The sequence below is a fragment of the Podarcis pityusensis genome (genome assembly GCF_964106645.2).
Source record: "Podarcis pityusensis genome assembly, chromosome: 2".
NCBI lineage: Eukaryota > Metazoa > Chordata > Lepidosauria > Squamata > Lacertidae > Podarcis > Podarcis pityusensis.
Window position 1 is genome coordinate 22,423,954 of NC_138029.1, and position 515,642 is coordinate 22,939,595.

A 515,642-nucleotide genomic window follows, 5' to 3' on the forward strand; every position below is an offset into this window, starting at 1 on the left:
AGAAGTCAGCTGGTTCTTTGACAAGGTTGTAGTGGGCCTGCCCAGGATCTAGTGGCATATCAAGGGTGAGAGGGTAGCCTTGAATGCAACACAGGGCTGGAATCCAGTGACTCTAACCTGATTTAGATTGTTGCTGACAACCTCAAGTCTAGTCAGCAAGCTTGCAGCAACGCAAAAGCCTCAACTTGAGCAGTGCTGAGCTAAACATAAAATCGGATGGAACATAACGCTACTGAATAAAGTTTCCTAGTGGGCTCTTGCAAGGGGAGCTGGGTAAGTGTTGAAGTAGATGATGAGGCGATTGCTTCTGCTCAGAACATTTCCCACCCCCCATAAGGACAAATTTTGCAGGTTTGTGCCTATGGATTAATTATAATGAAAATAATAATGATTGCCTAAGTAAATGAGGGGTGGTATGCCACAATTTGAGGACAATGGTGATTTTGTTCCCTGACCAGCATTATTAGATGGTGTTTGATGTGCATCTTGCATCCAGATCAAAGAGATTCTCGGAGCCAAAGGTAATTTGGTTCATGTCAGCACGGATTCTCTGTCCTATTTACATGTGGGATAAAGGGCTTTAATTAGCTAATTCGTCAGCTGCAAGCTCAAAAGAGGACCACATTAGCACACGCAGGGTGAAAACAACCAAATTTAATGTGTTCCTCAGACAATGCTGCCAGCTTCAAAGAGAATTTTAAATTAAAATCAACTGGACGGGAAATGACAATTTGAAAACTATTATCAGCCTTAGGATGAAGAAGTGCTTCATCCTCCCCCCCCCAAAAAAACCCCCATGAAGCAGTTCCATCCTGTGCGTTACATATAGGGGAACCCACAGTCCCTGTGGCAGCAGGAGGAATTATAGGTCTCTTGCAAGCTAGCTATAACCAGTAATTTGTGCTGGAAGCTAGAGCCACAGGAAACCCTATGCCTCTTCATCAGCATCACCATTAATAATAATAAATAACTGCTGGTTACTTAAGCCGTTGTGCCTTTGTGTGTTTGTTTGGGGGGGTCTGTTCTTAGACTGTGTCAAAATGTAAAACGGAAATAACGGGACACGCGAAGATGCTGGAGACCTACAGTTCATCTAAGCAACCACCTCCCTTGGCAAGTGTAAGGAAGGACTAGGCTAGGTCCTGCCTAATTTATCCCCACTGGTTTGCTCCAGTACTTTATTTTGTTACTAAGGGTATATATAATCCTATGCCTGCTTGCTGGGCGGTTCCAAATAAATCCCACTGAAACTTCCCAGGCTTTGGGTCGTTAAGGGTGAAGCTGCAAGCGTACTTACGTCTGAGCGAAAACTGGTAGGATAGAGAGAGAGAGAGAGAGTACGTAATAAAGGCAGACCGTTTATTCGTTACACTAAAAAGAAATATTATGAAAGAAAATCGGCAAGGACGTTCCCACGCGCGTCGGAAACAAATCGGTCGTCCCTGCTGGTTGTGAAACACGCAAACACACACGCATGCAACATATCAGTTCCTTCGGCACCTCTAGAACCATTATCGCGATTTGCAATGACTGGAATTGGGGAAACGGCAGGACCCGCCTCGAACTGTCACGTTGCATTAATCGCTGGCTGGCGACCGGGGGGCAGATGCAAGGCTAATAATTGCTGTTAATTTAAGATGCAAGGCTAATTGCTGTTAATTTAAGATTGGGGAGCAACTTGAGGGGGTCCCCCGATCGGCGAATATTCGGACTCCCAGACAGACACGCCCCGACACCCCCCCCCCCCCAGTATCTCCCCTTCGCCAGCGCTCTGAGCCGATGTTCTCGGCGTTCAGCTTGTGCCCCCTGCTCCCTCTCCTCCTGAGACCGCCATCGATACGCCCGGCGTTCGGATCGTCCCTACTTCTATCCAGGCGTCTCCGTGCTCGGCCTGCTTCCCTCCTCGCCGCCGCCTCCCCCAGCGACGACCCTTCCCCCCCCATCAGTTCCCGTATCGACACGCTCGGCTCTCTACCCACTCCCCCTTGCCTAGCCTCTAAAGCCTTCGCTCGATGCGCTCGACGCGCTCCCTCTCCCACCACCCCCTGACGGAATGATGATGCCCTGGGCGCTTTCTTTGACCACCACTCGAGCCTCTCGACGCTCATCTCCCCGCGCCTGTCGCCTAGCAGAGGGACCGGAAGTGGCTCGGGGAGGGGAGGGGGGCTCGGTCCCTCCTCAGGTGAAGGCGCTGTGGATGGAGCCGCCGTCGCGGAGCCATTGAGCCCCCCTCCAGCGCCCCCCACCCCCCTCCCAGCGGCTGGGCCGGGGGGGCCCTCCCCACGGCGAGGCGGCTGGGTCTGGAGCCCCCCCGAGTCAGGTGAGGAAAGAGAGGGGCGGGCGGGCGGACGGGGGCCGGGAGGGAACAACGAGCAAAGCGGGGCTGAGGCGGGAGGTGTCTCTGGAAGTGGGGAGTCGGATAGCGGAGGGTGAGGCAAGGCGAGGGGGAAGGAGTTGGGGTGAAGGCGCCGAGGGCTCCGAGGGGAGCGAGGAGATTCCTCTGTGGGCAGAGGGGGAAAGTGTGCGGCGCTCTGTCAGGAGCAGCTCTGTGCGAGAAGAGGTGGTAACTAAGGAACAGCTGGCTGCAGGGAGAGAGGCGCAAACTTGGGCTGCGCCTTTGCAGGAGCTAATAATAGAGGCTTTTCAAGAAGGGCCCGGCGAGGAAGTCGAGCCCCTGGGCTAGGAGCACTTAGAAGTTCAGCTGCGTCCTGAGTGGCGGGGACTGACTGGAGGCGGTTGTTTCGGGATGGTGTCTGCCATACGGGTTGGAGAAGAAGTGGGACGCAAGGAAGGAGAGGTACCTGTCACTTCAGGGCAGTGTTACTCTGAACATGCTGGAAACAGCAACGAAATGCAGGCTCTTGTCTTGTGCCAGGCTATGGATTTGAATCCCATCATTCAGGTTTTGAATAGGTTTGGCTCCGCATTGCGCGTGCATCTGTTTTTTATCCACGCACATGGTCCTGGCCACACACACACACACACACACACACAGGTTGTGAGTGTTGTATTCTGATGGGCTGCCATGAAGTCTTTAGCAAAAGGTACTTTTCTCCCTGGGAGAAAAGTACAGCGTTGTACAGCGTTGAGTGTAGTTGCCTCCTCTAATGCATCCCTTATTATGCATCAGTAATCGAAGGTGAAGGAGGAATTGATAGATTTGGGAGCATGCTTGTTTACTGTACTCTTCTGACTGCATACTTCTTGCAGAGAAGAATCTGAATGAAGACTTAGAAGCCTGGTTATCTGTGGTTACCTCTGAAAGGAAACAAACCTTCTCTTGATGATAAGCTTTGCTAGTAGCCTGGTTAGTCTAAATTCCAATCACTTCCCATTTCCAGCTCTTGCTAAATTAAACTTTTAATATTTCCCTTGTGCAATGAGACTAGTATATTTTTTCCTGGGTGGTTGTATGTGTGAGAGAGCAAGAGAAAAGTAACAGGAATGTGAGTATCTCCCCTAAAAATGCAGTCTAAAACTGAAACAAAAAACACTCCTTTGCTTGGGGAAATGTGGAAACTTTTAGGCTTATAGTATGAAAAGATCATTTTCACTGTTTTGCTTTAGTTGAGTTTCTTCTACACTAATATATCAGGATTTACATTTTTGGAGTACTGTTTTCTTTATTCAAACCACCATAGTATCATGCTAAGAGAAATACTGGTAAGCTGTAATGGGCATCATGTTCTGGAAATGAAGGACTGAATTCCAGCTTGCCTAGCTCCCAAATTTGGCTGCTTTTGCATCTGCAATGAATAGAGGAGGTGTGGAGTTTGAGAAGGTGGAACTATACTTAAGACAGCTGGGTGTGCTAGAGTAGGACAATTTGTTCCACATGCTCTCTTCTCTGTGTGTATGAGGTTCCTTAAAAATATAGTTGGAGTTTTATTAAGTATGACACAGTTGTGCAAGAGTTTCTGACATTTTCAGTGTGATATTAACAAGGTTATGTTGGAAAGGTGTCTGCCATGCTTTTCCTGGCATGCATTTGGATTATCAGCCTTAATTTTCTATTGCTTCTTTATATTTATGAAGTGGCAAATTCTCTAAATAGCCAGTGTTTGTTGGGAGATGTGTAATGTTGAGTTATTGGATCCCACCTAGCAGAGTCTCAGAACCAAGCTGACTCTCATTGTCATGAATGCAACAATATACACCTGAAAGCGTTATTCATGGGGCAAAATGTTCTTTCCAAGTCAGTTGAGGCTCATCAGATAAAGGCAGGACTTCATTCATTCTCTAGCATATGTTTAATGCTGCTAGACATGTATCAGGCCAGTGAATCTTAAGAAGGTTTCAAGTTTCTTAGTTTGGTGCATTTAAGTCACATGAGCTGGCACCGGCTTTGTGGATAGGCTTTTTATCCCCAAACTGGTTGTTAGGTTTCAAGACGAACTTCTCTGCTGACTTATTCAAATGGTGTAAAGTGCAGGGGTAGCCCAGGCGAACTGTGCATTAGAAACCATGCCACTTTCTAAGCCATGGTAGTTCCTTTGTCTAAAAGGAACAATGTTCTTGTTGCCCACTTCAAGATGCTAGTGTTTCATATTTGTTCTTAACTATCACAGTGTATTGTGTAAACTCATCTCACTGAGTTTCTTTGACAATCAAATGTGGACATTACTTGTTACTGCAAGACTTTATGATAAGCTTTGGGATTCTCTCTGTCAGGTCTATTCTTCCGGTCTTATATGTGGCTAATTCTTAGTAAATCCCACTGTTTTTAAATGACTCACTTCCAAGGTTAGAGCTTGCAGTCATGCATACAAAGAACTATGATGCTTAGCATTTATATAATGAGATTGTTCTAAATCATTCACATACGTTAACTTGTTATCCGTACAACAACCATGTAGGGTAGGGACAGTGTGATTATTGTATTAGCAATTGTAAGGCTGAGAGAAAATAGCTTGCCTCAGGCAACCTATTTAGTTCATGGCAAAGGAGGGATTTGAACCAGACACATCCTGATTCCTAGTTCATTCTCCAAGCTGCTATGCTACACCGGTTCTCCATGGACTACTTCGTTGCTAACAACCATGTGAAACCATAACACTTCCTCTGCTATTGTATTCTAGGCTTATCTAAGGTGAAAGCTTTGTTTCTTATGAATAGTACTGATTATGCTTTGACAAGTTAAAAATCTGTAATCACGATAAATGGATGGTGTGGCCTTTGCCACCACACCTTGAAGGCAGGCTGTTGAGCAGCAGAAGAAAGTGGCCTTTTCTCTTGTATTTCAGCTTCCTGTTTTAAAATGGTTTGGACTGTATGTGCTTCAACAACCACTTCCAACCTTGTTTCCTTTTTGTGGTCTCAAGATCACCCCAGGACGTTTTGTCAGAACCTCCCTCAGACTGAATAGCCTACCAGTATGGCAAAAAATCATAGAGAACTATTCCTGGTACCTGCTCTTTAATGGTAAGAGTTGTTTAGATCTGCCTCAGCCATTAACATTATGTAGCAAACTTCTTATTTAGTCTTTTGGTGGCCTGGACTAAGGCTACATAGGGCAGACTTGACCATGAAGGTGAGTCTTTCAGTTGCCTCTTATTCTTTTCACACTATTTAGCAATGTTGTTGTATTACTCTAGTTCATAGGAGAAGGTAAGCTTAAAAAGTGGAACAGGGAACTGTCATAGATCCAAGCAAAAGCTCAGCAAGACTTTTGACTCAAGTTAGTTGTAGCCTCCTGACGTTTTTCTTTTACTGAGAAGATCAGCCAAATGATTAATTTTCCTGTTTGGATCAGACTCCTTGACTGAAATCCCTTGTCCCAGAAGTTATTCCTGTTAGTTTATCTGGATGCATATACAGCTCACCTTGGAGACTCAGAGTGGGTTGTGTCTCAAAATATCAAAAAATAAAATAGTGCAGAATCTTAAAATATCTAAAGCTTCTCATGTTTCCTATGCACAACCATGTTGACATGTATTCTTGCTATGACCCTGGCAAGCATTTACTTCAGGGAAGAGAAGTCTCAGGACTTGGGGCCTCCCTACCTGGTCTTGAGGGCTCCCCTCAGACTGTACCCGTCACTAGCACTGCTTCAAGCCCATCTCAGGTGTGTCCTTTAGTTGTTATAGTGGCTCTTGCTTGCTTAGATATGTAGAACCCTTTTTTTTTGCGTGGCTGGAGTGTAGCTTATTGTATACAAATAAGTCACATTTGTTGCTCCCCCAGTTTTGGGTCTGGCCATACTACTTTTGCTTCTAGACATGCCTATCACTGGTACATAGTCCTGGAGACAGAAATATGGTTCTCCACCCCTGCTTTACTAGAAGGGCTTTCCATAATGTGAGCACCATTCTTTCTATGCCCTTAGATCAAGTCTTTTTAAAGTCTCTTTTAAAGGTTAACTCAGCATACCTCTCTCATTTCTTGGGGTGACAAGACAGTACATATTGAACTAATTTGCATGTAATGTTAAACCATGGTTTATAAAACAAACCATGGTTTAATTTACACCAGCACTTTGCTCCTCCCCATTGCTGACTTTGCTCCATATGGGAGGAAACAAACTAGAGTCTGGCTTCTCACGACGTGAGAACCCAGCTACTGCAACCTTCTTTCATTCCAAAGAAGGACCAACTTTGGCTTCCACTTGCAGGGCTTTTGGAGTGGAATAAGCCTCTAGGAGTCTGGATTTACGCTTCACAAGCTAGACTCGTTTGTTGCATGCGAACTAGGCTATTGTATTGTACAGGAAACATTTTTCATCTTTCCAAAGCACTCTATAAGTATATGGCAGTTGCCAGCCTGACACCCTAGTGATCTGTGGGAGATAGCAAATGTTATATTTGGTGGTGGACTTTGCTCTGTGACTGTTGTTGGTTAGATCTCTATGACTCCACTTGTGGAATGAAAGTGGTTCACCACAGCTCTCTATATGTGTCGCCATTTATAGCTGATGGTAATAGTGCCTAGCAGTTAACCCTTTTCCCCAAGAGGGATACAAATTTCTTTTTGAAATTGATTTAGCCAGGGGAAGCCTGTACGTAATAGAATTATAGGGTCACAAGTATTTGGCCTTCCACCCTGCGAGATGGAGGTTATCTGAGTTCAGTTGCCGGGAGAGAGGCGTAAAGTGTCAGGGTGAGCTCTGTGGCAGGCAAGAGAGAGAAGCTGAGTTACTGTGGACCTTTTCAATCTGGAACGACTGTGTGCCTTTCATGAGCAACATTAGTTGGATTTCATTAGTACTTGTAAAAATATCAGTGTTCAGAAGTGGTATACACCTTTACTTTTAATGGTAAGCGCTACTCTGTCTTGGGTTGGTGGGCAAATGTTGGACTAACTTTTGTGACTCACTCCAGACATGTGCTGAAGAAGTAACTGTGTGGGGCTTTTTTGGTGTGTTCTTTTTAAAAAACTTGTGTCTTTGTAATACTGTATTGATGAGCACTCAAATAATTGCCCATATGATAATTAGTTTGTGATCGTAAATTGCACTGCACAGTTTCACAACGTTTTGTCTGCTGGAGGATTATTCCTATGTGATTACCATACAAATTTGATGAGCAAATTGTACTAACAGGAGAATTGTTTGCCCACATTCCTGGGGATGAAAATTCTCTTGAGCTGAAGTTTCTTTCCCCGAATTGCTGACATGGAATTCCCCTGTCCATCACCACTAGAGATTTGCCTGGGAATCCTCACAGGAACAATCCACTAGCTAATAAAATGTGGTACAGTGTTAGACCTTTCGATTCCAATGTCTGAAAAAGTTCATTGACTTCTGATTTATTATATACACTAGGGCGGAAAACAATCACCATTTCTTTTATGGCTACCTGCTACTCTCTCTTGGTCCCTTGTAAATCTACTCCTCATAATGTCTCTTCCCTATTTCTGTGGCAGAAGTTTTGGCTCCTAGGGGAGGTGAGGGTAGCATGGGAAATAGGGAAGGTCAGAAATTTTTCTGCCTCTTTCTGTTGCAATCTTTCTGAGAATTGTTCTGCAAAATCAAGTTGACAGGGAGCATGAATCTTCCTACATGAAGTAATACTGGTGTTTGGATCTTGGCGATGGTCCACAAGTCAATTATTATTGGCGGCATCTTCATCGCAAGTCTTTAACTTCCTTCAGAAGGACCGAAACATGTTGTCATATGCGCTTAGTTGTTTGAAAAAAGCAGCTCCCTGGTGGAAGCTGTTTGAGGGAATTTGTATGTAAATTTCTTCTACAGAACAAAATTAAAGTGCATTAGCCTGCAAAGATAGGCCTAAGGGAGATATCAAGAGTTCTGTTGGAATGAGCATGTAGGAAATGCTAAATTGAAATGTTAAATACTTTTAATATTAAAGTGTGGGAGTGTAGAAGATGCATAACCGTAAAACAAGCTGGTGGTGTGCTGATGGAGGAGCAGATACCCAGTGTGTGCTGCATCAGAAACATATTGTGAACCAGGGGGCCACTGCTCATACGCATTTCAAGTTTACAGTAATTAACACGGGAAAGATAAGCACGCAATTAGTAATGCTTAACTTTGCTTAGAATGCCTGCATCATTTTGCATTCCTACGGCTATGACCAGATCCCGTATAGCATAGATAAGTCTTGACTTCCGTCCAGCCAAACGGGTAACTAAAATGTTCAAAACTGATCCAGTTCTTTGAAATCATGAAACGGGCAGGGCTTTGGGAAGGTTTTCTTAATAATAATAATAATAATAATAATAAAATTATTTATACCCTGCCCTCCCCAAGCCAAGACCAGGCTCAAGGCAGCGAACAACCAATAATAAAAACAAGTTGTTTAAATACAATTTTAAAAACAAGATTAAAATATAACATTAAAACATTAGGATACAGGCTCTTCACAGGAGGAGAAAGGAAAAAGAAAGAGGGGGAGGGAATCAAACTGATTCTAAGCCAAAGGCCAGGTGGAACTACTCTGTCTTACAGGCCCTGCAGAAAGAAATCAGATCCTGCAGGGCCCTGGTCTCATGAGAAAGAGCGTTCCATCAGGCTGGAGCCAGTGTTGAGAAGGCCCTGGCTCTGGTTGAGGCTAATCTAACTTCCTTAGGGCCTGGGACCTCTAGGGTGTTGCTATTTATGGACCTTAAGGTCCTCCGTGGGGCATACCAGAAGAGGCGGACCCGTAGGTACGAGGGTCCTAGGCTGCGAAGGGCTTTGAAGGTCAAAACCAGCACCTTAAATCTGACCCTGTACTCCACCGGGAGCCAGTGCAGCTGGAAAAGCGCTGGGTGAATATGCTCCCATGGCAGAGACCCTGTGAGGAGCCTCGCTGCAGCATTCTGCACCCGCTGGAGTTACTGGGACAGCTTCAAGGGCAGCCCCGCATAGAGCAAATTACAGTAGTCAAGCCTGGAGGTGACCGTCGCATGGATCACTGTGGCCAGGTCTTAGCCCCTGTGTATTCATGCATGAGGCCTGCAAATATGTTTTAATGAAAGTTTGAGATTCTCAGCCTTCTGACTATTGCTCGTGGCTTGAGGCAGGTGGGAGACAGTAATAGTTTAGCATCTGATGCCTACTCCTGTACTAATGTGATCCTCCTCTGCAACTTCTGGGGAGCCTAAACATTAACTGTTGACCCACATAAACTTGAAATGCCCCCCCCGTGGTATGTGTGTTAATCAAAGATCTCCACGAAACCATTGACTCCCTCCCATCTTGTTTGCAAATGTGCTCCAAAACATTTGCAACCCAGCAGCCGCGAGAAAGATATGATGCTGTATAGGTTTTCCTTTTCTGATTGCTGTGTCTCCGTCTTGCCCCTTTGCACAGGCTTCCCCAGTTTTTCATGGAGTTTTCTCTGTGCCACCGCCAGAAGCCATTTAGTGTCAGCACACACACTGATCGCCAGGAAAACATTTTCTTTGGTGTTTAATGCGCTGCCAGTTTGATAGCTACATTAGCTTTTTGTTGTTTGTTTAAAAATACAAATGGGTTTCTTCCAGGCTGGCTTTTCAAATGTTTCAAACAATCCAGCCTCTTTCTCTTCCACCCCCCCTCCCTTCTTCCCCTTTGCTTCAAATGGTTGGTTCATCTGACTAACTTCTATTTGCAGCAAGAGTGGAAAACAAGTCTTTACAGAGGAAAATAAACGGCTGCTCATGGAAACAATGGGTTGGGGGAAAACAGTAAAGCCTTTATGGATCTTACTAAATCTTCCCTTAACTCTGTAAGCCTTATGGAGCTAATTGCTGGCTACTAGCAAATTTCGGGTGCTAGTCTTGCCAAATGTCCATCCATCCCCACCCCTTCTGTGAGATCCCTGGTTGGAGACTTATGATTGTCCAGTGTCTCTTAATGAGAATTGGGCACTTAAATGTTGCCTTCTTTTTTTTTTTTTTTTTTTTTTGCCTTGTTTGCTAATTACCTTGTCTTTCCATCACACTGGCTGGCAGCATACGATAGAGGTTGGGAAAGGGTTTCTTGCCCTTTCCCTGCCTTTTGGTTTTTAAAAAATACCCTCAATCTGTTTTGAGACCTGCATTATATGTTATATTCCAGGGCTAACCTACTAAAATAATTGCTCATTCCTGGACAGTTTCAGCATCTGAATCCAGCTGTGGAGTGCATTTTGCTCGCAGTGGAACATTTATTATCATTATGATTGAACTTTAGGGTGTGTGTATACACAAATATATGCTGGTTTAATAAATGGCAGGTGGCTATATGCAGCGCAAGAAGTGGGGCAAGATTGGATTGACAGACTTCCTTTGCGTTTGTTATATTTTCTTTATGTCTGTAACATGTGTTGTGGCTCCAAGTTCACCTTGTGGGTGAAGAACCCACTGTGACCTGCCTGAGAATGTCAGGTCTGTCTTCTCTTTAAGGCAGAACTAAACAAACAAAAAAGACTTGGTAAGAGTAAGCTGTTTTGAAGAAATGTCATGCGTAGAATTTTGTCTGTCATACTTACCCTGAAAACTGCAATTGCTGCATATCCATTATGTGCTACTGATACATTTTCTGATTTTTATTTTAGGGTTTTTTTTGGTGTTTGTATAATTTTTGTTACTCATGAGACCTGATAACATTGGATTTGTTGTAACAAAAAGAAACCCCTTGATGACCTATTCCAGGGGGTCAGCAAACTTTTTCACCAGGGGGGCGGTCCACTGTCCCTCAGACCTTGTCAGGGGCCGGACTATATTTTGAAGAAAAAAATGAACAAATTCCTATGCCCCACATGTAACCAAGTGATGCATTTTAAATAAAAGGACACATTCTACTCATGTAAAAACATGCTGATTCCCGGACCGTCTGCAGGCCGGAATTTGAAGGCGATTGGGCCGGATCCGGCCCCCAGGCCTTAGTTTGCCTACCCATGACTTATTCGCTTGAGCCCACAGTATGGGCTGGTTTCGTAACTCTGGTTGTTATTTGGAACAGCACAATATAAGGAAAGAGCCAACGTTGGAAAACTATAATAAAAGCATTGATTTTAAAGCAGGGTTAGAAACACAGATATATAAGCTAGGCGCCAAATGGCTTCTTAAACCAAGGTTACAGTCATCAAAACAGAATGTCTAGTTGCCATTTTTGGGCAATATGGCTCTAAACCCTTATTTTTCAAATGACGGACTGACTGTGACATCTGGCTAGTTCAGATGACCATCTTGAGCTAGGTTAAGAACTTTGAGAACTTAAAGAAGAAAAGTCACTGGATCCAGGGACAGTCTGCATACACACCCACACACCCACACTTATTTCTACCTGTTTTTCTTAATGGTGACATGGGCCATTCATAACGTAGGGATATTCGTCACAACTGTGAGCAGGACAGTGGGGTGAGTTAAGTGAAGACAAGCTACAACAATTAACTATAACGTTGTTCACAGCTCCTGCTCAGACTGCACAAAAAAGCTTTTTGGTTCCTGAAATTCATTCCAATTGTGCAGAAAAAATATAACTGATAGATCTCTACAGGATGGGGTATTAGTGTGTGAAAACAGTCAAGATCCAGTGATTCCCAGGCATGCATCTCCAGATGGTGGAGATGTCAAGCACCATCCTGATGCCCAGGCATCTTCACTTGGTCACAAGTGGAGAGGCTTGCTTGGTATTCTTATGGTTTTTTTGTTTGGTTTTTTTTTGTCATCGAAGACCTTTTTACTTGCCCAGGATTTTTAAATAGATTTACAGTGGTACCTCGGGTTAAGTACTTAATTCGTTCCGGAGGTCCGTTCTTAACCTTAAACTGTTCTTAACCTGAAGCACCACTTTAGCTAATGGGGCCTCCTGCTGCTGTCGCGCCGCCAGAGCATGATTTCTGTTCTCATCCTGAAGCAAAATTCTTAACCCGAGGTACTATTTCTGGGTTAGCGGAGTCTGTAACCTCAAGCGTCTGTAACCTCAAGCGTATGTAACCCGAGGTACCACTGTACTGATGGGCTGTAGTTGTAACATCCACATAGACTGTTTCTCTGTATGAATGTTCCTTTTGTCTTTTTTTTAAGAAATGTTTGTTTACTGAGGCTTTCAATTAAGTGTTGACAAAACAGATCATGTAAGAAAATGATAACATAAATATGCACATAAACTGAAACATAAATTAACCCCCAGATTCTTGTGATTTGATTGTTTTTAAATATGTTGATGGTTGCAGATTTTTATTTGAACTTCAGCTGAAACCTACAATCCTGCCTCACTGTTAAAAAAAAATCCTTATATAATGATTTTTATTCAGTTCTGCTCTGTAAGAATTTGTACATTACAGATTAATAGGACATTTTTGGTTAACACAGTGTTTCACATCAAATATATTACTTGAATATCTGGATTCAAATTAATATTGTTTGGTGAAATTCAGTCTCTTCTCTCCCCCACATCCCCCCAAATTCAGTCCGCGATGGCACTGCTGTTAACATCAGAGACCTCAGCAAAAATATATAGTAAACTGTCAGGTGCTAACCTTAAAGATCATTGTGCCTTTTTAGATAAAACAAGTTTGACAACTTGGGCAGCAAATCTTAATATTCCATGAGTACCTGACATTTCCCATCATCCTTGTGAAGACAATTAAACAAAGCCATTCATTGTTCAGAAATGATTCTTGGTCAAGTGTTGGATTAGGAAAAAATGAGAAAAGGGTTCCCAAAGGCACTTGAAGGCTTAGGTGATGTGCCTTGTTATACGACATCCAACATAACCATCATGATAGTGTCATACTATACATGTCTACTTAGAAGGAAGTCCCACTGAATACAGTGAGGCTAATTCTCAGACTAGTGGGTATAGGATTTTACCCACAAAGGCCTTGAGCCTGTGCCCACTTGTGAGTATGTTAGTTAGTTAGTTTCTAAAAAAACCAACAACACTTACATGCATAGAATCAAATGCAGGATTGAGGGTTTCTGATGACCTTTCAGGGCTTGTCCATATATGAACATTATTAAGCTACGTTTCCACAATTCCCCTGTTCGAATTAGACCAGAGTAGCCAGACGCGGCTTAGTTATGCTGGCCACATGACCCGGAAAAACTGTCCGCGGACAAACGTCGGCTCCCTCGACCAGTAAAGCAAGATGAGTGCCACAACCCCAGAGTCATTCACAACTGGACTTAACTGTCAGGGGTCCTTTACCTTTTTTAGCCCAGTATTTGAATTTGTGTATAAGGAGTAGGAAATTTGGGGCTTTCCCATACATACCAGTAGACATTCCCTTTTCCGTTTGTCCCTGCCTTCAGATTTGTTGATCCTATAATGACAAAAGGGGAAATAGCTGTGTATGCACCTTGTGGTTTTTTTTAAGTTTCCCCACCCAAGAAGTGTGCAAGAGATACTTGTACATTTGCTTGTGCCGTTCTCCAGTTTTGTTCAAATCTGAGACTCCTGGTGGGACCTTACCAACATGCTGGAAAAGAAACTTGTGCTGACCTAGGAAATCCTAGTACTGACCTAGGAACTTACAAGTAGATGTCTCAGCCTATTCACATGTAACAGAGTGCAGTTGGTTAGTTGCAAGGTTTCCTGATAGATGAGGATAAAGGATGGAACGGACCCTTTATCCTTTCAGACAGGGACGAAAGCTGCAAAGCTCAGCTCACTTTTAGGGACTCTTCCAGGTTGGTTTGAGTAGCACCTGCTCCTTTTGACAATGTTCATATTCAGCAGGTAAAGGGGATTGACACCTTTTGGAGGCAAGAGGGGATACAAGGCACCCCCTGGGTAGACATAAATATATATCACTGGGATTTTCCAAATTTCCTGCCAGACAGCACATTTCCTGAGGTTTGTGTTTTCAGGAGCTGTTTGCATACATGCTATCCTTCACTTGCAGAAAATGGAGGGGCACGGGAGCAGGCTTTTTCTGTCACAGTGTGAACTATGCAGATGAAACGGGAACACACAAATAATCACTCATTTTAGTTTTTAAAAGCATAGTGGGTTTTAGCGGCAGATAGATGCCGTCTAGATAAATCTTGTCAAAATGGCACAAATCTTTAAGGGATGGTAATTTACTGCCCAAACAGCCTACCTGAAGTTATTCTGGAATTGCTTTACTGAAGACATATGATATAGATTGAGCAGAAACATCCAGGCTGAAAAAGTATTACCTATTTTCTAAGATTATTATGACCTGTTCCAGTCTAATCCAATGGTCAGGGCTCATTGAGTTCATCTTTGGTTCTTGAATTTCTGCAAAGCAATTTCCTTGTAGCAGTCTGGGAAGTGTCTACTGCAACTTGCCATATGTTAAGATTGTTTATTATTTATTTAAAATATTTGCGTGGTGCCTTTCCTTATAAAAATTCAAGGTGGATCACAAAGAAGAAGAAGAAGAAAAAATATATATAAATGAAATTAAAAATTACAGCTTTGCTTTGTCCGGTAATCACAGTGATGCCATTAACACTTTAAAGAATGTTTAACTTTTGCAGTCGCTTAGGGACCTCATTGTAATCGCTGATGAAGAAGAATGGGTCTAGTTTATTTGATCACAAACATCAAAGCACAAATGAAAAAATATGTTAATCCAGAGGACAGAGGATACGAAATATCTGAAGGCAATCCACATCATCTTATATTACAGTTTTTGTTAGGAAAGTAAACCTACAACTTAGTAGGTGACAGACATAATGTTCGAAGTCTTAGTCCTGACCTATTGGAGAGTCGGGCAGGGGTGTGTCACGCAGCTTCTGGCATTCTCAGCATTCCCAAATCTAATTGACAAAGAGATGTTTATAGGGCATTCCTCCTATCCACCGCAATGCAGATCAATCAATGGAGGCAGCCAAGGCACCATCTGGATTATTCTGTTGAATGACTCAGTTATACAAGTTGGCCAACTTCAGCCAACCACCTGTTTGCTTTATTCTTGTCTGTCTCAGCTTATTAAATATAGTAGAAGGGGGGTGTCCAGTTATGTCCATTGAGAGACATGGTGGCCCATGTGGGCTTTAAGGAGGCTGTGGTATGACCACATCTGTAGAAACCTGTATTGGACCTTGAAGGTTTGAAAAAGCTACTGGCTGGTGTTTAACATTCCCTTCCTGGGCAAGGTGCTCAAGCAGTTAGTTCTTGGTCAGCGCCAGGCATTCTTAGATAAGACTCATACTTCTAAATAATTTCAGGCTTAGTTTTGACGCAGAACATGGTATAGTTACCTGTGGGAGGACCATTGCTGGGAAAGAAATGCTGTGTGTGTCCTATTTCTCCTGGATGTCTCAGCAGATATCGATACCGTCAACCATGGTATGCTTCTAGGTAGGTTGCCTAAGTTACAGAATTCCTATGCAGACGAGCTATTTTAGAATGTAGTGCTGGAGTAATAACTACTTGAGTCCTCAAGGCTGCACCTTGATCCTTTTTTTCCATTGGAAAGCTCAGGTTCCTTATTTGGCTTGGTTTTGCCAAGGTAGGCTTGTGTATCAACTATGACTCTACGGAGACAGGGTTAGCTTGGCTTCAGTTATCAAAGCTCCTGTTTGGTCTACTGTAACACATTTTGTGTGGAGGAGCCTTTGAGTATAGTCCAGGAAGTTCATAGAGTTGTGTACATGATTGCTGGAACTGGGTAGTATGAGAATATCACACTGGTAATTTCCCATGCGCTTCTCAGTTTGTTTCCAGGCCAAATTCAATCTGCCGATTTAGACCTTTGTGGCTTGGGACCAGTGTACCAGAAGAATCCCTGGTCTCCATATGCACATACCCTAACTTTAAAATCTTCAACAAAAGCCCTTCTCTGGGGGGTCTTAGTGGGCTGACTACTAGATAAAGGGCCTTTTGGTTGGTGGCACCCTGGCTGCGGAAAGCCTTGTCCAAAGAGGCTTGCCTAGTAGTTACCTTGCTAGGCAAACACATTTTATTTCCCCAGGCCTTTTCATAGATTGTGGCTTTAATGTAGTTCTGTCTGAGATGTGGTGTTTATGCTGATCGTAAGCATTAAAAATAAAATAAAATTCAATGTACCTTTTAAGTTGTTTCAATATTTGTAGTAAACTGCCAACCTAAGAGCATGGTTATAGCATAGCATAAATTATTTTAAATAAATGTGACCTATAATTTGGTGTTAACATTTTCATCATGCAGACTCACGGGCCCAACCACTCCCACAAGCACTGTATCAGAAGCAGTGTGTCCCCACACTGCCCAACAACAGTTGCTCCCCAACAGATTCATTGGAGGTTAATAACGTGCATTGCTTTGCTGTCCTATCTGTCTTCCAGGTAATGCTGAGTAATTTGTTTGGAATGTTAGGTCGCTGTGTGCTTCAGTGATGATAATATCGGGAAACCTGAAAATGTTTCCCTTCTGACCTTGTTTTTTTTTTTAGATGCAGAGCAGCATCTTAAAAGGTTGATCAGACTTGCTGAATTCCATCTCCTTATATGATTGATGTTCGCCTCTGTTGTTTGACACTCGCAAGAGCTGCTGCTGTGTCAACACTTGCTCCAGTGCATGGTAGTCAGTATCCCTGTTCCTGCTTGGTATCCTGAGGTGCATGTGAGAGCTTCAGAACGCATGCAATTTTTCAGTTAAATGCTGTGGGGTTTTTTTTTGTCATATTGCCGTGCCAGTGCAAGAAGATCCTGGACTTTGTTGATGTATAAGACTGTCTGTATTGTTGCCATGCAACCCCTCTGCCCACATAGCATGTCTACTTCTATTGTGTGTGTGTGTGTATTCGCATCACATTTTAAAAAATACAGTTCAGGGTTACCCTGAGCTGTTGCACTGGTACAATAGCCTGGGTCAGTGGTTTTCAACCAGTGTGCCGTGACACCCTGGCGTGCCTTGAATGATGGTCAGGGGTGCTGCAGGCCACACTGACCTCTGCCCCCCTTTCCTTCCTTTCTTCCCTCCTCTGATGCCCTCTCACATTTCTGCCTCCCCAAGGCTTGCATAGCTGTTTGTTGTAGCAGCCCTGGCTGCAAGCTTCTGGTGCCTCTGGGGCTGGCCAGGGAGTGCTGATTGCCAGGAGCTGACGCAGCCCTGGAGTAAGCAAGTAAGTGGGCAAGGGAGCCCAGGCAGCCAGTCCACCAGTACTTGCTGTTGGGCACAGACGGACAAGTGGGAGGCCGGGTGGGCAGGCGCTGCACTGGCCTTTCTTGTGCTTGCTGTGTGCAAGGCCTGCTGAAGGGGAGCCTTTCCGCCATGCAGGCCTAACAGCGCCCGCTGCTGCCCCTGCTGCCTCCCAAGGTAAGGTGTTGGCCTCATGTTCACCTTTGACCAGTCTCTGTTAGGCCACTAAGGCTGGGGGCATCCTCTTCCCAGGCCCTTGGGGGGCAGTGTGAGGAGGCACCTCTCTTTGGGGCAGAGTGGGGGAAGCTCAGAGACCAGGGGCGGTGGCGGCGGCTGCCCAGAGGACTCCCAAGGAGAGGGGAGAGGAGAGGAGGCTGAGGGAACACTCCACAGGGGGTGAGGGGCTGCTGGCTCTGCAGGCAAGGGGTGACATAACTGGGCTCCTGAGCCCCACAGAAGTGCTGCAGAAAGAATGTGGTTGGTCAAGGGAGCTGTGGACTCAAAGGTTGAAAACTTCTGGCCTGGGTGATTTGTAGCCCTGGGGCAATACCTTGCATTGTGTTCACTTCTTTCTCAGCAAGAAAGAGTTAAAACTGTAAGCGGAAGGTAGGATCTACTGTCAGATCTCTGGTAGCTTATAAGTGCTTCTCTCTTGTACCTGGCTCCAGTTGGTGAACCTGGGGGGTTCTAGCAGAAAACACAACAGATCCTGCAAGACTGAAATTTGCCCGGTGCGGCTGATATTTCCCAGTTGGAAGTATCTTGTAGGGAGCAACAGTAACTCTAAGGAAAAGGTCTGCATTAACCTGATAAGACTTTCTCATTTCCGAGATGTGGACACAGTCTGGAGCAAAAAGGAGATATGCAAAGGTCCAGCTGGGTTTCTTTTCACTGAAGCTTTTCAGTTATTGCTTTCCTTAAAAAAAAAAAAAAATGCTGATCTGTCTTAACTATTGCAAAAGGATGCATGTAAACATCATCATGCAGAGGTTGGGAGGCGATGCATGTTTAAAATAATTGGACTACTTCTGAAGGTTTTATTCCCTAAGTTTTGTCACTTGGGGGGGGAAAGCCCTTATTTCAAAAGTGAATGGAACTTCAAGGGCTTCTGAAGCCACTGTGTTCTACTTTTAATGTGCTAATGTTCTTAATTCTTTGAGCCTAGAGGGGATTCTGCACACTGGCCCTGTTTCTCTCTTGCTGTACCTGAAATCTGGAAACTTCACCGTATATCTGGGCTTGAATTCCAAAACAGTGAGAATTTCTCACTCCCAGGAAGCTATAATATTGCCATAATGTGTTATACGATGGAGTTCTAGTACAAAAGCATGTGAACAGACACAGACCTCAAAAAAGAGTCGAATGTTTGATTTCCACCAAAAGCTGTTCCCCAGTTCCATGTAACACATGGCTGGCAAACGCTCACAGGGTATAGATAAAAAAAAATAAGAGTTGATTTGATCTGCCTCCCGATTCATGTTCCCTGTGGATGCTTATGATCGCCTCCTCACTTCTTAAAGTAGCATAACACTACCTATATTGACGTAGGAGGTCGGCTGCCTTAGGGAAGTCCAGGCAATAAGGTTGATTCCCCCAAATGTGCCACTCCACAATAAACTTCCTTACTTGCCTTTCTACTAAAAGGCAGTAGCTTTCTAGGCTTGAAGAGGGATCTGTGATAGTGTAAGGATATTGCAGACTTTTTCTGCAACATGACTCGCAGATTGTGGGAGCTGTTACAGGTAGGGGCATTGCTCCAGCAGGGGATGTCACTCCAGCTAGAACCCTTAACCTGTTTTTTAGGTTATGGGTTATGTTTGATGCAGTGAACAGTGATGAAGCAGAAATTAGAAGTACTAGGCAGCGCTTCTGAGATCAGACAAGGGTTGCCATATTTCAAGAGGTAAAAACCCAGACAAAAAGTGATAGCCCTGAACCCATGCCAGAGCCACCCGTTCACAATTTTATTTTATTTTTTTAAAACCAGGACATTTGCTTTAAAATTTAAAATCCCCCCCGGATGGGCATGTAGGACCCCCAAAAGAGGACATACCTAGGAATTCCCGGACGTATAGCAACCCTATATGTGGTCATGACCATAGGCAGAGCTCTGTAGCTCTGTTGCAGCAGCTATCTTCTGAACTCATTCCTGAGAAAACACCAAGCAGAGCTGAATCGTCCGTTCTGTTTAGACGGCCCCGATGGCTAAACTGTGGAAGCCAGCTGGTCTCCTTGAGCAGCTTTCAACTGAGGATGAATTCTCTTCAGTGAATGGTGGCTTTTCCCTCTCAAGGCTTCCATCTGCTCTGGAATGTTTGCATGACACGTTTACTTCTGCAGTTGCATAACTCCAAGGAGGCAGGGTAAAGATGTAAATGTTACACTGGGGTAACTGCTTTCCTTGGAAGGTGAGTGTAGTTCAGGTTTGCCACGAGGGAGCCTTCTGAAGTAAGCACATAATGCATAATAAAGCCAAGGAATCCATTGTTACAAAACGCTATGGATGCCCATTAGCCAAAATTGGCCTTTTAAAATAGCACTGCATTGACTTTCATTTAGAAAATAGTTGTGTATGTAACTTTAGAAGATGCCTCGGCCTCTCTACTTGGTTGCCTGAAAGTGTAGTTATAATGGTGGAGTTTCTATAGTCACACACTAAGCATTGTATGTATTGCTTCTCACCTTAGATGCGCATAAAAGAGTTCATTGCCATACTATCCCATTGCAGAAAAGTTCCATTTCACTGTGGTTTCTATTTAAGGACTGGTTTGTCCTGTCAATGATAGCCTCCTGTTGTGGTGCTACAGTCATTGGAGTTTTGTCCTAAGTGCTTAGAATTCCCTCTGCATGTAGGGGACTCAAAATGTAACTGCTAGAGGCGTTATTTGCAGGGTATGGTCTGAAGACATATGATGCTGTTTGCTGAAGTTAAGTGGGTCTGGTCAGTGCCTAGATAGGAAACTACATGGGAAATACTTCTACAGTGGTACCTCGCAAGACGAATGCCTCGCAAGACGAAAAACGCGCAAGACGAAAGAGTTTTTCGTTTTTTGAGTTGCTTCGCAAGACGAATTTCCCTATGGGCTTGCTTCGCAAGATGAAAACGTCTTGCGAGTTTGTTTCCTTTTTCTTAAAAATGTTAATACCCAGGGTAACCATGCTTCGCAAGACGAAAAATTTGCAAGACGAAAAAACTCGCAGAACGAATTAATTTCGTCTTGCGAGGCACCACTGTACATCACAAGTTCCATCATGGAAGAAAGGCAGAATAGGAATAAGTAAGAGTTTTGTAAATTTATAAATTCCTGGGGGCGGTGGTTTGTTTTTTGTTTTTTTTTTGCTTTTATGTCACAGATATACAGATGGCTGGCAGCTGTGTGCAGAGAGATGCACTAAAATAAAGTTTGTGGGCAGGTAATCTTTGTGGGTGTGCACTAGTCCTGTTTTCACAGAGGATCCTTGTCCAGTTCCTTGGATTAAGAGGGAATGAACATCACAGAGAACAGAGCTTTGGGCAGATCCTTGTTGTAACTCAGCATGGCAGTTCATAAGTTTTCCAATAAAGAAAGAGGATGTGTTGCCAGTGTTCAGTTAGTACTTGCGTGCCCTTTAGACATAGCTCTAGCTGAGTGTGAGCTACTTTTCCGTTAGAAGATTCCACATGGCTCAGGACTGTGCCTGAGTGACACATGCAGTCCACCCTGCCCAAATGCTTCCATTATTCCAACACAGAACCCAGTTCCCTGGGACCTTTTCCCACTGGGGTTTTGTCTAGAAGATATGTGAGTAACTAGCTCAAGGGAATCAATGTGGCTCCTGTGTCCTTTTCATGCCAAAATTAAACAAGAAGTTTGTTTCTAGGATTCAGATACCAATAGCTGAATCATTAGGTGAACGTAATTTCTTAGATGTCTATAATGGGAATGATCAGAACAGCACAAACGTCCATTATAGAGCCATAAAGTCCTGGGACTAGACTATTGAATGAAGAGAGGAATGGCTCAAACTGCTTCGTAACTAGCTAGAATTGCCAGTTTCTATTCACCCTATTTTTACGGAGCATCTAGTTGACAGTGTTGTCAAATTATTGCAGCCTGGTGAGGGGTTTTTTGTCCATAACCTATTTGTGGAGGCAGCTTTGTTTCTTGTTTGTGATAAAACAAAATTGCAGCACCAGCTTGTAATAGCACCAGCTTGTCCAGTGTTGCACAGCATGTGGAGAGGCATACAACTACATACATTTCATTAATTGATGGAAGATTGAAGGTTGACTTCCACATTTATTTATTTATAATATATTAAAGGTAAAGGGACCCCTGACCACTAGGTCCAGTCGTGACCGACGCTGGGGTTGCGGTGCTCATCTCGCTTTATTGGCCGAGGGATCCGGCGTACAGCTTCCGGGTCATGTGGCCAGCATGACTAAGCCGCTTCTGGCGAACCAGAGCAGCACATGGAAACGCCATTTACCTTCCCGCCGGAGCGGTACCTATTTATCTACTTGCACTTTGATGTGCTTTCTAGCTGCTAGGTTGGCAGGAGCAGGGACTGAGCAACGGGAGCTCACCCCGTCACAGGGATTCGAACCATTGACCTTCTGATCAGCAAGCCCTAGGCTCTGTGGTTTAACCCACAGCGCCACCTGCATCCCTTATAATATATTGCTTCCCATTAAAAAAAAAGAAAAAGAAAATACAAGGCGGTTAAAAAAACTACTACAAGAAATTAAAATTACAGTAGAAAATAGTGCAACAGCTTTAATAAAACCAACCCAAGGTCACAACAAATATTGAAGGCAAGCGGAGGACTTACTTCCCCATATAAGATTCAGATAAGCACTGATTTGGGTATGGTAGAGAATCTCATACCATAATCCACTAAATCTGAATGGCACGTAGTTGGGGCAGGGTGAACATGAGGTTAGGTCTATGTGGCTGCACCAGTGGAAGCAATCTGGCACGCTTACAAGGGCAGCTGTACAGGTTTGACCCCACTGCTGCCCAATCCCTGCCTCTACGTTGTCAAGGTAAGTGCCATTGACCCAGTTGTCAGGAGGATGAGTCTATGGCACTACCCCACCACGCTGGCTGTTCTCGTATTTCCCCTCTGCTTTGCTCTTCTTGCGGAGAAAAGAGCTGCAATTGCACACTTCTCATAGCATCAAAGCCCTCATTTTCCTCCCTGCTGCTCCCTGCCGAACAGCTGATGGGCAGGACGAGACCCAGAGGCTCAAATGGCTGTAGGCAGTATCAAGGTTGCAGGAAGGGGTTCCCCAACCTGCTATATAGAAGGTAAAGGGAAGGGAAGTGGGCTGAGCCTTTGGTCGGATGCAGCCGAGCTCTTATCGTACGTTTGGGTTGATATGTTTGGCTTAACACCCTGGTTGTGGACTCTCATTCGTGATGGGGAGTTTTTCAAGCATTCACCATGTCGTAAGCAGTGGCTTGATTCTGTCCTTAAAAAAGTAAAGGTACCCCTGCCCGTACGGGCCAGTCTTGACAGAGTCTAGGGTTGTGCGCTCATCTCACTCTATAGGCCGGGAGCCAGCGCTGTCCGCAGACACTTCCGGGTCACGTAGCCAGCATGACAAGCTGCATCTGGCGAGCCAGCGCAGCACATGGAACGCCGTTTACCTTCCCGCTGGTAAGCGGTCCCTATTTATCTACTTGCACCCGGGGGTGCTTTCGAACTGCTAGGTTGGCAGGCGCTGGGACCGAACGACGGGAGTGCACCCCGCCACGGGGATTCGAACCGCCGACCATACGATCGGCAAGTCCTAGGCGCTGAGGTTTCACCCACAACACCACCCGCGTCCCTTGATTCTGTCCTTAGTCTGTACATTAATGGAGGTAGAGATTGACTGTGTGTCCTTACGCTTTCTAATAACGTTGGAGCTTTTTGCTTTCAAGCGTGCTTCCCTTAATAACTTTACAGTATGCTGTTAATCCATTTGGTCCTGCACTTTTCACGCTTGCTTTTTTTTTAAAAAATATGCCTCTTCCCAGACCTGAGACCTTGGGTTACCATAAACACCTCCTTCCCCCCCCCCCCCCCGGTTATCGGTTTGAAAGGCTTGCTTTGAAAAAGTCAAAGAACCATTGGTCTAAACCATTTGCTACTGATGGGGTGGGTGAGTTAAAAACTCCCCATGGTAAGCGATATACTTTTTATACTTGGGAATTTACTTCCTGATATTAACCTAAACCTAGCTGCAGTTGAGTATCGTTCTCCTTTGCCTTTGTCTTCCGTATTTGGAAGCTATCCTAGGATCCATCAACGTCCTCACTTTGCATTCAGATGTAAGTACATCACTTGACTTTTCCCCAGAGAACTTGCATTCTTCCTTCCTCTTTATACTAATTCTTTGTTTCCCCTGTGTTCTGCGAACTGCACCTAAATTAGATCCTTAAGCCAAAATATATCTCGGGAAATTGTTGCTCTTAATTGTTTTTTCCCAGTGAGTTCTCATTTATGAGCTTACTGGTAGTCAATTACAGTGTGAATTCAAAGTGGTAAAACTTGTGGTTGTTTGCACTTATTTTTATTTTTTTAAAAAAAACATTAAGTGTAGTGGGGGGAAGGCATTTGAATGTATAAAATGTTCATAATATGTTCATTATCTCCGTGGGGTGCTAAGTACCAAGATATATACTGTTATTCCAGCCTGAGCTTTGAAAATGCCTGTTTCTTGACTGCTCAGTGATGCGATGTGTCGGTTTTCAGTCTCATTTTCCAAAGAACGATTGCTTTTCATTGATAAAAGCTGCACTTCTCGATTTGGGGCTCAGAATTACCTGTGTGCTGTACCTTCTACACACCAGCATCAATTTTAGTTCAGACTGAACCCAGAAGAGCGGATGACAGCAGAGAGTCTGTTTTATTGAAAATGAATTGCATTGGACAGTTGTTACTGTACCTTGCCACTGAAGGATTCAAATTTAGCAGTGGCCTGTGGCCACTTGTGTTCTAGACCAATGAAGTTTGAATCTGGTCTTGCCTCATCAGATGTAAGACTGACAGCTGCTCCTTCCTTGCAACCTTTTGAAGCAGTGTTTAGCTTCTGTTTCGTGAACTAACACCGTTTGACAGCCTCCTCCTTTAAAGGGCAGCTGAATACAGACACAATGACAGAAAACCCTACCGAAATTAACTGCATGGGCCCCACTTTATGAGAGTTATTTGCTGGTGTGTGTGTATGTATATATATACATATACATATATATATATATGCCCTGCCTTTTATTTCCGGTGCGTATGTGTCAAAAGTAGCTTTTCTCTTTCTTTGTTGCCAAGCCACAAATTGGAAGACTTGCACTCCCAGGTTATCATCTGATATCGTATTGGTTATATATATAATATTGATAAAGATATAGGCTGGATTAAAAAAAAAATTGGTAAAATGTTAGGAGACAAATTGGATTTTTTAAACACTCATTAAAATACTTCCATGGCAATGATCCACGATTATATTGGTATAGGAAACTGCCTTACTCTGAGTCAGACCATTGATCAATCTAACTCAGTATTGACTAGCACTGATTGGCAGCTGCTTTCCAGGGCTTCAGAGAGGAGATTTCCCAGCCCTTCCTGAGAAGGCTGAAGATTTAACCTGGGATCTTTTGCATACATTTCAAATGTTCTGCCAGTGAATTTTGCCTTTGCCATTGTGGCCTCAGTCCTGAAAAGTAGTTTAGTTAAATTTTGTATTTTAGGATGTGCAACCAGGGGGTGGGTTGGGATCTCACCAAAAGGTTCCTGCTTTGGTTTATAGCTGCTGTTCTGATAGACCTTTGTCTCTTTTTCTTTAGAAGAGTGTTGTAAAGATGGATATAGAGGACTGCAATGGACGCTCTTACATATCCGGTATGTTCTCATTTTGCTTTTCACAGATCTCGATTTGTTTATTTTTGTTTTTAGATGCCGTTTTGTCTTTAATACATAGTGCAAAAGACAGGATAGGATTTCTGCATTTTGGTCACAATAAACTTTTGGTTCGTCACTGGAATATTCAGCATGCCTCAGGTTTTGAGGAGCAACATGGTTCCCCCCCCCCCCAGCTTCCTGACATGACCTGCCTTCTTAGATAGATGCACCCTTGGGCAGCTACTTCCAGCATTTTCGTCTTGCTTCAAGATCTCAGGGGTGGACACGGGAGAATAGCCTCCTCCCCACCTTTCAGTCTCTTACCAGTGATAGTTGCTCCATGGACTTGACTGGTGATGGAGTCATCACCTAAGGGAGTGTAACAGCCAGCCTCTGTTCTGATCAGCTGAACAGTGACCTGGCGATTCATGGCCTCTGCCCTCCTTACCCATATTCAGCTCAGAGCAGTGCTCCAAAGTGCAACTTGAGACAAGAAGCCATGCCCCGCCAGGTCACTGCACATTGATCTTGTGGCATGCAATCTTCTCCCTGGCTACAGTTGGCCTGGAGCAACCCTCCAAATTCAGCTCAACCTCAAATGGATGGCCATGTCTTACTAAGTTACAGTTCGGTGCCCTCGAAAAATGCTAGAGCTCTGTATTTGCCCACCTGCCAAATTCGGCAGGTGTTTTAGCTGTTAAATATACCTGAGACTTGCAACATAGTTAAGACTCACACGCACAGCAATTAAATCAGTTTGAGGATATTTGATTCATCAAAAATTTAGAGCAAATCCTTACGTATCATACTGAAGGAAAAGCGAACTTTTGGCATCCCTTTAAATTCCATCTGTTTCTGCTTGTTTCAGTTAGCTTGACCATAGGCAGTATTTTTGTGTGATGACTGTTTCATTAAATATGAGTACAGAAAGAGTTTGGCGATTGATAGTAAAATTGTTTCACTTAATATGGTGGTTACCTTACAGCTGGGAAAGATAATTGGAAAAGTTTCTTCCAATTAATCCTTAAGCATAGTTGGGTGTTTCTACCTTATTTAAAATATACCTTATTTAAAATATCTTGTCCCCGATCACATTCTCTTTCAGAAGATAAGTAGGGCTAAGTTATAGTCCCACTCCATTCTGCCTTGGTCATACAACACCTGGAGTACTGTGTACAGTTCTGGGCACCACAATTTAAGAAGGATATTGACAAGCTGGAACATGTGCAGAGGAGGGCGACCAAGATGATCAAGGGTCTGGAAACCAAACCTTATGGGGAACGGTTGAGGGAATAGGTATGTGTAGCCTGATAAAGAGGAGACTGAGAGGAGATGTGATAAGCATCTTCAAATATCTGAAGGGCTGTCACACGAAGAATGGAGCAAGCTTTTTTCCCGTATGCTCCAGAGGCTAGGACTTGATGGTTTTTGAGCAGAGGTTGGATGGCCAACTGTCACGTATGATCTAGTTGAGATTACTGCTTTAGAGGGGGCTGGACTAGATGACTCTTGGGATCCCTTCTGACTCTACAGTTCTATGATTCTTTAAAGCTATAAAGGCAGTTGCTACTCAGGAGTGCCATATCTGAAGTGCATTAACTAGAGTGTTCAAATTCTTATTAGCAATACTAAGTGCAAACTGTAGTAACTTAAATACATTTTTCAGAAAAGGGGAATTGTAGAATGACCAGGTTAGAACACTTGCCTAACAGCCTGATCTAGTGATGTTTCTTTTGATGGAAATCAAATTTCCAGTAAGTATGCATAGGATAGGGACGCGGGTGGCGCTGTGGGTTAAACCACAGAGCCTAGGACTTGCTGATCAGAAGGTCGGTGGTTCAAATCCCCGTGACGGGGTGAGCTCCCGTTGCTCGGTCCCTGCTCCTGCCAACCTAGCAGTTTGAAAGCACGTCAAAGTGCAAGTAGATAAATAGGTACAGCTCCGGCGGGAAGGTAAACGGCGTTTCCGTGCGCTGCTCTGGTTTGCCAGAAGCGGTTTAGTCATGCTGGCCACATGACCCGGAAGCTGTACGCCGGCTCCCTCAGCCAATAAAGCGAGATGAGCGCCACAACCCCAGAGTCGGCCACGACTGGACCTAATGGTCAGGGGTCCCTTTACCTTTACCTTTATGCATAGGATAGGACAGCCTAATAGAGGAAGGTAGGGAAGGTAGAAAATATATTAGTTGGTTCTGTTTGTATAACACTCCTATAGGATTTAAATAATTTACTCAAGCATTTTTTAAAAACCTCTGAGGGATTGTTTGTGGTAGACACTAAAATAAAACCAGATACTGGTTTTGAAGAAAAAGAAGTCAAAAGTGCATGATCTTATTTTGTTGGCTGTTTCTCTTTGGAAGAACAGAGCATAGAGTCCTCATTAAACAGGAAAAAACAGAGCCGTGAAGTAATTATGAATGAGGGAAAGATCATCAAAGCTACTTGCATACAAATACATTGGTGTAAATAAACATATTGACTGACTACAGTTCAGAGTGGGCCACTGGAATAATGAGTTGACTTCTTTGTATTGAAAGCCCCACTAAATTGAAGTGAAGGAGTATGTTTGCTGGGGATGTATACCCACCCAATAAATGTCATCCTCTAGCTCATAGCCAGGTACACCAGCTCATATTTTGTCCTGGACAAAGGTTGTTGGTGAAGCTGTAAGTAGCTCAACAGTTATCAGAGTTACAAGGAGCAGACTGATCTGGTCGTAGCCAGAATTGTGAAATGATGGCTAGAATATGCAACATGCAAAGGAACAAGACAATCTCATTAAGTAACTACAGGAGTTTGGCTCCCGAAACGGTTTGAAAACCAAGGTGCAGCTTCTAATTGGTTGCAGGAGCTTCCTGCACTCAATCGAAAGCTGTGTCGAATGTTCGGCTTCCGAAAAACGTTCGCAAACCAGAACACTCACTTCTGGGTTTGCGGCGTTCAGGAGCCAAGCCATTCGGTTACATACACTTCAGGTTACATACACTTCAGGTTACACACTCTGCTAACCCAGAAATAGTGCTTCAGGTTAAGAACTTTGCTTCAGGATAAGAACAGAAATCGGGCTCTGGTGGTGCGGCGGCAGCAGGAGGCCCCATTAGCTAAAGTGGTGCTTCAGGTTAAGAACAGTTTCAGGTTAAGAACAGACCTCCAGAACGAATTAAGTACTTAACCCGAGGTACCACTGTACTTGTAACAGACACTGTTTGGATTTAACAGTCTTCAGGATATATATGCAGTAGTGCCTTGAAGCTTAAAGATTGTATATTTCTTACATATCTTTTTAAAAAACAAAAAACCAGTCACTATCAGGTGACCTGCATGTTATGAGGCTAAGGATGAAATAAGAACCTTTGTTCAACTATAAAAGTGTTGAGAGTGAGGGAAATCAGTGACCTATATGCCACCAATCGCAGTAATCAGTAGGCTGTGTCTAACTGTGCAGAATCAAATGCATATTTTGTGTGGCTGGTTTGCAAAATGCTGCTTTGCCTTTCATTCTTTAATGCTGGTAAATCATCCAGACCAGTGAAGGCCAAATTTATAATACACCCCAGGAGGATAGAGTTTGTTAAAAGAGACCTAGTGGGGATCTGATTATGGGAACAGGATGCAAAGTACTAATTGTTTTGGAGAAATCCACATTTAGTCATCGTTTTTTAAAAAAACAACAACCCTAGAGGGCTGTGAGAACATCCTATGATAATAAAACTGAGAAATAAAGGTAACTCCATGGGCTTACGTGTGGTAGGTGTTTTCTTGCTGTGTATGAATTCATAAAGAGATATCGTATATGCAATATTAGATCCTAAGGATTGTCATTCAAGCCATGGCTGATATCCTCTGCAGCCACAGATGCTGACACAGGGTCAGCAAAGGATTATTACCAGTCTGGTTCCTTTCTTTGAAAGCCTTTTCCCCTACAATGTACAGTCCAGGAGCTACATAATCTGAAACATTTTCAGTCTTATCTGTTTTTCCCTTTTCTGCTGAGCTCTCGGTTATGCTTATGACATTAGTGTGACATGCAGATTGGGAACAGGCTTCTGACAAGGTGAGCAGAGCTAATCAAGGAAGCCGGTAGAGATGTTGATCAGTTTGCCTGTTGATGGGGAAATATTCAAGAGATATTCAATATTCAAGTGGTCATTCCTCTTCAGATGCTTAACTGCCTCTTGTTGTGAGTATGGTCCTAACCTTTATGGTGTGAGGACAGTTATATTTAGGGATTTTACGTAACAACAACCTTTCAGACTGATGCTGTAGAACATGGAAAAGACTTTTCACCATTAGTAGGTCCACAAGTATGCTTTCCAGCTTTCCAGTGGCAGGAGTAATCTTTTAATCTGGCAAGAGGTCTAGACTAGAGGCACTCTGAAAGGAGGAAGAGGTCTCACTGCTTTCAGAACGTTTATAAAGCTCAGCATGAATAAGGAAGGAGGCTCTGCCCCCCAATGGGGTGAGCAGTAGCAAGGGTCGACAGCACCCACAAATTGTGGCTGACCAAGGCCAGCTGAAAGTTATGGGCTCCTGTTTTCAGTTCATTTAAAGCCAAGAATATTCTCAGGTTTCTTCAGATAATGGGGAATGCTCTGCATAAAGCCATTGCCATCCATAAGTAAGCCCATGAGTCTACTCTGAGAATGACTTGCATTAACTCAGGGAATCTGCTCATCACCTTCTTAGACTTGTCGTCTCATCCTGTTTTCGAATGTTGTTGGCTTTTTCTAGGATAACAAAGCTAGTTACGTTTCCTAGTTTGTTACCCTTTTCCCCAGCTCTCCCCCCCCTTACTTGAGCTAGAATTGTACAGTTGTGTACTCCTCCTGTTCTTGTATATTCTCATCATGGAAAATATTATTGTACGTGTGTTCCAAATGAGGAAAAGAGATGGAACTTTAGGTTAGGAATTGCAATTGTGGGTGCTCTCTTTTTTATTTGAAAAACTGTCAGAGATCTAGACCGTGGGGAGCTCCGAAAAATTAATAATTATAATTTGGACTATAATTTAGTCTTTTTAATTTTAGTTTTTTATTTTAATTGGAGTATATTAATTGGATGTTTTTTATTGGAAAATCAATAAAAATGATTTATTTATTTTTAAAAAGAAAAACTGTCAGAATGCCCACGATTGCAGCTGAGCATTGGCAGTTGCTCCTTCTCAACTAGTAGAAAGTGGACAATAGCCTTGATGTTTGGTTCACAGGATTTCCATTAAAGCACACTTCTGCAACAGGACGGAGAGATGGAAGCACAGCAGTCCGTCCTCATTGGCCTGGGATAAAATATGGCAACCGTTATTGTTGGTGTAATCATATCAGGCAGAAGCAGGGAGGATGTATGTTGCAGTGTATACCTAGCAGGTGAGAAACACATTGGACCGTGAAACCAGCACTGATGTGCGGTAAATACATAGTGTAGACAAGGCTAGAAAAATCCCAGAGTCTGACCACTGAAAAATTCAAAGCTGGAATTCAGTTTTTATTTTTTCGCTCTCTACAGTGCTGACTTGAAAACTTAGGTCCTGGTTCCAATGAATTTGTTTGTAGTACTGAGCTCAGGATTTCCCTTTCTCAAGAAAAGGCCTGTGCTTGGTCTGAAATGGTTAAATACGCAACTTTAAGTTGATTGATCAGTTAAATTGACTTTAACTATTTAAAAAGTGCCTCTGACTAATTGAGCAGCAGATCTTTAGCATTATTCTTGATTAAAAGCCATGGGTGGTAGGCGCCTTCTTGAAGGCATTTGCTTTTTCTCTCACTTGCGTGCAGGAGGCGATGAATGCCTGCTAGGACACATATGCATAATTTAAAATTTAGACATTTGCTTTTTTCCCCCCTTTAGAACTATTATTTTTATTATGGAAATTAACTCTGCAGAAGTCGGCTAAAGCTCCTGTAACATGCACTTCTTTCTCCTGATTTTTTTAAGTAGGCGTGATAGAAATACAACAGCTAAGTGCATAATTTTAATCAGAAGATAGCAGTAGCTTGCATTTATACTCCTAATCAAAAACAAAAAAACATGTTTCCATGAAGTGATTAAACTCTTAGCGGAAAAGACGGAATGGGAAAAAACTATGGGGTAGGGATTTAAAAAAGAATAATGAACTAGATTTGTGATGAGCCCAGTAACAACGGGAAAGCTTCCCTCAAGATTTTACTTTATCTCCTCAAGGTATTCGAAAGAGCAGGGAAACATTTTCTTTATTCCCCACTCCACACATTCAGTAGATTTTTTCTCTCTCTCCTTTGGCTCTTCAATTTACCCAAGTAACGTTTAAATGAAGTATGCTGTTTGCGCTGATCCCGTACCTAATGGTTTTGATCTAGCTATTTGGCCAAGAGAAAACTGGTTAGCCAAAGAAACATGGCTACTTTACTGTGAAGGAATGAGTCAATTGTGTACAATGTGCAGCACACCTTAATAGAAATATATATATATTCTGTTGAATGCAGTGGAGTGTTTCATTGTACTTATACAGTTTCTCCTGCCACTTTCTGGAGTGTTAAAGGCTCTTTCGGTGGCAGCTCTTATCTTTCCAGAGCAACTGTGAAGCATTCATTCTGTTGCCAAAGTGATGGGGGTTAGGCAACAACTGCGATGTTTTTTCCACGGACTTCCTTGCTTCCCAGGCAATGTGGGGTTGTTGTTTTTTAAAAACCCCATCACTAAAGGGATGTCCCCTTGTAAGCTGATGGGTCTGTTTTCAGAGGCAAGGCATATAAAGCGTTCAGAGGAGCAAGCCAGAATCTCAGCAAAAGGGGACACTGCAGCCGTATGGATTCCTGCTCTAACTGTGCTGCTTGACTGTAAAATGACGGCCGTTTCTCTCACTTCCAGGAATCTCTTCTTCCTGGAAGGTGAGTGGCTGAGTTCACCCTACTGCCGAGATGCAGCCACACACACACACAGTCTCTATTCCAGTGCTGTTTCCAAGGAGTTGGCTGTGATAACACTCCAGGGTATCTTCAGCAAGCTAGAATAATGTAAGTTAAATGGGGAGCGGGGTGGCCGTGTGAAATAACTCCATGCTCTTTTCTGTTTTCATTTACACTTGGCGCCATTTGGGGTGTGTCTGATGCCATGCAGAACAGTGCAGGAAGTGGCTGACTTTCGATGCAAGTAAATTGATCTCAAGAATTCCTTCATCGTCTGTGTCAGGGGGTGGGGTGGGGGATAGAGTCTGTTCGAAATCAGAAATGCAACTGCAGGCGATCGGTTAGGGATGAGCAACCAAAGGGGAAAGATAAATGTAGTATGTGTTATAAAAGCAGCGGACAAGGCTGTTAAAGACACCCCCCTTTTTTCTTCCTCCACCCTCTGCTATTTAGTAAAAGCCTAGGGAAGGGGTCAGGGCCATAATTCTCTGTGTGTTCTGGCAAGGAGCAGAAGAAATCCTTGGTTCGAGTAATTGCTGCTTAAATGTGCTCCGCTGCGAACTGTTTGCTGCTGGTGCCTATTTTGCTTAGCTGTATCATGGCTAACTCCTAATTAAACGATTAATATCCATATTGAGGGGTGTGTGGCTGCTTCTAGGCACTTGCAGAGATAGGCTTACTATGATGTAGACTCTCCTGTTTACCCACCTGAGGAATGACAGCCTTAAGGGAAAGGGTGAAATTCCTTTTTTCAGGACCCAGAAAGTCTTGGCCTTGGGGCCCACCTGGGAGAAGAAAGCAACAACTTTTCCTTAAAGATAAAATGATCACAAGGCACCAGCCTTGCATGCTGTGCCTGTGTTAAATTTGACTTCACCTGGTCGGAACAGTTTGTTTCCTTTATCTCGGCAGATCCTGGAATGTGCTAAGCTATGTGGGCATGAGAACAGCAGCTAGCATTCAAACTCTGAAGAAAATCACCTATCTCTGTACTAAAGCCTCTCTGATGAGAATGTCTCCAGACTTGCTTCCTGTCTTTTAGAACTTGCTTTTTTCCTAAGTAGATAAGAGTGCTTCCAAACAACAGGGGCACTAGACAGGAATTGGGGTGAGGGGACAGTGCCTTGCAGAAAAGACGTTCAGGGGGCTGGCATTGCTACAGTATTTTCATTGCAGTCATTATGCTGCCTGTACCATAGCTGTCAAGCGTCCCTTATTTGGCGGGACAGTCCCTTATCCCAGCACCATGTCCCGCTGCTGTCCCTTATTGATGATGTCCCTTAAATAAGCTACTGAAGGTAATGGGGTCCTTTCTATGTCCAGCTGTCCTTTGTCAACAACAAATTGTTGCTGTTTTTTGTGTTGAATATATGCTATATGGTAATTTATGGACCTAATAGGTCCATGCAACAAAATATGTTGCATACAACAAAATATGTATTTTATCAAAGTAATTGTTGATCCCTCATTTTGGCTGCTGATCCCTTATTTTCGAGGCTGTTGGTCCCTTATTTTCAAATCTGTAAGTTGACAGCTATGGCCTGTACTGATCCTGCTTCTCTAAATGCAGTGCCAATGAACAACAGGGAAGTTGTTCTTATTTTCATCTGAATAAATAGAAAAGCAAAAGTACTCATGTTGACCCGTAAGAAAAAAAGCCAACATTAGGAGACAATACCTTTGTACTGAGCAAACTTTCAGGTTCCACAGAACCCTTCACCAGGCTAGAGGGAAGAGCTTGGCTGATGTTTAAGTAATGGCTTGAGTCTGTATTTTAAGTCAAAGGGTTGTATCCAGAGCTGTTAGTCCGCTCGTGCAAGTTTCCTTGTGAAAGCAGAGGTCTGTTTTCCAGTGTTGCATTTGTTGTTGTTGTTTAGTCGTGTCCGACTCTTCGTGACCCCATGGACCAGAGCACGCCAGGCACTCCTGTCTTCCACTGCCTCCCGCAGTTTGGTCAAACTCATGCTGGTAGCTTCAAGAACACTGTCCAACCATCTCGTTCTCTGTCGTCCCCTTCTCCTTGTGCCCTCCATCTTTCCCAACATCAGGGTCTTTTCCAGGGAGTCTTCTCTTCTCATGAGGTGGCCAAAGTATTGGAGCCTCAGCTTCAGGATCTGCCCTTCCAGTGAGCACTCAGGGCTGATTTCCTTAAGAATGGAGAGGTTTGATTTGCTTGCAGTCCATGGGACTCTCAAGAGTCTCCTCCAGCACCATAATTCAAAAGCATCAATTCTTTGGCGACCAGCCTTCTTTATGGTCCAGCTCTCACTTCCATATATCACTACTGGGAGAACCATAGCTTTTACTATACGGACCTTTGTTGGCAAGGTGATGTCTCTGCTTTTTAAGATGCTGTCTAGGTTTGTGTTGCATATTAGGGGTAAACCCACGTAGCAGGTCCGCCGATGTAACGATTGCGCAAGAGCTTGCATTAGCACAGGTGTACAAATTGCACTTAAAAATACAAGCTGTTCGTTTTTTGGAACCTCTTGCGCAAGATAACTCACTAATGGAACAGGTTCATTGCTAAGTTTCTTTAACTTCACGCTACATTGGATACAACTCACAGTCTTAAGTTGCAGCGTGGAAGGGAGATAGCAGACATTCAATGGCCATCATTGCTACACAAGGCCCCAGTGGCATCAAGTGGCAAGGAGTGCCAATTTCCAGCTTTGCCTGGTTTGTCAGCTGCTGCTGTTCAGCCTGGCTACACTTCTGCGTACTCTAGTAACCTCCTGTCTTGACAGCTGTAACGCTTCTTTCTCGTGCGCAGGGATTTTCTCGTATGGAGGAGCGTGGACTCCTGTGAGCCCCCACCTGCATTCTGAAATAGTAGAACTGAGACAGATTTTGTCACATCGGTGAGATTTAAGCCCAAGACATTCCTTCCAGTCTCTTCAAAAACCTTCAGCGAGAAACAGTGATAAATGCAGTTTACCAAGCTACCGTCAATTAGCATTCCATGGTTTCTGCTCTGCTTCCCTGCAGCTTTCTACAATGGACTGGTTAAGTTGTAATTATCCTGGATTGCTAAACTGCAGTTTAGCACAGGGGTGGGGAACTGAACGTGGCTGGCAAGCTAAATCCTTCCCGCATACACACCTGTGGGCCAACTTTGACAGGTGGGCAGCTCTGCCTACCTGTCAACCTCCTGGCATCATTATGACCTCCTGGGACAGCTTCAAAAGGGCTTGCTTTAATTAGCTGCTAATTAGCTACAAATAGACAATATGGGACTCCACCAGATCAGCAAGCCCTGCTTGGAAAAGAACAGTCCAGAGTTCCCTTGAAGCCCCCAGTGGTTTCGAGATTATTCCTTTGGAACCATTCCCTTCTCTCCCCCACATAAGTTATCAAGTATGGAGGAAGGTTGATTTGGTTTGGAGAAAATGGCTTTGTGGGCTAAATTGGGACCTACACTGGGCCTAATGACACACCGACAGGCTGGAGATTCCTTAGCAAGTCAGCGACAAACATTGGGTCTCCCATTTTATGTTAGCTTTGGCGTAGTTAGTTATCCTGGTTTATTTAGTTTAAATGAACAAAGTTTATTTAAGAGGGTCCCCCCCAATGCATGCAAAAGGAGGTAGGCTGCAATCCTATAGCAAGCCAGGAATGTTGTATCCAAAAGGAGCAACATCGTCCCTTGCCTTCATTTGGCTTCGTTATAAAACATAAAGATGATCATGCCCCATCTTAAACTGAGTCTTTAGATTAAGCACACTTAACTCCTTTAAATTGGTGGAGCTGCAGGCAGATACACCAGTGCAAATATTTAATATGGGTGTGTAAAGTGCACTGATGTATCTTGTTGAGTGATTCTGTCCCTCCATAGTCATGTTAAGTCACTAAACAAGTAGTTTTTTTTATCGATAGGTTGTGTTTTCAGTATACAGTGTACAATGATTTTTTTAAAAAAATGGGATAATGTGTGGAATATAACATGGCACTAAGGAGATTGTTGTGTCAGTTCAAGCAATTGACCCACTGAAATTAATAAACATGACTAAGTTAAGCCCATTAATTGCAGTGGGTCTACTCTGAGTAAAACTTAGTTGAATTCCTCTCTTAAGTAAGATTGGGTTGAATCCAATGAAGTTCTTCTCAGAGAAGACTTGTTGAAATGAATATACCAAACTTAGCCATGTCCATAAATTCCATTGGTCCTACTTAGAGCATGACTGTTGCTGAATACAACCCACACCCTTTCCAAAACAATAAATGAGGTGGGCTTAGGGAGGATGGGTTCTTATTAATGGAAGAAATGGAAACTGCACACTAAAAAACAAGAGTACACATTTGGATAATTTAGTTGGGCTAGCTTCTCTGTTGTTAGCCGCCCTGAGCCCGGCTTCGGCTGGGGAGGGCGGGATATAAATAAAATTTATTATTATTATTATTATTCTCTAAAAGGGCAAGCTGTCAGACTCTAAAAAAAAGTAAAATGCAAGATTCTGCGAACTCCCTAGTGTTGCATGACTTCCATGTACACTGTAGCTAATAAACCGTTAATAAGATCTTTATATGCAACTGATTCATGTTCTTCCCCATAAATAGATAAAGAGAACGAACTAAGCAAGTGCTTTTGGTGCATGCTTTCTTCCTCTTGGAGGCAACAGCAAACAACACAGGAATCCATACATGAAGAATGTATTTGAAATCAGTTCACTGTAGTATTGTTATCTTGAGCCTGAATTCCGCAATCATTCATATATATATATCAGCTATTCCATGAGACTTCATGTTGAAACTCTTCGGTATGACACATTTCTGTATTCATACTGCGTATTATTTGCACAACAACAAAGCTACGTATATCCTGGCTTTTATTTAAGGTGATTCAAATTTTAAATGGGGATCCCTTTATCCTGTAATTGCCATGTAATGAGATATTTGCACTTCTTTGATGATTCCCAAGTGCTGCTGCATATATTGGTTACAAGCATTCGGGTAGCTTAGAGGCTGCAGGCTTATTTTGACAATGCATGTTATACATGTTAAACCAGTATCATCATTCTGAAAACATTTATGAATTCAGTCTTATAAATACAAGAAGGCTGCTTTATGTATGTAATAGAACTGGTTCTATCAGTATCTGACATCTCTCTTCTGAAATGCTGGTCGGATGTTCACTGTATCTGGGTCTACACTGATAATCATCTGATCATCATAAACTATACGGTGCAAGAACAGGGCACTTACTATATACATGGTTGGGATTTGTTGGGATTCCTCCTGCTAGGTTTTCATTCAGTCAGAGCACCAATGGAATTTTTATCATTCAGATTTTGTAGGCTGCAAAATCTAGACTTTACTCAAACTCATCAGGAGAGTTTCCTTTCCTCTGTGCCCATCTTCAGTCCTAAGCACAGGAAAAATATTTCTTGATTTCTTGAAACGAGGCTTACCTGTGCTCTCTGCTTCTTTTTGTTCCCCAAAGGTAGTGGAGATTCGTCTTTGGAAAAGGAGTTCACCTCCACGATTGTGGGCCCTACTGTGAGCACACCAAACAGCCAACATTCCTCCCCAAGCCGCTCCCTTAGTGGTAAGTATGTCATTTTCTGATTCCTGTAGTTTATGTCCAAAAGGTGTTGGGCCCAAGCTGTGATCAAGGCAGAGACCACCTTTGAAATCCTCCAAAAAGGTCTGCACAAAGATAATCACATCAGCGAAGAATTTACCTTTTGGATGAGGCCCTGGAAAAGAGGCAGCTTTTATACAGCAGCCTTGGATTATCTGAACTTTCTGCCTAGTATTCTCTCCTGCTCAGATTTTTAGTTTGAGAGATTTGAAAGTCACTGTTTGGTTCCTGACACATTTATCGACAAAGAAGGCATTTCCTCTCATAGTGAGTGAATGACTGGAAATTGTGGTTGCTGGGAAAGCACCAGTGGTGCTAGATCATGTGAGCAAAGAGTTGGAGATGCGGGAGAGGACTCTATATTCAGATGGTGTTGGAAAAAGATTTGTTTGCATTGATGCATTCTAATTTGCCATATTCTGCAACCACCAGCATTTCCTGCTGAAATTATCAACTGGGCTTTCCTTTTTTCCTTTTTTGAGAATTTTGCTGAAAAGTATGACCACCATGTTGCAGAGTTAATGTATGGGAAAGATTAGCGTTCTCAAACTTGACTTCTGACTATTGTCTCTCATCTGATAATACTGCTTTGTGTTAAACAGCTATAAAAGGTAAAGGGACGCCTGACCATTAGGTCCAGTCGTGACCGACTCTGGGGTTGCGCGCTCATCTCGCTTTATTGGCCAAGGACTTCCGGGTCATGTGGCCAGCATGACTAAGCCGCTTCTGGCGAACCAGAGCAGCGCACAGAAATGCCGTTTACCTTCCCACCGGAGCGGTACCTATTTATCTACTTGCACTTTGACGTTCTTTCAAACTGCTAAGTTGGCAGGAGCAGGGACCAAGCAATGGGAGCTCACCCCGTCGCGGGGATTCAGACCGCTGACCTTCTGATCAGCAAGTCCTAGGCTCTGTGGTTTAGACCACAGCGCCACCCGCGTCCCGTTAGATAGCTATAACATCCTCTTAATTCTTCATCTGAAATCACGGGAGGTTTATATTACACTCCAGTTGGTTTATAAAACCGATTACAGTTGGCTTATAAAAACCAACAATTAAATCCAGTTTTAGTCATTTAGAAAGGAACGTTCAAATGTCCATGTTAACACATCCGCTGCGTTAAAATTTAGTTGATCCCCTGGAAAAGCATGATCACACTTGTTCAGTGTAACAGGAGGAGAACCCAGCGTATGGTTTGAACAAATAGGAAATGAGTATCTTCTCCTTTAAAAGGGAGACGCTGCCTGATACCGTTGCTTCTGATCAGTCTTGATTTCACAGCTGGTTCAGCCAGCAAGCTCATGCCCCAGTGGAGCAGAAATATTACATAACCTGTTTTGCCAACCCAACCAGACTCTGCCTTCCTTCTGTAAGGAAAGTTGCAGAACAAAAGCCAGCCCTCCGTTTGCTGTGGGGGAGAGAGAAAAAGAAACACTCATCCCCAGGGGAGTGAAAAAACATCAAAGTTCAACCAGCATCAATATACCCAAGTAGCTCCTGCCACAGTGAGCAGGTTTTCACTTCATATTTGCGCACAGAGGTGTCGGCTTGCAGCTGGATCTCCAAGACGTATAAACAGGAGTGTATGCCTAACCTAAGCAGCCTGGCTTCTATTAATGTAATTAATGCCGAGATATTCTAGGAGCACAGGTAAATTCTCTGCACTAGCCTCCTGCCATGGCTGCCAGCCGTAGCTGTGTGTGCAAGGCCTTCAAGTTGCTACCTTCAGTTTGTATAGCATGAATAGGTGGCAACTAGATAAGAGAGGAAAAAGCAGAGATGCGGGCAATGACCTACATTCTTAACTATTCCAATCTCTGTGGAATGCCACAAATCAAACACTCTTTAAGAATGAACATGGTAACTGCCGCCTTAATTCTAGGTGCCATTTCTTTTCTTTTTTAACATTTTTTTATTAGTTTTCCAATATACAGTCATACCTCGGGTTGAATGTGCTTCAGGCTGAGCGCTTTCGGGTTGCGCTCTGCGGCAACTCAGAAGTAACGGAGCATGTTACTTCCGGGTTTCGCCGCATGCGCAGACACTCGAAATGACATCAGGCACATGCGCGGAAGCAGCAAAATGTGGCCCGCGCATGTGCAGACGCGTCTTACGTTCTATTCAGGATGCAAACGGGGTTCCGGAACGGATCCTGTTTGCATCCCGAGGTACCACTGTACTTCCAGTAATAGCCACATTATAACAATAACAATTAATTCCCAAGTTATTCAATTCTCTTTTTTTTTTTTAATAATTTTTATTAAAATTTCAATAAAAATTAAACAAAAAAACATAAAAGTAGAAATACAAAAACACACAGTACATAATCCAAAAAGAAAAAGAAAACACAGAAAACAGAATACAAAACAAGAACTAAAAAGAAACAGAACAATTAAAAACAATATCACTTTTCCATTTCCGTTTTTAAATTTACTTATTTTCTGGACTTCCTCATACCTCCCTCTTTTGTATTCCAGTCCAAATTGTTTGTCCAGCAATTTCTTTTCCACTTTTTTAATCCCAATCTTTAAACTTAATATAATATATAACTCTTAAACTTCTTTAATCCTAATCTTTAATCTTAGTGTAATATAACATTAAATTTTTACCTCTTAAGTACCAAATTTCCATTTCCTTAAGCATCTTTAATCCTAATCTTAAATCTTAGTCTGTCAATAACTTTAACCTGTACAGCTGGAAGCCACTTATTTTCAATCCAACATCATTCTAGCATTCTTTAATTTTGCAATGTTTCTGAAGATAATCTTTGAATTTCTTCCAATCTTCCTCCACCGACTCTTCTCCCTGGTCACGGATTCTACCAGTCATTTCCGCCAGTTCCATATAGTCCATCAGTTTCATCTGCCATTCCTCCAGTGTGGGAAGTTCTTGTGTCTTCCAATACTTTGCGATGAGTATTCTTGCTGCTGTTGTTGCATACATAAAGAAAGTTCTATCCTTTTTTAACACCATTTGGCCGACTATGCCCAAGAGAAAGGCCTCTGGTTTCTTCCAAGTTATTCAATTCTCAAAGTGCCAGTCAACTTCCAATTAATACATTTTCGTTAAAATCGGCTCCCCGCATGATGGTTTGGGTGCATTTCCGATCTTACATCACTGTGTTCCATAATCGTAATTAATGTCAGTTATAATAATAATTCCTTAGTCAACAGCTGTATAATTAACGATTTCCATTCGTGATGTTACAATATATATACACTTATAAAGCTTCAAGTGAGGAAACTCAAACTATTATCTTTATTCTGCCCTGCGTGTGAAAAAAATCTAGGTGACATTTCGTGGAGAGTCTGAAGGGATTATATCAGCCGTCTAGCCTTCCCCAACGTGGCGCCCTCCGTATGTTTTGGACTTCAACTTCCATCATGCTGTGGGGATATGCCAATTAGGATTGATGCGGGTTGGAGTCCAAAACATCTGAAGGGCACCAGGTTGGGGAAGGCTGGTTCATATTGTTTCCTTATCCCAAAACACATGAGCATAGCTAAAAGTGCCATCCTTTGCGGGGGGGGGGGGAACCAAATATGATTGGAGCACCTTTGTTCACGTGCCTGATGTGTTTATATACGAAGCAGGTGGTGCTGGGCTTTTTAATTTTAAGAAAAGAAGGATACACAGGTGAGAGAACTGAACCTTCTCCCTCCCTTTATCTGCCTATGTTTTGCTGTTATGGGCATTTTGCTCCCAGCCTATTCCCAAGCTGGACTGGGAGAAAATTACCTGAAGCCAAAAGAGAACAAGGGAGAGGTAAGGGTTCAGCTTCCCTTTTCATTTTGAGGCTCTCCACCTTCCACTGTATTAATAGGTGGTCCTGATGCATGTGCAGCAAGCGTGTGCAAGTTATGGTGGACAATACTGAGCTACATGGACCAATGGACTGAGCTGGTATAAGGCAGCTTCCTCCTGTTTTCCCATTGCAGCGGAATGCTGCTTGGAAGAGAACGCAGTGGGACTTAGGAATTGGGAGGAGATTCACATATGAGAGTCCTTCTTTTCAGTACACTCCTTGGAATGATGTAACCTGGCCATGGACCAAAGGTTCAGGAGTGTTTATTCAGCAAGGCCTTGCAAACAGCATTCCTTCTGCGGCGGAGGCTGCTCCATGTGTCCGTCGGTCGAAGCAGGAAGTCCTCGTTTTTCAAGCTTTACATTCCATTAGCTGCTTCAGGGGGGAGCCCTGCGCTAGATGCTCCCTGCTTTCCAAGTTGCGAGCTTCCCCCGTCTCTGGCTTGGGAAGGGCTAGATTTTAAATATTTTATTGCCCATTTTTTGCACCTTGAAATGGGACGAGCGTCCGTTGTTACACCAACTGATGTGGTTGGATTTACAGGCCGGCTGTGTGTTCCCCTAGCAAAGAGCTCTTCTTGCTAATGTCATAGCATCCCGGTTTCTTGCGCATTCTTAACTGAACGTTTTAGAAACCAGACCCTGGGTTTAGGACTCTTGACCTTCTGTCTATAGAAAAGATGCCACAACATTCTTGCAGGGTGCTGGCAGAAAAATGCCTTAGAAGGCTGCTCTTCAGACCGTTTTCCTGCCTGTATTGTCAGAGTGAAACGTCCTTTCTACCTGGCCGGGGATCTAGTGGAGGAGAGGCCTGCTCCCCGCCCCCCATGTGCTGAGCCCTACATTATTTGGAGCACTGGGGACTGTATTTGATTTTTACACCTTTTGATACTCTAGAACAGGCATCCCCAAAGTCAGCCCTCTGGATGTTTTGGGACTACAACTCCCATCATCCCTAGCTAACAGGACCAGTGGTCAGGGATGATGGGAATTGTAGTCCCAAAACATCTGGAGCGCTGAGTCTGGGGATGCCTGCTCTAGAACATAAGAAGAACCCTACTGTTGCCCCACACCAACTGGCAGTTTAAAAAGTAATCATAGTAGTTCACTTAGCTGATGTGATTAATGCTCATTTATAGCCCCAGCCTCCATGAATTTATCTAATCCCTTTTTAAAGTTCCTTCTAAACTAATGGCTTATTTATATTATTTATTACGTTTACGTCACATTTCTCTTCCAAGAAGCTCAGGGTGGTGCACATGGTTCTCCTCTTCCCCATTTCATCCTGACAACAACTCTGTGAGGTGAATTAGGGTAAGAGATAGTGACTGGTCCAAGGTCACCCAGTGAGCTTCGTGGCCGAGCGGGAATTCGAACCCTGCTCTCCCAGGTCCTAGTTCCACACTCTAACCGTTACACCACACTGGCTCTCTTGTAACACTGAATCCCATAAGTTGATGATGCACTTTCTGAATAAATACTCCATTGGTTTGTGCTGAATTTGCTCCCGATCAGTGTCAAGGGGTGATCTAAAATAGTGGGAAAGAAGGATAAATCTCCCCCCCACACACACATCATACATAATTTTAGAAATTTCTATCATGCTCCCCAAGCACCTGGCCTTAGATGCTAGTAGGATCTATTAATAATTATTGATGGTTACTTTTTAGAAGTCTCTTTTCACTCTCCTGGACCATAACAACTTTTTTTTAAAAAAAGTTAACTGTTTACAAATACTTGTCACAAACCTGTACGTGCTTTGTTGTTTTTTTTGTTTTTACATCTTTTCCCTCCATAGCAAATTCTATCAAGGTGGAAATGTACAGTGATGAAGAATCAAGCCGGCTGCTGTCGCATGACGACCGGCTCATTGAAAAAGAGGACAGCGTGATTGTGGAGGATTCTCTCTCTGAGCCACTCGGCTACTGTGACGGGACAGGGCAGGAGCCACATTCCCCTGGCGGCATCCGACTACCCAACGGCAAGCTGAAATGTGATATCTGTGGGATGGTGTGCATTGGCCCGAACGTACTGATGGTGCACAAGCGCAGCCACACCGGTGAGCAGGCATGGCTGCTGGTAACCGTAAGGGCTGATGCATGAGCTTTGCACTTGTATAGTGCTTTAAGTCTCAATGGTCTAAAAGTTCTATGTGTCACACTCAGGCTCTTTAGCCTAATAAGGCTCTGAACCGCTTTATAGCTCTTTCCTTACAAGACTGGGTGTTAGATCAATCCAGGTGCATTCAGAGTACTTCACACATCCACATGTCATGCTAAACCATGGTTTTCTGCAAGATGCATGAGCGGGAAGCACTCATGCTTGCTCCTGAACAGCTCCATGGAGGACTTAGGGGGACAGTGTTAAATGAAATAATTGTGCTAGCACAAGGATTGGCACTAGCAGAATGGGACTTCCTCCCTCTCCTCTTCCAGAGAGTTGGAGGATTCCCCAGAATGGATTTAGGAAGTGGGGGGGGAGCAGAGGGGGAGATAGTTCTGCTGCACAATGAGAAATCCTTGCCCCAATGGAACTGTCCACTTAGGTTAAAAAAAAGTAAAGGACCCCTCGACAGTTAAGCCCAGTCAAAAGATGAATATGGGGTTGTGGTGCTCATCTCACTTTCAGGCCGAGGGAGCCAGCGTTTGCCTACAGACAGCTTTCCGGGTCATGTGGCCAGCATGACTAAACCACTTCTGGCGCAACGGGACACTGTGATGGAAACCAGAGCGCATAGAAATGCTGTTTACCTTCCTGCCACAGTGGTACCTATTTCTCTACTTGCACTGGTGTGCTTTTGAACTGCTAGGTTGGCAGGAGCTGGGACCGAGCAACGGGAGCTCACCCCATCACGGGGATTTGAACCGCCAACCTTCTGATCGGCAAGCCCAAGAGGCTCCATGGTTTAGGCCACATCGCCACCTGCACCATTTAACACTACACTGAATACAACCCCGAGTCTGTTTGCTCCCTTTAAACTCAGTTTATCAGCATGTTTGAACTGGGGGTCATGGTTCATCAGTGAAAGCAAGGATCGAGGCTAACTTTTCTGGATACTCATCCCAATGCGCTCTTCTTCTTCTTCCTAGGTGAGAGGCCGTTCCATTGCAATCAGTGCGGTGCCTCCTTCACCCAAAAGGGCAACCTCCTGCGCCACATCAAACTGCACTCGGGCGAGAAGCCCTTCAAATGTCCCTTCTGTAACTATGCCTGTCGGAGGAGAGACGCACTCACGGGGCACCTCCGAACACACTCAGGTGGGTCACGAGGCACTTCTGCTCTAGTTCAGTTTTATGGGTATTTTCTTTTCTTTATTGTCCCATTGTTTTATGTACAGTGTTTAGAAATGTATATAATTAAGCAGCACCATATTTTTCACTCCATAAGACGCACCTGACCATAAGACGCACCTAGTTTTTGGAGGGGGAATGCAAGAAAAAAAAGATTCTTTAAAGGGAGCGCTGCTCAGCGCTCCCTTTCACGAGCCATGTGGAGCGTGTGTGCGGCGCTTGCAGGCTTTTCCCCAAGGAGGGAGAAGCTCCCAAGAGCCGCACACACGCTCCGTGCGGTTCTTTAAAGGGAGCACGGCTATCCCTGGCTTTTGCGGGAGGTGGGGGAAGGGACAGAGCGTGCGGCATGCTCTCTCCCTTCCCCCAGCTCCCGCAAAAGCCAGGGATAGTTGCGCGAAGCCTCCGCAGGGCAGGGGGATGAAGGCTCCCCGTGCCCTGTGGAGGTTTTGCGCGGCTAAGCCAGAAGCTAGAACAGCAAGAGGGAGCGTGGCACAGCGCTCCCTCTCACTGTTCTGGCTTCTGGGATTGCCGTGCAGCCTGCATTGGCTCCATAAGACGCACACACATTTACCCTTACTTTTTAGGAGGGGAAAAGTGCGTCTTATAGAGCGAAAAATACGGTATATAAATTTCTTAGACAAAAAATAAATAGTTATAGCAAGGTAGGCCTTGGTGGGTTGGTAAGAACTATCTCTTGCTCTTTGCCCTCGGCCCAAACATCTGCTTGTTGGAGTCACCTCTTCTTAAAGGGAGGTAGACCACAGTGACCACCCATGTCAAGCTTCAGGGAAGCCCTCCCCCGGTGGCAGCCAAGAAGCAGATAAAAAGGAATAGTTCTTACCAAGTAATTTATTCAGTATTCACAGAGAGAGACGAAGGAATGCAGTCTCTATTAAATAATGGCATTGCTCCGAGTAAATTCCAACCCCTTCCATCTCTCCTATTCTACATCATCCCTGCGCCGGCTAATTTGAGTTTTCTGCCTGTGAGCTTTCTGTTCTACTACTCTGAATACCATCCTAGTCCTGGGAGAGGGGGGCTTAGGAACGCTTTCCAAAGACACTGAGTCTGTCAGCTGTCGTGCCCCCGGTGCTGCTTCTTCCTGCTGTTCCTCTCCCAACATTTCCCAGCTTTTCCACTCTGCAGCCTCTGAACTATGTCCTCAAACCACTGTTCTAAATCTACCGTATTTTTCACCCCATAGGACGCACCTAGATTTTTGGGGGGGAAATAAAGGAAAAAAAATTATTTCCCTCCCCAGGCGCGGGGCTGGGGCGGGGGAAGCCCAAGCTTCCCCAGCCCCCAGAACGGGACCCAGAGCGATGCCGAAGCTGCGTGCAGCTTTGGCATCGCTCTGGGAGCTTGCGGGGCTGGAGGAGGGGGAAGCCCTCTGCCAGCCTTCTAACCAAGTCGGGGGGCAGCTGCGCCTCTCCCGCTGTCCCCCGAGTTTGCGGGGCTGGCAATGGGGAGGAGCAGGCTTCCCCCCCCGCCAGCCTTCTAACCAAGTCGGGGGACAGCGGGAAAGGCGCGCTGCGCCTCCCCGCTGTCCTCCGAGTTTGCGGGGCTGGCGATGGGGAGGAGCAGGCTTCCCCCCCCCGCCAGCCTTCTAACCAAGTCGGGGGACAGCGGGAAAGGCGCGCTGCGCCTCCCCGCTGTCCCCCGAGTTTGCGGGGCTGGCGATGGGGAGGAGCAGGCTTCCCCCCCCCCGCCAGCCTTCTAACCAAGTCGGGGGACAGCGGGAAAGGCGCGCTGCGCCTCCCCGCTGTCCCCCGAGTTTGCGGGGCTGGCGATGGGGAGGAGCAGGCTTCCCCCCCCCGCCAGCCTTCTAACCAAGTCGGGGGACAGCGGGAAAGGCGCGCTGCGCCTCCCCGCTGTCCCCCAAGCTTGTGGGGCTGGCGGTGGGGCTCTCCTGAAGCCTGGAGAGCGAGAGGGGTCGGTGTGCACCGACCCCTCTCTCTCTCCAGGCTTCAGCGAAAGCCTGCATTCGCCCCATAGGATGCCAACACATTTCCCCTTCATTTTTGGAGGGGAAAAAGTGCGTCCTATAGGGCGAAAAATACGGTATACTGTCCTCCTGTTCTCGGGAAGGTTCAGGAGAAGGTGGGGACAGCCCCCACCATTCCACCTCAGTCCAGCCCCTGGCAACCCACAGCCATCCAACCATTCCGTTCCATCACCTCCAGTGCCTGCCTTCTAATCTGGATCCACCCATTCATGATTTCTTTCTCTCTAACAGATGTTATTTACTTGTTACATCTGTATCCCACCCTTCCTTCAACTCTGAAGGGGGAACTGTCTTCACACCATTCTCTGGTTTTTAGGAACATTCCCGTCATTCAGGTTCTTCTCTAACTGACCCTGGAAATCTTCGTATTGTTGACTCCGCATTATCTTAATGGCAGTTTTATCAAGCTTTACCTGTTGGTCCTAGTAATCTCTTAGATTGAGCCTACTCTGTCCTTAATCCTATGGATTAACATGACCTCATGTTGCACCTGAATAAAACCTCAATTGCAGCAATTAAAGTTCAGCTGAAGATCTGTATAAGTTCTCAAAGTTGTGACTTATATAAAAGGCGGCGGGGAATGAATATCTAAACAAAATTCTTAAACTTAGAATCTACTTCAGTAGGAAAGGAATTACATTGAAAATAAAACTTAGCGTATTTTGTCATAGCATATTTATGCAAATCTATGGTTCAGCCACACCTGGAATGCTGGGCATGTAATTCTGGACACCACTCCTCAAAAGGGATATTTTTAAAAATGAGAAATTAAATTTAAAAGGAACCAAAATGATCAAGGCACTGGAGCAACTCCTTTATAAGAAAAAGGTTACACTGTTTGGGACTTTCTAGCTTAGAAAAAAGACATGGGGTAGGGAAGCAAATGAGGAGATTGCTCAGTTGGTGGCGTATGAGATCTCAAGGTCGTGGGTTTGAGCCCCACACTGGGCAAAAAGTTTCCTTCATTGCAGGGGGTTGGACTAGATGACCCTCACGGTCCCTTCCAACTCTACAATTCTATGAAAGTAGTGATAGCTGCCAGCTTGGATGGATTTAAAAGGAGAATAAGACTATCAGTGGCTACTAGTCATGACAGGGGTTATATTTCCTTCCGTATCAGTGTAGTATTCCTCTGTTACTACAATTTAGTCCTGCTTGCAATTTTTTTCCATAGGCATCTGGTTGGCCATTATGGGAAAGAGATTGCTGGATCATTTAGACCAGGGGTCAGCAAACTTTTTCAGCAGGGGGCCAGTCCACTGTCCCTCAGACCTTGTGAGGGGCTGGACTATATTTTGGGGGGGGAAATATGAACGAATTCCTATGCCCCACAAATAACCCAGAGATGCGTTTTAAATAAAAGGACACATTCTACTCATGTAAAAACACGTCTGCAGGCTGGATTGAGAAGATGGTTAGGCCGCATCCGGCCCCCGGGCCTTAGTTTGCCTACCCATCATTTAGACCTTTGGGCTGCTTTTATTCTCTTATCTTGCACTGCTGGATCCAACTCCTTGCTGGCTTTCTGTGGGTTACTGGTTTGTCAATAGGGTGCCTTATTTGTGTAGAGATGTGTAGGATTTGTGTGGACGGTTGGCATGAAGATGGACTGGTGACTTTGTCATCAGCCTCTTAACCCACGATACTTGTGATGTGGCTCTTTAAATTTAGTCTAAGGTTTTTTACTGTAGCAGTTGGCGTGCCGTGAGCGGGGGGTGGGGGCAGAGGGGGCAGGAAAGAGAGAGGGAAATCTGCCCACCTGCTGAGCATATATTATTTTCTCTTAGCTTCTATTTCTGCAGTGCTTTGGGGCTTTTTAACACAAACAAAATTCTTCTCTCACACGCTGAACTTCCCTTCCCGGAAAAAAAGTTTCTTTTTGCATTATTTAGGAAGCCCTAGTTAGCTATTTTGTGAGCAAAGGAGATCAGCATGTTGTTGTCATCCTCCCCCCCCCCCCCCGCAAGCTTGCATGGAAGTTGAGGGATGCCGTGGAATCACGACAGCTCTCTTCACAGATCACTGTGCATTGCTGGGATGCTGCTGCTCTGTGCCCCGAGGCCTCTGGCCTTCCTGAAGAGTCCTTCAGTCTGGAGCAATCAAAATCAGTTGTCACTTCCCGCAACCAGTTTCCGCTTGGGTGGTTCCTGGCGACAGTTTGCAGTGGCGACAGCTCCTCTGATTCCGACCCTTCGGGGGGGGGGTGCCAGTAGGTCTCCATGGTGCTTAGTACGGGCTCAGAACTATTTTGCACGTATCGTTTTTTGAGACCGAGAGAGAACTTGCAGTTTGGGGGATTCGCTCAGTCGCAAAACAAAAGGTGTTGGCATTTGCCACCGAGTGAGACGCTGCCTCTGCAAAGAGCACTTTCGGGGTCATCGTATGCCGGAGCATCAGAAAATACCCTGAAGGGCCAGCCAGATGGATTGTGGGAGCTGACATGAAACGTCAGCTAAGTCAAGGTCCTGCCTTCAGAGGAAGACTGCCTCACCTGATAAAGAAGCAGGCTGTAATCTTTAGCCGCCACAACCCTGCTGAAAAGTTTGTTAACGCAGAAGCGTTTTGTCGTCTGAGGTTCCAGATAGGTTTGGGGAAATATCTCTGTTCAGCCCCAGTAGACCAGATGCTCAGGAATTTTCTTAGAACAACCTTCTTAAATACAGACAATGGGCCATCATGGAAGTGCTAAGCCTTAGCAGCTAAGGTGGTATCCCATCCTACCTATCTGCTTCCATTTCTCTCTTTTCCTCAATCCTAATTAGGTGGCAAACCTGTGTCTGGCCTGTACCACTTGTGACTGCTGGTGGGGGCTCATGTGACTGCTCCTCAGTGCCAAACGCTAGACTTGTCCCTGACATGCATGTTTTCTGTGTGCAGGGAATGTCTTTGTACTGAGGTATCTCAAGGAGCCCTAAGCCAACCTGAAGTATACTTATTAGGGGATGCTACAACTGCTTGCTAATTTCCTGTACCCAATTGTACCATTTTTTCAGACACTGAAATGAAATATCCCAGAGTGCAGAAGTAGGTAGGATTGTCATTTGACTTCCTTTTTTATCCTTTTGTACATGTCTCTTTCCCACTCCCCATATATTTAAAACTGTGCTTGTCCCAAAAGGCTCAGGGTGGAAAACTGTATCTGAGGCCTAACAAGACAAGTGTACCCTTGTTCCCAAGGCTTATAGTATAAAACTGTGTTTCACTGAGATTCCCTGCTAGTCAAAGGGCAAACCTAAGCCCAGAAGAAGGCTAAACACCAGCAGCTGGTTAGCTGAACTGCTACAATTGCTGTTATTCAGTATATAGTTAAAAAGGTAAAAGACCCCTGGACGGTTATGTCCAGTTAAAGGCAACTATGGGGTGCGACGCTCATCTCACTTCAGGCTGAGGGAGCCGGCGTTTGTCCACAGACAGCTTTCCGGGTCATTTGGCCACCATGACTAAATCACTTCTGATGCAACGGAACACCGTGACAAGTGCCGGAGCACACAGAAACACTGTTTACCTTCCCACTGCAGCAGTACCTAGTTAACTTGCTTTGGAACTGGGACCAGGGACACGGGTGGCTCTGTGGTCTAAACCATTGAGCCTCTTGGGCTTGCTGAGCAGAAGGACGGCGTTGGAATCTACGCGATGGGGTGATCTCCCATGGCTCTGTCCCAGCTTCTGCCAACCTAGCAGTTCGCAAGTATATGAACATGAGTAGATAAATAGGTATTGCTGCGACGGGAAGGTAAATGGCATTTCAGTGCACTCTGGCACTCGTGCACCAGTAGCGATTTCATCATGACCCGGAAAGCTGTCTGTGGACAAATGCCTGTTCCCTCGGCCTGAAAAGCAAAATGAGCACCGCAACCCCATAGTCACCTAACCATCCAGGGGTCCTTTACCTTTTTTATTCAGTATATACATGACAGTTAGCTATTATGGCTGTTCTCTAAGGGTCCCTAGGGATTTTAGTGCCATGGCTAGAGATCAGAGAGAAAGAACTACGGGCACCTCCCCATACACACATGTGCACACAAAAGTACAATTCTTAATTCCACCACAATTTTGATGGAAGCATTTTTCTTTTTGGGAAATGCTTTAAGCAAATTTAGAATGTGAGTCAGTAGCAGACACGGGGGTGGGGTGGGGGTGGGGCAAAGCCTGCTGGATCAGACCAATGACCCATCTAGACTAGCATCCTGGTGGCCAGTGGGTGCCTCCAGGAAGCACTCAAGCAAGGCCTGAGCACAACAGCACCCTGCTCAACTGCAATTGGTTGACTAGCAACTGGTACTCAGAGACATTCAGCAACAGTGAAGGTGGAACACAGCCATCATGACTAGTAACCATTGATCACTTTATCCTCCATGAATTCGTCTAATTCTCTTTTAAATCCCCACCATACCGTGTGCTGCTGATGTGTAGTGTGCAATATATCTGCCAACTTTGCAGTGTTCTGTGCATGTGGCAGCCCCAGAACATAGCTTAAATTATGGCCTCCTTATGCCATTTAGAGGGACGTGGGTGGCGCTGTGGGTTAAACCACAGAGCCTAGGACTTGCCGATCAGAAGGTCGGCGGTTCGAATCCCCGCGACGGGGTGAGCTTCCGTTGCTTGGTCCCTGCTCCTGCCAACCTGGCAGTTCGAAAGCACGTCAAAGTGCAAGTAGATAAATAGGTACCGCTCCGGAGGGAAGGTAAATGGCGTTTCCGTGCGCTGCTCTGGTTTGCCAGAAGCGGCTTAGTCATGCTGGCCACATGACCCGGAAGCTGTACGCCGGCTCCCTCGGCCAATAAAGCGAGATGAGCGCCGCAACCCCAGAGTCGGCCACGACTGGACCTAATGGTCAGGGGTCCCTTTACCTTTACCTTTTATGCCATTTAATCATGTACTAATTGAGTTGGATAACCCATGCATTCTTTCATCAAACCACTTGAAATTAACGTTTACATTGCCATAGGCTGTTTGTGTAACGGAACCCTATCCTGAACCTTCTTAGCTTTTCAGAGAAGTTGTTTCTAGCTTACCTACCCTTTTGATTATTGCAGAGTCTGGAAAGCGTATTGCTATCTCCGGTGTACCTTGATGTTCTTGTTAACCTTATCGCTGGTTCATCCCTTCAATTCCTGCTAAGATGTTGATATCCCCAGGCAGGGAAATCTGCAGGAGAACAGTTTTGCATTATGTAACAAAGAGGAATAGATACATGTACAGATGCCAGTATATGTTGGCTTGAATTTCTAGTCCCCCCCTGACAGTTTTGGGCAGTGTATTATAACTAAAAACTCAAATTCAAAATGGCAAATCAAAAGACAAGGCATAGCTGTTAAATCCTGCCCTTCCAACTTAGGGGTTCCCACTGAAAGCCTGCTCAGATTAGAAAGCGTTACTGTAGGGCTTTTGAAAGACCTATGAAAGTCCACAGTGGGAGTATTCTAGATCAAGGGAATGTAAGAGAGTAAAGGGAAGAGTAGGTCTCTTTGGTAAGCTGGGCTGAAGCCATTAAGCCTCCAGAGGCAACAGCTTCGTAATTACTTGCACAGCTTTTGTCCTGAGAGCTAGAGAGAGGAGTCTATAGCCTGGGCTTCTATAATCTGCACCCCAGAAATCCAGAGCCTGTGCCGAAAACAATTTAAATTCTGTGCTTTGCACGATTTATGCAAAATCATGTTGTATAGTCATGCCTAGGGTTGAAGTAGTTTCAGGTTAAGCATTTTCGGGTTGTGCTCCGTGGTGACACGGAAGTAACGGAGCGCGTTACTTCCGGGTTTCGCTGCATGCACAGATGCTCAAAATGACGTCGTGCGCATGCACGGAAGCGGCAAATCGCGACACGCACAGACACGGGTTGCGTTCACTTCAGGATGCGAATGGGGCTCCGGAATGGATCCCGTTCGCATCCATAGGTACCACTGTTCAATATATTCACGCCGTGAGGGCAAAGACTGAAGTGAGACTACATCTGAGGTCTAAAGGATTCAAGTGGGCACAGTATATACTAATGCACACATGCCTCCCCAGCCCCCGGAAAGCCTGGCCCAGAAATTTCATGTAGGCATCTGAGATGCTGCTTACATGTTTCTAGGTTTGCTTAAGCAAAAAGAAAAGGCAGGTTCAGACTCCAGTGCAGACTGCCATCTTTATGTCTGCTCTGTCTTTAGCGACATTGTAGTTTTGGAGATCTTTACTTAATCTGTGCACGCGTAGAACTTGAATCCCTGCTTTGGTCCTTTTGGTTTGTTGCCTACCTGACTCTGAAAATAAGCTTGAGTGTGTGTGGATAGGCGATGCCTGGTGAAATAGGGAGAAGAGAAGAAGGTATCTCAGTGGTCTGGAGGTGAGGGTTCACTGGCATGTATAAAGTTCCATGTAGCAGAACAGAGTGTGTAAAATAAGCAGATCTATGCAAAAGTGATTAATTTGCATGCTTCGTGCAGGGCACAGAATTGCGCTTTCTTGACTCAGCATTTTATTTACCTTAGCACAGAATATTCTCTCAAGTGCATGGAGCATGCATAGCCTTGGGCATGGCTCAAACCCCCGTGCTCTCAACCAGCATGAGTTGATGCTGTGCATATAAACCAGCTCAGCTGACAGCATGTGCAGCTATCAAGCAGCTTAAAAAGGTATATGAGCCAGTATGCGAGGCACAGCTGATACCATTCTTTACTTTCTGCAGTGTCACCCTTGTTCCTAGAGTTATGTCGGAGTCAGATATGTTTGGTCTTAACACTGTGTTTTGGTTGCTTAAGCTCCCTTCCCCTGAAAATTGATCTTAAAATCAAACTAATTCCCCCCCCCCTTTTACTTACAGTGGTACCTCGGGTTACATACGCTTCAGGTTACAGACTCCGCTAACCCAGAAATAGTGCTTCAGGTTAAGAACTTTGATTCAGGATGAGAACAGAAATCGTGCTCCGGCGACGCAGCGGCAGCAGCAGGAGGCCCCATTAGCTAAAGTGGTGCTTCAGGTTAAGAACAGACCTCCAGAACGAATTAAATTCTTAACCCGAAGTACCACTGTACTAAGAAACCTCTCTTTTAAAGCAATGGATATGTTCCTACCATTTAAAAAAACCACTTTTCTGCTTGAATATCTCTGTGTGTGCGTATTTATCATTGGTATATTCCAAGTCCTCCAACAGAAAACAGAACTGAAGACTGAAAATTTCAGAACATAGCTGAAGACAGGGTGGAGAAGATACAGTGGACCTTTGGGTTGCGAACGTGATCCGTGCGGGAGGCACGTTCGCAACCCGCAGCACCGCGTCTGCGCACACGTGGGTCGTGATTCGGTGCTTCTGCGCATGTGCAAAGCACAATTTAGTGCTTCTGCGAGTGCCAAAACCCGGAAGTAACCCATTCTGGTGCTTCCAGGTTTGACGCGGTGCGCAACCTGAAGCATCTGTAACCCGAGGTATGACTGTACTGAATTCTCAGGACCTTGCAGGCTACACTCCTGAGTTTGATCCGTGCTCCGGAAGGACCGTGTGCCTCTACAACTCGCTGGTCTCCAAAGCCTGGCTAGTAACCTCAGCCCTGATAGAAATGCTCTAATGGAGGCCCCTCTAGCGCTGTTGTTATGTGGTGAGATAGGGACGGTTATGTGTCTTACACCACATCAGGATATTGGCACATCTTGTTCTCTACTGGCTGGCGATAACTTCCCACAGTTTCAGAAGGGTATCCTTCTCAGGCCTGCCCTGTTGAACCTGGCATCTTCTGCATGCAGATCGTATGCTCTGCCACTGAGCCATCAACAGCCCTTCCCTAAATCTGTGTGCACGTTGGCACCTCTGCCCAAGATCCTGATATTGGCTAGAGAATACTGAGGAAAGTTAAGGCAGTATGGTCTGCTCTAAGAGGAGAAAAATGCTTAAGAGTGTGATAAATATTGACAGAAACTCGCCTGCAGTTCCCTGCACAAATGGTCAGTTTAGAAGGACCCTCAAGACTTCGACCTAGTTGTCTCCAGAAGCATGCTTTTTCCAAGGCCTTCTGTTTCATTAGTGTAATTTCTGCGCCATCAGCCCTCCGTATATCACGGCAGAGAATGATGATAAGCAGCTGTTGACGGATAAAATGTGCCAAATCCTAACATTTGTTTGTAATATCGAAGAAAATTAAGGCTGTCCAGAATGGCAGATTGTTAATACGAGGCCGAGAGGGTATATGAGTGAAATGACAGTGTCCTCATCAGCGTTTGGATTTTACGGCTGTAAAAATAGCCTGTCCCACCTGGGGAAGGGGGAGCAAGGAATATCTTTCTTCTCCCCACCCCTTAACCTGACATGTGTGTTTCATGCTGTTCCCCTGGGTGAGGCAGTTGCTTTCATCTTTGAAGATCTGCCTCCAAAAAAGTGAGGATTTATAAACCAGATCAAACGCATCACATCAGTTAGAAATAGATCAGAAGCTGCATCTACACGTGGGATCACTAGGATGACTCTTCTCCCATAGGGCTACCTCTCTTCGGTACACAACTCTCCTTTCTTTCTTTCTTTCTTTCTTTCTTTCTTTCTTTCTTTCTTTCTCTCTCTCTCTCTCTCTCTCTCTCTCTCTCTCTCTCTCTCTCCCCAACCCAGTAAACAAATGCATTTGGAATTTGCATTCAGCAGACCCAATTCTACAGAATTTTCTCACCTCCCCTCCTCCCCAGGATATTTGGAGAGCAGACTGTCAGAATTTAGTTCCCTGTTTTTATATATGCAATTTAAAGATTGAAAGGGTCTTCTTGCCCATAGAGGAAATGCGGTTTTAAGTGAAGCACAACTTAACAGCACAGCTTAAATGAGAAAGTACTCTTTTGATTAGGTATGACAACGGGCTTCCTTTAAAACAAACAGTACCAGGCGTTGCGTGTGTAGCTCAGAAATAGATGCACGGCTGGCCAGGATTGTGTTACAGAGTCAGTGGCTCTTGCAAATAGGGACCCACCTAGACCTTCTTTGCTGGGCTCTTAAAAACTCCCTGTCAGTAGGGAACAGAGTCCTAGTTGTGGGGTAACTCATATGCTGTACGTCAGGTGTGGGGAGTGCCAGTTTCTCCCCTGAGGGCCACTTTCCCTATGAAGTAATTTGTTGGGGGCCGAATGTCATGGGTAGTTGGGGTTGGAACTAAAATTTTGCAGGGCCACCTGCCCCATTGCTCCACATGCCTGAACACTCAGTGGTATTACCATTGTACGGTTGACTTGTGGCAGAAGCCCAGAACCCCACTTTGCAGAATGAACAGGAGGGCTCCCAAACTCTGCAGAGCTGGCTTATCACACTTGGACCCTGTTAAGTCCAGATACAATAATTACCTAATTGCACCACTGCATCCATTAATTTTCTTACACACACACACACACCTTCCTTCTTTAAGTGGGATTATTCATGGAATTGTACTGTGCTTCCCATGTGCTCTGTGTGTCTCAGAAGCACAGAATGAGAATAAGGTTATATATCCAGGAAGGCTGCACCTCGTTCTGCTTAAGAGAAGACAGTGGAACACTTGCCATTGTGAGTATGGCAAATTGGATTGAAGACCCCTGATCGTGATTCCTCAGTTTGGAATTAGAAAGGCACTAAGCCATTCCAGAAATTACTTTTTCAGTAGCACACAATTCAGTTCAGTTTCTGACAGACACCAGCTGGCTTAAGAATTTCACTTAGAAGGCTTGTTGAAAGAGGGATGTCAAAAGGGCAATAGAGAAGGTCCCTTGCGTTATATAAAATGGCAGGGAGTTCCAAAAGGCCATCTCCATTCCTAAAAACTTTCCTAGTTCTGTTTCTCTGTTTGTCTCGGTTGAGTCAAGAGGCAGAAAGTTAACCACCCCTCCCCTTTCATTCTCAGTGCATTGTGTAGGGCTATTGATCTTCACAATTGTATTTGACATTGCACAGGCTCTGTGAGACGTCTTCCACCCTCCCCCCGCCAGCCTCATTTTTTCCTCTTTTTGGTGAATTTTTGCTTTTCTAGCTTCTTCCCAGAAGTGTTTTTTTGTTTTTTATCAGGCTGCTAGTTTTCATGGTCCTGGTCTTCTCTTTCTCTTTCCTTCCCCCCTCCCTCCCTTCCTCACTCCCGATCCATGATCGTCTTGCCCCCGGGGCTGGGCTGGAGGACTGCGATATCAGACAGTATGTTGTAAAAACCATGAGCTGTTTTATTTCACCACCACCACCATTTACTATGAAGAGCCTAAGGATGTGCTGTACAGTGGTACCTTGGGTTACATACGCTTCAGGTTACAGACTCCGCTAACCCAGAAATAGTACCTCGGGTTAAGAACTTTGCTTCAGGATGAGAACAGAAATCGTGCTCCGGCAACGCGGCAGCAGCAGGAGGCCCCATTAGCTAAAGTGGTTCTTCAGGTTAAGAACAGTTTCAGGTTAAGAACGGACCTCCGGAACGAATTAAGTACTTAACCCGAGGTACCACTGTATTAGTTTTGAGATCTGTCACTTCATAGATAATTGGGAACTAGGTAAAGGTAAAGGGACCCCTGACCATTAGGTCCAGTTGTGACCACTCTGGGGTTGCGGCGCTCATCTCGCTTCACTGGCCGAGGGAGCCGGCGTACAGCTTCCGGGTCATGTGGCCAGCATGACTAAGCCGCTTCTGGCGAACCAGAGCAGCACACGGAAACGCCGTTTACCTTCCCGCTGGAGCGGTACCTATTTATCTACTTGCACTTTGATGTGCTTTTGAACTGCTAGGTTGGCAGGAGCAGGGACCGAGCAACGGGAGCTCACCCCGTTGCGGGGATTCGAACCGCCAACCTTCTGATTGGCAAGTCCTAGGCTCTGTGGTTTAACCCACAGCTAGGCCAGAAGTCAAACTCATCAGCTGAGACTCCACTGTCTCCACTTGCTAGTAGTGGCTCTCCAGGACTTCAGGGAGTGGGGACATTCCCAGCCCTTACCTGGAGAAGCTAGAAACTTCTGCATTTAAAACAGATGCCCTACCATTGCGCTTCAGCCTTTCCCAAATATGTTGCGTGGACAAGGAACTTTAAAGAGTTCTGAATTCTGCCTCTTTCGTGCCATTTCTTCACCTTGATGATTCTGTTTCTCTGTGTGTAAATCCTGGTCCATGCTGGTCTCTCACAAAGTGTTGGTGCTGACCTTTAAAGGCCTAAATGGCTGCGGCCCAGTATACCTGAAGGAGTGTCTCCACCCCCATTGTTCAGCCCGGACACTGAGGTCCAGCTCCAAGGGCCTTCTGGTGGTTTCCTCACTGCGAGAAGTGAGGTTACAGGGAACCAGGCAGAGGGCCTTCTCGGTAGTGGCACCCGCCCTGTGGAACGCCCTCCCATCAGGAAATAAACAACTATCTGACTTTTAGAAGACATATGAAGGCAGCCCTGTTTAGGGAAGTTTTTAACGTTTGATGTCTTATTGTGTTTTTAATATTCTGTTGGGAGCCGCCAGAGTGGCTGGGGAAACCCTCCCAGATGGGTGGGGTATACATGATAAGTTGTTGTTGTTGTTGTTGTTTGTTTATTACTGTATAACATGCCAGCCTTCCAAAAAGTTTTATCGCTTATGTGCAGGGGTTCAATGTGAAGAATTTCCAGCAAGTAGGTACTGCCTGTTGCCCAGACTTTTCTTATTGGGGAAACTTGCCAAAGGCTGAAACATTGCTCCATTTCACCAAATCAGGTTTTTTTTTCAATTGCACAAAATGTTGCCCGCTAGTGGCTTCATGTGCCAGAGCTGTTGCGCCTGTGTTGCATGGGCGCTGTGAATGGTATCTGGTGGCTGCTACAATTGCACAAATTGTCGTTTGGCTGGAGTGGGGAGTCCATGAAAAGATAAACAGCATTGCAAAGAGAAAACTAAAAGCATGGCCCATAGGAAGAAAATCCAAAATTCATATCAGGGCAAAACCTTTATTAAACCAACAAGAGCAATAGAATCAAAAACTTGCACGCTGTTTTGTGGCATTTTGAGTAGCCTAATAAAGGTATTGTAGCTAGTATAGATTTTGACATTATTGCAAATGTGTGTCTGTCAATTGGCAAAGAAGGCTCACGCACCAGGAGAACGTTAAGCAAAATAACTGCTTTGGCAATGTCTTATAGAAAGGCAGTGCATAAATTAAATAAATTTGCTAGCTTGCTCCAAGCCTAAAATAAACATGCAAGTCTGTCTTGTTAAAGCATTCATGAAGATTTAGCTCTGCAACATGGTTTTCAGAGTACACCATGTGAAGAAGAAAAATAGCTAGCTTGAGTATATTCAGTGATACGTTGTTATAAATTCAGGTAGGTAGCCGTGTTAGTCTGACGCAGTAGAAATATATTTTAAAAAATTAAAAAATTGTCCAGTAGCACCTTAGAGACCAACTAAGTTTGTTCTTGGTATGAGCTTTCGTGTGCATGCAAAGCTCATACCAAGAACAAACTTGGTCTCTAAAATTAAAAAAAAAAATTTAAAAAATTAATATAGATTTCTGTTGTTATAAATGTCTTTATTTTCCCTTCACCATTGAGTACTACAATCACCAAGATTAGAGGTGGTTTCCAGGTGTTTTCTTGTTAATATATTTATTGATACTTACTCAAAGATATACAAAAATTCATACCTGTTATAAAATAGATATAAACATATATAAAAGATATATAAAAGTTCATATGTTTTTATAATACATTGAAATCAAACAGATACTTAATCTAAAAAACAACAGAGGCAGGAAAAAAGAAAAGAAAAATGAAGAGAAAGCAAAAGAGAAAAGGATAAGGAAAGATAAAAAGACTTCCAATTCTCTGTCCTGCAGCTAAATATAGTATTCACTCATTAACATCCAGCCATTCTACGGATGAATATTTTTTTCAATCTTCAAATCCAAATATTACATGTTCACTTTCTCTTTCATGCAAAAAGCCCATAGGAAGTTTCCAATCCTTAATAAATTTCAGTAATGATTTTTCTCTAATTAAACGCATTAACTTTGCCATCTTAGCCAAGTCCAATAGTTTTATCAGCCATTCCTCTATAGTGGGTCGGGTTGTATCTTTCCATCTCTGTGCATATAACAATCTCGCCATTAGCTTATTTCATTATAGAAATCAGGCACTGGTCTGGCTTCTAATTCAGACTCTGACAATCACTTCCTCTTTGCTTTTTTTTCTGGTGGGGGGGTAACACTTCTTTTAGCAATGATTTCCAATTGATCCATCAGTGAGGACTCCTGATGCTCTGCTAAAGCCCCCTTTCTCCCTAAATAGTAACATTCAGATATGTAAAGGGGGAAGAACAGAATGAGGGCAGTTATATCAGTCGTCCTTGAATTACTGTCGTAAAGCTCCCATTTTGGAGTGCCTTCAGTGACTAGGGCCTAATGAGGATGTTCAGATCTGATCTGAGTCCCTTACCAGAAAACTGGGGGGGGGGGGGGGAACCCACATATATTTGATCTTGGCAGCGATGATCATAGAAATGGCGATTGGAGAGAGGAGGCCTTCTTTCAGCAGGAAATCATCTGAAAGATGCCCCTTTTCCTTTAGCGTCTCAAGGCAGGCACAGTTGCAGAGACATACAACTGAACCGTTTGCAAAGTTGGTGGTTGGTTTTTTTTTGTTTGTGCCTGTCTCCTTTCATTCCTACAGCTGCAGGCAGGCTGTCAGCGCTTGCTGGTTCTTGCTGACCCAAAGGTTGCTGTGGTGGTTCGAGAAAGATATGAGTTTTATTACTGGACCCTTTTACGTTTCCCTTTCCATTTCAGTCTCCTCCCCCACCGTCGGAAAGCCCTACAAATGTAATTATTGCGGCCGCAGCTACAAGCAGCAAAGCACGTTGGAAGAGCACAAGGAACGCTGCCACAACTACCTGCAGAGTCTTAACACTGAACCACAGTCGCTGGCTGGCCAGCAAGGTAAGTCTGGACCTGCCAGGCTGGGACAGGCGAGCTTGAGGGGCAGTGTTGTCGGTCACTTAGGATGGCTTTACGCACAGCAATTTCTGCAAGTATCCAAACCGGCTAGCAGGGTCTGTGTGGGTGGAACAGTCCAAATCGTCTTCAATGCAAAATGCCTTCCCTAGCTGGTACTTCCTCTTAGAGGTGGTTCCCCTCCACTGCATGGAATTTCCATCTAAAGGCAGATTTAGTTACTGTTGCCATCATCATTATTATTTGCTTCATTTATGAATCACTTAGCACAAGGCATCCTGCCATCTGTTTCAGCAGCAGGCACTAGTTAGGTAATGAGGACTAGAATCCCATATCTAGTCCAGGTGAAAATTTGGGTTTAGTGTCTAGAACATGTAAGGCCTGGTAGTCAGAGAAACTGTGGCCTTGAAGGACAGAGTCTAAATGGGTTCAGTGATCAGTCTGGTCACTGAGATCCAGCTCCGAGGACCTTCTGGCGGTTCCCTCATTGCGAGAAGTGAAGGTACAGGGAATTAGGCAGGGGAACTTTTCGGTAGTAGCAGCCTCTGTGGAACGCCCTCCCATCAGATGTCAAGGAGATGAGAAACTATATAACCTTTAGAAGACATCTGAAGGCAGCCCTGTATAGGGGAGTTTTTTAACGTGTAATGTTTTATTATGTTTTTATATATGTTGGAAGCCGCCCAGAGTGGCTGGGGCAGCCTAGTCAGATAGGTGGGGTACAAATAATAAAGTTGTTGTTGTAATAGTAGTTGGGCTACAAATAATAAAGTTGTTGTTATCATGGATCTGGGGAACAGGATCTAAATTGGATGGACTAAATTTAGCATTGGGAGTCTGTTCCATCCTTGCCGATTTTGCTGTGTGACTTTTCCTCCCTCGGCAAATCCCTGAACCGTCAGCATCTACTGTTTTCACAATACAGGCCTTCCAAAGGTTGAGGCAGAAACGCTCTAGGGAGCCAAACGTCACACCTGCTTTTGTTTCCTTGCCAGGTGACGAGATGCGAGACTTGGAGATGGTGCCGGACTCCATGCTTCACTCCTCAGCCGACCGGCCAACCTTCATTGACCGACTGGCAAACAGCATCACCAAACGAAAACGCTCCACACCTCAGAAATTTGTGGGTAAGGAGCTTCCCCTGGATTCCTGGAAGTGGACTAAAGGTAGTGGCAGGACAACGGAGCTGTTGACCACCGACAGTTGTGTTATTTATTGTCTTGGGTGTTTCCCTGTGGGCCATCAGATCTTGCATTTGCAGCCCCACCAGCTTTTATCATCCCTCTCCATGTTGCATTGCAAAAACAAAAAAGTGGTTAGGCAGTGCATCTCTCAGCAAGCAGCAAGATGGCAGCTACCACTAGACTGGGACTTGACAGCCATTTATGCTCTCTGGAATAGCTGCCGTTAGTGGGATTTGGCTTCAAGTGTGGTCTAAAGTGTGGCTTCAAGTCTGAACCAAACTACAAGGTGGTAGACACACTAGATTAATTTGGCTGTTGTGGGAGTTGTTTTCTTCTGTTTTCATGGTATAATTTAATTGTATTCATGTTATTGAATGTGTTGTAAGTTAGAGACCTTCAGGTAACACGTGACTGACAAGTCTAATAGTTGTAGTAGTAGTAATAAACAACTAATAGGTGCAAAATGGAGTCACAAATTCAAGAAGCAAGTTCAAATTGAGCCTTCCCCCTGCTTCTTACATAAAGTATTTATTGCCTCCAGTCAAGTGCAGACTCAGAGCTATGTGCTGCGGAGAAGAGGAAAGCCTCATGCACCCACTTCCTTGCCCAGCTGTTGCACAACAGCCCTGCAGTGCTGCCAGCTGAGTCTTTTAATCTGGTAGTTGCTTCCAGGACCCTCTTGCAGACCAGATGGGAGGGAAACAGGAAAGCACCAAAGCCCATTCCTTTTTAAACAGGCTCTGAGCCAGCGCATCCTACACTCTTCCATTCAGCCAGCACACAACTTGCTGAGGAAAGCAAGCCTTGCTTTCGGCTGCTCTATCCAACCTTGGAGATCAAAGAAAGGTTGTTCATTTCCCTGGCAGACCCCCCTCAACTTCCTTATGACCGGGAACCCTGAGACCAACACACCTTGTATTTTCCAGACCACTCCCTTGTAACTTACATAGAACGTAAAGGCAGCCCACGTTGCCTGAGTCTCTCCCAGAGCTCGGAGGGACATGCTAGTCTCTTACAACTCTGACCCTAAACTTCCGGCAATGTAAATTCCAGTTGTCTAGACACGTGGGAGTTCTAGAATCCTGTGGTTGGCAATTGCACACACGGTTAAATTGTGAAACCTTATTAGAAAGAAAAGGTAGGGAAATTGACAGAAGGTAAGATCAGAATACAAAATAAGCCAGAGAGCACTGTGGGCCTGAAACTGGACTAATCCCAGCCCCAGCCCCTACGATATAATATTTCTAGTCTGTTTATGAGTAGACAGCAAGGATGGTTAGCTTTCTGGTGGTATAGAAGACCCAGTCTGGACCCCCCCTCCCAACTGCAGGAGCTGCTCAGCTTTTTAAAGGTTCTCTCCCCTCTGGTTCTTTTGAAGGAGGGATCTCTGGCTCTTTCTGACCAATGAGAGCCAGTTGCTCAGGTTGGTCATGTCTCTCAGGTTCTCCTTTTGCATTTGAAAGGGACAAGAGGGGGCTACGTACAAGAATTGGCAGGGGTAAGCGATTAACGCCCTGCATGTGCGGCAATAGCTGCATCCAGAGATTTCTTTGCAAGGTTTTTTGTCCATGTGCTGTGCTCTTATTTGACTTCCATCCCTAACAGGCTCGTCGTATTGACTGTAGAGGGAACTTGTCTTTTGATACCTCTCATCCTTTGCCTTAGGAGAGAAGCAGATGCGGTTTGGCCTCTCCGACATGGCATTTGACGTCAGCTCTGGCTTCGAGAAGGACGTGGAGATGGTGGCAGCCCACCATCCCATGGACACGAGCTTTGGTGGATCCCTGTCCTTCATGGGAGCAGAACACTTGCGCCCTCTCAGAATCCCGCCGACCAACTGCATCTCCGAGATCACCCCCGTCATCAGTTCCGTCTACACGCAGATTCAGCCCCTCCCGGGCAGGCTGGAAATAGCAGGAAGCCGGGAAGCTGCGGAAGGCCACGAGGACCTTCCCGACGGGACGCAGATTGTGTACCGGGCATCTCGGGAGCCCAGCATGGTGTCACCTAGCAACGGCTGCCAGGATTCCACAGACACTGAGAGCATCCACGAGGAGAGGGGCTCACAGCAGCCGCTGCTGTCCGTCATTGGGAACTGCACCAGCAGCCGGCAGAGTCCGGCCTACGCCAAAGAGGACCCGAAAGTACAAGAGGGCATCATTCCCACCACCACTCGGTCAACTCCCAGCTCAGCCAAAGAAGCCCTGCGTGTGGTGAATGATGAAGGGGAACAGATAAAAGCCTTCAAATGCGAGCACTGCCGAATCTTGTTCCTGGACCACGTCATGTTCACTATCCACATGGGCTGCCACGGCTTCAGAGACCCTTTCGAATGCAACATCTGCGGCTATCACAGCCAAGACCGGTACGAGTTCTCCTCCCACATAGTGAGAGGGGAGCATAAAGTCGGCTAGTCCTAAACTCTCTCCCCACCTTCCCAAATCTCCCTCCCCATCTCTCGTGCCCCATCCTCGTCGGGTATGGAGCCGTTCATTTCTTTTGTACTCCGTTGCACTGACTTTGGCTAAAAAAGAGAAATGTTCTAAAAAAATAAAATAAAAACCCTAACTTAAAAAAAAAAAATCCAACAAACTTGAGATGGGGAGGAGTTCATAACATTTGCCTTTTCTACGCTGTGTTATTTAAATACTGTTTATTGATTTTAAAGTTCTCTTGTGCTTTTGATTCTCTTCCACTCATAGTTATTTATTAATTTCATTTCGCTATTTTGTTGTCATGTAAGCCTTTTCTTTATGCCATTTTGCCAGGGGCTTCCTCCATTTTGAGGGACACGACACACACCTCTGGTACACATCAGCAAGATATTAGTGTCTTTCATGTCTGTCCCTCCTTCCTCCTCCATTCAAAGTTTCTTTGGGCTTCTTTTGGTGAATTTCAGTTCAGGTATCTCTTGTCAAGCCACCATGTTAGACATTAAGAACCTCAGATCAGGTGCTAATATACTCTTGTAGAACTTCGCCCTTTCAAAGGGACTAGGAAAGCCACGATTTGAGTTACACTTAGATGGTGATGTCAGGAAGAACCGCGTGTTCCCTCTTTTTTGGGTGTCTGTGAAACACAGCATAGAAAGGTATCCGACTAGGAAACTCTGTGGTCCCGTGAACTCTATACCTCTATGCTTTTGCTTTATGACAGCTTTGTGTTGAAACGTGCTGTCTCTTCTTTTGGGGCACAGAAAAGGAGGCGAATTCTGCATCTGGTGAAAATGAAGGAGCTGCGGCACCAACTAGTCTGAAGGAAGGTGGCAAGCGTTTGTGTACAAAGTTTGCCAGGGTGCTGCTTTTGCAAGCTCAATTGAAGATCAGCATTAGGAAAGCAAATCCTTTTTTTCCCCCGGGATGCAAGGAAGGAACCTTAGCATTGCCTGGTTAAAGGGCATGTTCTGCATCCCAGCTGTTAGGAATCTGGGATGCCCTCCTTCAAAAGGATTTGCTTGATGTCCGTGTTGTTCAGCGTGACCTTCTCTCCAGGAGGGTTGCTTGAGCTAACGTCCTCTGAGCTTCCTTCGGTTCTTAAAGAGTCAATTTTTTTTAGTGGAAGTTTTAGAAGGTGTGAGCCTCAACCCTTAGGTGAGTGTATGTCACCAACTTCTCTCTCCAAAAGCATGCAACTTCCGTAGGGTGAATAAATAAACATGACCCTGTTGGATGTGATTCCTAGGAGACGTAATCAAGGGACTTTCAGTGGAAGGCAGGAAACAAGATAGCAAAAGCCTCTGTGGCTTTTAGTAACCTCCCTTGCAACTACTAGAGTCGGGTGCTGAAGCCTTGTCACTTCTTGCTGTTGTTCTGGTGCCTGACTTCTGTCTCTCTCCAGTCAGTTGCCCAGGAATTAGTTATCACAAAGTAGCTTGGGGCTTGACTCCTTTCCCAGCAGGAAGGGCAGCCTTGTTTTTGCACAGATCAGTCAAAAACCTTAGTGATCCGTGTTTGGAAAGCATATGGGGTTTTTTTGGACTCTATTAGCAAACTCTTGACAGCAGCAGCCGTGAAGGTGGAATTTCCTTGTCTTGTACAGCTATGTAAAAGCATACAGTGGCATGGACAAAATTGTGTCGAGTAACTTCTGGTAACCTGTCTGCCCAATATCTACACAGTAGCCAGAGTCTCCCATTTTCTCACAGGTACGTGATCAGTGGTGCCAAAGAGGGCCATTGGTGTTCTGCAACGCAGATCCCGCCAAAAAAACCTTGCTTTGTGTACTTTAGTGTCTTAAAGCCTTGATCACCACGAAGGGCTGAAACCTCTATTCTGTAGTTTGGTTGAAGATGCGTTTCTGTTAGTGGACTGTAGGCAGGATTTGTTACTCAGAGTCAGGCTTATGCAGTCATTCCTACCAGCCCAAGCAGAAATTCTGTTTATCCTTGCTTTTAAGAGTGTAATCGCCAAATGTAAAGGCTTGGGCGTTGAGGCAGCATAACTGGGGAAGTTTGCCTTTCTGCAAGGTGTTGTACTTCGTCTCAGCACCTTGACCTGCTAGAAGCACCTTGCCTGAGAGAAAGAGATGGGAGGTAAGGGTAAAATTGTATCTCTAGTCTTAGGACACAGCAAGGGGAGAAGGCTTGTGGTTTTAGATAAATGCCCATGATGCATAAAAAATAACTTGCTCAACAGCAGCTCAGCAAACTGCTTCCTTGTGGGATAAACCAAAGGCTGTTCTTTTTCTACTTATAGAAACACCTCAAGTTGCAACGTTTTGTTCGGTTTTGCCCTTTTGTTATTAGACTTCTTTTTTGAGATGTGAAATGCTAAATTTTCCGAGCTGTCGCCACCCCTTGCAAGGCCGGACAGATTTGCTTAACTGGAAAGGCCTTGACAAATGAGATATTCCGGGGGATTCCTCTAGAAGATGGGAAGGTGAGAACCTTCCTTCAAATAGTTGCACTCCACTGTTCTGCCACACTTTCTAAAGCTCTTAACTTTTCTGGTACAAAGTCACTTTCCCCTTCTGCCTTGTCACTTGGGTTCAGCATACGAATTGTATCTTACAGGTTCAGAAGGCATTTTGAGCTGGTTCCGGCAGATGTGTATTTTGTGGCTTCAAGCAGAGGGAATAGAATATTAAAATTCTTGTCATTAAGATTACTATTGTGCAATACGAATGGAACCTGCTGGGAGACTTTGCCAAATTGCTAAAGGGACTTGAGAGTCCACTTCCTGTCTTTTCAATGAGGATTGTACTTTCCCCTCCCTCCCTGTTATTCCTTAGGCCCCTTGGATAAAGGATTTTGATTTTTTTAAAGCACTCATATCTCCTATTGGTGTACAGTATTCAGCACTTTTTGTGATTGTTAAACCGAAGAATCAGTTCAGAAGGCATAGTTCCCCCCTCAATAATTCCCAAGACTTGGATGCTCATTAAATTATATTATTTGAATGAAACTGCCCAGTGGTGATTCTGGGGATGACACTTCTGTACTGGGAATTGTTACGGGGTTTCTCATGTGACTGGAAGACATCTTATGATCCAGCCATTATACATTGTATTTTTGAATGTTTTGACTTCATACTGCTTTAAAAGTTAGGATTTGTCCACTACAAATCTTGCAAACATGAAGGTTTGAGTCAGATTAACACAAGCAGTTTGATAAGATAATTGTGTTGAATGAATGAACTCAAGGTGTTCCATTTGTGCCCCTGGAAATCTGTGAGAGCATATCTTAAAGCTGCTTCTTAGCTATTTTTTAAAACACACATTTGGGTTCTCAGGAAAGGCTTATCTAAAGACTTGTGAAAGCAGGATGTTGGAAATCTAATGCACATTTATTACATTTAATAAAAAACCTCAAAGCTGATTTCCAACTTTTAAAGACATTTACCTGTCATTGAATGACTGTTTTGGCCCTTTATGTGTATATGAGCAAGTAAAAAAAAAGCTTCTTCCAGAATGCGTTTTCAACATTTTTTCCCATGAACCGCCTAACACGCCAGTATTTTAGATGATTCTTGCATCTTGCTTATAGGATTCATCCTGTGAAAGCTAACTAGCTTTTCACATAAATGCGTTCAGAGAAAGATCTAAAACATTTGTCGCGTGAACCACAAATGTTATAGAATTAAATCTCTGAGTTGAGATGTTTGCACATCTTCTGATCCAGGCAGACCTGTGTGTATAGCAGTAATGAGAGAAGCAAACTCCTAAACTCAATGTGTGCATGTTTTTGTTCCTCCCTCTCCACCCCAGTATGAATCTAGGCCTAGAATGGTGTTTGCAGGAATCATTTCCATTTATAGGAAGATTCTCTCTTGTAGGATCTGACAAAGAGCACTTTCCTCTAGGTACATGAGGCTGTCTGGACCTCTGGTTGTGGCACAGAGGTGTGTTTTGCAACACTATATTTAATTGGCAAGCACTATTTGGTCCATCGATCGAGGTGAAACAAAAGTTGGTATTTACGAAGTCCTCCAACTATTGAAAGAGATCACTTATTCCCCAGACATAGGCAAAATCTTAAGCGTGGTGTTTGTTTGTTTGATTATGTGACCAGTCTTTTAAGCAGAAGTGGAAATAAAGCAGAGAGCAAAATTTGTATCTGCTTTTCCCCCACTTAGTAGATCAGCTGCATAGTTCATGCTAGGCACTTAAATAAATCTCAATCTGTAAAATAGAGCTTGGGGGAGACACACCCCAAAGCAGCTGTTACACAACTGGGGGCCTTTCCACATGTTTTTGGGGGCTACAACTCCCCATCAGCCACAGCCATCTTGGTTTGGGCTGAAGGCGAGTTACAGTACAAAGCATCTGAAACACCACCTTAGGGAAAGTTGCTAAGAATATGGAGTTTGTTTCCCTAAAATAATCTATTCTTCCAGTTCTAGAAGTGATCCTCAATGCTCTCATCTTTTCCATGTGAGATTAGAGTTCTTTCCAGCTCCCCTAGACCAAATTCTGGGAAGATGCATCTTTCTTTTTTTTCCAATGCAGAGACTAATATTGCTGTGAAAACTGTAAAACATAATCCGACTAGCTATGCTTGTCATCTTGATACATTTGTCAAGAAGTGGGGGCATGTATTGACTTCTTGACGTATAACATTGGGAAGGAAATACGTTAGTGCAGTCTTTCTCGTTACATATTTTTACAGGTTGTTGTTTTTTCCAGATACAAGTGTGATTCTTTGACAAGAACAACAACAAAAAATTAATAGGAAAATCGGCTTTCATAGTTGGGTACCGACTTCTTGAAAGCCAAAGATGGCCCTTGGGTGCTTGGCATCAATTAATGCCACACTGGTAAATTGAAGCACCTAAAGGGTCATTTGTTACTGTTGATTTCTATTTGTAAAAAGTAAAGATATCCCTTTGTGCCTCCATACAAAGCCCACGTTCAGACTTTTTCTTCCTGTTTTTAGTGGGAATAGAACCGCTCTCTGCAGGAACTCTTTGGTTTTCTTTTGGTTGTTTTTTTTAAAAAAATCAGAAATATTGGGTAGTTCTTGAGCTAAATGAAGACCTCCAGCTCATCACTGTTGAACTATATTTACTGCACTGTGGAATGGTACGAATCTCTCTTAAACCTGCTTCTGTGATGAATCAGGGAGCAAGAATCCTGTTTCAGACTTCACAACTTACCTCCTGCTTCTCCCCTTTTGTGAAAATGGAAACAGGTTTTGTTTTTAGAGAAACAAAGCTCTAAAATTTCTAAGAAAACCAGTGTTCTGTTTTATTTTTGCTTTCACCTGTATGAAGAGCCTAAAAAACAAATCTTGGAAATTTTGTAAAACTCCAGGTCTCTAACTTGTGTAAATATTATATATTTTTTAACCAGATGTATGAAGAACAAAAAGATGTGCAATATCCCCAACCCGCTACAATATTCTTCTCTTCTTTCTAACAAGCTTTCATTTGTATATTGTTATTGGATTTGCTGGTGTCGCACTCTTTTCCCCCTTTTTTTTTTTTTGGTGGGGTTAAACTCACTTTTAAATAAAAGAAAAACCTCTTACTGCAAAAGCTTTTTTGTATCTGTAATATATTGTAAGTACATATTTGTGTAATGGAGATTATACTACTGTTAAGTTTTGTACTGTACTGGCTGAAGGTCTGTTATAAATAAACATGAGTAATTTAACAGCCTGGTCTCTCGTTTTCCTAACTGGATTATTGCCAGTTTTGTGCTGGTTCCCCATTCTTAGATCAGCACCCTGTTACAAAGCCATGCTGATTGATTCATTCACACATGCACACCCCCCCCCTTCATGTCATCAGAAACGAGCGGATGTGCTCATGAAGATACATGTATGCATTTCTGCTACCTGCAAAGACGGCCTAGGACCCTCGTACCTACGGGATCGCCTCTCCCGGTATGCCCCACGGAGGACCTTAAGGTCCATAAATAGCAACACCCTAGAGGTCCTGGGCCCTAAGGAAGTTAGATTATCCTCAACCAGAGCCAGGGCCTTCTCAACACTGGCTCCGGCCTGGTGGAACGCTCTGCCTCATGAGACCAGGGCCCTGCAGGATCTGATTTCTTTCCGCAGGGCCTGTAAGACAGAGTTGTTCCACCTGGCCTTTGGCTTGGGAGTCAATTTGATCCCCTCTTTCTTTTTTCCTTTCTCCTCCTGTGATGAGGCTGCGTTTTAATGTTGTATTTTAATCTTGTTTTTAAGTTGTATTCATTCAACTTGTTTTTATTATTGGTTCTTAGCCGCCCTGAGCCCGGCCTTGGCTGGGGAGGGCGGGGTATAAATAAAATTTATTATTATTATTATTATTATTATTATTATTATTAGCACTGTAGTTTCCTTTATGGAGGAACTCTGCTTCAAAGAGAGACATTTTCATAAGTTTTAGGACAGGGGTTGGCAAGGTTTACCTCGCCTGGGCCAGTTCACTCCAGTGGAGATCCCTCCGTGGGCTGGATCGCACGCATGCCCGTGATTTTCAGTGTCTGCGCAGACACCATTTCCAGCACCACAGAAGCAAGTCCCCACACCACGCTGCATGGGGACTCGCCGAGCGGGCGGCTTGGTTTGGGGGCGGCTCATGGGCCTGTTAAACAACCCCCGTTGGCCACTTGTGGCCCATGGGCCTTAGGTTGCCAACCCCTGTTTTAGGACCTAAAGCATATATGCCGGTCCAAGTTGCCAGTCTATGGTTGGACAGAAACAAGGATAGTGAATACCTATATTTATAGGCTCTTCCATAGGATCCTTCTGCTTGTCCCATTACATAGAGCGAGAGCCAGCACTGAAAACTGAGCTGCTAATCTTCATGTTTGTTAACTTTTTTTATGCTGTCGCTGTTATTATATCTGTCACCTGATTTCAGAAAGGTGAATTCAAAGTGACCTTGAGATGCAATGTCATGCTCTCCGCAAACACGACTGTGGCTGCATCTACACAGCTATAAATACAAATTCTCGGGGGAGGGGGGGACGTTTTAAAGCTCACGATGGTAAATTTCATAGAGTTCCAATTTCAGCTCTACAGCGTCAACTTGTATTATAATGCATTTATAATTCGTTTTTACTAATGTAGCTGAGTCCTGTAAGTATTTGCACAGGACTGAGTACAGAAATATTATTATTATTAAATTTTATTTATACCCCACCCATCTGGCTGGGTTTCCAACTCAGGTGTCTGATACAGTAGCAGTTCAGGCAGCGGCTGAAAACCCAAGTGCTGGGTGTGACTGACAGCCAAACTGGTACTACTCTAACCGTGGTCAGAAAAATGCATGAGGCATTAAGGGTCACAGGGGTGTGGGATACTGAAATAGAGCCCATCTTAGAATTCACACATCTTAGACCACTTCAAAGGAAGTAGGGTGCAAGTCCATTTCTACCCCCAACTTAGGAGTCTTGACAGAGGGAGCCTTCTTCCCAACTCCCTATGGTAGTTGTATATTGTAGCTTCCCAATGACTTTCTAGCCTAGGTGGCATTTTCCTTAAGTGAAGAAAGAAAAGCTGTGTTGCTGTTTTTCTGGAAGGGAAAACAGACTTGAAAAAGAACTAATGCTCAAAACATCCAAATACCCTCCAACGGAGAAGTTATGTGCAATTCGGAGCTTATCCTAATATACCAAATTCTTTAAATTAAGTATCCTTTTAAAATTGGGCAAAAAGCCTTTCAAGCTATCCTTTCTGTGAATCCTCCATCCTATAGTTGGGGGACGCTTCCATGGCTGCCCACCCTCTTGTGAGCCTGTTTTTGAACGCCCAAGACAAGGCAAACAATCAAGTTCTCAGAATTAAGCAAACTTACGTTTTAATAGATGCGGCAAAAGAAGAATCTCTCTCTCTCTCTGCTTCCCACCTTTTATATTTTATTCCTTCTCCCCATTCACGTTCAATTAGGTCAAGGCCACAGGTTCCCTATGTGATGCACTAGTGTTGAGGAAGAAAATCTCTGGAAGTAATCAATTACATCCCTAACACTGACTATGAAGAGCGCTACTACCTAATTAACGAAGAAAGAAGCTGTAAAAACATACTTGGCTGGAGTGGTGTTTTTTGTTTTTTTTAAAAATCCAAACACTTCAAACTACCGTATTTATATGTCGCTGCCTTGAAACCACATCAGCAAGATAATCTGTTTCTTTACCTCAGGACACTGAAAAAGGAACAGAGGTTCCCAAGATGCCTAATATGAGTGAGACACACGGTTTACAACTGCCACGCGTGAGTACAAACTCAAATGTTTCAAAAATGGGTCAGAGTAATTTTTAGGATTCTATTTATTAAAATCATCCGCATTTGAAAGTATTTCTATATATCAGAAGTTCCATAAAAGTAGGGCTGTGGGAACTGTACTGGGGAAACCCAAGTCCCATGCCAAGAAAACATACTCTGTGGTGTCTATAAATCGGCATACATTTTCACCATTCTGCTTGTTCAACCATGGGGAGAGTAGGTTTCAATCCTAAACCCACTTACCTAGGAGTAAGTCCAATTGAATTCAGTAGGATTTATTCCTGAGTAGACACGGTTCGGATTGTTCTCTTAAGGCACCAGTTATTTGTCTCCTGGTGACTACGCATTTGGCTCAGAGCTCTCCCTCCTATCTGCATAATTTTCAAGCTTATTTTCTCAGCTATGAAAGTCAAAAACCTTTCAGATTAAAAGGTGAGGTCCACCACATGTTTATTCCCAAACCTCTGCAGAATCATAAAGTACACACAGTCCCTGTCTAAAGTTCTTTTAACATACGTATTTTTGCCGGTTCTTTTCCGAGGTTTTGGGTGAATTCATTCTAAAAATACCTTGCAGCTTTGGAACAACAAACAGTTACTCTAACCTAATCTCTAGCCTGCTGTCAGGAGAAACCCAAATAGTTCCATTCAAATGGTGATGCTAACAAGAATAGTTTTAAGAGGCCAACCACTTGAATATAGCAGGTTGCTAACTTTTTCTCTTGGCAGGGCTCTGAGGCCTTCAACAGAGGCAATTTCTCAGGACACACTTTTCCCATCACTGAATCTCCCTATTTAAAGTCTCAGGATGAATGAACAGAAGCCAAGCAAATCCTATTGCTGTTTGCTCCAGGATCTCAGTGTTCACAAGCCAAGTTTAGTTACTGCAGGCCCTGCCCCTCTCCTCCAGTGTACAGCCCCATGCATTCCTTCTCCTTCTATAACACTGAGATGGGGAGGTATATATTAATCTGTTGTCTACTTCAGATTTGCAGATCTGCTAATGAGCTGGGTAGCAGAGGGCAATGAGTATATTTTATTTGTATTTATTTAGAGCATTGTGCACCGCTCTTCAGCCACAGAGGCTCCCAAAGTGGCTTACATTAAAACGAGAGATTTTGGCAATTGATCTGGGACTGCCTGCTTGCCGCAGGGCATTAAAAAAAAAAAAGGTCTAATCTGTAGCCAACAGAGCTCAGAGCCCATAAATCGGTGGCAGAGCCCATGACTTGCGTGGAATAAAGTCCTGGGTTCAATCCCTACCACCTGCGATTTCAGGTAGCAAGCTTGAGAATGACTCCTGTCTGAGAGCTTGAGGAGCTGCAGCCAGCCAGATTGGGCATTACCAATGTCCAGAGTTGGGGTTTTTTAAGCCACTTCTTATATCATTAACTGAGCAGGACCAGCTCATATTGTCTGGGTGTGATCAGGGGGAGGGGTGTGTGGCAAGAGCAGGAATGAAAAGCAGGTTACTGTCAGCAGTCCTGTCTTGTTTGACAGCCCGCTGGGTTTTGCACAAATGCCTAGGGATGTGGAGAAGATGGAGCCACCATTGCTCCAATTCAAGGAAGCTTACCTGCCCGTGCCATTATTATTGCTGCGCACCTCACACATACAATTCCCACCCCCCACAACCATTGGTCTTGTGGTGTCCTGACCATAGCTGTCAACGTTTCCCATTTTTTAAGGGAAATTCCCTTATTTCGAATAGGATTCCTTGCAAGAAAAGGGAAAAGTTGACAGCTATGGTCCTGACTCCTTTCCCCAGCCCCTGGCTTCATTTTTTCCCCTGGCAGCTGCATTCACTTCCAGCCCAGCCCAGCAACAATGTGTGGCGTTGAAGATGCCATTGTCCCTTTGGAGACGTACAAAGTAGACCACTGCATCCAGCTTCTCCCTCAAGGTAGCAGAGAGGAAATCCTATTTCCCTGTCGTCCCTTTCGCATCTAGCTAAAACACAGACAGGCCAGCTGCTATAGAGAGGTGTATTTGACTGCTGTACACAGAGCGTTCCACCTCGCCTCCGCTTCTTCCAAAGGTCACCGTGACAGCAGGCCAGTCAGCCATGTGAAGCGTCGGAATACATGTATTCCTTGCGTCCTTTCTCCCCATCCACAAAATGCACACACTCCACCTTGGTTCCCAACATCTGTTCACAGGCCAAGCGGCAGATGGCAATGGATAGCTGCTCTTGGAGCCGGTTTTAGCCAGCACCAAAAGAAGGGGAACTATTTAACTTAAAAAAAGAAAAGAAAAGAAATAAAAGCACAGTGAAAACCCTTCTGGGTAGCCTACGAGATCGTTCCTCCCTCTGGTGCAGCGGCGTAAGAGAGTGATGGTGAGCATCAGGAGCTGGGAGAGGGAATCAAACTGGATTCTGCCAGGCTCTCCAGTTCTTCTCTCTCTTGCTTGATCTCGCAGAGTTTGAACTCGCCGCCGGGCTGAGACTCCACCGACTCGCCTCCTCTCGGGTTCTCTTTCGAATGGCACTTCTGGTGTTTCACCAGCACCCCCCTCTGCCTGAACCTCCGCCCGCACTCCATGCAGCGGTAGGGCTTCTCCCCCGTGTGGATCCTCTGGTGCGTGATCAGGTCCGAGAGCCTGGTGAAGCGCCTCTCGCACTCGTCGCACGGGTAGGGCTTCTCTCCCGTGTGGATCTTTTGGTGCCTGGTGAGGTCGGAAGGGTAGGCGAACCTCCGGCCGCACACTTTGCAGGAGAAGGGCTTCTCCCCCGAGTGCGTCCGCTGGTGGGAGACGAGGTTTGAGTGCTGGATGAACCTCTTCCCGCACACGCTGCAGGCGTGGGGCTTCTCCCCCGTGTGGATCCTCCGGTGGGTGGTGAGGGAGGAAGAGGAGACGAAGCGTTTCCCGCAGTCGGCGCAGGCGTAGGGCTTCTGCCCCATGTGGTTCCGCTCGTGGATCTTCAGAGCCGACTGGTGGCTGAAGCATTTCTGGCAGTAGGAGCAGCGGTAGGGCTGCTCTCCCGAATGGCTTCTCTGGTGACTGACAAGGTACGCTCGCTGGCTGAAGGTGTCCCCGCACTCGGAGCAGATGTGGGGCTTCTCTCCCGAGTGGATTTTCTGGTGTCTCGTAAGGTGTGAGAGCTGGCTGAAGCTCTTCCCGCACTCGACGCACAGGTAGGGCTTTTCTCCTGTGTGGACGTTCAGGTGCTTGGCCAGGTCCGAGGGGCGGGTGAAGCTCTTGCCACATTCGATGCAGAGGTGGGATTTCTCTTTCCTTTGGGCTCCCTCTGGGGCTGCGGGCGCTGCCGCCTCTTCCTCTACGTCTTCCCTCCTCGATCCCTGGTGTTCAAATTGCTCCTCGGTTCTGCTGGCTGTGTTAGTGGTGCCTGGAGGGTGAGGAGGCAAATGACAATGTTGGGCCGTGGGCCATTGCAAAGGTGGGAGGAAGATGGGGCCAAAAAAAAACTAGGGCTGGATCTACACCGACCTTTTCAACGTTATTAGAACGATATTAGATGCAGTGGTGCCTCGGGTTAAGAACTTAATTTGTCCTGGAGGTCTGTTCTTAACCTGAAACTGTTCTTAACCTGAGGTACCACTTTAGCTAATGGGGCCTCCCGCTGCTGCCATGCAATTTCAGTTCTCATCCTGAAGCAAAGTTCTTAACCCGAGGTACTATTTCTGGGTTAGTGGAGTCTGTAACCTGAAGCATCTGTAACATGAAGTGTCTGAAACCCGAGGTACCACTGTATAGGGCTAGCCCAATGATTAGGGAAGGAGAAGTAGCAGCCTCTGAGGTATCTGTAACCTGAAGCATCTGTAACCTGAGGTACCACTGTATATCGTTCTAAAACGTCACAGGGCATACTTGTAAATTAAAAACATTCCTTTCCTTGTTTTCTCTGTAAAAATGCTGCTTCCCTACTGCTGGTTCCTGGTTGCTCTTCAGCACCCATTTTAATAGCACATTATGAATGTTAAAAGTAGAATGTAATGTGTCCTTCTAAGTTATGAAAACCATTCCTTAACTCTTCCGCCGAGACCACATAACACCGGTCCTGAAAGACCTACATTGGATCCCAATACATTTCCAAGCACAATTCGAAGTGTTGGTGCTGACCTTTAAAGCCCTAAATGGCCTCGGTCCTGTATACCTGAAGGAGTGTCTCCACCCCCATCGTTCTGCCCGGACACTGAAGTCCAGCGCCGAGGGCCTTCTGACGGTTCCCTCCCTGCGAGAAGTGAGGTTATAGGGAACCAGGCAGAGGGCCTTCTCGGTAGTGGCGCCCGCCCTCTGGAACGCCCTCCCACCAGATGTCAAAGAAAAAAACAACTACCAAACTACCAGACTTTTAGAAGACATCTGAAGGCAGCCCTGTTTAGGGAAGTTTTTAATATTTGATGAATTATTGTATTTTAATACAGTGGTACCTCGGGTTAAGAACTTAATTCATACTTGAGGTCTATTCTTAACCTGAAACTGTTCTTAACCTGAAGCACCACTTTAGCTAATGGGGCCTCCTGCTGCCGCTGCGGCGCCGCTGTGCGGTTTCTGTTCTTATCCTGAAGCAAAGTTCTTAACCCGAGGTAATATTTCTGGGTTAGCGGAGTCTGTAACCTGAAGATTATGTAACCTGAGGCGTATGTAACCCAAGGTACCAATGTATTTTGCTGGAAGCCATCCAGAGTGGCTGGGGAAACCCATCCAGATGGGTAGGGTATAAATAATAAATAATTATTATTATTATTATTATTATTATTATTATTATTATTATTCCTTAACATTAAAAACCATGAGTGAAGATCCACCCTAGGAGTGGGATACATTTAACCAGCCCCACTTGCCCCTGTGCCATGGTGTCAACTAATCTCCTTCTCCCATGCACCCCCTCTTCAAATTGGCTTAGGGAGGGTCCAGAGAATCTGCAGAACAGCATATTGAGGGAGGGAGGAAAGGGGGCATCGTTCCGTCTGGAGAGCTGAAATGATTGTGCAGACAGAACAAGTGGAAGAGAGGAAAATGGAATTCCACTCTAGGCGAAGAAGCACATTTTCAGTGGGCACCAAGAGCATGTAAGACTCAACACCAATTGTAACAGAGGGAGTCTTACCCACGAGGCAGGTGCCGCCGTTATCTTGCTTCCTGACCTCCCTGCCAAGCTGCCTCTGCCTGGCATCCAGCGGAGCTCTCTGCGCTTCAGAAAAATCCACAGCCACCTCTCGGAACGGCTCATGCCCCTGAAACAGCATTGAAAGTCCTGCTCACAAAGAGGCTGGCAGCCCAGCAGTAGAAGGTGTTCTTTGCATATATGAAAACCTCGATTCCTAGCATACCCATTCAATGGACCTGGGACGGCAGAGTTAAAAACAACCTGTGTGTGAGATCATGAAAAACGGGGTAGGAAACTTCCTGCCAGTCCAGATGGACAGGACTGGGTTAAATGCAGTAGGGCATCATGACAGCAGCCACAACCCCAGCCACATGACACCCCAGCAGTGGCATTTGGTTTCATGCAGAAAGAGAAAAAGAGAGAGGGGGAGACAGAGAAAGAAACAGTGGTTCTCAAAGGGTGTGGCAAGAGAGGCTGGCAAGTGTGGTGGAAAGATTCAAGGACAATCTAAGAAACATTTACACATTTCAGTGTAGTAAATAGTATAGTATCAAAATATTTTTTATGCCGAATATGCACAGATATCTTTTCAAAAGCACCTAGCGATACTGCAAGCTCACACCTCTCGTTGAGTTTGTTTACCTACTTAAGGTACATATGTAACATGGTAATTTATAATTATATTTTGGGAATGATCCACGTTCTTACATGGCTGCATTGTTTTATACTTCCTGGATGTCCCATGATCATCTTACAAAGATCATCATCTTCGTGTGCCTCCTCCTCGAGAGGTCCAGAGGGTGGCAACACGAGAACGGGCCTTCTCTGCAGTGGCCCCCCGTCTGTGGAACGCTCTCCCCAGAGAAGTTCGCCTGGCTCCTTCATTATACAGTGGTACCTCAGGTTAAGTACTTAATTCATTCCGGAGGTCTGTTCTTAACCTGAAGCACCACTTTAGCTAATGGGGCCTCCTGCTGCTGTTGCGCCGCCGCTGCACAATTTCTGTTTTCATACTGAAGCAAAGTTCTTAACCTGAAGCACTATTTCTGGGTTAGTGGAGTCTGTAACCTGAAGCGTATGTAACCTGAAGCGTATGTAACCTGAGGTACCACTGTATACCTTTAGGCGCCAGGCAAAAACATTCCTTTTTAACCAGGCCTTTGGTTGATCTGATTGACATCCTATACCCTTTTCAAATGTTATTGGGGGGGGGAGCTATTGAGTTGTTGTTTTTATATACAGTGGTACCTCGGGTTAAGAACTTAATTCGTTCTGTAGGTCTGTTCTTAACCTGAAACTGTTCTTAACCTGAAGCACCACTTTAGCTAATGGGGCCTCCCGCTGCTGCTGCCGCCGCTGTACTGCCGGAGCACAATTTCTGTTCTCATCTTGAAGCAAAGTTCTTAACCCAAGGTAATATTTCTGGGTTAGCGGAATCTGTAATCTGAAGCATCTGTAACCTGAAGTGTCTGTAACCCGAGGTACCACTGTATGTATTCTGTGATTTTATATCTTGATTTTATTCTGTGAACCGCCCCAAGACCCCCAGGTATAGGGTGGTATATAAATTCAATAAATAATAATAGTTGTGTTCTATGTTATATATTGACATAGAACACAACTATTATTATTTATTGAATAGTTGTGTTCTATGTTATATATTGGGACGCGGGTGGCACTGTGGGTTAAACCACAGAGCCTAGGGCTTGCCAATCAGAAGGTCAGCGGTTCGAATCCCTGCAACGGGGTGAGCTCCCATTGGTCAGTCCCTGCTCCTGCCAACCTAACAGTTCGAAAGCACATCAAAGTGCAAGTAGATAAATAGGTACCGCTCCAGCAGGAAGGTAAAGGGCATTTCCGTGCGCTGCTCTGGTTCGCCAGAAGCGGCTTAGTCATGCTGGCCACATGACCCGGAAGCTGTACGCCGGCTCCCTCGGTCAATAAAGCAAGATGAACGCCGCAACCCCAGAGTCGGCCACGACTGGACCTAATGGTCAGGGGTCCCTTTACCTTCACCTTTATGTTATATATTGAGCGCTGCTAGGAGATCCTGTTTTCCAATCTGTAAAAAATCTGGTGGTGGCACGAGCAAGTTTTTATTCTAAAAGTGTGGCCAGAGAAAAAAGTTTGAGAACCACTGGCCTGCACTTTTTACCCTGTTTTTGCCTTTGCTGCTTCCCTCACCTGTTCTTCCTGCTGCTCGCCTTCCTGCTGCCTCAGAATGAAGCCTTCCGCCAGGGCCACTGCTTGGGCGCAGGTCTCTGGGCTCCGATCCCGGACCTGACTTTGGATTTCCTGAGGCAGGATGGTCAGGAACTGCTCCAGGATCAGCAGCTCCACAATCTGCTCCTTCGTACGGCTCTCAGGCTCCAGCCAGCAGTGGCAGAGCTCCCTCAGCCGGCCGCAAACCTCCCGAGGCCCCTCAGCCTCCTGGTAGCAGAACTGCCGGAAGCGCTGGCGATGGATTTCCGTGCCGGTGGAGTTCCCTTGCAGGAAGGCGGCCTTCACCTTCCCGTAGTCCATCTTGTCTCTGGAGGCCAGGCTGCTCAGCGCCTGGTGGGCTTCCGCGCTGAAGGCCGGCATCAGCCGGGTCAGAGCATCTCCCCTGGGCCACTGGCAGGCGCCAAAGACCCTCTCGAAAGCAACCAGGTCGTCCCAGGAGGTCAGCTCTGGCAATGGCGGGTTCCCCCATCTTGCGTGAGGGGACTGCATGGTCTTCAGGAAATCCTGCCACTGGGTGTGCAAGTGCTGAGGTATGCCGCCCTCCTGGCGTGGCACTGCCCAGCAAGGTAGCTCCCGGATGGCTCCCGGACGGATGGCAAAGCTCTCTCTTCCTGCTCTGTCCAAGCTCTCTGCTGGCCTTGGGCCTGCCGGGTCCTGTTTCTCCATTTTCCCTACTGGCCTCGTCGTCTTGTCAAACCTTTCCTGAACCCGGAGACCCACAGCTGCCGCATCCCGCGACTATTCAGCCATTTTACCTTTCTGGAGACGGATTTATCCCCACCCTCTCAGCTGCCCGCCCCTTCAACTACTCTCACAATTGGAATCCTCTCCTACTCTTATTTATTTTTTCCTGTTTTCTGCACCATATACCCTTGTGAAGGTATAGGATACCCTCCTGACAGTGCTTGTGGGTTTGAACAGCAGGGTCGCGGACAAGGCCCGAGTTCTTGTTCAGATACTTGGAGCTTGTTCCTGAGAAAGAAAGAAAGAGAAAAATAATAATTAAAATTAATCTGGGGGTTCCCTCATTGCGAGAAGTGAGGTTGCAGAGAACCAGGCAGAGGGCCCTTTAAGATAGTGGAATGCCCTCCCAGCAGATGTCAAACAGATAAATAGCTATGTGGTTTTTAAAAAGACGTCGGAAGGCAGCCCTGTTCAGGAAAGGGTTTTTTGTGTGATGTTGTATTGTGTTTTTACTGTTTTTTTGTTGGGAGCTGCCCAGAATGGCTGGAGCAACCCAGTTAACGGGTGGCTGCTTCTTCTTCTTCTTCTTCTTCTTCTTCTTCTTCTTCTTCTTCTTATTGACAATTGTGGCTCACATATGTCCTCCAGGTTGCTTAGGACAGTGTACCTAGGGCTGTTTGTTTCTGTCCCTGCCCTAAAAGAATCCTGCAATATGAAGTTAGCCTGAGAAATAACAACCAGTGGTTTCTCTTGACAGACTGGCTGGCAGAAGGGGAGGATATTTTGAGCATAGCACAATCAAGGGCCTAAATCAGGCGCCGTCTAGGTGTTGTTGGACTGCAACTTCCATCATCCCTCGCCATGCCTAAAAGCCCTACTCTGTCGCAGCTCAGTGACACAGAGCATTTTGCTTGCAGAAGACCCCCAGATTCATTCGCCAGATAAAAGGATGATGGAGCAAGACCATGAGAACGACTTCCTTCTGCCTGAGGCCCTGGAGAGCTGCTGCCAGTCAGAGCAAGCAATACTGGGTTAGATGGACAAATAGGCAGCTTCCTGCATTCCCACAGGTATTATTTAATAATTCTTTCACAGGTTAAGCAGATTTCTGGCACTTAAAACACATTTCATAGCTGAAGTTGTGGTGTGTTCCAGGTTCATATGAGGCCTAGCTTGGGCGTGATGCTTCATACACAACCTACGTTTAAAGCATTCCCCCTCCTCAGAAAAGGACCCTGGGAACTGTAGTTTGTAGACCCTCCAAGTGTCCCCATTTTTCAGGGACCGTCCCGGATTTACAGAAGCCGTCCCAGTTTCTGATTTGATCCTGGAATGTCCTACTTTTCCTTAGGACGTTCCTATTTTCATTGGAAAAAATGTTGGAAGGTATGGTAGGACATCCTTATTTTCATCAGAGAAATGTTGGAGGGTACGAGCTTTACCCCTCACAGAGCGACAATTCCAGCATCCTTCAGTACCCAGGGTTTGGGGTGTTGTTGCTAATGTGCTTTAAATGGATGGTGTGTCTGCAGTCTGAGTCTCTGAAGGGGAAACTTGGGTAAAAAATTATATATAGTGGTACCTCAGGTTAAGTACAGTGGTACCTCGGGTTACATACGCTTCAGGTTACAGACTCCACTAACCCAGAAATATTACCTCAGGTTAAGAACTTTGCTTCAGGATGAGAACAGAACTCGTGCTCTGGCGGCGCGGCAGCAGGCCCCATTAGCTAAAGTGGTGCTTCAGGTTAAGAACAGTTTCAGGTTAAGAACGGACCTCCGGAACGAATTAAATACTTAACCCGGGTTAGCGGAGTCTGTAACCTGAAGCGTATGTAACCCGAGGTACCACTGTAGTAGCAGAAATCCTTTGATAAGACTTATGAGGGCAGGAGCAGTCCAACTCCTGAAGCCTCCCCCCCATTTTTTTATTTCTTTCAGAAGTTGGTTCATTGATGTTGGAAAATCAATTCTTAAGAGGCTTGATTGTGCTAACTAATTGTTATGAGGCAATCTGTTGGATTTATTTTTATATACAAAAAATACATGTTATTCTCTGGGAGCAACACATGGCATCAAGTGTCTGCCAAATTCATGCGCAGATGGACATCTTTGCTACCCAGTTTATTACAACTGCACACATGTGGTGAAATCATTCTTAATGTTTTCACTCAGCCTCCGAGTGTCACATTAGATATACCCAATTCCCTGGATGGTTGTGCTGGGACACAGTTTATCCCTCTCCCATCCATGGATCAAGGGGTGCTGCCTGAATTATTTCTGTCGCAGGGCGGCTGTTTTTAGTTCTTATGAGAGGCAGAGTAGCCCAGAGAGTAGGAATGGAGCAGAAGGGGGGGGGGAACAGAGGTGTTATTGTCTCAGGGAGCAAAAGCAGGCTCAGCATGCAGATTCCTTAATCGGCTCAGGAGTTAAATACGTTTCTGCAGAGCTCGCCCTCCCCACCACCATCAGGCAGCGGTGTCCACTGGGGCTCCCCCTCCCCAATTAAAAACAAAACCCACTCTCCACCTCAAGTCCTGCAAGCAGCTTGCCCTACAAGCGCGTGAGAATGGGGTGTGCACGGATCCTATTGCCCCTTCCTGGCCCACCCCAATGAAACTAGCAAAAGTCTGCTGGGACTCTCTTCCTTCAGTGAGTGGCTGGAAATGGGGAGTCCTAAAGAAAGGGGTGTTTCGTAAGCAAAGCGCGCGGGGGGGGGGGGGTCGGATCTGGTGTAAGAAACCCCATTTTGGGGGAATCCTGCCTTTCCCGTTGGAGGGAGTTTCCCCTGAATGCAACCATTCAGCAGAAAGAAGGTTCCTTCCGTTCCCTCCCACTCGGCGAACAAGCGAGCAAAACACACAACTCCGGATTGTCTCCTTCTGTGTCTCTCTCTCTCTCTTTTTTTAACGGAATTAAGTTAACCCCACCATGGCTCCCCTCCCCCCACACCCCTCCCGCCCCGCCTCCCCTCCCCACTTTTTTATTATTAGTAGTAGCAGCAGCAACAGCATTGCATTTAAGGCATGGCATCCATGAAGCCTGGCTGCTTGGGACTCGGCGCAGCCGGTTGGGGGCGGACGCCTCGACCCTGGACAAAGGGAGAGAGAGAGAGCGAGAAGCAGCTCCATGGAGCAGGCCCCACAGAAGCGCCCCCCCCCCCCCCAGTGCTTGCACAGACCACGACCGTCGTTTCCCAACTCCACAAAGAAGAGGCGAGACGAGTGTGTGTGCGTGCGCCCCCCCCCCCGCTCCTGCAAAGCTTTCCACGCAGATCTGCAGAGATCCGTGGAAAGGAATCAGCCCCCCTCCGGCTGCCTCCTTTGCCAGCCTTCCCCTCTCCCCCCCCCCACCCGGATTTTGCTCTTCGGCTCCGCCTGATTCACCCCCCCCCCCATTTTCTCCCTCCCTTGCAGCCGCATCGGCTCTTCTCCCTTTGCCCAGATGCCCCTGAAACTCACCGCTCCCCACAGCTCTTTTCCTCCGCGCGGATCCCTGAGGATCTCGAGCCCTGCAGACACAATCCCACCCCCCCCCCTTGCACACCCCTTAATAAAATTCAAATCCCGAGGTTTTTTAATCCAGGGCGGAGCAGGATGGCGCCTGGGCTATTGCATCTCCCCCCCCCCCCGCCGCCTCTCGGCTTCCTGGGCCTCTGCAGGGCTTAGCTCTCACTCAATAGGACTAAGCCGGCTTAAATCCAAGGGCTCCTGTTTAACTGGTTTGAGGATCGGGCTGCCAGTCAATTTAACTCTTGACGCGTCTCGGCCTTAGAGGGGTGTTTGCGTTATGAGGTGTTTGGATCAGTTGAGTTTTGACTTTTCTCTCTTGGCAAAGGCGAAGTTCCCTGGCACTGCAGAAAGCGAGATCCTGGGGCTTGCAAGGTTTAAAGTCGTTTGGTTCCAGTTGCGCCCTCCCAAAAAACAACAACACCCCCCCAATGGTCTCTTTTCTGGCGCTACCTTAACGGAAAGAGGCGCCGTGTTCCCTTCCTGCACTGCACAGCGTTTCAACAATAAATCACGCACCGCGCCGTGCCTGTTTCCACAACCATTCCAAAAGTAACAGAATCAGTTGAGATGACCAGTTGCTCTTCCGAGGTTGTTGAGCAACGGATTTTCAACGCAGTCGCATCCTCTGACATCTGTGGCCGAGCGTGCTGCTCTCGAGACCTGCTTTAAATTTCTCCACGTGGAAATGGGGATACAGTAGCTGGAATCGAGTGTGTTTTCAGCCTCCCCAGGACATTCTGTAAGTGGTCCGAAAGTGGCCACCAAGGGAGGCTTGCAATCTTAAAAGGGGTTTCAGTACTGTCACTTGTTTGTTGACTCAAAACCATAAATTTTAATCACACTGTAAGTCCTAACTAGCTTACCGACAGGCTGTGATGCTGCTCTGGAAATAATGTTTTAGGGAGTGATCAGACTTTATAGAGAGGACAAGGATGGCAAAGTAATCTTTGGTGTGTAGAGGATGGAAATCACACATTTTAGGGAAACATCAGCAGTGGCTTTCTGTTACTTTAAGAGGGGAATTCAGGGTCTGAATTTTGACCTGAAAACGTTCAAAGCTGCTTGGAATCCCCCCCCCCCTTGTATACCTTAGCTAATCTCTCTTCTTTTCTTATAATGCTACCCCTCAAGCTAGGATCAACTGAAAATGCCATCTTAATAATTCTGTGTTGATTTGCAAAATTATTATCACAGGAACAGTAAGCTGTTCCCACCTCCTCTGCTTGGCTGCTCCACAACTGTAGGATTTCCTTTCCTGAGAGATTCACCAAAGTTTGAACCAGTATATTTTAAGGACGAATTGTAAGACCTTAACTGGATTATCTTAAATATGGAGCACTAAAAACCAGGGATATAGTTTATTAAATGTGTAATTTTACTTTTGCTGGCCTTGTTCTATCGATATTCTAGAACTAGGTCTCAAACACATGCAGATGGTTTCATTTATCATCAGTGACAATGTAATCTTAAACATGTCTGCTTAGAAGTATGTGAGACTGATTCCAAGTGTTGCATTTTTACACACACATAACAAACACGTACCTGGGAGTTGGTCCCATTGAACTCAATGGTGCTTGATTATGAGTGGTCACGCATATAGGACTGAGTTGTTAACATTTTGATAATTTATGACTTGGAGCCAAACAAAGACATGAAATGAATCTATTGAAACTGTTGAAAGAGGTGATGTGAGGCGATGTAACAGTTCTGTTTATGGTGTTGGGTCTGTGAGGGTTTCGTTCATTCAGGTTATCAAGCGATGGATATACATTAGTCAACTAGCCCTTACTTGAGTTGCTCACCTGAAACCAAGATGGAACAGGTCAGAAACATAAATCATTACACATGAAACTAAATAACTAGCCATCACCAAGTATGCCCATGTTCTAAGTAATGCATCCTTGCCCTATCAAACAAATATAAAATCATACCCTTTCATGCATAAAGCTACCACCTAAAAACTCAAGTTTATAGGCCATATCCTCAAATGCCTGTTGTTTTACTATAGGTACAGATTGATGGTGTATACGGAATTTGTCCCTGATACTGAACTGGTTCTTCATGTTTTACACCGTGTCATCTTTGGGACCAGCCACCTCTGATTCTAACTTTCCTTGCATATTCTGTTTATGACATTCTGTAAATGTTGACATTTTGGGGTCAATATATTTTGCAAAATAAAAACAAGTAGATGTGGTAGTTACATGTGAAAACAAAACAAAAATTGTATGTGATATGTGTGCATATTTTATGGGGCAAAAGGAAATATTTTTGAAGCTAATTTCAGAAATGATTTGAGACATGCCACTGAGCCACAAATAAATTTTATTTAAAATTATTTTATTTATTCTATTTGTAGGGAATGGTTCAGTTATTGCGATAACTCTGAACCCTTCTGATGATCTTCTTGTGCATGTGACACAGAGCCAGTGTAACTATTCTCGTCTGCTAAATGATTATAACTGTGTCTGACACATTTGCAGTGTCATCTAAAGTCAGGAAGACTCATCCCAAGATGTTGTCTATGTTAAATCTTATTGTGGTAACTTACAATCATATATAAAGCAACATAGGTTGTTCTAGTGCCATTAAATCTCTGAGTCGTCATGTCTGCATTCACTCTCAGCAACCACATAATGTTGGAGCTATATTTGTCAGAGATAAGATTTTGCCACTGCAATACCATTTACATATACTGTTGTTACCAGTAGCCAACATGTGGTGTAGCCAACAAGACTATCCTGCATGCTTGTAAACTCATGTCACCACTGCAGTTTGTACACCTAGATCCTATGCACTGATTTCCTGAAGTCTAGTAAGTTTTTGAACAGTTTTCCTAGGAGCATGGGAAGACAGCTTCCCATCTTGTTCTGAAAGACAGCCTGTCTGCAAGAGCCTTGTGTTCAAGCCCTGGACTGCCAACCATTAACCTGGGGTGGTTAAATTTGGGGGGGGGGGGCAAGGGTTGCACTGACACATGAATCATGATCAACCCTCCAGGGGCTGCATATCAAAGTGGGCATGGCCAAAGTGTAAAAATGGGTGCAGCAATAACAGCAGTTCTCAAGGCTGCCTTTCAGAGGACTTTCTGGTCAGTTGTTCCACGCTATTTTCAATCATTTAAATTTTGAAAAGGTTTTGTTGTTGCTGTTAAAGGACAAATTTCCAGGGGGTCTTGCAGGCACAGAAATATTTTTGGCACTACAGTCATACCTCTTGTTAGATTAGGTTCAGGTTACGTTCTTTCAGGATATGTACTGCGGCGACCTGGAAGTAACGAAACGAGTTACTTTTAGGTTTTGCCGCTTGTGCATACGCAGACGCGCAACATGACATCACGCGCATGTGCAGAAGTGGCGAATCGCGACCCGCGCATGCACAGACGCGGGTTGCGCTCTGCTCAGGTTGCGAATGGGGCTCCGGAATGGATCCCGTTCGCAACCAGAGGTACCACTGTACAGTGGAGTGCCTGTAGGAGTAGTCAGCAATCCCCCACCCCCAGCAATGATCAAGGATGATGGAAGCTGTAATGCAACATCTGGAGGGCATCACGTTGGCTATCCTTGTTTTAGACATACACCCAACAGGTCTAGCCTAGCAATCTATGCCCATGGCCAGATTTTGGTTTTTCAAATTTCAGCAGTGCCGTGAAACCAAAATTCTGCTCCCCCTGCCTCTCACCTTTTCTGCATGTGCACGTCATAGTTTCAATGTCCTGCGGTGCCCCTCTTGACTCGGTGCCCAGCGTGGGGGAAAACAGTCATGCTGCCCTAAATCTGTCTCCGCCATGGCACATGCCTTAGAACTGTCTCAAATACATATTGTGAGTGAACCATTTTCCTCAGCATAATTCTGGAGGATTGCAGTCAGCCTGGAAGCACAGCCTGAGTGCTTGGCTAACAGGTAGCACCTTTGATTACACAAATTAGATGGCTTCAGTCATGGGTGTAGCCAGGATTTATGTTTGGGGTGGGGGCAGAACCGAGCTATCTGTGATGTGATTGGTCGGTGAAGTATTTGTTGTAAACAAAAACTGATCCCTTTCCCTTATGGAGTACACAAGAGCCCTTATAGAGTCCTTTATAGGTACTCCATCGGAAGGAGAAAATAGCAGAATATTGAGAAGCAAAGCAGCAAGTAAGCCTGATCTTTATTAAAACTGTTGCAACAGGGTGCTCCCCCACACACCCGGGGGGGGGCAGGACGGGACCCAGGACAAAGGTGTGCAAGCCCTTATATAGACTTTTGAACTGCCCACCCTGTAGCTCAAGACCACCCCTCCATACATCATATATACATCACAGAAGTGGTCATATGTCATAGGTCATATGTACATCAGAGAAGGGGCAGACCATAACAGAAATCAGTGAGTTGTTTATATCCTGTCTGCCAGGTTACTTGGTTGGATCACCTAGGCATCCTGGCCACTCTCTTGTTATGAATCCAGGTCACAGGCTCACCCTATTGATATCTTAACTGTGCCCTTGAGACAGGCTTTGTGAGCAAAGAGACAATGGGGAGTTTCCCCATTTCCTTCAACCTTGCAGAGAAGTATTTGAGGTCATTTTGGGATCTCTCCCAAAATGGTTTCAGGACTTTTCTGTGGGTTTCAGACATGTGGTTTACATATTTGTATGTGATTACTTGGTACATTTATGAGCATCTATTTTATATAATTTATAAAGACCTTAAAATTCTTATAACATATTTTTATTTATTTACTTGATTTAGGGAAGGCAGCTGCGTGCTACGCCCATGGTTTCAGAAAAAAAGAATAATATTGTTGCTACAAGTCTTCAGTGCAATAAAGCCAAAGTTTTATAAAAATTAATGAAATCACTAAAGTAGTTCAAATATAAGCAGAATACAAAACAAAAAAACTGGCTAGGCCAGTTTTTCTCATGACGACATCATGACCATGCGCTTCGCGGAAGAGAGAAGACTGCTGCGTCTTCCTGCATGCGCTACCTCGCAAGACGAGAAAGGGGAAAGAACTACAACTCCCGGCATGCATCTTTGCAGCTGAAACAAGAACGTTCGCCCTTACACCTCTTCCGATGCATCCTGGGAAACATCCGGGCTTTTAACAAACCACTTCTTCCTTTTTTGAAAAATCATTCCGCAGACGAGGGAAAGGGAATATAATCCCATTTTTAAAAAAGGCTCAGAGTCGGGACTGAGCGAGGGAAAGCCCAACATCATTGCTTTCTCTGTCCCTAGGACGAAACACACTGGTGGGTTACCTCCCCCCGCCCCCTTAACCCGTTCTTTGAAAACCTCTTTTTTCACCGTGGGCGGAAATGAGGTGAAGCGTTTCCGCCTCGCGGAGGGATAGCTATATAAGGATCGCAGGGCGGCCGCCGGATCCTCTTTCGCCTCTTCTTGAGCGCCGAAATGGTGGGTAGAGTTGCGCGTGTAGCTCCGCGGGGCCGGAGAAAGGGGAATGGAGGCCAAAGCCCTGAGTTTGAGAGGGCGGGAGCGGGAAGAGCGAAATAGCTAGGAATTTGAATGGGTTTGGTGGTGGAGCTGCGATCCTGTTCCCCTTGAACGGCTTGGAGTTAACGGCTCCGGGTCACCGTCTCGGCCCTCAAAACACCCCCCACCTCAACATTCCTCACATATCCCCCCCTTTCGGGCTCCAGTTGGTACAGCCCGTCTCCCCTCTTTTTCCTGCTCTCTTGGCGCGGGCTTCCCTCTCATGACCCCTTTGGGCCTCGTGACGGGCCCGTCCTCCGTGCGCATGACTGCCTGCAGGGCAGCCCGCCTCATCTAGCTTGCTGGGGGTGAGTAGCTTGAATAAAAGACAGTGGTACCTCTGGTTACGTACTTAATTCGTTCCGGAGGTCCGTTCTTAACCTGAAACTGTTCTTAACCTGAAGCACCACTTTAGCTAATGGGGCCTCCTGCTGCCGCCGCGCCGCCGAAGCACGATTTCTGTTCTCACCCTGAAGCAAAGTTCTTAACCCGAGATACTATTTCTGGGTTAGCGGAGTCTGTAACCTGAAGTATATGTAACCCGAGGTACCACTGTATTGGGTGGGGTGGGGGGCAGGTAAGCCCCGCCCCAAATAATCGATCACATTGACGCAATGCATGCACACCTTTTGAATGGCAATGGCCATCAACTTGGGGGGGGGGCTCGGACCCCTCAAATATTTTATTGGGGGAGCCGAAAAGCCCCCCAGGAGTTGGCTCCTGTGCTCGCTAGGGAGTTTCTGGGTTTATCGTGTTTTTAATATTCTGTTGGGAGCCACCCAGAGTGGCTGGGGAAACCCAGCTAGATGGGCAGGGTATAAATAATAGATGATGATGATGATGATTATGAACATTCTCCCGGGAACATGAGGATTCCCCTCCTTTCCATGAAGAGCGAGAGACAGGATTGGTGCTTGAAAACATTCACATTCTGCCCTGGCTGCCTCTTGTTCAGATCTCTCAGACTTGGGCTTGCAAACTGAAAGATTTAATACTGAACTGAAAAGGCGTGATTTAAAGAATGTAAAAGGGGGCAGGAGATATCACTGGCGCCTGGGAGAGCTCAAAAGATGCACTTGAAGACACCTTGCAGACACTAAGCAGGCCCCTGGGTCTGGTCTGCACTTAAATGGGATATTGCCAGGGAATTGCTCCTATGCTTCCTGGAGTCCCATGATGAAAGGCAGGGTGTAGATATACATAAATAACTAGAACTCGCAAAAAAATGCGTTGGTGTGGCTCTAGGAGGTGAGTGGCAGTGGGCATAGTGCACACACATTTTGCAGGTGAAAATAGTGTTATGACGCCTCTGGTTCTTTGAACACCTCAGCCTCTACCATTATACTGAAGGTTCAAGTCACCCTGCTGCATGTGAATAGGCAGTGGTAGTGTGGAAAGGGGGGGAGGAAGGAATTGCTAACCTTCTATGATGCACCTGCTCAGCCATAACTAGGAAGCTGGGAGGAGGCTGCAAACACTGGCCAGATTTGAGAATGGAATTACCATTAAACCCACCTTTTAACATGGGAACTGCTTTATTTGTTAGCACGTTACTTACTTATCTTTCTGTCACCTAGTTTTGGGGGGGGGTATCAAACATTTTAAAAAATGTGTCACTGGAATCACTTTAAATCCCAGCCTGTAACAAGAAACCCATTTTATTTTTTAGTTACTTAGTTTCTTTTTCACAAACCAAACAAACACTTAAAGAAGCAGAAATACTGCAGAGTGCCATTTGATCTCACTTAGAATGGAGTGTGTACTGTTTGGGATCCTAACTCATTCCCCCCAATTTGGCCATCTGCAAGTTTTTTGGGCTACAACTCCTCTAAAAGTGGTCAGGGATAGCGAAAGTTGCACTCCAAAACACCTGGAGGACAAAAGGTTGTGAAAAGTTGACTTCCAGTGATGGGTCATGGCCTGATCCAGGGTGGGTCACAACAGGAACATGACCACTATGCAGATATATGGAAAAGGTTCAGAAATAGGTCTCCAAATTCATGTTTGGGCCAGCTGCATCAGTCCTACAGCTGTCCACTGTAGCCCATTCTGTATCCAGAAGTGGTTGGGCAGATACTTCTGGAAAGCTTGTGAATGGGACACAAAAGCAACGGTGCTTTCTTACTATCAGTGCCTGATGTCCATGGGTAAAATCTATAATAACATGGAAATCCTATTTAACTGCCATGAATGTCGCAACTCTTTCTTTTCAAAATCATTTAAGCCATGGGTGTTTCCAAGATTTATGTTAAGGGGGGGCAGGATGAGCTACCTGCGACACAATGGGTCACTTAACAGAAGCCACACCTATCACGAAGCTGGGTTGCCAATTGCATTGCTAGAACATGCCACAACATCCCAAGTGATCTCAGAGAGCATTTCAATTTCAAATATTCTGATTATTTCTGCTTTTAGTTAAGCCATTTTTATTTTTTTTTATTGGGGAGGTTAGCTGCTCCACTCCTGGCTATGCCCATGATTTAAGCTAGTAGCTGTCACCATATATCGTAATGAACCAGAAGCCAGTGCTGTTGAAGCTCACAGGTGAGGACATTATGGTACTTAAATCCATTAGCTTCGTTTGACCCCTTCAACAGCTTATCAGAGGTATACTGAACGTTCAGACTTATTCGTTAGTTACGGTGTGAATTTGGGTGATTTTAGGGATCTCTGCTTTTATTTCAGGCATAGGCAAACTGCCCTCCAGATGCTTTGGGACTACAACTCCCATCATCCCTAGCTAACAGGACCAGTGGTCAGGGGTGATGGGGATTGTAGTCCCAAAACATCTGGAGGGCCAAGTTTGCCTATGCCTGTTTTATTTGCTGCAAAGTTTCCTTGTCTATCTCTGGAGCTGATGCTTACCAGAGATGCCCATGTGAGAGGTATTTCGAATATACTGCTTGGTATTGAGCAGTGCTTTTCCTGTGTTCTGTAGTGCTATGTTGGTTCTCCAATACCTTAATATTTATAAATTTCTGTCTCTTTAAACAGACCAAGAAGAGAAGGAATAACGGCCGAGCCAAGAAGGGCCGGGGACATGTCCAGCCTATTCGCTGTACCAACTGTGCCCGCTGCGTCCCGAAGGACAAGGCCATTAAGAAGTTTGTCATCCGAAACATAGTAGAAGCAGCCGCAGTCCGAGATATCTCGGAAGCAAGTGTGTTTGACTGTAAGTATCTTATGTCTCCATACACTACTTCTGATTTAACAGTATTCATAAAGTTTGAGAAGGGTGGAATGAAGATGGATTTCTTTGTGTAAAAACAGAAATCAAATCCCATGATGACTCTTAATTGAAGTGTGTTGTATGCTTAGTCTGCTTTGTTCTGTCAGAATAAACATGAGGCATACTTCCCTTTAAAGTTTTAAGCTCCTGAATATTTTTCTTTTAAAATACTATTTTATATGCTGGTTTTCCTTTGGAAAATTCAGAGCCCATTAATGAGCTTAACCGGCAGTACTCCATCCATTGGAAGACTTCGGAAGCTTTTCATGGGTGCTATATAAGAACTGGATTTTGCCTTTCTGTGATGCAAACGTTGCATGCCTGTGTACTTAGCTCTGTTGCTTCTTCCTTTCTCTCCAGCATATGTGCTGCCCAAACTCTATGTGAAGCTTCACTATTGTGTTAGCTGTGCCATCCACAGCAAGGTGGTGAGGAACCGTTCCCGTGAGGCCCGGAAGGACCGTACCCCTCCACCCCGGTTCAGGCCTGCTGTAAGTGTATTGTCTTAAAGCTGTTCTTAAAGTTATGCACTTCAAAACCTCCTAGCTGGTGAGGCACCATCAGCATTGAAATGCCCCTTTGCACTAAGATATTGCATTATTATGTAACAAAATGTCCCGAGCATAAAAATTGAGCACTTTCCTTCCTGTGATCCCCTGTTTTAAAAAAACATGGGGTTTTTGTGTGTCTGCTTTTTCTGAGGTTCTTGATCTATGCCCTTTTATACCAGCTGACATCCTTTCCCAGTTTTTTTGTAGGAAGCCTTGTGTGTGGCTTACAGTAGAGATTTGCAGTTTGTATTGAGTGCCAATGAAAAGTTACATGGGGAAGAGTTTGGAAATAACACGGAATACAGGCACCAGAATGTTGCAGGAATAATTGCATCTCCGGGTTCTTACTGAACCTTATAGTGGTTCTCAACCTGTGGGTCCCCAGATGTTGTTGGACTACAACTCCCATCATCCCTGAGCTCTGCCCTTCTTAGGGGTGATGGGAGTTGTAGTTCAACAACATCTGGAGACCCACAGGTTGAGAAAGGCTGTTATAGAGCCACAGTCTGCCCCAGGAGGCAGCTGCACTGCAGCTCCTACTGTGCCACCTGTGTACATGGTGATGTATAGTGACATAAGCCAGGATTCATTAAAATGCCTAATCTCAAAGTTGAAGATGATGCCAAAAGGGCAAGGCCAGCTCCCCAGACTGCTTCCCTTGCATTGTTCATTTGTTGCAACTCACCTGTATCAAATTGGTCTTGTGATGGCAATTGAGTATTGTCTTGATTTAAATAACTGTGTCATAATTAAATGACTGTCCCCTAACACAACCTTTCTTTTTTTCCCCCAGGGTGCTGCACCAAGACCACCCCCTAAGCCTATGTAAAGAGATGGTTTGAATGATGCCAGTTTCTACTATTGACACAATAAATTTACAGCTGGTCTTTATGCGTTATTGGTTTAGAGTGTTGTTTTTAAAGGGCTGGACTTTAAGGGGTGGATGTCTTGTTGTTAGCCGTTATTTAGGCATACTGACTGTGGAACTTGGAAATATATATGTTTAGATGTAGAGTGCCATTTCTATTGGTAGTCCTCACGTTTGTGGGCAGGACTGAAGTAATGGGAAATGTGTTCAATGTTTAGAAGCCAAGAATGCCATGTGACGTGTTTTCACTGGTGAGAACATTCCTTGATCCCCCTCCTCCCCATCATTTGTGGGTGACCTCCTTGGGGAGTTTCCAGGAAGATTCCCTCCCTGCAAATTAGGGTTCAGAAAAAGATAAAACACATTTTTTCAAGCTAATTGCTGGTGGGTGGAAAGAGACTGGCTGCATGGCAGTGGGGCGGGGTGTACTTGCCTCTGTGATAGAGAGAGAGAGAGAGAGTGTGTGTGTGTGTGTGTAGCTCAGAACAGTTTCTTGTGTTTCCAAATTTGCCACAACGACAAAATGGTTAACAAGAGCTGAACAAACTGAATAGGTTTGGTGGAGGGCAACAAAGATGTGGTCAGCTGTATTGGAAAAAGGTTGTATGAGGTAAGGAACTGGGTGGGTGTGGGTGTAAGCAAATAATCAGGCACTTTAAGGACTGCCATAGAAGCTAGCAGAGACTTGTTACTTTGTGCTCCAGAGAGCTAGGCTAAATGTAGTGGTGTATCTTCAAGCAGAGGCTGGCCACGTGCGTATTGTGGATGCTTTAGTTTCAGGTTTCATAGATCAAGCGGTGGATTGGATCAATTGATGCACAAAGCACCTCCAACTTTGTTTCTACTCAGTTTGCACTTGTGTGGGCCTGCACACTGGAAATGAACTCTTGATGTGTCCTCACACTGACCAGTAACTACTTCTGGAAGTAGCTAGGGCCTGGGAGAAGCATGTACATTGTGTTCCTTTTTTATGCTTCTCAGATATAGCTGTATTATAACAGCTTTTGGAGGATTCAAACTTGCCCACCTCTAATACAAAAAGTTTACTTGATCACATTCATACTTGGGCTGAGTGGAATTCCACTCATGTAACGCTCCACTGGAGTTAAGCAGGGTTTTTCCTTCTTTTGACAGTTCCTTAAAAGGCTGCTCTGGCTCTGGGGGGGTTGAGGGATCCTTCGGAAGAGCATCTGAGGTGATCCTGAAGGCTATAGAGGAAAGAGGAATACAGCAAAAACAACAACTCTACTGCTTCGTCTAGCAGAAGTCTCCCCTTGATCAAAGCTATTTCAGCAAATAGAAGGAGCCCTTTTTAGCAGAAGGAAGAGTAAATCCAACCCAGTATAAAGAAAAGAACATTTAGGCCGCAAACTTAAACCTGCTTACCTGGGAGTAAGCTTCATTGAACTTGAAGGCTTTCCTAAATATGAATTATTTTGCTAGTTTTTGATGTGCTTTACAAAGTCACCATAGTCCTTAAGTGGAAGAGGAAGTACTACTTCTAATTGGATGTTTGTCAAACTAATGCCCGGTGCAAATGTACTGTAGGTGAATCATGCCTGCCCATGGCGGTCTGGAGCAAGGCCTCTTACCTTGCATTTCAGCATCGCTTGTTTACATCATGAATCTAATTGAAGGTTTCTCTTGGAAGACCAATTAGCCTTGCAAAAATAGGGGTGGACATGGTCTGGGTTGCATTCTTAGTTTATGATGTTGCTTGTATATATACATGACAACATGATGATCCAATCTGGGTCATAATTCTTGTGTTTGGCCTTAACCCCCCTCTGCATTCACTGAGCATAGCAGAACCTTGGTTTAATCCACAACCACCAGAATGTGGATCTCTAGGTAAGAACTCGCACTATGACTGGTGAAAGTACTGCAAGGTAGTACTGTGTTTAAGATGGTTTGGAAACCATTCTCCAAGCCACACAGATGTACTTCCTGGTTTTTGATAACTCGTTCAAAAGATGTGACTCCCACCCCCTGGCACTGATGGGGAAGGGGAAGGGGCTGGAGGAGACAGAAGAGGAAGAGGAAGATCTGTTGCATGCATACAAGTTTGACGTGCCAGTGGAGCTTTGTTGGATGCAGCCCAAGAGAAAATGCCCCTATACAAAAGTAAGTAACCCCCATACACCACAGGCCCCATACACTTTGGTGAACTCTGGGGAGACAATTCCACAGGTAGAGCCCCCAGTGGCACAATGAGTTGGTGTGTCTTGCTGTTAACCAGAAGGTTGGTGGTTCGAGCACACTCGGGGATCGCTGTGTTCCGGGTACTGGGGTCCTTGGCTGTTTTGCAACTTTATAGGTTAAAATGAGCCCACTGAATGGGGCCCTGGGATGCATAGGCAGGCAAGGCAAAAGAGCAATGACCAACGTACTACATTTGAAATGCCTGGTCCCTTTTAGCAACCCCCTACATCGTTCTACATCTACTGTTGGATGGCGCGTTGTACACTTGACTTCTGGCAACTCCTGCAGCCAAGCTGGTGCCAAACGTATTACTCTGCCTTCCTTTGGACCATAACAACGCAAAGAAGTTGTTTGACCCACTTAAAATTATGGCAGCCACATTCTGGACCAATTGTAATATCCTCTCAATAGCAGCCATTCTAGAGTCTGTTGCAGTCATCAAATCTGAATATGAAGAGGATGCAAATTTCCTGGTTTGGGTGATTTATTTCTCCTCGTGTAGTTACTGCTAGTAGGCACAGGGTGGCAGCAGAGGGCAGCTCTAGGTACTTACCTCCCCTATTACCGTGCATCCTTCCAAATCCATAACAATATGAAATGGTGATGATGATTTTTATTAAACAGAGAATGTATCTCTGGCTTTCTAACTGCTTTGTATCAGAACACATGGAGGAAGATTGAAGAAATAATGGGGGGTATTAGAAAAAGATTGCAAACAGTTTAGGGAGGACAGGAGTAAATTAGAGGTCCCCTGAAGCCTATGAGATCAAGGCCCTGCAGAGATTGGAAATAACCAGGTAACAATTAGATGTTCTGATGTCAAATTAGTCAAGGTATATTTAATTGAACTGTTTTTATTATGTTTACGTGTTTCTCACTTTGGGATTGTGTGAACAATGAAGAGTTTATAATCAAACTCTTAACGTATTACAGGCCAAGAAACGACCTGAGGCCATAATTAGATCAACAGTAACTTTTCCCCTCCTCTTTGGTGTCACCTATTTCCTGTCTTATTCACCCTCTGAGTTGGGTGGAGGGAAATTTGTGGCTAAAGCCCAGCAATTCCTAAAGGCAGGCTGAGTAGCCGCCATGTTGAGTTTCTCACCTGTGGCTCATCTGGGCAGGACTTTGAGCTGACTTGGATAGGAGCTCTGCTGCGCTTGAGAGATGTTCCAATCTTGGGGTAGGATTTGGGCATTTAAGAACTCAAGTTTTAAGCAGGTTGAAAGTCACTTGCGTGGTTCCTGTATATTTCCTCAACAACTCTGTTGGGGCACTTTGGACCAGAGCTAGAGTAGAGGAGTGGGATGTTTTAACTAGTGATGATAAACCTTCCAGTTGTTTCTGGATTCCCAACTCTTGCCAGGAGATCACACGTCACAGCTATAGGTCCTGGTCCAAATTGGGTAGTAGAGCACTTAAAGGTCAAATCTGATTGGATCCCGTGGTGATTTATATCCTTGCTTAAAATGAAAGAGTTACGGTCTCTAAAAACTGCTATATTTGATATATTCAGTAACGTTGCAAACAGTCATTATGACTTCTTTGTCCCAACAACCTCAGCGGACCACACATTCACACCCAGACAAGAGACTAACCCAGTTACCTCATCCTAACACCTTGTATACTCATTTCAAGACTTGCAAGTTGCAGACTTTTGGCTCCAGCATCATGCTTCCTCTTCAATGCACATGTGCACAGCTTGCTCCCTTTTTTGTGATGCTCTAGTGAAGTTGCCACACTGGCACCTATGACTCTGAACACCAAAGGGGTTTTGTTGATTACAGAATACTGTGCTTCAGAAGGGTAATAATGTTTTGCCATTTTTTAAAAATTAACTTTGAAGATCACATGAAGCATAATGGGAATTCAATCAGGAAAAGGGCTGCACGGGGGTACTGCTGCTTTCTTGGTGCCCCTTCCGTGCCTCATCCTTGGCCTATGGCCTATCCTTCCATAGGGCCTGCTTGGCCCAGAAACTGCCAGTAGACAGATCCTGCCCCAGGACTGCTGCCTTCAGCACATCAGCCCCCATCAGTTGTTTTTTAACTGAGGCTGGAAGGCCCTGTTTGCAGTGAGTGCCCATGAATTCTGCTTTCTTCTGACACTTATCTCTGATCTCATTTCCTCCCACTCCTCTCCTGACTGCAACCATTGTTCTCAGCGCCCACTCCTGAATCTCTGCCATCCTCTGCCTCCCTCCATGCCATGCGCTGTGACAGGGTGACCTTGCTGGTGGCTGTGGAGCTGCTCCTGCCATCCTTTGCCACCAAAGGCCCAGGCAGGGAATGAGGATGATGCCACAACAGTAATAGCCCATAACTTCCTTCCTTCCTTCCTTCCTTCCTTCCTTCCTTCCTTCCTTCCTTCCTCTCTCTGCCAGGCTCTCTCTCTCTCCACTTGGAATGGCAGCCATCTGAACGGATGGATAGATAACAGAGGTCGCTTTTGTGTCTCATAGGCTCTTTCTATAATTAATTAATTTTGCAACAGAGACAGCAGTGGGACTCAAAAGTTATTGCAAAAGGGCGACCGACGAGGACGCTGTGGCAGAATGCAAAAGAGAAACAGATGCTCTCATGCTCAGCAGACTCTTTTGCTGGCTTGTCCTGAATCAAGTATTCCCCTTTATGTGGATCCAGTCTTAATTTTCTACATGCTTGGAGGGGAGAGAGAAGCACTGTGTGGCATTAAGGTGTTGGTGGTCCTGCATCCTACAGATCATCCTAAATGGGAAATGTCTACTGTAATAAAAAATTTAAGGTTACACACACACACATATATATATATATATATATGGACGCGGGTGGCGCTGTGGGTTAAACCACAGAGCCTAGGACTTGCCAATCAGAAGATCAGTGGTTCGAATCCCCGCGACGGGGTGAGCTCCCGTTGCTCGGTCCCTGCTCCTGCCAACCTAGCAGTTTGAAAGCACGTCAAAGTGCAAGTAGATAAATAGGCAGGATGGTAAACGGCATTTGCGTGCGCTGCTCTGGTTTGCCAGAAGCGGCTTAGTCATGCTTGCCACGTGACCCGGAAGCTGTACGCCAGCTCCCTCAGCCAATAAAGTGAGATGAGCGCTGCAACCCCAGAGTCGGCCACAATTGGACCTAATGGTTAGGAGTCCCTTTACCTTTACCTATATATAATAAATGTTCATAAATGTACCAACCAAGCACAAACATAGATATGTGGACCACATGTCTGGAGTAGCACAGGAAGCCCGCCCTGAAACCATTTTGACTCCCAAAACTCACCAAATGTTTTCTCTGCAAGGAGGGAGGGGGTGAGGGAACCTTCCCATTGTCTCAGGAACTGGGTAATCACCATCTCAAAGGAATGGGCTGACTACCAGGAAAAGCAATCAGATAAGGCATTATCAGATAACCTGACAGACAGGAAAAACAACATTCAAATTTCTGTTGTAGACCACCTTTTCTGTGATGTAGGTATGATGTTTGTGGGGGGTGGTCTTGGGTTACACCCCTCCTGTGATGTATGTATGATGTATGCAGGGGTGGTCTTGAGCTCCAGGGCAGGGAATTAAAAATGTCTATATAAGGGCAGGCACACCTTTGTTCGGATTCCTCCTCTGTCCTCCTGCGTGTGAGGGAAGCACCCTGTTGCAACAGTTTTAATAAAGATCAGGCTTACTAGCTGCTTTGCTTCTCAATATTCTCTGGTTGGCCTCTGTTATTTTCTCCTACCAATAGGGAACCCACTTAAGGACTCTATATGGGCCCTTTGGATACCCCATAAGGCAAGAAGGGCAGATTTTGTTTACAACAATACAGAGGGTGAGCCTGGGGAAAGGCTTTGGGCCTAAAAGTCCAAATGAGCCTCCCAGGCCTCTCTCAGCGCTCTTCCCTGATCCAAAACCCTGTTTTGTACTCTGCTCGGGTGTTTTTACCTGTTTGGAACAGTTACTTAAAATTCTGCTCGTGCTTCTTGCACGCCTGGAAAGAGAGGAACGTGTGAGGGTGTTTAAGCTAGCCTAGTGTACAAAGGTAACACACCCATTTGTTGCAAGGCCCACTTTGCCCTCTAGCCTCACCCAGTACTGGCATCTGGCCTCTCGAACGAAAAAAGTGGCCTTCAGGCTCAGTTTAAGGTTCCCCACCCCTTGTTATTTTATTTGAGAGCCTGCCGAGGTCTCTCAGAAAGACACCTCTCTGTGGTAGTTGACAGGACTCCATTTACCAAGCAGCACTAAGCCTTGGGCCTATACCAGGGATGGAGAAAGCCCCATTGTAATAACTCTCCTTATCAGAATATCTGCCAGTCTCAGCCCCCCCCCCACTTGATAATATGATAATCGTGACGACACAGGATAGTTGTAACAGACCCTCCAAATGTCCCTATTTTCCAGGGACAGTCCCAGGTTTACAGAAGCCATTCCAGTTTCTTATTTCATCCCAGAATGTTCCACTTTTCCATAGGACATCCCCGGTGCTTCCCCCCCAAAAAACAATGTTTAGGGGTACTCTCATTTTGACTCAAGAAAATCGCCATTTTATAGTTCAAATCGGGGGAAATAAATACAGTAAATGGACAAAAGTACAAAGATTCACAAAATGTTTAGAGGTATGCGTACCCTCAGGAAAAAAGCACTGGACATCCCTATTTTCATCAGAGAAATGTTGGAGGGTATGGAGTTTTGTGACCCCTGAGCCAAGGAGATAAGCAACTATACAACCTTTAGAAGGCATCTGAAGGCAGCCCTGTATAGGGAAGTTTTTAAATGTTTAATGTTTTATTATGTTTTTATATATGTTGGAAGCTACCCAGAGTGGCTTGAGCAATCCATTCAGATGGGTGGGGCATAAACAAAATTATTATTATTATTATTATTATTATTTAGATAGGGCGTTCCTATTTTAACTGGAGAAAAGTGGAGGATATGCTGTAAACTCCTGCCCCCAACATCATGTATGGAGACAATAACACAGGTGTCAATTGCAGGGCTGTTATAATCTGCACTTCCTCTCTGTTTCCAACCTGCAGTATTGAAATGATGATGATGGATTATGTTTATTGCAATTGCAGTGTTGGGGCTTTTAAAAAATAATAATGATGAAGCTGGCCATCTCCACTGCAATGTGAGCATCAGGATATACACTTCTGTGACCAGAAGGGAAGTTCACGGTCATAAAACATTAAAAGCAGCACTGCTGATATAGCGCCTACTGAACAAAGGTAAGAATCACATGCATCTGTTTCTCTGTCCATTTTCCCTCTGCCTCTGCCCACCGTTGGCATATGGTGCCCCCAAACAGGAATTGAGTTGAAAAGGTTCCCTTGGCATATCAGCATTATTGAGCTTGGTGGACCAATGGTTTCAGTGCCAACTCGAATAAAATATTGGGGGGAGCGGGTAAGCCCTGCCTTACATAATTACATGGTGCGGTGTATGCACACCATTTGAATGGCAATACCTATTAACTTGGGGCAACTCCCTCAAATATTTTACTGGGGGGCCTGAAGGGACCTTGGCCCCTAGGAGTTGGCTCCTATGGGTCTGACTCGCTTCCTATGTTCTCATGTTTACTAAACATTCAGAAACCAAAAAAGGCCACATCATGGCGGTTTCCTTACTCAGAAATATCAGATCTGTTTCTTAGCCCCAGCTAAAAATCCTTGTTCAGAAACCCAAATGTTGCTAGTAGGAAGTATTATACAATTACAGAATTTGAGCTGTGATTGCAGAATGCAGAATGACTCGTGAGACTTAACTTTCTTGAATTGAGATGCTATGCTGTTCTCAGTTTTGCATGCTTGTGGATGTACATTGATACTGACTCAAGTTGACCTTCCAGAAGTTAACTGGCACCAGGGAGGAGCATGAGCATATCCTGTTCCACTTTCTGATGCTAACAAGCCCTTGATATAAAGAAAAACCAGTTCTGTTAATCTTTTAAGCAATTTTCAATGTACTGGAACACTGGCCATAGTCCCTAAGTGGAAGAGCAAGTACTACTTCTAATTGGATGTTTGTCAAACTAATGCCTGGTGCAAATGTACTGTAGGTGAGTCATACCTGCCCATGGCCGTCTGGAGCGAGGCCTCTTACCTTGCACTTCAGCATCACTTGTTTACATCATGAATCTAATTGAAGATTTCCCTTGGAAGACCAATTTGCCTTGCAAAAATAGGGGTGGACATGGTATTGGTTGCATTATTTGCTTATGATGTGGCTTGTAGAAACATGACAACTTGACATGTTGATCAAGTCTGGGTCATCATTCCTGTCCCTAGTTCTTACATAAACTGCTGCAACTGGGCCCTCTGTAAATTCAGCAACTAGATGAACATCTGCTGTATTATTTGATCCCAGCAGAACATTGGGTTTTATATGTGATGACCAGCTGCAGAATATGGATGTCTGGACAAGAATTACCACTGGCAATATTTACTGTGTAATATTTCAGTTTTCAAAAGGGTTAACAATTCAGTTTCCTTCGGGCCAAAGTGAGGGGATTATGGTCTCCTTTTTCAGAAAACATCCCTAATGGGATGTTGACTGTTTTTAGCCACAGAATCAGGTTGGGTCTATCTTCTTCCTTATAGCTATGTTTTCACAGTGGAATAAAGAAGCATCCTTGCTGTCATGTTGTACATGTATTAATTTAATACGTTCTTATTTTATATTCTGAGCTGATAGATCTGAAGGGCAACTAATAAAAACCTGCAGTTAAAAACTACATAACATCCAAAAATGAAACTGCATAAATAATAAAACAGGTTGTGCAGCAAGGAAAATCAGGAGAGAAAAGAATGTCAAGTTGAATCAGATAAAAGTGATCAATAAGCCCCAAAACCCTTCTGTGGAGAAAAAAGACTCATTCTTATCAGTTCCCTAACAGACAGAAGAGTGGAAGCATGGTCAATGACCCTACAAAGAGAATGCCAATGTCTCAGTGCCCTGTTTGGCTAACCACCCACCCACCAAAGGCTTATAGTTAGGTTTCTCAGGAAGTTTTTATTAATGAATAGGTACAGTATGTTTTATGAGGGACGTGGGTGGCGCTGTGGGTTAAACCACAGAGCCTAGGACTTGCCGATCAGAAGTCGGTGGTTTGAATCCCTGCGATGGGGTGATCTTCCGTTGCCCGGTCCCTGCTCCTGCCAACCTAGCAGTTCGAAAGCACGTCAAAGTGCAAGTAGATAAATAGGTACCTCTCTGGCAGGAAGGTAAAGGGCGTTTCCGTGCGCTGCTCTGGTTTGCCAGAAGCGGCTTAGTCATGCTGGCCACATGACCCGGAAGCTGTACGCCGGCTCCCTCGGCCAATAAAGCGAGATGAGCACCGCAACCCCAGAGTCGGTTATGACTGGACCTAATGGTCAGGCGTCCCTTTACCTTTACCTAGGTATGTTTTAAAAGGGAGAAGTTGGTTCTTGAGCTATCCTAGCTGTACACAATTAAACACCACAGAGGTTAAACATGTCCCTTTGAACTGGGCCTGGAAACCAACTGGGATCCAGTGAAGTTGTCTTAGAATCAACACTGTATGTTCCACTCTTGCCATCCCCAGTTAACATTCTGGAATGACCTTCTGGATCAGCATAAGTGCCAACTCCCTGGGGTCCTGGGTGCCCAAGTACCCATAAAATTCCCCATGAAGGGGCTGGGCACCCACAAATTTCAATGCCAAGGCCATGCACACTGCATGGCACCTACTGCCCCGGGCACCCATGGTCACGGGGCTAAGTTGGCATTCCTGTGGATCAGAGATAGTTATTGAGAACCTTTCAAAAGCTGCCAGCGTGGAGTATGTTACAGTAATCCAGTGGTTTTCAGCTAGTGTGCCGTTGCACCCTGGGGTGCCTTGAATGATGGTCAGGGGTGCCGCAGGCCTCTGTCCCTCTTTCCTTCCCTCCCTCCTCTGATGCCCTCTCCTTTCTCTGTCTCCCAAAGGCTTGCACAGCTGTTTATTGCAGCAGCCCTGGCTATAAACTAGAGTGGTACCTCGGGATGCGAAAGGGATCCATTCCAGAGCCCCGTTCACATCCTGAATAGAATGTAAGACGCGATGGCGCATCTGCGAATTGCGTTTTGCTGCTTCCGTGCATTTGCATGACGTCATTTTGAGCGTCTGCGCATGCGTGAGCGGTGAAACCCGGAAGTAATGCGCTCCGTTACTTCTGGGTTGCCGCAGAGCGCAACCTGAAAACGCTCAACCTGAAGCACATTCAACCCAAGGTATGACTGTATAAGCTTTGCAGGCGAATTGTGCCTCTGGGAGGCACCCCTCTTTGGGGCAGGGGGTGAAGCTCAGAGACCTGGGGCAGTGGCTGCTCAGAGGACTCCCAAGGAGAGGGGAGAGGAGAGGAGGCTGAGGTAATACTCCACAGGGGAGGGTGTTCAAAAAAGGGAGAAAGGCTGCCAGCTCTGTAGGCAAGGGGTGACATAACTGGGCTCCTGAGCCCCACAGGGGTGGCACAGAAAGAATATACAGTGGTACCTCAGGTTACATACGCTTCAGGTTACAAGACTACGCTAATCCAGAAATATTACCTCGGGTTAAGAACTTTGCTTCAGGTTGAGAACAGAAATCGTGCTCTGGCGGCGCGGCGGCAGCAGGAGGCCCCATTAGCTAAAGTGGTGCTTCAGGTTAAGAACAGTTTCAGGTTAAGAACGGACCTTCGGAACGAATTAAGTACTTAACCCAAGGTACCACTGTAGTTGGTTAAGGGAGCTGTGGACTCAAAAAGTTTGAAAGCCTCTGCAGTAATCTGTTCACACTTATGCGTGTGGTTTCCCCCATGCACATCCAGCTAGGAACCACAGCATGGCGCCAGAGGGCAGCAGCAGGTGCTTATCCCTGCTTTTGTACGTCATCTACATTCCAAGGCTGATTTGGGGAAAAAACACCCAAAAAACAAAGAATGTCCCCTTTGTTTTCTGATTGCTCAGAACAAAAGGAAGTAAGAATGAAGAGAAAGGGGGGAGGAATAGTGAGACAAACTGCAAACTGTTTCTGGAGGACAGCATCAAAGTAGAGGTGCCCTGAAGCACGTGAGATCAGTCACTACAGAAATGGGGGGAAACGAAGGAACAATTAGATGTTCTCCTTCTCTCTTATGGCAAGGTTTCAAGTTGAAACCTTGTCTCCATGTAATCTGCTCTGAGGTTTGCAGAAGGCTAGTCTTGCATTCCAGGCCTGAGGTCCTATTTATGTCAGAAATCATCTTTTCCTCTTTGGTGTCACCTGTTTTCTGTGTGACTCATCCTCTGAGCTGGGCGGAGGGAAATTTGGGGCTAAAGCTCAGCAATGCCTCAAGGACAGGCTGAGCAGCTACAGTGCTGAATGTCTCATCTGTGGCTCATCTGGACAGGATTTTGAGCTGACCTGGATTAGAACTCAGCTCCACCCGAGAGCTGCTTTAATCGAGGAGTAGGATCTGGGCATTTAAAGTCACTGGTATGGTGCCTGTATATTCCCGCCCCTCCATGAATAATAAAAAATTGGTTGGGGCTCTTTGGACCACAGCTGTGACTTAGAGGGGCATTAGACCAGGGATGATAATATAACACCGGTCCTGAAAGACCTACATTGGCTCCCAGTACGTTTCCGGGCACAATTCAAAGTGTTGGTGTTGACCTTTAAAGCCCTAAACGGCCTCGGCCCAGTATACCTGAAGGAGCGTCTCCACCCCCATTGTTCTGCCCAGACACTGAGGTCCAGCACCGAGAGCCTTCTGACGGTTCCCTCACTGCAAGAAGCTAAGCTACAGGGAACCAGGCATAGGGCCTTTTTGGTAGTGGCTCCTGCCCTGTGGAACGCCCTCCCATCAGATGTTAAAGAGATAAACAACTACCTGACATTTAGTAGACATCTTAAGGCAGCCCTGTTCCGGGAAGTTTTTAATGTGTGATATTTTAATGTATTTTTAATCTTTGTTGGAAGCCGCCCAGAGTGGCTGGGGAAGCCCAGCCAGATGGGTGGGGTACAAATAATAAATAATAATAATAATAATAATTATTATTATTAGGCTCCAACTCCTGCCAGCTTCAGTTAGTGTGGTCAACAATCAGGGATTATGAGAGATGAGTACCATCTGGAGAGTCATAGGATCCCCACTCCTGGGTTTGATGTTACAGCGAGTATGATTTTTATGTTGCTGTAAACTGCTGTGATATATGTTTATGATACAGCAGTATGTAAATATTTTTTATAAATAGATAAATAAAAGAACTAATATATAAAAAAGTTGGGAGATCCAGTTACAGATTTCTTGCACTTTATCCTTAGACACTCTGCCGCCTGGTAGGTGCAACTTCCATGCTTTGCATGCTTGGCCTGTGGTTCATCCTTCCAGAGGGGTCTGTTTGGCCCAGAAGCTGCCAACAGATAAATCGATCCCCAGGGCTGCTTCCTTCAACACCTTATCAGGTGAATCCTGCTACTTTCTGCAGAGGGTGGGAGGCCCCATCTCCAGTGCCCATGAACTTTGCTTTCTTCTGACGTTATCTCTGATCTCATTTCCTCCCACTCCTCTCCTGACTGCGGCCATTGTTCTGAGCACCCACTCCTGAATCTCTGCCATCCTCTCCCTCCCTCCACGCCATGCGCTGTGACAGGTTGACCTTGCTGGTGGTGTGCCGCTCCTCATGTTGCTCTCTCCCGCCAAAGGCCCGGGCAGAGAATAAGGATGATGACACAACAGTAACAGTCCATCCATCTCTCTCTCCTCTCTGCCAGGCTGTCTTCACTCTGAATGGCCAAAGAGAGCCACTGATATGGATGGATAGATATAGAGGCTGCTTTTGTTTCCCATTGGCTCTTCCCAGAAGATTGTGGCAGACACAGCAGCAGAACTCAAAAGGTATTAGAAAGGAGGAATAGATGGGGAGGAAAGGGGAAATTATAAGCAGAATACAAGAGAGAAAGGAGGTTCTTATCAGTGCCAGATTTAAGGCAGTGTGGGCATGCAGTGCTGAGAGAGCGCAAAATATTATAACAACAACCACCACCACCTATAATTATATGTGTGCCTACTGAGAAGATCCATAAAAAGTGACTGTACTGAAAGGAATTATAGTGCAAATAAGAAATATTTGGAGAGGGTTACAACTTTTGCCCTCGCTCAGGGTACTGCATTACCCAGTTCCGCAGCTGTTCTCATGTTCAGTAAACTCTCTTGCTGTCTTGAAACAATTTTTCTCTTTCCTGTTCTGTGACCCAGTCTAACTTTATGCACAACAGAAGAGAAACACAGCGTTGCATTAAGGTGCTGGTTCCTGGATCCTACTGATGGTATTGAGAGGGAACTGTGATCTAGCGCTGTAGAACAAGGCTCTCGAGTCCAAAGGTGGCTAGAATCCACACGTCTTTGCCCTTTAATAATTTCATCCAAACCCTAGAGGTGTTAGGTTGTTCTTAGACTTTACATATGCTCAAGGAGGTACTAGCTCCATGTGCAAGGCTATGGTTCCAGGATATGGTCTGAAGGCACTTTGCCAAAGCCAAGGAGGTTCGGACAGTGCCTGGATAGGAGACTGCAGATCCACACATATATTTAAAGCACATCTAGCACATATTTAAATCATATGACCTTCCCCCAGAGAATCCTGGGAATGACTATTCCTCACTCACAGAGCTACCGTTCCAGGCAGCCTTAACAAACAAAGTTCCCAGGGTTCTTTGGCGGAAGGTCATGTGCCTTAAATGTGTGTTGGATGTGCTTTAAATGTGGACTTCTCTAAGACTGACATGTATGCTAACTTGGGTTACATGATGGAAGGAAGGAGGAGGGTATAAATGTAAGGAAATACAATAAAAGAGGGTTGAACCCTGGCACAGGAAACATGTCAGGAGGCTTCTGAAATCAGGACCTGAGATTGAGCTGTTTTGATAGATTTCTAAATACACGTAAACAAGGCTGGTGTGATGGAAGTATCCACCCAAATGTCCTTCCTTGGTTGAATCATTATATTTGTTCTTAGGTTGTTAAGTCCTCCCATGTTACCTGGTAGCAGCCTTAAGGAAACATCCTCAAATTGTCTCTTCTTCAATCCAAATATTCCTATTACCTTTCTAGAAGTCTTTTCAATGCTATGCAGGTTGTATTTCATGTCTCCTTCCCAAGACGGGGCCAAACATTTTTGCTGCCTGAGGTTATGAACAAGATTCTCTCACTACCACCACTTCATTCAACATATAGAAGCCACATACAAAAGCCACATACAGAGAGGCAGTGTGGTGTAGTGGTTAGATTATTGGACTAGATCCTAGGAGACCAGGGTTCAAATCCCCACTCAGCCATGAAGCTCACTGGGTGACCTTGGGATAGCCACTACTCTCAGTCTAACCTACCCCACAGGGTTGTTGTGAGGATTAAATGAGGAGGGAGAAAACCATACCTGCTGCATTTAACTCCTTGGAGAAAAAAAGTGAGATATAAATGCAACAGAATAAAACTGGCAGGTGAATTTTTCTTCAGCAGTTGGGTCCTCCACCAGCTGGCTAACTTAGGGAGTCCAGGGGGCAGACATCATGGCACTGTACAGTTCTGGCATCTTCTGCCAATCAGCATTGGCCATCTCAGACAGCCGCCTCCCTCTGCCCAACAGTAGGGCTGGCTCTTCCTCCTAGTAGCATTGTGAGGTGGGCTGAATTAGGCTAAGATAAGGAACTGCAAACTACTTAGTGAGCCCCATGGCTAATCTGAGATTTGGACTCAGTTCTCCCAAAGCCATATGTAGTTCTTTAGCCTCTACAGCTAGCTGATTTAAGAAAAGGGAAACCTTACTGAAGATTAGGTTTAGGAATTGTGACAGTATTAGAGGAAATCTGTCCTACTTCCCAACCTGTGAAAAACCACATTTGTCTGTGCAGTGGCATGACATGTTTCCGTTCTACACAGTGAAGATTAAAATCTTACATTAAGTGTTGTTTGTTTTTAAAGCATGTTCTGGACAGATGTGGCAAGAAGCTCCTTGGGGCACCTGACAGTGTATATATACTTGGAAGTAAGTCCCATTGAATGCAGGTAAGCATGTATAGAATTACAACCTGAAAGTGAGCGGAATACAGCCTTTCTTCCCTGACACAGACCTTACATTAACCACATTTAAAACACTGTTATAATGCCCAAAGTTTCCAATACACCACATTGGCCGCACTGGAAGAGAGAGAATCCGCCACCCCACCCCACAATGCTGTTCAGTCCTGATATATTAAAGGTAAAGGTAAAGGACCCCAACAATTAAGTCCTGTCGCAGACGACTCTGGGGTTGCGGCACTCATCTCGCTTTACAGGCCGAGGGAGCCAGCGTTTGTCCGCAGACAGTTTTTCTGGGTCATGTGGCCAGTATGACTAAGCTGCTTCTGGTGCAACGGAACACCGAAACCAGAGGAGTGCATGGAAACACTGTTTACCTTTCCACCGGAGTGGTACCTCTTTATCTACTTGTACTTTTTGGCGTGCTTTCAAACTGCTAGGTTGGCAGGAGCTTGTACCGAGCAATGAGAGCTGATATTTTAGCTCCTCCCAAATATGCATGCAATCACATGATAGGTAGGTAGGTAGGTTGATTTGTAGATTCTAGCAACTGCAAAATGCACACACATTACCCCAAGGCAGGCTTGTTTTATATGTTGTCAGTGCTTCATCTCAGGCAAATAAATAAATCCACCTATTCAGACACATTACACAGAATTAACATTACACAAGGGGAGAAAGTGGTGGGCATCTCAACTTTTTCAATATCAGTTAAATCACAGCTAATTAAAAAAAAACCTCAGCCCAGCTGCCCTTCTTCATATAGCAGGATAGTCCTAAGGAACCAGGGTGTGCTTAATGGGAGAGAGAACCTTTTTTTAGGATTTCTTAATTACTAAACCTGGAGGTGAAGGGGAAGTCTGGTCCAGCCTGTATAGACAAAGGAGTCAGATTGTAACGGGAAAAATGGCTCATCTACTTTTGATACAATCAGGGAAGTGGATTAAATCTGCGGAGCGTGGCTCGGTGGGATTTTTACTAACCAAAGTTGTTTGCACGTCCCTGCTACTAGCAGTATTTATTTAATATAATTTACACATTGCTTGATGGAGTGGGGGGAATCCCCACCCTCAAAGCAAAATGATCATTAACAAAAAATTATCCACAATATACTGTAGTCAGAGAATGGATTTTGTTGATATGGCCCGGTTTCTCAAGTTCGTAGTTTCGTTGCTAGTTTGATCCAATGACTACAGCGGTGCGCGCGTTATTATGAACTCTCTTTCGCGAGAGTTTGCAAAACAACAACAACAACAACAACGTGGAACACCCTTGCCTAGAACTAGATAAGGCTTTCTACCTCCACCCCTTTTTAAAAAAAAAGTAATAATACAGTAATACAAATCTCCGCTTTTCACTCCTCTGCATGGGAGCTTAGACTGTTGTCCTCTGATTGGCCAGGCTAGGGCGCAGTCTCAACCAATGAGGAGCGACTTAAGCTTCCCCTTGAATGAAGTGTGTGTAATTTGCGAGTTGTTGTGTGTAAGTGAAACTGATCAAAGGCGCCACGGCTGCTGTTCTTGGCTCTAGAGGAGAACTTGCCGCGTCGAGAGGCGGCGGGGACGGAGGCGATCGGCTCCATACACCCCCGCTGAGCCAGAGAACCGGAGAGCTTGGTGGGCATTTCCCTTGGGGATCAGGTGGCTCATCCTGCCGCCCTCTTCCTCATCCCCAATGCAGAATGCCATAGCCTGAAAAACGCGCCGCCGCATGCCAGGAGCAAGTGGTGGTGGGAGGAAGGCAGAGAAAGGAAGGGAAAAGCCCAAGCAAAATACAAAAGCAACTCAAGATCTTCCAGCGATGAAGAGCAACTTGGTCAGAAGCTTCGTGCCTTGGCTGGTCCTTCTCCTGTGGAGCCTGCGGTCTGCAGCTTCTCAAGCAGGTATGTGACCCCGAACAGTCTAAAAATGTGTGTTATCTGTCGTCTTCTTTCCTTTTTGGCTGCCTTGAGCGGAATCGCGAGGAGAAAACTGCCCTTTGCAATAACACAATCGAGTGTCTGTTTAGCCCTAAACAGGACCTTACACGGCGGCTGTGTTTATATCCCGCATGATAGTGGTGTGTAACCCCCCCCCACTTCCCCCCCTGAAATCGGATCCGAGGCGTTTGATTATCTTTCTCTCGTTTTGTCAGCCGTAGGGAGGGGAACTGTGTACTAGTTTCACACCACCGAGCAACGCCTTTGAACCGGTGCCGCCGAGCTGTGGCAAAACCTATTTTAGTGCCTCGTACTCCCCAGCCTCTCAGCTCTTCCTCTCTCTAAAGGGAGAGGGACACCCCCCCCCCAAACAAACCTCAACGATCTTTTATTTTCGCGATTGGTACGGGTCTGAGGAGCGCGATCCTGGCTCGCTGATTGCGGGGTTTGGAGGAGAGGGAGGGCAGAAACTTCAAGGCAAACTTTATGGAATCTGTAAAATGTTGTTTCGCTTGTTTGAAGGGTTGGGTTTTGGAATCAACTGTGGGGAAGACTTTGTGTGTGTGTGTGTGTAGGGGGGGTGCTTTAGGCTGAAATTACAGAACCAGGACTTGATTTTCAGCCTTCCCAGCCTTTGAAATTGATTCCCTAGGTCTTGTTTAAACATCAAAACCCTGGCGCACCTGAAGTAATGATAATAAACAAGTGACTGTGAGCATGTGCAAAGCGCGTTTCCCTCTTCACTGAGTTTCCATAGCCCCTCCCCACTTACATACCTGGGATTTGGGGCTTACAGGATATATAGGTTAGAGAAGGTGTGGTTTTCAGGTAGGATTCGACTCTTTGTTTTTCCCCCTTGAAGTTAAGTGCCATCTTGGAGGGAAAAATTATTATTGTATTAGTCATTAGTGATGTATGAGACAAGTGGCTACTTCACACAACTCTTCCACAAAATTTTATTCAGTGCCATGTTCTCCTCCCTGAGGAGTCCCTCCACTCATGATGTTCTTAAGGAGAACTTAATTCTTTCATTCTTTATTTGGTTGGGGGGGGGATTCTTGGGTCAGAGTAACTTCCTCTTCATAGTTCCTTATCCAGGGCACATAAAATAACAAACCCTAACCCTCCTTACCTGGGAGTAAGCTCAGTTGAATACAGTATGTCTAACTTCTGTGTAAACATGGTTGGGACCTGCGGTTCATATTGATCAATTGCCCTCTAATAACCCTGCCTGTTGGTAGATTGAAATATGGCAAAGGAGTGGATTCATCCTGCCCTTTCAAAACAGGTTTATGGGGTTAAGTAGGGAACTCGGATCCACTGTAGTTATTGAGGCTGCGTGAGGGAGTGGCAGCTACTCCAGACTAATTAGTGGAGTTTGGGGGCGTGAGCCTGTGTATCTGACATTCCAGTCACCAATATAGATTAGAATCCTGACTCCACCTATATTGAAAGAACATGCAAGGGGGGAGAGTTGGAAACAAGCTTGTCAACACTTTTAACTAATGGTGATCTTGAGTAGAAAAATCCAATGAGGTAACACACGCTCTTTCAACTCTTCTCCAGTGTGCTGTGCTTACACAAATTCTGAACCAACCATAATATTTCCAACTGCCAACTATTGGGAAAAGCTTGCCTTGCCCCAGTTATCCTGGGGGTGCAATGTAGGTGTTGTGATGTAGAGAATTCTGTGGGTTCTTGTTGCCCGCTACCCAAAAAGAAGGGGGGGGGGGGCATTACATTAGTATTGATGCATGACTTTCTCCTGCTCTCATATAATATTAGAACTCAGGATCATTCAATGAGGCTGAATATTGGGGAGATTCAGGGCAGAGAAAATCAAGTACTTCTTTGCACGGCACATAACGACAGCTCCCACAAGAGGCAGGGATGACCACCTACTTGGATGGCTTTAAAAGGAGATTAGACAAGTTCGAGGAGGCTACAAAGAGGGAAATGCACTCTGCACATGCAGTAAGCCCCTGAATATTAGTTGCTGGGGAATACAAATACACTGCAGTCTTGTCCCTAGTTGACCAGTGTAGCTAACAGGATGTTGGACAAGTTTTGGGCTTGATCTTCTGCTCTGATTATGGAGAGGATACTTCCACTATGTATTTAAATTCTACTTAAGGAATGTCTGTGTGTGTCTCTGTGTGGGACTTGCCATAGTCATTCTTGCCTTTTCATCTCCCATTGCTGAACTGTGTCATTGGGGGAGAAAGGGGAGAGGCCCTGTTGCCTTGCAGGTGGCATTCTTTCATTCCCGTCAGACTCAATCCATACCTTGGGCAGGCAGGTTCCAAGTGCGAAGATTAAACACCGCAAAGGGAGAAAAAGTTTTGATTTGAAAAGGGCCAAGTCCACTGCCCTATCTTGTTTTGTGGTTTCTTAAGCCAACAGACTGGGGGAAATAAAAGGAGTCCCTTAAATCGATGCTGTTTGAAAGGTTAACCTCTCCAACTAGGCACTGTGGTATGGAGGAATTTTACTGCACAGTGTTTCCTTGGCTATCTGTTGTTAAAAATAAAAATCTTTGGGGAGGGGGTTGTGTGTGTGAAAGAACTATGGATGTCCTCCTCTCTTAGACTCTGGACACAGAGTCAAAACAAGTTAAGCATTCGTTCCGTTTTTCTGCCCGTAAATATGTTTGCAAATATTTTTGAGAACAAAGTCCTTTGGAATGCTTAACTTCCTCAGCAGGTTCCCTTTGCACCAGTGGGTTGGGGAACCATCCGCAACCTTTCAGATATTGTTGAGCTCCATTTCCTATCAGACCCCCCCCCCCACCGGCATGGCCAGTGGTTGAGGCTGATGGAGAGGGCCACAGGTTCCCCATCCTTGCTTTATTATGTCCATGTTATCTGGAATGCAGTTTTCTTTGTGTATTCTAGGGAATGTTTAGGGGCTGCAAGGTGGTGGATAAAGGAGAAAGCTAGAGAGATGGGAGTAACCTTTTAGCAAGGCTTTGTTGTCATAAGAACATAAGAAGATCCCATGCTGCTGGATTGGGCAAAAGTCCTTCCCGTCCAGGATCCTGATAGCAGCCAGCCAGGTGCCTCTGGGAAGCCAACAAGCAATGCTAAGAGGCAATAGTTCTCTCTTGCTCTTGAACCCTGCAACTGGCACTTGGAGGCTTCATCATGACTGTTGTTCATTGATAGGCTTTTTTTTTCATATGGGTGTTTAATTCTGCTTTAAAGTCATTTAACCCAGAGGTCATTTCAATACTACTACTACTACTACTACTACTAATAATAATAATTTATTTATACCCCGCCCATCTGGCTGGGCTTCCCCAGCCACTCTGGGTGGCTTCCAACAGAACACTAAAATACAATAACCGATTAAACATTAAAAGCTTCCCTAAACAGGGCTGCCTTCAGATGTCTTCTAAAAGTTTGGTAGTTATTTTTCTCTTTGACATCTGGTGGGAGGGTGTTCCACAGGGCGGGTGCCACTACCGAGAAGGCCCTCCACAAATAATTTATGCTGAAAATCAATAAATTGTGCTTGAACTGCTAAGATCGGTTGTTGTCGTTTTAAAAACGATAGTAGCGTGGAGGGTCTCCAAAAGCACAGGGCCCTCTGCAAAAAAAAGTTGAATGAGTGGCCAAGCAGTGGCCCTCCAGATGCTGTTGGACTTGCAAAATCTAAAGTGCTGCAGGACTAATCTGATGGGCAATCACCAACATTAGTAATTTCAGCAGACCTGTTTAAATGAATTGACCTAAACTCATTGACTTCAATATGCCTGCTCTGATTATTACTAAATGTTGGGTCAACCCCTTAAATATTGCACTAGAAGCTGCTTAAAAGAGCAGTAATGTCAGTTCATGCCAATTAACATGGGAACAATGCGCTTTGTTTTTGTAAGACCTTATTTAACTGAAAAGCGACTAATCAGTATATTCAATTATAACGAACAGATACCGGTCTTCGTCTGCAAAGATGTTTATGTGAGGTGCCTGCAGCGATGTGTGGCCTTGGGTAGGGTTATGTATTTGCAGGGAAGTGTGGCCTTGGACCGGGTCTCTTGGCACACCTCCAGCCCGGTGACCCTAACCAGAACAACCCCTTCCTGTCTTTCCTAACTCTTGAGGCTGGTATATTTGCACTGGCACAGATAATGTATCTTTTCGTTTTATGTTGCGTTTCTGCTGACATGTATTCTGCCTTTTGTACTTTACACAGTGTGTTTCAAGGCACTTGGACTCTGCAGCTGTTCGCTAATGAACAACTATGCTGTGGGGAGCCACCTCGTAGGTGAAATCACCCTCTGTGAAGTCAGATAGGTCATTGTCCTCTATGTTGTTGTTAGGTCTCTACAGAGAGATCACATCTCACAACCTTTTCTGCTGCCAGCACCAAGGCAGCGCTGGCATTCTGAGGGTTTCTAACCCTCGGAACTGCTACCTTATTGGAAGGTAGTGATCAGGCCAAATAGACACAATGAAACTGAGAAGGAAGGGAGACCTCCGTAAGGAACCTTTGCTGGTTCCCCTACAGAAGCATTTCTGCGATTCCTTCCATAGCTCAGTGGTATAGCATCGGTTTTGCATGTGGAAGATCCCAGATTCAACCTTTTGCCTCTCCAGGTAGTGTTTGCAGAGGCCCCTGCCCTGGGACCCTGGCAAGCTTCTGCCAGTCAGTGCATACAGAAATGAGCTAGATGGGCAGTGGCCTGACATGGTATAAAGCAGCTTCCTCTGTTCTCAGCTGTCTTAATTTCCTCTGCCAAGAGGAAACAACCTTTATTTTTCTCCCTAAGTTGATGTGTTGGTACACAGCTGCTGGACAACTGAGTGCTGGGAACCTTGTTTACGTTTTTTCCTACTTAATGAGCACTTGCTAATGAGCCCTCTCTTGCTCTCCTCCCTCGGTTAATAGAGACCAGGTTTCCCCAGTTGCCCGAAACCAGTTTTGTGTCAACATTCTTGACCTCTGCTAATTGCTTTCCCCATGTATGCTGTAGCTTTTGTCAGTGGGAAGAAAATCAAACAGTGTCGGTCAGATAAACTAGAGGGAAAACCTCCCTTCTCTAACCAGATCCCCAGTTCAAGACACACCTGCCTAAGCAATGCTGAGATTGGGAGGAAATCGTCTACTTCTTAAGAATCCATGGGTCAGAGGCCCCCCCCACCTTCCTACACATCTGGCCTAAAACCAAGTCCTGATGGGGGGGTGGGAATCAACTTTTTTTTGGTTGCATTTTTCTTCCATGTGAACAGTATGTATGTATGTACCTGCACAGATTTGTCCTGGCCCTTTCCAAGTGTGAAAAGACATGGGAAAGGACCCCTAGTAACTTCTAAATCAGGGGTCGGCAAACTTTTTCAGCAGGGGGCTGGTCCACTGTCCCTCAGTCCTTGTGAGCCGTACTATGTTTTGAAAAAAGAAAAGAAAAAAGAACAAATTCCTATGCCTCACAAATAACCCAGATGCATTTTAAATAAAAGGGCACATTCTACTCATGTAAAACATGCTGATTTTCGGACCGTCCACGGACTGGATTTAGAAGGTGGTTGAGCCGGATCCGGCCCCCGGGCCTTAGTTTGCCTGCCCATGTCCTAAATGGACCATATCTGTCAGATGAGGTCTATTATAATTCTAATGACAATGTTACATCTGTAGAATCCTGATGTTACACAGAACTAGACTTGGCTTGAAAAAATGAGGTGGTAACATTTTGAGCACGTATGGCAGGCCTCTTCCCCTTCCCCAAATTACCACAAGCGTGCTACATGCATCTGGGAATGTGGGGAAGGTACCCTAGACAGGCATGAGTTCCGTTCTCTCTCACTTTTAGGCATTAAACACCAAGGGGAAGTTTGGCCTTACAGTCGTACCTCAGAAGTCGAACAGAATCTGTTCCAGAAGTCCGTTTGACTTCCGAAATGTTTGACTTCCAAAGTGTGGCTTCCGATTGGCTGCAGAAAGCTCCTGCAGCCAGTCGGAAGCTGCAGAAGCCCTGTCAGACGTTCAGCTTCCAAAATAACATTTGAAAACCAGAACAGTCACTTCCAGTTTTCGATCGGGAGCCAGAACATTCGACTCCCAAGGCGCTCGGGAGCTTAGGTACGACTGTACATTGGACATATTGCTTAAGTGTATTGATTAGGTAGCCAACATAGTGCCTTCCAGATGTTTTGGACTACAACTCCCATCATCCCTGGCTGCTGAGCATGCTCACTGGGGCTGCTGGGAGTTGTAACCCACAACAACTGGAGGGGTAGCACATTGGCTATACCTGGAATAGGGGAATTAATGCAATCGCCTGGTCTAGCCTTGATTCAGGAATTCCCTTTGGTGATGAGCCCATTGTTATATTAGGTTTCAAGTGTAGCTTTTACAAGATCTGAAGGCAATGAGTTGATAAGAGGAAATCCATCTTGCTTACCCTAAGCACTGCCATGGTATCATCTCTCCAACACCCCAGTCCTCACAGTTCTGCTCTCGTGTCAACAACACTGCAACACAGCCACTTCTAATTGCCACAAATACTCTCCACACCTTCTCCAGGCATGCTCCCTTCCAGAAAGGGTCATTCAATTAATATGTACAAGAAATCTTCTAAAGGTTAAGAAGGCTTTGTCGACTTTCCAGTTTCTGGCCAATTCTCTGCTCTGTTGATAGATTTAAAACTACTACTACTACTACTACTACTACTACTACTACTTCTCTCTCTCTCTCTCTCTCTCTCTCTCTGTGTGTGTGTGTGTGTGTGTGTGTGTTTTCTAGGCTGCAGAGAAAATAATTGTATCTTATGGTTGGGAGGGACTGGGACATCATCAGTCCAGGTCCACCCTGCCTGCATGTGGCATTAGCCACAAATTGGCCTCCCTGCAGATTAAGCTGGAATGAAAGTCAGACAGTAGGATGCCACAAAAAGGGTGCCAGAGCAAAAGAGGTGCCTTGTGCCAAAGTGCCTGCAGAGCACCCAGCTCCTCCAGCAGACTGGATGAGTTGAGAGGGAACGTGTCATAAAGGAAGGGAGGGCAAAACTCTTAGAAGCCGGGCGCCAGGCGCATTTTGTGTCTAAAGGTTCTCCATTTGCGAGCATCTCAAAAAGTCGGGTTGCCATTTTTTGTGCCTGGCTGACACTCAAGGATTACTGAAATGTATGTGCTTTGAAAAGTATATGTTAAGGATAGACTATATGTTAAGGAGTTTAACAGTAAAGAGTGTTTTGAAAACCTGATGTATGGTACCAATATTTTTATTGTAAACACAAAATTAAGCATGCATTAAATGTGATATGCAATTCACATAAGTAACACATTGTTAATATTAATTCATGCTTATCAAAATAATAAATAAATAGTGTTGCCGACCCCCTTCCCCGCCCCGTGGCGACTAGACATTCTGTTTTGGCGCCTACAACCCAGGTCCCAGAAGCCATTTGGCTCCTAGCTGTTCTACCCCAGTTTCTAACACTGAGCCACACCAAGACCATTATTTGTCACATTTATCCACGATTGTAGGGTGGCTTACACTGAGCTATTTAATTTAACCTTTTCAACAGCCCTGTGAGGTAGGTTATGGCTAAGAGGCAGTGATGTCAGCAGCGAACTTCCTAGCTAAGCAGGGATTTGAGTCTTGGATTCTTGCATCTACACTCGACACTCTACTCACGTAGACTGTGATTGCTTTTATTGTCTACACCAGGGATTGGGAAACCCCCGACTCTCCAGTTGTTGAAGGTCTCCAACTCCCATCAGTCATAACCAGCATGGCAAATAGGTCAGGGATGATGGGAATTGCAGTTTAGCATAATCTGGAGGGCTACAGGTTGCCCATCACTGACTGTACCTCCGATTGCATTTGCTTCACAAAAATCTGGGAGTTTGTGAAAGAGACACTAGTGTGTGAGTGTATTGTAACTTTAGGGTTTCATGCATGTTATTTGTGTGTGTGCCTGTGGATGGAAGAAGGACAGCCTGTATTGTCAGGGGGATAAACATCTGTGGGGCTGAGATACAAATGATAACGGGGCAGGGACCAAACAATGGAGCCTATTTCTCTGATACATTTATTTCTGATTGGAATCTGTCCAGCCCTTGGTTCAGTCCCTGCCTCCCGCTCTTGAGATAAAAGAACTCTTTGTTGCTGGACCTTCGCTTCTGGTTTGACCAAACCCCTTAAGTCTCTTGCTCAATGATTATTAATTTGGAAACTGCGAAGTGCTAGGAAAATAGAGGGGATTCAGGAATCATGGCATTTCAGTGGGAACATGACTATGTAGGGAATCCATAGTAGATTAACTGTAATATAAGGTTTTGCCCCAGAACCAAGTTTTAGTGCCAAATTGGTTGTGGTTACTCCATGGAGAGGGGAAGGTACTTTGTGCATGATCAGAGACACTGAGTATCATGGCCGCGTCCATCTTGCAAATGTGTACGAAAATGGTCCCTGCTGACTGAAGCATGCTGTAGAATGAAGGTGGACAGAACATAGATTGTGGTCTGCAAGCTAATTCTGTTGGAGCACTGAGTGTTTTGCTGCTCGCTGGGGTTCTTGCGAAGAATGCTGGGCTTTTTCCAACAAGGCACTTCTTGTGCATACTCAGGGTCAGTCAACACAGGGTACTTATGTGCTCTTCAAAAGTCCCATGAGCTCTTGCTGGATGACCACAGAGTTTCTAGTTGTGAAAAAGGAGTCTGATCAGCACAAATCTAGAAGACTCTGGTTGCTGGCTTCATATGGAGCTCCTTGGGGGGGGGGGAATGTGAAGGATCATTGTTTTAAAAAAGGGTACCCAACAGATTCAGAAAATGACTTATAGATGCTCCAGCTGGCTCAGGCGTTTGGGCCAAGCCACCTGATGCAGGGAAATGCAAATAAATCCTGCAGGGTCCGTAGCCAATTTAACCTGGTAGAAAAATCATCACTATATTTAAGCAAGTGGTCCAAAATTGATGGGGGAGATTGTTCCACTTTAGCTAGAGATGCTCACAAAAAGGCACAGATGTTCTTATGGGATGTTGAGGCTCACCTGGCACTGAAAATGTCATTCTGGATCTCCTCCTTGGAGGAGCTCTCCTTTTCACGCTCTCCTGTTTCCTAATGCAGGCAGCCATTTCCCTGTGGTGCAACTTTTGGGTCCAAGGGGCTGTGCCCTAATCTCTTCCATCTATGCACAGCTTATGTTGTCAGAGATTTGCATGGCCAGGGCTGGGCAGGATTGTCCCTCCCATCTGAATCACTCCAAAGGAGGGGGGGTGGAGGGAGGACCTTTCGTAATAGGTAGTGCTTGCTGAGTAAATAGCTGCAAGCGAAAAACCAGGTGTGCAGGGGAAGATCGGAAGGGTGGATGCCCAGCCATGAAGCAACTCTGAGCGGCAGCAAAGCAAGAGGGATGATGTATTGGAGGGGTGATCTACTTGAGGGATCATATCCAAACAAGGGGTGTTGAAAAGCATCGTGGCCACAGCCTCCGCCCACACCTGGCGTGTGTCCTCTCCTGCCAGATAGGCACAGGGTGTCTTCACAAACAGAGCACTGAGTCAACTGAGAGAGAGAAAAACAATGTTGCTCATCCCCCGCAGTTTGAATGGGTGTTGGGGACAGACACCAGGATAGCTCTTGGAATTGCCACTTAAGCAATCCTACGGCAGATGTTGGTTTTAGGACAGGGAGCTTATCCACAGAAGTGGTTGTTGTTGTTGTTTTTGAATTGAGGGAAGGATACCTGAAGGAGCGTCTCCATCCCCATCGTTCTGCCCGGATGCTGAGGTCCAGCACCGAGGGCCTTCTGGTGGTTCCCACATTGCAAGAAGCAAAGCTACAGGGAACCAGGCAGAGGGCCTTCTCGGTAGTGGCACCCGCCCTGTGGAACGCCCTCCCATCAGATGTCAAAGAGATAAACAACTACCTGACATTCAGAAGACATCTCAAGGCAGCCCTGTTCAGGGAAGTTTTTAATGTGTGACATCTTAGTGTATTTTTGGTCTTTGTGGAAGCCGCCAGAGTGGCTGGGGAAACCCAGCCAGATGGGCGGGGTACAAATAAATTATTATTATTATTATTATTATTATTATTATTATTATACAGCTCCGTATTATTATACATTTATGCTGGGAACTGTAGTTCACCCCTCACCATGGGTGGAGCCAGGATTTATTTTATGGGGTAGGGGGACTGGACACCCACTACCATCCTCCTCTGACTGGTTCTGTCTAGCAGATTCGGAACGAAATATCTCAGCAGTTGTTTTAAATTACTTTCTTTTGGCCCCAAGTGCTCAGAAAAAAATCTGTCAAAATCTTTCTACTTTTAGTTAAGTATTTTAATCAACTGAAATGAAGAAGGCTCCTGATGATAGGGACACCCTGGAGGGACAGAATGATTGTTGCTCTTCTCTTTCTTTCTTACCAAGAGCAGAGAGGAGGGAGGAGGAAGTGGGCAGAGAGGGAAAGCCACACAGAAGCACCTGTGGCTTCCAGTGCAGCTGCCTGCACTAATTTTAGGCTTTTCAACTTTGACATTGCCCCTTGTAAAAAAAAAAAAAAAAAGGCTTTTCAGAGCCGGCCTACTTCTACATCCCTACGCCTCCTCCTGACAGAGGATACACTTTTGGAACAGTGGCTGTAGCAGCAGAGGCACAAATAAAGCTCTGCTAGAGGCAGCTTCACAGCATGCATATTCCCTTGGAATCAGTCCAGTTCAGAAGGGCAGGGTCACTTCAAGCCAAGCCCCCTTCTAAGATTATGCAAGATTATACAGTCGTGTTATAATTGTCGTTGCCGGCATCCGTCTGTCTCGAGAGACAATGGAGCACGCCTCCGGGGGTGAAGTCAAACCGCTGTATTAGCAGCACCAAAAGTGACCTCTGTGGGGCGCAAGCCTGGGCAGTGTTGAATGGAGGTTTTGGGGATGCCCAGATAACGAGACCTCGCTGGTGTGGTCCAAAGGGAAGCAGAGCAATACGTTTGGCGCTCGCTTGGCTGCTGGAGTTGCTGGAGGGAGGCGTGCAAGGCGCCATCCGGCTGTCTTAGGGATTTGTGTAGAGTTTGCTCCTTAGCCTTTTCTTCTCTCAAATATAATTTGATGATGATGATGATAATGATGTATGCATTGCAATGCTCAATGCAGATCTCTCTGTGCTGCCTTTCAGCTAGGACTGCATGTTCGTGGGCAAATGTTTTGGAATGCTCCAATAGCTTTTTTCTGAGCGACTTAAGTTGTGTTTACCTTGTTATGCAACAGAACATGCACACCATTCTCTTGAAACTGAAACGCCTTCAGTTTTCATTCTTCCTAAATGCTTAGCTATGGAGCATACAGAACAACTCCGTTCCCATGCTACGTGCCTCCTTCAGAATGACCCTAAGAGCCAATCTTTACCCGACTCACCTTCTTTCACTCTGCTTGACTCCAATAAGCACAAAGGGTGCCAAGACTACTTCTTAGTTGCTAAACAGCTTCCTTTTCATGCTGATTGGGTGGCTCTGGGATGCTGGATGTAGGGACCCTGCTAGGACTCTAGTAATGGGTCTTTGACCCCCTGCAACCTTGGACCACTGCACCTCTACTTGGAATATGGTGGAAGTTCAGGAATGGCTTAGGACAAGACAGATTCCATCAGTCCACCGTCAGGACTATTATAGCTGCATCCTGCAGTTTTTCTGAGGAACAGGGTGACATAAGCCTCTTTTTAAAAAAAAAACAAAAAACAAACAACCCCTCACAACAACCCTGTGAGGTATAAATAGATCATGGGAGTGTGGCTGACCCAAGGTCATCTAGTAAGTTTTGTGGCTGAATTTGACCTCTGCTCTCCTGTCAATCACTGTGGCACACTCTCTTCGAAGACAGTTTAGGGGGACGTTTGTTTCGGGTGCTAACAAGTCTATTCCAAAATAGTCTCATCAAAGCCCAACTCACAACGTTATGTGATTATAACCTTCCTCGCTCCAACCGGTGGAGGGAAAAGTGTTGTGTACAGGAAACAGGTGGATGAAAGGCACTTGCTGCCTCATCTCCCAGCTGAGTGGCCCGCTGAAAGGTACAGGAGGAAATACTGAGTTACCACCCAGCCACTCCTTGCTTTGTATTTTCTGTATGGGGAAAACCATAGAGCAGGAAGTGAGAGTCCACATCATAGAATCATGGAATTGTAGAGTTGAAAGGGCCCATCTAGTCCAACCCCCTGATGTTGGACTACAGCTTCTATCAGTCCTAACCAATAAGGCCAATGGCCAGGGATGATGGGTTTTGTAGTCAAACAGCATCTGGAGGACCCCAGATGTTGGCCTTTCGCGTAAACTGCAGCGACCCTAAAATGGAACCTCCCCATGGTTGTGCCAGGGGAAGAGAGGAAGATAGGAGCATATGAGAGGGAGGTTCACTGTGCTTGTTCTCATAAAGCTAAACTGTGGCTTAGTATTGCAGTACACCTGAATGCAGCCACTGTGAACTTTGAATTCTGTGTGGCGGGCAACCGTGTGCCAGGGCTGGTATCATCATTTTCATTTTTTAATTTGTATACCATCTTTCTATCTTACAATACTCAAGGCGGTTTACAAGCTGAAGAAACAAAAAAATGTACATCTTATAACAATCTAATGCAATACAAAAATGTGATAATAAAACTTTAAAACAGGCAACCTATATCAAAACAGTAACCTTCAACAATCATTAGAATAGTATTAAATAATAATAACATATAAAAGTTAGATAGTATTACTGCTACTGTTTATGCAGCTCTTTTGAGTGTTCCTGATGCACATTATCCCGGTCATCTGTATAACAGCCCTGTAATGTAGCTCAGACGGATTATCCCTAAACTGCATGTAGAGGAGCGGTTATGGGAGCAAGATCTGAACTGTGAATTTCCAAGGTGCTGCATCTGAAACCCGGATCAGCCTCTTCTCCAGGTATTTTTAAAGACTTCAATTCTTATCAGCCCAAGCCAGCACAGCCAGTGGTTAGGGAGGATGGTAGTCTAAAACATTTGGAGAGGACTAGGTTGGTGAAGGTTGAATGAATGGATCTATGAAACCCTGTTGAATGCATGTATGGCTCCCTCCACCACCATGATTTCTCCATACACAGGACCAGTAGCATGCATCCCAGTGGCCTAGCGTGGGGGGTGCAGGGGGGGCCGGCCGCACCGGGCGCAACATCTGGGGGTTAGGGGGCGCAAATCCACGGGTTAGGGGGCGCAAATTACTTGCCTTGCCCCGGGTGCTGACAACCCACGCTACGCCACTGATGCATCCTATCCGCACAGATAAGTGTGGCGATTGTCCTCCTTTCCCCTGATGTCATGATGGGCAAGGGCTCCAGTTGGCACCAGGAAGCAAAAGGGTGAATGGGGCCGACAACGTTCCCTGGCAGTTGGAAATGGCCGAGGGCCAGGTATGAGAACACAATTGGCAGCCGATGATTTATAGAAACCTGAGCTCCAGCTTTTTAAGATGGGAAGTAGCTGGGCTTTAGTAAAAACCGGGGGCTCTGTTCTCTCCTCTTCCTATAGAAGCCAACTTCCTCCTGGTTTTAATACACTCCCGATTGTTTTCGAGCTGTGAACTCAGCCTACACAAACCACAATCATGCAGTGTGTAAGGAGGAGAATGGGTCATTTATGATTGTGAATAATAATCTGTATAAAAGTACCTAAAATGAGGCAATCCCTGCACCCACAATCTAATAGGCACGGCACAAGAGGAAAAAAGGGGTGGGGAGGGAAGAGGAACACCCATAGATGGTTGCGTGCTGAATGGTGAGCTTAAGGCGGCTAGGTTTTATTTTGTTTTCTGCCTGTCTTTCTAGGCTGGAAATGTGGAACTCAGGTTTATACTTGTTTAGGGCTCTGTGCTGTCGTTCCAGAAGGGCAGCAGTGAGAAGTATTTATAAACAGAAGAATGCAGAGAAGGATCAGAGGTCGGCCCCCTTTGTGGAGATGTGTTACTCTGCATGCTATCCTTCTCCCACGGCTGGCTGCTGCTTCCAACTGCCACAGAGCTGTCAACCCTTCCTCTCTTTCCACCCATCCCTTTTGAAGGCATGTGATTCCTTTGAGCACTGCATCCGTACATTTCTTTCCACTCTGTCATAGTCACCCAAGTTCTGCCTATAGGAGAATAGTACACTCCTAAGCAGTGGTTGAAACTCCCATTGTTCTAGGCACATTTTGCCTAGGACATGGGTGGCGCTGTGGGTTAAACCACAAAGCCTAGGACCTGCTGATCAGAAGGTTGGCAGTTCGAATCCCCACAATGGGATGAGCTCCTGTTGCTCGGTCCCTGCTCCTGCCGATGTAGCAGTTCGAAAGCACACAAGTGCAGTAGATAAATAGGTACCACTCCAGCGGGAAGGTAAACGGTATTTCCGTGTGCTGCTCTGGTTCACCAGAAGTGGCTTAGTCGTGACCAGGAAGCTGTACGCCGGCTCCCTTGGCCAATAAAGCAAGATGAGTGCTGCAACCCCAGAGTCGTCCGCGACTGGACCTAATGGCCAGGGGTCCCTTTACCTTTACCTTTAAGCAGTGGTCGAAACTCCCATTGTTCTACGCACATTTTGCGATCGGGAATTTCAGTAGCGCGAACAGTTTCTGAGCACTGGGCGCAGTACTGCACCTAAGATTTCTGATTAAAACTGCAGAGTGGAAGGAAAGGAGGACTTTTTTATGCCTCCCCACTTCCAGCTCTGAAGACTGGAGAAGATACCCTCTTAAGAATATTAGGGGGGTGGCCAGGGGAAGGACTAGACCACCTGAAAAATGAACATAAGATTTTAGCTGAAGTTCGTTCATTTTCAGCTTCGTATTCTTATTATTAAAAAAAGTGCACCTAGACATTCCGTTGTTGTGCCCACAACCTAGGTTTAAGGTGCCATTTAGCTCGTTTCTAACACTTTTCCTAAGAGTCCGCAGTGCAGAGTTTTGGACTCTGAACTTCATGGGTTGTAAAGCTGCAGAGAACATTCTGTCAAGGCAAGCAAGCCTCCTTGCTCAATAGTACATTCTCCCCCTCTTTTCTTCCCGTACACCCCCTAAATCTGGTCTCGGTTTACCCCCACTGCTCCAGAGCAGATTTAGGTGTGGTATGGGGTGTGTGTGTGGGATAGGCCCATTGCCCCAGCGCTAACATACCCTCCAACATTTCTCCCATGAAAATAGGGGTGTGAATTCCCATACCCTCCAATATTTCTCCTATGAATATAGGTATGTCCTACCATACCCTCAAACGCCTCTCTGATGAAAATAGGGATGTCCTAAGGAAAGGTGGGACATGCCGGGATCAAATCAGAATCTGGGACGGCTTCTCTAAATCAAGGACTGTCCCTGGAAAATAGGGACACTTGGAGGGTCTGTGCTCATCCCTGTGCTGGCATAAATATTTAGTTGAATAGCACCCAATGGCCTTGTGGGAGCGCACACACCCTGGTGTTTAGATGGCAACATGTATTAATTAATTTAGTTTAAAATGCAGTACGCCACCCCTGCTGTGTTTGCCTCTCCCCATTCCCTAGATATGACTTTGGACCTCTGTCCCAAACTCCTGCCCTGATGGAAGCAGTGGTGAAAGAGTTTGAATGGACTGGTTTGGTGGTGCTCTGCTGAGGACAGCAACATTTTTCGACGAATTTTACAGAGCTGAACCTGAGCACCCCTTCATTGTTACGTAGCTGTTCGCACCCATGCCATGCTTTTAAAAACACATGGAATTCCCCAGAGAATCCTGGGAACTGAAACTGCAGTTCCTGCCACCCTTAACAAACTACAGTTCCCAGGATTCTTTGGGAGGGAATCCACATGCTTTTAAATGTGAGTGAATCCTTTATCAGTTTCTAGTGCTGGTTGTGGGCAGGAACGCCATTTCAGGCTTCAGTAGCAGGGTTGGCAAGTGGGGTTTGTTGGGTGGGAGAACAAATGTAAGTGAGGGTGCATCGAGATTCATATAGCAAGGTTCAAAGGCCTTCTTTTAGGTATAAAAGGTAAAGGGACCCCTGACCATTAGGTCCAGTTGTGGATGACTCTGGGGTTGCGGCGCTCATCTCGCTTTACTGGCCGAGGGAGTCAGCGTACAGCTTCCGGGTCATGTGGCCAGCATGACTAAGCTGCTTCTGGCGAACCAGAGCAGTGCACGGAAACGCCGTTTACCTTCCTGCTGGAGCGGTATATTCAAGCTCAGTTTGGAAGAAAAGAAAGCGATGCATTTAAGAGCATTGGTTACAGTTTTATACATGTTAATATTTTTTTTTCTGAGGGCTAATTGTTAGAGCTTTGAAACAAGGTGGGGAGAGTTGTTCGCCCCTCCACTGTAGTGGCACCCCTGAGGATTTTTTTGGGGGGGGTTCTACACCTTCATGGTTGAAGAAATCATTTTGCTAAGAAGCTCTTTGCAGTAGGGAGAAAGAAAACCCTACACACATCCCTGTTAATTTGAATGAATTCAACTTCTTTCTTTCTTTCTTTCTTTCTTTCTTTCTTTCTCTCTCTCTCTCTCTCTCTCTCTCTCTCTCTCTCTCTCTCTCTCTGTCTCTTTCTCTCCTTCTTTCTTTCTCTTTCTTTCTTTCTTTCTTTCTTCTGCCCGCTTTTTTTCAAGACATGGCTTAGCCAAGCTTGACAGCTCATTTTGCTATCTCTGAGTCATGTTCTGTCTCACCTTTTTAGTTTTACAATAAGGTGGCCATGGTGGTGGTCTGGGATGGGGGGGTGGGGAGGGCTGAGGGACAAAGGCAAGGACATTTCCCAGAAGGAGAGAGATAAAAGGCTGGACAGCAAACCCCAAAATGGAAACAAGCCCGAGCAGCCGCCTGCAGCCAGCGGCAAGCATTGTGTATGCATGTTGTTGGGCGTGTAGGAATGTTGATGGTGGAGTGCTTGGTTTCACGGGGCAGATACCAGCTCTGCAAAGGAATGCATATATATATATAGCTTCTCATGGGGGACTTAGAAAAAGGGGGGGAAGTTCATCCAGAAACTGCTAAGAGCAATTGGAATGTAGGAAATGTTTAACAGAGTTGCAGGTGTAGTTTGGAAAACATTACCAATACAAATATTTTTAAATGCGAAGAGGTTTCCAGTTTTTATATGCCGTACAAATACATATCGATGCTCTCTACTGATGTTATCAGCTCAGAGTGTGCACTCTGGGCCACGTTTACTCAAGTTCTGGGCCATGACCTCTACTGCCTTTATAGATTACTGTACACCGGCATATATTCGCATATTTTACTCTACAAAATGTACTGTTTGCTTCTGCTAATCACGGGGAGAGGCGAGAGCTATGCAAAGGTCCCCTCTCCTGCTGTCTTCTGAGATTTAGCCAGGAGTTACGTATTCATTCCGAAGTCTGCCTTTACAGCCTTCAGAGATTCAAATCTTGTATTTGGCTATGTATTTATCGTGAGCTGCTTTACAGAGCATCTTTTCAAAAAATGGGAAGATAAATCCTTTGTAAGAAATAAGTAACAAGTGGAAGGGGGAATATAGAGGCCTGTTTCGGTGCTGGCATCTGAATGAGTTTTCTTATGTGTGGACCTCCAGGCGACAATTCACCTGGAAGATCTGCTGGTGTCCTCTGCCTCCCACTGGCTGCCTTCTCTGCAGATTCTCAATCATAGGAGGGCTAAAAGTAGCGGGGAGGCTGCCTTCCCTGCTGAGAACATGGATTTCTTTCTCTCTCTCCTCCAGCCCCCTCTACTTTTTTAAATCTTGGGGCATGGTGCTTTCTGTCTCTGTAGCTCTTTTGTTTCAAGCTAGTCGCTGCTCTGACAAGCAAGCATTATAGTAAGGCCCCTAATGGGCTGCAGCCAAGGAATGAAAGCCAGCCCAACGCCTTTTCCATGCAAGGGCATAAAGGCTCCCCATTGTGTAGCCATGACAGCCATTTAATTGGAGGGGGCTCTGGGTCGGGACCCTGGGGCAGCCTGTGACTCAAAAGCTCCTGCCCCCTTTGCTATGCAGCCGCCAGCAGCCTTCTCTAGCAGCGCAGGGGAAGTCTGTGGGAATGGGAGGCAGATCGCTTGAACACCTACCCACGGCGATGAGAGAAGTTGGATGCACCTCCTTTCTGTGGGAGGGAAGGCGGGGGTGTCCAGAAAAGATCAGAGGAAGGAGGGTTTTGTTCTGTGTCTGCCCGTCATGGGGAGAAGCAAAGACCCAGGAATGTTTTGCCCCTTATGCAACCTGGTTTTACGCCCTTTTTCATCTTCCAAGTCTCAGAATCGTACAATTTTACTTTCCGTTCATCTTATTTATTGCATTAAACGTACAGTGGTACCTCGGGTTACATACGCTTCAGGTTACAGACGCTTCAGGTTACAGACTCCGCTAACCCAGAAATATTACCTTGGGTTAGGAACTTTGCTTCAGGATGAGAATAGAAATCGTGCGGCGGCAGCGGGAGGCCCCATTAGCTAAAGTGGTGCTTCAGGTTAAGAACAGTTTCAGGTTAAGAATGGACCTCCGGAACGAATTAAGTACTTAACCCGAGGTACCACTGTATATCCTGTCTTGCTTCTGGGAAAGTTCCCCTCCCCGCATTTCATCCTCACAAACAACCACCCTGTGAGGTAGGTCAGGGGCGTAGGAAGGGGGGGCTGTCTGCCCCTGGTGTCATCTCTGGGGGGGGTGACAAAATCTCCCCGGGCGGGGATCGCCGCGGATCGCCCCCCGGGCAGGGATCATCGCTGATCGCCCCCCGTGGGTGGGGATTGCCGTGCCAATCACCCCCGTGGACAGCCCGCCCCACCCCCGGGTGCACGGCATGTGCCCTGCTCTGGGTGCCCCAGCGGCTAGCTACGCCACTGAGGTTACAGCATCCAGATGAGCGAAATGATCTCTGGTGAGCATGCAGATATCTCCTTGTGGCTCAAGCAAGGAAGGCAAGTTGCACATGCTGAGTGTTGCCAGCCAAGGGGCTGACCAGTCAAATTATAATTTTGTCCGGTCGCCCATATTTGGGTGCGAAAGGCTTTGAATGCATTGTTTTTTGGGTCGCGCCTGGCTCTGGCCTCAACTTGTTAAATCCTTCTGAGCTCTGCCGGCTCTCTGCCTTGAGTCCTCTAGGGTCCACTGGGTGGATGTCTTTTTCACAAATCAAAAACTGGCAATCTCAGGAAGAAACTGCTTATTGCCACCAGCTGCCATATATAGCCCAGCTTGCAGTCACCAGCAAATCTGATCTGGGTGTGCAAGAGAGGGCCAAACAAGGCAGTCAGTTGAGAAGAGACCCTGAGCATCAGCGAAACCCCATGCAGCAAGGTTTCCCAGAGGAAAAATGTGTGGGGTTGTCGTTGGAGGGGAGAGTGTGCAATTCCATCCCACTGATCTAATTGGAATTACAGCTGAAACGTTTGAATCGCAGACGTCTTGTAATGTTTCCTGTTGGTTTTTCTGCCCTTCCCTCCCCCAAGACATGTGCCCTTGTCCACCTTTCAGAAAGGACACAAGCCTTCCTAGCCAGCTGCAATTCCCGCCCCCCCCCGCCCTGTTCTTCCTTGGTGAAATAAATTCTCCTCCTACCCCCGCCCAAGCAGGGCCTATCCGTGCGACATGCCTCAGATATCAGCTGTATTCCATACATGCCTTTGCTACCCTGTAGCAGAAGGATCCAATAGCTTCCATCTGATAATATATGACAGCTTGAGCTACTGTTCCATCATTTGACACCAGGGGCTTTCAGCGAACTTAGCCGACCACTGGGAAATAAAAACAGCTATAGACAGCTAATGCGGAGCAGCAATATGGCAGAGTGCTGTTGGTTCAGAACACCTGGCTGTTAACCAGAAGGTTGGTGGTTCGAGGCCACCCAGTGATGGCTGTGAGGAGGATTCCTGCATTTCAGAGGGTTGGACTAGATGACCCTTGGGGTCTCTCCAAATCTTACAATTCTATCATTCTCTGAAACGTGGCACCATGTACTCACGGAAGAACAAGCTACTCACAGCCCAACCTGATCAGGAACTGAACTGTTCCAAGGCTGGTTTGTGCCTGTATTCCTATTCTTCTCTAGTTTTGTCTTGGTTGTTTATTCATGAGAACTCAGACAACTTTTATTCCTAACCATGACTTTATTACGGTATATTCTCACTGTTCTGCTTTTTAAAACATTGAATGAATATTTTACTTTTTGGAAAAGAACTTCTCCCATTGCAGCTCATCCTTCCCCAACTATGAGCAAACTATAGCACTACAGTGGTACCTCTGGTTACGTACTTAATTCGTTCTGGAGGTCCATTCTTAACCTGAAACTGTTCTTAACCTGAAGCACCACTTTAGCTAATGGGGCCTTCTGCTGCTGCCGCGTCGCCGGAGCACGATTTCTGTTCTCATCCTGAAGCAAAGTTCTTAACCCGAGGTACTATTTCTGGGTTAGCAGAGTCTGTAACCTGAAGCATATATAACCTGAAGCGTATGTAACCCGAGGTACCACTGTACTGACAGTCTCACCTGGTGCAGAGCTGTGGTTTTTGAAGTGATTAGTGATGGTGCGTAAACCTGCCTTTCTGCTTTACTTACAGTGCTATATTTCATTCCTGTCAATCTTATTCTAACCTGCTTTGCATTCTTCTAACTTTTCACTTCCTTATCAGTTTCTGGGTGATGGCCCCTTTGAACAGAACAACACACACAGACACAAAGCAACAGTGTTGGCTCCAAAGGAGATCTTTCAAAAAAAGTTAAAATCACACTCATGTTATAAGCTACTCAGCAACAAAGGGGAGGAAGATTGAATCTAGCTCCAATTACTGTTTCCAAAAAGCAGCTGATCAGTTATTCCCCCACCCCTTTGAAAATGTTCCAGTTCCTTAGCTGCTAAGTATAGGTGGAGCAGAGAAAATAGGAGTTGTGCGTGAGAAAATTTGTGTGTGTGGTGTACTCTTGAAATGTGAACAGAGGGACTTTAATTGGGAAAGGTGCAATTAAACCCAGACAGTGCTTAGTTAACCTCCCTCTTCCTTCTCTTGCTATTGTCAGTACTGCCACCTAACTGACATCTAGTTCGTGGGTCATGTCCAATGTCAATATTTTATCAAGTGGGTTAAGTAACTTGACCAACAGAGTCAACAGATAAGTTATAGAGCAGGCCAAGTTCTTGATCAGGCAACTATGTGCTGTGAAGGACTCTTATTGAAACAAGTGTGGCAAGTTCCCATCATGATGACATTATATCATGCCCGAAGTTTAGAAAGATTGGCCCTGAAAGCTGGACATAATTTCCTGGGCATTCTTTCCAGAGGTGGTCACTGTATTAATTTGCAGGGAGCGGGTGGCGCTGTGGTCTAAACCACTCAGCCTCTTGGACTTGCTGATTGGAAGGTCGGCGGTTTGAATCTGTGCGACGGGGTGTGTTGCTCTGTCCCAGCTTCTGCCAACCTAGCAGTTCAAAAGCACGCCAGTGCAAATAGGTACTGCAGCGGCGGGAAGGTAAACGGCATTTCCATGCACTCTGGCACTCATCACCGTCCTCCGTGTGCCAGAAGCGGTTTAGTCATGCTGGCCACATGACCTGGAAAGCTATCTCTGGATAAACGCCAGCTCCCTTGGTCTGAAAAGCGAGCTGAGCGCCGCACCCCATAGTTGCCTTTGGCTGGACTTAACCGTCCAGGTGTCCTTTACCTTTTTTAAAAAAAATTAGTTTGAAGCAGCAAAGACAACAACAAAGAGACAGGTGGTGCCTTAGGAAGTAACAGATTATTGCAGCATGATTTTTTAAAAAAAACTAAAAAAATTAATGAATATTTTTGTATGTTTACTTTATAACAGTTGTCGTTCATCTTGATGGCACAGCTGGAAACTTATTTATATAGGCAGGGACTATATACATGCTACTTTAGACATGTTTCTCTAAAGGTCCAGAATTAATGCAGATTAGTTACCCCATAATACATCTTAACCACCACATTAAATTCAGGTAGGATTCCTAAAGTGTCACCGTAGGGTGGGTTTATCTCATATTCTTTAAGACCCCCTTTCATTTTAGGTGCCCAGACAGAGGAAGCTGTCTGTACTGAGTCAAAGCATTGGCTCATCCATCTCAGTATTGTCTTCACTGACTGGCAGCAGCAGCTCTGGACGGTTAACCCTCGAGTGTACAGGGGTGTATCCAAGATATACCTGTAGCTGCTGAGCTACAGCCAGCCGTTTTATATACTGACCCCTGGAGGTGATTTTGGCTTAATTACAGGGATCCCATGCAGAAGTGGTGGCATCTCTTATAGGTTTTGCCACTGTGTAACATAGATGTGTTGGTGCTTGCTGCTGGGCCTCTTCCTATTTCCATATTAATAGAAGCCTTTAAAGAGGAAGAAAACAGCTGCATTCACAACCATCTGCCTCTGTGGACTGTTAAGAGCAAATGGTTGAGTCATTTAGATGTTGATTGCCATAGACTTTTTACAATGCTGATGACTTAATCTTGGGGACTTTTCAGTCCTTGATTGGATATCTTCTTTCCTGTGGGAAACTGCCTCTGAATACTTAGTCCAAATGACTTCTTCACACCTTTTGAAATGTTCAAAAGGAAGCTGATGAGGTCCACTGAATGTGAGGAAAGCAGTTATCCCCCCAGGGCCACATGGAGGTGTCCACAAAAGGTTGAAGTGGTGGTGGAAATTGACCTTGAACATTTGGAGCCTAACATTCAAACTGAAAGGATTGACTTCCTTTCCTAAACTTAGGAAAACAATAGGAAAATCAAAGCTTTACTTGGTGGGGCAAAGCATAAAATTGTAGACTGTGCAACTTACATCTTCCAATATTTTCGCAAGCTTGACGATTGTACAACCCATACGTACTGATATGTTGTAATTCCCTCCAGGTGCTTCTGATATGATCAAATCTTTCATGAGTCACCTGCTGTGTGTCTGAATTTCATGTGCAATACGGCTGAGGTTCCAGACCTCATGGGGCCCAGGAGCCTCTTTGTAGTGAAATATGTGACACTCTGCTGGAATCTAGTCAAATGATGAATCCATGTCTGCCAAATAGGTGGCAAAAACAATTTCCTCCAACCTTCTGTTTCAATCTTTTGAACCAAAACAACAACAACAAAGCAACAACCTACCCAATCAGTTCCTTCAGGCCAGTGTGCTTTGCCGATCTTCTGTTCTCCCAAGGTAACACAAACATTTGGAAATAACGAACTGGCCTTCAGGCCATGGATCATAACATTTATTGACTTCTTCCTATTTGCCTTTTAATTTTTAAACCTCAATGAATAGTCTCTTTTCCCAAGCTCTTCTTGTAATTCTGGTATAAGGTTTTTCCTCCCTACATTAATATTCCTGGAGGTGGGCAACATTTGACTGGCTAGTCTGCAGAGTCCATCTGTGTACGGAAGACCCAGAAACCAGAGATAGGAATGCCTGTGGCCCTCTGGTTGTTGTTAGACTCCAGCTCCCACCAGCCTCAGCCAATATGACCAGTACTCCAGGATGATGGGATCAGTAGTCCAACAATGCAGGTTCCCCATCCTTACCATAACCTTTTCTTTCCATAACCTCTTAGACTAGTGATAAGGCACCTGCCCCAGGTGTATTGGATGATGACCCACGATTCCTGACCATTGGCCATTTTTGCTGGGACTGATATGAGCAGAAGTCCAAAGCATCGGGAAGGCCACAGCTCTCCCACTCAGTCTTCGAGTCATACCATGCTGTAGCTGAGTTCAAGGCTGCACGGATTATACATGGGAATAAATCCCACACTTGTTTCTAAGCAGACATGAACTAGGCCTGTGATGTTAGCACATGTAACTGAAATAAATGCATATTTGTCCCCTGTTGTGTCTCCTGTATAGAATGTAAACTCCTTGGGGCAAGGAGCTATCCCCTTAGACTTTTTAAGTCCTATTATGTGGGACGCAAGTGGCGCTGTGGGTTAAACCACAGAGCCAGGACTTGCCGATCAGAAGGTCGGCGGTTTGAATCCCCATGACGGGGTGAGCTCCCATTGCTCGGTCCCTGCTCCTGCCAACCTAGCAGTTCAAAAGCATGTCAAAGTGCAAGTAGATAAATAGGTACCACTCCAGTGGGAAGGTAAACAGTGTTTCTGTGCGCTGCTCTGGTTCGGCAGAAGCGGCTTAGTCATGCTGGCCACATGACCCGGAAGCTGTACGCCGGCTCCCTCGGCCAATAAAGCGAGATGAGCGCCGCAACCCTAAAGTCGGCCACAACTGGACCTAATGGTCAGGGGTCCCTTTACCCTTTACCTTTATTATATTATGTGCAATGCACATTGGTGGTGCTTTGTCCACAATAAGTACCTAGATTCCTCTTGCATGTTCCTGTTTCCTGTGAACATTGGGAGGAATTAACAGTGCACTGTTCTGATCATTTCACCAGTGCAAGCAAGCACTGCTGCTTTCAAAATGGAACAATCCCTGCTTCCACACACACACACACACACACACACACACACACACCACTGTTCTGGGTTTTTCATGAGCCTCTAGAGCAGGGGCAGTCAACCTTTTTAAACCTACCGCCCACTAATGCATCTTTCTTGTTGGTAAAATTTCCTTACCTCCCACCAGTGCTCGATGGAAGGAGGATTCAGCTTGTGCTGTAGAACCCCCTGCCGCCCACCTAGAATCCTGAAACGCCCATTAGTGGGCAGTAGGGACCAGGTTGACAACCCCTGATCTAGAGCATCTTGAGGGGAACACAGGGGTTAGGCGAGGAGCACAGTTGCACTAACAGGAGCCTTGTGGGCTTGGTTCTGCTAGTGTGCCAGAACAGTTGAATCCAGGCTACGGATTTGAATCCCAGCATTTCTGCATATATTCTCCCATCTAAATTTGCATTAAAATCAGCCCTCCAAAACTGTGGAAGCCAGGCATTAAGGTCACTTAAGGATGGAATACCAAACACATCTAACCAGAGAGCAAGCCCCACTGAACAAGATGGATCTTACTTTTGAGTAAATGTTCATAGGAACGCATTACAAAACAATGAGATGCTGTGCTCTGCGATATGCCAGTCACCAGTATTAAGTCTTGAACTACAGGATGGCATCTTTTTTGGCCTCCAGAGTGGAACAGGTTTAAACGCAGTTTGACCCTTCCAAGACTGCTGGGATTGTAAATAGGAAAATTGATTTCACAGTGCAGAATGGACCATGAAAGTGACATGCAGCTCCGTGGGTTTTACAACAAGCCCTTTTGTGGAATGACAGGTCCTTGAAGTCTTGGCACATTCCCCAGAAGTTTCCTAGTTTGGCTTTGATGAGCTTGCTGAAAACCTCCTTCCAGTTTCCATTGGATTGGTCAGAAACAGAAGCTGCAATTCAAGTTTTGTAAAAAATGTTACAGTGGCAGGTTAAAAATAACATTTGGGTCCTCCCTTATGTTTCAGGGAAGCCTTAAGGTGATCAAAATGGAAAGGAGTCAAATACTGGGTTTATTCCTTATCTTTGTTTTGCTCCCAGTTTGACCTTTTTCTTTAAAAAAATCTCTTGCAAGCTAAGGCTTGTGTAAAGAGTTTGCAGTTTTTATTCTCTGTATGAGACTGCCGTGTTTCGGCAGTGTTCAGAGCTAAAAGATGCATGGCATAGATTTTTGGATTATAATGCCTAATAAAGGTTTGACGACTAAAGAGATTTTTGGAATTTATTATTGTGAAGTCGGATTTGGAATTTGTTTTCTGCTTTGCAAATTTCGCAAACACTTCACAAGGAGACTGCCAGAGTTTCATAGAAGATATTATTTAAGTATTTGTTTACTTGATAGGGTTGAAACTTGTGTGTGTGTGTGTGTGTGTGTGTGTGTGTGTGTGTTTTCAAAAGACCACATTATAGGATATATTTTAAGTGAGGGTTGCTTAATTTGTTCCAGCAGAGCTCCAAGAGTTTAAAGTTTGTCCATCATCATTTTCTTTATGAAAGTTTCTATAACTGATAACAGCTACAAATCTTGGACTAAAAATTCTCTGAATGAATTCCTTCAGTTTTCTGTCCGGACAAATGAAGGACAGGCTCCTAACCAAATCGGTGCATGTGCTTGGGGCTATAATGTCTATTGCAGTTTCCTGATTTGGGTCTACTCCAAGACGGCTCAAAATGAGCAGAATAGATGCACAACATTAACGGAATGATTCAAAGAAACGTCACACAGTTAACATGGGGCAGATGAGGCTTGATGTGCACAAAGGAAACCTTGTTTTTCAGATTTCCATCTACAGATTACAGAGTCCAGACTTTTCCATATGCTGTATATAACAATTTTACTCATTTAGCCTGCTTTGAGATGCAGCAATGATCTATTAAGTTATTAATAACATTTCTGTTGCACGAATTTACCAAGCCCGTTCTCAGCCCATCACAGATCCATGCAAGTATCAACCTCAGCCTGTAGTCAGAACAAAGGTTGAAGAAGTGTATTTGTGTGCGGGGACATCAATACTTGGGGACATCAGTCTTCAGTTTTGCCCCTGATAGCCACCTGTCAAGGGACCTAGGTACATGACCATGCCATATGCAAAGACTCTGGATATGTGAGCTGTACAGTGGTACCTCGGGTTAAGAACTTAATTTGTTCTGGAGGTCTGTTCTTAACCTGAAACTGTTCTTAACCTGAAGCACCACTTTAGCTAATGGGGCCTCCTACCGCCGCCGTGCGATTTCTGTTCTCATCCTGAGGTAAAGTTATTAACCTGAGGTACTATTTCTGGGTTAGCAGAGTCTGTAACCTGAAGCGTCTGTAACCTGAAACGTCTGTAACCCGAGGTATCACTGTATAGGGCTAGCCCCATGATTAGGGAAGGAGAAATAGCAGCCTCAGGCAGCAGATGATGGGCAGGGGATGTGGACAGCATGCCTAGTGATCTTTCTGTGGAAAAACATAGGGCACAGAATGAACATTTGGGACTTAACTATGTTTCACTTCATTTCATTTCACTTTTAAATTGTGCGCTGCCTTTCCATATTGCTGTACGCAAGGCGGTTTACAAACTGATGAAGCAACAAAATTTAACAGCAGAGATCACACATCTTCCAACAGTGTTGCACAATAGGGCTTGCGTTGTGGAGTTGGGTCCTTCAAAGATGGGAAAACATATGCTGGGTGTTGTTGTTGTTATTTTGGGGGGGGGATTCCAACAAGTGCAATCCTTTTTTAAAAACCATTTTTATTAGTTTTTACAAATATAAAATTGTAACAATCCAAATACATATTTATATACTGAGTCTGAATCTCGCGACTTCCCCCCCCCAACCCCTCCATGGGGTCCTAGTCTCAACATTAAAACTGCATATTATTCCATACTCTAAATTTTATATCAATCCATATTATCCATGGTATTTGTTATATTACAAGTGAAATTAAAATGCTGCTAATGTTTCCATCTGCTTAATAATAATAATAATAATAATAATAATAATAAATTTTATTTATATCCCGCCCTCCCCAGCCAAAGCCGGGCTCAGGGCGGCTAACAACAATAAAACAGTATTTCTTTTTTATTTGTCCTCTTGGTTCCTGAGTTTTTCAGTCAGCTTTGACATTTCAGCATAGTCCATCAGCTTAATTTGCCATTCCTCTCTGGTAGGGACTTTGTCTTCTTTCCATCTCTGGGCTAGTAACACCCGAGCGGCTTTTGTCCCATACATAAAAAGTCTTTCCTGCTCCTTTGGGATGGTGGTACCTGTAATTCCTTTTTTAAAAAAATCATTCCAACAATTGCAATCCTGATGCACTTGCAACTATACAAGCTACTAACAATGAATATCTACAAGAGACTTATGTTTGTTCTTCTGTTGTCGGAAATTAGGAAGGTTGGCTTTTGCTGCCCAACTCCCTAAGGGACTCTGAGTTCCCCTGAGTCCAATGTAGGGCAGTGTGCCTGCGTGATGACTGGGTGGAATTCAACATCCCTCTAGGACCAGGGCCAGGGCCAGGGCCTTCTCAGTGATGGCTCCAACCTGGTGGAATGCTCTGTCCCATGAGACCAGGGCCTTGCAGGATTTAACCTGCTTTCGCAGGGCCTGTAAGACAGAGCTATTCCACCTGGCTTTCAATTTGAATTTAGCCTGATCTTTTATTCCCCTTCCTTCCCTCCCCCTCCCCTTTTTATGAAGATTACCCACTCTGGGATCCCACAGCTACTAATTCTCCCCTGGTCTCCTCGCTGGCCCAAATAGGACTAATTTAGACAGCTAGCCCTGGTGATCATCTAATGTTTATTGGATGGATTTCCCCCTAAATTGATTTTAGAACTTTGAATTTATTGTTATACACGCTTTTATACTGTATTTTATGCTGTTTTTTGTTGTATCACAATTAAGTGTTTTAAATTTGTTGTTAGCTGCCCTGAGCCCGGTTTTCTGAACTGAGAAGGGTGGGGTATAAATAAATTATTATTATTATTATTATTATTATTAGGATGAATGTCCCATCTGCACAAGTATTTCAGCTTGCCAGGTGGAATGACACCCCCCCATGTGCTCTTCTGGGGGGGGTGTTCTCCTATTTTGGGGGCGATGGGTGGGAGGAGAGAGGCGAAAGCCCCATTGTGCACATGGAAGTTCGAATGCAGGGCTTTGACTGACGGAGCTGGTTAGGTGAATCCCGCCTCCTGTTTTTAAGGGGAAACAGCACAATTCAGAATGTTTTCAAATGAACGTGCAGCAAGATCCATAGCTCTAAAAGGATCTTGAACTTGTGGATCTCAAAAGAGCAGCTTCCCCACGACACACGTGACAAGCAGCTTTTGACTGGAGAATTTCAAATGCAGCTTGTGATACGGCGGGGCTGAGGAGCCGGGCAGTCTGCTGTTAAAAGCCTATTTTGTTTTAAGAGTCAAAAAAATCTCACTGAGCCTGCCCCCAGTCTTGGGCGTGCCTAAAGTACTTTATTTGGATCCCAGCCTCTGTTTAGTAGTGATTTGATAAACTAAGCATATATGACACTCCTAAACACAGAGAAGCAGAAGATGAAAAAGACATGCAGGGCAATTTTCATGTCACAGATGAATTTATTTGAATTTCCAACAAAATAATATTCATAGGCAAGAGTATGTCTGCACACCATGGCTACAGTGCTTAATATTTACAGGCACAAATTAACACCACTGTAAATCTCAGGGTTATCAAATTACGTTTTCTGAGACAGCAATATATATTTCAAATTACAGATGGGCAGCAACTGTCTCAAGTCCTACAGCTGCAAGAAACCTAGTACTTACTGCGCAACGTATTGTTGTACGCCTCCCCAATCTCTGAGCGGTGCAAGATTCGAGGGTTCGGTTTCCTTTGGAATGAGGGACAGCAGAGACTGGTATCTATGATATATGGCTTATTTGCACATATATACAACATCCCATGCTGGGACGTGGGTGGCGCTGTGGGTTAAACCACAGAGCCTAGGACTTGCTGATCAGAAGGTCAGTGGTTTGAATCCCCGCGACGGGGTGAGCTCCCATTGCTCGGTCCCTGCTCCTGCCCACCTAGCAGTTCAAAGTGCAAGTAGATAAATAGGTACCGCTCCGGCGGGAAGGTAAATGGCGTTTCCGTGCGCTGCTCTGGTTCGCCAGAAGCGGCTTAGTCATGCTGGCCACATTACCCGGAAGCTGAATGCCGGCTCCCTCAGCCAATAAAGCAAGATGAGCGCCACAATCCCAGAGTCGGTCACGACTGGACCTAATGGTCAGGGGTCCCTTTACCTTTACCTTTACCAACATCGCAAGTGGGTCTTGCTTTGCCCATAAGCCACAGCCATGGATTCCAACAGAAATCAGACATGGCTCTGTCTCTCTGGCTTCCCAGCCTGTTTCCAGCTTTCATCTTTAAGCTCACATAACTCAACTCTTAACTCTGGCCTTTGTCTTTCTAATTACCAGCGAGTTGAGGGAGAAGGGCCCACCTGTTTGTTTTCTGGCACAGAGCCACTTCCTTTGTTACCTTAATGCCCATACTTAGAAGGCCTCACCAGGAAGCTGGCCTGGCTGTCCCAGGAATTGAATCCATGCTGAATTCAGGAATTAGAAGGAGGGGTGGAGTCGGGCATGCAGCCTACCTCCCTCTCAAACTCATAATAGTATCTTTGGGAAAGGCAGTTGTGGTAATGGTTAATACTACATAGTATTTTATTCATAATCAATTAAGAGGGCTTCTTCACATCCTTCCAATAATCTGCCTAGCGCTTCTGCAAATATTATTATCCTCTTATATCTCACAGGGAAAGGGCTGGATGAGGAGGCTGAAGCTGGATGAGGAGGCTGAAGAACAAAATGACTAGCCCAATGCCACCTTAGATTATTTTTTAGTTTATTTAGCTGTAGACTTCCTGGCTCGTGAGTCTTGCTCTTAGCAACTACACTACGCTGGTCAATAACAGGCATTTGAAGGGTTAGCTGGGACTTGAAACAAAAACAGTGCTGGGACAACAAGTTATTAGTTGGAATGATGGACAAATTATGGGGCTGTGTAAATATCAGCTCTGTTTCAGGTCAGCTAGAACCAGGCCCATGTCTACTTATGTGTTAATCTGTAAAGGAATGTAGTAGGTGGGTACTTATTTACTCTGCAGCACCCGTATCCAAGGCTACCACTACTCCCAAACATTCACGTAGCAAAAGCTGCTTTGAAAGTTCTGAGTGAAGAACTTAGGAAGACCTGGGCCCTAGTATTTTCTGCTAAAAAGCAATTTAGCCCCATTAGTTCCCACCCAAATCTAGGGTTAGGCAGCAGTCCTTGCTTTTAGGTCTTCTCTCCCCCTGCCCCCAGCTCTCTAATGGTCATGGTTAGCATGTCTGGAGATGTTTGGGTTCAACTCCCTGCTCAACTACAACAGACACTCCAAGTGTCCCTATTTTCCAGGGACAGTCGCAAATTTACAGAAGCCGTCCTGGTTTCTGATTTGATCCTAGCTTTTTCTTAGGATGTCCCCATTTTCATCAGGGAAATGTTGGAGGGTATGGAGTTGTGTGACCCCTTAGCCAAGGAGATAGGTAACTATATAACCTGTAGAAGACATCTGGGCAGCCCTGTCTAGGGAAGTTCTTAAACGTTAAATGTTTTGTTATGTTTTTATATACAGTGGTACCTCGGGTTACGTTACCTTCGGGTAACGTAACTTTTGGGTTGCGAGCATGGCAAACCCAGAAGTGTATGCTTCTGGTTTTTGCCGTGCACGCATGTGCAGAAGCTCTCTATCGTGTCGTGCGTGTGCGCAGAAGCGGTGCCTCTTGTTGCGGACTTTTCAGGTTGTGCATGGACCCCCAGAACGAATTAAGTATTGGAATTGGAAGCCGATCAGAGTGGCTGGGGCAGCCCAGTTAGATGGACAAGGTATAAATAAAATGATTATGATGATGGAATAGGATGTCCCTATTTTGACTAGAAAAATGTTGGAGGGTATGCTAGAATGCTAGCCTTGAGAAGCTGCATATCTCAGGTTGAATAGATGTGAGAATTCAATAGGACAACTCCCAAATAAATTGTCTTGATCATCTGAGAGGAACCTTGGGATGCAAATAAAATAGCCATGCACTAAAACAGGGGTCAGCAAACTTTTTCATCAGGGGGCCGGTCCACTGTCCCTAAGACCTTGTGGGGGGCCGGACTATATTTTGAAAAAAAATAATGAACGAATTCCTATGCTCCACAAATAACCCAGAGATGCATTTTAATTAAAAGGACACATTCTACTCATGTAAAAACACGCTGATTCCTGGACCGTCCACGGGCCAGATTTAGAAGGCGATTGGGCTGGATCCAGCCCCCAGGCTTTAGTTTGCCTACCCATGCACTAAAACTCTATTGTCTCCATTAGTTTAGAGGAGAACCCAAGAGGTTCTCTGCTGCTTTTCAGTTGTTGATGTCTATATGCATTGAATGACTGCAGTCCTCCTCTCTTCTGTCCCCATTCTATTTCTGTGACTAATGGCAGCTCTTCTTAAAATTATTTTTATTTTCGGTACCTCTAGCAGAGCCTCCAGACCTCTCTATTCACTGTCAGTGATTCAGTGTCTGTGTGCCACTGCTATGAACAGGGAGCGGGCAGTTGGCCACACAATGAATTGTGTGTCTACGCATATATGCGGTGTCTAAACTAAAACACATAACCTTTCAGCAACTGAAGATCTGGTGTGATGGAGTAAATTTGAATAACACAGGGCTGCAAGTCAGGGTTGGGTGGCATTTTATAGTCTGCTAGAGCGGGTGGCACTGTGGTCTAAACCACAGAGCCTAGGGCTTGCTGATCAGAAGGTTGGCAGTTCAAATCCCCGCAACGGGGTGAGCTCCCATTGTTCGGTCCCAGCTCCTGCCCACCTAGCAGTTCGAAAGCATGTCAAAGTGCAAGTAGATAAATAGGTACCGCTCCTGCGGGAAGGTAAATGGTGTTTCCGTGCACTGCTCTGGTTTCGCCAGAAGCGGCTTAGTCATGCTGGCCACATGACCCAAAAGCTGTCTGCAGACAAACGCCAGCTCCCTTGGCCTATAGAGCGAGATGAGCACGCAACTCCAGAGTCGTCCGCGACTGGACCTAATGGTCAGGGGTACCTTTACCTTTAGAGCCCTGTTTGCCAACGCCATGCCCTTCAGATGTTTTGGGCTACAACTTTCATGAGCCCTAGCCGACCTTGGAGGGCACCAACTTAGTGAAAGCTTATTCTTTTGACTTATTTTTGGTAAGGAAGGAGGGTTCATTTAGAACCTTTAAAAGTGAAATAGAAAATTGTTGAGGATGATCAGCAGTGCTGTGAAGCAGGACTTCAGGACGGATGTCTAGGACTCCACTCAGTGGAATGAACAGAAGGGCCCCAAACTCAGCAATTTTGACTCATTTCATTTTGAATCAAAGAAGCACACGTTACCATTTGAGCAGGGGGCCCTATAATTGCAAACTGCTACCCAACCACACCATTGAGACTAAGGGATGCTAGATTTGACTTCTATTAGTTCCAGCCAGATGGTGTTTCCGTTTCCCATTTGTTAATGTTAAGAAATCATCTGCGGACCACCGAAGCGCTCTCTCTCGCTCTCTCCATCAGTGAGATTTTGAGGTGTCTGTCCCCATATTACCCAATAATCTGTTTGCTGAACTGGGTTGGTTGGATGTTTGCTTGCTAAGTTGAGGTTTCTTCTGCAGGCTTGTTGTGTTTTCTCCATTAAAGGTTTCTTTATCTCAAGTGACAGCTCTAATGTGATTTCATCCAGACTGGGACAAGACTGACATCAGAATAAGTCTGCTTCCCCCTCCTCACCTTGGATGGCACCTTTCGGCCTACTCTTGTTCCCAGGAAATGCAGAGAGACCTCAGATCCAAAGAAATGGTTCAAGGAACAGCCACGTGCATTCTTTAGGAGCCAATAGATGACAAGCATCCTCCTTTCCATGCCCGGCCCAACCATGAGGTGGGGTGAAGCAGCTGCCTCGGGTGTTGGGAGCCCCCAGGCCGACAACCCTTCAGGGGCCCCGCCCACCCTGCCACCACCGCCAGATTTCCAGTGAGATCTCGCAAGATTTTGGTGAGATCTTCCTGGAAATTGGTGTTGATTCTGTGGAGGTGGCCAGTACTTCCTGTTTCACCTCAAGTTGCAAAACAAGATGAGCTGCCCTTGCTCCATTTCCTTTGTTTTTGTTTGTTTATTATGGATTCCTATGTAAGTTCTGATTTCGGGTAGTATTCCCATTTGGGGTTGGATTTCCTTCATCACTTATGTGACAGCCCTTGGAAGATGGTGATTGATTCTACTGCTGCTTACGGGTAATTGTCTTCTCCAGGCTTGACATCCCCATCTCCATAAACTTTTCCTCATAGGGCTTGATCTCCTCGCCTCTGACCATCTTCATCACCATCCTCTGGGTCAGCTCCAGGCCAAGGAGCTACTTTCTCACTTCAGCAGATCAAGGGGCTCCTGTCTTGAGCCCCCTACTGGGGTGTAGGCCCTTGGCAGATGCCTGACCAGGCCAAACTTTGACGCCTATCTGGAGTGTCTGTGGTTGCTCAGCAACCATAGGGCACACCTACTGTGCTTCTGGTCCTACCCTATGGAGGCAAAGCGAAAGTAGGTAAGAGATGCCCTATATCTCAGCCCGTAGGCCAGTTCGCAGTAAAAGCCAGAACCTGTTGGAGGGCAGTGTGAATCCTTCTCACCTTTCTTGGATCACCTACATATTTATGCAGTGAAGGTCTGGGACATAGGGTTCTAATGACAGACTGTCAGGTGTCCTTGCATATGTCAGCTGCTCACCTTTGTAATGCAGGGGGTTGGACTCGAAGACTCTTGGGATCCCTTCCAACTCTACAGTTCTATGATTCAGCCATCCAAGGACTCAGCTAGAAAGTGTTTTACATGCATCGTATATGCGATATAACACTGTGACACCAGATGGCGCTGTGGAGTCCCGCCTTTCCCTACTGGATTTCCCTGTATGAGTTTACAATGCATTTAGCTGAATTGCTTCTTTGACGTGTCTAGATCCAGCGCCCAAGAGAAGTGGCCACAGCTGGGAAGGACTTTTTGCATTGTATATACCATGAGGCCAATAACTTTACATATAACGAATGAACCTCCGGTGTCCTAATCTAGGTGGACGGGTGAAGAGATTGTGGTTACGGCGGTGGGGAGTGGGTGGCATTGATTTTACCTCAGCCTAGCGAGAGGCAAAACTGCTCTCCCCTCTCCTCACACCCAGCTGCTCAGCTCTGAGTCACGTCTGGCTCTTGAATAGCAACCCGGCAAAGAACATGTCACTCGAAAAATGGGACAAAACCCAGTGGTCCTGGCTCCTAGCCCCTTCCTGCTTGCTACCCCTTCCCGTTTGCCCCCTGCCAACCCACAACCCAAGTTTATCCCTCACCACATTCTAATCATTATTAATACTCATTAATCCCTTATAGCTGGCAGTAGAACCCAGGAGTCCTGGGCTCCTAGCTTCTCGGGCCTGACGGAAACTGAGAGGGGCACTTGTGTGTGGCGCACGTGTGTGTGTACACACACACACACACACACACACACTGACAAGGGAAATGATTGAGAGGAGTTAAACACTTCCACCCCCTCCAACCCTTTCATGTTCCCCCCTCCAGTTATCGCTTCAGGAAAGGACTTGATATGTCTGGCTGTTGCTTGCCTCCCAGGCTGGAGCCACTGTCTGGACTGGGGAGAAGAGGGTGGGTAGCTGTTCATGCCAATTTTCCCTCTGCCTTTTTTGCCCATTGAGGAAAGAGGCTGCCAGGCCAGAGGCGGCAGAAGGATGGAGTATAGATTGCCTGGAAAGGAAGCATTGTTTATGTCTGGTGGCAATAAATAGCTATGGACTTTCAAAGGCAGCCCTTGCTACCATCACTCCTGTTTTTCAGCCCTTTGGTGACTTAAACCCACAGTACAATTACGCATAGAAAGAGTGCAAATGTAAGGATAGAGAAGTGTCTCGTTGTCTGATCAGGGAACGTGGCTGCAATTTTTGCGATTCTTATCCCAGCTTAGAGCAGGGAAGGTTATAGCACAGCAATGGGGAATCCTTGAGGAACCCACGCAGAAATGATTTACCAGAACATCTAAAAACAATTCCAGTACAGATGAAGACTGGGAAAGATTTCTACTTTTAAAAAAAGATTTCTACTTAAAAGGCAGGTTGGAAGAGGAAGGTCTTCGGTCAGTGCCGAAAACAACAACAGAGATGGTGTTTGCCTAACATTTAACAGGAGGGAAGCTATGTTGCTTTAATCAATGAATCTGGATTAGGACCACACTGTAGAGGACTCTGTGACTTCTACGAATTAAGAGAGGTGGGATAGATTTGTGCGGATTTATTTTTTTTAACATGTTAATAAGTAAGAGATGGGGTTCACTGACATAGCAGTAAGGAGGGAATATTCCAGAGGTAAGGAAGGGGAGAGGGAGGATGAGCTCAGAAAGATCAGGGCTGGATCCACCACATCTTTGGGTGAAGTGGGGGGCTGATGGACATATCTGTTCCCTTCCCTTCAAGCATTCTTGCGGCAGGGTCCTTTAATGTCTCCACCCCTCCCCACGGATAATCACCCCATTGTTGTCCAGCCAGGACATGGCTTGGGGCTGTCCCTTCACAGAGTGGCCTGGGGAGCAAAGCAGTTCCATCTGGGGACAATGAAGGCCCTGTGTCCAGGCTCTCCTCCCCTTCTGGAGCTGGCAGGGGTTTCCGTTCCTGCACCCAGAAGGTCTACTTCTTCCGTGGCTACTGGGACATTTGGAATGACTGGTGGAGTTTTTTTTTTTACAGGGTCTGCCAGGGGAATTTATCTCTGTCCTCATCCCACTGGAAACACATAGCAGAAACCACAAATAACTTTTGCGTTCGGGGAATCCTGTGTCCAGATTTCCAGCCCAGTTGGCCCAAAATGCATCTTTTCGCCCCTGTTCTCTTCTCCTACCTCGGGAACATAAACTGGAGGTGTGGCTTTTGGCATTGTGTATGTGTTTGGATTGCCGAAGTCCTGTTGTGTTCCAGGTACGACACGAACCTGCTGTGCGTCAATCACTTCGGGCTGTTGATTGGCTCAAACTGTTGGTCGATCAGGTTGTTTGTTTGTGTCATACTTGGCGAGAGAAGTCGCCCAGCCAGTTTGGTGTGTGCGTGTCAGTTTTTGAGGCAACTGCAGAAGATTTATGGGCTCGTGCTTAACCCTCATGAACTTTACAGATATGAAGCAAATGTACACACCCAAACTGTAGGAAATAGCAGCAGTTAAAGAGCTTGAAAGTAAATGGCTTCTTCTCTGTACCTCACCAGATTTCACATCATAATGTGGTCTTGTCCATAGGTCATGGATAAGTGCAGCATTTTTTTTTTTTTTTAATGTAAAGTAAAATGTCCAGAACTCATGCCTACATGGAAACCATGCTAGAGAGAGCTTGGGAGGTCTAGTGGCAGACAGCAGTGGGTTTATTCTGGGATGGGGAAGGGAGCTCAGATTTCAGGAGTAGGCAACCTAAGGCCCATGGGCCACAAGTGGCCCACAGGGGTTGTTTAACTGGCCCCCGAGCCGCCCCTGAACTGAGCCACCTGCTCAGCGAGTCCCCGCGCTCTGCGCTAAACCGGCGCAGCACAGCGTAGCGTGGGGCTCACTTCTGTGGTGCCAGAAATTGCAACTGTGCAGATGCCGGAAATCACGAGCGTGCGCGGTCCAGCCTACGAAGGGATCTCCGCTGGAGTGAACCAGCCCAGGCGAGGTAAACCTTGCCGACCCCTGGCTAAGAAGCTCAGTTGGTGCCCAAGGACAAATCACTTTCTTTTAGCCGCGACTGCCTCAAAAGGTTGTTGTGAGGACAAAAGAAACTGGTATACCTAACGTATTCCACCCTCAGTTTCTTGGGTGAATTAAAAGAAACCCAAGGTATGAATTAAAAAAAAGCTTTCTGACATTTTCTCTAGATTTTGAAGAACATGACTGTGATTATTGATTGGCATAGGATATGCTCAAAGGAACTCCGTTTCTCTAGAATTTCCCCCCTCCACCTGCAATCTATGTACTTATTTACTTACTGCTTCCGGGGTGTAGCAATCTCCTTCCTGCTGCCCTAAGTCAGCTGCGATGCTTCTGTAGGGGAGTATTCCTCCCTCACCTGTCTGTAGCAGCCAGCACTTTCCCCCCATCAGTTCCAACACTTTTTTTTTTAATGATATTTATTAAAGTTTCACAAAGAAAGAATCACATCAACAAAAAAGAAAAATTCAAGAATAAAAAGAAAAATACACAATGCAAAATACAAAAAGAAAAAAGAAAAAACAGTTAAAAACAATTCCCTCTTTTCATCACTACTTTTACATTTACTTGTTTCCTGGACCTCCTCATACCTCCCTCTTTTGTATTCCAATTCAGTTTGTTAGTCCAGCAATTCCTTTCCCTCCTTTTTAATCCCAATCCTTAATCTTAATATAATATAACATTAAATTTTTACCTATTAAAAACCAATTTTTCCATTCTTTTAACCTTTTTAATCCTAATCCTTAATCTTGATATATTTATAACTTTAAAGCCTGTACAGCTAGAAGCCACTTAATTTCAATCCAACATCACTCTAACATTCATTAATTTTGCAATATTTCTGTAAATAATCTTTGAATTTCTTCCAATCTTCTTCCACCGACTCTTCTCCCTGGTCACGGATTCTGCCAGTCATTTCCGCCAATTCCATGTAGTCCATCATTTTATTCTGCCATTCCTCCAGTGTGGGTAGCTCTTGTGTCTTCCAATACTTTGTGATGAGTATTCTTGCTGCTGTTGTAGCATACATGAAGAAAGTTCTATCCTTTTTTAACACCGGTTGGCCGACTATGCCCAGGAGAAAGGCCTCTGGTTTCTTCAAGAAGGTATATTTAAATACCTTTTTTAATTCATTATATATCATCTCCCAGAAAGCCTTAATCCTTGGGCACGTCCACCAAAGGTGAAAAAATGTACCTTCAGTTTCTTTACATTTCCAACATTTATTATCAGGCAAATGGTAGATTTTTGCAAGCTTAACTGGGGTTCAGTTCCAACACTTTTATAACCATGGGACAAGCTGTGCAGTGCAGAGCTTAGTGATGGCGTAAAGGTAAAGGTAAAGGGACCCCTGACCATTAGGTCCAGTCGTGGCCGACTCTGGGGTTGCAGCGCTCATCTTGCTTTATTGGCCAAGGGAACTGGCATACAGCTTCCGGGTCATGTGGCCAGCACGACTAAGCCGCTTCTGGAGAACCAGAGCAGTGCACAGAAACGCCGTTTACCTTCCTGCCGGAGCGGTACCTACTTGCACTTTGACGTGCTTTCGAACTGCTAGAGTTGGAAGGGATCCCAAGGGTCTTTGAGTCCAAACCCTGCATTACAAAGGCGAGCAGCTGACATATGGAAGGACACCTGACAGTCTACTTATCTATTTATCTACTTGCAGTCTATTTATCTACTTGCACTTTTGACGTGCTAGGTTGGCAGGAGCAGGGACCGAGCAACGGGAGCTCACCCCGTCGCAGGGATTCGAACCGCCGACCTTCTGATCGGCAAGTCCTAGGCTCTGTGGTTTAACCCACAGCGCCACCCGCGTCCCTCAGTGATGGCATACCTAGCCTGAAATCAGCAAAGAATGATGGCAATTATCTTTGCTCCTTTAGGCTTTCAATGTAGGTGTTTATACCAAATCCAAGCCATGTCAACCTAGGCCAGCAGGACTTTCACCAAGGTGACTGCGCTGCCAGAAGAGGAAAGGCAAAACTTGTTCCTGTGTGCTCTTCACGAAAGAAACAGAAGTGGCAGGGAAGTGCCCATTCTTAAGTGGGAATTTTTTTTTGCTAGCCTGCTTTTTGTTCATAAGAGGGGCTGGCAGAGAAGCAACAGGGGGCTCTGTCTGGCCTTCTGCCTGTTTTAAAAGGTAAAGGACCCCTGACAGTTAAGTCCAGTCACGAACGACTCTGGGGTTGCGGCGCTCATCTTGCTCTATAGGCCGAGGGAGCCGACATTTGTCTGCAGACAGTTTTTCCGGGTCATGTGGCCAGCATGACTAAACCGCTTCTGGCAAAACCAGAGCAGCACACGGAAATGCCGTTTACCTTCCTGCCGGAGCGGTACCTATTTATCTACTTGCACTTTGACGTGCTTTTGAACTGCTAGGTTGGCAGGAGCAGGAATTGAGCAACGGGAGCTCACCCCATCACGGGGATTCGAACCGCTGACCTTCTGATCAGCAAGCCCTAGGCTCAGTGGTTTAGACCACAGCGCTACCTGCGTCCCTCTGCCTGTTTTAGAACATACCAAATAAAGTAGGCTAGTTCTTTTTGGGGATCAGTTTACAGAGCAGTAATTTTGTTGTTGATGTTTTCCTTTAGCAGTAGTACAATGGGCACAAATTCGTCAGATGCAGCTTTTCCTGGACTCTTCCCTGCCCATTGGTGTGGGGAAGATGTACCTCTCTCCGTCATGCACAGAAACAAAGCTTCTTTTGTGGGGTGGGATGAGGGCAGCAATAGGAGGAGGACAGAGTAAAGGTAGGGCAATTCCCTTGCTTAGCAGGAAATGCATCTAAGACATATCCTTTATAACCCTGCACACTGGATATGGATTCTGGGGCTGAATTAATTCAGATCATCTACAGTGCCTGGTTTGTTTACTATTCTCTTTGCTTACCGTACATTGTTTGAAGTTCTTATCGTAATAGCTGTTAAATCCACACCCCGAGGAAGAAAAATGTTCTTGTGTGGTGCTTAGTCAACATTACTGCACCACAGTCTTGCTGTTCTAAAAGCGCTAAGCCTGGGTATTGGGGTTGCTGTTCGAACCCTTTAAGGGTGGAAGTCACTGGCAGATGCCCAGGATGAGTTAAAAACAGACAAAAGAAGTGCTTCTTTTGGCCCCATCTGCATCATACATTTAAAGCACTGTGATACCGCTTTAAACAGTCGTGGCTTCCCCAGAGAATCCTGGGAGACTCCTATCAGAGGCAGATTTCGGGCAGTGTGACCTGTATTCAATGCTAGTCCTATTCAGAGTAAATCCATTGAAGTTAATGGGCACGACTCACTTAGGTCTACCAAACGCAACCCTATGTTCATTGCAACTGGACTAAAGAAGGTGGACTTCCCCTGTTCTTGAACTGCATGTTTTATGTATATCTTCTGCTTTTAGTACAAATGAGTGGTTTTGAATAAGGAACATGGGGGTGGGGGTTGAGTGAGAGTTTGTTTTGGATGATTTAATCCAAAATGAAAACCGAGCAGGGTAGTCTTGTTTATTCAGTGTTCGCTCTGTTACCTATTAACAACAAGTGTTTATGCGTTCATGGATGATGGGGCACAGTGTGCCTAACCTGTGATTTAGCAACAAAAGTGTACCTGCAAACACCAGATACTGGAGAGCACACCTGTCTCCACGGCTAATTGATCCAGAATAACCACTACTGCCTGCTCTGCACACACAACTGATAATTTAGGTAACATCCTCGCTTTACCTATAAACATGAAAGAAGAAAAACCACCCTTTTGAAACTCGTAATTCACTTGATTACATGATAAGGAGAAGGGTAAAGTCAGTGGTAACTAACTAATCTATATTTCTTTTTTGTGAATGTGCCTGTTCTGTGGAACTCCCTGCTCTTGTAAAGAACCCAACAGGTTGGCTGTCGTGAGCTTTCAGTACCTGCTTAAGCCCTACCTGTTTGCCCAGGTCTTTGTTTGGTTCCTAATTTCCAGCTTTGAATAATATATAGTGTTGGCGACAGGGAGTGGAATTCTACAGTTGTTTTCAATGTTTTAATACTTTTTTTTTTTTTTATGAACCATTTAAGTATCACTAAGAGAGGGAGCAGTGCAGAAATATTTTAAAAAGAACAAATGAATATTAAAAATGTGGTTCTGGCGCGTTCGCCCAAAGAGAAGAGAAAATAGTGAGCATCGACAAGCCTTGAAATGAAAAGAGAACTAGAAGCCAGGTGTTTTCTGCATCCTCACACCCCAAGCTTCCTTTCAAAGCTGCTGGGAGAAGTCTGCGTGATAATAGAGGAGTGCTGAAAGCTGTAACTAGCGCTTGGTCTGTTTCACACACCCCATCCCACACCTGCTCTGTAGGGTTGCAATGAAGAGGGTGGTGCTTGCCTGGAAAGCAGGCCTGTGCAGGGGAGGGTGGGCAGCCGGGTACGGGTGCCAGGGGCCTGCTGGCCCTACGCTGCCATGCCAAGAACAAGACTCTCAGACCATATCTGCAGGAGCCTGCTGGAGAATTAGGGTATGGATCTTGATGGAGTCAGGGCATTGTGTAGTGGTGCTTTGCAAGGGGCAAAGATGGCACCCAGTGGGTCAGTGGTGTGTTGAGGACGCAGCTTGATGCGTGTGTTGCATGCCAAAAAAAACACAAGTGTAAATGCACCCACACCAGAATGTACTCCTTGTCAAGGGGAATAGAAAACAAAAGAACCATTCTGGGGCAGATCCAGATCTCAACAAAGCTCTCTGAGGCCTATCAAGTCAAGGAACCTGCTTCTCTGTGGTTTCTGCCCTATTGCACACTTCTTCTTGTTACCTGCCACTTCAGCTGTGGGGGAGAAGCTGATTGCTTATTTACCTTCCAAGGGGTGGAGCTGGAATTGCCGGTGCTCATGGTTGCCAATCATTTCCCTGGCAAATTGCCTTCAGGGCCTGGGTGAGATTAGCCAATGGCAAGCTGCCAGGAAGTGGGCACCATGGTGACTGGTATTTTTTTTTGGTATTGACTTCCTCTGTTCCAAAAGAAGTAAAACTGGTCAATAGTGCCCACTTGTTTTCCAAGTGGTGTGATATATCCGTACCCACACACACATATATACAGAACTTGACTTTTTGAAACTTTACTGTCTGGTTTTAAGGAAATTCAGAATTTGAAATTCTGAACTCTTGACATAAAACTGGAATGTCATCTTGTATTCAACAACCACTGCTAAAAGCAGGTTCTCCTTTCTTATACAGTGGTACCTCAGGTTAAGTACTTAATTCATTCCGGAGGTCCATTCTTAACCTGTAGCTGTTCTTAACCTGAAGCACTACTTTAGCTAATGGGGCCTCCTGCTGCTGCCGCGCCGCCGGAGCACGATTTCTGTTCTCATCCTGAAGCAAAGTTCTTAATCTGAGGTACTATTTCTGGGTTAGCGGAGTCTGTAACCTGAAGCGTATGTAACCTGAAGCATATGTAACCCGAGGTACCACTGTATTTGGCTGTGTTTCATATAGAACTTCCTGCCAACCTAGCAGTTTGAAAGCACATCAAAGTGCAAGTAAATAAATAGGTACCGCTCCGGCGGGAAGGTAAACAGCGTTTCCGTGCGCTGCTCTGGTTCACCAGAAGCAGCTTAGTCATGCTGTCCACATGACCTGGAAGCTGTATGCCGGCTCCCTCGGCCAATAAAGCGAGATGAGCGCCGCAACCCCAGAGTCAGTCACGACTGGACCTAATGGTCAGGGGTCCCTTTACCCTTTACCTTTTACATATAGAACTATGTAATAAGTTCTGTGTGCCCAATACACTTTGGGCTTCAATCTCTGGACCAGAAGCTCCCCATTCTTCATGGCAAACCCCTTTTGAAACTGGGAATAGTGAGTGCAAAAAACAGTTTGTAATGTGTCATTGGGGTCAGGTGTTCTGAGGAAAACAAGCAACAAGCCTACTAGGCATGTCCAAGCCCTTGAGCACACCTGAAGTTGGATGCTGGCCATCATTATCACCCTTCTGAGGAACTATAAGCTATTTTACAGGTGGCTGCTTCTCCCTGGTGATGTTTGTGCTAGCCTGCAAGTCGAAGGATAGTTTTGAAAGTTATGGCATATAACATAGTTGTTTGGCATTACCCTAACTGGTATCAACCATAGTTGCTTTACCACATCATCTGATCCTACTAAATATATATGTAGGAGTTTTTGTTTTGTTTTGTTACGTATTTTATGCTCTCATTTTGTATTTTAATATTGTGAACCACCCTGAAATCTTTGGATGAAGGGCAGTGTACAGATTTAATAAATAATCCCATATGGATTGCAGATGTCAGTCACATTTGTTACTCACAAGAGTGCCTTGAGCAGGGTTTCCCAAACTTGGGTGTCCAGCTGTTTTGGGGCTACAATTCCCATCATCCCTGCTAGCTAGGGATGATGGGAGTTGTAGTTCGAAAACAGCTGGACACCCAAGTTTGGGAAAGCCTTCTCTAGAGACATCCTAAGTGAGCCCATAGAGTAAGGGTGGTTAACCTGTGTTCTTTCAGATGTTTTTGGACTCAAACTTCCATCAGCCCCAGCCACCATGGGGAATGGTCAGTGATGATGGGAGCTGTAGTTCAACAACAATTGGAGGGATCACAGGTTCTCTCTCTCTCCCATTGAGAAGATCTATGCATACCCAAACTGCGGGAGGCAGTGGAAGACAGAAGTGCCTGGCGTGCTCTAGTCCACGGGGTCACGAAGAGTCGGACACGACTAAACAACAACAACAAATCCATACCCAAATTCATAGCAGTTCCCTGTCCCAAAGAAAACCTGAGGACTGTAATTCTGTGAGAAGGGGACTGGGGATTCTTAGTTCCTTCAGCAAACTATGGTTACTACCAGGATTTGGGGGGAAGGAAATCATGATAGTTAAACTGGTATAAAAGTTTTGTAAGTTCATGGTGTGGATATATCCTTCGTGTCAGGGGGCTTGAGTGAAGTGCCTTGAGAGATGTGTTCCAGAGGAAGGTTATTGTGACCCTGGACAGCTAACTTGGTTCACACCTAATCTTTACCTGCGGCATGCTCTGGCCAGGATCGTGGATCAATCTGTGAAGCGCTGATGTGTGGGCAGCCCTGCTTATGACAGGGAGGGGGTGTTTGACCTTGATCTTTCTTGTCGCCCGTTGGCTGCCAAGTTTCAGCTACTGTGCTTTGCTCCTGACTTATGCATCTCTTCTCCTTCTTTTGTTGCAGTCTGTGCAGGCACCCTGAATGGTCTCAGCGTCACGGGAGATTCCCACCAGACATACCAGACGCTACAGAAAATGTACAACAACTGTGAGATCGTCATGGGCAACCTTGAGATTGTGCTCATTGAAAGAAATTCGGACCTCTCATTCTTGCAGGTAACGAGGGGATGGAAAGGAGATTACTTGCTGAGTGTGTGTGTTGGCATCAGCCCTGTGAAGTACACAAGGGCCAGTAAGGATCTAGGAGGAGGAGCGTGCTTCGAAACAAAGAAGGCAGGAAGAGATGTTGACACCCCATAGCTCCCATGCCCATAGGGGCCGAAGGGTCTTCACTTGCCCAATAAATATTTGAGGGGGCTGCCACCCCCCCAGTTGATGGGAGCTTCCATTCAAATGGTGTGCGTACATCGCATCATGTGCTCGATTATGTGGGGCTTACCTGGCCTCCCCAATATTTTGTTCAAGTTGGCACCTCAGCAAACCTTTTCAGCAGGAAGCCGGTCCACTGGGGGGGGGGGGGGAATTTAACACATTCCTATGCCCCACAAATAACCCAGAGATGTATTTTAAATAAAAGCACACATTCTACTCATGTAAAAACACCAAGCAGGCCCCACAAATAACCCAGAGATGCATTTTAAATAAAAGGACACATTCTACTCATGTAAAAACACGCTGATTTCCGGGCCATCTGCGGGCTGGATTTAGAAGGCGATTGGGCCGGATCCGACCTCCGGGCCTTAGTCTGCCTACCCATGCCCTACTATAACAGCCTGTCATGAAGCCTAAGCATGTGTACAATCTCCTGGGGCTTCCCTTCCCTTCCTTTTTAAAATAACACAATCTAAAATAATTTTAGATTATACTGTAAGCTCTTTGGGGCAGGGGTTTGCCATTTTATACTCTTTAAAGCACCATGCACACTGCTGGCCCTATAGGAGTACAGGTATTGCTGGTGCAGATAAAATAATAGATCCCATGCACACTTTTTTTGCAGACTAGGAGCCAACCTTGTGCATGTATATTCCTTTCTCTCCCACTTCCCTGGTTTGCAGCTATTTCCTGCCCTACTCTTCCCTTTCCACAGATAAACATGATGTTGTGTGAATATTTTCATTGATATAAGTCATGGTTTCCTCACAACCGCTGATTTCAAGTTGATTTGCAAAACCATGGTTAGAAAAGAATGTAATTTGCCGTTAACATCTATTGAGCTAACATACACATAAAATGAAAACATGGTTACTGTCAGGAAGGGAGGGGGAGAAAGCATGCTGGAGTGGGGAAGGGGGATAGTTCAATCCTGAATCTGAATCCCAACTGCAAACCATGATTTGCAAAAAGCCCGTGTTACGAGTGCACCAGGCCTAAGTTTATTCCTGTTGTCAGCAGATTTGTGAAGCTAGCACGGAATCTTCTACAAGGCACCCTGGGAATATTGACTGTCAGCAGTTTAAGCAATACCCTTGTTGCCGTCTTAGGTGCTCCGACACTTAGGATTTAAATTAACCTCTCTGTCTTTCCTCCTTGGTCCTTACCCCATCTCACTAGTGTGGAGAACTGTCTTGTTAGCTCTCCCCCTCTTCCTGCTCTCACTTGCTCCCAGATTTCCTGCCAGACAGGGCCGTGCCCTGACTTGCCTTCTATGGGCACCAGACAGGTAGACAGCACTTATGGCACCTAGACTCTGCCTTGATAAAGAGCCAAGGTTGTGGGGTTTTTGCTGTGTTGGGTTCCTGCATCTTAAAGTGGGGAGTCATAGGTTACTGCCAAAACAGAGGAGGGATTGAACGATGCTGCTCGTCATATGTTGGCGTCAGTGAGGTTTGCACTTTGAGGGTGAGTAGAAGCCTGGGCATCCCTGCTTCTGATCTATGCTGCAACTGGCTAAAGATTTCAATACTGGGGTAATTTCCTTCAGCTCACAGTTGAGGCCATAGCTGTCAACCTTCCCTTTTTTTGCGGGAAATTCCCTTATTCCAGCGCCGCTTCCCGCTGCTATCCCGGATTGTTAGATATCCCGTAGACTGTCCCCGGGACAGGTGAGGCTGCTGATCCCTTATTTTCAGGGCTAAAGGTAAAGGTAAAGGGACCCCTAACCATTAGGTCTAATCGTGACCAACTCTGGGGTTGCGGCGCTCATCTCGCTTTATTGGCCGAGGGAGCCAGCGTACATCTTCCGGGTCATGTGGCCAGCATGACTAAGCTGCTTCTGGCGAACCAGAGCAGCACACGGAAACGCCGTTTACCTTCCTGCCGGAGCGGTACCTATTTATCTACTTGCACTTTGACTTGCTTTCGAACTGCTAGGTTGGCAGGAGCTGGGACTGAGCAACAGGAGCTCATCCCGTCGCGGGGATTCAAACCGCCGACCTTCTGATCAGCAAGTCCTAGGCTCTGTGGTTTAACCCACAGCGCCACCCGCACCCCTATTTTCGGGGCTGCTGATCCCTTATTTTCAAATCTGAAAGTTGACAGCTATGGTTGAGGCAGTAGAGTTTCGGATTGTCCACCTTCCCAGAGTAGCTGGGAGGCCAAGATCTGAACAGTGTTCAATCTGAACAGCCGTATACTATGTTAATCTAGATTGAGCCGGCCTGTGGTATGTGGGAACCACAGCATGGTGAGTGGGAAAGACTCTTCATAATGTGCTTGTACAAATGGGGCCAACTCATCATTGCAGGAATTAACTTTCCTGCTTCCAGTGGCAGGGTGAGCTGTTGACAACAACTGGCCTATTGAGTGTTGTCTGAAGTCACAGTGGTCCTTTCCCTGACTAATGCACTCTCCCACAGGGAAAGAGCCTTTCCCCACCCTCCATTTAATTTGAGAGAGGATGAAACGTACCTTATGTGGGTGGCCACCAAAGGCAGTCACTAACACAAGACAACAGTTCCCCCGCAAAGATGATGATATCATAGTCTCGGGGGATTTCACAAGCTCTAATGCTTTGTGATCCCTATAGAAAAACTAAGAACATCTTGCCTAAAAAGATTGTAGGGTAACCAGCAGGCCTCTGCCTTGAACTTTCTAATGCAAAGTAGCCGTAATCTGGCTTGCTGCAGAATCACTTACATCCTTGGGGATGTAAAATCCTTCGGGGAAATGGACATCATTATAGTTGGGCATCTTGGTAAGTCTAGATGATATAACTTTCCCCCCTCAGCTCAGAGGGGAGAAAATATTATCTTGTGACATGCACAGAGAGAGGCTAAAACTCAAGAGAAATTATTTCTAGTGTCTGAAACATGGAGATGAGGAAGGTGTCTCGTTGCAAGTATGAGCCAACAAAAGAGAAAGGGAAAATGAAACATGGCGACGGTTGCAGCTGCAAACTTGATAAGTAATTCAAACAAGAGTTTGGGGTGTGCAATAAAGGAATTCTGTTTGAACTCTGCAACTCCTGAATTCACAGGTCTGTTGCCAGACCATTTAGTTTCACTCTTGAAACAATATCAAACGGCTCCTCTGCTCTAGCTTTCTGATCCTCGGATTACTGCAAAATTGCACCGCTCTTACAACCACTTTTGGAAAACTTTGGGGGCGGCAGATTTACACAGCCCCCTTCACATGTTGATATAACATCTGGAAGGGAACCATTGATGTAGCTTTGCCCCACCACAGTTGCATGGGCTAGCCCCGTCCACTGCCACTGCGAAAGGTAGCCACATCCACTTCTGCCACCCTGCTCCTGTGACATCCAACACAGTGGATATTGGAAAGCAATTGGGGTCCCTCTCACTTGGAGAAGCTCTACCCGTGCATATCTGTATTGGACATAGACTTGTTTCCAAGGCCGGATTTAGGTTTGATGAGGCCCTAAGCTACTGAAGGTAATGGGGCCCTTTATATGTTTAGCTGTCCTTTGTCAACAACAAATTGTCACTGTTTTTTGTGTTGAATATATGCTATATGGTAATTTATGGACCTAATAGGTATCTAAAGCCATTTGCACATGCAGAATGTAGGCGCCCTATATATAAAAATGAGCAAACCAGTGATATTTTAGGGAGCTGGCTGCCAGACAGGACCCATTACTTACATCATAGGAGCCTACACAACACAAAACACTGTTGCTATATGTAGGTTTTATTTTACAGTCATACCTCTCGTTACGTTCGGTTCAGGTTACGTCTTTTCAGGTTGCATCCCACAGCGACCCAGAAGTACCAGAAAGGGTTACTTCCGGGTCTCGTCGCTCGAGCATGCGCAGAAGCGGCGAATCGCGACCTGTGCATGCACACATGGGTTGCGTTCTGCTCATGTTGCGAATGGGCCTCCAGAACAGATCCCATTTGCAACCAGAGGTACCACTGTATTTGTTTTTTACCTTATATTTTGGAAATGTACATCCAAATGGTACATTGGCAATGGGCGAGGCTTGGCCACGAGGTCATGTGACACTCGCCCACCCCATACATTCTGGCAATGCATGGACGGGTTTATGTGAATCTCCCCTTTGGTTCCTCCTTTTCAATCACTGCCATTACAAATGGTATTAAACGAAGAAGAGACTGGGGCAGACCAATGACAGGGAAGGAGCAGAGGTCACTGTCTCCCATCATGCTCTGCTGTCCCAATACATAGCCTGTTTTGAGTGGTGGCGCGATCTGTTAGCAAAATTGCTAGCTGTGTGATTCGATGACGAATGGGTGGGTGTTATGGTGCCCTTCAAATTTCCCTCTGACTTTCCCCAGGCTATCCGAGAGGTGACTGGCTACGTTCTGATTGCCATGAACATCTTCACCTATCTGCCGCTGCAGAACCTGCGCATAATACGAGGGATGCAGCACTATGACGACTCTGGTGACAAGTACGCCCTCTACATCCTCCTCAACTATGGAAAAAATGCCACACATGGCCTACAGCAGTTGGGCTTCAATCAGCTCACAGGTGAGCCTTGAGGCTTGCGCTACGCAGCCAGGGATTCTGGGCTGCTACTTACTGACTCCTTTTCTGTCTTTGTGGAGGTTAAGTGAGCAGATTGTAGCATCCCATGGCCCTGATGAAAACAGTCCCTGGACCGGAAAGGACCAATATAATTTGAATGTGCTTTGCTCTCCTCTGCCAGGGCATGTTTTAAGCCAGGGGCGATGGAACCCACACCCCCTCCCAAGGTTCCTAGACTCCCAAATCCAACTGGCACCGGCCGGAATGACAAATGCTCATGAATGGTGATAGGAGTTGTAGTCTAGCAGCATGCGGAAGGCCACCAGTTCCCCTTCTTAAACACTTGAGCATCTGAGTGTACTTTTCCATCCCTGCCCCCTGCCCAAGACTAGCTGTGCCACAGCTTTTCTCCACTTCTTCCTGCCACCAGAGGTGTAGCGTGGGGGGGGGGGTAGGGGGCCATTGCCTGAGAACATGGGGCACCCCTGTGAACCACCAGAGAGGTGTAGCGTGGGGGGGCATTGCCCAGGTGCACATTTTTGAGGGAGTGCAATCAGGTGCCCCCATGACAGGCATGGAGCCCTGGCAGCTGAGGTGCGATGGCAGGTGGGTTGGTCTGGTGGGCAGGCAGATTGAGGCAGCAGGAGAGGAGCCTATTGGAGCTGGGCTTCATTCACACACACAAACACACACACACACACCCCGCACACAGGCTCCACGTGAGCCCCCACCCCAGCTGCCCAGTCTGCCGGGGGGGCGCAACACTTGCCCCACGCCGGGCACTGGCAAACCATGCTACGCCACTGCATGCCACACTTCTCTCTCCCCAGTAGTGCATTCAAAGATGTATTGCTCAGTGCCAGGGTTTGGTCTTGAGTATATGCAGTAATAGCAAAGATGCCTTTCAGCATGTGCAGGGTGCTTAAGTTCAGCAGTGAATAACTACAACTACTGCAACCGGGATCTGAAGAGAAGGATGATCAGATAGGAGAGTATTACTTTTAGGTAGGTAGCGTGTGTGTGTGTGTGTGTGTGTGTTGTGGTACACTTGCTGGGAGGCATCAATTGATTTGAGATTTGGCACAGTTTCTATGTGCCTTGAAGAATCCACATCTGGGCATCTAAGCTCCGGTTATTTCCCTCAACCACTTGAAGCAATCCTGAAAGCAGTGCTTTTTTATAATGTGGAAAGTGCCCTTTCCCTCCCTGCTTAGTAGCCACTATCTGGCTCTTTCTACTGGGGATTAGGGTCATGGACACCCCGGTTTAAGTAGCCTTTTCCAGACTGCCAATCACACTTAGCACTGCTAAAGCTGAGAGTGGATGGATAGGAGGAAATGGAATGCTTGGTTTCCTTTGCAATTATAAGCTGCTTCAGGCACCCAGTGAAAAAGTATATGGGGCAGACATTGCATATCTATCCCCACGGTTGCTCCCTGCAGGCAAGGCTAGGGCGTATGTGGGGCACTGGGTGGAGCATGATTGCTCAGTGGATAAATGATTTCAGCATCTCTCACCTTTTACCTTCCCCACTGAGGAGGAGGAAAGTACATTCCACAGCTCAAGATCTTACACCATTGGCTCAGGCAATCGCACGCTATGCCTGGACTCTGTCCTTGTGCAGAACACAATCTCAGTCTAAACGTTTGTTTCAAGAAAAATACATGGGCACCTACCCATCCAGTAGCTGGTTTTGAAATGTTAGCTAATGTCCCTTTAAAGTACTCTTTCCAATAGGCATGAGATACCTGGAGACTGTAGTTTGTTACGGGAATTGTAGGTCTGCAGAGTCATAACCCGTAGCAAACTACAGTCTCCAGGTTTCTTTGAGGGAAGCCATGGTTGTTAAAAGTGGTATAAAGGTAAAGGGACCCCTGACCATTAGGTCCAATCGCGGACCACTCTGGGGTTGCAGCGCTCATCTTGCTTTATTGGCCGAGGGAGCTGGCGTACAGCTTTTGGGTCATGTGGCCAGCATGACTAAGCCGCTTCTGGTGAACCGGAGCAGCGCACGGAAACGCCGTTTACCTTCCCGCCGGAGTGGTACCTATTTATCTACTTGCACTTTGTGCTTTTGAACTGCTAGGTTGGCAGGAGCAGGGACCGAGCAACGGGAGCTCACCCCGTCGTGGGGATTCGAACCGCCAACCTTCTGATCAGCAAGCCCTAGGCTCTGTGGTTTAACCCACAGCACCACCCGCATCCTATGGTTGTTAAAAGTGGTATAAGAGTGCTTTAAATGTATGGTGTCAGCAGTCATCCTGGTATGTTTGCACAAAGTTTGTGAGGAGGCTGGCTTGACAGTGTTTTGTCAAGCCATGGTTATCCCACTCTTTCCGTCACATTTCCCCTTCATTTTGCTTATCACGGGTTTTCTGCGCAAGAGCACTGATCGACTTAATTGCACAACTTGCATTTGCCAGCGTGTGATTGAATCCCACCCGAAACTGGCAACCGTGCTCGTGGTTTTGTAATGAGAGTATGACTCTCCCTCAGAGAACATGTAGCACTTTCACCTACAGTTCATAGAATTAGCTGAACTTGTTTGTAGAGTAATCAATTACAAAAGATTAATTTGCAGAGCAGACATGCCCTTACTTGTGACTTTTGGGTACTTTTCTTGGCATCTGTTGCTAGCCCTCACTGTATGTCGTGTGGTGTTGGGAAGGGGAACTGAAGACAGAAAGAAACTGTAATTCGACCCATAAGGCTTGCATCAGTAGTGTGATAGGTAGTGTTTGGGGTTAAATCAACGTACTAGTAAACGTACTAGTAAGCTCTTTTGAGCGACACTGAAAGAGTCTAGGAGTTTAAAATCATGTGCACAGAATCCCATTCTTGATCTAGGGGTTGTTACCTTTCCTTTCAACAGCAAAATTCAGCCACTGGTTGAAACCAGATATTGAATGGTTCTATATTGAGCAACAGCAAGATCTTTTAGGAGCTTCCAAACAGGATTATTATTATTTATTGAAATTATATACTCTACCGCTATATACCTGGAGGTCTCAGGGCGGTTCACAGAAAAGATGGCGATATATAACAGGCATAGGCAAACTCGGCCCTCCAGATGTTTTGGGACTACAAGTCCCATCATCCCTAGCTAACAGGACCAGTGGTCAGGGGTAATGGGAGTTGTAGTCCCAAAACATCTGGAGGGCCGAGTTTGCCTATGCCCGATATATAAAATCAAAATAAAACAACCACCCAATAACACACACCCAAAAAAGATCCACATTTTAAAAGGGTAGAGGATGTCAATCAGGTCAACCAAAGGCCTGGCACCTAAAGGTGTAAAATGCCCTGGCGAGCTTCCCTGGGGAGAGCATTCCACAGACGGGGAGCCACTGCAAAGAAGGCCCGTTTTGGTGTTGCCACCCTCCGGACCTCTTGAGGAGGAGTCACATGAAAGAGGGCCCCAGAAGATGATCTCAGGGTCTGGGTAGGTTCATATGGAAAGAGGCGGTCCTTGAGGTATTGCGGTCCTGAGCCGTTTAAGGCTTTGTCTTAAAACTATTTGGACAAAGCATCTAGGAGTCTGATGTATTGTGTCATCCTGGAAGTTACTTCTAACATAAAATCCAGTTGTTCTAAAGCACTTCTTTTTTTTAGAAAAAAAATGTTAATCTAGTTTTTCAAGGTAGTCTACAAAAGAGAACCATAAAACAAATATAAAACAAATCAGAAACAAAAGCAATTACTGTAGCAACAGTAAAAATGCAAAAAGCAGTAGATATAAAATCACTTTAAAATACTGGGAAATCTTTTTTTATAAAATGTGGCTCTCCGGGCAACCCAGTCAGGTGGTGGCATATAAATAATAGTAATTATTACTAAGAAAGCATACAGAGTAGCAGGGATATTTAGAGAAGGACCTTTGGTGCCAGAAAAACCTATACGCAGCCAGCACAATCCACAGCATCTCAGAAGTTGGTGAGGCCAGTCTGTGATGGAGGCTCTAATGAAAGGATGGCTTCAGGATGAGGGTAGAAAACATGTTTATCTCGCAGGAGTCATTAGCTATGGATCCTAAACGTCAATCTGCGGCTCTGCCCCTCCCGTTGCTTAACTCTCTGAACTTCTGATTGTATCTGAGAGAACATCTTTACAATCTGAGCTGGAGATAAGCAGGTGAAAGTCCAATCTACAAGAACGAATTTATGGGTCCACTTAGCCACTTAGCTCGCAGGATTTGACTAGCTGCCAAAGAAGCAGGTTTGTAGGCCACCCTTAGCACACTGCCCCTTTAATTGGCCAGACCTGGTGTTGTACAACAAAGAAAAGCCTTGTAAACAACCTGGGGTTGAGTCCCAATTCAAGGTCAACTCCAGCTACAGTAGAGATAATGGAATTAGTTGAGGAAGGGGGTGGGGTGGGGGACTATGGAAACAGAACTTTGAGGGAAACTAAATCAATTGTGAGAGACAACGCCACTGCTTGTCCTCCTTCTCACCCAGAAACTTTATAAAGAATTTGCATTACGAAAGTCCCCTGGGGTTATCCTGCATGAGAAGGAATGTCAACTGTTTTGCAGCCTGGGCAGGTGACACCTGGCTAAGCAGAGTCTAGATTCCTAAACGGACCCCATTCACACTGTTTCGTCTACGGATGTGAACTTTTCCTTCATTCCTGGGCAGGATTGCTATTATATAGTCCTTGTGTCACACCCAAGAAGCAGCTGCATTTGGGGAGAAGGAGGGCAGAAAGGAAAGTACAGTTAGCAACTGGTAAATGTGGGTTTGTCTCATTGCTCTTTTTCCTTGATTGGGGTTTGGAAGAGCAGCTCTGAGTGCTGTAATGTTGCTTCGCTATGATTTGCAAGCCAGCCCTCTTAGTTAGGGCTGCCATACAACCTGAATTTCCCAGAAATAGCACCAGAAAGAGCGTCCGGGTGGAATTCAGCCAAAATGAGCATATGGCAACAACTTAGCCCCACCCCACCCCAAAAAAAGCTCAACAACGTTTGTGTCCGGATTTTCACTTTTTGAAATATGGCAATCCTATCTTAGTGTCTGGCCAAGGGCAGGCCTGCACAGCAGTTGCCTCCCGGTTTTGTTTAGCTCTAGTGCACAATCGGAATGCCATGGATTGTTCCTGGAAAAGGCATGCAAGGAGCTTTACACCCAGGATGCCTCAACAATGGCATTGAGAACCCAGCTGTGCCGCATCTGATACAGCCCTTGCTGTTCCATCCGTTCTGTAGACAATCGCATAGGAGACCAGTGAAGGCCCAAGAGATTTGGTGCACATGTATCTTACGCAGCAAGATACTGCATATCTTGTGCTCTTCGCTGATAGTTCAGGCGTACTTTGTGTGAACACAAGCTCACTTTCAGAGATTGTAAACTATATAAAGGTAAAGGGACCTCTGACCATTAGGTCCAGTTGTGGCCGACTCTGGGGTTGCGGCGCTCATCTCGCTTTATTGGCCGAGGGAGCCGGCGTACAGCTTCCGGGTCATGTGGCCAGCATGACTAAGCCGCTTCTGGCGAACCAGAGCAGCACACAGAAACGCCGTTTACCTTTCCACCGGAGCGGTACCTATTTATCTCCTTGCACTTTGACGTGCTTTCGAACTGCTAGGTTGGCAGGAGCAGAACTGAGCAACAGGAGCTCACCCCGTTGCGGGAATTTGAACCGCCGACCTTCTGATCGGCAAGTCCTAGGCTCTGTGGTTTAACCCACAGCGCCACCCACGTCCCTTGTAAAATATATAGCATGTCTTTGAAAGCTATTTCAGAAGGGTTCTTTCAGCCCAAAATTCAGTTACCTCTCCAGAACCCATTGCTACAATATGATGGCCACATTTGGACCTACTTTTCAGCTATGCTTTACTTCCTTCCCAGATTCAGAAACGAATCCTAAGAGGTTTCAAACATAGCTGATTAATCACCATGTCAAAGATGCTGTGAATCTGATTCGGGCTTATAAATTTGCTGCTTATCTGTGGAGTGAGCTCTTTAATTTGGAACTGAATATATGTTTCTACCATGGGTCGTTCTGTGTTAAGTAGGGTTGGCAATCGCCATCCATGCTAGAGAGCCCGGGGCACCAGAGCCCAAGCCTGAGCCCAAGCCTGAACCAGAGCCGCCCGCACAGAAAAAATAAAAATAAAAACTCCAAACCCAGGACATTTGCTTTGAAATGTAACCCTACCCCACCCCAGATGAGCATGTAGGACCCCCAAAGAGGATATGTCTGGGAATTCCTGGACGTATGGCAACCCTATGTTAGGCAAAGCAACCCAATACAGCAAGGGTAATCCAGACATGAAAATACTGTATTTACTTGAATATAATAAACCATTGAATCTAATCACACCTTAATTTTCACAACGTAATTCGGCCAAAAAAAGTAATCTTGTGCTCATGGTTTCTCATGCTGGTTCAAGTCCTGCTTGCATGCTATAGGATAAAGAACCTCTGTACCCAGAACTGAGTGCAAGCTGATCTGTATTGGATTGGCTCTGTACCATGTATCCCCTTAGCAGATGTCCAGTGTGGTCACCCGTGGTGTTTTGTAGGGCAGAGGGACTGGGATACCATCCCCTTCTTTCTTCACTCAACAAGTAATCAATATCATTAATGCTGACTGTTGATCAGTGGCTAAGCAAGTATGCATTTGCAAGCCATTATATGTCTGCATTACCAAAAGGTACTGTAACATATATCTCCTATATATGTTATTCTGATTAAAGCTGCCTTGAGATGGGTTTGCCCTGAAGGTGACCTATAAATCTTCGAAATAATAATGATAATGCAGGGACTTAAATTCAAGTTTCGGTTTCATCTCTCTGTTCACGGGACCACAGCCAATGGATGTTGCCTCAGAAATTGGCTATATTAATCTGAATGCAGACGGATGCATGTGCAAACATAGATTAGAGAAGCATGGAGACCCCACGTAGATTTTAGCATGGAGCTACTATATAAGCCATGGGGAATGTACGGCACTCCAGGTATTGTTGTCATACAACTCCCACCATCCCTGCCCATTGGCCATGTTGCTTGGGGTTGATGGGTGTTAGAGTCCAGCAATATTTGGAGGGCCACAAGTTCCCCACCCCTGACGTATGTCCTTCAGTTGAGCACTACTGGTTGGTTGAGTATGAAGTCTTCCGTAACCACTGGAAGTGGCTGTTTGTGAAATCTGAGTTCTTGGCTATCATGTCAGCAGAGCTAAGAGGAAGACAGACAGCCCAGAACAGGCCTCTGCATGTTTTAGGTACCTGCCCCAACCAGTCTGTTGGGTTGATGTTGATGTTGTTGTTGTTCAGCTACTGTGGCACCCAAAAAAGACAACACCTATCTATCAGCTTTCCCATCGCTTGATCTTTCTGTTGGCTGACAGAACAACCCTTGGCGGAGGAGACACGGCTTTTCAGAATTACCTGGGCAACATTCCCTGCTGTATGGAAGTGCCTGCAGCGTTTCATGGATACTACAAGGATTTCACATCACTAATATTTAGCGCTTAAATACATAATTGCAGATGTATACTGCGTTCCTTGTAAGGGAAAAGAAGGTCGATGTCTCAGCCTAAAGTAGATTGTTAAAGGGCTGTGGGAAGAATTGTGGAATTGACAAGGCGTAGGAGGCCAGGGAAGAGCTTTGTGGCAGTGGAGCAATGTGAAAGGCGATATTGCAATGCTGATTTGGGAAACATTTGGTCAGATATACCCCCTACAAAAATCCATGTGCATACCCTCCAATATTTCTCTGATGAAAATAGGGAGGTCCGTTGTTGTTGTTTTATTATTTATACCCCAACCATCTGACTAGGTTGTCCCAGCCACTCTGGGTGGCTTCCAACATACATAAAAACATAATAAAACATTCAGCATTACAGGGCTGCCTTCAGATGGCTTGGGGGGGGGGGCGGGTCGCATAACTCCATACCCTCCAACATTCCTCCAATGAAAACGTTCAAAGGAAAAAGCAGGACATTCTGGGATCAAATCAGAAACCGGGAGGCTTCTGTAAATCCAGGACTGTCCCTGGAAAACAGGGACCTTTGGAGGGTCTGCATGTGTAGTGCATTGATTGGAGTATGAGATCAGGGTTCGGATCCTCACTGAGCCATGAAACTCACTAGGATCTCAGCCCAATCTATTATACAGCGTTGTTATGAGGATAATATTGGGGGAACCATGTTTACTACCTTGAGCGCCTTTAACACATGACACCTCCAAATGGGTAACCAAGGCCCATAAGCCTTGGTTGTGGAGATGAGAGCTGGAAAAAAGTAAACAGAAGTCAGAGTGAGGTACAGTGGTATTTCTAGTTACGAACGCTTCTGGTTAAAAACACTTCGGGTTACGAACTCCGCTAACCCGGAAGTAGCTGCTCCTGGTTGCGAACTTTGCCCCAGGATGCGAATGGAAATCGCGCACCGGAAGCCCCATTAGTGACAGCGCACCTCAGGATAAGAATGGTTTCAGATTAAGAATGGACCTCTGGAACAAATTAAGTTCATAACCAGAGGTATCACTGTACTGTGAAAGCACCAATTTCATCAAGCCAGCAAGTGCAAATTTAATAAATAGTATTTATACCCAGCCTGGCTTGGGTATAAATGGCCTGCCAGCTGCTTATAGGGAGGCTGATATACCTATTCGCTTATACAGTCATACCTTGGATCCCAAACGCCTTGGTACTCGGATGTTTTGGCTCCTGAATGCCGCAAACTGGGAAGTGAGTTTTGCAAATGTTTTGCGAACGTTCTTTGGAACCCGAACGTCCAATGGGCCTTCTGCGCCTTCTGATTGGCTGCAGGAGTTTCCCGCAGCCAATCAGAAGCCGCACTTTGGTTTCCAAACGTTTTGGAATTCGAACGGACTTCCAGAACAGATTCCAAGGTATGACTGTATATCCGAATAATACTTTGGAAGTCTGAAAAACACAGTGATAGCTCCCAGCCCTCTGCTGGTAAGGACTCATTAAGTCTCTAGAACTCAGTTTGTTAAGCAGCTTGCTGTTAAGGGACAAATGTGTTTCTTCAAAACACACACACACACACACACACACACACACTCCTTTTGCTGAAGGATGGCAAGGAAGCAAGGGAGACTGTGGCCACAGTCGTATAGGCATTTGCCTGGGAGCAAGCCCCACTGAACTCCTGAATAGACATGTATAGGATTGTACTGTAAGTGCGGGCAATGAGTCGCTCCAAAAAATGGCTCGAGGGAAAGTCGTAATGACAGCAACTTTGTTTTTAGTGCCAGATCAAGACTCAGCGATTTGCTCAGGCCTTTGTAAGGTAACTTGTTTAATTTAGCGAGCACATATGCTGGAAGGACGAAGTCTGCTTTGCTGTTTTTAAAGACTGCCTTTTTAATTACGCTTTTATCTTGTTCTTGTTCCCTCTGTGAATCGAAATGGATTTGTGTATTGTTTTAATTTGTTCGGTGTTATGGTTGTGCCCTGCCCTGGGTTGGTTGTGATGAAAGGCTAGGCTATAAATATATTTAAATAGAATAATGCATAAATAAGAAGTTGGTGGAGAAGAGGTCTGAAGGGAAAAAGGAGACGGCTCAGCAAAGCCATAGAAATGAGAGTGAGGCAGTGATCATAACAGTGGAGAGAATTATTATAATAGTGGAGAGAATTCAGAGAGTGGGGAAACCTCTTTGGGAGTCCATCCTACCCATTTCAGATTTTATATGATTCTATGGAGCTAGAGGAAGTGGGACTGCACATGCTTGTCTTCCATAGGTTCATAATCTGTTCTGGAAAGAGTTCTGAAAAGGGTTGCTTTCATTTTCAGTACAGTGGTACCTTGGTTCTCAAACTTAATCCATTCCAGAAGTCCGTTCCAAAACCAAAGCATTCCAAAACCAAGGCACGCTTTCCCGTAGAAAGTAATGCAAAATGGATTAATCCGTTCCAGATTTTTATAAACAACCCCTAAAACAGCTATTTAACATGAATTTTACTATCTAACAAGACCATTGATCCATAAAATGAAAGCACAATCAATCAGTAGCTGAACTGGGTTCCACACAGTCACAAAAAAAGAGCCGCAAAAACAAAATGCAGAATAAATAGCAAAAACAGACAGACCTCAGTGTAACACTCAAAATGGAAGTGTGGCACTCAAATCGGAAGCACAACACTCAAAACAGAGCATGTTTGGCTTCCGAAAAGAGTTCGCAAACCAGAACACTTCTTGGTTTGCAGTGTTTAGGTTCCAAATTGTTTGAGTACCAAGGCGTTTGAGAACTAAGGTACCACTGTATATGGAAGCTGGATGTGCACAGTGTGCATGCTGGCTATTTCTCACACAGATATTTTGGTGTCTCGCATCTCCCAGTAGGAAAGTGGTCACAGCTGCCTCTTACTGTTTTTCAGAAATCCTGTCTGGGGGTGTCTACATTGGGAGGAACCAGCAGTTGTGTCATGCAGATACTATCAATTGGGGAGACATCGTCCGGGATCCAAGCTACCCTACAGTGATCCAAAAGAACGCAGACAAGTGTGAGTATTGGCTAAAAGTAGGGTGAGGTGTGTGCTTGCACTTGTATTCCCCTGTCTGGCCTGCCAATGTTTTGTGTTTGCACAGGAGTAATAGTAATAGTAACAGTAATAGTAATTTATTATTTGTACCCTGCCCATCTGGCTGGGTTTCCCCAGCCACTCTGGGCGGCTTCCAGCAAAATATTAAAAATACATTAAAATGTCACACATTAAAAACTTCCCTGAACAGGGCTGCCTTCAGATATCTTCTAAATGTCAGGTAGTTGTTTATCTCTTTGACATCTGATGGGAGGGCGTTCTACAGGGCAGGCGCCACTACCGAGAAGGCCCTCTGCCTGGTTCCCTGTAGCTTAGCTTCTCGCAGTGAGGGAACCGCCAGAAGGCCCTCGGTGCTGAACCTCAGTGCCCGGGCAGAATGATGGGGGTGGAGATGCTCCTTCAGGTATACTGGGCTGAGGCTGTTTAGGACTTTAAAGGTCAACACCAACACTTTGAATTGTGCTCGGAAATGTACTGGGAACCAATGTAGGTCTTTCAGGACAGGTGTTATATGGTCTTGGCGGCCGCCCCCAGTCACCAGTCTAGCGGCCGCATTCTGGATTAGTTGTAGTTTCCAGGTCACCTTCAAAGGTAGCCCCACATAGAGCGCATTGCAGTAGTCCAAGCGGGAGATAACTAGAGCATGCACGACTCTGGTGAGACAGTCCACGGGCAGGTAGGGTCTCAGCCTGCGTACCAGATGGAGCTGGTAGACGGTTGCCCTGGATACAATGCAACCCCATGCAACCATTTCCTCTCTTCTCTTTTCCCTGCTACATTTGTGCCCCGTTTTCTTTCTGCAATGTGAGAACCCAAGAAATCTCCCATCCAGGCCCTTACCAGACGTAAACCTGCCTAGTTTCAACAAGGTGACTCCATCACATGCTTCCTAGTCAAAGTCCTCCACCACTGCATCTTTATTGCGCTCGTTCTGTGTTGGGGCTTTTATACCAGTTGTCTTTTAAGTTTATTGTGTCTTTACTGCAATACTATTTTATTGTTATGTTTTTAGCCTTTGTTTTGTGTGTCTGCCACCTGGGAAATTAATTCGTATGAGGTTCCTGAAAACATATATCAAATAAATCCAAACTGGCTCAGACCATAACCAATCTAAAATGATCTTTAAATAGAGCACCTGTTTGCTTGCAGAAGGTCCCAGGGTCAAACTCTGGCATTTCCAGGTAGGGCTATGTGTATCCTTGGTATGAAAACATGGAGAGAGGAAAATACATATATTTATACTCCTTCGAAATAGCTGCTTTTGACCTCTAAACTGAAACTAGAGAATGTTAAGTGAAGCCTTATCTTTCTAGCTGTCTCACTATTTCATAATATACTGCATAACTGGAAATAATAAAAAAAACTTAATATATACAAAAAAAAGAGAAAGAAACCATGGAGGACCACTGCCTGTCAATGCAGACAATTTGTCTGACTCTGCATAGGACAGATTCCTTTGTGCCTGTGTCAAGCTGCTGTGGAAGCCCTTTCAGGGAAAGATTGGAGTTAAAACACTTTGAATCAGGTTCCATACACATTAAGTAAATCGTATGTGAGGCAGGCCTTTGGACATAATGTGATTCTTATAAGCTTATTGGCCCATCGTACTCAGTACCTCTGGTTTAGATGGCTGATGTTGCATTTTGTCTCTCTGGATAGGTTCTCCATGTCATGAGAGCTGCAATGGTCACTGCTGGGGTCCTGGTCCTAATAACTGTCAAACGTGTAAGTATTACAGTGCCTGGGACCCAGTCTCCCCCCCAAACCAAGGACTTTCCAGATGTTTTGAACTGCAACTCCCACCATGCCCAGCCAGTATTGGAGGGCAGGTTGGAGGAGACTAACCCCTAACCCCAGGTTTGGTCCTTGGGTGAGCAACCGGGACTCGATTCTTCTCATGGCTGCTTTAAATTTGGGTTCTGTCATCTTAAACTTGGCATGGTGATAGACAGACTCCAGATTTGGAAAGGAAAGCTATGGCAGCACCTGCTTTAAACAATCTGCCTGCATATAATAGGTGATCCGTAACTTTTAACAACTGAACTACTACTGAAGAGGCCAGATGGCAGAAAATGCTCATATGAGGGGAACACAGTAAACAGATTTCATGATGATTTAACTCTGACAGTAATGGCATACATTTAAAGCACCTGGATACCACTTTTACAGCCATGGCCTCCCCCAGAGAATCCTGGGAATGGTAGTTTATTAAAAAGTCCCAAACGCTGCAACCTTTCTTCATAGGACTTGCTCCGTCTCCTCGATTGTTTTGGTTGCCCTTTTCTGAACCTTTTCCCAATTCTACGATGCTCCTCAACTGGGCAAAGTTGGTGCAAAAGCACTCAAAGAGCTCTCTTGCTCTCCTGGCTTCGCTTTGCTGGAGAGGCGCTGCGCAGCTTTCCCTCTGCGCAGCGCCCCTTCAGCGAAGTGGGAGGAGAAATGGAAGGGGCTCCGTTTCTCCTGCCGCTTCACTGAAGGGACGCTGCACAGAGAGGGAGAGAATCCCCCCCCCCCCGTTCTCCTCCTCTAAAACTAGGTGCGTCTTATGGTCGGGTGCGTCTTACAGAGCGAAAAATACGGTGATTTTTTTTCTATGTCCACCTCCCAGGGTCTTGGGAAGCTCAGGAGAAGATGGGAGGAGCCGACCATTAGAGTGGAGGGTGGGGTGATGGCATTGACTGCTTCTCACCCAACATTTTTCTCCTCCTGCCATAGTGACCAAGACCATCTGTGCCCCCCAGTGCAATGAGCGCTGCTTTGGCCCCAATCCCAATGAATGCTGCCACGACGAATGTGCAGGAGGCTGCACTGGCCCACTGAAGACAGAGTGTTTTGTAAGTAAGCAGTCTCTGTGTCCGGCTCTCCTTGGGTGTGCTTTGTATGACTGGTCTGTGTCGAGGAAGGGAGACGATTGGGAGAATGGGAACAATTTGGTTTTGAGTGTACATATCTGCCCCTTTTTCCTTTTGTCCCCACAACCTGCCTGCCAGCACAACCCTCCAATCTTTTGAGCTCAGCTCCTGATCTTTAGCTTTTGCCAGAGCCTGTGTCCTTTGTTTTCTGTGCTGGCTTGGCTTCTTTCCATGTTCAGCTACAATGATAATCTTCTTTGCAATCACAGTTTTTAACGGAATATTGGGGGAAATGTGGGTTATCCTTTCTCACCAAGCTCCCTATGGTGTCTCCATGGAGTTAGTGCCAAGCTTTTTGTGTGCTTTCAGGACTGGAGGAAGAATCTAGCATGAAGTGGGTGGAAATCAGCGTTGCACTAATACAACTGATCCATCAGCGCAAGCGTTTCTGCTTCTCTGATGGAACGGTCTCCCCTCTCCTCTCCCTGCATGCTGTTTTGGGAGGTCCTCTTTCCCTTCCAGAGCACATTTGAGGGAGAGGCATGGAAGAGGCATGGCGGAGCAGAGTGGGAAGCCCATTGCGCTAGCGAGAGTCCGAGTGCTGGCTTTCACTAGTGCACTGGTTTAGTTGAATCTGGCTCAATGTTTCAGCTTTCGGCCTGGAATGGTGGGGGTTGGGTGGGCATGATCTTACTCAGCTTTTTGTCACATGCTTTTTCAACCCCAGGCCTGCCGGCAGGTCAATGACAATGGGGCCTGTGAAACACGCTGCCCTCTTCCGTTGATCTACAACAAGCTCACCTTCCAACTGGAGCCAAACCCGGATGCCAAATACCAGTATGGTGGCGTATGCGTCAAAAACTGCCCCCGTAAGTCCTAGGTTGTAGCTATAGGGGAGAAGGGGGTGTTGTCTTCTCTGTGTGTGTGATAGGTGTTCCTTTAGATTGGAGCACCACTTCCTTCAGGGCCAGTTCAGGCATTATTCCCACCACCACCACCTGCAACCCATCTGGGAAAATTGCCACAGATGTGGCAGAACTCCATTGAGGGGCCATTATGTACAAAGGCCTCTTAAGCATTTATGCTGGCCCACACATTGTTTTCTTGTGAGCCACTTTGAGCACAGATGTACTGGTGGAAAATACAGCTTAGATATAAACTGACAGTCTAAAAGTCTAAATAAAATAATGTCTAATAAGATGTTTAATATCACTATAACCCAACACTAACAATTTGAGTATTTTATTTTAATTCTAATTTGATTGTTCCCAGATCAAGAATGAGAGAGAAGTCACAGTAGCTGAAGTCACTGCTTTTTTTCAAGTTTGAAAGCCTTTGGGGGTCGTCCCCCCTGTTTGTATTATGTATTATCTGTTTTTTATCTTGTATTTTTATGCTGTGAACTACAAGGGCGGCATACAAATTTAGTAAATATTAGTAATAGTAATAATAATAATAATCCTCTGCTGTTCCTTTTCTCAAAATGGAAGGAGACTGGATTCTTCAGTGAAAAACTAGGAGCCCCAACACCCCGTCTCTCTCCTCACAGTTACTTATGAGGTCCTGTTTTAGCCCCAAACATCCCTAAGGGGTTTCCAGTGACTAGTTGCTCACATTTCTTTAATCTTTCCCCTGTTCACCTCCTTCCCATTATTTTGCAGATAATTTTGTGGTGGATCAGAGCTTGTGCATCCGGACCTGCCCTAATCACAAAATGGAAGTGGAAAAAGGCGGCCGCAAGATCTGTGAGCCTTGCGTGGGGCTCTGCCCAAAAGGTAACATGAAGCCATAGCTTCTTCTGGCTACTGGAACAGGAAACTAAATAGGAAGGCATAACTGAGGCTCCCAGATCTTCTTCTCTGTGGAGCATATCCACCTTTCAAGTGTGAAGGTTGTGCACATGCCACGTAAGCTGCATATTTCTTCAAAGAACTCAGACAACCTGCCGGGAAAGACTTGGACTTCCTCTTCTGAACTTCTTTAAGAAACAAATGTGTCATTCTATACTCGTGCGGCATTTGCCCTTAATGGGTGTGTGCAATTAGTCCTTGGGGTACCTTGATTAAAAAGGTAAAGTGATAATTGACCTTGATTTGTATTTGTTTTCCATTTCTGACATTTATTAATTCCACCTCTGAAGATTTAAAGACCTCCGCTCCATATGCTGCCTGTTGAAGAGATTCTGTGAATAGATACATGACTTGTTCTTGGGATTTTCTTTTACATATTCTGTCTATGTACAGAAGAGGCTTTATACCCTCTTCCTGTAGCTTATTCCATAGGAAATATAATATGATATTTATATTTGTTCAATTGTACTTTATTGATTTCTCCCCCCCTTTCTTTTTCCTGCTATACAACCTCATTGAAAAGTTTTTTAAAAATACATATATAAACTTGGGACTGATAATAATAATAATAATAATAATAATAATAATAATAATAATAATTTTTATTTATATCCCGCCCTCCCCAGCCAAAGCCGGGCTCAGGGCGGCTAACAACAATAAAACAGTACAAAAGTACAACACAAACAACACTCTAAAATCATTCATTATAAAATTAATTAATTCAAGCCACTGGCAACCATTGGGCCAGAGCTCCGCGAAGATTGCTGAGGGAGGGAGTCAGGCTGTGCCCTGGCCAAAGGCCTGGTGGAACAGCTCTGTCTTGCAGGCCCTGCGGAAAGATGTCAAGTCCCACAGGGCCCTGGTCTCTTGTGACAGAGTGTTCCACCAGATCGGAGCCACAGCCGAAAAAGCCCTGGCTCTAGTTGAGGCCAGCCTAACTTCTCTGTGGCCTGGGACTTTCAAGATGTTTTTATTTGAAGACCGTAAGTTTCTCTGTGGGGCATACCAGGAGAGGCGGTCCCGTAGGTACGAGGGTCCTAGGCCGTATAGGGCTTTAAAGGTTAAAACCAGCACCTTAAACCTGATCCTGTACTCCACCGGGAGCCAGTGCAGCTGGTATAGCACTGGGTGAATGTGATCTCGCAGCGAAGACCCCATAAGGAGTCTCGCCGCGGCATTCTGCACCCGCTGGAGTTTCTGGGTCAGTCTCAAGGGCAGCCCCACGTAGAGCGAGTTACAATAATCCAGTCTGGAGGTGACCGTCGCGTGGATCACAGTGGCTAGGTCAGGGCGAGAGAGGTAAGGAGCCAACTGCTTAGCTTGGCGGAGATGGAAAAATGCCGCCTTTGTTATAGCTGCAATCTGCACCTCCATGGAAAGGGAGGTGTCGAAGATTACACCCAAACTCTTAACGGACGGTGCTGGCACTAATTGCGCCCCCGCAAGAGATGGGAGTTGCCCCCCCAATCCCATATCGCCCCGTCCCAGCCACAGGACCTCTGTCTTCGAAGGATTTAGCTTCAACCAGCTCCCACGTAACCATCCAGCCACAGCTTCCAAACATCTGGTCAGTGTGTCTGGGGCCGAGTCAGGATGGCCATCCATCCCAATTACCTAGTCATTTTTGCCTATTCCATCAGCTCTGGGGGCATGTTAGGGAGCTGTGTGGAGAGACGTTAAGCTGGTAGCTTTCACCTCTTTGAAACATTTAACCCTGACCCCCTGCCTTGTTTCCAGCTTGTGAAGGGACTGGAATTGGAAGCAAGTATCAGACAGTGGATTCCAGCAATATTGACAGCTTTATCAACTGCACGAAAATCTTGGGCAACCTGGACTTCCTTATCACTGGTCTTGTAGGGTAAGTATGCATGGATTGTTCTCTACACTAAGATATAACTTCTTGTGAGTTGGGACAGAGTGGCTAGGTAACAGCAGTGCAGCAGTAGCACTACTCAATCTACCAAATTGGTTGGTGCTTGTTCAGCATATTTAATGGATTGGTTACTATCCCATTCTTGGATTTTATTTAATAAATATTGTGAGTATAATTTGGAGGCCATATCTAAGGGGCTAGTAGATCTATAGTTGTAATATTAATAATAATTTTATTATTTATACCCCGCACATCTGGCTGGGTTTCCCCACACCCACTCTGGGTGGCTTACAACATATCTAAAAACATCAGTCCTTAAAAACTTCCCTAAACAGGGCTGCCTTCAGATGTCTTCTGAAAGTCAGTTTATTTCCTTGGCATCTGAAGGGAGGGCGGTCCATAAGAAGAGCGCCACTACCGAGAAGGCCCTCTGCCTGGTTCCCTGTAACTTTGCTTCTTGCAGTCAGGGAACCAGCAGAAGACCCCCCAGGAGAGGACCTCAGTATCTGGGCCAGGCATAGGCAAACTCCGCCCTCCAGATGTTTTGGGACTACAATTCCCATCATCCCTGACCACTGATCCTGTTAGCTAGGGATGATGGGAGTTGTAGTCCCAAAACATCTGGAGGGCAGAGTTCGCCTATGCCTGGTTTGGGCTGAGCGATGGGGGTGGAGATGCTCCTTCAGGTATACAGGGCCAAGGCCGTTTAGGGCTTTAAAGATCAGCACCAACACTTTGAATTGTGCTTGGAAACGCACTGGGAGCCATTGAAGATCCTTTAGGATTGGTGCTATATGGTCCCGGTGGCCACTCCCAGTCACCAGACTAGTTGTAGACATCACATCTCTTTTATTGCAGAGGTGATAAATACGCCATATCGGCTCCACCTTTGGCAGGTACTGACTGAGGCACCTTTTCCTTTAATGGGCTAACTGACAACCAGGATGAGGAATGAGCCCTTGATTAGCTGGGGGTTCCTTTTTGTGGGTTGTAACCTCCGCATGGTCTTGCAGTGTTCTCACAACCATGTAAATAACATCAGCGTTGCGAGTGCAGGGATTACCATCCTCTGTTAAGTCATCATGCATAGCAGCTCTTGAAGAAAAAGGCTGGTTCCACTTTGAGGTTGTCTGCTAGTTCTGACCGTTCCTGCTCTTGTTCTGCAGAGACCGCTGGCACAACATAGCTCCCCTGGACCCAGAAAAACTCAACATCTTCCAGACTGTGCGAGAGATCACAGGTGAACTGGGGTGCAGGGAACTCTCTGTGTCATGAGCAATGTGGGTTGTAAGGAAGGACTCTGTCCCTTTCGATCACTGTGGGTGAGTGGCTCCCGTATCTGAGAAACTGGTCAAATTGCCTGCCCTGGATGGGGTTGCAATCCCCACAAAAGTGGAGTTTTTGCAGGTGCATTTGGGTCCAGCTTTGTCACTGGAAGCCCAGGTAGGCTCAGTGGTTAGAAGCACCCCTTTACCAGCTGAAACTGGACCAGTAAAACTTGCCCACAGTAGTTCATGCACTTGTTTTTTTCATATTCAGATGGCCACAGTGTGCTTTACATTGGGCTTTTCTCATGTTTGATCTGGAAGCCGCAGTTGGTGCAGAATGCTGCAGCATGATTGCTGACAGGGGTGAGACCCTGTCAGCACATGACATCTCTGCTTAAAGACCTGCACCAGTTACCGATTTGCTACTGGGCCAAGTTCAAAGTTTTACTATTAGTATGTGCAGTCTCGGAAAATTTGGGACCAGTTTACCTGTGACATTGCTCAGGTCCACTCGACCACTTCGGTCTGCGGAGCTGGCACTGTTACAAGGTGCCATATAATACTTGTCCCGCATTTTAAAGAAATTGATCTTTTAAGGCTCATCCACAGTTGCTTTTTGCCCTGTGCTTTCTAGGCACAGGTTCCACACTATAAAGGACCATGTCCTAGTGCTTCCCCTCCCCATCCCCTTTATCCAGAAAAACCCGTTCTTTATCTCTGAATTGGAACAAATGGCGTGTCAAGGAAGTGGCTAAAACCACCTCTCAGGTTCGTCCCAGGTAGGGAATTAAATAAGAAACGCAACCAATTTTCAAGCAAGACCGTACCATTTTACAGTGGTACCTCTGGTTACGAACCTAATTCATTCCGGAGGTCCATTCTTAACCGGAAACTGTTCTTAAACTGAGGTACCACTTTAGCTAATGGGGCCTCCCGCTGCAGCCACTCGATTTCTGTTCTCATTCTGAAGCAAAGTTCTTAACCCGAGGTACTATTTCTGGGTTAGCGGAGTCTGTAACCTGAAGCGTCTGTAACCTGAAGCATCTGTAACCCGAGGTACCCCTGTATTAACTTTACCGCAGTAAAGGACAGTCCCATAAGTGATGGGCACTGTAATGACCGCAGGTTTCACACAGCTTTCAAACATACGTCGTGCTTATAACTTCCCCGTTGTCCATTCCGCATCACCCATGACACGACATCTCCCTGTTTTGCTCAGAATAATCCTACACCTCGCACACACACATGCATTGAATTATCTGAAATATTTAATGACCTTCATTGCGATGCATATTCCTTATCCTATTAGCTCACTAGCTACCATTCGCCCGTCACTGTGCCTCTATAGTACACATGGCATTACATAAACAACCCTTTGCCCATCACTGCATCAGCATATGGTCAAGAGTAAACAGGCTTTGTCCTGGGCAATCCATTGCTTCTATTTCACGATTATACTATTTCAGGGGTTTTAGGGTGACTTGAGGGGTGCAATAGCAGGGGATAAAGCATTTTCTCTTTCACACACATGGTTTGCCCATTTGCTCCAATTCAGCTGTAAAGAGCGGGTTTTCGCAGGGAAAGCACAGGACTGAAAGAAAACAAAACATAAAAAGAGCCTTTGAACATGGCACTCTAAATTGTGGACCTGTGTCTGGAAACGCAGCATGGAAGGAAGTCTGGACGAGCCTTATGTGGTGTAGTGGTTAAGAGCGGTAGTCTTGTAATCTGGGGAACCGGGTTCGCGTCTCCGCTCCTCCACATGCAGCTGCTGGGTGACCTTGGGCTAGTCACACTTCTTTGAAGTCTCTCAGCCACACTCACCTCGCAGAGTGTTTGTTGTGGGGGAGGAAGGGAAAGGAGAATGTTAGCCGCTTTGAGACTCCTGAAGGGGAGTGAAAGGCGGGATATCAAATCCAAACTCTTCTTCTTCTTCTTCTTATATTTTGGAGCTCCCTGCCTATTAACCAGACAGGTGCCTTCACAGTACCCTTTTCAGTGCCTGCTAAAAACATTATTTATTTAGGCAAGCCTATCCAGACACCTAGAATGTTGATGTGCGTTTTAATCTGGTTTTTAGCTTACCATTGGTTTTAATTATTTTTTTTAATGTATTAAAAAGTTGGGTGGTGTTTTTTTTTTACCTGCTGATGTTCATTCTTTTCTGGAAAGCGCTTTGAGGTTTTTGGGTTTTTTGTTTTTGACAATCAAGACCTATATAATTAATAAAATGTTTGATATGGTACCTAGTGTGATTTTAGTATATAAGCAGGAAGGGTAGATAGAAATTTAGAGAGTGGTAATATGGCTTAGGAATGCATGTGAGTTGAGAAGGGACTGTGGATTGCTGGGACAAGCCCAAGGTATCGTATGCTTGCTCCTTGTTCACCGGGGGAAGCTGCTGGGTTCAGATTCTTTCCCATGCCTGCCTGGGACTGGGCTGAGGTTGACCCAGTGCAGGTTGTGATTGACCCCAGCCTGGGTGGGGCAGGAGCAGCCTAGGAACTCTCAGATCAATGTAGATCCCACAGTGCACCGCAAGAAGAAATAGGCAGGTGTCCTGCTAGAAAGGGGAGCTTGCAAAAAAAGCAGTACAGCACTCCTTGAGAGTGGTATCCGCTGTATGCCTATGTGGAAGCTGGAGGAAATAGTGGCATTTGTATACGCTTGAGCCCAGAAGGTGGCATAGAGACCAGAGAGCTAAGGACTCTGGAGGTGATGGGAGAATGCTTAGGGAAGGTTGCACCAGAGATCACTGACCTTGTATCCTTGTTCCTAGGTTACCTGAACATCCAGTCGTGGCCCAAACACATGCACAACTTCAGTGTCTTCTCCAACTTGGAAATCATAGGTGGACGCAGCTTGTATAAGTAAGAATTGCTCTCTTGGACAACCCTCCTTCACCTTGCTTACGAGTTGCAGAAGGAGTCTTAGGGCTTCATTGTTCTGGTGATGCCTAAGGCTACCTATGGAACAGCTGCTGTTTTAATGCCATTCTGAAAAGTCACAGCATTAAGAATGGCTGAGTCTGGAAACTAGTCACCTCCCCACCTAAATCCATGTTTGTAGGGCTTGGTGGACAGCAGGGCCGGATTTGGACCCCGGTCTGCCACTTGCTCATGCTTCTTGTACAGGCAGACCCCTCCCCAGGGTTGCAAACCATAGAAACTAGCTGTTCCTTCCCAGCCATAGAACATAGTCCCCATTCCTCCTCTTCCTGAGGCTGACACTTTGGTTTGTGCTTTTCCTAGCCGTGGCTTTTCATTGCTGATCATGAAGAACATGAATGTGACCTCTTTGGACTTCCGCTCGCTTAGGGAGATCAGTGCTGGCAAGGTCTACATCGCTGAGAACCGGCAGCTTTGCTATTACAACACGGTCAACTGGGAACGTCTCTCCCGCCGGCGTTCGGACCTTGACATCAAGAGCAACAAACCTGCCAGGAAATGCAGTGAGTGGGCAAGCTGGGAGCCTGGAGTTAGGGGACTTGGTGCTTCTTGCACTAGGCCGCATTGCCATCAACAAAACCAAACAACTCCTTCAAAGGAGTTTCAACATTCTCTTATCCTTGTCGAGGGCTCAGTCACTCTCTCACTGTGTAGTAGATGCCACTGAACTCTGGTAGGGTGCAAACAGCACATGATTGGAATGTGGAAAATATGAAAACAACAAGAAGAGGGCAGAATTATAACTATGTGAGAGGAGTTCTTCAGAGGTCCAGAATATGGGAAGTCTGTATGAAATTTAATAATTAATAATTCAGATTGTAATTTGGTTATTTTATTTTATTTTCATTTTTATTTTTTTGAATTGGATTATGATTTGATTTGTTATAAATTGGATGTTCTTAATGGAAAATTTATAAAAATTATTTACAAACAAACAAGCAGACAAACAGTTCTTACGGAGAGGAATTCAAGGCAGCTGTGTGGCAAGTGTTCCTTCAGCACAAGCATTTTGCCAGGTGAAACAATTCCCCTCTCCTTCCCTGCATAGTGTGCTGGGGGTTCTATCAACCACCCCCCTGCAAGCCGATTTCAGGACATGGGGGGGGAACCCCATGCACTACTGGAAGTCCTTGTGTGGGTTTCCGCTAGCAGGATTCAAATTAGTTGAATCCCACCCATATGTTCCAGTGGCAAAACAATTGTGCAGTCTCCATTGTGCTCTGTTTCCTTGGCTTATGCTACCTGCCCATCTGAACAACTCAGCGCAGGAGTCAGTGACTTGCCCACTGCAACATCAGAGCAGATGCTTGCTGCTGGATACCACTTGGACTGTGAACATGCTAGTTCATGGGTAGGCAAACTAAGGCCTGGGGGCCGGATCCGGCCCAATCGCCTTCTAAATCCGGCCCACAGACAGTCCGGGAATCAGCGTGTTTTTACATTAGAATGTGTCCTTTTATTTAAAATGCATCTCTGGGTTATTTGTGGGGCCTGCCTGGTGTTTTTACATGAGTAGAATGTGTCCTTTTATTTAAAATGCATCTCTGGGTTATTTGTGGGGCATAGGAATTCGTTCATTTCCCCCAAAAAATATAGTCCGGCCCCCCACAAGGTCTGAGGGACAGTGGACCGGCCCCCAGCTGAAAAAGTTTGCTGACGCCTGTGCTAGTTAGTATTAACTGGAATAAAGTTGTTTCTGTGGACAGACATCTAGAGAATCGTACCCCTGCTATAGCCAAATGATGTTGGGTTTAAAATAGTAAATCTATGACTTTCCCCCTTTTGTTGGTTTGTCCACAGATGGGTCAGGGAGGTGGGAAAGGGACTTGAAGCATTTTCCTTCCAGGTACCACATGCCCCTCCCCACAACTTAAAATGGGGCCCTGGTCCCAGATGTGATCCAGGCACTCTGTTTCTCTCCCAGCCCAAGAGGGGAAGGTCTGTCATCCTCTTTGCTCCACCGATGGCTGTTGGGGTCCTGACCCAGATCAGTGTGTCTCCTGCCTTAACTACAGCCGTGACGGAACCTGTGTTGACTCCTGCAGCTTCTACGAGGGGTAAGAAATAGCCAGCCATGGACACCTGCTTCCCTTTTTGCCTTCTCGTTCCACCCTGGCCCCAAGTGTGTAACTCCTCTCCTCTCCTGCTCTGCTCTGCGTAGGGATGTTCGAGAATTTGCACAAGACGGGGCGTGCTTCCCATGTCACCCGCAGTGCCAGAAGATTGAAGGAGGCCTAACCTGCAATGGATCGGTATGGCAATGTCACACAGCTTCTCCGGAGTGGTGGGGAAGGGTTGGTGGGGTGGCAAAGATCTGTGTGCCTTTTATATCCAACCTTTGCAGATGATGATAATGATAATGATGATGATGATACTACTACTACTACTACTACTACTAATTTATTTATTTATACCCCGTCCATCTGGCTGGGTTTCTCCAGCCACTCTGGGCGGCTTCCAACAAAATATTAAAATACAATAGTCTATAAAACATTAAAAGCTTCCCTAAACAGGGCTGCCTTCAGATGTCTTCTAAAAGTCTGGTAGTTGTTTTTCTCTTTGACATCTGGTGGGAGGGCGTTCCACAGGGCAGGCGCCACTACCGAGAAGGCCCTCTGCCTGGTTCCCTGTAACTTGGCTTCTCGCAGCAAGGGAACCGCCAGAAAGCCCTTGGCGTTGGACCTCAGTGTCCGGGTAGAACGATGGGGGTGGAGACCCTTCTTCAGGTACAGTGGGTCAAGGGCGTTTAGGGCTTTAAAGGTGAGCTTCAACACTTTGCATTGTGCTTGGAAATGTACTGGGAGCCAGTGTAGGTCTTTCAAGACTGGTGTAATGTGGTCTTGTTATGTTCGATGCAGCTTGGAACACATAAAATAATGTGAAAGAGTTGCAATTAAGCTATATGCTTTTCCTAAACAGATTCCACCTTTCCTGAAAGCCAGAAAACTAGAGCTCAAATGAACCACTTCTGGGAGGTTATTTCATAGCTCTGGGGACACAGCAACAAAGGCCCTGCTTCTCTCTTAGTGATAATACTTGGAGCAGTGCCTGTGTTCCAATATCTTATCAGGTACTAGGTCTCCTATGAAAAGTAATGGCCTTTGAGGTATAGGTTTCAGGCTGTGGGAACAGGACCTGCTCCAGTACATCCTGCCTGCCTCCTTGTTACGTTGCTGTCTTTTTAAGCACTGGGCCAGCTGTACAAGCATTGCAAGCAATTGCTTGGGGGGTAATGACATACTTTTAGGATCGCGCTTACTCTATAGTATAAAGGGCCGAGGAAAGTGGATGCAGAGAGGCATGCCCACACCCATTGTTTCATTTTACCGTATTTTTCGCTCTATAAGACTCACTTTTTCCCTCCTAAAAAGTAAGGGGAAATGTGTGTGCGTCTTATGGAGCGAATGCAGGCTGTGCAGCTATCCCAGAAGCCAGAACAGCAAGAGGGATTGCTGCTTTCACTGCGCAGCGATCCCTCTTGCTGTTCTGGCTTCTGAGGTTCAGAATATTTTTTTTCTTGTTTTCCTCCTCCAAAAACTAGGTGCGTCTTGTGGTCTGGTGCGTCTTATAGAGCGAAAAATACGGTATATATTTATAAACTTATTTCCCAAAGCTCAAAACCAGTGAGCGGATCGTAACAAAAACATACAGCATTGTGAAACAGTAATACACGAAAACACACAAGAAATTACAAAGAAGTATCTGCAGAACAAAACAAATTGAGGCAAATTCCTGCTGGAAAAGAGACGTTTTGCAGCGGCTTCCAAAATCCAACAAAGCTGCAGATTGTTATTCCTCATGAGGAAGAAGATTCCAAAGTCACAAAGACCCTGCTTTTGGCTGCCACCGCCTTTATTTAATGAATGGAGCAGCTTTCAGGGCCAGATGACCCAGATCTCAACCAGATTAAATGCAGGGAAGGGTATCCAGGTCTCCCTGTCACTTTGCAAGGCAATATTAGGGCTTACATTTCAGGCCACAGGCTGCAAATGTTTGGGTGATCGAACGCCTTGGGATGTTCCTAGTTGTCCTCCTGCTAGTTACGGAAAGTTCAGACCATGCAGAGGTCTGTGGAGGGAATGCTAGAGATTCCTTTTACTGAAAGCTTTATTTACAGTTTCAGAAAGAATAGGAAATGACGCATGCACTGCTAAGCCTAAGGTCACATTCAGTATGTTTTCCTCAGACGCCAGGGGTTGAACCCGGGTTCTTCTGCATGCAAAGCAGTTGATCTATCACTGAGCTGTCTCCTCAATTAATTTCACCTCCTCTTGCTCCTCAGGGTGCTGATGCCTGTATGCATTGTGCTAACTACCAGGATGGGCCACACTGTGTAGAAAACTGCCCTGCAGGCATTGTAGGGGTAAAGGGGCTCATCTTCAAGTACCCCTATGCCAACAATGAGTGCCGGCCGTGCCATGAGAACTGCACGCAGGGGTAAGTGAGAAATCGGGAGTTTCAGCAATAATACCTAATTTATTTCCATAGTATGTTGCATGCAGATAGCATCATCATAATGTGCAGCCGAGTGACTTGTGTTTTGAAAAGAAGTAAATGATCAGGGAAGGGAAATGATAAGTGAAGAAGAACCAACAGCACCTGTTCTGTAAAAGCACATGTGGACTATTAAAAACAACATTGCAGTCAAATGAAATCGTGGGCGGGATTTGAGATAAAAGCAGCGGAAGAAAAATAACAAAATAATTGTAGAGAAATGTTCTGCAATAGATGCAGTGGAAAAGGTTTGAGTAAAAACACTGTGGGAAGCCGCCTTACGAGACAGTGTATTTGATTTGAAGGTAATTGTGAAAACGTTTGAAAAATTTAATTATATATATATATATATATATATATATATATATATGAGAATTGTTAGTGAATGTGTTGCATCAATATGACACTATAAAATCATTGCACACATCTGAACCCTCACCAGCTACAGTTGAAATGCTATTGCAGCTAAGAGAGCAAAACGAACACTTTTTAATTATGCCTGTCAGCCTAAATCATAGTTAGTCGTCAACTGGGGGTGAGTGGTGTGTTATATGGTTTTCTGTCTATTGCAGACGGAAACTGGGGTTTGTGGTTTTTACTTTCCTGCTAGAGGCTGTTTCCCTAGATTCTTGGATTCTCTGTCTCCCAGGATAATTATTGGATTTCATTTCTTATAGGTGTGATGGACCACAGCTTGAAGATTGCTTCATGGAGGAACTGCCTGTTCACAGGTACCTATCAGCACCCCTTCACCTAGTGAGGGTGCGGGGATAGCTTTATAAATTGCACACACCCACACCCCAGTGTGCTTACTCTTACAGATTACAAATACCAAGAAGAGATCTTATCACCATGAAGTTCAATGGCAGAGCAGCATATTTGCATTCAAGTTCCTAGGTTCCATCCCTTACCTACCTTAAAAGGTAGCCGTGAGGATGGTTGAAATAATGTGCATGGAGCACTTTGAACACTTAAAAGCTGTTATATAAAAGCTAAACAATATTGCTATTGTTGTGTTAACATGGACTAAAGCCACTGGAGACCAGATAAAGTCTTTCTTCTAAGGGCACCTGGTAGTTAACCTCAACAGCTTCTATGTACTGCTTAATACCCATTAGCCCATAGCATAGCTTCTAATGTCTAGTTAAGATATTCCTGCTTGAACCTATCAAATTGCAGGGTTTTTCAAATGGTTTGGCCTTTTTTTTCAAATTACAGTGGTGCCTCGCAAGACGAAATTAATTCGTTCCGCAAGTTTTTTCGTCTTGCGGTTTTTTTCGTCTTGCGAAGCACGGTGTCGGAAAAGTTTTGGAAAAGCTTCAAAAATCACCAAAGTCTTCAGAAACCTCAAAAAAGGCTACCACACCACGTGCTATGAGTTGCTCCTCGAAGTCAAGTCACAACTGTATTAACGGTTTTAAGAAAAAGGAAACAAACTTGCAAGACGTTTCCGTCTTGCGAAGCAAGCCCATAGGGAAAATCGTCTTGCGAAGCAACTCAAAAAACCAAAAACCCTTTCGTTTTGCGAGTTTTCTGTTTTGCGAGGCATTCGTCTTGTGAGGTACCACTGTATGTCAAAGGCTTTTAATCAGCCTTGCCCCCACCCCTTTCCTTTTCTGCCTCCTGATTTCTCAGCTGGGGGGGCACCTGTTTTTTAAGTTGCTTTTCGAAACTGAAACATGAATCCTTTCCCAAATTCACCCTGTTTCAGATGCCGGTGCTTTAAGGAGCTGCCGTCTTAGGCCTGCCAAAACTTCAGCAGGCCAAGGCAGGGAAACCGGCCAAGATCGCAGCCTTTCTCTCTCGCTGCCATTTGTTGCCACCTTTTTATGGTCCTTCCACTGAGGAGGCAGGCTCTTGTGTCAACAAAGGGGTCTCAGACACTCAGCCTTGTCAGAAAGAACATAAAAAGAACTCACAGTCTATTGATTGTAGAGGGAGAACTAAAAAAATATATAATTATCTGCCTCACCCAATGGATGCTTGAAAGGGCTATTCCCCTCAACCCTACTCCCACCTTTCTTTTCCCTTCACAATCACACCCCTGCTCTCTCCCACCAATGCCAGTTTGCCTGGAGGCCTTTGTGGGCGGCATGAAAGAAGGGCAGGGCCTCAGCAGGCCTCTGCCTGTCGCTGGAGGGAGTGGATCCTTGCGCTTTGATCTCCTTCCTGCACTCTTTCCCTCCCTTACGAGGCAGAGGAAGCTCCCACCACCACGTGAAAGTTCCTTTTGCTGCCCCTCTTCCAGTGCCCTCTGTGCGAATTGTCCTGTGAATATGGGACATGACGAGGAAAAAGCATTTGAGGGCCGCATCGCAACACGACGGGAAAACAAGCCCCTATGATATGGAGCTTTATTTGGCCAAGGCAAGGACTTGCCTTCCATGGCATTGTAGCTTTAGCGTGCTTGCATGTTCCTTGGGTTTTGTTTGCATTTTGCAACTTGTATTGAGCCTCTGGGACGTGGGGTGGGGTGTGGGGAATAATGAAGATTGGCACGGGGCCAGCTCTGGGATGAAAGGACTGCCGGTTGCAAAAGTCCTGCAGAAGGACAGGCAGAACCACTGCCAATTCCTTCAACATTGGGGATGCTTAGGACACCAAGAAACACTGAAGAGAATTTACCTCTGGCGGCTGCACCTCTGCTTCATGTGCAAGGCACATGGTTCTTGTTGTACTGATGCATCTTGCTGTCACCAGGACTTGCTGTCACCCATCTTTAGTAGGCACTGTGTGAAAAATGATTATGAGTATTATTACTCTGCAGCATTCAACCAGATTTTGTACCAAGGAGGGAAAATTTGGATACTTCTGTGACTTAGAACAACAATGCTTAGTATACATCTCTGTGCGTTTCACATTTATTATTCTCAATGACCCTTGAAAGGTTGCTCAGATTTATCCCCCTCCCAATCAAGCTAAGCCCATTTCCCTCTATTTGCCCATTTATTCTGCCTCTTCTAATCATTGGAGGAGCAAGGAACTATGGAAAAATTCTCTTCTGGGATTTTTTCTGTCATTCATGCCTTCAAACAACAAATTTGGAGTCATGAGGGCCAGAATATATATATATATATATATATATATATATATATATATATATATATATATATATATATATATATATATAAATGAGGGCCAGAATATATATATATATATTCTGGCCCTCATTTATGAGGAAGCGCGGGTGGTGCTGTGGGTTAAACCACAGAGCCTAGGGCTTGCCGATCAGAAGGTCAGCAGTTCGAATCCCCGCGACGGGTTGAGCTCCTGTTGCTCAGTCCCTGCTCCTGCCTACCCAGCAGTTCGAAAGCACTTCAAAGTGCAAGTAGATAAATAGGTACCGCTCTGGCGGGAAGGTAAACGGCATTTCCATGCGCTGCTCTGGTTCGCCAGAAGCGGCTTAGTCATGACCCGGAAGCTGTATGCCGACTCCCTCAGCCAATAAAGCGAGATGAGCGCCACAACCCCAGAGTCGGCCACGACTGGACCTTAACGGTCAGGGGTCATGTTACACACACACACACACATATATATATATATATATATATATATATATATATATGTGGGATTCTCAGATGGATGAACTTCATGCTTGCTACTAGTTCTTGTGCTTTCGCCATGCTCGTGCAGAACTGTGACATGTGCACAGACTTCACTATTAGTAACGCCTGGCATCTGCATTCCAGGGTAGCTCCGACAGTGATTGCTTTGACGGTTGTGGGCTGCCTCTTTGCCCTGTGTTCCTGCATCTTACTCACCTTTCTGTATTGCCGTGGCAAGAAGATTCAGAAGAAGCGAGCCATGCGCAGATACCTGGAGAGAGGAGAGGTGAGACTGTAAACTTGTGTCACCCCACACACACCTCGGGACATTTGGGTTTTGGAGGCCATTGGTCTGACCCAGCTTTGAACATATGGCAGTATGTGGGTGAGCTGTTATCCAGGAGTCTGATTGTGGGCTCTTTCCATTGAGGGACACTGGGCATGAAGGAGAAATAGGGGCAATGAAATAACACTTTATTTGTAGCTTAGCATCTTCTGGAATTAAGAGTGCCTGTTCAATGGGTCTTTTATAGAATTAGAAAATCCTCTTCATTGCTTCTGTGAACTCCAGTAGAAAGTAAGGGTTAGCTTAAGTGTTTGAAAGGATTTCACAGATGGGTTTGTTTGGCACCACAGTTGTATCTAGCAGCTGTGCTAGACCTAGCTGCAGACAGACAGCCCCCCACCCTGCCAAAAAAAGAACAGGAACACATGTTTAAAAAACCAGGAATGCTGCAAAGTCAATTAGGAGCAAAGTGACGGTGAATTGTGATGTCCTTTTCAAACAGGGATTCTTGACGACTATGGATTGAATTATTTGTCTGTCTCTGGGTCTCTTTCTTCTTTGTAGAGTTTGGAGCCCCTGGATCCCAGCGAGAAAGCCAATAAAGTCTTGGCTCGAATCTTCAAGGAGACAGAATTAAAGAAGCTGAAAGTTTTAGGATCTGGAGTGTTTGGGACAGTGCACAAAGTAAGCCCGAGACTTGGGAGGAACAGCTTCTGCTTCTGGCTGATTTAAGTAGAGGCAGAGAACAATGTGCTGCCTTTGAAGAGGGGTTCAGAGCTAGAAGATTGCTACAGAGATGGACCTGGGGTGGGACATAGATTGATTAGAGTGCTTGGAGGCAGGCATTATCCCGGGGGGGGGGGTCCAGTATTTTGTGCAGGTCATCTAGAGTGGGAGAGGAACTACCTTTTCCTGCTTCAAGAAAATGAGAACGAAAATGGGGGGGGGGGGATGAGATTCTAATGGTAAATGAAAAATCAGTGTTTGCTTCCATCTTGGATGAGAGTTGAGGTCTCGGAAGAGTCTTCAGCAGTTACTAGTTTGTTAATAAATAGATCCTCAGATCAACAATATAGTTTATCTTCTCTGCCCCTCTCCCCACCAGGGTGTCTGGATTCCAGAAGGAGACTCCATCAAGATCCCTGTGAGCATCAAAGTCATCCAAGACCCAAGTGGCCGGCAGACATTCCATGCTGTCACAGATGTAAGTGCTACAAGGGCATGCAAGGAGGAGATGGGACTGGCCTCCCCGGGTCCCATGTCACTTTGGAAACAGTGGCCTTCACTGTTTCATGCTTGTTTTTGTAGTCCCCTTGAGAAACACGCCAGACATAGGAGAAGCGGGCGTTAAATTAGATACGCCATGGAAGATCCAGAACTGTATATCCCAATACCTCTCTTTCTTTGCTTAACAGCAGCCATAGGGAGTAATTTGGATTGAGAGCACAGTGCTGTGGGCAGTGTGTGTTTAACCATTCCCCCAGTTCAAATACCTTTCCACAAGTTGCTATTTGCAGCAAAGGATTAAAAGGCAGGTGCGATACGGGTATTCTGGCTCTGTGGCTAGGAATTTTTTTGGGGGGTGTGGCAGGTAGGGAGGATTATTTAAATTGGGGAAAGCGTGGATGGAAAGAGCTGACTCAACTCACCCAGTTTCTGGGTGACCTTTAAGCAGAGTTGGGGTACAATTTGGGTGGCAAATTTGGGCAGCTGATACCTAGATATACGAGCATCAAAAGTCACTTGCTCTCTAGTGGTGGAGGGAAAGCCCCTTGAAGGTAATGTGCATTGCAAGCAGGCCTTTGAGATAATTCCTCTTGGGCAGGGGTCAGCAGACTTTTTCAGCAGAGGGCCGGTCCACTGTCCCTCAGACCTTGTGGGGGGCCAGACTATATTTTGGGGGGGGGGGAAATGATGCAAGAGCACCACAAGCCCTGGTGGAAGCTTACCTGTGTCATGTGAGCGGCAGGGTCTGGTGGCGGGGGGACGATGAGCGGCGCGCAAAAGGGCTCCGGAGAGGGGCTGCTTAAAATGGCAGCCGCATGAGTGCTGCTGCTGGCACCAACAAAGCCCAGCCCCCTTCCTCTTCTAGGCAGGGCGGGGAGAAGCCAAGAGGAGGGAGGGAGGAGGCACCGGTGGGAGGGAGACAGAGGGAGAAGGACAGAACATGCACACTGGCGATCCATGTGGAGATTCCCAGACCGTCCGCAGGCCGGATCCAGAAGGCAATTGGGCCTGATCTGGCCCACAGGCCTTAGTTTGCCTACCGATGCTCTTGGGTGATGCCATTCATCTGACCTTGGAATGTGCCTGGCATCTTGGAGGCCTTTCTGCACCACTGCTAGAGGAGGAGGGTGACCAGCTGTGCGTGCACAGGCAAGCTAGCTTGCTCATCTTGAGCAGTGAGCTGTCCATGGTGAACCTTGTCTAACTGGTATCATTGTTGGCCCTGCCTACACTTAGCACTACCCTGTAATTTTTCTTGCAGTCCTGCGAGTTCCTTCTCTTTGGGGTGTAACTTGGCATTTTGGTACTTCTGCTCCGATGCCATGATTTCATTTTTGTGTGTGTTTTGTTTCTGCTTTTACTATGTACAGCACATGATGGCGATAGGTAGCCTGGACCATGCTTACATTGTCCGTCTCCTGGGTATCTGTACTGGCACCCAACTCCAACTGGTCACCCAGTACCTCGACCTCGGCTCACTGCTGGAGTATGTCCGCAAAAACAAAGATGCCATTGGCCCACAGCTGATGCTCAACTGGTGTGTGCAGATTGCCAAGGTATGTATGGGTTTTGCAGAGGAATTTTGGGGTTAATTAAAGGGCCTTTCCCGGGGCAATTAAGGCTGGGGCTAATCTATCCCAGAATATTGGATTTTTTTTTAGAACCACTTGCATTCAAAATATTGAGGGAGTATCCCAAGCATTACTGAAGGCAATGGAAAGTGTAATAAGACAGCTTAGCCACTAGGTGGCACCGGGCTAAGGTGTATCTGGGTGGAGCCATGAGTTTCCTGGTGCTGTTCTGGTTTGTTTAATAGAGGCAACCTTCTGTTTTGTCCAATACAAACAACCAAGTTCTGGTTTAGCCTTCTGATTGCTGCATCCTGTAAGCCAGGGGTAGGGAACCTTAATGGCTCCCTGTATCCCAAGCTTTGTCACTTAAAGTCTTGCTGCTTTTTCCCAATGGATTCTGACACTGGACCAGGACAACTCCTAAGAAATAAGAATGGCACAGGAAAGAGCACCAGGGGTTTCAGTGGGATGAAAGAACTGCCAGAATTCAGAGGGAGAGGCTGGCTGCCTTCCTTCTGTTTTCCCGAGAGAACTTCCAGCAAATACATACTGAACCTTAAACATGGACAACATATAAATATAAAACAGAAATGGAGACAAATCAGGCAAGTCCCGTTGCTGGTGTCGTCAGTGGTGTGAGAGGTTGGGATGAAGGATGGAGTGAAACAGAACCCAAAAGCCGGTAAAGGTAAAGGGACCCCTGACCATTAGGTCCAGTCATGACCGACTGGGGTTGCGGCACTCATCTCGCTTTATTGGCCGAGGGAGCCGGCGTACAGCTTCCGGATCATGTGGCCAGCATGACTAAGCCGCTTCTGGCGAACCAGAGCAGCGCACGGAAACGCCGTTTACATTCCCGCTGGAGCGGTACCTATTTATCTATTTGCACTTTGACGTGCTTTCAAACTGCTAGGTTGGCAGGAGCTGGGACTGAGCAATGGGAGCTTACACCACCATGGGGATTCGAACCGCCGACCTTCTGATCGGCAAGTCCTAGGCTCTGTGGTTTAACCCACAGTGCCACCCGCGTCCCTAAAAAAAAAGTCAGTAGGAGTCAGTGAAACAGGGCAGGAGACAGGGGAGCCAAGGCGGTGCTGAGGTCAGCACAGTGCTGCAGACTGCTGCATTTGCACTGTGCTGGACTCCATGCCCCCCCCCCTGCTCCCAGTAAGTCCTAGTAGTGGGTCCATGCCCTGCCCTACAGACTGCTACCATGAGAAGACTCTGTGGTCACTGAGGATGGTCAGCAGTTGAGGATTGGGCACTTGATTGCAAGTGGTGACTGGAGACAGCAGTCAAGCTCCATTATTAGGATAAGGAATTGGCTAGGGCTAATGTAAATTGTGTAATTAGCACTGTTTTGATCTGCTAATTTAGTTACGCAATACATAATTGTGGCTCGTTGCAGAATGCCAACAAGCACCTACGCGGTCTCAGTAGAAGCATGCGGAGTGTTTGCCACACCATCAAAACTAGCCCAAACTAGTGGCTTTCCGGTGATGTTCCGGGAGCCTCGCAGGCCCTTGAAAGATTATCAGGGAGTTGCTCTGTGAGATTGGTAATACCGGAAAAACTTCCCAGAGAAGTCCATTTGTCTTCAGTTAATCAAACTTCCCCTGCCATATGCAGGTGTGTTGGGTGCGTTCTAGATTGCGTGAATTGAGAGAGCAGTGCACCAACGTGCCTCAGCAGGTCTAGCGTGAACGCAGGGCATGCCCCTTGAACAAGTTCCAGAGTTTTCTATCATGTGCTGGAATTCCATCTCAGATATTCTGGGGGTTGGTTCCTCAGCAGATGAGTCAGTGTGGAAATGCCACTACTCAGCAGAAATCCACAAAATGTATTTTAACTTAACTTCTAGATCCTTACCGGCCTGCCCAGCACATCATCTTGCTCCACCACTGGCAATGGTCTTTAGAAACACAGGAAATGCATCAATTTCAGGCCTTGCTGCCTCCTCCTTTTGTGTGACATACTTGATTTTCATTATGGTGGGAAGGGCCCAAATACAGTCTGTAACCTGAAGCGTATGTAACCCAAGGTACCACTGTATATAGGTTGGGCCTGGGTAGACTATAGCTCCTGTGAATCAGGTGTTCAAACCCAAAACAAATCCAGGCACATTCATCTGTTTCTCCTTCCTTATGTTAAGGGCATGTATTACCTGGAGGAACACCGCATGGTCCATCGCAACCTTGCCGCTCGCAACGTTTTGGTAAAATCCCCTAGCCAGGTACAGGTGGCAGATTTTGGCATTGCCGACTTGCTGTATCCAGATGACAAGAAATACTTCTACAATGAGATCAAGGTTGGTATCTACTAGACTAGAGTGAGATACAGTGCAGGCAGCAGAGAGGATGATTCTTGTAACTTTATCATTTCTAAATTGGGGAGTGAGTGAGTGAGTGAGTGAGATTCAATTACTGCATTTGGGTCTCCGTCATGTGCAGAATGACAACCGCCAGACTATGGAGTGGGGAACTGCATACCCCATGTAGCCAACAGAACTAGAAAATTCAAGAAAGAAAATTATTACAGAAGAAACTGCTTGAATACCTGAAAAGGTTTCAGAAGAGGAGGGAAAAGAGGTGAAAAATGAGATTTTCAAAATGAGTTTTGATAGGTAATTAGGAGTGAAAATTTAGTTTTAGAAACTCACGGGAAATGAATCCAGTTTAGCATGGTTCTTCTGACTTCGGATTTGCATTCAGATTGGAAAACAATCTTACAAATGTGGTGTGCATGTTTAGCTTAATTATAATTTATGTCATTCTGCCTTACATTTTTCAGACACCGATAAAATGGATGGCTTTGGAGAGCATACATTTTGGAAAATATACACATCAAAGTGACGTGTGGAGTTACGGTAGGTATATCAGACCAGCCGATTCCTACTGTGGTTGCCTTCAGGAAATCTGTCACAATAGCAAGTCTCTGGAAGTCAAGAAAACTGTTCAAGTGCAAGCTATCTGACTCTTAAGTTATGTGCAGTTCCCAACCAAGGTTGAAAAGTGATCTGCAGAGGTGATCACTGGAGCCTTCGAGCTTGTTCACAAGCCTCCCTAAGTGTGTCACCGCAGCATGAAGTTCCAAGTGACTTTCTCCTCTAGGTTAGACATTGTTGCCAATGAAAGGCAGGCCTAGTTCAATTTGGCTGTTTGACCAAATATTTAGGAAACATTGCCCTCTGGTGCTCCCTATTCTTCGCCTGTGCTTATGCTTCAAGGAGTTTCACTGCCTCCTATTGGGAGAGGCTGGAACCCACATTTGAGTCTTCTAATGCCCACTATGCTGGAACTTGCTCAGCGAGGACATCTCGGTGCAATTCCTGCCTTGTTTGCCATAGCTGGGACACATTGGCCCATTCCCTTGCACTGGGCTTTTGTCCACTATATCCCTGGGTCTGTAACAGCCACCTGTACCACATCTACTGGGAGGAATTCAGCGTAGTGCTATGCAGATTGCTCTGTCAGTGCAAGCATTTCTGTTTCTCCGATGGAATGATCTACCCTCTCCCAGTCCACACACACCCCTCCCAATGTGCTGTTCTGCAGGTTCTCCCAACACACACACTCCTCAGCCAGTATGGGTGGGGTGTGTGTGTGTGGTGGAGGGAAAGCCCTGTTGTGTTAGCGGAAGCCCTGTTGCACCGACTTATGCTGGCAGGGACAGTTACCGTATTTTTTGCTCTATAGGACACACTTTTCCCCCTCCAAAAATTAAGGGGAAATGTGTGTGCATCCTATGGAGCGAATGCAGGCTCCTTGGCTTCAGCGATAACAACGTGAAGCCTCCGAAGCACAGAGGGAGTGCTACCTCCATGCTCTGGAGGCTTTGCGTTGCTTTCGCTGAAGCCTGGAGAGCGAGAGGGGTCGGTGCGCACAGACCCCTCTCGCTCTCCAGGCTTCAGGGATAGCCACCTGAAGCCTCCGGAGTGCAGCGGGAGTTCCCGCTGCGCTCCGGAGGCTTTGGGTTCCTTTTGCTGAAGTCAGGAGAGCAAGACTGTCCTGGCTTCAGCAGAGAGGGAGAGCTGCGCAGCGCCCCTTCAGCGAAGTGGGAGGAGAAATGGAAGGGTCTCCGTTTCTCCTGCCACTTCACTGAAGGGGCGCTGAGCAGAGAGGGGGAGATTTTTTTTTTCTTGTTCTCCCCCTCTAAAACAAGGTGCGTCCTATGGTCAGGTGCATCCTATAGAGCGAAAAATACGGTAGTTGAATCTGGCCCACTGCATTCTGTTCATGAGCGTTTTCTGTCCCTTCACCTGCTCCAGGAGTGACATTGTGGGAGATGATGACCTTTGGAAATGAGCCTTATGCCGGAATCCACCTTTCAGAAGTACCTGACCTTTTGGAGAAAGGGGAGCGCCTCTCGCAGCCCCAGATCTGCACCATTGATGTCTACATGGTGATGGTAAAATGTACGTGACCGGAGTAACACTTTCCCCTCTCCTGGGGAAAAATGTCACACCTTGGATGCACTTTGACCAATAGATTATGGCACTGGCTGGGGGCTTACCCACACTTCCACTTGTTCCGTGCCTTGAAAGCACGGGTCTGAGTGGTTTTCCACTTGTCCTTGGGAAAACCCACTTTTTGGCACTGAATCAGAGTAAATGTCAATCCATGGAAAACCCAACTGACGTTTTCCCCTGATTCAGTGGTAAAGATTAGGTTTTCCTAGAGGAAAACAGCAGGACAAGTGGAAGCCCTAAACCAGAATCCACAGGCTGATGGCTTTGCCCTGGCCACAGAGGCTGTCATGGCTGGTATCTGCCTGAACGATGCTGACAATCTTCTCTAACCTCACAGGCTGGATGATTGACGAGAACATCCGCCCCACCTTCAAAGAGCTAGCCAATGAGTTCACACGTATGGCTCGTGACCCCCCTCGCTACCTGGTGATTAAGGTTAGTCCTGGCTTGCTCCCAATGTCCTTCCTATTGTCTAGTCTACAAATCAAACCAGGGGAAACTTGTGGCCCTCTGTATATTGTTGGGCTCCAGCTCTCATCAACCCCCCCACTCAGCATGGCCAGTGGCTAAGAGATGATGAGAGCTGTAATCCAGCAACATCGGGTCACAGGTTTCCCCACACCCTGCTGTAGAGACTCTGCAGGCGATAAGCACTCAGTGAGTCTGGCTGTTTTTTAAAATGTTCCATCAATACCATGAGTCCTAGTTGTGCTGCTCTCCCTCAGTCCTGCACAGTTAGTTACACTTGCTAGGTCTTGCTCATGTTCCATCTTGTTAATTTCTGAACAAAATAAAAATTTTAAAAACCCAGTCTGCCTTTTTAAAAAAGGAATTTCCTCCCTTAAATTTGTTGCCAGCTTCAGAGCATTAGTTGTTTTCATTTAGAAAAAAATAAGAAGTTGTTTGAAAATGTGAAAATCTCCCCACGTTGTTCCTGAGCTGCCTACCCGAAACACTTTTCAACACAACAGCTTTTATGCCAGAGCATGTGATTTTGGATATTATGAGACATATGTCAGCAAGGATTACTTTTCTGAATTTATAGGCAGTTTGGAGGAAGCGGGGAGGAGGCCTCTGTGCATGTGGCAGACGGCTCTTCTCTCGCCCTAGCCAGGCTTCGTGCATCTAGGCCTGCAAGGTTGGGCTTCCAGGAAGACCTGGGGCGGGGTGCCTCTCCTTTTATAAACCCAGATGCTGCTCAAAGAATCTTCATAGATCAGGATGTTCTGCTCTCATTTAGACACTCCCAGGGGAGCTTAAGTGCCGGTGCTCAGCAGCCATTGGTAGGGCATGGAAAGATGTCTGTAAGTGTTACGAGGGTAATACCTTTTCCTTCTTCCCCTCAGAGAGAGAGTGGGCCACTTCCCCAAGTTGAGCCACCCACACTCACTGAAAAGGAGCTAGACGAGATGGAGACACTGGAAGTGGAGACAGAGTTGGAGGAAGAGGAGCTTAATAACCTTTTTGCGTCCAGGCAGTGGATTGACTCCATGCGGGTAAGAGACCTTCCTTTCCCCTTACCCACTTGATTGTTCATGGGGGAGAGACTCCAACCTCCTCAAACAATTAAGAAATCCTCCTGAACCTTGGCTATGATGCCTTATAAAATAATAGTTGTTGTTGTTGTTGTTTGTTGTTATTAATTGAATTTATATACCGCCCCATACCCGGGAGTTTCAGGGCGGTTCACAGAATAAAATCAAGATATAAAACTACAAAAGACCTAATAAAAATAAAAACAACAACCCAATAAAAAGAGGTAAAGGTATAGGACCCCTGACAGTTAAGTCTAGTCACAGACGACTTGGGGGTTGCGGCGCTCATCTCGTTTTACTGGCCGAGGGAGCCAACATTTGTCCGCAGACAGTTTTTCCGGGTCATGTGGCCAGCATGACTAAGCAGCTTCTGGCACAACAGAACACCAAAACCAGAGCAGCACACGGAAATGCCGTTTACCTTCCCGCCAGAGCGGTACCTATTTATGTATTTGCACTGGTGTGCAAAGGGCATAGTATTATTATTTATTTCCCTCATGGTTTACCAGTTGACCCTATTCTTCAAAGCAATAAGGGGAAATGGGAGGAAGGGGGCAGATGGTAAAACCATACTGGAAATTGAAGAACTAATGTGCTTTTTATGTTTTAATATGTTTTAATTCTTGCCCTATTTTGCTGTGTCAACTGCTTTGAGAACTTTTTGCTGAACAAATATTCTAAACAGACTGAATTAATAAATCCAATTCTGGCCCTGCCCTGGCTCATTGCTATATACTCTTCTTTGTTTTTTTGTGTTGTTTTTTAAACAACATCCAGAGCCCAAATCTTCTGAATCCTTCTGCTGGATACATCCCCATGAATCAGAGCAGCCTCAGTGGAAATCGCCAGGTATTTGATTTGTCTCCAAATCTGTATGGGAATCAGAGCTGGTGTACAGAAGGAGGGGTTGCATGTCCAGTGAGAAGAGCATCAGATACGGGAGGGGGGGGCAATGTAATTTGTGTGTTTGTGTGGAGGCTGTTAACTTCAGTAGAGTAGAAGGGTTGAGTGCCAGAGCATGTGCTTTGCACAATTTGATCCTTGGCAACTCCTATTAGACAGCATTGCTGGAACAGGCCTCTGCCAGAGACTTTGCTGCGCTCATGCCAATCGGCCCTAGAGCAGGCCCGCCGGCACAGCTTGCGACCCACCAAATCAAATGCAGCCTGCCAGCCATGTTATTGCAGCTTGCCGAGCTCTTGACAACTTTTCTGTTTTGCAGAGCCTTGGCAGGCCACAAAACTGGGAAGGTTATTGAGTCCCTGGTGTGCTGCCAGGCATGGCCATTGGGTCGCAAGTTGTGTTGGCATGCAATAGACAGTGACCAAATGACTATCGTTCCAGCTCCTCTTTGGTCAGACTGCAACTCTGCTTAGCTGACAGTAGCCCCCACTGAATTCAACAGGACTTACTTCTGAGTAGCCAGACTCTGGAGAGTTTAGTTGAATGTTTTATAGGCTCCCATGGGCGAGCAGTTGGTGTTTCCAGTAGGCAGGGAGAAATACAGTGGTACCTCAGGTTACATATGCTTTAGGTTACATACACTTCAGGTTACAGACTCCGCTAACCCAGAAATAGTACCTCGGGTTAAGAACTTTGCTTCAGGATGAGAACAAAAATCGTGCTCCGGCGGCGCGGCAGGAGGCCCCATTAGCTAAAGTGGTGCTTCAGGTTAAGAACAGTTTCAGGTTAAGAACGGACCTCCAGAACGAATTAAGTACTTAACCCAAGGAACCACTGTAGGAGCCTGTGGGGTCTCATCAGACTGCTGATCATATGCCCATTTCTAATTCTTTGCAACCCAGAGCGCTGGACTGGGCTCCCGGCAGACCTTGCGGACAAGGCAGGAGTCAATGGGCCGCACGGTGTCGGAGTCCTCAGAGGGACGGGGCACAACCTCTGAATACGACCTCACTGAGGACCTGTCGTTATCTGGGAGCCTGTGCCGCAGCTTGCGATCTCGGGGAGACAGCGCCTACCTGTCTCAGCGAGAGAGCTTGATGCTCCCAATGGGGAGTGCCGACGGAGAGGAAGATGCCAATGGCTATGTCATGCCAGATCAAAACGGCAGAGGTAAGTACAGCATCACAGAGATGGTTTGTAGGTTACTGAGATGCAGCCCACAGTCTCCTAGTTGGACTGGAGTGGATCGCACCAATACCAAGGTGGAAAGGGTGGGGTAGAAACAAATCGGACCTGCAGGGGCAGCTCATTGGTTCTGGCTTTCTCTGGGCCATGGCCTTCTCCAACATTTGGTCTTCTTGGTGAGCAGCTTGCCTGTTCTTTATCATGCGGGTAGTGCAATTCTGCTGCACAGGAGGGGATTAGGTTGCACCAGAAGTTTACCTCTGACTGGCTCCACTCAGTTCCTCTGAGCTTCACTGGTTCGAGGCTTTAGCTGCCAAGGAGGATCCCATTGGCAGCAGCTAAGCAAGACATTTCAAGAGGAGGGAGGAGATGGGACTGGCCTAGTCAAGGATCTGGTCTAGCTACTAGCAGTGGACCCAAGGATGAACATGGACCTGGTGTAGAAGAAAAAAAAGCAGCAGTTATGATGTACCCGGCTCCAGCTTCTGCCCTGGCTGGTACAAGGGGCAGGGCTATGGCCACTTTGCTGCTCCCAGCCAAGAGTTAGGATTACAGCCTGAGGTATCTGATGACTTGGAACTGAATCCAGCTCAACTAGGTAGAATGAAGGGGAGCTAGGAAGGCCCAGGGGAAGATGTATTGGCATCTTGGTTGGTTTCAGGGCAGCCCCAAGCAAAGGACTCTTTGTGGAGCTGGCTAGGGAGTAGGAAGGACCTTGGTGAAAAGCTCTCTAGGGTGGGTCGGGTAGATCAAGGGGCCAAGCTGCAACAACCTCTGCTTTCTCTCACGGAGGCCATTCCCCTCTGGCTTCCAAGGACAGATTCGATTAGATTGGGCCCGATAACTCTTAGAATTGTGGGCCAAGTAGCAAAGTAAAAATGCTATCCGCCCAGACTGTTTTCAACCTGATTGTGTTTATTGCTCATGGAATAAAAGAAGCAGCAAATCAGAGGTTAAGTGGCCTGCTCTTTCTTTGTCCTCACATCTAGCCTCTCCTCCCACATTGAAAGTTTGAAACATACTTGAGCAAAGAAAGCTGACATTTGACTCTAATAAATATAGCAAAAGCAGCTTGAGGGCCACGTTGGATGCAAGGGCCAGAGCTTGCCCCTCCTTGCTTTCTGAGAAAGGGATGTAGGATCATTGAATCTAGCAGTGAAAAATGGTTCTTGCAAACAATTACTTGGGGGTTGTTTTCCTCCATGCTTCTTTCTGCCACTGCCATTTACCCTCCCTCCTACTATGGGGTTGTTATCCCCATTGCCTGGGATTGGGAATGGCAACAGAATAGAGCCACGGACAGCTTCCACGGTGTTGTCCCAAGTTAAACAAGGCAGTGCTGTGGAGGCTGCACACAGAACTGCCTTTGTCTGCCTTCTAGCCTTAGAACAAATGGGGTTTTTTTTTATACTAGAATGGAGAATGAGCTAACTGTGCATGTGCAGCTTTCATAATGCTGCCTCCCCCTGCAGCACTATAAAAGTAGCACACGCTGTTCCATCCCCGTTCTGGCCCAAGAGCCACTAGTTCTAAGCAGGAATGAGAGAGCCAACCTCCACATTCTGCTGTGGCAGATGAAGATATGACTCTATCCTAGCCTCAGTGGGGAATGTTACCTGGTTACCTGGGAAATAACTGTTAGTCGCCCCAGGCGAGTGCAAAATTACAAGGCTGTAAGAACCTCTGTGTTCTCTCCTTTGCAGAGCGTGCTGCTTGTATTGCTGCCTCCTTGGTCCGTGGCTCAATCCCGGTGTACGAAGTGGATGAAGAGTACGAGTACATGAACCGGAGAGCTCCACAGGCTCCAAAGGCCCGGCCAGCCTCTCTGGAGGAGCTTGGCTATGAGTACATGGATCTGGGCTCTGAGCTGAGCACATCTTTGGGCAGTGTGCCAAGCTCCCAGCTCACCACGCCTTGCCGGGATGAGGACGAGGACGAGGAAGACTATGAGTACATGAACAAACAGCCCAAGCTCAGCAAGTCCCTGAGCAGCATCCGCAGTTCCCGGGGGGACTATACGGATATGGACTCCGGCATCACACAGGGCTCTCCAGATGAACAGGGCTATGAGGAAATGGATGCTGTCTTGCCCCCAGTGCAGTGCCCTGGCTGCCAGAGTCCGCCCTGCCCCAAAAATGGATTTGTGAAGCCCCTGCGTACTTTGGAGGCCTCAGACTGTGCTTTCGACAACCCAGATTACTGGCACAGCCGGTTGTTCAGTCAGGCGGATGTTCAGAGGACTTAGCGAGCGTTGGACTGGTGGTTTCATTCGTCCTTTTGCTGGGGAGTAAAAACCCGAGCCCTTACTCTTTATCGCTGCCAACACCATTGTTGTGATGGTGGGCTGAAAAAAGGGAAAACACCCATTAAGCCTCTGTGACGTTGACCCTATAATGGGCAAGGGTATCGAGACCAACCGGCGCTGGGCTTCTCAAGGGTTGGATGGCAGCTCCCCCCGCCTTGCACTGTGTTTTGACCGATTACAAGTCAGGTCTCTTCTGTTCAAATGCTCTGGACTTAAGAGGGCAAACGGAACCCTCTGATCGGGCACAACCAAAACTCTGGGAGCCATTCCTGTGCAAAGAGAGAGGGCTTATTCTGTGATAAGAGGACAGATAAGTGTAGGAGGCGACTGCTTCTGTGGACACGAAGGCGTCTGCGCTCAGGTGGATATGACACACTCTCTTTAGGAATCAGCTCTGTTCTAGAAAGCCGGGTAGAGTCTTCTGGGCTGACCCACCAAAGTGCCGAGTGCCCTACTGTACAGGGTCCTCAGCAACAGCCTTTGGGGTGCCTGTCTCGGCCTTCGTCATGACAACCCTCTGCCCACCAATAGCAGGGGGGCGTTAATCATGAGGCATGCGTGCTGAGCCTTGTAGGAGGCTGCAAAGACTGAAGGGAAGGCCGCCTCAAGGAAGAAGTCTTGCTTATGTGTCTTCCCAACAATATATGCAATAAGGGTGGATATGAAGGAAAATGGTGCTCCCCCCCTCCATGAGCCTGACAACTTCATTTAGGAAGACAGTGTACCCAAGTGTGGGTCTGAGATAAAGACTTGTGGGCTGCAATCCTACCTCTCAGTAAGACTTAAGGTGTAGAAAATGTGTGTTAGAACCCAGAGCTCCTGGGTTTTGTTTTCAGCTCTGTCGCTGGTTTTTCAGCGTTCCGTTAGCAACCCTTCCTGTGCCTTTTCAGTTCCCTTATCAGGATGGGAGACCCTTGAGGAGGGAGGAGTGGAAAGGGAACAAACATGCTAGAAACCCAGACTTCCACCTCTAGCATTTAGATGCTCATTACTGCAGGCCAACCTAAATTTTCTCCAGCCCGTGGAAGATCTAGTATGGATCTTGAGCATCCCAGAATGAAAAGCAGGAGAGAGCAATGGAACGGAATGCAGCAGAGTGGCCTTTTGAAAGGCAGCCTTCTCCGCAGTCCCTCCCTCGGTTAAAGGGATTATGGGATGCTTCCTGGGATAGGTGCCAGGCAGACTTGCAAGCTACTCCTCCTGAACTTTCCTCTTCTACACAACTGTGGAAGGTACAGGGTCCCCGCCCTCTTCTCCCTCTGGCCACCCTAGGGCTCAGTAAAAAGGACAGCAGCAGCAACTCACGATGCAATCCTACACGTCTACTCAGAGGTAAGCCCCACTGAGTTCAATGGGGCTTATGTCCAAGTAAGTGGGTATAGGATTACAGGCTGAAATCCGTGACAAGACCACGGAGATGAGTTTTAGTGCTGAAGCTCAGGAGTGCTGTGCGAAAGGCTGAAAAGTTGCACTATGAGCCTTAATGATGTTACTCTTTAATTCTTTTGAACCAGGCTCACTTACATTAGAGTATTATTTGGGAACAAACTTCTCTCTTCCATCACCCCACCCTACCCTGAGGGCCAGTCGTATTGTGCACAACCTTGACTTTGTTCCCACAAGTTTTAGATTGCGTCATATAAAGGGATATTTACAAAAAAAAAAAAAGGGAACATCAAACCTGATGAAGAAAAAAAGAAGTTTGCGAGGGAAGCTCTGCAATTGATCTCAATGCATTGTCTGAGTCCTGTACAGTTCCTAAACTGTAGTTTCAACAGCAGATTCCTCCTTTATGTAGTTGGCCTGCATTCTGGATAGGCTCCTAAATTGCACCACAGAGCACTTTTTGGGTGACAAAAATTATCCAGAAGGTTCTGAGGCCTCCTGCTTGGCCTCCAGGCTTTTCATATGAATTGCAAATATGTGACTGAACTTTTGTTGTTGTTTTTTATTGTAATGCATATTTTGTATTGTATATGTAATCAATGCGCTGATGAATTCCATTGCAAAAAGAAAGGTTTGTATGGAATGTAGCAACCTTTCCATCCTCCTTTAATCTTATTTGGTCCGAACAAATGAGAATGTGTGACAGATGAGAGCAAATTCCACACTCTGCCTACATAAGACCAGTACCACGCATTTCCATGTTTTCCTCAAACTTAAAAAACCTAGAAGATTGCTGTGCATTTAAACTGAACGCCGAGATTGACTGACTGGATTCTGAGGGAGCAATCTGATTCTGACTTGCAAGTTCTTAGACTTTGTGCTTACAAGGTACTCTATCCCCTGAGAGTTGCTTCTCTCCTCATTGTGGGAAACATCAGGAACCGATTGAACAAATTTAAGTCTCTGTCTGGGTTATAATTCTACAGGGTGTGGTGATATCTTTAGAGCTGACTAGCAGCCAAATATACATGGGTCCTGCCAACAGCACTGGTACCTGAGCAGAGTGAAATCCCAACCACAGATTGTACAGTATTGGTTAATACCAGAGAAGGGCACTAGAGATGCTATTAGACTGCCCTCTGCAGGAAAGAAAAATCTTGCTATTTAACATGCTTACCATAGGGACAAATTCACTGAAATGAAATCTTTCTCAAGAGAAGTTGTTGTTGCCTTTCAACATAAATATATGTTGATAGATAAGTTTAAAGAGCTGGAGCATTTTTAATGCAGTAGTAAATAAACCTTGTGTACTCTGCAACCCTGGCAGTAAGCTTCATCAAACATTGGAGGGAACTTACTTCTGAGTAAAGATACCTAGGATTGTGGTGTAAAGTTCTAAAACCAGAGTCACACCAGAATCCTGTGATAGAATGGAAGATCTCTTGGTTTAAGTCTAGAACCAAGAAACTTCATCCAATGCAACTCAAGACTAGAAACCTGCTATTCAGTAGAATCCTTTGTTGTGGTAGGGCTTAGGGTTTAATTTTAAGATAACCCATCCCGCCTTGCAGCAGCGACAACAAAATGCTAGCAATTTATTCTGAAACAACACCTTGGAACAAAACTGAAGTTAGTTTGGCAGGAGTTCTGCAGCAGAGCTTGATTGTTAATAGTAGCAGTGAAACCAGTTTTGGATTAAATTTCAGACAGATCTGTGTCTGTTTAGATTTGGACACCTGAAAATACAAAGAGACAAAGTTCAGTGCTGCCTTGATGCTTACGCCACCACAATATTTGTGCAAGGTGTTTATAAAAATGTTGGTGAGAACCATGGGCTTATTCCAGAGAAAGTTAAGTGTGCTGGAACGCAACAGCTGGACTTTGGCAAGCTTAAATAATACTTTGGTTTTGCATATTGAGTCTCAGAACATTGCAATCGATAATCTTTTGCTCTCAAATAGTTCTGGTTAGGGCTACCAAGTGGCCAGTGAAAAAATGGGCTGACCTGTACCTGTGCATTTTAATTGAAGTTCATATGCAGGAACTAGCACATGAAGCTTTTTGTGGCATAGAGATAAACATCATCATTTGTTAATTAATCAAACTACTTTTTAACAGGTCCAGTTTAAAGCCTGGTAACTGTTCAGCAGCTTCAGACTTGAGAGGTCTCTTGTACCTGTTAAGAGTCATGTGGAAGGGACTAATTCATCAGCTTCTGCCTTCATGACATGTATGTGCAAGGAACAGTCACGCTTTGTCAAACTTCTCTATTCTGTGCTCCATCCTGTGCGTTGTTATTTGAAATAATGGGCCTTATTTAATAACAAAACATGCATAAGACTGCAGACTTAGAAGTACAAGAGCCTCATGGGAGCTGGGCCTCCTGGGTACGCTTGCTAAAAAGCAGGTACACAATGATGTGACGACAACAAAGGGGACACATTTCCCTTTCCATCTCCATGTTTTGAATGTGGAAGAGACATATTTTGTTCTAATGGGCTCAACCCTGAGAAAGGTTTGAACCATAGTCAAACAGAGGAGGTGGAAAAACCAGAGTTAAAGCACAACAAACTCTGTGGACAAGGTTATAAGATGGAGATTTCAGCTCCATTATTTACCTCAATTTTTGTTGCTCTTCTCATCAGTGAGACATCTGTGATATGAATTGGTTGAGGATAACAGCCAAACTAAGGAACACTGGGACAATTAAACTAACAAACGCCAATTGTTACACACGATGATGCACAAGAAACAAAAAGCATTGACTCAACCCCATTGGACTGACGTAGCTTGAGTGTTTTTTGTTTGCGTCTTTGTATTTGTAGAGTAAAAGTGTCACATTTTATTTTTTTTGCCCCCAAATCTTGATGTGTATATTGTCTGTCATAAATGTCATGTTGGGTTGTTTTGGTTTTATGCCATGCTTTGAAACTGGTGACATGAAGGTTTTTTCCCGTCTCTAAAAAAAAAACAACACCACCAAAAACTGGAAGGAATTCAGATGTTTACACACTTTAAATTGCTTTCTGCAATGCCCCAGCTATCATTTAACAAGCAGTAATAGCAGTGTTTTAAAAAAACAAACAAATCGAGACACCGCTATTGCCATTAGCTAGGCCACCGGAGAACTCCTGTTCCCAAGATGTAAGCAAATTGGAAGGAAGGTGATGGGCCTTGATCACGGTCATAAGGAGAGATGTCTCAGATGGGTTTATTTGATACTGCTTTCTGTGCCCAAATCGAATGTTTACTAAGAAACCTGAATCTAGCAGGCAACAGATGCTCATGGAAACGGCATAAGGTTTCCACATTTTTTCCTGGCCCCATTTCTGTCTCTTTAGCAGCAGCTTCAGACACTGGAAGTGAGTAGAAGTAGCATTTTCTGCCATGGAGAAATAAGCCTTATCTGAGTTAAATAAGACTTCCTAGCAGGAAGGGATAGAATGGCAGCCAAAGTGATCTAGAAAAGATGCTTAGTTTGTGTACATCAGGCTGCTGTCAAAGCCACAGGAGCAAGGCCATTAAAAAAAAAATCAAATCTGGCAAACCTAAGTGTTAGAAAATTATATAATAAGATACTCTGGCATCAGTTGTAACATAAACCTTCCTCGGGCCAATTTTTTTTCATTAAAAAAAAACACCTTAGCTTGCTAATATACAGAGTAAAGTTGGCTCCATAACAAACCTTTTTTAGTTATTTCAAACGTAACCTGTCTGGAGGCAGTGCTTTCAGCACTTTCATTTTTTAGGTAAAGCTCAGTGTGGTTGCCTGTCAGAGCAGAAGGCAAATTTTTTATTTTATTTTATTTACTTTAATGCCTGACACACTCAGTCCACGCTGAAGTTCTCTCTGAAGGCCCACAGCTTCACGACATTGGTTTTATTTCCTCAGAGAATACTGAGAATTGTCATTTGGTGCTGATTATAATTGTAGTTTTAGTGCTGGTTATAATTTAAAGTGCTTCCCTGCCAAACTACAATTCCCAACGTCTTTCTCAAGTGAAGAGAGGAATAATGGTTAAACTAGTTTGTGGATAGACTCTTCATCATCTTATCTACTGAATGTGGACGTCGTTGAGCTTTTTTGAAGGAAGTTCCTCATAAGCTTTGTGGCAACAGGTACAGGTATGTTTTTAGGGCTAGAGTTCAGACCTCTTTCCTTGAAGGGCAAGTGTTGAATATGAATTACCTTCTAAGCTAGAATGACCCAGTTTTTGCTGACAGAGGCTCTATCTGTTACTGAAGACCTCAAAAAAATAAAAGTTTGTGTGTGCTTGAATACTAAATAAAAAAATGTGACATTATAAGTGCATTTTTAATGTCTGACTACAATGATGGATAAAAATCAGTAGTGCAAAAGTCCCTAAAGTTTTGCCCCTGTGGACACATTTGGAATTTTGACAGGAGCCACCACAAAATGGCTGCTGTTGGGAATCCAACCATTCACAAAATGGCAGCTGTGGGGCATGGCCAGCCACAAAATTTTAAACAGAAACACCATACATATAATAAGGGGGAGTGTGTCCCCTCATACCCTGCTGCTTTTAGGGTTTCTCAAGGTATTGGGCTAGCCACTGCTGCAAACAATGTGCTGAATTCGCTGGGGACAAGTTAGTCGTCTAAGAACAGAAACTTAGGCACAGACTCAACTGTGTGCTATCAAACCACATCAGTGCCAGATCTGCACATTTTTGCCCCAGGTTTGTGTGAGCACCTCCTTCCCTCTGCTGCCAACAAGAGAAGGAAAGCCTGTACAGGCACCCTTCTCTTGACAGAGATGGAGGAGTCCTCCAAATCAATAGGACCACCAGAAACAAGTCAAGGGCTTGAGCCAGAGCTTAACTCAAAATATATTATTCAGTAAACAGAAGAATGTACAGAGTTCCCACAACCAGCTGGAATTAGGTGGGAAGGGTTTTGCACATAACAGGACATTGCAACTGTTACAGGAAAAAATTGAGGTAGGCCTTTTCAGCCCAACTCTCCATCAAAAGGGACTTGGTGTGTCCTTATTGGTCAGAGGAGAATGGAAGCAGGATCCGGTGAAAGCAAACTGAACAGAGCGCTTGGATGCCCTACGAATAAACAGAGGAAGGTGACCACCCCAGGCAGCAAATATGGGGGGGGGCAGATATGTTGCTCCTCCTGAGCCCCCTAAATTAGCCTGCTGCATCTGGTGTGTTGGAGGATGCTGTCAAGTTGTCAGTGTTGCATTAAGATTCAGCTGCCAGTCCAGTTGGCTTCTGTTCATGCAATAGGGAGATGGTGTCGTCCTTTTGTCTCTTGACTCACCTAGCAAAATATACTGGGCTGCAGTTGGGTTTGGGAGCCCTTGATTCAAATCCCTGTTTACCCATGGCTATGACACTGGTTGGCCTCAAAGAAGTTCCCCTTCTGTAAAATGTAAAATCTGTAAAATTCTGTATGGTGTTGTAAATCCTTAAGAAATGCTATTGCTGTATGAAGTCACTTATAAAGGAAATAATTTGGGTCAGCTTGGCCTGGTGACCTTCACTCCCTCCATCAAGGCTTGTGGAGAAATTAACGGATCAAATGTAATTAATTATTGTACTGTCTGAGTCAACCTTGTGGGAAACTGTGATGATCCTGGAAATGAGGGAAAGACCTTTATGGCTATTAAAGCCACATTGAGGATACAATCCTATGCATGTTTTCTTAGCTATAAACCCCTGAATACACTTACAGATTGAGGTTGAATCCTGACAAGACAGAAGTACTGTTTTGGGGGGACAGAGGGTGGGCAGGGGTGGGGGACTCCCTGGTCCTTAATGGGGTAACTGTGCCCCTGAAGGACCAGGTGCACAGCTTGGGAGTCATTTTGGATTCACAGCTGTCCATGGAGGCACAGGTCAATTCTGTGTCCAGGGCAGCTGTTTACCAGATCCATCTGGTATGCAGGCTGAGACCATATCTGCCCACGGACTGTCTCACCAGAGTGGTGCATGCTCTGGTTATCTCTCGCTATGACTACTGCAATGTGCTCTACATGGGGCTACCTTTGAAGGTGACCCGGAAACTACAACTAATCCAGAATGCGGCAGCTAGACTAGTGACTGGGAGCGGCCGCCGAGACCACATAACACCGGTCTTGAAAGTCCTACATTGGCTCCCAGTACGATTCCAAGCAAAATTCAAAGTGTTGGTGCTGACCTTTAAAGCTCTAAATGGCCTCGGTCCAATATACCTGAAGGAGTGTCTCCATCCCCATCATTCTACCCAGACACTGAGGTCCAGCACCAAGGGCCTTCTGGCAGTTCCCTCACTGCGAGAAGCCAAGTTACAGGGAACCAGGCAGAGGGCCTTCTCGGTAGTGGCACCCGCCGTATGGAATGTCCTCCCACCAGATGTCAAAGAGAACAACAACTATCAGATTTTTAGAAGACATCTGAAGGCAGCCCTGTTTAGGGAAGCTTTTACTGTTTGATGGACTACTGTATTTTAATATTTTGTTGGAAGTCACCCAGAGTGGTTGGGGAACCCCAGCCAGATGGGTGGGGTATAAATAATTTATTATTATTATTATTATTATTAAAGGTAAAGGGACCCCTGACCATTAGGTCCAGTTGTGACCGACTCGGGTTGCGGCGCTCATCTCGCTCTATGGGCCGAGGGAGCCGGCGTTTGTCCGCAGACAGCTTCCGGGTCATGTGGCCCACAGTGCCACCCGCGTCCCATTATTATTGTTATTATTACTTATTTACAAGTATAGAATCAGGCTGCATGCTTGACCTTTGGACATGGGAGGAGATGAGTCTGAGTTATATATTAAAAAAGTTGCAATCATCAGACATGGAATATTAGCCACCAGTATGATTTTATTAAGTACACATTATGCTAGATCAAGCTAGTGTATTCCTCCCTTGATAAAAAAAAGTCAGCAAAATAAATAGTAAATGAATTAATGCCAAGCGGAGGAAGGCAGCCTGATCATGTTCTTGTCAATATCACTGAGTAAAATAAGTTAACAGGAAACACAGGTTACATAAAATGCAGGCCTGACTGCAAATTCTTTGAAGGATAGGCTGGTGTTCCTAAGAACACCAGAATAAGTTAGACACATATCTGACTACATTACATTACAGTCACTTGTGAATGCACCCAGAGACTTCTAAAGTAATAAGGAGCACTCGGTTCAGCTCTAGCAATGCCTTAGCCAAGTATTGTATTAGATTACGGGCATCTAATTCTGTCAGGTTAAGAACTCACAGGAAATCATATTTCGGGAAAAGTTTAAGGGGCAGGGTATTTTAAGACTTTCAGAGAAAACAAAGCATGACAAAGAGTGAATGTTCAAAAAGAATAAAGTATGTAGGAGTGGAGACAACAGTTTACAGTCTGAGGACAGAACCCAAAAAGTTTAATCTCAGCGCCCCAAGGACGGTTCGGATATGCAGCAAAACTGAATACACGTGCACGCCCAAACTACAACTTCCAGGCGGCGCTAATATATGGACAGGAAGACGACCTAGAACGAACGTCAGTCACCACATGAGCGGCGGGCGAAGGCGCAACAAGCTGCCCGCAATTCCCCCTCTGGCCATTAGGTGACGCCACTTAAAAGAAGGGCGCGCGCGGGGTTCAGCTTTCCCGTCGTACCTCACGCTGCGCCCGAAGCCTGGCTGGGCCTGGACCCTGACGGGAGTTGTAGTCCTCGGAGGCGGACTCGCTTCCCAGCGTGCCGCGCGCAAAGCCCGCGCGCTCGCTCGCTCGCTCTCTCCCTCTCCTCTTGCAGCCTGTCTCGCAGTCGGTCTTCTTTACTGAGGCGGCGGCGGCGGGTTGAACGACAACGACCTGGGCACACGGCAGGGAGGGCTCGAGGCCGGGCGGTGTCGTCGTCGTCTGTGAGGAGAAGAAGAAGAAGGCGCGCCGCGGCGGCGGCGGCGACGGCTCAGTCCGACCATGTCGGGCGAGGAGGAGGCGGCCGAGCTGACGATCGCGGAAGACGTGGTCGTGAACAAGTACAAGATGGGGGGAGAAATAGCCAACCGTGAGTATGGCCCGGCGGCGGGAGCCGGGGGCTTGAGGGGGCGGGCCTGGGGCCTGGGCGTCGGGCGCCTGGCTGCCTGTGGAGCCCTCCGGGGCGGGGGGTGACGAGGCGAGCTGTCAGACAGGGCAGGTTTGCTGGGGCGGCCCTGGTTGGGGGGGGTGTTATCTGTTCTTCGCTCCCTGGTGTGGGGTGTATATATAATATTGCCTAGTAAAATGAGTGTGTGTGTGGTGGCTGGTCGGTCGTCAAGGCTTGGGGTGAAATATGACCTGGGGTGGGGGGTTTTTTTCCCCCCCTCCCGGTTCCTACTCTGGGTTGAAGTTGAACTCTTGTTAGTGGAGGGGAGGGGTGAGGGAAAAAAAACTCTGGACTTGGAGCGACTTGTCCCGTCCCCCCAAAAAAAAACCGATTTTGAGGGACGTGGGATACTTCCACTCCCTCCCCCGAGAGCCGTTGCCCTTGATAGGTAAGCTGGGAGAGCCGCCCGGCACATGGTGTACTTTCCTTTCTCCTTTCTTGCCTCGGTCAACTTGGAATCTCTAGAAAGAGTTTTAAGGGCTAATTTTAGTCCACTGCCCGCCATTGGGGTGTTTTGTTTTTTTCCCCGAGCGTGAAAAGCTCGTTAAGAAAAAAGCAATCACGTGCATTAAAAAAACACACAAATAAATTTATGTGTTCTGGTTATTTTGAGAGAGGGGAAGGGTAAGATTTGGTTGATCCACGATCCCCCCGGGGGAATGGAGCCGCCGTCCTCCAGGAACTGTAAGGCACATGGTCTGCGACTTGCCATGTGCTGCTGGCGCTCTCTCCCGTTCACTATCTTCCGACATCCTGGCTTCCTCCCAGGTTTCCCCTTTTGTTTAAGGGAGGTTTTCTGCTTCGGATCGGATCACCTTGTTCGGGGAACTCTAGGAAGTGGATTGTTAGGATTACAGCGAACTAGGGAAAAGGGGAAACGGCTTTTGCAGCTCAGCTCTTAACTGCCTGTGTTGGAGGGAGTCTTTCCCTGTAGCAAACCACATATCTCTGTACCTCACAGTTGACTTTTGTAGGCCTGAGCATTTGCAAAGTGTGAGCATGCACACTCACACACTCTTATACTGGGTAGAGAAATACCTTTGCCTGCTCCATTAAATTTTAAAATGCTGCGTCAGGCTTCCAGTTTTTTCAATTTATTTTTGTGCTGTGAAGGAAGAAAGCCGTTTGTTCAAAGATAAGCTTGCCCTATTGACTGCTTAATTGGTGGTAGGAGTGCATACTGTAATGTGAGGCTTTTGAACTCAGGAATCCCTGTGTTCTATCCTACATTTGGGATTTACCAAAATCTGGAATGGGATACTTTGTCTTAATGTCATTTACAAACTTCTGCAAACTCTTTCTACTTAAATTCAAAGGTTAAAGATACTGGAGACTTAACAGCAGGTCTTAGCTTTACCACAGAGTTGCAGAATGCACATGGGACAAAACTGTCTCAGCTCTTCTTATAAATGGAGTTAAAATTATTTTCCTTGTTCTCTTCAGCCGATCTGTTAAGATAACATGAAGCAGTTCTTGAAACTACTGTATTAAAAGGATGAGGATTAAATATTTATGCAAACTTAACTTGAAGAATTCAAACACTATTTTTTGCCAGTTGTTCAGTAATCTCAGTCCATTGGTTTTATAAAGCTAAACACAAAATATGTTGCAGATACAACAACATGGGTAAATGCAATCATCACAAGAACAAACAATGATATGGCATTTGAAGACATATAAAATATACATTAAATTGTTTTAGACCAGTTTAACCATTGCCCACCAAAAGCCAGCTCAGGCAAAAATGTATTGTATTGTTTCTGGAATATTCTCTGGCTTTAGAGAAAATATTGCCATTTTTCTGATGAGGACACCTTAATTAGACAAGACAGAATCCTCAGCCAATGTTTTTCTCTTTGGCTCACATGCTTTCCATAAATGAAACCATGAAAGACTAGGTGTGCTTTAATCTTAGAATATCATTAAATGTGAGTGTTCTATAGTATTTAAAATTCAAAGTTTCTATAGAAGTAAGGTTGATTAGATCAACCTTTGATGGAAAGTTCCTTGGGGACAGAAAGATGCAGGTTTGGAAAAACTACTGCAACCTGTTGTCGCCTCATGAGGTGAAGTTGACTTTAGGAATCTGAAGACATTACTAGAGATTCTCAGTTCCCTAAATGGTATAGGTTCTAATTCAGTAGGCATGCAACAATGGAATTTAATGTACATTTTGTAGGCAGTTGATGTGGGAATAGAACCTGGATGCCTTGGAATCTAGCAGTGCAGTGTTAGAAACTGGAATAGAAATACTGGGAGCCAAATGGCTTCTGGGACCTTTATTGTTAAACTCCTTAGCATATTGTCTATCCTTAACATATACTTTGAAGCTTCAAAGCAAATACATTTCAGTAATCCTTGAGTGTCAGCCAGGTGCAAAAAAATGGCACCCAGACTTTTTGAGGCACTCGCAAATTGAAAATCTTTAGGCGCAAAATGTGCCTGGTGCCCTGCTAATTTCGAACCCTGCCTCAGTGTGAGAAGTTGAGCTACCCATGTTAAATACACTTTCTGAGCTCCATAGTGTGGCATAGCTTTATGCAACTGTAAAGTGTATTAAAATATTCAATATGAAGTTTTATCTTGAATTACAGGAGTCCTGCGGACTGTGGTAGAAGCAGCTAAGTCTGGAGTGTCTGTCCTCAGCTTATGTGAGAGAGGGGATGCCATGATCATGGAAGAGACTGGCAAAATCTTTAAGAAAGAGAAAGATATGAAGAAAGGTAACATACAATTTTCCAGCTTCATTTTTGACATACATATCATGTTGCCTCATTTAAATTGTATTCATCATTGAATAGAATTAATTGTACAGTGATGTGGATTGTGGAGTTTGAGATGCAAGATTTCCAGTGTGACTGCTGCAGGTTGTTCCAGTGCTTACATGCTTTTAGGCTTGTATTAGTTTGTATTCCAGATCTGAATTATTTGTTCCATTTTGAGCAAGTAAAATTATACTTTTGAACATCAGGCATTCCGTTTTTGTCTAGCTGGAAGCAGTTTAAAAATGCTGCTCACATTTCTGGCAGTTCATGGAATCCAGTTAACTGGAAGGGGAGGATTTGAAATTACTTTTGTTCTGCCCCTAATGGGGTTGATTCAATACTTCGGAACCCAGCACATAATTTTCTTTCCCTCTTCTTTGTGTACCTTGAAGTCTGGCAAAAAACCCAAATTTTAAATTGATATGAAAACCAACCCATGCTAGATTGCTTTGGGATTTCAGAGTGGCATAAAAGTATAAAATACCTATTAGCCTTGGGGATATAGGGTCCATGCTGTTTTGAGGATTGTAGTGTTATATGAACTGTTTACTTAAAAGTATGTTGACATGAGTTTAAGACATGTTGACTCTGTATGTAGACAAAACCATGAATGGATTTGCCTTGTCATGCATGATAGTTGGCCAGTCTGCATCGATACTGATACCTTGACAAGAAAAAATGTGTCTTAATCATGCATAACATCATAAATCTTGGATAACAACATAAATATTAAGCACTATAGTGTTGCATATTTCACAAAATTAAGGGCTGATAGCAAATATAAGTGGTCAGGCAACTTTGCATAGTTGTGGAATTACAGAATTGCAGTGTGTCTGAAATCCCATGAAGCCTTCTGCTGGAGGAAGGTTTTTCATCTCTTTTCTCCCTCCCCCCCCCCTCCATTTCCTCCCACACAGTTCTTGAGGGTCCAGAGCAGCTTTTTAGGGTCAGTGGGCTGCAAAGGAAAATGGAACAGGTGAAAATCACCCCATCCTCCCTCCCTAGGGAGAGTCCTATGGGCAAAGTTCCATGCATGGGATCTCTGAATCCAAGCCATGGAATTACTGGCTCTGCAGCAGCATTATGATCTGTTGGAAAAGTAGCACATTACTGTCTGAAAAAGTGGTTCATACTCCCATAAATTATCCCAGGTCACACCTTAAGCCTCTCCCTCTAAGCACTGACTAAGCCCAGCTCATTTTATACTGAGGAAGCTTCCAAAGTTACAAGACAGGTTGGTGCAGCTGTAGCAGCTCTAGTACCACTCACAGTGTCAGCAGAAAAAGGATAGCAATCCAAGCTAGTCGTTATGTGATTGATGTAGTCTTTGAATTACATAGGGCAACTTGTGTCCCAAATCCAAATGTCTGGTTTAGGGGACCCATGTTACTATACTTATTTCTGTCCTGCTTTTTAAAAAAGTTGTCAAAAAAATGTCTGATACACATTAAAACGCTAACACTTATACATACCAATAACTATTATATTTGTGAGATGGAAAACTGTTACAGGGCTTGTGTAGATTGTATGATCTCATCACTGCTCCCTTTTTTGTGTAGGTATTGCCTTCCCCACAAGTATATCGGTAAATAACTGTGTCTGTCACTTCTCCCCCTTGAAGAGTGACCAGGATTACATTCTCAAAGATGGTGATTTGGTCAAAATGTAAGCATCTCCATTCACTTTCTTGGGTTATCTGTTGGCTTACTTTTACCCTCAGCTGTATATTTTAAGCTGGTCTGCTCAGAGTGCATTACGCTATATATGGTACCTCTGAGCCACATTTTTGAGGACCAAAGTTATTGTTGGTGCAGGTGTGTGTTTGTTTTTTGGTTTAGTGTGGATTTCTCTTGGCACATGAGACACATTTTAATGGTTCTGCCCTGCTTCCTAAGTAGAGATAGTCACTTTAACTGCCATGGTGCCAACTATTGCATGTACCATAATGGTTTAATAGGGTTAGTATGTGGAAGTGTCATGTAAGCAGAATTTTTTTAAGCCTTTGGTGTTGCAGAAGTTTCCTTATTGCTAGCTGTGGTTTAAATCTCTTTTTCCCTTTTCATGTTGCAGTGACCTGGGAGTCCATGTTGATGGCTTCATAGCAAATGTAGCTCACAGTTTTGTCATTGATGCATCAAAGGTAAATCTCCTGCATGTGGCTTTGAGTAGCATGTGCACATGCTACTTTCAAGACAGGCTTGGCCCCAGTAGGGGGAGTAATGTAAGCGGCATCCTTAAGTAGAACTGGCTTGCTAGTTATTCATTTGCAGCTATAGCTGCTAAGAAGTAGGATGGGTCAAGTGGTTGCATTTCTAGATGTATAGTGGCAATCCATCCCATTGCCAAGAATGTGGGACAGCTGTATTGATCAGTCACTCCATCGGGCGCTGTACATTAATGTGTAACTTCTTAAGTGGCATGTCCTATTCAACTTGGCCAAAGTTGCAAGCTAAGCAAAATTCTAAATTATCATAACTGCAGCTCTTCAAAGTATCCAAGGCAAAATAAACTAATAATAATATACTATATTCCTGGAAAGGCTGCATTAAACTTTTGAATTTCTACACAATTGCTGGAAATGTAGCCAGATTTTTTGGGTCACTTTGGTGACTCGAGCATTCTGGTGTGGATTGAGAACTCTTGCTACTTGTCAATTCGGTTTATTTAACCATAGCTAATGCTGATTTAGCATCTAAGGCAAAACAAAGAAAAGAGTGACTTGTAGGGCTGGATAACATTTGAATCCCATTTGTGAATTAAGGGAGTGGCAAAATACTTTCAGCAGCCTTCCAAACACAGGCACTCTCCATATCTTTAGTACTTCCAACTCCTATGTTTCCTTGTAAGCATGGCCAGTGTTCAGAGACAGTAGGAGCTGTAGTCCAAGTCATCTGATTGAGAAGGGCACAATTCAATCAGTTAAACACTTTTAAAAGCCCTATTGATTCCAACAGGATGGGATTCAGATAAGGCTTAAACCCTCTCACTGGAATCAATGGGACAAGAGTGCTTAATTTTAGCTCGTTTACTCCATTCATATTTTGTGCAGCTGTACTGTGTCTTTAGGATTTGTCAGTGAGAAAGCGCTTGTCACTTTTCACCCCTTAGGAGTAAAAGCTTATATGAATATTAGTTTTTTCCTACCATTTCAGGAAACTCCAGTGTCAGGTCGCAAAGCTGATGTCATCAAAGCTGCTCACCTCTGTGCTGAAGCTGCTCTGCGTTTGGTTAAGCCTGGAAACCAGGTGACAATGGGTGGCTACTTTTTACATGAATTGGTTTCATGTTTCAGGATAGGTGACCAGAGGTTATGACCACAGATCCAATCCTCAACTTATTCTGAACATACAAATAAAAAATCATTGGCTTACTCTGGGAAGAGGTATTAAACTGTTCTGAGGGCAGCTGGCCATAGATAGCAGAAATGCTCTCTGGGGTGAGGAGGTCTTTGCTTGTGAAAAGGTAGTGGTTACTGAAGAGTTTGTATTGTCATTAGTCTTTCTGCAAATGGCTGAAGGGTCTTGGGTTTTCCCGCCCGCCCCCCAAACATGATAAGAAGTATTTGGCAGCTGAGCATTTGTTTAGTCTAATGACAATTTTAGGACAGGATGTAGAAGGTTCTGCTTTTCCCTTCCAGTAATTCCCTCCTAGTCTCAGGCAGTATGTTTATGCTACCGCATTGAAAACAAGAAATTGTAGATTTATTGCATTATTATTGACAATTAATCTCTGCCTCAATTATATAGCATATATAACGATTTCAGTGGTAATTCTATTCAGCTTCTCACCATTAAAAGTTCTGTATGAAAAGATCATTGTCATACAGTACCTTGTATACTGGAATGTTTTGGCTGCTTCTAATACTGAACAACTTTCTGTTGAAGGCTTGGAATTTATAGGGGGTTTTTATTGTGCAGGGAAGGGGGAATACATTTATGATCTGCTTCTCCAAAATAATAGCCAGTGTAGGGGCCGTTAAACTGTGTTGATCACAGGTTTCACTGCAGAATATGGTCAAATTCAACTTTAAATGCCAATATTCACCCTTTTCCAATAGAATTCACAAGTGACAGATGCCTGGAACAAGATAGCTCATTCATTTAACTGCACACCAATTGAAGGTAAGGATTAGCTAACTGAACAATGAAATAAGATAGCAGAAATAGAAGAGCATTTAACATAGCAATGATCCTTCTGTAGAATTTGAAAGTATTGGAAGTGTTAGTAGTTATTGTGAGGACAGCATATCTGCTTTTGATGTTTGGAGTACTTTGTATAACATGCTTGTAAATAAATATTCCCTTTAGAACTAGGATGCTTCAATGTACAAATTACTCCTGTGCTTCCTTCTAGCCTGCCCATTTGGCTAAAAGAACTGACTGCTTAAATTTGGGGTCACAGTTCAGGGCACAGGGTAATATGCTTTGAGGAACTTTGTTAGAAACCGAAATAGATGATCAAGGTATCAAGCTGAACTTTTCATGTTGCTTTTATTTTGTTGATGGTACCAAAGTCGAATAAGTCACCTTTGGGAGCAGTTCACAAAATAAGCTCACTGTAGGCGATAGCACGGTAAAAGAAATGTGCTGTTTTAGTAATGTGTTATGGAAATGTTCTCGGCCACCAGTCAGTTAAGGCTTCTGTATTAGGCCACCCTGCAAAAAATGTGGTTCTAAGGTTAGATTTTTTCACATGCAGTGTCTTGTAGATCTGTGGTGTGCCTATGTAGGAAAAAAATGTCAGCACAGTGAGGAGGAGGCTGCTCAAGCTGTCAAGGGAATCTAAGCAGCTACTGTTTTGGAAACATTCAAGTGTTATAATCATCCAGTCACTGGCAGCAGTTTATGAAACTAAACAGAGCTCTTTTCTCTCAAGGTCAAGACTTATTTCTCTCTCTCCACCAGCCCCCTGCCAATAGAAAGGTGCTATTTCCTTGCTCAAAGCTTGTGATGTGGAGGGCAGATGAGACATGGCTTTCCCTAGATTGAATCTTAAATATTGAAGATGTGCATCAAAGCAGGAAGGAATGCTTTGGTGTACTGATCTAGATTGTGTCAGAGGGTGGTATGGGGAAGAGAATAAATAGAATGGACAAATTTCTCTGGGCACATCATTTGTCTCTGGATGAGCAGGAATGCTTTGTTTGGTGACCCTGGATGTTAGAAGTCCCTGTAGTACTACTTGACACAGTGTTTCAGGCTTGAAATGGAAAGGTCGTTTTAAAAGTCCCAAGTTAAATGTGTCGCCTTGTTTAAGGGCACATTTAACACTTCTAAGCTTTCTTCTTGCACAGTACAAAATCCATGGGCTGCTAAGTAGTCACTTCCCTGACTAATTATGCCCCCTGAAGCAATTTCAAACCCCTGCTGTTTGTGATCTGTTCCCATCCTGAAAAAATCAGTGGGGACTGGGTCAAGAGGATGCTTTTATTGTGTTGTGTGCTGCTTCTCTCCCTGGATTCAGAGGCATACAGTAGAGTTGGTAGTTTTTGCAGTGTTGCAACTATCCAGCTGTGCCACAGTCTGCTTGTGAATGAGACCCTCATGGAGATAAACATACAATATTTCAGACCTGATTTATTTAGATTTTAAACATGCACTATGAATGAGAGAGTTTAGAAACAGACACTTCACACTTGCGAAATTACCAGTGTCAGAATTGGCTGCAGCTGCCTGTCAAGTGCAAACTCGTCTGCAAATCCATATTGTCATAGTATGGAGAGACTCTTAGGGTGCAAGGTACTGGGAGAGTGCTGTTAAATTCAGCAAGGAGCAAGGAAAGATTGAGGAGCACAGAACTGGAGCATAAAAAGATAAATTGGAGAAAAGAGTAAAGAGATTGTGATGCAGAAAATAAAGATGAGGTTCAGTGTGCATGCTATGCGGTAGAAGGCAAAAAAGAGGGTTAAAATAGTAAGTTGCAGAAAGAGAAAAGAATATGTTGGTGGGAAAAGCGGAGGAGAAGGTTAACAGAGTGCCCTGCAGAGTTGATTCTTAGTTATTTTAAAATCTTTAACTCCTTACTGTAAATAGCTTTGAAATATTTTTATATAAAATAAGCCATTTATAAGTTGACTAAATAAAATAATAATAATGTGGCAAAAAGGCTTTTCTTTAGTAGAAATGGTGATGTAGCTGTCTTATTAATAAAGCAGCCTCCAGCTGTTGGAATTGTGAATACCTATCCCAGTGTAATTTTGAAGCTGTTTTTTAACAAGCACACGCAGACCTTTGGGCATATGACAAGATGTGTCTCTGATCTTTGTTTTAAAAAAAGAAAGTGCAGTGCAGTGCCTTGGATTATCAGCTGTGATTCACTGGCTGCTTTGCAACTCCAGTGCTAATAGATACCCTTTCTTGACAGGAATGCTATCACACCAGCTGAAGCAGCATGTGATAGATGGGGAGAAGACTATCATCCAGAACCCCTCAGACCAGCAAAGGTACGTGTCTCTTGTCTGGAATTGTTGCCAAGCCGTTTTGTGTTTGTGCCTTTTGGGCACTAGGAGCGCAGATGTGTTGTAAGATGAAACACATGGCTTAGAATTAGTATCTTGCTTCATATTGACTCCCAAACAATGTTCAAATGGAGGTGGTCTTCTATTTTCATGTGTGTGTGTGTTTTTCTTTAAATCTAGAAAGGACCATGAAAAAGCAGAATTTGAAGTCCATGAAGTTTATGCCATTGATGTTCTCATCAGCACTGGAGAAGGAAAGGTAAGTGTCCTTGCTTAACACCTGTTCTATAATCAGGTGCCATACAAGTTCGGCAACTTTATCTAAAGTCACAAGGACGTTAACTTCCTGGTTAGATTGTTTGATGTAGTGTCTTAAAAGCCAGTTAAGTTGGGAAGTGCTCTACATAACCACAATCGTAGCCCAAAAAACATCCTTTACCCCCTTTTACTCTTTTGCTACCTTCCCTTTCATCATATAAGTAAATATATATTATGCTGCTAAAACTGTCTTTAATGACTTGCATGTCTTTAGGCAAAGGATGCTGGGCAGAGAACTACAATTTACAAAAGGGACCCTTCCAAGCAATATGGTTTGAAAATGAAAACTTCCCGTGCCTTTTTCAGTGAGGTGGAAAGACGCTTTGATGCTATGCCATTCACTCTCAGGTACTCTCTGTTTTCTGGTGCATCTGTGCATAAACTTGGCAACGGGGATTCCACTTGGTAGTTCAATGATTGAATGGTTCCTACCATTGCAGTCATGTCTCTTGCATGTATTGTAAAGTGAAGGGAATGTTCTGAGTTATATTGCTTTTCCTAGTTTAAGCTGTGTGTAGAATGCTAGCCTCGTACTACAGGTAATAAGCAGAATTGTTAAGTGCTAAAGAAATCAAAATGTTGTACTAAGAGAAAGTGAATTCCACAGCCTATATAAGCTACGCAAGTGTCTTGCTTATTTGGTAACTGTGGTAACTGCTAACTGGGTAGGGGGCACTGAAACCCTGGGCGCAAGAAGTCTTACTCAGCTATCCCTTGTGAGATTGTGCCAGCATCTCTGCACTCTCCAAATTAAGTTTGCTGCCATAATGGGGTGGGACGTTGAGATTAGTGGGAACTTGAATTCTGTGTCCAGTAACATGTTCTATATTTTGTGTGCATCTGCACAATATATAACCATTCTTTGGTGCTATGACTCTGCAGTTCTTATAGTAACCAAAGGATGCAGAAAAGCCTGCACAAACAATTTTTGTTTTTATGTTTGTTCCATACAGGGCATTTGAGGATGAAAAGAAGGCAAGGATGGGAGTAGTAGAATGTGCTAAACATGAGCTGCTACAGCCTTTTAATGTCCTCTATGATAAAGAAGGTAAGCACTTGTGCCTGAATGTCAGAGCAATTTTTGTCTTGCTTTGGGGCTAGGCAGTTGGCAGCTCTGACTAATTATTATGCACTATTTTACCTTTAGAAAGATATGCTGAATTGATACACTCTTTTGTTGCCCCAATATGTTTCTTGTTGAAAGAACTCTTCTGAGAGCACTTAACTTTAGAACGGAAAGTACATGTTGAATACAGATACATGCTTCATAACAGAGATCTCTGCTTTTTGGTTAAATTTGGGGGGTCACAGTTAGAGACTAGGACACATATTTTGTGTCATTTGCAAGAGTGTGCAAATACGCTTGCGAGTGGTGAGCACATCTGTTCACCTGGTAAATACATTTGTGATGAGGGCAGACTGAAAGATGGGCAGGGACTTGTCTCTGGTTTTGGAAACAGAAGCAGTGAGCCTTTTTTCTGCTTTGGAGTACTTCTGAAGCCCAGTGCAACTGCAGGGGTGAACACTCCCAAGCCTAGAAGAAAGGCTTCGTTCCTGTAGTTGTGTTGCTTTTAGCAGGTGCTCCAAAGCAGCAAAACAACTCAGTGCTATTGAGCAACTACTTATCAAGTTAGTTACACTTAATTTTAGAGTGTCTTTCAAGGGAGAGGGACAGAATTGTTGGCAACTACACATTTTGGTTGGTTACCGGTTCAGCCGCAACTGTGGACCCCTGGACACTTGCAGTAATATCTTAGACCAGTGAGAAATGAGAGTGTGGTTTGCTACTTCTTGAATAAGAACCTCAACAGTACAGTGGTACCTCAGGTTACATATGCTTCAGGTTACAGACTCCGCTAACCCAGAAATAGTGCTTCAGGTTAAGAACTTTGCTTCAGGATGAGAACAGAAATCATGCTCCAGCGGCGTGGCGGCAGCAGGAGGCCCCATTAGCTAAAGTGTTGCTTCAGGTTAAGAACAGTTTCAGGTTAAGTACGGACCTCCGGAACGAATTAAGTACTTAACCCGAGGTACCACTGTAGTGCCTTTAAAAGTTCAGGTGGGCTGAGTTTAGGTAAAAAGGGAAGGAAACCCCTGCTCTAATTTGGATAATTGAAATGAACATCTCATGGCAAGCTCACATACCTGTTTCTCCACTATTATAGCAGATCTGTCTGAACCAAACCAATCTTACCTCTTGGTTCTTTTTTTTTTCCTTGTATGCTTGTCAGACCCTTGATGTAGGCAGTTGTCTAACATGGTGCATGGCTAATCTTTCTCTTAATTCCCCCACCCAGGAGAGTTTGTTGCCCAGTTTAAGTTCACGGTGCTTTTAATGCCCAATGGTCCCATGAGGATAACTAGCGGTCCCTTTGAGCCTGAACTCTACAAATCAGAATTTGAGGTGCAAGATGCAGATCTGAAGGTCAGTGGAATTACAGTGTTCTTTGTATAAGTGCCCAGAGTTCCAGGAACAAATGTTGTCACAGTAGGGAGAACTGCTTGAGTTACTTATTCCCAGTGTCAATGTGATGAGATAAAAATTGATAGTTCTTGTTATTCCCAGTACCTATTCATTAATAAAGCTGGGGAAGGAGTTCCAAGAGAGCAGGGACAAATTTGGGATCCAAAGTAGGTTTTAACATGTTGAGGACTAGCCCATAGAGAAGAAGAAAAGCATTTTAAAATAAAGTAAGCTCGCAACTTACACACACTTTTAACTTGCGTGCATTCAGCTTTACGTGCTTGGCAAAAAGGGGGTGGGCAGGGGGGTGGCAATTCCACATGCCACTACACCCAATCTGTTTTGACCATATGCCATTTTGGCTTTAGGGACAATCCCTGGAACATAATCCCCACACAAGTTGCAGGCTTACTGTAGTGTGTGTTTAGAACAGAAGTGAGGAACATTTTTTGGTCAAAAGACCATGTTCCCTCTTGGCCAACCTTCTAGGGGTTGCATGCCAATGGTGAGTCTGGCCCAAACAAAAGTAGATATGGCAAGCCAAGGTATGCCCCCCGCCAAAAAGAACCCCACAGAGGTACTACATATACAGCCCATGCTTCTGTTTTCCACTTCCCGAAATTGGCTTTGAAAGAAGCAATTCTATTTGAGTCAATGAATAGCTTAATTGTGGTGCCACAATGTTCTTGATGGAATCACAGCACATGGGAAGGTGAGAGTTAACTTCCATCTCCAGCTATGACACCACTGCCCTACAATTAGACTTTGGGAGGGAGGAAATATTCTGTTTGCTTCTACCAAGCTTTTTCAAGCCCATGGCCGGGGAATGAGGTGAGGACTCTGTGGGCTGGATGTAGAGGCCCCAGGGACTGTTTTGGGTCCATAGTTCCTCACCCTTCTAGGATTAGGGTGTGCCACAAATATCGCCCTGTCATGCACTGAATGGGTACCTGTATTAACTTTCCATTGACCAGGCAAGATAAGTGCTAAGAAGAAAAAGCCTTGCCTCCCCTAGCTTTTGTGCCTTTTTTTTTCCAAGTACAAAAATGTTTCAGGCATGTTGTCATGTGAGATATCATGTTTAAGCAATTTGCTTCTTCTTTCTAAAGAGCTAGTAAAGTTTTTTGTTGTGAATTGTAATGAGGTGTAAGAACAAGATGAGTGAGTTCATTGAAAGCATTTTTAATTAAAACCAAAATGATTTTGAAGGCTGTTTTATACAAATGTGACCACTTACTTGCTAAAGTGAAACATGCAACTCCCCCGCCCCTTGCAATTCTTCTTTCCTCTTCTTAGAAAAATTTAAATGACAATTTTATAAGCTTGTAATTTCTAAAGAGGCACTGTGAGGCTCCCAGACTCGCTACTGTTGAGTAATTCTCTGCAAGCAGGTGAAACTAGAAGTTGCTGGCTCCAAAGGATGCATAGCTCAGCTTTATGTGAGGCTAATTGTTAGTCCCAATATGTGCCAAGCATTCTAGGACTGGCTGCATTCCTTTATGGCTGGCAGTGATTTTCCCTTCCTTGTTGTCTTAGAAGTAATCGCACTCTAGGTATCTCCTTTCGCTTCTGACATTTTCCCCTCTTGCAGGCACTCCTACAGAGCTCAGCAAGCCGCAAGGCCCAAAAAAAGAAGAAAAAGAAGGTACTTGGTTGTGTTTGTGTGTTAATCTCATTACATTTTTTAAATATTGTAACCTGCTCTTAGACCTTATCTGAAGGGCAGATGTAAAATTATTTATTTATTTATTTTTATTAAATTGTGTTGTTGCCATCATTATGGCTCTTGAAGACAATGAGACCTCAAATTACTATGTTGATGCCTCAGCTCAGAGGTGGGGAACTTCTGGCCTGTGGGTCTATTTAGGCTTGGCCATATGGTCTGTGAAGCCATTTTGGCCAAGCCACACCCACCTACCCAACGCCTGGTGTCATGTATGATGTCAAGTGAGGGGCAGGGACCCTGTTGGTGGTGCCTGCAAACCCCCTTGCTCAGTACTTCCCAAGCACCCGACAATCAGCTGATTGTCAGGCGCTTGGGAAGTGCAACTTAAGGAGCTTTGCAAGCTTCCTTTGGAAACAAAAACGAAAAACGCTCTGTTTTTAAAAGCTAATCGACAGAAGTATGGCCCACCCACCTGTCAGCATTGGCCCATGGAGGGTGAGGGAGATAAGGATCTAGCCTTCTGGTTGCATCCAGTTCCCTATCCCACCTTAAATCTTCTTAAACAGGATACGATAATAGTACAGCATATTTTAGAACTCCATTTTTTCCAAATGACTGGTAGGATTTCATGAGTTTGACAACTGCAGGGTAAATGGGTACTGTCGCTTAATATTGGGCCCAATGAAGAACGTACAATACATATAGATTCTGGGGGCTTATTTTCTTTTAAAGTGTCTATAAGTATTTAAAGTTTCTTAAGGTCTTAGGTGGAGTTCTATGCGGGTGAAGTTTTAAGATATTTTGATCGGAAATTTCATGCAAACCTTACAAAGAAAAATCCAACCTCATATAGGTTTGGGCAGGCATTCCTTTGAAAGCTGAGGTGTCCTCTTTAAAACTGTTAACAACTGTGAAATATTGAATGCTGTGTCTAGAGTTTTTGCAAACTGTTCCTTTCCTTTCCTATTAGCTTCAGTTTCAGTTAATATCACCCCCTCTGTTCCTCCAGGCCTCTAAGAATGCCGAGAACGCCACAACAGGGGAAACAGCAGAAGAGAATGAGACTGGTGACTGAACAGCTCTGACCGCCTCTGCGTAGCACCTGATTCTTTCTCTCAAATGCCCCACTCAAAACAAGAGAAACAAATATCCATTTACGGCTGTTTGTCTCATAGGACCAAATGACAAATAGCCTGGACTTCCCACAGAGTGTAACCAGTTGTGACTGACTTTGCCACTGAGGGAGGAGTCTCTTGGCCACTTCAGAATACTTTTAAAAGTATGAAATAATAAAATCAGGAGTAAAAACTAGCCTACATCCAGTCTTTATAGCCTTTGATACTACTTGTGCTCATTAGAGGTGAACACATACAGTTCTGAGCTTTCGTCTAGTTCTCCCCCCCCCCCATTCCCTTTTGCAGGTACTCTGATTCCTCTGAAAAATCCTCAAGTATCTTTTCACAACTGAAGTTAAAAATGCAAAAGCTCTTGGGTTTAGAATTTCATTACATGCAGTTAATGTAACTTGCATGCCTTCTTCCAATAATAATCTTCAGTCATTTTTTTTCTGGCTTAAACCATATAGGACATTCTTAGGGTTCTTTTGTGTGTGTGTGTTTCTTTTTAAACTATCAACCTTGTATTTTTAAAGTTGACAGGAAGCTGGTTTAAAGATCATTCTCCGAGTAGATAGCTTGTCTTTGTAAAGATTCTACATTTCTTTTAATTTGTGTGATTTAAAAAAAATAATAATTACCCCAGTGCAAAAATATGGTAACTCTCACAAATCCTTTGAGACAAAAGTGATACCTGCAGCTTCCTCCCTCTAGTTTTCATTTGATGGTTTGACATTTTATTCATCTGCACTTGTCTGTTGCTTTTTGTGGACTAAAGATGGCTATCCAGTGGTTATCCATCTGCTAACAGGAAGAACCTGTCAGTGGAATAGAGAAGGCAGGCAATTCCCCCCCCCCCCATTTTCCCTCTCCATGCAGCCCTCTTTGCTTCTCAGATCTGCTCTGCAGGGTCCCCCAACCCTCTGGAGCAGATTTAAGGGGTTGCAGGGGCTGTGTGGAAAGAGGGAATAGCCAAAAATTGCCTGTCTTCCCTATTCCACCGACAGATTGCTTCAGTCAGTGCATGGACACTTGGATACTTCCGTTCAACTTGCCACTGCTCAGGTTGAGAAGTCGTATAAAGTAGGATTTTTCAGAAGAATTCCCTCCAAACATCTTTTTTACATGAATGAATGCAATGCTACATAAGTGGTTGGACCTGGAATAAGCTCTTTGTGGGAATCACTTTTCTATAGTATGTCTTTTTAAATTGTCCAATTGAATTGTATATGATTGTGGGATTTTTTTTCTATTGTATTCCTAACCAGGTCCCTGTCTAAGACACTTACTGTAGCTGAATTGAAGACCTGTCTTGTTAGGAGGGGGAGCTCTTGTGCTCTCTGGCAGGCAAAGTCCTTCTTGACCAATATATCTGGATTTCAAATACTTAAAAAAAAATTACAGTTACTACCAAAGTTTTAAGTCCATAAAAGGAAATAAACACATGTTTCTTTCCTGAAAAACCTTTTCCATCACTCTTTGTAAACTTTCTACTTTTGATTTCTACTCTGTTCTCTTGCTCTTTTGTAAGGGTTGCTTTCAGTGCTACGTTTGGGAGGTAAAATTGGGAACATGTTGAGCGGAGGCTGAATCGTATGAAAGTGATGAGCCTGAAGGATCATGCACAAAACTTGCAATTAACTGCCATTTTAGTTTAGAACTGCTCCCATTTGTTAACCATGAACAAGGGAAGGGAAGGGAGGGTGGGTGGGGAAGAACTTGTTCAAATGAGGAATATTTTAGCATTTATAAGGAAATATGTTTTCGTACCGCCTTTCCATAAAGGAAAGGCTTGAGTTCAGCCACATTACCAGTTTATAAACCACTAAGACTTGCTGGCGGTTAATTTAATTTTCTATCTTTATTTTGAAACTTCAAGGCAATTGTATCTCTTGATTTAAAAAAAAAAATGCCGTTGGAAATTTTGGAAGAAAATTCCCACAAACTGTTCTGTAACTTGATTTTTTTTCCAAATAAAATTGATTAGTGACACCTCTGGATAGATGAATGGGTCTGCTATGTTGAGGGGGTGGAAGGATCTGGAGTGTTTCGGATCTAAATGTGGTATGCATGAAGAAATGTTCTATCTTTTATACATTTATTAGCCATGATGACAGAGAACGTTAAAATGTTGAATTCTCTTCATGATTCTAAACTGCTGCAGTCACCAGAGTTCTAAATATCCAGAACATGCTGAAAATCTTTAGGAGTGCATCTTTCCTGGTTAGTGTGTCCCTCACCTCACGGATGAGCAGCTTTTTGGAGGATGGAGGGTAGTATTATTACATTATCTCTTCATTTTAATGTCCATGAAGGAGGCATGAGCATTAAGTATTTAAGCCTCTCTTGCATGAAGCAGGCGTGGGGAACCTGTACCTCCTGGTGTGTGTGAGCCCAAACTCCCATCAGTCCAGTGGCCCCAGATGATGGGATTTGAGGTCCATCCTAATCTGGTGAGCCACAGTTTCCACATTCCCGGCATAGTGAAACTCTGTCGCTCTCTTTGCTACCGTTTTAGAAGGGTAAAATTATGAAATTCTTAACACTTGGCCTACAATATGTTATGTTTATTCTTTGCTGTTAAGCCAGAGAAACAGCTCCTTACATAACACAGGCACCCCCAACCTGCATCCCTCCAGATGTTTTGGCCTACAACTCCCATGAACCGTAGCTAACAGGACCAGTGGTCAGGAATGATGGGAACTGTAGTCCAAAATATCTGGTGGGCCACAGGTTGGGGATGCCTGTTCTAACAAATCTCATTATCCTGATCCCATGGTGCGCCAGGCCATACAGCAGTAGTAGAAGACAAGGCATGCAGTACATTTGCAGCGCAGGTGGAAAACTGCCTCCTGAGTGTTTTACATTGACATTGCAGTAGCTGTTGATATAACTACCTTGCAAGAGAATGCCATGCGATGACTTGTTCAACCGGTCGTCTTGTAACATTCTCCGAAGTGTTTAGAAAAGAGGGTCCTTAAAACACAGTTGAGTTGCCCTTTACTACACATTGAATGAAGTGCAAGAACTGCTGTGTTTTGAAGGATATGTGTAACTGAGAAGGCATAGATCATTGTTAAGGGGGCTTTAACAGGATGCTGTTTAGTGAGATGCTTTGTGCCTTCTTTGGTGATCACTCGTAGCCGAGCAAGATTGTCTTCCATGAACACGTTCTTAACAGTTGTGTCCATAAGTGACTGTGGAAGCCAATTCTGGATCTGCACATCTATAGTGGGGACATACGTTTCCCGGCGTGATCACAGTGAGGATTTGCCAAACATGCCTTCATCTTGGCACGTTTCTCCCTTTCTGCGTTCGTGCTTCTTCAAAGTCCTGGATGCCTTTGGTCAAGGCTGTTCTCCAACTGGAGCGATCACAGGCCAGTGATTCCCACTTGTCTGTGTTTATACTACATTTTTAAAGATTTGCCTTGAGAGCACCTTTAAACCACTTTTGTTGTCCACTGGCATTATGCTTACCTTTCTAACATTGGGAATAGAGTACGGTGGTACCTCTGCTTACGTACTTAATTCGTTCCGGAGGTCCATTCTTAACCTGAAACTGTTCTTAACCTGAGGTACCACTTCAACTAATGGGGCCTCCTGCTGCCGCCGCACGATTTCTGTTCTCATCCTGAAGCAAATTTCTTAACCCGAGGTACTATTTCTGGGTTAGTGGAGTCTGTAACCTGAAGCGTATGTAACCCGAGGTACCACTGTAGTTGCTTTGGAGGATGATAATCAGGTATCTGAACAACATTACCAGTTCAACGAATTTGATGTTGAATCATTGCTTCGACACTGGTCGTTGCTTTTTCCAGTACACATTTCTTTGCCTGTTTCCCCAAGTGATATGTAAGACTACTGCAACTTGGGAAGGAAGTGCTTTTGAAATATCCCAAAATGAGTTCTGTTCTGAGGTCTCCCATCAACCTTGTCTCCTTTATGTTAGAATTGTGACCATTATAATTGTTGGTCTAAGTATAAAGCTTATACTTAGTTGGTCTTTCAAGGTGCTACTGGAATTATTTAAAAAAAATTTTTTTGAAAGATTATTTTAAAGACTGTCTTGAGACAAAAGACTTGATTCTCTTAAGGGAGTTCTTTTCGGATCATTGAATAATAATTAAAAAGTTATATTTCATCTTGTTATTTATTATAATTGTTCTTAATTCTGTGGCCTAGAAGTGCACATTGTACAGGCTGGATTAAACAAAATAGCTGTGCTAGCAGAAGCCAGTGCATCAAATCCTGCTAGTTCAATGGGGGGCTTCCCCCTGTCCTCACCCCACCCCCTCCATTGGCTTTGGGGGATGAGAAGAACCCCTAGATCAGCACACAGATGAAGGACAGGGGAGATAGTTCCATCCAACAAGCAGAAAGGCTTGTGCTGATAGAAAAGTCCTTAACACTACCCGCCTTCGATTTCTATAAGACACAATTTTAAATTAAGATAGGCCTGAAGCAGAGATGCTAATGTAAATTTTTAAAAATACAGAAGACTTAGGTGATGTGATTTCCTGGCTTGCTTCCATTTTTACAATCTGTTGAAGAATAGGTGCAGTAATTTCATTGCGGACATTTTCAGTTGGCTCCAAATTTGTAAGACTGCCACACTTTAGCTGATTCTTTTATTAGGTGGGATATGCAAAGAGCAGAACTCAGCCTTTCGTTGGTATCGCATACTGCCTGATACACTTCATGTCTTCTTTCTGATGTCTTGAACTAATCTCCATTGCTAATGAATTCCTTGAAGCTGTGTGTTTGCAGAGGCGTCCTGTGACCTTGGGACTCCTTTGGGGAAAAGGGTGGGATATAAATTTAATAAATAACTGAAATAATTAAAGTGGGGGAAGCAAATGCTCAGACAATAAGCTCCTCGGAATAAAGTGGTCACTTAAATATCAGCAGAAGGTTTTCAAATATCCATGGTTTTCATTTGACGAGGGCTGGATTTGACTTGAAAAGTGCATGTAACTTCACAAAGATGTAAACCTGAGGTTTTGAGAAGCCTGCAATCCTGAAATGTAGTATTTTTTCTATGTAGAAGATTCATGACGGGAGTGTGGTCTTCCCTGCCCTATTCTATTTCAAGCTCTTAAAAAAAAGAAAGACTTAAATCTTTGTGGGGTGGGGGTATATGATATTGACTTTGACTTACCGGTAACAATTTTTATTTTCCTTTGCAAAGCTAGGCAAGGGCCCATTTTCATTAAATATGTTTGCATTAGCATAGAAAAAGCAGGTCACATTTTACTTCACATTGCACCCTTAGCATATCAGGTACAGCGAGTCCAGGTGACAATTTTAGGCAATGAATTTATATATGGGAAAGCCTGCATATAGCATTTTCGTAACATCTTACATATAGCTAGATCCTCGGAGGGATTGCCAACCTGACCCATGGGCACCAGGTTGTTGACCTTCATGTATTTTTGTGGTGGTTTGGGGTTTTTTGTTTTACAAGGAAAATTTATGTGTAATTCTGGTCTATGTACAGTGTATTTGGGGGGTAGAGACTGAGTGGTGTGGACACTGGGTCAGTTTTGTCTACTTAGGATTGGATAGTGCTCCCTGGTAAGTGTGCACCTTGTGTGTGCTCCTAGGCTAGTGTTGTGAATATGCAATTCCCAAGTATTTTGGGTACAGCCAAGTGTTAACAATGGTTCAGTTGCTCTAGTTCCAAACACCTTAAATTAAAACTGTTAGGTGCATCCCAGTCTTTTTTTTACCTATACTCTAAGGGCACAATCCTATTATGCCCTTACCTGGGATTTGTTACAGCACAAATATGCCTAGGATCAGCCTGCCCATGCCTATAATTCAAACGATCAGGCCCTTTATTTAAACATGATTATTTCGTGGGTGTTTGCTAAAATCCTAGGCGTGTTCTTCCATGATTGCTACAGTCCGTAGGGAAGAGCTGCACCTTAAAAATACACTTTTGGAAGTCTCCCAGATGCGCAGGCGGACTCCATTTGCGGACTATTTTGCAAAATGCTCTCTGCACATGGTCAAAGACGGTCTTGACGGCATGTTTCAGCGCCTGAAATTTAATTCCACCGAATAGTTGGTTGTGCTTGTAGCTGTGGGGAAATGTAACTGCTCCTCCGCCGGATTGTCCGGCTAACAGTGCAGTCTATGCCCCGGTATGAAGTCTTCGTGAACTCAGTGGGTCTTATTTCCAGGTGTTAGGAAGCATGGCTGAGGCTCCTACATTCACGTCCAAAATGGCGGCGGAGCACCCGACTACACTCTGAGAGAAATGTGTCCCCTCTCTCGCGCGCAAACTACAACTCCCACCATGCAATGCGAAGACCGCCGTTCGTGACGCTCCCCTGCCGCCCGCCGCGTGACGTATAAATAGCAACCGACCGCCTCCTTCTGCCTTTCCTTTGCTACCGCCACCGCCATCTTGTGCCGGAGCTGCTCTGTGGTGGCTGGCGAGGTCTATCCGTCGCCATCCGGCCACAGCCTTGCTGCCTGTTCTCAGGGACTGAGCCCGGGGGACCCACCCCGACATGAGAGCTAAGGTGAGTGGGGTATCGGGCTTGGATAGCGAGCTGACCCGTGAACGTAGCTGGGCTCGAGGCTGCGTTGCCGTCTTTTGGTATGGGGCGGGCTATTGTTTCGGTTGGCCAGGTACGAAATGGGGAAGGTTATTATGACGAGCGGGGAAGTGGAAGAGTTGCCAAGACCGCCTCGTGCTCCTCTGCCAGGCGAGGCCCTCTTGATATTTTGGGCCTACACGGTGATAGGAAACCCTGCTGAGGCCTAGGTGCGCGATGGCGTGTGAATATAGAGAGTTGGGCCTCGCAGCTTGGAGAGGGTGGAGGAATAGCTGGTAAAGCGAGTGTCATGGGGCGATTCTGCATGAGAAGCGAGTCTGTAAACCCGATACTTGATGAAGGCATTTATCAGGGCCGCCCTGAGTTTTGTTAGTGACTATTGTACATGCGCATTTAGGCGTCAGTCCCATTGAACTTGGTGGGGCTTTCTCCTAAGTAAGCAGTGCACAAGATCGCACTATCAAATGTTTTTTTTCTGGGCCCCAGGTTTGTAGAGCTGCTGTTTGAATTTTTAAATTGACATCAAGACTCTGCCAAGCTCTAGAGTAGCAATTTTAGGAAATGACACTAATGGATAAAATGCTGTTGGAGCTGGGCCCATTTAAAAAAAAACAAACTACAAGTTGAGATCTTGCACCTCATATATGTTTAAATACCAGTGTATTTGTGTTACTCTTCTGGGTTTTGGTGCTATAAAAAACGCTGACTTTGTCTTTCCTTTCTCTCCCCTTTCTCTAGTGGCGAAAGAAGCGAATGCGCAGGTATGTGAGCATGTGTTTTTATTTTACTGTGCAACCCACTTGTTTGCTTTGCTTTTGAACATTCTTGATTAGAGTTCTCGAAAGTGCATTGACTAATTTAGTGATACCGTTGTAACAACATGGGCACCTAAAATTTTAAATAGTGGCTGTTGAAAATTAAAATCTGAGGACCCCACTTGTTTCTAAGTTCAAATTTTGTCTACTGGCTATGCAGACTTAGTGCACTCCCAGTATGCTAGCTTAATAAATTCCATTGAGCTCAATGAGGCTTAATGTTAATGTTGCTAGGTTTCTTACATTGGTGCAACCAGAAGTCCATACCAGTTACTGATGCAAAGAATCTAGGCAAGACAGATGCAGATGAGCTATACTAACCCTAGGTTATCTAAATCCCAGGTGGATGAAGACATGCTAGCAGTGTGATGGAGCAGTGGCTGTTCTGCAAGGCAGTGCTTTAGAAAAATGAGTGATAATTCAAAGTATAAGACTTCCCAGTAATATAATGGAAAACATACAGTCAGGATGAATACAGACTGCCACATGCTGCATCCAGAGAAATAGGCCTTCCCTCAAGCCTGTTCATCACAGATTCAACCAGTGTAAAACAGCAAGTGAACATCACTGGGGATGCACAGAAAATAAGCCGAACACAGGTCAATCACTAATGCATGAGGCCAGTGTACAGAGGCAATTTCCTTGCATAGATGGATGCCTGAATGCAATGATATCCATACTAACCAAAGTAGAATTAGCCTTCTCTTTGACTACAACCCCTTTTTGTTTTTGAGGCACTTATACCTCAGTGCTTTCCATTCGTTCTTGTTCCCAACATAAGCTTTGCACCCACTAGGGATCATAAATACAGAAACATTAGAATTGGTGCTATGTGAAACAGCCCTGCAGCTGTTGTATATAGTTATCTGAGACACTCAGTTTGTACTTTGGAACACCCACTAGCAGATAAATGATTTAGCACAGTGGGGCTTGGATGAAACAAGCCTAGGATTGTATTGCATATGTGATAAATGAGAATTTCATTGAGGGCAGGATCTCAACTTTTGGTAAAAAGCTACTGTTTGAGATGGTAGGTAATCTTTCATTTTCCCTTCACCGTTGAATACCTTAAGCAGTTGAGAACTTAAGTGTGAATTATTTTGCTTTTTTTATATGATCCTCTTCTCCCGCCCCCCCAATGCCCTCCTCCCCAAAGTAGATATCAGTACTTCTCTACTAGTGATCAGTCGCCAATGCTTCTCCTTCCCCTCCTCAGAAAAGTACAGAGGGAGGCTTCTGTGGTGGCTCTTCTACTAATCAGGACAGGTTGCAATAATGCAGGCAGTAGTGGTGCTTTTATTGCAATAAAAGTGGAAAAATACCACTCCCTGCATTATTGCCATCTGTTCTCAGTTGACGGGGCAAGACAGCTACAGGCTTTGCCACAATCATTCTCTCCAATGCCTTTGGGCTCTGTCTGTAACATACATGTTGGGAGTATGAAATTGTGATGCCAAAGAAATTAAGTGTTTCTACTGACAACTGCAAAGTTGTTGGCTGCCTGTTTAGTGCCAGGGTTCACAGTTGGTGGCCCTCTTTAACCTGATTTTTTTTTTTTATTTTTTTTTAACCTCTAACCTGCTTAACAGGAATGGATAGGAGGCAGGAAGAAGAGCTGCTTGAACTGCATCTTGTTTTGCTTTTCTCAGTTGCCTTTTGATTCTGCAAGTAACTGGTGTGGTAGGAAGGATATTGGAGGAAATGACTTACTTTAGGAAAAGTGAACTAAACATTTATTTAGTTATACAAGTATTTCTGTACTGCCATATCCCAAAGTATTAGGGTGGGGTACAACATCGAAACCTTAAATGCTATTGAGAACAACACAGATAATCATTAAAGTAGCTGGCTAATCTAAAAATTAAGTGGCTTCAAAGACCTGTTGGCATAAAGGTCTTAAAGAGAAACCTGAAAGGAAAAAACGGTACCTACTGAATTTCTGCAGAAATAATTTTTCACTTCATGCGACTGGAAACACTACATTGCCTTATGGTAGAATGTTTCGTTAGTATTGACAATTAAAAGAATATTATCCCCTACAGGCTGAAGCGCAAAAGGAGAAAGATGAGACAGAGGTCCAAGTAGATATCTCACAGTGCTACTGAAGCTGCAGAACCAGAGCATGGAAGGGCGGAGCTTGAAAAGCTGATTTCCAGATAACACCTTCTATTTGCTGCTGCTAGAAGACTCCTTGCCTATCTTCAGGAGATTCCATCTTAAAGCTTAAGAGCGGTGATCTTTCAAGGGGTGTGTGGGCCCCTGAGCTTTACTCTTCTGGACTGATCTTGTTCTTTGTGGCTTGATGTAGTGACTTGTATACAATAAAATTCCTTTTTTGGGGAAATTCAGCACATTTTTTCCCCGTACCAAATGTTGACATTGTCAGTAAAAGGTTTGAAACAGTTACCCAAAGGTTGTTTATGGGGAACTTTGAGAAATTGGGGAGGGTGCATGTGTCAGCATCCAGTACATACGTATCTTACTGCACTCAAATCACTTCATGGGTGGGGTAGGATTAAGTCCTCTGGTATTCAGGCTAAAATGGGTGCTGATATTTTGTAAAGGTTTCTTTAAGTGAAAGCAATCTGGGTTATATCCAGTTTTAATCCCTACTCTTGAGTAAAACAGTTTGATACAACCCTCTTGCTTCTAACCTGGCCAACACCATAAGCTACTTTGCTCCTTTGTTTGGGCCAGAATCAACAGGTGCATAGCTTTGAACCATACAAGTGTCTCTGCTTGTGAGCTCATAGGAGGTATTGTGCCATCTTCAGATGTGGCAGAGATAAGACTTACTGGTCTACTTTGAGAGCAGGATGATGCCCATGAATGTGAATCCCTGACCTACAGTAACTACCAGTGTAAGAGGAAGTGAAATGTGTGGTTGGAAAATACATTGGGGTTGTCAGCACCCATATTAATTTTAGCTAGGTTGGGCTGCTTTGGAAACATGAGACTGGAGTTTTAGTTCTCTAATGCAGATGTTATATCCATCCAACCATCCATGGTTCCTTAAACAGTAATCTGGTGCTAGCAAACAAGGACTGCATAAAAAAGAAAGGTATAAGGAGCAATACAAATGGATTGTCAATCATGTTGAATTCAGAACTCTTCATGGTCCACAAGTGCTTACAAGGGAAATGCTTGACAGACTTCTAGATTTGTAGGCTAGGCACCCAGGCAGGATAGTTTCCGCTCTTGTACGAGAGCAGTACAGTACTGTACACTCAAGATCTAGACTAGCTTCTACAGTTTGAGAACCTTTATCAAGTTACGCAGCACAGTGGATAAACATCACAGACCACTTGTAAATTGCTGAGTGGGTCACCTGATTATTTTTCTGCCTCTTGTGGCTGCTGTGCTTTATTAGATGCTTTATGATACTTGAGGTAAAGGGACCCCTGAACATTAAGTCCCAGTCGTGTATGACTCGGGGGTTGCGGCGCTCATCTCGCTTTACTCGCCAATGTTTGTCCGCAGACGGCTTCTGGGTCATGTGGCCAGCATGACCACTTCTGGCAAACCAGAGCACCGCATGGAAGTGCCGTTTACCTTCCCGCAGGAGCGGTACCTATTTATCTACTTGCTCTTTGACATGCTTTCAAACTGCTAGGTTGGCAGGAGCAGGCACCAAGCAATGGGAGCTCACCCCATTGTGGGGATTCGAACCGCCAACCTGATCGGCAAGTCCTACGCTCTCTGGTTTAACCCACATTCTTGAGGTACTGTGGTCTTAAATCACAGAGCCTCTTAGGCTTGCCGATTGGAAGGTCAGCAGTTCGAATTTGCAACGGGTTAAGCTTCCATTGTTCCTTCCCAGCTTCTGCCAACCTAGCAGTTCAAAAGCACACCAGTGCAAGTAGGTAAATGGGTACTGCTGCGGAGGAAAGGTAAATGGTGTTTCAGTGTGCTCTGGCTTCTGTCACAGGGTCCCATTGCGATAGAAGCGGTTTATCATGCTGGCCACATGGCCCGAAAATTTGTCTGCGGACAAACACTGCTCCCCCGGCCTGAAAAGAGATAAGCGCTGCACCCCTTTGTCTCCTTTGACTGGACTTTGATGTCCAGGGGTCTTTTGCCTTAATTCTTAATTGTATTTTTACGCACTGCGTATTGCCTAAAAGTTTGCAGACCATCTCTACCAACCAGTTCAGTAACCCCTGATTTTAGTATACAAGCCACAGAACAAGTCGATTCCTTGTATGACCTAGACTAGAAAGTGCTGAGAGTTGGGAAAGGGCAATGGTTGTGTAGAAACCCGTTCTCTAGAGGGCTGGGCTGGCGCATGCAAGAGTTAGGTTTTTACCATAACTAAATTGTGCCAATTGAAAATTTCCCCAAAACGACTTATCTCTTGGTTACACGATTTGGTCTCTTGGAAATCGGAACAGTTGAAAAAACGCTTCATAGGTTAAAAGCTGGCCTGTATGAAAGGCCGGGCTCCGGGAGACCGCCTGACTATAAGCAGCGGGCCCAATAACGGGGCCATGTAATAGTTGTGGGGCAGTGGCGAGAAATCCTATCGGAAAAGGCTTCACGGTTGTAAACACGGTTATGGCAGCGTGAATGCATCGCACGCCACGTTTCCTTACAAAGCCCAGCAGCGTAAAACGTGTGTGTGTTGTTGGGGGGTGGAGTATAAAGCGCCTCGTCCCCTCCGATACATGCAGGGAGGCGGGAGAGAATGAGAAAAGGGAGTCCCGTTGCCACGGCAACCGCCGCTGCCCGCATCCCTCCCTAGCCGCCCCGCGAGGAGGAAGAACCATAGAGTACTTCCGGTGGCGGCGGCAGGAGGGGCGTCACGGCGGAAGAGGCTGCGCTTTGTTTGGACCAGAGGAGGTCGGTGTGAGGGTGAGTGGCTGGGAGATTGGAGTGGGGTGGGGGGGTGACATGCCTGGCGTGGCCTTCGCTCCGGCTCGGGGTTCGAGAGTTCCCCAAGGGACGAATGCCGCCGAGCCTCAAGAGACCCTGAGGCCCCTTCTCCTGCCTTGGCCTCTCGCCGCGGGGTCTCCTTCCTCTTTCAGCCGAGCGGACCCTCGCCGAGAGGGAGCTGAGGCCCTGCCTCGGCCCTTTACGACTCTCGGGAAGTTTTCGCTCCGGCTTAGGGTTGCTCTTTCGGGGGGGGGCGGGGGTCAGGCCGGGCGATGCTGCGAAGTTTCAGGTGAGCTGTGGATTTCAGGTGTTCCCAGGATTTCCAGGGGGGAGAACTTCGTCACGTTGTTGTCACTGCTCTTGAGCCGAAAATATCCTCAGTCCACACCGAGGGCAAAGAGATCGGCTCTTAGTTTTCTACTTTAAAAAAAAAAAAAAAGCAAAACCACACACACACACACGATCAACGTTGCCTGTCATCAAAAGTACCGCAGGATGGTACCCAGTTCACAGAAAACAGCCAAACTCCTCCATCGCCAAATAAAAAGAAGCAGCAACTTTTGAAGAAAGATATGGGGTGGGGGCATCATATCTGACTGGTCCAATATGTTCCTAATAAAGTTTGCGTCTCCATCTTTGTAACACAACTGCTAAAAGCAGATCATGGTTGTGTCTTAAGAACACATACTGCGTGGAAACAGCACATAATGATCAGAAGTACAGTAAGGATGTACGGTTCATTTCAAAGACACAAGTGGAATCCCTAGGGTTTCTGAGGAGCTTTTGGGGGGATGCCTCACCAATAAGTTGTGGAGGGGTAGCTATATATAGTCTATTGTAACAAAACAACGAAGTGTCTTGTAGTGCCTTAAAAACTAACAGATTTGTTACAGAATGATAGTAATGGTGACTAAGTCTTCCTCAAAGGCTGTTTTTCCTCTCTGCATTGTGCAGCCATAGGGGGGAGCATTTGGCATGCTCTTAAATGCATTTTTCTTTTATGGTATAATTTACAGCAGACCTGGCCAGGACGCCATATTAACTAAGTGCATTCTACAATTCTCTTCAGAATTATTGGCATGTCAGAAGTGGGTCTATGGTAGATGCATAGGTGCTCTTTATAAATTAATGTGAAAAGGTAAAAGTCCATAGAATAGACAGTTAAAATCTATGTTAAAATCCAGACACTACGATAGGATAGAAAATACTTTTGATCTATCAAAACAAATGCATGTAAATGAAGATTTTAATGCATGGCTTTTTATCTTCCTTTCTATAGCTCTTGTGGGACAAATCAAGTCTGAATCCTTGCTGTAACCTACCCTGGCATGACTTTGAAAATTTTGTGTCATGAAGGTAAAGTTAAGCTTCCTAACAACTAATGGTTTATCTATATGATGATCTGCTGAGGGTCAGAAGTTAAATATTCTTGGCGTTTGGAGCTTTAGCTGGCGATCATTTAGAAATGGCATGGTTGTAAATTAATGTAAAGAGTAATATTGTATAGGTCTACCCAGAAGAAAATCTCACTGAATTCAGTGGGACTCACTCACTCCCAGGTAAGTGTGCATAGAATTGCAAATGTAGACTTTAAAAAGACCCCATAGGAGTTTCATTAAGCTCTTACTTTGGAATTTTAAAGCAAAATCAGAAGTATGAGAATGAAAAAGCATGCTATTCTTGTGTGGGATTTTGTTCACCCTTTTCCTGTTTTAAATTTTGCCACCTCTGCAGACTCCATACACACACAAACACACCCTGCTTGCTTTCAAATTGGGTGCCTTCCCATTTCCACAAATCTTTGAGTCCAACTTTTTAACCGTGCTTTTTCTGTGACAGAAGATGGGTAGGAGCTTCTTTTATCTGATGTAGGATTTCACATTTGTGAACTGTTTGAAAGTTCAAGCTGCTAGTCTTCAGGGTGATCTGAGTCTTCAAAGAATTATTTCTAAGCATTGCTAGGAATGTTGGGTATACGTGTAGCAAGTTGAAATCCTTGTTGATTTCAAGATTCAAAGAATTGCAGTCATTCATTTTCTTTGTTTTAGCTTCACTCCTTCCTTGTAAAACAGCAGCCTGCCATAAACCAAGCTACACACACAAATAGTTCTCAGCCATTTGGTAAACCTTGGTCTGGGCTGTGCCACAGCAGACTGTAGATCTGATTGGGGGGAAATCCCTCAGTATAAATATCTGTTCTGCTCTATGAGTGTGTAGAACTCAATCTGGCACATTAATTCAGTGGGTCTGCTTTGATTATGCTTTAATTGGATATCACCCAGTGGTTACCAGGGACAGAGTGTAGCTCCTATTCATATGGCATCATTGAGTGTATCCCTTTATTTACCGTATAAGTGAATGGCTGACGTTCATTACTATGGTTAAAAATAAAGCTTTGTGAAGTAGTTAGGCTGTAGCTCACTGTTTTGCATATTGAAATAATAAGTAGCAGTGCATAACTACAAAACTACGCAGAAGAAAAAAATATCACTAGATTTTACCTTGTGTTTATTAATTACCTTAATGACACCTTCTGTTTTCATACTTGCTAAACCCTTATTTTACTTCTCAGAGTGTGAACCCTTCGGGGGTAAGACTGTTAAGATTTAGAAAAACTATTATGAGCTGCTTTGAGTCCCTGGAATAGAGTAGGTGCTGTGTCCCAGCTTCTGCCAACCTAGCAGTTCAAAAGCATGCCAGTGCAAGCAGATAAATAGGTACCGCTGCAGCAGGAAAGTAAACAGCATTTCCATGCGCTCTAGTTTCCGTCACAGTGTTCCGTTGCGCCAGAAGCGGTTTAGTCATGCTGGCCACACGACCTGGAAAGCTGTCTGTGTGCAGATGCCAGCTCCCTCGGCCTGAAAGCGAGATGAGTGCCGCAACCCCATAGTTGCCTTTGACTGGACTTAACCATCTAGGGGTCCTTTACCTTTACCCTTTTTTACCTTACTTTCAAATGTTAAAGGGGTATGTAATCCATCTGAGGTTATGTTGCATTTGCATCCTAAACTACCTTGAAATTTAATTGGATCCTATGCAGGCAGCCGCAGACTTAATAAAATCTATGCTTGATCATCCAACAAAGTAAATAGCAGCATCTTTTTCAATTGTTGGATCATATTACCTTTTGTGGTCTTGGGTAAGCGTTTAGAACTCTCATTCAGTTTTGTTCCCCTTCTCTGCAGCAAAAACGTAATGCCCTTATATAGGCCAGTAATATAGTTCCACCCTGAAATGAGTGCAGTGTTTAGTTCTGATCATCTGTTCCCAAAAGATAGGGGAAAGTATGAGGAGGAACTAAAAGGAGTATTGAAGCCATTCAGTCCAAGCAAATAAGTCATTTCTTTCTGATAGTTGAGAGGATATACATGTATATATAGACTATAAAATATTTGGATCTGATACAAAGTGTTGTTTGATGTATTGTGTGTTCTCTTCCCAGTCTGAAGTAATCTATTATTATTATTATTATTATTATTATTATTATTATCATCATCTAACGGGACAGGTTTCCCTCTTGCGTTTCTTACTTGTTCTCTTGTACTTGCACAGTAACCTGATTTTGGGCCCCCCGCCTGCACAAGGCCACGAAAAAATGCCTGACCGTGACAACACTTATAATGGCAGTGGGAGCGGCAGCGATGAGGCAAGTGCCAACTCCGATGACATCTGCCGGGATTTCCTACGCAATGTCTGCAAGCGGGGCAAGCGCTGCCGTTTCCGCCACCCCGACATGAACGAGGTGACCAACCTGGGAGTGAGCAAGAACGAGTTCATCTTCTGCCACGACTTCCAGAACAAGGAGTGCGTCCGCATCAACTGCCGCTTCATCCATGGCACCAAGGAAGACGAAGACTGCTACAAAAAGACGGGGGAGCTACCCCCACGCCTTCGCCAGAAAGTGGCAGCTGGGCTTGGCCTTTCCCCAGCCGACCTCCCCAACAGCAAGGAGGAAGTCCCCATTTGTAGGGATTTTCTCAAGGGGGATTGCCAGCGCGGGGCCAAATGTAAATTCCAGCACCTTCAGCGGGATTATGAGTACGACGGCCGGGGGTTGGCCACCCGGGAACAGGGCATCACCACTCCTGTGCGCCGATACGACCCCTATGACCCCATGTACGACTCTGACCGGTGCTTCGATGACCACGACCCTGTGCTGAAGCGGCGGCGGGTAGACGGGCTCCACTTTGAGACTTACGAGTACAACTTCACCAGTCCTCGCACGGTGGAATACCGGCTCCTGGAAGAGGAGAACATCATGCTCCGCAAACGTGTGGAGGACCTCAAGAAGCAGGTCAACAACCTCCTAGCCACCAACGAGGTCCTGCTGGAACAGAATGCCCAGTTCCGCAACCAGGCCAAGGTGATAACACTTAGCACTACGGCCCCGGCTACTGAGCAGACTCTGGCACCCACCGTGGGCACCGTCACCAACTACAACCACAGCATTGCCCAGACTCACACCACCCTGAGCAGCCAAGCTCTGCAGCCACGGCCTGTGTCCCAGCAGGATTTGGTGGCTCCAGCTGGAGCTCAGGCAGCTCCCCCTAGCAACGCAGCGCCTCCCATGAACCCAGAAATCACCCCACTGTCAGCAGCGCTGGCTCAGACCATAGCCCAGGGGATGGCTCCACCAGTCTCCATGGCTCCTGTGGCCGTATCCGTAGCGCCTGTGGCCGTGTCCATGGCTCAGCCACTGGGGGGCATCACCATGAGCCACGCCACCACCCCCATGGTGACATACCCCATAGCCTCCCAGAGCATGAGGATAACAGCCATGCCCCACTAACCCACTTCCAAGGGAAGTGTCTCTGCTCAGCCTGTGCTTTCCCTAGGTCACTACCGGGATCTGTTTCCCCTCTCGTTGGAGGTGGTTAACGTGCGGAAGAGAGAATGAAACTGATTTCAGGTGCGGATCTGAAAAGCCACCGGAAACCTCATCTCGACACAGAGGGGAGGACCGTAGCTTGGGTTCACAATTGTCCTCACACAGGAATACGTGGCACTTGCCCCCCCTCGGAAGACAGCAGGGCTCAGGGATGCTAACAAAGCAGTTTGGAGAGTATCATAATCTCATAGCCTTTGTGTGTATGTTGTATCTATTTTGCAGCTTGTCCATCCTCACGTAGCCACCCACCAGTCCCTTGTGAGTTTTGTAGCTGAGCACATTTCACCACCTTGGAAGCGCTGCTTTTGCATAGTCACACAGAATTCATCCTGTGGTGGTTGGTGCAGAGAGGGGAAAACAGCTAAGCTCCCAGGGGCTTCCCGGTGAAGTGAAGAGTGGCTTTGCTTTGCTCAAAGAAAGGGGCAAAGACTCTAAAACTGTACTAGCTCCACAAAGAGCAGAGACTGTTGTCAGCCTGCATCATGTATCTTTGTACACTGTTTCTTGCTGTAGGAAGCCAGAAATCCAGGCTCCTAGGTATGGCTTTATCTGAGCTCTGTTGCTGTGATAAACAGTAAGCTGGAAATGGTTCCAGAGCACAAAATTAAATATTGCCTTTTCTTCTGAATTGATTAGGAATGGACAGTTGACATTGTAGCCCTGGAAAGAGCAGGTTCAACATACGTGACTTACTAAAGTTTGAGTTTGCAGGCTAGCGGTGATTGCGGGCATACATAAAGATGGCATCTTTTATATGAATTGATGGGTTTCTCAAAGCACCCAGGATGCAATGGCAGAATATCTTGTAGCTACCCCTAGACTTGAAGCAGCCTAACTTCCCATTGGCACTTGATGCCTTGCAAGCCCAGAATAGCTCCCACTGTTTTGTTCATTCTTCTGAGATGTTTCACTGCTTTCTGCCCGCATTTCATGCCTGAATCGCTCCCATGTGCAAGGACTTGGTTGTTGTAGGGACTTACCTGCTCTTCATCACTTCATGTTTTGCTATATGGCATACTTAAACTTCCCTCATTCAGTGTTTCTGTTTCCTTTTTGGAATTTTGTTGTTAATGATAGCAACCCTCAGCTCCTCCTTGGCTCCATATTAGCTTTCGTGTTTTTCATGTTCCATATGGATCGGGTTTTATTTGAATGTTTTTGACAAAAATGAGGAAAATGCTTCATGAACTTGCTGTTTCTACAGTTAACCGTGTAAATGTTTTCAGCTATTAAAACAAATGTACAGTCCTCACAAATATCCAGTGCTGATGTGATTCGTGTGTGTGTGTACACACATATACAGTATTCTCTCCTTCCTCCTTCAAATATTTATGGGTTTGCAGTTTAGAATCTGTATAGATCTCTGGAACAGAACACAGCAGCTTTCGAAAACACTGGCAGCATTCCAAGAAATGGTGGGATGAAGGGGGTGAGAGGCAGGAGGAAAACACTCTAGGTGACTTTTTATTGTAGGCAAAATCTGCTGAGCCTGCAAGCTTATTTCTGCCTTGCGAACAACTGGGCTGCTGTGAGATAAACTACAAGTAGGTGTGATGATCCATTAACTAGCTTGCTATCATTAGAAGGTCTGCTGATTAGCAATGGATATAGGGAGATTTGGGAAGAATATTCTACAATAAGTTAACTTGGGCGTTGAAGGTATGCCTTTTCATGATAAGGGTTCCTCTAAATTTTAGTCTTCTCAAAGCCTGATAGCAGGAGATCTTTCTTTGCTGCCACCTGGGGGTCACAGGAGAGAAATCTTAAACCTCTTTGTGGCACTTCCGAGCTACACAGATTGTAAATAAAAAAAGGATGAATTGATGATGGTGGCTGAAGCAACATGCTGGGTGGTTTTAGGTATCTGCCAGCCCTTGTTATAGGAATTGACTATATTAATCGTATGCTACATATCTGTGCAATCTGACTTAAATGGCTTTTCCGTAAGTATGAGCCCTCGAGCATTTTACCTTTCTAGGGACAAAAGTGGCTTGTCTTTTTGACAAGCAGCAAGGACCTTATAGGGCAAAGATGGGAGGCAGTTGCAAAAATTGTACAGCACCTCCTTGCTATAACTCAAGTATACCCATCAAATATGATATAAACTATATATTTCACATGAAAGTGCATACAAAGTGCATCTTCTAGAGAAGGGACTTTGTTATCAACTTCAGGCCTCATTCCATTACAGAACCCACATTTTCTGCAGTGAAGCGAATAGTGGAACCACTGGCCTCTTGGAGGTGACTGCCCAGCTGATGGGGAATGTCAGGCTTAGGGGCAAATGGCTCTTAGACTGTTGTAACCTTTTCCTAGGCTTCACCCTTCACTGGTCCTACTTTGGACTCCAGGTGTTTTTGCCTGACAGGACTGTATATTTCAATTATAAATAATGTCTCTTGCTTCTCTAGATGGAGAGGCCTGTATTGTACCATGGCAAATTTACGTTTATTTCTCCGCCCCACTCTGTCATATAGCCCTTGAAAGCTTGCCTAGTACAGTGGTACCTCGGGTTACATACGCTTCAGGTTACAGACTCCGCTAACCCAGAAATAGTACCTCGGGTTAAGAACTTTGCTTCAGGATGAGAACAGAAATCGTGCTCCGGCGGTGTGGCGGCAGTGGGAGGCCCCATTAGCTAAAGTGGTGCTTCAGGTTAAGAACAGTTTCAGGTTAAGAATGGACCTCCGGAACAAATTAAGTACTTAACCCGAGGTACCACTGTACACAATCAGGACGCGGGTGGCCCTGTGCATAAAACCACAGTGCCTAGGACTTGCCGATCGTATGGTCGGTGGTTCGAATCCCCGCGGCGGAGTGAGCTCCCATCTTTCGGTCCCAGCTCCTGCCCACCTAGCAGTTTGAAAGCAGCCTTAAGTGCAAGTAGATAAATAGGTACCGCTTTATAGCGGGAAGGTAAACGGCGTTCCGTGTGCTGCGCTGGTGCAGGCTCGCCAGAGCAGCGATGTCACATTGGCCACGTGACCCGGAAGTGTCTGTGGACGGCGTCGGCTCCCGGCCTCTAGAGTGAGATGAGCGCACAACCCTAGAGTCTGACAAGACTGGCCCGTACGGGCAGGGGTACCTTTACCTTTACCTTACCACTGTACACAATACGGCCCTCAAGCTAGTTCCCACCTGTGTTCCACTCCTTATGTAGAGCAGAACCATTTGCATCGGAGAACGTGTGACTTTATTAATAAAAGCATTGGAGGTTTATGGCTTAATGAAAATGGACAGCCTGAAAGTGAAGAGAGAAGTCCATGGATGATCAGAGAGAAATGAAGATGAGGTGGGCAAAGGTTAACTAGCAGGAAAAGGCCGAATAAAATTAGCCAAATATGGATTGAATTTATACATCAAGCAGGGAGTGAGGCTACCCTTATATCAAAAGTGCACTAGGCATGGGAACAAAACTCTCTTTATTGGGGTCTGCTGGTTTTAGTTGTTTTCTCCCAACTTTACTCCGGTGATTAGAGGGGAATGGCAAAAAGATGTTACGTGCAGCGAAGGAAGGTTATGGGGTTTGTTCCCTACCCCCAACATCATTTTACAATCAATATATGCACACCAAGTCTGGCCCTATAAATATGAAATACTGTTAACCATGACAAAACTGACTGCTGCAAGCATATGGAGCAGAATGGTAAAAGGCCGAAGCAGAACTACATTTCTAGGAAGACGAGAGACATGTCTCTTTTTTTAAAGAAAGCTCAGTTTGGGGCATCTGTACCTGCCTCTTAGTGGTCCTGAAGTAAGAAGAATGACCGGAAAGATGCGTGGAAAAAGGTAAGGAAGCTAAATCCAGGAAGCCTGGGCAGGTGCCTGATAGAAAAATGTAGAGTTGGCAATTGATCAAGAAATGTGGGTCTGTGGGTGTAGGTCGCAGCTGGGCAGGTGGAGAAGAATGGCAAAGGAGCCAGCAGGTTGAGGAGGGACTATTTGGAGGAGATGGTTGTAGGAAACGCACAAGACAGCAAGGAGTATGCTGCTGATGGGGGAAGGACAACAGAGAGGCTGGGCCTGTCAGGGTGGTTGAAGGAAGAAAGGAACAGGAGGCAAATACGGTATATCATGCACCTAAAAGCAGAGGCCTGAGGAAACAAGGCTGCAAAGTCTCGAAGTTAGGGAAGGAGAAACTAAAGTTATAACAGGCTTGGGCAAAGTCTCGCATAGGAACCAAGGTCACAAGGAGCCCTGAGGTGATGACCAGAAGGAAGTGGGGGAAGCTGAAGGACACTGAACCAGGAGCTCATTGGCTGGCCAGACCTGAGGTCCATCTGTATCTTTAAGCATTGCCTGAAAATGAAATTCTGCCAGGTGTAGCATGTAGAACTTAAATGTGGGAGGAAGCAGGTGACATTTCCCCTTCTAGTCAAGCATTAGGAACATCAAGGCCTCCTCAAGGTCTTAAATCGGACATGAAGGTATGGATGTGAGGAGATTAATTTTACAGGTTGATTTACACTATGTAGGCAAATCCTGTGTGGGTTTGTTCCAGGCAGAACAGCACCCCCCCCCCGGGCATATGGCCAGGGTTGGTGGATAAAGGCTTGTCCGTTCTGGTATTTTGTTTTCTGGTATTTTCCCTAGACTTCCTCTTGTGTCTAATAGCAGGCCGACAGACCAGGAAATGTACCAGGTGAATCTTCCCTATCCCCTTTACATGTGTCTATGTTAACAGGTGGGGTCTGGTTAAAAGTCACAATTCCTTAAAGATGTGAGGCAGTGGCAACAACAGCCAGCAAAGCAAATCATGGCTGGGAAAGGGTTTAGAGCAGGCATCCCCAACCTTTGGCCCTCCAAATGTTTTGGCCTACAATTCCCATCATCCCTGACCACTGGTCCTGTTAGCTAGGGATCATGGGAGTTGTAGGCCAAACCACCTGGAGGGCTGCAGGTTGGGCGGGGGGCCTGGCTTAGAGCTTAAAAAAAGGAAGGCCAATGAATAACTAGAGCTGGGGCAAAACCTCACATAACAGCCTACAGGCAGGAGGGGCTGTGTGAGCTATTAATATATCAGTGGACAGGAAGGGAAGATGGGAGATCCGGTGGGTCCAAGATCCAGGTTTTCCACAAGCCAGGAAATTTTGCCAGAAGTGGCTTCACCTGCCACTATAGCCCTGCACTAAAAAAGGAGCTGAAATGATGAGGACGTAAAATTGAGACGATGAGCAGCTGTTAATGGCTCTGGGCTTCTAGCACAGCAATGGCAGATTTGTCTTTGGAGAGACACAGCTGAAGATGGCGAGTGTGGGTGGGTTAGGCAATGCAACAGACCAGGCCGCATCACTTTTCTTCAGAGGCATATAGCCCACAGATGGACTGAAGTTAGTAGTCTGTACGTTAATAAGATAAAGAGGTGGGTTTTTTTGGTGGTAGCAGTATAGTTTATGGCTCGTGTCAGCTGAATGGAAGCAGCATCTCAGCTTTCTACAATCGAGTTCAAACCCCATTGAAGCAGTTTAGAAAGCAGCTCCCTTTGGTCTGAGGCGCTTTGTAGGCCATCGAATTTGGCTCCAGGTTTATCAGAGTCTGCTTCGTCATCGCCCCCATTCATGATTGAGAAACCAAAAAGAGGTACAACTTAATTCTTTTCCTTTTGTCAGAAGCTGACGAAACATTCAGGCATTATTAGTCTCTCCAGAGTTGCTAAAGTGTGCCACATCGCAGGCAAATAGGTCCGGGGGCTTTTGTAATAGGTATCTTTTTAAAGTTTGGGGGTTTTTTTGTTTTTTTTTTTTAAAGAAATATAATTATTTTGAGGCAGGTTTGCATGCATTTTGCAAACAATGCTGCCCCTTGTCATGAACCGTGCCAAATTTCAGAAGGATTTGCTTTCCCGAAACTTCAGCTGTTAAAAGTTTTGGGATGGGTAAACAAATTATTGTTTAAAGTCCCCATGTGTTTCGTGGACAAATGGGTGGAAAACTACAAACATGAGAAAAGTGCTCATGGGTAAGGAAGCTGCCAAACTGCAGACAAATACATCTAGGAGTTTTTGTGATGGACACTTTCAAAGTTGATTGCAAACACCCTACATCTCTGGTGTTTGCTTTCCCCAGTTCCCACATCACCCTATGCTGGCACTATTGTATGGTAAGTTCAGAGACATTTCTCTTGTGTTTTATTTATGCCCTGCCCATCTGGCTGGGTTTCCCCAACCATTCTGGGCAGCTTCCAGCAAAATATTAAAATATAATAATTCATCAAATAATGAAAGCTTCCCTAAACAGGGCTGCCTTCAGATATCTTCTAAAAGTCAGATAGTTGTTTATTTCTTTGACATCTGGTGGGAGGGCATTCCACAGGGCAGGTGCCACTACCGAGAAGGCCCTTTGCCTGGTGCTACTATAGTGCCAGTATAATTGCACTATAGTGTTAAAAAAAAAAGTGTAATATTACCAACACTCAAATCAACTGTACAGATTTGATTATATATTATAGAAAATAGTAGCGATAGTAAATTTAGCTTGAAACACACTTTTCTGGCCGCTGCTCTTCTCTTAGCACTCTCCAAGGCTCATTCTGATGTGGGGAGGGACATAGCAGAATGCCCACAACCAAGGTCTCCACATGTGTTTTGCTTTTTCTCTGCCACAATGTTGCCTAGAAAGCAAGGTTTGTGGTTCTGTATGGTTGGCTGCCAGAAGTAAAAAGATACCCCACTTTCTAATAAGCTAGCGTGTTGGTCTCTAGAGATGATTTAAGTATTTTGGGCTGTACTTTGTGGCCTGCTTCTGATAAATAAATGGGCAAGTGTTCTATTGCTTGCGTACTCGTTTTGTCTTGTGTAATGTGTCAGATATAAGCTTTTCCTGCCAGAAGTCTTGAAGCACTCTTAGCTGAGTTTGGTAGCAATGTGGGATTCAACCACATGCTATAACTCAAGGTTTGCACATTTAATTCTCTCTCTCTCTCTCTCTCTCTCTCTCTCTCTCTCTCTCTCTCTCTCACACACACACACACACACACACACACACACACCCCTGGGAGCATTTTATTTTATTTTATATATTTTTTTAAATAATTTTTTAAATAAATTTTCCATTTTTAACAATATTGTAACATCATATCACCTTTTACAAATGTTTAGCTCTACCGAGCTTTTGACTTCCTTCCATTCCGTCACCTGGTTTTTCTAGAAAACATCTTAAATTCACATATTTATACCATCAAAATTCTACATTAAACTTGAATTATTTAAAACTTAAAGCACAAGTAGAAAATTTCTTCTATTAAACGTTGCGAAGTTTATCTCAGTCCAGCTAGTGTCTTTATATGTTTACAGTGATTGTCTATATATTGAATGAATTTACTCCAGTCTCTCTGGAATGTTTGGTCACTCTGGTTTCGGATTTTCCCCGTCAGCTTTGCCAGTTCCGCATAGTCCATCATCTTCGTCTGCCAATCATCTATCGTCGGTAATTCTTGCTGTTTCCACTTTTGCACTTATAAAGTTCTCACTGCTGTTGTAGCATACATAAACAGTTTCTGGTCAATTTTTAATATTTCCACTCCTGTCATCCCCACTCCAGTTTGCACATTTAAAGGTGAAAGAGCTCTTTTGCCCTAGCGTAACAAATCCACTTAAAAACAATGTGGGTTTTTTGCTGTTTAGAAAGTGATGGAAAATGCATTGGAAAGCTTGGCTAGGTAAGCAAATTATTAACAGGAAAGCAGACACTCTGCAAGCAAATTGAGATGAATGTTCACTGCCCACAAACAAATTAGAAATCAGAGAAAGAGAGAGAGAAATACAACAAGCCATCTTTTCCCCAATTTCTTTTCAAAAACCTTAAGCTTTTAACTGTACGTGATGAGTAGAGCAGAAGGGGGCAGCAAAGTACAGCGTTTGCAACCCGTTGATTTCATTAACTGTTAGCAGGATGCTGCAAGATGAGAACAGAATGACTGGGAGGAAGGAAAAAACGACTTTTGTCCAAACTGTCTAAATAAAACTGTCATAAAGACAGCCACATATAACATTCTGCATTTTGTTTCCATAGTGAAATCAGATATTGGTCTGCAGCTCTTTCTCCTTTAGCCAGACCTATAGGACTTACAGTGGTACCTCAGGTTACATACGCTTTAGGTTACATATGCTTCAGGTTACACACTCCGCTAACCCAGAAATAGTGCTTCAGGTTAAGAACTTTGCTTCAGGATGAGAACAGAAATCGTGCTCCGGTGGCATGGCAGCAGCAGGAGGCCCCATTAGCTAAAGTGGTGCTTCAGGCCAAGAACAGTTTCAGGTTAAGAACGGACCTCTGGAACGAATTAGTACTTAACCCGAGGTACCACTGTATCTGCAACAGGCATTTTGCTTTCATGTCACAACCTTCCTGGTTCTATACATGTTTAGTTAGAGGCAAGGCCTGTTGTCTTCTAGAGGAATTGAAGGGCTTGATAATAGCAAGCCACACTCTTTTTTTCTTGCATGGCTGAATTTACTCAGAAGCAGGGCTGGATTCAGGTTTGATGAGGCCCTAAGCTACTGAAGGTAATGGGGCCCTTTGTATGTCCAGCTGTCCTTCATCAACAACAAATTGCCGCTGTTTTTTGTGTTGAATAAATGCTATATGGTAATTTATGGACCCATAGGTATCTAGAGCCATTTGCACATAACAAAATATGTATTTTATCAAAGTACATCCAGTTTTTTTCCTTTAATTTTTTGGGGGGGGCTCTCCAAGAGAGTGGGGCCCTAAGCTATAGTTTGTTTAGCTTATATGTAAATCCAGCGCTGCTCAGAAGTATATGTGGGCAATGAAATAACAACAAAAGTTGGAGCACATATTGAAAAGCATACCACCTCCTCCTCCTTTGGCGATCGCTTGTAGCCAAGTAAGATTGTCTTCCATAAACACGGTCTTAACAGTGAGTTCATAAGTGACTGTGGAGGCCAATTCTGGATCCATGTGTCCTTGCCCAGTGGGGACATAGGTTTCCAGGCGGGAGTTGATCACGGTGAGGGTTTGTTAAGCATGCCTTCCTCTTAGCGCGTTTCTCCTGAGTTTGAGCATCTTAAAAGCCCATGACACCTTTGGTAAAGGCCATGGTACCCTTTTCGCTCCCGCATCTGGTTTGCTCCTAGAGTGAAGGCCTGCCTTTATTGATTTGCTGCTGGGCGGGGGGGGGGGGGGAGGCAGCTTGAAAGGAGACCAAGTCTCCACTTACCAACTTCAAATGGCAGGAAAAGGAAGAGAAATTGTTACTGTTAACAGACTTTATGGGTTTTGGAATATGCAGAATACAGTGGTACCTCTGGTTGCGAACGGGATCCGTTCCAGAGCCCCATTCTCATCCTGAAGTGAACGCAACCCGTGACGAAGCCCGGAAGTAATGCGCTCTGTTACTTCCTGGTCACCGCGGAGCGTAACCTGAAAATGCTCAACCTGAAACATACCTTGGGTTACAGACACTTCGAGTTGTGCGATTTCGGGTTGCGCACCGTGCCGAACCCAGAAGTACCAGAACAGTTATTTCCGGGTTTCGGCACTTGCGCATGCACAGAAGCACCAAATTGCACTTTGCGCATGCACAGAAGCACCAAATCACGACCTGCGCGTGCACAGATGTGCGGGTCACAGGTTGCGAACGCTGCGGGTTGCGAACGTGCCTCCCGCACGGATCACGTTCGCAACCCGAGCGTCCACTGTATGCCCTTCTCTGCCTGTCTCTCTGTTTTCTAGCAAAGGTTAGAGGAAACGAAATTATTTATAAGGAGTTGGGATGTGGTAGGGAGAATAAAATGGTGCACAAGTTGCAGACAATTCAAACTTTGGTTCACCTGAAAAGGAGGGGTGAAAAGCAGCGGCGGAGGAAGCTGCTCGGGCGCCAGGGGCAGCGTGCCCAGGGGCAGGGCGAGCTGCCCATAGGGGCGGGGCGCACTGCCCTGGAGTCTGTCTGCCCTACAGCTGGGGGGGGGGAGGCAGCCCCAAGCCACTGTGTCTCTCCCAGGAGAGACTTGTGGCTCGGGCGCGCTGCAGGCCCCGCGCTGAGTGCCGCCCGGCATCAGTGATGACACCCAGGGCAAACCGCACCCGCTGCACCCCCCTTCCTCTGCCCCTGGTGAAAAGGCATCTATTTGGACTATCAGCAAGTGCAAAATGATATAGTCTCAGAACTAGGGACAGTTTTCTTCCCTACACTTATAAATACAATTCACTGTAACTAACCTAGCTGTGTCCACACCATACATTTAAAGCACATTCTCCCCCCTCCCCCTGGAACTGTAGTTTGTTAAGGGTGCTGGGAGTTGGAGTTCTGTGTGGCTAAACTGTAGTTCCCAATATTGTGGGTGTGTGCTGTAAATATATGGTGCGTACACAGGGATCAATAGGTTGTATATCCTAGTTTTCTTTCTTTTCATGAGGTAATTGTTCTTGTTGACTTGTTGATAACAGTTAGGTCTATAATGTTGTCATTTTTTGTTATGATTGATGGCGATTCTGAGAGCGAGCATCATTTTCCTGTGAGCTTTTCACAGGGAAGGGCTGTGGCTCACAGGTAGGGCACATATTTGGCACATGGAAGATATGAACTAAATTGGGGAGGACAGTTCTGTGTTATCTTAGAGGGCTGTTCTTGTGCTTTGTCAGTGTGCAGTGGCTGAAGCAATCCAGTCAGATGGGGCAAGGTGGAAATAATAATAATAATAATAATAATAATAATAATAATAATAATATAAATAAAAATGTTGGAGGGTATGCATGCTGGGTTTCTGCAAGCCCCTGGGTAACTGGCTAATTGGTTTATGCTAGGAAATGTGGCTATTATTAAGGGGGATGAGGTCATTGATTCAGTTCGCCTTTGTTATCTAGCTGAGGCTAGCTCCAATTCAATATGGCGGCCTGCTTAATAAACAGCAATACTGTGGGTACTGAAATGCTGGAAGGTTCTAGCCAGCTGAGCTTCTGACTGACTGGGAACCTCTGGTTCGGTTGCTATGCTGCTTCTTCCAAGTTTGTTTGTTTATTTCTTTTGGGGCTGAGGGCCAGCTTTCCAACAAGATCTTGACTGTTTTATTCTGTTTGACATTTTAAAATTGGAGCTTCTGATAGCATGTGCTGTTGCGTTATTGCTGTTTAGTGCTATTGTCAATATGGTTTTATGGTTGTTATTGATGATAATGTTTTAAACAACCGTTTGCTTATTTTTGTTTATTTGTTGTTGCAGTTGCGGTTTTTGGGAGGAATTCAATGTATGGAATCTCACTGATTGTTCAGTCGGAGCAGCCATTTTGGTTTGCCAGATGGAACAGTCCTCTCTTTCTCTCTCTTCCCCCCAAGTACTGTGCTGGGGGTTCTCTCCAATTGCCCTGAGGATTCACTGTGAACCACCCTGAGACCTGTTGGTATAGGGCTGTATACGAATTTAATACATAATAATGGACCTTGGGCCACTGAGTGCATGTTTTCAACAGGAAATGGAATGTGCAGCATCCATTGCTTAGAACTGGCCATTGGTGGAGACACAGTACTAGACTAGATAGACCATTAATATGTCCCATGTTGTGTAGTCTTATCTACACCTCGGGTTACATACACTTCAGGTTACAGGCGCTTCAGGTTACAGACTCCATTAACCCAGAAATAGTACCTTGGGTTAAGAACTTTGCTTCAGGATGAGAACAGAAATCGTGCTCACGGCAGCAGGAGGCCCCATTAGCTAAAGTGGTCCTTCAGGTTAAGAACAGTTTCAGGTTAAGAATAGACCTCTAGGACGAATTAAGTACTTAACCCGAGGTACCACTATATACAGTATATTTATTTCTTTGTTTAGCAGAGAGGAAAATAAAAGCACAGTCATGGCTGTTATAACAGCGTTTCATAACACCTGACTTGATAAAACAGCTGTGCCTCCACTAGCTCCACCCTGACCCAATATCCTTCTCAGTTATGACTCATTGTAGCTTCATATGCAGTTACATAGCAACAGAAACTGCTCCCCAGAGAGCAGAGTAGGGAGTAGCAGAGGATGAAAAAGCCCAGCAAACATTATCTTCTGCAGCTGCCTGTGCAGGCAACCGCTCATCCTTCACTTACTAGTCTCCCCCATGATTTGGTGAGGCCTTAGCTAAAGCTGCCCGCCCACTGCCAATTGTATGTGCATGCGTGCCTTCTAAAAAGCCAACTTTGGTTACTGGGCTCCTCTACGCAACCTGTTTCATGAGCATCCTGTTTTGCTTTCACAAAGTTTACACAGTGGACTAAGTCTACTCTTTATTGAGCATTCATTCTGACTCATTTGTGGGGATAGATATTGTCGCATGCCACCCAATTCCTGAGCGGTGCAAGATTTCAGGGGTTCCAGACGCTTACCCAGGGTTCTTGTTTCCTTTTGGAAATGGGGCACTGCAGAGACTGTGGTGTCTTCATGATATATGGTTTATTTACACATATATACAACTTGAACCGAAGGCTGTGGTCTAAACCACTGAGCCTAGGGCTTGCCGATCAGAAGGTCGGCGGTTCGAATCCCCGCGATAGGGTGAGTTCCCCTTGCTCGGTCCCTGCTCCTGCCAACCTAGCAGTTCGAAAGCATGTCAAAGTGCAAGTACAGTGGTACCTTAGGTTAAGTACTTAATTCGTTCTGGAGGTCTGTTCTTAACCTGAAACTGTTCTTAACCTGAAGGACCACTTTAGCTAATGGGGCCTCCTGCTGCTGCCGCGCCGCTGGAGCATGATTTCTGTTCTCATCCTTAAGCAAAGTTCTTAACCTCAAGCACTATTTCTGGGTTAGCGGAGTCTGTAATCTGAAGCGTATGTAACCTGAGGTACCACTGTGGATAAATAGGTACCACTCCAGCAGGAAGGTAAACGGTGTTTCCGTGCGCTGCTCTGGTTCGCCAGAAGCGGCTTAGTCATGCTGGCCACATGACCCGGAAGCTGTACGTCGGCTCCCTCAGCCAAGATGAGTGCCGCAACCTCAGAGTCGTCCATGACTGGACCTAATGGTTAGGGGTGCCTTTACCTTTACTACCTGAACCTATGATGGAACTGTTCGCAGCATGAACACCCCAAAAGGGTCTTCTTTCTCCCATAGCTGCAGCTTTGGATTCAAACAGAAATCAAACATTTTGCTCTCTGCCCCCCCCCCCCAGCATTTCCTGTCTACTCTCTACTCTAGCTAGTATCATTTGCCATGAGTACCCCCTTACCTCATCAGGAAGCTAGCCTGACTTAATAGTTTAACACTTGCTGGATCCAGGGGTTTAGGAAGCTAGCCTGTCCCAATTAGCTTTTAACACTCACTGCATCCAGGATTTAGAGGGGTCTGGCACCCAGGTTAACACTCCAAACTCATAACAATATTCATTTGCATCAGCCACCAGCCTTTGCAGTTTGAATACTTTGAGTTGAAGTGGAGTAACATGTTCTGCCAGAAGCACTTCCCTCTTCTTCCTGCCCTATCCAATGCCTTTATTTCTACCGAAACCATTTATAGTTCTAATTTGAAGTAGAAAAGAACTGTACTTCTGTATTTTGTCAGGCTGTCCTTGTGGATGGTAGGGCATTCTGCCTTATGTATAACTCTTGTGCCATAAACATTGAGACAGCAGTTTCCCATACTGGTTGCGTACCTAGGGGACTTTTGAAGCACATAAACCTTCAAGAAACCTGTGGATTGTAGCTTACAAAGAGTGCTAGGACTTGTAGGTCTGTGAACTAAGTTCGCAGACTTATTGAGGGAGCGGATATGCTTTGAAATCAGTCTGGTTGTGTACACATCCAAAGTTGGAGAATACAGTACAGTGAAACTTTTATTTCGGTCCTTCCGTGAACCTGCGCTAACACTCTAAAACTGCCCTGCACAGACATATTATGGTCTATCAACTGCTACACAGACCAGGTGGTAGGGCAGCGGTTCTCAACCTGTGGGTCCCCAGATGCTGTTGGACTACAACTCCCATCATCCGTGACCACTGGTCATGCTGGCTAGGAATGATGGGAGTTGTAGTCCAACATCATCTGGGGACCCACAGGTTGAGAAACACTGGGGTAGGGTCTGACGCAGGCTAAGGTTTCTCTGTCCATCTGCACCACGGGGAACGGATCCACTATCATATCTATTCTTCTTGCAGCGTCTTTTTATAACATCCTGATCTCATGGGTCACAGATGATTCCGGCAGCACCATTGCTTCATCTCAACTCTCAGAAGCCCCAGCAGGTGCATCAGAAAACCATCTGCAGCTATTCTACTTGGACATAAATCAAGCAAAGGTAAGGCCTGCTACATTCCCTGTGTTGGACATATTCATGCGACAAGCAGTTGTGTTATGTGACTTGCATGGGGGGGGTGTTGTATGTATGCACACGCCAGCGTTTATTTTTCATTTAGTTCTGCTTACTGTTGGGGGGGGGAATTAAAAGCCGTAATTGCAGAGTTATATACCGTATTTTTCGCTCTATAACACGCATCCGACCATAACACGCACGTAGTTTTTAGAGGAGGAAAACAAGAAAAAAAATATTCTAAACGAAACAGTGGATGTATGATTTTTGTGGTTCATGCTGAGGCCACAGACATGTGATCTGACAGTGAGTTTGGAGTAGCCCAGTGCAAATATCCTGAGGATCCATGTGGATCCATGCTTTGTAACCACGTTTTTGCACCACTGCGGCCCCAGGCAACAGTGGGTGCGTGATTTTTTTGGTGCAAGATGTAGCCATGGACATGCTATGTGACCTGATGGTGAATTTGGGGTGACCCAGTGCAAAAATCCTGAGGATCCATGTGGATCCGTGCTTTGTAACCACATTTTAAGTGGGGAGGGAAGGAAAAGCACTCAAGGGACAAGGAGCACGCGTGGGGTGTGTGGAGAAGGATGCTGCTAATAATGCAGAAGAGGGGTCTAAGGGCAGAAGGAGCACGCGTGGGGTAGGTGGAGAAGGATGCTGCTAATAATGAAGAAGAGGGGCATAAGGGGAGAAGGCTCCTCTCCTCTCCCACTTTGCTCCTTTAAAGCAAGCAGGCTCTGCTTTTCTCCCTCCTCCCTGCTCATCCCAGGCTTAGCGAGCTGAAAAACTTTGCTGCTATGTAGCGAGCTGAGTGGGGAAGAGAGAGGGACAGAGAGCCTGCTTGCTTTAAAGGAGCCAACTGGACAGGAGCCGCTTACACTTGTGTAAGCGGCTCCTCTCCTCTCCCGCTTTGCTGTTTCAAAGCGAGCCACGGAGGAGGGAAGGAAGGGGAACCATGGATCCTCTGCTCACGACTGCAGTAGATCCCCACCACCACCCGTAGGCATTCCCTCCATAACACGCACAGACATTTCCCCTTACTTTCTAGGAGGAAAAAAGTGAGTGTTATGGTGCAAAAAATACAGTAATTGTAACTCTCCACAGAAGGGTAGTCAATTGGCACTTTCGCCTTCCTGGTGTGTTCTTGCCATAGAACTGTTGTGTGGAACAGTAAGCTGGCATGCTCCCAGCTTTCTCTTCTAGCTTTTACTCTTCCAGCCCCGAATCTTGTAGTCAGGGCCCTTGGATTGAAGAGCCACACAATACACACAGATATGAATATGATATAAGGAAAGTCCTATGCAGAATTAGATAAATTAACCAGAAGAATTTGAAATCTGAGGGACCAGAGATTCACAGAAGACTGGCGTAAATTTACGGACTATTTGAAAAGTAATTGTGATGATCAGATTACGTTTGTAGGTTTGCAAGAAGTTTTGTGAGGTGAATTATTCGAATTATTGCAAAAATGGATAAAGGGGAGGATGGTTAGTTATGATAATTAAAGGCGATATGAATTAAAGAAATGCAGAAGAAGTGATAGAATGGTGGATCATCAGAGGGGCTGATGGAAGTCCAAAAATAGATTGTATAAGATGTGACGTTTTGTGGTATGTATTATAATTTATATGTTAAAATTAATTTTAAAAAATATTATTTTTTAAAAAATGATATAAGGAAAGTCTGCTGGGTCAGGCCTGTGACTTGTCAAGACCAGTATCCTGGTTCTTGCAGTGGCCAAACAGATGCCTGGGGGGAAACATGCGAGCCAGAATCCAAGCACTCTGCTCTCCTGCAGGTTCCAGCCACTGATATTTAGAAGCATTACTGCCTCTAGTCATAGTCATTGATAGCCTTATTCTCCATGAATTTGCCCGATCCTATGCACGCCATTTTAAAATGAAAGGACACCATACAACTGTTTCAAAATCTACTTTTAATTTTTGTGTAAATTTCTTATTTAGAAGAAATATAAAAGTACTGTACAATAGAGCTACAAAAATAGGCAATATGATTTTTCAATTAAGTTAGGTTAAGACTACCATCATTTTCAAGCGTTCACATCCTGTAACGTCCATATTTGCATATCTTACCTTGATATCTGCTGTTGCATTATAAAACTAGGAAAAAAACCCCCAATTTCCCTGTAATGTAAGGCCCAAAAATGATGAGGACAAAAGACAAAGCAAAAAAACCAAATACCCATACCAATGCCCAATCATATAATTAACTGTTAATAATTTATTCCTTTTAAGACACACAGAGAGTACAGCCACACAGATTAAAAACTTCCTTATGTGAGAGAACATTTTATCCTGATCTAATGAATATGCTTGGTTGAAAAGATGCAGTATACCTTTTCCTTGTCAACCTAAAAAAATTAAAAAAAGATTACTGCACCAGAGCGGATTTTACTTTTTTTGTTTATTCACTTACTATTTTCATTATTTTAAAAAAGATTTGGCATGCTTTACACTTGTACCATTTCAAAGTGGTACCACTTTGTAAGTAAAAATTAAATAAATATAAATATGTAAAATAAATATTTTTGGTAAAAGAATACTACAAATACGACATTGGACAGCACATCAGTGGGAATTCTTAATGCTTTCTGCACATGCCCTGTGCATCACTGTTTTAGGGACACCGAAAAGGGAAACTGCATCCTTCGAGATGGGAAGCAGATGCCTCTCTCTCTTTATAGCTTCCCAAGAGACTGAGTTTCTAAAAATTTTAAAAATACAGGTTTTCCTGTACCTTTTTAAACCGCCAGCTCTGTTTTCTCTGGCTAAACAAATTAAGATTTACAAATAAAATTAAGGAGCGTTTCTAGCTGTGTCAACTGTTGCATCTAAACCACACTATTAAGCTAGTCACATTCTTGGAAAGAAACCGGAAATGACATCTGAACAGATTTCTCCAAAGGAATTAGGGATTTCCAGCACTATAGCCAAAGCCAAACCTTGGTCCAGAAGGTTTCTGGATTTGTAATACCGTAGCATGCCAATCCTTCTGTATTTGTCAGCTATTAGTATTTGGGCTGATGCTTCCAGTTGGCGATTTCAAGGATATAATTTTATGTCTACACAAAACTATTATAAAACTAGTATTTGGAGGGCTAGTCTCTTCACTGAACCACTGCATTCTTTTTGCTGAATCTGCCACTTCCCATTAAAAATCAGGGTCCCTGGTTGCTTCAAGTGCACAACATGGCAGTGGAACAAAAGTGGCTGGAAATGGTGTGCTACACTTAAAAGGCTCCTTCCTGAGATCCATAAGGGGCTTGGCAATGTTACGGTTTCAGTCTGTCTTTTTACTGTTCTGTGCAGTAAAGTGGCTTGAATGCCGGTATGTAAAGAGCAAACAGTGTAGGCATTGAGAATAATGTTGCTTGTGCCAAGCTGAGCTGTTTTAGATCCTCCCTTTCCCTTTTCCTCTTGGGAATTTCCTTTCGACTGCTCCCGACTTCTGTAGGATAAAGCTTTCTGCAAGTTACTGCATCTTCTTTGGATTCCTACCCGGAGCCCCTTTTTCCTGAGTCAGAGCAGGCAGAGAGTTCAAGGCACGTTGGATAAGTCCGGGGCTCTCAAAGAGGATTTTCAACTCTCTGACAATCCCTCGAGTCACCCTGCTGAGGACAGGCCTGTTTCACAGCCCTGTTTGTGCAAAGAACAAAGAGTCTCCGGCTCTCAAACACCACCTGCAGAAAGAACGTGGCTGCTTGAGTCCTGCAGATAATAAGGCTGGAACAGTCTTTCCTGGCGGCAGATTTGCATAGCATGGTAGGTGTGCAGGAGGAGGGGAGGGAACCGCAAGGTGAAGTAACGTACAAAGTCATCTGGGACGGAACCAAGGGTTTCCTGCACCTCGGGCGGAAGTTCTCTATAGTGGTGTTTCTGGAAGGAAAAGAAGGCAGAATCACAAGGTATTCAATTCTTCAGAGGGGTTGGAGAGGCATCACCCCAGGCACCCTCGAGGCTGGAGCCACAGGGCCAGGCCTGTGTCAGGTTTTCAACATCACAATGTATCACCAGCCAAACACTGCAATCTGGCGATACACCCTGATGTTGAGAACAAGCTGCACTGGCCCCAGACCGATGAGGTGGAAGGAATAGGCTGCCTCAAACCAGGCTCCTCGCAGGGACGGTGCAGCTTCTTCCCAGCTGAGTGAGCCCTGATGTCCTTCTGGCTTGAGGCATCGGGGCTCACGAGATCAGGTTAATGAAGTCCCTACCCTGGGCTTTTAGTAGAAGAAGAGTTTGGATTTGATATCCCGCTTTATCACTCCCCTTCAGGAGTCTCAAAGCGGCTAACATTCTCCTTTCCCTTCCTCCCCCACAACAAACACTCTGTGAGGTGAGTGGGACTGAGAGACTTCAAAGAACCCAGCAGCTGCATGTGGAGGAGACTGGTTCACCAGATTACAAGTCTACCGCTCTTAACCACTACACCACACTGGCTCTCAGCCCCCTGGGCTTCTTTAAACTGCTCCACTGCGGAATGTGTGGGTGCCTCAGCAGAGCAGTTTGAAGAAGCCTAGGGAGTAACGTATCGCAGGTGAAACCGATGCTGCTCCTAGCAGCCCTGGTAGCAGAGGGACTTGGAAGCGGCATTGGTTTCACCTGCGATATGCTGCCAGGTGAAGCCACCAAGGAGGGAGTGACCTGGGGACAGAAGCAGTGGAGACACTGTGGCAGCCCCTTTCCTTCACTGAGCTCCAGCCCAATGCCTTCAGCTAGCCGCAGCCTCTCCTCCACATGAGTGTGCCCACCATGCTGCTTTGCAAGGCTGCGATCGTTCGGTCCAACCCCGGCCTCGCAGAGCTGCCAGGGCAGTGTGAATGTGCCCTGCAGCAGTGGTGTTGGAGATGAGGGCTGGGCAATGTTAGGCTTTCAAGATCACAGTTTGGCAATAATCCGCGGGGTGACCGCAGGAGCTGGAGCGCTTTTGCCCCGGCCTGCTGCTCAGCTGGGTGGAGAAAAGGCTCCTGCCCGCTAGCTGAGTGAGCCCCAATGTCCCTGCTGCTTGAGCACCTTCACCTTTGCCCGTGCTGTCTCTTTCCTCTTTCCTCCCAGGGGGAATAAATACACCTGGAGGAAAAAGATGCAGTCCACCCCAGGCGAAGACCGCAAGGCGCAGGGTGCAAAGTTACCCTGTCCGTGCCTTGCAGAGCCCACCGCCAATCCCTGTGCCAAGACAAGCATGCGCTGGCCTGCCTCAGGAGGGGAAGTCGAACGGAGCCCGCATTGTTGTGGGTTCCGTAAAACTGTTTAGCTGAGGCCAGGGCATGCTCCTCAGCCAAGCAGTTTAAAGAAGCGTGGGGACTCAAGAGGTGGCAGTTTCACTTGCGATACACAGCTGAGTGAAGCCATCATTGTAGTCGGCCCCTCATACTCATCCTGGGCAATCGCCCAGGCCTACATCTGGGGGGGGGGGGGAATTCAGCCTCCCCAACATTTTCAAGGAAGGGGCCCTGTGGTGGGCAGAACCTGGCAAGTGTGGTAGTGTGGTTAACACGCTCTACCCCGCTGGGGGGTAGAGTGCATTCCTCACGACGCTCTGCGAGCCTCTCAGCCACCCTTCAGCTGGAGGGCACCATGAGAAGGACGCAAGAGCTCACAGCCCCTGGTGAGCCCTGCAGAGCTGGCCTTGCGGGGTGTTGGGTGGGCAGGCGGTCCAGTGGGAGGTGGTCACTCCAATGGCACAGCGTGCCACCAGCCAACAAGGGCTTCACCTCAGGCACCAAACCTCCTTGGTGCATGAGGAGGCCAAGCCCCATGACGCCATGACCCAGCTCCTCCAACCCTAAAAACATGCTTTCAATGGTATTTATGCAGTTGGCTTCTCAGAATTCACGTACCTTGTTTCTCATTGCCCGCAGGAGATCTCTTACTGAGCCGCCTTTATAGGATCGGAATCTTCGAAGATCTGCAAGAAGTAAAACTGGAATAATTAAAAACTCAAGCCAAGCTGCCCATTTCTTTCCTCTTGGTAGCCGGGTACCATAAAAGGAAAATAAAGAAACAAGTGGTTTTGCTTTTTCTTTTTACTCTATAGTGGAAGAATGATCAGTAAGAGTGACGTACCTACGGGACTGCCTCTCCTGGTATGCCCCGGTCTCAACTAGGGCCAGGGCCTTTTCAGTACTGGCCCCGACTTGGTGGAATGCTCTGTCACAAGAGACTAGGGCCCTGCAGGACTTGACATCTTTCCGCAGGGCCTGCAAGACAAAGCTGTTCCGCCTGGCCTTTGGTTTGGACTCAGTCTGACCCTCATGTTTCTCTCTGCTTATGGTTGTGATCTATGGGCTACTTTTAAAATGAGGCTGCATTTTAACCTGTATTTTAAATTGGGGTTTTTTTTTCTATTATGATTTTGCTGTAGTCTTACTGGTGTTAGCCGCCCTGAGCCCAGCTCTGGCAGGGGAGGTCAGGATATTATTAACAATAATAAATTTTAAGTCTTAAGTAGCCCCAACAAGTTCTATATGAAGGTCACAAAATGAAGTCTCACCTGTCTGCAGAGGGACTGTGATGTGCTCCCGCCAGTCCATGTTCACCACTGCTCTGCCTCCTTTCTCTAGCTCCTTTACTATTGGACCATCCAGGGATTCTTTTTCTATTCGATCACTCACATCCTAAAATCGACAACACACATTTATGGCCTGTTGAGATTCGGTTCCAGAATTATGTGCCCCCCCCCCCCCCCCGCAGAGGTTCCCGTTTCGACATTTTCTGGAAGAGACTCCCTCTATCTGAAACCCTAGAGAGCTGCTGCCCGTGTGGCCTAGATGGGCAAATGGCCTGACTTGGTATAAGGCAGATTCCTATGTTGAGTAAAAGGTTCCAGTAAATGGCAGAAGTCTAGTTCTCCAGCAGCCCCAAGATTAGTGACTGCAGCTCCCTCAGCACAATTATCACTCCAAAGCAGCCTCAGGCCCAAATGCAGTACATTATAGGGTTCTGAAATGTAGTATTTCAGTGTATATAATCCAGTGCAGATTTAAGCTTGCAAAATTAAATAGCAGACCAAAGGGTTGCGACTCACCTGGAAAAACTGGAGTTGCTTTTCCAAACTCCAGAAAAATGGATGCTTTAGTACACAGTTAGCCGAAGGACGCTTCTGAGCATCTGTACTTATCATTTGCTCTATCAAGTCACGAGCAACTATGTCCTCTGTTGAAAAAAAGAGAAAGAAATATGTATACAGAAGAATCTGTGCAGCTTTGTGAAGTTCCACGATCAAAGTTCAGTTTCTATTTGAACTCTGAGTCTCCTTCTCTATCTATCTAACAACTCTTGAATGCCACGGTTGTATTTTCCCTAGGTATAAATATACATTTATTTTGGAAACAACAGAAGTGCACAACTTCAGAATAATGGAAAACTTCTGTTTGCTTACCATGCTTCTCTAGATTGAGGAAGTCTAGGCTGTAGGCACCCAGCAAAATGTTGGCTTGCCGCTGCAGGGATTTGCCAAATGGATGGTTGCCTTCAGAGATCACGTAGTAGAAGACACATCCAGCTGAAAAAATATCCACTGTGTGTGTCTGGAAAGAGAAGCATTTTAAAAGAGAGATTGAAATGTAACAGCAAATGAAAGTATGCAAGTTATTGGCAGCAACATAAGGAACTTTCTTGCACCTTTGGATGAGACCTACAGGTATACAACTTTTAATTATAATAACTCAGAGCTCAAGGACCTAACACCCATGTCTCACTCATTGTATACTAGTCAGATAACTCTGCCAAATCTGCTGTGGGGTTTTTTTTTTTTTTTTAATAAAAAATAATTCATTCCAGTACTGAAGTCTCTAAACCTCAAGCTTAGTTTAAAAGATGCAGGGGAGACATGACAGGCCATGTGGCTTCTCCAGGAGGAAGCAGCAGCTGAGATACATTCCAGACATCGTGATATTGATCAACATATCGCAGTATTTAGCTGCTGATATATCACCATGTTGAAAACCAGATATTGCCCAGGCTGAAGTCCTAAGAAGAAGTGCAGCCGACTTACCGGGTTCTCTTTGCAGTCCTCACTCAGTATCTCTGGAGCAATCCAGCCTTCAGTGCCTGGGACCCCGGACCGACGGCTGAAACTGTGCCTGCCGACTGCAAGCTTCTTGCAGAGGCCAAAGTCAGAAATCATGGCTTTGACCTTTCCGTGGGCATTCGGCATGGAGATGAGGATATTGTGCGGCTTCAGGTCTCTGTGCACTAATGTAAAGAAAGTGGAAGCAGAGATTCTAAATAGTAAAAAGAGCCATTGTATTGCTAAAATACATTTTTCTTAATTCAACAGGCTTATGTTACATGCTTACTCCATTAGCACAGATCTTTCCCAGTTTTCCTTTAAATTTGGGTGGGCTGGAGGGCATTACTACTTTACTGTGCACCAGAGGGAAACTCGGGTTCCTTACCTGCACTTTCAGATGCTGACCCCAGACCTTCTCACGTGCTTCTAGCTAAGTATGTGATATCACAATAGGACATAGTAAGGACAGGTAAAAAGGTAAAGGACCTCTGGACGGTTTAGTCCAGTCAAAGGCAACTATGGGGTTGAGGCGCTTATCTCGCTTTCAGGCCGAGGGAGCCGGTGTTCGTCCACAGACAGCTTTCTAGGTCATGTGGCCAACACGACTAAACCACTTCTGGCGCAACAGAACACCGTGATGGAAACCAGAGTGCATGGAAACACCATTTACCTTCCCGACGCAGCGGTACCTACTTATCTACTCACTTTCGAACTGCTAGGTTGGCAGGAGTTGGGACAGAGAAACGGGAGCTCACCCTGTCGCGGGGATTCGAACTGCTGACCTGATCGGCAAGCCCAAGAGGCTCAGTGGTTTAGACCACAGTGCCACCCACGCTCCCTATCAAATCTGTTCTTGCCTTCCAAAACTTTTAAGGCTTCACTGGGGACCACACACACTCTGCACTGGGGTGAGTTGTCATATTTCCAAACCCTATTATAACTGAGCCCCTAACTAAAGCCTACGCTGCAAAGGGGCAATGTGCACCAACGGCCTTATATCTAGCAATAATAATACCATTGCTCCTTCCCAGCTCTAAGTATCCTAATTTTCTCTGAGAGAGAAAAAATTGAGCCACTGCAGTGATTGGATATTAAAATAAAGCGGTTTCTTACCAATATTGAGAGAGTGGAGATACGCAAGACCAGACATCGTCTGTTGCAAGAGGGTGATCGGCTGCAAACCATGCTGACTGAAGTCCTTCTGTTCCACATACTAGAATTGCATATAAACAAAGTCAAAATGAGTTTAAGGCTGCAGTCCTATGCATACTTCCTTGGGAGTAAGCCTCATTCAGCACGGTGGAACTTGCTTCTGAGTGAACATGCAGAAGATTTAGCTGCACAGCTTGGTATTCCCTGCACTCTGTGTATGATCTTGTATGCTTAAATTAGTGCTAATGGGAGAGAATTAGAATAGAAGCAGTCTATTCGCCTCTAGAAAATTTCCTGGGTGTGATTCACTGCCGTATTATGCACTGAAAATGTAGGATAGAAAAAAATCTATTCAGATTCAAAGCTCTCACCCCATCACACAATCTAGCTTGAAAAAGATACAGTAAGCTTGCAACTTATGCACATTTAACGTGCACTTGGCAATACGCTTGGGCATCCAGGAAAAGACTGAAAATCCCACCACCATTGAACTCAACATGTTTTGACTATATGCAATTTTGGCTTTAGGCTGGATCCCTGGACTGTACCCCCAAGTAAGTTGTGGCCTTACTGTAACTTAAAATGGAAACTTCTCTTCTTTCGAACTGCCAAGCCCTCCCATTTTTAGCTGCAGATGCATGTATAATCAATAGTTTACCTCTTGTAAAGTCGCGGCACAGAGCTCAAGGGCTATGTATTGGAACTGACGGTCCTTTTCCGTGCAGAAATAGCGGATCACGTTTGGATGTTCATCAGATTCCCGTAACAGCTGCACCTCCCGGTCAGCAAAGCTGAAGCATTCAGGGAGAATTCTCTTCACGGCAACATCTCGATTGTCAAATGTCCCCCTGTAGATACAGCAGAGAAACTCCTTAGCATTTAACTGTGTTACTCAGCTAGGATCTTGCCTTGCTACCATGCTTCCAATTGTATTGAAGGAATTTTATTCTGGGTTGGAAAGAGAAAGGTTTTGGTCTGTATGGATAAACATGTGAGTAAGTTGATGCACGAGATGGCTTCCTCACTTGTGTGGCCATCACGAAGATGGCAGTTATGCTGCAAGGGGTGCCATACTTTTTCCTACACAAAAGACACAAATAAACAAGAGAAGCAACTACTCAAAGAGTGGCAGAGAAAATTAGCCAAAAATTGGAAATCACAAGAAATACCAACAATAGAAGATTGGCAGGTGAAGATGTTGGATTTTTTGGAGTTGGCCAACCTGACTGGAAGAATCCGCGACCAGAAGGAAGAGGAGACACAAGAGGATTGGAAGAAATTTAAATAATATTTAGCTAAATATTGTGATATAAGATAATTAGAAAATTCTTGGAAGTAACAAATAGGCTTAGGGGCAGAGTAAGTGGTAGTAAATATTAAGGATTAGAATATTAATAAAAGAGATGAAGATAGTAAATGAAAGGAGTGAATATTATTAGAAACATGAATTTGGAGAACTGCTCTACAGGGGTTATAATGAAATTCAGTTAGAGGGGATTTGAGGAAGTCAGTTATCAATGTAACGAGAATTAGAGATTCACAGTAAGAATTTTTTTGTGTTTTTCTTTTCCTTTTCTTTTTTTCTTTTCTTGTTGTGTGTTTTGTAACGTTTTCCTTTTTTTCCTCTCTATGTGATAAATGTGGAAACCAATAAAAAAAAATTTGGGGGAAAAAGAGTGGCAGAGAAAAAAGTGCCATGGGTGGCATCAAATGCCTGTGCAATAAAATTTCTAGTTTCTCTGCTCCTCCAGCCTTTCTGCGCACTTTCATTATCTGCTTCAATGGAATCCACCAACCCTCCAGAGGAAGTTTTTGGGATGCCTGCAGAGGGAAGGAGAAGCCCTGTTGTGCAAGTGGACGGGCCTCTCACACTACAGTCAGTCCCACTCCATACTTTGAAGGATAAGCTGGAAAGTGTTAATGTAGTATGGAATAAATATGGTGACAGAGACCATGCAAACCTTTAACTCTGAAGGCCATGAAATTAGTTTTCGGTGCTGAAAACAGATGGAAAGAAACAGAGCCATTCAAAGTAGCACTAAGCAGCTCTGTTTGCAGCTCTGTTTAATCGAATGATCTGACCTCCCCACACACCCCCTGGGCCAATTGGGGTGCTAGCATGAGCTCATCATTGCTAGCAAGAGTCCATTTGTGGGCTTCCGCTAGCAGGGCTTGTTAGTTCAATCCTGCCCAATGTGAACATTTGACACAGACATCAGCAAGTGTACAAGTAATATAGGCATGCATGTTTAAAGAAAATGCAATAAGAAGAGTTTGGATTTGATATCCCGCTTTATCACTACCCTAAGAAGTCTCAAAGCAGCTAACAATCTCTTTTTCCCTTCCTCCCCCACAACAAACACTCTGTGAAGTGACTTCTCTGAAGTGTGACTAGCCCAAGGTCACCCAGCAGCTGCATGTGGAGGAGCAGGGACGCAAACCCGGTTCACCAGATTACCAGTCCACTGCTCTTAATCACTATACCACACTGGCTCTCTAGATAATAAGAGCTGTTTCTTCCAACACACACTCAGGAAAAGAACCACAGACACTGGCTTAATAAGCACCCCTCAAGTGCTTCCAGGCAACCTGTTTATTGAGCAGCCACATCCCAATTTGTTTGCACAAAGCTGGTGGGAAACTTATGCAACATCAACAGTTTACCGGGCATTCATTTCAATTGGCTTGTGGGGAGGTCACGTGACTTTGCGTCAAGAAGAAATTGTTATATTATACTTGCCAGTGCATTTGCCTTACTGCAAAGAGTCGTCTTTTTTACTTTTACTTTTTTTTAAAAAAAGCTAGCTTTGCAAGAACACCAAGTCTACTCTAATGGTGGAACAACCTGAATTTGTCAGAATGCAATCGAATCCCTCCCACAGTATAGCAACAGTCTGGAAGAAGCCTTTGCCTCTGGTGTACAGCATTCATATCTGGTGCTTTACCTGTAAACAATGGTTCCCTCAGCTCCATGTCCAAGCACATCCTTCGGGTTGAACGAAATCTTTCCAACTGCTATAGTGGCCATGTTTTCATCTGGAGAAGGGCGGAGAGGAAAGGGGGGGAATGAACATACCCATGGCACCTTTTAGGCACATATTCTCACGTGGCACTTAAAGGCTCACCATGAAAGGAAGGGAAGACATTTAGGGTACTTGAAGGACTTAACGGGTCCTTAAGGAGGGACACGGGTGGCACTGTGAGTTAAACCACTGAGCCGATCAGGACTTGCCGATCAGAAGGTCGGCGGTTCGAATCCCCACGACAGGGTGAGATCCTGTTGCTCGGTCCCTGCTCCTGCCAACCTAGCAGTTGGAAAGCACGTCAGAGTGCAAGTAGATAAATAGGTACCACTCTGGCAGGAAGGTAAACGGCGTTTCCATGCGCTGCTCTGGTTCACCAGACTAAGTGGCTTAGCCATGCTGGCCACATGACCCGGAAGCTGTATGCTGGCTCCCTCGGCCAATAAAGCGATATGAGCGATGCAACCCCAGAGTCAGCCATGACTGGACCTAATGGCTAGGGATCCCTTTACCTTTACCTTTAAGGACTTAACTGGTTTCTTTTAAAACAAAGAAGTATTCAGATTTAGCAACACCAGTTGCAATAATAGAATTGTCGAAGTGACCCCAATCTAGTCCAGCCCCCTGTTAATGCAGGAATCTTTCATTCAATGTGGGGCTCAAACCTACAACCCTGGGATTAAGAATCTCACAGTCTACCAACTGAGCTATCTGGCCTCATTTATGTTGCACACTAAGCTGTGTAATCAGTCTATAGGGGTAACAGCAAAGACCAACAATTGCATTGCCATAACAATGTTCTTATCCTTCACCCAACCTTCACCTGACAGGAGTTGTTACTGCATATGTTGATGGGAGGATGAGCAATTCTTGCATCTTTCTCCTTGACATTCTGCTGAAATCTCTAATGCCAACTGACGGTACCACCTGTGTACCAGTCTCCGCAATGGAGGCACATGGAGAAAGGTGCTCAGTGTCTGTCCCATAACTGCGGAGCTCTCTTCCAGCTGGTTGCTTGCCAAAAACTAAACCGGGAATGTGCTGTCTGTCCTAGCTTTTGGGCACTGGGATACAATACAAGGATTGTCTAGAAAAGTTCCCAAGACTGACACTGTGATTAGGTAGTCCTCGGTGTCATACAAGGTGAACTGAACCAACTTCATTGAAGGAATAAAAAGGTAAAGGGTCCAGTCGTGGCCGACTCCGGGGTTGCGGCGCTCATCTCGCTTTATTGGCCCAGGGAGCCGGCGTACAGCTTCCGGATCATGTGGCCAGCATGACCAAGCCACTTCTGGCGAACCAGAGCAACGCACGGAAACGCCGTTTACCTTCCCGCTGGAGCGGTACCTATTTATCTACTTGCACTTTGACGTGCTTTTGAACTGCTAGGTTGGCAGGAGCCGGGACCGAGCAATGGGAGCTCATCCCATCATGGGGATTCGAACTGCTGACCTTCTGATTGGCAAATCCTAGGCTCTGTGGTTTAACCCACAGCGCCACCCGCGTCCCATTGAAGGAATAGATGTATGCTAATTCATGTATGTCCAAACTTTCAAAAGATTCATTAAAAATAATAATCTCTACGCCTGATCCTGAAATAGGCTGGGGACAGAGGGCTGTTGACATCTCTCCATCCAGGCTTGCTTAAACCTTGGTAGAAGTGTGGTCTTACATTCTTAGGCTGTGTATACCCTCCCCATTTAGTCTGGATCCAAACTGCTGGTTCGGGGATTGGTGCACTTGCAACATTAGCCACAATCAATATCTATCCTATGGTTGATTATGAAATACTGTGTCTTGATCCATTTTTCCTATCTGAATGGGGGCGGGGAACAACCTAGCTGCACTTTAAGCTGGCAATGTGTACACAGCCTGAATCTACAAGAAAAGGTTAAGTTTGGTTTTTATCACCTTCTTCTTGCTCCGTGGAAAGGCAGCTCCCGACATCAGAAGCGGAGACGTTGGAATAGGCAGAGTGGTTGGATGCTTTTGGAGACATGTTTGGTGAGCTGGTGGCCGAGCTCTCTGGCCTGACGCAGGAGCCATCCAGGAATTCTGCCTCGGGGGGCAAGTCAATGGGAGGATTGAAAGGCTGCTGCTGCAACAGCTGTATCTTCTCCTCCAGCTGTTTCTGGAATTGCTGATGTTGTCGCTGTTGCTGATTATGCACACTCTTAAGGTGGGGTGGGGGGAGGAATATGGAGGGAAATTAAACTTTATTTTGTGACTCTCCAACTGCTGCTTTTCTTGCATTTAATGTTTACTGTATTTTTCGCTCCATAAGACACACTTTTTTCCTCCTCTGTGTGCCTTATGGAGTGAATGCCTACGGATGGTGGCGGGATCCCACTGCAGTCGCAAGCAGAGGATCCATGGCTCCCCTTCCTTCCCTCCTCCGTGGCTTGCTTTGAAGCAGCAAAGCAGGAGAGGAGTCGCTTACACTGGTGTAAGCGGCTCCTGTCCAGCTTTGTTGCTTCAAAGCGAGCCGCGGAGGAGGGATGGACAGACGGACTCTCCTTCCCTCCCTCCTTCCCAGCTCAGCTCGCTTTAAAGCAGCAAAGCGGGAGATGAGCTGCTTACACGAGAGGAGGCTGCTGGGGTTCCTGTGTCGGGTCCGTTCAGGGCCTGCTGCCTCCCCGCTCGTCGCTCCTTGAGTGCGCACGCTAAAGAAACATACAGCTCCTGTCCCTCTCCCTCTCCCTCTGATATACCGGTAGTTTATTAAATAATTTAGTACAACATTTGATTCAGAATATTTCCCCCCCTGTTTTCCTCCTCTAAAAACTAGGTGCGTCTTATGATCAGATGTGTCTTACGGAGTGAAAAATACGGTACTTGTTTTGTGGCTTTGGGTTGTATCCAATTGTATCCCTCCATTCATGGTAGGGTTTTTAATCAAGCAGAGGTTTCCGTGAACAGAATTTCTGCTGATTCCTCCATCTCTGTGCACCCCCCCACACACTTCCCCTAATCTCCAGAGAATTGGGTGCGCCCTTTGGAACAGTGTGGAAGGCTGCAGGAGAAAGGAGAATTTGCAAAAAATCACCCCATCCCCTCTTACAGGGCAAGGAGCTTCCCATGAGCAGAGGGGCACTCTGGATACAACTCACGGTTAGCTTCAACATTAACAGCTTTAATTTTCACAGCTTCCAACCATGGAACGCTGGTTTCATACAGTGTCAACAAACAGGAAATTCATAGTGCAATTAATTTAAAATGCATTACTTTGAAATAAAAACATGCACTTTTGTGGGAAGCAGCTGACATGGAGCTTCAAGCAATTTCCCAACCCCACACTTAGATGTAGCTATTTATCTTTGTCCCTCCAAATAGCATGGGGTATTCCCAAACAATCAACTCGGTTTTCTAACGTTTCGGTTTTTGAATGCCCCAAACCCAAAAGTAAATGCTTCCATTTTCGAACGCGCCTCGGAAGACGAACAGCTTCCGCTGAGGTTTCCCCCCCAATTTTCTCTATTGAATTTGCAGACCGCCCTTTGTGCCTCGGTTTCCGAACATTTCGGAAGTCAAATGGTCTTCTAGAATGGATTACGTTCAAAAACCGAAGTACCACTGTATTTGATACAGAACAAAGATATCCCTGACTTAACTAAGGACCAGTTCTTGGAGTGCAGACTTTTAAGAAAGCTGTTTATAAAATTAATATATAAATGTGCATTACTCTCTTGTACCCCATGGGTTATTTTAAAGATTACGTTGCTAGTTGCCATCAGGACTTACTGAGGTCATGTTTGGGAGGGCATAAATCTCTGTTTAATAAAAAACGACCTCAAAATGTCCATGCTCTGCACCAACAACGCCGGCCCTTCTTATTGATTCACAAGACTAGCATGCTGCAAACTGGCCAATTACCATTGGATACGTGATGACAAAGGCTATCCAGCCAACAAGCAGGAAAGTGCTCAGGATGACGGTAGCCGTGTCCTTGAGTATGGAATCGACGGGAGCCTCTGGTCGAGGTGGCGTCTGGCTGGGGGTCTCTCCAGCATTCTCCGAAATGGGAGGAGGCAAGTCCTTGCTGGAACTGCCACCCATATTGATTGCCTGAGAGAACCAAAGACGGCATTAGTTCAAGGGGCTTCCATGGAAGCCCAGCTGCTTACAAAAAGGGCACTTGTCAAGAAGGATAATGGCTTGCAAAGTTAACAACGTACAATTAGGCAAAGGTCTATTTTTAATGTTTCTATGCCACCTTTCAGGGCAAAACCCTCCCCCAAGGCAGTTTACATACCAAAATGGAACATGAAAATGAATACAAAACAAATTTTCAACCCTTAAAAGATCCGGGGTGGTGGGGAGTGAATAAAAAGTGGCTAGAAATTGCACAGTGCTCAGTGTTTCTAAGCAAATATATCAAGAACTGATTCATGCTTTTTAAAGACATGATTCCGACCCAAGATAGCCATGCAAACACGATTTTCACTATTAAGCAGATAGAAATAAAACAAGGAAACAAGTCTGCCATCCTTTAGAGCTTATTTCCTATGAACTTCCCTGGTCCTGCTTTTGAAGCAGTTTGGCCATGTTTCTCAATAAACTCACTGTTGCATTTATTTAAATATAAAACATTATATATATATATATATTAATACTCCTTTCTTAAATGGGGCTCCCTGTGTTCTCCCATCTAAGGGGCCAAGATCTTCCACGCCTGCTTAGCTTTAGCTATACTGCTGCATCAGGTGTTCTTGTGCTGTTCACAAAGCCCACGAACTCACACTAATGAGTTTGTACTGAGTGGCTTTGAACGTTACCCACCTAGGAAGGAACAGGGTGTACAAGTTCCCCCGCTGCCTCTGAAAGAACATCGCATCTAAACTACAGCCTTCACACTGCTCCCAGCTGGGAGACCCACAAACTTCCTGGTTTGGGGAGAACGTAAAGGTCGTATTTTGAATGAGATATTGTCGCAGAGCAACAGAAACAGAGGCCGATGTGTGCACCTTGTTCCTTTGCAGCATGGCGAACATCTAAGCGAGAAACACACCTGACTGGAAAAACTAATGGACGATTCCCCCCACCCAATCTCAACAAAAAAGCGCATCCTGCAATTTGCACGCACATGACTGAGGAATCTCATGCAAATCCTGTCTCCCCCACCTCATTCACGCGCATACGTTTTACACAACGTGGAATGTATTCTGTGATGACACTTTCCTAATGACGCCGTTAAACGAGACCTCGTTTATTCACCAACCTCTTCAAAAGCAGCTTTGTCCGAATCTGCCGGGATCACATTTTCGTGCCGCTTTGGCAAATTGCTTGGGAATTTCTCCAGGATCTTTGTTGGGGCCGATAACGGTGTTTCGTGGTGCCCTGGAAACAAGAACGTGCTTTCTGTTATTCCCAGGAGGAAAAGATGGCCTCACTGGCCCTGCTACACTCCCCAAGCTTGGCTTGAATGCACCCGTCAAGTCCGATACTGCCTCTTGCCAATCTGGGTGGAGGGCACAGGCAGGCATAAATATGGAAACTTATCCCTAGTCAAATGCAGAAACTAGTTCTTTGAAATTTTGCCTTTGGCCCTGCCCACTATTGGTATGTGGCCCTTGGGAGGTTTCCCTGAAGGGAAGGTGGCCCTTAGGTTGCAAAAGGCTTCCCAGCTCTGATATAGGGGACCATTTAGCTATCACTAGCCTGCTAGTTGGATAAACACATCCTTTATGAATTTAATAGCTTTCTAAAGCTAATGGCCATAGAATCGTAGGGCTGGAAGCGTCACCTGGTCCAAACCCCTGCAAAGAAGGAATCTTTTCCCCAACACATGTATTGAACCCACAACCCTGAGATTAAGATGCTCTGCCGACTGAGGGCATATTAGTGAGTAATTCGTGATGTAGTTGAGAATTTCCTACAGTTAACTATGTACCAGTACGTATTAAACTTTGGTATGTATTTTACCTTTACCTAATCCACTATCATGTCTTGCAGCGATGGGCTGCAAGCTATACAACTGCAAGCTTCATACATCCAAAAACTATTCCCGTAAAATGGTGTGTTAACTTGTAAATTAATGGATTTGCAAAATGCCTGCTCATTAATTTTTTAGTTCTTAAGTTCTTGCTCATGATATCTTATGGTATGAGCAAGGAACGACTGAATATTTAAAACCAAGAATTTGCATTTTGCATATCCCCTGGTAAATTCTTAAATCAAACCCTTAAATAAATCTGAGGATATAATCTGCATCTTAAAATTTGAATTCTGTCCACCAGAGGGCAGTGCAACACAGAAAAAAATTCTGATGTTTACTTCCTGATACCTATTAAAAGCCAGTGATTCCTCAAATAGCGCAAACTGTTCTTCTGTTTAAATCCGGATGAAAACTTCAGATCTGTACTGGGGGTGATAACACACTCTTCAATTGTTACTCCGTGTGTTTTGGGACCCTCAATCAGCGGTATGGGACTTCCCCGGGGCTAGAGAGAAAGAGAGAGGGAGGGAAATTGTGCAATGACTTCCTGTTCTTTGAATGCAGTAATGTCACACTTAAAAAGATAACAAGAAATTTTTAAATTTTATTGGGTGTTCATTTTATACCACAGATGTTCAAGCCGATTTTTAACATATTAACAGATGTTTCAGGCAAACAATGAGCTCAAAGAACACGGGCCATAAAGGCGCCTCTGTTGTTGACATACGGTAAGCTGCTCAGAAGGTAATTTCATGTATTTTATTTGGGTCATTAATTCAAGGCTGGGCATTGCAAAGAAGTACTTTAGCCATGCTAATTATGGGATAAGACAAAGACAGTTTCTGAGTCTTGTACAGGAAGGGCTTCACTGATGAAACTGCTAAAATACTTTTAATAGATTAAGGTTTGGAGAGCAATTATCAAAGGAAAATAATGCAAATCCATTTACTTTTTGTCATTAAAGTGAAACCATGGTTGCCACAGATATTGCATCTAGACCAAACTTGTGGAACTTGCTCCCGAATGAGATCTGAACATGACAAAAGACTTCCTTATTCCAGCAGGCATTTTAAGTCAATCTTCGGTTTGAGGATGACTTTGTATTGTTTTAATTCTCTGTATGGTTCAATTTCACGTACACTGCTTAGAATTGCTAATGATTAAACAGTTTATAAATGCCTTAAAATAAATAAACAATTTACCAGAGTCTTTTTCTGCTTCCCCCCTATTTAAAATGGCCAGAATTACTCTTATCTGCTTGCTGAACTCATGTAGCTTGCTTATTCTTTTTTTCTTTGAACAAAATAAGCCTTTGACTCTTGTCATTTACACGAATAAAATATTTTCCCACAATTGGGACAAATGATTAAATAAATAAATAAATTTCACCCTAAGGCATCTATTCATTCGTTTCATTTTTGTAATCACTTCCAATGATAACATCCCAATGGGACTGATTAATTAAAAACCATTTCACACCCAAGACAGATACCGACAGATTATGAATTCCTATTGCGAAGAAATGCAGGAAAAGAGCTCAGGTTCCTTTCTCTGTTTTTTTGCATCTGGATTCCAGATTCTGGAAATTGTCCTTCCTAAAGGTGAGGCCTCTTGCCCAACTTACCATAATAGCCACTCCTTCGTGAACCATCGATGGCGATGCATACAAGCCCGTAGAGTATTTCCCTACGTAGAGGGTTGGCCTAGAAGGGAGTCAGGAAGAAAATATTACAAAGCCTGCCGTTTACTTCTTTATTTAAGATATAGTCGTACCTTGGATCTCAAACGTCTTGGCTCCCGAAAAAATCGGCTCACAAACGATCAAAACCCGTAAGTGAGTGTTCTGGTTTTCAAACATTCTCTTGGAAGTCGAACATCCGACGGAGCTTCTGTGGCTTCTGATTGGCTGCAGGAGCTTCCTGCAGCCAATCAGAAGCTGTGCTTTGGTTTTCGCACGTTTTGGAAGTTGAATGGACTTCTGGATCAAATTCCATTTGACTTCCAAGGTATGACTGTACTTCTATACTTATTTTCGGGTGAACCCGAAACGGTTGAGAGACAAAGGTGTCGCCATACATATACAGTGGTACCTTGGTTTAAGAACAGCTTAGTTTATGAAAAACTTGGATAAAGAACGCTGCAAACCCGGAAGTAGGTGTTTTGGTTTGTGAACTTTGCCTTGGAATAAGAACATGTTTCGCTTCCTGTTGAGTGTGTTCCATTTGTAAATTGAGTCCTGCACTGCTATGGGAAAGCACACCTTGGTTTAAGAACCGACTTCCGTGTTGTTTTTTATGGCGTATTGTAAAAACAAACATACAACTCCAGTCCTCTTATTTTCTTTACTTAAACGTTCGTATATCCTGATCTCCTGTCACTCCAGGCCTTCCCAGATGACAAATAACCAAACAAACCTATAATGGTTCTTGTTCCAGTACAGGAATAATAGTGAAATATATTCCTTGCTGGGGGGGGGGGGGAGCTATGCTATCGCTAAGTAAGGTAATTGGCTGATTTTAAGAAATTGACCTGGATTCCTGTGGATCTGCCTATCTCATTTCAGCACCCCCAACACCTCCCAGTCACTATGAGATGTTGCACATGGATCAATGTGGTGGAAATTGGGGTCCCTGAAGCAAGTCTTTGGATCACAGTCATTATTGTAAGAACAGGGAAGAAATACACTATGGCAAAGGAGAAGCAAGAGTCTACCAATATAATTAAAGGGCAGGGGAGGGGAACATTCACAAAAAGCAGCCCAGGGGTATGGAGCAGGGATTTTGCTAGAAGGCTGCTGATACACAAGATATTCCTCAAACAGAAATCAAATGAATGATTTCGGTTTCAGGAATATCCCATTACACCCATCACATCTTGGATATCTGTTTGGATTGTATTTTTGGGGTGGCTGGGTACTGAAGCAGTCCGGCACTAAAAAAAATAAAGATTGACAGTAAAACAATCATTTGGAAAAGCCCTCTGTGAACATGCAAATTATTTAATATAGGGTGATTTCGTTACATAATCTGCAGAAGCGAAGTGTACAATTATTATTATTTATTTACTTGCAGGAAATGGGAGACCACAGTGAAAGCACGTTTTAATTCCATGCTAGATAATATCCAAGTTGACCTGACACAATAAACACGTTTTTTAAATAATACCATTTAGAAGGGGCAGAAATTATACTCACATCAATTTGCTTTTGGCCTCTGTTTCTTTGGGAAAAGGATACTTCCACTTAGTGATGCGTCCAACTTCGCCAGACATGAAGGTGAGATAGCGCAGGGTCTCGATGCCCACATTTGTATGCATCACTTTCCACAACCCTTCCCGCTGCCAGATATAAAAGGCCACAACAGGGGAGCCATAATTCTGGATCCACAAGACATCGCCTGACTCGCTGTCCACAGTGACCACCAGTCCATCTCCGTTAGATGCAAAGTGGGACATTTCTGCAAGGGAAAGAGATGCAAGCAATCACACAAAGCCTTTGCGAACTCATAGTTATGGGAAATGTACAGTATTAGCATTTCAGCCTGAAATTAGAACCCCAGGTCTTACTATATTGGACGTCTTCATCAGGCAAGGTGGCTGCGTAGTCAAAGTACGTGGCGTTCCATCGTAGCTCCTTACTCTTGGTATCATACATGGTGATGGTGTACTCTGTTAAAAAAATAATAATCCCAAAATTTCAATTCATACTGTGTCAAACAAAACCAAGCACCCACCTCTCTTGCCAGAGGTTCCTCAAAACAAAGTATGCGGATATCTTAACATCATTGTATTTTTTTGCAAATTTCCTCCCCATGATTAGCTGATTTAAACACCCATCCTGCAGTGTTTTGAAAAGAAAATCTGACTCCTCTTATAATTTGCTGCTCAATTTCTGATTATAGACTTTTTTTCCAGTTCATGAAACTACATGCCTGCCTCTGAATATGGACTAGTATCTGTCTTACAAGCTAGAATCTCACAGATCATGGCTGACCGGCACCTCCTGCAACCTTCAAAGCGTATTTTCCAGTTTCTGAGACTGCGGGTTGAGGAGCTCCTGGCTTCTGCGCTATGACTAATGATATGGTTACAAGACAGGATCTTGCACTACTGAAAAACGCTATCGAGTTCAAAGACCAAAGGCCACGTTCAGACAGGAACATGCAGGCGTTTTGGCTCCCACACCCAGCAAAATAACATACTTGAGGTGCCCTCTCTGCAAAATGGCCTGCTGAGGGTCCTTGGAACACAGGAAGTTAGCTTTATATCATGTCAGACTATCAGTCCTTCTATTGTCTCCTCTGACTGGCAACAGCTCCCCTGAGATCTCAGGCAGGGACAGAGAAGTCTTTGCTATCACCTGTCACCTGTTCTTTCTTTTTTAAAAAACAGGTGATGCCTGTAGGGATTGAACCTGCAACCAGCATTCAAAATACGTGCCGTTAAGACTGAGCTATGAGCCCGTCTTCCTAGCTCACTCCATTCTTAGCAGATTTCCAGGTAAGTACAAGCCACCAACATTCAGGCGCTCAAGAAAAGTTATTGCTGCTCCCTCCCATCCCACACCCCTTGTGGCCAGCCAGACTCGCCTCTTTACTTTCTAGAAATGGACTGAAGTAATGACAAGCTACATTGGACCTCCAGGCTAAGAGGCAGCCTATTAATAAGGTAAAAAAGGTAAAGGTAAAGGACCCCTGGACAGTTAAGTCCAGTCAAAGGTGACTATGGGGTTGCGGTGCTCATCTCACTTTTCAGGCTGAGGGAGCCAGCGTTTGTCTGCAGACAGCTTTCCGGGTGGTGTGGCCAGCATGACTAAACCACTTCTGGTGCAACAGAACACCGTGACGGAAATCAGAGAGTGCAGAAACACCGTTTACCTTCCTGCTGCAGTGGTACATATTTATCTACTTGCACTGGCGTGCTTTCGAACTGCTAGGTTGGCAGGAACTGGGACAGAGCAATGGGAGCTCAGTCTGTCGCAGAGATTCGAACCGCCGACCTTCCGATCGGAAAGCCCAAGAGGCTCAGTGGTTTAGACCACAGCGCCACCTGCGTCCCTGCCCATGAATAACACCAGATACAAGTGGGCAGGGGGCTACCACTGCCTTCACAGGTTCCCAGCTGCAGGGGGTGGGCCACTGTGGCCAAGAGGATGCTGGGCCAAATGGATCCTCCCTGGCCTTGTTCAACAGCCATTTTGACAAGACCCAATTAGTTTGTGGATGACGTGGGATAACTCGTTTCTGCCTGAATAAAATAAAATGATGAACAATCCACCAAAGGGCGAGCAGCCATTGTAAACTCCGTCGAATGCATGCAAACGGCACAGTCCCATTGTTAGGTGAAAGTTAATGATTTTTTAGCATGAAGCCTTCATCTAGATATGTTAAATAAACTTCATTACGATGAGCTTATTCCTTTCAGGTCTGGCTGGCTTGGCTTTCAAAAGCTACCTTTGAAGCAGGGGAGAGGGTTTTTGAGTGTGTGTGTGTGTGTGTGTGTGTGTGTTACCTGTTCGACCAAGATACAGGAGAGATGTAGACGGACACAGGCTTTCGGCAAATGAAGAAGTTAAGGTCTGCTGTTTTTCCCCTGTCATGAGGTCCACCACATACCAGCTGTCTTGCTTCTTTCCTAAATGGGAAATATCAGCATTTTAGTACTGCTAAAATCAATTCTGAAAACACCCCGTTCCTCTGTTTCCTGCCAACCAGCAACTGGCTACTCAGAACATTGCTTTTACAGCACAGTGTGCTTTATGGTAGAGCTGGAGGTCACGTTCCTTTCTAGGCAACCTTCTAGGGGCAACATCGCTGGTGGTGGGTGGGGCCAGAAGCAAAAGTAGGCGGAGCACATATCACTCTGTAATTCCACTTGGGCAAGCAAGGAGCCCTATCAGAGCTTAATGATGCATGCTAGCCATGCAAAACTACTCAAGGAACTGGCAAGGGCTGTTGTCTGTGACTCCAGTCAATGTGCAGAACGTAAAATTAAACCCAGCTATCCGAAACCTACATGGAGATAGCTCTGGGTGGTCTGGCTAAGACAGAGGTCTATTTTGAGCATGAAAGAGATTATATACACACAAACACGTTTAAAAAGACCAGGGACAAAACAGTGTGTCACAGGTGCTTTTGTGTGGTCATAAGGAATCAAAGGTAAAAGGTAAAGGGGCCCCTGACCATTAGGTCCAGTCGTGGCCGACTCTGGGGTTGTGGCGCTCATCTTCAGCTTCCGGGTTACATGGCCAGCATGACTAAGCCGCTTCTGGCGAACCAGAGCAGTGCCGTTTACCTTCCCGCCGGAGCGGTACCTATTTATCTACTTGCACTTTGACATGCTTTCGAACTGCTAGGTTGGCAGGAGCAGGGACCGAGCAACGGGAGCTCACCCCGTTGCGGGGATTCGAACCGCCAACCTTCTGATCGGCAAGTCCTAGGCTCTGTGGTTTAACCCACAGCGCCACCCGCATCCCTAAGGAATCAAAAGCTAGGCGTAAATACCAGAAAATACCGATGGGGATAGAAGAGCTGGAAGAGGGGAAGTATTTCCATGCAACAACGTCTGTGACAGTGTCCTAAAATGCACTCAAGTTAACTTTTAGGAAGCAAGTGGAGCCTTACCCATGTACAGAATTCCATCTGAACTGCGGCAAGGAGATGCTTGAACTAGCTCGGGAATGGTGAATGGCAGTTTCTGGAATAGAAATATTCACTTTAGCCATCTTAATTTCATATTCAGCATTGACCGAGATTTGCAAGATAACAAGAAATCAGCAGCGAACGCCATTTCTAAGCGTGTTGTCGTTCTAGGGTTGAAGGAGTTTAGGGGTTTGCCTGCTCTGGCAGATTAATGTACGTCAGGGCTATTTGGGCTTATCTGCGATCTGCATGTACCCTGCGTCATATGACACGACAATAGGCTTGCATCGGTGAAGCTGTGACCTGGATACCTTTCCATTGCTACAACAACATATCATCGCTTCAAGTTCAAACATAAAAATTCAGAGATGGCAATTGCTTCTGAAGGAAGAGCTCGATGATGTTCCTTAGTCCCCTTAGTTCCACTCCGTTATTGAAAATGGAAGGTCTGCTATTCTCTCCCCACACCCAACGCTATTACATATTGCAACACGGCTCACATGTCCTAGATAGAATCTGGGTCTCCATTTTGAGAAATACCACAGGAAAGAGAAACAGATGTTATCTCCCCCCCCCCTTTCTCTCCCTCCTAAACGTTCAAATGTGCATTTTTTACAAGAAGGGGGACGGGGTAACGGTGACAATTTAGGCGCCACTTGCTCCCACGAAGCCCCAACACATAGTATACTAATATGGAACAATGAGCAGAAAACAGCCAGATATAAATGCATTTTAGTACCACAGAAACACAGACTGACTTTTAAGTATTTGTGTTTTTTTTAAAAAGGATCACGTTTTCCCTCCTCACCATTTTATCCTCACAGTGTACGTTAGACTAAGAGGCAGACCAGCCCAAAGAACCTTGATCTCCTCAGTCCGTGTCTGATGTTTCCTCTACCACACCGACCAACCAAATCTGACATCTCTCTGGTCCTGAGAGAGAGGTGGGAGCCAGGGCTCACTCCCTTCTGCGTTGATTTTGATATTCTTATTTTATTGCAGAAGTTCATGTCCGACGTGCAGCAAGGAGATCTTGAGAGCACTGATGCTGCACTCACAGAATCATAGAACGGCACATCTGGAAGGCGTCCTGAGGGTCATCACCACCAACCCCCTGCCAAGGCTCCAACAGATACTCTTAGGATAGGGTTCATGTATCTAGGTGCCTAGGGCATATGGCCATCACTCAAGTAGTCTCAACTAGGGCCAGGGCCTTTTCAGTACTGGCCCCGACTTGATGGAACGCTCCGCCACAAGAGACTAGGGCCCTACGGGACTTGACATCTTTCTGCATGGCCTGCAAGACAGAGCTGTTCTGCCTGGCCTTTGGTTTGGACTCAGTCTGACCCTTATGTTTCCCTCCCCTTATGGTTTTGATCTAAGGGCTACTTTTAAAATGAGGCTGCATTTTAAATTGCATTTTAACCTGTATTTTAAATTGGGTTTTTTTTCCTTCTTTTCTTTCTCTCTCTCTCTTTTTCTCTTATTATGTTATTACTGTGATTTTATTGGTGTTAGCCGCCCTGAGCCTGGCTTTGGCCAGGAGGGGCAGGGTATAAATAAAATTTATTATTATTATTATTATTATTATTATTATTAAGTCTGTGCAGCAGAATGACATGTGTTGGGCTCCACGCATGTAAGCCACTATGGAAACATGAAGCCCAACAAAGGGGTGCCAGACAGACTGGCACTTCTGCCACAGGCAGTAAGGGCAGAGTAGCACAATCCTGATCAATGTAGGATCTGAACGCCTGCACTGAGCTAAAGCATACCCTCCAACATTTCATAGGTGAAAATGAGGTGTTTTGTAGGCTTGCGGCATCCTTATTCTCACACCAGCCTCACCTCTCCCCAATTTTTACTCAAGAGATTTTATTTCTAATCATAATGGGGGGGGGGGGGGACGACTAGGGTTGCCATTATTTCAAAAAGTGAAAAATCCAGAAAGAAAAGTTGTTAGAGTTTTGCCCAAAGTTGTTGAGTTGTGTGTTTGTTTTTTTGCAAAATCTCAAGAGAGAGAGAAAATGAACGACAGTGCCGACACAGGTTGACGTTTCAGCGATTTCCATCCACACTTGTCTCCAACGGCTGATTGCCGGCTATTTCTGGGAAATTTCGGACGTAGGGTAACCCTACAAAAACTCAAGAATTTGCAACTCCAACATCTCTGTGTGCGTGTGCATGCACACACGCTTTTTAAAAAAATGCATCCTCAAAGCATTAAAGGTGCATAGCCACTTCAGTCAACTCCCATGCTTGTGAGAAGGGTAAGAATCCTTTCTTGTGCCTAGCAGTACACATCAACAGCAGACTGCATTATCTTCCCACTATGTACCGTATTTTTCGCTCTATAACACGCACCAGACCATAACACGCACGTAGTTTTTAGAGGAGGAAAACAAGAAAAAAAATATTCTAAATGAAACAGTGGATGTATGATTGTTGTGGTTCATGCTGTGGCCACAGACATGTGATCTGATGGTGAATTTGGGGTGACCCAGTGCAAAAATCCTGAGGATCCATGTGGATCTGTGCTTTGTAACCACGTTTTAAGTGGGGAGGGAAGGAAAAGCACTCAAGGGACAAGGAGCACGCATGGGGTGGGTGGAGAAGGATGCTGCTAATAATGAAGAAGAGCGGTATAAGTGGAGAAGGCTCCTCTCCTCTCCCGCTTTGCTCCTTTAAAGAAGCAGGCTCTCTGTCCATCTCTCCTCCCCACTCAGCGGCTCTTCTCCCACTTTGCTGTTTCAAAGCGAGCCACGGAGGAGGGAAGGAAGGGGAACCATGGATCCTCTGCTCACAACTGCAGCAGATCCCCCCCGCCACCCGTAGGCATTCCCTCCATAACACGCACAGACATTTCCCCTTACTTTCAAGGAGGAAAAAAGTGAGTGTTATGGTGCAAAAAATACGGTAACTTTTATCAACGTTCAAAAGGGCAGAAGAGATCAAAAGAAAGAATATTCAGGAAAAGTCTGCCACCTACACAAAAAACAACGGGTGCATCGGGAACACAAGCCACTGCCATATGCCAGCTCCATTGCTCATGTAGCCCTTGCAGAGACTCTTGGACAGAGAGACGTCTTTCTACCTGGTTCTTAACAACAAGCAGCCCTGGCAATACCAGGGATTGCCTTGTGCATGCAGGACATTTTGCTCCCTCTCTGTGTTTTTTGGTTCATGCGAGAGAAAGTATTTATTTGTTGCAGCTATATTGAGGAAGTTGTAACAGATTGAGGAAAAGAAACTCACCCGAAGCCATTATTTATCTCTTTTATTTCATCACAAAAAACTGCAGCTCTGAAGCAACTATGCAACGAGTGCCTGTAAGGGTGTCTGATCATGGCTGTTTAACACTCCGTCTATTTGGAAAGAACTACAGAGGCAGCATGTACTGAAATTAATACTGGAAGCAATACAAAATAAGGGACCCAGGTATTCCTGGAATAAGTTGTAGTTCTTGACAAGGTTGCTTGAACAGTGTGATTCCTTAAGGCTATAATTAAGTGCCCAAGAACTGGTTAATCTCTTGCAAATTGCTGCATGTGTAATACAACTGAAAAATTATCCAAAGTGTCTGATAAGACTCCCGTAAACTAGACATATTATAAAGTCAGAAACATGTTCATGAAGCTCACAATGAACTCCGTAAAGGGTTGGGTTCCTTCCTGCTCTTGCAGCAAGTGTCTGGGAATCCAGAAAAGCTGGCACTATGATGTGGGTGTATCAATTCTTGGAAACAGGTTCCCAAAGTTGGCGCCAAAACTTGACAATCTCATTAGCTAATTGCCAAAGTAGGACATGATTCTGGTAAGTGCAAGAACTGCCTAAATCTCTGCACGACGTGACTATCGATAGATACGTCTGCTGCCCAGAGGAATAGTAAGTAGATTTGTCTGTGGGTCTGTTCCTTATTTGAACAAAGAACGCCACACTCCCTGGTTATGTTTGCATACGATGCATCTTTTACCTTTTGCTACACAAGGCTGATTCTCACGTAACACCAAAGGACAACTAGGCTTACAATTCTTCCTGCCCTTTCTTACTCCCATCCCAGCCTGTTCCAATTTTCCCATCGAACTTCCAAGTTCAGGCAAATCTCAAGTTTGCAGTTATGTATGAATTGGTGAACTATGACATCCTTGGCCCCTGAACCAGAATGGGAAAACTTTCAACCACAAGACTAGATTTGTTTGCATGCACTGGAATAAAGATAGGTATAGGTAAAGGATAGGAAGGCTTCTTTCTGCAGAGTTACTTTTTAAAAAAATCAAGGCTGGCAGAAAGACATGCTCTGAGCAGCAGGGATAGCCTTTGAGTGTGCTAAAAGAAAGCATGGCTTGTGTCGCCGTGTCTTATTCTATTGAAACAATGCAGCTATTGTCCGATTAGGTTATACGTACGGTCAAGCCTTCATTATTCTTGCCACCAAGCGTGTACAGACTTCCATCATTCGGATCGGGAAGAAAGGCTGGTCTAGGACTTAAGAAGTTATTAAAACAGCAATTAATATTGTGCATCGGGGGCGAGGACAACAATATTCAGTTTTTGCTTCCTGGTGAAGGCAGCTACTTCTCTCTCTCTCTTTAGGGGGGGAAAGTAAAATGTGGTGTGTGTTTTTTTAACTCGGCACAGCACATGAAATCACCAGAGATCCAGTCCCATGTGGGACAGGATAAACACAGTCATTTTGCAAGTAACGTGCCACCTTTCCATTGATGTTAGTTTAATGACTCTGTTCCAGTCTTCAGTGCTCCTTCCTGAAAACATTCCTTTATTTTAAGTATGTACATTGCTGTTTCCATAAATCTTCAGATCTAGTACCACAAAGGGCTGTAATTTGTTAGCTGATAGAAAAGTACAAATCTAAATGCACTTTATGGCCAAGGGTCTTTATTCTCACCTGAATAATTAGAGTAAAGTAGAATTCTAACGACTGATTTTAAAAGGGGGGGAAGCCCTAATCTCGACATGCAACTAGAGAAAATGATAAGAGTTCTGGGGTGCAGAGCAAGGCTGCACAACTTCAGATCGAAGGATGCCATTTTGAATGCTCTCCTGTATGAAAAACATCACCCAAGTAGAACAAAAAGCAAAAATGCTAGAACTCCAGAAGGAAAGGGTTTAGCCCAGCTGGGGGCAGCCCAAGGTGTTTCAGCACCTGCCACACTGCCAGGGCGGGGCGGGGGGAGCTCCACAACCACCCTGGCAGCAAAGCTGAGAAGCGGAGTGCCGCCCCCCAGCCGACCTGGCAGGATGGCTGGTATTCCCACAGAGCTTTGCCACCAGTCCTTCTCTACCATTAGAGGCCAGGGGAAACCAGCGACAACACTGGGTGGCAGAACAGGGGTGCTGCCCCTTGCGGGTGCCGCCCGATCCTGCCTAATGGGTGGGCCGGCTCTGAGTGCAGCCCACATGCTATTGTGTTTGTTTTGTTAATGCAGGCAGGGCATGAAAAATGGCAGCCCTCGCCTTGCACCCTGACGAAGCACAGTCCCTTCTCCCAGCTACCTATGCCAGACAGGACTCAACTTTGTGCTTCAAAGATAAATATCTTGGACATTCTGTAAAAGACTGCAGTCGTACCTTGGATCTTGTGAGTCAAACGTTTTGGCTCCCCAAAGCTGCAAACCTGGCAGTGAGTGTTCCAGATTGTGAACGTTCTTTGGAACCTGAACATCCAACGCAGCTTCCGATTGGCTGCAGGATGTTCTTGCAGCCAATCAGAAGCCGTGCCTTGGTTTCCAAACGTTTTGGAAGTTGAACAGATTCCGTTTGACTTCCGAGGTACCTCCGTATAGGAAAGGGTAACCAAAAGGGAGGGGGGAATTGTATCTGCCTTGCCCACTGTGAAAATGTTAAAGGTGCATTTGTTCATTCTGGCTTTGGGGAGAAGGTAATCTGGTGTTTAACCGAATTTGTTTTGTCTGCTGTGCTATGTAAATGGTTTTAGTTATTGCTGCGATGATTAATACAATCAATTTGACGATGCTGTAAGCCACCCTTCTTAAATTGTGGTTTGGGCAATCCCTACAAGCCAGGATATCAAACCAGAATTTGATTCTGGTTTGATATCCAAGTTTATGGGGAAATCTTGAATGGAGAGATTATGGTTTAAGATTTCTCCATAAACTTGGATATCAAACCAGGATCAAATTCTGGTTTGATATCCTGGCTTGTAGGGATTGCCCAAATGTCACAGGAAAGTATGGAAATATCAGATTTCAGATCAAAAGAGAAGGGAGGAGAGAACAAGTGGCCGCTATTTCCCTGTTTGGACATCATAGGAAACTGGATTAAGTCTGGAAATAAGGTGCACAGCAGAAGGGAGAAGGAAGCATGTGAACACCTGTTTCCACCAGGGTAAAGCCATGGTTTATCATTCTGAAATTTGTTATATCTGAATAGCACCATTGACTTCAATTACCAAGTCAGGTTACATGAAATAACTTGATGATGACAGCTTAGTTACAGTCACAATTTGGAATTGGTACACACAGGTTTCTGTTTGCAAAAACCCCATTTTTAAAATGTTAAGTATGTTTGGAAACTGGTTGGCAGTAGGTTTTGCCATCTTGAAAATTAAATCTTAGAATACTTTCCATGGCAATACGGAGCCCTGGTCTTGAGAGACCATATTGTTCTCCACCACAATATTCTTATAAGGGTGACTACATTTTGGACAAGCCAGGTTATATTTTAGTTCTAGGGAATGTTTGCAATAACGCTGCTCCTAACTGACATCAAAACAACCCACACTTACTGTAAGTTAACATGTTTTACTCGTCTTGCGCTGCTGGCTTTAACAGCAGCCTGACGTGCAGAAATTGAACTGGTGAATTTTCTTTTAGCATAGAGTTAAGTCACTAAAAAACCTCCCAGTGTGTTAATTTCTGATTTAGTTAAAAGTATGGCCACAGGCCAAGTAAAAAGCTGGCGAGATCAGCTAGCTGTAGGGCATTCGTTTAAATAAAATAATATTCTGGAAAGCACAATGTCAGCATAAGGCTTCCCGGCATCTTTGTAATGAAATGCAACTCAAAAATCACTTTTACAGCACAATAACTAAGTGTGCTCACTTAGAAGACAATGAAACTTGCTTCCAAATTAATATGCTCGGAACAAGCTGCTAAACAGGCCCAGGCAACCTACTTAAAATGGAAATATGGCCAAGGATTTTTAGAAGCCTAGGGCTAAGAACTATGAAAGTGCTTGCAGAATGAGGCTTTCCCACATCTCTCTTCCACTTTGGTCTTTTGCCCCTTTCCCCACAAAGCCTGTCCTGGGGGGTCAGTGGAACCTCAGAAACAGTGTGGGAAGTATTAGGGCTGCACTGGCAAAGAGGAAATAAACGGAAATCAGAGACAACTGTGACCCCCTTGCACAACTGAAAATCACTTTGCAAGAAGAAACCTTTTCTACCTAACTCACAGTCTATTGGGAAGACAAAGTAAGTTTGTTTGTTTGTGGGCTAAGTGAATGGAACAAGGGCTGAATTTGTCTCCCTTTCCTAGTGTAAATATTTGACTGGTAATCCAAAAATACCAGATTACGGCAAAAGCAGCCTTCTGATCCCTTCTAGAGTTCTGGAGTCTCCCCACTTCCTCTGCGGAGTTCGGCAAAGGGAGATTCTGAGGATGGAATGGACTGGAAACATCTTTCCCTCGTGCATTCATATACTATCGTTTGCAAGCACATTATTCATCTTACTGAACTGGGATCTTTGCATCAGCTACCTGGGCTAATTCACTGACCACCCCTGTAACTATAAAGCGCTTGCCTGGACGACTTGTCCAGGTTTGTATCTGCAGGAATCAGGGGCGGAGGGGTGAGAAAGAAAGAGAGCAGACTTACTCTTCCACATGTAGAGGCACCTGAAGTACAGGATCTGCAGAAACAAAAACAGAAAAAAGTTGAGGTGAAAGCAATTCAACATCCTGACCTCATATCAAGCCTGTAGTCTATGATAAAGCTGCCGTCACCTGCTTCACCTGTCGAGGAGATTACAGGTTTGCAGGAACCAAGTCCCAATAATAACAAGACCCAAGAAGGAAAGGCTGGGCAGCGGCCTGGGTATAATGTGGGCCTTGATATACCACTTGAATGTTTCTGAGTTTGGAAAGTCCCCCCCCCCCCATCCAGCTCACTGTTCACACGTATCATTTCTTAGCTTGTCTCATTTCGTCCCACCTACTCAACTATTTTATCACTTTTGCCCCTTCCCCTATTATGTACCATTAAAAAACAGTTGAAAGTTTTTTGGAGCTGGAACCTGTCTTTGCTTATCTTATTATTGCAAATTACAGTGGTACCTCGGGTTACAGACACTTCAGGTTACATACGCTTCAGGTTACAGATTCCGCTAACCCAGAAATAGTACCTCGGGTTAAGAACTTTGCTTCAGGATGAGAACAGAAATTGTGCTTCGGTGATGCAGCGGCAGCAGAAGGCCCCATTATGCTGATTGCACTGTACAGTGGTACCTCAGGTTAAGAACTTAATTCATTCCGGAGGTCCGTTCTTAACCTGAAACTGTTCTTAACCTAAAGCACCACTTTAGCTAATGGGGCCTCCCGCTGCCGCCACGCCGCTGCTGCTGCGCGATTTCTGTTCTCATCCTGAAGCAAAGTTCTTAACCTGAGGTACTATTTTTGGGTTAGCGGAGTCTGTAACCTGGAGCGTATGTAACCTGAAGCGTATGTAACCCGAGGTATCACTGTATGGCCCTTGACTCCACTAAAGTTCCCAGAAACTTAAGGATCTGTTCCCTTGTCACGGAGTAATAGATGCATTGTAATGTTCAAGAAGACAGAGAGCTGATGGAGACATGATAAGTGTGAGGGCAAAATATCACCTGCATTGAAGATCATTTCAAGAGATAAGACTTGGAGAGAGGGATGCTTTGTGAATAGCGCTCAGTTCCTCTTTCTGACTGTAGCAGTTTCTTTCAGAATGGGCAACCGTTTATCTCATCATTGCCAGTCTACTTTTTTTTTTTTTAGTGTTTTCCCATGTTTCTCCTCAGCTAAGGGACATAAGCCACTTTAAAAGAAAGTTGCAGGAAGGAAACCACTAATTAAAGAGCCAAGAGCGGAGAGAAGCTGAAAATGAACTTGCTACACATATACAGTGGTACCTCGGGTTAAGTACTTAATTCATTCCGGAGGTCCGTACTTAACCTGAAACTGTTCTTAACCTGAAGCACCACTTTAGCTAATGGGGCCTCCCGCTGCTGCCGCGCCGCCAGAGCACAATTTCTGTTCTCATCCTGAAGCAAAGTTCTTAACCCGAGGTACTATTTCTGGGTTAGCGGAGTCTGTAACCTGAAGCGTATGTAACCCGAGGTACCACTGTATTAGGATCTTGTGCCTGGGGAATATAATGGGGAATATGGTGTTATTTTAATTCCACTATCAGCTGCTCACAGAAAGAGCAATGCCACAGGATCACAAAAGGACCCCAGTGTGTTGAAGCGAATTTAAGAATGCAAGAAGAACAGTGCAGGATCGGGCCAGAGGCCCATCTAAACCACCACCTGGATCTCACAATGGCCAACCAGATGCCTACAGGAAGCCCCACAAAGCAGGATCTGAGCACTGTCCCCTCCTGTGGTTTCCAGCAACTACTCCTCAGAAACATTATCGCCTCTGACCTGTGCTTCTGAAAAAGCTTTGGGCGCTAAAAATGTATTTGTCACATAAGTTTGAGGGGGAAGGGAAATAAAAATGTGTGTGTGTGCACGTGCGCACACGCAAATTGTTTAAGGATTACATCTAATGCACACTTACTTGGAGTAAGTCCCACTGAAAGGATAGGACTTACTTCCAAGTAAACAGGCATATGTTTCCACTAGTGCTTTCATTCAATAGCTGTACAAGCCTGAAGTGTTTTCTCTCTCCTTCTATTGCCTGTTAAGTGGAAAACACACAGAAGACAGGCACACGGCTGCATCCTCACCTGCCTGGAATAATTTTAAGTGTTTGGAAAAATTTAGAAATAAGAGATTTTTAACAGAAAACCCTGGCCTCAGCAGATTAAAGCAGTAAGTACAGTGAATTAAAAAAACAACAACAGGTCTACAAGCAAACAATATCTGCTGCTACAAACGTTTTTAGATCAGCTTCCTCCTCAAGCAAACAAAATGATGCAAGAGCAAAGAAATAAGAACAGGCAGGCCTCTTACAGGCAGGCTCCGGACTGCTTTGTGCCAGGCAATCTCTTCTGCATAATCAGGGCTGCCACCTTTTGCTGGCAAAGCTTAGCTGTTCATGTTTCCTCCCATTACTGGATCTCCACACCAGTAGCTAATGCCATCCCTGTTCAATTCCTGCTTGCCAAACAACTTTTATAAAGGCACATTTAATCTCGGTAGGATACCACAAACGTCTGTTTTGCCATGTGCCCAAACAGCAGCAACCTATCGCCTACTGTGTTTGTTTGTTTTTCCACCATGTGTACACAAGGCAGAACAGGCAGCCAGGTCTTTGACATGCATTATTGTACAGGCACTGTTTTCACATACGTACACGGAAGTGTAGGATATAGCTTTATGCATTAGTGGGTTTTTTTTTATCACTTTCAGACCAAGCACCCATCTGGACCCCCAATCTGAGGATCCATTTACCGTATTTTTCGCTCCATAGGGCGCACCTGACCATAGGGCGCACCTAGTTCTCAGAGGGGGAAAGCAAGGGGAAAAAAATATGATCCCCCCCCCCCCCAGCTCTGGGAGCAGCTTCTCCCAGACCTTCTTCCTGCTTTTGCAGGAGGTGGGGGAATTCCCCCACCTCCCGCAGAAGCCGTGTGCTCTTTAAAGGGGCTGCGCGGCTTCTGCTGGCTTTTCTAGGAGGTGGGGAAATTCCCTCACCTCTCGCAAAAGCCCCCACCTCCCGCAAAACCGGCAGAAGCCGCGCACTCTTTAAAAGGGCTGCACGGCTTCTCCTGGCTTTTCTGGGAGGTGGGGGGCTTTTCCCACCTGCCTCCCCCCGCATTCGCTCCATAGTACGCACACAAATTTTCCCTTGCTTTTTAGGAGGGAAAAAGTGCATCCTATAGAGCAAAAAATACGGTAATTTTTAGCTAGTCATATGCCCGCCTCTTTCTGCAGGTCTTTTTCTTTGCCCCCACCTTTCCTCTTTTTCCTTTTCTTTTCTTAAACACACATCTCAAATGGTGCCTCAACCCATCCTAAAGCAGAGGACAACCCAGCCCAGGGCCCACACATTCAAGCTGACGATCGTTCCAAAATAGTGTGACAGAGGAACAGTACTTTGTCTGTTTTTTGTTGCTGCCTTTTAGGCTCTTCAAATCTCAAGCACGTCCATGGCAGTACAAATTTCACTGATGCATGACAATGATGAAGGATTACCAAATATTTTTTGCTTGTATTATGTTACATTCCCACAGTTCCTTAATAGTGGAACTGAAGATGCAAGTCTTAGGCTTGTTTTCAACTAGTAGGATCCAAAAGGCTCAGTCTAGACAACAATCTTTCCGAACAGACCCTGAACACCCTCAATAGATCTGACCTTGGCCAACGTCCAAAGTACAGTGGTACCTCGGGTTAAGAACGTAATTCGTTCTGGAGGTCCGTTCTTAACCTGAAACTGTTCTTAACCTGAGGTACCACTTTAGCTAATGGGGCCTCCCGCTGTCGCCGCATGATTTCTGTTCTAATCCTGAAGTAAAGTTCTTAACCCGAGGTACTATTTCTGGGTTAGCGGAGTCTGTAACCTGAAGCGTAAGTAACCTGAAGCGTCTGTAACCCGAGGTACCACTTTACTCGTAAGGTAAAGTAACCCGAGGTACCATTTTACTCGTAAAACCATGAACTTTAAAATTCTGAAGATATCTCCCCTCCTACAAATTGAGGGGTTCTTTTTATTTATTTCGTAAGTTATATAATGCTTAATTGTAACAAACAAACAAACAAGCAAGCCCCACAGCAGTTTACAATCAGCCTTTTTAATTCTGAATCTTTAGGATACATAAGTATCCCATGTTTTTGAGTTGCTGTCAGAAACAATAAGGGTGAGAGAGATGTTTTAGGAAAGGAACAAAGGGGATCTGCAACAACATGTTGCTGTTTTGAATTCAGGTCCGAACCAGCCAGCCATGCCCTTTCCAGGGTACTCCATTCCACACCCCACCTCCAGAGGAAACTTACCAGGAGGTTTCTCATCTCCCAAGCTTTAAAAAAACCCAAAAAAACTTCTGAAACTGTGGGTATTCCCAAGCCTGTTGATACCTTCCCTCTAGTAGCATTTTGGCTACATAAGGAACAACATCCAGAGAACTGAGATTATTGACCTTACTAGAAGCTAGAAGAGCCAAGCAAAATTCACCTGGATGTTCTGCACACTGGCCATACATTGCCCATCCTGGCATATGGCATAATTAAGATTAATCTGGATGTTCAAACAAAGGCAACTGAATGGAACAAGAGAAAGAAGAACCATGGCCTAAAGTATTTGTTTGAAACAACTGGTTTAAATAAAAAAAAAATAAGAAAGGAAAGAGAACATGCTGGTGACTTATCAAGTGTTTAAAAGAAGAAAATAGGTAGTGGCTCTGTGGAATTCAAGAGCTCAAATAATACTCAAGGCATTGCTCAAGGCAAGTAACCAACTGACTTTGCAAGTTGCCTTGGTGAACAGATTAGGGACAGAAACATCTCATCTGGGAAGAAATAAGCTGTTCAGGTTAGAAAGACAGCTCAAAACTGAACTTGAGCAATGACCAGGGCAGTTTTTTCCAGTTTCTTTTCCTGAAAGGGTCACAAAAACTGCTTTATCTTGATTTTTTTTAAAAAAATAATACCCAAGGTTGACTTTAAACATCTCCTTTTGAAGCCTCATGGCTAAGGCCTGCTTGAACGTGGCAGGTTAGTTTTTATGACTGCAACATTTTAAAAAAGTTTTTGTTCCTTCAATGGCAGCATTCACATGTCACCATATCTAACCACGTACCAACCAATTGCACCTACTTTGCTCCTCCCTGCTAGCATGCACAGAAAACAAACTCCAAACCCTGGCATAGCTGTTATGTCCAAACCAGGGATCACTGTTTCACTCAAACAAACCACAACTGCTAAGCCAAGAAAAAAACCTTGCCTTATCATCAAGGTTTGTCTGAAGCAAAGCAAATAATGTTATCTGGTTCACATATAATGCTAAGTTTGCTATAGTAGTTTGTATTCTCCATATGCTTGGGGGGGGCAGTGAAACAGCCCAGGTCAGTACACACAGAGGAACCATAAACTATGGCTTGCTGTGACATGCGAACCGGGCCAACTGATTGAAGCAAAGTTGATTTCCTTTCCAGAGCACATCCAAACCTTTAGCCAGTAAATATTTTAACTGGGAATGTTTGTTAAGTTATTGTTGATAAGTATGGTTCATATATTCATGCATGATGCACGGCTTCAAATGCAGAAACTCTCCCTTTCAGGTACTGGATTTTGTTTGTCTGCCAGGCACAACACTGTCTGTCCAAGGTTGTGACTTTACACAAGCCTGTTACCAAAGATGCTTTTCAGCAGAGATATCAGGTACTGAACCAGGAACCTTATTATACAGGCCCCTATTACATGTCTGCTCCCCATTATAGACAAACTGGCAAATAAATTTCCTTTTGCCTTGTTCATAGTCTATGTAACCCATTTTTAACAGGAAAAGGCTGTTGTTTTAGCAGCACAGATCCCTGGGCTCCCTAGCAGTCTGTAGTTAAAATAAGACTCTGTCTGCAAGGTTATGAACATATTCCTGTACCAGGCCCTCTACCAACCTGTTTATTACATGCCTGCTCTACAATTCCCAACATCTTGCTGGCCTTGTCTAGACTAACATATGTGCCCGTCAGAAACTTTTAATTAAGCGTTTTCAGGAAACTATAGCCTCTAAGAGGATATACAAAAACTGCTAATTTTCAGTTAACAGGACACATAGCCTAAAAGCATAATAGCATAATACTGCTCTGAGCAAAGCCGACCTCTTTCTCTATTTATTAGCATTATTTAGGGTAGACTTATATAGCACAATGTTTGCATAAAGCAATTGCTTTTTTAAGTTGCTAGGTAGATGGAACCCTGTTGAACTACATCATTTAAAAAGGGGATCAATCAACACACAGTGAAGACTGCATATCCCATGTTCTTGTCAAACTACTGGTGTTTGTGACTGGCCTAAAGCAGAGGTGAGGAATCTGTGGTCTTCAGGTGTTGCTAGACTACAGCTCCAATCAGCCCTGGCCAGCATGACCAATGGTCAGGGAATGTGAGGGATATGCAGCCTGGCCACAATTGGAGGGCCACAGGATTCCCATCATTGGCCTAAAAAAGCATACACAAGTATCTCATTGAGTAGGGGGGAAACCGAGTTGTCCAATTCACAAATATACACTGCAAAACTTGTTCAACAGTTACTTTTATAGGCAAATAACTATCATGTTGTGCCCCAAAAGCTTTGCAGGAACGCTGTTTCGCAGTTTCATATTCTCTAACGCAGGGAGAAGTGCGTTTTCTCGAGTGATTGCTGCATTTCAGGTTTTTCAAAGGATACCTGAGGGGGAAAACCTTAACTGCTTTGCACTGCTGCAGGTAATGTCAAAAGGCCAGAGCATATTTTTCTTCTATCTGATTTGAGTTTATCAATTGTCAGTTACCAAGACCAACTTGTTATTTTAAATCTCTGCGAAGTAAAGATTACTCCTACCAGGGCCATTTCTCTCTCCCACATCCTTCCTGGCTCTGTAAAAATCCTGGATAATATCAATGTTTTACATGTCAACAGTCATGATAAACATTTTGTGACAAAGGCACCCAACTAAATCAAAACCCCAAACCCATATCCTGTGTTGTCGTCCCTTTACTCAGCATATAGCTAGGCATTGCAGATTAATACTATATATTAAAAACAAAACAATGTAAGGCGAAACCTATGATATGAGAGAAATTATTCATTTAGTCCAGCATGTGTTTTTTCCCAACATGTGGAATGCCAACCTCTGGGAAATAAGTATTTAAAACAAACTGAGAAGTAGGATGAAAACTCAACTACAGGTGGGACATCATTTGATAAGGCTTATACCAGAATAGTCACCGTCAAAGATGTCTCAAATGTCACAGCTCTGCATTGAAGAGTGTAACTGGCAAACTCAATTCCCATAGTGTCCCGATCCAAGATATTTCATAACAGGGAACACAGGAAAGCTTTCAAAAGAAGTCCTTGATGTTACTGACTCTTAATGTTCCTTTTAGCATACAGAACACTTTTTAATTTGTATATGGAACCAAACCAATGAGTATTAAGCACCTTACAATGCATCAACAGATAAGGATCCAAATGAACAGTACAAATGCAGTAAAACTTTCTATAGAACTGGATTATCCAGTCTGACTGTTCTAATGTAGCAGTGGTATTTCGCAATACATTTGCTTTAAAACTAAGGTCAGCAACGAAAGTAAATGGAGTGTTTTCCCTATCCCAGCTCCTTGGAATCTCTTGTCCCTTATTGTTGGTCAGTGCATAAGTCAAAGCCATCGGTGTAAAAAGAAAAGAAAAGCAGGCTTTGCTATGCAAGCTATATCCTGCCATGTATTTTATAATATTTAAAAAAGCAAATAAACATCCTGATATTATACTCTCAAGCCAATTAGGCTATTTCCAAAACAAAATCAGATTACACAATTATTAATATGGGCCTTCCAAAGAGAAGAGCTCCAATAAGAGTTAGGTAATTGGCCTCGAAGTTAGTCAGGAATGCTCATCCTAACATGTGTCTGTCCTGGATTATCAATATAGAAGACTGGTGGCAGCAGTTAAGAAATGGCCCTTGCAAGCATCAATATATTCCCCACTACAGATACAAATATTCATATCAGAGAAGCAAAATGATGGCGCATCCAGATGGCAGCTTCTTCCACTCTTAGATGGAGAACAGCAGCAACTAGATGGCTATACTTCATCAGGCAGCCATAATAGCAAAGTCTAAGCTTAGCACCCCAGAAGCCCTGGAACAGGCACCTAGATGCAGAGACTTTATTGTAGGTTTCTGGTGACAAAGTCTTCACAAATCATGACGGCTGGTCCTAAAGAGGTCAAACATGGATGTACATTTTGTAACACAGTGATTCCACTTTGTGCTGCAATTAACCCACCCGCCACATAGATATAAAACCTTAGAAGCTACACCCACAATGACAATACTTTGCTTAATGTTTCAAGGAGTTAAAGACAGACGTTAAAAACCACAGAGCTTCCTATGATTCTTGCAGATGAGCCGCCACGATAAGCAGATAGTCTTGAGCTGCCATCCTTAAAGCACACTTGCTTGGTAATAAATCCCATTTAACTCATTGGGACTTGCAGAAGACTGCAATCCCCTCCAAACTCACTTGGAGGTCAGCCATCTGAAGCCAGGACTTTCCTCCAGGTAAACATGCATAAGGGGTCAGGCTGTTCAGAATGTGGCCGGGTTTCTCCAATGTCTGGAACCATTTCCAACATTATGTTGACTTTGCCGTTATCAAAGTTAGTGAAATGAAGGCAAGATGACATCTTTCATACCCACCTTCTTTTAAAGTCCACTTGATTGACCCCGTCCTTTTGCTAACGGCATGCAAACTCCCATCCAGAGTTGAAACAAATAGCAGTGTTTCTGGCAGGGTCACTGAATTGGCGTGACTACAGTTCTGGGGGAGGGGAAAATAAGAAAACATAAACATTATTTACTCAGGGAAATTTAAGAATTGTAGGAAAGACAATTATTGTAACCACCAGCATCCCCCATGCAGTTGCTGCTCTGCATTCCCCCCTATATGTTTTGGCTAACACAAAGCCACTTGGACACTTAGACTGGGACCTTCGTCCTGCAAGCCACCAGTCCTGATTTGAACTGTCTCTCTAAATCAAGGGTAGGCAAACTAAGGCCCGGGGGCTGGATCCAGCCCAATCGCCTTCTCAATCCAGCCTGTGGACGGTCCGGGAATCAACATGTTTTTCCATGAGTAGAATGGGTCCTTTTATTTAAAATGCATCTCTGGGTTATTTGTGGGGCATAGGAATTCATTCACCCCCCCCCCAAAAAAATATAGTCAGCCCCCCCAAGGTCTGAGGGACAGTGTACTGCCCCCCTGCTGAAAAAGTTTGCTGACCCCTACAACCATATTCTGGTTTTCCCCAAAGGCTCTCAGTTTTTTTTTTAAAAAAGACAATTGTGGCAATTCTCTAATGTATTGTAGGGTTGCCGACGAGGTACCACGATTCTTCCACTTCTCTCCAATAAAGGAAGGTAGGAAAGAGGTTTGTTTGGGGATGGGCACCATGAAAATGAGGGCACCCAGCACAGCAGTGAGGCAAGGAGAGCAAATGAATCACAAGGTTCAATAGTCAAGGTGCATATGTTTGGATAACAATCCCAGGCCTGATCTCCTGCTAGTACAGGTCCCCTAGCCCAAGATGGGAGAGGTGCCATTACATGTCTACCATCTATAACCACACACACACAAATGTACACACACACACATACAAAAATGTAGAATAAGACAGGTTAAATCCTTAGGGAGTCACATATAAATGAGGATTAATATTATTCAGGGACATCATGCAAACCAAATGACAAGATTCAAGAAGGTGGCCGTGTTGGTCTGCAGTAGTCAAAATAAATTAAAACAATTCTTTAAAAAGACAGTTAAAAGGACTCTTCTTAAAAAGAAGAAGAGTCTTTTAAACTATCATTTTAAAGAATTGTTTTAATTTATTTCAAATGACAAGATGAAAGGACACGGCCAGAAAGGAAACTCAATGAACTGGTGATGCCTTTGTTGAAGGGAATAACCAAATCTGGAACAACTCAACTCAGAACAAAAGTTAAAAGCCCCACTGGCATTTCAACTTCCTGCAACTCAAGTCTGTCAAGTAGTTTGAAAACCATGGGCTCCTTGCCCTCATGTCACGCTGAGCACCAACTACAGAAACAGAGGGAAATGAGCAATGAGAGGCAGGTGAATCAGGCTGGTTTGGAGGTGCCATGAAAGGTGGAAGACATAGGCAGATCTGGTGAACTGGAGCACAATCCAAAGGCAAGTTCTCTTGCACAGGAGTTGTAAAAGAGTGGAGCAATGTACCCAATTAGTGAGAGGGAGAGGGCAAGGTTTTCTCTCTCTTTTTTTAAATAAATGCTTATTAGTTTTTTAACGTATCATTTTCAACAGTAATTAAACATTCTTTTACATCTTATTCAATTTTTTTTTACTTCCATCAGTCCTGTCTGAAAATTTTCCAATCTAATCTCTTAGTATGCATTTCTTATTTTCCCTATTACATTTCAAACTCATAACCAATATCTCTATCTTTTTCTACTTTGTAACACTTCATATATTTCTCCTTACAAAACTTCTTGTAGTCCTACTAGCGTAATTTGTTGGTTACAGTTGCTCTTCAAATAATTCATATACCGTATTTTTCGCTCTATAAGACGCACCAGACCACAAGACGCACCTAGTTTTTGGAGGAGGAAAACAAGAAAAAAAATATTCTGAATCTCAGAAGCCAGAACAGCAAGAGGGATTGCTGCGCAGTGAAAGCAGCAATCCCTCTTGCTGTTCTGGCTTCTGGGATAGCTGCACAGCCTGCATTCACACCATAAGACGCACACAGATTTCCCCTTACTTTTTAGGAGGGAAAAAGTGAGTCTTATAGAGCAAAAAATATGGTACTTCTTTCTATCTTCTGTAAATCTCTGGAGAGGGCAAGGTTTTCTCAGGCATCAAAATGGTTTTGGACTATTCACTGCTCCAAGTGGCAATGCCAATCAAATGGAACACCATGTAAATTATGTTTTCACTGGCAGCTCCAACTTTGGAATTTCTTTTTACCAAGTTTCCACACAAACCCCAAATCCACCAGAAAAACAGAAGTGCAAAGCAAAAACATTTTGCAATGCTACCTTTAAAACAACTGTTGAATAACTGTGCTTTGTTGTTTAGCCACCTGGCATGTCTGGGAACTTTCAGAAGTCTATTTAAAACTGAAGTTACTATTGCAGGCAACGTGAAACTAGTTGCCTCTCTCAGAATCTCTAAGGACCCACGAAGACCGAAATTCTGGTTGTAGCTTCTGTGCCACCGCAACAGAATTTGTTTCAGGAGAACTTAAAAAGTCAGCTCAACAAGCACCTCCTCACTGCATTCTGTTATTGAAAAGCTTTGTATTTTCAACCTTGCTAGTATTGCAGCACAATGCTTTAAAACAAAATCAAGCAGCAAATGTTAGAACATTCTAACCAAACAATGTACACTGTACACATTCCATTATTTTAGAATAAAGCAATCCGATTTCGTATTATGCCTAAATGGCCTCGGCCCAGTATATCTGAAGGAGCGTCTCCACCCCCATCGTTCTACCCGGACACTGAGGTCCAGCTCCGAGGGCCTTCTGGCAGTTCCCTCACTGCAAGAAGCCAAGTTACAGGGAACCAGGCAGAGGGCCTTCTCGGTAGTGGCGCCCGCCCTGTGGAACGCCCTCCCACCAGATGTCAAAGAGAACAACAACTACCAGACTTTTAGAAGACATCTGCAGGCAGCCCTGTTTAGGGAAGCTTTTAATCTTTGCTGTATTACAGTATTTTAAATTTTTTTGGAAGCCACCCAGAGTGGTTGAGGAAGCCCAGCCAGATGGGCAGGGTATAAATAAATTATGATGATGATGATCATTAATACAGTGGTACCTTGGGTTAAGAACTTAATTCGTTCTGGAGATCTGTTCTTAACCTGAAACTGTTCTTAACCTGAGGTACTACTTTCGCTAATGGGGCCTCCCGCTGCCGCTGCGCCGCTGCCACGCAATTTCTGTTCTCATCCTGAGGTAAAGTTCTTAACCTGAGGTACTATTTCTGGGTTAGAGGAGTCTAACCTGAAGCGTCTGTAACCTGAAGCGTCTGTAACCCGAGGTACCACTGTATAAATAAAGTCCAGTCAAAAAAATATTTAGGAAACTGACCATAAAAAGCCTTAAGATGGCTTGCTGACTACAATTTGCAGAATCAATTGGCTGATTTCATTGCTCAGGGCAGAAAGCCACAGTTCACATCTGAACACCTAAGCATTTTATATGAATCTGTGGCTTGTTGACTACCATTAAAAACCCATGTACAGTGTATCTTGGTTCTCGAATGGCTTAGTTGTCAAATAAACTGGCTCCCAAACACCGCAAACCCAGAAGTAAGAGTTGCAGTTTGCGAACACTTTTCGGAAGCTGAACGTCTGACACGGCTTCCAATTGAGTGCAGAAAGCTCCTGCAGCCAATCGGAAGCTGCGCCTTGGTTTTTGAACGGTTTCGGGAGTCGAACGGACTCCCAGAACGGATTAAGTTTGAGAACCAAGGTACCACTGCATACTTTTTATGACATTAGGGCCTTAGACTTACTATCATTTGTAATCAAGCTATTTTTAGTACAATGCCACCACCCGCCTCAAATTATGTAGGCCTATTCTGGACAATGAAAGCAGCAGCACAGCAGCAGCATACAGCAATAAGTGTATTCCAGCAGAGAACAGGACAGCATAAAGATCTGGGACCAGTGGCCATTATGAAATAAATTAAAAGGAAGAGGGGCTAAATAACATCCCTGTCTTGATACCCTAAATGGTAAAAATAGGGTTTGAAAGCTACCCCTGCTGCAAGGAAACAGAACTAGAATGAGTAAATTATATCAGAATCCTACAATGTGTATACAGATTGCTGCGAATGACATCAGCAACGAAACGCTCCAGGAGGAGGATCAATTTACTCCGGTACAATAAGAAAATTTGGCAGAGTCTAATAAAAAAAAAGTACACCAGTAAGAAATCTGTGTTGAAAATTGGCTTCCCACTTAAGTACGGGAAAAGAAGGTCTTCCTCCTGCCTGCCTTCGAACTTTCACTGCTTCAATCTCTCTTCTCTTTCCCCGGACACTGAAGCATCACCGCACAGCCTCCTTTTGTATCTCTCACTCCCCCTCCAGCTTCCCTTCTCTGGAACAACCTTCAGTAGGTAATCTGTAAATTGCCTTTTGTTTTGCTTCCCCAACAAGACCCCTTTTTGTGCAAAAGCTCCGATACCATCTCTGTTGATCCCTTCCGAGTGCCTTACAAGGACACTCTGCAACCTGGATGATATCCCAAGCTACGCATATTGTGCTTTCGTGCACCTTTGCAAGCCAGTTCCACAACAGTCTGTACTCTGGCAGAATTCAGCCAAGGCCACAGCAGAAAGAGAGAGAGAGAGAGAGATGTTCTCTTCAGGCACTTGAGCTAAATTTCCCCCAGGTCATTCACGTTCTGGGAGAGTTATTCCTGGAACATGGCGAAATAGTTTTCGGACATGTATAGGCAGGTGTCCCAAAAGCAAGGATGGGACTAAGTGTGTTAAACCTTATGTTTCCCGTAATGTCTGATGGGATGACAGGTACATTTAACCACATGGGAAAGAAGTATTCAGTAGCCTTGGCTAATCCATTGGAGGAGTCCAAAACTATTAAGGCTCTGTTATCAATACAATGAACCTGTAAAGCTAAATGATTTAAAACGATGGGGAGCCTGATCCTATGAAAGTGCAAATACCACTGAGTTGAATGGCGCTTCCCCTTAGAAAGTGCAGCCTTAAACGTAAGCCCAACTATTCTCAAGGTGAAAATCACTGGCTTTTAGCTTAAAAGGTAAAGGGACCCCTGACCATTAGGTCCAGTCGTGGCTGACTCTGGGTTGCGGTGCTCATCTCGCTTTATTGGCCGAGGGAGCCGGCGTACAGCTTCCGGGTCATGTGGCCAGCATGACTAAGCCGCTTCTGGCGAACCAGCGCAGCGCATGGAAATGCCGTTTACCTTCCCGCCGGAGCGGTACCTATTGATCTACTTGCACTTTGACGTGCTTTTGAACTGCTAGGTTGGCAGGAGCAGGGACTGAGCAACGGGAGCTCACCCCGTCGCAGGGATTCAAACCGCTGACCTTCTGATCAGCAAGTCCTAGGCTCTGTGGTTTAACCCACAGCGCCACCCACGTCCTGGCTTTTAGCTTAACACACCTTAAATGGCAAATATCTGGAGGAAGCAGTCAGAACAAGATTCACGATATCGGGGGGGGGGGGGGGAGATGACAGCATCAATTGTATCGGTACATGTGACTTCCTTCAAACACAAGCTCTTTGCGGCTACTACACTTTGGGATCAACAATGCGTGTGAATGTTCAGCTGAAAGTTCAATAATAATGGGATTAATAATGGGATTAGATAGAGAGGAGGGTTTCCCTGCTCTGCAGCTTCTAGAGTTTTTGCCTCTCCATTTATTGTATAAATGTTTTAAATAATGGCTCCCTCCTTGTTCTTTTGTTCCAACAGGCTTTTGGGAATTGACTGCTTTTAATGAAAGGACTGGTGCAGTTTTTATTGTACTTATTTGTTTGTTTTAAATAGATTTTATATATGTATATAGTTTTAATTCTACTAAGATTTAATTGTTTTAATGATTGTCCCCCCCCCCCATGTTTTTAGCTATTCTTGTTTTTAATCTAAAAGCCATCTTTAGTCTTGTCAGGAGAAAGGGTATGGTATAAATAAATATATTATTATAATAACCATAAAAAAAGAAAGTTCAGTAATACACAGGTCAGGGGAGTTCACACTTCTGAACCTCTGGCTGATAAAATAGATAAATAAAATAATCGACCAGAGGAATGGAGTTGTGGGACACTTGCACACTTGCATCACATCATATAAACTCCAAAGGGAAGAGTCAAAATTTGCTTCTCTACTTTTATAACACCACGCCATGCCTTCCATGGTAATGTTATATATATATATATATATATATATATATATATATATATATATACACACACACACACACACACACACACACACCAGAACCTTGCCTTCCCAAGAAGCTTATGACCTACATCTGAAAGTAGGAAAGACAAGAGAGAGAAAATGAAACAGCAATAAATATTTAACTGCTTGTAGAGTTATGCAATTCTCTCACACATCCTTCTCCAACTAAAAGTTACGAAATCCGACATGAACACCAAATTTAGGGGAGTAGAAGTGGTGCAATAAGAACTGAACTCCACGAGACACTTCCAAAAGATGAATGTTGTAGATTTGTTTAGGGTACGATTCTTGAGTTCTATCCAATGTTAGCCATATTCAGAGTGGACCCATTTAAAATCATGCACACAACTAACTTCAGTCTGGTAGTATCAATGCATTAACTATGAGTAAAATGTAGTTGAAACCAAACCCTTTATATTGATCTTTGAGAACAGTTTGTTCAGATTGTATATTTTACTGGGTCAGCATTTTCTTGGCGGAATGCGGTTTACAGATCAAAACATTTGTGATGTTGACATGAAACAAACACAAACACCCACCCACCCTACACCACGAAATTAAATAGTGCATGAGTTTGAAAGTTTGGAGAAAATATCAAAACATTTAATCAACCACACAACATGCTTTAAATTAGTCACATTGAAGATCTCGTACAACCACCACCACCAGGTATCACCACAAAGACACTATCAGTCACAGAATCAATTTATCCATGGATCTGATCTTGTTCAAAGAGATACAAAGTGATGGCACAGTTTTTCATCCTCCTTGCAATGTTTCCTGTTTCAACTGAAAAACACACCACATAAACAGGACATTGCTTTCAATAAATTTGCCATTTGCAGCTCTCTCTAAAGCACAACTCTTTTGTTGTTGTTGTTCAGTTTGAATTCTCATTCATTCTCAAGACTATATGCTAAAGGATCCAGTCCACTTTTGCTAACAAAGTTCTGCCACACTCTACTCTCTCCCCTGTTGGGAGATGTGAGCAGGATTTTTACATGCTGGTAAATGAAATGAGCAAACCAAGACACAGACTTGCGCCTGAGTTTGAAAGAGTGAAACCAAGTCAGGAACAGGATGCAAAGATCCTGGTTTTAACTGTTCATCTACTAGAACAGACTAACGTTTGTTTGTATAAGTTACATCTGCCAATCCCAAGGTAACATCTAAAAGGCATTATTAAATGCTAGCAGGTCTTCATAATAGCTATAGCAAATATTTTCTTCATTTGCTTCTCAATACTGAATGCTATTCTGCATTGACCGCTTTCATTTTGAGTTTCAAACATATTCTTGGAGCATTAAAACCTAAATGGAAGTCCTCTCTTGATCTATAGTAACTTTGAAGCTAACTAGTAACTTTAGACACAAAACGTTCTCCTCTGTACGGACTATCAGCAAATAAACAAACAATGAAGCATATGGTAGTTCGCACTCCTGTGAAATAAATGTCACCCCTTCATCCAAGAAATTAAAACTTCGCTTATCCAACGGTGTTTGTTTTGGATAGGTGCCTATGCCTGAGATCTAGCCGACAATATTTACTGCCAGAACGCAAGAACAGAAGTGGATTATTTTCCAAGAAATAGCCTTGAAATCTAGCGGCCCCTTAACTGTTCCAATGCTGGTTAATAACACATGAAATCTCACACATGTTGTGCACCTGTTGCATCGCTAAGAAAATAGGGTTTCGTTTCTTTTAACAAGAGTTTCCATTTGACAAGGGAAGTTTATTAAACCGAGTTCGGAAAATTTAAACACAATATTTAGAATAGGTGTTAACTATTGCATAAATGTAATCCCACTTTGGAGGGATTAAAAAAGGAAGCAAGCAGAAAGGAATTGACAGGGTTCCTCAATATTCTGTTGTGAAATATTCTCTCCCTAGTATATGTTCAGCAACCAAAACAGGACTTTGCATGGCTGGACTCCCTTCTGAGTTTTAATAAGATTATCCTGGGTGATATTTTAAATATAACTCCAACATATGCCTTTTGCTCTTTTTGAAGTTAAATCTTTTGTGTTTCAAAAGAGAAGGGGGGTTGTAAGCAACCCATATACCCCTTGCTCAAGAAACGAAGTGCAATTGTGATTATCTTCAATTTTTAAAACACCGAAAGGATGTGAGTGTTTCGTGTTCCTCGTTTTTTCTTCTCTAAAAACTAAATGAGCGACAAGATCTGGCCAGCAGAGAACTGTCTCCACAGAGCCGAAGAAAAAAAATGGTCTTCCATGTTCTGGGCTGACAACAGCTTATCCCAACTATGAACAAGACAACTTCCTCTTTTTAAAAAATAAAATGCTTTTTTCCATTACGTACAAATTTTCGCATTCCGTTCAATTTACTTATACAATCAGTTGTCGGTTCCCCCCCACTTCCATGGTTCTGTATATTTACCATTTATAAAGTCTTAAACAGCTCAATATATATATTTTCTTGAACTGCACAGTGCATTGCAGGTATTTTGAAGCAATCTGATTTTGCCCAGGAATGCTTCAAAGTGAATCCCTACCCTTCTAATTATACTTAGAAGTGAACGTTCGTCTTTTAAACTACTCCTTCAAGTCTTCATAAGCACTATCACCCCATATCATATCGGCAACCTGAATTCTTTGAAGAAGAGACTTCAGGATGAAAAAGCTTTGTGTAGGAGGGAAGGGAGAGGGCAAACCCTTCATGCGCAAGAATGAAGACCCTGTGTTGCTCAAACTTCTCCCTTCCTACTACATAACTGATTTTAGAGTTGCAACATTTTTCGAGGATGGGCAGAAAGGAGAACCTGAAAGGTTTTCCACATAATTCAATCCATAACAGGAAGCACAACTTCTGTTATCAAGAGAAAGAATATGAAAGGTTTGTCTTTTCGGCACATGTCTTGAGAGGGAGATAGAAAACATAGAATTGCAGAATTGGAAGGGACCCTGAGGAGCATCTAGTCCAGGCATCCCCAACCTGCGGCCCTCCAGATGTTTTGGCCTACAATTCCCATGATCCCTAGCTAACAGAACTAGTGGTCAGGGATGATGGGAATTGTAGTCTGAAATATCTGGAGGGCCAAAGGTTGGGGGTGCCTGATCTAGTCCAACCCCCCTGCAGTGCAGGAATACGCAGCTATCCCATACGGGAATCGAACTTGCAACCTTGGCATTATCAGCACCACACTCTAACCAAATTAGCTTATCCAGGCTGATATGAAGGTGCTTTCAGCCTTGGCCAAGACCAGCAGAGGCACAAAGCAACAGAGGCAGTCAGCTTTTACTTCTATCTCACAGGGTCTTCTCGTGCCTCAGAGAAGGCATTGTGAGTTTATTGAAGGGATATTGGGAAAGGGGGCTGCTGGCAGAAGGAAAACTAAAAAGCTCATGTGGCTTTGGGATTGAGGGACAGGCAGGAACTATGTTATATGTGTAAACCCCCAAATTATCCTTATGAAGCAAAGCGGCTTCAGAGTGAATGGAGGCCTGATGGCAGGATGGGGAGAATAATATTTTCTTATATTGTATTTTATTTTACTACAAGGAATCCAGGTTGCTGCAGTGACCAAAAGTGACATTCACCAATTCCATCTCATTAAAAAATATAATAAAATTGCAACCTTTAACATCAGAAAGAAACCTACGTAGCAGCATATCATTCATGTGTTGAAACACTAAGCTGAGACTAATGTATTATTACACATCTGCATGAGGCTGCCTTTGACAACTGTTTGCAAGCTCCACTTTAGCAATGCTGTTTTGTGGACATCCTTGCCGGTTCTGGGCTTTAAAACTCGAACCCGTTGCCTTTACATCCATTCATGATGTCTCAGACAACAACAGGATGCCCTCAAATATGGTCGGTGGCCTAGGTTATAACATCACACACACATGGAGACCTGTTCTTGGAGACAGCACCAAAACCCTTAGACTTACTAAACCCCAAATATATTTCAGAAGCATTCTGAGACCTTCTTGGTGGGCTGACATGTGGTGATAAGGGTTAATGCTGGTGAGAACTGCAGTTTTAATGTTTTATAAGCCCGAAATCCTGTACTCACTTACTTGGTGGCCAGTGCCACTGAATGTAGTGGACCTTACTTCTGAGTAAAAAGGCATGGGGTTCACAGCTGCAAACAAGTAAGTGTAGATCACAGATTGCAATTTTAAAGTACACACACACACACACATCCTGAAGTGTCACTGAATTCAATGAGACTTACTACAAACATCTCATTCACACTGCAATCCTATCCCTGCTTACCCAAGTGTAAGCACCAGTCATTTAGGCTGCAAATCCGCTCCACTTACCAGTGGGGAGGAGCCGCGGTGGACTGCGTGGTCACCCACTCCCCACCGGGGGCGTGGGACTTTGTCCCCCGTTGCCTGGGGGATCCCGGCCGTGTCAGAGCCCGGCCAGCCAATCCGCTGGCTGGGGGGGCGTGGCCGGGGCAGTTTAAACCGAGGAGCGGGCCGGAGGACTTCCTCTTGGCTCGCTTCCTCAATCACCTGCCCTCCCTCCCTATTCACAGGTTAGGCACTGGCCTTGCTATGAACTTCGGTTGGTCGCCTTAGTTGTCTGAGGGGCCTGGTAGGAATTTGGCAAACTGGCACTGGCCACTTGGTTTTCGTCTACCCCGTAGCAATCGTCACAACTTTGTTAGGGTTGCGGTTAGGCATTGTTTGACCTTGTGTGGGGGAGGGGAGGTGTGGCCATCACCTGCCCCTCCATGCTTAAGGGTATTCCGTTAAAGGAATCTGGGGGTGTTGATCTTGTACGAAGCCCGGTTGGGGGCTAAAGCCTTGACACGACCCTGATGGGAACACCAGAGGGAGCTTGAGTTGGTTTGCATCGACAGGACTCCCCCTATCGGTGGTTTACCCTTACTGGACTTCCTGTGCAGCGGGCAGGAGTCAGATATAGTCGGGTCCAAACAATGCCTAAGCCAATACCACTCACATTCTGTAATTCAATAAAGCTGTGGCCAAATTTGCCCAATAACATAAACCTAATACAGTGGTACCTCGGGTTACATACGCTTCAGGTTACATACGCTTCAGGTTACAGACTCCGATAACCCAGAAATAGTGCTTAATAGGTTAAGAACTTTGCTTCAGGATGAGAACAGAAATCGTGCTCCGGCGGCACGGCAGCAGCGGGAGGCCCCATTAGCTAAAGTGGTGCTTCAGGTTAAGAACAGTTTCAGGTTAAGTACAGACCTCTGGAACGAATTAAGTACTTAACGCGAGGTACCACTGTATCTGTGTCCTTGTGTCAGTTATTTTCCAACGAGGGGGTGGCTGCGGGGTCTCGACACGCAATTCCATGGACACTTACATGAGTAGAAGCCCCATTGAACTCCTTCTGAGTAAGAATGAATAGGATTGTACTGTAAGCATGCTTAAGTATTCTGAATAATGTTATGTATTTTCAAAAAACACAACCAGAGCACCTGGGATTGTGTAGGATAAACACTGAAATGAATATAAGAAATAATCAAAGCGGCTTGCCAAATGCTGGCACTTAAGTAAGGATGTAATGGGCTAACCTTTGCCTAATGAGAGTTCGCAATGCTCCTTTCCTACAACATTACTAAAGACCCTGGAAGCAAATGTTCCGTCTGTTCTGCAACTTGGCCACGCCACAGCCACTGCTCCACTGGGAATAAACAGTCCTATTTGACATTTAGATAAAGCAGGGTCTAATTTTTATAGTAGCACGTTGAGGAAGTTATTTATCAAAGGGGCATTCATAACCTTTAAATGAAACCCAAGGGTGGGTGGTTTTTCAGAACTTTACCAAGTTTCATCATGTTCCTTGGAACAATTTTTTTTTTGTTTAAAATGTAAAATTTTGCATTTCCTTATTCCTTCCATCTGCAAATAAGCTACAAGTCTGTGAACATCCATAGCTTCTTCTATATACATATTTTTCAACTAATATCATGAGCTGAGTCTTCAAGTCATGGGCTTTTAGTGAGACAATGCACTGGTGATGAAAGCCTAAAACTCAGATTTTAGAAACCTAGAAGCCTCCATCCAGTGACCGAACTTTCACTTTTACAGGTATTACATAATACAGTCGTACCTTGGAAGTCGAACGGAATCTGTTCCAGAAGTCCGTTCGACTTCCAAAACGTTCAGAAACCAAAGTGCGGCTTCTGATTGGCTGCAGGAAGCTCCTGCAACCAATCAGAAGCTGTGGAAGCCCTGTCAGACGTTTGGCCTCCAAAAATAGTTCACAAACTGGAACTGTCACTTCTGGGTTTGTGGGGCTCGGGAGCCAAAACGTTCGAGAACTAAGCTGTTCGATGACCAAGGTACGGCTGTACTTCCTTGGTAGTTTTAAGAAATTGATCTTTTAGTGCTGCTGCAGCATCTACACATTGGAACTCCCTGCCCATTGACATCAATGGGATTAAAACCTGGTTGTTTAGGCAAGCCTAAACAGACATGCAGAAATTGCAGATGTTTTAATCTGGATTTAGCTTACTATTGATTTTTATTAGATTTTTTTAAAAAATACAAGTGCAACAAGACTGGACCACAGAGTATCCCCAAAACAAAACAACCCCATAGATGTCTATAGTTAAAGTTTTGGCTAGGAAATTCCTATGGGGCTTATTATTCTTATTTCCCTTCTACTTGGCATTGCTGGGGATCATACTGGAATCTTTTACATTCATAGCAAGTGCTCTAATCATTGAGCTACAGCTACTGTCTCCTATTTTGAGGACCAGAAGAGGAGATTGGAAGCATCTGCTTGTGATTCGAAAGTACCAATGGGTCCCTGTCATGTCTGAATTCAGGAAACTGTGGTTTATTAAAACACTGGTTTGAGAACAAGACAGGATCTGAACCCATGCTTTGATCTTGGCTTCATCTCACTAACCAGGGTCTCCTGAATTCTGACATTATGAAGAACTGTGGTTAGTTCTACTTCAGAAGCATCCTATAGGGTGCTGAAGAAGTTTGGGGAGTGGCGGAGCTTACAAACCCAAGACTTACCATGGCTCATTCACACAGTAAAAAACCATCTGGTCCATGTCTATACAGTGGTATCTTGGTTCTCGAACCTAATCCGTTCCAGGAGTCCGTTCAGCTCCTGAAACCTTTTGCAAACCAAGGTGCGGCTTCTGATTGGCTGCAGGAGCTTCCTGCACTCAATTGTAAGCCACGTCAGACGTTCAACTTCCGAAAAATGTTTGCAAACTGTAACACTCACTTTATTTGCGGCGTTTAGGAGCTGATTTGTACGACAATTAAGCCGTTCGGGAACCAAGGTACCACCGTATGTCTATTTTATCATTTCACTAAATTGTAATGCTTAGATTTTGAACATTTCAAAGTTTACATTTCGTTAAAGCGTGAAAATGATAGGATGATAACATTTTATGAGGACTTCTAAACCATTCTCATCAGTTTTAATCACAATGTCAAAATGCAGAATTGAAGTTTAGCATACCATGCTTCCTCTTATGCAAGCCACAAACATAGCAAGAGGCACAGAAAACCAAACCCTAACCAGTTTCCTGGGATTGAAATAAAGCAAACTGTGTAAAGCATGTCAGGCATTTGTTCGCACATTTTTTTACTTCCCTGTGTTGGTTACAAGATCACATGCCATAGTTCTACTTCCAACATGTCTATGATATGAGAAATAAATGTAAAGCAGCATATATGACTGAAGGCAATCCTGTATAGGGAAGTTAATGTCGTACCTCGGTTCTTGAACGCCTTGGTACTCGTACGTTTTGGCTCCCAAACGCCATAAACCCATAAGTAAGTGTTCTGGTTTGCAAAAAAATGTGGAAACCAAATATCCAACGCAACTTCCGATTGAGTGCAGTAAGCTCCTGCAGCCGATTGGAAGCTGCACCTTGGTTTTTAAACGTTTTCGGAAGTAGAATGGACTTCCAGAACGGATTACAGTGGTACCTCTAGATACAAACGGGATCCGTTCCGGAGCCCTGTTCGCATCTAGAAGCAAACGTAACTAGCAACGGCACGTCTATGCACGCACGCGTGGCTTTTCACCGCTTCTGCGCATGCGCGTGACGTCATTTTGAGCGTCTGCGCATGCGCAAGCGGCAAAACCCGGAAGCAACACGCTCCGTTACTTCCGGGTTGCTGCAGAACGCAACTCGAACGCGCTCATCCCGAAGCACATTCAACCTGAGGTATGACTGTACATTCGAGAACCAAGATACGAATGTAGAATGCATCTGATTAATCCTACATGGTGGCTTATCAGGGGATCAATACACCTCCTGTTTTTGCTATCTGCCTGCCTATTTCTTTTATTAAGCTGTGGCATGGCCTTCATAGAGAAGGCAATTTACACTCACACAATACAAAAAGAACTAAAGCTACATTAAAAGCAATTTAAAAAATCAAAGAACCATGGGCTGGTTGGCGGGTCACATTCGTCACAATGTGCAGTTATTGTGGTGCAGAACACGTTTGAGGAACCTTTATCCCTCCAGATGTTGCTGAACTACTACTCCCAACATGCCTGGGCGGGAGTTGTAGTTCAGCAGAATCTGGAAAAACAAAGGTTCCACATTACAGTACAGTGGTACCTCTGGTTACGTACTTAATTCGTTCCGGAGGTTCCGTTCTTAACCTGGAACCATTCTTAACCTGAGGTACCACTTTAGCTAATGGGGCCTCCCGCTGCCGCCACTGCACAATTTCTGTTCTCATCCTGAGGTAAAGTTCTTAACCTGAGGTACTACTTCTGGGTTAGCGGAGTCTGCAACCCGAAGTGTTTGTAACCCGAGGTGTTTGTAACCCGAGGTACCACTGTATAGAATAATTTGAAGAAGACAGTGTTCATAAGTTTTAGTAACTTTGTATTCTTTGATGACTGATGTGGCATAGCTTTCAGAGATAAATGGTACAGTGGTACCTCGGGTTACATACGCTTCAGGTTAAAGACGCTTCAGGTTACAGACTCCGCTAACCCAGAAGTAGTACCTCAGGTTAAGAACTTTACCTCAGGATGAGAACAAAAATCGTGCTCCAGCGGCGTGGCGGCAGCAGGAGGCCCCATTAGCTAAAGTGGTGCTACAGGTTAAGAACAGTTTCAGGTTAAGAATGGACCTCGGAACAAATTAAGTATTTAACCCGAGGTACCACAGTACAATATCATCTTGCATGGTAGTTACGTTTTGGGGGTGGCGCATATATGCAAAAATGTGCACACTTGAATCGCCCCCTTGGAACCACCCCTGTGCAAATATCCTTAGCTTCTGGAGCTTGTGCACTGAGTGGGCCTTGCCTAGTAAGCAAGGCAGAGAGCTTAAAAGCGCTTTCCACGCTGGAAAAACACAGTGCAAAAAGGAGCTGTTAAGCTCTCCACCTTGTGCGCAATTCATCTGCACGATTTTAACCGGCCAGCTTTCAACTGCGCAAGGTTGAAATCACGCAAGTTAACGACACATCAGATGCGATCGTACTGTACTTGTTTGCTCCTAAGCTTATTGTTCTAGCCAAAGGCCATGACAAACCAGCAGGAAAAGTATCAACAAAATAACACGAAACATGCAACCATAATACAAGCCAACATCCACGATTCAAGAAAGAGAAGACACCAGAGACACTAATGATCTCAAATCCAGCTTGATTTCAGATTCACCAAAATAATTTACTGCAATTTCATCCAATTCCTTTTTCCTGATTGATTGATTGATTGATTGATTTGGCAGCTACTGCATAGAGGGAGCCCCTGTGTGTGTTACAAAGCTATTATTGTATCGCAGAAGAACCATTTCTGCCAGGGTGAAACCTGCTTTTTTGTGCAAAGGGTTCAGAAAGTGATCTCTTGGGTCCCTATATAAGGGGCAGGCTAACAGATAACAAGTGGTCTTCCACCTGAGGTTGACCACAAATATCCAATTTCTGTGTGTATGGGATCTTGTTATAGCAGCCATCCATTCTGTACTTGATAGTCCCTAATCAAGAGGCCTATGATCTACACATGCAGTAGGAGGTGAAAGAACTCCTAGGTGATAGAGTGGCCTGTACCACTACAGACCGTTTATGTAAGGGTGCATTCACAAATGTTATTTTCCCCACTCGGGGACTAAAGTGGTACAGTCCATTCTAGCTATTCAGAACTCTACCATCTTACTTTGCTGACTGTTTAGAAAAGACCTAAGTCTTACCTAAATCCTCTTAAAATCAATGACAAATCACGACTAATGTACCATATTGGTTTCAACAGGTGTAACTAGCTTGGTGTTGGTCACTGGTCTACCAGTGCAAGTGAAAGCAGAAGCTTTAAAGGTTATTTTTAAAGGCTATAACAAATTTGAGGCAGCTTTGGTACCTGTTCTGCTATTTAGAATACACTGGCAGTTGTAATGAACTATTCAACAATGCACTGTTTACTACACAACAACCATCTCAGAATCTGGCATGTCTAAATTTTTTAAAAAATATTTCCTACCTCTTATCCTTCAGAATTCAATGCTTACAAACCAGAAGGCAATATAAAAAAGAAAAAGAAATATTTCAGACTACGATTTCAATATCAGAGTTGAGAGATAGTCTACCAGCTTGTCTACTTAATGTGACCTCCTATTAATGAGATGAAAATGTTGTTAATTATATGCAGAATCAAGTCTCCCCACTTCCCAGAGAGAACTGAATGACCAAACCAAGAGATCCAGAATTTATTTTAACATGGGACCTCCCTGACCCTGAGTGATGAAATCTGTTTTCTTAGTGCCTCCTTCCAGTAACTCCTGCAGTCAAGCTGGTGCCAAATGTATTGCTCCAATTTCCTTTGGACCACATCAGCAAGGCCGGGCGTGGGGTGGGGGTCTTGTCATCTGAGTAACCCAGAACCTCCATATACACTGCCCAGGCTTGCACCCCAGGGAGATCACTGCACCTCTGCTAACACAGCAGTTTGGCTACATCCCTGGAGGCTCACTCCGTTGTCTCTTGAGACGAACGGAGGCCTACAACATATTAATCTAACAAAATCTGTGAGAGCCTATATTCGTATCCACTTTGGACATCCTAAGTGTAGTAATTCATTTCTCCAGTGAGCAAGTGAAGGAAAAAAGGAGGGGCAGATGAGGGAGGCATAACAGCACAAGACCCCCTCCCAGGCTGCTGTTTTGAGGAGGAAATATTGCCTGAATCAGTCCTGTAATTAAATGCAATGAAGAAAGTAAAATGCTAAATGTATTAACTCCTAATCTAAACCTTCATCTGGCTTTCTTTGTGTGCCCCAATATCTTATTATCTGGAACAGAATGTAGGGTCAGACTGTACAAGTCACACTTGCAAATATTTTACTGAATCCTGCCTCTTTTAACTTTGACGAGACCGGAGCAATACATGTTTCAGTGGGCTGATGAAACATATACTGTATCGTGTTCCTGGCAACTTATCGCTGGACATATGGGAAGGCAAAACATTTGAGAGAGCTTCCGCACAATAACACAAGCAACTAGCATGATCATCATATATGCCCTATGATTCATTGAGCTTATTTTGTCAGCAAGTGCTCTAATTACATTGCTAGGTTACAGCCTGATAGCATGCATAGGTTTTAGAAAACAAGTCACTAAAGCATGTTTAATGGAATAGAGGGAGCTGTTATTTCTGCATTATTATTTCTATTTAAAAGGAAGCAGGGGAAAAACAAGTAAAAGAAAAAATAAAGCTGAAGTTACTTTTGGTCTACAACAAATCAAACAATTCTAATACATTACCTTTATTTTCAGCCCCACTGAATATTAGCTGCACTTATTTATTCCATTTGTATTCTGTTATTTTACATGGAGTTCATGAAGGCCTACAAGGCCTACATGGGGTTTGCCCCATTTATCCTTGTGCTGAGAGACAGTTCACACCCAGTGACATTCCTGGTTGGACAAGGATTTGAAGTCAGGTCTCCCCAGTTCAGGCCCACTACACCAGGAACCGTTTTTTAAACCAAACATCCATATGGCGTCAAATAAATACCATATATTTGTAAAGTGGTAATACTGCTGCTGAGATCAGGCCTTAGATCAGGCCATGACCTGGTAGTATGCCCATTCCAACCCATCTGCTATAACAATGCTGGCTGGCTGTGTGTGAATTTCATCCTTTAATAATGTATACTTTTTTTTACCTTAAGCTTTCTCCCCAAAATTAATATTTTTTTATTATGCATACTGCGAAAGTGAACCAGACGAGTTTTAGAATATTCCAAGTTTGGCCCTTTTGGAGGGTGCACACTGCACATTCTGGCACTATTCTCTGCACAAATTCATTGAAAATATATAAGATAAATAGCAGCCTTTGGTACAATCCCTTGCCGGGTGCTGTGGCTTTGACTGCAAAAAATAGCACTCTAACATACCCTACTGCTTCCAGGCTTTCTCAACAATGCCTATTAAAAGGGTCCAGGGCTAACTCTCAACAATTCCTGTCTCAAGAGACAACAGTATGATTTTTAAGACAAGACAGGACAATTTAATTCCGCTACTTTTTTTTTTTTTTTACTTCAAGAAAGCATAACTAGCTCTTATTTTCCCCCTCTGTAATGCTAGAAATGCATCAAGTTTGATCAATGTTTATTTAATTCATTGTCCGCAACACAAATAAAAAAAGCAAGAAAATTAGCATAATATTTTTAGGACCCCCCTTATATTTGTGACTGTAAGTTGGTTTTAATATTGTGTTTTTAATGTTGTAGGTCTTCAGGTGAATTATTAACAACAACAATTCAATGCAAGGATTTAAAAAGGAGAAAAGGTGAAACCCAAGTATGATTTTAGATATTTTTTTCCCAATTTGAAGTCCTTGTTTTGAAAATCCTTGGTATTACAAATATTATGGCAACACTCTGTTAAGCATGAATATTTTGAAAGAGGAAGGGGGTGAATAAGAAATATAATAATTTAGCCTCTCTTACCTCACTCATAATATCATACATGTATACCAGTACAAAAGAATGATGCATTTTTTTATAAAAAAAACCTGACCTTAAAAGTTCCTCTCCTGAATGTGAATATAACCCATATTCCAAGACTAGGTTTCCTAATTATGTTGTCATTATAAGCAGGAAGACTGAAAACGAGAATCTAATACAACTAGTTGCTACCATACCAACCTGAAAAAAGATGCACATAACTTCTTTTTAGTACACTTCTATATCAAAAATGGTCTAATGAAATACACCACTATGCTTCTTAGTTTGAATCTCATAAAACAGTGTCATTTTATCAACAGATTTTAAACATATGAACGTGCTATCTCTAGACATGTGCAGAGCAGTAATGCGGGGGAACCCCTATAATAATTTGAAATAATCTTACACTAGGTATATATTAGCGGCTTAAAAGGCAGCAAGGTCATTTCCCTGCAGACCACTCCCTTGCAAGTCGCATTTACATGCTGTTATAAGGTAAAGGTAAAGGACCCCTGGACGGTTAAGTCCAGTGAAATGCGACTATGGGGTTGCGGCACTTAACTCGCTTTCAGGCCGAGGGAGCCGGCGTTTGTCCACAGACAGTTTTCCGGATCATGTGGCCAGCATGACTAAACCGCTATATCTACTTGCACTGGTGTGCTTTCGAACTGCCAGGTTGGCAGGAGCTGGGACAGAGGAACGGGAGCTCACCCCATTGCGGGGATTCGAACCACCGACCTTCCGATCAGTGGTTTAGACCACAGCGCCCCCTGCATCCCCATGCTGTTATACACACTAGAGAGGGGGGCAGCGAGGTCTTCACTCAATGCATATTACCTGTTCAGATTCCCCACCACTGTAACTCCCCCCCAAAACTCCTAATTAAGCTGCCACCCACGTATGTGCAATGGCTGTCTCCAAGCTACACACTTCCAGTTCCAGCTTCATTGCGAAGTGATCGTGGCTTAAATTTACCTTTCGGATTGAAGCCAGGTTTAAGGGGAAACGCATCAAACGGCAATATTTCTCAAGAAACCACACAATAGTTCGGCATTCTTGTGGGGAATGTTGTGTCACTTATAAACGGATTCAAAAGCCAGCGGTGGGAGCACGCTGGAGCTGGATTAAGAATTAGCATAGTGATTAAAGTGTCAGACTAGAACCTAGGAGACCTGGGTTGAAATCCCCACTGGACCATGTAGCTCACTGGGCGACCTTAAGCCAGTCACTTTCTTCTCTCAGTGCAACAGAGTTGTTGTGGAGATTAAGTGAGGAGGAGAACCATTTACACTACCTTGAGGTGGAACATAAATGCAGTAAATGAATAAAAACGGTACTTTGAACACACAGCCTTAGTCTGCATTACTAGTCAACAAAACCAAGCTCAGCTGGAAACCAGATGCTCTTTCCAACTTCCCATATCATCTCTGCAGCTATATAAAACAACCCTGGAGTAAGCCAGATAGTTCAAGAAGAGGTTCTTGAGTAATAACCCTTTCACTGCAACATGTGCTGGCTACAGTGCAATAATGGCTGAATATACACGTGAGGATGAAGGCCTAACAAGCTTCAAGAGAGAGACTTTGAAAACAGTTTTAGTGTTAGTTTCCCCCTGACTGCAGAATGGGCAGAGTTAGGTGGGACAACCCCACAAGGGAGGAATGTTGCAGCTTATTGATTCTATGGAGCAGTAAAGACCAAATGGAAATTAGCAAATAGCTGTATTTAAAAAAATGATAATGCAAAAATAGCCACTTCGTAACTTGTCACCTTTTTTGACAGTTCTTGATCAGAACCAGTCATTTCTGTTACTATCCTGTCACTACAGACGAAAAAGATGTGTCCTTATTATAGTACTTCTATCCCTAAATATTAATATAGTGCTGGAGGTATTGTTCACACAGCCGGTACTCCAGTTAAGACTGAAAAGCAACTTATGCTGCAAAAAATATTATACTTCGGTTCAGTTATTGGTCAACCAAAAATAGTTTGTAACAGTAGAAAATAAGATGCAGGAAAAAAAGATGATGTCTCTATAGTCAGGTGTGACAAATACTGAAACCAGCAATTACTCGAGTGCATTCAGCTGAGCAGTCTTCTACAACAATAAAAACACTGGTAGTGTTTTCTGTTTTGATGCAAATGTGCACGTTCATCTGAATTCACCAAAAGGAGTTTTGCCCACGTTTCTAGAATTGAGAAAAGCAGCAGCATAAGTCACTCATAAGTTTTCAGTTTCCTATGTTAATTTGAGAAGTTGGGCCCATGGAGAGATCCACGGGGCTTCAGAAGCGTGGCAAAATCCAGTTCCCCATGTCGAATAATCCGACATGCGACTTTCCATGGAGCTCAGTCACTACTGCACTTGCAGAGAGCACTGATGTGATGAAAATTATCCAACTTATCCCTACTAAATGGCAACAGACCCCCTAGGCTTGAAAGGAACCCCTACAAAAAGCATATCAGCCTCCAATGGAAGATGATGAGTAGGGCAACACTCCCAAGAGATCACCGTCTTCCAGCAACATTGCCTCCAATGCCAAAGATGGTGAGATGTCTGGGGCATCTCTTACGCACCCGAGACCTCAAATCCTCCGTGTGGCGCGGCAGGTAGAGGGGCTCGGCCTCCTGAGCCGGCCTTGCGATATGAGGGGTCCCTCATGCCCCCCCTGGGGAGGCTCTGGAGAAAGGGAGTTCCATGTGGCATACAGGTGCCCACTAGAAAAGGCAGAGGAACAGGCCACAGGATGCCACCATACTTCAAAGCCGAACGCCGGGGTGCTGCTCTGCTTCCAACAAGTGCCCATCCTTAAAGAATTGGTTCCGAGCAAATCGACCACACCTCTCCCCACAGCCTCTCTCACTTCCAAGGAAACATAACAAGCGTATAGAAAGAGGATCTATCCATGTGACACCAACACAAAAACCCCAGACATACACTAAGTAAAAGAACATCAGCTTTGCCACACACCCCGTCTCCCCCCCACCTCTTTCTTCCCAACCCCATAACACCAATGTCTCAGGGCAAATGAAACTGATCGGCAAAAAACGCCACCCGGCAATGCCTGTGCTTTCATTAAACGAGGAAAATGTCCAATCGTCATAATAATAAAGAATCGGTTTCAAAACAGTAACCCCGAAGGGCAGTTCCCACATCCTCTGCCCACCTGCAACGAGGGCGAACTCTGGGAGCGCAGGTGGGGCAAATATCCCCATCATTTGCCCTCCCTTCTGCGCTCTAGGGGGCGCCAGCAGCGGCAGGGGGGTTTAGCGCCCGAGTTTCCCCCCATCTCTTCCCGACGAGGAAAGTGCCTGAACCCCGCTTTGCGCCCCCCTGGGTTATGTTTGGGCCCCCCCCCATGCCCGTGAAAGGGCGAGAAGCAGCCTTTTCGGAACGCCCCTCTCTGCCTCTCCCCTCAACCCCAACCCACCACCGCGCAGCTTCGCCCCCTCGCCCCCGGGAAAGCGGAGAGCCCCAGCCGCGCGCCCTTACCCGGGGCCCCAGCCAGAGCAGCAGCCACAGAGCGGCCAGGCGGAGGAGAAGCCCACTGGACGCCGACGCCGCCGCCACACGCTCCCGACGCGCCATGGCTCTCGACGCCGCTCCCGGGCCCCGGCGCAGCGCCCGCCCGCCCGGCTCGGCAGCCTCTGGGGCTGCCCCTGACTGCGGCGTGTCCGGCCTTCCTCCTCCGGAGGCGGAGCCTCGCCTCGCTCTGCCTTCCGCGTCAAAGGAGGAAGGGATGGAGAGGTGCGCGGAGGGTCGGGTCGGGGGTTGCCGGGGGTTGCCGGGGGACTGGCACCGGCTGGCACTCAGGAGGCGCCTCCAAAGCCCTGCGCGAGGAAACCCTCGGCTTTATGAAACGGAGAGGCCAGAAAGAGGAGGGCCGGCCTTCAGCTGCTTCCCCGCCTTTTCCCTGCTGGCAACATGCCTGGCAGGGAGGGAGACACACAGTGCGCGTGTGTGTGTCGCATATAGATCATGCCCTCCGACTTGTTTCCCCGAGGGAAGTAGGGACGTCCCATTCCTTAATGGTAATTTGGCTGTTTATACCCCGCCCATTGGACTGGGTGGCCCCAGCCACTTCGGGCGGCTTCCGACACATATAAAAAACATAATCAAACATTAACGTCCCTATACAGGATTGCCTTCAGACGGCTCCGGGGGTCGGATAACTCCATACCCTCCGACGTTTCTCCCATGAATATAGGGAGGTCCTAAGGAAAAGCGGGACATTCCAGGATCAAATCGGACACCTGGACGGCTTCTCTAAATCAGGGACGTCCCTGGAAAATAGGGACACTTGGAGGGTCTGATATATGTTTGAATGTGTGTAGATGTAGGCATTTACACCTATTTTAATATGGTTTTCCACTCTGGAACCAAATGATTTTCAAGGTCTCGCGCCATAGGCAGCCCTGCCATTTAGATGTGTCGCAGGGGTGCCAACTTGAATCAAATATTGGGGACCCCCCAGGTAAGCCCTGCCCTGCATCATCAATCACATGATGCGGCACGCACACACCATTTGAATGGCAATGTCTATCAACTTGGGGGGGTCCGCCCCCCTCAAATATTTTATTGGGGTGCCAAATGGGACCTTGGCCAGTAGGAGTTGGCTCCTATGGTTGTGTGCAAGAAATCCAAGCCGCAAAGCGCCACCCCTCTAGTCCCACATAACTGTATGGATCACCAGTCAGGTCCTCATTGCGCACATTTCTTAGGTACCTGGGCAGGTTTGGAGTCACAAGATTTTTAGGCCTTCCTGGAATCAAAAGAAGTGGTGACAGATATAAACTGAACAAATAAATAAGCCTGTGTCAGAGCTGTTCTACTTGAGCTCCCTAGGTTCCTACAAAACTAGGTTTTGGTTTAAGTGTTCTGCAGCCTAGGCTTTTTCCTGTCAACCTCATTTTCTGGAGACAGGAGATAGACCTGTCAAAATAGTTGGGTCAAGACATGTTAACCATCTCAGCCAGAAAGAGGCCACAGGTTGGAAGGGTATTGTGCAGGACAAAATATCTACAGTATTGTGGGATATGTAGGGGGAGTAATATTTGACATTATTGATGTCTCAAGTCTGCAAAAATCTTGAGTACAGTGCCAAAGACCTCATAGCATTTGATGATAATGATGCCTAATGGGAAATAATGGTACTCTAGCACATGCTGTTGTGAATATGCAGGGACAGAGTAGGCTAAAAAGACCACCAACTTTCCTGCTTGGAATATTTATGTTGGAACTGTTAATCACTTCCCATATGGATCTTTCAGACTTTATATGATTTTACAGAAAGGTAAATTAACAGCAATGGAAGCAGAAGTGTGTAGCATTAAAACTCAACAGGGCAGCAATCCTGCAAGTTCCAGAAAGAACCATGCTTGACAAAATGGAGGGCCCAGTCCATGCTGCTAAAATGTCTAAAGGTCAGTGAGAGCGGGACAAAAGCTTGTCTGAGTTCCCTGGCAATTTTAACCTGCAGACAAGTTAGTCCAATGAGAGATGTGTTTGTTTTGCATCTTGGCAGGCGGGTTTAGAGAGAGAAAGTCACCATGACCCCTCCAGTCCCTAGGTGAACTTCAGTTGTAATAATAAGAGAAACCATGCATTTCCATTAACTGTTCATCAGTTCTAAAGGTTCTTGAACAAACATAATGGAGATTAAAGGAGAGATTTGACCTCTGTGAATGAATGAATGCTGCTTAGCAAATGATTTTCCTGAGTGCGCCTAACTTGTATCTATATTTTTATGCTGTACTCATTAGCCCTTGTTAGATATCATTTGCTGATGTTATAATTAATAGGAGTTGCAAGGCAAATGGTGCTCTGTTCAAAATCAAAGCCGGTCTTCTAATTCTTATTCAATTTTCTGAGTACCATGCTGAAATATGCTCGGAGCCGTGTATGGATTTCATGCTCTTTATTCAGCTCATAGTAGTGAAAATGGGCCCCAAGTGATTCGCTAATTCTGGGATTCTCCTGTAGGCCAATCAGGTTGCGGATTCACTTCCACTTGGAGCTGGATTGGGTGGCTCCTGCGGACCAATCAGACTGCTGCATTCTGAATCCTGTTGTTCTAGGACCAATCAGACTGCTGCATTTTGGATCCTATTGTTCTAGGACTAATCAGACTGCTGCATTTTGGATCCTATTCAACTCGGTACATAACACATGCCATCGCTTATATTGCCAGAAGAGAGGCATCAACAGAGTCTTGCAATAACCCTCAGGTTTGCAGAAGTACCAAAAATTTCTAGAAGACTAAAGGGTGGAGGAGGAGCCCCTCAGGTCCCCTCAACTCCCATCGGCCAACTTTGGGCCCCACAAGTCTCTTTGCTCATTTTGGGGCCCCCAAGTCTCCTCGGCCCACTTCAGGCCCTACAAGTCCCCTCAAGTCTCCTTAACTCACTTTGTCCCACTTCGGTCCCCTTAGCCCACTTTAGCCCAGGTTTTAGTACAAAACCAGCACTAAACTTTGGCACCTGTTTGGAGTCAATTGGACAAGGTTGGATTTTTGGGGCATTTGTTGTGTCAATTGGTTGGGGGGGGCAGCACGAAATGCAGAGTTCACAGCACAAAACAGCACTAAAACTTTGGCAACAGTTTTGGGGGGATCTGGAATTTTGGGGCCACATGATAATGAAACTTTAACAATCCGCAGTTGGGAGACTAGCACTGCAATTGCGATGGAAATCAAGTGAGGGAAGTAACCATAAACCAGGTTTTAAAAGGAAAGCAACGGTCGGAATGTGACATTAGCTAATCATTTGCTGTGGAACCACTCCAAGTCATTACAGCAAGTGGAAGCAATTCCTTTGGTTTCACTGGAATTTAGCAAAACTGCCTAAAATGTGATCAGGACAAATGCATGTTGAGGTTGTGTCCAAGGGCAAGTAAAAAATAAAAATGAAACTGAACAAGCAGGGGCTCTGTCAAACAGAGTTCCTTCCTGAAGCAATTTCTGCCTCTTCTTTCCTTATTATTTTTTATAATATTTATTTTTTTATAATTTTTAAAATAATTTCCTCATTTTTTTAATATATTTTAAATGTTAATGGAACTCTTGATTTAGCAAGTTCCTTGCTGGAATACTGCTTTGGTGTTGTCTTCCCAAAAGGATCGGCAATAAAGATAAAAGGAATTAAGCATCTCCTCCTCATTTGATTATTTTCTGCTAGTGGACTTAAAACATATTTATTTCCCTTAGCTCAACTCCCGCAAGGGATGTTTTCCAGGGGGAAACGAGGAATACTGTACTCTCTTCCTAACTCCACCTACCCGTTTTTAAAATGAGCAATTAGTGTCCTCTAGCGGGTAGAAGCATTTGCTGGAGGCAAGTGAAATAAAATAAATCCGGAGCCGCGATCAAAAAGCAGCCAAGGCAACTACGCCTTTCAAAACTTGCGCAAATTACCCCGACTCACTCCATATTTAGTTAACGGCTTCGGAGAACCACAGCAACGTAGTTTCTCTGTTAAAAACAACAACGGTGCAAATAAATAAAAAGCAATTAAAACAACGACAACAACCAAGCAGGAAATGACGGACGTGGGAAAACGGAAAGATATACTGCTTATTTCATATTGGGTCGTGCGCCACATGGCAACCCTAACTCGGCAGCGTCCTGATTTACAGCCCAATCCATTACTCAAGAGTAAATTAAACAAGGTTTACAGGTAAGCGTGCAGAACACCGCCTGCAGCCGATCTCTTTTAGGCTGCAAGGCTCCAAGCGGCCGTAAAGAAGAAGCGGCCCCAATCCCGGCGCCCCCAAGAGGCAGAAACAAAACGCTTTGCGCATTAGCGATGTACTTTCACCTCGCCACATCCTCCGCATCCTACGCGGCTTCCGACGGAAAGGGGCGGGTCTTGACGCGTCACAATGGGCATAAATAGAGCTGGAGAAAGCGGCTCTGGCCTTTTCGCTGCAAGGACGGGGAGATGGGGAAGGTGAGTGCCGCTTATTTACCTGGGGAGGGGAAAGAAACGGGAACCCTGCGTGGTTGGGGGAAGCAAAGACCGGTTTCGGGAAGCCGTCCTGTGCAGGCGAGGACAAAGTCAGGACATTTCCTCTGGGCCGGTTGCTGCCCTATGGAGATCCGCGGAGCTTTACTCCCCGGTAAAATTGAAATAAAAAATTTGCAGCATCAGCACCACGCGTCACCCGCAGGACCAGGAAAGCAGAACGGAATAATGTCCGGTATGGTGCGGATGGGGGGGGGGAGGTCTTAGCGCACGCAAAAAGTCCGTAATAATACGCTAAATAATTGGGAATAACGATTGCCGTGGATTTTCTTCTGCTCGCAGGCGCCGAAGTTTTTTGGAACTTCGTTCCAAAAAAAGCACGTGCCATCACGGCGAAAAAGGGCAGGGAAAGGTTTTGCGTGCTTTTGAGCAGGGCCTAGTGGCTGAAAGTGGGAAGGACGTCCAACGTGCAGGGGGACCTCAAGAATATAGGATACCGAGTTATACAACTGCGCCCCCGTTAGGCTGAGGTACAGGCCACGTTAGTGTACATTTTGCAAAATGATCCCCCACTTTTAATTGCTTGCTAGTGCTTAACATGGTGGCTTAAAAGTATATCTCCCCCCACCCCATGCTCTCAGTTTCCTTTATATAGTCAATGCTCTGCTCAGACTGGCTGAATATAGCTGGAGGGAGTTATGCTCATAGCAGAGCATCTACTGCCAAGGGTGGAACTGGTAGTGGACTTTTGACTCCAGAACAAATGTGGATGGACTTTTGTGCTTTTGATGACTCTCTAGGCAGTCCTAAATCCTCTGAAATGCGGCTGGTTTTTTTTCCTTCTCTTTAACTGGAGAAAGCCATTGAGAAAGGGAACACTCCTGCCTAATGCTGGCTGCTGTGATGATTCTTTTTTGGCGTGTTAGACTGCTGATGCAGATGACGAGACATAGAATCTGAGCCTCCAGCGTAAAATTGCAGAAGGCAGGTTGTGCTTTCCTGCAGGTAGCATCTTTATGCTGCCGTACGTGGCCCCATTAAGATGCATTCACAAGTGGGAGACAGAATAATGCTCCTCAGCTTTAGTGGCTATGTTTCCACAAGCAAATATATTCATTACTGTTTACCAGTTGTAACTGGTAAGAGAATGGTAATGGCAGTGACTGGACTTTTATCTTTGCTCTTGTTTGTTTATGCTTGCAGTATTATGAAGAACCAATCTTGTTTTAAAAGGAGTTATGATCAAAGATTAAATCTCCTTTCAGCCATAATTAAGAGAATTACATTGCTTATGGAATGACTGGCTTGGCTGTGATAATTATCTTGCAGCAATCTGGCTGGCACTATTTGCTGCACACCTGTGCGCTGTTGCAAAAGGAGAGCAGGCATGCAAGCTGTGTGTGATGCACAGGAACAAAATTGCTCCATGTTGTCATTACTCAGTCTAAACTCTATGCCTTTTCTTTTTTTGCAGGCTAGTGTCTTCCTTTTCCTCGTGGAAAGAAAACTACATGAAGGAGCTGTTGCTCTTCGACTAAAGCTGCTGTGGGGATGCACTATTTTAAAATAAAATAATAAAATAAAAACTATTGTGTGTCTCTTTTCTCTGTTGACTTTGAAGCACTGCCTTTGAACTGGTGCATGGCCAATTCCATGGCCTCACTGGCTACGCTACAGTGCAAAAGTAAAGGACTTGCTTATAACTGGTGCTGCTCAGCTGAAATCTGAGTGGTTCTTTTAAGGGCAAGTTACATTTTATCTGATGATTAAATACTACAATCCAGAACTGCATCAAGGGTTGCAAATACCGTAGACAGTTGGCATTGTATACCAGAACTTACTGGGTTTCAGCTTGCCTTTGGTTTATTTGACCTGAATATTATACCCCCTGGAGTCCACTGCTACCTCTTTTGAATAGTGTCATTTTTGTTTTATGTGACACACACACCCCAACAAAGAATGTTTCTGGGAATGTTAGAGGCTTCCATTTGGGCAGAGGCTTAGGACAATACATGTGCAGACTAACAACACATAATTTGCGTAATAAATTGTAGAACTTTGAATCCTCCCCATGCCTGGAAAGTGTAATGAACTAAGGCGTTCATGACAAAACAATGGTTCTCATACCATCCCTTTCAGGAGCCTACAGTGAAGGTTTAAAAATTAACTACATTTCCTGAAAGATGCAATAATACTTTTTTAAAATCCTCATTAAAAACTTGGGGCATTAAGTAAATGCCAGTCTGGATTATACAGGGCACAGGCAGTCCTGATATACAGTCATAGCTTGGAATCCATTCTGGAAGTCTGTTTGACTTCCAAAATGTTTGAACGGCAAATCACGGCTTCTGATTGGTTGCAGGAAGCTCCTGCAGCCTATCGGAAGCCCCGTCAGACATTCGGGTTCCAAAAGAACATTCACAAACCAGAACAATTGTCTCCAGGTTTGTGGCATTTGGGAGCCAAAACGGCCAAGATCCAGGGCGTTTGGGATCCAAGGTGCGAATGTAGTGGCGTCACTCTTAGTTTGGTATTGGTTATTGAAAGTGCGTGCTATATGAATCATAATTAAGCTATGAAATCTGGCATTGTCTAAATGTCATTTTTAAAAGGGTAAGATACAACCTATAAGGGCCCCCTGTGCCTAAAGCTAGCTGAAAGTACCCAAAGGCCAAGTTTGCAAACTGGATTTTTACTAGATCTGCCAACCACACAAATGGAGGCTGTACTTTGTATAGTGCAGTGATGGCGGACCTTATAGAGACCAAAGGACCCAAACTCCAACCCCAAAGTGCCAACACAGGAATTTGCCGTAACCTGTATATTTCATTTTTTCTGTGTGCTTCACATTTCTTCTTTATGACTGCTGTTGTAATAAATAATCCTTCATGAAAGTTACTGCATTACAATCTTCATTAAATTATATTGCCATTGATACATAATTTTATGGTATAACTCTTTTTCTAAAAAAATGTTTAGGGGTACTCTCATTTTGACTCAAGAAAATCGCCGGGGGCGGGGGAAATAAAATAGTTAAAATTGGGGAAAATAAATACAGTTGTACCTCAGTTTTCGAACAGCTTAGTTCTTGAATTACTTGGAACATGAACACTTCAAACCAGGAAATGAGTGTTTTGGTTTTGGAACTTTCCAGAAGCCGAACGTGCTCTGTTCGGAGTATAACTTACATTTTCCTAGTGAGGAAAGGTGGGCCGGGCGACAAGTGAACAGGCACCTGCTGCCTTCCAGCGCTGGGTCCCTCTGCCTCCACCACAACTGCAACCACCCCCTCCAGCTCTGTTGCTGCTTGCACGGGAACAGGAGCTGGATTGGGGCTGCTCAGCTGGGGAGGTGCACTCCCCTCAAGGGAGAGGTTTAAAGGAGCCCCCACCTCTGCATCGGCCCCTCTGCAACCCCATGAAGGCAGCCAGGTTGAATAGTTGCTGGGGTTGGGGAAGGTGGAGGCAGCCCGGAAGCTGCATCTGAGAGCCCCTGCACCACCTGAAGGCAGCCAGGTGCTCCTCAGTTGAGCTGCCCGCTCCAGCTCCTACTTGTGTGCAAGCAGGAGTGGAGGCCGGGGGCTCAGCTCAAAGCCTCCACTTCTGAGAGATCCCCGCCTCCACTCCTGCTTGCACACGAGCTCTCCACCCCCAGCTGGGGCGACTGCATGCTAGTGCCCTCTGGCACGCATACCATAGATTCGCCACCACTGGTATAGTATGTCAACTGTTGAGTCACAGGTGACAGTGCTGCTACTGAACAAATTTCCATGAGGATTCCTCACTGCCCTAGTAGGCTGTAACTAATACTGGTATGACGGGTTGGCAGCGCTATTCGAAGGGATCCTTCAGCAAGCATCTTAGATTCCCAGGCCTCTGGCCTGAGTTGCTCAGGGGGCACCTATTGCTATAGTGCAATGCCAGACACATCTTGCTAGTACTGCCAAACTAAGTGTTGCTTCCTGAGGAAGAGGCCATTGTAAATATATTACATTTGAAGGCTGTTAAGTGCCTGCACTGCTGCCAACAATAGTAGCACTGATTGGTAGATTCTAGGGACAACCAACCGCTTGGCATGAAGTTTTGTTTTTTTACTTCCAAAGTACACATACCTCTGTACACACTGCAGGCTGGAGAGTGCTCTGTACGTAGGGGAGTGTGGCATATAAGTACAAAAAATCTCTGGAAAAATCCCTGGATGCAGCTCTTCCATAATATGCTAGGATTGAGCAGGCCACAACCTGTAGACTAGAAAGCAGGACTAAACAGGATGGTATCCTAGAAGAGGATAAGAACAAGGGCATGTAGCTTCTCAGTATGAATTAAGGAACTACATAGACATATGTGTAAATAAGCTATTTAAAAAATTTAAGTAAATGACTTATTTTTAAATGTCTCCAGAGATTGAACACTGCCAGTAGAAACCAATGGAGATACCCAGGAGATAAATGCTCAAGGACTGCTGACAAATTGGGGGAAGCAAAAAGTGGCACATGTATCTTAACTATGTGGCTGGAATCCCAAACAGAAGCATTCAACACTGTCTTGCAAGTCCCACTTGGGCTTTACTGTTTTGCCAAAGTTCTTGTGAAACTAATTGCTGCACAGTGATAAAGCAAAGGACACGGGAGAAACACACTTATCTGTACACGCCCAAGACTTAAGAAGAATGTCTTTCATGGCCTTGTCTCTCAGAAAAAAAACGAGAACTTGATTCACGTGTGCCCTGCATGCAGTGTTCACAGCTGCTGTTCTCAAAATGGTAAATAATTTAGAATTCATAAATAGAACAGTGCGGATTACTTTGCTTGGGAAAAATAGCGGTGGAAGTGGTCTACAATCTGGCATTGTTGCCTGCTGCTGACAAGCTTATAATTGGTTGAGGCTGCACGGATGCCATGGTGTTTGGACCCATGAGCAGGGGAGGGAAGCTGAAGACTGGAGTGGCTAGTGGGCAATTTCAATCCATAACTGAACTAGCTGGCAGCTGTTTCCACCAGGGATGGGAAACCAGTCTTCCATATGTTGGTGTACCACAACTCCCATCATCTCTAACCATGCTGATGGGAGTCAGAGGTGCAACAAAATCTGGAGAGCCAGCAGTTTTTGGACAGGACCTCCCATGTCCCCCTCCCCCTTTCACGACTTCAGAAATGACACCCAATCAGTTCTTTGACATGGGATAAATTTATTTCAGAGAACAAAGCAAACCCATTGTCATAACCCACATAGTCCAATTAATGAAGTGCAATGAAGTCACTTGTGTCAAATCTCGGTATCTGTTTACATATTAATTAGTGCATCTAGTCTTTAGACTTTTGTTATTGCACATGGGCGGGGTGGGGGGAATAACTGTGAAGAAGACATGCAGACTTCATAAAGGGAAATGATTCCACACGGAGAACAAGAGTTGGGTCTGTACACAAAATGGAATGGTCACAGGTGTTTACATGACAAAAATAAAGGTGTCCAAATAATATGAATACTTAAATATATTAAATGCTTTTTTTTTTCTTTAAATATGTTTCAGGCAAGGTGCTTTAAAAAAAAAAAACTCCACTCAATTAGTTTTCATTTCGAGATGACAAATCATGAAACGTTTTATACACAGTAACTGAACACAACATACAAAAAGTTTAAAAACCACTTAAAGCATAGCACACTATTAAGAGGTGAGCTGAATAACTCACCTGCTTTGTAAACTAAATTTAACATTCTCTTGACATAAGTAGTTGGCAATATTGAGTATCAAGAAACACTCCGTTACTGGTGTCGATCATTTATGATGTAGTGTTAATAGTTACCAATTTAATGTGCATGTATGGTCTAATGACAATAAAGATAAGCAAGGCAATTTGTTGTTAAGTGTTGGCCATTATCAGTTGTAATGCTCTGGAGTCCTGTTGAGCTTCCATTTTCATGAGATGGCCTAAAAAGGTGCCCACAGTTAATGATGGCAAATGAGTTACAATCAGGATTTGACCTCTCTCTAAGAAAAGTGGATCCACCATACTGTATCCATGAACATCGTATGCACGAGGAAACACAGCAACAGGAATGTGAGACAAATTTAATCGACTTGAATGACTTCATACAGGCTAGCTGCAATCATTTTCAGTACACACATGCATGTACTGACAGCATTAGACATTTCGACGTGTGTTCATGTCCAAGAACAGGTATTGAATCACAAGCCACGGCGATTGTACCTCACTTAAATAAAAGGCTTACTATGGTTTGGTCTCATGGCTTTGCCTTATTTTTAATGCATTTCTGGATCGCTAGACCCCCCTCGCTAATCACTTCTGTATGTCTGCATGTGTTATATGGCTACTTGTTTCCAAAAGAAGCACAATTTTGTATGAAAAAATAAGCTACTATGTATAATCCACATGAAGTGATTTCACAATTATCACCTATATATCCAATTTACATTCTTAACTCCAGAAAACAGTTCAAAATTTGCTTGACACAAGCTATTGGACTGCAGAAGTGAAAGAACATACCTGTTCATTTTACACCTCCAACTGCCTGAGAGAGAAAGAGAAAGAGGGAGGGAGAGGGAGGTATTCCAGTTATGCAAATTTGTTCCTTATAGAGGACAGGTTCGTGCGGCTGCATAAGACGAGCCATTGATGCTCGGTGTGCATTGCCAATATTGCACGCTCACGAACAACAACTGTTCGCGTCAAAGCTCCTGGTTCAATTGCCGTTGGTGGAGATTTTCCTAATCCTTTACAGCAGAACGGTGCTGCGCGTTAACTGCTAACGTCGGAAGCCCAACAGCAGCTGCTGCAAAGACACAGACTGGTTTAGGAAATGGAATTTACGTTCAGAAAAGGAGATAGGAGCAACACTTGGGACAAACTGGAGCAACGATGGGCATAAAGCCATCCTCCTCGGAAAGCAAAATAAAATGTGGCACAAGGACAAAATCTACTAAACAGTTCGTTTTTTAAAAAAACAAACCCCAAAACCACATGAAAACATAATCTGTTAATACTGTAAACTGCAGTCTTCACATTTCATGGCTGATCAGTAGCTTCTGTGACGGATTCTTTCAGAGGACACACAGATGAACGGGGATCCATGGCTGAGTGCATTAGGGGGATATAAACATCGTCCATGTTTGGCATGACAAAAATTTTCTGCAAAGTGTAAAAAACCAATCAGAAAATTCAAACGACACAGGCAAGTGATATGCTTCCAAAATAAGCTTAATTTCCCTTCATTTTGTTCCATCTCCTGTTTCCCAGTAACTGCATTAATGCACGAAGGGGGTTTAAGCAACCACAATCTAGGCTTGCTGCTTTTTTACCTAGAATTTGTGAATATTTCAGACCATCCTATCGGTGGGTCTAACAGGTATGATACTAAACAGGTATACAGCAACCAAACATAATCCCCAGTAACTTTTTATTTTAATTTATGAAATAGAGCTGAAACACCAGTCATTTATGACAAAGCTACTTCAGTTTTCAGACGACAAGATATCATTCGAACCATACAATTTTGATGAAGCAACTTACCTTTTGTTGTGTGTGTGTGTGTGTGTGTGTGTGTGTGTGTGTGTGTGTTTTCCCTCTGCTGCCTGCAGAAGCCCCTTATGCCCCACCCACCCAGATTTCCGAAGGCAGCACTGATCTGAAGTTTGGACAGAGTCCAACTAAGTTTAATACTCTGAGCTGACCAATTTAAATTAGTAGACCTACGTGAGTTATATCATCCATTTCAGTGGGCCTACTCTGAGTAGGACTAATGTAGGCCCCATAACTTCTGCTTCACCAAAAATATTACAGGTGGAATTTTTTTCCTGCAGATTTACTCCAGGAGCTGGTTTTGAGTGGCTGGCACCAAGTCAATGTGCAATAATTTCAAGCAGGTTTTCTGCATTATAATTTCAGTTGGATTTTTATAGTCTTTAAAAAACCAAAAACAACAACAACCACCCCATGCTTCCTCACCAAGCCTTGTGAACTGGACAAAATTATCTAAGGACCAGTCACAATTAAAAGAGCTTTGAAGAAATATACCTGGAATTCTTGTTCCAATTTTTTCTCTATCCATTCAGTCACATGAACCAAAGTCACCTCTCTCTCACCAAGCTTTGGCCTAGCTTTGAGCTCCAGGTAGGGTGGTCTTCGGAAGCCGTACCTGAACAGAACACAAATAATGTATGGCTGCATTTACTTGTTTATCGGATTCATCTTCTCCTTCCTCCTTCCGCTCTTATCATAAACTACCAACCTGGGAGGTAAGTCCAAAAGAGATACTTGCTAAAGGACACCTTGAGACATCCACAGTTGAACTGCGATCTAAGCGCATGTCTCTCTGGTCCAAGTCCAACAATATAGCTAGCACACTAGTTATCTTGTGTATTCGCTTTATGTTACAACGTGACAAAGATGTGAATCTTCCTTATGACTCATTAACAATTTGTATTGCTTCTGAATTCCAGTACCAAGTAAAACAGTCTTTGCTGCTAGTAGTAACAGTAATTTACAGACGTAACAATAGAGGTGTTAATACCAAAACTTGCTCTAATTCAGGGACAAAGGTTCAGGGACACACCTGTCTTGATCCTCATCTTGTGCAATACTTTGTTCTTCTCAGCAATGGGCCTCATTGTAAACCGGGAGCTAATTCTCCTCGATTTCTAGATTACAGTAGCTCAACCCCCTGCAATCCCACACTGGTGCTTCTCTGCCCGAATAGAACTGCTAGCTTTTGCCAGCTTTTCAAATATTAGAAATCTACGAAAAGCTTTAAAAAATGGATTTAGACATTTATTTTTACAACAGCACCCCTCCCATCTGCAGTCTGAAGCGGAATGTGGAGTCCAACCTCAGCTCCCAAACAGCTCCGTTTTCGAAGGTTTCGGCTGCTGAACGCTGAAAACCTGGAAGTAAATGCTCCGGTTTTCGAAAGCCGAAAGTCCGACGCAGCTTCTGCTTGAGTGCCAGAAGCGCTTGCAACCAATCGTAAGCCGCGCCTCGGTTGTCGAATGTTTCGGAAGCCGAACAGGCTTCCAGAATGGATTACGTTCAACAACCAAGGTTTGGCTGTATATCGTAACAAACTGTTTCATAGAATCACAGAATTGTAGAGTTGGAAAGGGCTACCCTATGGCTCTCCAAATGTTGCTAGACTACAGCTCCCATCATCCCCAAATGCTGGTTCTGCTGTCTGGGGCCAATGGGAAGTAGGGTCCTTCAATATATGGAAGGCTGCAGGTTAGTCGTTCCCAGTTTGTAGGAATAGCAAATGCCATACATACCCCCTATGAAGCAAGCACCATTGTGTGCAATTAAACTCGGTCCTGAGTAAGTTGGATACAACCAAAGGGTTGCATCCAACTAAGGTAGAATAATAATAATTATTATTAATAGTAATAGTAATAATAATAATAATAATAATAATAATAATAAATAATTTTATTTATACCCCGCCCTCCCCAGCCAAGACCGGGCTCAGGGCGGCTAACAACCAATAATAAAAACAAGTTGATTGAAATACAACTTAAAAACAAGATTAAAATACAACATTAAAACAATTAAAACATTAAAATGCACCCTCATCACAGGAGGAGAAAGGAAAAAGAAAGAGAGGGAGGGAATCAAACTGATTCTAAGCCAAAGGCCAGGTGGAACAACTCTGTCTTACAGGCCCTGTGGAAAGAAATCAAATCCCGCAGAGCCCTGGTCTCATGAGACAGAGCGTTCCACCAGGCCGGAGCCAGTGTTGAAAAAGCCCTGGCTCTGGTTGAGGCTAATCTAACTTCCTTAGGGCCCGGGACCTCTAAGGTATAGAGTAGACCCACTGCAATTAATGGACCTTAGCCATGGTCGCTTAGGTGGGTCTGCTCTGAGTAGGACTCAGGTACCAGGCACAATGCATGTTTGGGATTTGCAAAATGCTTCTTAAAAATGCTTGCCAGTTCTTAAGATGGGACATCCTATGGCATACCAACCCTTCAGCTGCGCACATATGCAGCCTTCTTTGCTTTCATATGAGAGAAACAAAAAAGGGAGCAACAGGGTGGGGGGCAACCCAAATGGCAAAATAGGAGCTCTTTCCACAGCACGCACAGAAAGAATCAAACCACTGTCCTGGTAGCTTCATAGGAACAAATGATAAATTGCACAGGTCTTGAAAAGGCTTCAAGTCAAGTCTCGGACTCCCGCTTACCATATTCGATCACTGGGAGGTGGAGGAATGTTAACTGCTAATGTTCCTTTACATTCTTGTACCTCAACGGTTAGCAAAAGTGGAGTGTTCGAGACCTCTTCAATCTTTTTTTTGATGAACTCCGTCTCCGTTGCTTTCTGGAAGTATTTTGACTTGGTGATTTTATCCACAAACCTCATTATTTTACTGGTGCGGTGCCCCCCAACATATCTTTGAGAGAGAGAAGAAGAAAGCATCAAAGTCGGTTTACAGCTGTTCCTGGAAAAGAGGGTTTTTTAAAAATTTAAAAAACAAAACAACATTTTATCTTATTCTGTAGCTGTACAGTGGTACCTCAGATTACAAACACCTCGGGTTACAAACACTTCGGGTTACAGACACCGCCAACCCAGAGGTAGTACCTTGGGTTAAGAACTTTACCTCAGGATGAGAACAGAAATCGCACGGTGGTGGCACGGCGGCAGCAGCGGGAGGCCCCATTAGCTAAAGTGGCACCTCAGGTTAAAAATGGTTTCAGGTTAAGAACGGACCTCCGGAACGACTTAAATTCATAACCAGAGGTACCACTGTAGATAGAATATTCACACAGAGCTCTCTGCAGGTTTCCAGACATCAACTCCCATCATCCCTGGCCATTGGCCAAGCTAGCTGTGGCTTATCACAGAATCTTAGAGTTGGAAGGGACCCAAGGGTCATCTAGTCCAACCCCCTGCAATGCAGGAATCTCTGCTAAAGCTTCCAGGAAAAATGGCCATCCAACCTCTGCTTAAAAACCTCCAAGGAAGGAGAGTTCACCACCTCTTGTGGGAGTCTGTTCCACCACCTAACAGCTCTTACCATCAGAAAGTTTTTCCAAAGGTTTAGTCGGAATCTCCCTTCTTGCAACTTGAAGCCATTGGTTCGAGTCCTACCCTCCAGAGCAGGAGAAAACAAGCCTGCTCCCTCCTCCATGTGGCAGCCCTTCTTATATTTGAAGATGGCTATCCTATCTCCTCTCAGGCTCCTCTTTTCCAGCTCCTTCAAGCGTTCCTCATAAGGCTTAGCTTCCAGACCCTTGATCATCTTGGTCACCCTCCTCTGCCAAGGTTCCAGCTTGTCAACATCCTTCTTAAAATTGTGGTGCCCGGAATTATGAGAGTTGGGAATCCAACAACATCTGGAAGTCACCATGTTGGCTTTCTGTGCTTTAGTGCTAGGGATGACTAATTTGTTGCTGCAGGGCCGTAAGCGGCCCAAACAACACAGGCTGCTGGAACTCCTCAACAGCAATTGAAAAACTCGTGATACTGGCTTTGCTATGGGCGGAGAGAAGGAGAGTTGTATGCATGCCTTTCTTGCATCCCTTATTAGTAGAATAGAGGCAAAATGCACGATGAAGCTTGGATAGATTATTATTATTTATTAAATTTATATACTGCCCTTCACCCAAAGATCACAGGGCTGCTTATAGGATATGTATGTCACTTTTAATAGGGACGCGGGTGGCGCTGTGGGTTAAACCACAGAGCCCAGGACTTGCTGATCAGAAGGTTGGTGGTTCGAATCCCCACGACGGGGTGAGCTCCCATTGCTCGGTCCCTGCTCCTGCCAACCTAGCAGTTCGAAGGTACGTCAAAGTGCAAGTAGATAAATAGGTACCGCTCCGGCGGGAAGGTAAGCGGTGTTTCCGTGCGCTGCTCTGGTTCACCAGAAGCGGCTTAGTCATGCTGGCCACATGGCCCGGAAGCTGTCTGCGGACAAACGCCAGCTCCCTCGACCCACAGAGCAAGATGAGCGCCACAACCCCAGAGTTGGTCACGACTGGACCTAATAGTCAGGGGTACCTTTACCTTTACCTTATGCTCTTTAATGCACAAATGCAGACTTTCATCATAGCGTTAAAGTTGAATTGCTACAGGCCCAGAGGTTGCTGCTAGGTTCCCACTAATTTATATACAGAGATGCCTTTGGGCAAATCGACACGATAGAGGACTTACAGACAAAGTGACCCAAGTAGGTAGGTCGGTAGGTTATTTATTTATTTATTTTTAAAGTACAAAAAACAGAGAGAAAGGACAATGCCCCACGATGCTATCCAAAGATTCTGGGTGCTTACATTCTCACCAAATGTTTGTTATTATCATTATTTATTAAATTTATATACCACCCTCTACCCAAAGAGTTTTGGCCTGAAGGGCTGTTCACGTTAGTCCTTTCAATCTCAAGCAGTATTTTGGTGGATTTTGCAAGAGAACATCTTTTTTAAATCCTGCATACTATTTCCTCCCCCTTCCCCCAATTCCCCCTTTACAACAGTTTTTAATGCAATGTTACAAGAAGAAAACCGCTTCCTGTCCCTATTGTCACAACTACTTTCAAACCTCAGGAGTGTAAGAGGGGCATTTTAGGGATTAGGGAGGCAGCTGTTTAAGGACTGCTAAATGGCTTTGCTAAGAGAGCTTTACCGTGGCTGCTTTCTGGTCCATCTTTGTCAATGTTATGGATTTCTGCTTGTTGTGCTACTGTTCCTAACTGGATATTGATTCTTTAGTGTTTTGCTGTTATGTTTGAGTGTTAGCTGATTTGAGATTGCAGAGAGTTAAAAAAAATAATGGGATACACATTTTAGAAATGAAATGAAAATTAAATAAAAACGTGGGCGCAAATGGGATTAAAAGGAGGTCCTGGTATTTTTTAAGATGATGGAAGGCCCATGCCTCTGTGTTGTGAAAACAGGGCTAATAAATGACCTACATGTATGAGATTGTTCCCAAGTTGCATGAAAATACAGATGTCGTCATTCAGGAAGTTTTTTTTACCCAAGAACATGCAGCGAAGATGGCAGAGGGAGAGCGCTCATTCATTAGCCTCAGCCAGGAGCAACACAAATTTACTGTTCCTATAGCTCAGGCATGGCCAAACCTGGCCCTCCAGATGTTTTCGGACCACTGGCCCTGTTAGCTAGGGCCCTGTCATCCCTGACCACTGGCCCTGTTAGCTAGGGATGATGGGAGTTGTAGTCCCAAAACATCTGGAGGGCCAAGTTTGGCCATGCCTGTATAGCTAATGAAGACCTGCATGTGCCACAGCAATGTCGGCAGCAATTTCTGGAATTTCCATCATCTGGAAAATTTTCTACATTATACTACATGATTTATGATTGACTTGAGATACTGCATAAATCTACATGCTAGTCGTCAACAACAACAACAACAACAACAACAACAACATTTCTTCAGTAAGTACCCAGAGACATCACCACAAAGCCTGCAAAAAATACCTTCCTAGTCACAAATTTTTAGCAACTATCCTTCATTCACCCCAAATGTTTCTCCTTTCCAGATGGCACTGGATGCATGACAGCCGGCTATTTTTAACCGCTAAATGTGTTCATTGTAACATGAACTAGCATAATGAATGGCAATTTATTCGTCACCTTCTTAACATGCACACACACACACACACAGAGGCAGACAGAAGTGTCTGGAGAGACACTCAAAGCATATGGAGTTCTTTCCCAAGCCTGCAGATATTATTGTCTCTTCCCCTGCCTCTCCCAACGACAGCACTCAACTGACAAGACCAATGGCCTGACTTCCTATGATTGTAAAATAGCTCTTTTATGTGCAAAAAGGGACAATGAGAATCTTACTGCTGCGCAGAACCTGTAATAGTGCAATTGTTGGCATATCAGGCAAATTGCGCTTATTTCCCCAGATGTACAGAATGGTGGTTCGCAGCAAAGGTGGCTCTCAGAACCCATTAACAGCCTGATTATGCCATCCATTCACTGCATCTTCTATGGATATGCATATGGACCAGATTTAGTATGTGTGATGTACATTAATTTATTTGCACCAGCCAAGGATCTTATTCCACATGAGAAGACCAATACAGTTGCCTTCAGGGTCTCTGCGGCTTTGAGAACAGGTTTCTTTTAGGTGCGCTAGATCTAACGTCAAACTCCTAGTGGGGCTAATCCCAAATTCAGCCTCTGCGTTAAAACACAACCTCTGGCGTTCTGATGGCAACTTTAGGTTGTGGGGAAATGCAGCAGCTTTCCTTTTACATGAACAACTCATAGTCCAGGGGAGGAATTCAATGTTGTACTAAAGCAATCGCCCCCTCAGGGTAAGCATTTCAGCTGAAACAATCCCTGCTCTCTTCCCCAAACAAGTTGCCTGGCGAGTTCCCGCCTTCCCCCAGTAGGAATAAAGACACAGGACACAATTATTTAAGGTTAATAGGCTAAAATTGGCCACAACTTTATTGGTTACAGGTAAGAGGCTTAGGCATTGGTCCTAGGCATTGGTCCTATCAGACTATCCGGCTTCAGCCTGTTAGCTTGAAAACCGGGAAGGGTTAACACCAGCAGGGAGAGCCCTGCTGATGCACATCAACTAGGTACTCCCCCGGGGTCACCGATTGGGGGTGCGCTTTAGGCCCTGGCCTCCATAGGCTTTGGACGAGGCAACGCCCCCCGGAATCCTTTACCGGACTACCCTTCAATATTTGGGGGAGGTGATGGCGCTCCTCCCCCTCAACACATCTACATAACAATACCCCTACCAATGCCTAACCGCCAAAACCAAGGAGTTGTGACAATTTGCTATGAGGTAGACGAAAAACAAATGGCCAGTGCCAATTTGCCAAGTGGAAAAAATTCCGATTGGCGGCCCGAGGATTCCCCTGATCGTGCGGGGCTGGAAACAAGCCTCCGCGCACGTGTTGGAGGCGTGAGCCCGCAACCCCACCTCCTCCTGATGTCGGAAGTGGCTTTGTGCCAGAGGTCGTTCTTAACCTCTCTCCCTCCGCCACAACTTACTTTTCAAAGCTTCCACTGACAGGAGGCATTTGCATCCCACCCAAGATCAGCCATTCCCTCCATCAGCAGAGGAATTAAAATGTCCTGGAGTCACTTTAGGCCCTCTCAAATTCACACCGTGAGAGATGCTTGAGCAATAATTGGGTGCGTTACACAAGCAATGAGGGAACAGGAAACGTGGGAGTCACTTCTACATTCCATTGCCATTACTGTGAATGCCCAAGGCCACCTTAACTGGCTCAAGAGGGGGGAGCTATGAAGGTATCATTACATCCAGTTGCATCACTATTGCCTAGACAGCAATGACCTTTCAGGTGACTTCTTGTGTATACAAATCAGTTGAGTAGTTTGTAAGCTTTTCAACGGCAACAGATATTGGCTGAACAAAAAGAAGCAGCCTTGCTGGATCAGACCAAAAGCCTATGTAGCCCAGCATCCTGTTTGCGACAGTGGGAGGATGCGGGTGGCGCTGTGGTCTAAAACCACTGAGCCTCTTGGGCTTGCCGATCAGAAGGTCGGCGGTTCGAATCCCCGCGACGGGGTAAGCTCCCGTTGCTCTGTCCCAGCTTCTGCCAACCTAGCAGTTCGAAAGCACGCCAGTGCAAGTAGATAAATAGGTACAGCTGCAGCGGGAAGGTAAACAGTGTTTCCATGCGCTCTGGTTTCCGTCACGGTGTTCCGTTGCGCCAGAAGCGATTTAGTCATGCTGGCCACATGACCTGGAAAGCTGTCTGTGGACAAACGCTGGCTCCCTTGGCCTGAAAGCCAGATGAGCGCTCCAAGCCCATAGTCACTTTTGACTGGACTTAATGGTCCAGGGGTCCTTTACCTTTATCTTTTAGCTTTCCACAGTGGCCTACCAGATGCCCATGGAAAGCCCACAAGCTGGACATGAAAGCAACAGCAATCTCCTTCACTCTCCAACCATTCAGCCTCAGTGGATGACTCTTATTTTAAAAATGAGGACCTCTCTCATGTCCCTCTTTTGCTTCCCTTTACCTAATCTATGTACTGTAAATTCCCAGACATTATAATGTTTTCTCACAGGGGAGTTGTTTCAGCCCCCTGATGAGGATAACAATAACAATAACAATATTTATTATGTATATGCTGCCCACCCGGCTGGGTTTTCCTTGCCACTTTGGGCGGCTTCCAACACATTAAAACATAACAAGACATCAAACATTAAAAACTTCCCTCTACAGGCCTACCTTCAGATGTCTTCTAAAGGTTATATAGTTACTCATCTCCTTGACATCTGATGGGAGGGCGTTCCACTGGGTGGGTGCCACTACCAAGAAGGCCCTCTGTCTGGTTCCCTGTAACCTCACTTCTCCCAGTGAGGGAACAGCCCGAAGACCCTCGGAGCTGGATCTCAGGCTGAACAATGTGGGTGGACATGCTCCTTCAGGTATGATCACTTTGTTTTGAGATCCAGCTCTGAGGGCCTTCTGGTGGTGAAACCTGCCCCCCAATTTCTGCATGTCTGAAGTGTCCCATTACTTCAGAGGTCCCTGTTTTGGTTTTGGGTGCTTCAGAGAGAGCCGCTTTTGTTTCAGACAAGCCCCATATCATTTCAAAGTGACCCACTTCAGTTCACGATTTGATATTTGTCCAAATCCAATGAACACAACCAAGTTTGGCTGTAACACTTGTTGATGCACACTCTTAACCTGGAGAATACTTGTAATGTGCTTGACACAAAAACAGAATGAACAATCTCCTTGTGCTCCAAGACACAGACTAACTCACCCTTCTCCTCCTGGTACTAGAGGTTTCTCGCTCCCTGTTGCTTCTGGAGCATCATCTTCGTCTGAGGAGCCAGCACTAGAAGATTCCTCATCGCTGTCTGCAAGGCAATATGCCCTTGGCCTGAAACTGAAAAGAAGGACACATTTCAGTTTTGAAGTGACACCTTATTAACATAGGTTGGAAACAGGGGTTTTGCTCCCTGCATGACTAGACTATACATCTTCCTGTTTCCCCAGTTAAAAATGTGCACCGCACCATGCTTTATTTATACAATAATTATTTACTCCAACACAGCTGTGCCGAGCCTAGCTTAAAATGAACAGAGGCATGTGTGAGCTTCTTCCATGCAGTCAAATGGAAGGTGAAGAGACATTTCTGCACAAGTGTCTTTCATGACAATTAAATGCAATGCAAACAATTATAATGCCAAACTAGGATGAGCACTTTGACTAAGCACAATTTTTTGACCGGATGAGACATGCTTGGGAAGTCAAATGGGTTTCTGAATGAAACTTGAGGGTTGCTTTTGTGAGCACCATGAGCTTCCAGGAGTTATTTTCTTGCCACCGTATCATATAATTTCCCTCTTATTGCCCCCTGCACACATAGCTGAGCCGCCTCTACCTATCATAATAGTTGCCGGCAGCAACAGAGTTAGAAGTGTTTTAGACAAGACATTTGGTAAGTAGCAGTAAAGGCAGTGATGGTCTTAGAGTCAAAGTATAGCTGGCATATTAAGAAGGCCTGAGACAATATAGGGCAAGTCTAGGGAATACATCTTGTTGAGTCTCTAAGTATTCAAATGCAGTATGTATTGAGGGGTTCCCAGCAGGGGAGAAGCCCCAGGCATTGCAGTGTTCCCCAACCTTGGGCCTCCAGCTGTTTTTGGACTACAACTCCCATCATCCCTCGCTAGCAAGACCAGTGGTCAAGGATGATGGAAATTGTAGTCCAAAAACAGCTGGAGGCCCAAGGTTGGGGAACACTGCTCTAATGTTATGATTGCAGAACTGCCACCTAACCCAGAATTACTAAAAACAATACGTATATGGAACAAAACCTCGATGGTAATCCAAAGAGCCCTAACCAGCAATTTCTCTGTAATGGGTGTAATAATCTGTTATGGCCATTTCACACGCAAGTTGCATGTTCTCAAGTGGACATTCCTTTCCAAAGCCCTGTCCTAACACTAAGCTCAGATTTTTCTTAGTCACCAGCAACCAGACAAAAACAGAATACAAGAGGGCTATCTGCAAGCAGCAACTTATCATAGTGTTCAGGTAGACGGAAAAGCTGGCCACCAGTACCACCCTGCCAATTTTTCTAGACAGCCATGATTTTTTCTCCCACGCCCACTTCACCCAACCAGGATGGCTAGATGCCATTTTCTATAAAATATCCACTGCTATATAAAGCAACCCTGGAGTAAGCCAGATAGTTCAAGAAGAGGTTATTGAGTAATAACCCTTTCACTGCAACATGTGCTGGCTATAGTGCAATAATGGCTGAATATACACGAGAGGATGAAGGCCTATCAAGCTTCAAGAGGGAGACTTTGAAAACAGTTTTTACTGTTAGCTTTTCCCTGACTGCAGGATGGGGAGAATTAGGTGTGACAACTCCACAATGGAGGAATGTTGCAGTTTATTGATTCTATGGAGCAGTAAAGACCAAATGGAAATTAGCAAACAGCTGTATAAAACAAAAATGAAAGAGGAGGAGCACAGTAGGGAAGTTGTGCTACTCCTGTTGGAGAGATAAAGGTAAAGGTAAAGGGACCCCTGACCATTAGGTCCAGTCATGACCGACTCTGGGGTTGCGGCACTCATCTCGCATTATTGGCCGAGGGAGCCAGCATACTGCTTCTGGGTCATGTGGCCAGCATGACTAAGCCGCTTCTGGAGAACCAGAGCAGCGCACGGAAACGCCATTTACCTTCCCGCTGGAGTGGTACCTATTTATCTACTTGCACTTTGACATGCTTTCGAACTGCTAGGTTGGCAGGAGCAGGGACCGAGCAATGGGAGCTCACCCCGTCGTGGGGATTCGAACCGCCAACCTTCTGATCGGCAAGTCCTAGGCTCTGTGGTTTAACCCACAGCGCCACCCGCGTCCCATGTTGGAGAGATGCTTGCCTCTAAATACAAAGAGGCATAGCTGTCAACGTTTCCCTTTTTTTAAGGGAAATTCCCTTATTCCGAATAGGATTCCTCGCAAGAAAAGGGGAAAGTTGACAGCTATGCAAAGAGGGCATGCACATCATTCCCTAAGCCAGGGGTCAGCAACCCGCGGCTCTTTTACACCTTTGCAGCGGCTCCGGGGTGGATACTAGCGAGGGGAGGAGGCGCATTGTGCGCCCCGACACTCCCCACTGTGGCGGGCGCTGTACTGGCTGTGACGTCGCATGGGGGCGGTGCGTGCATTAGTCACGCACCGTCCTGACGTCACCTTCCCGCCCGCTGTCAGATCGTGGCTCTGGAAATATATTTGTTTTAAATGTCGCAATGGTTTTGCGGCTCCCAGGTTTTTTTTCTTCGGAAACGGGTCCAAGTGGCTCTTTTTGTCTTAAAGGTTGCAGACCCCTGCCCTAAGCCCAGCTTTAAACATTCCAAGTCAACTGGGGAAGCACAAGAGAGTGCTTCCTCTCGCTCAACTAGCCCAGAAATCATTCCAGTGATTCCGGCTAGAATCACTTAAGTAGCAAGCACAGAAGAAAAGTTAGAGAGCACCTTCAAGCAAATTTAAAGAGTAGAAAGAATTCAGCCTTGATAGGTAGCTAGGGTAGGGGGTTAAAGACAGATATTAACTTCAATGAAACTCCATGCCAAGGTTTCGTTAATATAAAAGCAAAAACCTTAGAGAGCCAGGTGGCTTCAGTTACTGAAGGGGGCTAACAACTAGCAATAGCATTGCCCCTTATTTCCAGCCAAAAAAGGCCCTTTTAATGGTCTCAGCACAAACAGAACGAACACTCCACAAGGGATGAGATGATGCGACAAATACCACTCACCAGATCAAAACAAATCCACAGATTGACGAATCCAAATATTACCAAAAAAAGGAAAGGAAATGAAAGGGGGGAAGAAAACCAAAAAAACAAATACAAGTTAGAGAAGATACAGTATGGAGAAATTGCAAGCTACCTTTACCTAGGAGGGGCTCTATTTGGCCAACATAAAGCAAACAGTACTAGCCAGCTGACATTTAAGCAAAGCTCTTTTTAATGCAGGTTAGACCACGCAGCAACATTTGAACATTTGACGCAGTATCGGATACTTGGGTTTCCAAAACTGCATCAATGTACGGGAGTAAAATTATTAATATTAGACAAAATATTGATACCGATTCTTGGTAATAGGTATAAGGGGATTGAACCAATACCTGGGAGAGACCCACTGAGGTCTTGTATCTGTGCAGAGAGGAGATGCCAGCCAGCCACAATATAATGATGTGAAATCAATGGGGAAGAATAATGTAAGCCGAAAAGCTGGGACTTTAGACCCAGTTCTAGCACATATATGACCTCTCTTCCTTTGGTCTTACTAAAAACATACATATGCCCACTGATTAAATTTTTTTTACATATATAATAGGTGCCCTGTGCTCTTGGCATATAATGACTGCTGTTTGTCTATTCTCCTGCAATGTGGACAACAAACAAACATGAGCAAGGAAAGCTTCCAAAACAGGAAAAAACCCCAACACCACCCCAAACCTAAAAGGTACACAGAATATGGGCAGGATGATGGAGGTGGAACGAATGTTAGGAAGAAGCAGTGCTCCCTTGTGGCAGCCTCTTCAGAATTTAAATTGGACTGAACATGTACTCTAGTGCTGCGCACAAAGACACAGCTGTTTAAAACAGAAGTAGCCAACGTGGTGCCCTTTGGATGTTGAGCCACCGACTATGCTGGGTGATGCTGGCAGGAATTGTAGTCTCTGGAGGGCATTACATTAGCCATTACATTTTAAACCCCTGGTTTAAAAGGTTTACAAAAATTATGATTTTTCTCTCAGTTCATTTATTACTTGCAACCAGCTTTTTATTTAGCACTGATACATAACATTTTTATTGTTCCCCTTCTGCCCCCTCCATTCCTACTTGGGATCAGTGCTGGATTTATTTACAGTGGTGCCCCGCAAGACGAATGCCTCGCAAGACGGAAAACCCGCTAGACGAAAGGGTTTTCCGTTTTTGAGTTGCTTCGCAGGACGAATTTCCCTATGGGCTTGCTTCGCAAGACGAAAATGTCTTGCAAGTCTTGAGATTTTTTTTTCGCTTTTCGCCCCCTTTATCTAACCTGCTAAGCCTTTAATAGCCTTTAATAGCCTTTTAGCAGCTAATCCGCTAAGCCTTTAAGCCTTTAATAGCCGCTAAACCGCTAATAGCGCTAATCCGTTAAGCCGCTAATAGGGTTGCTTCGCAAGACGAAAAAACCGCTAGACGAAGACTCTCGCGGAACGGATTAATTTCGTCTTGCGAGGCACCACTGTATAAGCTAAACAAGCTATAGCTTAGGGCCCCACTCTCTTGGGGCCCCTCAAAAAAATTAAAGGGGAAAAAACTGGATGCACATTTCCAAAATATAAGATAAAAAAACAAATAAAATAAAACCAATGTGATAAAAGTACATATCTTGTTATGCGCAAATGGATTTAGAATCCTATTAGGTCCATAAATTACCATATAGCATATATTCAACACAAAAAACAGTGACAATTTGTTGTTGACAAAGGACAGCTGCGCATATAAAGGGCCCCATTACCTTCTGTAGGTTAGGGCCTCATCAAACCTAAATCCAGCCCTGCTTGGGATAGAGAAGCTAGAAATTAAAGAAAAAAACTATTTCCAGAATGATCTCTGTCCAGTGCTTTGCTATTACCATTAGTTTATTAGGGTACAGTTACGCTAACTTTGAAGTTGTTATTCATCAGTCTGCAGGTGGTCCCAAGACTTACTGATCAATCCCCGCCTCTCACTTTTGAGATCAGTTTTAGAATAGTGCGACAGCTTCCCCCAAACTGTAATCAGTTATTCATTATAAAGAAATAACTCCAGACTTATCAGCTCTTTCAAACACTATCTAGTTTCTATTACAGAGTTTTATGAAGAGCTTTCTGTACTTAAAAAAACACCAAAATAGTAGGGGAAAAATTCCTTACCCTTCTTTGCCAATTTCTCCAACTTTCAGTGCTTCACCTAGAGGTTCCTTTCCAAGTTTGGTCAAATTCATTTTGGTCTCCAGGGTCATCAGAAAAGATCCACTGTAAGATATTTCCAAGTCAATCCAAAGCCCTAGAATTGTTGGGGAAAGAAAGCATTTTAGGTATGACTGAAACTACCACACAATATCCAGGAAAATGCTGAAACACACACAGAGAGATTGATCCCTACCTCTGTTTTCAAACCTCTTGCTTTACGGTAGGCCAACACTATCACGACTAGTCAAATAGCAACTTAAGATTAAATAACTGGACAAAAAGCAACGTACAAACATGATACGGGGCAGTACTCTGCAAGTCATAGAATCTAGAAATGTTAAGGGCTTAAATAGTATTCATCTTGCTGGTCTCAGGAAGCCGCAACTGTGTTTTTAATTGGACTAGCTTTGGTGGGAAAGAGAAGGCAGTTCCCCTCTTGCAACACAGAAGGTGGCCCAGTAAAGAGGAACCAGCTTTCCTCAGCATCTTAGGAAAGTCCAAAGGCCACTTTCACTATCATAGGCCATCATACTGATGCTGCAGGTTGCAAAGGCGTAATGTAGAGGTGGGGACTCCTAAAACAGGGGTGGGGAACCAACAGCCCTCCGGATATTGCTGCGCACTCAACTTCTGCCAGCCCCAGCCAGCATGACCAATGGCATAGGATGATGGGGAGGCCATAGTCCGAAAATGGTTCCCCATCCCTGTCCTAAAGATTAACAAAAGGCCCTGTGAGGCCTTCATATGTGTACCTGTGAGCTGAATCTCTGCAGATCAGCTGATTAAGAAGGAACACCCTACAAAGGCATGCAATCTGCAACTGTATTGTACTGTTTACCGAAATGACAACCTACATTCTACTGGGCTTTATATGGACTACCGTTGCAGAAATAAACAATTAAGAATACTGCCACTGTAAGTAGTTCTATAGATACAGTGGAACCTCTATTTGCAACCATAATCCGTTCCGGAGGTCGAAACGGGTCACTGGGAGAGGCGCCGTTGTGCACAGGTGTGGACGGCGATTGCCCGCTTCTGCGCATGTGCAAACGGTGATCGCCGCTCCTGCGCATGCACGAACGGCGGCAAGCCCGCTGGTTACTTCCGGATTTGCCGCAGTCGCGACTTGGAACAACCGCAAGAAGAGGTGGTGGTAAGTAGAGGTTCAACTGTACTGGCTAAGAATCAAAAGGCATCCAGCCCTCAGCTACCACTTGTGCCCTTGGCTCCAGCTGCTTGCACTCCACTGAAGAAACTGCTCTGACGAAGGTCCTCTGGGCTTGGAGCAGCCTGCCAGGCAGTGCATCGGGGAAGGAGGCAGCGACAGAAGCAGAAAACTCTGAAGACCAGCTGCACGTACAGAGCTACCCTGACCGACCTTTGGATCCCGGTCATAAAACGTGGAAGCATCGGCAATTGTCTTAATTGCCATTCACTTCACGTGGGCATTCGTTTGTTCGCGACATATGAGTGATGGGAAATGATCTGCAGAACGGCTTGCACGTGAAGTGCTCTCTCTGTTCCTCCGCGCAACATCCCGCAATTATGAAAGGAGGAAGTTGGAGAGAACATCTGCGAGGCAGAGAGATAAACGGCCGTTTAACAGGCTTGGAACTTTGTTCCTGCCTTGCTAATGAAGGAAATGAAAAGAAGGAGCATCTCAGAGCTTATGCAACGCTAATGTTTACAATGAATTGGGAGGAAGTGTGTTCTTGGCCTGGAATAGTATACAAGCTGATGATGAAGACCAAAGGTCAAAAAGCATCCAGCCAGATCTCTGACTGCAAGAGGATAGCTTTTAGAACGTATTCTTGACATTATAGGATACATTTAGTGGGGTGTGTGCCAAAATCTTTCCTGTTGGTTTAATGTAGTCCTCTACCATGATCTACCAGATCGTGAAGCTGAGGCTCCAATACTTTGGCCACCTCATGAGAAGAGAAGACACCCTGGAAAAGACCCTGATGTTGGGAAAGATGGAGGGCACAAGGAGAAGGGGATGACAGAGGATGAGATGGTTGGACAGTGTTCTCGAAGCTACCAGCATGAGTGTGACCAAACTGTGGGAGGCAGTGGAAGACAGGAGTGCCTGGCGTGCTCTGGTCCATGGGGTCACGAAGAGTCGGACACGACTAAACGACTAAACAGCAATATCCATGATCTCAGATAACCACAGATGCTCAATGGAGTATCTTCAATATCCTTGCTTTCCATGAACTTCAGGCTGCACAAAGGCATCCACATCCAAATGCAGAGACTGTTCCAATTTCAGTAGGTTGTGCTAGCTGGCACAACACTTTGCACATCCAGCCAAAAGTAATTATTTTCCCACTCAATTTGTTTCAAACCTAATCCTGCTCCAAGTAGCTCAGGCTGGTGAACATCATCCCGTGTCCATTTTATTGCCACAAAAACCCCTTGTGGTAGGCTGGAATAAGGGATAGGTGTGGGATCTGAACCCATGTCTTTCCAGTCTATGCCCTGAACTCTAACCCAGCAAGAGGCAAAGTAATGCCCTCCATATATATTGCTCCCACCAGTCCCAGCCAGCATTGTTGATGGTCAGGGATTGTTGGAGTTGTTGGTTCAGCCACATATGGAGGGCACCAAGCTGTTCTAACCACTACATCACACTGTCTCTGTTTGGACAAAGAATGGCAGACGAGTTCAGAATCGTCAGCAACATCAGAGGAACTACAAAACAAGTGCTAGAAATCAAACTTGCCAGATCACCATAGCATCTTTAATCTTCAGTATGCTGCAATTTTACAGTTTAAAATTATCCTGCAGAGACTTCTGCAAGTTGGGCAGGTGTCTTCTCCTTTTCCATCTAAATTGAATACCTAATAAGAGACAATATGCTCTCTAACAAGTAGCGGCCTATCAAGCAATAGAAGCCTTCCTATCTTGGTCCAGTCACATGCAATTCAGGAGAAGGAGGCATCTCTTTCATTTGCTGAAAAAAGATTTCTAAATCATCAATAAACACGAAATTTTTGAGAACAAAAATTTAAGGGGGCAAGGATGAACGGGCTGAAAGAGATTTAGCATCCACTCAGAATTTCTAAGAATCGAAGTATTTCCCTTCAGCACATTGCATTTGAAATTAGTTTCTTAAAGATTTGTCAACATTCCATTTCTTCTAAGGACTTGATAGGCAGTGACAGGCATATTCTGCAATGCCAACTCTAGGTAATGACCTAACCAGTTCAAGAGGAGTCAGGGAATTCCTCTGCAAGATATGGAACAGTTTATTCCCAATGCAAAAAGCAGTTTAATCTTATCAATGAACACACTGAATCGTAAGCACAATAGAATATTTCCCCTGCATGGAAAAATGAGATTTGTCTTTGAAAAATCCAATTTCTTCCAATAAGCCACAGCAAACAGCATCTTGCAAAACAGTGTGGGAACAGTTAAGATCCCATGAAAACTATAAGTTACGTTTTCTTTGTCATTGTGTGTTCATGCCTGTTATTTCAGATGTAGAAACTTAGCAGTCTGAAAAGAGCAGCATGGGAAGAGGAAGTGGCTTTCCGAACAGCCAGTCTTACTAATTACTTATAAAAAGCAGAGTCCTGTTGGAATTTGAAATAGGAGAGTATGAATAATTCCCATTTATCTTCCCGCAAATGGACAGAACTTTCCCCTTTGGTTTCAACTGGTGAAATGGAAGGGCACCAGAGTCAGATTCCACATGTATCTGTAGCCTTAAGCTCCCACTTATGTAATCAGTGAGTCAGCATGCTCCAAATACCAACAATTCTTTTTAAAAACAACTACAATATAATGAATCAACCAGAGGAAACAATTCAGAGGATATTTCCCTCTGCAAAGCACAAATCCAAAGTTTTCAAGCATCAGGAACACCAGAGGGGATTTTAAAAAGCAGGTGTGCTGTGCAACAAAGCCCCAGCATGTTTATGTTCTTTTACAAAAACGCAACCTTACAAATCACTGGCTGGTGACAGGCAATAGTCTGAGAGTTGAAGCATAACAGTGCCATTGCTTTCCATACTTCAGACATGGTTTTTGTTTGTTTGGCCCTATACTGTTGGGTCTGATTACATTTTCTTTAGTTTAGCCTTTTTCTAAAACAAACCATTTCTTTAAGCACTAGAATTCGGGCGAAGACATCATACCTAGAAGTTAAATATTATTGTTAGCTTTCTACTTCATTGCTACAAAAAGAGATCCAAATAATTCCAAACTGACTTATATGATACCATCTTCATCTACAGGCCTCCCCTGCAAGGCCATGCTCAGCTGGAAGATTCTTAATCTCAGGGTCATGGCTTTATGTTGGGTGAAATAATAATAGTAATAATAACTTTATTATTTATAGCCTGCCCATCTTGCTGGGTTTCCTCAGCCACTCTGGGTGGCTTAAAGGTAAAGGACCCCTGACAGTTAAGTCCAGTCGCAAACGACTCTGGGGTTGCAGCACTCATCTTGCTTTATTGGCCGAGGGAGCTGATGTTTGTCCGCAGACAGTTTTTCCGGGTCATGTGGCCAGCATGACTAAGCCGCTTCTGGTGCAACAGAACACTGACACCAGAGAAGCACACAGAAACTCCATTTACCTTCCCGCTGGAGCGGTACCTATTTATCTACTTGCACTTTTGACGTGCTCTCAAACTGCTAGGTTGGCAGGAGCTGGGACAGAGCAATGGGAGCTCACTCCATCGCGGGGATTCGAACTGCCGACCTTCTGATCGGCAAGCCCAAGAGGCTCAGTGGTTTAGACCACAGCGCTACCCACGTCCCATCTGGGCGGCTTACAGCACATAAATAAATACGGTAAAACATCAGACATTAAACATTTCCCAATAGATTTCTTCTAAAAATTGTTTACAGTGGTACCTCGAGTTACAAATGCCTCAGGTTACAAACGCTTCAAGTTACAAACTCCGCTAACCTGGAAGAGTTACCTTGAGTTGAGAACTTTGCCCCAGGATGAGAACAGAAATCATGTGCCAGCGGCGCAGCAGCAGCAAGAGGCCCCATTAGCGAAAGTGCGACTCAGGTTAAGAACAGTTTCAGGTTAAGAACGGACCTCCGGAACGAATTAAGTTTGTAACTAGGGGTACCACTATTTCCTTGAAAGATTCCTGCACTGTAGAGGATTGGACTAGATGATCCTCGTGGTCCCTTCCAACTCTACATTTCTGTGATCTTGGAACTTATTCCTCCTGAACCATTAAGAATCAGCTTCCACATAACTATGAGCACACATGTGCTTTTCTCTGCCCTGATTGTGGTAAATATGTAGTTTTAATATCTATTTCAGAACAAAGCATATTCCTTGAAGTCACCCTTCGTTCCAATGTCGTAAGCTCTAACCACTCCTCAAAACTAAACAAAAATCAATACATTTCATAATAAATTGAAAAATTTTGAAAACCCATTGCTTCTCAAATAATAAAATATTTTTAATGTTGTTAGATCAGTTCTGGGGTATTTTTCTTCCCATATAACAAGTCAGTACAAACCAATAATGTGTTCATTAAAAAAGAGGGAGAACATTTACCCTTCAATCAGCCAGCTAGCCAGCCATATCAAAACCTATTTTTTTTATAGGCTTCCTTCCTTCCATCATGAAACTCAAGGTGTCAAGCATGTTCCCAGGCAATCTCCCAGACAAACACTGACCAACCTTAGACCTGCTCACAGACCATGAAGCAATGACTTGGAGCATCAAAACACAGCTGTAAAACCCAAACAAGCCAAAACAGCTGTAACCACACAAAATGCAACACTGCATTTTGAGGAAAGTCTCATCAAGGAAACTTATTCACTTACTTCCAATGCTTCTCCTAAATGCCGGGATGGCTAACCTTTGGCCCTCTAATATCACTGGACTCCAAATACCATCAGCCACAACCAGGGAGGATGGAAGTTGCAGTCAAGGAACAGCTGGGATGACTACGCCTTCCCCATTCTTGCTCCAATACTTCCTAAGGAGATACTTGAGGCACCTCACTTCTGGAGCGAGCAAAATGTGAAGACGCCTCAAGAAACTCAGTAGGAAACAATCAGAGACACTGAAGACAAACCCTTACATCTTTTGGATCGTGATTCTGACTTTGGATGTTGACACACACACACACACACACACACACACACACACACCCCTGCAGAAATATATTCCTGGTCAGCTCCCCACAATTTGGACATTTCCTCAGGCTCAGTCATAAAAACTGCTGTCTTAGGACGATATTTTGCTAGCGAGTCCTGTCAGCTCAAGGATTTTCACTTGTGCAACAGGACTTCCCCCCTCCTCCTCTTGCACTGCTCCACAACCTCCCCCCAATCTGTTCCAATGGGCTGGGGAAACCCCCTAACGGGATATCTGTTCATAGACCCTCCCTCAAATGTTTTTTAAGAAGTACCACCAAATTAGGCTTGCCATACATCAGGAAAATTCCTGGCATGTCCTGGTTTTCAGGTGTAAAAATGGCATCAAGGGGGGATTTAGCTCAACAACTGCAGGTGTCAGGAATTTAACTTTTTGAAATACAGCAACCCCACACCAAATACTACTAGCATTTCTGCTCCCATGCTTTTCTGGGAAGAAATCCCCATTCTGAATGCATGTGTGTATAAACTTTAAGATTCAAAAGCACAAATCTTGCCATTCAATGATAAATGGTAGAAAGGCTATACAAACAAGTAAAACGAATTGCCATACAAATGTTATTACATAAAAAACAGACATTAAAGTAGCATTTACAAGCATGGCTATCCCTCCGTAATCGTTAGAATTGGAAACACGATTGCCAACTGCACCCCGTCAATTGTTTGCTGGGAATAGTCATAGGATAGTTGTGCTATCAAAACAATCTACAAGGTTAAAAATCTGATATGTTACCTTTATAATCAATGGCAGGTTTGCAGGCTTGAAGGATTTTCGGCATGGCAATTCCCATGTCCAGTTCAGTTAGTGTTAGTTCATTCATGAAATACGGCAACTGAATGAATGAAAAGGAAAGTCTCTTTAAAGCATTAAAGTACATGCAGTACCCGGAAATTAAGTCCTATTGTGTTCAACAGGGTTTACTAATCTGACTTCCTAGTTAAGTGTAACTGGAGCCAAAGTATTGAGAAGATATGGAGAAGGTTTCTTAAAAGCAGGGGTGGGCTGAAGACGGGTGCCAGGGGCCACATTGGGCACCATTGTGTGGCACAACGGAATATAAATTTTAATATAATCATATTATTTCTGGTAGCCACACACTGCCTGTATAGAACTCTTCACTAGGTAGACTTTTATCGCATATAAGAATTCACTTCTTGCTTACATTCTTAGGAATGCAAACTCAGGATACTCACCCTGGGGATTCTGTTGTTGTTTTTTAAGTAGTAACCTATACAATATTGAAATCCCACAATATCTATATCTCTATCTCTATCTCTATCTATATATATATCTATATCTATGATATTCAAAAGGTAATGTTTCAAATACCTTGGGCTGAATCTAGGCTTAGTAGTCATTTGTGTTTAGGTTCGAGAAAGGTAATATAACCAACATAGGTTACTGCTCTTTGCAAGATAACGGAGAGGGATAAAATGTCATTACAATGTTATTTGCACTATCAGTTAAAAGAACTGAATACTTTGGTGTCTTGTCTGCCCGCGGGAACAGACAGGAAGACTGAAGCAAAGCCCTTCTGGAGACAGATTTCTGAGGGTTTTGCATTTCCCAAAAGGGTCAGAAAAGCTGGCAAGCCCTGCTTTATCCATCGTTGTAAAGAGTGACATTGTTAAGTCGCCCCTCACCGGCCAGTCCCAGGGCAGATTAATACCATTTAACAGTTCACAATTAAAAACAGATTACAGTCACAGGAATTGGGTGGGTACTGAAAACATGCGTCTCAGGTGTGCAACGCCAGGAAAAAGAAGTGGCAGGAGCAAGTAAGTGCAGGGGCTGAGAAAAAAATTCAATTTGTGGGAGGGGAATCAATATATGGACTGAACAATCCAAGCCCCACTTTGATCCAAACTAGAGTAGGGATGGGGCCAGATTGGGGAGAGAAGTTCCTCTTCCTGGCCCTGCAGGCCTACCTCAGCTTCCCACTGCCTACTGCCCGAGGATTGATGGCAGGTGGACATGACAATGACAGGATCCCCAATGGATTCACCAGGAGAAACACCCCCCCACACACAAACACATGGAACTTTCCAAGATGGGGTGAGTGAGGCTGAGTCAGCTGAGGGGCTGTGGATGTAGCCCTTGTTACTGAGCTAGCCTGGAGCTACACAGTACGTTCCCTATTCTAGAATAAAGAGAGCCGAGTCTTGGAAAAACAGCCCATACCTTTATTTTGCTGAGCTTCATTTGTATCTTCTTGGACACCATGTCAGACCAGTACTTTTCTCCCAAGAAATCCCAAAATATTCTTCCCAGCAAGGCATTCACCCATGCTTCCTGCGTCTCTTCTTCACAATGGGCATCGGATGGCAACTGGTAAGAGAGAGAGAGAGTTTCCCTACTTTCAGCAACTCTGGCGTGGCTATTGAAAATGTACAACAACACCGACCCTGGGCTGCTAGCCACACAGAAGGCTTCACGGGCTAACAAGAACCTCTCCATAGAAAGGGGTATCGTTTTATCTCCCCGACGACGAGTTAAGCTTATTCCACAAGCATAATTCAAAGGCATTTTCCAACGCGGACAATCCTTTGAAAACAAGGGGTCATTTTAGCAATGGTGAAGAGCTGATGCCAACAGAGTTTATTTTCTTTTTGAAGAAAGCCAACACTAAGAAGGTAGCCTGAAACTAAGCTGGAGACAGAAAATAAGGGGGTGGAGAGAAGCTTTGCTTCTTATATTGTGCAAAATATAATTTTGCTCCCCTGTCCCCTCTGGTCAAACACAGCGGAACTGCACAATAACCCAAGAGGCTAATAGAACTATACAATACAAGTAACCCTGTCTGTATAAGACTGTCCTAAGAAGTCTTAGGCGTGGTGTGGGGAGCAGAATCCCTTTTCTCCCATGCTAGTACTAACTGCACTTCTTTTTCATGCTTCTTTGGTAACCGCAGGGAGCACACATCTAACGGTGGAGAAAATGTTGGATGTTGCACATACCTGGGGAAAGAAAGGAAACACGAGCAACTCACATTTCCTGAGGAATGGCTGAAGTCACACAGATAATAATAGTAGATTGTTAGTGGGGGGCACGTATAATAATAATAAATAATAATAATTTTATGCCCCACCCATATGGCTGGGTTTCTCCAGCCACTCTGGGCAGCTTCCTGCACATATAAAAACATAAGACGTCTAACATTAAAAGATTCCCGAAACAGGGCTGCCTTCAGGTGTCTTCCAAAAGTTGTGTAGTTCTTTATCTCCTTGACATTTAAAGCTATGGCTGGCCACATTTAGCCTCTGAAGCTGTATGGCTTTTTTTTCAGCTGGAACTCAGTTTCAGCACCTCTCAAGTGGACACCATTGCCATTACAGTGGTACCTCTGGTTATGAACTTAATTCATTCCGTTCTCAAGCTGAAACCATTCTTAACCTGAGGTACTACTTTAGCTAATGGGGTTTCCCCCCACCACTGTGCGATTTCTGTTTTCATCCTGAGGTAAAGTTCTTAACCTGAGGTACTACTTCCGGGTTAGCGGAGTCTGTAACCCGAAGTGTTTGTAACCCGAGGTACCACTGTACAGTGATACCTCGGGTTACAGAAGCTTCAGGTCACAGACGCTTCAGGTTATAGACTCCGCTAACCCAGAAATAGTACCTCGGGTTAAGAACTTTGCTTCAGGATGAGAACAGAAATCGTGCGGCGGCGGCGAGAGGCCCCATTAGCTAAAGTGGTACCTCAGGTTAAGAACAGTTTCAGGTTAAGAACGGACCTCCAGAACAAATTAAGTTCTTAACCTGAGGTACCACTGTATAACAGAACAAGGGAGGCGCTCATGGTGAGTTCTGGCACCTCTTTTTCTGGAAGGACAGAACTGGTGTAGACACCATGGGCAAGGGTCCAATACTACGGAGACACTAGGGAAAGGCCACAGCAGGATTCAGGATAGACAGAAACTGATGGCACTAAATATGGGTTGAGTCCTTGCCAAGCTCACCCTGCCCAACACCCGCATGCAGAGAAACCTCTTGGAAACAACAGAAGTTGAAGGGTGACCATAATATTTCAGTGCAGATCAGTTAACCCTTGTACACCTCACCTTCTTCACAGCTGTAGGGCTGCTGTCTGCACTGTGGACTGGGCTGGCTACAGGGCTCGCCTGTTCTTGTGGAATGCACCTGGCCATATACACGTTGTAATCCAGAAGCATTTTTTGTCTCACACTGGCTGCCAGTTCCTTCTGCTTCGGCTGGGAGAGAATTTCATCGATGCTCCCTTTGCTGCTGCTACGGCTGTGGGACAGAGCTCCAGACTGGCTGTCGGATCGACTGTGTGCTGGCAAGAATCCTAAAGGCCGGGAAGGGAAAAGGCCTCCATCATTAATAAGTAATCAAATAGGAAACTCAATGACCATGAAAGTCAGGAGTTTAAGATGCTAAGATTCTAGCGAGAGGCGGTGGCTACAAGGCAAGTCTTAGAAGAGCAGGATGAAAAGCATGGGTTTTTTTGGGGGGGGGGGGTTTACACTAGCAGCCATGAAAGTGGATGCAATAAAAATATCTGCCTAATTTCTGTACATTAGAAATGGGCTTTCATTTAACCACGGGCGCAGTTTGGAGACATCCCCCTCTCACTTCATCTCCTCATATGTGTTTTTATTAGGTCGTCAGTGAAACATTTTTTGAATTTTTACACTGCTGTGCCAGACAGTGCTCCAAGGCAAACGTCAAGCAAAGGGGTTACTTGCAAGTCTTTTCCAGAAGCTTTCATGCATATTATCTTAAAATCAGCAAGGTGGATTACAGCAATTGCAGGAAGCAACTGCCATGTGGAAGTGAACCGCAAGGAAGGAAGACATAAATACAGGAATTTCCAGGGGAAAGGTAGCCAAGCCACAGCTGCAACATGGCTGCTTACAGTCTACCCAATTTTGGCTGCATACACACCAAACATTTAAAGTATGTCTCTTCCCCCAAAGAACCCTGGGAACTGTAGTTTATTAAACATACTAGGAACTATAGCTCTGTGCGGGATAAACTACACTTCCCATGATTCTTGGCAGGGGGAAATAACATACTTTTCAGTGTATGATGTGTAAGCAGAGCTTTTTTTCCAGGTGGAACTTTCTGGAACTCAGGTGGGCGCCACTGCCATTATAAGAGAACAAGGGAGGTGTTCATGGTGAGTTCTGGCACCCCTTTTTCTAGAAAAATAGCACTGATGCTAAGGAACTTAACCATACAATGGGAACAAGATTCCCATCAGGTTTATATAATGAGCAGAAAGCTATACCTATCCCCGTGGACTTTTAGCAAAAATCCTCCTCCTCTGTTTAATATACCTGGGTGAGTGAAGCTATAAGAAAGGGAAAGCCCCTTGATAGAGGCAGCAGTATGGATACAACTACACAGGCTATGAGAAAAAGAAAAATCTCTGAATGACATTGCAAACAGAATAATTGACAGAGCAATCCTGATTTGGGCCAGGTAGAGCAGAGAAACCTAATGTTTAATGTTTGATGTAGTACAGTATTTTAATATTTTTTTGGAAGCCGCCCAGAGTGGCTGGGGAAGCTCAGCCAGATGGGCGGGGTATAAATAATAAATTATTATTATTATTATTATTATTAACCGATCTAGCACCACATCCAAAGCCCTGTCATCTCATGCTGGTCAGGGCAGAAGGGGAGGACAGGACAGCTGTATCTAATTTTCTGCTGGCAACACACCCCTCCCTGAAAGGCCCCATTTCAGGACTTTCAGGTTGCTAGCAATGGCAAGAAAACCCCTAGCAATAACTCTCTCCCTCTCTGCTCGCATGGCTGAAGCTTGGACCTCTGCCACAGCAAAGCCCATCCCAGCTGGCAGGATTCTTCTATGCTGGCAGAGGGTGGTGGAAAGGCAACTATACCCAGTCCTAACCTGCTCCATCATTCGTGTTGAAAGGGAGAGGGTATAATTTCAAATCAACAGAAGGAGCAGATTAAATGCCTCTAAATAAAAATTCTGTAAATTCAGCAGGTTATGCAAACCTGACAAGTCTGCATGAATTGAATTCGTATATTTGTATTTATTTCATAAAACAGGCAAGGGCCACCCACCAAAGGTAATAGAAATGTTGATTTTGAACAATGACAGGGAATGTGCAAACCTAGGGGAAGGACTGTGTCCTGAAGTTGGTGAGATAAAACTCTGTGTTTTTAAAAAGCCTGACATCACTAAATGCTTAACAGAACTGCCTAAACTTCCCTTGGTTCCTATTTTATTTTATTGATGCACTATGCATTCCAAGGTTCAAATTATGGCCAAATTTCTAGATTCTACATCTATATTGCTAAACGACGTCAGAGCTAACTTAGGCACGTTGCAAGCTGCAAACATTTTGTTCTGCAAATATTTTAAAAGAGGGAAAAAAGATATGTGATGGGAGAGGAAGGGTGAAATAAAAAAAAGGCCTGATTAAAAATTAATGTCTGCTTGCCACATTCGATTTTAAAATTACACATCTTAAGCAGTGTGTCTGATGTTTCTTGCTAATGTAACTTTAGAACATTTAGATTCATGCAAGTTTCAGTCAGTGGTATGGCCTCAACATTTTTCCTAAATATTTTTCTCTGAAGAGTGACTGGCGCACATCTGATCATTCTAAAGAAACAGCAGCGTGTTTTACAAAATGACACCAATTAAATAAAATAAGGTCAGAAGCGCTCTAGAAGAGTATACCTACACCCCCCAAGACACTTGAAAACAGAACGTCCAAACATTTTACAAGGCCCTTTTAAAGAGAAAAGCCAAGCTTTTAAAGAGAAATTGTCGAGCCAATAGAAGGGCAAACTACAAAGCTCACACAACATTTGCTGATGGCCAGACACTACTTTATATTTTTCCTTTAGGAAAGATTTTTTAACAGCAGTGAACGTGCTAGCAGATACCCTAAACTCTATTTCCACCCAAAAGGCTCATTCTGACTCCGTGCAGCAAAGTACATATTGGCAGGATATTAAAATGCAGATAGTTAAAAATGGATTAATAAATGCACAACGACTCTGGGAGGAGTTAAATTGCCCCCAGACTGCAGTCTAGACATGTTCTGTTTAACACACTGAATGCCCAAATGTTCCTTCTGGAATATATGCCACTTCCAATGAATCTTTTATAAGCTGGTATTTTGAGCTCACTACAAGAAGAATCTTAATAATATGAGAGAACAGGGTCCTACCAGGCTTTTGTCCACACACAACAATTGGCTTTTTCCCTTCAGATTTCAGTTTGGAAGCCAGGAGGAACCTCTGAAACCATTCCTCCTTCTCCCTACCAGTCCTCCCAAAGAGATAAAGCACTTGGTCCTTCTGAGTGATGGACTTCGCTCCATCCTGAGGTTGCCTCTTGGGTTCTTCACTGCTCGCTTCCACTTTTTCTGCGGTGGGCTTCTCTTCCGAGGTCTCTTTGTCAGCCTGGGCTTTAGCCATGAAGTCATCTTGTCTCCCAAGCTCAATGCAAATAGGATATTTTTTGTTCCAGATTCTTTTCCGGGCCAAACTTTTGGGTACCAGGTGAATCTGGAAAACAAGTTGCAAATTCATTTCACTGGCCCACCACACCGGGCAGGGAAATACGGAACGGAAGGCATTCGTTGAATACGTAATCAACTGCAAACGATGCTAGACAGGGACCCTCCTTTACCATTTGGCCTTCTTGAGCTCTAGGATTCTTTCCTAGAGTTCACAGAAAGCCTGGGAAGGCTTAGCCTAGAGGAGTTCCCCATCAGTCCCTCTGCTACCCCCTATTTTTCCTCCTGTCAGTCCCCACCCCCAAATAACAATGTAAGTTTGGGAAATCAGTGGGAGAGGAGTCCAGTTTAGCTAATACCAAGAGGAGTCAATTACTACTACTACTACTACTAGTAGTACTACTACTACTACTAATAATAATAATTTATTATTTATACCCCATCCATCTGGCTGGGTTTCCCCAGCCACTCTAGGCAGCTCCCAAGAGAATATTAAAAACATGATAAAACATAAAACATTAAAAAACCTGGCCACAGTGATCCATGCGACGGTCACCTCCAGGCTTGACTACTGTAACTCGCTCTACACAGGGCTGCCCTTGAAGCTGTCCCAGAAACTCCAGCGGGTGCAGAATGCAGAATGGAGTACAGGGTCAGATTTAAGGTGCTGGTTTTGATCTTTAAAGCCCTTCACGGACTAGGACCCTTGTACCTACGGGACTGCCTCTCCTGGTATGCCCCACAGAGGACCTTAAGGTCCATAAATAGCAACACCCTAGAAGTCCCGGGCCCTAAGGAAGTTAGATTAGCCTCAACCAGAGCTAGAGCTTTTTCAACACTGGCTCCAGCCTGATGGAACGCTCTGTCTCATGAGACCAGGGCCCTGCGGGATCTGATTTCTTTCTGCAGGGCCTGTAAGACAGAGTTGTTCCACCTGGCCTTTGGCTTAGAATCAGTTTGATTCCCTCCCTCTGTTTCTTTTTCCTTTCTCCTCCTGTGAAGAGGCTGCATCCCAATGTTTTAATGTTGTATTTTAATCTTGTTTTTTAAATTGTATTTTAATCAACTTGTTTTTATTATTGGTTGTTAGCCACCCTGAGCCCGGTCTTGGCTGGGGAGGATGGGGTATAAATATAAATATAAATATAAATATAAATATAAATATAAATATAAATATAAATAAATAACTTCCCTAAACAAGGCTGCCTTCAGATATTTTCTAAAAGTCAGGTAGTTGTTTACTTCCTTGACATCTGATGGGAGGGTGTTCCACAGGGTGGGTGCCACTATCAAGAAGGCCCTCTGCCTAGTTTCCTCTAACCTCACTTCTCGCAGTGAGGGAACTGCCAGAAGGCCCTTGGCACTGGACCTCAAGTGTCTGGGCTGAATGATGGGGGTGGAGATGCTCCTTCAGGTATATGAGGAGTGCTTAATTTCAGAGGGCAGGGCCTGCTTCATCCTGCCATGTTAAGGATCTTCCAAGCTGGAGCAGGTAGCTCCCCCTTACATTCTAAAATTTAGCACCATCTCCAATTGCAAATTGGGGCAAACAAGAGTCCAAATATAATAAACTCTTTCAGTTCTCATTATTTACTTGTAGAAGAAAACTAACTTCTACAAGTTAGTTTAGGGAAGATTTTAATGTTTGATAGACTGTTGTATTTTGGTGTTCTGTTGGAAGCTGCCCAGAGTGGCTGTGGAAACCCAGCCAGATGGGCGGGGTATAAATAATATAATAATAAATTATTATTATTATTATTATTATTATTATTATTATTATTAACTTGTAGAAGAAAACAAACTTGGGCATCCACAACATTGAACAGGCGGTAGTGAACTTTAACACAAGTAGGCAATGCAAGTCTCAACATATTCAAGGCCCTACAATGGTGACTTCAACTGAACGACATGGGCAATGGCATGTCTGCATGGGCCGCTAAAAATATCAGTTACTTTATGTCAGTATACTTAGACACGGTCACCAAATAACCCATTTTTAGCTGATTACATTGGTCCCATTATCGTGTAATAATTCTCAAGAAAACTCCACAGCCAATGGTGGCTTTGTGGTAGAAGAAAGCACTGATATGTATACAAGGCAAGGCACCCAATTCTCCCCAGTTCCCCTTGCTGTCTTTGAAGATGGAGGCAGCAACATTGTGAAAATTCAGCACTGGTATTTAGAAAGGGGGAAATTAGATATTTAGGAGGACACGGGGATAACACTGAAAACAGAATCCCTATGTTTTCAACACACACCCCTTCACCAATATACATAGCTCTCACATCAACACACATGAATATTAAACACATGACATCATGTTACAAATTTTCCTACCCCGCTCTATTTCCATGGCTGTTATCTGAGGGGCAGGAAAACATATACCATAGTGATGTCACATTTTGAGTTTCCTTGGATGCAGTAGGACAAAGAGATGATGCAAATAAAATATTTTATTATGTTTGGCAGCAAACCATAATGGCTAGTCTCATTATCCAAAGAAAAAACATTGCAAGAGACTTAAAGTGGAGGTGGCTCACCTGTGACTTTCCAGATGTTGCTGGACTGCTATTCCATCACCCTTCACCATGGTGGATGTGGCAGATGGTAGCTGAAGTCCAACAACATCTGGATTGAGTTAGCCACCCCTGGATGATGATGATGATTTAAAAACCCACTTAAGCCCTCATGCGGGAGCTAACCATAGAATGTCATTGGAACTCACCTTGCTTTCTGTAAGATCATAAATTTTCTGGCTAATGTAAGTGACTTCCGGCTTGGCTTCATTGTAAATAGCCCTTCTGGAGATATTTTTGTTGGGGTTCGAAAGTCTCAAGGTGCTTCCTTCAAGTCTCACAAAGACAGAGTGAGTCAATGTAGCATGGTATGTCTCTGGATCGTAGTTATGGATCTCATTCATCCAGCCCTGGAGAAGACACAGGAATTTTACTGAAAGGCAATTCAGAATAGTTCCCACAGCTAATTTAAAATATCAGCCGCTGAAAGCCTAAATCCAACAGAACAAGGTCAAACTACAAGCGAGACAAAATTAAGGTTCTGTACGGCAGCCACCTTGAGCGCTGCAGGGAGGAACCGATTCCTGCCTTTCCATCGTGTGTCAACCTCATCCATTCCATAATCCTTGAAGAGTAAATGCATTTTGACACAGAGCCAGAGCAGGTTGGAGCAGGTTAGTGGCAAGGCAGGCCCTAGGACCTAGGAAAAAAACCTGGAAAGCTCCTGTCTAAGTGTAGAATTAAACGATTTGCAGCAGTGTAGAAAGGACTAAGGCGGTTAAGCTGCCCACGCTTAAAAGTGAATGTGGTAAAATATTATTATTATTATTATTATTTTTCCCCCGCCCATCTGGCTGAACTTCCCCAGCCACTCTGGGTGGCTTCCAACAAAATATTAAAATACCGGAACACATCAAACATTAAAAGCTTCCCTAAACAGGGCTGCCTGCAGATGTCTTCTAAAAGTCTGGTAGTTGTTGTTCTCTTTGACATCTGGTGGGAGGGTGTTCTACAGGGTGGGCGCCACTACTGAGAAGGCCATCTGCCTGGTTCCCTGTAACTTGCCTTCTTGCAGCGAGGGAACTGCCAGAAGGTCCTCAGTGCTGGACCACAGTGAACGATGGGGGTGGAGATGCTCCTTCAGATATACTGGACCGAAGCCATTTAGGGCTTTAAAGGTGAGCACCAACACTTTAAATTGTGCTCGGAAACGGTACAAAAGGCCTCACTGAGACTCTTGCTTGCTAGCCCTGCATGTAAGTCAGAGTGTGCGGCTGAATGTTGCTCAGAAGCAAGGCCTCCATCAGTGATATCTTAGAATGGCAATGGCATCCACCTGAGAGGTGCCGGAACCCATCTGAGTTGTGACAAGTTCTGACTGGAAAAAAAAGCCAAGGCCTTCACCATCCCCACTCACTCATCTCCCTCAAATCCTGGGGACCCCTGGCAAGCAAAACACCCAGGGACAAAGCACCCAGGATGCTTTATGGACCTGCTTCCTCTTGTCTCCTCTCACAAGCGCTACAAAAACATGTGATCTGTATGCTATCGGAACAAAGGGGTCTGCAATTCTGACATGTCCAAAAGCTCTTGGCAACGGCATGGAGCTCAGGCGGCCTCTGCTATGCAAACTGAAGTTTAGGAATGGCCCATAATCGCCAAAGAAGGGGGATTCCCCTCCACACACAAACGCTTGGCACCATTTCCCTAGCTACAGAAGAGAACAAAACAGCCTCTGTATGCCTGAAGCTCTTGGGTACATGGCTGGTGTCACGTAAGGGCATCCTTAATCCATTGCACAAGACAGATGCAACATTAAGGCAAAATATGCTCACTGAGAGCAACAGAAAAGAACCCCCAGCAGAATACCACTCTATAGCAGGAAATGAAAGTCTTACCAAAGAGCCACGCTTCTCTAGAAAAGATTACCTTTGAGGCAGGAACACATGCTTACAAAAACGTAATTCAGACCAGTTTCCCCATTGCTTCCCCCGACAACCCGGTAGTCCCTGTCTTCATTTCAATTTAACTGGGTAATGGAATTAGATTAACCACATGCTGCTCAACTGATTTATTACACCTGTTGGCTCAGGTTTTATAGTTAGAATAAGTGGATTAAGCTCTGCCAGTCTAATCACATTAGAAATCCATCCCACTCCTTTAATCAGTTTGTGAACAGAAAAATAGCACACCTTCATTTCTTCGACACTCTGAATGTTATTGGTTAGACCTGGGGTGGGGGGACAATGACAAGGCAACCTTTTCCAGGTCTCCCATATCCATGCTCAGTTCTTGAGTCATCTTGCAACCACTTTTCTCAAACTACAGGTGAACAGTATTTATAAAGCAGCAGGTTTACCTACATTATTCATGCCAAAAGCTGTCACCACCGCTGGTCTGTATCAAATAACCAGTGCTCGGACTGTCAATACGAGAACGGTACTTAACGTTCTCAGAAGTAATTGCATAAATTGTTTTCAGAAGAAATTGTATAAAGGCATACAAAAATACCACACACAAAATACGGAAAAACCGCATTTGAAAGGCAGAGCGAGTAAAACGAATCAATCTCTTACTCAATAAGAACAAGTAGGGTCCCTGGAGTTGCAGATCAGAAGCAAACCTTTTCATAACTCACGTACTCAAAACATTTCTTACTTTTAGCATCTTGATCATATTCAGAAGCATGTCTTGCTGCTTCACATCCCTGAATGCTGCTTCTCCCCCGGGCTTGCCCAAAATGCTCTCTGAACACAGGAACGAGCATGTCAGGGAAAAAGCTATCATAGAACCACTCTTTCTTGTGTTCTAGATTTCTATGGCAAGGGACTTTTCATCTGGGAAAGCATTCAAAGGTGTTACCCTGTCCGGTTTTCTGCAGCCATACTCTCCAGGCGAACTGTACCAGGTACAGATCCAAGATATGATTTCGGGCTGCCCTTGCTAGCTAAGCTAAACCTTGTCGGTTGCCAACTTCTTCTGTTCCTCCCCTTTCCCTGCCAAGGAATCCCCACTCCAGTCTTTCCAAGGAGAAAGACAGGATGAGAACATGTCGACTAAGCCAGCTAATGCCCCTTCAATGGTGCTTTATATGAAATACTTTGGAAACAACAATTTGAAACTAACTGCTTTTTAACACAGCATTTCTGCAGCAGCTACTTTCTGCATTAGAATGGCGAGTGCAGGTTTACATAGTTGCTTTAGTTCTAGGTACTTGGCATCCATCAAATTTCTGCTTTAGTTAAATTCAATGGAACATTAAAAGTGGTATTTTGTGCATAACTGCAGTGCTGGATTAAACCCTATGGAGGCCCCTTGGCAGTTGAAATCTCGGGGGGCCTCTTGCAAGAACGACAACAAACAAGATCAAATTAATATTATTTTGACCCTTTGTCACAGGGGCATGGGGCTCATAGGCCGGTGTCTACTGTACCTATTCAGTAAAAAAGTAAAGGGACCCCTGATCATTAGGTCCAGTCGCGGATGACTCTGGAGTTGCGTCGCTCATCTCGTTTTACTGGCCGAGGGAGCTGGCATACAGCTTCCGGGTCATGTGGCCAGCATGACTAAGCCGCTTCTGGCAAACCAGAGCAGCGCACGGAAACGCCGTTTACCTTCCCGCCAGAGCGGTACCTATTTATCTACTCGCACTTTGACGTGCTTTCGAACTGCTAGGTTGGCAGGAGCAGGGACTGAGCAACGGGAGCTCACTCTGTCACATGGATTCGAACCGCCGACCTTCTGATCGGCAAGTCCTAGGCTCTGTGGTTTAACCCACAGCGCCACCCGCATCCCTTACCTATTTGGTAATCCAACATAAATAATTTCTGGCACAAAGTTTCATGAGCCAGAGCCCACTTCACCAGATGCTACAGTCCAGGGAAGCTTATGAGACAAATCTATTAGCCTTTCTAGTGCCACAGAGCCCTTTTCTGTGTTTGCTGTAATAGGGTCGGCCTATTTCAAAAAGTGAAAACCCAGACACAAAAATTGTTGAGCTTCCAACATGGGCAGCCATACTTTCAGCTACTTCCGCCCGAATACCAGCCGTGTCCAGGAAATTCCGGATGTACGGCAACCCTAGCTGTAACGCAGTTAACCCTCTGGAATTAAAATCAACACAATTCATGAATAACCACCGAATTATATTTTGAATTATTATTTATTAATTACACTTATATTTCACCCTATATACCGCAGGTCTTGGGGCAGTTCAATCTCAGAAAATTTCTGCATTTCACTCTGGATTAGAAAAGCACAGAATTCTCTATCCCTTACCTACACTAAAAGTGTCAAGGTGACAATTGTGTAGTGCCTGGCAGTGGGTAAGTACACTTTCCCGGTGTGGGTGGATTACTCCCCATGGATATTTGAACATATGAATCATACTGGGTGACGCATATATCTCCAATAAACCTGCTCACGGAGACGCCGAGCGAAAAAATATCATGCAAATCCGAGCAGGATAATACGCGACACAGATATGACAAAGGATGCCTAGCAGGAAGTGCAACCTAAGCTGCCTCAAGCAGGGCAGGAGCGGAAGAGAACTCTTCTTCTGCTTTCCAGCAACTGGTATTCAGAGGCAGGCGGCCCCGATTCTAGAGGCAATAGACGAAGTAGCCATTGATAGGCTTATCCTCCCTGAATTTGTCTAATTTGCCTTCAGAGCCACCCAAGCCATCACCACATCTTGTGCCGGCAAATGCCACAGTTAGCTGTGCCTTGTGTGAAGAAGTAACTTGATTTTGTCTGTTCTTTATCCTCTCGCCTTTCAGCTTTGTTTAGTGGGGTAGGAGAGCTGCCGGGGGGGGTCACATCTGGCAAGCAATGCGCCCCTTTGCTTTCAGATAGTACACATGAGGAGACGAGCCTGGAAAGCCCGGGACACAAATTTTCATGGCCCTCTAAGCAGCTAAGGTGGCTCATTTACCAGAAGTCATGTATTTAGCGTTAACTCTGGAAGTGTATACAGTGGATGCTCGGGTTGCGAAAGTGATCCGTGCGGGAGGCACATTCGCAACCCGCAGCACCACGTCTGCGCGGGTCGCAATCCAGTGCTCCTGCGCATGTGTAAAGTGCGATTTAGCACTTCTGCGCATGCACGAGCGCCAAAACCTGGAAGTAACCCGTTCTGGCACTTCCGGGTTTGGTGCGGTGCGAACCCGAAATCACGCAACCTAAAGCGTCTGTAACCTGAGGTATGACTGTACTCGATTCTGACCAAACGAAGTCTCCTGATATATACAGTGGAACCTCGGGTTAAGAACTTAATTCGTTCTTGATGTCTGTTCTTAACCTGAAACTGTTCTTAACCTGAAGCACCACTTTAGCTAATGGGGCCTCCCGCTGCCGCTGCGCCGCTGCTGCACGATTTCTGTTCTCATCCTGAAGCAAAGTTCTTAACCTGAGGTACTATTTCTGGGTTAGTGGAGTCTCTAACCTGAAGCGTATGTAACCCAAGGTACCACTGTATATTGTACTCTAGGAGGCTTAATATACAAAATATAGTGATTTTATGCACCTGTATATAGCTACCCTTAACTGCCTTTTTTTCTCGCTTTTATAAATGATCTTTATTGAGATTTTATATGAAGCAAATACGAAACAAAATTAACGGAACAAAGAACACTAGACAATGTTTGGTAGAGTAGTTCGAAATGCCACAGTGTATATCAACAGAAGAAAAAGGGGGGAAAGCATAAGAAATAACAGGCGAACTCGGGGAGGAGCCAGAGTCGACTAAAAATTAGAGTTGCCATATTTCAATCAGTGAAAATCTGGACACAAAAGTTGTTGAGTTTTTTTGGGGGGGGGGTTGTTGAGCATAATCATCTCGGAAGCTAGAAAGCCCCACTTTGTAACCTTTCCGCCCTACTGATCTGTAGAGAAGTGTGAGCTGGAACAAGAGGAATAGTGGCAACATAGCCACCTTTATACTGTTAAGAGAGTTTTTGTACATTAAACTGGACCCAACCTTCCCTTTTTGGAACAGTGAGATCTTGGTCAAATGTGGACCAAGCACAAAAATGAGGTCATTTGCCCGAACATTTTCATACCCTGATAGCAATAACGTTTTGGATGCCTCAGTAGGACATGGAACCTTAGGGTGGCCTCCAACTAAAGTTTTCTCAAAGTAAAAGGTAAAGGTACCCCTGCCCGTCAGGGCCAGTCGTGACCGACTCTAGGGTTGCGCGCTCATCTCGCTCAAGAGGCTGGGAGCCGGCGCTGTCCGAAGACACTTCCGGGTCATGTGGCCAGCGTGACGAAGCTGCATCTGGCGAGCCAGCACCAGTGCCACACACAGAAACGCCGTTTACCTTCCCGCTAGAAAGCGGTCCCTATTTATCTACTTGCACTTAGGGGTGCTTTCGAACTGCTAAGTGGGCAGGAGCAGGGACCGAACGACGGGAGCTCACCCCGCCGCAGGGATTCGAACCGCCGACCTTTCGATCAGCAAGTCCTAGGCTCTGTGGTTTAACCCACAGCGCCACCCGCGTCCCTTTCTCAAAGTAGGCATACTGAAAATAAACATGACTCAGTTAGGTCCACTAATTTCATGGGGTCTACTCTGAGCAAAACGGGTTGAATATTGCCCCAAGCTTCCTCAAACACTCTACTGCCAGAACAACTTGCCAGGCAACAGCAGGAAAATTAATCCACAGCCCTTATCGCATAAACATATGGAAAACTGAACAATGAGCTACATTGTGTGATTGCCACATGAGCTATTGCGGCAACCCTCTTAAAAATCAAATCCTTGGGAGCACTGGAAAATTCTTCTGAAAGAAGCCGCCGCGAAGCCTCTTCAGAAATTAAGAACACTGACATATCACTTCAGTAAACAGACTTAAGCTCGTTCCTTTGCTTGCAAGATCCTTCAACGAACAGCAATGCCGAAGAAAGCTTCAACAATCTTTTGCCACAAGAAATTCAGTCTAGCACCGTGAAGGTGTGGTCACAACCTTCCTGGCTCCGCAAATTTGCCTTTAATCTGTACCTGTCGTGGCGGTAGCTCAATGGAACGAATAGGAAGTCCACTTCCCCTATGGGCACAATCCTCTTTCCAAAGCAGAGATAATTTAAAAGCCCATTCTAAGGTCCATGACACATAGAGCTTCCCAAAACAGACGTCTACTGCAATCCATGCCATTAAAAACAACAACATCCTGGGCTCAGCACATACAAAAGGGCACAGCTTAACTGTGAAGCGCAGAAACAACAACAACATAAACCTCCCTGCACAGTCTCTTTTTGCAAACTAGCCAAAACCATCAAGCACAAGCTGGAAAAGTACAATCTGCAGCAGGGTGGATAAAAATCAATTTAAATCTGATTTTTAAAATAAAATGCTTTTGGAGGAAAAATCTTTCTGAAGATACTTTTCTATTTAAGTTACATTATAGTCCAAAGGCTATTCATCAGGAAATAAGGATTTGTTTTAAGTTTTCCATGTGTGCTAAAACTCAGTCTAAGGTTTTTGCTGTTTTTTTTAAAAAAAACCATTTAACCACATCAATTAACAAACATGGATACATATGCTATACAGTAATGTTATTGCTTTGGTTAAATAAATTGTTTAAATTGTTATTAAGGAAACAATAAAGTTACATCCGCTCGCATTCAGAGGTACCACTGTACTCGGACGTTTTGGCTCCTGAACACTGCAAACCCGGAAGTGAGTGTTCCGATTTGCGAACGTTCTTTGGAACCTGAACGTCCAACGGGGCTTCCACAGCTTCCAATTGGCTGCAGGAACTTCCTGCAGCCAATCGGAAACCGCACTTTGGTTTCCAAATGTTTTGGAAGTCGAACGGACTTCCGGAACAGATTCCGTTCGACTTCCAAGGTACAACTGTACTTCACTTTAAATAGGCACCATCTTTTCTTTCAGCCTCTTAAGACTGGTTTCCTGTCTTTTCCACTTGGGCCCTTCCTATAGCCTTTTGTAAACAAAGCCTGGTAGGCAGTGCTCCTGCTGATTCTTCCAACCACTTTCCCACATCCCAAGTGCTCTTGAAGAGGACACCGGATACAGTAAACTGTGCCCTCAAGGCAAGATGCTGAAAATGCACTCCACTCCTGTTTAGCCCTATCCTGCCCCATGAAAAATAGGGAGCACAAGAAGGCTTCAGCTCCCTTTCCTGCTCTGGATTCTATAGGAATTCAACATGAATCACATTCTAACAAGTGGGTTTCACTGTCATCATGCATATTGGGAGCCTCATAAGCTGCAGAGCATATATGAAAGTGTGAGTTCCATAATAGCAACAGAAGCCACAATTGCCCAAGCGAGCGGCAAAGCCAATTTTACATTGCCAGAACAATTGGCTCTCAGAGGCATGTTCCTGTTGTGCTCCAACTGAGTTATATAACTCTATAACAATTTAGGCTCCCAGTTCAGACTCCCATGGCCTGATCTGTGTGGCCAGAGACACATGGGGCAGCAGTCATTAGACCACCATATTAATCTTCCAGTTACGCAGCCATCCCATGGTAAACATATACAAATTGCACTAGAAAAGAACTATTACAGTGGTATCTCGGTTTTGAAATGTCTCGGAAGTCAAATATTTCTGTTTTCAAACGCCGAAAACCTGGAAATAACTGCTTCAGTTTTTGAACACTTTTCAGAAGTCAAACATGCTATGCGACCTCCGTATTGAGTTTTTCATAAGTAAATGCTTCAGTTTTCAAACGTTTCAGAAGTTGAACAGTCTTCCAAAATGGATTACATTCGAAAACTGAGTTACCACTATAACTGAAGCCATCAAAGCCTGACTTTGTGGGGAACGGTGGCCTACAAATTTAAAAAAAAATTAATAGAATAGAACCAAATCACAAAGCAAATCCAACCAGATCTTTAGTGCACATCTATTACAACAGAAGTGGGTATCAACTCACTATCAATTTGTTATTGTTACATCCTGCACCACTTCCAAGAACCACATTAATCCCCACACCCCTCAGTATGGCCTGAAGTAAATTTGTTATGATACAGGATCATGTGTATCTCCAAAAGTTAGAAGCAGTTGCTCACCTTCAATATCTCAGGTTCCTGGATGTCCAGAGGGTGCATATTCAATTGCTTGTTCCAATTCCTATGTAGCCTGTTACCTCGAGAACTTGGTGTAAAAAGCCAAATGACACAGATAGCAATCATAAATCCCACGGCAACTCCCAAAAAGAGTCCGCTGAAGTAACTGGGAAGAGGGAGAATAAGGTAGGCATAGATCAACATTGTGAGAAAGTACAATGTTTTCATTGGAAGTTTAGGCTGTTGCACATGTAGTTCGGTGTCACCTTCACCGCTGAAAGGTGAGGCAGAGCTTTCCTCAGGCCTCCCCTCTGCCTTCAGGTAGCTTTTTTCAAAAGGTTTGTCAGGTTTACCGTCATCCTCTATCAAACAGAAGTCTTCGGAATACAGTTCACAGAACTCCTCGTCCTCTTTGCTCGCCAGAGCAGACAGAGAACATCTTTCAAGTACCAGTGAAGCCTTCAAACTGGGGTCCTTTGTGCTTAACAACGGGGAGCTTCTTCTGTCGGCCTCTTTTGCAGGCTCCTCCGCATTCTGGGACTGCTTAGCACTCTTACATATACTGGAGTCGCTGCCGTAGAAGTCCCCTTCGGAATCGCATTCCTCCTCCTTAATGCTATAGTTGTTATTGCTTTCCAGATGGCCATTCATGCTGGAGAGATTGGACAGCTCTGAAGCACTTGAAGATAAGGCTTTGGGCCTGTGGCTACTACTCTCATCACCCATTATTTTGCTGAGGAGCTGAAAAGGCTCGTAGATCACCTCCGAGAAGCGTCTCTTCGTGTCCTCGATTTTGGCCTCCATTTCGGGCACTTTAAAAAAAGAACGAGTATCCGACGGAGATGTCAAGGGGGACGAGGGGGCAGTTTTGGAGTCGCCACCTGTACTCCGAGGCTGGGTGAACTGCTTGAACAGGTGCAAGTTGAGTTTGGAGTCCGGCGGTTTGTAGGAAACCGCTTCGGGCTCTTGCTTAGAAGTGTCTGTGGAGAGAGACTTTACCAGGGTTTTCATCAACTGCCTGTGCCTCGTGGGCGGAGTGGCCTCTTTTGGTTCGATGTCTGTCGAGAGGGACTTAACTAAACTCATGAAAGGCTTTGAGCCGGCAACAGCGGATGGTGTGTTGGTCTTGGAAGGGGAGGGCAATGGAGATGGCGACAGGCTGGTTTTCAGTTCTGAAGGCAACACCACCCCTGATGAGATGGCGGTGTGAGTCAAATGCAAGGAGGACGAGAGAGCTGATGGCACCACACTAAATACTTGGGTTTCTAAGGGCTTTGCAGTTGGCGAGACGATGGGAGACGGGACGAGTGGAGATGCAGCCACATTAAGCGAGGTAGTGGGACCCGAAGAGTCATGGTCACCGTGATCAAAGCACAGGTCTTCCTTAGCTTCAAGTGCAGTTACAATGCTTTGGTTGTCCAGTGCCTCGGAGGGGGACTCCATGAACTCTTCTTCCTCCTCTTCTTCCTCCTTCCCAAACGCCGAGAAATGAATGGTGATGGTTTCTCGGGAAACAGATCGCTGAACCTGCACTTTGGGCGCGGGCTGCTTTGAAGACATCTCACCGGTTTTCTCTGCATGGCTACTGTTCAGACTTGTCATTGCAGGTCCCAGGGATGCAACAGGGTCTGTGAAGAGGAAGGCAAATGCAAATCAGGTGGAGGAAGATCACAGTTGCAATTAACAAGTTTTTGAATACCACACATGAAAATCAGTTTATTGGCCATGGAGAGGGTGCAAGTTATCATCGCTCACACTTCAGCATATATATATATTTGGAGCGGGGGGGAATCATACCATAAAACCAAAATATGGTTAAGTGGAGAAAAAGCGGTAAATTGTTTACTACCAAGAACTGAGGCTGATTCTCCTAGCCTGTGGGGACCAGTGTGAATGTTTTATTGCTACTGTGGGGAATGGGGTGGGAATGGGAAGAGGGCAGGAGAGAGAAAAAGATCACACCAAACATGCACAATGGTAACCATGACACAGAAGCAGGATGCTAAAATGCACAGTCCCAAGGAGCATGTCTGACTGGGAGAAATACCCCTTCAAAGTTGGCTCAAAGTAAAGTCCCATGTGTTGATCTTAATGTTTGGATCGTTATCTGTGCACATGAAATGCAAAGGGATGCAAAGGGGGCGGAATTAGGCTAAGTTTTAAGAACTCACTTCTGGTCTGTACTTTTACAGGGACACTAAAACAGTCACTTGGTGTCACTTCAACACAAGCAAAAAAAAAATTCCACCCGCTTCCAGTCAGCACATTGTAAGCAATGACAGAATTGTGCGAGATGATGGATATAGCATTGTTATTTGCCTCTTCAACTGATTTGTCAAATTACAGCCAGTCAAGATAATTACTGTGATGGTAAAGTACACTCCAGTGATTATAATGGCAAGCAATTAAGATTATTGATGGACAGGATAGGATTTCATAAATCAAAGACGCTCAGTCCCTTTGATTGCACATTAATCTCTTAAAGAACTAATCATATACACACACACGCTGTATTGGTAGACACACAGCTAAGACCATAATGCAAGAAAATTATATATATATATATATATATATATATATATATATATACGCGCGCACACACACACACATTACTTGTCAGAGCCCCAGTACATAGCAGAAGAGAGTGCTGTGCATTCCAAGATAATTGATCATCTTAGGATGTTTATCACCTTTAGTAAAGTGAACCTCAAAATCACATTGCAGAACTGAACATTTTTCATTCCATAAGTGTTTCTGTACCACCCACACAGCACTAGTCCCAGAAATTCTAATTTCCAGTTCAAAACAGCCCGCTAATAGAGCAAGGCGCGGGAAGAGGCTTGTATTGCTGAAATGATTGTGCTAGAACATGCTTTAGCTCAGAGAACAAAAATTGTGCTTATTTAGAATGATCGACTTTTAACGAGGAGGTGCGTTAAAAGTCTGCTCCATGGGCACTAAATTGCAGTGAATAAGTCGTGCATTAACCATGGACCGTTGCGTATTGAACTTAAATCTAGCTATGCTTTAGAGGCCATGGGTATGACAAAACACCAAGAGCCCAAACTGGAACTGGCACCAGGGGTCCAGCACCGACTCGCCACAGCCTGTATTGTAAAACAGGGAGACTCTTTGTCTTCAGTGTTGTGCAATTAGTGGATGCAGAATTATATTTTCACAGGCTGGCTGAGAATTCAGGTTTCTTTTGAGAATCCATAAGCCATTTTCAGAAGCAGCCAAAAACATAACAAAATCTTAATTTGGGGAAATGGGTGGTTGGTAGGGAGATGGGCAAAGTAGAGACTGCCTCAATTGTCAAGACAACAGGTTTGTCACCTTAGTAACTAATTTTTTTTTGCCGACGGGAGCTGTGAAAGGTGCCATAATCAAACTGTCAAGCAGAACTCATCAGAACTCTTTAAGTGTAACATTAATCTGAAAAGCACCTTTACAAAAGAGTGAGAGAGAGAGATTCCACAAGGAACTGGAAACTCCATTTCTATTCTCTCCTTTTTTACAACATAATGGCAAAAGAATCAAACTTTTATCAGTCTGGAATACTGCATAGCAATTTTGCATACTCCACAACTTCATATAATTAACAAATTTGTACAAATTAGGTAATCTAAAAGAGGCACATTGGCGCTGGGAGAACTATTATGGGACTAATGCCTATTTTCTTTAAATTATCAGTATTTTACACATACATTTATCTCTTGAAGCCAAAGAGATTTTATTATTTGAAATGCTAGTGCTTTCTTAAAAGAGAGTATCAACTTTTTAAAAAATAATATTATTGTTATTATTATTATTAAAATTTATAGGCCGCCGTATACCCAGAGGTCTCAGGGCGGTTCACAGAACAAAATAAAAACAAAACCCCACAAAACAGATTATCAAAATCAAAACATCAACCCAGTAACCCTCCCCAAAAAGCCCACATTTCAAAAGGGCATAGGATGTCAATCAGGTCAATCAAGCCCTGGTTAAAAAGGAACGTTTTTGCCTGGCGCCTAAAAGTGTGTAATGAAGGCGCCAGGCGAACTTCCCTGGGGAGAGCATTCCACAGACGGGGGGGCCACTGCAGAGAAGGCCCGTCCTTGTGTTGCTACCCTCCGGACCTCACAGGGGTGAGGCACACAAAGAAGGGCCTCAGAAGATGATCTCAGGGTCCCAGGTAGGTTCATATGGAAAGAGGCGGTCCTTGAAATATTGTGGTCCTGAGCCATTTAAGGCTTTATAAGTCAAAACCAGCACTTTGAATTGGGCCTGGAAACTGATCGGTAGCCAGTGCAGTCGGACCAGGATCGGTGTGATATGCTCAAATCACCTTGCTCTAGTGAGCAACCTGGCCGCTGAATTCTGCACCAGCTGAAGTTTCAAACTGTCTTCAGAGGCAGCCCTATGTATAATGCATTGCTGTAGTCTAACCTTGAAGTTACCAGAGCATAGGCAGCAGTAGTTAGGCTATCCCTGTTCAGATAGCTGATGGAAGGCACTCCTGGCCACTGAGGCCACCTGAGCCTTGAGCGACAGCAAAGGGTCCATCCAGGAGTATCCCCCAAGCTCGAACCTGCTCTTTCAGAGGAAGTGTGACTCCATCAAGAGCAGGCGATCTCACCCATCCGGTCTAGGGAACTAACCACTGTGGGATGTGAAACACAAGAGCACTCAAGTACAACATTCCTAGAGTGAACATGTTTACACATGGGGAGGGATGTTTGTCCAGCCAGCAGATAAACTTCCTGTTTCCTTCTGGGCTGGGACAGACTTTCTCTGCATGTGACTAGAGGTGGGTATGGCCTCACCTGTGCAGGTAATGACAAAAACACAGGGCAGGGCAGCCATCTCTCTCTTTTTACTACATGCATCAAAGAAGCAACATCTGCTTAGCCAAAGATGCCCTCTTGGCTTCCAGTCAAGAGAGGACAAAGGGACTGTCTTCTTATGAGATACAGTGGTACCTTGGGTTAAGTACTTAATTCGTTCTGGAGGTCTGTTCTTAACCTGAAACTGTTCTTAACCTGAAGCACCACTTTAGCTAATGGGGCTTCCTGCTGCTGCCACGCCGCTGGAGCCCGATTTCTGTTCTTATCCTGAAGCACTATTTCTGGGTTAGTGGAGTGTGTAACCTGAAGCGTATGTAACCTGAAGCGTATGTAACCCGAGGTACCACTGTAGTTTCCAGGTATATGTTTCTTTTCTAAGCTAAGTCTGCCTTCTGGGATCCTATTGTGAACAGAATGATATGTGAGCAAACTCTTTTTATACTTTTGTAGAAGACTGTGTCATGTCTTATCTTTTATGAGGGAATAAGGGGGAAATACCAGAACAGTTATTATATAGGCTTTAGCGAGCCTGAGCAAACGCATCCGCTGCAAGTTTAAAAAGGGGAATGTTACTCTGCTAAATTGTGGAACTTGTTAACACAAGTTGGAAAAGGATATAATCAAACAATATATCCTCTCCTGCATCCCTGAACATTCCCCCAACCACTAACAGTGCCTCAGTCTTATTTGGATTGAGTTTCAGTTTGTTGGCTCTCATCCAGTCCATTACCGAGGCAAGACACTAGTCCAGTACTTCCACCGCCTCACCTGCAGATGTATAGAAGAAATAGAGCTGAGTGTCATCAGCGTACTGCTGACAATGTATGCCAACCCTCCGGATAACTCCACCCAGCGGTTTCATGTAAATGTTAAGAAGCGTAGGGGATAGGATTGAGCCCTGTGGAACCCCACACTGGATGTTCCACAGGGCTGAAAAGCACTCTCCAAGTAACACCCTCTGGGAGTGACCATCCAAGCAGGACTGGAACCACTGCAAAGCAGTGCTACCCACCCCTAGTTCGGACAGTCACTCCAGAAGGATACCATGGTCGACGGTATCGAAAGATCGCTGAGATTAACAGGGACATGTTTCCCTTCTCTCTCAGTGTGGTGTAGTGGTTAAGAGCGGTAGTCTCCTAATCTGGGGAACCGGGTTCGCGTCTCCGCTCTTCCACATGCAGCTGCTGGGTGACCTTGGGCCAGTCACACTTCTTTGAAGTCTCTCAGCCCCACTCACCTCACAGAGTGTTTGTTGTGGGGGAGGAAGGGAAAGGAGAATGTTAGCCGCTTTGAGACTCCTGAAGGGGAGTGAAAGGCGGGATATCAAATCCAAACTCTTCTTCTCTCTTTCTCTCAACAGAGGTCATCCTACAGTTTCTGTGCCAAAACCAGGCCTAAACCCCGACTGAAATGGATCCAGAAAATTAGTTTCTTCCTAAAGGCCTTTAGAAATCAGAGTAAGCATGTCACTGTACTCTGCCTTCCCCTCAAGTTAAACACAGGATGTAATTACAGCAAGTTAACATTAACTAAAACAAAGAGGATATCCTGGAACGCAGTACGAATGCATCCGACATATTTAATTGAATACATTGCATGAACACACAGGGTCAAGTGCTAGGCTGAAAACAGCTGTAGAAGTTCAAACCAGCTCCAAGATCGCACACCAATTCTTAAAATTGATTATTTGTAATGCAACAGACCTATTATTCACTGTGGATAAAGAATATAAGTATATGCCGGGACATTAGCACTTACGCAATGACTAATCTGCTCAAAGCAATGATAGGAACCAAGTTAGAACTTGGATCCATTGCCTCTTGACTGCAATCCTAAGAAAGAGTTGGCTGGGAGGAAGTCCCACGGACCTCCGCAGTGCTTACTTCTGTGTAGGCATGCATAGGATTCCACTGCAAAGTAGAAAACATCACCGCACATCCCACGGTCAATTAGAATTTAAGGAACCCAGTGCAACTGAGCGGCTAGGGAAGTCAAGCCATCAGGTACGGTGCTCACTCATTCTGGAATACACAACTAAGAATTGTGGGAGTCATTTCCCCCAATTAATGTTAAAGAGGGGGCCTCACCTTTGATGGAAGTTCATGGTAGTAAGACAACATTTTACGACACGGCGTGCCGCCCCAATGAACTCAAAAACTCTAATCTACATCTACAGCTGTTGAGTTCAACCTTAAATCAAGATATTCTCCATTCACACGCCAATTGGCTGAGATTTCACATTCGTTCATCAATACAACTCCGGTCTAACAGCCAGCAACTCTTTTCATCCTTCCTCCCACCTTCCAGAATGACAAGCAACAGAAGATTCTGCCCCTCCTCTGCTAAATACTGTATATTACTTTGCCCAATTTCTGAGTGCATTGAGAGTGCCCATGCATGATCTGATTGCACGATCTCAACAGCATACGCTGTGCTAGCGGAGGTGACAGCAATGTATTTCGCCCCGGAAAGTTTATAGGAGCGGGAAGGGGAGGGAAAGGAGGTTAGAACGCTTGCTGTGCCAGCTGCTTCCCTTTTCTCAGTCCGTCCCTCAATTTCAGCACACAGTACCTTAAATCTGTCATCCCAATCATTTTACCAACAATTGAGTTTAGAACAATTGAAGCCTGGGTGCATGGGGAGAGCATGTGGCTCGGGGAGACACACAAGCTGCCTGCAAAGCAGTTCCACTCAATCCAACAGCCATATAATGCAGTTTGCAGCCCAAGCAGAAAATCCAGACCAGACCCAAAGTGCCCAGCTTTGCAACCTGGGCCAGGGAGTTTCACAATGGAGCTCGCTTGAGGAGGAGGAGGAAAGGGAGATTTGATCCTGCTCCTTAACAAAGGAAGACTCACACAGATCACTTGATCCATGCCAGCTTCTAGACCATGGGTAGGCAAACTAAGGCCCGGGGGCCGGATCTGGCTCAATCGCCTTCTAAATCTGGCCCACGGACGGTCCGGGAATCAGCAGGTTTTTACATGAGTAGAATGTGTGCTTTTATTTAAAACGCATCTCTGCGTTATTTGTGGGGCATAGGAATTCGTTCATCCCCCCCCCCCAAAAATATAGTCCGGCCCCCCACATGGTCTGAGGGATGGTGGACCGGCCCACGGCTGAAAAAGTTTGCTGACCCCTGTTCTAGACTGACAGAATTTGGGGAGAGAAAAAACCCACCACCCAGCTTTACAGCCCTCTTTTGACAGAAAGGAGAGGAACTGTAAGGCTTTGATTTGTTCTGCCTTTGATTGCAACTACCAGTGTACGTTCACACAAGCAGAACCTGTTACTCACCGTAACAACTTGGGACCAGTTTACCCTGTGAGATCGCCTTACCCCAAATGTGCCCACTCGGCCCTTTGATCAGTGGACTTGGCCCTGCTGAGGGTGCCACAGAATGCCTGTTTCGCATTTGTAAGAACTTGATCGTTCAAGTGTGGAACTTTGAACCCCAGATTGAGACCGAGCAGGCGCCTACCCTGTTTTTATTTTGACGTCTGCTAAACAGATTCTCGTTAAAGCAAGCTTACCCAGATGCTTAGAAATCCAAGGTAATTTTAATCCGTTTTAGCATTTCAACTTTAGTTATGTTTTAAAGTACAGTTGCAAATTTCTTCTCAATTTTATTTGGTAAATTGCTATGAGGCTGTTTCGGAAAAAAACAATCAAGCAGTGCATAGATTTTGTGAAATAAATAAAGACTTGTGTCACAGATATCCTCATGGAGATGGTACACCTTTGGAAGAGTCTGGGGGGCGGCAGCCAAAGTGGTGCCCTCTAGGTGATACTGAGACTACAACTCCCATCATCCTTGACCTTTTGCTATGCTGGCTGGGGGCTGATGGGCCCTAGGAGTCCCAAAAGATATGGAGGGCACCACATTGGCTAACCCTGGGGTTAGAGATTTTCCTTTTTTAAACAACAACAACATGAAAGTACTCTTACAACATTTTCACAAGGTTTTTTTAAAAGGTTTTTTTAACAGTTTCCAAAATTATACATAGTTTAGTTTGAGACCCAGCTCTTGTTCTAAGTAACTGGAAAATTGCATTAAAATTTGATTTCAGTAGCACCTGCATGGCACTGCCTGTCTCCACATTGCATGGCACAATCCCAGATTGTATACGACAGGAGGAAAGAGCATCACAACCAACTTAAAACTATGGGCATATTCACGCATTATCTGGGCTTTATGTGGTTTTTCCTGCTTAAAGTCTGTTGCAATTCTCAGTGCATGCTCAGACATTTTCTTTTTAAAAAATAATATTTTTCATTAAGTTTTCTGTTTTACAATTTCAAATAAACATTTTAACAAACCAGTGACTTCCCTTCTCTTTCCATAGTTCATTTTACATATCATACATCCCTGCATATTTTACTATAACCATTCAAATCAATTTTTCCACTTCTACATCCATCAAAAATTATTTACTCTGTTGAATTTATCTTAATGATGCCGGCGTTTTCAGCTGTATACAGTTATTTGCCATATATTCCAATAAATGTTTTCCAATCTTCTTTAAAGGTATGTTCTTCTTGCTCTCTTATTCTATATATTAAATCTGCAAGTCATGAATATTCCGTCAACTTAATTTGCCAATACTCTTTAGCTGGGACCTCGCTCACTTTCCATTTTGGGGCTATCGAAACACGGGCCGCAGTTGCTGCATACATAAATAACCTTTTCTGACACCTGGGAATTTCAGACATTTTCTAATCACAAGTAGAAGCTCCTAGTTTTGCACACCACTTCAAAAACTCTGTTTATGCATGGAGGGCGCCCCAGACTGAAGATGGGTTGTCTCACTATCACTTTTCAGGGCACTCACTGAATGGAGGAATGTTTCCCTCCCCCCCAAAAAAGTACAGTGGTACCTCGGGTTAAGTACTTAATTCATTCCGGAGGTCCGTTCTTAACCTGAAACTGTTCTTAACCTGAAGCACCACTTTAGCTAATGGGGGCCTCCCGCTGCGCCGCCGGAGCACAATTTCTGTTCTCATCCTGAAGCAAAGTTCTTAACCTGAAGCACTATTTCTGGGTTAGCGGAGTCTGTAACCTGAAGCATATGTAACCTGAAGCGTATGTAACCCAAGGTACCACTGTAAGTCCAAAATGGCACTCCTGCCTAATGAAAAAAGCAACTTCTACAAGCCCAGCAGACCTGCAAATCAGCCCAGCTGATTCCACAACCACAAATTACTATGTTGCAATATTTAATTGTCCAAACAGCCATTGTTATTTATAGTACCTATTAAAAAATGGAAGGACAGGCTAGGCAAGTAAATCAGGACTTGGAAGTCTGACCAGAGAATCACTGCGGAAGACTTTGTTAGAAAAAGAAAAGTGGCAACTGTCATAGATAGATATAGATAGATAAACTATATATTTTGAAAAGTTGTCAGTTCCGTGCATTTGGAGATGTCTTAAGACATTGTAGCCACATTCCTGAGATCAAGGAGCAGGTTTTCATCTATGGCTGATGACACCATTTTGAATCAAGATGGTGAACTAAACCTTTCAAAACTGCACTTAGTTTTTCATTCCTTAGAATTCCCAAGCAACGCCAAATTCAAGGCTGTTAGTAAAAGGGTATTTACAAAACACAACTGAACACACACAACCGAGCACTATAAATACTGAGCATTACAAAGCCTCTTTCAAATGTGACCAATTTTGATCCACTTGTGGAAGCAAAATGAGCGCTGCAACAATAACACATTTTGTACTATTCTTCAGCACTTTAGTTCCACAACAACCATTTAGATAGTCTTAAGACTTTGAGAATTCAAACTATTTCAGTCCTTGGATTTCTGCCCTGTCGTTTTTTAAATTCATACAATATTTTAACTAGCACAAAGTCTACTGCCTAGGCACATCCTTTGCACCACATCTTTCCAAAAGTATACTGTGGTTGTTGTTTTGTTAACAGTTTAACATGGTTTCATTTATTACTTGCAAATATAGTGTTAATTACCTGATAATAAATGAATTTCCCATTAATATACTAAATGGAAAACATATTGATGCATACTAAATTAGTGACATTTAGCAAATAAGTTGTCTTCTTTCAAAAGATCTCAAGGCAGTTCACAAGATAAAATCTACAAATGTGCATTACAGTAGCATCTCTGTAAAACATCACCACTGCAATACAAATAATTGAGATTGTGGCATCAATTCTGTACACAAAATAACTCCTTGCCAAAAGAACACTTAGTGGACCATATTTGGGCTTACACAAAGAAATGTGGAAGCATTCCTAATTCAAAAGAAAACATTTCAGAGAACACATTGTGCTACAGGGAAATAATTGCCGGTTTTATAGTTTTACGGCCTAAATATTCAGCTTGTGATTCTGCTAGTCAAATGAAGACTTCGCCATCTCTATTCAGCTGGGGTGGGGGAGATACAACTAAAACACCAAGTCTTCTTATGGAGAATTTTCATAAGCATTGTGTTTTTTTAAGAATCATGAATTGCTGCAGAAATGTGGAAAACTGAATTTAAGCTGCACAAGACAGAATATCATACTTGCGCCATAGGTTAACAGTTTACCATATGACCATTTCTTTCCTTGTTGTTTGTTTGTTTGTTTAATGTCCCACCTTGTTCTTCCATAGGAGCTGAAGGTAGTTTGCATCGTTCTCCCCCTCATTTAATCCCTAAAACAACCCTATGAGGGAGGTTCGGCTGGGAGGTAGTGACGGGTCCAAGGTCCCCCAGTGAACTTCATGGCCAAGGGCGGATTCAAACCCTAGTCTCCTAGGTCCCAGTCCAACACTCTAACCACAACACCACACTGGGATCTCCATTCTGTCTGTACTCTTACAAATTATGCCAGAATTAATCACTCAACTTCTGAAGTTGATGGCAAATGTGTTAATGATTCGAGGAGCACACAATCCTGTTTAGAGAAAGGTTCTCTGCAAGCTATCTGGCTCAGAACCTTATCACAACCCTTCCGATGGAAGCGGAGGACCCGTTAATTTGTGTCCCCACCAACCCAGATGTCGGCTTCCCTTACTTACATTCATCCCTCGCTATATATCCACAGCTCTTCATATCCTTCAGCTGCAAAACTCCTTCAAGCACCTTGGTGAGTTGTTTGTTCAATGCCTGGCACAAATTTCACTGAGTCCACAACTTGGACCACTAATCTGTCCGTTTGATCTGCTTTCCTTCATAACTCCTTAAAAAACAAAGCAAAGCAATTCACTGCCTGGGCAAAAATACAACTTTAGCAGCAAGGCTTTGTGTGCGAAGGCTTCTGTGTCCTTCCAGAGGCCGCCCTGCAAAGTTACTGAGATCTCTTGCCCCCCACTATTTCCAGATGATCTTTGCTCGTATATTGGTTCCTTGTTTCTCCACTCCTCTGTGCCCAGCTAACAAGAGAAAGAAAACAAACTGCCACTCTCAAGCTTTAAAAGGAACTTTCACAGTACCAACATTCTCTTCCGCACCTCTCTTTTTAAAGAAATATCACCTTAAAAATCAATACAGACCTCCACAGACACAGGCACGTGGTTTAACTTCAGCGTAAGTTACTTCAGGTTCTCATTCTCAAAACCCATGTAGAGAGGGGTGTGTGTGTGTGTGGTCGATAACGCCCTAAAAATCCACCCTTTACAAATCTGCATGGACCAAAATGGCCAGGAACTGCGTTGGAACGCCTATTCAGTGTTCGAAACTCCCATTGTTCTAGGCGCATTTTGCAACAGGGAATTTCATTAGCACAAGCCGTTTTTTAGCTTTGGGCGCAATACAGTGGTACCTCGGGTTACATACGCTTCAGGTTATAGACTCCGCTAACCCAGAAATAGTACCTCGGGTTAAGAACTTTGCTTCAGGATGAGAACAGAAATTGTGCTTCGGCGGCGCGGCTGCAGCGGGAGGCCCCATTAGCTAAAGTGGTACCTCAGGTTAAGAACAGTTTCAGGTTAAGAACGGACCTCCAGAACGAATTAAGTACTTAACCCGAGGTACCACTGTAAGATTTCAGATTAAAACTGCAGAATGGAAGGAAAGGAGGACCTTTTTCTGCCTCCCCACTTCCAGCTACTCTAAAGACTGGAGAAGAGACCCTCTTCAGAATATTGGGGGGGGGGGCAGGCGAAGGACTAGACCATGTGAATAATGAACATAAGATTTTAGCTACAGTTCACTGTCAGCTTTGTATTCTTGTTATTAAAAAAGCGCGCCCAGACATTCCGTTGTTGCGCCCATAACCTAGGTTTAAGGGCCATTTAGCTCCTAGCTTTCTTATCTCCGTTTCTAACACTGCTGCCATTGTTACACTACATATTGCTTTGTGCTGTATTCTCTGTTTTACTGAATTTGTATGTAGCCATTTCACTGCATTTTTAATTAAATTTTTTTTTAAAAAAACAAACAAAACCAAAAGCAATATGCGACTGAAGGCAGAAGTCCTAATAATATCTGACTACTCCGAGAGACAGGAGCATGAGGGGGTTTTGGGGGGGCGGGGAGTGAAGTTGCAGCAACATCTTCGGACCACTATAGATTGCCAAAGAGATAACACTTCAAAAAGAACATAGGACTGGCATCAGGGTTGACATGTTTTGGGTCCGCTGGCAAGGCCCCAACTCCCTGGGTGCGTTACTGACCCCGACCAACAAGGAAGTAGCAGCTGCAGCCATCTGCCTTTTCCTCCAAGTGACAGTATACAGTGGTACCTCGGTTTAAGAACAGTCCAGTTTAGGAAAAATTCGGTTTACAAACTCCACAAACCAGAAATATTGTCCCGGTTTGAGAACTTTACCTCAGTCTAAGAACGGAATCCGAACAGTGGAAGGGCAATGGCAGTGGGAGGCCTCATTAGGAAAAGCGCACCTCAGTTTAAGAATGGTTTTGGTTTAAGAACGGACTTCTGGAACAAATTAAGTTCATAAACCGAGGTATCACTGTAATTGGGATCACTCAGAGGAACTGGGTATTCCTTCCCAACAGCCTCTGTCCTCATTGGGAAGGCTTTCCCATCTTCCCCAGAAATTAGGCAAGTGGTACAACTCTGGGCTGTGGCGTAGACTTCTGGTTACTGATGATAACTGTTTGCCCATCTGTTAGTAACAATTGGGAAGGCATTTTTGGGTCAGGGACACCCGCAAAACCTGAAGCCATCCTTGGATAAATGCATTTTTGTTATGTACTAAGCTTGGATCCTAGAACAATAGGCAGGTAGGATCCTGGAATGCAACAACTGATTGGCTTGCAGGAGAAGACCAATCAGGCTCCAGGAGGGAAGCAGAATCAGCCAATCAGACGGGACTCTCTGTGTAAATAATGTATATAAAAGCCTGATGTTTTGGGGGGGCAATTCAATCACTCTTTTACAAGCTGCAATAAAGAGCATGAAATCACTGCAGGACTCCGAGTATATTTCAGTTTTCAAAACGAATGAGCTACCGTCTCCTCCATGTGACATAGACGTATAACCTACAAGTCACCCTATTGCAACACAGACTCAGTGTGACGTTGAATGCTGCTCAAGAGGGTGGAGGAGGACCAGTCACCAGCAGAATGACTCAGCTTCAGCAGGTTTGCAAGCCTTTAATACTTAGGCCTTCTTATGATTCATTTGTGTTAAATCAGTCACAAGCATAAGCACCACTCTTGGTGCGCTGTGTTTTGCAAGCCCGTATGTTTGGTTTTTTTAATTAAAAGTCAGCTGCTGGAAGCTGGCAAGGCTTCAACAAGAACACTTCTACCCAATGAACACCCTACCCCACCCAAGCAGAGTACAGATCAGCATAGAAGTGGGGAAAATCCCAGGGCCAATGAATCCAACCACAAGTGATTTTGCAAGTGTCATGTCACAATCACTCTGCAAAGTAGGCTGGACCGGGAAATGCAATTTGGCCAAACTGGTGCACAACCAACCACAACTTCGCAACAATATGCTAAGCACTAATTTTCTCTGCAGGTATTCTCTGCAATGATAATAGACACCTTCATCGCTTCCTCAAATGAGCACACCTATTTTCCCCCCCTCCTACCCCCTTCATCCAGGGGGGCCACAAAACAGGGTATGAAGGGCCGCTGAGATAGGCTACAGTACCAACAGGCAGTCCCTTCCAGAGCCAAATCAACCAACAGCTCTGTACTGTTTACTTCACATGGATCTGCTGATGACTTGCTTTGAAAATACATTTACGGTACTTTCTCTTCTAAGGGATCGCGACAAAGGGCCTACGAGAACAACACGCGCCTTGCTCAAAGACAAAGGCGGCAGCTGCAGCAGCCGTGACCTCCTCGAGACAGACCCAATGCCAGGAGCCAGTTGGCTTTATTACCGATTATGTTTGCCTATTCCTCACATGCTGTAGTTGTTGTTTTTTAAAAAATGATGTAGGCAACAAGTTGATGCCTACATGTTAGTCTGCTGTTATTGTCGTCATCCTCATCAATGCCCCCACTTCAGCAAGAGAACAAACACATTCTCAAATCCTAGGATGAGGAGAACAAATCTCTTGCTTTAAGGCCCTGAAAGGATGGCTAGGTACCAACAGTTTTCCCTTTGTTTGTTTCAATTGTTTTTAGTAAATATTTTCTTGGGTTACAAAAGTACAGTACATACATTGCCTCTCTTTTCAGCTCATCGAGTCCTTTTTACAGATCAGTTATATCCTTCGTTATTTGAGGGAAGAGAGAGAGGACTGGGAGAAGGAAAAGGAAATAGGTGGGAAGCACAACATTCAGATTTGCTTAGTTTAGTAATATGCTCTGGTGTTCTGTCCTGGGCAAGCCTTAAATCTCACCCCTACCCCTTTCACTTCTTCCCTTTACCGTTGCTTCTCCAAGTAAACGCTTTGTTCTTTTCCCCTTTACATGTTAAACCGAGTTACCAAAGTGGAAATAATTTGTAAATTTTGAAAAATAAAAATTATTCCTGCAATATAAAATAATAATAATAATAATAATAATAATAATTTATTTATTTAAACCCCGCCCATCTGGCTGGGTTTCCTCAGCCACTCCGGGCAGCTTCCAACTGAATATTAAAAACAATACAGCATCAGACATTAAAAACTTCCCTAAACAGGGCCGCCTTCAGTTGCCTTTTAAAAGTAAAATAGTTGTTTATTGCCTTGACATCTGCCGGGAGGGCATTCCACAGGGAAGGCACCACTACCGTGAAGGCCCTCTGCCTGGTTCCCTGTAACCTCACTTCTCACAGCGAGGGAACTGCCAGAAGGCCCTTGGCGCTGGACCTCAGTGTCCGGGCTGAACGATGGGGGTGGAGACCTTCAGGTATACTGGACTGAGGCCGTTTAGGGCTTTAAAGGTCAGCACCAACACTTTGAATTGTGCTCGGAAACGTACTGGGAGCCAATGAAGATCTTTCCAGACTGGTGTTATATGGTCTCGGCGGCCGCTCCCAGTCACCAGTCTAGCTGCCGCATTCTGGATTAAAAACGGTGTACAAAAAAAAGAACCTGCTGTATTATCTACCCGTACCAGAAGACTGGCCTGCTTTGAACTTGCCATAAATAGTCAACCACCACTCCAATAGGGTCCCCCCCCCCAAGTTTACAGACAATAAGTAGTAAAGCACCACCCAAAGGTCGTAGAATCATAGAATCTCAGAGTTGGAAGGGACCCAAGGGTCATCTAGTCCAACCCCCTGCAATGCAGGAATCTCAGCTAAAGCATCCATGGCCATCCAACCTCTGTTTAAAAACCTCCAAGGAAATGAGAGGCCACCACCTCTCGTGAGAGTCTGTTCCACCACTGACCAGCTCTTACCTTCAGAAAGTTTTTCCAGATGTTTAATCAGAATCTCCTTTCTTGCAACTTGAAGCCATTGGTTCGAGTCCTACCTTCCAGAGCAGGAGAAAACAAGCCTGCTCCCTCCTCCATGTGGCAGCCCTTCAGATATTTGAAGATGGCTATCCTATCTCCTCTCAGTCTCCTCTTTTCCAGCTCCTTCAAGCGTTCCTCATAAGGCTTAGTTTCCAGACCCTTGATCATCTTGGCTGCCCTCCTTGACACCTGTTCCAGCTTGTCAACATCCTTCTTAAATTGAGTTGCCCAGAATTGGACACAGTATTCGAAATGTGGTCTGACCAAGGCAGAAAAGAGTGGCACTATTACTTCCCTTGATCTGGACACTATACTTCTGTTGATGCAGCCTAGAATAGCATTACAGTGGTACCTCGGGTTAAGTACTTAATTCGTTCCGGAGGTCTGTTCTTAACCTGAAACTGTTCTTAACCTGAAGCACCACTTTAGCTAATGGGGACTCCAGCTGCTGCCGCGCCGCCAGAGCCTGATTTCTGTTCTTATCCTGAAGCAAAGTTCTTAACCTGAAGCACTATTTCTGGGTTAGCGGTGTCTGTAACCTCAAGCGTATGTAACCTGAAGCGTATGTAACCTGAAGCGTATGTAACCCGAGGTACCACTGTAGCTTTTTTTGCTGCTGCATCACACTGTTGACATGTTAAAGCTTGTGGTCCACCAAGACCCCTATATCTCTTCACATGTACTGCTAGTAAGCCAGGTGTCCCCCATCCTATATTTGTGCATCTGGTTTTTCCTGCCTAAGTGCAGAACCTTACATTTGTTCCTACTGAAATTCATTTTGTTAGCTTGTGCCCAGTTCTCCAATCTGTTAAGGTCATTTTGAATTCTGATTGTCTTCTGCAGCATTAGCCAACCCTCCCAGTTTGGTGTCAACTGCAAATTTGATGAGCATCCCCTCAATTCCTTCATCCAAGTCATTTATAAAGACGTAAAACAACAACTGGCTCAGGACAATAACCTATGGCAAATGACCTCACAAGGAAAAAGGAAAAAGGGCCTTTGCACAACTACTTGAAGCAGAATGTTCCATTACTTTTCCCTGCAGGCCAGCTTTCAAAATAGCAGCAACTTCTGCGAATCAAGCCCTCACTTCATGCAGTTGTGACTTTTTCTGCATGAAGCAGAGCTCAGACACGGGCACACATTTTCCACGGGAATCCGGCCATGACTCAGCAAAGAAGTGAGGAAGCGAGGTATTTGGACAAGGTCAGCAAAATTAAGTATTTTGAGTAAGATGTGCTACTGAGAGGGTGCTGACTATGTGAAGGAAGGAAAAAAAAGGAGAGTGAAAGGGGAAGAAATTCTCATTGCCAAAATATGTCAGTCACTTGGGGGATGGGCATCTTTGACATTTGTTCTCAACATCACAAATTTCTACGCTAGTTTGCAAACATTTCCAGGGGGTACATGTGTCGTGTTTTCTTGCAGAGAATCTTGTGGCACCTTAAAGGCTTGCCAATTGTTCTGCCTGCTGTAAACCCTCCTAATGTTGCTAGACTGCCAACTCCCATAATATGTGAACATTCGCCATGCTGACTGGAGCAAATGTCTGTTGGTAGTCCGACAACCTTTGCCTTGAGACATCTGGATTTCTCTCACACACACACTCACATTCCCTACAAGCATGCTGGTATCAGAAATTCAAAGTCATTTCTGCAACATTAATTTCAAATTGATTTTCTCCCATACGTGCTAGGCTAAATTAGTTATTAGTGTGTTCATTCTGCTCTTTAAAAAAACAAAACAGTAGAGGTGTATAAATGTTAATAACCCACTCTTCAGTTTGGTTAGAATTCTTAAGTGGGGAAATGCACACTCAAAATTTACTATACAGGTGAAACTCAGAAAATTAGAATATCGTGGAAAAGTTCATTAGTTTCACCTTTTAAGTTGAATTACTGAAATAAATGAACTTTTCCACGATATTCTAATTTTCCGAGTTTCACCTGTATAGCTGTGTTATCTGCAGAAGCCAAAGAATTCATGTGCTCTGCCCTCTACTCTTTGACTCTTATGTGGCCGTGAAGAGATCAGACGATTCCCCTTCTGTTTTCAAGTAACTGTGGTTACTCTTTATGTTGGATCCCAGCCAAACTATGGTTTGGAGTGGAGTCGACAAACTATGGTTTAGGACAACCTGAAACACAAGGACCACATGCTACTTTCATGCAGGTGGCAAGAAGGGGGGAAGTGGTGGCAGAAAGAGAGAAGAGGAGATAGCCCCCCACACACATTTAATTGTGAGTTAGAGCACTATTGGCTCCAGCCCAGCCCAAAGCCAGAATGTGACGTCTGACGGATTGTCTCCAGGGTTATGCAGCCATTAGAGAAGGCGTGGAGAACTATCCATGAACTGAAACTCCTGGTCATTGGCAAGACTTACTAGGGCTGATATGAACTGCAGTTCAGAAATATCTAGGAAGTCAAAGGTTCCCCACTCCTGGTTCAGGGAAACACGCCCATTTCAACTAGGGTTCCTGTCCGGACTTTCCCCCCTAAACAAGTGCAAGGAATTTGTGACCCATTAACAGTGTTAGAAAATCAGAAATATAATCTAATTGCCAAATGGCAACTTAAACCTAAGCTGCGGTTGCCACAATGGAATGTCTATGCGTCGTTTTCCTACCCATCCCCAGTGGAATTTTTTGTTGTTGTTGTTGTTGTTTTTGTTGTTGTTCATTCCATTTCCATACCACTTTATGTTTATATTATATGAACAAATTTCAAAGCAGTTTACGACACATTAAAACACCAAATAAAACAATCCAGAATAAAACTAATTCAAGCTACAAGGGAAATCTTTCAGATCCTTCTCTAAGTGACATTCTGCTATCCCCAGTAACCTGCCTGGAATCCAGAAATCCAGAGAACAAGGTCGCAATTGGACCTGCACCAATCACAAAACACGCCTGGCCCCTGGCTAATTTCAAACACTGATTGGGCTGGAATTCCCATCAGCCCCCTGGCAGCATGGTCTTGGTCAGGGGTGAATCAAGTTACTGCCTGACAACATCTGGAATGCCACAGGTCTAACCCATAGATAGCACTAACCACAGTTTGGATGAAAGATCCTCCCAGTAGCCCCCTTGTGGTCATAATGGAGGGGATTGGGGAGCACTGGAGCCCAAAGCTTGCCAAGGCTGGTTGCCACAGTGTGGTTTAGCATTATGTCTGAAAGCAACCAATCTCAAAAACAGTGGCAGACCAAGAAAAGAAACGGTTATGTCGGGGAACTGCCATCGGCTCAGAGGCGAGAAACAGAAGGGCAGTTGTGTTACAGGGAACCTCCGAAAATCTTGTGAAGCAGTTCCTCTTCCTGGGAGGAGTAAAGCCCCACCTCCAGTGGAGAAGAGGTGCAAGGACCAGAGGATGCTGGTAGGAGCCTCAACACCGCTCCTGAGCAAGCTGGAGAGGAGGGAAGCACGCCCTTGCCATCGCCCATTCTGCACAGTAGTCTGAGGCGCAGAGAGGGGCGGAGACGGTTGGGGGTAACGAAGCTTTTATGTTGGGGGAGGTCCAAAAAAAGACCACTCCCGGATTCTGCTAGCGATTGAGCCAGACATGAGCTTTGGGGGCCTTCACTGTAAATAGTTTGCACCAAAATAAAGCCCGTAAAACTCAGGTTGGAGTCCTGCCTGGTTACTCTCGAGCAACCGCAACAGCCATCTGACAGGTTAGCCGCAATAAACACTAAAGCGGGAGGTGGGGGGGAGATGAGCAAGAAGACTTTTATTGTCTTCTTGCAGCCGGACAAAGCCTGAGCTCAGTGTGCTTCTCTGGGAAGACGGAGCTCTGCTAGTGGGGGGGGGGGACACTGTCCCCTAGGTTGCGATCCACCTCCCCTTAGACAACTGGAGATTCCCAAGAAGTTCTCTACACTATCTCAATACTCAGGCAGATTGATATGGGAGTAAGCGGTCCTTTTAGATACAGTGGTACCTCGGGTTACATACGCTTCAGGTTACATATGCTTCAGGTTACAGACTACGCTAACCCAGAAATAGTGCTTCAGGTTAAGAACTTTGCTTCAGGATGAGAACAGAAATCGTGCTCTGGTGGCGCGGCAGCAGCAGGAGGCCCCATTAGCTAAAGTGGTGCTTCAGGTTAAGAACAGTTCCAGGTTAAGTACGGACCTCCAGAATGAATTAAGTCCTTAACCCGAGGTACCACTGTATTTCAGACTCTTAATCTTTTAAAAGTCTTGCATGGCATAACAGAAGCGCTTTGATTTGTGCCTGGAAATCAACCCAAGCTTCTTTAACAACTGGGGTGACCGAGTTGGGCCCTTATCAATCTAGCAGCTGCATTCTGGAACCAACTACGGCTTCCAGGTGGTCTTCAAAGGCCACCCCCAAGGACAAAGTATTGCAACCATAGTTAACTAAAAGGTAACCAGAGCGAGGGCATATCATGGGCTTCCCGTTGTGGATCAACAGGGCATTTTATTTTCAAAGTGAGGAGAAATCATAGGCGTTCCCGCAGACTGCCGTGGGAAACCAAAGAGAAAAATAAGATTTCCCCTTAATCTCTGCCTCTTTGCGAGCAAATCTGCTACACGGTGCACAATCTTAACTGATTAATGCCAGCATGCAGAAGGACCTCGGTCAAAAAGTAAATCCACGAGGCTGTACTGGATATGCCAGCTGCCTTCTGAAAAGGCCATGTAAGCTTTGAAAAGCGGAACAGATAAAAACGGGGAGCTTTATACAACACAGGAAATTACTCCATTCACCCTGCCGAGCACAATTTAGCAAGCAGAACGGTCAGGGATAGAACAGCTTCCTGTCCCCATCATTCCATCCAGTAACAAAAAGAGAAAGGTTGTAGGGTATAAACAAAATCCAGTCTGCAGAGCAGCTCAGAGAAATAAGCAGTCAAACACAGTCGTACCTCAGAAGTCAAACAGGATCCGTTCTGGAAGTCCGTTCAACTTCCAAAACATTCAGAAACCAAAACGCAGCTTCTGATTGGCTGCAGGAAGCTCCTGCAGCCAATCAGAAGCCGCGGAAGCCCCGTCAGATGTTCGGCTTCCAAAAATAGTTTGCAAACCGGAACACTCACTTCCGGGTTTGTGGCGCTCGGGAGCCAACACGTTCGAGAACTAAGCTGTTCGAAAACCAAGGTACGACTATATGTTGTTGTTGTTTTTAACTCCATCCAATTTACATTTGTTCAACAGACAGAGGTTTGGAACATACAGGTGTGTTTTGGTGGCCTGCTTTTCTCTTGGGAACAAGCTCCCGGCTCAAGTATTTTAGGTTCAGCCTTCATGAAAGCAGCCATATTCCAGGCAAGGAAAGATTCTACGCAAGGAGCGTTCAAGTACACATACATTGTTTGAAGATAGCAATCAAACCTTCCTGGAGGGATGATGCACAAATTTACAGCAAATGGATCCTGCTGTTATCGTATTTTAATAAGAGGGATTTCCCCTCAGAATTACAACTCTGCTCTGAGGTTCTACTCTGGATACCCTCACTGACTAAAGGTCCACAATGACCAAGGCCTCTTCAGTGGTGGCCCCAATTTTAATGAAAGCCCTTCCCAGGGGGATCTGGTCTGCCTTGCCTTGCCACTATATGCTTTCAAGTGCCTAGTGAAAACACAGCTTTTTCTAAAGTCTCTTGGGACTGGTTGAGACTGTTTCTGGATGTGAAAAGGGGTTTTTGGTTCATCTTGCTGGGAATATTTAGTTTTTCTACTGTTTTTGGTTCTGTACTGCTTTTATTTCATTTCATGTAACTAACGATCTGTTTTGTTTAGTTTAAAATTCGTCTGTAAGCCACCCTGAATTCATCTTTACAGATACAAAATGAATGTGACAAAACTGTATTAATCCGGTTCCACACTTGATAACAATTATGCAATGAGTCTTTATATACAAAATGAATGAATCAGTACCCATTTTGTCAGCACTAAGAGAGCTGGTAGAGTGCTTTTATTTTATTTTTTAAAAACCCACATTAGTCTGCTTCAGTTTCAGGTAAAAGATGAGACCCTTACCTGTATCAACTCAACACCCACATTTAAACTGTTTTAATTCTGTGAACTTGCCCAAGATTTTTGTAGTCTGTACCTCAGATTATTGCGATGATTGGTCAACCTTTCCTGAAAGCACTGGGCAAGCAGTCTCACTATCAACAACTAACATGCAGCATGTTCTAAAAATACATGCATTGGGCCTGAACTCGCTTGTGGGTGGAGAAGAGGCAAGCAAACAGTGAAATTATTGTAATAGCAAATCAGTTACATCAGACTATTTTCCCCCAAACCAACAGGGCCAGAAGAGTCACAAGCCTGTGAAAGACTTGGCAGGGATTGAAATAATACCATAGAAACAGGAGGCAAATAAATCACACGCTTACACCCAAGCATGGGATTTGGGAGGTGGGGGGTGGGAGAGATCTTATGGCCAACGTGAGACTCCTGATTAAAGTAGTAATTGTTCATTTGTCTCTCACTAAGAAACAACAGTATACTTTACACTGTTTTTTTCTAGCTGCACAATGATCATTCTAAATAAATCTTGCAATAAATAGTATGCAACTCTGCATGGAAAATAATTTACCATGTACACTATTATGTTATTAGCGTATTTTAGATACAGTAGAGACGGAGCCCATGCTTCAAGCTCTCTATATTGGATGAAAATTATGGGTCTGAGTATACGGTGAGTTTGGGGTCAACAGGTTGCCTTTAAAAGTAGTAGTAGTAGTAGTAATAATAATAATAATAATAATAATAATAATAGAGTGGTACCTCAGGTTAAGTACTTAATTTGTTCCGGAGGTCCGTTCTTAACCTGAAACTGTTCTTAACCTGAAGCACCACTTTAGCTAATGGGACCTCCCGCTGCTGCCACGCCGCCGGAGCAAGATTTCTGTACTCAACCTGAAGCAAAGTTCTTAACCTGAAGCACTATTTCTGGGTTGGCGGAGTCTGTAAACTGAAGCGTATGTAACCTGAAGCGTATGTAACCCGAGGTACCACTGTAATAATAATAATAATTTTATTTATACTCCACTCATCTGGCTGGGTTTCCCCAGCCACTCTGAGAGGTTCCCAACAGAATATTAAAAACACGCTAAAAAACATCAAACATTAAAAACTTCCCTGATGTTTTCTAAAAGTCAGATGTCTTCTAAAAGTCAGATAATTATTTCCTTGACATCTGATGGTGCCATGCTGAGAGAGTAAAAAGCACTATTTCTCTCTCCCTGCAAGTTTCAGCGTCTCATTGATTCTCCAGAAAATGAGAGGGGAAGCTGTGACCCACCCCCGGGCCAAGTGTTGGACTCCCGACTCCCACCAACCATGTTGGCTTGGGCTGATGGGGGTGGGAGAGCAACAACATCTGCAGAGCCACAGGCTCTCCACCCCTTGATTACAGGGCTGTAGAGTGTGAAGAGCAAACATGCATCCTTAGGAACCAAGGGCCAAACCAGGACTCTGGTAACTTGCTGTAGTTTTTAGGAAACAGAGCCCCTGTGCAGTATTTTTAGTAATGAAATTATGCTAGAGCACACCCTCCAGATGTTTTTAAGTTCTCAAGGGAGATGCCATAGCTCATTGGGAGAACATATGGCTCAGAAGGTTCTAGTTCCATCTCTGCAGAAGCCACCTCAAACCCAGTGGAATATACTCGGAGTCGTGTGTAGATTTCATGCTCTTTATTCAGCTCAGAGTAGTGAGGAATGGAAGTTTCCCCGAAATGCCTGCTTTATATACATTATTTACACAATGGGCCCCACATGATTGGCTAATTCTGGGATTCTCCTGTAGGCCAATCAGGTTGCGGATTCACTTCTACCTGGTGTTGGATTGGGTGGCTCCTGCGAATCAATCAGACTGCTGCATTCTGGAACCTAGTGTTCTAGGTCCAATCAGACTGCTGCATTTTGGATCCTATTCAACTCAGTACATAACATCCAGGTTTCAAATCTTGGTTACGTACGAACACTGGTTAAGCACGGCAGGAGACATCTGAACCAAAGGAGGGGAACAGCACGCATTTTTTGAAACTGCTGTATAAACTATTGTTATTATTATTATTATTATTCTGTTGTTGTTGTTGTTGTACTTTGTTTTAGGGCAGCATCTAATCATTTTCTTTCACTAGTTACTGTTTTTAAGCGAATTCCTTAAAAATACAGCAAAAAGGAGTAGAATTGCTGGCTTTGTGCTTGACACGAGCTAACTAGTCACGGCTGTGCCAATTTAGCTTCTCCTGCAAGACAAACAGGTTTCTCTTGAGCTTTATCCAGGAAAAAAAATGTTCCTAAAAAGTTGGGAATGTACTTCAGCAATAAGCTCACTGCTAAAATTATATGTCTGTATGCACCCTTAGGATTATATGTCTGTATGCACCCACTTGCCCTGTCTGCTGCCCCAAAATCCCTGTGCCTTGACTGATGAAACCTGCCAGTGCTGGAGAGGCATATAGCCATTCCCAGTACCTTTGACTAGTTATGCTTTCATCTGCACAGGTACATGGCAAAGCCTCTTGTAGTATATCCAGAAGCTGCTGCCTTTATGCAGCAGGTGAAGTCTAGTCCCAGTGCCAAAACAAGGGAACAAGTTGTCCCTTTGCCGGATTCTACATGCCACTGTCCCATGGCACATCTTAGTCTTGGAATGGGAAATAAGACTGCTGTTTCACGGCCTTCTCACCATCAGGTAAAACCCAGTCAAAACCAACCTCAACCTGAGAGCATTTGAAGTACAGATCGGCCACAGGGACAAAGCATTCTTCTCCCCTCCCACACAAATTACAGGGCTAAGTCTCCAGCAATTTGTATTTAACATAGAATTATTTAATGCCCTTTCCTCCCAGTCTTCATCTCCCTTTTGACTTAACTGCCTCCAGACTATTTGCTGAACATTTATCCTAGACCTGTAGATTAACATTAATCTGGGAGATAGAAGACAGCAATTGCAGTGTGTCCTCTTATTCCCATTGCTGGACTGCTTAACATTTATCCGGCCAGAATTTAGAAACATGAAAATGGGTTTGAAGAATCCAGCAGCAAGCTGGAAAATCAATATCTACGTTTTAACTTTGGGGTTGTGGTACGAGTCTCTCTCTTCTTCTGTGTTTACGTTGCTTTTGATTTTACGGTTCGGGGTCTGACTTTGCGTTTGAATTGCTAAGACATATTTATTGTGAGCTGACCAGATTTGGTTATGGGGCAGCATACAAGTGCCATTAATAAGTGAAGATGCTCAAACTGTCCCAATTCTGGAACAATTCAGATTAAGTAAACATTAGAAGCCTTTTGTCTCATCAAGAGCTACCCAGCTAGCACACTTTAGTGTATGTCTAGCTACACTTTAATTCAGGGGTCAGCAACCTAAGGCCCAGGGGCAGGAAGCAGCCCGCAGAGATCGTTGACCAGCCCATGAGCCGCCCCTGAACCCAGTTGCCCGCCAACGCCCTGCGCTAAACCGGTGCAGTGTGGGAACTCGCTTCCACGGTGCTGGAAATCGCGTCTGCGCACATGCTGAAAATCGCAGGCGCCGGCCCATGGAGTGATCTCTGTGGGACCGATCCGGCCCAGGTAAGATAAACCTTGCCGACCCCTGCTTTAATTCAAACCAAGCCATCATGCTCTAACAGCTTATATTCACAAAATTATTCTGGACGGACATTATAGACACAAGCTGATTATGAGTCTGACTTTCCAAATATATTGTAAGATCCATCCAAAGCCATCACTAAGGACAAAGTCTACCCATAAGGATTCTATGTTTGTTTTCCATGGGGCTCCAGGTTATTTGAAACAGTTATCAACATTATTTAATACCAGCTGCTGCCTTTTGTTTGTTACTGCCCTTCTAAAAAGCACCTTCCAGTCCTTTGAGGTGTGCTCAAACATTGAAAGGGCTAATGTGATCAACCAGTAGATAAAACACATTTAGGTCAATAGTGTGTACTGTGATAGGAATTTTGAGGTCTTAGATATATGGTAATGTTCATAACCGCACATGCATAAATCAGCACGGGAAGACCGACCTGAAGCCATTTTGATTCCTAAACTGAGCAAATGTTTTCTCTGCAAGGTCAAAGTGGAAAAGCCTCCTCATTGTCTTTTCCTTCACAAATCCTGTCTTAAGGGTATGTCTGTGTTTGAATAGGGTGTGAGCCTGTGACATGGCCCAGGAACTAAGTATTTATCACTACAAAAGAATGGCCAGACTCCCCAGGCAATCCAATCAAGTAACCTGCCAGACAGGAGATAAACAACAACAGGAGAAAAACAATATTCAAATTTCTGTTTTAGACCGCCTTATCTATGATGTAGGTGTGATGTATCTGAGGGGTGGTCTTAGGTTACACCCCTTCTGTGATGTATGTATGATGTTTCTGGGGGTGGTCTTGATCTACAGGGTGGCAATTTCAAAAGTCTTTATAAGCCATTGCACAGCATTTTTGGGGGTCCTCCTCCTCTCCTGCGGGTGAGGGGAGCACCCTGTTGCAACAGATCAATAAAGATCAAGCTTACTAGCTGCTTGTTTCTCAATATTCTCTGGTTGGCCTCTGTTATTTTCTCCTACCAATAGGGAACCTATGTAAGGACTCTATATGGGCTTTTGGATACCCCATAAGGGAAAAGGGCAAATTTTTATTTACAACAGAACAAATGAGTACAGCATCCATCAACACAGTGGGAAAGATAGGAGAGCTACATAATTTTATTAATCAGCCTTAAATCCTTTGAACGACAATGTTTTTTTCTTTTTATACAGTATATATAATGGTTACAATTAAAACACAGCTCTGTAGATCTAACTCTGCACTTTCTAATCTCAAGAACTGCAACGTGCCAAACGGCTGTGCTTTTATTTCCTTAAGTTTAGAACAGTTTCATATACCGGCCTTATGAGAATTAAAGTCAAGGTGTTCTTGAACCTTAACAATGCCATATAACGCCAAGTTTCCCTTAAACACCAAGAGGCCTAAAAAAATACTGACCATTGTCTCTCGAGACAGACAGATGACAACAAACGTTTTTTAAAACCCTCATAGGCAGACCGCAGAAGCCGTGTTATTGCACATCTAATTGGGTCAACTTGACATCAATGCTTTAGTTAGTAGCTCTGCTTTCTCATGGCTAACACAAGGACGTTAGTGGACTGTTTGCAATTTCCCCCAGATGGTTTCCAGCCTCAACTCATACTCCTCGATTGGCAGGCAAATTGTTTGAATAGAACAGGATGCTATGGGGTGTGCAGTGTTTTCTGGCCACAGTATGGCAAAATGATTTATTCATTTCCCATTTCAACTAAATTGGTTCCTCAATGCATGCCATTGCCAAAGTTTCCAACATTTCTCCAATGAAAACAAGGATGTCCCATAATAATAATACTTTTAGTATTTATGCCCCACTCATCTGACTGGGTTGCCCCAGCCACTCTAGGCAGCTTCCAACATATACAAAAACATAATAAAACTTTAAACATTAAAAAAACTTCCCTATACAGGGCTACCTTCAGATGCCTTCTGAAGGTTGTATAGTTACTTATCTCCTTGGCTCGGGGGTCGCATAACTCCATACCCTCCAACATTTCTCCGATGAAAATAGGGATGTCCCAGAAGTGGCTTAGTCATGCTGGCCACATGACCCGGAAGCTGTACACCAGCTCCCTCGGCCAGTAAAGCGAGGTGAGTGCCGCAACCCCAGAGTCATCCGCGACTGGACCGAATGGTCAGGGGTCCCTTTACCTTTAAGGAAAAGCGGGACATTCTGGGATCAAATCAGAAAACAAGATGACTTCTGTAAATCCAGGACTATCCCTGGAGAATAGGGGCACTTGGAAAGTCTGCATTGCTGGTAGGCTAAAAGTGAAACAGAAAGAGTGCCACTGTAAATATATAGGCCTCTGTCCGGTTTGGTCCCCATGAAGGTGTCAGGAGTTCAGCCTACACTCGAGTAGGACTCTGGCAGAGACACATGCCCGATTGGCATGTTCCCTCCCTCCTGGTCGATCGTTCGGGAGCTTCATAAGCCTTCTTCAGCCCGAACATCACAGCGACCGATGCCAACAGACACCGGCACACTTAGGGATCCGCAGAGTTTGCGCAACTTGTGTGACAGACCTCAGCAACTCAGCATTTTGGCTAATCTACTTTATTTACATATAAACACACACGGAGCACTGCAACATGGCTCCCTCTCTCTCTAGCATCAGACAGCAAAGAGAAAAACAAAGGACAATAGTCCCACTTCACAAAACACAGTAACACAAACATCCTGTCTCCATCACTTCCCACTCTGTGGAGTCAAAACATATACCATCATGTGATAGACAACAATCCTATGACTGCAATCATGGAGCCAGGAATTCTAACAGAAGGGACTTGGTGATCTTGGGGTTAGGCCAGTTTTTAGCTTCTGTTGCTCAGCTATGAAAATGGGAACCCTGATAGAAGATTGAAACCTGACTGTGCTATTCCCCAAGGACTCAAGCGGTGAGCCACAAACACAACATATATATATATGCAGCTGGAAAGTAGAAAATACAAAATTCCTCCAACTATCTCCTTGAGCTCCAAGTGCCTAGCACTTTGTTGCGTTCAATACTGAATCACCCGTAATCACCACAAAAGCCCATGACTTGAATGACGGGTCCATGACAAAGTCTACGGCAGCCCAGAATTTCTTTGACTTTGTGGCTGACAGCAGTTATCAGCAATGTCACACTGCACTGAACAGGATTGGTGGCACACTTTTGCTCAGATGAGAAAAGCATCATTATCCGTTGTGTGGGGCAGGGAAACAGGGGCTGCTTGAAACTTATTTAAAACCTAATCACATATTAATAATGGCTCAAGAAGCGAGTGTGCAGGCGTCAACCAACTAGCCGCTTTAGTGGACTTCTGCTGCTGCAATGGGGATTCCCCCCCCCCTTCTTCTCCTCCAGACACAAAAGTTGTTGAGCCTTTCTGGCATATACACCCTGATTTTGGCTTGCAGGGGGGGGGGGACCATGAGAAGCAGGTGGGGCAAGGAGAGAGGGGGTCGTTGTCTGGCAAGCTGAAAACTTTGAGATGACAGAATGATTGCTCCATCCTCTCTCAGTGCCTCCTGTAAGCTAGCTAAAAGAAAGAAGGCCTCAATCTCTGCATCTCAGGCACAGCTTAATTTTAGAAGAGCCTATGATCCCTCTGATTGTCACCTTTAGGGAACTGTATTCTGTAGTTAACATCTTCTGTAACTGTTACACTACAGGTCATTACTTTTAGATGAGCCAGGTATCAAGTGTCTTTAACAGATGCTTACATGGCAGAGATTGCAATCATCGCATTATCAAGGTGAGTGCTCATTATTTCAGGTTCATCTTTCCTTCTCATTAACATTGGGAGGAAAAACAAAACAGGGGCACAGACAAGGTTCACACTGATGCTAACTGAACAGGTAAATCAAGTAACGTTAAAATATGCCAAGAATTAAATGAATACTAAAAGAATGAGTGTGAAGCAATCAGTTTCTGCGGCAGACAAGACAGCTGTTCCAAAAAGCTCAACAATAAGAACATTAAATATTGATGGAACACTCAGGTTGGGCTTTTATCATGAAATACATTTGTGCACATCGACTGTTCTCAGATACACAGCATACAGTCTTAGCAGTTACCACTCATGTAAAAAAATGCGTTCATCTGCTACTTTTCTGCTTGCATCGTTTTATGTTTTCATTTTTAAAAAAATAATAATCTTCTATTGTCTCTTTTGATGTTTTTGTTAATCCATATTTCTGAAGATTTCGTTTTTGAAATTTCGTTGTTAAGTGCTGAAAGCCACCTAGAAAATTTTAGCTATGTGGCAATATACAGAAATATATTTCATATATTAAAGAAAAATACACCAGAGAAAAATAGTTATTAGTTCTCTCCCAATAGTTTGTACACTAGTTACATGTAGGGAGAACCTAAAAGCATTGGATTCAGAAAACCTTTTTTTTTTTAATCTGGCTCCCAGTGGGCCGTTCAAATTTGAAGGTGTGGGAAAGTTCTCAAACAAGGAAGACAACTTTACCAGAATGTGTGGTGGGCAGAGGTATATTGTTCTCTAAAGCAGGGGTAGGGGAACTGTGTGGTCCATCATCTCTAGACTGCATCACCAACAGGGATGATGGAAATCACAATATGACAACCTGTGGAGGCCACAAGGATTCCCTACCTTTGCTTTAAGGTAACATCCTTTTAGACTTTGTAGAGTAACCTGGCGATATGCACGCTCCATAATTATTATGCCCTTACTGTTAGTTAGCACTACAGCAGAACCTAACTCATATTATTGTCAGGAGTTCAGCTGGCTATGGTGGCAATATAAATTTACAGTCTGCAGAACACTGTCTGAAGAACAAACGCAGCATCGTACCCGTTCCCCCCGGGAGGGCTGAAGCTGGCCATCCTTGGTGGAAAAGAATATATTGTTCCAAATCGGTAGCTTGTCAGATTGCAATGAACTTGACACTTCCCATAGCAGACCTGCTTTTGGATCAGTGAGCCTGAAGCCTAAACCTGGCAAAGGAAGTGAAAACCCTCCTACGCCACCATTAAGAAGCAGAAGTTCTCCCTTTAATTGGCTTTAAAGTACCTGCGCGTGATGGGAAAGGGTTGCAACAACATACCGGCTACATGGTTTGAACAAATATACCAGCTACATGGTTTGAATTGAGATAATATTTTCTTCAGCGTGAGAGTCTATGGGGGAGTGGAGCCCACAGTTTGTTTATTCTAAGCTTTTTATATGTGGTTGCTGAATCATAAATACAGTGGTACCTTGATTCTCGAATGGCTTGGCTCCCAAAAAAATCGGCTCCTGAATGCCGCAAACCTGGAAGTGTTCCGGTGTGCAAATGTTTTTCGGAAGCCAAATGTCTGACACAGCTTTCACTTGAGTGCAGGAAGCTCCTGCAGCCAATCGGAAGCCACGCCTTGGTTTTCGAAAGGTTTCGTGAGTTGAATGGATTAAGTTCGAGAACCAAGGTACCACTGTATTTATGATTCAGCAACCCTGTCTGGAATATAAGATAAAAATTTATTTACAAGTGAGGAAGGGGGGTTGGAGTGATATTGATATTAACAAGCAAAAATGGAAGCTGCCTGTGATCTGAAATGAAGAAAGGAGGGTGAGGGGAAGCTCAAGTATGACTGTGTTGGAAAGACAAGAGTAATTCCCCTCACCTCCGTTTATAAACAACAGACGAGGAAAAAGAGACCAAGATTTGTATGTGCTACTACTGACGGAATGTAATCTAAGATAAAGTTTAATTGGACCATAAATCTCTAGCTGGAAGGAAAAGAATTTGGAGGCTGTGGTAAGAACGCTGCAGAGATTCTGGGAGTCAGAAAGGAGTATGAAATCTTCAGCGCATTCGAAAGCTGCCCACTTTTCCTCTGCTGAAGGAAAAAGTAGTGAAGATCTGCGACATGTTTCACTAGTGAGACAGAATGGTTTCTAGCAGACTGTCGCTTGTTCTAAGACCTCGAAGGAAGGGACAGAGAGATAAGACCTCTGAGAAACTTTTGAGATTCAGTTCCGCCCCAAGCCACGATGGGAGAAACCAACAACTGGGAAGTGAAACAGACAACATCATATATGGACAGAAGGAATCTCCATGGACATAACAGTTTTCACACACAGGGCAGAATCAAGATAATAGTTCGAGTTCCTCACATGAAGCTTTATAAATTTATATACAGTACAGTAACATCAAGAAAGGAAATAACTAATTATGTAGTTGTTGACTAAGGGATTATTATTATAACTGAAATGTAACTGACATTAATTAAGATTATGGAACACAGTGATATAAGATCAGAAATGCTCCCAATCCATCACGCAGGAAGCCACTTTAACTAAAATGTATTAATCGGAAGTTGATTGACATTTTGATAATTGTACAATTTGGGGATTTATTGTTATAATTTGGCTATTATTGGGGACATATTGGAAAACTAATTATACACACAACACACACACACACACACGCACACACACCTGCAAATGAGACAACTTCTATAGTAGTTGCCTTCAAATGTCAAGTCCTTGTAAGAGGTCTTTACCCTGTCCCATGGCACATGGGTTCTTGTTAAGATGGAAAGAGCCAGCATTGACCATACCAGATAAGAAGTGCAGAGAACCAACCAAGGTAGTCAATGCCCACTGCCCCACTGCAGGGGACTAGTGTATTGCGTCAACTGCCTCATGTCGAAAAAGGTAAGAACTTGGTTTTATATCTACAGATATGGAGCAGATAGGAAACTGATGTGTCTAGGGGAGGAGTGGGCAATCTCAGGCTGCAAGTGGGGAACAAATGCAGTCCTCAGATTCTCCCCAGGTCACAGCCTTCACAGGTCCTGTTCCACACCCTCCTTGCGTGTTTTTGCCTGGCTGGTTATATATCATTGAACTGTGATAATACCTAGTGCTTGCTTGGATGCAGGATGGAAAGAGAAAGTGTGTCTGCTTGAGAGTATGAGAAAGTGTGCATTTATATATATGGGTGTGGGTGTGGGGGAGAGAGAGAGAGAGAGAGAGAAGAGAGAGAGAGAGAGAGAGAGAGAGAGAGAGAGAGAGAGAGAGAAAATATCAAGATAAGTAAACACTGACTTGACTTAACAAAATGTTCAAGCTAAAATTGAATTTTCCATACTGTCTTGAGGAGAGAAAAGAAAGGGCAGGCAGTACAAACGGTGCAGCAATAATATAAAACATCTTCCCTTGTGGACAAAAGCGGACAGAACCAATTCACCTTTAATCTAATATACAATATGCCAAAATTAGTATGGAATGACAAGACGGATGCCTCAACGATTCAACATTTATCTGAATGCTTGTTTGCTTCAAGAGAGACTTTATTGCTAGATTACTTGGACAAATGGGTTTTAAGAGACTAATTTATCTGCCTCAAACACATTCTCAGCTGTATTAAAACAGAGCTCAATTTAATCCAGCTTTGATGCTTGATCAATGCAATGCAGTTGCCTCATCAGAGTCATTCAACAGCGCTAAACTAAGTTTATAAACCTCTGTTCCCCTAGACATTAAACTATGCTAAAGATTAGTTGCCCAGCGTTGACCGACAGAGATAAGCTTCCAAGAATATAAGCAAATCATGGTTTAGAGTTGCTTGTCTGCTAAGCAGATTTTTTTTTTTTTTTTAAGCAATCTCATTTCCACAAAACTGCCTCTAGAAGTGGAGTGACCACGATTTCGTGGTTTAGACATTGTGACAAGTCATAGTTATGTTTCCTTAACCATACTTTGGGCCTAATATCTTACAGACTTTGGAGTCAGTAAGAAATGGCCGGATGCAAACACAAAAATCCACCTACAGTTGTGGCACTATGGCCAGGAAATCATTCCTAATCAACAAAAGCAGATTTCAATGGGTAGATTAATATGCTTCATGTATACATACTGGAAAACTCCTCAGTTTACTTCCATGTACAATGCGGGGAGCGAAAATGCCCTCCAGCACTCACAGGTAAACACACAAATAGTTCCAACAAGTTACTGTCACCAGCTACTTCTGAATCGTGGTTTGTGGTTGTTATTTTTTAATTTTGTATTTATGATTTTCAGTTACATGCACTTCAATAGTTATAGGATCATTCTAACATTTCAAAACTCAACTTCCTTCCTCCTCTTCTTCCTGTGGTTCCTTAAATTAATTTTTTTTCATTTCCTGCAGATTCTAAATTAACTAAACTTATTCGTCTACTTTAAATATATGCTCTTATGAAACGGCAGGTTACTGCAACAATCCTGCCAAAGTCCTTATCTGTTTACAGTTTGTTTGTAAATATTCAATAAGCCATTTCCATTCTTTTATTTAAAAAGTTTGTTATCTTGATTTCTTATTTTTTCCGGTAAGTTTCGCCATTTCTGCATATTCCCTAAGTTTTTGTGTCCATTCTTCATTCAATGGAACTTCTTCTAGTCATGGTTTGTTTTGCTGCGTTTATGGCTTACTGTGGCATGTAAACGTGGCCAAGCAATGGTTTGTGTCATCTAATGTTGGCTTGCTGTGTCCTCACCTCCTGTGTGAATACAGTATACGGAATCCCTGTGCGTTGCCGCAATGACCAGCAAGGCATTCTCTTATCAGCTTGCTGAAGAAAAAGGGTGGGGAATCTTATCTGTGAAGACCTTTTACTGCTCTTTGCAAGATCCTTGGGCCAGCAGGGTGGTGGGAACTGGTCCAGAATTCCCCCATTCTCCTATTCACAGGTGCCCCCAGCCCATGAAAGCTCATATACCCTTTCTGCTAACTCTTTCTTCCCGCTGCTCAACTGCATGTTACAATTGTTGACATGGTTTACTAACAGCAAAAGCGATGCTTTTAATATATCGCCATTGCTAGGATATGGGTAAATGGCACTTGCATCCCATTTTTTTTAAAAAAAAAAATGCTGCAAAGCTGATGCACAGCCAGGCTAGAGAGGGAGAGCTTGGAGGTGGATGGAGAAAGAGATCTGTTGCCGACAAGAACGAAGAAGGGGGAAGAGATGTCTCCAAAATGAACCAATGATCAACTCTAAGCAGTGTGAGTGGTTTCATTTGAGTCCTTCTCCCCTTGTCTCTCTGACCCAGGCAGGCAGCTGGGGGGGGGCAGCCTGAAGCAATTAAACAAACTTAAAATTGAGTCAGAATGCCAAGTTTAGGCATAACGAAACACAGCACAGGCAGTAATTAACACAGGTCATCTTCAAATTATGTTCTCAAATTTGCTGGCCCCAAACTACCTTTCTTTGTGTGACCATCACGGGCACACACTGAATTTGACAATTTGTAGAGTTTTGCATTCAGTGCAATCGTAAAAGAGTCAACAGTTATCCTGCTAAAACGAATGGATGCTGTTCTGTCTGAACACAGACCACCACCTCCTTCATTCAGAGAATAGCATGAAGGTGCTTGGTGAATTAGTTCAGCTTTGCAGGCCTGGGCTTAGTGAATAAGTGAGACAGATGAATCCAAGTAGAAAGAAAATCCATTTAGGGAGAACATTCTACCTCAAGGGTGTTCCACATCTTTTCAATAACATTCACTTGCTCTTTCCCCAAAACGATGAAGATTTCTGGGATTCTAACTCAAAAACATATTGGGAAATGTTATTTCTAAGGATTTTTTCTCCACTCATAATGTTTTGCTCCCAGGAGCTGTAAATATAGAGGGAGCATTTTGCTCTCTTTTCTGTTTTGTTTATGTTTGAACGCTCCAGACTCTTCTTCTAGGCCATCTTAAAAATACTGTAGAAAACAGACTTGGAAAATATCAGCAAAATAAATAGAAGCAGTCAAAACAATAAGTCTGTCTCCCCAATCCCCGCCCAAGAATGTTCCCATGTCTAATATCCGAGGAGATCTGCTAGATAAGGAACACAGTAGTTCTATATTTAAAATGTTTGTATCTCATCCTTCATCCAAAAGTCTCAGGACAGGGAACAGCAATGTCCATTAAAAAGCATCCTCACAGAATAAAATTCACAGGTGAAAATATATAGTCTATCAAAACCTATCACACCCAAACACTATTATCTGAATAGCAGGGTTAAATTAAGCCACAGCACAAGGAACAGCAAGTTGAACAGCAAGTATTGAATAGGTGTTCAATACCAATCCATCCAATAAAAATAATGAACACTAAAATCTACAAATCCAGAAGAGCAGAATCAAATAACTATCTTAAAATATACAACCTGGACAATTATAGTACTACACATTTGTATGTCTAACTTGCCTTAAAGTTTAATCCAATGGTTCTGCGGCACAAAATTATGAGCATGCAGTTAGATGCACTGTACTAACTGATCCATGCATTTCTGTGTACAAGAAGTGTAGAAATTTTTATTGTAATATTAAAGAGTGGAACCCACTTTTAAAAAGGGAGGTGCGCAAGAGACAACAGCAACTGCCTTGGAAGTACACTTAGTCCTAGAATGGCATTCCAACCAGATCTGAAGGAGCTAGACAGGTTTCATATTGTTGCTTCTGCAGGATTAATTTCCTTTAAGTAGCAGGAGGTGATAATGGTCAAAAGCTATAGGTCCACACGGTACTCAAACGCCTGAACGGCAGAGAAACTCATCACATCAAGCAGGACGTCCTTTCTCATACTGCTTGATAACAATCCAATGACCTTCTAATACAGAGACAGATTCCTACACCAAGATTTTCCAGAAGTACAGCCTAAAGTGTACTGAAACAGCAGCTTCAATAGCTATCTCTACAGTAAAGGACAAAAGAAACATAGAAAAGAAACCCTATTGGGGTTTTATGAATAATAATAATAATAATAATATTTATACCCTGTCCATCTGGCTGGGTTTCCCCAGCCACTCTGGGCAGCTCCCAACAGAGGACTGAAAACAGAATAAAACATCAAACATTAAAAACTTCCCTAAACAGGGCTGCCTTCAGATCTCTTTTAAAAGTCAGATAATTGTTTATTTCCTTGACATCTGATGGGAGGGCGTTCCACAGGGCAGGGGCCACTACCGAGAAGGCCCTCTGCCTGGTTCCCTGTAACCTCACTTCTTGCAGGGAGGGAACTGCCAGAAGGCCCTCGGAGCTGGACCTCAGTGTCCAGGCTGAACGATGGGGGTGAAGACACTCCTTCAGGTATACTGGGACGAGGCCATTTAGGGCTTTAAAGGTCAGCACCAACACATCAAATTGTGCTTGGAAATGTACTGGGAGCCAATGTAGGAGCCAATGGTCTCAGAGGTCGCTCCCAGTCACCAGTCTCGCTGCCGTATAGGACAGCTGCATATTCCTGCCTTGAAGGGCAGTACATGATCACTACATGATCCTCAGGGTCTCTTCCAACTCTAAAACTCTATGATTCTATTATTAAGACCTTAGAAAGAATGCAAGGCTCCCTCTCTCACACAAAATATGTTATTTGGTGCTATCAATAGTTTCAGAAGACAATAGCTCTTTCCTGACGTGTAGCGATAATGCCCATGCAAAAAAAATGTGTGGAGCAGGATTGTCTTACTGTTCCAACTCCACGTTCATTACACTAGGCAACAATTTTTTACTTTTTGAATGTTGTCTAGATTTCTACAACTGATTTAGGGTATTTTTGCACTGCTGAATCAGGAAATGGCATCCGTTTCTCTCCATCAGGTCAGGTTTACTGTAAACTGAATGGTGGGCATTGATAAAGGTAAGTACACGTAAATTGCATGTTGCTTCACCATTTTTCAAACTTCAGGGCTTGAACTTCCATTTCTTGGAACTCCTGGAATGCTCAGCGGCAGGGAGGTCTCTCTTCAGAGTCCAACAGTAGTCAGCCATCATGACTGCATCCCAGCGACCCTGATACCTGGTCTCCATCTCTTTCATGTCCTGATGGAATCTCTCCCCCTGCTCATCACTCATTGAACCCAGGTTCTCAGGAAACCGGTCCATATGTGAAAATAGGTAGTGCATCTTGACGTTCATGTTGCAGCCCAGGTTTCTGAAAGCAGTCAGCATGTTGTTGACAAGTTCTGCGTAGTTTCTGGCCTTATTGTTGCCAATAAAGTTCTTCACTACCAGAACAAATGCCTTCCACGCTTCCAGTTCCACTTCGTTCATTGAGTTTCCGAACTCTGGATCTCTGATGAGCTGACGGATCTGAGGACCGTCAAAGATGCCAGCTTTCAACTTCTCCATGGTCAATCTTGGAAAAGCCTGGCACAAGTAAGTGAAGCAGTCACCATCCTTTTCCAGAACCTTGGTGAACTGCTTGATTAAGCCGAGCTTGATGTGCAGCGGTGGGAAGAGTATTCTGTCTCTGTCCACCAGAGGGTCGTTGATGACGTTCCTTTCTTTGCAAGGCACCAATTCCTCCCGCACAGGCCAGTCCTTCTTCGTGTAATGCTGAGCACGGTCCCTACATGCACAGAAAACATGGGTACTTGGTGAAGCCAGACTGTTGTCCCAACAAAAAGTTCACCATCTTCAGGTCAACACAAATAAACCACTTATGCTGATCATAACCAATTTTCTCCAGCACATATTTCACCGCTTCATAGTTCTCCTACAGTGTACTCGAGTGAGCCGGGGTATAGAGGCAAACTGGTTGCCGTTGTGTAGCAGAACACATTTCAGTGATTGCTTGCTGCTGTCAATGAACAGTCTCCAATCTTTGGGTTCGTACTGTGGCACTCCAAGCTTGAGCAGAAGCTGCGCAATATCTGCACAATACACCAAGTCCTTCTCTTCCGAGAAAAAACGGAGGTACTCTTGATGCCTGTTGCGGAAGAAGCTGATGCGAGCACTGTCAGAGAGGAGGTTTTTTTCCTTCAATCTGGATGCCAACAGTTTGGCAGAGTCCTTTGACAAGCTGAGGTCGCGAACTAGATCATTCAACTCCTTTTGGGAAAATGGATGTGGAGCATCATCTTCAAGAACCACTTCTTCTTCTTCATGTCCTTCAACACTGGAGGCATCTTCGTCACTAATGTCAGGAAGTTCTCCGAAGATAGGCACTGGAATTTCATCACAATGAGCTGCAGGACGACGTGCTGACTGAAGATCAGGATTAACTTAGTTTTGATCCCCCAACTTTATGCTTTGCCGCACCAATTTATGGAAAATTTCGAGGTTTTATGACTTCAAACTGATCCCTTTTCGACATAATCACCCAGAACTATTGGACCTGAATACTTCTGGTCATTAAAATAATAATTTACAATCAAAACAATTATTCGACATGGCATTTTACCCCCACCAACTTCTTCTAAAATGCTCCACACAAGCATACATGTGAACAAAAACGTAAAAAAAAAAAGACATGTGGCCATAGCTCAACAATTTGACCTGATTGAGCAAAACCAATGTGATTTTTGGATTCAGCGCATCAGATTCATCCTAAATCAAGTGAAAAAACGCAGACAACAAATTTGTTATTGACCAGTGTTATTAATCAATGAAGAGAAGCTATTCCTCTACCAGCTGTATTCTGGAACCCTGCAGAATGCAGGGAACGGGAGGCATCATACCACTCCAGGCATTCATTTGGTTCCCAGATGTTTCAAAAGGGCTTAGATGCATCATTGGATGCCACCTTTCCAGAAGGCCCTTGGAGCTGGACCTCAGTGTCCGGGCTGAACGATGGGGGTGGAGACGCTATTGGTTATCCCAGGATAATCCTCAACACAGGGGTACCTCGGGTTACAGACACTTCAGGTTACAAACCTTCAGGTTACAGACTCCACTAACCTGGAAGTAGTACCTCAGGTTAAGAACTTTGCTTCAGGATGAGAACAGAAATCGTGTGGCGGCAGCGGGAGGTCCCATTAGCTAAAGTGGTACCTCAGGTTAAGAACAGTTTCAGGTTAAGAACGGACCTCCAGAATGAATTAAGTTCTTAACCCAAGGTACCACTGTATACGTCATCGCAAGGGTAACAGGACTCTTTTCTCATATTTAGAAAGATAATTCAGAGCATAGGCCCACTGCTAAGTGTTTTTGTAGACCAGTCCTTCCATGGGCGCGCACACAAAATCCAATCACTTCAATTCTCTTCACACCCTGAAAACTGAAAACCAAGTGGGTTATGAAGGTGCATTGAAGTCAGCGCAGGTTCTTCCCAGGGAAGTGATCAACCCTCCTTCCATTGGGAGTTCACACTTGAAAATGGGGCTTTCCATGGAAATTTTGCACCAAGGAAAAATACAATACAATACTTTATAACATAGCAAGACCCGTTCTGCAGACAGGCTACCAATTCTTGACGAGTTCTCTCTGTCCACAGTTACACACCTCTAGAGCAAGCGAGACACAAGATACCAGGCAAGAGGTGGAAAAGAAGAAATAGCTAGCAGTGCCCAACAACAGAAGTACTATATTCCGTAACACTAACAAAAAATAAAAGCACAGTTCAGTATGTTTGGTATTTCTGTTGGCAGCCTCTTTTCCCCAATGCTGCAAACTGCAGTTATTTAAAAATACACCTCAGGCAAAAAATCCTCATCAACATCATCATATGATCTCCACAAGGAAGTCACGTTATTAAGTGTTAATATTTAAAAGTTAAGTTTGCTCTGAATATTTTTGGCATCTGCATTGCAACAAGGTTGAGCTTAGAGTCAGACACCTTTTTAAAGGATGCACGTCTTTTAATATGTATTATATACGCACGCACGCTTTTTATTTTTCATTTTGTAAAGTTACAATAAGGAAAAATAAACTATCAAAGGCAAAGGCAATCCGATAAGGAGAGAAATTATAAAGACACAGTCATACAACCATAAGTGGGGAGGGAGAGAAACTGTTCCATATATGAAGTACAAATGTCTGAGTGTCTAGTCTGTTACTGCCTGTGAAAGGCTCGTTTTTATACACTGCAACAACTGATAGGTTTTCTGTCCATTGAACCACTGGGTTAAAAAGAAGCACATATTGCAGAATCAAGCCTAGTATCTCAAGAGAGAGTTTTTTTGCCATTTTAGGAAAGCAGCTACATTGCAAATATAGTGGTACGTCAGGTTAAGTACCGTATTTTTCGCTCTATAACACGCACCCGACCATAACACGCACGTAGTTTTTAGAGGAGAAAAATCTGTAGGCATGCCACCCGTAGGCATTCCCTCCATAACACGCACAGACATTTCCCCTTACTTTTTAGGAGGAAAAAAGTGAGTGTTATGGTGCAAAAAATACGGTACTTAATTTGTTCCGGAGGTCCATACTTAACCTGAAACTGTTCTTAACCTGAAGCACCACTTTAGCTAATGGGGCCTCCCGCTGCCGCCGCGCCGCTACTGCGCGATTTCTGTTCTCATCCTGAAGCAATGTTCTTAACCCGAGGTAATATTTCTGGGTTAGCGGAGTCTGTAACCTGAAGCGTATGTAACCTGAAGCGTATGTGACCTGAGGTACCACTGTATGATACCACTTCAATTTGCAGGTGTGAGCTCACAGTTTTGAATGCCCCCTTAACATAAAAGACTCCAGAGCAAGCAGAAAACTAGGAGACCAGGGAAGGGCTGGGCCTACAGACTCTTTCGCAGATGCCCTATTTTTTGTTTTGCTTGCAGGGAGTTCCTCTGGTGGGCGAGTTCCTCCACATGCAGCCAGAAATCATACAGTCCATTCTACCATCTCATTGCGCTGCATGCATAAAACAGACCTCAGTAAATCTAGCATATCTACAGGAGTAAACGTTGATTTCTTCATCCATCAATATAATGCTTTTGCTTCCTGCTGCGTAGCATGCTGCTTTCATTCTACTGCAGAGATGAATAACACCATAGACTTCAGGCTTATGGGATCTACTTCATTTTTCTTACTAGAACCTAATGGTGATCAATTCATGGAGAATAAAGCTATCTGCAGCTACTTGTCATGATAGCTGCGTACTGCATCAGAGGTGGTATGGCGGTGAATTCCAGTTGCTGGGAATTCCAAGCGGGGAAAGGGCTATTGTGCTAATGTTCTGTTTGCAGGCTTCCCATGGTTCTTTGGTTGGCCACTTTGAGAACAGTATGCTGGAACCTTGGTGTGTGTGATAGGAATTTTGAGGTCTTAGATATATGGTAATGTTCATAAGTGTACCAACCAAGCACATACATAGATCAGCACAGGAAGACCGACCTGGAACCATTTTGATTCCTAAACTGAGCAAATGTTTTCTCTGTAAGATCAAAGTGGGAAACCTCCCCATTGTCTTTTCCTTCACAAATCCTGCCTTAAGGGTATGTCTGTGTTTGAAAAGGGTGTAAGTCTGTGACCTGGGGCCCAGGAACTAAGTATTTATCATTACAAAAGACTGGCCAGGCTCCCTAGGATATCCAATCAAGTAACCTGCCAGACAGGAGATAAACAATGACAGGAGAAAAACAACATTCAAATTTCTCGCCTTTTCTGTGATGTAGGTATGATGTATCTGAGGGGTGGTCTTAGGTTCCACCCCTTCTGTGATGTATGTATGATGTTTCTGGGGGTGGTCTTGATCTACAGGGTGGCAATTTCAAAAGTCTTTATAAGGCCTTGCGCGCCATTGTTCTGGGTTCCTCCTCCTCTCCTGCGGATGAGGGGAGCACCCTGTTGCAATAAAGATCAAGCTTACTAGCTGCTTTGCTTCTCAGTATTCTCTGGTTGGCCTCTGTTATCTTCTCCTACCAATAGGGGACCTATGTAAGGACTCTATATGGGCTCTTGAATACCCCATAAGGGGAAAAGGGCAATTTTTATTTACAACATGTGATCCAGCAGGGCCTTCTCAATAGTGGCACCCACCCTGTGGAAGACCCTCCCCATCAGATGTCAAGGAGCTAAGTAACTATACAACCTTTATAAGACATTTGAAGGCAGACGTGTATAGGGAAGTTTTCAACGTTTAATGTTTTATTATGTTTTTGTATACAGTGGTACCTCGGGTTAAGTACTTAATTCGTTCCGGAGGTCCGTTCTTAACCTGAAACTGTTCTTAACCTGAAGCACAACTTTAGCTAATGGGGCCTCCTGCTGCCGCCGCGCCGCTGGAACACAATTTCTGTACTTATCCTGAAGCAAAGTTCTTAACCTGAAGCACTATTTCTGGGTTAGCAGAGTGTGTAACCTGAAGCGTACGTAACCTGAAGCGTATGTAACCCGAGGCATCACTGTATGTTGGAAGCTGTCCCCAGAGCAGCTGGGGCAACCCAGTCAGGTGGGAGGGATACAAACAATAAAAGTATTATTATTTGCTTAAGATCTATCAATCAGTGCCTGATGCAAAACTGCACACACTAAGAATTCCAGAATTCCAGTTCCATATATGAACAGAGCTCATACAAAAAATCATCCCCCAAACTTCATTCATTTCTGCAGTTTAGTGTAGGGAGCGAGGGGAGTTAACTTTGCTGCTGATATGGCTAAAACAATGAGGAGTCAGGAATCTGTGCCGATTTACTACGAATCACGCCAGAGCCAAACCTACCTTCTGCCAGCCCCTGCCTCGTAAGACAAAGCACAGAGTTCAGCATAATTGAAACTGGCCTGTCTTGAACAGGATCAAAGCACATGGCCTTTAAAAACCAACAGTATTAATGACTCACAGAGGCAAATCCTCATTTTCAGATCAAGCAGAAGGTTAAGTCATAGATTTTGTTTTCTTTAAAAAAATAAAAATACCTCATATACCCTTTTTGTCCTCAGCTTACAGAAGAAAAGGCAATTGTGTGAGAAGAGATGGCAAAAGATTCCAGAGTAGCAGTTTCTACTTTTATCAGGTTTCAGGATTACCTATTAAGTATCACCTACTTGAACTGGCACCACCCCAAGAAGATATAAACAGCTTTCCCAGAAACACACGGCTTCCATCTAGCAGCCTACTTGAACAGACATTTGCATTTTCAGGTGATTCGTTCTCATCTCAGAATTTGCAAGAGCTCAACGGAATCCTGGCCACAGCTTCCGACCTAGACTACAATTTAAATGCACTGCAGGATTACCTATCAACACTCTTGGGTACCCAAAGGGGGCATCGAAGCTGCATTTCGCAGGGAACTAACAACCACCTCGGCCTCCCACTGAAAGCGGTGTTCTGAAACTGAAGGGAGCTTCAGAAAAAAAATCATAATTACGATACAGAAACCAACTGATCAGAATCCCGCTGGTCGAGCCTGTGATAGGAATTTTATGGTCTTAGATATATGGCAATGTTCATAACCGCACATACGTAGATCAACACAGGAAGGCCAACCTGGAACCATTTTGATTCCTAAACTGACCAAATGTTTTCTCTGCAAGGTCAAACTGGAAAAGTCTCCCCATTGTCTCTTTCCTCACAAATCCTGTCTTAAGGACACATTTAAGATATGAATAGGGTGTGAGCCTGTGACCTGGCCCAGGAAATAAGTATTTTATCACTACAAAAGAATGGCCAGGCTCCCCAGGAAATCCAATCAAGTAACCTGCCAGACAGGAGATAAACAACAACAGGAGAAAAACAACATTTAAATTTCTGTGATGTAGGTGGAATGTATCTGAGGGGTGGTCTTAGGTTACACCCCTTCTGTGATGTATGCATAATGTTTCTGGGGGTGGTCTTGATCTACAGGATGGGAATTTCAAAAGTCTTTATAAGCCCTTGCACAGCATTTTTGTGGGTCCTCTTCCTCTCCTGCGTGTGAGGGGAGCACCCTGTTGCAACAGATCAATAAAGATCAAGCTTACTAGCTGCTTTGCTTCTCAATATTCTCTGGTTGGCCTCTGTTATTTTCTCCTACCAATAGGGAACCTATGTAAGGACTCTATATGGGCTCTTGGATACCCCATAAGGGAAAAGGGCATATTTTTTTATTTACAACAAGCCCAAGCCTTTAGGCATATCTAAAATACCGCTAATTCTATGGAATTACCACCTCTGCCCTTTAAAATAAGGTTTGCAGCGTTTGCCTGCAGCCCAGGGTGCCAGGGCCAAAACATCCACGTGACTTCTCTGCAAGACTTTATAAACACTGGCAAATATTTCTGTGCGAAGAAGTTGTCTTCCAAGAGTTGGGTGCTTTAGAAAGAGACAGGTTTCTTTTTTACAGTGCCATTCTGTGCTTGACCCAAACCAAGTCTTGAAACAATCCCAAAAGGTACAACTGTTCCTCAAGATGATAATATACTCTTATCATTCAGAGCTGAAGTGGCTAAGATCAAGCTGCACAAACGTCAAGCTGGGAATGGGCTTTAGGAACTGATAGTCCTTAATTTAGCATCTTCAATCACATTCCCTCTCTGCTGTGCCTTCACAATGGCCTAAGACAAAGGGATGGGAATTTCTGTCTACAGCCACATCCCATATTCAATAAAGTTAATGAGTACTAACACAACTGAGCAATAAGCATGGCCTATCAATTAATTTATATGAAAGTGAGGGCGGGCGGGCAGCCTGCTCCCTGTAGAATAAAAGGAAAATGCCCTTGTAATAGCTCTAAAAGCACAACACGTTAACAAATACAACACCTTGGGATATTTTCCTCTTGCTTCTGCCATAAATTTATATGACTACAGAACAAAGTCAAACTGTTGATGCCTGGATCACACAGATATTTGGATGGGGGGGGGTGGAAGCTAGTAAGAATGTTCATATCGCTATGTCAGTTCTACATCAACATTTACAAGATTATGCCATAGCTGTCAACCTTCCCTTTTTTTTGTGGGAAATTCCCTTATTCCAGTGCCGTTTCCTGTTGCTTCCCGCTTTGTTAGATATCCTGTAGACTGTCCCCAGGACAGGTGAGGCTGCTGATCCCTTATTTTCAAATCTGAAAGTTGACAGCTATGGATTATGCCACCCAATTCCGAAATCATTGCTTTTAATAGAGTTCCTTCTCTCGGAGAGGCAAATCACACTTCTCTTTGCACAACAGACACAAGAACCGCTGTCAATTTCCACGGCTTTCTGCAACAAGACAAACATGATTTAAAGCGCCATATTGGGCTCGGGCCAGCCCAAGACATTTTGCCACCCAAGGCAAAGGACAAGGCCCCCACCCCACCCTTTTCCACATACAGAAGCGGAATGAACTGATGGAACAACCTCCTCCACAGCACCCAAGGGCAGCAAGCTATCTTAGGAGATGCAGAACAGAGGAGTTTAGGAAATGCAGAGGGGAACAGGTGAGAGAGCTTTGAAGAAAATATTTGGGCCCTGCCACTGCTGTCTCCAGCACCTGCCATCATGACCTGAGACGGCCACCTTGTTCTCCCTAACAGGGAGCCTTAGCACCTGTTTCCATAGCCAGTTCCGCATGTGGCGGCCATACAGAAACATTTATTTTATCTGTGTTCATGCCAAGCTCAGGCAGCCCACAGTGAAAGAGCTGCTTGCATTCAGCCACCTGCAGAGGCCTAGGCACATCACCTGGAAGTGGTTTGCAGAGGCATGCTGGAAGCCAAGTTGTGGGCCGGCAAACAGATAGACATAACCATCTCAACACAAGCAAAGAAGAAAGCAGAAGCCAACATGTATTTTCTGAGGCTGACATGCGCTAGATAGACCTAAGTGTGTCTGAAACACACATTTGCCGGTAAGAACCTTGGCTTCTATGGAAGCCAGAGAATCAAAGAAGTCCTGTATTTGTTCACTAAATGTCTCTAGTGACTTCAATAAAAGGGGAAAGGCTGCATTCAAGTAGAGTCACCAGATACCAATATGCTCCAGAAGGCCAGCATCGCCTGGCACATGTATTTGTTTATGATTTCATAAATTTTATATACCACTCGATTGTAAAACAAAACAAAAAACCCTCAGTGCAGTTTCTAAGTTCACTCACTCCACCCAGTGAAGAAGCATCAGCTGGTCAAAGTTCTGCAGTAGTTTTAATGCTCAGCATGTGTCAGAAATTTCAGATAACAGCCAAGAGGGACTGCAACCCTGCCTAGAACTGGTGAACTCTTGGACCCGAGAGCCACGTACCAAGACTGAGTCCCAGTTTGTTGGCCTAGTTTATTTTAAACTGCATTCTCACAATATCAGCCACGAAGATGGCTGGTGGTAATCCATGTGCACTGCAGAACAGCCACTGCCATAAATGGGATACTTAATACCAGAGACTTCGATCAAAATGTCAATAAAAACACTTGGGGGATGAAGTGCTATACAAATTGTAAAAGCAATGGGATTTGACTAGCACAGGGATGGCCAAGCAGAACATTTTTAAGGCTCAGGTATAATTTGAATATTCATAACCCCTCCAAGCACCTGGAGTTCCTTCCTCCTCCCTCCAAAACCAGATTCAATGACATATAATATAGAACCAGATTATATGCATATATAATATAATATATGCATAGAAATCATGGGAGAAATCACTTCAGAATCATACTTAATAGTAAAACATTATTGTGTTGACAAAATCATAATTACTCAGTGAGATTTTTTAGGTAAGATGAATTCACTTGGAAACAAATCTGCAGCACTTTTTCTTTCTTCCCTCGCAGGGAAGCAACTGTGCAAGGGAGATTTTCCATCAATTAATCTGGGAGGCAGCAAGAGTAGGCATCTATATTTGCAGGTACAAAGACAGAATGCAATTGTATTGATGTAAGCAAGCTAACTAGCACTATAATCAAATTAAGGGACATCAACAATGGGTGGGCATTTGCAGCCTCTACAGTATTTCAGCAACACACACTTAAAAGTTAGTTGCTTGCTGGTGCCTTGTGATCCATGTTCTCCATTTAACGTGTTCCACGGGGAATAAAGACCACGGAAACCAGATTGTGAAGCCGTGTTATTCAGAAAAGACAGGGCCAGTTCTTAAGAGATGCTGCACATCTGCCAAGTCACAAGGTCGGGTATCCAGTGTGGTGCTCTCAGGATTCCACAATGGGATTCAAAGTCCCATTGTTTCTGATCACTGGCTGTGCTGGCTGGAGCGCATGGGAATTGGGGTCCAGCAACATTTGAGGAACACCACCTTGGGTGTCGCCAGCTCAGGAGTATACCAAGTTCCACTGCCTCCCAGAGGTTTATCCCTATTCTACCATTCTCTTGGTACCTTTCACATGACACATTGTAAACACACAACAGAATCCTTGGAAGCAAGTCTCATTTCGTTCAATGAGTAAGCAAGTATAAGGTGACTTCCAACACACTATTTTTTCTCAGGGAATGATGGGAGTGAAGAAACAAAGGGGTGGACTCAGTTAAACAATTGTGCTAGTGGGACTTCCCCCTTCACCTGCCCTGTGCCCCCCCCCAAAAGGGTGTTTGATGAACTCCCAGAACAGCTTTCACAGAGTGGAGATTGTTCCACCTGACAAGCTGAAATATTTGCACCGGTGCAAGGTTTCCCCAATTTAGGTCTCCAGCTGTTTTTGGACTACAACTCCCATCATCCCTAGCGAGCAGAACCAGTGGTCAAGGATGATGGGAACTGTAGTCCAAAAACAGCTGGACACCTAAGTTTGGGAAGCACTGTATGGGCAGAACAATTGTAATCGCACAACTCGGAATTCCACCATAACCCTAAGAGAAAAAACTTTTGAGTGAACAGGACAGTCTTCAATATTTATAGATTGACTGGAAGGGGTTACAATGGTGCTTAGAATTCAAGTTTGAAATGCCTAGATCAGCCTTGCAAATACATGCACAGGAGGTGCTATGTTAGTCATTTGTAGGCCTAAAAGCAAAACAGAACAACTGGTTTACAGAAGCATGCTGCTGGATCACTCAGGCAATTACTCACCACTAGCGATGAGGCAATTGGCTGTTTAGATGCTTGACCTAGATGCTGTTTCGGCAAGCCAACACAAGGTCAATGACCTTAGCTGAAAGTGAGCGGCAGAGGCCATTCCTCGTTTAAAGGAAGAACTCCTCAGTGCGCCTCATAATCGTCTACTCATCATGGTGTGCATCACCCTTCTCCAATCTAGAATCCTTCAAATGTTGCTGGACTACAATCCCCATCATCTCCAGGGATTATGGGAGCTGTAATCAGGGATTATGGGAGCTGTAGTCCAAGAAAAAACTGGAGACACCAGAGCAGGGGAAGCTAGCCTACATACTGATGGACCAATTTCGTTATTTCCCCCCATCTATCTTCACATCTTACACATAAACTACTATTAGTAATAATTTTATTATTTATACCCCATCCATCTGGCTGGGTTGACTTGCACTTACTCCTTTCCACACTCCTGTGTCATGTTCCAACGCCACAACCATGCTGTTTTTATGGCAATTATCTGCATGATTCTTGCCTCTGTACAGCAGGCCACATTCCAGCCACAGAAAAGCAAGTTTTTTTCCTACACAAACACACGCACAATCTCTCTATCCCTCCATCTAAGCAAGCAAGAGGCAATATCAGAGTTCAATTACACATTCCAGCCTGGCAAAGGCACCCTAAGAGAGCAAAGTTGGAGAGGGACGTGGCCTGGGGCCAGACAGAAAGGGCTGCCACAGGTCAATTTGCCCTTTGAAGGGTGGGGTGGAAGGCATTAGTAGTGCATTAAACCTGTATTTCCCATCCAAAACGTTGCCAGGCTTGAAAGCAGCTGCCTGCTTTGGCAAGGAAGAACTGTATCAAGGCAAGCAGGCGCAAAAACTTCTGAAAAATATGAACAGTGCATTTTTATTTTGAAGTCACTGATGGGCCACAAATTACCTACCTTAATATGGGACTACAATGTGGGCTAGTTCTGAAAGGGGCTTGCAAGACTGCATTAGTCAACGTCACAATAATGAACTTCCTCTACTACGCTCTTTGTAATAAAACACACAAGCACTTTTATCCGTGACAGATCCCCAGTCTTACACAAATTTATACCCGCGGCCAGCTTTCTTCTGGCAATTTTCACCATGGCTGCATCTCAACCAAGGAGCAAGACCTCACTGTACTAAATACATTTCCAATAAACCATCCTTAGGATTGCACTGCAACTTGAATCAGGATCATGCCCAGTAAGTACGATAAAATCCAGAGTTGCTGGCTGGTCTCCTGTGTGTTGCAATGCCTCACTTATTAAAGTTTTGAGCCAAAGATCAAATTGGGGACAACTGACATGTGCCTTGACAGAACTCAGTCTTCAGTGATATATGTGAGATTGCATGGAAAATGTGCATAGATCAAGGAACACAGACAACCTTGTTATATTTCTATCCACCATGTGCTATTTTACAGCAAGTTAACACAGCCAAGCAAGGAAATTTCTACCCTAATAAGCAGCACGACAATCCACAAAAATCACGTGGGATAGGACTTTCCAGTAAATGTCTTCACCACCCAGTAACCCTTTGCAAAGACAAGGCAACTTTACCTCTTCCTCTTTTTAAGCCCATTTCTATTAGGAATGTCAACTTTTTATATACTGTATTAATAAAAAAGAGTTTTAGTCTTCACTTGCGCAACTTCAGCCTTTTTTTAGAATTCTGAATGAAGATGGAACGCCTCCTCTCAAGGGTGATATAACCGGCTTACAATCTATAGCTCATTGTTAGAAGGGAAAGCTATCTTTAATGTTTTCTTGGGAACGTCCTCAAATTCTGTATTACATAACACAGTTAATATGCCATGGCCAAAATGAATTCAACGTAGACAAGTGCCGTGGACAATACAGGTCAGGTACCTGTGATTTAAAGGAAACCACAGTAATTTGATGAAAGGCAAACCTATCTAGTACAGAAAGAAAAGCGATGGTGAGTGGCCTTCAGGAACCCTATCATTTTGCTCATTCTCATTTCAAATTATTGGTGAATTTTTATTCATCTACAGCCCTTGATATCTCTCTTCAGTGCTTCACATGCCCAGCAATTGACAACTGAGTTTACTGCATCATTTCTGGTCCTTTCCTTAGTTCTTCCAGAACGATTCTAACTAAAACTCCCTATTTCTCTTTCCATAATCTTAGGAAGCCACTTAGCAGCATTTTCCCCCTCCCTTCCATTTAGAACAGGAAGCACTCTCTCTCTCTCTCTCTCTCTCTCTCACACACACACACACCATGAACAAAATGGCATCATCATTTCGAACTTTAAAAAGAACACAAGCTGCCGCCTTATAACAGGCCAGACCATTGGTCCAAGTAGCTCAGCTATCGTCTACACTGACAGGCAACAGCTCCCCATAGTCTCTCCCAGCCCTACCTGAAAATGCTGGGGACTTAGCATAGGGCTTTCTGCATGCAAGACAGCTCTGTTTTGTAAACACAGTTAATTCAGTGAGCCAAACACTTAGCCATTTTTAATTCAGGTGATAGCCCCCAGAAATGTGGCTACCAAGTTTGAATAATCTTGTGAATAAATGTTAGCCTATTCCTACAAAAGTTAAACATGCAACCTGAAAACACAAAATGGTAGCAGATTGTCCTCCAAGACAGGGCATGTCTGTGGCTCCTAGAAAATAGTGTGTGGTATTTCTAACAGCTCAGTGCTACGCAGAGTTCGACACGGTTAGGCCCACTCAAATCAGTGGCCTTAAGGCTTAAGCATATCCAACTCCGTATAATAATGAGCTAGACGTATGCACAAATGTTAAGATTAGAACAAGTGAAAAAATAGATTAACTATACAAATGGGACATTCTAAAACTGACCAAAGCATCTCTTGTGGAAAGTAGCCCTACAAGTGGAAAGCAAGACAAAGTGACAGTATTTGGGGAACCATTCAAGAACACATGGAATATATAGCTTTACTGATGTCATGGTTGTGAGAGGGACTTGGTTTGATTTATTATTAAGAAAACTTTGAAGTATTACAAAGCAATAGGTAATAGTATCCATGTGAGAAGTTCAGCAAGGATTTGACATAAAATGCCTTTCTGCATCTTTAAAATCAGAAGTTACAAGTGGGACTTTTGTGAGATGGTGACACCAGAAATGGGTTGAAATGATTTATCTGGTACCGTATACATATTTGTTGATGACATTAAAAGTTAATTGGTATTCTGCTTATCTCATGGAACTTTAAAAGCCACTCTTTAGCCGGGGGGGCAGGGGGGAGTTAAAGTTTTGGTAACTAAAAACTGAAGTTTTACTAAAGTGACTGCATATTTGATTTATTTATTTTTACTTCACGTTACCAATTTGAAGTGTTTTAGGAAACACAGAGATAGCTGTGCAGGAGGCAGGATTGCCTGAACAACGTCCCTCCTACTTCTGCGGCCTTAAAGCTTTAGAAGGCCAAATCTTAAATCAGAAAGGGCTCCACAAGCTATACAATCTAAGCAGATCAAAATCCAATTCAGCTCTAACAACTGAACACAACAGCATCCATATTTGTGAGGAGCCTAGGCCAGTCCCCCTTCCCTTCCCTTGCTGGTGCTCAGACATTGCTCACTGCCTGAACTCAGATGTATGTAGTAAGCAGACACACCAAAATAGACCAATCTAACACACAGCAAAAGGAGAGAGGGAGAGGGAGAGGGAGAGAGAATATCAGGTGTTCTTTCGCCATTCCTGTGGCTGAACACAGCAGGCCTATAAACTTCACCCACAAGAGAAATAAATCAAAGCCCTCCCATTAAACCCACTTGTCAATACAGCAAGGTTGCAGCTTGCTGACGACACCCCCAAGAAGTTGTGACTTTTGGAGTCTATCTATCCACATGGAACATCAGAAGAAGCTTTGCTTCTTTGCTATATCCATCCAAAATCTGCCCCATCACTGTGAGGCAGTGTTAGAAATGGAGATATTATAGCTAAGAGCTAAAGGGCACCTTAAACAGAGGTAACAGGCACAACAATGGAATGTCTAGGTGTGCTGTTTTAGAGCAAGAGTACAAAGCTGAAAATAAATGAACTGCAACTAAAATCTTATGTTCATTTCCCACATGGTCTAGTCCTTCCCTTGCCCACCCTCCTAATATCCTTAAGAGGGTCTCTTCTCCAGTCTTCAGAAAGTAGCTGGAAGTGGGGAGGCAGAAAAAGGTCCTCCTTTCCTTCCACTCCGCAGTTTAATCGGAAATCTCAGGCGCAATACTGCGCCCAGAACCCAGAAGCGGATAATTCTGGGTTGCAAAATGCGCCTAGAACAATGGGAGTTTCGAGGGAGATGGAACTTGTTGCCAGATCAAATTGCCTACTAACCCCATGAGGGCACTCTCCAGAAACTCAGCTATCCAAAGTCCCCTTCTACTCCGCGCTTCGCAGCTGTTTTGTTTAAAGGGGCGTCTTTAAGACATCTTTCTAAGGCACCCCTCCCTACCAGAACCGACGGCGCAAACAGAGGTTGACAAGCCCCCTCTTTGCAGCGATTCCTAAGGAGGGGGGCGGAATTGAGAACAGCTCCAACCTTCCTGAGAAGGTCACACCCTCAGGCCCAACCTTACTTCCTTCCCCAACACCTGACTCGTGGTCTTCAGAAACACAAGGCTGCTTCTTCCTCAGGCGCTCCAAATATCTCAGGACCGACGGAAGAAAAGTTCCAGGAGAAGTGAGCCACGGTCCCAGTTAAGCCTCGCAGTCCCCAATTCCAGCAGCGCCTCACACACTTTCCCCGGGGTGCGTGGGAGGGGCGGGGAAAGTGGGAAAAAGAAGAAGAAAAGGCCACCCCTCCGCCACCGGAACGTCAACAAACAAGCCGCCCCCGCAGGCCAAAGTGAAAGGTTCAACACCTCCTTCCGAGGTGCAGCCCGGAACTCTCCCGTCGCGGCGAGAGAGCCCCGCCGCACTCTTGCTAGGCTCAGAGGCGCCCTCTCCGTTCCCCCAGCCTGACAAAACAGGTGCCGGAGCCCAGGCTCGTCTCGAAGTCGCTTTCACCCCACCCCACCCCACCGACGGCCATTGCATCCCCTAAGCAGCCCCCCGCCTCTGCTCCCCCGGGCAGCCTCGGTGGGCTCGCCAACCCGCGGCGGCGCCGCCACGTGCAATCCCCGGGGACGCGCGGCGCCCTCGCTTCCCTCGTACCCCGGCGACAAGCCGTAGGCCCAGGCCGGCTCTGCTACCTCGGAGGCCGGAGCACTCGCGCTGCCATCGGCCGCAGAGAGCGCGAGGCGAGCAGGCGGGCTGCTGCAGGAGCGCTTCTCTGCCCGGGCTCCTCGGCTGCTGCTGCTGCTGCTGCAGATGCCCCTTGAGCTGCCCTACGGTAGCAGGAAGGCGGCTCCGTCCCGTTTACCTGATCTGCGGCAGCTCGTGGCATCGCATGGCGCAACACTGCCCGGAGGAGGCAGGCGGGCGGGCCGGCAGGCGGGCGGCTACGGCTCCCTCCCTTCTTCCCCGCGCCGGTTCAGCTCGCCGCTGCCAGCCCAAGTCAGGCGGCCGCGCTATGGGAAGAGAGGAGCGGCGAAGGCGGGCGGGCGGCCGGGGCAGCCCCGCCCGGCGATGGGCTGGGTCTGCCGGGGAGGCCGGCTTCCCGGTTAAAGGCACACAAGGCCAGGAAGAGAAGGGGGCAAAACCGGCTGCACTCTCGCAGCCGACGGGGGTGCTGTCAGTTGCCAGGGCTTCGGTGCCGCCCGGGCGCCCCAAGATCCACCAGGAAGGGCTGAGATTAGGAGTAAAAAAAGAAAGGAAGAAGGCGTTGTAAGCAGGTGCAGAGGGCGTCCTCAGCGCTGGGAAACTCCAGGCACAAAATAGCGTGCCCTCCCAACACTATTATTATTATTATTAATATTATTAATATTTCTCTGGTCAAAACAGGGGCGTCCTATTGCATCATCATCATCATTTTATTATTTATACCCCGACCACTCTGGGCAGCTTCCAGCATATATAAAAACATAATAAAACATTATACATTAAAAAACCCAAACTTCCATCTGCAGGGCTGCCTTCAGATGTCTACTAAAGGTTGTATGGTTACTTATCTCCTTGGCTCAGGGGTCACACAACTCCATCCCCTCCGACATTTCTCCAGTTAAAATAGTAAAGGTAAAGGACCCCTGACAGTTAAGTCCAGTCGGAAAAGCGGGCTCAACAACTTTTCCCAAAAAAAGCCCATCAACTTTTCTGTCCGGATCTTCACTGTTTGAAATATGGTAATTCTAGAGTAGCCCGCATGCCCACCATTGACAGTTGTGTGGCATCTACAGTATAGGCAGTGGTATAAACTTGCTTTACCGGCATTCCAGAATTGTCAGGTTAAAAGGAAATAAAGGGGAATCAAGTCCTGCACTCCAACTGCACTGTATCTGTTTTGTCACTGGAAAGGTAATTGCTTATACTGTATGTTCTGTACTCAAGTTCTACTTAGCACAGGAAATGGCCTGCCAATATTCTGGTTGCTACTTTGGCTCCTAACCCCTATTCTCCCCTGTGCCTTTAACACAGAAGTTCAACAGGTGTACCTTTCTGACACAGTTTTGGAACTATAATATATTATAACTCAACTATAAGATTTTTTAATACAACTGATGGATTTCTGGGGAGCTATAAAATCAGTGTTTCTCAGCCCGTGGGGTGTGTCCCATCCAGGGGGACACGTGAAGATTTTCAAGGCTGGGGGGGTACTGGTTCCAAAAATATAAGTGAAAATATATATAATTAAAAGTCACCATCTTTAAATCTTTATGAAAATTTAAACAATTAAGAAAGTCGGGTTTGAAGGCGAGGGTATGGGATTTTTACTTTAGCTATAAGGGGACATGGGATGAAGAAGAGAAAAGTTGAGAAACACTGTACAGTATTAAAATGCACACAAATCCTGACAAAGGGAATACGTTTTTTTTCGCTGAGTCATCCTTCCTTGGGACCTACGTTTCACAGCCTTTCCAGCTGTGGCGATAAAAGCGGACCATTTTTTTACATCTAAATGTGATAGTTACGTTCTTGATTGATTATGCATAAACTGATAATTTGAAGTTAGAAGTTCGTATTGCAGGGCTATTGCCGGCAGACATCAATACTCAGAAGTCCCTGCTAAAGATGGGCTTGCGAGATTCAGAGGAGATGGGATTGATTGGACCTTGAACCTTGTGGCAGAGGCCTGTTCAAGTTTATGCAAAGACGTCTCACTGTGTTCAGTGGGACTTATTCCTGAATAAGTGTGTTTATGATTGCAGCCTTAGGTTCAAATCTCTCCCCAGCCAAGAAAAAACTGAGTGGCTAGGAATGTTGTCATTGATGATGGTGGTATTATTATGGGCTTTCAGCCAGTTAAAATGAATTGTTACCTTTAACTGGTTTTAAATATGCACATGTGACTAAAACAATAGTTATGAAGGGGGGGAGCATTAATGTATAGGTTTTTTAGATGAGCGTAAGGACATTGGTCCAACCTAAAGGCCCATCTAGTCCAGCATTATTTTCTCAGGTGCATATAGGAAGCCCAAAGGTAGGACGAGTGCAATGGTTCTCTCCCAAACCCCATGAACTGGTATTCAGAAATTCAAGAGCATACTGTCTGTGTTTACCCATCATAACTGGTAGCCACTTATATGCCATGAATTTGTCCAAACTCTTTAATTTAAAGGGAAGTCATTACTAAGTCCAGCTGTTGGGGGCTCCACATAACAGGTTCTCAGCAATCCATATCCTCTTATTTAAGGCACCCACCTCATTTTGAGCCCCTTCACCTCAACCAGCTGCAGGCAATTTAACCTATGCTGAGTCAAAAGCGTATGTAAATAGATAAGGGACAAATAAAGGTGCAGCTTTCGGGGCTGCTGAGTTACACCATAAGGTAAAGGTAACAGACCCCATGACGGTTAAGTCCAGTCAAAGGTGACTATGGGGTTGTGGTGCTCATCTCGCTTTTCAAGCCAAGGGAGCCGGCGTTCGTCCACAGACAGCTTTCCAGGTCATGTAGCCAGCATGACTAAACTGCTTCTGGCCCAACAGAACACCGTGATAGAAGCCAGAGCACAAGGAAACACCATTTACCTTCCCGCTGCAGTGGTACCTATTTATCTACTTGCACTGGCATGCTTTCAAACTGCTAGGTTGGCAGGAGCTGGGACAGAGCAACGGGAGCTCATCCCGTCGTGGGGATTCAAACCACTGACCTTCTAACTGGCAAGCCCAAGAGGCTCAGTGGTTTAGACCACAGCGCCACCCGCGTCCCTGAGTTACACCATATCCTGTGCTCTGTCATGGTGAAATGGCAACCGATGCAGGGCTGAATACTTTTTAATTCTCCTCCTTCGTATTCAAGCTAATGGGAGAGGAATTATTTACTCTCGGTCATAAAGTTGCACCATGGATAGGCTGTGGACTAGAGGAATATAGAATCTTCAGTGCCTTGGACCACATTCCGCCAACTGGAGTGTCACGGTTGGTTGCGGAGGGTTGGACTGGATGACCCCCACGGTCTCTCCCATCTCTGCAATTCTTGGGTGGAAGAGCTTTCACAAACTGAGTGCTCTACCTGCCGACTGGGATAATTCCCCCAGTATATCTTTCATTCTGGTATGTATCTGGTGTTCTACCTGCGTACTGGGGCTTCTGCCCAATCTTAGAACCCCCTCAGCTGGCGATTTTCAGTATAGGATTGTGCCCTTAATGAATTTAGAAATGCTGTTTAATACCACCACCCCGCTTAAGGATAAAACCTTAGGCTTCCCACATGATTGTGTCATTGGACTGTGTGGAATCTAATGGATAAGAGATACCGTATTTTTCGCTCCATTGGACGCACCGGACCATAGGACGCACCGGATCATAGGAGGGGGAGAACAGGGAAAAATTTTTTTTTCTTGTTCTCTCCCTCTAAAACAAGGTGCGTTCAAGGTACCTAATTTTTTTTGGGGGGGGGAATAAAGAAAAAAAAAATTCCCTCCCCAGGCACGGGGCAGGCGCGGGGGAAGCCCGAGCTTCCCCAGCCCCCAGAACAGCCTGCTATCCGCAAGCCTAGGGAACCGAGCCGGTCTCCCCAGGCTTGTGGAGAGGTGCGCGAAGCCCGGGCGCACTCTTCAGTGCGCACCAGGCTTCGGAATGCAGGCAGCTCTGCGCTACTCTCCGGAGCCCCGCGCGGCTTCGCGCCGGGATCGCGAGGGTGGCGCGGAGCTGCAGGAAGCCCTGGAGCGCAGGCAGCTCCGCGCCACCCTCCGGAGCCCCGCGCGGCTTCGCGCCTGGATCCGGAGGGTGGCGCGGAGCTGCAAGAAGCCCTGGAGCGCAGGCAGCTCCTCGCCACCCTCCGGAGCCCCGCGCGGCTTCGCGCCGGGATCCGGAGGGTGGCGCGGAGCTGCAAGAAGCCCTGGAGCGCAGGCAGCTCCGCGCCACCCTCCGGAGCCCCGCGCGGCTTCGCGCCTGGATCCGGAGGGTGGCGCGGAGCTGCAGGAAGCCCGGGAAAGCCTGCATTTCCTCCATAGGACGCACACACATTTCCCCTTCATTTTTGGAGGGGGAAAAGTGCGTCCTATAGAGCGAAAAATACGGTACATCCCCCTTGGTTTTTATACCAATGACGGTCCGCAGTGTGGTTTATTCGAGTTACACATAATACAAAAACAGAGCTAATACAATAAAGAAAAATGTAGATTATTATGCAAATCCCTCGCCTTTTGTCTTGGACTTTGCGTACACGTAGAGATATGGGTGAGGGATTTGCATATTTTTGTTGAGCTGCTAGTTTTAATAGGCAGATAAAATTGACACGTTTAGATCTAATTCCTTCCAGCCTTGTAGTCATTGAATTGCCAGCATGAGGCGGAAAATCACTCACAGAGCCAAATTCAAAAGCTGGTGTAAAACCAGAGGTTCCCACTGAAAAGAAAGGATTTTCTTTGTGAGGCATTTGCAGATAGGAACATAGGAAGCTGCCTCATACGGAGACAGTTCATTTGGTCCATCCATCTACCACTGAGCTGTGGTCCTTTCTTTAAATTACCTTCCACATGTTTGGCTGAGCATGCATAAACATTCCCCAAGACTGTGCCTATTCGTGGCTGCAGGCCTCGGCCTCATCCCTGTGTCCACACGGGCTTTGTCCACACAATCACAGGTGCTGCCTCTTCACAGGTACACAATTTTGCAATCAAAGCATTTTGCATTTTGCATTTTGTATGCAAGCACAACCCCACTCCCCTTTAAATGTGCGTCCAGTTGAACATATGGAAGGTGCCAAGGTTACAGGCACAACCTGAAATGCTGAATAGAACCCATGGAAGTTTGAATAAAATCTATGCGGTTTTCCCACAGGTTTAGTTGCAAAGGATTGCAACCAAAAACAACAAGTTATCCTACTGCACTTTATGGTCTCAGTCAGTGGGCAAAGCTCCACGAAAGAGGTTTAAACATGCTTAACTGTCTTGAGCAGAATCCAGTCCTGGATCCAGTGCTGGGCAGAATGAAGCAACTATCTTAGGCAGCAGATATTCGGAGGCAGCAGAAGTGGCCCGTAGCTATTTCTCCTGAACATCCATCCATTCAAAGTCCACTTGATTTCTGGCAGGAGAATTGGGAGGAGCCACCATTTTGCTCTTTCCCCACAGGTAGCAAAATGTATTCAGATGGTCCTGGCGGAATCATATGGCTACCAGCCATCCATAGTCAGTTGCCTATGTCTTTTCAACGGGAGCCAACTGTGAGATTCCCTTATAAGTGGGGAGGTCTTTCTGTTTCAGCGTTATGCCTATTGAAGATAGGAAAATCACACATATTCTCTAGTTATGCTCCACTTGTATATTTGTAAGCAAGGCAATTATTACAGTAATATAATATCTCTGGTGTTTCCCCTTCAAAGGAACGAAGAACGACAACAAGATGTACAACCCACAAGTTCCGGGTTGCTTCTTACAAGAAAAAGGTTATCTGAAGAACCACCAGTGCTGAGGAGATGTAAAGTCCAGTGTTTGTGTCATTTGCAAGGCAAATGGACTTTCAGGTATGCTGTTGTATTGTAGAGTGGATCTGTCAAATGAATTCCAAAGTCTGAAGATAAGATAATCAGATATGGGACTTTGACCTGGGGCTCAAACAAAGGGGTTGGGGGTTGGGCATTCTTCCACAGCAGACCTGCTCAGCCCTCCAACCCCCCCACAAATTGAACCTTTTGTGCTAAGGAAAATGCCCTGGAAAATGTGGGATAACAATCGAATGATGCAACGTCATACAAGAACAGCCCCGCAAACGGATCAGAACGAACGCTCAGTAAACAGTGGGCATTGTACGACCTCCTCACAAACTTTGTGCAAGCAAATCAGGATGAATGCTTAACAAACAGGTCCTTATGGAAGCAACCTTAGATACACGCAGCCAGTGTTTTACTAGTGCTGGACTTGTGCTTCTCAAAATGCAAAATGGCTGTTGGCATGGAAACATCAATTTATTCAAAGCCTCTGGGGCTTGCAGAGCCATCCAGCCCCCCTTTGTGTCCGGGCTGGGGGGTAAGGATTAGGCAGGTGTTTTCCTGGGCTACCTCTGCTTCTGGAATGACATCAGCCTTGCTCTGCTAGCAATGGCGCTTCCCCTTCCGCCTGCAGGATCCCTGCCCACAGCCAGGGGAAACCCCAAGTGGCGTGGAGGGGTACGGTTGAGCACAGCAATTTATCTGGTGGATGGAAACTGGGCCTGCTGTTCTGTAAAGCCCTGTTGGCCTGTCAGGTTGGACTGGGGATGCTAGTGGTGCTCCCTTTGGGTCTAACTACACGTGGTGGCAGGCCAGACCATAGCCTCGGCCAAACAGAGAAACGGCCGGTGGGAAAGCATGCCAAACCCTCCGGCCATTTTTGATTTCTGTGTTTAAACCATCTTCCCGCTCCTGCTGCTCCCGGGCTTTCCTGTAAGCTTTCTTCCTGGCAGGGCTTATTTCTGACTTGGGCTTAAGACAGTTGAAAACTACGTAGCTGGATTGTTGTCGGAAGGCATTTTGTACAACTGCAAAGCAGTTTTCTACTAAGCCGTTAAGGAATCCCACAGCAAATAATGTTTACTCAAAGAGGAGCAAAGTATGCAGCAAAGAAGGCTTCTGATCCCTTTGCCTTCTTGGTTCATTTAATTCAAGATTAACATGAACTCAGCAGCAATAGGATTTGATGTATTGCGCAAAGGAATGCTCAATAATTTTTTTCTGCTTCGTGTTTTTACTCTTTTGGTGGGAGCCGCCCAGAGTGGCTGGGGAAACCCAGTCAGATGGGTGGAGTATTATTATTATTATTATTATTATTATTATTATTAGTGGATTGACACCATGTCCTTGCTGCAGTTTCTTCCTTACGGGGTAAAACTTATTGGTGCTTATTTTTAAATCCATGTCATGTGATTTCCCTCTTGACTACATTATGAAGCTCCTTCTGAAATCAATAGATTTGTTCCTAAGCTTCATAAATTAACTAGTCCAGAGACAGGAGACATTGATGATTATGTGGGTCTGGTTTGCCATGGAAAAGCAGCATTTAGATACCCACAGCTAAATGCACATCGTAATCATATGCTTTCAGAGTGTGTCGTTTTAGGGGCTGAAACTTAATTTTAGCAAATTTCTTCAGTGCGGGGTCATATTTTTGTTTTGGGCTATGCTATGAAAAATTCAATTTTGCAATTGAATATAACATTTAGCTTGGTAGGTCTACCAAGCACATAAACTACTTTAAGAAAACCAAATAATTTTTAATTTTACCTTCTGAAAAGGTCTGGTAATGCTAAATAATAATAATAATAATAATAATAATAATAATAGTAATGCATGATACAGTTGCAGGTTTTTAATTATATCTATGCAATTTTACATGCATTTTACTTAACAAGCTAAACTAAGTTATATTAATTTAACAAAAATGTCTTTTGACTTCCCAACTCACGTTACGACTTTTTAGCACTCCTCATTTTTGGAACTTGGAAGTTGAAAATTTCAATACGCTCTACTATGCATGCCATTTGGATGGGGCTGATGGGAATTGGATTCCATCAGCAACTGCAGGGCCAAAGGTACCCCATCCTGGCCTGATGTGCTGCAGATTCAGCAACTGGTGCGTTTCAAGTTTTGGTTGCAAACATCTACATCTAGAGCATCTAAACATATACTGCTAACAGCCAAACCAGCTAACAACAGAATCAATCAATCAATTTAAATAATATTTTGTAAGAAATGCTTTAAAGGGACTAGGCATGCCCCACCAAAGAATGTTTCAACCATTATTTTGAAACAATGGATTTTTCTCCATTATATATATTACTGTTGCAATCCATTGCTTCCCCACTTCCCCATTATTAGTTTTCATTATCTGAAAATTAAGTGAATTTACAAGTAATGGTGTAAGATTGTTACTCTGTAAAATGTCTTATCCGTCAATGTTGACATATACGTTTATAATAATATTTTACGGTGCCATTCAATACAAGTTTCTTATGTATAATGTTATGTGAGAAATCTATTTTCCTTTTACGTGGAGTTGAAATGTATTTTATTTTGTTCTCTCTTGATATGGTCTAATTTGATAGATTCTGTTCTACATGTCTACTCCAAAGTAAGCCTATTTGAATTTGATGGGACTCCTAAGAAAGTGTGCATAGGATTGCAACCTGGTAGCTGTGGATCTGAAAGCACCTGCTGAAAACTTTACTATTCCATCAGGCTTCTGCAAGCAGTCAAGGTTACATCTTTCCATAATCGTTGGTTGATTCCACCTTTTTATATAGTTATCATTGCATGGTTTTATGAATAATTGTTGTCGACCCGCTCTGATTTTTTGTGCGTGAATAACCGTATAGAAATGTATAGAAATATATATACCTACTGCTGTATCCAAAGCCCTTCCATTTTGGTCAGTTTCTTGTGGCAAAGCCTGTGGCACTCTGCCCCTACTCCAAAATGCCTTGCTGGTTCCTGGTTTCCTGGAACAGAGGGAGAACTGCCAGAGGTAAAGATAAAGGACCCCTGGCAACTATGGGGTAATAATAATAATAATAATAATAATAATAATAATAATTTATTATTTATACCCCGCCCATCTGGCTGGGTTTCCCCAGCCACCCTGGGCGGCTTCCAACCAAATATTAAAAACAATACAGCATCAGACATTAAAAACTTCCCTATTTTAAAAGTAAAATAGTTGTTTATTGCCTTGACATCTGCTGGGAGGACATTCCACAGGGTGGGCGCCACCACAAAGAAGGCCCTCTGCCTGGTTCCCTGTAACCTCACTTCTCACAGTGAGGGAACCGCCAGAAGGCCCTCAAAGCTGAACATCAGTGTCCGGGCTGAACAATGGGGGTGGAGACGCTCCTTCAGATATACAGGACCAAGGCCATTTAGGGCTTTAAGGGTCAGCACCAACACTTTGAATTGTGCTCGGAAATGTACTGGGTTGCGGTGCTCATCTGGCTTGCAGGCCGAGGGAGCCGATGTTTGTCCACAGACAGCTATCTGGGTCATGTGGCCAGCCCACCCCAACACTGGTGCACAATGTGAAGTATATATTCAGCACATTAAAATTGTACATAAAAGGGGAATAGGTGGTGTGTAACTAAATCAATGTAATTTGAGAACAGGTTGCTCACCCATTTGCAAAGAGAGGCTCAAAGAGTGCTTGGCTTGCTTGTGTTGGCAGCCTTCACATCTTCGCTTCTCAATTGTATTATTTGCTCAAGTGCTTGGTGTTTGATATTTTTTATTTTAAGAGCCCTGGGGATTGTTTGCGTTACCCTGGAAACCACCGTAATGTGCCTCCACTCGGGTACCTCCATGTATGTTGGATATGTACCCAGATGTGTCCGGGGGTGTTTTGCCGCAACCATACGTCTCTTTTCTTCCCACGGCGCCATTTTATTTTCTGTGGTGCAAGGGGCTATTAAAAGTGCCCAGACAGTTTGAAGACCTGTGTGCTTCGTTAGTTAGGTCATCCTCACAATACTGGCAAGCTCCTGCACATGCCCAAACACGTTTGAGCAGCCTCTGCCTCTCCCCTTTCCGCCTTTGAATAAGCCTAACATCTACCTGTCATTTAAATGCTTCAGAGGAACAGAAGTGCTTCCTTTGTGAAATATAAGCATATATGACAGTACCTCTCCAATTCCTTTTCCTTACCTTTCCTGCCAGTCATCTGCTTATCACTCTGAAATTGAGCTTCCTCCCTCCCACTTAACTGACCAGGCCACGCTTGCTGCTGTCTCTTTGTCATGTGCCCTGTTACATTTGTCACATGCCCTGTGGTGCCCAGTTCTATCCTTTCCGGCCTGTCATTCAGTCCACTTCAGTCCCTTCAATGCATGTTACTAATATCTACAACCCCAACTTCACATCAAACAATTGTTTTCCCACACTTTCCAGCATATTTCCTCAATCGTATGTATGTATGTATGTATGTATGTATGTATATGCGTGTATATCTCTATTCCACTATATTATAAGTTACCGGTACATAAGCTTTGAAAGAAAGATACAATAAGCCTGCAACTTATGCGGGGGTTACGTTCTGGGGATTATACCTAAAGCAAAAATCACATATACAGTGGTACCTTGGGTTAAGTACTTAATTCGTTCCGGAGGTCCGTTCTTAACCTGAAACTGTTCTTAACCTGAAGCACCACTTTAGCTAATGGGGCATCCTGCTGCTGCCACGCTGCTGGAGCACGATTTCTGTTCTCATCCTGAAGCAAAGTTCTTAACCTGAAGCACTATTTCTGGGTTAGCGGAGTGTGTAACCTGAAGCGTATGTAACCTGAAGCGTATGTAACCCGAGGTACCACTGTATATAGGTTCAATGGTGGGCTGGATGGCCAAAGTAATTTTTCCTGGAAAACCACCCACTTTCTGCCACTTTAATTTTTTTTTTTTTTTTTTTATTTTTTTGCCATGTGCGTAAAGCTGAATGTGCACAAGTTAAATGTACCTAACTTGCGGGCTTGATGTATAATCGAGAGGTAAGCTATACAACTGTCCTTGTTGATATCGCTCTTATGCCCTTTCATAGTACAAATTTCCTTCTGTCATAAATTTTATTCCCTCAGAACATTGTAAACCCATGACATACGTTTGGTAGTAGCCCATATCCACAATGATCACTAAAATCAGTCCACCTTAACCTAAAATTATCCTTCCTTTGTTTTTGTGCTCTGAATCTAATAAAGTGAATTAGTTTAGCCATTGAAACTTAATTCCATATTCTTTGATAGACGGTGTCGTTGCTCATCTTCACTTTCCCTCCTATAAAATTCTGGCTGCTCCTAACTAATGCAAAATCAGTTCTCTGTGTTCTTGCCTCACTGAACCTTCCAGATAGGTTAACAAGACAAAAACTGGGTGCTATGGGACATCATCTCCCAATTTCCTGTCACTTTCCTTATCACACAAAGTCCAATTTTGGGAAGGTGCTTTGTTGCAAGAGACTTCCAAATCCACTTTAATTGTTCAGCCTGAAATTGCTGGTACATGATTGAATTCCATCTGAAAATAGTGCCAATGTCAAAGAGTAAACAGAGACAATAAAGAAATATAAAATAAACCTTTTGCTTGGGAGATTATTTTCCTGTATTCCACCTCCTGGCTGCACAGCAGAATATTGTTGCTTTCTCCGAATGCAAGGGAGCCTTCAGTGCCTTTGTGACATCCGAAGCTTTTATAGCAATATTTACACTCCTCTTAGCATTATTTGCATGCCTAGCAACCAACACATTTCACACCAAGGAAAAAGGAGTGAAGACGCATATGCTTAAGGAAGCCTGGTAGCCAAGCAGCAAGAAAATGTAAGGCACACCGAAGTGAAAAACAGCTAGCCCTCGTCTATCTGGATGGGCGTAATTTCATATATATTCCTACCATTCACTGCACATGAATGGTAATAGTTGTAGCATGTGATATTAAGGTGAGGGGAATGCTGCACAGGAGAAATATTTTATTTTTTTAAGAACAGCATCTGCATTCCTGCATAAAGGTAAAGGTAAAGGGACCCCTGACCATTAGGTCCAGTCGTGGCCGACTCTGGGGTTGCGGCGCTCATCTCGCTTTATTGGCCGAGGGAGCTGGCATACAGCTTCCGGGTCATGTGGCCAGCATGACTAAGCCGCTTCTGGCGAACCAGAGAAGCACACAGAAACGCCGTTTACTTTCCCACAGGAGCGGTACCTATTGATCTTCTTGCACTTTGACGTGCTTTCAAACTACTAGGTTGGCAGGAGCAGGGACAGAGCAATGGGAGCTCACCCCGTCGCGGGGATTCGAACCGCTGACCTTCTGATCAGCAAGTCCTAGGCTCTGTGGTTTAACCCACAGCGCCACCCGCATCCCTGCATATCTGCAAGCCTTTAAATCAGGGGTGTGGAACTTCAGGCCCAAACAAGCAAAGGTAAACTCCAGGCCTCTCTATTCTGCCCTTCTCCCTAGACTGCACCTCCCCCTGCTCCTCAGACTAGACCTCTCACTGGTCCTTGGAACGGTGATGATGCTTGCTAGGGTGGAGAATAACAGGGCAAAAACCTTTTACTTTTACATGGTTAGATTACAGTGTAATGTGGCCAAATGTGTGGAGGTAAGTGATATATCTGTTGCTCTGCTCATTTTCTGCCTTGGGCACCCAGCCTCAGGAAAGTTGCCCATAAGGGGGCAGAGAACTCTGACTGGGGGAAAAAATCTCAGCCCTGCTTGAAATGTTTCAAGGCGGCTGCTGCACATCTGACATCATTTCCCAGTAGGCAATGTTGCACAAGGGGATCAGTGAAGGAAGGGTTAGTAGGTTGCACAGCATTAGACTCTCGCTTCGTGCTTCAGGTTCAGAGAACAGAAAGGTATAGGTACTTCACCTTCCAGGTGAGAATCTGCTATCCTTATAAGTAGGATCTACAGTGTACAATTCAGTGTTCAAGCTGCAGTCGCAAAGGAAGAACGTGTCCATGGGACAAAGGATGTTATGTTAAGATGATTGACAGGTGGGTGGCTACGCCCACATGCCCAAATAAGCCATGGAATGTGTGGCCAGTTCTGGATCCATCTGGATACTGCTATCTGCCTCATGTTTACAAGATGTGGAGATGCAGAAAATTATTCCAGAGGTCTCCATCCAATTTAACCCACTGGGAAGGTCTGAGGTGTGTTTTCTTATTAACAATTGTGTTTCCAGCTTCTGGGGCTTCTGCAAAACTAGGTAAAGGTAAAGGGACCCCTGACCATTAGGTCCAGTCGAGGCTGACTCGGGGGTTGCGGCGCTCATCTCGCTTTATTGGCCGAGGGAGCCAGTGTACAGCTTCCGGGTCATGTGGCCAGCATGACTAAGCCACTTCTGGCGTACCAGAGCAGCACACGGAAACGCCGTTTACCTTCCCGCTGGAGCGGTACCTATTTATCTACTTGCACTTTGACGTGCTTTCAAACTGCTTGGTTGGCAGGAGCAGGGACCGAGCAACGGGAGCTCACCCCGTCGCAGGGATTCGAACCGCCAACCTTCTGATTGGCAAGTCCTAGGCTCTGTGGTTTAACCCACAGCACCACCCGCAAAGCTAATCATGGTTAAAATACAACCAAACTCTATCATGTGTATCCCGCCCCTCTCAATGCTTCCTCTGCATCAGGAGTTTTTGAAGGGACAAGAACATAAAGAACATACCTTTTGCCCAAAAGGCATCTTACACAAGGAGAGTATCTTCAGCGATGCTTTTATGTAAAGTTGCGCTTCACCAAAATCAAGTAACCTCAAGAGCAATTGGGGGCTCGTTTCCAAGAAGGGCATCATCAGGCCTCAAACCTGCATAGACGGAAGAGGTCTCAGATGGGTGGAGGCAGGCCGTGATTTCTCTGTGGTGAAGAAATGACTCGGGGACATTCTGTTCCTACTCCACTACTAAACCATAACATCAAAAAATAGTTCTGGGATTTGAACCTTGTCTCAACTGAAGCCCTGCAAAGCATCCATTAATTGGACCATGTTACCTAGCCACAGGTAACATGGGATGTGGGTGGCGCTGTGGGTTAAACCACAGAGCCTAGGACTTGCCGATCAGAAGGTTGGCGGTTCAAATCCCTGCGACGGGGTGAGCTCCCGTTGCTCAGTCCCTGTTCCTGCCAACCTAGCAGTTCGAAAGCACGTCAAAGTGCAAGTAGATCAATAGGTACCACTCCGGCGGGAAGGTAAACGGCGTTTCCGTGCGCTGCTCTGGTTTGCCAGAAGCGGCTTAGTCATGCTGGCCACATGACCTGGAAGCTGTACGCTGGCTCCCTCGGCCGGTAAAGCAAGATGAGCGCTGCAACCCCAGAGTCGGCCACGACTGGACCTAATGGTCAGGGGTCCCTTTACCTTTTTACCTAGGCACAGAGTTGACAATCCCCTCCCTTCTTGCACCATTTGTCTCCCCGAAGGGAAGCGCAAACCTGTAAAAGGCATGCATGTGCAGCCATGTGCCAGGCCAGCTGCCAAAGTCACAGGAAGGTTACATGTGCTGGTATATCGATAACTAAAGGGCTTGGCAGTTGCTCAGCTCTAAATGACTGGTATTGGATTGGAACATGATAGGGAAGTCAATTCCTTCTCCTGCTTTGCAAGAGGAGAGCTGTTAGACACAGAAGGAACAGCCTCTTGAGGACTGTTTGGCACAACCTTGAGAACTAATAGTTGCTCTGAAGGCTACAGCAACTAACCGCTATAAATTCAGATCCTTCCCGCAGCCTTTTACACCAGCAATCCTTGATAATAGAGAGCCAAAGATTTATAGTGTCTCAGTTTTTAAATTCAGGTGATAGACGCTTTCCTTGAATATTGCCTTCCTCATTCTTTTTAAAATATTCATTATTTTAATTATAAAGAAAATAACATCATTTTTTACATATACACAGCTTAAAAAACCCAAAACCATACAAACTGAGAAACTGTGAGAATTCCCTCCCTTTACAACACAGTATCTTTTTAATACTGACTGTGAACCAAAGACAGCAAGGAAATAATTGCATACGGTTGGTTTCTTTTCAAATAAAAAGCGTTGAGAAACTGGAGAAGTAGCAGAAAGTAAATGCAAGAAGGGTGAAGAGAAGTTAATTAAATTGAGTTTAGGGGTTATTATGCCTTCCCTATTGCGCTAGAGGACTTATATTGTATTTTCTTAACATAAACATAGGTAATAAAAACCATATTGAAATAAACTTATGAAATTTTGAAATATCATGCAAAACCTGAGAGTTTGTCAGTTTTTACATATTCACTAGGCACCAAACCTTTTGGTACCAGGAGGACAGTATCATATGTGGAGTGAGACATCTCTTCAATGTTTAGCAACAGTAAGGCAGGCTGCTATTAAAAGATGTCCTGCCAAATTTTTACTCATCACCCGGTAGATCTTTACCTTCCTCCTGCTTCTGACCCAGCAAATTCACTGGAGTGTAATACCAAATTACAGTTAAGTTAGATGGCATTTGAGGAGAAAAACATTTCTGTTTTTTAAGGAAAGGTTACAGCTGCCTATCTAGGACCCCCTATTGTTTTCCTGATTAATGGTGTATGTGTCCACCCATTTTTTTGTTATGGCCTTTGGCTTGGACCATAACATTTACCTAAGTTGATGGGGATTAGTTGTGGGTGTGCCCGTGTGTTAGGAAATGTACGACAGCACCCAAGCTGATCTTGTAAAGGTTGCAGATAATTACAGAGGAGAGAAATGGACTTCCCGGCACTTACATAAAGGTCATTTAAATAGCACCCCTTTGATGTGCATGTTGAAAGCTCTGCTTCACAGAGCCGTGTGGCGGCTTGTAAGTATTTCTATTCAAGAATGATGATCATCATCATCACCCGTCCTTCACCAGCAAGTCACAGGGCGGGTTACAACTATTTAAAATTCAGAATTAAAAACAGTTAAAACAAAGTACAGTCACAATAATAGGGTGGGCCCTGAAAACACACATCTCAGGAGTCAAAGGCCAGGATAAAGAGGTGTGTTTTCAGCATTCGCTGAAAACTTTATACAGTAGTGAAGAAGCCAGACACACATCTGTGGGTGTGTTTTATGGGGAGTGCTCTTTGCAATGTTCATAATTTATGGATTTGTTTATAATTTATTTTAATATATTTATAAGATATGTTCAGTGTTAAGTTGTGGGTGAACATATCAGACGACACAGCGATTCTTCAAACAGCTCTTGTTTATTCACAGGCCAGAACAGAACAGAACTGAAGGGTTCAGTCAGCCTGCTTATATAGAGCTCCACTACAACGCAACTGTAACAATTTTCTAAAACTATCCAATCACTGAACGTCACTTTTGATCCCTTATTTGCATAACTATCTACAGTATCCCCCTGCTGGCCCCAGGGTGAGAACTTCAGTACATAACATTCAGCAACTTTTGCTTGAACTACAGGAAAGAGAAAGATTTTCACACTGATCTCCCCTTCCCCTTTCCACAATGCTCTGGAGTGCTTAACATAGTGTCGTTCTGGGACATTGTGGGAAACAACGAACGGCAGCTTGAAGCCACCCACTGTTGCCACCAGGTAAGATGTGCAGCCCACAAACAAAGAAGGCTTTGCTGAGAGCCCCTTGTTGGCCCTGACTTTTAAACCGACGCACGTCTTTAATGGATACACAGAAGTAAATGGGAGCTTCTACGAACAACAAATGCAGGAGACTGCTTTGCTCTTGCATTGTGAAATCATATGAACATCACACTGCTTCCTCTCTCTCTCTTTGGAAGCCTTCTCAGCTGTGCTATAGATCACCTGAAGGAAACTATAGGACAACTGCTGCTGCTGCTGCTGCTGCTGCTTCTATAGCTAGGGAAGCAAGGAAAATACACAGAGCATCATTTGCCTCACATGACATGGTTTCATCTTATGTGTAGTGGAGCATTTAGGACAGGCGTGCCTAAATGGCAGTTGCTGAGCTTTTTTTAGGATTTTACCCCAAAGCTGTTGAGCTTTTTTTTACCCCCAGGAAATAAACTGCCACAGGGGCTGGATTAAACCGACCGTTGGGCCAAATTAGGACTTTGGACATGCCTGGTTTAGGAGATAGTGCCTCAGTGCACACAAGTGGCAAGTGTAGAGGAGAGCTGCATGGTTTTCGTTGTAGAACAAGGCCCCCATGTGGAAGATTGTTTGATATCAGTTTCAGAGCAGCCTTATCTATGATCTGAGCCCAGTGCAGGTGGGTGATTTGGTGGTTGTGTATTATTTTCTTTTTCACTGTGCCCAATAGACCTGAGTCCTGGTGCCACGCTTTACCTGCTTGTAGCTAGCTAGCTGCAACTTTGGCATTATTAAGCTGTGAGGGTATGTGACTGTTTTAAGTTGCTTTTTTGTTTCATATTTAATCACATTGTTTTACTTCTTTGGCGTTTCCTTTCTTTGGGAAGAAGGGCAGGATAGAAATGTAATAAAAGCAATAATTTCCTTCTTGTTCCATCCTCTCCCATCACCAGTTGAGGTGGAATCTATTAGTTTTATGGTCATGCAAAACTAGATTTCACATGGCAGATGGGTGTGATATTATCCTGCAGGGGCAAAACCAGGCTTTATTTCACCCAGGCGCGCGCGCACACACACACACACACACACTTGCATACATGCACAAGCTGATGGACTGAAACGAATAAATGTTCTTCTTCAGGGCAAGAGGAAACCCTGAAAAGAATAGGTAAAAGAATGTAATGGCAACCCTTAAATCAGGAAGGGGAAACCTGTGGCCCTACAGATGTTGTTGGACTTCATCTCCCATCAGCCCACAGCCGGCATGGCCAACGGTGACAGATGAAGGGATTTGTAGTCCAACATCTGGAGAGCCACAACTCCCTACTTTGAATTACGACAGCCCCAAGGCTATACTCCTATGCATGCTTACAATGGGAGTAAGCCACACGGGAGTCTGTTGCCTTGGCTCCCGTGGAGTGAGTCTGCTCCCATCTGCAAAGGTGGTACCTGATTCTAAGCAACAAGATTGCACCTTCTTGTTTGGGCTCCTGTTCTGTTGTTGCCGCGTCTGGTTCTGCTTCCCCCCTTGCTTGCTTCAAGCCGCCCTGAACCTCTACTGAGTCTGTCTACACTACATGAAAGTTGGGTGGTGGTGGTGGCATCCCTGCTTCCTCTTTCCAAGAGATGGAAGTTGGCGTGAAAAGGGAAGAGCCCCTCTCCTCCAGCTCAGTTTACCACCACTCAACCCCCTCTGTTCCTTCCTCCTCCTAAGTGTGTTAAAAAGGTAAAGTAAAGGGACCCCTGACCATTAGGTCCAGTTGTGGCCGACTTTAGGGTTGTGGCGCTCATCTCGCTTTATTGGCCAAGGGAGCTGGCGTACAGCTTCCGGGTCATGTGGCCAGCATGACTAAGCCGCTTCTGGCTTACCTTCCCGCCGGAGTGGTACCTATTTATCTACTTGCACTTTGATGTGCTTTTGAACTGCTAGGTTGGCAGGAGCAGGGACCGAGCAATGGGAGCTCACCCCGTCACGGGAATTCGAACTGCCGACCTTCTGATCAGCAAGCCCTAGGCTCTGTGGTTTAACCCACAGCGCCACCCGCGTCCCTCCTAAGTGTGTTAGAGCCTGCCAAATTGAGCCTGATCCCGACAGCACTGTGGAGCTCACGGCAACCATGGCACTTCTGAGTAAACATGCCTAGGACTGCACTTCAAGTGTGTCTCTGTGGAATGGAACCATATTTGGATGTGATGGGGTGGAAGTACCAAAGGCCTTTGTCGTGTAGAACTGGGGTGCCGATTAGAATGTCATACATAATAAGCATCAGATGTGAACGTGTGGGCTGTGTACTGTACAGTATAAAAAGGCAGCAATTGCATAAAGACCGAAATTATGTGTTAATGATGCAGAGTTGAAAAAATACCATAATACAGGAAACATATAATTAAGAAGAATAAATTATACCCTTCCCTTTGCAGGGGACAGTTAATCAAGTCTCCTTTGCTAAACCCAACAGACAGCTGTGTACGATTATATAAATTAGACCATAACATGAAAGTGGGAGTAAGCATCAACCTGGAAAGACAGTTTTAGCAGAAAAATCTTTCCTATTTTTCAGTTTCTAATTTCTAACTCTGATGTGTCCCATTGGAGACCAGTTAAGAATTTAAGAAAGCTCATCACATTCTGTGATGTAGTTTAGGTCAAGATTTAGTTTTGCAGCAGTGTTATTTTTGCTGTCATCTGGATTACATTCTTGTATTTTTATTGTTAGACTTTATTATGAATGATCAGTGAATTGTTTTGATTCTATGGTATGTACCGGTACATTCATATGAGCTGTTTTCATTAACTTGTTGTTTATGACAATTTAAACTTTGCTAAGTCTCGTAACTGTTGGGGACTTGTGTAAACCTTTTGATATGAGCCACCTTGAGCCTGGTTTACGATGGAAAGGTGGCATCCAATGATTAATCTAAGCCCTTTTCAAACATCTGGGAACCAAATGAATGCCTGGAGTGGTATGATGCGTCCTGTTCCCTGCATTCTGCAGGGTTCCAGAATACAGCTTGTGCAGGAATAGCCTCTCTTCATTGATGAATAATGAACGTGGAGTTGGAACAGTAAGACAATCCTGCTCCATACATTTCTTTTGCATGGGCATTATCGCTACACATCAGGAAAAAGCTATTGTCTTCTGAAACTATTGATTGCACCAAATAACATATTTTGTGAGTGAGAGGGAGCCTTGCATCCTTTCTAAGGTCTTAATAAAAGAATCATAGAGTGGTACCTCGGGTTACAGACGCTTCAGGTTGCAGACTCCGCTAACCCAGAAATAGTACCTCAGGTTAAGAACTTTGCTTCAGGATGAGAACAGAAATCGTGCTCCGGCAGTGCGGCGGCAGCGGGAGGCCCCATTAGCTAAAGTGGTACCTCAGGTTAAGAACAGTTTCAGGTTAAGAACGGACCTCCAGAACGAATTAAGTTCTTAACCAGAGGTACCACTGTAGTCCCTTCAAGGCAGGAATATGCAGCTGTCCCATGCGGCAGCTAGACTGGCGACTGGGAGTGGCCGCCAAGACCATATAACCCAGGTCCTGAAAGACCTACATTGGCTCCCAGTACATTTCCAAGCACAATTTGAAGTGTTGGTGCTGACCTTTAAAGCCCTAAATGGCCTCAGCCCAGTATACCTGAAGGAGGTCCTCCACCCCCATTGTTCAAACCGAACACTGAGGTCCAGCTCAGAGGGCCTTCTGGCAGTTCCCTCAATACGAGAAGTGAGGTTACAGGGAACCAGGCAGAGGGCCTTCTTGGTAGTGGCCCCTGCCCTGTGGAATGCCCTCCCATCAGATGTCAAGGAAATAAACAACTATCTGACTTTTAGAAGACATCTGAAGGCAGCCCTGTTTAGGGAACTTTTTAATGTTTGATGTTTTATCATGTTTTTAATATTCTCTTGGGAGCCAGCCAGATGGGTGGGGTATAACTAATAAAATTATTATTATTATTATTATTATTATTATTATTATTATACAGGCATCGTACCTGCTATCGAACCTTGGCGTTATCAGCACCACACTCTAACCAACTGAGCTCCGAAAGACATGATCTCCCAAGCAAGCCTGGTCTAATCATGGATGCAAACTGAACAACCACCTGGGATGTCAAGATTCCAGCTGTAGCTATCACAACCATGTACATATCCTGGAAAGAGAGAGAGAAAGAGACAGAGAGGCTCTGTTTTCACAGAACCAGCCTGCACACAACCAGCTTAGCAGGTTGTGAGCCAGACAGCAGTCCCTAAAGTTCCCAGAGACACGACTGAGAGCCTTCTGATAACCAATCTCATTCAAAGGGAAGCTAGTGTCAGGACAATACCTGAAACGAGGCTAGGAAGTTCTCCAGGGGTCTCAAGCTGTCTGACATTACTGGTTAGTTGGAATCTGATGAGCACCACCAAGGAGGAGGTTCTGGCTCTGTTGACCAGGGGGAAAGCAAAAGGTCTGCTTGCTCCTAGTATTTATATCAGCCCTGGCCCATACACATGCTTCACAGAGTTGCCAGTTGCAGAGGCCATTATTTCCTTCTACATCTGAAGTGGGCTCTGAGACCTGAGTCCACAGCCTAGTTGGCTAAGTCCCAGCCTCTGACAACAAGGTCAAACCCTTCAAGTGTCCCTATTTTCCAGAAACAGTCTTGGATTTACAGAATCTGTCCCAGTTTCTGATTTGATCCTGGAATGTCCCACTTTTCCTTTGTTGTTTAATCGTTTAGTCGTGTCCTATTCTTCGTGACCCCATGGACCAGAGCACGCCAGGCACTCCTGTCTTCCACTGCCTCCCGCAGTTTGGTCAAACTCATGCTGGTAGCTTTGAGAACACTGTCCAACCATCTCGTCCTCTGTCGTCCCCTTCTCCTTGTGCCCTCAATCTTTCCCAACATCAGGGTCTTTTCCAGGGAGTCTTCTCTTCTCATGAGGTGATGTCCTATTTTCATTGGAGAAATGTTAGAGGCTATGGAGTTATCCGACTCCTGAGCCATCTGAAGGCAGCTGTGAATAGGGAAGTTTTTAAATGTTTAATGTTTTATTATGTTTTTATATATGTTGGAAGACTCCCAGAGTGGCTGGAGCAACCCAGTCAGATAGGGTGGGTATTATTATTATTATTATTATTATTACTGACGTCCCTATTTTCATCACAGAAATGTTGGAGGGTATGCAAGGTTCCTGGCCTAAGTCCTGCAGTCCCTGACAACTGCGGGTGGGGGTGAGGGATGTTAAAGGCTCAAAATAAGGTTTCCTTTCTTGCCCACCATGAGGACAGTTGGCATTAATGGTATATAAGTAACGCTTTATGCTTTCGTGTTTCATAGCATTGCCCTCTCTCTTGCATCATGTCGTTGATTTCAATTATGAAAGTGGAGCTGTGGATCTTTATCCCAAAGGGGAATGAGTATGTAGACAATACAGGGAGTGCTGAAAAACCCCCAATCACTTGGTATGCAAAATTGCCAGTAAATGCTCTGTGCGAGAGAGATTAAACTATTATTCATGCTTACACTGCAAGCATTGCATCACTCTAGGATTATGCAGACTAATTAACAGATAAGAGAATGTCACTTTTGCATAGGCACCAACTCTCAATGGATGCAATCACTGCCTATTTATTGTACCAACAATAGCCTGTTGGAGTATTGTTTTTTGGAGAGTAGTATGGAAGAGTAGAGGCACAATCCAGAAACATCTAAAAGTTCTTACTTTAAACAAATTTGAATAGTGAGTATCCTACATTGCATCCATTTATTAATGCTGTCAGGCAAATGAGATCTTTTAAAAAAAACAAAAACAAAAAAACCCATCATTAGCTTTATAACGTATATTTGTTCACCAATTATACAAATCAGGATTTGTGGCAGTCTGGGATTGTTGCTTTTGCTTCTGGTTTCATTTCCGCAAACCGGGGAGAGGTGAAAACCTATTCAGGAGCTGGTATATACATAGCCTGCTTGGGTTTCTATTTCAAAGGAATCGCTTCTGATTTACAGCAACATATTTTCATCTGAAAGTGCCCCAAGCTCTAGCACCACATGAAAATTGGATTTAAACAAAGCAAATCTACAAAAAAATAAATAAATACTAGGGCTGGCTGGCTAAGTATAGACCATTCTGTTTCATTTTAAATTAATGGGACTCAAGTTCAAGTATCTTTCTCCGGTTTGGGGCTATTGACAGGGTCTACAGTATAGCCCAGATCCCCATTAATTAGCTTAGCATGCAAAGTTTAAGGGCTCATCCAGACTTCTGCTTTCCCCCAGGAAAACCCAGAAATCTTGGACTCAAGCATCCTCTTAGTAAACCCAGGGGAGACAAAGCTCATAATCAGATACCATGCACAGAAAGAAAGTTAAAACATCACGTTGTGTTTCTCAAAGGCATCATCTCCAGGCCTCGCTCTCCCATAACTGATACTTGGGGGAAGAGGGAGGCACGTTGTTGATGAGGTCACTACACAGTTTGTTCCGAGTCAGTGGTAAAGAGTTTGTTTCTCAGGGGAAACTGCAAGGAAAACATGCGACAAGCAGAAAACTGCTTGGACTTGTGCTTTCTAGGCGCAGGAGAAGTGGAAATGTGAAGAAGCCCATAGTGCCAGGCTGGTCCTTGAGAGCATAGAGTGAAAAAAAGGTCTGTGTTGGAAGTTGTGAGAATTAACCAACCATTGGAAATCCAGGGTTTAAATACCACTTTGAACCAATGTTAGGTTATAGAAAGGGGAGGGGGTCTTTGGGATAAGTGATTTGCTGTAACACCTATACAGTGGTGCCTCGGGTTAAGTACTTAATTCGTTCCGGAGGTCCATTCTTAACCTGAAACTGTTCTTAACCTGAAGCACCACTTTAGCTAATGGGGCCTCCTGCTGCTACCGCGCCGCCGCTGCACGATTTCTGTTCTCATCCTGAAGCAAAGTTCTTAACCCGAGGTAATATTTCTGGGTTAGCAGAGTCTGTAACCTGAAGCATATATAACTTGAAGCGTATGTAACCTGAGGTACCACTGTATAGCTTTGTTTCATTGTTTTTTCCCTACAAGTTCCCATTTCCCACTTTGTTTACTCTGCTCGGTTGTAACTGAAAGAATGTTCCCCCGAGTGCGACATAACAACTGGTTGTCTTGGGGCCTAGGTTCATTGCAATATTATGTATGAGGAACGCATTATCTTTACATGAGACGTTAATTAAATTTTGCTGGTAACACTAGATTACTGTGGTGATCATTTACATAATGTATTAGGAGCCCAGGCAGCCTTCTAGAACATGTTCAAGATAAAGATTTGTACAATCATAATGGGTGGCGCTGTGGTCTACACCACAGAGCCTCTTGGGCTTGCCGATCGGAAGGTCAGTGGTTCAAATCCGCGTGGTGGGATGAGCTTCCATTGCTTTGTCCCAGCACCTGCCAACCTAGCAGTTCGAAAGCATACCAGTGCAAGTAGATAAATAGGTACTACAGTGTTGGGAAGGTAAATGGTGTTTCCATGCGCTCTGGCACTCATCACGGTGTTCTGTTGTGCCAGAAGCAGCTTAGTCATGCTGGCCACATGACCTGGAAAGCTGTCTGCGGACAAACGCCGGCTCCCTTGGCCTGAAAGCGAGATGAGTGTCACAACCCCATAGTTGCCTTTGACTGAGGTCCTTTACCTTATGTTTGTCAACGTTTACTCATGCCACAATCTACAGAAATAAACCATAGAAGAAGTTCAGATTGGCACACCTCTTTACAAACCTAAACCCAGAAATTTCTCATTGCTTCAGGAGAAAGGAATGCATAGCAACACGGATTGTTCATGTTTCTCATAGACAACAAAATCAGCAAATAATTATGAGGCAAAAAATAAAAAGTAAAGCAGGATAGGCTACCTTAATAATACAGTATGTTACTCATGCAATCCAGAGAAGTTATTGAATGTCTTAACACTGTTCTTGTCTTTCTTTTATAGGAACAAGTACTGCCAATCTCGGTTCAACACCTAAAGACAAGCAAGAAATAATTAAAGAGCGAGGTCTGCGTCCCTTTCATTTTTTTTGACCATCCAACCAGAAGTTGCTAGATCAGACATTAGTGTTTCTCTGATAGCTACCTCTTTGAAACCAAATATAGAAGTTTTTCAAAGAACATGACATGACAGGGATGATTAGGTCTTGCAATTATAGTCAAAGACTGTCATCCATACTCAGCAAAGGGTGGATAAATTAGAGCTTTCAGTTCGGTGCCGAAATGTTTAACAAATGGCCCATGAAAACATTTTTGCCACCAGGGGTCAGAAGTGGCATAGCACTCAAATGGTAGGAGCTTCCCACCTCCTAACTAAATGATGATATTTCCTTTCAGACCAGAGGACGAACAAGCAGACTGCGGAAATTTGGCCAGAGGAGGTAATTTCCAGAGGAGGTAATTCTAATGTAATGACTGAAGGTTAATATTCTTCTCTTCAGTACGTTTCCGAGCACAATTCAAAGTGTTGGTGTTGACCTTTAAAGCCCTAAATGGCCTTGGCCCAGTATACCTGAAGGAGTGTCTCCACCCCCATCATTCTGCCTGGACACCGAGGTCCAGTGCCGAGGGCCTTCTGGCGGTTCCCTCATTGCAAGAAGCAAAGCTACAGGGAACAGGGTAGAGGGCCTTCTTGGTAGTGGCGCCCGCCCTGTGGAACGCCCTCCCATCAGATGTCAAAGAGATAAACAACTACCTGACATTCAGAAGACATCTGAAGGCAGCCTTGTTCAGGGAAGTTTTTAATGTGTGACATTTTAGTGTATTTTTGGTCTTTGTTGGAAGCTGCCCAGAGTGGCTGGGAAAACCCAGCCAGATGGGCAGAGTACAAATAAATCATCATCATCATCTCTGGAGAACTTTGGGCTACTCTAGCAAAATATTTATTACTTTTTTATTTTTTGCATAGTGCATGTCAAATTTGTTGGGTTATTCCTTTTTTATTTTTGGCATGGTGCATATCAAGTTTCTTGTGGTGCACGGGTCAGCTGTTAGCCATCATTCCTGTAGAAACCTTAAAAACAGAGTGGTCGGGGAAGGGTGGTAGCTTATCAGAAGTTCCCAAGTTCAATTCCCAACATATCCAGTTGGGGCTGTGAGAGACGCCAATCAAAAACCCAGGAGAGCCACTTCTAGTCAGTGTAGACCATGGGTCAGCAAACTTTGTCAGCAGGGGGCCAGTCCGCTGTCCCTCAGACCTTGTGGGGGGCCAGACTATCTTTTTTGGGGGGAATGAATGAATTCCTATGCCCCACAAATAACCCAGAGATGCATTTTAAATAAAAGGACACTTTCTACTCGTGTAAAAACACGCTGATTCCAGGACCGTCCGTGGGCTGGATTTAGAAGGCGATTAGGCTGGATCTGGCCCCCGGGCCTTAGTTTGCCTACCCATGGTGTAGACAGTCCTGAGCTGGCTGGACCAATGCTTTGGCTCAATACAGAGCATCTTTCTTTCTATGTTCCTAAACTAAAGATGGAGAAAGCAAACCTGGTCTCCAATCCCCTGCAAAAACGGAATGGTCAGCAAAAGGGTTGTGCATTGGGAGACTGAGTTGCATCTGCACACCTGCCACAACCAAGAGACCTGCAGGTCTGTCCACAAGTTGCTAATTAGGATAATCCAAGAACAATGCTTGTTCTTCTAGCTTCCTCACGCCAAAACAAGAACTGCCAGGTGAAGAATAGCCATTTGCAATGTGACAAAACATGAGAAGGAAGGGGAAATCATCACCTTCCAATTAGGAGTAGAGGTGTTTGTGTTTCCTACCTGCAGTTTAGGCAGACACCCTACAATTCCAGGCAGCCAATAAAAACAGGAAGTGTCTCACTGTCATAGTTGTTGCAGAATCATAGCAAACTACTCAAGCATGGGGCCCACTCTGGGAAGGCTGAAGAGGGGGGAACAGAGAAAAAAATTGGTGGGTTGCTAAGTAACAAGCCACCTGTCTCCTCTTGCTTGAGGACACTATGCATCAAGGCGCCGCCCGCAAGAAGTGATGCCTAACAATGCCATCTCTTGTCTCCACTTTTGTGCCAAGAAATGCTGTGTTAAATGAACCAGATTATTAATATCACAACAACATATTTCATGCCTCAGGAATTCAAGATTCCAGCAAAGAAGCAAAGTTGAATTTCCTTCTGTTTATTTTCTCCTGCTGCAGCAGCAGCATAAAACAGACAGCAGAGAGGTAGCACAGAAGAGTGCTTGCTCCAAGAGAAAATGAAATCAGCAAACAAAGAGGAAATTTGTTGATGCGGAAATGTGAGCTATTGCAAGTGATAAAGAGTTTGTCATTCTGGTACTTTCTTGCTGCAGTACCTGCGGCTCTTCCTTCCGGGCACCTGCAGCGCATCAAGAAATAGCACACCAGGCATCAGTGTTCCTAGAGCACGAAAGCACACTGCCAGGCACATCTTTTATCTCTTTGGCAACTGGAAATCAGGTGCTGGTAAGTCAAATGAATAGGTTCCTCTTGTTCCAAATAGAGTAAAGATGGTGCATTAGAAATTAGGGTCAGATCGAGTAATCCAACAGGTAGGTGGGCGTGTTTGTGTCCATGTGTATGTTTTGAACTGTAGTGCAGCGATCTGTGAATAGCTGTCAACTTAGATTTGAAAATAAGGGACCAGCAGCCTCGAAAATAAGGGATCAGCAGCCAAAATAAGGGATTTTCCGAACACAGGCATGTTCAACTTCTGAGCCCCTCTGAGCCAAAGGCAGAAAGCCCAGCCAGCAGCCAAACGAAGCCTCAAGCGGTGGTTCCCACAGCGCAGCAACCCAGCAAAGGGGATGCAGCAAGGAAAACCACCGTCACCTCTCTGCTGGGAAGCGCTGAGCAAAGGCGAGTCCCCAGGCAATGCGGCCGATTTGATCGGCGCAAGGCATGCAAGCTCCACCCCCCAGTCGTTCTTAGACTCCTTATTGGGTGAGCAACGCAGCCAAGCAACACAGTTGGAGCTTCCCTCCTCCCTGGCTGGCAGGCAGGGAGGGAGAGGAGCTGCTTACTTTGAAACCCGGGAAATTTAAGGGACATCATCAATAAGGGACAGCAGCGGGACACAGCGTTGGGATAAGGGACTTTCCCACCAAATAAGGGACAGCTGACAGCTATGGAGATCTGTGTAATCCTTACAGATGATTGGCTATCTGAAATGAGAACAAATATACGACACCCCCCCCCGCCACATCGTTTTGGGCCGAGTCAGGATTTCAAGAAGCTGTGCCTACTTGCAGAGCCCAAGGCAGGTTGCTGAAGGTTGTTTTTTTTTGGGGGGGGGGGGACTGTATTCACCAGAGCACAGGAAGCCAACGCAATGCCCTCCAGATATTGTTGGACTACAACTCCCATCATCCTTCACAGTTGTTCATGCTGCCTGGAGCATCGTGTTGGATACCCCTGCACCACAGTACAGGGCTTCTGTGCCTTTAATAATTGCATTGAAGATGGACCCTTGGCAGATATAGTTTGCCATGTCATGTTGCTACAGGGATGGAAAAACATCCCCTCTTCTACATCATTATTGAAGGTGCAAGGGTCCTCTGTTCTATGGTATCTGATTGTCCTGTGACCATCTTCTGTGGTTTTTTGGGTGATTGATAGCTATGGTTTTTTTTAAGGGGGTAGAATGTTCAATATGGAAACTTAATACCAAGATGAGGAATGAAACTGAAATACTATGAGAGTCTCCACAGAGTTATAATCGAGGGAAAGCCCACTGGCAACTGAGGAAAGAGAAGTGTTCTCTGAACTTCTGTTGTGATAGGCTATCGCTGATTCTTTTTCAAGTGGAAAGACTTGAAGCAAGCCAGCTGTGCCAAGATATACCAGGAAAACTTGGAACATGGCTTAATGTGTCCCAGAGAGCTCAGTAAGTTCCTGACCTATGATTTCACGGAAGTCAGCCAGGTTTTCTGCACTGACTTTGGACCAGTTTCTCAGGCTGCAGCCCTATCCCCACTTACCAAGGAGTCTCTTTGAACTCAATGGTCTTTTCATCTGAGTAGACATGCACAGGATCACACTTTTAGGGTGCATACAGACACAAACCTTTTCATGTGAGCTTTCCAAATCTTCTCGTTAGCGAGTTTCATCAATGATGCATCGGTGCATCATTCATCAATGATGCATCACACCTGGTGTGATTTGCCATTGCAGTGCCACATAAGTATCGTGTCTCAAGGCAATCACACCAAGAAGCGTTGCTGTTTCCTGCTCCCTTTCTTAGCCGGAATCCTCCTCCCTTCACCCCTACTGCCTACCCTGTAAATGTGCACTGGTGAATAAAGGAAACTTGTAGTGCAGTACCAGCTATGTCCCCTCTGAAGGAGCTCTGTACGCCCTGCTGAATTCAATGGGACTTACTCCTGGGCAAGTGAGATTAGAATTGCAGTCATGGACTGTAGCCTTTCCCATCTCCTCAGAAATTTCTCTCTGCATCCCCCACAAATACAAGCTTTTACAAATGGGCTCTTTCCCTTGCCACAAAAGCAGAGAAGCTACCAGAGAAGAATAGAAGGCTGCTTGCCTATGGATACCAGATTTTTTTCAGTGAATCCGGGGACACTTTTTTGGGGGGGGGGGGAGAAGCTGAGTAGCAACAGGGAGTCATAGTAGTGGGGATGGTGAGGCAAAAGACCCTGGGCCCAAGCACACATGCATATTGTAAAATGGTGCAAAGCCCTTCTTTCGCACCCTGTGAAACATAAATGTGCAGTTTTTTAAAAAACTGGGCAACGGCCGCCCGCAACTCCTGAGCCTCCCCATATCAGTCACAACAAAGGGGGAAGGCGGCAGACCTGTACCGCCGGACGTCCCCAGTTCCCCTTCGGCAGTGGCGGCGGCAGTGGCAGTCAGCAGCCCGGAGCCAGCCTGGTAGCGCAGTTGGCTCTGGCTGGCTTCAGGAGCTGCTCGCTGCTCACTGCTGTGGCGCACACCATTTTTCCTCGCCGGAAGTCCCCATATGATGTGTTGCGCACAAGACACATCATATGGGGACTTCCAACGAGGAAAAATGGCGGGTGCCACGGCAGCGAGCAGCTCCTGAAGCCAGCCAGAGCCAACTGCGCTACCAGGCTGGCTCCGGGCTGCTGAGGCTGCCGCTGCCATGTTTCCCAGGGACAGATTTGCAAATCCGGGGACTGTCCCAGGAACCAGGGACGTCTGGTAACCCTATGCTTGCCTGCATGCCCTGTGAGGTGCAAAGTGGCCATGTGTATCCCACCAGCCCTGGAATAACCTGAGACTTAAAAGATATTATATCATTAAAGGTAAAGGGACCCCTGACCACTAGGTCCAGTCCTGGCCGACTCTGGGGTTGCGGCGCTCATCTCGCATTATTGGCCGAGGGAGCCGGCGTCCAGCTTCCGGGTCATGTGGCCAGCATGACTAAGCCGCTTCTGGTGAACCAGAGCAGCGCACGGAAACGCCATTTACCTTCCCGCCGGAGCGGTACCTATTTATCTACTTGCACTTTGACGTGCTTTTGAACTGCTAGGTTGGCAGGAGAAGGGACCGAGCAGCGGGAGCTCCTCCCATTGCGGGGATTCTTGTTAAATTTGAATACCACCTTTCACCTGGTTCACAACATAAAAACACAAACTGAGAACACAGAATGCATAATATAAAATAATAATAATAATAATAATAATAATAATAATAATAAACAACCCTCCTCCTCCCATGAATGGGGGTGGGGTAGGGTTGCCCTATTTCAAACAGATCCGGACAGAAAAGTTGGTGAGTTTTTTTTAGTTTTACCCAAAGTTGTTAAGCTTTTTGGGCAAAAAAAAGCCGTTTTAGAGCTATTTTTATGGGGAAACGGCATTGCCGACGTAGATGCAGTATTCAGTATATGTACGGACAAACGGCAGCCCTAGAGTGGGGGATAGTCTGGAACTCAGAACTTGCCCACTCACCTCTTTCTAGATGCAGAATTTGAGACATCGCAGCATGGAACTCCAATCAGCAGACAGCAGTAGATAGGCTTGCAACAGCAACTGGTGAGCATTGCAAGAGGGAACTCCAGAATGAGCCAGCAGAGGCTTCTGTGGCTCTGCAACTTCAAGCCAATAGGAATTTCTAAGATAGATCTAGGGCAGCTCTTGCTTCCCCTCCTAGGTGGATTTCACTTCAGCAAAAGTGATTTAGTCTGTGGTGATTCAGCCGGCAAGGTTTAGCAATCCCTTAACTGAAGCATTCAGCGGGAGACCAGTTTTTCAAAGCCCTCTCCCCTTCACAAAGATAAAGCTTCCCCTCTCCCTGACCAGATCTGTGAGCCCTTCTCTCCGGAGTCACTTTGGTTCAAGATGAACCAGCATCAGCGCTCTTACTGAGGATAGGTAGCTGACAGGGAGGCCAGGCACCCTTCTGTTCAATAACTTAGTCCAACAGTTACAATAAAACATGAAATGCAATTCTATCCAACATGCAAATGAGTGTGACATGCTGGATTCAGACACTTAATGTTTTCTCTGCCCTTTCTGCAATTTTACTATCTCTGCAATGTTACATGCAGACAACAGGAAGTAAATTAGGCAGCCCCTGTTAGTTTTCTCTCTCTGGAAAACCCTTTCCTACTGAATGCTGATGGGAAAGAGTCTATACCCCTTCCAAAAGGGGCTCTAAAACAAGTTGCCTTCAATCTGGAAAGATTCCCTTAGCTCGTATTTTCGTAAAAGGCAACAGTCTTCAATGATAAGGGTTGCCCAATTTCATCTCACTTCAGGGTATTACCAGGCAAACAGAAACAGTACATGACACTCAAGGGAGTATTCCTACCTTATGAGATTGCTTTTCTTGAGAACTACTGTCCCCTCAAACATCGTTCAAATGAACCCAATTAATTTCAGTGGTGAAGCCTTGCTAATGGTCTCGTCAAAGGTCAACCACATTTTGTTTTATGGCTGTTGATCCAGCCTTGGCGAGACAGCAGATACACAGAGAACTAAACATCCAGAGTTTTAATGGCTCATTGTTTGCATCTTGTTGAAACCAAGCCCAGATTTGAACTGAGTCGACACAAAGATCTTTCCAAAGTCTTACGCTTAGCTGCCAGATGGACATTCTTGGCTTCCAAAACCTTTTGTCTGAATAAAAGGACATTGACCTCTTGAATACTCCAGTCCCCTTCTACAAGGCTGGACCGCAAACTACTTCTGTAGGTATACTTGTACCTACAAATGTAGGTATGAAAATGCATTCATTTTGCTTGATCTTAGCTGTGCCACAGACTTGTTGGCTTAATCAATTGACTCTCTTCAGAGACCTGCAGTTTCATGAGGGAGGCTGGGAAGGGTTGTTTCACACCATACATTTAAAGCACTTTTTTTGCCCCCAAGAATCCTGGGGACCGTAGTTTAAGGGTGCTGGGAATTCTAGTTCTGTGAGGAGAAACTACAGTTTCCAGGATTCTTTGGAGGGGTAGAATGTGTTCAATGCTTCAAATGTGTTCTACATGAACAGTGTGTGTTGTTGTTGTTGTTGTTTAGTCGTTTAGTCGTGTCCGACTCTTCGTGACCCCATGGACCAGAGCACGCCAGGCACGCCTGTCTTCCACTGCCTCCCGCAGTTTGGTCAAACTCATGCTGGTAGCTTCGAGAACACTGTCCAACCATCTCGTTCTGTCGTCCCCTTCTCCTTGTGCTCTCCATCTTTCCCAACATCAGGGTCTTTTCCAGGGAGTCTTCTCTTCCCATGAGGTGGCCAAAGTATTGGAGCCTCAGCTTCACGATCTGTCCTTCCAGTGAGCACTCAGGGCTGATTTCCTTCAGAATGGATAGGTTTGATCTTCTTGCAGTCCATGAGACTCTCAAGAGTCTCCTCCAACACCATAATTCAAAAGCATCAATTCTTCAGCGATCAGCCTTCTTTATGGTCCAATACTTTGGCCACCTCATGAGAAGAGAAGACTTCCTGGAACACAGCCTTAAAGTACACAGCCTTAAACTGCATCTTCATTCTGCAACACACGAAGAGGAGTACTGACAGCTCCAACTCAGATCAGAATATATATATTTTTTAAAAAAGAAAACACTTATTCCACCACCTTTTTCCTTATCTATCTGTAAAAGGGAACGGAAACTGAGATATATATAGATCTGCAGTAGCTACAAGCTAGGATGACCAGGTGAAAAACAGTGCAGGATTCTGCACCTTAAATACTTCTGTAGAAAAGGACATTTCAATAGGAGATGCTTGCATTATAAGCTATTCCTACCCTGACTTTGCATTCTATATGGTGCTTTCCAGTAGCCTTTGAATAATTAAGTCCTTGTTGAACTCACTGAGACTTAGACTTCCAAGAAGAGGAGGTTTGTGCTTTAAAATGTTCCATAAATTTGTTTATTATGAATAATACTATAGTAAGAAATCAAGTCCTAGCATGGCCCGAAGAATATGGGCTGAAAAGCTATTGGAACGCTTCAGGTTACAGACTCCGTTAACCCAGAAATAGTACCTTGGGTTAAGAACTTTGCTTCAGGATGAGAACAGAAATTGTGCTCCGGCGGCGCGGCAGCAGCAGGAGGCCCCATTAGCTAAAGTGGTGCTTCAGGTTAAGAACAGTTTCAGGTTAAGAACAGACCTCCGGAACGAATTAAGTACTTAACGCAAGGTACCACTGTATATTTTTTTAATGTTTTAAAATATATGTGGAATTTGCCATTAGCTCACTGGCACCATCTAGTGTCACATTTGTATAATGCACTTAAAACGTTATATTTGCAACTGTATAGCTGAGTCCCAAGATGCTAAAGGTGGCTCTGTTAGGGTTCAGAGGAACTCTTGTATGGAGCATTTGTACAGGAATGTGTCCTATTCTACACAGGCCAATTTCCACAGTGCTACACTTGGAGCTTGATGGTCTTACTGGAGTGGAGAGGGCTATTTAACATGTGTTATTTCACTTACTTCAACACGGAGGAAGCCAACCCTGCTGCATTCTGCTGAATTGGGTCTTGCCCCAAAGTCCTACCCTGACAGCTGGTCATCATCACAGAGAAGCAGATTGCTGATCTTCTCCCCGTGCCCTGCAAAGCAGGCAAGGGAAGGTGGGTGGATGCAAAGACATGGTTAGACAAAGTAATAAGCTACGGCAAGGAGAACCAAAACAGTCCTTCTGGCATAAGGTGTTAGATATTCTTTAAACCTCCACCCCTCCCAAACCTTGGACAGCTGTACCCAAAATGATGTGCATTCCAATTCCAGCTTCTAACAAAAGGGCTGGTATCCACCGAAACAAGAACACCAGTGGACCCTATATTGTGTTTTCATTTTCAGTGTGTACACCTCGTGTGCTTACCTCATTGCCTCTTCCAGGGCACCACTTTGAAGTGCCTTCAGCTAGCACCAGGGATGGGCTTCTTGGCCCTTTGCACAGGGAAAAGTCCCCTAAAGGGACTTTAGCTCTCACTCAGTGGTACACATACACAAGTGAGAGCACTAGGACAATCGTGGGAATGGCATAAGCCGTAGCTTTTTCCCATCATAACTTGATTCAGCTGGATGGGTTGGGCCAAACATTTCTGATAACACACACGGGCTGCCAGACACAGAATTATTGCCAGAATGTCACGCCTGGCTACAGAGAGGCTGCATCCAAGAAAAGTCACACAGACTGTTTCCAAAACCGTGAAGTTCAGAGTCTAAAATTAGCTAACGGCATCACTGAAGCTTTCAACGCAGCTCTCAATCTGATGCCTATCTAACGTCCGCACTTGTATATTCTCACACACGTGTGACAAATGTAATAAGAAAAGATTCCGCCACAAATTACATTTGAGTCAATTCTTTAATTAAATACCTCATCAAATTCAGTGTAATAACATTTGAATGGGGAAGCACGGCCAAGGTTCTCCTAAACGCATTTGCCAAGTGTTGCAAAGAGCCTGCCACTGCTAAACTTTTAAAAAGGCGAGTCTTCAAAAGTGCAATGCAGCAACTGAAGGGAGATTAATTAAAATATATCGCATTGGCAAGAACCTGCGTGGCTCACTCTTTTTTTGTGGTTCGTAATAAACCTTGCTTGAAAAATGGATACCAATCCACAGAGGTAACAAGATTAGTCCCAACATCTGCCTATAGATCATTTAACACAAGGAACATGACTTAAGCCGTGTTTCATTGATATTAGTGTTCTTCACTTCTTTGTTATATGTAGCTTCATGGTTTTTGTGGCTAAATACATTAATAAATTATTGACTGGTGTTATATGTGTTTGAGCATTTACACATCACTTTCTGCTGGAGTCTACGTCCTGCTTTTATGAGCAGCACAAATATCACAGTAGACAGACAGAAGAAGCTTTGCTAAAATCAATGGAAGCTTGCACCAGCATAAAGGCTGCCTTAGGATTACTGCCTTGGGAGTAAGTCCAATAAAAAGTGAGACTACTTATTGGGCTATAAGCATTGCAGCTTTTTGTATCATAGCAATCACTTTAAAATGAAATCCTTACTGTTGTCCTGAGCCAATCCACGCTACATGTTTTAAATGAAATCCCTATTATAAAAGATGTGCCACATATAAGTACAACATTTTCATCATCTTAGTGTCTTTTAAAATTTATCACAAATAAAGGAGAGGGACATTTTGAACTGGAATTATTGAATCCTGGCTTCCCCTCCCATACCCAGGAATCATTTCTGATTTCCAGATTTCCAGAGATATATTCAAGAGAGGATGGAATGGCAAAACACTGCAAATGTAAAATCAAGGTCTGTTTCAAATCCCAACCAAGGATCTAAAGAGTGGACTATGCAGATGTAACCCTTTGGGTAGATGTAATGTGCTAGCGAGGTGGAAATGAGATCATGCCCCCGCTTCCAACATATGTTCAATGTAACTTCTGATAAAGCTAAGCATGTACAAACTGTCTGTGTGTACCCTTTGTGCAAGCAGGAATATGCAAGTGCAGTTTGTATATGTGGAGACTCTTTTAGACAGTGTGCTGAATGTCACAGAGGGTGGATACAGCAAGTATGCTCCTGCTCTGTAATATGACGTCACAATAATATGACGTCTTCACAGTCCTATAATGTATCAGTGATCTCTGCTTTGTGTCATCTGACTCATGGGAAGAACAGTAATTTATGCAGTGAACTGTTAAGCAGCATATGAAAGAACCCTCGATGCAAGAAGTTGTTTGACAAAGAACAACTGAAGCTCACAGTTACACTGGCATTACTCTTTTAGGAAAGTCAGAAACTTTGCACAGATATTCAACTTAAAATATAGTTATTTGGTTCTACTGTGACATGCCCAGGTCTGTAGATGAGGTTGAGTCTCAAAAGCAAAAACCTTCTTTGTCAGACAGCTATAATAGTAGCACTTCTATATATATATAAAAGGCAAATCCTTTAAGGACTTATTTATTGTACACCTTCAGAAAGTGAACGCTGGGGGCAGACAATGGGTGTTTAATAATCGTTTTCTACCCACCCACCTTAGCCACAGAGCACCAAGGCATTCCATGGATGATGCAAACAGGACATGAAATGTCAATGCTACTAAACACACTGGACATTTTTCCTGTGTGTGAAAGAGTGTCATGTTTGTAAGACAGCCCCTGTCCAGAAAAACAATAACCCATTCTGATGTTTTGCTAGCAGCAGCATTTATGCCCACAGATCAATTGCCAGAGTGGCTTGCACTGTCTTCGGGGATCATAGGGAAGTGACCAGATGTAGCTTCACATTTTGGCAGGCATATCATCTCTCCATAAGGGTTTGGAGGACTGAAAACAAGAGAGGTGGGCAAACAGTCTCCATATGTACACACACATCTGTTGATTAGAATGGCATTAAAAACAAATACAGCTCAAACATTGGGGGAGGGTACATCACTCTGGGCTCACCCACATCCTCATGCTTGTCCGATGGCTGCAAAACACAGGTCCAAGTGGTTTTCCGTTTGCCCTGCCGCTTTCCCCAGAAAAAAACCATTCTTTACCACTAAACTGAAGCAAATGTCAATCTGTGGAAAGCCCTACTGAGGTTTGTAAAAAAAAAGCAGGTTTCCTTGGAGGAAGCAGCGGGGCAAGTGGAAGTGTGGGTGAGCCCTATGCGAAGCAGTAGCAGTGGCAGAACAGCAGTAACACTGTATAGATGATGCTAGGTTTGCCCCACGGGGGTTACCAACAGCTCAAGCGAAATGTGACTTCTGAGAGCACCTAAATGCTGCAGAATGTTGGGAACTAGTAGATCGTCCTCCTCCTTGTTTCCACAGGTGTCTGTTGCCTGCTTTTCTAAGTCTCATCAGGAGAACTTTCTATTCGCTGCAAACAATGGGAAGAAAACACAGTAAGCACAAATCCAACAGGTTGATCAAATATGACATCAAAATAGGACACTCCTCTGGACCCAATAAATAGATTGCTAAAAATTAAAAACATGCAAAATCAATTTTGAAAAGTTATGCAATGAACATTGGCATTATGCACGTTGCAGAGGGGAGAGACTCCATCAGGCAAGGCCTCCTTCCACCTGCCTTGCCCCACCCTCCGGCCCTAGGAGTCCTCATAAGGGAGCTGTTCCTGGAGGAAGAACTGTGAGGGGAGAGACTCCATCAGGCAAGGCCTCCTTCCACCTGCCTTGCTCTACCCTCTGCTTCTCAATGTGTATTGTATTGTTTTATGTACTGTGGCTTGCCGTTGTTTTATTGATTATAGTTTAGATATTATTGTAACTGTTGAGTGGATTTCTGTTTAACTTTTATATGTTATTATTATTTTATACTATTCTAATTGTTTGTTGAATGTTACTATTTTGATGTAGGATGCCTATTTTAAAGTTATGTTTTATTATCACATTTTTGCATTGCATTAGATTGTTATAAGATGGACATTTTTTGTTTCTTCAGCTTGTAAACCGCCTTGAGTATAGAAAGGCGGTATACAAATTAAAAATGATGATGATGATTATTGGCTGGGGCTGAAGGGAGTTGGAATCTAACAACTTGTGGAGGATTGCAGGTCCCTCACCCCTGAATTAGAGTCTGGAATATGTTCTAAAGACCTTTGACAAAGAAGAGGTTTTTTCCAAGCATGCGTTCTTCCTTCCCTACTGCATAATTACTGCACATCTGCAATGGTGGGCAACATGAATTGGTCAGCACCAACTCCCCTCAAGGCATTTGGGGTAGCTTTTCTGCCCAGCCAACAAGTACCAATGGACGCGTGAATACAGATGTACTTGAAAGTAAGGTTATCTGAGCAAAATGGACTTCTCATTTCCACACAAAAGACATACCCAGGTGTACCTATAATAATGTATTTATGCGGTTTTTAACTATGTCTCTCTTTGTGTCTCCACAACAACAGTGTAATGTTTTCCCTGGAATTTAAAATGGATGCCTTCAGCACAATAATTTGTTGTTCCATCATAAGTAGTTTCTTCTTAGGTACTGATGAAAACACTTACATCCCCTTCTTAGAGTAGCTGAGTTATTGAAAAGCATCTTTGCTGCAATTCAGAATTTTCTCAAGTGGCTTGGGTTCATTTGACCACAATGGCAGCAGAAGGTGTCCCAAATGGACAGCTGTTCAAAGAGGTAGATAGTAGATAACATCTTCCAATATGGCACCCTTTAAATCTATAGTAATTTAACACTGAAAGTATGTTCTAGCTGTATATTGCTTTAGACCAAATAAAGCAAACCAACGAGACAAAGTAATGGAGGGGGAAATGTTGATAAAGTCAAGCTGCATTGCTGAAGCAAATCAAGCACAATACCAAATTAGTATTTGAAGAAGTGGTTGCTCATTGTTAAGATATTTCCTTTTCATATGTTTTCAGAAACTGGTGGCAGCTATTAAATAACACAGAAAGATTGCCAGCTCTGATTCCAGGAAGGAAACCCCCACCCAGTTCCTTTCTGAGTAATTCAAAATTTGCCCATGATACTTTCAAAACTAGCTTGAGACAGAATTCATTAAGGGGCAAGGAGCACTGTAGAAGCATCTGCAAACAAGTCCCATGCATGACATGCAATGTATGACATCTATAATTCTGAATTAGAACAATTAGAAGAAGATTCATGAGGACAAACAATGAGATTATTATGGGGTGCAGGGGCATATATTAAAGTAATTCCATATATCCCTGCAGTTTTAAAAGTTCAAAGCAGTGGTTCTTACAGCTTCTGTTATAATCGATTAAAACATAAGAAAGAATTGATCCAAATTAAATTCAAAGCAGTTTGATACAATTTGAAAAGTGCAAAAAACAGACAAAAAACCCCCAGCTCTGACTGGTGTACTATAAACTATGTTGGTGGTTTTTATGATCACAGCCCTTCAACATATATTTCAAGCACATGACTTCTTCCAAAGAATCCTAGGAACTGTAATTTCATCCTCACAGAGCTACAGTTCCCACGACCCCTTTAAAAAGCTATAGTCTCCAATATTCTTTGGGGTACATCATGTGCTTTAAATGTATACTGTGCATCTCAGGATGGGGGGAAACATGTTTCCTGTAGGGAACTGGAGGCAATCATTATTCTCTGCAGCACGTTTTTGCTGTGAGGAGACAGTGAAATACATTGTGTGTCTGCAATCTGCATCAGGTGAAACAGTCCTGGAACACCTTGCTTGTGAGAAGCGCCACTTGATTTTCCTACCACCACCACCCCGCCTTAAATAAAACAAATGAAGCTTATGGCCCTTGTTTCTTGAGCACAAACACTTGCAGAGGTAAACCCTTACGTTTCAGAAAACAGGAGGTGAAGAAAGCAAGGGCATCACCCAAAGCAGCAGGGTTGCAGGATTTAAAGCTGGAGATCATTCACATGCCTTGAAATCTTGCAATGCTGAAGGAGATAAAAAGGTAAAGAGACCCCTGACCATTAGGTCCAGTCATGACCGACTCTGGGGTTGTGGCGCTCATCTGGCTTTTTTGGCCGAGGGAGCTGGCGTACAGCTTCCGGGTCATGTGGCCAGCATGACTAAGCCACTTCTGGCGAACCACAGCAGCACACGGAAACGGCGTTTACCTTCCCGCCGGAGTGGTACCTATTTATCTACTTGCACTTTGACGTGCTTTCAAACTGCTAGGTTGGCAAGAGCAGGGACCGAGCAACAGGAGCTCACCCCATCGCGGGGATTCGAACCATCGACCTTCTGATCAGCAAGTCCTAGGCTCTGTGGTTTAACCCACAGCGCCACCTGCATCCCTGCTGAAGGAGATAAGGCAGTCATAATTTCTTCTCTTACCTGTTCCCTGCCTGGCACAGTCACCCACCATCCTCCCCTGCTTAAGCACAGCCTCTCCAGGTATGCCACACTGTAAGAAGGTGGCAGCGTGGGTGGGTGGGTGAGTGGGTTGGGGAGGGAATCGGTAGGAGAAGTTCAGCAGCCCGATCCCTGCCTCAGTGGGGTGTGTAAAAGTATATGGCTGTTCTCTGGTTCGGAATATGTCAACCCTAAAGACTCAGCCAGGTTAAGCACTAATAAGTTCCATTGTCTTCAACATGAGACAGCTTAAGGGTCTGTTTAACTTTCCCATCGAAACAAAAAGCACTTTTCAGCCCAACTCAAAACGTGGTGACACCAGATGTAAATCTAGCTAGATTCAACTGGCCTTCCAAAATTTGGTTGACACTTTTGTCATTTCGGGGAAATCTGTGCCCCTCTCATCCCCAAATAATCTTACCAAACAAGTTCAGCTCTTTTGGGCTAAAATGGCACTATATTCTTATGGTGATGGTGACAATAGATATATAGGATGTTGTCCTTACATACACTCTCTATCTATCTAATCTATCTATCTATCTATCTATCTATCTATCTATCAGATCTGTTTAAGGTCTTATAATTAAAACAGAATCTTTGAATATGCCTAAGAGGTTATAAGAAGCCAGTACAAAGGCAGAATTGTTTTGGTGAGTTTTTGTTGCTTCTATTCTAAAAGTTTTAGAGGTCAATGCCTTGGACATATTCTTATTTTAAAGAAGGAGTGATCGGGGCAAACTATTACATATCTTCTCCTACAAAGCCATTTAGATAGTAACCATCAGTTACTCTTGTTTATTCTTCCACCTTTTTACGTTGACCAAAAATATGCTGCTTTAGAGTCAGAGTGCTTCAGTCGAAAGAGAATTAAATGGAAGAAAATACATTTAACAACATTGCGTGGACCCTGCAAAAAACTTGCACGCATGAGGAGCACTGATCCCACCCCACAAATACCCGCCTGGAAGCACTTTAACAACAAACAATGCAAGTCTAAGGCAACAGAGATATTAAAGCTAATCTGAAATGAACAGGGATGAGGTAACTACTGTTCCTCTGTTAAAATAGGTCTGTTTATATTCTAACAGACTCTGTGACCTTCAGTCCTGTCCCAGTCGGATATAAAGAATACAAAGAGTTTCTTCCTAATCTCACGAGGACTCGGATGCCTATTAACAAGAACACCTATTAACAAGAATATTTTTTGTGTGCGTGTGCATGCATGCACACATTTTGTGTCACTGAGTGATGCAACTGATGCTATTGTGATTCAGAGTCAGGACCTACTCACATCATTATGGGGCATTTGAATATCCTGAATGTGCTATGACTCACATGTGCTTATGGTCACGTGTGATAGTGCAACCAGGCAAAGGACGTGACTTCCTACATCTGTGAGGCTTCGTTTGGAGACTTCCTTGTGAATCCAGTGCCGTCTTCTGACCACACCCAAAGCTTACTGCTGTTGGTTTGCTACTCAAACAGATGCTCACAGCATCCCACTGCTAAATATCACTCTTTGAGCATTCATAAAGGCAAGCTGAAATATACTCAGAGTCGAGTGTGGATTTCATGCTCTTTATTCAGCTCATAGTGGTGAGGAGGAATGGAAGTTCCCCCAGAATGTCTGCTTTATATACATTATTTACACAATGGGCCCCATGTGATTGGCTAATTCCGGGATTCACCTATAGGGCAATCAGGTTGCAGATTCACTTCCACCTGGAGCTGGATTGGGTGGCTCCTGTGGACCAATCAGACTGCTGCATTCTGAATCCTACTGTTCTAGGACCAATCAGACTGCTGCATTCTGAATCCTATTGTTCTAGGACCAATCAGACTGCTACATTCTGAATCCTATTGTTCTAGGACCAATCAGACTGCTGCCTTTTGGATCCTATTCAGCTCAGTACATAACACAAGCCAAAAGCAGTATATGCAGAGGCACACAATGAGGAGGTCCTGGCCTGGGCAGCACCATGTGCTCAATTTCCCCCTGGCTTGTTTCTATAAACAGTGATCATGCACCAGATGAGATAGGGGGAAGTAAAAAGATCCCCCTCAGTCATATTGCTTCCGATGTTGTGATTGCCATGTTTCCAACCTAAGGAAAGCACAAGTACCACTGTAAGAGATCACTAAACAAGTCTTTAAAATATATATGCAATCTGTTTCTGACTACCCACATGGCAACTGGTTCATCTGTGTTCTGTGTTGTTAGAAAAGAAGGCTGTCTTTGTTGTAAAATAAGCATATCATATAAATAAGCATATCTTATATACGTTGTGTATGCAAACTCTCATGGTGTGCCAGAGGCATTTTCTCTTCTAGTTTTTATTATTATTTATTGAATTTATATGCTGCCCTATACCCAGAGGTCTCAGGGCGGTTCACAGAACAAAATCAAAATAAAAACAACAAACCAATAACCCCACTCCAGATCTATAAGTTGCTGTTCTCAGGGAGCAGCAAGAACTTCCTGATTCAGTCTTGTTAAAGGAATGTGAACAGATTTAATAAAATAATAATAATGCTTCGGGACCAAGCTAATCAGTATGCTAGCTATACATATCTGTGCCCTTAAGTGTAGGGTTTGTTTCTTTACACAATTGCCAGAATTGGGTTGTATGTGTTTTTGAGGGAGAATCTGTATCAGGACACTAATGTGGAAGATAGGGAAGATTTTATCCCCCTGCAGTGTGATTCCAAACCAGATCAGACCCACCATACCTGCAATTTGCATTTATTTATTTTCATCCTACCTCCTCTACCTATTTCTCCAAAGACACTCAAGGTTAATGGGTTAATGGATGAAGCTAATGGGTGGGTTACATACATACATACATTTGTGTTTTTAGTTGTATCTGTTTTAATTTATATTATGGGCTGCACTGGGGAAAGGTGCAGATATTAAATAAAAAAGGGAATAAATAAAAAAGCAATAATTAAATTCTTTCAAACATTAAAAAAACTATAATTTACAGAATCTCTCTCTAGTTGCTTATTATTCATATTAGGTTTACCAGCTCAGTATATACACTGTAAGTATACATTGTAAGAAAAAACAAAATACAGAAAGCATTTATTAAAACAGAAATCTAGGCTTCTGCTTTGACAATCGAGTTCTTATCTCCCAAGTTCTTATGGCTGAAATAAAATGCATACTTACTGAATGTCTGTTTCCTCCAGCATCTGAAAATTAAAAAATCTAGTTTAGGAACTGGTAAGAGAGTTAACAAAACAGTGCAAATCAAGGTACAAACAAGAGGTCTAGAATCCATTTTTATCTGAATGCTTTCTAGCTTTCACAGTTACATTTGCAATAAACATATCATGGAATCATAGAATTGTAGAGTTGGAAGGGACCTCCAGGGTCATCTAGTCCAACTCACTTCAATGCAGGAATCTCAGCTAGATCATACATGACAGGTGGCCCTCCAACATCTGCTTATAAACCTCCAAGGAAGGAAAGTCTACCACCTCTCATGGAAGTCTGTTTCACTGCCAAACAGCTCTTACTGCCAGCAAGTTATTCCTGTTGTTTAGTCGGAATCTCCCTTTTTAAAAAGCTTTTACTATCAAAGTGGTTGATTTTAATTTTGAAGTCGAAGCAAAAACTAACGTTTTAATTGCTTTGCCAATTCCGTGGCATTCCTTTGTTGGTAACCATAGTGTGGTTCAAATGTCTGATCCTGTAACAAAAATATGTAATTTGTCCCATAGTACATCCACACCCAAGGACTGGAAAGTGGCCAATATGACACCAGTTTTTTAAAAGGGATCCAAAGGGAAACTGGAAAATCACAGGCCAGATAGTGTAATGTCTAGTTCTAGGAAAACTGGGGGAAAGCATTATATTTTTAAACATATTTTGTTGTTGTTTTTATTACACAAAACGTATCTTTAGAACAAAGAATTAACATCAGACACCTCCCACACCTGTTCCTGTGTGGAAAGCATTACCAAAGCTTATAGAAGAGCAAGATTTCTGCAAGGATACATCCATATTCACTAAACTTTTTTAGTTCTTTTGAGATTGTCAACAAGCATAGAGAGGTGATCCAGTCAACACTGTTTACAGTACTTAGAATCTCAAAAAATCTGCAATAAAATTCTGCATCAGATTCCTAAGTAAGCTTAGCTGTCACAGGATATGAAGGCGGGTCCTTTTATGGATCTGTAGATGGTTAAAGAACAGGAAGCAGAAAGTAGGAATGAAATGACAGTTCTCCCAATAGAGGAATGGAGGAAGTGGAATCCTGAGAAAGATCAGTATTAGGACCTGCCGTTTTGTATTTGCTTATAAATGACCTAGAGTTAGGGGTAAGCAGTGAAGCAGCGAGGTTTGCTGATGACGCCAGGCTGTTCTCATCAAACTACAGCTCCCAAGGTTCGTTGAGGGAAGGTGTTACAGTGTGATATCTTTGTTAATTTATCCTGATTCCCTGTTTTGTGTTCATCTTACCTATTCATGAATAATTTGAAAGTGTATTCCGTTCCATGTAAACTGTTTTTACAATGAAGCAGAAAACTAATTATGTTAAGCAAGAAGAGGAAGTCGGTAAACTCCTTTCAAAAATTATACAGTGGTACCTTGGGTTACAGACGCTTCAGGTTACAGACTCCGCTACCCCAGAAATAGTACCTTGGGTTAAGAACTTTGCTTCAGGATGAGAACAGAAATCGCGCAGCAGCGGGAGGCCTCATTAGCTAAAGTGGTACCTCAGGTTAAGAACAGTTTCAGGTTAGAACGGACCTCCAGAACGAATTAAGTTCTTAACCTGAGGTACCACTGTAATTGTAAATGGGGAAAAATGATACAAAGCTAACATAAGTTTTTACTAAAGAGCTATCTTCATATTATGCTCATTTCTATTTCTGTGTGTAGAATAAAATAAGAAACTCTCAGCCAACATATAGGGTTGCCATATTTCAAAAAGTAAAAACCAGGACACCCCCAAAGTTGTTGAGCTTTCTTTAGACAAATGCCACATTTTGGGAATTCCGCCTTTGAAATCCCAGTAATCTCGGACGTACGGCAGCCTTGCCCTTGCACACAGTTTCAGTGCTAATTAAATACTCTCCCACTATATTGTGCTGAAGTAGCTTCCAAACAGTAAGGAGTTGGCACTGATTCCAGTTCCCATTCTATGCTCTGCCCACCAAAATACAAGGTTGGTCTTGCAATGTGAAGGGGGGAGATGTGCGGGGGGGGGGGAGATGGAGTAGTTGACTCAACTCCTTAATTCATACTGACAGGTCATGATAAAGTAGGCGCAACATTCGGGATTGTTGAAGTAGATGTAGTTCAGAACAGCTCCTTTCACCAACAGTTAGATCAAAGAGCCATTTGAAATAAACAAATCTGAAACAATTTATTAAAGTCACATGTGGCATGCTAAGCATTGTACTACCAGGAAAGAGGAAATTATAAATTTTGTGTATTTCGAAAGCTTCAAATGAAGGGATGTTTGTTAATTATACTGTGGCTGGGTGGGTGTGGAAACCGGGGGAAACCAACGGATATCCCATGTCTTTGTCACCCTAAATCAAAAGTCTAGGTGGCCAGCAATGTTTTACGAGTAGGTCTACAAGTATGTCTCATGGAGGTTTTACAAGTGTGTCTTTATCTGCAGCAAATCCTTTGGTGCAGATATCCTTTGACTTTAATAAAGTGATGCAATTAAATGATTGTTTAGCCCCCAAAATCTGGCCTAAAACAAAACAAAAGCAATGGACATTGTTGCCAGGTTTCACTGCACCCTCTACAAGTCAATCAGGCATGAGTCCCAACTGAAAAAAGAGAGATGCATTGCTCACATACTATATACAGATACAGGTAGGTAGCCATGTTGGTGTGCCGTAGTTGAAACAAAATAAAAAAAATTCCTTCCAGTAGCACCTTAGAGACCAACTAAGTTTGTTATTGGTATGAGCTTTCGTGTGCATGCACATATCTGAAGAAGTGTGCATGCACACGAAAGCTCACACCAACAACAAACTTAGTTGGTCTCTAAAGTGCTACTGGAAGGAATACTATATACAGCAGATATCTAGCTCTCTGGAATGCATGAAAATACTCATACGTTCCATTCTGAATACAGTGGTACCTCTGGTTAAGAACTTAATTCGTTCTGTAGGTCCATTCTTAACCTGAAACTGTTCTTAACCTGAAGCACCACTTTAGCTAATGCGGCCTCCCTCTGCCACCGCACCGCCGGAGCACAATTTCTGTTCTCATCCTGAGGTAAAGTTCTTAACCCGAGGTAATATTTCTGGGTTAGCGGAGTCTGTAACCTGAAGCGTATGTAACCTGAAGCGTCTGTAACCCGAGGTACCACTGTATTGTGTTTCCAACAATTTATTCACTGTTATCATCACCAGCTTTCCCTTCACTTTAAGAAAAAGGCCTAGACAACAAAACTGTGTTGAATACAATGGTGGGTGGTATTCCGCTAAGGGCTAATCCACACTTACCTTTTGCCCCGTGCTTTCCTGTCGGACACGGACCTTGAAAGCCCGGACCTGTGCCTAGAAATGCAGAACAAAAGTAAGTGTGGATGAGCCCTCTTTCCACCGGCAGAAAGATTTACGCTTGTGCAATGAATTCCACCCCATCTCCAAATCTGCCCTCCCCTAGAATAGATTTAGGGGGCATGCAGGGGGGAAGAGAATGACATTCAATTGCACAACCGCAAATCCATGCTATATAGTTTAGCATTACAATGGGTGGTATTTAACTAAACATTACTCAGAGCAGACTTGTTGAAATTAATGAACCTAATGGTGCTGGAGGAGAATCTTGAGAGTTCCCTGGACTGCAAGAAGATCAAACCTCTCCATTCTTAAGGAAATCAGCCCTGAGTGCTCACTGGAAGGACAGATTCTGAAGCTGAGGCTCCAGTACTTTGGCCACCTCATGAGAAGAGAAGAATCCCTGGAAAAGACTCTGATGCTGGGAAAGATGGAGGGCACAAGGAGAAGGGGACGACAGAGGACGAGGTGCTTGGACAGTGTTCTTGAAGCTACTAGCATGAGTTTGACCAAACTGCAGGAGGCAGTGGAGGACAGGAGTGCCTGGCGTGCTCTGGTCCATGGGGTCACGAAGAGTCGGACATGACTAAACAGCAGCAACAACAAATGACTAAGGGCCATTCATTCCAATACTCATTCTACACTGAATAAAACTTAGCTCAGGGGTCAGCAAGGTTTACTTCACCTGGGCTGGTTCACTCTAGCGGAGATCCCTCCATGCGCGCCCTCGATTTCCGGTGTCTGCGCAGACACGATTTCCAGTGCTGCGGAAGCGAGTCCCTGCGCCACACTGGTTTAACGCAGCATGTGGGGACACGCCGAGGGAGTGGCTTGGTTCGGGGGCAGCTCAGGGGCCGGTTAAACGACCCCCGTGGGCTGCTTGCGGCCCATGGGCCTTAGATTGCCGACCCCTGACTTAGCTGAAGGACACCCAATGAAAAGAACGGTAAAATGATCCAACTATTTTGCAAGTGTATACTCACAGATGGGATAATCTTTGGATTAGCATATGAGAAGTTTAGATGCTCTTTCAATGGCACATACTTTACTGTGGCCTTCTGTTGGGAAACGTCTCAGTTCCACCAAGAGGGCGCTTTGGAGGGGTAATGTCTGGAGTCTTGAAGCAGGAAACTGGTAAAACAGGTTTCCTGAGGCACAAAGCCACTTCTAGGGTCTTATTCCAAAGTGAGAAAGGCAGCAAGGTTTTCTCAGGCCTCTCTCCGCTTGAGAACATTTGTTTTTCCGTAGCATATTGTGGGTGGCAATGGGACCCTGTGAGCGTTTCCTGTCTGGACACTGAAACCGCCTCCCAGCAAGTGACTCATTTTTCCAGTGCAAGTACCCATGCAGAAGCTTGTTGATCAGGTTTTCCTTATCCCAGGTTATAAGGAAAAAGAAGAACGGATTTCTGCAAGGTCTGATTCTCACATTTTAGATGCATTAATTTGAAACAGCTTCAAGGGAGGACAGAATTTAATGGGGAAACAATAGCTGAGACAGTCCTCCTTAGAACATGCATTCACAGGATCTTATAAGTCTGCTGGCGCACAGCAGCCATGTGAAAATCCTGGAGTGCTGGCTCCATGGTCAAGGGGAAGCGATGTACACCAATGCATGTAAAAAGTTTAGTCCTGGGTGTAATATTGGGCAGCTGGAGTTTTGAATTGGCCCTCATTTAGGACCTCCTCCCATCACTGCTGGCTTTGAAGAGCCTATGGGGAAAGTTCTTTCAGTGCTCCTCCAATGGCCTTGGGCGGGTGAAATATACTCGGAGTCGAGAGTGGATTTCATGCTCTTTATTCAGCTCATAGTGGTGAGGAGGAATGGAAGTTCCCCCAGAATGTCTGCTTTATATACATTATTTACACTATGGGCCCCACGTGATTGGCTAATTCCGGGATTCTCCTGTAGGCCAATCAGGTTGCGGATTCACTTCCACCTGGAGCTGGATTGGGTGGCTTCTGTGGACCAATCAGACTGTTGTATTCTGAATCCTATTGTTCTAGGACCAATCAGACTGCTGCATTCTGAATCCTATTGTTCTAGGACAAATCAGACTGCTGCCTTTTGGATCCTATTCAACTCAGTACATAACACCGGGGTAACATGGTGCTGGGCAGGCCTGCAGTGCTAAACAGAGGTGGCAACAGTGGGATCAACAGACCAGGAAGTAGCAGCACACAGAGGCGGAGCTAGCTGCTCCGGCACCCGGAGCGGCACACATGCTGTGCACCTGGGGGTGGGGCTAGCTGCCCACAGGGGTGGGGCTAGCATCCAGCGGGTGGGGCAACAGTGTCACCCCCCTCAGGGATGACACCCGGGGCAAACCGCACTCACTGCACCCCCTTCCTCCGCCTGTGGCAACGCATAGAGCAGCATCTGCAATGCCTGGAAGTATGAGGCAGGGACACGAAGCACCACAACTGCTTCTCTGTGTACCAGGCGGCTTCAGCAGGCCGCTGCAACGTCCTGCAATGTGGCCAGACGCCATGGAGTGCCACTGCAGATCAGTGATGGCATGTTGCGCCCAAGTATTTTAAGGCGCAAGGGAAATGACACGGCTGCTCACCACAGCTATCCAGCACTCAGGCAGTAGCAGAAGTAGCAGTGGCAACACTGAGAGGAGTTCTGGGTGTCTGCAGCAAACCACATTCAACTCTCCCACCAAGAAGCCTAGGCCCTGATGTAACATTGCTGCAAAGTGACACTACTGCACGATTCCTGGGTGGAAATGGCCAAATAAAACAAAGAGCCAAAAGCAGCATTAGCATGCTTGCTGGAAGAGACTCCAACTACAAATGGGCAATGGAATCCCTACTCCAACATATTGTCTCTTGGCAGGCAACATTCCAGACACCTTCTTAGAAAAGAGCCCACCACACATCTGACAAATCTGGTGACATCAGAGAGACAGGAAGGAAAGGAGGAAAGAAGGAGAGTTCACAGGTATGAATCACTTTTTCCTACTGGAACGTAAGTCAGCATCCCTCCAGGCGGAGTGGAGCTAACTTCCTGGCAAGTGGGTCACTGTTACTTACCAAGAAGAAAAGGTCAAGGCGGGGAGGAAGCTGGTGTGGTGCAAACACATCAATAGTAGCACCGGATTGGTTCCACTGGTGCATTTGCACCGTCCTGACTTCTCTGACATAATACCTCTCCCTATTTCCCTCCCTGTAAGCAACACTGACCTACCTGCCAGTAAGCTAGAAAAACGGCTGTGCACTACCTGGCAAATGAATTTTGCTGCTAAGGGGAGGGGAAGTATGCTCTGGGACAGGCGTCAGCAACCTGCAGCCCATGGGCCAGAAGCAGCCCGCAGACGCTGTTTAACCGCCCCATGAGCTGCCCCTGGACTGAGCCGCCCATTCGGCGAGTCCCCGCGCCGCACCGATAACCGGTGTGGTGCAGCACGGGGATTCGCTTTTGTCTGTGCACGTGCGGATGCCAGAATTTGCATCTGCGTATGTGCAGACTCGCGCAAACTCTGGAAATTGCGTGGGGGGCCCTCACGCACGCTTGCTATCCGGCCCACAGAGGGGGCTCCGCGGGACTGATCCAGCCAAGGCAAGGTAAACCTTGCCAACCCCTGCTCTGGGAGGTACCTTCCGAAAGGAAAAGGAGACATACTCTTCCCCACAGCTGATGGCTGGATCATTCAGATTTTGGCCCCCTCAACGCATATGCTGCAACACTGCCTCCAAAGCAGAGCTCTTTAGTTTGTCCCATAGGAAATTCATGAGAGTTATACTTCTAGAGGCATACAGATGGGAACTAAACTTGCTTCTTGCTCATATTCTTCCAATAAGTTTGATGCAAAAGCACACGAGGCCACCGCCTTGCTGAAGTTATACTAGATGAGAAGCTTTCTGGGAACCATCTTGGGTTCCATGACAGAAGAAAGTAGGGGTGTACTGTAATAAAATAAATAAGAATCAAACCTTATCCTAGCTGCATAGTTCTGCCATGGATTCTTCATTAGCTACACTCTAAAGAGTGGCAGAATGTTAAACAAGAGTTCTGTTGCAAGGCTCCAGTTTGGAAGAGCTTTAATTGTGTCTCCAAAGCCAGGAAATTTAGTCACCCCCATTTTTAACACCCTGCCTTCTTTATGAGCCATGCCTCATCTGGGTGTGTGCTTCTTTATATAAATGCTATCAATAATCATCTCCATACACAAAGTCAACATGGTTCTGTTTCAGTAAGTAATGCAGTAAGCCTCCAAAATGGCTTTGCTGTTGTGTGATGCCCTGCTTATCTGTTTGAAACACTTTTCCTGTGTATCAGTCAGGAAAAGCAGGCGCAATTAGAACAATACACTGTTATTACATTTCCAAAAATAACTGAAGCTGTAACTGGGTATGTGTAGGAGAGAAGGTGGAATGCAAGATTAAGGGGGTGCTTGCTTATCGTCAGCCTAATCCAGCTCCCACTTTTAATCAAATCTCATTTCATTGGACTTCCTGGCTCTACAACAAAGTATTGATTAAGAGGATTTTAAGTAACATATGCCCTTCTCAAACCCATTTGAGCAGATAAACTAAATAATGATAGCAAGTTCTGTTTACTATAAAGTTTTAAAACTATAAGCTTCCCCAAAGGAGATTTATTGTGGAAGTTATACCAATTCTCACTTTGCCATTTAATAGGGTACAAAACAGAGAAGCATTCATTTTCTTGGAGTTATCCAACCCCCGAGCCGTCTGAAGGCAATCCTGTATAGGGAAGGGTTTCTTTAATGTTTAAATATGTTTTTAATATATGTTGGAAGCTGTCCAGAGTGCTAGGGCAACCCAATAAGTTGTGTGGTGTATACATAGCAAAATTATCATTATCGAATGGGGACGTCGCTATTTTCATCGGAGAAATGTTGAAGGGTATGTAGTTCTTGGCAGCCTTGGAAGAATGCTGTGCTCAGTAACATTTCTTCACACGCACTACCCTAAATGTTTAAACTGGCATATTCATCTGTAAGGTAAAAGGTAACGGTAAAGGACCCCTGGACGGTTAAGTCCAGTCAAAGGCAACTATGGGTTCCTTTTTGTTGCAGTCTAGTATGAACAAGAATGAATCCTAGAGTAACCTATGCAGATGAAGAGTAGTGTCCGTGTTAGGGAGCAGGCAAAATCGGCCAGTTTTTGATTGCATTGATTTTTCATTGTCCAATCTTAAATTCAGTTCTCCACATTTCCACAAAAGTTTGGTTGACAGAAGGGGAAGATTGGCAGAACCCAGTTGGCTAAGTTGAACAGAAGGATACCTCTGCTTGTTCCAGCACACACGCTCCCCAGACCAGCATAAGGTGGGCTTGGATTATTCTGTTAGTAGCTCTTTTGTAAGTTTCTAAATGAACTCCTCATAAATGCTTTCTTCCTCAAAGAAACAGTATTTACATATAAAAATGCCACATGGGTTCTGTATTATTTATGTGTTTGATTTTTTCCCCCTGGCTTACTTACCATTAGTAGCTTTTCTGATTTCAGTATAAACCGTTTCAGGCTTCTGTACAACAGGAGCTGGGAAAGGTATCAATAATAATAATAATAATAATTACTTTGAATCAGTAATAATAATTACTTTGAATAATAATTACTAGAATCAATTACTTTGCGGTGCGTGTTTTAAAACTGCCCTGTCATCTCAAAAGAAGGAAGCACACGACTACCAATTAGGAAAATGGCCTTTACTATCTGTCCAGACCTGAAAGTGCACTATAAATAGATGCAATGTTTATCCATAACCCAGGTGCAATTTTGCATTCTGATACACAAATATGAGCAAGACGTACCTCAGTAATTTTCCAGTTATTTAGCCAATCCTGTTTCTGGCGCAACACAAAAGCAACCATAAACAACGAAGCAAGGTTACAGAGCCAGCCTCCTGACAGCAGCATCACTGCAGGGCAGGGGCAGAGGCAAAGTTGGATCAATGAAAGCACAACAGCCTGCCCACCCCAGTTGCAGTTAAGTAGCAGCAATATCATTGTCAGGAGGCTAGTGCTGTTGCAGCAGCCCTCCAGCCCCTTCAGGTGCAATGAAGTCAACAAGGCAGCCCTTAGTGGGAGGAAGTGTGTGAAGGGTGTCTTATAGCTGACAAAATATGTGTCACTTCCGTAAATCGGATCACTGTGCTCGGTGGAAAATAACTTGCCTAGCTGAGCTGCTGGCCACAAACCTATTTGACTGCCGAGCCAAGGAGATAAGTAATTCTACAACCTTTAGAAGACATCTGAAGGCTGTCTGTATAGGGAAGTTTTTAAATGTTTAATGTTTTGTTATGGTTTTTATATATGTTGGAAGCTGCCCAGAGTGGCTGGAGCAACCCAGTCAGATCGGTGGGGTATTATTATTATTAATAATAATAATAATAACAACAATAATAATAATAGAATAGGACATCTCTATTTTCACCAGAGAAATGTTGGAGGATATGTTATGAAGTAGCAGAGAATTGCTGAACTTTTAATACCAACCGTTTCAAGAAATGTGCATGTTTGTTTTTAAAACACACTATTAACCATACACTTCTGTCCGGTTGGTCTAAATTTGGTTTGGTTATTTTTTACATTTACCAGCATATCTCTGCCAAAATGTTTGAGACTGGCAGCAATGCTAGTGGTTTTTGACTGTCTGGGTCAAAGCAATGCAGGATCTGTGCCTCTGCCTTTTCCTATTTCTTCCTCCTGATGGTTTGCCAAAAGGTCTTCTAACAAGCAACATCCTTGATTCAGACAATTCATCCCCTGCCAAGTCCTGCTTCGGCTCAAGATATTGACACTGAGCTGGCCATCTAGGGGTTTTCACTCCCAGGAACAAATCCCACAGACCAAACATGCTGCTTCGTCCACTGGGATAAAAAGTTAGTTTGACACCAGACCAGACACAGGCTAATGTTACCAAGTAAAACTAATCAATGGTCCATGTAATGATTATATTGCGGCACAAAGACTATCAACAGTTAGACTATTTTTGTTAAAAGTAAAAGGTCAGCTGCTATTTATATGGCTCCATGCAGATGATAAGCCTATAAATTAATTGATCTGCTACACTCAGCCTGGGAATGGCATACTCATGCTCATATTATTGAAAAAGGAAAAGTGCTAACATGCCATTTTGCAGGGAGAGCAACATTGCAGTGGCTGCTCCTTTTTGCCTACACTTCCATACACAACACAAGGACACATACTCAGCAGATTACTGTTACTGTGAAAGTGGATTAACAGTGATCTTATCTCTGTGACTACAGAATGGATCACGATGAGTTGTGCTAGAATCAAACACTGAAGAATAAGGGCAGCCATACAGAAAAAAAGGAACCCAACTGTTAAGATTATCTGGGAATGCATAATAAAGCTACCATGTCTTCCCTTGTTTTCCCATTTTCCTGTGGGATGTTTGGACTCTGGTTATAGTATGTGAGTTAGCTCACTTCCCTAACCCATTCTTTTTTTCTAAAATACCAATTGCCTGCAGTCAGCCTTGGGGAAGAATGCACCTTATGCACACCTGCTCTCTGCAATTAGGATGGTGTGGATTCATCTATAGGGGATGCAGGTGATATGTCAAGGGCTGCAAGCAGAACTGCATGGTTCTGATGTTCTTTCTGGATTTCTGACTATATGCAGGTGGCTGCAGTGTCCTGTTTATGGAGAAACACCTGCTGATCCTTGAAGCGGAAGCTTTATTTCTTCCTGTTTACCAGTAGTGTGGAACAACGGTTTTAAGATATAATCCTGCTCCTTCTAAAATGAATTGGGAAATTACAATTGACACCACTCAATGGTAAGCCCATTGCTCTTCTTGCTATATGTAATGGCACAAAGTCAGCTATTTAGTTACCTCTGTAAGCATCAGCAGCCGACACTTCCACGACAGTATATTCCACCTCGGAATTCTCAAGATCAGGTCCTGCCCCAAAAATAGCAAGAAGATGTTTCTTTGTATTGCACTCTGAACTTGCTGAGGGCCTGTTTTTTGCTATCTCTGGAATAAACCAGTCACACTCCCATTGACTTTAGAGGATGCAAAAACAAAGCTTGTGTACACTACATCTGCAATTCAGATTTTTTTAGTTTTTCCCCTCCTGCTTTGGAATCCCAATAAATGCAGCAGATTTTCCCTCCACCAGTGACCCAAACAAACCCAGAGAGTTGGAGAGACTTGTAGGGACCTGCTTTTGCCATGTATGTGTGGAGAGGAGGAGGAGGAGGAGGAGGAGAAGCCATGATACATTTGACCCGACCTCTCCTTCTGCAGAATCTCTCCTACTTTATTTGGGGCTCTGAAAGTGGCAATTTCAAATACATATTTAATATTGTATTTCAATTTTAAGTAAATGTGGATCCCACCTTTCAAATAAATTGCTGCTGAAGAAGCAACCCATGAATGAGCCATGTCTGATAACTTGCAATTAGATTTATTTATATTTATTTATTTATAGTTGTTACTTCTCTCAGCGGATACGTATTTATTTTAAATATATATATATAACATGCAGATCTTAATTCATTCAACAATGTGCTATTTATAATTGTTTGATTAACAGGAGGCTGTGCTTAAAATTTCTTTGAGTGGGCAGTATCAGCTAATTTTAAACCAAGCAAAAAGGAAGTCTAGCTTTTCTGACACAACCCAAGGCCTAATGGAGGTATCAGTCTTTCTAAGAGCTAGACTAGATGATATATTCACTACCTATCTGTGCCCTTAAGTGCAGCATGTTTAACACAAATTGCAGGTGTGATCTCTCTGATCTGGACTGAGATGCTAGCATGTGGAGCTTTAGCCAACTGCCCCCTTCTCTGACTCCAACATGGATTGAGGAGCCCATGCCTGTAATTCGTATATGGAAATAAATCTATAATGTGCCTAGTAGAATCTAGCAAGACTTGACAACAGCTAACTTGAGCTTTTCCACTCAGTCATTGGATTGGCAATCAGTATAAAACATGGCAGGGACATATCTAAGCATTAAAAGCATTTGCTCATATGCTACGCTAATAGTGTTGACCTTGTGGCAACAAAACACATAGTGGAAGGTGGCAGGTTTGCTTTGCTGTGGGGACGTTGTTGGTGGGTGATAAAAATAATAATAGATCTCTTTGCATATTCAAAATGTCAAGTGATGTCAAAGCAGCAATGATAAAAAGAAGTGGGTAAGGATGGAAAGGTCCCTCTAAAATATTTTAACATTTGTAAAACAGGAACAAGCCTGATTGGGCTTTCTGTGGAATCTTTCAGTATCTGAATCCAAGTGGCATCCATGTAAATTGTTGCATTTTGAAATTTATCCCCAGAAAAGATGTACAAGCAGAGTGATATCACTCCAAGCTGGAAGAAATAGATTCTGTTCTAATCCTCAATAAACTATACTCTCTTGAAAAGTTAGAAATACACTCAAAAATAAAAACCCAGAAGTTACCTTGACCATCCTCGTTTGCTTTTAAATTATTTTTTTCACCATCTTCATTATAACCTGACCCTAAAATGTTAAAAAAACAAAACAAGAGATGAGCAGACAAACTAATTAGCAGCAGTTTTAAAAACAGCTACAACTCCCTTTTAAGCACAATATTTGTATTGTCACATATCACGTATAGAAAGTCTTAACCTGGGGTTTTGCCCTCCATGGTCTCCAATGTGCCCCATCCTTGAATCTTCCTTATCCTTGCCTGCTATAAATACTCACAGTCAGGCCCCTCATTTGATTCTTGAGCTATGCTTTGCAGCCCGCTCCACTGATGGTTATTCCTTTTTCCTATGCCCTGCTCTTTGACAGGCTCTCGTGGGTTTTTTGTTTGTTTGTCCCTTCTTTTCTGCTTCTCTTTAAGCTCCTTTGACCAGCTTGAACTAATTCAGACCCTCCAAGTGCCCCTCTTTTCCAGGGACGTCCCTGATTCAGAGAAGCTGTCCCAGTTTCTGATTTGATCCCAGAATGTCCCACTTTTCCTTAGGATGTTCCTATTTTCATTGGAGAAATGTTGGAGGGTATGGAGTTATTCAATCCCCGAGGTGTCTGAAGGCTATCCTATGTGGGGAAGGTTTTTTAAATTGTTGAATGTATTATTATGTTTTTATGTATGTTGGAAACTGCCCAGAATGCTAAGGCAACCCAGTAAGATGTGTGGGGTATAAATAGTAAAATTATCATTATGCAACAGGACGTCCCTATTTTCATCGGAGAAATGTTGGAAGGTATGCTAATTACCTGGTGGCAACTATTCTGTGCTATTGACTACACATCTGTATGATGAACTTTGCTTAGATTGACTGTGACAGCTAAGGTTTGACCAATTTGACATTACTGGGTCTCATTTGAACAGGTAAAGACTCCATTTTAGGGTCATGCAAAGCCAAGCCAACTGATATAAGAATGTTGTGCTTAATTTCCTGTGTCTGAACATCATACTTAGCAGTCCAGTACACACAACACACAGTCCACCTGAGACTGTCTAGCAGGCTCACACCCTCCTCAGGTGTGTTTGGTCCTCCCTTTCCTGAATAAAAATTTAAAAAAATAAAAAATTGTCCAGTAGCTCCTTATAGACCAACTAAGTTTGTTCTGGTATAAGCTTATAAGCTTTTTCTTTTTCTCCCCCCCCCCCCCCCGCCGACTGCATCAGACCAACATGGCTCCCTACCTGAATCCCTCCCTTTCCTGGTTAGCAATAAATGTGGTTTACTTCGACATCTGAAACCAGTGTAATCCTAGTTACTGCTAATCAAATGCATTTTTGTATTCTTTACAAAATTCAGAGAAATGCAAATTATGAAGGCTAGCTGTATTTCGGTTTGCGGATTGTTTTAGAAAGTGCAGATTGAGTAGGTCCGCCTTTTAATTTGGACTGAATTTATTTTCTCCTCCATCCCTACTTGAGGGCCAGGGTGGCATAGCAGGTTCTACAGTTGCAGCTAAAGGGATAAGGGAAGCCCCCTCCCAAGACTCTCCTACTTCACTCACATCCTTTGAAAGGTGCAGAGGATGCTTGATTTAAATCACTAGTCAGTAAGACTTGATTTAAATCATTTATTTATTTTTACAGAAAGACTCATTCTTGCTGGTATAGCCTTAATATTTACAACCAGATGAAGGTTTCGTTTTTGGAATAAAAAATTTTCAGAGTAGTTTTTACAGTTATTTCAAAAATTACCAATTTGGTTAAACTATTAGAAATACATAGAAAGGTAATTATGAAATTATTGTGAGGTTTAATAAGTTAACTGTTTATATTTGGACAACTTTTCTGCTTTATTGGAAGGAGAAAAATAATCATTTCCTTAATAACAATTTAAACAATTCTTACAAGTCAGTTACATTTGTTGTGAGACATTGGTGTTGAGTACAGTATAAGGTTGGGCAAAAAGAGTGGGGAGAGGTTGATATTCTTTTGCATAGTGTATGTGGTAGGCTCTTTCTATTCATTTATTACATTTCCTTGGTAGTGAGAGGTATTGGGGGGACAGGGTGTGGTTGGTTATCTGTGCTTGGCTGCAGTGGGGATTGTTTGCATTTGTGAGGGTGGGGAGGGCTTGGTGAGTCAGGTAAGCCAGGTTGATTCACATGCTGTTGGTGGATTCTTGTTGTCTTGTTGGGCTGTGTATGTGATAAAGGGGAGACATACTGGGGTGAAGGCGTCCTCTTCTATTTGTTCCCGTGTCAGTTTCTGTTTATTAGTTAGCTTTTCTATTAAGGCCGTTTCCCATACAATTTGATACCATCAGTCCATGTTTACTCCTGACTCGTGTCTCCAGTGTCTGACTATGAGGCTTCTTTCTGGCTGCTGAGAGTAAGTGGGTTATAAAATGTATATAATGTGAGTGGTCATTATGATGGAAGAGGTTCAGTAGGGCCAGTTCTGGGGTGAGTTCTAATACCTGTTTAGTTATTTTGCATATCTCTTGTAGGACTGCTGTCCAGAAGGGTTGGATTTTAGGGCATTCCCACCACATGTGGAGGTAACCTCACAAGGTTGTTGTAAGCACACAAAAAACTGAAGAACCATGTATGCCACCATGAGCTCCTTGGAGGAAAAGATGGGATATAAATACAATTAATAATAACAAAATATGTGGCCCATGTCCCTATGTAACTGTATCTATCAAAGCCAAATGCATCTGAAAAGCAAAATACAGTCAACCCTTTTGGGTATATAAATAAGAATCTTTCGTTTGGGCCAGGTTTGAATAATGGCATGATTTCAAGGTGGAGGTTCTAAGACTAGGAGAGAGAAAGGGAAAAGGAGTCTGAAGCAGACACTATCAATAAGGTCATTAGCCATAAGCTACCGAAATAGAATTCCCCTTCATTATTCTGTCGTGGTGTCAGCTTCTCACCCACTGAATTGGTTGCTGCTATAGAACTGAGAAAAGAAAAACAGAACAAAGAACAGAATATGAAGCACTGGTATTTTAACAACAGAAGGTCATCTTTTAATAAAGCTCAGTCTTCCCCTTGATCTCAGGGATATAATTCTGGGGACATGCAATCTAAAGAATCACGGATTTCCACAAATGCTTCTAAGACACTAAGCTGTTTCATAGATGTGCAAAGGCATCATGGGATGTGCCTTTTGATGGTAAGCACCCTTATCACAGTGGGATGCGGGTGGCGCTGTGGTCTAAACCTTGGGTTTGCCGATTAGAAGGTCGGCAGTTTGAATCCCCGCAACAGAGTGAGCTCCCGTTTCTCAGTCCCAGCTCCTGCCAAGCTAGGAGTTCAAAAGCACGCCAAAAAGTGCAAGTGGATAAATAGGTACTGCTCAGGTGGGAAGGTAAACAGCGTTTTCATGCGCTGCTCTGGTTTCGCCAGAAGCGGCTTAGTCATGCTGGCCACATGACCCGGACTTAACTGTCAGGGGTCCTTTACCTTTACCCTTATAACAAGTCCCTGGCAATTACAATCTAGGTTGCCTTGGCCCCAGGTAGGCCATTTTTCATTGGAAATGTGATACCAGAAGAGCCTCAGATCTGAAGGACGATAAAAAGCTGAATTATTCTTATAAACTACTATTTATATTATTTTTATGTGCCATTTTTTTTTGGGGGGGTGTCCTGCTTTGCCTTTAAAGTGGCTCACAACAATATGAATAATCCAAAAGCAACATAATTATTTGGAAACAAACTAATTTGTTTGCCTGGGTTGTTGAGGCATAATGCTTCCCTGCTGCAGTTAGATTGCGGCCCCCACCCCGCCAGGCCAACTTTATATTTTATCTCATTTGTTTGCTTTAGTATTTTAACACTTAAAACCACACTAGCAGAAAGGCAGTAAAATGACTGCAGGGAGAGGATAGCACCTCGGTGGCATAATCTTCTGTTTTCTTTACTCTTCTGACGTTCTCAACACAAACTCCTATACAGTGGTACCTCGGGTTAAGTACTTAATTCGTTCCGGAGGTCTGTTCTTAACTGGAAACTGTTCCTAACCTGAAGCACTACTTTAGCTAATGGGACCTCCCGCTGCTGCTGCGCCGCCGGAGCCCAATTTCTGTTCTCATCCTGAAGCAAAGTTCTTAACCTGAGGTACTGTTTTTGGGTTAGCGGAGTCTGTAACCTGAAGCATATGTAACCTGAAGCGTATGTAACCCGAGGTACCACTGTATCTGCTTGGGTTATGGTTACCATTTCCACCACAAAAGATTTGCACAGGCAAATGACACATCTGTGGACGGGGCAGGGGTGAATATACAAACCTTATCCCCAACATCCGTGTGCTGCTTGCATCCCACCCACCCTGCCAGCCCCCAGTCTTCCTCCTGTCGTATGGGTGATGTCTGCAAAGGGCTTTTGCTGGCATTTTCGTGCATATGAATAGAACACCTCCTACTATTGCTGACTCTGATAAAGCAGGGCTTTTGATAACATAGAGGATTCTTCTTGCGTTCAAGTAGGTATGAGAAGAACCCCATGCAGTCTGAGGAAGACGGGGGCTGGGGTGGGTGGGTTGTGCGCAAGTATGTTGGGGCAGTGTTTGCATGTGAACTCCTGCTCCTGTCCACCCTTTGAGCAATTGAATGTTCAGGTGAATGCCTGAACATGCCTATGCACAGGACAGCATCAGGGACACATCATCACCACATTTATTAGAAATAACTCACTTTTAGCACGGTAAGAAAGCCAACCTACCTAGTCAACTCCAAAGGATTGCCTTTAGCTTCATAAGGGAAAATAACAGCAAGTTAGTAAAATATACCACATGTATAGAAAGTCAATTGCATAAATAAATGAACAAGCAAACCATGTTAGCACCATGTTGTTCCTGCACTGATGGATGAAGAATTCTTAATACAAACAATTTGTAGCTCACCCAGCACTGCCTTATGTCCAACAATGAGCATTGGTATTTGGTTGTTAATAACAACCCGTGGTTACTAACCCACAAAGTTATGTGTACAGTATGAATGTGTACAGTGGTACACAGGGACGGGCAACATTGAATTTTATTTGTCAGCTATCGCAAATACGAATAAAATGATTAAACTAAAAAAAAAGGAATAATTTAGTTATTGTAATGAGCATTAAATACCACTTTCATGAACTTCGCTGTCACACTATAGCAATCAAAAAGACCAGACCCACAGTTTTGACCAGAATATTGTTACTTTCATCAGAATAGCACTATTTAGCATTGGACTATAACTCCCATCAGCCCCAGCCAGCAGGGTAAAAAGTCAGGGACGGCAGCAGTTGTAGTTCAACACATTTGGAGGGCAGCCGCCCTGGGTATAGACAGAAAAGCACCTGTTCTATTCACCACACATCTGAATGCTAAAGAAAGTATCTTACCCTTTGCCCTCTTCCGAACATACCACCAGGAAGCCGCAATGGCAACAGCAAGGAAAATCAGAATGATGATTACCACAATGAGCCATTTCTTCCATGAAGCCAGAACAACTAAAAATTAAGGGAAAAGCAAATCATGTGTCAGGCATGGTACGGTATCACCACCATCACCTGCAACAACACCAATCCTTCACAAGAAGCAACAAATCTCTTCTGATGCTCAGGGATGCAATTCCACATCAGCATGAAAAATGTGTACAAATATTGCCACCCCCAAAATCATTCCTATTCTCAAGTTGCTTAAGTTCCAGGTGACCTGTTTACTGAGCATTCATCCTGTCACTTTCCCACTCCCCCAATCAGACTTTTTCAATAAGGAAAGTGACAGGAATATGCACTGGAAATGTGGGATAAATATTTGCTTGACACAAATCCGTCAAACCTCCCTGAAAACAAATCAGGACAAATACTCAATGAACAGGCCACCTGGAATTTAAGCAACACTGATGTAGGGAGTAGTAATAATAATAATAAATAATAAATTTTATTTATATCCCGCCCTCCCCAGCCGAAGCTGGGCTCAGGGTGGCTAACAACAATAAAATAATACAACATTCTAAAATCATTTCATTAAAATTAATTCAACTCAAATTGATGGCAACCATTAGGCTAAAGTTCTGTGAAGATTGCCAAAGGAGGGAGTCAGGCTGTGCCTTGACCAAAGGCCTGGTGGAACAGCTCTGTCTTGCAGGCCCTGCGGAAAGATGTCCAGTCCCGCAGGGCCCTAGTCTCTTGTGACAGAGCGTTCCACCAGATTGGAGCCACAGCCGAAAAAGCCCTGGCTCTAGTAATGTTGTCAAACCCCCCTATTTGACTTCCCTCATTCTAACATCAGGAAGAAGCAATATTCCACTGACATGACACGAGGGCGCTGACAATTCACCACTAGAAACCCCAAGGTACCCTTCCCGAACAACATTTCCAGGGTTTCCTAGAACGAGGAAACATCTGCTAAAACCCCTTTAAAGTTTACACTGCAGGTGTGCCTTGAAGAGGTTCATGTGCCTCATCCTCCTTGCTTCTGGCCACTTTTCTCTTTCCCCTTTATCCCAAGAATATCCTTGCAGAAAATGCAAATACAAATGAAGGAGGATTTGGGGCCCAAGACATTCTGTCACCACACATATTTACTGTCATGTACACAATTCTGGGGATGCGGGTGGCGCTGTGGGTTAAACCACAGAGTCTAGGACTTGCCGATCAGAAGGTCGGCGGTTCAAATCCCTGCGAGGGGCTGAGCTCCTGTTGCTCGGTCCCTGCTCCTGCCCACCTAGCAGTTCAAAAGCACGTCAAAGTGCAAGTAGATCAATAGGTACCGCTCTGGCGGGAAGGTAAACGGCGTTTCCGTGCACTGCTCTGGTTCTCCAGAAGCAGCTTAGTCATGCTGGCCACATGACCTGGAAGCTGTACTCCGGCTCCCTCGGCCAATAAAGTGAGATGAGTGCCGCAACCCCAGAGTCGGTCACGACTGGACCTAATGGTCAGGGGTCCCTTTACCTTTACCTTACACAATTCTGGAGACCCGTGACCAACAGTAACTGTCCAAACTGGGCTACTTTGGAATACACCTATTTGGAGCCTCCGGAAATATGGGTAGCATTTGGATCAAAATGCATTAATACCCAAGGTGCTATTTAAAGAATTTCATCATTTTGAATGCTATGGCACCATGTGTCCAAATAAATCAATCAATCCATGAACAGAACGTACTGTTGACAGTCATCATGTTGCTCTCTACAGGTGATTTTGCTTGGTTGTCAGCTCTGCAAAAGTACTTCCCTCCATCTTGGCTTGTGAGGCTTTCTCTGTACCAAACAGCAATGCGTTTTGTCTTCTCTGTTACTTTATACAAAGGTTTGGGGTGGTTTTCTCTAAAGAAGGTGAACTCAATAGGATAAGATCCTGAACCAACAGAGCAGGAGATTGCGAGCTCTTTGCCATCTTCCACATCTCCATGTGAAGGTCTCCCCAAGTTTATGCTGCCAACCGGAGCTGTGGATTAAAGTACAGAGAAAAGGCTGAACAGCAGTGGAGAAGTGCTGGCTAGATGGCAAATTATAAATGCTGGAGGTAGGTTAAGTTAAGAGCAATTATACATAGAATTCATTTCTAACTAGCATTGGAGGAACCCCTGCCAATACAACCTAGTTATTTAGTACTTTTGTTTCCTTGTTTTTGAGTTCAAAGAAGTCACTGTTTAACATGGTTGCACTGAGTTACATCTTTCCAACAATTACACAAAATTAAAATTAAAAATAAAGCAATAATCAAGAGTCAGATAAGTGTTTCTGAATGTATTACAAAGTTGTGTCGAAGTGTACATACCAAAGTTATTACAATTATTACAGATATGAAATGATGTATAGTAAAGTGTATTGCTTAGAAGAGTTAAAGCATTTAACATTCTAAAACAAAAACAATGTGTCCCTTTTAAAAAAGCACCAGACACTTACCTATCACTGTAATGTTTACCCGAGTGCTTCGTTGTGGAACGGAATGGCCGTTTTTAGCTTCACAACTGTAGTCTTCTGGAACATGTGCATTGGTTGCTTCGACCAAAAACTTTGCCGGTTCATTTACTTTTACTTCTGTCTTGTTAACATATATGCCTCCTCTGTACAAAGTATATGTTATGGGCAGAGTTCCATTGCTGGAATAACAGTTTACAGTGAATGACTTCCCCAATACTGCTACTTGGGAAGTCGGTGGGGAAAGTCTTGGTTTGGAAACGGGAGCTGGAAAAAGAATTAAATAAAATAGGTGCATAAGCGGCTAGATGAATAATCCTGCTTAATTTCATAAGGTGAGCAATGAGAAATGCACAAAGCTGCCAGGAAACAATGCTCTGTGCACTCGAAGAACTCTAATCACACAGAGAGCAATTGAAATATATAAAAAAAAATTAAAAATTGTCTAGTAGCACCTTAGAGACCAAGGGAAATGCACTGTGCATGTTTTCAGGAACATTCCCTCTTTAAAATGCCTTCAAGAGGGAAAACCTCACAGGCCAATCTACCTCTGTGAAGGTCCGCCTCGTCTAGCGTCCATTAAGGCAAACGTCTGCAGCAAACCCAGAAGTACCGGAATGGGTTACTTCCAGGTTTGCTGCTCGTGCATGAGCAGAAGCGCAAACCGCTCCATGCGCATGCGCAGACACGGCACTTTGCCCTGTGTCCTTTTCAGCTAGCGGCCGGGGCTTCAGAATGGATCCCAGTCACAAAACAAGGTAAGACTATGCTAATAATAATAATAATAATAATTTATTATTTATACCCGCCCATCTGGCTGAGTTTCCCCAGCTACCCAATCGAGTATTAAAAACAATACAGCATTAAATATTAAAAACTTCCCTAAACAGGGCTGCTTTCAGATGTCTTTTAAAAATAGGATAGTTGCTTATTTCCTTGACATCTGATGATACAGGAAATATGGCTCATTTTTTTGAAAACAACTCCCGAGGTTAAACCCTGATAAAGCACACTACTCTTCCAGCTCTCCTTTGTAGAGGTGATTATGATGAATAATATCAGCACAGTATTATTAGGACTGATGCAGGCTGAATGCCACCTGAGATAGAGCTGATGATGTCAGAAGAAACCCAAGGGATCTCAGGTCTTTGTGCTGTTCCTAGCATGGCTGGCCCTCAACAGGAATGTAGGCTGCAGTGGGTTTTGGTGTTCACTCTCAAGCCATACACAGTTCATTGAAAGAAACTACCGGTAATCTTAACCCACCTGTGAGCAGTAAAGGGGAGTTGGGTTCCTGTACCATTAACAACCCCTCTTTTCCTTTTTCAGATTGTAAGCCTAATTCTTATTGCTCTTTGTGAGTTGCTGTGGGAGCCTATTTGACTGAAGAGCACTGTAAAAATGTGGACATGCAGCCTCCACAGCCCACATCTCCTCTGAAACCCTGAGAAGGCACCTCTGCCACCACATGCTGATGATTGGTCCACAGAGAGAGACCCACAGCTTGAAACCCCAGGGCCTAGAAGCAGCTAACAGCTGCAGAGAAAGCACCAGTCTTGCATGGGGCCGGATGCAGTTTTCAAGACGTGGAGCCTTGAGTACCTGAACACCTAGCCCAGGCTGTAATGATCCAGGACATTGGCTTGAAACCGTCTATCAGAAACTTCACTCTCGTGGCCTATCCCCACAACACCTAGTCACTATGGGCCCTACTAAAGCAAACAGTCTAATTGGTCAGCGTCTAAAAGATATCGAGCATCAGAACAACCTGGCCACTACAGTGGTACCTCGGGTTACATACGCTTCAGGTTACATACGCTTCAGGTTACAGACTCCGCTAAGCCAGAAATATTACCTCAGGTTAAGAACTTTACTTCAGGATGAGAACAGAAATCGTGCTCCGGCAGAGCGGCAGCAGCAGGAAGCCCCATTAGCTAAAGTGGTGCTTCAGGATAAGAACAGTTTCAGGTTAAGAACGGACCTCCGGAATGAATTAAGTACTTAACCCAAGGTACCACTGTATAAGGAAATTCTGTCCTTGGTATGTTCATTTTCCACCTCTCCATTTTGATTCTCTGGCCCCATATCTGCACAAACTTATTATCCCAAAATACAGACGTGCTTTTACACTTGCAAGACTGGATGTTTTGCCATCTGCAGTACTTGAGGGTCGATTCCAAAAGATCCCGCCTGAGAAACGTCTTTGCCCCTGTGGAGACGGTAGCATCGAAACAGTGGCACACGTCCTCCTGTCTTGCATTCTCTACAAAGACCTGAGGAATGAGATCATCACCCCACTCGTACTAACCATCCCATGGCGCTCAACCACTGCCACAATGTCCTTTCTTCTATCAGATCAAAATGAGCAGATAACAGCAACGGTTACTAGGTTCATAGCAGGGGCAGTCAGAATAAGGGCCACAAACTGACTGCTGACTCAGGACTTTAAATTGTGCTCTTATATCAAATTTCTCTTTCTGCATATATTGTAATGTTTTATTGTTGCTATGGCCATTGGCTAATACGAATAAAGTTTTATCTATCTATCCAGGGCATTGCTGAGACTGAGACGACTTGTGTGGCCTGTCCTAGCTGCAGGATCGCTAGCTGTGCTCCTTGAAACCCATACTTAGACCCCTCTCCATGTTGCTGACGCTGCTTTACCTTGCCTTCTTGTCTGAGTGGGGCTACTGATCTCCCTTTTGCTGGGGCCATCACCTATCCGCATTAGTGAGAATACCCAGGAAAGCCGCCATTCTGCAAATAATTCTACTATATCGCTTCATCAGATGAAAGACTTTCATATTTCTCAATCAACTTACCATAAACATGTAGCCGCGCAGGGGCACTCTCCTTGGCAATCCCATTTATCTCAGCTCGACAAACATAGACTCCAGTGTCGCTTACACGGACCTTGGTAACAGTATAGACATCTCTGCTTGCCACTACTCTGTCGTCTTTTATGACTGAGAAATGTATTGGCAGTGAGCTGTTAACTCGACATTCAATTTGTAACAAACTGTTTTCATCCCATCTTGTTTGATTATGAACTAGAATCGGCTTGGAAAACAGTTCTGCAAAAGATATGTGGGGAACAAACAAGTTATCTATCTAGTGCCTTCCTACGTGATCTATTTATAATATAACAAATAGGCAATCGTTCAATATTGGTGGGGGACCTCAGAGGTCTATATAGTCCCAGGCACCTAAAAAAAGCCAAGCCTGAGACTCAGACCATGAGATTTCCAGTTCAAGGTCTGGAATTCCTTACATGTGTTAAGATAAAAGTAAAAAGGTAAAGGGACCCCTGACCATTAGGTCCAGTCATGACCGACTCTGGGGTTGCAGCGCTCATCTCACTTTATTGGCCGAGGGAGCCGGCATACAGCTTCCGGGTCATGTGGCCAGCATGACTAAGCCACTTCTGGAGAACCACAGCAGCGCACGGAAACGCCGTTTACCTTCCCGCCAGAGCGGTACCTATTTATCTACTTGCACTTTGACATGCTTTCAACCTGCTAGGTTGGCAGGAGTAGGGACCAAGCAACAGGAGCTCACCCCGTCGCGGGGATTCGAACCGCCGACCTTCTGATCAGCAAGTCCTAGGTTCTGTGGTTTAACCCACAGCGCCACCTGCGTCCCATAAGATAAAAGTACCCTCTACTTATTGAATACACATGGTATAAACTCAGACTGATCTTGCTTGTATGAAAGTGCCATGTTACATTGCAACGCATCACTAATTGACAAGTGTTTCAACAAGTTATACGAAAAATGCTGTTTAATGTCACACAGCTCAGTAATGTCACAAATCATGCACAGTATGAACATTCACTTCACAGCTTTTCCTGCCCCTTCCATTTCTAATTTTCAGGAGATGCCATGCCATGCTGTGTGTAGTCAAGATGATTAATTTTTGCTCTTTTATTACAAATGGACCTGTTCATTCACCTACTCATTTGTTTAGATGACTGTAAAAGTTTGGGTTTTAGTTTGTTAGTTTTTCAGTTCAGCGTTTACATTTTTTTGTCTCTACACAAAGGCACCAAGTACATAATGCATCCTTGCAAAACACAGTTGTTTCTAAAACTCTAAAGCATGGGTAGACAAACTAAGGCACGGGGGCCAGATCCGGCCCGATCACCTTCTAAATCCAGCCCGTGGACAGTCCGAGAATCAGCGTGTTTTTACATGAGTAGAATGTGCCCTTTTATTTAAAATGCATCTCTAGGTTATTTGTGGGGCCTGCCTGGTGTTTTTACAAGAGTAGAAGGTGTGCTTTTATTTAAAATGCATCTCTGGATTATTTGTTGGGCATAGGAATTCGTTCATTTCCCCCCCAAAAAATATAGTCTGGCCCCCCACAAGGTCTGAGGGACAGTGGACTGGCCCACGGCTGAAAAAGTTTGCTGACCCCTGCTCTAAAGACATAAATCAGCAGCTATAATTGAACAGTAATAGCGCATCAGACATTAAACGTGATTGAAATTCTCCCCTTGCAGCATGGCAAGGCCTGAATCAAATTAGAAGCAGGCCTGACTACATTGCAATTACTCGTAGGTGTGTAACTTATGTGAGATTTCTAAAAAGCACTCTTGGGTCTATTGCTTTATTTGAAATAGTCCCTAAACTAGTTGCGTTGTCTGCTAAACCCTTGGGGGGGGGGAGTCTTCAGACTTCAGCTGGATAAACAGAACTGATTTATTAGTGGAGATTATACATAACCTTTGGGTTGAACCGCATTGCCTGCACATGGCTGCAGCTTGCCTTAAGGCCAGATTACACATTACACACAAGTACATGGAACTGTGCGATCGGCTACTACCCTTTCCCCCAATTGCAATCGAAATACCACAGGAGGGAAGCCACAAGGAAGGTAGGACAATTTGGAGTGTGCAAATAGGGGTGGGGTGGGGGAGGGCGATGCACCTACCGTATTGGCCTGAATATAAGCCGCACCCGAATATAAGTCGCACCTTTAAAATTCAAGGGGGGAAAAGAAAAGAAAAAGAAAATACCTGAATATAAGCTGCTCCCTTAAAATTCCACAGGCACTCACACCCGTTCCATTTTACCGTATGTCTGTTTCAGCAGTGATATCATAAAAGCCAATTTTGGTAAGGTTGTGAATTTAAGCTGCACTTTAACTTTTCAAAGTCAGAATTTGGGGGGGGGGGGAGGAGGCTTATATTCAGGCCAATACGGTATTCCCCTATACTGCTGCCCCTCTCTCAATCACCTTCATCCAAAGCAACTGCGACCAGAACTTTCATCTTTCTGTTTATAAATCTAGATCTTTAGCTATTCCAACCCTGGATACTCATACAAGTCCAGACCTAGTACAAATAAAAGCATTCCATGTGTGTGAATTCGCACAAGAGAGAGAAAGCTCTTACCTGCCACCACAACATTTACTGTGCTGATTTTGGACACGCTCCCAAGTTCCACTTTACACATATAATTGCCATTGTCTTCCATTGTGGCTACTTTAGAGTACTGCACAGACGGACCAGACTTTGTGCTGTTAAGAATCGTTTTGTTCTTCTGGATTATCATCTCAATTTTGATTCGATCCTGGTGACGTGCGATGGTTGTACAGTCTACACGCAGGTGATCTCCTTCTGTAATGTTCTGTGGTGGGTGGACGGTTAAGGTGGGAACGGAAAACGGTTCTGCAACAGAAGGGGGGGGGGCGGAACCAATATATATATTTAAACCAAGCCTAAATAAAACAACATGTGCACAGATGGTATAAGATTTACTTTTGATAGTTTGCCATTCATTCCTACACCTGCTTTTGACTAGAAATCCTTTTACACATGCAGGTGTAATTATTTAAATATTTAGGTATGACAATAAAGGTTAAAAATTGACCAACTTACCAATGACAGTTACAATTCTTTTGTCACTGCGCTCTGATTTCTCAGATCGAGCCCCCAAAGTCTTATGGACCTCACATTCAAAAAACAAAATGGTGTCCCCCGCATTAATTTGATATTCCAGTTTGGCAAAGTTTTCTGTAATTGCATGCCTCTCCCACTGCTGTTCAGGGTCACGCTGGTGGTTTTTATAAAATTTCAAATAAAATGGGGCCTTTTCTTCTGGTGCTTTACAGCTTAAAGACACAGTTTCGCCTTCCATCACCTCTGTTTTCTCGGCAGTCAGAATGGGCTTCCTTATTCCTTTTGAAACAAAAACAAACATGAGATGTTCATCAGAACATGCTTATCTGAGGTGGAAACTAGGTGTTACTTTAAATACCCCTTGGATGGGATTGCTGGTGCCTTTTTTCTTTCTCTTTTACAGAGAAAGCAGGTGCACTGTCGGAGGAAGAGGCGTGCCGGGGGAGCGCACCGCCCCCGGCAGCGCGATCCCATTGGGGTGCCATCGCGGCTGCCCCCCGCCCACGCTGGGCGCCACATCCCTATGGGTGGCACATCATGCCCCCAGGACGCATGCCATGCCCCTACAGGCAGTGCGCCACGCCCCCAGGATGCACGCCATGCCCCCGGATGCGCGCTAGCCCCACCTGCTCTTCACCCCCCCCGGTGCCGGAGCATGAAGCTCCTCCACTGAGCAGGTGCAGGCACATGGATCTAGATCTCTCCCCATCCCAGTTTCTCACCAAAAAACAGAACTCTCAGCGCAAAGAGCAGCTGGGGGAGATTTTTTTTTTCCCCCAGAAAAGCCTACAAAAAATCTTGGAGTGGGCAACATTGATGTTTCGTAATCAAAACACACAGGTAATCCCAAGTAAAGGGTTTGCCTACATGTTTAAAACAGTGCCCCCTGATCATTTTGAAGCGGAACCCTCCTGTAACTCAGTCTTTTGGGATCCACTTGCAAATGAATTCTACCTTTCAAGCCCTACTTTCCCCCTTTACAGCAGAAAACACAAGACTATCCAGTCAGTTGTAGGACTAGACAAGTTTCTCTTTTATTTTCCATTTTTCATATTAATCTAAGTAAAGATAACACAGCATGTACTGAGTAGAATTTAAGCATGACATATAATAAGGGAGGGAGCAAGCAAGCCTGTCTCATAAAGGGGTTGCTCAGCAGTACTGTTGTGCTATAAATCTGGTGAAATCGACAAAGAGACAAAAACACTGGATACAATATAGGGGCCTGATCAGATGTTGCTTCCCCTTATCTGAATAAGACCCTTAAAAGGTGAGTTTATGTAGACATAAACTGAAAATAGAGTTATTAGTGCATCTGGGAAGACACAGTCAGGAGGTAAGCATTTTTCCCCTGGATCATGTTTGTAAATTGAAGAAGGATGGCAGATGATGACTGGAGACAGGGCCTTTTCTGTGATGTCCCAAATCTTTAATTTTTTCTAGCAAAATTAATATGCTGCTTGATTGGAATAAAACCTCAGTTTACAAAAAAAGTAATACATTAAAATTATTGATTAAAGACAATTAAAAACAGGCATTCAAAAACATTCCAAACTAATTGATAAGCTAAAAACAGATTTAGACGGATCTAAATTGAAATGTCTGGATAGGTTTACCACTTGGCCAAACACAAATATTTTAAGCAGGAAAGAGAAAGAGTAGTGAAGGCATGTGACTGGTTTCAATAGGTGGGGAGTTCCAAAGTGTAAGTGCTGCCACACCCAAATACTGATTTCTTACAATTGTGGAATGAGCATTATGTGACACATGTAACAGTGCCAGTTCCACAGATCAAAGTGGTCGGGTGGTCATATATGGGGTAAGGTGATGCCAGAGATACTCATTTGGTGCCTACAGGGCCAACTCAAAACATTTTGGCACCTGGGGCAAACCACAAAATCGCACCCTGCTCCCTGCCAGGGAAGAAGGGGTGAGTGAAGATCTACAAGGCAGAGAATAAAGATCAACAACATATGTTGCCCCTGTGGATCCTGCCACCCTAGGCTGTCACCTCACTGTGACTCATAGCCAGCCCTGGATGACTAGGTTTTAGGCACTGAATCAAAACATTTTTTATTTTCCCAACCTTTTAATGATGAATACGAAGCACTCACCATGTACTTGAACAGCCACAGTACCACTGGCCTTTTTCTTCCCTTCCACATCCAACGCACAGCTATACTCTCCAGAATCAGAAAATCTAGCCGTTGGGATTGTATAATCTGCCCACTCTTGCTCTGATGAACTATTGACCAGAAGCAGTCCATACTTGATAAATGAAAAAGTATAATTCATCTGGAATTGTTCGCTCTTGCTGATGTCCGCAGAGCAGTTGAGGGTGACCGACTCTCCATTATTCACTTCCACAGATGGAGCAACACGGAGTGTCACGCTATTGATGGTGAACACTGGAAAGGAGGAGAAATGTTAGTGACAATTTATAATCCACTGGCAGAGAGGAGGAGGAGGAGGAGGAGGAGGAATGCCTCTTCTAAGATGGTGCCTTTTGCCAGGGCTCTTGTAAATACAATTAGTCTTGTGACTAATTTGGGTCCATTAACTTCAGTGGGTCCACGCTGAGTGAGAAGAGCACTGGGTGCAACCTTCAGGCGCCTTACCATCCTTGTGACTTTCCTCTAGGTACATTCTAGTTTGCCAATATCCTTCTAAACTGTGGTGCCGTCCACAATGGGACATAGTAAAGGTAAAGGTAAAGGGACCCCTGACCATTAGGTCCAGTCGTGGCCGACTCTGGAGTTGCGGCGCTCATCTCGCTTTATTGGCCAAGGGAGCCGGCGTACAGCTTCCGGGTCATGTGGCCAGCATGACTAAGCCGCTTCTGGCGAACCAGAGCCGTGCACAGAAACGCCGTTTACCTTCCTGCTGGAGCGGTACCTATTTATCTACTTTCATTTTGACGTGCTTTTGAACTGCTAGGTTGGCAGTAGCAGGGACTGAGCAACAGGAGCTCACCCCGTCGTGGGGATTCGAACCACCGACCTTCTGATCGGCAAGTCCTAGACTCTGTGGTTTAACCCACAGCACCACCCACACCACCACAGCACCATGGGACACAGTACTCCCAAGTAAAGAGTCACCAGACAGATGTTTTAGAGGGGGTGCTTTCCTCATCCAGTCAAAAGTACGACACCTTCTTCCATCCCAACAGAAGCAGTGGGTGGAACTGGAGAATTATAGGTGTCAAAAGCTCCCTTCCCCCCTCTCAGGCTGCCCCAGGTGCCAAGTTATTTCGCTATCTTTATGGAGTCCATGATGGCTAAAGGAGAAACAAAGCATGCGATTGGTTGGTACACATACCCTCTATGCAGGAGCAGAAAGCAGGATAAGGAGTTAAGTAATAACAATAACAATAACAATAACAATAACAATAACAATAACAATAACAATAAATATATTGTATCCCACCCATCTGACTGGGTTGCTCCAGTCAGTATAAAGCAGGCATAGGCAAACTTGGCCCTCCAGAAGTTTTGGGACTACAACTCCCATGATCCCTAGCTAACAGGACCAGTGGTCAGGGATGATGGGAATTGTAGTCACAAAACATCTGGAGGGCCAAGTTTGCCTATGCCTGGTATAAAGTACAAAGTATAAAGGAACACATCCAAACAGAAAATATGATTCAAAATCCAAAACTGGGCTGCCTTCAGATGTCTGCGAAAAGTTATAAGATTGTTAGTCTTTTTGACAATAATAAATATCACTGACTTATTAGAGTAGCCTTGATGATGAAGAAGATGATGGTGAAAGTTTAGGAGAAGCACTGCAGGGTTTCCTTCCCTTTCAGTGAGAGCACATTTTGCAGTACTTATTAAAAACACAAGAAGAAACCCCATCAGTGTTGGCAGTATGCCGGCTCCTGAAAATACCCCAGTTCAAGCATTCCCGTAACTGAATTTTTGATGTTATTGTTTTAACTGTTGTTGTTTTTTTAAAAAAACCTGTTTTGTTTTCATTGTCATGCTTTTTAAATTTTTGCTTTATTTTATATTTTAGTTAACGGCGTTTTAGCACCCAATGGAACTGTTATTATGTATTTCCTTTTTTAATTTTAATATTAAAAATATTGATTTATTGCATTTTCATTATGTTTCATTGAGTTTGCAGTTGGAAGCCATTTTGGCATATCAGTGATAATTTAACAAATAAAGCACAAATCTACACCAGTGCACAATGGAAACAAATGGACTCCTGATCCTGAACACTGCTGATCCTCAAAATAAAAAAATCCTTCCAGTAGCACCTTTAAGACCAACTAAGTTAGTTCTTGGTATGAGCTTTCGTGTGCAAGCACACTTCTTCAGATGTGTATCTGAAGAAGTGTGCTTGCACACGAAAGCTCATACCAAGAACTAACTTAGTTGGTCTTAAAGGTGCTACTGGAAGGATTTTTTTATTTTGACTATGGCAGACCAACACGGCTACCTATCTGTAACTGCTGATCCTGCATCTGATTTTCGCAACGGTCATGTGGATTCCTGTATCCCAGTGCTTCCTGACACTATTTTGCTTTCTCTCCCAATACCTGAAAGGCCTCACCTTCCAAAGACAGGTAGCAGGTTTTTTGGCGAGAGTTTATCCCAGCTTTAGTGCTGCTCAGGTACGCTACCTTTTCGCAATTTATTGATCAAAGAAATTTATTTATTCCAGATTCACCATTTCTCCAAAGCCTTTTTAGTTATCAGATTTTCCATGGAAATTGTAAATAATATGGGAAAGCATTTTGATGAGAATGATGTTTTGTGATGCTGCACAAAATGTGAAAGCACAAGCAGCACTGAGTTCACAATAAACTGCCATGCAGGAGTGATCAGCAACTGAACTTTGTAAAACAGGGTTGGATGAGCTAAGATACTCCATAGTAGATGCACATAAATTGTGCCGTAAGTCTCACTATGTTCAGTGGGACTTATTTCATAGTAAGGGTATTTAGGATTGCAGCCTAAAACTGGTATAAAATTTCATTCTTAATCAACAGATTATCTAGTGGCTGCAGCAGGTCCACAAAATGATACATTTCCTCTCTGAGGCTGTGATCAGCCTGATAATAGCTTGCTTCCCTTATCTACAAAATTAAGGCTCTGCCTCAGAGTCCTTTGTCTCAGAGCCTTCCCCCCTATGCACATAGCAAACTCCTTGCGAACTCACAGCACTGTATAATGTAAAGTGCTGCTGACTTTTGTGATGAAACCTCTGGCAGCAATTCGCTGAGCTATTATAATGTCATTTATTCTATGAACTAAGTTGTATAATGTTTGGTTTTGACTTCTTTAAGGGAAAGTTGTTAGTTTGCCTGGAACTCAAAACTCGTATTTATTTTTCTATTAAATTTATATGCCACCCTTCCTCCCAAAGGAGCCCGGCCTGCCATCAAACAAGAAGGGATAAAACAATTTTAAAAGCTATTTAAAACACATATAGGGCCTAGGAACGGTGAGGAAATATGGATAGGCTGAGGGCTTGGAAGCTAAGGAGGAAGTACTCCAGGAATGTAAGGAAGATTAGAAGTGGAGACAGAATGGATAAAGGAAGGCAGTGCTGGAGTAGGCAGTGCTGTAAGCTGAAGCCACCTTAGGGAAGGCTAATTGCAAGGCAAAAATCTGAGTAAAACAAGAGCAGAGAAGATAAGTAGTTGAGGCAGTGCTGTAGTTATTGAGGGTGGGTAGCTGGGATTTTTGCCCCAGATGAAGCCTCCAGAAGGGTGCCATTGAGGCTCCTAGCCCCCCTCTCTCTGTGTGTGTACGCAAATGGGTGTAGGTGTGCCAAACTGGGTCTTTGACCCGGGTGAAATAAAGCCTAGTTTTGCCCATAGTTGAGGAAAGGAAGACCTAGTGAAGAGGGTGGTTGAGAATTTTGCTACTACTTGGCAGAGATTGGGAGTGTAGAATTGCAGAGTTGGAAGGGACCACAAGGATCACCTTTGTCCAACCCCCTGCAATGCAGGGATCTTTTTGGCCCAACACGGGGCTCAAAACCACAACCCTGAAATTAAGAGTCTCATGCTCTGCTGACTGAGCAATGCACAACTTTTGTAACAGTATAAATCGGGTGTGGGGGAACCTACATTTTAGAGCAAAAAGGGTAGGTAGGTGGGATGTGTGATAAAACTCTGGTTTACTTCCCCAAAGCATTTCCCGATTGTCACATTTCCAACTAGGCTCTCATCCACGCAGTGAACCCAGCTGAGAAAAAACGTGCTTTGGTATGTGTGTGTAGGGGGAGCGGGTTGCAGTTCCATCAAAATCAGCAGTAGGCACAACGATGATTTAGCTCTTCTCTAAAAACCCGAATCCTCCTCCTTTCTATGTCATTGAGCCTGGCCAAGTTTAAATGAACAGGCTGGCTGCTGTTACATGTCATTTCAGTCTTCATTTCAGAGGGCAAAAGTTATCAATGACTGCTGAAATTTATTTTGAATATCTAAATTGAAAAAATTAGTAGAATTTGCCAAGTAGAAGCAAAATCCAAGGGGTTCCAGGAGCTCACCCATGGTTGTGTTTGCATTGGGAAAATTGAGGCACAGCAGAGGTTAGCGTCTTTACGAACTATGGTTTATTTTACACATATTTACACCTAAAGTCCTCATAGGAGGGAGTGCAGAACATTATACCCCAAGGATGTATCTCATTGCCCCTTTCATAAATTGAAAATTGTCTAAACTGCACCTTTTGTACACCAACTGCAAGCTGGTGAACAAAAAAAACCCTAATATCAATACAACATTTAAAAAAATCAAAACACCACAATAAAACCATAGAAACAACAACAACTGATCTAGCCAGCTAAGGCTATATGTTACATTTTTTAAGTCTGGGCAAATAAAAGCATCTTAATCTGGTGCCAAATAATGCAGTGTCCGTGTCCGTCTTACTCCCTTTGAAATATATTTATTGTCATTGTTAGCAGCCCAAATACTTACAAGGTTTAACTTCAATGTACTGTGATAAAACTGAAAGGGGACCCACTGAACTGATGGTAAACTGAATAGGCTAGGAGCTGCTGTTTTATTGTGTATGCTTGTACTTTAATAACTAGCATGGTTCTCTGTTATTTTGCGTGTCGTTGTGATAACCTTTGGAACAAGACATAATGTTGATGGTGCCATTGTAGGCAATGCCTTAAATCAGGCCCACATCCCATAGGCCCATCCTTCCTGACTTCCAGCGGCCTGCTGGTGGAATTCTAAATGACTTGTGATTCTTTTCACTTCCTTGCAGGTGACCCTGTGTTTTAGCACTTGACCAGCAAAATGAGTAGGCACACAGGTCACCTGGTCACAGTCTTCCCAACTATGGTGAGAAGTGCTGAAATCCTATTTAAATGTCTAAATCTATTGCATTTATACAAATGATTCTATGCATATTTTATGTAAATCTGCGCCCTCCTTTTGCCTCTTCTTTGGGTGACCTGTTTCCTCTTTTTATTGTGATGAGGTGAAAATGGCTACCCTATACGGCTCTCCATGGCCAACCAAACATGGAGGAGGAAGGAAAGAATTGCTGCGTTACATCATCTGCATTGCTCCCCTTCTCTTTAGATTTACAGTGGTACCTCAGGTTAAGTACTTAATTCGTTCCGGAGGTCCGTACTTAACCTGAAACTGTTCTTAACCTGAAGCACCACTTTAGCTAATGGGGCCTCCCGCTGCTGCCACCGCACCACCGGAGCACAATTTCTGTTCTCATCCTGAAGCAAAGTTCTTAACCTGAAGCACTATTTCTGGGTTAGCGGAGTCTGTAACCTGAAGCGTATGTAACCTGAAGCGTATGTAACCCGAGGTACCACTGTACGGTGATGTTGGCCACTGGTGGCATCATTTGCAACCTGCTGCAAACAGCCAACTGGCACCAGTATTTGAACTGTTGGGAGTATTCATGTTTTGGAGTTACTCCTTCTGAACTCAGCAAGGAGAATTGGTGGGGTGGGGAGAGAGGACAAAAAAAGTAAAGGGGAACTGGCACATGGTTGGGAAAGTCCTTCAGGTGGTGAAAAAGAGAAAAGGGGAGTAGCTGAAAGATGGGGTGCGGACCTGTGGTGATGTGCACTGGATAATGAAAGTTTGAATGTGTACTGGGGAGAGAAGGATGGGGAGAGTTCAAAGAGAGGAGGTAAAAGATAAGAGTATGATACAGCAGAGAGAGAGAGATGATTTATGGGGAACAGGTTAAGGAGAGAACACAGCAGGGAGTTTTTTGAACTATAAAAAAATGGTACCCCTTATTTAGTTTGTGGTTGCAGGTTTGGAGAATGCTGTCGCAGCACCAACACTGAGGTAAGATTCAGCTTCTGCTACTAACAATTTCTGTATGTGGGGTGGGGTGGAGGGGCACAGCATTTTGTCCTTAGGCTGAAGTAGGAACCTATCTTTGGCCAGCCTTGGGTATACGGCTAAAGTTCCCCTTCAATGAAGTATTACGATTCAGGCTGATAATTACACCAACCATTTTGGATTATCACATGTGACCTCAGTCAGCAGATATCACATACCCATAAACTAGATAGGTAGAAAAAGGCATATATACCGTAATTCTATGCGTCCTGTCAAAAAATTCATAGAACTCATTTGAACTTCTACCGGAACAAAGTTCTTCTGTTACATACATACAAATCTAGAGCTACCAATGTTTATCTACTTAACCCCAATAACCCCATAAGTCTTTAGACTGCAAAAAACATGCAATTTAAAAAGTTGGAGACTTACCATTACTTTGAGCTTTCAGCGTGCAGCCTGGAAAAGCAAAAGGAACATTGTAAAAAAAAAGTATAAAAGTAAGGGTTTTGTTTTGCTTTTTTACAAAAAATTGAGATGCTCAGCCCTTAACTTACAGTGCAAGAAGGTTAGCAGCAAAACACAATACATCTCGTCATCGGAAAGCAGACATGAGACTCCAAAATGAAGAAATTGTCATTAGTTCTGGTAGCTCCCTCCTTCAAGGACCTTCAGTTATGAAGAACTTTCAGTTTATTTTCTGAAAGTAAAAGGTCTGGCAGTGCAGTTTCACTGTAGAAGTGAGCAGCTATGTTTTCCAGGACCCTAACACCAACTGGCTAGATATTGGTCAAGTAATCATTCCCATTACTGGAAACTGGAAGTGGCAAACAATGAGGATCTCTCTGCTGCAAACAGGCAGATTACTGCTCAGGAAATGACAGGCCTTTTCCTGAGGGAGTCAGTGAACGCATTTGCTTTGTTCAGTTTCTTAAGGTATATGGAAAACAAGAAGTACCAGTGACATTTTTCCGGTGACTCTGTTCATTAGTTTACAATCACTCTTCAACTGTTTAAAGTTAGCAATGTTCTTTTTATTTCATTTCATTTCCCAAGGAATAATACACTGGATACGTTTAAACTCATGTTATATATACAGTATTGTATAAAGTTTCCTTAGAAGTTACATATAGCTCAGCCATATATGCTGTTTTTGAAGCCAGTTGTTACATGAAACGGGGTGGAACTTTATAGGGAGCAATAACCAATAATGCTTTCAGCAGTGATGCTAAGGACAGTCTTTGCTCTAACTTTTTGAAATTAAAATAAAAAAATCCTTCCAGTAGCACCTTTAAGACCAACTAAGTTAGTTCTTGGTTAGTTGGTCTTAAAGGTGCTACTGGAAGGATTTTTTTATTTTGACTATGGCAGACCAACACGGCTACCTATCTGTTTTTGAAATTAAATCATGAAGATGTGCAGTGTGTGGTGTGGTTTTTTTAGTGTGAATGCGTACAAATTGAAAGGAACACCAGCAATTTGCTATGTCCTAGACTAAAAGAAGAGTGCATAGGGTTTCAAAAATGTTAAGCTTAGCAAGTGGAAACCCCAGTATCTTTTGTTTCCCTCCACACTCTCTCCCACACCCAGCATATGGCCTGGATCAAGACATGTTTGTTTTAGCTGAAGTCAATTTTTCCACAGGCTCTGCTAATCGGAGTTTGTGTACTATCACTCCCCGGTTACTTCACAACCGTTTGCAACGTCTGCGCGCAAAGTTTATATACAGCCTCTTCAAATTCATCACATGTCTCCAAAATCTACTCTATTTGAATGAAACTAAGACACACAAAAAAGACAGAAGGCGAAGAGGAGATAAAAATAAGAGATCACACATAAGAGATATGTGTTCTATTTTATGGGTCAGTGGGATAAATCCTTAAAACTACAGAACGGGTGGGATGGGAAAGAAATCAATATTTTTAAAAGCAACATTGGTCTCCTGTGCTCTCAAAAACAAAGCAAACCGAAAAAGTGCTACTGTGATAGGAATTTTGAGGTCTTAGATATATGGTAATGTTCATAAGCGTACTAAACCAAGCATGTACATAGATCAGCACAGGAAGACTGACCTGGAACCATTTTGATTCCTAAACTGAGCAAATGTTTTCTCTGCAAGGTCAAAGTGGGAAACCTCCCATTGTCTCTTTCCTCACAAATCCTGTCTTAAGGGCACATCTAAGATATGAATAGGGTGTCAGCCTGTGACATGGCCCAGGAACTAAGTATTTATCATTACAAAAGACTGGCCAGGCTACCTAGGCAATTCAATCAAGTAACCTGCCAGACAGGAGATAAACGACAGGAGAAAAACAACATTCAAATTTCTGTTTTAAGACCGCCTTTTCTGTGATGTAGGTATGATGTATCTGAGGGGTGGTCTTAGGTTACACCCCTTCTGTGATGTATGTGTGATGTTTCTGGGGGTGGTCTTGATCTACAGGGTGGCAATTTCAAAAGTCTTTATAAGACCTTGCGCGCCATTGTTCTGGGTTCCTCCTCCTCTCCTACGGATGAGGGGAGCACCCTGTTGCAACAGAACCATAAAGATCAAGCTTTGCTTCTCAATATTCTCTGGTTGGCCTCTGTTATTCTCTCCTACCAATAGGGAACCTATGTAAGGACTCTATATGGGCATCTTACCACTTGGGGAAGTGCAAAACAGTATTTGAGCCTAGTTTGCACCCAGCTTTAAACATATGTAAGAGTTTGGATCCTCTCTCCTCCTGATTGTACTGGGTCAGGGAAAAACCAAGCCTGACTCCAACTTATTTTCTGATAAGTGAACTCAGGCTCATACTTCATTTCTCTCCAAACAAACCACAAGTAGAAGCCTAGCTACATTCTTGACTTACCCTTCATGGTTCACTTGGAGGAAACTAACCAAGAATTCGGGCTCCCATGTCACAGCAAGCCATAGAATTGCTTTTGCAGAAGAACCTGGTGGTGGCATGTGTGTTTCAATTTTTTTGATATATATTCACAGTGGTTAGGTTAGGATAAAAATACAAATGCCTAAATGCATCCAATTCACGAAATCCAGAAGGCCTCAAGATACCTGTTCGACCCACCCTACAAAAATACTCCTGCCTCTTGGTTCAAGAGAAGGTGGTTAATAAGTAAACTTTGGAGAAAGAGAAAAGAATGGGCTGCAAACTCAAAAGGCACCCCATTAAGAGTTGAAAAATCAATATAGTTTTAAGCTGTAATGTACATTAGCCCTTGGCAGTATAAATCAAGGAAGTCTCACAAAGCACGGCCTTTGTTCTCATAGCCTTCCGTGTTTACATAAAGCGTCCTTTGTTTCTCTTGTGCTGAGTGGGAAGCGTTCTTCCCAAATCCATAAGTTCAGGTGTAATCTGTGCTAGAGTCTTTCTGTTACACACATTTCTGTGGCATTTTGCAACAGGAAGCAGGAAGGAAATATTATGGGTAACAAGGTCTAGCAAAGTACCCTAGTCACAATTTTACAATAAAAAAATAACACAGTAGCCATAGCAATAAACGACCAGGAAGCAACTTTTGGAGGCTTGTTAGCATGATGTTTGTTCCTTATCCTGATTTTCTTTAAATATAGTTATCACACAACTCTGAAACACTGGCCACATGCCATTCTACCTCTACACAGTGAGGCAGAAGTAAAGGAACAGACACAGACCACCCCCACTCAGGGACAGAGGGAGAGAGCACCATACAGTGGTTAGAGCAGGGGTAGCCAACATGGTGCTTTCCAGAGGCTGCTGGACTCCAAATCCCATTATCCACAACTGGCATAGGGCTTATGCACACTTACCTTTCCCTCCACGCTTTCCAAGTGCGGTTCACGCTTTAGAGCTCTGTGTTTGAACACCCACCCACCCCCGGAACTTTCCCTATGAAAATCTGCTCTTTAAAGCTCATTCAGAGCAAATGGCAATCCACTCAAGAGCAAAACAAAGGGGCACTCAGACACACAAGTGTGGACCTGTGCCTGGAAAAGCAGAGCAACAGGTAAGTGTGGATAAGCCCATAGCTAAAATAGTTCAACAACATATAGAGGGCACTAGATTGGCTTCCCCTGGCTTAGGAGTGTTTAACTAGTGTCCATCCAAATTTCCACTTAGCTATATATCTAACTGAGTGATCTGGGGCCAGTCACTATCTCTCAGCTTAGTCTACTTCACAGGGTTGTTGCGACAATAAAATGGGGAAATAGTTGTTGTTGTTATTATGATTATATTTATTGAATTTATATATAATTTACTATATTAATTTACTGTATTATATACAGTAGTACCTCGGGTTACAGACGCTTCAGGTTACAGACTCCGCTAACCCAGAAATAGTACCTCGGGTTAAGAACTTTGCTTCAGGATGAGAACAGAACTCGTGCTCCGGCGGCGCGGCAGCAGGAGGAGGTCCCATTAGCTAAAGTGGTGCTTCAGGTTAAGAACAGTTTCAAGAACGGACCGCCGGAACGAATTAAGTTCTTAAGCCGAGGTACCACTGTATTAATTTACTTTATATATAAAGTAGTTTTTATATTACTGTATTTTGAGTTCTTTGGAGGTGGGGTCCAAATGTAGTAAATAAAATGTCAATTCTGTATGTAGTTCTGAACTATTTTAAAATTACTCAAATAAGAAAACTAAACTAATCTTTCTATATAACAAATATTGATTAACACAGAATAGGTGTAGATTTTAATCTGTAAAATTCCCACTTTTTTTTTTAGTCCAGGCAAAAAAGAGTGGGAAAATCTGGAACTGATTTTAATGTTGCAGACACCAGAAAGAAAGGGAAATACATACAGGGAGCGCACAATTACCTCTTGCAATGACACTTCACTTCAAGCATGAAGAACAAAAATCAGTAACTTTTCCCCACTGGTAACAAGCACAAGAATGAAAAGTATTTAAAAACAATACAGATTGAGGAATGCCAGTTTCCCCAAAGCTGCTAACCTGCTGGGTGAAAACAATCGAGTAGGAATCATCAGCTGGAAGCCTGAATGAGATCCGGCAGGGAGAGTTGTGCTGTTAACAAGGATTCCTGATCTGTCACCTTTAACATGTCTGCTCCAGACCATGGCTGGAGATCATGGTCACTTCCACCTGACATTGTCCTCACAACACTGAAATGGTAAATATTGGATCAAAAGGGTGGGAGGGAGATCGGATGGTGTTTTCGATAAGGATGACATTTTGTAGATCCTGTACAACTTCCACAAATGGAAATTCACAATAAGCTGCCTTTAGAGGCACCCCATGAAGAGTTGAGCGCCCAGAGTTCCAGCCAGGGAGGGAGGAGAACGATGATGTTGTGGAACCAGCTGGAAGGATGTTGGCAAAGCTTGCTTCCTTTGACTTTGCCCTGCTCAGCAACCCCACTGCAATGCAAACCAGTTTCTGAGCCTCCTGTACAGGATCACTTGTCTCCAGAACCTGTTTCTAGGGGCCAGAGCTGTAAGAGACTAAAGGTGAAGAAGAGGAACAAAACTTCAGCATCCTTGCTTTTTACCTTTGTTATCCCTGGGCTAGGAAAGTAACTGAGCTCAAGGCCTTTCTCTTTTGTAAACTGTTTTGCACTTATAATAAAGAGTAACGGAGGACTCGCTTTGCCTAGTAACTACAGGTGGTTCATCACTAGGGATGTTAGAAAATGATTTCCATTCCTGCCTCTATCCACCTGTTCTTCTGCAGCTCAGTTTCTGCCAAATACATTTGTCTTACTGTCCAATATTTTACTTAACTTACATGGATTAGCCTAACTATTCCCTGTTCACTAATTGCCATTTTACTCATGAGGAAGGCTCATGGCACATGCAATATCATAGCTAATGGAACATGCAATATCATAGCAAGAATGGTCCCATGCATGAGGTGGACTAATGGGGCATGCATTCAGTGCTGGATTTACGTATAAGATAAACAAGCTATAGCTTAAGTCCCCACTCTCTTGGGGCTCCCCAAAAAATATATGGAAAAAACCTGTACATTTCCAAAATATAAGATAAAAAACAAATAAAATAAAGCCTACATATAGCAACAGTGTTTTGTGTTGTGTAGGCTCCTATGATGTAAGTAATGGGCCACATTTGCTAGCCTCCTCCCTAATATATCACTGGTTTGCTAATTTCTATATATAGGGTGCCTACATTCTGCATGTGCAAATGGCTTTAGATACCTATTAGGTCCATATAGGTCCTAATATATGCCATATAGCATATATTCAACACAAAAAACAGTGACAATTTGTTGTTAACAAAGGACAGCTGGACATATGAAGGGCCCCATTACCTTCAGTAGCTTAGGGCCTCATCAAACCTAAATCCGGCCCTGCATGCATTACCCACATCCCTTGAAATAACAAAGGTCTCCCTTCTCTCTGATCCTCTGACTGTGGTTGAAGTTTCGTTCTGTAAAGTAAGAGTCTCAAATTTTACTCCTCTTGTGTCTACTTTTCCCATCTAAAATCATTCTAAGGACCACAATAAGAGGAGGCTCATCTAGTCCAGCATCTTGTTCTCCCTGTAGCCAACCAGATATCTATGGGAAGTCTGAAAGCAGAACGTAAGTGCAACAGGACTCTCTGCACTCCTGATCTTGTATAGCAACTAGTATTCAGAGGCACACTGCCTCTGACACTGGAGATAAAATATTGCCATTGTGGCTAGCAGATAATGATAGCCTTCTTCTTCATTATCAGCGACATACATTCAGTCTTGCAGAGGCCACACTTGGATCTTCCAAAGTATGAGAGTGAAGTCAATAGCTCCTGTTTCCCACTGGGCCAGGTCACAGTGCTTATCTCCTGTGAACTTGCTGTAGCAGTGTCCGTTCTTCCTTATCTACATGGCTGCCTTCCAGCATGCTTATTCCTCTCACTAACTCCTGACCTGGTACAAATATGCTGCATACAAACTGCCCAGTGTTCTTTGGGTGTGGAAAACCTGGTGCCACAGCAGGAGTTTAATCTTTCTCTTTGGAAGCCTGCGTCATACGGGTTCTGTATGCAGCCCTTCTACCAACCACGGGGCCATTGTTAGTTGGATGTTGTGACTGGAACAGCAGTGGGGACTTCATCAGTCAGCAATGTTGTCGTTTAGATCAGTCTGTGTGACTGTGATGCAGCCAAAGGATGTGATGCAGCACTTTTAAGACCAGTTTTACCTAGAATGTTTCAAGAATGTCTTTATCACCATGTTTTAAATCATTGGTCTTTTTTTATTATTATTCACTTTTTTCCAATCAGTACAAACACCAAACTAAAAAGACATGTACAGTGGTACCTCGGGTTAAGTACTTAATTCGTTCCGGAGGTCTGTTCTTAACCGGAAACTGTTCTTAACCTGAAGCACCACTTTAGCCAATGGGGCCTCCCGCTGCTGCCGTGCCACCGGGGCACAATTTCTGTTCTCATCCTGAAGCAAAGTTCTTAACCCGAGGTACTATTTCTGGGTTAGCGGAGTCTCTAACCTGAAGCGTATGTAACCTGAAGCGTATGTAACCCGAGGTACCACTGTACAAAAAAACCCCACAATAACAATAATAGCACAAACTGACAACACAAACTTAGATACAGTACTATCCCTAAATCATTGGTCTTTGAAAATGCTTTGAAAATGCTTGATTTTGGCTGGATCATGTTTGAGGGTTCTCTACTGATACTGAAGGCACAGTGGTCACAGAGGCACTCAAGTGCCTTCTACCAGCTGAGGCTGGTAGCCCAACTATGGTCTTATCTAGATAGGAATGACCTGGCTCCAGTAATCTATGCTCTAGTAACCTCTGGACTGGATTACTGCAGTGTGCTATGTGTGGAGCTGCCTCTGAAGATGACTCAGAAACTGCAGCTCATACAGAATGTGGAAGCCAGACTGCTAAGCAAAGTGGTTTGACACAGTTGTACTAGCTGCCTATACATTTCTGCATTCAACTGAAAGCACTGATTTTAACCTACAAAATATTACCTGGCTCAGGACTCCACAATCTAATGGAATGCCTCACCCGATAAGCCTCTTCCAAGCTGAACCAGACCATACCTAGATCTTGTATCCATCCCGCTGAATCAGACCAAAGCAGCTGGAGGAGCTGGAGGAGAAGACAGAGGGTGAAGAAAGAGCTGAGAGTGGAGGGAGGGGGAAGGCTTTTCTGATCCTTTGGACCCCATAGGAAACCTGCTGTACCTGGAACTGGGGGTGCAGAGTGCAGCTGAATGGGACATAAATGTGGGCAGCCTGAGGAAGTACCATCCACCTTGGTTCTGTCCATAAAAAGCAAGTCAAGAATGAGAGACTAGGGTGATGTCCATGATTTCCAGGAACTCTTTTCGTTGCGTGACTTATGGGTGAGCTGAAAGTTTGTTTGTCCCTAATATGTGTACAGTCATACCTTGGTTCTCGAACGTAATCTGTTCCGGAAGTCTGTTCGATTTCCGAAAACATTCAAAAACCAAGGTGTGGCTTCCGATTGGCTGCAGGAGCATCCTGCACTCAATCGTAAGCCGTGGAAGGTGTGTCAGAAGTTTGGATTCCAAAGAACATTTGAAAACCAGAACACTCACCTCCAGGTTTTCGGCGTTCGAGAGCCAAAACGTACGCGTACCAAGGCGTTTGAGAACCAAGGTATGACTATATGTTGTCTGGGAGGAAGCAAGATCTGTTTTTCTCAGGCAAAGTGTTACTCAAGAGGTATCAGAAGGATATGTTTCAAAATTGATGTATGACCACTATAGAGAGATAAAAGAGGATTTACTCAGCTAGACTGTTTTCAGGACAGGTTGTAACAATGTATAAAAGCCATGACAGAAATTGGTAATTGAACAGGTGATGTGTAGGGAGAAGGGATGAATGTACTATTTTGAAATGATACTTGGAAAAGTTATTTTACTGGGAGCAGCAAAGGGGAGAGGAAAATACAAGGGACATCGGGGGGGGGGGAGTCAGCTTTTAAATTTGTATATAATTTGTATTGATTTGGTGACAATTTGTTTAAAATTATGGAAAATCAATAAACATATTTGGCACAGAGAGTTTGTTTGGACCCTGGGTGAGAACACAGAGGCTGAGAGGAAGGGAGTGTAAGAAGCAACATGAATTGATACTGATTTTTATATACAGTGGTACCTCGGGTTAAGTACTTAATTCGTTCTGGAGGTCCGTTCTTAACCTGAAACTGTTATTAACCTGAAGCACCACTTTAGCTAATGGGGCCTCCTGCTGCTGCCGTGCTGCCGGAGCACGATTTCTGTTCTCATCCTGAAGCAAAGTTCTTAACCTGAGGCAATATTTCTGGGTTAGCGGAGTCTGTAACCTGAAGCATATGTAACCTGAAGCGTATGTAACCCGAGGTACCACTGTATTTGTATATAACAATGTAGCATGTTTTATGTAGCTGTGTATTTTTGTAATTTTTTAAAAAGTTGCCTGTTGTCGCTTCCGTTTTCTGTACACCG

General features: G+C 44.5%; 9 protein-coding genes and 7 long non-coding RNA genes across 36 annotated transcripts; 8 read left to right on the top strand and 8 right to left on the bottom strand.

The window, feature by feature from the left end:
• Positions 1-2,185: 2,185 nt before the first annotated feature.
• On the top strand, positions 2,186-89,163 carry IKZF4 (IKAROS family zinc finger 4). Of its 9 annotated transcripts, XR_013982678.1 has the most exons (11): positions 5,315-5,421; positions 25,252-25,306; positions 37,628-37,732; positions 43,371-43,631; positions 44,662-44,829; positions 60,566-60,715; positions 61,726-61,896; positions 63,580-64,279; positions 72,485-72,556; positions 81,306-81,618; positions 86,068-86,397. XR_013982678.1 is itself a non-coding variant. In XM_080994654.1 (10 exons), exons 1-9 carry the CDS (start codon positions 5,419-5,421, stop codon positions 72,525-72,527), a joined length of 1,656 nt encoding a protein of 551 aa, XP_080850780.1. In that variant the 5' UTR covers positions 5,315-5,418; the 3' UTR covers positions 72,528-72,556; positions 88,791-89,163. The 9 variants fall into 9 exon arrangements, 8 of the variants coding, with proteins under 8 accessions (XP_080850783.1, XP_080850782.1, XP_080850780.1 ...); XM_080994654.1 differs by lacking the exons at positions 81,306-81,618; positions 86,068-86,397 and adding an exon at positions 88,791-89,163; XM_080994655.1 differs by lacking the exon at positions 81,306-81,618.
• Positions 72,595-84,625, bottom strand: LOC308470918 (uncharacterized protein). Of its 2 annotated transcripts, none has more exons than XM_080994617.1 (4): positions 84,510-84,625; positions 79,826-80,836; positions 77,642-77,768; positions 72,595-75,916 (listed from the first exon to the last, which is right to left on the bottom strand). In XM_080994617.1, exons 2-4 carry the CDS (start codon positions 80,528-80,530, stop codon positions 74,913-74,915), a joined length of 1,836 nt encoding a protein of 611 aa, XP_080850743.1. In that variant the 5' UTR covers positions 80,531-80,836; positions 84,510-84,625; the 3' UTR covers positions 72,595-74,912. The 2 variants fall into 2 exon arrangements, with proteins under 2 accessions (XP_080850743.1, XP_080850742.1); XM_080994616.1 differs by having other exon boundaries at positions 84,009-84,625.
• A 177-nt stretch (positions 89,164-89,340) lies between the features above and the next one.
• RPS26 (ribosomal protein S26) lies at positions 89,341-94,205 on the top strand. The gene is made up of 4 exons (XM_080995127.1): positions 89,341-89,456; positions 92,529-92,706; positions 93,124-93,254; positions 94,108-94,205. The coding sequence occupies exons 1-4, from the start codon at positions 89,454-89,456 to the stop codon at positions 94,141-94,143; spliced, it is 348 nt and encodes a 115-aa protein (XP_080851253.1). The 5' UTR covers positions 89,341-89,453; the 3' UTR covers positions 94,144-94,205.
• LOC308471274 lies at positions 89,430-92,522 on the bottom strand. Its single transcript, XR_013982866.1, has 2 exons — positions 91,647-92,522; positions 89,430-90,499 (listed from the first exon to the last, which is right to left on the bottom strand). It is a non-coding gene; the product is annotated as an uncharacterized lncRNA (long non-coding RNA).
• A 5,781-nt stretch (positions 94,206-99,986) lies between the features above and the next one.
• On the top strand, positions 99,987-110,408 carry LOC308471218. The gene is made up of 5 exons (XR_013982804.1): positions 99,987-100,391; positions 101,431-101,580; positions 106,378-106,485; positions 107,088-107,211; positions 109,294-110,408. It is a non-coding gene; the product is annotated as an uncharacterized lncRNA (long non-coding RNA).
• A 450-nt stretch (positions 110,409-110,858) lies between these two features.
• On the top strand, positions 110,859-209,048 carry ERBB3 (erb-b2 receptor tyrosine kinase 3). The gene is made up of 28 exons (XM_080994381.1): positions 110,859-111,271; positions 155,643-155,794; positions 160,336-160,531; positions 170,881-171,006; positions 172,705-172,770; positions 173,761-173,879; positions 174,625-174,766; positions 175,559-175,672; positions 177,485-177,605; positions 178,787-178,860; positions 181,668-181,758; positions 182,140-182,339; positions 183,761-183,893; positions 183,998-184,088; positions 186,119-186,273; positions 187,008-187,061; positions 190,020-190,161; positions 190,726-190,845; positions 191,267-191,365; positions 192,759-192,944; positions 195,112-195,267; positions 195,750-195,825; positions 197,227-197,373; positions 197,765-197,862; positions 198,774-198,923; positions 199,740-199,811; positions 200,768-201,035; positions 202,754-209,048. Exons 1-28 carry the CDS (start codon positions 111,100-111,102, stop codon positions 203,293-203,295), a joined length of 4,062 nt encoding a protein of 1,353 aa, XP_080850507.1. The 5' UTR covers positions 110,859-111,099; the 3' UTR covers positions 203,296-209,048.
• A 3,369-nt stretch (positions 209,049-212,417) lies between these two features.
• Positions 212,418-237,339, top strand: PA2G4 (proliferation-associated 2G4). The gene is made up of 16 exons (XM_080994841.1): positions 212,418-212,749; positions 215,422-215,550; positions 217,152-217,257; positions 217,663-217,732; positions 218,745-218,837; positions 219,650-219,713; positions 221,956-222,034; positions 222,230-222,308; positions 222,582-222,715; positions 223,321-223,415; positions 224,665-224,792; positions 226,423-226,476; positions 227,507-229,885; positions 233,800-234,144; positions 234,919-234,941; positions 237,038-237,339. Exons 1-13 carry the CDS (start codon positions 212,662-212,664, stop codon positions 227,570-227,572), a joined length of 1,185 nt encoding a protein of 394 aa, XP_080850967.1. The 5' UTR covers positions 212,418-212,661; the 3' UTR covers positions 227,573-229,885; positions 233,800-234,144; positions 234,919-234,941; positions 237,038-237,339.
• On the bottom strand, positions 232,229-233,793 carry LOC308471201. Its single transcript, XR_013982786.1, has 2 exons — positions 233,380-233,793; positions 232,229-232,405 (listed from the first exon to the last, which is right to left on the bottom strand). It is a non-coding gene; the product is annotated as an uncharacterized lncRNA (long non-coding RNA).
• Positions 237,340-237,477: 138 nt separating the features above from the next.
• ZC3H10 (zinc finger CCCH-type containing 10) lies at positions 237,478-246,011 on the top strand. Of its 3 annotated transcripts, none has more exons than XM_080994835.1 (3): positions 237,478-237,856; positions 241,147-241,223; positions 243,420-246,011. In XM_080994835.1, the coding sequence occupies exon 3, from the start codon at positions 243,463-243,465 to the stop codon at positions 244,654-244,656; it is 1,194 nt and encodes a 397-aa protein (XP_080850961.1). In that variant the 5' UTR covers positions 237,478-237,856; positions 241,147-241,223; positions 243,420-243,462; the 3' UTR covers positions 244,657-246,011. The 3 variants fall into 3 exon arrangements, with proteins under 3 accessions (XP_080850961.1, XP_080850962.1, XP_080850963.1); XM_080994836.1 differs by lacking the exon at positions 237,478-237,856 and adding an exon at positions 239,664-239,846; XM_080994837.1 differs by lacking the exon at positions 237,478-237,856 and adding an exon at positions 239,878-240,156.
• Positions 246,012-260,923: 14,912 nt separating this feature from the next.
• Positions 260,924-323,176, bottom strand: ERN1 (endoplasmic reticulum to nucleus signaling 1). Its single transcript, XM_080994462.1, has 22 exons — positions 323,041-323,176; positions 300,357-300,477; positions 291,642-291,675; positions 288,191-288,269; positions 283,767-283,839; positions 282,655-282,777; positions 280,711-280,812; positions 280,340-280,601; positions 278,771-278,849; positions 277,495-277,651; positions 276,430-276,548; positions 275,085-275,276; positions 273,123-273,384; positions 271,134-271,224; positions 268,847-269,036; positions 268,150-268,249; positions 267,019-267,218; positions 266,404-266,551; positions 266,050-266,177; positions 265,516-265,639; positions 264,863-264,930; positions 260,924-262,898 (listed from the first exon to the last, which is right to left on the bottom strand). Exons 1-22 carry the CDS (start codon positions 323,134-323,136, stop codon positions 262,692-262,694), a joined length of 2,955 nt encoding a protein of 984 aa, XP_080850588.1. The 5' UTR covers positions 323,137-323,176; the 3' UTR covers positions 260,924-262,691.
• LOC308471178 lies at positions 262,646-265,042 on the top strand. Its single transcript, XR_013982754.1, has 2 exons — positions 262,646-262,784; positions 264,884-265,042. It is a non-coding gene; the product is annotated as an uncharacterized lncRNA (long non-coding RNA).
• A 4,055-nt stretch (positions 323,177-327,231) lies between the features above and the next one.
• On the top strand, positions 327,232-330,403 carry LOC308471304. 3 transcript variants are annotated; one of them, XR_013982884.1, is made up of 3 exons: positions 327,242-327,494; positions 327,852-328,039; positions 328,984-330,403. It is a non-coding gene; the product is annotated as an uncharacterized lncRNA (long non-coding RNA). The 3 variants fall into 3 exon arrangements; XR_013982885.1 differs by lacking the exon at positions 327,242-327,494 and adding an exon at positions 327,514-327,744; XR_013982883.1 differs by lacking the exon at positions 327,852-328,039 and having other exon boundaries at positions 327,232-327,494.
• A 4,067-nt stretch (positions 330,404-334,470) lies between these two features.
• On the bottom strand, positions 334,471-428,972 carry TEX2 (testis expressed 2). Of its 5 annotated transcripts, none has more exons than XM_080994435.1 (12): positions 428,811-428,972; positions 374,621-376,245; positions 365,790-365,990; positions 362,773-363,112; positions 359,654-359,901; positions 357,775-357,921; positions 356,326-356,425; positions 349,416-349,548; positions 344,253-344,378; positions 337,697-337,906; positions 335,542-335,662; positions 334,471-334,656 (listed from the first exon to the last, which is right to left on the bottom strand). In XM_080994435.1, the coding sequence occupies exons 2-12, from the start codon at positions 376,217-376,219 to the stop codon at positions 334,534-334,536; spliced, it is 3,348 nt and encodes a 1,115-aa protein (XP_080850561.1). In that variant the 5' UTR covers positions 376,220-376,245; positions 428,811-428,972; the 3' UTR covers positions 334,471-334,533. The 5 variants fall into 5 exon arrangements, with proteins under 5 accessions (XP_080850561.1, XP_080850563.1, XP_080850562.1 ...); XM_080994437.1 differs by lacking the exon at positions 428,811-428,972 and adding an exon at positions 428,641-428,758; XM_080994436.1 differs by lacking the exon at positions 428,811-428,972 and adding an exon at positions 428,026-428,191.
• On the bottom strand, positions 360,075-361,272 carry LOC308471268. Its single transcript, XR_013982861.1, has 2 exons — positions 361,186-361,272; positions 360,075-361,055 (listed from the first exon to the last, which is right to left on the bottom strand). It is a non-coding gene; the product is annotated as an uncharacterized lncRNA (long non-coding RNA).
• A 22,076-nt stretch (positions 428,973-451,048) lies between the features above and the next one.
• On the bottom strand, positions 451,049-462,277 carry LOC308471251. Its single transcript, XR_013982842.1, has 3 exons — positions 461,860-462,277; positions 454,719-454,839; positions 451,049-452,924 (listed from the first exon to the last, which is right to left on the bottom strand). It is a non-coding gene; the product is annotated as an uncharacterized lncRNA (long non-coding RNA).
• A 443-nt stretch (positions 462,278-462,720) lies between these two features.
• PECAM1 (platelet and endothelial cell adhesion molecule 1) lies at positions 462,721-507,043 on the bottom strand. 4 transcript variants are annotated; one of them, XM_080994518.1, is made up of 17 exons: positions 506,765-507,043; positions 506,640-506,666; positions 500,032-500,325; positions 497,897-498,196; positions 497,411-497,686; positions 494,837-495,088; positions 492,000-492,281; positions 491,257-491,538; positions 489,490-489,597; positions 488,830-488,857; positions 486,991-487,064; positions 484,127-484,186; positions 482,548-482,616; positions 480,169-480,225; positions 474,656-474,709; positions 471,348-471,370; positions 462,721-465,223 (listed from the first exon to the last, which is right to left on the bottom strand). In XM_080994518.1, exons 1-17 carry the CDS (start codon positions 506,796-506,798, stop codon positions 465,194-465,196), a joined length of 2,250 nt encoding a protein of 749 aa, XP_080850644.1. In that variant the 5' UTR covers positions 506,799-507,043; the 3' UTR covers positions 462,721-465,193. The 4 variants fall into 4 exon arrangements, with proteins under 4 accessions (XP_080850644.1, XP_080850646.1, XP_080850645.1 ...); XM_080994520.1 differs by lacking the exon at positions 482,548-482,616; XM_080994519.1 differs by lacking the exon at positions 474,656-474,709.
• Positions 507,044-515,642: the final 8,599 nt, after the last annotated feature.

Bases quoted from the DNA above. Each gene is read 5' to 3' on its own strand.
- IKZF4 (XM_080994653.1), top strand. The intron at 37,733-43,370 runs GTAAGTATGTCA...TTCCCTCCATAG, and splicing joins CCCAAGCCGCTCCCTTAGTG to CAAATTCTATCAAGGTGGAA. The intron at 43,632-44,661 runs GTGAGCAGGCAT...TCTTCTTCCTAG, and splicing joins GCACAAGCGCAGCCACACCG to GTGAGAGGCCGTTCCATTGC.
- LOC308470918 (XM_080994617.1), bottom strand. From the start codon at position 80,530: ATGGAGAAACAGGACCCGGCAGGCCCAAGGCCAGCAGAGAGCTTGGAC. The intron at 77,769-79,825 runs GTGAGGGAAGCA...ATGCTGTTTCAG, and splicing joins GCGAGCAGCAGGAAGAACAG to GGGCATGAGCCGTTCCGAGA. The intron at 75,917-77,641 runs GTAAGACTCCCT...CTCACCCTCCAG, and splicing joins CGGCGGCACCTGCCTCGTGG to GCACCACTAACACAGCCAGC.
- RPS26 (XM_080995127.1), top strand. The intron at 92,707-93,123 runs GTAAGTATCTTA...CTTTCTCTCCAG, and splicing joins GGAAGCAAGTGTGTTTGACT to CATATGTGCTGCCCAAACTC. The intron at 93,255-94,107 runs GTAAGTGTATTG...TTTTTCCCCCAG, and splicing joins CACCCCGGTTCAGGCCTGCT to GGTGCTGCACCAAGACCACC.
- ERBB3 (XM_080994381.1), top strand. From the start codon at position 111,100: ATGCCAGGAGCAAGTGGTGGTGGGAGGAAGGCAGAGAAAGGAAGGGAA. The intron at 173,880-174,624 runs GTAAGTAAGCAG...TTTCAACCCCAG, and splicing joins CACTGAAGACAGAGTGTTTT to GCCTGCCGGCAGGTCAATGA. The intron at 191,366-192,758 runs GTAAGTGCTACA...TACTATGTACAG, and splicing joins CATTCCATGCTGTCACAGAT to CACATGATGGCGATAGGTAG.
- PA2G4 (XM_080994841.1), top strand. From the start codon at position 212,662: ATGTCGGGCGAGGAGGAGGCGGCCGAGCTGACGATCGCGGAAGACGTG. The intron at 217,733-218,744 runs GTAAATCTCCTG...CTACCATTTCAG, and splicing joins TTGTCATTGATGCATCAAAG to GAAACTCCAGTGTCAGGTCG. The intron at 222,035-222,229 runs GTACGTGTCTCT...CTTTAAATCTAG, and splicing joins AACCCCTCAGACCAGCAAAG to AAAGGACCATGAAAAAGCAG.
- ZC3H10 (XM_080994835.1), top strand. From the start codon at position 243,463: ATGCCTGACCGTGACAACACTTATAATGGCAGTGGGAGCGGCAGCGAT.
- ERN1 (XM_080994462.1), bottom strand. From the start codon at position 323,136: ATGGCGCGTCGGGAGCGTGTGGCGGCGGCGTCGGCGTCCAGTGGGCTT. The intron at 268,250-268,846 runs GTAAACTATTGA...ATGCAATTCTAG, and splicing joins GTGCCGCGACTTTACAAGAG to TATGTGGAACAGAAGGACTT. The intron at 266,552-267,018 runs GTAAGTCGGCTG...TTCTCTTTCCAG, and splicing joins AGGACTGCAAAGAGAACCCG to ACACACACAGTGGATATTTT.
- TEX2 (XM_080994433.1), bottom strand. From the start codon at position 386,512: ATGAAGAGCTGTGGATATATAGCGAGGGATGAAT. The intron at 356,426-357,774 runs GTATGGGCTGTT...TCATTCATTCAG, and splicing joins TGAAGCTCAGCAAAATAAAG to TTGCCGTATTTCATGAATGA. The intron at 337,907-344,252 runs GTGAGTTAGTCT...TCTCTCTCAAAG, and splicing joins CTAGTACCAGGAGGAGAAGG to ATATGTTGGGGGGCACCGCA.
- PECAM1 (XM_080994518.1), bottom strand. From the start codon at position 506,798: ATGTATTGTGTTTTGCTGCTAACCTTCTTGCACT. The intron at 497,687-497,896 runs GTAAGTTGGTCA...CTTCTGTTGCAG, and splicing joins AAGAATTGTAACTGTCATTG to AACCGTTTTCCGTTCCCACC. The intron at 482,617-484,126 runs GTAACTTCTGGG...TTTTTGGGGCAG, and splicing joins AGCAAACGAGGATGGTCAAG to GACCTGATCTTGAGAATTCC.